This window comes from Chrysemys picta, chromosome 3 (assembly GCF_011386835.1).
Source record: "Chrysemys picta bellii isolate R12L10 chromosome 3, ASM1138683v2, whole genome shotgun sequence".
Taxonomy (NCBI): domain Eukaryota; kingdom Metazoa; phylum Chordata; order Testudines; family Emydidae; genus Chrysemys; species Chrysemys picta.
The window spans coordinates 166,531,228-167,028,186 of record NC_088793.1 but is presented as its reverse complement, the minus strand read 5'-3'; the positions used below and the strand labels follow the sequence as shown (position 1 = coordinate 167,028,186).

Below are 496,959 nucleotides of genomic sequence, written 5' to 3'. Positions count from 1 at the left end.
CTTGCTCAGCCTGTTGTTGAACCTCTCCTTGCTGCTGTCAAGTTGCCCCGTGTATGGCTTCATAAGCCACGGCATTAAGGGATAGGCGGGGTCTCCCAGGATCACAATGGGCATTTCAACTTCCCCTACTGTGATCTTCTAGTTCGTGAAGAAAGTCCCTGATTGCAGCTTCCTGAACAGGCTAGTGTTCCGAAAGATGCGTGCATCATGCACCTTTCCGGACCAGCCTGTGTTAATGTCTGTGAAACGCCCATGGTGATCCACAAGTGCCTGGAGAACCAGAGAAATACCCCTTCCGATTAATGTACGCGGTGGCTAGGTGGTCTGGTGCCAGAATTGGAATATGCATGCCATCTATCGCCCCTCCGCAGTTAGGGAAGCCCATTTGTGCAAAGCCATCCACAATGTCACGCACGTTGCCCAGAGTCACGGTCTTTCGGAGCAGGATGCAATTATTGGCCCTGCACACTTCCATCAACATGAGTCCAACAGTCGACTTTACCACTCTGAACTGGTTAATGACCAATCGGTAGCTGTCTGGAGTAGCCAGATTCCACAGTGCAATTGCCACACGCATCTCCAACCACAGGGCAGCTCTCATTCTCATGTCCTTGCACCGCAGTGCTGGGGCAGGCTCATCACACAGTCCCATGAATGTGGCTTTCCTCATCCGAAAGTTCTGCAGCCACTGCTCGTCATCCCAGATGTGCATTACGATGTGATCCCACCACTCAGTGATTGTTTCCCGAGCCTAAAAGCAGCGTTCCACTGTAGTCAGCACCTCTGTGAATGCCACAAGCAATCTCATGTTGTAGCTAATACGCGTGGCTAGATCAATGTCACACTTCTCTTGCCTTTGTAGTTTAAGGAATAACTCCACTGCCACTCATGACGTGTTAGTCAGAGTGAGCAGCATACTGGTCAACAGTTCGGGATCCATTCCTGCAGACCGATGTGGCAGGGCACACAGTACGCAAACCGTTGAAAGATGACACCAAATGCAGACGGAAGCACAGGGATTGCTGGGATGCAAAGCAATGCATCACGGGGCACTGGGAGAGGACCCACGATGCCTCGCGACCCCCTCCTCCTTCCACAACTCTTAGCGACAGAATAGGAAGAGATGCTCTATGGGATAGCTGCCCAGAGTGCACCACTCCGAATACCGCTGCAAGTGCCGCAAGTGTGAACATGCTATTACGCAGGCAGCTGACAGCGTGACCACAACAGTGGTTTCCCTTCAGCGCTCTCTGAGCGGCACTGTAACTACTGGCACTGTAACTCTGCCAGTGTAGTCATACCTCATGCTGGAGCCAGGGCTCTGTGGCCCTCCCCCACTTATAGAGTCCCAGAGTTCAGGCTCCCCAGCTGACCCAGGCCAGCCACAGGTGTTTAATTGCTGTGTAAATATATCCTGTATGTCATAAAACAGGTTCCTTGTTTTATCCTCTTTGTATGCAGAGAGCACTAAGTGCAGTTCTCATTCCCTTAGTTTGCAACAATAATACTTCTTGAAGAACCAAGCCCTTTCTAATATTTACATATTGGTCTCAGTTAAACTGCTTAAAGTAACCAGTTTAACTGCTTAAACTAACTCTGTGTCCTCTGACTGGTTTCTGAACCTCCAGTGATAGTTTTGTTGCCAATCTTGAAATGGAAATCAGTTTTGCCTAAGAAAAAATAAAGGGAACATGCTGGCCCCTAAAAGCATATGGGTGCGTGTTAAACTCCATTGATCTTGAGAGTGGAAAGTCTTACTACAGCTCTTGACATGCTTATGTTTTACCCACTCACTTTCAGTTCTCCTTTAGCCTCAATATTAATGGCTTCCAGCAACCACATATTAAAGAATCCCTTCAAAGTATTTTCTAATGTATCATTGAGGCCTGTTCTTTGCATATTATTTTCCTTCTCCCTCTTTTTCTCTAGGAGGAAAATACTTCCAACTTCTGTCCAAGTAGAGAGGGTCTTGGACACAGATTCTCAGGACTGATTCTCAGTCAAACTAAGATCACTGAACAAAACTCTGGTAGTGTAAAGTCACCATAAAGCAGGAGTAAATTATAGTTATACCACTGCAAGGTCTTTTTACAATGCCATATCAGTTTGGCATAAATGAGAATTTGGCCCAAACTTGATGATAACACCATACAGGTTTGGGGATAGGATTTCAAGAACCTGCACTGAGGGTGTATAGCCTTTGTATACAATGGAGTCCAATTCCATGGGATGACATGCACAGCCAGGGCCGGCTCCAGGCACCAGCTTGGCAAGCTGGTGCTTGGGGCGGCCACTCCGGACAGGGGCGGCAGGTCCAGCTATTCGGCGGCAATTCGGCGGACAGTCCCTCAGTCCCGCTAGGAGCGAAGGACCTTCCGCCGAATTGCCGCCACAGATCGCGATCGCGGCTTTTTTTTTTTTTTTTTTTTTTTTGTGGCTGCTTGGGGCGGCCAAAAACCTGGAGCCGGCCCTGTGCACAGCTCTGGGCAGTAGCTCTTTAGAGTAAAAGACAGCATTACTGCTACACTGATCCATCTGTCATTGCACCCCTTGAAATATGGTTGCAAGGATGACAGGCCACTCCAGCCCTGTGGCTCATCCTCATCCTTCATCTAAGCTGACAGTTTTTGATTCATACATTTACTTTTGCTTTCCATTTTTTCTGGTTGAATGCCCAAAATTCCTGCCATGGTGGCAGCTACAAAATCTATTGTTTTGCTGGGCATCTTTGCCACGTTCATATTTGCTTTGTTTGGCCTCATTGCCCAAGCATAGTTATAAGCTCAGTTTCCTACTTTTCACTTCCTTTTCCATACCTGATCTGAGCAGGTAGGAAATGGTTAATCATCTCAAACTCCACTCACAACCCAAGAACAGCTGCATAAGTGTCAGCACTAACTGCAAAGCACTTCAGTTGTCAATCAGGATCCTTCTTTTATAAAGCACTTTGAGATCCATGTATGAAAACCACTAGATAAGAGCTAAGTATTAGTACTATTAAATCAGATTGGCTGAGTATGCTTGTACAACTAGTTAAGTGTGTGATGCTTGGTTCAAGGAACTTACTAGCTCCTCTGATAAAAACTCTAATGTTTACAAGTTCTAGCAAGCTAAATAGCAACATTGCAAGGAGTCTACAAGCTTCACAAAACCAATAGCTCCAGGTTTTGTTTAGTTTTCACCACCTACCTTAAACAAAACAAAAACCCTAAGAAATATAGTTCATTGCATTATGCCCATGTAATATTATAGTTGCACAGTAAGATAAGAACATATAAGAACAGCCATACTGGGTCAGACCAATGGTCCATCTAGCCCAGTATCCTGTCTTCCGATAGTGGACAATTCCAGATGCTTCAGTGGGAATGAGCAGAACAGGTAATCAAGTGATCCATCCTCTGTTGTCCATTCCCAGCTTCTGGCAAACAGAGGCTAGGGACACTAAGAACACAGTATTCCATCTCTACCCATCCTGGCTATCAGCCATTGATGGACCTATCCTCCATGAACTTACCTAGTTCTTTTTTTAACCCTGTTATAGTTTTGGTCTTCACAACATCCCTGGGCAAAGAGTTCCACAGGTTGACTATGCATTCTGTGAAGAAATACTTCCTTTTGTTTGTTTTAAACCTGCTGCCTATTAATTTCATTTGGTGACCCCTAGTTCTTGTGTTAAGAGAAGGCATAAATAATACTTTCTTATTCACTTTCTCCACACCAGTCTAGATTTTATAGGCCTCTATCATATCCCACATTAGTCGTCTCTTTTCCAAGCTGAAAAGTCAGTCTTTTAAATTTCTCTTCATATGGAAGCTGTTCAACACCCCGAATCATTTTTGTTGCCCTTCTCTGTACCTTTTCCAATTCCAATATTTTTTTTTTTGAGATGGGACTACCAGATCTGCACACAGTATTCAAAAGGTGGGCATACCATGGATTTATAGAGAGGCATGATTATATTTTCTGTCTTGTTATCTATTCCCTTTCTCTTCCTAATGGTTCCTAATGTTCTGTTTGCTTTTTTGACTGCCGCTGCACATTGAGCAGATGTTTTCAGAAAACTATCCAAAATGACTCCATAATCTCTTTCTTGAGTGGTAACAGATAATTTAGATGCCATCATTTTGTATGGATGGTTGGAATTATGTTTTCCAATGCTAGATCTGTACAAGTTCAGGCCTAAACAGTATTGTAAGAACAATGTTGCATGCTCTACCTCAGAGCCCAGCACAATGAATTTGCTATTGTTACACGGAGAATCTGTTCATGGATCTACCATATTGACTGGTAAACAGTCATTTACTGTGTTCAAAACTTTTTAAGTCAATACATAGAAAATTTAAATGGTCAGGTAACAACTAGTGTGTTTGGGAAAAATGAGTTTAAATGGAGTCAAATATAATATTTCACTTCTAAATGTTGAAATATAACACATATTGCACAGCCAGTAGTCAATATGTTTCCTAACAGTTAACTATCAGGTACAAGAATGCAATGCTGCAGTGTCTAAAACGGTGTTTAAAAACCATTGCATGGAACCAGAGATAGAAATGTTGGTCCTAGGCAGTGGTCTCAGGAACTTTAAAAAAAGAGAGAGGTTTTAGAGATACATAGAGATGCAATGCTTTCAGTGCACTTTATTGTCCAGGCCTGCTACAACATCAAGTTGTCAAATTCTCATTTTGTTGTGATGTCTGTGGAAATATCCCATAAAAGGTTATGTCATGATTTAAAAAGCCAAGAAATCAGAAGCCAAAAGTTATATTGAAGTAGTAAGGTCTTGATTTAACAGATTTTTTAAAAGTAAATTGAAAATGTGAGTGAAGGCGACCACTCCATCCTTCATTCTGAAAGCATTAAAGCAAACTTGCATTTCAATACTCTCATACATCTAAACAGACATAGGAGTTGTCATGCAGGAACAGAAAGGTGAGCCTTATCCTTTTCGCTATGTACAGATTTTAGCAGGCCCATTCAGGAAGCAGGAACAGATGACCTCCTCCCCCCATTCTCTCCTCTTAGGGTGACCAGATGTACCGATTTTATAGGGACAATCCCGATTTTTGGGTCTTTTTCTTATATAGGCTCCTATTACCCCCCACCCCCGTCTCGATTTTTCACACTTGCTGTCTGGTCACCCTATCTCCTCTGGATTACTTGGGATTCTTGTCGCCAAAGCTGCAACTCTACCTCATTCATTTCCTAAATACCGCCATACAAGTAGCCTCTCCCTGCTAAATCCACGTACAATACCTCTGTCACTGGAATCTAGTGTCTTGGGCTCGGGTTGCTAATTCTCTGTTTTATCGTAAGTCATGTGATAGCTGCAGTTTTTCTTAACTCTCCAGCTCCTTGAAACGTGATTGCGAGAATCTGAGCTTTCACTGAAACAGATGATGTTCCTTTCTCTCATAGTTGCAGAGAAAAAGCTTTAAAATGTGACCCAAGTGCAATAAGAAGGATCAGGCCCATAGTTTGTAAGGTGCTTGGAGATCCTTTCATCTCCAAGGTCTTCTACAAATGTCTAAATAACTCTATTCGGCTAATAGTTCTGCTTATCATTGTAAAGCTAAGATTCTGTTTGCACATACGTAGCAACACAAGTTAAGTTTTTACTTCTTGTTGCCTTGGCTACTAGTGCTCTGCTAAGATTCAGAATTTAGAAGAGAGTTGCTTTTGAAGCAATAAGAAAAACAAATTACTGTACCTTGCTGTTTAACGTTCAACAATTGCTGCCGGAAGTCATTTCATGTTGATCTGTTCAGTCTTCATACAATAGAGACATGAGATTTTCTGATTGTCTTGAGTTACGTCCCTTAAAAATACATACTAATTCTGAAGAGGGGAGGTAGTGAGACAAGTTAAGGCTGCAGGATGTTAGGTTTTTCCCCTTTTTTTAAATAACCTCAAAACTCCACAACAGACTCAATAGGCCAGAAGGCAGAGTAGCAGGTTATCAGCACTGGAAAGGTTGACTGAGCAAACAGAGGTATCTCCTCTGAAGAAATCATAACCACACTATTAAAGAGACACTGTCAGATTAAATTTGCCCCCAATTTTAGGTTTCACCTAAAACAGGCCTCATTGGAATTGCTCAAATCTATGGAAGAATCCAGTTTAGTTTGAATGGTTTGTAATATTTCATTCCTAAATTTTAATCAGTCTAAATGGATTTATATAACTGTTTTGTAACACACTGTATTGCATCTGTAGCTTTAGGGAATTCATGCATAACATGGAAGAAATCCAGCCTCTGGGTTCAGGAACAAATCAAATGTGAATTCTTTTATGTTGCCTTAAAGCATAATAATTACAATTCTGGCTGGCTAAAGTAGAGTAAAAGCTGTAGAAGCAAATGAGTCTGCACAAACAGCTCACATACTACTGTCCAATAAAGAGATTCCTTTCTCTTCAGATTTATTTTACTTGGAAAATTCTGCCAAAGAGCATACTCACTCGTGTGCGGGGGAGTGGGGGGGGATATGGGCTCTGGGCTGGGGATGCGGGTTCCAGGTTGGGCCAGGTATGAGGGGTTCGGGGAGGGGGCTCCGGGCTGGGGCAGGGGGTTGGGGTGCACAAAGGGGCTCTGGGCTGGGGCCAAGAGGTTCAGAGTGCAGGAGAGGGTGTGGGCTCCAGCTGTGGGTGCGGGGTCCGGGGTGGGGTTTGGGGTTCAGGGGGGGGCTTAGGGCTGGAGTAGATGGTTGGGGTGGTTGCAGGATATGGGCTCCAGGAGGGAATTTGGGTGCAGGAGGGGACTCCGGGCTGTGGCAGGAGATTCGGGGTGCGGGGTCCCGGCAGTGCTTACTGTGGCTCCCAGGAAGTGGCTGCCAGGTCCCTGCAGTGCTAGGCGCATGGGTGGCCAGGAAGGCTTCGCGCACTGCCCTCTTGCTTGCAGGCCCACCCCCGAAGCGCCGATTGGTTGCGGTTCCCAGCCAATGGGAGCTGCTTCGCCGGCAGTCAGGGTGCGGAGCCTCCCTGGCTGCCCATGCACTCAGTGGCCACTTCCGGAAGCCACACAGAGCTAGAGCAGGCAGGGAGCCTGCCTTAGCCCTGGGCCCCCGCTGTGCCACTGACCAGACTTTTAACGGCCTGGGAGCCACAGTAAGCACTGCCGGGACCCCGCACCCACAATCTCCTGCCCCAGCCCTAAGCCCCCCCTGCACCCCAAACCCGTGACCCCACCCCAGAGCCCACACCCCCAGCCGGAGTCCACACCCCAACTTCCTGCCCCAGCCCTGAGCCCCGTCCTGCACCCCAATGCAACCAGATAGTCAGTTATGGATGCATTAGAATGGTTATGACATTGCAGTGTGTGTTTATGCTGTACAGCATTTCCCAAAACAATAGGTAAAATAATGAGATTATAACAAAAGGCCAGCTTCTCATCTCATTACATCAGTGTTAGCCTGTCCCTGAGATCAGAATCTGAGTAACTGTTACTTTTTACAAAGTGCATCAGTATAACTTGCCATTTCTAATTTACTGAACCTTTACATGCTATTTTTATATCAGATTTCATAACCAAATAATTGCTAGCTTGTTTAGTTTAGTCATCTCTTCCCAGGCAACTGCAAGTTACAATATGACATTCTGGCTATATACAAGACGCTTCATTTTGCAAGGCTTTCATGAAGCCTATAATACTTGTTTGCATAAAGTATGGTATGAATGAGGAGGTGTTGTGATGCTTCCCTAGACCTATGGAATTCCTCTAAATTTACTACTTATTGATTACCGTGCTCTTTTGCAATTAGTCATTTGTAAAACAAATTCATTGCTGCTAGTGAGAGGTAAGAGATTGACTGTAGTGGAGATTGGAGTCCCCTATTTATCCATAGAACAAGCAGAATGTGGGTATTAGCGCTGGGAGATTCTCAGAGTGTGGGATGTTGCTAAATGGTTTACATTGGGTTTGCCTGATTTTGGTGGGCCTGTCCCTCACAGTCCAAATTTGTTTGCTACTGAGTGTATGAATTAATCTCCCCGTGCCTCAGTCTTCCCAATGGTAAAATTACCCACTTCATACATGGGCTGTAGGTCTTCATTAAAATCACATGGTTTGAGATCCTCCAATGGAAGATACCATGATACTGCCAAGCATTAATTTTCTTCCATCCAGTTCACCCATTCCAGGTTCATTTAAAGTCAATATTTAGCCAGTTAGTCTTTAACTTATTTTTGGCAAGCTCTTATCAACATCCAATCATAATTTTATAGCAATTTACAAACATAAAAACCCTAAATATTTATTTCTGTTATTAAGAAATGTGCTCTCCACACTTCACCCCCTAAATAATGGTTAGTTAAAAAATGAGCAGCTTTCACAATACTCTAGTCTCTTTCCCCTTCTTGGAATAATAGACATAAATAACAAAAATCCTAGATTTAGATCAGTGCTGGAAAAATAACATTAAAGGAAAAGATAGAAATTAAGGGCCCAATCCAGTAACCAGATCCACATTTGAAAGGGGAGGATATCGCATCTGTGTGAAACTTAAATGACATCAGCAGAACTCGGTGCAAGGTGCAAAGGTCTACTAATGCTGATCTGATTGATTGGGACCTGAGGCCTGATCCAAAGTCCATGGAAGTCAATAGAAGGACTCCCATTGACTTCAGTGGGGTTTTGTAGGCCCATGTCAGATATTTAGGACACAATACATTTTTTAATGGTTACCAAAACAAATGTAGTTAATCAACACACACCTACACCGTGAGTTAGTTATAAAGTTCTGTAGAACAAGTTGCAGCTTGCTCATCTGTTAAAAAAAAAGAATGTAGCCTGAAAAGCAGCAGTAGTAATTTGCATGTTCTAGCCTCATCTATGCCTTGTGCAATCCCTCTGTCATTACTTTATGGGTGAAAGATTAGTTTTTGTTTCTCTGCTAATTTTGACATTGGTAAGGTTTGTATTAAAGCAGCCATTGCTAACATCAGGTATTTCTGGAAAGAGTTGGGTTAGATCTTTGCCACTGGCATTGGTTAATCAGTAATCTTTTTCAGTTACACAGGACTAGACAGACCTTGACAATAAGAAGAAGTTTGCTTCCTTTTGGAGTAAAAAGGTCTAGAAATGGGATGGGATCCATAAAAATCTGACAACAAATATGAGCTGCATCTTGATATACATATCATGCCAATTTGCCCTGATCAAAACATGCTTACAGTATGCAACCAGCAACGGATGAGGCTAGAAAAGTCAGCTAAAGAGATTTCGTTGAGAGAGAGAGAGAGAGTTAGTTGTGAAAGGCGCAGAGTACTCCACTCTTCCTCCTATGAGCAGCCTTATCTGACTACAGAAACCAGGGCAATGTAAATTGTTTTGCCAGGACAGCATACATTGCACTTTGGCTTGCCTTGACTCCTCCCACATCTCAGTTCACACTTACCTCTTCTGAGTTTGCAGACCTATCTGTGTTGAAAGTTGGAATGACAGGCTCCCCAGGACATAGGATTTTGAGGAATGTTGTGTTGCAATCTGCCTCACTTTGTGAAATGCAAGCCATGAGAGCTCATGTCCCTAAGTGACAGCTTTTCGGAGTCTTAGCAAAACTTCTAGTTCAATTGCACTTTGCCATTTGGATAGAGCATAGAGATTATATATCAAAATACCAAAAGGGCTTTTAAGATGGTTCAAACTGTCCTTGCTTCTTTTAATTCTGGAATATCTGAACTCACTGCATATAGAATGCTGTAGGATAAGGAAATTGCAAACTGGTCATGAGCGACACTGCCATGTCTATTTATTAATGAACATGTATGTGATAGTCCAACAATTTAAAAGGAAAAATCTAAAATTATGTTTCTACTATTTCTTATAGTAAAACATTTACAAACAGAACTTTATAATTCCTAGGAGTTTTAGTTCTTCAGGGTTATGTTACAGAATATGCCAAAAAGAACACAACATTTGCAATAAATGTAAATTACAGGAAGCCTCCTATTTTCATGCATGACAGTCATATGAACGGACACAAACCTTTTGGACAGGGTATGTGCATTAAAGACATGCTGGAAATTGTCATACCTCAAATATCACAGTTATGTATCACTGACATTACTGATGTATTAAAACATCATATGACTTATCAAAGCTCTGTTACTATTGTTAACAGTGGCTAAAAAAAGAATCCTGATGGCCTGGATGAGTCTAGCAAGACCACAAGGGACGCGATGGCTCAATCTGATCCGCGGAAACCTCATAACAGAGTAAGTCTTAGCAAGAGCAAGCACAAAAATCAGGCCATTTTGAAAGGAAATGGGGAAACAAAAACAAAATGATTTCAAAATAAGCAGACCTACTTGACGATAGCCAGGATGGCACTACTGCTGTGTTTCTCCTCACTAATAAAATAGGCATATTCTTGTCATTTTTTTTTAAATAGAAAGCTTGGAGAACAAGTCTTTCTGTTCATGGAAGGGAAAGAGAATAGGAAAGGTATTTAAACCAAATCTTTCCATCTATTCATACTCTTAGAATTCTCAAGATTTTGGCTAATAGCAGTGAAAGATGTTAAATCCGAGTGAAACAAAATTCAGGCTAATGCTGACCTACAGAAAACGCCATACAAAATGAATTGCCTAGACTTAAGGGATAGCGGTGCATATTAATAATGCTTTAATCCAGTTGCTGGTGATAAAACATGTTTTGTTCAGGAAAAGTACTGATTAAAATTAACAATATCACTGGACTACAGTTGCCTAGCACACCATAACCATGGGCATAATCCTGGTCCTATTAAAAAAAAAAAATCAATGGGAGTTTTGCCATTGACTTCAATGGGGCCAATATTCCACCACATGTGATGTTTTTGAATTGCAGGAGCTGTCAAAAGAAAAATGTTGCACGAGTTAACATTTTATACCGTGGTTCTGAGGTTATCACTCATACACTGGGAATTTGTTCCAATAGTTAATTGCCCACACAGTTAAAATTTACACTTTTGAATACTGCTAAGATCTTGGCTTCTAGTACTGGGGCAAACACATGCATATCAATAGCAACGGCTCTTGGAAAATATTTTCTGCTCTGTGTCAGGCAAATGATCAGTACAAGGTGGAGATCACTGAAACCCAATATCCTTTATATTTGTAGAAGGGTTTGGCAACACTGGATTTTAGTGATGATTAAAATACCGGAGTGGCCTAAGAATCAGATTTGGAAATAGCTAGACTCCCTGAATTCACAACTGACTCAGCTTTTCTTCCTTCAAGGACAGATAATTGGCATATACCCTGGGATTTTTAGGTGTAGATATTTTGGATGAGATCTTAAAAGCAGAGGTCCCAATTCTGGGCTGCATCCCAGAGCCAGAAACTCTCCCCCCGAGGGGGATACCCCAGAGATAAAGAGATGGCAAAACACCATCGCCAGTGTAGGGCTGTGACCAGGGGCGGAAGAACATGGGTGAATGGCTGGAGCGCAGGCAACTCTCTTGAGCACTACAGCGGCCAGGGTGTAAGTGAGAGCAGTCCCTGTTACTAGCCAGGTTTAAAATGCAATTAGTTGACACAATACTGAATACTATTTGACCCAGTCTACACTGACCGGTTGGTTATGGTCAGTATCATGTCAGCTAACTCAACTCTTCAAAATCACATTCAAACACAATACAGCTTTCTACTGAAAACAAGCCCAACAAGATTAAGTACCCTAAGGCAACACAGATGGGTTAGTAGCACAGCAGGGATCAGAACAGAGTTGATGCTAGCAGGATGGTAGGTCTACCAGGGGTTCTCAAACATTTTCATATAGCGTGGACAACTCAATAGAGAGCCTGTCTCAGAGACCACGTCACCTCCCATTCACAAAAGATCCCTGTGGCAACTTCAGCAATTGTTTATACTGAACAACAATAATACTAGGAAATTACTAAAGTAGTTTAGCTGTCTTTAACGCAATAAATATTTGTCCTTTTACAAAAGGACAAATTTGTTCTTCATTTCAACTCCTCTTCTCATCAGTTCTCTTGCTCTTTCTCCCTCTCCTCCCCTTATTCTTTTGCTGTCTGGTCCCTTTTTCCTCCTCTACCCTTGGCCATACTACTTGCTACTTAATTCCCTCTTTTCCTGGGGATACTGACCCTGGACAGCAGCCTCATTCTCTTCCCTCGAGGTCCTGCCTCTCCTCTTGTAAAGCAGTGACCCCTGGCAGAAGCAGATAAATTGGCTTCTCCTCATTTCCACTTTCTTTACAAGCCCCCAGGCTCTTCTTTGTATTGAAGAAACTGGAGCACCATTTGTCCAGCCTTCCTTGAGCAGACCAACCAGTAAGTGCTCCATGGGCTACAGACCACAGTTCCAGAACTGCTGAACTTGCATATAGAGGTGCAACACTATTGCCAGACTTTGAAGGTATCTTCAAATGAATGCCCAGGGTTACTAAAAGCTAGCATTAGTGCAATACAAAGACAGGCAAAGGAAGTGTCTATTGGGGATGCCAGTGAAATCCTAAAGCACCCATTGTTCTGGTTTTCACCCTTTATGGCACCAAAACCTTTCCTTGTCCCATGATTTTGTGATAAGGCACTGGATTAGGATTCAGGAGATCTAGGTTTGCTCCCAGCTCTGCCACAAAATGCCTGAGTGATCTTGGGCAAGTGACTTAATTTTGCTGTGCCTCAGGTCTCTATCCACCTATGCTATTTCACAGGGGGATGTGCATAATCGACTAATGCTCAGTAAGACAGAGACAGAAAAGTCAAACATTAGTTTATATTTTATTGAAAGGTTCAGACATTGTTCTCTCTGCAATATTACTGTGCAGAAAAACTTCAAATTAAATCTGACCTTTTCATTCTATTAAACCTGTTTGTCCCCATCCTTGGACCTCTTCCTCATACTCAAAGGTTGGCTGGAGAAGTGTATTGTGATCCTTCCAATCCATGTTTAATTTTAATTGAATGTTTGTGAAGATCCTGCAGACTTCCCACGTCAAAGGTCATGCTGGGCATGCACATTAATAAAGTCATGTTTTATGTTGTCATCATGCATTATAAGGATGAACAGTATTAACTATTACCTGAAAAGAGTTCTCAGACTGAAAGCTTTCTGCACAAAGATCTAGTATTAACGGATACGTAAGCTGATCTCAATCTGCCAGCGACTTCATTATGTAGGAAACAGGAGCCGAGACACACGGGGTCAGATTTTCAATGAATACCTCAATCTGGCTTAGTTTCATGTATACAATTATTGCATGCATTCAGTTCTGTGCAGTCATATTCCTATGCAAGTGCAAGGACAGGCCAACAGAACTTCAACACAAAATTAGAGATCACATTTGAACATCTGCTCTCCTCCCCCTGTGTTTTTTGGGGCTGTCCTGGTGCTGGAGAATTCTGACTGCTGATACCTAAAGCATAAATATGATGCTGCGGTCCTTATTCACTTGAAACCATGTTCAAAAACATTTACCATCTTAGGAATTCTAACATTATAGATTAAAAAATCCAGACACTTCTGCAATAAATGTATATGTTTGTTCATGCTTCAAATCAAGACTATACTGATGAAGGGCATTCTGCCTCATGGTCTGGCTCCTTACAAGGTGTCTCTCCATAGTTTGGTTTTCAGCAATAATGTTCTTGGTAAACCAGAGGATGCATGTTCATTTTCTACTTGTTGAGAATATGTTGTCCATTGGTTAGAGCAAGGAAATCTGAATCACTAACCCTGGTTTCTATTCCTGGCTCTCACTGACCCAGAGGTCAACTTGGCCAGCAAGTATTTATGGCCAAGTACTGGGACGGCTATCAAGTTGCCCTGAGTCAGTCGCCGCCCAGTGTTGGGATTTCATTAGTTGATAACTAACATTAACAATGGAATAACATATTCAAATACGATTTTCATGCCTCGTCACCAGCAACCTACTTTGAGTCCTCTTCCCCTTCCATGTCACGGCTGCAACCCAACCCACTTTAAGCACTGACATTAGGCAAGTGTCTTAACCTGTCTGGTTGGTTCCTCAGTTTCCCCAGACATCCCTACATCAGAGCAGTGCTTGCCTGCTGGATAAGGTGGGTCTTTAAAAGTGTCTCAGGTCATCGGGTGAAAGATGCAATAGAAGTGCAAAATTTTTATTAATCTCCTAATTTTCTTTAACTAATGAGGCAGCCACCCTATGATAGTGTGATTATTTTAGTATACAGGGTACTGAAGGCTATTATTCTCAATTGGGTAAGAGTCTACATTCTTTGCAATGCCGTAAGGATTGGGAACACAGTATCATAGTTCAACATATCCGATTCTTGTGTCCTGCATGCACGGTTTGTAACTGAAGTGGCTTGGAAGCTTTAATATTTCATAGTGGTATAAATGAGTCATGCCTGTCCCCTAAATTTAGCATAAATTATGTACATGGTTTTGAATGATGTGATAGTGAAACAGAGAAGTCCAGCTTGGAAATCTATCACGGAGTTTGCCATCAAGGTGCTGACACAAGAAGGGCACACAATTTATGTCATTTATTCTCCACACAGGGAAATTTAACTTTTACTTGGACATTTGATTCCTGTCAAATTCCTCTGCCTCAGTCTAATCTACTGGACAGTCTGCTAGCCTTGGCTAATGGATCTTTGAACTGCTGCTCTCCACTAGGGCTAGCTCCTTCTCTTCACCTTTAAGGCCTAGTATATAGTAGGATAATTTCCTATGCTCCAAGCAGGGGTACATAATAGGTGCAATTGAACCAGTGCGCAGCTTAGTTAAATGGCCATGACAACCTATGTTCTGCATGGTTTCAGAAAACCATGATTAAGTGGAAGCAAGCCTGTTAAAGGCCAAAGAAATCTAGGTCACCCTTTGTTCCCTCTACTCTCAATACCTGGTAGATCAAGTTTATTAGACAGATCATTTTCCTAGCCATAATGACTTCCGCTATGGATTCAACCTGAATTCTTTCCTCCTTAATGAGCCAATCATTAGGACATATTTCTAAAGCTCCCACTGTAGTGTCTGTTCTCCTCAGCCCAGTCCCCATATTCCCCCTCATGTATATGTATATCTCACACAATGCTCCTCACTACAGGTTTCTGAGGCAAAAGGTCCCACAGCTCTTCACTGGAGTGAAGGGAAGACTAACATCTCCAGCCAGCTTTTTTAATTTGACTCCACTAATGTAGTTTCTGCTCTTCTCAAAAGGCCACGACAAGTGGCTGTCTGGTTGTATCCATGTGTGATCGGGTGTCCACCTGACAGGACTGGAAGGGGTTAAGGTGGCCAGGCTGGCCAATTAACTCCCTAGGGCACACTTGGGAGAGGCAGGGAGCTGGGAACTGATTGATTAGGAACAGGCTCATCTGTGCTGGATTTGACAGAGCCTATATAAACCCAGCTAACTGCCTGCAGACATAGGGCAGTCACTCACTTGGAAGAGGGAGTTGGTTTGCAGCTGGTACTTCTAGAGAAGGGGGGAGACTGGGAAGAGTAGGAAGCAGTCCAGGAAAGGAGCAATGAGGGCTGAGAGGGTAGAGCCCAGAACTGCTGAACAAAGGGACCCTGGACTGGAACCCGGAGTAGAGGGCAGGCCCGGGTTCCCCTATTGGCCACTGGGGAACTGGCACCATCAGGGTAGCACAGGAGAAGACTGCCTGGGACTGTTTGTACAGAAGGACTTTGAGTAACCCCAACAGGGGAAAAGATGGATGATGACCCAGCCAGAGTGCTGAGTCAGGAAGAGGAGGTTGCGGTTCCTGGAGTGAGGCAGGTCTGCACAGTGTGAGGAAGATGGGAGAGGCACCAGCGGAAGGCACACCAACTGGCAGAGCTAATCCCCATGATGGCTATCAAAGGCCAGAAAGAAAATACATTTGTAAGAAGTTATTTTAAAATCTCATGTTTAAAGAATCTAATGCTATCTGAATGCATAAGGGGATGGCAATACTGGGATTTCCTCCTAGGCCTGACTTGAATAAGCCCCTAAAAACCACTGGAAGCAGTGGTGGAGACACAGCAGGAAGTGGCCTTCACAATCCCACGAGCTTTTGATGGCAGCAGAAGCTATTTAAAGGAACTGTGCTCAGCCTTGGTGGTAGAAGTGAGAGGAGGGGTTAGGTGAGAGCTCACATGAATGGGGGAAGGGATATTATACTGTAGCTATAAAGAAGTAGTTTAAGGACTACAAAACCTAATCAGCTGCTCAGCATTACCATTAGTGGGTGGCAGCTGTGGATAAGGGAAAATGTGAGGGGAGGGCACTAGGATCCAGGAGAGGGAAGTGGGGCACTGCAGGTGGTGAGGCAGAGGGAGGGAGAGGTCACTGGGAGCTCTCACCCTCTTAGTCTTGTCATCACTGAGAGAGGCTCAGTCTATTTATATTACAGGGCTGGTTCCCATTTAATAACACTTACAAATGAGTTACCCCCCTCCCTCTGACTCAGTCAATTGTTCATTGGCAAGTCAGAAATTGATTGAATAAACTTTGTGCACACACAGTCACCACCATAACCACCATTTAACACTCTACTTTCACGAGAGCAATGACAGGGCCTAGCTCAGGGCAGGATGACATAGCCTCCAAAACTTAATTTTTTAAGAAGGGATTTAACCAAAAATTACAGAAGACAACTTGTTTAAATAAAATTTGAGTGTCGTTCTATTGACGTTTAACTCAAAACAGCAGAAAGGTAATAAAACCAGTATCAGATACAGCCTTCGAATAATTATTTGTATTACTATCGCACTTAGGAGCCCAGTCATGGACCAGGAGCCCTTTGTACAGTGCCTAGCACGAACACTGCCAACCCCAAAGGGCATACAGTACTTTGCACTTAATAGCACTTGAGACTCTCAGAGTGCTTTACAATGAATTCAGCCTCACAAAACCACTGTGAGGAGGGTAAGTAGTAGTCCCATTTTACAAATTGCAAAATGGAGGCCCACATTAAATGTCTTGCTTAATGTCAGAAAGCACGACAGAGAAAGCGGAGAACAAAACACAGATCCTCTGACTCCCTGTCCTGTGTTTTAACCACTATGACATCCTGCCCCTTTGATGAATGAAAAATGGAATTCTTACGTGCTGGTGATAGAAACACAGATACTTCTCTCTCTGAGGCTCTGTCAGGTTGAGGTGTCCAGTTGCTGCTCTTGGAATGCTCTCTCTTTTGCTGTCTCTCACCTTCCCATTAGACTAGTCCAAATCTTAAGAATATATATGCGCAAATGTTGACAACTTACATTAATAGGGATATGCCAGTCAGGGAATGTTATGTACTTCTGTCACTGGGAAACAGAAAATGATCATGTAAACCTTTCCTTTTCTGTGTCTATGACAGCAAATGCAGGCAGAGGGGTTCTTTATAGAAGCATGCAGTAAAAGAAAAGGGACAGCGTAGAACTAGAACACATTGCAGTAACTCTATGGGGAGTCTGAGGGAATAAGTAACAACCAACAGTTGGATTAAATTAACCTGTTTTGGAACATATGTGAGAAGATGGCAATTTACTCAGATTTATTGTTTGAAACTGATGGACATTTTTAATGACGTATTTTCTCTCTTGAACAGCTCTGAAAGACTTTCATGTTCGTCACTGGAGCTGGGCTGGTTAGTTCTGACAGGTCACCTAAGTCACGTGTTTTTTCCCCCACTCACTGATTTGACTAACAGACTTGGGCTAATGGTTCTCATGCTACTGCTCTAAAAATAGCTGTGTAGACAGCACTTGAAGTTGCGGCTTGGGCTAGAGCTTGGACTCTGAAGCTAGCGAGTGGAGTGAGCTCCCATTGCTTGACTCTGTTGACCTGTGCTGGGAGGCTTGCTATCCTGTTAAAGGCCAACTGCAGCTGCAATACCCAGGCATGGGGATGCAACTTGAGAGTGCTATTTCAGACTTAATAGTTTTGGTTGGTTTAAAGGGGACCTACAGGTAAGGGTACTGAAAATCCAGCATAATTATATGCTGAATGTACCACACAGCACTAGTAAGGAGGGACATGAAGCATAACGTGTAATGGGATTTAACCATGGAAGAACACAAAGGTTACATTTCAAGTCAGTTATTTGCTGAATGCTCCCTGTTTAGTACGGTAACTCCTCACTTTAAGTCGTCCCGGTTAACGTTGTTTTGTCGCTGATCAATTAGGGAACAGGCTCATTTAAAGTTGTGCAATGCTCCACTCTTACCTTGTTTCGCTGCCTGCTTTCTCCACAGCTGGCAGCCTCCCTATTACCCCCCCCCCTCCCCCCAGCATTTCCCATCCGCCGGCAGACCCCACAGATCAGCGCCTTCCCCCTCCTCCTGCCCATGGCAATCAGCTGGCTTGAGGTGTTTTGGAGGCAGGAGGGAGGAGCGAGGACTCGGTGTGCAGGCTCCCCCTGCCCTGAACGCTGCAAGCCAGCTGATTGCCCCAAGCAGGTTGGGGGGGAGGAAGGAGGAGCCTGCGCACCAAGTCCTCGCTCCTCCCCCCTAAACGCCACAAACCAGCTGATTGCCCTGGCAGGAGGGGGGGGGGGAAGCGAGGACTCCATGTGCAGGCTCCCCCTCCCTCCCCTGCCCGGGGCAATCAGCTGGCTTGCAGCGTTTAGAAGAGAGGGGAGAGAAGCGAGGATGAAGCATGGGAAGTAAAGGGGGAGGAGAGGTGGGGGGGCAGGAGAAAAGGCAGGTCAAGGATGGGGGCTTAGGGGAAGGGGGGTAGTGGGTGGGCTGAGGGTTGAGCCCCCTGCCCCTGGTGCTTGCAGAGTAGGGGAAGCTGCTGCTGCTGCGCAACATGCTTCTCCTAGCCTATAGCACCTTCAGCCTCCTTGCCTGCCTCATCTTCAGTGCCAGTGGGCTGTGCCTGTGTAGGGTAAGGCAGGGGCACCTCCCAACTATAGTACAGTACCTGTATTAAATTGCTTGTTTAAAATGTATATAATGCCTTTTGTCTGGCAATAAAAAAATTTCCCTGGAACCTAATCCCCCCATTTACATTAATTCTTATGGGGAAATTGGATTCACTTAACATCATTTCACTTAAAGTCGCATTTTTCAGGAACATAACTACAACGTTAAGTGAGGAGTTACTATATTAATCTTTTGGGAATTCAGCATATAATTCTAAAACTGCTGTAATTGTTAGTAATCTATTTGCGAGTCTCCTTTAAGCTATAACTAACTACATATATATATATATATATATATATATATATATATATATATATATATATATAATCTAACTGTGCTTATTTTCTTAACACACACACAATACTATTCACTCAAATCACATTAGTTCCTTTAGGTAAATACCACCTGGGGTGAGGATTAAAACTATGTATCTAATTATTATGAAGTATCAAGTATAATTGTATATTACAGACTTACAGAAATACAAAGGACTATTAAATTGACTAATTTATATGCCTTAGTCTATATCTGAAAATCTCTTAATCTTCACATGTGCAGCTGTTGACTAATCAGTGTGAAAAACTCCTTCAGCATGTCAGAAAGAAATGCAGGTACTTGCACAGCAAACAGCCATTCTATACAAATCCATTTATAGTGTTTAGCGGGTTCTTTCCCCCATCTCCAGCCCACGAGGACAAAAACAAAAGCCCTCCCTTGAGTACAAAGTCTGTAAAACTAGCAACCTGCAAAGAAAAAAAACACCTTGTTTAACATGGAGCAGGTTTTGAAGTTTAAGGAGTACAGTAACTTCCACCTGCTCTTCTTGTAACTTACAAACAATGTAAGCAGATGTTGAAAAATCCCTAGAGTTGGTTGATCTGAGCAAGCAAAACTGAACAACTTGCTCACTGCTGGATGAGCTGTTGGCCTGTATTTTGCTGTCCTTGCTGCACTGACAAAGCAGCATACATCACCCCAGGCTGAAAATGGAAATTGGCATCCTGTTTTCTTGTAACCATGCTGCTCTCATCAGTATGGCATCAGACACGATAAACAAATGAGAGGACTTGCCGCCTGCCTTGACTGCTGCTTTGTTAAATTCCCCTGTTCTGGCTCCCCTTAGACACTTATGTGCCACATGGCACATTGGGAAGAATGCATGTGGCTAATCATGTACATGCTCTTCCTGAAATACAGCACAGAGTGAAACTGCCATTCTGGGGCATTTACAACAAAACGGAGGTCAGAGACAAAACTTCACTTTCAGTCTCATTGCTTGGAGTCAAAACCAGAGTGCTTGGCGTTCTAAGGGATTGTCAGATCAGATCAACAAGCTTGTCTTTGAGGGACATACGCTTTTTTTGCTAGAAAAATAATTGGGTCAGAGTTGGCATTGGGGGAGTTTCCCTAGCCTACCCTCAAGTTTAGTTTTATTGTGTGAAAAACATTGACAAACCAACTTTCCTGTCATTTATTAATTACAAATTAAGAAAGATCTACAGTCCTACTGTCACAATTTCCTTTCAGTCCTTGGTTGTCTTGTAAAGTTGCAGTCAACACATTTTCATCCATATATTATGTCAATTTATAACAGGGTAAGAATCAATATTCATTTCCTAGAGTAGGAGCTGAATAGTTTAACCTTTTACCTTTTCTTCTGTTATTTTCACTATAAGGATGGTCACCCCCCTATTCCTGGAGACATAGCAAATACCAGCTCCATGCACGGAGTGAATTCAGCAAGCCCCTAGTCTCTTTCTCTGTTCCATAAATGAATTTAATATGGAGTTTCCAGCTATTAAGAAGGATGGTCTTGTGGTTAAAGCACTGGACTGGGATATCAGAGATCAGTTCCCAACTCTGCCACAGACTTCTCATGTGACCACAGCGGAGTCATTTCTCTCTCCAGCCATCAGTTCTCCATCTGTAAAATGGGTGGAATACTTCACCCCACAGGCATGTCCTGAGAATACATTAATGTTTGTGAGGAGCTTGGATATTACAGTGAGGAGACCATGTATGTACCTAGGTATCACCTTTAAAGACAGTACCAGCTTTCCAGGCTATCTGCCCTCTGCCTCATTTCTCCACTCATTAGATATGTTCTTTCAATAACCAGGCTGATATTTAGAATGTCATGCTAGGTCATGTACCACTGTGCACATCAAGAAAATCCATTTCCTTTTCACCTAGGATATGTCTACACTACGGGAACTATACTGGCATAGCAATGGTGGCATAGCTATGCTGGCATAACCCCACACTGTAGACACAGCCTACACCAATAGAAGGGGTTTTTATTGTCAGTGTAGGAACACCACCTCCCAGAATGGCAGTAGTTAAGACCTACCAGCATCTATACTGGGTGTTAGGACAGCATAACAGCAGCAGGTAGGGGGATAGATTTTTCACACCTCAAGTGATACAGGTGTACTGACTTAAATGTTAAGCCTAGACCAGGTCTCAACCTGTCAGCCACTCCCCTCTGAATGAACTACTAATAGAATCCATAAGCAAAGGGCAGATTTCCTGTTAGATTTCCTAATTTCTATTTTGTTTGGGGGGGGGGGGGGGAAAATGGGGACGGGCAAGGGGATTTTATTTTGTAACACTCCTCCTATTTGTGTCTTGTATCCCCCTTATCTTCTTTCAAAACGCTCAGGAATTAATATCCAAAGTTGATGAAGCCCACCCATCCTTGCTTCCAATTTCCTTCTTTGAGAGTCACACGTCAAGAGGAGGCAAAGTAGGCTATTGCTTAAGAAGGAAAAGAGGTAAGATGATCTCTACACATCATCCAGCTACGCGGAGCAGGTGAATGTTGAAAAACAGGACATTCTATACGTACAAAAAGTAAGGTCAGAGGCTCTAGCCAGCTTCTAGAGTGAAGCCCATCTGAATAGATAGATATTGAAATTAAAAAAACAACTGCATTCAAGCTATTAGAGATGCCATGTTACAGCTACCAGCTTAAATTTTTTTTTTTTAAATGAGTGATGTTCACATACAGCATCGAGCTGATGGAACCTAAATACCAACGTAATGGGCATATTAGAAATTCACAGCTTAATTCCTGCTCCCATGCATAGAAATTCAAGTGGCTGCAAAGTCCAAAAGAAGCTTGTCCCCAGCACACTGGCATGGTCCAACCTGCCTTTGGAGCACTAAGCAGGGATTTCCCAATAGGGATAGATTAGGCATATGCCACATCATCTATTTTCTGGGGTGCAGGCATTAGTGGATTTTAGTCCTTCCACAGTCTTCAAGGTTTCACATTTCAAAGGAGGAATGAAAACTATCTGTGAGCAGGTGGTATAATTAGACCTCTAATAGTGCTATCTATGGCGAAATGCTTCAAGAAATCCCTGTTAAAATGACTAACATGGTCAAAGATCATACTGACTGGGCACCAGAGCTTTGGCATTTAATAGTCCCCCACTTAAAATGTTAAACATTAAACAGATTTACAAATTAACGTTTCCTCTTTTCAAAAAAGAAATTAAAAGTAAACAAAGCCTTGGAAAGGCAGATAAAAATGAAACAAAAAAGCCATTTCTATCCTCCTGTTTGAGGAGGCACAACCAATCATATTTGTTCCCACCACTGAAACTTCCCTTCCCTTTTAAAAGTAATTTCTCTGTTCTCCAGTTGACATCCCTTCAGGACAAGTATATACAGAGGCAAGAGAATGAGCAAAGACAGCACTGTGTGCACATTAAATACAATGCTGTTGGCTGGAATGCTCCCACAATATTTTTCAGCTTCACAAATAACAAAATTACTACTGTAACTATCCAGTATGATGTCCGGACACTCCTGCCAACAGCTTCACATTACGACACACCCACCTTGTGTAACACTGTTTTGTTTTGTATTGAATTGCCCAGGCTGTTAGCAGCTGGCCTGGGAGCCCAAACACCAGAACGTATGCTCCTCAGGAAATGGCAGTCAGGTGCATAGCAGAGTTGATATGCTAGGTTACCAAGGAAGGTTCTATCCACACAACTCTCACAGTCTCCCCAACTGGCAAATTTCAGAGAGCGCTGCTGCCCATTGGTCTTGTAGAATATACTGCTGGGGGACAAATTGTAGACCTAGTATAAAAAATGGAACTCCAGACTTAACCCAAGTTGCACCTATTTACACCAGGACTGAGGCTGTCTACACGACCAAGGGGTGCGATTCCCAGCTTGTGTAGACATATTTGCAGTGATAAGTGCAGCATGAATATAAATAGCAGTGTAGCCTTAGTAGTGTGGGAACTGGCAGGATGGCTAAGCCATCCTGAATACACACCCATGGTGTTCAGGCTGGTTTGTACCTGGTATGGTTAAACCATGCTACCGTGGCTACACTACTATTTACTCTCATGCTAGCTCTCATCAAGTTAGCGTGAATGTGTGTATACAAGATGGGAATCACAACCTTATAGCTTGTATCATGGACATAAACTAGTCATTTGGACCACACTGAGGCTAAGTGCAACAATATTGGCACTAAGAACACAGAGGAGGAAACTGGTGGGACTGCCAAAGTGTTTAAATGTCACCAAAAGACATCGTATCCAAGCAAAGTGAGATGCCTGTAGGCTAGCCCCATGAAAATTAATGGCACTTTTGGTGACTAAAAACGCGAATATGCTGTTCTTTGCTGCTGCTGTTGCTGCTGTGTCGGTGGCTGTCCTTGCTGTTGTTGAAGGCGAACCTGCTGGGAGTAGGGATCCTCAAGAGATTTAACAAAAATGGTGGTTTTGGGCCCAGTCTTCCAAACAATACCATTTAAGTCTTTTACAGAGGACTCTACTGTGATGTTATGGGTGCCAAGGATCGCCAAGTTCAACAGAAACTGAGTGCTGAAGTAATCGTTGTGTGGTTCCACCCTCTGCTCCATCTCATTGGTCATGTTGTCAATGGGGATCTGGGAATACATGAAGAGTCAGAATGTTCAGATCCTGACAAGCTACCACTCATTCTGTGTAGTACGGTACGGAAAGACAAGCAAGAACAATATATTAACTGTTCTCACTTTTCCCAAATCAACTGAGGCCTAATTTTGAGCAAGGCCTCACCCATTCTCTGTTGATGGGTGCAAACTGCATTCACCAATAGAGGAAAGGTAGCTGACTTCAGTTATTTTCAAGCAGTTCTAAATCTTAAATTAGTATCTAAATAGGATAAACATTACATTCTTCCTAGTAGCTTTAGAACTGGTCTACTTTTCAACTGGCTTTTCACTGAATATTACAAATTGCCTAGCTTGTACACGTCAGAAGCTTGGATCTTTGATGAACTGTTCACCTGAATTTAACATAATTGTATTTAACAACTATTCACTTAGGGCAGACTGCATTCCTAGGTCAGTTACTGTAGGCAGCAAGAATCCTAATGCTTAACACAAAGGGATTTCAAATATGTTTGTGTGGCTAGTTGGTAGAGAATTAGCTACTCTTGCCTTTCTCCTCAGGTGACCTGGCTGCATTCAGAAGGGAATTAAGTTCCACAATATGAAGCAAATTCCCACAACAGTTAGAATGATGAGTTTCTGCTCCACAGAGCCCCACATAAAGGCAGTGTCGGTTTGCAGCAGGTGTGGACTGAGGAACTCAGACAGCAATGCATGAGGAAGCTAGCACATTCCTTACCTGGACTATGCCATGCTCTAACCAGTGCTATAAGTCTTCCTTTCAAGAGCACTAAAACTAGTATAGAAATACAAACAAGAAACGTGCATTCCCCTTTAGTACAAGAATTGGTGAGAATGAAGGGGAAACGTGATGAAAGGATGCTTTCTACCAACAGAAGTGATAGAAGACTATGTTCTGCTCTTGACAGTTATTTGTCAATAAAGCCATAGGGCACATTATGGCTCTATACTACCCATACCTTGTAGTCCTGTCCAGATTTGCTCTGCAGTGTTGAAGATACGTTTAGACAGACAGACTGAATTTTGCGGAAGAGACCTGGTTTGGAGCCATGCTGAACCACTCCCTCCACCTTTAAAGCCAGCTGTTGATTGTTTTGTACTGCAATGGGCTCTGCAGGGTTCCGTGGAGATGGAGACAGAGCGAGCTGAAACACAGGAAGTCAGGAGTGGAGATTACGGACTTTGAGAGATTCAAAAATTAGTTCTTCTCAGGAGAAATGTGCAATTCATAGGTAAAAGGGAACAGCTCCCTGTACACTGGAAGGGGGAAGCAACAGATGAAAATATACAACTGGAAGGGGAGAGAGAAGAGTCTCCTAAAGCATATGAGAATTAATAAAGGGCCTTGGGAACACCAGACATGCTCTTTGCACCTGTAGCATCAGTTACACATCTGTGAAAGGAACTCCTTAAACAGCCCTCTAAATACCCACAACTAAAGACCAGATTAAAAGTCTGAGTCTATTTTGCTTCATTGTTCCTAAAAGGTGCAACTGTCAAGATTGGGTATTCCCTTCCCCAGTGGAAGGGCGTGTCCTCCAAACTCCAAGGCTCCCCTTCATTTCCCTCCCCAGTGGCTCCATATCATGCCTGGCTATTCTAGTCCTGCCAGCTGAGGAGGGAGAAAACGCTTTTCAATCTAAGACTGTAAACATCACTTATAAATGAGCAAGGAAGATTGCTGCAGAGTGACAGGAGGTGTTCCCTCAGGAGATGAGCATTGCGAGGCCTTCCTTGTCCAAGACTGAGGAAAGTTGGTGAGAGATTTTATCTTCAAGGCTCTACAGTTACAAAGTTTAATTCTGTTTACTTGTTAAGAGCCCTTAAGGTTAGGACTCGGATAATCTTATATACACACACTTCAAGTTATTCCAAATAGACCTAGGCTCAAGAGGTCTGAAATTTTGTGCCTAAAGCAGGTTGATAACTCAGATGTTTGTTTTAATGCACTTTGCAATAGCACTGCAAAATCCTGCCTCCTTCAGGCAACAGATGAAAGTGGCCAAGAGCTACAAAATATCACAGTACTAACTTGACAAAAGCCCACTTATCTCAAAACATACCATGTTATAGAAATTCAGGAAAACAATTAGTGAGATGGGAAATTACAATGTAAACCTTCCCCACAACAGTCCACAAAGCAAAGAATGTTACAAGAGGCTGGCTACCAGTGTTTCATTTGAATGGTGTTACCCACCATCCATATGTAACGTTTTCAAAAGAAAATAGGGGAAGTATTTTCAGAAGTGATTTAGGCTGCAAATGCCACATTTTTAAAGGTATTCAGGTAAAGAAATACCTTTAAAAATCTGCCCCTTCCACACTAAGTTTCACTGAGACTTAGACACCCAAGTGTCTAAATCATTCCTGAAAAGTAGGATTTGGACTTACTCCTAAGACACTTATATTCTTTTGAAAATTTTGTCTCAAGTCTTATTAACTTGCAATTATCTGTACATAACCAAATCAAAGGAATGTGGTATAAAATAATTAAAAAAAAAAGTCTACGGAAGACACTTACTGACCCTGTTTGATAGCTAAGTATTAAACCATAACTCAGCCAGTTATATTCCTCCTCCCACAATACCACACATTTCATTCTTTTAAACTGAAGTTGGTTGAGTCATAATGGAAAACAGCATCACAATCCAGTAATTTCTAGTGTTTTATGTGACTTAAATAGCCTGAAAGAATTGGTTTTGGTTTTTTAAATCTGCTTTTAGAAAACCCCCTCAAATCCCCCAAATTTGCTTCCAGGTTGAGACACTAGGCAGCTTCCTTGCTCTAGCATGATGAACACTAGAGCTGTATCTTTTTCTTTTTTTAGGATGATTGTTATATTTCCCCATAAGATTCTTATGCATGAACTGTAATCTAAATCCAATCTGTGCACTGCTTACCTTAATACTTGTAGATTGCAATTTCTGAAAGAAATACCTTTGAAATGAAAGGGGAACTTTCAACAAAGCGATAACCGCATTGCATAAGCAAGCTGTGTGCTGTAAACAGAGACAAGGCAAATGAGATGAAATTCTTTTAACGGCAACATGAAAAGCATGTCCTTCAAGCAGTAATACTGCAGTTATTTCTACTAAGGCCATGTCCAGACTGCCACTTTACAGTGGCAACTTTCTCGCTCAGGGGTGTGAAAAAACATCCCCTTGAGCACTGCAAGTTTCAGCGCTGTAAAGTGGCAGTGTAGACAGTGCACCAGTGCTGGGAGCTGCGCTCCCAGCCCTGGTAGCTACTCCCCCTGCGACTACACAGCCACATTAAAGCGCTGCCATGGCAGTGCTTTAACGTGGCTAGTGAAGACATACCCTAAGAGACCAATAAATGCACCATCAAGGTTGCAGGACAGCACATATTTACTAGCAGAGATGGAAAGAGACCATTAGATCATCAGGGCTCTCTTCTGGAAGGGCAGAACACAGAATGTCCTGACCTGACAGACCAACAAGATAGCCAAGAAGAACCTACAAGGAATACATGCAGCGTTATTTCAGCTGTAATGTAAGAGGGCTGAGGTCAGTGGAGTTGCACCCATTTACAAGGCTGAATTTAGAACATTGGTGTTTATATCTGGCTTAAAAACGATTCCCCGTCTCACTCATGTAAGTCAGGAGTAATGCCACTAGAGTAAATTAATTACACTGGTCTAAATCTGGCATGATGGGAGAATCAAGGAAAGAGTTCAGTTTGTTTTTATATATTATACCCAGACTGAAGAGCTGGAAAGCAACAGAAAAGGGATTCTATGATGAGAGACTTTGTAAAATACCCAAGAGATTCTAATAATCTTTCAAAGTTTACATTGGCTGTGTTTTATAGTTCACTTTAGAATAAGTGGGTGATGTCAGTTTAAATAATAAATAGAAGTAGATGCAAAAAACCGTGCATGAAACATGGTTTCCTATAATTTACATTTCTGCTTTATCAAGGCCAGTAATGTTACCAGAAACAAGTACTAGTACTGTACAGCAGTGAAGAAAAGAGCAGTATGTTATCAGTTCTGTATTTTCGAATAGTACAATTTGCATTGTGTTCTCCGATGACCTGCACGGATAAGAGAAACACTACACTTGCAAAGTGCTGTGCTGAAATGCCACTGGCCTGACGAATGAAGCAAAGCTGGAAGGCTGTGACACATGGACTCTGCAGCATTTCACACATTCCACAGACAAAATTGCTGCATGACAGCAACTACAGCACTAGTAACAAAGGATATGACAAACTGACAAAAGTCAGAATATGTAATGTTAATGTTGACATTCCTTTTTTTAAACTTTTACTGTAGTGCCCTTCCCCCCCCACCCCCAGTCAGTAGCATCATATCAGTCTCTGTATTTCTTAACTTTTGTCCATTCTGATCAGACCATTAATGTTACAGATGCTGTAACTAGGACTGTGGAACATGAAAAACACTATTAGTCAGTATGTGAGCTACCTCCAACTTTGCTTCCCTCTTCAGGCTAATTTTATTTAATTTCATAGCTCCAAGTGCAACATCATCATTATTGATACCCCCTATTCATTGGAGAACACATACGCTAATTGTAGATGATGCTAATGAAGGGCTGAATCAATGTATTCTTGAGCATATATTCTTCAACACCAAGGAAACGAGTTACAGAATGTTTTAGAAGCCTCTCTTTATACTGTAGCTGCTACTTGCCAAGTAAGACACAGGAGCATATTTCCTGTTCAATGATTCCACTTCCTCCAACACATGATTAAATACAGACATCATTCTTCTTTCATATTCACTCTCAACATGTGCTGCTCCACTCGAGGTGTACTCCTGGAAACTAGAAAATAAGCTATTTTAATTGTGCCCGACATACTCTACCCATCCTAGTCATCTAGTCCCATCCTCAAACAAGTTCCGATAAGATTGTTGTTTATTCCAGCTTTAAGTATCTTCAGTAAGGAAGATTTCATTTCTTTCAAACAGCTTGTTCTGCTCCTTGGCTATTCTGATACTGTAATTATAATCTATCCCCTCCTATTTAAACCCAAGTTTTCCTTCTTGTAGTTCAGGGGTAGGCAACCTATGGCACTCGTGCTGAAGGCGGCACGCTAGCTGATTTTCAGTGGCACTCACACTGCCCGGGTCCTGGCCACTGGTCTGGGGGGGCTCTGCATTTTTATTTAATTTTAAATTAAGCTTCTTAAACATTTAAAAAACCTTATTTATTTTACATACAACAACAATAGTTTAGTTATATATTATAGACTTATAGAAAGAGGCCTTCTAAAAACGTTTAAATGTATTACTGGCACGCAAAACCTTAAATTAGAGAATAAATGAAGACTCGGCACACCACTTCTGAAAGGTTGCCGACCCCTGTTGTAGTTTGTCCATGATTTTTTGTCTTGCCCTCTTTAAACCCCCATTTTGCACAATTAGGTCTTTCTTCTATCCTTTCCTAGAGCCAACATCCCTAAATCCATTAGCTTTTCTTTACAAGTTTTATTTCTTAAACTGTGCATTATTTTTATTGCTTTTCCCTAATACTCTCTATTTTGTAAAGATCTTACAGTGACCAGAATCTAAGAAGGTTCTCCAACTGAGGACCTACCACTGCAGACTAGTACAGGATAATTACCTTGCTTTTTATCCCTGACCCCAAAGCAACAGTCCTGTTAAAAGCCACTCAGGTCTTGGCACAATCCTGTGCTCAAATGCACATACACAACTTGACTGACAGCAACGGAAGTTACATAGATGTACATGCAAATTAAGGCCATATTTTCCTTTTTGGAACATTGTCATATCACTAAATCTCATTTACCATAACCCTGTACCAGGGTGATCTGCCCTCTTAAGGGTGGTTGTGCCTTCTGGTCAGCCCAACCTGTCACATGGCTTAGCCTGTCGAGGTTTGAAAGGTCCAGAGTGAGAGCATGAGTGTGTAAAAAGGACCTAGACGTTATTGATACAGAGGAAGTGGCCCTGGCACTAAATGGTGCTTGGGAGAAAAATCCCATCACTGTTTCTTTAAGGGCCAGAAGCCTTGTAGAGAGAGCTGGGCAAGGCTCCCCTCTTGCCCAAGCCAACAGGGGATGAGCTGGGAGTCAGGCACCAGCATAAATGGTGCCTTTTCTCTCATAGCAGGGCAGACACAAGCAAGAGAAGTCTACCTACTGGATTCTCCTAGCCTGAGGATTGAGAGGGGAAAAAGGAGCCAGCTGAGGAAGAAGCTAGCTAGGTCCTACAGCTGCCTAAATTATATCCCAACCCCAAGGAGGAAAGCGGAGGACTTCTGTTTAAGGAGAGAGGTAATAACTGCTGGAATTACCCAGCTCCAGGAGGAGAGCTAGGGGTATCCTGCCATAATGAGAGATAGAGTGACTGCTTCATTGATGTATACCCCATTCCAGGAGGAGAACTGGGCACTCCTGTTTAAGGAGACGGGGGGACTAGTTAACTCACAACCCAGATCCAAGGAGGAGAGCTGGGGGATTCCTGTTTTGAAGGACAACCTCAGCTTTAGGAAGGGGGGGGGGGGAGAAGAGAACAGGGTGTCTCTTGAACTAAGGCAAAGAACTGACCAGTCCTCTTCTAGGGACCCAGATGTGGGTGACCTTGGGCAACTAACAAAGTCAGTCACCCATGGTAGAAAAATGTAATAAATCAGACCCCTCGAAGGGAGTGTGGGTTTCTGAGCCAACCTAAGTTTGGTAATTGACTGAAAGAACCCAAGAGGGCACTGAGTGCAAGGTACTGGCAGGGCCACGAGTGGGAAACCTCCAGAATGTCGGAGATGTTGTTGCTCCAGCATTCTTCCTGTAATTGTACATTTACACATTTCTTCCCATGTCAACTACCCTAACCAAGAGATCAGGGCCATTATGCTAGGCAACGTACAATGCAGTCAAAACACAGCTCTGACCCCAGAGAGATCACAGTCTAGGTTTGTAACAAGACACAGTGGGTGAATGGATCAGACACATAAAAGGGGCATGACAAAACATTACAATAGTAAAACAAACATGCTTTACATAATCAGTACTCTGAGCTGTTCACCTGCCCTGTCATTTCCAATCAACATTCTCTTTATTAAATTTCGTTGTATTGATTTTAGACCATGAATGAGTATTATACTTTATTCTTCTACCTGGCCTCAAAACACTTGATAAAACTTAATGAATTTAGTTGCAGCACATAAGCAAGCATTAGCATCCTCACAGATAGCATCTGTGTCTCAATTAGCCTAAGTAACAAACTCAAGAAGTCACTGGCAGAGCTAGGAATACAGTCCAGATCTCCTGGCACCCAGCCCTGCATTTTAAACATGTAACAATGCTTCCTCCCGCATCCTACCATACCAATTATTTGTGAACCCTTGCTGTTAAATATTTTTACGTTTGATTAGCATAGCTTCCCATCCACGCTCCTAGTCATTAACGGAAATAATGGTTAGGACTGATTCCCCTATGAAGCCTATTTCAAAACTCCTAAATTGAGAGTAGTCATTATTACAGAGCTAAGTTTTTTTATCCGATTAAACAGAACATATTTATGCAATCTGCATTTCTCAAGTGGAGAGTTTCAAAGGATCTGATTTGGCACTCATTAATTTCAAAGGAAGTTGGATTGGGCCCAAATGAAGGCATTTTATTAGTGCTAATCAGTCTTATGGGGCGAAAAAATTATCCCTCGTGTCATTCCACTGAAGTCAATGGATTTACACCAGAGAAAAATGTAACCTATTAAGTATGTATCCTAAGGTCTCTAGAGCAATGAGAGAGAAAGTGCACGTAAGGAGGGAGGGAGTAACAGCAGATGACAAAATCCCAAAAGAAAATCACTGGTATGAATGAAACAATGAGCTAAAAACAATAGAACAAGCAGCAGAGGAAGTATCTGGGAAGTTACTTCTATGATTTTGACCCAAAAATATCTATACCTAAAAACAGCTCAATTCTACTTAATTACAATATCTTTTACATTAAAATGAAATTAATTTGGAGTAAAACAAACACAAATAAAGGACAATTTGAATGGAGGCTACCAGAGTATCTTCAATTTAAGCTTAGCAAGATCAGAGCTTTGTAGCAGATGTGTGTATGTAAATGTGCCCAGTGTAGAATCAAGGGTATATTTATGTATCTTCTGCATTTTTCCCTTGTTAATAGGGTCTCTTAGATAGAAAACTAAGTTAGGGAGCTGGGAGTGGAGAGAGTAGAAATGTTACCAGCAGACTTACCTTGCAGATTCTGGATCCAAAATCAGGGCTTCAACTGCATGCGAAATCAATAGGCAGCTCTGCTGTTGTCTGACATTATAGGAAAGATTTATAGCCATGCTATCTCAACACAAAGTAATATTCCCTACTAGCATTTTTCATTATGACAACTAAAGGAATATAAAGAGGTAACTGCCATAAGTATCTGCACCAGCTACAGGGCAAGAACCAAAGACTCCTAGTTTTCCAAGATCATACCCATCAAAGCTTGTGTAACAAGTGAAGCAATTCCAAATAACAAAACAACATTGTGGGAGGGTGACAGATTTCTTTTTGAATAGGTTTCAAAATACCAATATTGAGATTTTTAAAGCAGTTATTAGCGGCTTCAGAATTACACTTCATAAATTAGGATTGTTGAGCCTTATAGCACCCTTACAAGCAACCTCAAATAAAAACAAGCAAATTCTGAGTTCTGAACAGTAGGATACAATTCTACATTCCTTAAAGTTGCCGAGTCTGCATCGAAAGATGACTGATACAGATCCCCATATCGTGTAGCCAGGTTACGGAATTCTTCCATAGAGAGTTTCATCTACAGCAAAGAAACAATGTTGCTGATCAATAGAAATAAAATACCACAGCTGTGTTCTACAACAGGGGTTATCAACCTTTTTCTTTCTGAGGCCCACCTCCCCCCAACATGCTATAAAATTCCACAACCCACCTGTGCCACAACAACTGTTTTTTTCTGCATATTCAGTAGATTAAAAGCCAGTTCTGGCGTTAGGGGGTAGCAAGGACAACTGCCCAGGGTCCCATACCACAGGGGGCTCCACAAAGCTAAGTTGCTCAGGCTTTGGCTTTCAGCCTTGGGCCCCAGCGAGTCTAACGCTGGCGCTGCTCTCTGGTTTATTCGGGCAGGCCCCCTGAAACTTGCTCGTGGACCCCCAGGGGGCCATGGACCCCTGGTTGAGAACCGCTGTTCTACAACATTGAACTGAGCAAAGCCATAAATGTTTTGGCAATGTACCTCTAGTGCCCTCTATCTTACATTTCTGAAACTTGCCAAAGAGAGTAAGCTAGATGTTAGATATTACAAAATAAATCATTCATTGACTAAGCTGTTCTTTCTAAACTATTAACAAAATGCTAATATACCATTCAATAACTTATCTCATACACACGTTATATAAAGGACTACTGCACCTCTCTGATGAGTCTAGCTGCTACTCACCCTTTTTGTATGTCTCAGATATTTTCTACTCTACAGCTCCTCTATGTAGACTGTAAGCTCCTCAGGACAGTATAATACCTCCAAAATATTCTGTACCCTTATAAAATATGAGTGCATTCAATTGGTAATTGCATACGTAACCACCCCATGATTATATATGATGATACACCAAAATGAGGGCTTGCACAGGCACATGGACATCTGTGGACACCGCAGTTGAAAAACAAGGCCCAGTATACAATGACAAGCTCAGTAATACTTTCCCTTTCATTCCTTCAATCAGAGAATTAAATTTTCTCATCTCAACAGGTAGACCAAGTTCAAATAAAACTGCTCAGGAGAGAAACAAACAATGAACACATGCCTGGGTAGAGATGCGCCCACATCTCTGGAGGTCATTTCCTGATGTCATTGCGATTGTTGTGGCAATGGCAGGTGGTGGACTAGTTTTTAGGCTGTTACAGGTGCAGATGAGTTGAGAGAAAGCCTGCAGAAGGTCAATCCTGAGCTTGACAAACCCACATTGAAAGCTCAGAGGGTTAAGTGGCGTGCTGGCAGCCTGAAAAACAAATAAAACCAGGAGGGTGATAGTTTGGGTCAAAAACCATGTGTGACATTTATAAGAACCTTGCAATATCACTGAATTTTTTCATCAGACGAAGGGAAGTATTTGGCTTTGAAGCCAAGATTATTTTTTAAAACTCAGGATAAAGCTACACAAATTAACTGATTTGTGGTTAAAAAGGCATAATAGTTAAAAAGACCTGATAAAACTTTTAATATTGGATGTAAGTATTTAGGAACTTAAGTTCAGACTCCACAAGATTATTTTAACTTCTGAAAGAAGCTGCCACTTAAGTTGCTAAAATATAACCTTACAGGTTTCACTCCCCGCCACAAAACTGACCTGAATAACTCAAGTCTTTTCAGTGGGTGGGCTAGCCCTTTAAGGTTCAGCAGCACCTATGCCTAGTTATCCACTTCCAGGGTGACAGGTTTGGGAATAGGCTGGTGGTTGGGTCAGATGACCAGGCATCACATGATAGCCCAGAGGCGGTGTTTCTTATAAAGGGACAGAGAGCTGCAGACAGGGGTGAAAGTAGTATTAAACTCTTACTGGTATGGGGGCTGGCTCCGGGCCCCCGGAAGGGGAAGGGCCTCGGGCGGAAGGGGCGGGCTTGGGGGTCAGCCTCCCCCAGCCAGCCCTTCAGTGCTGCCCGGCCCTCATCACCTGGGGTTCAGGTGGCGATTTAAAAGGGGCCAGGGCTTCGGCTGCTGCGGCAGCAGGGAGCCCCGGGCCCTTTTAAATCGCCAGCCCCGGGGCATCTGCCCCTTTTGCCACTCCCCTGTCGGCAGCCGGGGTGGGACTGGGACGGACGGATGACGATAAAGCGCCATGGCAGCACTTTAACCTCATTGCCACTTTTGCCCCCTCGTTGGAGGGTCCTCTGCCACCGCAGCGCTTTAACATCGGCTGCGTACAGGCCGGTACCGGCCCACTTTCACCCCTGGCTGCAGGAGACCCAGGGTCAGAAAGGACTAGGGAAGGAGTTCTCCACACCAGCAAAAAGAAAAGGTCTAGCAGCTGCTGTTACCTGCAATGAGAGGAGGGAATTAGGAGGCCCTTGAGGAAGGACGCATCTAAAAGCAAGCAGCTCAGAACAGATAGTGCAGATGGGTGTTGAAAGGAGTTGATAAGTGCACTTGTTTGGGGTCCAGGCTGGAACTTCCATTGAGGGTGGGAGTATGCAAGGAACTGCTGAGCCCTGTGACAATCCTGATTGAAAATGGGAAGAGCCAGGGTTATGTTGCTGGACGCATGTTTTGTTGATCTATGCTACCTTAAACTAAATCCTGGAAGGGGTATCAGAGATGTACACACATTTGGGACAGTTCTGAGAACTCAAGAGTGGGGTAACTGCAGCAGCAGGGTCTGATGCTGGAGGAGGCAAGACCCTGTTTCACAGCCCCCTAATGAGGATCTAAAGTTTCTGTATCTTCCGTTCCTGAAGGTATGCCCATCTTATTTCCTCCCCACTGCACCAATTTTAAAAAGGAGAGTCTGTGCTGGTGAAAGGTGCCTCTTTATTCTCTTCTTTTAGTCACAGAACAGCTATAGCACAATTTGCACACACTTGCTCACCAGTGTTTCTCACCTAAGATCAACTAGTAGAGACTGCCTCTGGCAGGGAGCGAGTGGGTAAGTTCAGTCTCCAAGTGTTGGCCTCTCCACCAGCACGAGCACCAAATGTGATGACATTGTGACATCACACTTGTTTGCTAGGAAGTGAACTGCCACCTACCAAATTTATGAAAGATGGGCCACTGAACAGTACCCAGAATATAGTGGATTTTCAGTAACTACTGGGATACATTTGAACCAGTGACCCAGAGACAAGAGGTTCTAGCACATTACCTATGTAAAACATGAGCTATCCAGCCCCACTCATGGTCCTTTGCTTTCCTTTCTCCAGATCTCTAAGGAAAGGTTCTGAGGGGGGGGGGGGGGGGGAAGTTGTTCAGAGTTCTCTTAACAGATTTGATTCTGTGGAAGGAAGCTCATACACTGTAAAGGTATTAGTCTCAAGACTATACTGCAGTGATCCTGACAAAGCAGCACATAATGATGTGACCTCTAAGGAATGATAGTTTAAATTGCTTAGTCAGAGTTTTGTATTTTCTCTCTCCCCATTGGTAATACTTTTATTGGGCAGTAAGCGTACAGCTTCACGTACAATAGATGTTCTGTGCCAGAGAACAGGCCTTGTCCCAAAGAGTCTATACTTACTGTGTGAACAAGGAGGACAGTCTGCCACAGATGGAGACTGGAACTGAAAAACTTCACAGAAATATTTGATTTTAGAAGAGTGAAGTTGTTTATGCTGAAGTGTTAGGGTAGATGTAGGAAGGAGGGTTGTGTACATGGTCAGAAGGAATCATGCAGCTGCAGCAATATGGGGGTAGTAGGTGGTGCACTGACTCGACATACGGTGTGGGCTGAACAGCTGGAGCAAGTTACCATGCATCCTGTGTTCCAGCTGGAATGAGGTGATTAGAAAGAGGATGTCAGTCAGCTTGCCCCAGTTGTTCCCTTTCTACCAAGACAGTCAAGAGCTATAAATAAAACCGTGCTACATTGGCTGAACTGATGCCATGCTGTTCACACAGGACCTCAGTGGAGGCAACGGTTGGCAGGTTGTAATGTCAAATGTGTTAGTTTTACTTTCCCTGACAAGCTAGAGAAGCTCCTCCCTCTCCTCACACATCTGAGATGTGGTGCTGATCCATAATGTGGGCAGGAATCATTAAAAAAGGGATAGAAATAAAAAGGGGATAGAGAATAAGATGGAGAATATCTTATTGCTCTTATACAAATCCATGGTACGCCCACATCTTGAATACTGCGTACAGATGTGGTCTCCTCATCTCAAAAGAGATATACTGGCATTAGAAAAAGCTCAAAGAAGGGAAACTAAAATGATTAGGGGTTTGGAACGGGTCCCATATGAGAGATTAAAGAGGCTAGGACTTTTCAGCTTTGAAAAGATGAGACTAAGAGGGGATATGAGAGAGGTATATAAAATCATGAGTGGTGTGGAGAAAGTGAATAAGGAAAAGTTATTTACTTGTTCCCATAATATAAGAACTAGGGGTCACCAAATTGAGTTTAATGGGCAGCAGGTTTAAAACAAATAAAAGGAAGTTCTTCACACAGCGCACAGTCAACCTGTGGAACTCCTTGCCTGAGGAGGTTGTGAAGGCTAGGACTAAAACAGGGTTTAAAAGAGAACTAGATAAATTCATGGAGGTTAAGTCCATTAATGGCTATTAGCCAGGATGGGTAAGAAATGGTGTCCCTAGCCTCTGTTTGTCAGAGGATGGAGGAGATCACTTGATCATCACCTGGCATTGGCCACTGTCCATAGACAGGATACTGGGCTGGATGGACCTTTGGTCTGACCCAGTATGGCCGTTCTTATGTTCTGGGACATCTGCACCTGAAAGAGCTGCTTACATGACTGCTAGAACAGGGATATGCAGTGACTGCAATGATGGGTCACAAATGTCCCTTAAGCAGCACTGACTGGCAGGCTGACAGTCACACAAGGAGTGAAAGGAGGATGAAGCTGGGAGTATTAAAAATAGTATTTGGTTCTTATAGTACTTTGCATCCATCTGAAAGTGCTCTGTAACAATGAGCAGATGTGTTCGGCACAAATGGGTTAAGCAATTTGTCCAGATCACACTAAGTTAGTGACACAGTCAGCAATAAAAGCACCTCTCCTGACTCCCAGCTCTTTGTTTAATCTTCTGGACTATAGCAGTCCACAAAGTGAAAGAGCAAAGACCTCCCTCCTGACTGCAGCCTACACAGAGTGCAAAGAGTGGCAACAGCATAGGACAGCAACCCCACCAATTTAATAGAACCTCAGCATCTGGAAAATGGCTAAGAAAAAGTTATTGTATTTCCTATATTGGCCTGTTTTAAATGGTACACTTTTCTTGTAGTGACTGTTAAAACAGCACATTAAAAAATGTAATTTTTAAATAAAGAACAGTAGGCAACCCTCCCTGAAATTTTAAAACTAAAAAAACTTCACTCATTTGGCCAATAAATTAAGCACACACAAATGTAAAGGGAAGGGAGAGTGCACTGCATTCATGAAGGACACACACGTGGTTTAGGTCCTTTCTGCTGATTCAGCTGCAGCAGTTAATTAATATAAACACTACTGCCAGAACTATGCTGACACTGAGAATGCTAATGCACAAACAAGTAAATAGGAGCCCTGTTAGTTTCAGCTCCATTCAAAAGGCACAGGAAAAACCACATCTATGTCTGACTAATGGGAAGGACAAAATATGAAAAGAAAAACGTTCAAACTTCACCAAAGGCTATGATAAAACTGAAGTGACTTGACAGAGGGTAGTTTGTTTATATAAACCCTAACATTTTTCCAGCTGCATCAATGCTTGGCTATTTACAACTTCTCACTATTTTCATCGTGTTAAACAATTAAGTAATTTTCTGCTCTATATAAATTTGGCACCATCTTAATCCTGCTTGCCTTGAATAGTCAACTGGACAGGCTTATTTCATCCCTCCCCATTAGCTATTTCAAACCAATGGCCATCTTAGAAGACATGCCATAACCCACAATCACTTTTAGATTATGGTAACATCTAAAGGCCCAAACAAAAATCAAGGCCCTGTTACCGAGGCCTTGTACAAACATATAGCGATAGACAGTCCCTGCCAAAAAAGCTTACAATCTAAATAAAGCCAACAGAGAATGGAAGAAAGATTTTATCCCGATTTTATAGATGGGAAATTCCGGCAGAGGTTAAGTGAATTGTTCAAGGTCATGCACAGGAAATCAGTGACAGAGCTGAGAACTGAACTCAGTTTTCCTGAGTCCCAGTACAGTGCCTTAACAGACTATGCTTCCTCTCTCAACAAGCAGTTAGTTACAACTGACCTTTCCCTATATGCCGTTCCAAAATAATAGTTCCTGCAGGCTTCACTAAGAACAATTTCTCCAAGCCTTTGAAAAGTCCTGTTAACAAAAACCAAACCAAGGACAATTGCTACAACCTACAGACTCACCATCACTAGAGTAGAAGATGTATACTAACCGTTAGCGAGGCTATCCCTTTGTGATAAGATTTTAAAGATTCAGCAATGCAAGAGAGTGCTGAACTATAATCTTCCTCTTGAAGCCCCGTCAGACACTGCTCTGCATGGGAAAACTCCTTCAAACTGTTCAGCCAAAAGTAGAAGTGTTCTGAAGCCACTTGAGTCAGCAGGCTTTGATACAGCTCTCTGGCCATGTCATGATTACCCTAAGAAAGGGCAAGTAAACAAACAAACGTGAGGCTCTTGCACTTAAATAAGTGACATAGCCACAAATAAAAAACAAAAACAAAACAAAAAACCCCAAGCCCTCAAAAACTACTCTTTAAAAATAAATACCGTGAAACCTCTTCCACATTTGATCAAGGCAACCCTGCTCAGATGTAGCAGTATAGTTACTTATGTCTGGCATATATAATCTTGTGGGAAGTACTATTGTTTAAACAAGACAGCTCAGAGATTCAGCTCTAATGCAAAATTCTGTATTAATGTCTTTAGTTTTTCCATCTCCCATCTCCAAAGTGTTTAACATGAATTAATCTTCACTTCAGGGTAGTAAAGAGTCATTATACCAGTTATACAGATAGAGAAATACATACAGCAGAGGCTACATGACTTTACCAGGCTAAAAAGGAAAGTATTCAGAGTAGTGTTTGGGGGATACATCCCTGATTCCTTATCAGGCCACGCTTTCTTCAGGCTGCAGTACTCATGGTCACCACATGCTTACAGACACCTATTACAGCCTCCAATGCTGAGGTTTATGATACAATTCTCCTGTTTCACAAACCTGAACCAGTGTTATAGTGAAATAAAAAAGGGAAAATACTATTTTCCTTCCCCCACTTTCTTCCTCCCTCTGAGTGCTCACTTAACTCTCCACTCTCAAGTGGCTGACTATACTTTCTACTCAGGAAGTCTCTTTCTAGAAACTTGCACATACCATTCTGGAGGCCTGCCTGGCTATCCTGTATGCTGTCCATCCATTGGAGACATTCTCAAGCTGTTGTTTGATAACATTTTTAACTTCAGAAGATAAAGCTTTTTGACTGGCAACAAATATCACTGTGGCGAGGGATACCTAATGGAAAACAATCGTTAACATGGAAGAAACATTTCCATTTGGAAGTGGTGATTGTGTAAAGTAAGTTTTTATACAATCTTGGACTTTCTTAAAAAAACACACAAGACAAAATTTGCTTCTGAACTGGAGAACTTCGGAGTGTCAAATCTTCATTTAGGATTTCAAACAAACAGGCAATGGAAGGGCTCTTTTATCACTGAAGTTTGGCAAATTTACACTTTCAATTAGAACGTTAGAGATACATCCAAGCTAAGAGTCATTGTAAAGCAGTGGTTCTCAAACTTTTGTACTGGTGACCCCTTTCATACAGCAAGCCTCTGAGTATGATCCCCTTATAAATTCAAAACACTTTTTTGCATATTTAACACCATTATAAATGCTGGAGGCAAAGCAGGGTTTGGGGTGGAGGCTGACCACTTGCAACCCCCCATGTAATAACCTCGTGACCCCCTGAGGGGTCCCGATCCCCAGTTTGAGAACCCCATAGTAAAGCACTGTAAGAATATAATTACATGAAATGAAAAAGAGTAACAGACTTTCTTGATGACTAAGGTCCAGATTTTTAAATGTATTTAGGCGTTGCTGTACTCAATGTTGTGTCTAACTGATTTAGCAGCCTAAAGTCTCAATTTCAAAAGAGATTTAGGCACTTCTAAACCCAAATCCCATGACTGTTAATGGGTCTTAGATGAAAGGCTGCACTGAGTGCAGCCTTTCAAATCCAGGCTTAAGCTCCCATTTCCAATTAAAATCCCCTCAACAGGTTTGCGTCTCTTAGAACCCTCTAAACCATACATGTTTGAAGGTCCATGTATAATTGGGGTATCTACTTCTGAACTGCCATCTTTCTTGCCTAGAAGCACTTCTGCAAAAGACCCAGTGTGCCCCAAGAGTTCCAGCAGTGGATTATGATGATCTGGTTTGCCTATAGAAAGCAACGGAGGGTCCTGTAGCACCTTTAAGACTAACAGAAGTATTGGAGCATAAGCTTTCACGGGTGAATGCCCACTTCAGATGACGCAAGGCCTATGTGTAACTAGTGCCATCTACTGGAAGGAATACAGATCAGACTGGATCAAACACTTCAGTTCTCTCTTACTCATACTCAGAACAGAGGTCTGTGGCTTTGGTGCTGAATATTCAGAGTACTAGTATTTCCCATTCTGCAAGTATATAGTTAACAGTGAACTGATATATTCCTGCTGAGGCAACAGATTAGCATTTTCAGTCACCGATGTAACAATTAGCTAAACCAATTCATGAAATATCAATTAGTTTCCATTGTAATTCCATGTGGACTTTGTTCCATCAAGGACAGTTCTCCTGAACAGCAGTTTCTTACCAAAAGTTCCTGTTGTTTATCTGTAGCAGATCGTCCAATCACTTTATAGAGGTCCATTAAGTCTCCCAGCATGCCATCACCTAAAACAGGCAGCTGCATGGCAATTGCTGCTAAACAGTGGCACATGAGAATTCTAGCAGCATCCTGAGCACTGTGCAACTGTGTCAGCAAGGACTCAACCACCGATTGGCTCAGATGGGGACGACACTTGGCCAGCTTCACCATACAAGTCAGTGCAATCTGCAATGTGCAAACATCACAATGTTCCAACATCAAGCACCGTCCAACATTAAATTCACTTAAAAATATAAAGAAACTATCACAATATTCAGACTATAAATTACAGAGCTAATGAAAAACAAGATGTATTTATAAACCTGTACTAGAGGTGTACTCTGCCAAACCACCACATCTCTGTCCAGAAGAGTACACAGTTTAAAAGCACACACATATTCAAGACACAGCAGTGTAATATTTTCTTCTCTTATGGGCTTAGTCAAAGTAATATTATAAAATTATTTGCTTGGTAATAGCTTGTTAGGTAGATAACTGTTCACAGAAGTATGGTGGTCACTTATGTTAATTTCTGTTCTTCCACCAGCGAAACCAGGTGCCGTCTGAGATCCCCCTGGAATAGCAAGACTTAATTCAGAAGTAGAATTGATGGCCTCAGAGAGTTGCCAGGAGTTACTGCCATAGGAGACATGGCTTCTCCACTTTTCTGGCTTCATTGTGTTCCTAATCCTTTACCACCTTGGGAGCAAAGCACCGAGAAACTCGCAGCACACTGTGCTCCCACTAGAACACCTGCCACACTAAGTTCTTTCTAGTATACAAGACGGAGTGGGCAAACTTTTTGGCCTGAGGGCTACATCTAGGTATGGAAATCGTATGGCAAGCCATGAATGCTTATGAAATTGGGGGTTGGGGTGCGGGAGAGGGTGAGGGCTCCGGCTTGAGGTGGGGCTGGGGGATGAGGGGTTGAGGGTGCAGGAGAATGCTTCGGGCTGGGACCAAGGGGTTCCGAGGGCGGGAGGGGGATCAGGGCTGGGGCAGGGGGTTGGGAGGTGGTCAGGGGTGCAGGCTCCAGGCAGCGCTTACCTCAATCAGCTCCCAGAAGCACGTCCCCCCTCCGGCTCCTACATGGAGGTGCGGCCAGGCAGCTCTGCACGCTGCCCCATCTGCAGGTACCGCCCCTGTAGCTCCCATTGGCCACAGTTCCCGGCCAATGGAAGCTGCAGGGGTGGCGCTTGGGGTGGGGGCAGCATGTGGAGCCCGAGTGGGGACATGCCACTGCTTCCAGGAGCCACGCAGAGCGGGACAAGCCCCCGACACTGCTCCCAGCTGGAGCACCAGAGTGTTCCCCGGCGGGAGCTCGAGGGCCAGATTAAAATGTCTGGAGGGCTGGATGTGGCCCTCGGGCCATAGTTTGCCCACCCCTGGTATAAGATGTAACAGGATTGACCGTTGAATTATAAGGTTTACTTGGTCCTGCCTCAGCACTGGGGGCTGGACTTGATAACTTCTCAAGATCCCGTCCAGCCCTACATTTTGATGATAAAAAAAAATACAGATATAACTCTTTTCACCTTTAAGGTTGCTTGAGCTCCTGGACTGCTATCTTGGCTACAAAGAACTAAAAGAGACTCAAGGCCAAAGACAGCATCTTGCTCCAAAGCCAGGAGATCTAGGAGAGAGGAACAGAGTAAAGCATTCAGTTCTGTTCTACTTATTTTTGAACAGGAGTGTGAATTTAGTGGTCATGATTCTGAGGTTCAACAGCAGGATAATGCAAACTTTCCCAACGCTTCTGCCACAGCACCTCAGTTCTGATCAGCAACAAGTCTGCTTTTACAAGTCTCAGGAAACTATTTAGTAGAGGCTACAGTTTTATGATGTGCACGAGCCTGGAGTAGGGCAAAACTACTGAACGTTATGACAATCATTTATACTGGGGTTTGTACCAACAGCTCTCCAGAGGAGAAGGGTAATGTTCTAGCCTCTGGCAATGGTACAAGGGCTGCTACAGGGGACATCAGCACCCATTCAAGCAGAAACCCTCTTCAGAGGGATCCTGGGATTCAACAGTGGGGAGAATCTTCATGATCTTTCATGAAACTCTCTAAAATATTTATAATCGGTTATAAGTCCGCATTCTCCATGGTCCACAAATCTGAGGAGTGACAATTCCAAAGAAAGCCAAGAGAGACGGGGACAGGGCAAGCTTCCCTGCAGTAAGAGAAAGTGCACAAAAACCCGATCATGAGCTGAATTGTTCCACCACCCACTTTGTGAGTTACCTTTTTCTTGGCAAGAAGCAGATATATTAGTCAGAACTCTCACACCATGAGCAGCAATGCCACGGTTATTATGGTAACAGCATTCCTGTGCCAGCTTTACTAAGTCAAATGATCTTGCTGTTGTAGCTGCTGTTCCTAAATAAAACGACAAAAGGTGGAGAGTGCAGCACCGTAATCCATGTCACAAGATCTTTTCCATGGTTTTAAGTTCAATTCTGCTTGGTTGACTGTTTCGCTAGTTAAATTTCCCATTCCCCTATCCCAACCTCAAATGTATCCTCCCTCACATGTGGAATTCACTCTCCCTGTCAGTGTGCATGCACGTATGCTACACAAGCTGGACATCTCTGATAGGCAGTCTTCAGGCCAATATTTGTGAATGAAACTTTCCAATAGGACAGGGCATTTGCAAGAAGGTCATGAATATCGGACTTTAGCATGGGATCATTTTTATACATAAATAAGCTATAATTGTGTCACAGGAATGAATAATAAATTTCACAGTAGAGGTGCAAGAAACCCTGATAAAACACAAATAGGGGAAAGTGGGAAGCCTGGGAGTGGAGAGTGAGCCCACCCCACATTCACCCTGCAGCAGTAGCTCCTGTCCCATGGGGCTGAGCCTGGCTCCCTGGTCACAACACTGCTCAGGTTTAGTACATCCACCTCTCTGTCTCCATCTAGAGACGGGTGGATGTGCCAAACCTGATTGGTGCTGTAACCACATGGGACAGATCACAACACTTGGAGCAGGGAACCAGGCCCAGCCCCGTAGAACAGGAGCCGCCGGGTCATGGACTTCATTCAAATTCATGATTTCGAGAACACTGTGACCTTTGCACCAAATTCAAACCTTTATTACGCATTAGGGTACAAGTCGTTGGCAGTTTTTTTTTAAATGTACTGGTTAGTTTTCTCTGCCTCCATGGCCTATGCAGTTGGATTCCCAGCAACTAAGGCAGTGTGGCCTCAGAAATAAGGAATAAAAAAATCCCAATACCATTCAGAAGAATTTTAAGAGATCCCTGAAATAATTCCCAAGTTATTCAGTATAATATGCAACACATCCAGACCACACAGTTGTGTCGAAGAAAGGTTTTATTGGCACTCGTGTGCATCATCCCCACATAACTGTCCAGTGGCTTTGCCTCTCCTGGATAATACAACTGTCCCAGTCTCATGCCAATAAAGCCTAAACTACATCACGCCATGTATTCATTCTCTCTCAAGCATTTTGCACATCTATGGATTTTTTCATCCTATGATCTCAAAGCACCTGATAAACATGATTTAAGCCTCACAGTACCGATAGTAAAGTGGGGCTATTAATATTTACCTAGCCTAACAGAGACACTGAGGCACAGGAGTAAATGACTTATCCAAAGTCCCACAGCAAATCGAAGCCAGAGCCTGGCATAGAATGTCTGAGCTCTGCTCTAATATACTACACTCCACCCCAATTATAATTTTTATATTATATATAAAAGCTTGCTTACATGGACTTTAATGGGGGTAGATTAAAGTTCATGGTTTAGGATCCTTCAGGGAAGTGTTATGTAAGGTATTAATAATAATATTAAAGTGGCTGAAGATGAACACTTACTAAACCCCTACAAAAAAAAAAAAAAAAAAAAAGTGCCTAAATTTGGCTTATCTAATCTACGCTTCTTACCTGGGGCAATGCTGAAGTACTGTTTGATGGCAATAGTTCCTGACAGCGTGGAAAGGACAGATAGCATGCCTAGTTTCAAGCTATCATAAGGAGTTTGAAGAGCACATTCACAGAGTGCCTAAAAACCAAAGAGAAAAGAATATGGAGGGGAAAAAAATCCTACAAACTCACCCTCTTCATAAATGTTTGCTCATTTTTTTTTTTTTTTACTTTGTAGTTAAATTTTAATACAAGTAAAACTGTATAGGAAAAAAATCACTACCGACACCAAATTCAGATCTTGCAAATATATTTCCTCACTTGCCACTCTCCTAAAGCAGTTTTAATAGATTGGGTACAAGTCTTGTCCTCAAAGTGACACTGGCTTTCACAAGTTATCATACAATCAATACAATATATTATGTTTGTTAAATGATCACTAACTTTTCACCTGACATTTCCCAATAATAAAACCTCTAGAATTTGGAGACAAAGTTATCCACCATTGTGCAGACGGTGCATATAGTATTCAACTTATTACAATCCGTGAAGGTCCTTGTTTCAAGGAGAACTCCTGCAACACCACTTACAAAAAAAGTGGATTTAATAGAAGAGAGAAATTATCCAGTGGGAATTAAAGATTCTAAGCTTGTTGATAATAAACATTGTGAATTTTCTTGGTTATCATCTATTTGTGTTATGGTAGCTTCTGGAGGTCCCAATCCCATCGGTCTTAGCACTCCTTGCCCTGATGAGTTTGCAGTCCTATCACAGGTCTGTCTGTGATCTCTCAGCTAAGGAGAGAACACATTAATTTTATTCCTGCCAATTAATCGCAATTAACTCAAAATAAATGAACTCGATTAAAAAAATGAATCACAGTTTTAATCGCAAGGTTAAACACTAATAGAATACCAATTGAAATTATATTATATTTTTGGATGAGTACTAGATATTTTTGGATGAGTATTACTACAGTAGTTGTACGAGGTGAATTGAAAAACACTATCTTTGGTTTCTTTTTTACAGTGCAAATATTTGTGTAGCAGGGTGGTCACCTGCTCCTGCCCTGAAGGTCTTGAAATCAGCCCTGGGAGATGGCTGAGGCTGTGGAGGGCTGCTGCTGGGGAAATCAGCCTGACTCGGCTGATTGGGGAAATAGCCACAGCTGTGGCTACGTCCCAGTCAGGCCACAGCTGGCCTTATAAGAGGCTGGGAGTCAGGAGCTCAAACACCCTCCCTCTAGCTCTTGAAGGAGAAGGGCCTGGCTGCCTAGCCCCTAAGAAAGGTACCTGGAATGGAGCAGAGCTGGGGAAAGGCTAGGGAACCCCCAGGCTGCAGGCCTTGATAAAGGCCAGGACAGGTACTGGGGCTACAGAGGGGTAGCCTTGGGTAGGCGAAGGCAGCAGATCCAAATCCCCCTTTGCCAGTGATGAATGGTGTGTACGCTGCAGTCTGCCCCAGTCAGCGGGGGCTAGATCAGTGGCTCAAACTTTTTTTTTTTTTTTTTTTTTTTTACTGGTGACCCCTTTCACATAGCAAGCCTCTGAGTACGACCCCCCCCCCCCCCAAATTAGAAACACTTAAATATATTTAACTCCATTATAAATGCTTGAGGCAAAGTGGGGTTTGGGGTGGAGGTTGACAACTTGTGACCCCCCCCCCCCATGTAATAACCTCATGACCCCTGAGGGGTCACAACCCCCAGTTTGAGAACCCCTGGGCTAGATGGTGACTGGCAGTAGCCATATACTGAGATGAGGTGGGGATAGGGGGTTCCCTGAGTGCAGAAGCCCAGATCAGAGGTTGCTGCAGTGGGCAGAACCCCTGGGTAAAGGGCACTGGGAGGGACACAGGGGCCAGTGGCAAGCAGGACACTGGCCTGCAGAGGGTGCTCCGGAGCTGGAAAAAGAGCTAATTCCCAGGAAACCAGCAGGAGGTGCTGAGCAGGGGTGAGCCTCGCACTGCTACAATTTGTAATAAAAAATAATATAAAGTGAGCATTGTACACTTTGTATTCTGTGTTGTAACTGAAACCAACATATTTGAAAAATGTAGAAAACATCAAAAAATATAACAAGTTTAAATTGGTATTCTATTAGTGTTTAACAGTGTGCTTAAAACTGCAATAACAATTTTTTTAATTGTTTGACAGCCCTAATTAATTTTATAACCTGCCCCTACTGGTGTTTAAAACTGTATATGGAGATAAATCTAGCTATATTCGAGACCTCCTCTTCAAGCGGTCTCTTCACATATCCAATTACTCACCCCTGCCAGGTAGGCTGAGAAAAACTAGGCAATGTCCATCTCATGAAGTTTTCCCATCAATTCCCACCTGCACTGGTCGTACAGCCTTTTCTGTGCTGGCTTGTAAAGTATTAGATTTTATACTTTACAAAAAAAAATATCTATTTTAAAAGTAGTGGCCCAAGCATTTTAACTGGGGTATGGGAGGGCAACTCAAATTATGTATTAATACAGCCAATGCACAAACCAAGGTGTGTTTTTTTTTTTTGTTTTTTTTTTTTTAATTAAGCTACTCTGTCAGGCAGCCATTAGTGAACAGCTAAGGATGATTAAAATTAAGAAAAACTTGAAATGCAGTAGGCATGTTTACAATGAGAAATGACCTGTCAGTCTGGCAAGAAAACCAAGTTCATTAATCTGAGGTAGCAGAACATCCCACTCTGACATCTAACTTATTAATATGAGCCCAATATGAAACTACTTAGTGTTGCTGAGAGAAGCTTGATGTGAGTTTGTCTTGCAAAGCCTGTGATAAGGCAAGAATTGCTTAAAAAGAGCACTGTTGCTGATGCTTTTAACTCTAAAATTTCTTCTTAAAATGGACATGCTTAGTTTTCCATGTTTAACAGTGACATCTCATCTACACTTCTATATTCATTTGTGTAACGCCTGCATTTAGTTGAAAAATTTTACAATAAAAGTTTCTTAAAGATCGCAAACCTGAATGTTTTCTCTGCTCCATGTATGTGGGGTTTTGTTTGCCAACAACTTTAGATCTTGGATAGCAAGTCTTTTCACAGCTTTCCTCGGGTCATTTTTCAAGTATTGCAGCAAAAGCTGAATCTGCAACAATAAATGTTTAAAATATTAAGTAGGATTCTGTAGTTAAATTAATTTTTTTTTAAATTTAGAATTTCTCTATTGTAGCCTATACTTTTCATAAAAGGCTCAAGATAACTTTATGCACATGTATATTCAAAGTGTTCAGGACTGTTCAGAGCTCAGACAGCAATACTGCTAAACACCCAAGAGCTGGGAGAGCAGTCTACATATTGCCATAAAAATGGAGCACACCAGGTATCCTATTGTGTTTCAGGTTGTCTATATCTAATATCGACAGTGTCTTCTGAACTGGAGTAGCAGTTACAAGCCACTTCTGACAGGGTTGTTCTGTTAGGCTAAAGGTTGCCAGTGGTAGATCTTTTGTCTAGTGTGGCTACAAGAGGCTAAGAGAAGACCACCAGATTTTCATGTTTTGTTTTTTAAATAAGAATGAGTTAACTCAATACCACATTTCATTTATGTATGGATTCACTGTGTGCTCATCACCTGTCTGGGCCCACAAAGTTACAATTACATAAGAGGAAAATGTTCCCCCTTTAAGCTGAGAGTGTCACTATAGTTCCATGTCTTGAATGATATTTGTAATTTACATCAGTGGATTCAAGTGCCATTGAGACTCTTTACATACAAGATTTTAAATGTATGTTAATTTTTCTAGTTTGCAGATAAGAGATTAGTTGGGATCCTTTCCTTCCCCCAAACCCAATCAGAGAAGGCGATAGGGTGAGAGGCAGGGGCCTGCAGACAAGCAGCAAGACATAAGAGCTCCAAGAGAAGCAGGGTGTCAGATGTTTTTGCCCCCTTTAAGGAAGAAATTTTTTGGAGGGGGTTGAAGAGACAAAAAAAATTATATATAAAAAAATAGCACTTTCTAGGATACTTCTCATCTGCAGCAGGCCAGAACACAGACAATGATTTAACTATTTTTGCCATCAGAAAGGAACTGATCTGTTTAAGCTGTTTTGCATTTTCAAATAAGGGATTACCTTTAAAGCAATTAAGTGTTACCTGTTTGGGTATGTCCACCAAAGAGGAAGCAGCAAGCAAGGTAAAGGTGTGGAGAGTAACAATGACCATCTTGGTGGAAGGATAGGATGTTACCAGCTGTTGGAGAAGCTGACGGGAGCTAGAGGCCAGGCTGGCATCATGGTGCATGTGCTGTAGTATGGGGATCAACTTCAGCTTCAAGTCCACTGGCGTGGCTAAGCCTAATGCATGGAAAGAGGTATTCAGGGGTCAGAGCAGATCTCAATGAACCCTGAACTTTTCAAATACTAATTTAAATGACATTGGTGACTGAGACACAAGCACAGAAAGTCAAAGTAAAGGCCAGTAGTGGAAAGCAGCAGCTAAATTCCTGAAACAGCAAGCTAAACAGACTCCACCAGCCCATTAAAGAGCAGTACTGTTAGTTTCCAAGGAGACGGGGACCCAGCCTTCCTCAATCAGAATGGCCTCAAGAATGGATGAGTAAAGTGGCTGGGAAACAATTACTCCTCCTTCAGATGTGCCTCAATTATATTAATAGTCATCCTTCAAATTAAATTACATTATTCCAATTATAATAAAGGAAAAGAGACCAGTGTTGTTATATTTAAGTCACTGCAAAAGGCTCAAGGCAGAAGAGCAGCCTTGTCAGAGAATAGAGGCAAGGAGAGAAACCTAGAGATTCTAAGTCAACATAAAAACCCACATTACATAGTATTTGGACATGCTATAACACACACAGTTCAGTTTACCAAATACATTAGAACATGCTTTGGACGTTTACATTTTTAAAGACATTCAAGCTGTAGTCCAGAGCCCTGCTGTGCATCAATCATTAGCTCACTTAACTTCAGGCAACTGGAATGTTTCAGGGAAGCATAGGGATGAGGGAGCAATGGATTCTGGTAGCATTTAAACATTAGGAGGAACAATACTAAAATAAATATTAAAACCTTTTCATTTTCTTCCCAATATTCAATACACCTACATACCCTGAATCATTTCGCTGATTTTGTTACATATTCCTCCAGCAAAATCCCTGTGAAGAGAAAAGACACAACTGAACTTCAAATTGTGACTCTTATGGTTTAATAATGATCCAAGAAATTAAGAGGGACTATAAAAAGCAGAATTATGCTTATGAACTTCAAGATTTAAGAGTAATTTTGCAAATCCAGAAAGACATTTATTTGCTTGACTGAAATTTGCTGCTACTAGTCAACATCACAGAATAATACTACATTTAGCCACTTGTTGCATAGTTTCCATCAATCTAGACTTTCAAACTGAGATTATAGATCTACCAAGTCTAATACTTAGCCTAACTGTAGAATTGAGTCTCTTGCCCATCTTTATCCGCACCAACACAAGTAGGAACATTTGCTCCGATGCTAACATTCTTTTAAAATCACTATATTGTGTGTTAAACAATGTCATTTGCTACAAGTGCTCTTTTGTAGAGACTTAATATTCTAGGGAAAGACTGGTACAACCAAAAGCTTTCCCTACCCTTGTGTAATGCTATTTGAACAACAGCAAGAAGTTTTATTTGACCCCAGTCTTTATTCGTAGAAGATATAGGGTGCTCCAGGTGTAATAGACAATTGATTAAAAAAAAAATAGGTTAATGGGGTTAATTACTGAACCTGAAGGATAAAGGAGTTTTAGGCACATGTTCTATTAAAATGAGCTACTAAGATTGTGATTTTTATGAAACTCTCCATAAACAGAAGGGATGGTTCTTTCAAACCTTTGTTTACGACAGTATATTGTCACTTAGTTCCTTCCCCCCCCCCCCCTCCCCCCCGAGAGAAATTAGGGAGTCTGCAGTGCAGATTCCAGGGAGGTGGAAATTGACTCAGATTTTGTTAAAACACAGGTAATGTAATGTTACAAAATATTTTCCTCTTAAAATTGCACAAGACGGTTTTGGGGATTCTTTTAATAAAACCCCACAACCTATACAGTTCATCATTTGTGCTTGCAGGAACTGTATAAAATGGCAGTTTGGTTTCGAAACATATTGACACCCCTCTTAAATGGAGTCCACTGAATTTTTTTTCACATAAAAATACAATTGTAATGGCCAGATTCACTCACTTTCCTGACATTGTTAACATTTTAAGAGTAGGTTGTAGGAAATTTAGAGCAACACTACCAACTTCAAATACACATTTTTTTTAAAAAAAGTTGAAAGTAGTTTCAGACACTATATCTGCCACGGAGTCCCCTTCCCAATTTTTGCCATTTTATAATCTCTCTTCCTTTTTTGGGGTTTTGGGATTTTTTAAATCATCTTCACCTCAGTAAAAGAACTCACAAAAAAACAAGGATAACTGACTATAAAGGAAAAATGAAGCAAAATACTGTCTAAAGTACAAAGTAAAAAAACGGAAAAAAATTCCCCTTGAATCCCTTTGAATTACAGAAATCTCAGGGATTATATTTTAAAAGTGAAGGAAAAATTTAGATAAGTGTGATTTTTTTTTTAAGTTGACATTCATTTAAAGTTTTTTCCCCTTATATTCCTTAACTTTTCTTCACAGCTTTTAAAAAAAAAATGCAAGCAAATTTCAATGAGATTCAAATGCCCCTGCTGGGGGTGATTTTAAATATGATTTCAGGTTTCCTGCAACATTCATGCTGTACATTATAAATGGTACAGATCTCTTTTGTATCTCCGTATATATGGCATGGCAAGTACTGCAGAAGGTGATCCCAGATTTACTGAAGGACAGTGAAGAGTCCTACTGTATTAATAGCGCTTCCACTCCTTAAAATACAAACAATAAGAGCACAGAAGAATTTACAGCTTACTTTGACTGCGCAGAAAAGTTAGCAGCAGCAAATATAGCAGCTTCGACCTCAACATTATCATGGGAATCCAGGCTCTGGCGAATACTGTGGTGTGCATTCTTCCTTTCTGGGATTATGGATGCCATACTCCCCAACATCCTACAGAAATAAATCACAGCGGCATCAGAAAACAGCTAATTCAACGTGTAGGGAAATGTGAATCAGAGTGAAAATCAACTATGAAGATAGGAATTAGATCTATAGTAATTCCTTTAAGAAAGCTCAGACATACATAATATATGGTCAAAAGCTTCCTACCTAGCACAAAACTCTGTGCCTTCCTTCTCCTCATAACTGCTTACTGAGGACAAAACTAACCAACTGTAGATTTTTTTTTTTAATTGCTGAACCAGCAAGCAATTATAATTAATCTATCAAGATGTGCTCATGACTTGAGCCGACCCAAGACATCACCTGAGAAGCTACACCAATAGGGCTCAATTAAAGTTCCAGAAAATTTAAGGGAGGAAAGCAGTGGAACCACCACAAGTCCTCTTTCAGGGTGAGGTCTCTCACCCTTGGCAGAGCACCCAAGCTGGCCAAGGAGGTGCAATTTACTCCATGATGGTTTGGGTGAATCCAGTCTGTTACTTCTAACATTATTAAAATTACACAAGTTTTGACTGTGCACTTCTTAGTGGCTTTCCTGGGAGTTAGGAGTTTACACCTTGTGCACTACTTGGATAATGCATTGGAACTTCCTCCAAGTTCACATATCATAGGACAATGAGCAGAAAGTTTCAAGGGTAGAGGTAATGGAAAAAAATCTAAAATGATCAGTAGAAATGGTGAAAATAAGTCAGATATATAAAAAAAAAATTTTTTTTGTTTAAAGTCAACAAATTATTCCAGTTTTGTACAAGCCGTAGTGGAACCATACTGGAAATGTATGCAGTTTGTGATCTCAGTATGTTACATTAACACACTTGCATTTGATAAACACGTTTTATACACTCCAGGAGGCAGAAAACACAAGTTAAGGTACTTGTACATGCAACCCACCAATATTGCATATACAAGATGCAGTTTTGCTTTCTGATACATCTACGCAACTCTGACCATGTCAAATGGATATCTAGTATCCTCCTTATTCTGGTCACAAATGTGTTACCTTATTCCCTTTAAAACAGCTGTCTTGTACTTTCAATAAGAAGAAACAGCCTGCTTTTCATTCTTAATGTTGCAGAATTAATTCCAGTTTTTAAAGACTCTAAAGAATTGATGAACATTTACTTTTCTAACTAAACAGCTGTCACAAAGACTTGCGATAAGTAGTTTTAAATTAGCAAAACATACCTGAGTGTGATTGCTCGAGCAACTGGATCATTGCTATGAATTACAGAGAAAACTCTTTTCACAAACTCATCCACATTCAGGATCTTCTCTAAGTGCTTTTCACTCTGCTGAGTAACTTTCAGGACACACAGCCTCAAGAAGTTGTTTCTATTGGAAGATACAGATATAGATATATGTGCAGATATAGATATATACACACACACACACTTCTGTGCAATGGAAATTCACAAACAAGCTGAGAATCAGAATAATGATTCTAACCGATTTAAATTAAATTTACAGACCACTACAAAACACTATTTTACATTTGTTTTGTACTAGGATTAGTATATGTTTTGGGTTCAATTCTTTTCCTACTGAAGTTAATGGCAGTCTTGATGCTAAATATATTGGGAGTAGTAGTACTGCAATGAGGTTTGAGGGGATGCAGGTGTCAGGGGGACCTATGTTTGCCATATACACACACACTTAAGGACTGGATCCTGCAGCTGCTCCATACCCAGAACACACCCACTGACCTTGCCACAAGTACAGGGCTAGCTGCACCTCTGCCCCTTTGTGGTCTTTGAGTGTACCACACCTCAGGCATCAGGCCTCATGCCTATATCTATCCCGGGCTGGAATTCTGCAACTCTTCCACTAAGACTGAACCCTGGGCTACAGTATTCTGTGTATCAATTACCCTGCAGGTTTGACTAGATCCAGCACTGCAGTTCTTCCCTTGGGGAGCTATGACCAGCAGTGGCGCATGTAGTGATCACATGACATTCTTAAAAAAAAAAAGGGGGGGGGGGACACTTTATTTTAACAGTAGAAACAAATAATTTAGAGAAAAAGGATTTCAAAATCAAGTCTACATGCATGTCTATCCCACCTAAGCCCTACCATTCTGTGATAATGACCTAGGCAGGCCTAGCTCCTTCAGATGCCCCAGCATGATCCCCATGTCTCTGTCTCTCTCACCAAATCATTTCCACCTCTCAATAGGGCATCCTTTTTCAAAATGCTATAGTCCTGTTGATGGCTGTTGTGTGCAAGCCTTTTCCAGTAATGGCATTACCTGTTTAACAACCCTCAAGTGTTTGGCTCAAGATAAGCCACTGGGTTTCCCTTCCTGCTTGTTTTTTCCTTAGAGCCCCCTGTTAAACTAAATCAGTATATTCATATAGTAAATATCTCAACAACCAGGTCAATATTATAAGTTACAGAGCAGCCCCAACTCTGCCACATACTTCAATGGGAACTTCTCATTTGGAACAGCTACAGATCAGGCTTTCATTATATATATCACAAATAGAGAACTGATGTGTTTTAATCTTCTATGCAAGATCTCTGAACCTGTTGATGTTAGGGGTTTGCAGCAGTGCATCTACATTGCTGGCTGATCAACAATGGTTGTAACGGGCAAATTCCCACTGCCAACAAAGCTTTAGAAGGACAGAATGACAATGCAGTCAATTGTTCATTACCACTCCAAATCACTAAGGATGATGTCAGCTGGCTCAAAACAGAGTCCATCCAACCCTCCTTGGACAGGATAGCAGCTGTGAAGTAGGGAAAGCAGGAAGATTATCTAGGCTTCAAAGGAACATAGATCAGAGAAAATAATTACCTGAGAATCAGGGATGTGAAGCAGTACAATACTTACCCAACTCTGAAAACGTCAGCCAGTTTTAGGAATGCAGAATTAATGAGAATGGGGAATGGATATTTCTGAAAGAGCCTGGGAAAACGGACAACAGCTTCACATTGCTCCCCAAGTTTTCCAGACCTGAGGCCTATGTGAAAAACAACAATAATTATTTTCTAGCAGTATAGCTACGGTTTTCTCTGAGGAAAGACTGAAAAACTTGAGATTATCTAGAGTGGAAATAAGATGGAACATGACTGAAATCTAATATAGGAGGTAAATTGGGCTATTTACCGTCTCAATAGAAACTTAAGGGGAAAGTTAATGAAATTGAAAGGTAATAAATCTGCAACTGATAAAAAAGAAACACTCCCCACACATCACAATGCAGTTAACCCACAGAACCCATTGCCAAAAGATACCATTGAGGCAGAAAGCTTGGCTGGATATTTTAGAAAGGATTACACATTTATATGAATATTGAGAACATCTATTACAGTTGGACCTGATCCTGAACCACACAAACACTCATTTAACTTTACTCACATGAGTAGTCCCATTGAAGACTACAGGACCACTCACATGAGCAAAGTGACACACATGCTTAAGTGTGTAGGATCTGGGTCTTGGATAGGATAAAACATACATACATTAGAATATGTAAACTCTCAGGGTAATTTTGAGTTTTCTGAAAATGTACAGGAAGTTAAATGTTCTTTCCGCAGAGAATATTTAAAACTGACATTTTTAATACTTTTATGCACTAACGTCTCTTTGGTCCCTATCAATTGAAAACTGAGTCATCATCAGTCTTCCATCATTAACTAGTGAGCAGGATAGCTTTCAAGCAAAATACAAATATACTCTTAATTAACACTATTTAAAAGTTGCATGAATAGTCACTAAGTGTACTACTTTTTGTTTCCTTTTTGGTACTACAGAAGTCAGTTCAGGAATATGCTTGACAAATATTACTGAGGTATTAGATACACAGAATATGGGCAACAGAGCGAGCACAATCTTGCAAATTCCAGGCCCTGACATCCCCATCAGCTCTCCTACAGACTTCAATCCAGATTCACTTTATTTAAGTTATTATTAAACATGTATATTGCAGTAGCATGAGAAGGCTACAACTAGTTTAGGTCATGTTGTACTTGACAACTCTTCACATTAATTATTTTTTTCAAAACAAATAATTCTATTCAGTCCATAGTTTAGAAGTGCTCCTGGATTCCTCACCAACATTAAGCTCTCATACATCAGCATCCAAAAACACCACTTTCTATCATTTCCAGTTGGCTAGAAGATTCTGTCACATCCTGGCAAAGATAACCTGGCCTCCGTTATTAATGCCTTCACCACCTCTTAGTTGGTCTACGGCAATGCAACATAGATAGATGTGAAACCTTCAGTGCTTAGGAAACTCCAACTGGTACAGAATGCTGCAGCACATGTCCTCAGCAACACTGGCTGCCACAAACAAATCAGACCTGTCCTCCACTCCTTACACAGGTACTCAATAGGCAGATCATGCACCAAATCCACACCACTAGAAGCTTTTGAACAGACAGCAAAGTCTTTATTTACTTATTTTTTTATATTGTTTTCTCTGGAGTCTGGACGTTGGCCAAGAAATTTGGACCTTTATGAAAAATATATTGATTACACCTGATCTAGACCCAAGGTATCTAAGGACAGGTCTCCACTCCAGAATTACTTTGATATACCTATGTCATTCAGCGGTGTGAACAATTCATACCTCAGAGCCACGCAATTATGCCAACCTCAGCACCAACATAGCTACTGCCCCTTGCAGGGGTGGATTATGAGAGCTCTCCCCTCACCTTAGAGCATCAGCACAGCTGCTGATGGAGTGTTTTTAGTGTAGACCTGCCCTGTGAGATCAAGCAAAGCTCTGGGATGAAGACTGTGGTTAACAACTTCTCTTCCCTGGCACAATAGGGGTAAAGCTCATTTGTGCAGGACACAGAGATTGCTCAAGGGCCGGCCCAACAAGACTGTGCTATGAACTTTTACAGGAACTAAGGGCCATCACAAGCCACCTTCTGCTGTCAGTCCAAGGCACATTTCTGTGACCCTGCGGTCACTAACATGACCCCACAGCTACACACACAGATCTAGTTAAAACAAACCCCAGCCCAGGACACGGGGAGGGGATGAGCGAACGCGCCAGGGACAGAGGTTAGTCGGGCAGGAGGACGCACAGCTGGATGCTGCGGGGATAGGGGGCGGGAACAGCGGGAGAACCCGCACGGGGCAGAATTCCCGCCAGACGCCCAGAGGGCTCGGCCACACCAGGGGAGCGGCAAGAGGCGGCGGGGCTGCAAACGCTGCGGGCGCCGACTGTGCGCTCTCCGCGGGGGCGGCACAAGGAGGCGGGGCTGCCAGTCTGTGCCGCGCATGCGCCGTGCGTGCCACAGCAGGGCCGTAGGCGGCTTCCCCCTACCTTTGTCCAGCTCCATGAGGGCGGAGTTCGCGTCCAGCTCTTGTTCGCCGTAGCCCGCGTCCGCCAGGAAGGACTTAGCGCCGGCGGCCATAGCGCTCCCCGCTCCTGCTACTAGCCCGTAGCACGGCCCGTAAACTCAGTGCGCGGCTACCAGCGCCCCTAACCGTCTTGTGCAGTTGCGCATGCGCGATTCACCACACCCCCGACTGGGTTACAGCGTGCGCACGCACTGACACGTTCCCGCCACTGCGTTTGCGGACGCATGCGCTATCTCTAGCTGTACACGTGTGCACTCAGCTAGGCTCATAATCCCGCCCCTGGGTCTGTCGCACATGCGCTCCAGTAGGTGCTCGTGTGCAGTGATTCGCCTCCACCCACCGCCTTAGCCTTAGCGCCGGCAGTATCTACCATGGGGGCGGTGGAAGTAGGTGTGGTCTCGTGGTCCCGCCCCGGAGCCTCTGTCCAATGGGAGCTGGCGGGTGTGGCCTCTAGCCCCGCCTCCGTCGTGCTGTCCAATGGGGAGCGGGAATGGAGTTTGGCGAATTGGCGGGTAATTCGGGTGGCGGGAGTGGACGGTCGGTGCTGTGTTCATTCGTGTCCCGGCTGCTGCGTGGGTAACGGGAACGGGTCATGCTCTGTCGCTCGCTCCTCCGCCGAGCCCAGGCCGGGCCGCAACGTGAGTAACGGATCGCGATCCTCGGGCCCGACCCTCTGCTCCCCGGGATCCGGGTGGCTGGATCCCTGGCTCCCACTGTGCTGAGCCCGCATCTCCTGGGATTCCCCGCCCGCCCAGCCGGACACCGCCTGCCCGGCTTCGGCCCCGACGCGAGGGGGTGGGTGCCAGGGCCCCGGGAAGGGAGGGACGGCAGGTGCCCGTTCTCTCCCCGGCGAGCGGGACCGATGCACGGGTGTGTCCCCTGTAGTGCGGCCCCTGGTGCTCTGTCCTTGCTTGGACGGCCCCATCGCTGCAGCGCCCCCTCTCTGGAGAGATCACCCCACGGATGGCTCTGTCTAGCCGGGGGAGGTGCTCGCAGCTATCCATGATGATGGGGTTTGACTGGCACGTCTCGATAAGACGTTTCTAACTAGGTTGGTGTAGCTAATGGTATAGCAAATGCCCGGCGCAAGTCGTGGATTCTTCTGTTTAGTGTTCAAATTATGACTAGTACTTCGGCTCCATGACTAAGTGCAGAACCCCATCAACGCGGATGAGTCCACAAAATCTTGGCAAGACCTCTGACCCAAGGAAGTTAGTGGGTTTCATTTCAACAGCTTAAAATCCTGATACATATGTATTCTTTTTCTTATTTTTAGGTCTGTCCTTGCAGTATCCCCTACAACATCTCTTGGATTGCTATCAGTGTAGTCAGCAAGATGACCACCTTTCTTATGGAGAGATGGGAATGCCAGTTCCTCCTTTTGGTTGCACCTTTTCTACAGGTAAGTGTTCTTTTTGGAAATTAAAATACTATGCTAGAGCCAAAGTGTTGCATATAAAAATGGACAGATATTGTAACGATTTATTTTGAATGTTAAGTTTCATAAAGAGTTCCTTATTTTATATCAAGGACAAAGCAGACTAGACAGTTAATGACACATCTATCAGAGCAACCAATAACTTGCAATGAATAAGCTCTTAGGTCAAAAGGTACCATGCCACTTTTCAGGTATAGATGCTATATACAAAAATCCATTATTTCTCTAAGGTGAACTGAGTAACGCTATGATTTACTTTGATATAATAGAGCTATGCAACATGATGAACTATGGGAAGGATCATGGAATTTCTATGCATTTTAATAAAGTGTGCTCAGTTAAAGAATTTAAATACATTTACACACTTTAACAGCTTTTGATTTCAGTCTTGTCTAAGGCGAAGTATGTCTCGTTGATGTCGAGCTAAGATGTTTGCAGGTTTAAAATTAGGCCAGTTGGTCCCAGTTCATAAGTAACTGGGACCTGGAACAGAGTGAGTAGTAGTAAATGGAAACTGGTGAGGAGGAGGATGTGCTACTAAAATCCCATATGTATCCCTTCTTACTAAATAAATAACAAAAAAACTTTTAAGTCTTTCTGTGAAGGTAGCATAGGTGAAAGTTGCTGACTTATTTGACAGTTCCGGATACTGAAATCCCTATCTGCCAGTATAGCACCGACATTAGGTGTGCAAGTTTTTCCACACTGCCCCTTCTGCCCCATGTCCCAATCTTGGCCTGGAGGGACCACCAAAGGATGTAGAGGATAGTTATTTTTTTATATTTATTCAACACTGTGAACAAGGTGACAGTCAGTAGTAAGAGTAGTTGGGTGCTGGCTTTGGTGATGAGCATACCTGTCCTTGAGAAATGAACTAAGCCAACTAATTTTACATGAACCATTGGGCAGCCATCAGATGGCCATGGCTATTGACCAATTCACATCTGGGTTGGGTTTGTATCATCATCCTTGAGAGGAGACTTTGGCAGCTCATTACTAGTTCCCTGAGCAATCAAGGCCCCCATATACGCTACTTAATGCAGAGGTCATGCTGAAAACCTTGCTACATCAAATGATGATAGGATATCTGTTTCCTCTACTCTTTGGAATTTGTTATTCTGTCTGCACTATCAAACCATTTTGTATAAAAGTAATATTTCAGCTAACAGATTTATTCAAGGAACAAATATATTAAAGAACACAAATTACTGTGACATTGAGTTAACAAATCCAAGACCTTACTGTGAATTTAGGGAGAAACTCTCTTTCTAAAACATTTGACTCATAAAAGTTAAGGGAGAGTTAAAGGCTCACTTTGCATTTAGAATCTGTAAAATTCTGGGATAAAATAAGTCAATAGAATCATAGAAATTTAGGGCAGAAAGGGACCATGGGAGGTCATCAAGTCCAGCCCCCTTCACTGACACAGGACCAAATAAACCTAGATCATCCCTAATAAGTGTTTGCCAAACCTGTTCTGGGCAATGACTTGGATCTCACAACCTGCCTTGAAAACCTGTTTGAGAATTTAACTACCTTATCATTAGAAAGTTTTTTCTACAATCTAACCCAGGGGTGCTCAACCTTTTTTTTCCTGAGGTCCCCCTCAACATGCTATAAAAACTCCAGGGCCCAGCGGGGCAGTGGGGAGACTTGGGGCTGTGGGTGGGGCCTCGAACATAGTTTGACTTCTATTGGGGGTGCGGGGATAGGTGCCGACAGGGCTTGGGCCAGCTCCACACAGAACGGTCCAGGGAGGCAGCGCCACCTCCACCCCCGACTCACCTCAGCAGACTACCCAGCCTATCTGAGTTGTGTGTGGTGGGAGTTCAGCTCAAAGAGTTTGAAAACCACTCAGGATACAGAGAGGGGGTAGCTAGGGGCTGTGTGCAGGCACGGGGGTAGCTAGGAGCTGTGTGTGGTCAGGGGGGTAGCTCGGGGTACAGGAAGGGAGTAACTAGGGACTGTGTGCCAGGAGGGCTCCCTTGTGGTCACTGCTCTCCAAGGGCTCTGTTGGTCACAGAGCCCGAGTCCCCCTGCCTAGATGGCTCTTACCGGCTACATGAGCTGAGGAGCAGCTGCAACCCCGGCACCAGCAACAGGAGATGCAAAGCCGTGGCTGCCCGCTCCATGGCACCAGCCAGAGCAGCAGATGCCCGCCTCCGGCTTCCCGCCTCCGACATGACCAAGGGGCTGGGATTGGAGGAAGTGAGGGTGTGTGGAGTTGTCTTTGGGACTGCTCCGCTCTGGCACTGTGAGGAGGAGGAGCAACCAATGCTCAGGGCTTCAGCCCCATGACTCCCGGCTTCAGCCCTGCAGTGGGGGGCCCCAGAGTTCCCGGCTTTAGCCCCGCAGTGGAGGGCGCTAGGGCTCCCGGCTTCAGCCCCATGGCGGGGGAGGCCAGGACTCGGTCTCTGGGTTCCAGCCACGGGGTTCCTTGGCCCCCCAGAAAGGGCTCAAGGCCATCCAGAGGACCCCCAGTTGAGAACTGCTGATGTAACCTAAATCCCCCTTGCTGCAGATTAAGCCCATTACTTCTTGTCCTACCTTCACTGGATATGGAAAATAATTGATCATCATCCTCTTTATAACAGTCTTTAACCTTTTGAAGACTTTTATCAAGTCCCTCCTCAGTCTTTTTTTCTCAAGACAAAACATGCCCAGTTATTTTAACCTTTCCTCATAAGTCAAGTTTGCTTAACCTTTTATGATTTTTGTTGCTGTCCTCTGGATTCTTTTCAATTTATCTACATCTTTCCTAAAGTGTGTCGCCCAGAACTGGACACAGCACTCCTGATGAGGCTTCTCCATTACCAAGTAGAGCAGAACAATTATATCCTCTTAATACACCCCAGAGTATTAGCCTTTTTTGCAACTACATCATGTTGTTTACTGATATTCAATTTGTGGTCCACTACAACCTCCAGATCCTTTGCAGCAGTACTACTATCTAGCCAGTTATTCCCCATTTTGTTCTTGATTTTTTTTTTATCTGATTTTTTTTCCTTCCTAAGTGTAGTACTTTGCACTTGTCTTTATTGAATTTCCTCTTATTGATATCAGACCAATTCTCTAATTTGTCCATTCTGATATTCTATATAAACTACTGAAGCAGCAGTGGACTAGTAGTTAGAAATATCTGAGTTCTAATTGTGGCTCTGCCACCATCTCACTGTAGCATTTGGCAAGTCACGTAAGCTTTCTGTTTTCCCTTTGGTAAAGTGGACTATTCATATTCTGTTATGGAGCATTAATGTTTATATAGTGCTTTGAAGATGTAAATTGCTATGTAAGTGCTAATTACTTTTTCCAAAGTTGTGCAATTGCTGTATGTTCTATTTAAGTAATTTGTTTGCAGTTCTCTTTTGGGAAGGAAACATTGTGGTAGCTATTTAATATAAAAAAAACATAACTTCCAATCATTTGTCTTTCAGCTTCAGATTTGCAGCATGTACTTGCAGTCGCAAATGAAGAAGGCTTTGTTAGACTTTATGATACTGAAACCCAAAACAGTGGCAAGCAGATCTTTAGAGGTAAATGTAACGCAGAGCAAGATCTGAACTTGATATAAAAAATGGGCGTGATTTGTTAGAAGCAAAGAGTGCTTTTGCTGTGTTGACTAATACTTAAATATGGGCAGTACGTGCATTCCTTCTTTGTAATTTCCTGGCTTCTGTTTTTAAAGCAGTAGTGTGGGCATGTCCCCAGTATTGCTCTTCTAAACAAATTGTCCCATGTTGCTTTTAGCACCCGTGAAAAGCTGTTGACGACAAGCAACAAAATTTAGTCATTTGAATGTTGGATTAAAATTTTTTTTCATAGTTCTCTACACGTGAATGTCACGCTTCAATGTGTTTCCAAGATGCCTACTTTTTGCATGGTCTGAACTAATCTTAGCTTTTGTTTTTCCTTCAGAGTGGCTGGCTCACTCAAATGCTGTCTTCGACCTTGCCTGGGTGCCCGGGGAACACAGGATTGTAAGATGACTTGTGCTCTCTGACTTCATTTTTAGTGCTCTGGTGAATGACTGCAAAGAATGACTAAATCTTTTCATTTCTTCCCCTCAAGGTTACAGCTTCAGGAGACCAGACAGCCAAGGTGTGGGACGTGAGGGCTGGTGAGCTGCTTGGCATATGTAAAGGTCATCAGTGCAGCCTCAAGTCAGTTGCTTTCTCTAAATTTGAGAAAGGTAAATGTTCATGTTTCTCTTCCCATTTTTTTTAAAGTAAATCTTAGTGCTGATGAGATCTGTGGAGGCCAAAGCTCACTGTTTGTAGCACAGGCAGTGCCTGAGTAGGCTTCCTCACACTGCCCTTCCAATGTGGCTCAATTGTGTCCAGTAGAGACCTCCTCTGGGGTGAAAGGCTGGTTAAGTTTCCAGTCCCACTCAGTTTTAGCGGTCTCTGGGCTGAAGTTGTCAACAAGGGTGTCTGTGATAGATAGTTACACATAAAGAACTGTAACAGGGGTGGCCAAACCACAGTTTGAGCGTCATGCGGCTCTTTTACATTTAAAGTGCGGCTTGTGGACCCCCCTTCGTGCTTCCCTCCGTTTCTCTGTCTACTGGATTGGGGGGTGGGGTGGAGCTTGGGGCTTCTGCCCTGCAGCGGGGTGGTGGGGCTAGGGGCTTCTCCTCCAAGGGGAGGAGGAGTGTCGGGGCTTCAGCCCTCCAGGGCGCACCTGCCAGGGCTTGGGGCTTCAGCTGAGCAAGGCTGATGCCCCGAGCCCCGGCGGTGCCTCCTGCGGGGCTGAAGCCCTGAAACCAGAAGGCAAGCCCGGCTCTTGAACTTCAGAAGATTGTCGTATGCGTCTCAGAGGATCAGTAGGTTTGGCCACCCCTGAACTATAGTAAGATTAGCTACTGCTGCATGAGACACCAGAAAGCGATTTAATGCTGATAACTTCTTGTCATCACTAACCTGAGCCCAATTTAAGCTATTAAAGTTGGAGGTCCCCTAAGTCATTCAGTTCTCCTTGTATATTCATATGCTACTATCTTCAATTATTGCCTGTGGGTCAGTTATAATAAGGGACAAACCCACCAATCTCCTTTGCCAAACAGTACCAAGCAGCAGGCTGCCTTTCCTCAGATTCTAAATCTATCACCTTAGCAGTGAGCCTGCAGCCTTGAGATGTGGTTGCCAGGTTTAGGGCTAGGACAGGCAGATGAGGCAGGGCATTGTCACAGAGCTGGTATCACCCTGGCTTGAGTTAATCTTCTAAAATGAACACTTGTAACTTTTTGAAGCTAATAAATATGTTTCCCTCAGCTGTCTTCTGTACTGGAGGCAGAGACGGAAACGTCATGCTCTGGGACACCAGATGCAACAAAAAAGGTAGGTGAGCTTTCAGATGTGTGTAATGGGGCTGGTGGTTTTTGTTCCATATTGGAGCTTATTCATTGGGTTGATGCAGTTCATTGCACTACAGGCAAAGCCCCTTGAACAGGACATGGATAATTTGGGGGGAAAGCTGCTTTAATGGGTATTGCCACTTTCATGGGACTCTCAGATTTGCCTAAGTCTCTGTATTGATATGTTTTGTGGGCCATAATTACAGAAATGTAGGGCTTGAAAGGGACCTCGAGAGATCATCAAGTCCAGGCCCCTGAGATGAGGTAGGACCAAATAAGCCTTATCCCTGACAGGTGTTTGTCCAGCTATTCTTAAAAACCTCCAGTGAGTGGGATTCCACAACCTCTCTTGGAAGCCTGTTTGATAGTGTAACTATCCTCATTGCTAGAAAGTTTTTCCTATTATCTAACGTAAATCCTCCTTGCCGCAGATTAAGCCCATTACTTCTTGCCCTGCCTTCACTGGACATGGAGAATAATTAATCACCGTCCTTTTTATAACAGCCCTTAACATATCAAAAGACTGTTTTCAGGTGCCCCCTTGATCTTCTTTTCTCAACACTAAACACACCCAGGTTTTTTTTTAACCTTTCCTCATAGATCAGGTTTTCTTAACCTTTTATAATTTTTGTTCTCCTCCAGATTCTTTTCAGTTTATCTACATCTTTCCTAAAGTGTGTTGTCCAGAACTGGACGCAGTACTCCAGCTGAGGCCTCTCCAGTGCCAAGTAGAGTAGGACAATTACCTCCCATGCCTTACCTATGACACACGTGTATGTACACCCCAGAATAGTAGCCTTTAAACTGCATGACGTTGTTTGCTGATATTCAATCTGTGGTCCACTATAACCCCCCATTTCGTAGTTGTGTCTTTGATTTTTTTTTCTTTCCTAAGTGCAGTACTTTGTACTTTATTGAATTTCATCTTGTTGGCTTCAGACCAATTCTCCAATTTGTCAAGGTTACTTTGAATTCTAATCCTGTCCTCCAAAGTGTTTGCAATCTCTCCCTGCTCAGTGTCTTTCAACCAGTTGTACACCCACCTTTATGATCATTACATCTAGGTCACGTTTCCCTACTTTGCTTATGAGAATGTCATGTGGGACTGTGTCAAAAGCCTTACTAAAATGAAGATATCTCTTGCCTTGCTTTCTCCCTATTCACTAGGCCAGAAATCATGTCCAAAAAGGAAATAAGGTTGATTTAGCCTAATTTGTTCTTACACAAATCTATGCTGGTTATTCTTTAAAACACTATTATCCTCTAGGTGTTTACAAATTGATTGTTTAATAATTAGTCTGTTGTTCAGAGTTAGAGTTGCTACAAATTGTTCTCAGCAGCTGATCAGTGCTTTTGCTGTCCAGACTCAAGATGCCATCTGGAGGAAATAGCTCTTGGTGCATGCTGTTCTCCATGCCTCCACTGTACCCATGCTCTTGCCAATCAGTTGGGGACTTCAACTCACTGGATCAGGCAGGGAGGAAAAAAAATTGTTAGAGAAATATCCAAGACTGGAAAGGAGAGTGTGTGAGGGTTAGGGCTGTGAGCTGGTAGATGTCCTAACTGCTGTGATTACTATCAAAAGAGGAAAGATCTGATCCAAGAACTAGCTGCCCGAGATTTTACTTCACAGTTGTCTGACTCTCATGCAAGAAACGACGCCATAACATTGGTTTTAAACCTCTTCAGCACTGACACGTGGGCAAGGCGCTCTCACTAAGCTGCCCATATGTGACAGAACTCAGACTAGTTGTAGATCAGTCAGATGGCTTTGTAAGGTGCTCAGACACCATGGTGATAGGTGCAGGAGTGATGGATGAACAGAAAACTGAGTCTCCTCAATGAGATTTATCAACTTCATTGTACTTGGAACCAGACTGGAGAAAGCACTACAAATGTACTGTGGGAGCAATCCTGCACTGGACTAGATGATCAGATGTATTTCCCCTCACAATTTAGCTAACGTTAATGAAGTGTTATGTAAGTGCTAACTTTTAGAAACTTGACACACACTGTATTTAATAAACCTCATGACTGCATGTTGTTAAATCAACAGGATTTAAATGTATTAAACTGATACTTCATTAGTGAAATTAATTGTAGAACTCACTGTCCTAAAGGGCTAACCATGGTTTGCACTTCACTTAATCAGGAAGAATTTAACCTATTGAAGAGTCCTGACCGTATGGCAGCTATTGCAATATACGCTCATGTTCTTTATTTCCTGCTTCTATTCAGCATTAGAAATAATTGCAAATGCTTGTTTGCAGAGTATATGAATGAAACTAAAGGTCACTCTCAGTCACTTCCTAGAATGTATTTCCACTCCGTGTCTATTTTTATTAAAACTATGTCTGTAAATGGGAGCTAATCTAGCAGTAATAAGTGAGGCTTCCTGGAACTGTCTTTCAGATGGATTTTACAGGCAGGTGAATCAAATCGGAGGAGCCCACAACATAGTAGACAAACAGATACTCTCCAAACCAAAGAAGAAAAAGCAGAATCTCAGAGGACTTGCCCCTTCAGTGGTAAGAATTTGGAAAGTAAAAGAAATCTAGGACTCTACTTCCCAAAATAGCATTTTGTGTTGTGGTAGCTTTGCAAAGTAATGAACAAGAGAGCATCTCAACTGGGGAGAGCTATCTAGTTTGAATGGGATAGAAATGCTGATAAACTTATATTCTTCAAAGCCCGATCTCTATCATTGTTTTATAACTAGATGCTGTGATCAATTTGAGTCACCTGTGTGGGGAATTAACTATGAGATCCAGTTATCCTTGAGCAAATCACATGTTCTTTCCTTGCCGGGTATGCGCTTGTGTTTTTATTTTGGAGGGATCATTACTCCATTCCTAGGCTTCTAAGATTGGCTTTTTCAGGAAGCTGTTCACACTGTCATGCTTTGATATTTATAACTCATGGGAGTAAGAGTTGTGCCTATTTCATCTGCTAAATGCCATGGTGTGAGAGCTCTACTATGTCTAATCTGTGAGGAGTGTTTTCAAATCTGAGCCCAATCCCATTGACCTATGTGGGAATTCTACTTGCGGGGCACTTGCAGGATCAGAACCCGGTGTCCTAAATTGCTACTAGCACTCCTGGCCTCCTGCCTATGGTGACTAAATTGCTGGGCAACAAAAACTTTGTGACCATGGTGGAGTCCAAGGACTGAGCCACTACTAAATCAAGACAGAGGCTAGTTAGCTGTTTGGCAGAACTCAGAAATTGTCTGTCTGGGAGGGAGAGTGAACTGATTTCCCAAACATTCATGCTGGCCTTGAACTTTGCAGAGAATCTCTACTGACTGACAGAAAACAAATAGCTTTCTTTTCCTTTTAGGATTTCCAGCAGAGTGTGACAGTGGTGCTGCTTCAAGATGAACACACCCTTATCTCTGCAGGAGCTGTCGATGGGTAAGGAGAGAAAGAATGGATTTTTTTCTGAGTTAATCTGAATTTTCCTCTCAGCGGCACGGGCAGAAACTGAACAGAAATTGTATGGGTCCCAGTAGATTTTACATATTGCTTGAATCAGAGTAAATTGCTGGTGAACATCTGAAGTGTTACTGATTGTCCATCTAACAAAATCTAGAGTAGACAATAAGAGCCATGAATGGCTCTAACAAGAGGCAAGCTCAGGCTCTGGTATTCTGGCACGTGGGCGGATGAGATACCTTGTTTAACTGCGTAGGGAAATTCACTCTACTTGCCAATTAGAAAGGTCTCTAACAATGTTAATTTTAGATCTAAATGAGACTTGATAACATCACTTTTAAGGAAGCAATGCACTATAATAGCAATTTTTCATCTGTAGAGTTTAAAGTCCTCTACAAAGGTGGGCAGGCATTTCCCCCATGTTACAGGTGGGAAAACAGAGGCAAAGAGCAGCTAGGTGGCTTTCCCCAAATCACTTAGGGTATGTCTACACTGCAATTAAACACCTGTGGCTGGGAAGTGCCAGCTAACTCGGGCTCAGGCTGTGAGACTGTAAAATTATGGTGTAGATGGCTCAGGCTGGAGTCTGGGCTCTGGGACCATGTGACGGAAAGGGTCCCAAAGCTCAGGCTCCAGCCTGAGCCCAAACATCTACGCCACAATTTTATAGCCCCGTGAGCCCGAGCCAACTGACGTGGGCCAGCTGTAGGTGTCTAATTGCAGTGTAGGAGGCCTTCTGACTCCAGACCAGTGCTGAGTCTGCTGGATTGCATCACCACTTCTGAATGTGTTTCTTACTCCTCCTTACTGGGGATTTAATTTAAAAAAAAGCCATGAATTTAAAAAAAAAAAAAATTGGCTTGGAAAGAGCACTCTTGTAAAGGTATGTTAAAATTATGGGCCTTATGTGACGAATCTCTTTAAAAGCCTAAAAAGGTGTCCTAAAATGGGTTGTGATGGTGAACCCAAGGTATTGCTGCCATTCATGACAAGTGGTTGAGTTTTCTTTCAAGCTTCATAACCACGTACCAGGGGGGGATGCTGTTTTAACTGTTCTAGCACCTCCATTTTTGTTTAGGGGAAGGTGTCAGACTACTGGGTGGAAATATTATTCTTTAGATAATGAGCTGTGGCTGGATATGTGTGAGTGTGCAGGATAAAAAAAACAGAGGGTGCATTTTTGGGGTGTGAGGTCGGTTGGTATATCTTGGAGTGCTAATAAACTGTCCTTCTGGTTAATATGGAGATTACCTTCTCAGGCTCTGATCCTGCAACCACCTCCACGTGGCCAGATCCCTGTACACAAGCAGAGTGCTACTGAAGTCAACAGGGTTGGGGTCCACCTGCATGGAGCTCATTGCTGGGTCAGGGCCTTCATGACAGAGAGCAAGGAAGAAGCTTGAAGGGCTTTTTCAGTCTGACTGTCAAAATATCAATGCATCCTCTTTATTTTAGTTTTCATCTGAGAAAATTAACTTAGTTTTTTATCTCATTGGGTCAAATTACATCTTGATTCTCTCTGAAACCTAATTCTTGGACTGGAAAACTTCCATGCTTTAGCCTTAAATATATTATATTAGTTGCAAAAATAGAACATTCTGGAAGGTGAAAGGCAGCCAATGACTCCACTGCCTAGCCCAGCAATCTCAGTTGTCATTCTCTGAGCAGGCCTCTGCTGTGGTTTGCTTCAGTCATGTTGCACTTCCTAGATTCACTGGATACAAGTGGTGGGGAACCATCCTCTTATTGCTGTAGAATGCTTTTATCAACTCTGTATAGCAGGTGTAGAAGGAGATGCCTGTATCTTGAATTTCAGTGTAATCAAAGTATGGGACTTGCGCAAGAACTACACCATGTATCGGCAGGATCCGGTGCCGTTCAAGTCATTCTGCTACCCTGGGATCAGCACTCGCAAACTGGGTAAGCAACTGAATGATGTTACTCCTCAAAGTTTTAGGTTGATCTGAAAAATGATGTGAAAGAAGATGGCTTGGAGGGGGTTCATGTCTTGTGTCAGTGATTTCCAGATCTGACTGGCCTGGTTTAGCAGGGCTTTTTTTTTTTTTTTTTTAAACAGCCAGCACCATAAATTCAAGCAGAGATTTGAAGTTCAAGCTGTTTCTCCTGCTTCTGTATCATCAAACCAGTAATAATAACTCCTGTGGGCCTTTCTAGTGGGATTGCACAAAAGTAACTGGGTGGAGAACATGGTCCTGCAATTTGAACTTAGCTAACTTGGTGATGATGAATGAGCTAAAACCAAATTCAGCTCCTTCTCTCTTTGTTGTGTGGGTTCTGCAGAGCCAACAGGGGTACAACACAGTAAAACTTCTATTGGTCAGAAAGGTAAGCAGCTCTAACTCTGAATACACACAGGGAGCAGATCTACTGAATAAGAAGGTGCTATTTTTACATGGTAGCTTTCTTGACTAGAACCTCACTTTAAGGCCCAGCTTATTATAGACTCATAGACTCATAGACTTTAAGGTCAGAAGGGACCATTATGATCATCTAGTCTGACCTCCCGCATGATGCAGGCCACAAAGCTGTCCCAACCCTTTCCCTTGACTCTGCTGTTGAAGTCTCCAAATCCTGTGGTTTAGAGACTTCAAGTAGCAGAGAATCCTCCAGCTAGCGTCCCCTGCCCCATGCTGCGGAGGAAGGCGAAAAACCTCCAGGGCCTCTGCCAATCTACCCTGGAGGAAAATTCCTTCCCGACCCCAAATATGGTGATCAGTAGAACCCCGAGCATGTAGGCAAGACTCTCCAGCCAGACCCTCATTGCTCATAAAAATAATTACTAGTGATAGCACACTGTTCATTTGACCAAAATCATGTTATCCCATTAAACCATTCCCTCCATAAAAATCTTGATTTTGTTTCTGCTGCTCTGCATTTACATTGATTAAAATCCTTGTATCCTAACTCCACAAGACTAGCATACTGGATCGGACCAGTGCTCCATCTAGTTCAGTATCGTGTCTCTGACAGTACGAGTCCAGTACCAGCTGCTTCCAAACAAGATGAAAGAAATCCTGCAGCAGGCAGTTATGAAATAATCTGCACACAGGGAACACTTTTGTCTAACCCTGGAACCCTAACTAATCAGTTAGAGGTTGACTTATATCCCGAAGCAGGAAGTTTTGTGTTCCTTCCAAAACTCTTGGTGGTTATTTATTTAATCTTTTACTGTGTATAAATCTGGATGTTCTTGTTACCCCTGTAAATCCAACTTTACAAGTGCCTGTGAGATTGCTGCTTTTGAAAGTCCGGCTTATATAGGTGAGATGGATGGTTTCTAAACTTCTCCATAAAGTCTTGGGAGAGTTCAGGGGTGAGAATATGCTGCATCAGTTCTAGAAAATTTGATCCTCCAGTCACTGTGCCCTCTGAAAAAAGAATATCCCAGTAACATCACATGTAATAGAGATGCCCAGAATTGTGCCCAGAAGCCTTCCACTTGTTTTTTTTTTGTTGGTTTTTTTTTTTGGATTTACTGGTTATGCAGAACTTCTCTTTCTGTCTCCAGGATATTCTAGTCTGGTTCTGGACTCCACTGGTACCAGTCTGTTTGCTAACTGCACAGATGACAATATTTACATGTTCAATACGACAAGTTTAAAGACCACTCCAGGTAAGAACGATACCTGTGGAAACAGTTGCCAAATGGCTAGACTGACACTATAAAATGCAGCTTCTAAGTTTCAGCCACAAGTTAGGCACCTGCTAAAATCTGGGGTCAGGATGGCTCTGGGCATTGTTAAAGGGATACAGAACTCTTCTTGCGCATCTAGTTCAAGTTGGGTCCAGGTCAGTAATGAAAGTAAAGTTGATGTAAACAGATGATGATTTGGTGGCCTGTATGAAATTAGTTTGGTCGCAGCCTGGATATCCACACCGCAGAAACCACCGTCAAAACTGGCACTAACTGGAACTGGTTGTTGGCAGTTTTGGTAGAGAGTCCAAGGATGGGAAAAGTTTATTCTGTCTTTTAACCCTGGAAGCCTGAAGTGCCATTTGTCCACCTACCAGGCACAATGTGGATCGTAGCAATGCAAGCTTTCCCCATCACTTGTGCCCTGTTTTGGAGGGACTGCCTGAAGGAATGAGAAGCCTACTTATTCCTTTGTATCTTCTGTGACTGCCTACAAAGAGCCTCTGTTACGATATCTGTTCTTGTGATGTGCTCAGATCCATCATGATGGAGTTGGGATAAAAACTAGGAACTGGACTGGAGTCACTCAGGCCATGTCTACGCTTACCTGAGATCAACACTGCTGTGATCGATGTAGTGGGGGTTGATTTAGCGGGTCTGGTGAAGTCCTGCTAAATTGATGGTAGAGCGCTCTCTGGTCGACTCCGGTACTCCACCGGAACAAGAAGAGTAAGATATGTTGACGGGAGAGTGTCTCCCGTTGACTCAGCGTAGTGTAGACACCACAGTAAGTTGACCTAAGCTACGTTGGCTTCGGTTACATTATTCACGTAGCTGGAGTAGTGTAACTTAGGTCAATTTACAGTGGTAGTGTAGACAAGGCCTCAGAGACCACAGCTACCAGATTAGGAATACTTGGCTTCTGGACATTACCCCTGTAAAGCACACTTTAACCAGTGAACTCGGTTGAAATGCCCCACGCTCTGGTGCCATCTCTGAACTCTAAAGTTACATTAAGTCTTAATGTATGAGGAGAAAAAATGCATGTGGTCTGATGATAAATTGTCTCCAAAGATCTTAAGACATCACCATTCTGAGTTGAGTTTTTATAACAGTCCCCAGAACATTCTTACACTGTATGAGGTCTTTAGCAGAGATCCAGGCTATCTTTTCAGATGGCTTTGGCTGTGCCTCTGTGACCTTTGTGCTAACACAATGATTAATGAATTGTGATGCAGAGTTGCTTGTGTCAGAGACAGACAAATGCTTCACCGCAATAAGCAGTGACACTTCTTACTAGATGTAGCCCAGTCAATGGCATAGTTTTAGAATTTCCAGAGACTTTTCTTAGTCACTCAGCCAACGGAACTCAAAAGAACAAGGAAGGGGAAGGGAAGAGAATCTCCTTCAGGAAGACAGCCCAGTGAGAATACTTCCAGAGCTGAGCAGTAGTGTCAGTTCTCAATATTACCAGATTAGCTGCTGATGTCAAATATGCTATTTCTCAGCTCTGGAAGCATTTTCACCAGGCTGCCTTCCTGCCCCTTCAACCGCACAGCACAGGAGAAACATAAGAATGGCAAGCCTGGCCACTTGGAGAAGAGAAATCACAGATCAGATTTCTGTGCTAATAAACGTGAAGCTCTGCATCCGAGGGGAGGAAACAAACAATACAGATGCGGGGGAGGGGTTAACTAACCAGAAACAGCACCATCATGTTAATTTATCTTTAGTTTGTCTCCATACAACCATCCTTAGGTCTTGTTTGTTTAAATAGCAGTCACTTCTGTAGGGAGGGCGTAAGATTGGGAGGCTGGGTGAGGAGGTGTCTAGAAGGATCTTTTATTTTATTTTTTCCCCATACTGTGGAACAGAAAGTCTGAGTTTTAGTAATATTTGCTGTGCAGCCCTAGGCAAGTCATTCCACTTTTCTGTCTCCATTTCCCATTTAGTGTTTAAAATGGAGATGTTGACACTGATTACTATCCCCGAGGAAGATTAATTAGATAATGTCTATATAGAGCCTTGAACTCATTCTATTCTATACAAAACTAAACAATTTATTATTCCTGTATAAGGTTTATAAATAGAGCTGGGCAAATTTCTTCAGTTGAATAGTAAATTCACAGAAAAATGCAGTTTCAGGGAGACTATTCCTGAATTAATGTGGAATTCAGCAAATAGTTTTGGCCATGTAAAAAATGGGGGGTGGAGAATGGAAAAAGTCAGCTGTTCCTTTCAAGATTTCATTTCAAAATGAACTGGTTCAAACTGACATTTTGTTTTGAAATGATGGTTCCACTCGACCCGAACAAAATTTGTTTGGTTTTTATGTTTTGGTAAAAATCTGAAAAAAATCAGTTTTGGTGTAAAACTGAACACATTTTTGGGGCATTTTTCAGTTCAGCCACAGAATCAATTATTCACTCAGCGCTAGTCCTAGAGGGACAGGACAGTCTCCAATCTGGCTTTTGATTTTAGTCACTAGCTTCTATTGACTTCTATGTAATGACGGATCAGCATGAGGAGGCAAATCTTGATTCATATTATTGGTTGCAAAACATTTCACTGTTGTTTCAAAGAATTCTCAGCCAAACAGAATGTGACCATCCTATTCTGAGCCCTGCAGAGGGCAGCAGACTTTTGCAGATTCACTTCAATAACTAGAAAACCAGCAGGGTCTGCTGTTGCTTTTCTCTTTGTAGCTCGGTCTGAATCAATTCTGTTCCCTTTTAATTTGGAGGAGGAAGTGGGGAAATGGCTCCTCAGTAGGATCTGTCCCTGTTGCCAGTGTGCAGGCTCACGCTGCATCCTGTCACTCTGAACACTGCATTGAAACAAAAGCTGGCAAGAGCTACAGGATCTAGCAGGTTGTGGTGACCTTTGTAAATGCAAGTTCATGAAATACTCCAAATACAAACAAACTTCCTTGAAATAGAAACTGTAAGTGGTTTCCCTGCTAAACTGCTACTCTAGGTTCTTACTGTATTGCTGCTGTAAATCAGACACCACTATGTTCACAGTTCACTTCCTAGCTCTGTATGCCAGTGTTGGCAGAGGGCCTCAGTCACGTATCCTGCTAAATTCGGTAACTTGCCCTTTCTACCTTGATAAGAAGCCTGGGTGTAGAGTAGCCGAGTGCTCTAGATCTGTGTGCTGCTCCCGTGTTGGCTGCTGGAACTTCCGGTTCTTGGCATACCAAGGATTGCAGCTATTCAGGGCAGTAGTTTCATGGCTTAATAGTTCAGGTGAGGTGTTACTGGGACTTTAAAAATAGGCAAGCGACCAGTGTCTCTGAGCCAGCACATATTCTCCTTAAGAAATAAAGCACTGGCAGGAAGAAGGGGGAGGAGCAAATGTCTCCTCCACTGTTTCAGTAGAAGCCAGGTCTTAGCTAACAACAATTACTGGGTGACCCATTCTTTTTTTTTTTTGGGGGGGGGGGGGGGGGGGGGGAGAGTTGCACTCATGGCCCTGAGAATAGGAGACAAAGAGGCTGACTGAGGGGCCTGGGCTGGGCCCAGAGGAGGTCCTTGCCTGGAGCTGTCACACGGGAAGGAGAGGATTTAACAAAGCTATTAGATGACTGCACCACTGTGCTGTGCAGGGGTCAGTTTATAGCAAAAGGGAATGGTGCCTCCTGCTAGCTAGTGGATGAAACTTGGGGCCCTAAAGCAAGGGAGTCTGTATAACCACTGCCTTTTGAGCTATGTGAACAGGCAGGAAAAGCCTGTAATGTCAGCCCTAGTTGTGTAATCAGCTGAACTACAGAATTATGTTCTGAGTTTATTTATTTTTATTACTTTTTTTTTGTCTCAGTGGCAGTCTTCAATGGACACCAGAATTCCACCTTTTATGTCAAGTCTAGCACTAGCCCAGATGACCAGTTCCTGGTTAGTGGCTCAAGCGACCAGAGTGCCTACATCTGGAAGGTGAGACACTTGAAAGAAATCCAGACACAAAGCCCCAACCTGACGGCCCAGAATTGTTCTGTTTTCTCCTTTTATTTGCTTTCCACATTCACATAGTGAATGGAGATGAGTGGGGAGGAGGGGTCCCATTTAAAGCAGCACAGGCTTAGTTCCTGGCATGTTGTGCCCAAAGTATACAGCTGTCAAACCTGAATGTAACTATTAATGTAAAACAGAGCTAACCTCCTGCCACCATTATGTCTCTCATCACTGCTGATTATTGTAAGTTGCTGATCTTAATCTGGTTTTAATGGGCATTAAAATCTTCTTTCTGTTTATTCAGCAGCTATGACAGGTAGAAGGTTCTTGGTTCATATTTAGCAGCGGTGCACATTAGTGGAGTCTAACAGCTTAATTGTTTTAAGGGGCACTTTTTTTTTCCAGTTCATAAGCTCTTGGTTCAGACATAGCTTTTTCTCATGCTTAATTTGCAATAGTTAAAGCCTTTGTATTATGGCAAGGGCTCAGCCAGAGCCTTCAGCAAAATTCCGAAATGCTGGCTGACAGCTGAGGAGCTTAGTCACTTGGCATCTCTAGCTGACGTGTAGGAAATGCAAATGTCACCATGTTAATAGCAGGGCCTTCAAAATGAGAGAAGTTCTGTTCCCCGCTGTGTCGTGTGGGGAGGGATTGTGGAGTTTCATCCACGCAGAAACGTGGATAAGAGAGGCATTCTCAGACAAAGAGACAAATGGGTACAATCTTTAGGTGACTGTTTGTGTAACTCTTCAGATTATGCTGTTTAATGCTGCAATGAGTCCTGGCTGGGGTGTTTTTCAATACCATACTACTGTTCCTGTGGTAAAGTTTGAGGCATATTGATTGTAAGAGCAGGAAATCAGTGAATTTGGAATCCTGTCTCTGAACTGGCCACAAGACTTTTTTTCTCAATCTTAGAATTGTTATTGCTGTCTCCATTTTACGTTAGCACCATTGGCCTAAACTCAGCCATTCTCTTGCAGGAAGCTCCTGCCATTTCTGATCAGTATTGCTGGTTTGCAGGGTAGACTTTTTGCGCACACACACCTCACCCCTGTATATTTATAGTTCTCTTACTTGGATTTCCTTATCCTGGCAGCTGCCCTGTGGTGGTAGATTTCAATAGATAGGAACCTATTTAAGTACCAACCACAACTTAATCCACATTAGGGTGAATCTTCACTTTTATCTCTAATATTGTGTTCCATGCCCAAACCGTTTGCCAACTCCCCTCCCCCAAGTAACCCTTTCATGGCACTGTGCAACCTCTACACTGTCTTCTGTTGCTCAGAGGCAAAATTCATCCCCTTACAGGGGATAAGAGAGAGCTATTTAAATGTGGCTCACCTGACCTATATCCAGTCAGCCAATCTGCTTCAAACACACTTGCATGAGCGCTTCTGAATTCCTTGGTTTAGTTATATTCACTACCAAACGATGTATATGATGTGATGCTTTCACTCCTGCCCACCCCTAACTTAACATGTACCTTCTACTATCAGGCACTGGCAAAGTCAGCTGTCCGAAAATTGAACCTGCCCTGCTTTCCCCACCTGCTCTCTTTTCGTGATGGGTTTGGAAATAAAAGCACAGTTAGGAGTGCAGAGTATGTACGACGGCAGCCTTGGCTCAGGCTCGTAGCCATTTTGGGTCTGAGAGAAGCGTTCTTGTAAGGTTCGTGGCTGCTTCTTTAGGAGTAGCAGCGCCGCAGTGATGTGTTTGCTTTCATAGCAAAACTAATAGGTATCCCCTTAGGCTTATCTTCAGTGGTTCATAACGTGCCAGGCTTATCCAGCAAACCGGCTGTGTGATCTTGCATTGCACATTTCAAGTCCATGTTTTTAAAAAGGTTCCCTGGAAACTATGCTGGGAACGGCACAGGAATATTTAAGGGCTTCATAAAATTCAGAAAAAAATGGATTTAAAATCCATCTGTTTATTTTTATAAGATTCCCAGTGCTATAGCATGTGGATGCCAAACATTAATTAAAACAAATATACGAAGGGTGGTCAGGTGACCAGTATTATGTTAACCCTGTGGCTAATTTATGTAGTGGTAGCGTTCTCTACACTGACAATCGAAAACTTATCACAAATCCGACCTACTCCGATTCCTTCCTGTGCCCAGAAGGCTGCCAGACTTTATTGATTTTGATGTAAACATACTACTGGGATGATCAGTGCCATAGATAATATATGGTCAGCTGCTCTGAGAAGCATACATGTGAACTGCCAACAGAGACAAAGTTTACCCTCGTATTTTCAAACTGGGAGGAGGTTCTGAGAAGAGGCGCTGTCTGTGCAAATTCAGAGGTAGGTAAAAGGTAATTTAATGAGGACATTGTCCACCCAAGACATTTCCAGGAGACTCTTGATTAGTAGTGGGATGTTGTACCTAGGTCAGGAAATGCCATGGACAGAGGTTATTGCTGACCAGACAAGGAGCACCTTGTGGTTCCATGTTTCAGCATGTGACATCACATGCATGTTAGGGAGCACTTCAAGAAAAGTAACTGCTGGTCCAGTAATCAGTTGCATCTGTAAGAACCCCTGCATTCAGCTTAGCATTAGGGGTAGGGGTGGAAAGTATTTATTTTAAAATGGACATCTGACTTTGAACCACTAACTAACCAGGAACAGGAAGAAACTTCCTTTACAGCCGGGTGGTTCCATAACTGTACTTTTCTTTGAACCATCTGGTACTGGCCACTGTCAGAGCAGACAGGATACCAGATTAGGAGGACCCTTGGTCTGACTTAGCGTCACACTTCATATATTTCTGTGTAGTCTGATGTGTACATAATATAAGACATATCCTGAATCCCAATAGATAGCCAATTGCCTATCAGTTTTTATACTTATATGTACATTTTGGCATCCTAATGACATAATAAAACATGGGGGACAAAGCACTTGCAATGCTGATTTAACCAGAACCCAAAGGATACAGCATCAACAACCTAGTTTGTACTCTGTTCCTCCCTCCCCCCTCAAACCCATTCAGATACAAATGCCTTGTGTCTCACTCGCACTGGTGGAAATTATGTACAGCTTCATCAATGTCAGTTAAATTATATCAGTGTGAAAACAGTACGGGAGCAGAATCTGGCCCAGTGAGAATAATTCTCTCCTTTTGCCCTCTTGTCAGTAGTCAAGGATTATTAAATGTCTTGCTACACGCAATAAAAATCTATTAAATGTAAACTAAGGTGTTCTCTGTACCAAGAACTCCTTCAGTTTATTCCTTAAATGGGATTTTAGTTTCCATGGTATTGCATGTTTTGGCAGAGAAGGTTATATTCTCAACAGAGCATTTAATAGATATTTAGTCAAGTGGTTGCCTCCACCATGCCACACACATCCTTAAAAAAAAGCCTGTTATGAACCATTTAGTTCAGACAAACTTTAAATACTCTACTTAAGAATCTTAACTACAGCTTTTCAGGCTGCCATGGCAAGAAATAAAAGTTTGACAAGAAAAGGAAATTGACCAAGAAACTAGAAGCCCTCCCTGATATTTTGCATTTATCTTTGTAAATCTGTGTATAAAACCACCTTTTCCCACTTGCTAAAGAATCTATTAAATTTACTTAGTCATCAGTGCAAATCCCACATCTAATGTCACATCGCTACTGGTGACTCATAACTTCAGGAAACCTGCTGAAAGTCTGCAAAATAAAAAGAACCTTAAATCTGATTTCTTGCTCTTGCTTGGTTGTGGCAAGGCTAATATTAGCCTCAGCTAAGTCAGTCTCTGGCTACTGGCTGGTCTCATGAGTTGTGATAAAGATTGGGTGCTGTCGTAGGTCAGGATAAAGGTGTATCAAATAGGGGTTCAGTTTCAAAGGTGTATCGGATTGGGGTTCCGTTTAATCAGTGTGTGTATTGTATCGTCTCATAACCTTTTTTTTTTTAAAGGAACCTTGACGGTGTTGCTATCTTATTATAAAGTTAATTATAGGCTAGCTGGCTGTAAGACACACTGGAACTTGCCAACTACATGAACAACTAGCTCTGAAGCAAGTAGTAAACTACCAAATTCTGCTTCTTTTTGAAGTAGGTCTTGGGTTTAAGACTTCCTGTTGCTTTATAAACGTCACCTTCTACTCAGCATAGAATCTGAGAAGTCAAACTTGCTTCCAACAGGAGCTACTGGAACCTTAAATGGACCATGCTATTCAATGTAGCAATGTGCTTGTGCAAGGCGCTGGATTGACATCCCTGGAGACAAGTCCTATGTATAGCAGAGAGTCCTGTGCAAGTTTTCCCAGGCACTGTCAATACACTCCATCCTGACCCAGCTGCTTCACCTCTAGTAGCGAAATGCTAATTTGTTCTTAGAGCTTATTCAGTTCCTTGCCTTTCTGCCAAGACGGCCAACAGGGTACTAATTGTGAGGGTGTGTTTTTTAGATGTGGCTGTCAAGTCCATGAGGAACTGGACAGAGGCCACCAACTTATTTCACATAGGCTACTCAGTAACTGTCAGACAGTAACTACTTTTACTCATGTCATCGGTGTGAAATTGATTTCTCCCCTGCTTTGAGCCATTCAGTTCTATGTGGAGCATTGTTTTCAATAAATACAGAGAGACTGTGCTGAATTCTTGGGAATAAGTGATACCTTCCAAGATACAGTAGAACCTCAGAGTTACAAACACCTCGGGAATGGAGGTTGTTTGTAACTCTGAAATGTTCATAACTCTGAACAAAATGTTATGGTTGTTCTTTCAAAAGTTTACAACTGAACATTACTTAATACAGCTTTGAAACGTTACTATGCTGCTTTTAACCATCTTAATTTAAATGAAACAAGCACAGAAACAGTTTCCTTACCTTGTCAAATCTTTTTTTAAACTTTCCCTTTATTTTTGGTAGTTTAACAGAGTACTGTACAGTATTTCCTTTTTTTTTTTTTTTGGTCTCTGCTGCTGCCTAATTGTGTACTTCTGGCTCCAAATGAGGTGTATGGTTGCCAGTCAGTTCGTAACTTTGGTGTTCGTAACTCTGAAGTTCTGCTATACCTAGGCATGGAGGATAGGCTTGTGACTAAAGTACAGGCATTAAGGAGATCTGTGTTCTCTTCTCAACTCTGCCACAGACCTTCAAGCATGACCTTAAGCAGGCAATTCTAATTTCTTTGTGCCTGAGATCTATATAAAATGGGGAAAATACTTGCATACCTCGGAGGGTGTTGGGAAGCTTATTTCATTGCAGAGTGTTTTGAGATCCTTGATGAAAGACACCATAGTATTCTACATCAGCAGAGTGGAGCCTTCCTTAATGATGCTTTTGATGCAGAAATCCAACTGATTTTAAATTGTGGATTGTTTTTTTAGATTTCTGAGCCCCATCTTCCTCCCATGATGCTCCTTGGTCATTCTCAAGAGGTTACCTCCGTTGCCTGGTGTCCTTCAGACTTCACTAAGGTTAGTTTCTAGAAAAACTGTGTTTTGGAATCTCCTGTGAAACCAGTGAATGAAGGACCAGATGTGATCACGATAGTGTTTGTTTTACAAAACTTGAGGGGGGTGTTTTGACCAGCAACTGAATCTTCTCTGTATGGAAAGCCTTATTGAAAAGAGAATGGCATAGATGAACTGGCTTGCTACACTCTTCCCTTCACATAGAGTTAGAGCTAATCGGAAATGTTTTCATGAAAATTCCTAAGACGGTTTAGTGCTGTGAGTTTAAAGTCTAGATATTTTTTTTTCATTTTTTGAAATATTCCACAGAATTTTTTTTTAAAATCAGAATTTTCAATTATTTTTCATTTTTAAAGTTTTCTATTTTGATAAACGCTACCAAATGACTAAGCCAACCAGTCAAAATTGGTGATTACTTAAAAAAAAAAAATTCTGCAAACAAAAAAGCCATAAATGGTAAACAAGTTTTCAGTGAGAAATGGAAAATTAAAAAAAAAATAAAAATATTTTTTTGCAAAAATGTATGATTTTTGGGAGGGAGGCCATTTTTTGTGGTATCAAGCCACATTGCCCACACTACATTTTCAACCAAATCCTCAAGTGCATACAGTATGATGCTGTCCTAAATTTTTTTCAGGTAATTTGAGTCCTTTGATAACTATTAGTAACTTGGAAAAGTCTGTTCCTGGAAATGTATGAAATCCTTTCCTGATGGAAATTGTTATGCTAACAAATAGGTTGATAATTGATTAATCTAAATGTTATAGTGCCAAAATTTGAAGCCATTTCTTCAAGGTCTTCATATGCTGAGTTTTGTTGATGTCTTCTGCTGTCTGTCCACTGATATATTTGCCAGTCTAGTGCAGAGCAGTGAGAGCTTTAGTGGGAAGATGGAAAGAACATTAATGTCTGTTCTTTCAATAAGCCATATTGAGTCTGTCAACATAACTTCTAATTCAATGCTAAATCCAAGAGCTTCACTGTCCTGGACCATATCTTAACAAAAACGCAAGGGTCAGCATTAGTGGTTCCCCCATATGGCCATCACTGGAGGGGAGGGAATTGTTGGCATGGGGAGTAGGGTTAAGAGACCAGTCTAGCTCCAAATCAAGAATAAGCCCCTCCCACAGCTATGATATCCGAGGAGTCCCATAGGGTTTCTTGCTGGCGGTTTCAGTTGCCCCTCTGCCCACCATTGTTACTCAGCTAGTTTCTCTAGGCATCACAGTAGGCCCTCAAGAGGGATTTGAATTAGGATCAGGTAGTGGCTTTGCAGACAAGCTCAAGAAATACTTTCCAGTTGTAGGGGTGGCATAGGAATCAGGGCCGGCTCTGGCTTTTTTGCCGCCCCAGGCAAAAAAGCCTCCCACCGCTCCCTGCTCCCCCCCGCGGGGAGCGCGGCCCCGCTCTCCCTGGCCGGCCGGAGCGCCGTGGGGAGGGTGGCGAGCCCGGCCGGGGCCCCAGTCTCCCCAGCTGGCCGGAGCGCCGGGGGAGGGCGGCAAGCCCGGCCGCGGCCCCGCTCTCCCGGGGTGAGCACCGCCCCCCTCCAGGTGCCGCCCCAAGCACATGCTTGGAGGGCTGGTGCCTGGAGCCGGCCCTGATAGGAATTGCAGTGCTGGATCAGACCTATGTTCCATCAAGTCCAGTATCCTGACCATAGTAGCATGGGAGAAGAAAGCAAACAGGGCATTAAAATCTGGGCCAATGTAAAAGAAGTCAAAGGCAGTTCAGAAAGGAGTGGGGGGTTAGGCAGGTACTCGAATGCAACGACAAGAAACTTGAAGTTGATGCAGAGGAGATGAGGAGCCAATGGAAAGACTGGAAGAGGCAAGTGATGTGGTCTGAACCCCAGGCAAGGAAGACAAGCCTACCAGCAGAGTTTTGTAGAGCTGATGTTGGTGTTGGGGAGGCCAGGGGAAAAGCATCTTGATTACTGTGAACATAGGCCATAGCGCTTCCTTTTTTACTAATTCCCAGGTGAATCACTGTATATATAGCACAAAAGGAGATAAATAAAAGTTCTGATGCCTGTTTGGCAGGTTCCACTGATTATTTGGAAGCGCAACATGCCATTATATAGGGATCTGCTGCACCTAAACTTTAGTCCTGTCTCTTGCTTTTCTGTACCAAGTGCTACTGACACTGGATGATGGCAAAGTCTGCTTAGTGACACAATCGCTTTCCAGCGTTTATCCTTGCTCCAACATTACCTATTTAGAACACTGCAAATGTTTGTCCCCAAGCAAGGAAAGGTGAGGAGTGAGAGAAGGAGCATTGGACACTGATACAAAATGTTGAATTCATATCTTCTGCTGTCTGTTTCCTCTTGGAACATGAGCTTTGGATAGTGTCTGGATTTCTGCTATTATTTACTGAGTTACTGAAATGTCAATAAACAAATACTGTATATATTGGCACTTGTGGAGCAAATGGCTGCCTGCCACAGAATCTTCACAAAGCAAATGGGCAGGCTGCGATTTCTTTGCCATAAAAGGGGTAGATGGAGGATTTCTCCTGTCAGATCACATTCAAGGGAAATAGATAGCTTTTTCCTCTGGTACAGTAATTAGACAGCATTTGTTTTTCGCTGGCAGTTCCTTTACCTATTTGTTAGTGGACAGGGAGGGCTCCGTGCAGAACACTTATTGGCACAGAGTACTGAGAGTACCAACTCTCTTGGATTGATTTGCCAGTGACTGTGGGACCTGGCTTCACAGTGGTCTAACCTACTGATTTATGCTGTAGATCGCCACATGTTCTGATGACAACACTGTGAGGATTTGGCGCTTACGGCGTGACTGTGATAAGGAGAGACTGACATCAGGCAAAGTCAACTTGGTAGGCTGGGTCTGTCAGAAGAAACCAGAAGAGCAAAATGGAATAGGTAAGGCCCTTAGGGGTATTTTGTCCCACAACATAGGAACAGTACTTCAGAATTCTGTGTATTTACTGGTTCAGCAAAAGCTTTCCTATTGGCTATTGCTATTCATTTCTTTAGAAATGTGAATTCATGCATTTGCCCAGGCCTGATGTACTATCCAGTAAACGGGTGGTATTGCATATGCAGCCTTGGAGCTTTGAAATTTTCCTCTTGCCCAGCAGATGAATTCAATTAAATAACACTGACTTCCTCTCTTTTTTTGTTTTTAAACAAAACAAAGCACTCCCTTTCTACAGGACAAGGTGCCTTTTCAACATTCCAGAACTATACACACCTGCTTCTAAACTCTTACATTCCATTAGAAATGTAATCTTAATTTGACTCTGTCTTGCTGTAAATTATTATTCCGGCACAATACAGTAGTATTTACTGCAGAACTCAGACGTGCAGTTCAGTGATGGCTTTCTAAAATGCACCTATTCTTTTAACCACTGATGTGTGTACATGGAAATCTATTCACAGATATTATAAAATAAAGCAATAATAAATGCAAAGTGGAATATGAAGATAGCTGTATCAGAAATATTTAAAATTTGGACCAAAAATGAGTTGGCAGTGGCTGGTTGGTGTCATTTCCTGTGTTGATCTATCTCCCTCTACTGACTTTCCAAATGAGCTTCACCTTCATTGTTGTAAATACAAGTGGAAGGTTTTGTAATCCCCCTGACTAGGATAACATTAAAATTAGCTTTTTGCTAGTGCGTAACTGTCTTGCAGGAAGCTTGCGGGACAATAGGTGGGTAAGTGCCAGCTCTCTTCCATAGTTGCTCACCACACACATACACGCGCTTTGTTTCAGTGAGCTGCTGAGAAACTATTTCACAATGTATTCCCTCAGAAATAAATATGGACACTTGTGTCATCGAGAAACTTGAAAACCCAAAGCTGCCTGTACCCTGGATCTTTACAAATCGAATTTGGCAATTATACTAGATAAAATATGATTTCTCTTTGTTCTCTATGCATTAAAACAACCCAGGAGGGAAGAGGAAGCACACAGACCTTGTGTCTGCAACAGCAGGCTTCCTGCTGACCTTGGCTCTTTGAACACAAAACACATGCTGTTAGAATACGGGAGCTATCTGCAAACTGATTCATAGTTGGCTAACCAAATAGCATTTCAGGTCTGTTTAGATGAAATCTAGATTGCATCCTACCCATTTAAATGGAACAAATTGTGAAGTTGTGGCTATGTGTTGACTGTTAACCTGCACTGTGGCATGCAGCAAACACAGCTTCCTTCCCTTGGGAAATTATGTATATAAATTTGTTAAGTGCTATTAATTTCTCTGCCCTTCATGTAATCAGAATCGCTAGAGCTGGGCTGTCTCTTGAATTTGTGATTCTTTTGATTCTTGAAGCCCATAATGTTGCTGTAGAAAATGGATAGGGTGAGAGCAAGAGAGAGAGAAATCCCCACTGTTAGTATACATTGTGCATGTATCTGTTTGAGTCCTACAGACATATACATCATTCATTTGACTGGCAGCTTGGAAGAGGCTTGTACTCAGTGTTAAATATAACAGCCTTGTAGAATTGTTGGGGAGTGATATCAGTGGCAATAGACTTGACTTGTTAATAGAATTTGAGGTCTGAATGTTTGACTGGTGCACAAACTGCTACAAAAAAGCTTGCTGCTTCTATTCTGTTTCCCAGCACTGGGGATATAGGCATTTGGTAGCATCACAGGCTACCTTTAATCATCACCATCAATCCAGCATCTAAATCAAGATAGCTTTCACTTTTCCAGAGGTAGTGACTCCAGAATATATTTTTCAGTCTGCCATGGTTGTGGGCAGCCACATCCTCGTTCCAGCTCATCACCCCACATTTCTAGTGTATGAATTTGTAGCTAATCACTAGTGAGAGGGGGTTGCTGAGATCACTACTACCCTTCTTCCACATCTAAGAGCTTACATTTTAAGCACAACTAATTCTCCAGCTGAGATAATATAGTCCTGTAAGTAAGTGCTCATTAGGGCCAAGGTTAAAAGACCAAATCTTAGCAATGACCCTGCTATGAGTTCATAATAACTTGTTTCAGTCTGGACTAATAAACATCATTGGGAAAGGAACATTTAACTCCACCTTGTGCTTTAAAGTGGTTGACATTTGTAGTCTACTCTGTTTGCTCAGTACGTGAATTTAAAGGTGTAAAGACATTATTGGGCAATATTATACGAGAGTCTTCAGGAAGGATAAGGATCAAAAAAAGCTGATGTGTAGTGTATTATTGAGAAGTTATGTAGGCGTTTACACCATGCACACCATCTCACAAGCAAGTACAACATTCTAAATAAAATGGCACTTCATTCCCACAAGACTTCAGCACCCTAATTAAGTACTTTACCGCATAACAGCTAATGCTGAGAATTAAGAGTTTCAGACTAACTCCCTGGTATGCAGAAAATGTTTAGAGCCCTTTTGCTCCTTGGTGAAACAGTGTGCTTAAGGTAGCTAACGTGCTGTCTTATTTAATTGTACCACCTCAAGTTTAGGACCAAAAAGGTTCCTTCAGATACATGACATTTCAGCATCTGAAAAGCAGACATTGGACACACATTAGTACATCGTCTCTCTTCAAAGTAAAATATCTCTTTTGAAAAACAGCTTAATAATTACTGATTTGTTTTGGCCTGAGATGTAGCTTAAATGCATGCTGCCCTCAGATTTATTGTGGGATTCCTGGTACACAGCTGATAAACACTGATGACTATGCTTTGCTTTACAACGCAAGATGTGGGTATGCAGTTGAGTAGATGGATTTATACGCAGTTTATTTCATAACATGCTGATGATTTCAATAGCCACTGTGCTATACGTACATGGAAATTGCTTATTTAAAAAAAAAATCACTCATTTGTCATGGCAACCAATCCATCAGTTACTTCTATCTTTCTTGGAATCTAAGACCTCGTACAAGATGTGGGGAATTTCTAGCCTGTCCCTTTGCACTGTAAATAACTGACTGCTACCCAGTAACCTATCCTTGCAGAATATTCTCCAGCAAAAGGATAGTAGGAGAAATGTGAAACCTTTCTTAGCTCCCACCTTATCTATCTTACTGGTGTATGAATGTCAAAGCCTAGTTGGGACAATTATCCATAATGGAGAGCATTCTAATCAAAGGCTTCATCTACATTACAATTAGTTGTGGGACTGGGTTGCAATGTCACCTGACCTGGTTAAAAACCACTTGTAAATTGTAATGTAGATGGGATCGGATCATGTCCCCATAACTGAACTAAAGCTTTGGACAGGTCTGGGTTTAAGTGAGCTACAGGGACACGGGTCACATCTACAAAACTTCTAACTGCACTAAATCCTGACTCAGTTATAGCTATTGTACAGATTGGTCCTCAAGGAAAAAATAATTGGGCTGAGGCACTTTCTAAAAATATGCTTCCCTCTCTTCCCATTGCGGCTGTGTTGGGAGGTCAATGACTAAAATACGTCTTGATCCTTCCGTCCATTTTAGTCTTCTAATTGCAGCTCTTTTAAGAGGTGCCAGTTACAACTGGGGTAGACGAGTGCCATCAAATAAGGATCCTATGTTCTGTGGAGTTTTCAAAAGTGCTCAGTATTGGTCTAACTCTGCTGCTGTTGAAATCATGGGAGCTTAGAGGTGTTTAGATCTGGGGTGGGGAGCATTAGACAAATAGGTTAGCTGCTAAATTCAGATTCTGAATGTCCCAGAGTCTGGGGGGCTTATTTAAGGTCTAACTTTAATCTGTCTCTCTTCACTTGCTGTTGCTGTACTGTGTCACTCACTTGACTGTTTTGTTTCTCTTCCATCAGTAGTACCAGTCAGCACGCAGAGAACTCCTGCAAAAGTCTCCATGGTGGGTAGCCCATGCATTTCCTCACCCCGGCCAGCAGCTTGTGCTCCCAGCTATGCTGGGGACCTTCCTCTTTCTACCAACACTCCAACATTCTCTCTCAAAAACCCAACAGTCGAGGCCCACACTCCAGCGAAGCAAAGCAAAGCCATATCAGGCACTTCTCCCAAACCATCATCTTCCACCAAGATGTCCATTAAACACTGGGTTACCAGGACTCCATACTCCTCTCCACCAGGGATGGGAACAAAGACGCCTTCGCCAAGAAAAGCCCTGGCAGAGGTCACACAAGGTCTTCCAGAGGCAGTTGGCACCCCTGTAGCACCACACTCACGGTTTGAGAAGCGAGCCAAAAGGAGGCTGGAGTCCAGCAAGGGAGATCACATGGGGCAGAAGTGTCTGAAAGGCTGCAGTTGTGTGACTGAGCTGGACCCAGTGGCTAAAAAATCCAAGCTGGATTTGTGCTTCTTGGCAGCAGGCCAAAAGGCCTGTAATGAAGACTGTCTGAGCCTTGCTGAGTTGAATAATGGAACTGAAGGCTGTGGCCAGAGCCCAAAGGAGACATCCCTTCCTGAAAGCCCTCTTAATCAGGCAGGCTTCCAGACTCCCCCTCTTCCTTTAAAGAACTCCTGCAGGAAAGGAGCTGATGTGCTGGACAAAGAGAATAGTTCACCTGGGGAAAAAAACTGGCTGTCTGCAATGGGAGAGAAGCTGAAGACTAGCAAGGCCAGTAGCCAAAAAGCGTCAGGCAACAGCCCCCCATCCTCTCGGAGTCCCAGCACAAGACAAGAGGCAGCGACTGCAGCCAGTCCATCGGGATCTGTAAGTAGACTAGGCATGGTTACAACAGCAGAGAAACGGTTGAACTCTGGGTTCTGTTCTCTTCTTGCAGTGTTGCACAACTCCCATTTGCAACTTGTGCATCAAAAGGAGCATCAGACCTCATTGCTTGTGGGGAGGAGGGGAAGGGGAGAGGAAGGAAGGGAAATCTGATATAACAAGCCCCAGTATCTCTGCCATTCAGGGTAATGATGTTATCCTTCAGTGCCACCTGTACTCTTGGGAGAGAGAAACAGAACTGGTTTTGCTCAACTGAAAATGATTTAGAACAGAGTATTGGAAAATGCTCATTATCTATGACACTGGCACTTACAATGCACTTCTACTCTGAAAATAACAACAGCACTTACTTGACTGATCTGCTGCTTACATTTTTTTTATCTGCCCACTTACATGACATAAATTGGCCCCCACTAGCACTGCAGACCCAACCCAGCTTTTGGAGAAAGTGCGCTGAATTTTATTCTAGCTCTTGTATCAATTTGTAAGTCTGTAACAATTGTGGGACTAAATTCTACCCTCGGTTACATCTGTGGAAAAACCATTGAAAACAAAGGGATTGCACAACTGTCAGAGGGCAGAACTTGGCCTAAAGACTCCTTACTATTTGTGTTGTGCAAGAAAGCAGGAACCCAGCATGACTTTCTGCATTTGCAGAGTGGTTAAAATGGTTGGCATATGAGGAGTTTTTTGTGCTTTAGAGCAAATTCTCAATTTGCATGTTGTCACTGAATCAATATACATGGAATCCCATGATGCCTGTAACTTCCCAAATCAGTTTTCAGAGGACTGCTGAGCTGTTTATAAAACTGATAACTGAGGTATGATTATTACAATCTTTAAAAAAAAAATGAGGAGTCCTTGTAGCGCCTTAGAGACTAATACATTTATTTGGGCCTAAGCTTTCATGGGCTAGAACCCACTTCATCAGATGTATGAAGTGAAAAATACAGGAGCAGATATAAATACATGAAAGGATGGGGGTTGCTTTACCAAGTGTGAGGTCAGTCTAATGAGAAATCAATTAACAACAGGATACCAAGGGAGGAAAAATAACTTTTGAAGTGGTAAGAGAGTGGCCCATTACAGACAGTTGACAAGAAGGTGTGAGTAACAATAGGGAGAAATTAGTATTGGGGAAATTAAGTTTAGGTTTTGTAATGACCCAATCACTCCCAGTCTTTATTCAGGCCTAATCTGATGGTATCCAGTTTGCAAATTAATTCCAGTTCTGCAGCTTCACATTGGAGTCTGTTTTTGAAGTTTTTGTTGTTGAAGAATTGCCACTTTGAGGTCTGTTATTGAGTGACCAGAGAGATTGAAATGTTCTCCTACTGGTTTTTGAATGTTATGATTCCTGATGTTAGATTTGTGTCCATTTATTCTTTTGCATAGAGACTGTCCGGTTTGGCCAATGTACATGGCACAGGGTCATTGCTGGCACATGATGGCATATATCACATTGGTTGATGTGCAGGTGAATGAGCCCAGATGGTGTGGCTGATGTGGTTAAGTCCTATGATGGTGTCCCTTGAATAGATATGTGGACATAGTTGGGACCGGGGTTTGTAGCAGGGTTTGGTTCCTGAGTTGGTGTTTTTGTTGTGTGGTGTGTAGTTGCTGATGAGTATTTGCTTCAGGTTGGGGGGCTGTCTGTAAGCGAGGACTGGTCTGTCTCCCAAGGTCTGTGAGAGTAAGGGATCGTCCTTCAGGATAGTTTGTAGATCTTTGATGATGTGCTGGAGAGGTTTTAGTTGGGGGCTGTAGGTGACAGCCAGTGGCGTTCTGTTACTTTCTTTGTTGGGCCTGTCCTGTAGTGGGTGACTTCTTGGTACCCTCTGGCTCTGTTATTTATTAGTTATTTTTCCTCCCTTGGTATTCTGCTGTTAATTGATTTATCTCGTTAGACTGACCTCACACTTGGTAAAGCAACCCCCATCCTTTCATGTATTTATACCTGCTCCCGTATTTTTCACTTCATACATCTGATGAAGTGGGTTCTAGCCCACGAAAGCTTATGCCCAAATAAATTTGTTAGTCTCTAAGGTGCCGCAAGGACTCTTCATTTTTTTTGCTGATACAGACTAACATGGTTACCACTGAATACAATCTTTAGTTACACCAGAATTTGAAACTTGATGGTAGAATAGAATTTGGGCTACAAATTATCTTTGAAACTGTCATAATGACTAGGGCTTATCTTGGTAAAATCCCTTCCTATCCACCTTAGTTTTGTCTCACACCAGCATTTGGGCTCATGCAGAGTGCTAACAATACAGACCATTCAGTAATGCACTTCAGAGACTTAGTCCTTTCATGATTGAATGTCTTTCTAAACAACATACTCTAGCTCTGCCTCAGGTTGGTCTTGATGCAAATGAAAAATCTATGGCCCCAGACTAAATGATCATAATGATGTCTTCTGGTCTTAAAATCTATGAAATTTTGTATCTGGTGCAGACAGGGTAAAAACTAGAGCCTCTGGCTCTTCTCATAGAACAGAAGGGTAACTCAAGGATTTTAGCAAATGTTTCCTGTCACTAAACAGGATCCCAATGTCCCAGAAGCCATACAAATTATTGCAAAGAACATAATGGTTGTCCTTTTAACAGTATGTAACTTGGCAGCTCCTCGGCATAGACAAGCTGTTGCAGTTATGGAGGGGAGAAGTTTAAAAGACTTTTACAGTGCGTCCAGAGTTTAACCTGGAAGAACTAGATGGGGACATCTACTGTCAAATACACATGTTTATAGTTGACTTGAATCTCTTCTAGGTTGCAGTCACTTCAGTTTCCATGAGGAAGATCTGCACGTACTTCCATCGAAAGTCACAGGATGACTAGTGCAGTGTACTGCATTTGAAAGGAACTGTAGCCCTGATTGTTGACACACTACTGGTGCTACCAAAAGTGGATTTAGCAACACAGAAGGAGGAAGACACTAGGATTAGCCAATGCATTGTTGGCCCTTAATAAAGTTGGATTTTTTTTTATTCTCTTGTTCTTTGAATTCTTTTATAAAATCTGTTACACTTTGTAGCCTCAAGTTAGTTCAGCATGAAACACGTAGAATGCTAATTAATGGAAACTCACGCCATTAACATGAAGTAGGTGATGGATTTTAAAATATATGTTTTCTTTTAACACGTCACTCAGTTAAATGTTCCCCCGTGAGTTCTTTTTCACATGGCATCTGTGAAATGCTCTAGTTATCTTTAGAAACAGCATCTTTGATGTGTGTTATTAACATAGTCAAATACAGCTTGTCAGTTGATATTTGTTTTATGATGTCTGATCTTGAAACTTTTGTACTTAAGAGCACTATGCAAAACACATACCATCTCCTTTTGATAGCAGCTGAATAGAGATGTCGTGGAGAAACTGTTGTTGCAAATAGACTGGAGCCACCATTTCTGCTAAAGGATATTTCTACAGCTTGTTTTTCTTGTATAGCAATGACTCTCCCATTTCAGCAAAGAAGCCTGTAAATGTGACTTATCTTCCTGTAAATACAAAACATTTTAATGTTCCAGAGTGTCTGTCTTACTTTTCCAGTGGTGCATGTGATTCTTGCAGTGTGAGAAAAGATACAGTATAGCTAAGGGCATTTTTGCCTTCTTTTTAAAAAAATTCCCCTCTCCCACCATCTCCCAAGTTTGCTGCTTTCCATACTCCAGCCTCTGCTAGCCCAAGGACACCCATGATAGTCTTGTAACCATGGAGAGCATGGCTGTCGAGGCTGGAAGCCTGATCCCCCCTTTTAAATCAAGTGTTGTCAAGGTCAGTTAGAAGTTATCAGATTTTAGTCTATCCCAAACAAAATTGGCTTTAGGAGAAAGCATTCCATACTAGCTTATTGACCTTTTATGGATGTAAATTGTAGCATAACTGTCTTGATGTTAGAGGCAGAAAAAAACCCCCACTTCACAGAGTTTAGGTTGTAATACTAATATTAATGCTTAAAAGGCTTGGATTGGAGAATAATGTATATAATTGGGTAGTGTGATTATGGTTGGCTGTCCCAAATGGGGTCAGGATTCTGCAGCTAAAGCCCTTTGTCACCACCGCTGATAGTTCAGACTGAAACATCTTGCTGGTGCTAAAACGTAATGAAGGGACACTGAGGTGTAATGAGCCAGACAGAATTCAAATAGATATGTTATGCTGATGATGACTAACTCACAAGTTATTGGTTCAGTACAGGAGTAACTGGCTGAAATTCTAAGGTCTGTATTTTACAGGAGGTCAGACTAAATGATCTAATGGTCCTTTTTGGCCTTAAAAATCTATGAAAGTCTGTCTATTTCAAGCCTCAGGATTGCAGACCTCCTGAACGTTATTTAAAGAAACACAATAGAATTAAGTCACATTTCTGTCTGAAACTTTTGCACCTACTAATGTTAAATGACTTATTTCTAGAACTGAAATGGATTAGAGGAAAAAAGTTTTATATTTTCCTGGTTTATATTTTACTGTGTGCATTGGAAAGCACTTTAGGTACTCTTTCACTGAGTCTCCTGTATCACCAATTTCTCTTTACACAGCAAGGAGGGAGAGAAATACACTTTTTTTTGTTTTTTTTTAAATATGATAGTAAAACTGCACTGTTGGCAGGAAGACTCAAAGACAGGTATAGAACCTGAAATTACTTTCTAATTTTTGTAACATTGACTCAGTTTCAAGTTGACAGCAGCCATCTAGCTTTGGAGAAATATCAAACTAACATTAAATTGGACAAGTAAAATATACTTCAGCCATTTATTAAACCTTGCTTCAAAAACTGGAACCTTTAAGTGGTGTCTGAGTCAATCCAATATCTTGAGCTAACTATGTCTAAAAAAGCCTGACACTTTGATGTTCAAAAGTAGCTCACCATTAAACTTGACCTTAAAGGGTGGGAGGAATTGAAACTTAACGTAGAGGGCAAACTAAAGTCAATAGGACAGTTTAATGTTCTGCTAAGTATCTTACACACGTGTAAGCAAACTCTGCTGATTTGTACTCTGTATTGCCAGCGGTTTCAGTGGGGCTGCATAACGAGCATAAACTCCCACAGAAATTCCATGGGTGTCCGTCCATCCGTCCCCTCCACAGCTTTGTGAGAGGTTACAGTTGTGAGGGGATAGGATGGTGAGGGTGAAATTCTGGTCCTCTTGAAGTGAATCCCTCTCATACTTTTAATGATACCTTCCACTTCTGGGAATAACTCCCACACCTAAACCCTTACTCATCTCTACTCCTCAGCTGATTATTCAGGGGTTTAGAAGTGTAAATGGGCAAATACCTGGCCAGATAATCTTCAGTGGGAATGTGAGAGCCCTTCTCCTTTCATGGCAGCTCTGCACAGCTTCTTACCCCAAGCACACAAAATCAATTTGGCTAACACTATGAAGACACAGAACGTAACTGAATCCCTTATTCTTATGTCGTCAAAGTGACACAGTCTGATCCTGACAAAAAGCTTGGCTCCAGGGGAATAGGAAAGGAATTGTTAGTATGAATCACTTGGTTTGTGATGTGACAGTCTCTTGTTTTCAGACTGAGGAGAATTGCATAATGTGGTTTAGGTCAACTAGTAATGTCTTTACCTAGGGCATCTGCTCAAGCATTTAATATGTATGTCCCCAAGCAACTGAACCCACTTGCCTGTCTTGAAAGAGCCAAATGTATTTCTAAAACAGGTTTTCTCCTACATGATCCCCAAATACTCTCTAGCCTCAGACGTCACAAAAAAATAAATTAAAAATTCTCCATAATAAATTATTCCAAAATCCTAGTATTCTAGCTCTCCTCCGTTCCCTACAGGAGTGCTGGTTCTCTTCCCAATAGTCTTATGTGGTGTGCTTTATGTTCTTTGCCCTCTTTTTCATGCTGGAAATTCTGCTGCAGATGTCACACGTCCAGTCTGAATTGTCTGGCCTCTTAATTATGCCTTGGTTAGTCCTCCTTGTATCTTCCCTCTCCCTAGAGATTGATTGCTATAAGTCACCTTTCAGCACTATACTGTTGTGCTATTTGGTGAATATTTGCACACCTATTCTATTGAATGCGGCAAAGATATTTGCAAGAATTTAGATTGTGATGTGCTTCCTGAATCACGGGGCAAATAAAACTTTTTCAGAAATGCCTAAGTGAGACTATAGGTAAAATTTTCAAGTGTCACCTTTTGAAAAATGGTACTTAAGAGCCTAAATCACTTATGCTTTTTTTAAAGCGTGACCCATAATTGTGCTGGCAATGATGTGTTTCAGATGCACATCCCCTCTTAAGACTCTACTTATTGCGACTGTTGGAACTAGTGTCCATTTTCCTGTTAATGTTCGTGTCAGATTCTTCTGGCTGGTTAAATTAATTTGTTTCCATATGAAAGTTTTGAATTGTTGAACCTAGGATTAAATATCTTATCTATCCTGTTCTGTATTTGGGAATTTAATTGTGTGATACAATTTTGCTTTGGAAACAAGCATTCCCCAACCAGGAATTTGCCATGAGAATCCATTAGAAACCCACACGTGCCACCATGTTCAGAGGTCCCTTTGTTGCAGTCACATGCACTCTGAGGTCTCTTCCAAAAGTGTCTGATCTTTCAATATTTCTCAAGGTCAAGTCTTAAAAAGACTCGTAGATTCCACTGCTTTGGCACTAGGTCGGAAGCAGAGCTTGGGAGTCTGTCTGTCCCCAGGTCCATTGTGCTCAAGGCATTTTAATGCTGACTTGAGCACTTGTCGATATGAGAGGTAAATTGTCAGCCTCTAATTCTTTTCAATCTCTGTTAGTAAAATAAACAAATGACTTCTTACCCCAGTGTAGCATTTTTGTGCATCATGCAGAAAACTATTGCTCATTGACCTCCTTTGGATTTCTTTGACTTTCCAGCCTGCAAGATAGACCAAATGTCAGATTTTGGGCATATAAGGTATTATGTTACTCAGTAATCTCTTTCATGGGTTTGGAATAGCCATAGAGTGGCTTTGACCATAACCAGTGCTCTGTTTGGACAGTGGAAAAAGCCAGAGATCATAGAAAAAAGTGAGCGAATAAAGCCAGTCCCAAGGATGGGAGGGAGCACATCTCCATGGTTTATTTTAAAGTAGTTTGTCTAAAGGGATGCTGAAGGGGAATAGACCCAAAGTTCACTTGGGGGATTTTTTTTCTTTGAAAAAGGGGAGGTGGGGTGAGGAGTAATGCCAGTAGCTTTCTAGCAATGAGCTCTACAATACTAAAGCAGCATGAACCTAGGAAGATGAAACCAAAATTCTGCTTGGGAACTACATTTCATTTCTCAACTTCCAACTGGTTGTTTTTAAACAGAACAAAAATCTCTTAAAATTATGTAAACTTTTTTTTGTTTGTTTTTTCAGGTTAAGGAAACAACTCTCAGTTTGAGGCCATGAATAGATTACTATAGAAAGATCCTGTTATCCCAAGCTTCCGCGGATATTCATAGATTTTGAAGGCCAGAAGGGACCATTATGATCATCTAATCTGACCACCTGCATAACACAAGACCCAATAATTTCTGCATCAAACCCATAACTTCTGCTTGAGCTGTAGTACCTCTTCTAGAAAGATATACAGTCTTGATGTAAAGACTGCAAGTGATGGAGAATTCACCACATCCCTAGGTAAGTTGTTCGCATGGGTAATTACCTTTGCAGTTAAAAAATCTGTATCTTATTTGTAGTCTAAAATTGTCTGACTTCAGCTTCCAGCCACTCAATCTCATTCTGCCTTTTCCTAGTAGGTTGAAGAACTGTCTACTGTCAGAAAATCTCTTCCTTATGTAGGTATTTGTAGACAGTGATCAAATCACCTCTTCACCTTCTCTTTGAACTAAATAGTTTGAGGGTATTTCAGTATTTAGCAGTTTCAAGGCCTAAGTGAAGTACCTGAGGGCCCACCCCTTTCCCCCTGCCATAATACCACAGCTGGGTGCCACTGGTGTAAATGAGAAGGAGTTGCTGGCAGGTCTCCTGGGGGGTCCTACAGCTTGGGAATTGCTTCCTCTATGTTGGTCTGAAAAAGTGCAGGAGGTGAATAGTTAGATAGTGAAGCTTTAGCTATCCAGTTGCCTAGATTTTTGGTTTGGATCACAGAGCATATAGCTGCTGTCTAGTTGCATGGGAGGTCTAGTTGCATGGGAGGTCTATTGCCCATGTCTTTAATGCTGAGGCTGCTCAGAGCACAGGGGTAAGTATGCCCCTTAATTTGTATATATCTAAATAAGTAAAAGCCAAATTGACCTACCAGAATATAGAATTCTTCTGTTGCAATACCTATGCCTACACAACAAGACATTCCTGTTATTCGTGGCTCTGAGCCTCCCAATTGTTTCATCATTGCAACAAAATCTCACTTCAGTTTATTTTTCTATTACTGTTCTTGCAGAAGGTATTTTAACTTGCATCTATAAAATCATTTAATAGTAATCAAATAAACCCACCCTTCCCTGTAGTACTATAGACCAGGCTCATACTGTACGTTACAGCAATAACAAAGTAGGCCAGGAGGCCTTGCTGTATTGACATGAGTTTAGCAAATACTGTCACACCACATTCTTGAATTATTCAGTGTCACCATTATTTTCTCTGTCACCAACTTATTTGGATATACTGAGGGAAGAGGGGGAGAGTGTTTACCGAGTGTGATTATGAAATCCAATGGAGTCCAGAAAACACCATGTGACAGATAAAAAATAAAACAAGCCTTGATTTGCGTGAGCAGGCTCTGCATTTTGCTGTAGGTGCACTTGTTGTGTGTCAGCATTGGTGGGTAGGTAACTAAGCTTCTGATGATGCAACTTTTCTAACTTTAAGTGCAATCATTTTAAGACAGGAGTAATGAAGCAATTGGGGGGTAACTGGCATTCGTGTGAAGTAGACAAGAAAGATGCCTGGGCATACAAGAATCAAACTAAAGTCAACAACAAACTCTATGCGAGACACAGGTAAGAAAGTAGATAATAAAATTCCCTTTCAGATACTTATTCCAGGGAAGCTGCATTGGTTAGCAGTAAGAGCAAGGGAGGCATGAGGTCTAGGTACTATTCCTGTATCTGACTCTGATTCCTGTGCTTTGGCTTCCCCATCTATGAAATGGCAATAATGGTTATTCACCTAAGTAATGTGGCTTGAGATTGTTAGGTGAAAGGTACTATGTAAGTGCAAAGTATCAAAGTACAATTCAGAGGAACAAGGCATTAGGAAAACTTCCTCTTAACCGAAAAGGAATTTGCTAAGACGTGACAATTAGTCCCTGACAGACTCTGGAGCAGTACCCAGGAGCAATCATGGAAACACTATTGTATATCAGAAAGGAAATAGTAGCAATAAAAATGGCTTGATGTTGTATAGCACAGGCTTGGGCGGTTAAATGTTAAGTATCATGCCTAGGCCATAGCTGTTTGCAATGTTGTAGCCGTGTTGGCCCCAAGATATTAGAGCAGGGGTGGGCAAACTACGGCCCACGGGATTGCCCCCCCGTGGTGCCGCGGACCCCGCGCCACTGTCAGAAGCGGCTGACACCAATTCCCTGCGGCCCCCTGGGGGGGGGGGCGCAGAGGGCTCCGTGTGTTGCCCTTGCCTCCAGGCACTACCCCCTGCAGCTCCCATTGGCCAGGAACGGTGAACCGTGGCCAGTGGGAGCTTTGGGGAAGGTACCTGGAGGCGCGGCAAGGGCAGCGCATGCGGAGCTCTCTGCCCCACTTCCCCCAGGGGCCGCAGCGCTTCCTGGAGCGGCGCAGCATGGGGCCAGGGCAGGCGTGCAGGGAGCCTGCTCTGGCCCCGGTACGCGCTGCTGCCACTCCGGAGCCTCTTTAGGTAAGCGGTGCCGGGCCGGAGCCCGAACCCCTCTTGCACCCCGCCCCCCAACTCCCTGTCCTAAGCCCTCTGCCTGCACCTCACACCCTTCCTGCACCCCACTCCCTGCCCTGAGCCCCTTCCTGCACCCCAATCCTCTGCCCTGAGCTCCCTGTTGCACCCTGCACCCCTGTGCACCCCAATCCTCTGCCCTGAGCCCCTTCGTACACCCCTGTGCACCCAAACCCCTGCCCTGAGCCCCCTGCTGCACCCCACACCCCTCCTACACCCCAACCCCCTGCCCTGAGCCCCCCCTGCACTCCTGCACCGCAACCCCCTTCCAAGCCTCCTCATATGCCCCGCACCCCTCCTCTGCCCCAATTCCTTGCCCTGAGCCCCTTCCTGCACACCGTACCCCCTCCCACACCCCAACCCCCTGCCCCGGCCCTGCATACAATTTTCCCACCCAGATGTGACCCTTGGCCCCAAAAGTTTGCCCACCCCTCTATTAGAGAGACAAGGTGGGTGAAGTAATGTCTTTTATTGGACCAACTTCTGTTGGTGAGAGAGAGAAGCTTTCAAGCTCCACAGAGCTCTTCTTCAGATTATAGTGACTAATATTTGCACCTTGTGGCAGTGACCTTTTCTTACTCCTTGGGCCAAGAAGGGCCTCTCTCACTTTTGGATTTATGTAAATGATATTACACTCTGTCCTATCATGTGCATTCCTGCAGCAGCTAAGCACTCGCTGTCTTGCTACCACATTTCCATTCCTGATATCTTTGTACTTGAATTTTCTTAGGGGTGGGGAGATGAGGCGTTCATTTGAAAAGCACTCTTGTGAGGTTAGTGCTTGTCAGAAGAGCGTGCTTGACAGGCCTGGATCCTGGAGCTCTGCTTAGCCATAGTACAGATACCCCAGGGGCAAAAGCTTCCCCAAACTACCCTTATGTGAAGAGACCATTTCTAGAGCAAAGGGGTCTAGTATTCAGGCTTACTCATTCCCTGGCAACAAAGCTGGTACTTGATCAGTTGTGGCACCGTGACTGGTTTGTTTTTTGTGAGGTGGACGCATGGCACCTTAGGCTAGGTCCTAGCCTAAGACCAATCTCACTTCACGTACCTCCTGTGGCCAGCAGATGGTCACTTGTCCCAGTCTCCTTGGGGCACCTAGTTTCCTGACATGTTCAGATTTTAAACAAGGTTTTCAAAAGAGCACTACCCAGTATCAGCCCCTACGGCTTTGCTGCCATGCTGAAATGCTTCTTTATTACACTTTCTAACTGGGCCAAGTTTATGATAAGTTCAAATTCAATCAAGTTTACAACTACTACATTTACATTTCATAATATACTAGAGCTCCTTCCCTGTGTATAAATAAGAGCAAGGTCTTACAACACAGAAATTCCCCAGTATATACTTTAGACAAGTGTGGCTCAGAATTAGCAATGAAAATTATTGCAGGTCCTGGAGGCAAAATTATGCTAGCGAGAAGACACAATGCAAGCAAGATTTAGGTGGAGACTTGACTGTATTCTCTAAGGCCCTATTCAGCAGAAATGATACATACTCTGCCCCATTGCTGCGTATCAGCATAACGTAGGTGTGTGGGAAGTACCAGAACATGTTCCCACACCCTTTCAACCCTTTCATCGGAAAGTCTGGCCACTTATGCGTATTCTATTGAATAATTAAAGTGATGGAGACTGTGAGAGCGCATCCTTTCACATACACATACGGCAAAATGTAGCCTTCTGCAGAACAAAATGCAGCCTCTGCTGCCCACAAAACTTCATTTTTCCAGTAACTCTATCTAAAAACTGGATTAGTAGTAGATTATCCTTGTGATAAGTAGGGCATAGACTTGAAGGCTTGCTGTTCCAGGCCAGGACCCCAACTCTTAGTAATCAGATGTTGCTCTCATCGACAATATGTTCTTTGAGATTGATCCAAGGCCCTTTACAAGCTGTGTGTGTATAAATTATATAAAAGAAATGGTTCACTCACTACTGAAGGGCGACTACTTCGGGATTGAAACGTAGCTACTGCTTAATAGCATAAGGTAACATCACACACTCATTTCTGTAGCAACCTCCACTCATATCCATACGTTATAGTGGTATCGCCAGGCTTTGAACTTCTGGCCTGTTTGCTAAATAATTGCTTTATAATGCTGCTAGTGATCTCTCATTTGTAGAAAATCCTGCTGCCAGATCACCCCCCAGTTGTTTCAATATTCAACGACACTGAGGGGCCAAAAATCATTCCTATAGTAGAGAGGTTCATTCAGTGTTACAGTGACCAGGTCCATGAACCATCGTGCCACTATGGTTTGTAAACTAATTGACGCAAGCCTCTGCTTTCTAAATAGTAAGCAACCAGCTGAAAGCTCATGACACAGATTGTGCAACGGGCAGAAGCAAAGACAAAAAAAAGGTGTAGATGTTGATTCTGTCTGAGGAATGTCCTTGATTGAATGGGCTTTAAGTGAACACAAGATCAGAAAACAGATCATTTTGCTCTTAGCTACACAAAGTCACTTTTTTAAAAACTCCCAAGTTATTTAGTAACTTAAGTCTTATTGATTTTTTTTTTGTAATGAAACTTTGGCTCTTAACTCACTTTTGAAAATGTTGCCTCTAATCAACACTAAAGTTGTAAGCTTGGGGACAACCATAAGGATACAGAAGCTGCAAGTGCCTCTGTGCAGATCTGCTGCAGGCACAAGAAACATGCATGTTTTCATGTCCAGGCAACTTCCTGCTGTCACACACGACTGGAGAGCATTCCCCTTGTACGTTAGCTCTTGTCCGGCGCCTTGTACATAATGTGTGTGGGGGGAGGGGGGGCAATTTTCTGTCCAGGGATAGAAGATGAGACTCAGCCTTCTGCTCTGCTGTGAGTTGTTGCCCAAGCCTGCTGTGTGAATTCCATAAACAAAGGGCCAGATTCTCAGCTGTTGTAAATCAGCATATCTCCACTGGTCATGGGAGTAACACCAGTTTACACCAGTTGAGGATCTGGCCCACTGCATACAAAGTTTGGATTCTAAATTCCATCACTGGCTGCAGTGCCACGAGCCACAATCTATTTAATTCCAATCTATTTGAATAGAGCTCTTAAAGATTACCTCCTATCTCCTTTAAAGAAGTAAAAACCATTTTTAGATAGTCCTTCCAAACTATGGCATTTGTTCAAAATACATAATAAAGCTTAAACCACCGTAAAAATACTTACAATGCTAATATAGGCTAGCAATCTAAGAGCTGTCAAGAGATGAAGCTTTTCCATCCAATCACACCATGACCATGTTTGTTTGTTTTGCATATTTTTGTTTTCAAATAGGTTCAGAGTTCAGTGCAATGAATTGTCATTTCAGATTTTTAGTAAGACCAAACACCACCAGATGGCAGTTCTTAGTTTAAATTAAGCTGTGCCTTCATGCTCCATTGCAGTCACCTGTCTTATTTGCTAAGCCTCTGGCCTATGCAACCTTACCATAACTGAACCGTGGAAACTTTTTTCACAGTAGTAAATTATCTGTTTTTATTTATCTTGTTTTCTCAATAAAAATACAAATCTCACTTCAGCAGATCTGCAGGAAGCAAAAGGCTAGTGTCTTCAGATAAAAACATCTGCAATTTTTCTGGGTTATTTTAAAGGTAAAAGCTATTAAACTCTGATGCAATAGTGGAACAGCACACAGATTACATGCATGAAAGCATTTGCTTCTCTCTCATTTTGATTTATCTTCGCCCTGCATTTTGCTAATTTTTCATCACTGCAGTTGTTGGTTTGCAAATCAAACATTTGTCTGTGAGACTGTGACATTTCTCCCATGGAGAAATGATACCTTAGCGGTGTCTCTTTCAAACATATGTGAAGTACTGCCGTATAATTTGGATGCTTCCACAATTACTATTTACTAGATTCATACATAAAACAAAGAACAAATAGACTGGTAATTTGCAATCACTTCACTTTTCATCTGAGAATCTCAAAGTTCTTTACTAAGGTGGGAAGGATTAGCTACATGTTACAGAGGGAGGAAGTGAGGCACAGCGATGACGGCAGTGCTGTGTAAACACAATAGATTAGTCCAGAGTTGAAGATGAATTTCCCTGTCTTTTCTTTGTTTGATTTAAAGCTCAAACCTTTTGTAGCACATCATTAGCACAAAAGAGAACTGGTGCCAACATAGTTTGAATGCCTTTTATGGTACTGTATGTGACTCTCTTTATTTATACCACCTTTGCTGCACAAGCTTTGAGATTCTATCAACAGAGTTCACATTTTTCACGGCAAAAAGCTTCACCTTTGTTCTTTCTTGCCAGTATGCCTCTGCTTAAATTGAGCCCAGCTTTTAAATGACAACTGGGGAGGGAGGGGGAGGATATTTCTCTTTGTGTTAAAGAGAATCATTTCAAAAGGTTTACTTGTTCCAAAGTGCATCAGAGGCATGTTGGGAAACTCAATGGAAAGGGAAAAAACCCATGTGAACAAAAGGCACAGTTTAATATTTCAAACTCTATCTCATGTCAGCTGCAGTTCTGCTTTATCTGTGAGCCGTGAGATAATCACACTGCAGGCAGCTAAATAGGAAGTGCAGTTCCGTGGTATCGCAAACCCCACCTTGAAATAGAAAGACTTCAACGCCTACCAAAAACTGTGTGTTAAATTAGGTCTGATGTAACACAATTTTTCCCCTCATGATTTTCCTCCAGGCTCTATTTGTCTATTACATTTCTCTCCCACTCACTCACAAAGCAGGAGGCCAGGGCCCATATTTGCATTTATGGTAGATATTCTTCCTCGTTAGCCTGCCTGCTGGTGAGTAATTAAATTAACTAGTTCAAGGCAATATGTGTTGCACTCCTTTAAATCCTGCTGGTCTCTCACCTTCAGGAGCTATGGAGAGGATGGTTGTGTAGATAAGGTACAGGTATGAAAGCCAGGAGCTCTAGGTGCTATTCCTGGCTCTAGCAAATGCTTAACTGTGTGACCTTCAGCAACGTAGTTAATTTCTCTATACCTGTTTCCCCATCTGTAAAATGACGATCATGCTGTCCTACTTAACCAGCACGTCATGGAACCCAATATTTGTAAAGTGCTTTAAGATCTTTGTATAGGAGGAGCTATAAATGTGCAATTATTCTATGTGGGTAGATAGTGTGACATCCAAAGGACTGAGGCAAAATCACATTATCTAAAAATCCAACAAACTGTCAGCGCCTGCCTCCCTTAGAGCTGGGGATGCCAAAAGAACACCGTTTCAATTCCCATTCCCCCAGCCTGCACCCCAGCTAATAGAGAGGGGTAGGTCATTACAATGGATCCCTTCATACTTAGATTGATTTCAGTTGATATGTGATATTTTAAGATCGTAAAAAGGAGATTAATTTACAGTATAATTTCTTCATGGTGAAGATATGCATTTTTTGGTTGTTAAATTGTCCAGCAGAATCTTATGGTCAAAATGCCAACTCTGCCTAGTCAGTGGATAGGTGCCGTGTTTTACTATATTCCATAGGAAAGCTAACTTCTGGAGCTACGACAGAATTCCCTGCTCTTTGGCCCATTTAGATAGAAGAACACTGCTGAGAGGATCCTCTTGTCTGTGATAGCAGGGTCAATTTCCCCAAGCTGCTCCTCTTAGGTCTTCACCATACAGCTGTGTGCTGTGCCTCTAACTGCTTAGAGGCATAACTGGCTAACACCACAATTTGTGTCCGCATGATGCGTTGATAACAGGTGAATCTGAACCGTGTCCCAGCCCTGCTAGCTGCCCTCCTAGCATTGTATGACTCCTCTCTGGCATTGTATGACTGCAGGAAGCGGCTAGGTGATTCTGCTGTATGGCTAGGGAATCCCCAGCCATGCCACTGTTACCAGCAAATCTTGTCCTTCTCTAACTGTGCCGCCTTTGCCTCTCTTCAGCACAAAGTTTCATACAAGCAGGCCAAGCACGTTTAATGGCAGAGCTACTTTTGCCAGCTGAAAACAGAGTTCATTCATCTGAGCACTGCTTGCTCTCCAACACACTTCCTGCTGGTTGCCAGGCAACAGTATTAGTACTGTTGTGCTTGGATGTTATGCAACCTTTGCTGTTCTGCTTTTTTTTTTATTAAGAGAATCTACATATTCCCAAAATAGGATGTTTCCCTCCTCCCCCCCCACATCCCGGAAAAACATGGAAATGTGTTTTTTTAAAAGCCAACACAGTGAGCAATTGCATTTTATTAAATGCATCAGATTTTAAAAAAACCCTCAAACATAAATAAGCCTCTTCCTGGAATTGCTTTGCAGAAACCTGCACCCTAAATGGTACTCTACATTCATGTTGTCAGCGCCCACAGTAAGAGGTTCTCACAGTAACATTTCCTCTCTCCTCTTGCACTGCCTGGATGTTGTTCACATTATACATTTGCAAATAATGTATTTGCTTAAAAAGCAACACAGGAATAGAAACTGCAACATTTGGACAATATGATTTATTTACAGTGATGCCCACTACATGCTTTCCAAACAAGGAGGCTGGTTGCTGCTCCCAGGAACTTACTTTCTCAGAATAGACAGACAAACAGACAGAGATTTGAGAATGGACACACCACCAAGCAACTTAGATACAAGTCTACTCAAGTATCAGAGGGGTAGCCGTGTTAGTCTGAATCTGTAAAAAGCAACAGAGGGTCCTGTGGCACCTTTGAGACTAACAGAAGTATTGGGAGCATAAGCTTTCGTGGGTAAGAACCTCACTTCTTCAGATGCAAGTAATGGAAATCTCTAGAGGCAGGTCTCCCTGTAAGCAGCACAGCAGAAGTGGGTCCTGAAAGGAGGATTCTCATAAGTCTTTCTTTATTGCTTGACCTGCATTAAGTTTAGATCAAGCAAGATATAACATTACAAAACCTTCTAACTTATTCTTATGGATTGGATGTTATAGGTGTTGGAGAGAAAGAAAAACTACAGCACTGATAGGCTGGAAACGTCAAATGAAATTGCACTGAAGAAATGGGAGTTTAGGGCTAAATCCTATCCCTCCATTTATGGGTGCAGAGGCCCTTGAAAGTGAAACCAGTACAGTTCTGCACTGCAGATAGGCGGAGGTAGGGGAGTAAGGGAGTCACATGGGGGATACTTGGGAGTAAAGCCAAATGCCTTGTGTAGACCTGCATGACACTCATATATTTGGCAGTCCTGTCACACCTGCCTGCACTCAGATCAGAGGGCATAAGGGAGAGAGATCCTCCCCCTCAGAACACCTTTTGGCCTACAGGAAGATGCACTGGGCTGGGATCCAGCAGACAATCATTACTGCTAACTGACTCATACCCATACTCCAAGAGGTGGGCAGACAAATATCATTCTTCCCATTTTACAAATAAGGCAAGAGAGCTTGCACAAGGTCACTTCAGTCACAGCTGGGAATAGAATTGAGCTCTCCAATATGACAGAGCCAAGTCTCATTCACTCAATCACTGCCCTTCAGACTCAAATCTATGGACTTGGCTATCTTATCTCTAACCAGTGATATAATGACTAGACTACACTCTACACTCACAGTCAGGAACAGAACCCAGGAATCCTGGTGCCCAACATTCCACCCGTCTCAGAAATTATTGTGCAGCCCTGTGGCAAAATGCCTTATTCCCCTTTAGAAGGTGGTCCACTCAGAGAAGAACAGTCTAATTCTGCTACAAGTTGTTTCTTTAGCTCAAGTGCATCCGGTCTGTGCCATGCATCTAAAGCTGATCCCTGTGGGGGAAAGTAGCATGTAATCATGTAACTAGAGGCTATGAGATAATACACAGAAAGAGGCAGAATTATGGTTTCACAGGCAACCATAATCGTGGCATTTCCTCACTTCTCAGCACATGACATTGTAACTTTAATATTATTTTAACTAGTTTTATTTTTAACTATAGCATATATTACATATAAAAATGTCAAAGGAACATTAAAATGTAACTACTACCCAACCTCTATTCTAGAACTCTTATTCCATTTTTGACCCTGTTGTTAATGGAACGTATCTTTATTTTGGTTCTGAAATATAAAAGGGGTGCTGGGTTCTATGATTTAGGAGTAAATCCATTGTCCAACCTAAGTAACTTAGCTGCTTTACTAGGGGTGGGGGTGGGGAGATGGGCGAGGAGTAATCCTCTCCCAAGCATAGCTGCTGAGCTTTGTGCAGCTGTGTCACGTTTTATGCAAATTAATGACGTTACTTGTAAATTTGCCACCTCACCACTGCACCTCAACTCTGATCTGCTAGGATTAGCTCTAAGGATGAGGACAGTTTAGTCTCTAGATCCACTTATTCCTGATGTACCGGTTGAGACTATCAGTAAAGGTACCTGTTGTCTCATTAGGAAGCGTGCACTGTGGAACAATGCACTAGCTTTTTCCATTCAGTTTCCACAGTTGGAGACAATTGCCTGGGTTCAAAATCCTGACTGTGTTTACACGTGAAAATGAGTTGGATAGCCTCATCCTAGTCCTGATTTGTGCACCTCAGAAAAATCCATGCTGCGATTAGCAGTCTTTGCTTAAGTGAAGCCTGGGACTGGCTAGTAATGTTGTGGCCAATCAATAGCAAGGTGCATTGACAGAGGTAAGTGAAGGAAGCTTACACAGTTCCTTCCTAAACTATTCCTCATTCAACACTTTATTGCTTTACTTTTATCAGCACTAAGTGTACACATGTTGAAAATCATTTAGAGATTGCATAAACCAGCCCGTGTTCTGCTTGAGAACTCCTCAGATTTGTCAGACTGTGCGTAGGTGAATTTTTTTTAAGAGTAATGTACTGGGCTTTTTTTTCCGGATATAAAACAAAATTTCTCAAGCACACTAGCTCATATTTCTTACAGAGAAGCATCTCTTTCTTCAGCTTTATGTGCACTCTTTACTCATAGTAGGAAAGAGCTTTTTTTAAGACTATAGGGTGGGAACACTTAATTAGCGAAAGCACAATGTTGGAGGCTGATCAATTTGAAAACTTGGAGCCGTTCATTGTATGAACAGAGAGCTACTGTAGGTTCAATCTATAGAAGAAGATTTAAGACCCTTCAGAAAATCAAATAATATACATTTGAAGGATTGTTTACTGAATCACAGCTGTTTTAAGGCTCTTCCTATGTGCCCTATTAAATTATTACTCGCCATCAGCATGGGGGTACTGACTTCATCACAGCGGCAGACATACTCCCTCCCCTTAAGAAATTATATTCAAGGTTTGCTAAAGATCACTGAATATTATATATTGCCTCAATACATCAAGAAATCACATCACTCATTTATAATAAACCACTTATTTATTTTAACACCAGTCAATAAACTTCTAGACATACCTGTAAAGTTACCCAGTTCCTTTGATTTCATATTGATATAGCACATCTATTTGGGTTAAGCAAGGAATGCATGTATTGTATACGGCAGGGGTCAGCAACCTTTCAGAAGTGGTGTGCCAAGTCTTCATTTGTTCACTCTAATTTAAGGTTTTGCGTGCCAGTAATACATTTTAATGTTTTTAGAAGGTCTCTTTCTATAAGTCTATAATATATAACTAAACTATTGTTGTATGTAAAGTAAATAAGGTTTTTGAAATGTTTAAGAAGCTTCATTTAAAATTAAATTAAAATGCAGAGCCCCTCAGACGGGTGGCCAGGACCCGGGCAGTGAGTGCCACTGAAAATCAGCTCACGTGCCGAAGGCGGCATGCGTGCATAGGTTGCCTACCCCGATATACGTGAAAGATACTGTTAGGCTTCTATGTTCCCTCAATTTGTTTCTGGAACCCATTGCTGTTTTGAAATCTATATGCTGTTTGTTTTTATCCCACACTTCCCAAGTAACAATAGCATATGTTCAATGACAATGCAGTCTGATGGCTCTCTGCATACAGTACATTTTAACTATATCATCCAGAGATCTTTTCAAATGTTAAGGTACTAAAGCATGGTCTATACTAGAAAATTAGTTCAGTTTAACTATGTCGGTCAGTGTGTGAAAAAAATGAAACCTCTGCAATGTAGATAAGCCAATCTAAATCCCGATGTAGACAGCACTAGGTCAACAAAAGAATTCCTCCGTCAACCTAGCTACACTTCCTGGGGAGGTGGATTACCTACATGGACAGGAAACTCCCTCCTATCAGCTTAGGTAGTGTCTACACTGAAGCACTACAGCAGCAAAGCTGTGCCACTGTAGCATTTCAAGTGTGGACAAGCCCTAAGACTCATATCAGCCCTTGGGAGGTAGGCAAGTAGTGTTCTCCCCCTTCTTATATTTGGAGAAATTGATGCAAAGATAAGGCAAGTTGCCCAAGCATGTCCTTTACACAGCACTATTCCATCAGCATAAACGGACCTTTAATGAGTTGGGCAAAACCTCACGGAAGTGGGAGGGTGTAACTGTTGCTACCCTTCAAATAAGATAGCTGTAAGAAGTCATTAAGCTCATTTATAGAATTAGGTAGCTAAAACAATAGGAGTTTCCAGCCAAAACATAGGCAGATGCAACAACACAGAAATGAAGCCAGGTGAGCAGAGAGGATTTCACTGGCTATTATTTAGTGGAGGGGTGTGTGTGTGAGAGAGAGAAAGAAGCAGGCAGGCAACAAAAAGAATAGAGAAGCTTAAAGAAAGAACAGAAATCCAAGGACGTGGCCTGAATAAACATTGGGAACACAGTCCTGAGAAAAGACTAGAGAGAATGCATTTTTGGTCTCAGCACTGGCTGAAATAGCAAAACTGATACTTGCAAACAGTGACTCATAGTTGGCTTGCAGATTGTGAACAGTAAAGGGCAGGAGAGGGGAGTTGGGACTATTGGTGTAGCAGGAATGCCTTTCCCCACCCAAGACAGCATCACCACCCTCCAGACTAAGGGTGTCCCCCTGCAAGGATGAGGAAAAGTGGAGCCCTAATTGGAGAAGATGTCCACTGACATCACTCCACTCCAAAAAAGCAGTGGACGTTGATGACGGTCAATTTTTTATCAAAGAGGTCAACTGCAGCACCACGTGCACCGTTGTGGCTATCTCTTGTGCAGATGTGCTGACGGGGGAAAGGGGCTTCCTCCAACCTCTAACACACCTGCGACAGTTTGGCTCATCTCATTAGATAATCCAACGCAAATATCAATGTTGCATTGTTCGCTTCACTAAATCTGTCACACCCTTCCTTCCCCCTTTGTGGCATTCTTAGGTTACATTACTGTGTTTATATTAAAACATACCCAATGGAGTTGCTTGGAACAAGTCCCCATATTTGTGTAACACAGATATTATTGCTATTATCAGGAGCCAGTTATGTCTGCACACAAATCATTGGAATGTAAATACCAAGATATCAGTGTCCTGCATTGCAACAGCTCTCATTAACTACCCAGAGTAACATACTCTATCTGCTAGTCAGCTTCAGGGGTCGTTTTATGTATGTCTACACTGCAATAAAAGACCTGCAGCATGGCCGCAGCTAGCCCAGGTCAGCAGAGTAGGGTTTGCAGGGCTATAAAATTGCAGTGTAGACACTTGGGCTCTGAGACCCTCTCACCATCATGGGGTCTCAGAGCCCAGGCTGGAGCCCAAGCCCAAATGTCTATGCTGCAATTTTATAGCCCGCAACCTGAGCCTTGTGAGTGTGAGTCACCTTACCCCAGGACTGAGAATTGGTGCTGTGGGTTTTTTATTGCAGCGTAGTCATTCCCTGCAGGTATGTCTATGCAGCACTCTAAGCCTGGACTTTGACTCAGGTTTATGCCCAAGCCTCCCTTCCATCCACACAGCTATCAGTCAGACTTGGGGCAGGACCCCGGATCTTGCTAAGGGGGTGGGTAGAGCCCAAGTCCTGTTGTGATGCAGGTCAAAGCCCAGGCATGTAGACACAGCTCAAGTGGGAGTCACCAGATTCAGGTGTGGCGTCTCCCAACACTATTTCACAATCCCCTGGGGCTGTACTTCCCTGCCCTTCCATGTGTTGATGGGCTAAAACGACCCAAAACACTTCCAGACAACTCATGCAGGATGGACAGACTTGGGAGGTGTGGGTTTCCGATGCAGTGTGGACGCTCAAATGTGGGCTTGGAACCACTGAGTCTGCAGGTGTGGGTCTCACAGACCCAGACTATGCTGTAAAAAGAACAGGAGTACTTGTGGCACCTTAGAGACTAACAAATTTATTAGAGCATAAGCTTTCATGGACTACAGCCCACTTCTTCGGATGCTGTAGTCCACGAAAGCTTATGCTCTAATAAATTTGTTAGTCTCTAAGGTGCCACAAGTACTCCTGTTCCTTTTGCGGATACAGACTAACACGGCTGCTACTCTGAAGACTATGCTGTGTGTACTTACCCTTTAGGGGAGAGCTTTTTCTCCTTCAGAATGCTGTCTATCAGCACAAATACTAGTGACAAACATAGGAGATCCTGGGGACACCTCCCTAGAAAAATGCTTGATGAATCTCTTTGCTTTGCAGCATTAGATATTTTGTTCCCCAGCTCTTTTAAGTTAACTTCCTTGTAATACTTGAGAACTACTTCCTTTGGGTGGCTGATGTGAAACAAGACCCTGCACACTTCCAGGCTGCTGCAGAGGAAAAGGCAGATACAGCATCCCAGAGCTTTGCTATGTGATGATGGATTGGTCCGAACGGATTCCAGACAGCCTTGTGCTTTGGCAGCTCAGTTGTGCAGCATTTGGCCACGAGCGTGCCCATGTTATCAGGAACATGTGTGACTCAGCGGAAGATACAAATGCAATTGAAGTAACGGCAACATTTGCCAAGTTAGACTATTTGCGTCATAGTGGTATTCACACAAAATCCTCTGGGTATTACTGAAGAAATGTAAATCAACAGACATTGGACCAGACTAAAACATACTCTCCCCTCTCATGTTGTTGAAGGAAAGCTCTGGTAATTAGTAGATATTTTCTTGAGCTGGCTTTCGGTTAGCAAAGTAAGATTTTCTCCAAGTAATTTTTTTAGATGTTTTTGCAGCAGTTTTTAAAAGACCCCATCATTGTTTCAGTACCTCTATGAAGTGAACATCCCTGTTCTCTCTCTCTCTGTTGGGGCTTCCTTTTAAAGGATACAAACTTTGCTTCCCAGCAGAGCCCAGTTTAAACCAAAATAGGAGTGGCTTTACGGTTAGAAAACATGGAGTGGGGGCTGGATTCAGGAAGCTTCAAGAGTGACATGCAGTTCCATAATTTTCTATTATCAATTAAACAATTCTTAAATTATCCTTTTTTTTTTTAAATAAGGCTTATCTACTTTGAAATCTGGCAATTTTCTGTGCTTTCTAACAGTAGTTTGCATCATTATATTGTCAAGATGTGAACTTTCTAGTAGATTGTTAAAGAAAAGAAAAGAATAGTTAAGATATGTAGTTACTAGAATCTCTTCTATTCCACTGAATTTTCTTTAAAGCTGCTTGCAGTCCCTGTGAGCCCATGTTGTTGGTTGTAGCTTTGGAGGAGTACATCATACTAACCATCCTTCCAAAGAGGATGATGACAAGTATGTATTCTGACAAGCTCCATCTCCCTTCAATTTCCTGAGTGTAATGGTGATGTTCCCCAATTTCATTTTAAAAAGCTCTTCAGAGGTCAAAAGCCCTGCCCACCCTGGAAGCTGCAAGTTTTCAGAAACTGATGTCAGCTACAATTCTGCTGCATTATGAAGGAATATGCTTGAGAACTGCTTCAGACATCATAAAGCAGCAAAAAGGGTTCAACCATCTCATTCCCCCTTGCAAGTCATCTTTTCTGCACAGCAACTTTACACAACTGTTGAAGGAAGGAAGGAAGTGAAGAAAGTGGATTGTCTTACTCAGATATATCGTACCAACAACTCTCTTAGCTAGTAAGCGCCTGTCCTCATTATGGCTTGTAACAATGTTTGAAACAACTTTAAACACAGATCTGCTCTAATAGGATGTATGTCCATATATACAGCAGAATAACACTGTGTTTAGAACTATGTGGGGATAATTAGAGCATGATTTCCACTAGCACAATAATCTCTAATGCCATTTTATCCATGTTCTACAGTCAAGCTGTACTAAAAATGGCACTAGCCACAACCATATATGAAAAAAATCATCACCGTTGAACATGCCTGTAGTTAGCACAGTTCTACTTCTAGTAGGAACTAAATAGTTTTATCTACACTAGCCTTTTCTGGGATGTCTCCAACTATTACAGCTCCTCTGGTGGTAAATATGGGAGTGCGAGAGTAGATGGGCACAGGCAGCCAATGATGTTTTTTACCACTGCATCCTCTAGACCTTCTCTGAGCAGATCTAAAAGACAAAGTGGTAAAAACATCACTTTCCTTCCTACACTACCACTTCCACTGTTGTTACCACCAACACCAGTGGATTTGCACAGTTGGGAGATTTTTGAAGAAAGATTATCATCAACACAGTCACGGCAGATCTGCCTGAGTATAAAGCACTGCAGATTTACATGACAGAAAGTGAGTAGCGACTCTGTAGTATTAGAACATCTTGTTATTATTATATATTATAGGTAAATATTATGTGTTTTTAATGGATCTGCACAGCTGACCACAACACTTCAAGGAAGCCACTGTAACATCTCAGGTTGTTAATGCTTGGCTCTGAAACGCATTTCAAAATTGATCTGAAATATGCAACTCATCTCAACATTCTTATTTTTAAAACAAACATTGAAAAACATCCAAAGGAAACTCAAACACAAAATATAACAAACAATGGTAAGAGTCTGGCTTCAACTGACTGAAGCTAGGAAATGAATACAGGCTGCAACTCTGTACTGTACTCTTGCCATACCTAGGTGTGGCGTTGGTATGGTGCTCTTACAAGGGGATCTCCATTTTGAAGAGGGATTGTCTTCTACCAGGTGTGCTAAAATACTAAGTTAAACTGAATAGCATGAATCAAAAACATTAAGGAGACTCTCCGCCATAACTAGGAGTTTCCTCTCTTTATCCATTTAAGCCACACTTTAAATTTGGTTTCAGTATAGCTGATGTGTATGCAAACATCAGAGACATGAACAGAAAAGCATGTCATGTGTAGTTCCTTGACTGAGCCTCTGAATGGGAAGGAGCAGGATAGTACATAGCAAGACTGTTGCCTGAACTTGTCTTTATATCATAGACCAAATTCATCCATGACAAAAGCAAGCACAACTCCCACTGAAGAAAAAGGGAGATGTATTCGCCCTGTGAGACTAAATTCAGCCATGGCATATGTATCAGCTAAATGTATCAGGCAAACTTGCAGCCAAATCGGGGCTGCTCACTCAGGTGCTGCAGTGAGTCAGCTCTCGGGCATGCAGCCGCACCTATCCCCGAGCAGAACATGGGTCAAATGACCCAAGGGTCAGGTATTTCTGCAACCTCAGCAGAGCTGCAGATCAGTCTAAGCAACAGCGTTACCTGGTCAGGAACCCTCCTGCTGCTTCACAGTGCACCAGACTTCAGCGACTCCCAGCCTGCCCTTACTCCAGCTTTGTCACTGACCCACTCCAGCCTTGCCTCCTGATTCCCACCCTACCCCAAACCCTCAGACTCCGACTATCTGGTTTGGACCTTCATTGCATATCTGGACCCCGGCTTTGGTGTCAACTTGGCTTGTCTTTGGACTCTGACCACCTAGCTTCAACCTTCGGCCTGCTCTTGGACTCTGTCTACGGTTTTGATCCTGGTTTGTCTACAGACTCTGATCATGGTTTTGACCATGGCCTGCCCCGGATCTTGGCCCAGGTCCAATCTACACCAAGCTGTGACCCCCCCACTCCAACCTTAGGCCTGATTATCACAATCGGTGCTGACAAATACTTTAGTGGTTTTCTTCCGATTTAAAGTGCATTTTTGGTCAGAAAAGATGTTAAGAACAAGCCATTTAGTCATAATCAGCACATCTGCTCCCTGAGGAGAAGCATTTGGTGCCATTTTTTTTTTTTTTTTTTACAAGGAGAGACTATGGTAAACTGCACTTACAAGCTGGTTTTCAGACCAAGAGGGCACACACATCTCCAGAGCTTTCCCCAAAGTCTCTTTAGAAAGCAGTGCAGACATCATTCCATCAGAAGCTGAGAGGTGCACAACTAGTTATTTCCTCTAGACATATTTTTTCCATATGGAAATTCAGAATTTCACTGGAGGAATGGGTGTCTTGAGGTCCAAGCATCACGTTTAAAATACCTAAACTCCAAGAATTCACAGGTCCCTTCACTGGTATACGAAATGGAGTCCATGCAGTTTGACATGTGCAAGGCTTTCAGAAGTTCTGTCTGCTCTGTGTAGGTGTTTATAACCAACTTTTTGTAATGATGCAGTCCCAGGTCTATGTTCAAAAATGTATGTACATTTAAATATACAACTATAGCAACTACATATGTAAACAGGCAAATATAAAAATACCCATTTGTGCACACAAATCGGATGCTACACACACAAGTGTACAGCTGCAACACAAATGCATACAGTTTTTGCACATTGTCCTTGGGACATTTGTATTTAAAAGTTTGGCCCTTAAGACCTAATGGCACTTTTTGTAAGTAATGTAGACTCTGTAGCAAAAATTTTCCTCTCCTCAATACTGTGCAATTAATTTGCTACTCTCCTTCCCAAAGGTGGCTGCAGTTCAGTACTATATGTAGGTACTTAAAAACAACAAGGAGTCCAGTGGCACCTTAAAGACTAACAGATTTATTTGGGCATAAGCTTTCGTGGGTAAAAAACCTAACTGCAGCTGAAGTAGTGAGGTTTTTTACCCACGAAAGCTTATGCCCAAATAAGTCTGTTAGTCTTTAAGGTGCCACCGGACTCCTTGTTGTTTTTGTGGATACAGACGAACATGGCTACCCCCTGATACTTGACACCATGTATGTACTTAGTCTATTAAGTATTTTAGAATGAAAGACAAGATATAAAATATTATTTAGTGAGATTTTGTTAAATTGATTGCTTAACATTTTCACTAACAGATACGATTTTACCTGCACAAAAATTTCAAGATTCATGCCTCACTTAGTTGCCTGCTACAAGTTACAATGAACCATTTTCACACAAAAATGTTCTCGGTGTCATGGCATAAAATAAGCTGTTGCCTGCAAAAAAAATATTTTGTATTTAAATGACTTTTTGTTGTTGTGAAAAAATAGCCAAAAGTTCATGGTGAAACTACAAAGTATTTTACTGTTCATGAAATGCGAGAAATGTCACTTTTCCCTGAGCTTGTCAGCATTGCAGTCATTAAAGATGTCTTAAATCAAGAAGGAACTTCTGTCTAATAGTTTCTTTGAATAATGTGGATTAAACACTCATCATCTCTATAGTTAACAAGGTCTGAAAAGCCAGCATTAAGGAATGACCTTCATGCATTATTACCAACAGATTGTTGACATAATTCCTCAAGCCAACTGGATGCATTATACAACCTGAGGAAAAAAACAAAACAAGAATGTGTGCATCAAAAAAGCCAACCCCACCTTTAGGACCTCTATCATTTGATTAGCCATGGGAGAGTCGGTTAATAAATACTCCCTCCCTCTTTTGGAAATAAATGGGAAAAGTGAAAGATCAGTATATCCACCCTTTCCTGAAGTAGCACAGGGAAATGCTTCCAGGAAGTTTCTGCACATCCTTTCTATAGATGAGAAATAGGCAGATTTACCAAACCATGGGCTGTGCTCTACAGGATTATAATGAAAGTGGTCCAGGGGTGGCATACAAAAAAATAAAGCCTCCAGGCTGCCTTTATTTAACCACAGGAGCTACCACCATTACTTTTAACCACAGATTACACTACCAGGTTGCCTTCTCTTACTGGAATGATTGTGGATGCACATATATACATACACTCAATTTTGGTCTGGGGGTTTCTGTTCAGTGCAATGCATACATTTTTTATATTAAAGTTCACTTAGTTTAGCATATCAGTTATGTTCTGAATACTCTATTGTTCAAATTAGCTCTCTCCAATACAGACTCTGAATTCCTATTGTCTAGAGCAGGGGTAGGCAACCTATGGCACGCGTGCCGAAGGCAGCACGTGAGCTGATTTTCAGTGGCACTCACACTGCCCGGGTCCTGGCCACTGGTCCGGGAGTCTCTGCATTTTAATTTAATTTTAAATTAAGCTTCTTAAACATTTCAAAAACCTTATTTACTTTACATACAACAATAGTTTAGTTATATATTATAGACTTATAGAAAGAGACCTTCTAAAAACATTAAAATGTAGTACTGGCACACGAAATCTTAAATTAGAGTGAATAAATGAAGACTCGGCACACCACTTCTGAAAGGTTGCGACCCCTGGTCTAGAGGTATCATTTAATACTCCACTTATAAAGTCCATCTTCAATGCTCCTCATGAACAGTAACAAATTAATTCTCACCATACATCTGTGAAATATAGGGAAACGAATGTTTTGATTACACTATTTTCTATGCTGTTCTCAAACTCTTTTAAAAACAAGTTACTTAAAACTTGCTTCAGTCAATACAGTTGTGCCTGCCAGTGTGGATGGGGCATAACTTATTTTAAAAACATTTTAAGAAGTGGATAGCAGTGACAGTCTCACAAGGGTATGGAAAAAAAGTTAGACAAAGAGTGACAGGGTGCATCAGTTCTGCACTGGTACAGCAGGGGCTAACCCTTCTCTCTTAGCTGAGGAGGCCACACATCCTTGGCTCTGCTGGGCATGGTCCAGCTGGAAGCAGGGTATAAAAGCGGGCAGAGCAGCTCAGTCTGTGATGACTGCTGGCGGGGAAGGAGGTGCGTCACTAGCTCCTGAGGGAGGACTGCCAGCACTCAAAGGCGCGGAGGCCAGCCAGTCGGAGACGGACCCTGACACACCGGGTTCCCCTATCCCGGCCACCACCCAAACTCTGGCTGCTAGGCTGCACTGCCCTGACAGTAAGGGCCTTAGCATTGACTCTGGCCATTTGGCCGCACTGCCCTGAGAGCAGGGGCCGTAGTAATGACTTTGGCCACTAGGCTAGACTGCCCTGATAACAGGAGCCGTATCATTGACTCCAGCCGTCAGGAGGTGCTGCCCTGATCACATGGGTCGTTGGACTAAGGCCACAGGGCCACGCAGCCCCGAGACTGGGGCAGCCCTATAGACACAACTGTGGGGCCGGAACGCCCCCCAACCCTCCAAAGGGTGAGGGGTGTACCAGCCTCATGACACAAAGTGATTACACATTCATGGTTTTAAAAAATATATGTATAATAATATGGCAGAAATTGGGTATACATGGGACGTGAGAGAGAGATAGGTTAAAGGACAGGCTCAGACCAACACAGCTTTCTGGGATGGGTCCTTAACTCTTTTTAAGTGAAACCACATTCAGCTAAAACATTAATATCAGTATTATCTTTCCTGTCATGACTATCACCAAAACAAACTAAAAAAATGCAGTCATTTCTCACCCTTAACAGTCTGTTATCAAGGTAAGATAGCATTTGCATAAGGCATCTTAAGGTCTCATTCTTCTCTGTGTAGTCATCATTTTTGTTTCCAGCCCTCAATGTAAAGCTCCTATGCCTTTTCACCCACATAGATTTGCTCAGCTGAATATACTAATACCTCTCCTTAAAATAATTGAAGAGCTATGTCTCATACAACAGCTAGTCTGGATTTTATTTTTAACTATTGGTGGATGTGTTTAAACAGTTTTCTACATTTAGGATTATTTTAAATTATTTGTGGTTACGTAATGATAAATCCACACATGTACCCGATACCACTTCATTGTAGAATTTTGCTCCTTTTCAGGCAAGACTGTAAAGCTCAAGCAGAATTCTGCCCTTTCACTGGAGGAGTAACTGCTACAAACAGTGGAGTTACTCCAGATTTGCACTGATGTACCTGAAAACAAAATTTGGCCTCTCAGCTCTGATTCACAGTCCTTTTTATTTAACCTCCACTGCTGTGATGAAACTATATGAAGAGATTTTCAGTGTGAGTACTAATATATATATATGTTGTTGTGATCTAGGAAAGCAAGAATATAACTGCCTTCTACGCCCACTATGAAACTCTGACAGGTTTCAGAGGGGTAGCCATGTTAGTCTGTATCAGCAAAAACAATGAGGAGTCCTTGTGGCACCTTAGAGACTAACCAATTTATTTGGGCATAAGCTTTCGTGGGCTAAAACCCACTTCATCGGATGCATGGAGTGGAAAATACAGTAGAGAGGTATAAATACACAGCATATGAAAAGATGGAAGTGGGGGGGGGGTCAGTGCTAACAAGCCAATTCAATTGAGATGGAAGTGGGCTATTCTCAACAGTTGACAAGAAGGGAGGAAAAGTCACTTTTGTAGTGCTAATGAGTTCAATGTAATCAAGGTGGCCCATTTCAAACTGTTGACAAGAATGTGAGAGTATCAGCAGGGGGGAAATTAGTTTTTGTAGTGACCCATCCACTCCCAGTCTTTATTCAGGCCTAATTTGATGGTGTCCAGTTTGCAAATTAATTCCAGTTCTGCAGTTTCTCATTGGAGTCTGTTTTTGAAGGGTTTTTTTGTTGAAGAATTGCCACTTTGAGGTCTGTTATTGAATGACCAGAGATTGAATGTTCTCCTACTGGTTTTTGAATGTCATGATTCCTGATGTCAGATTTGTGTCCATTTATTCTTTTGCATAGAGACTGTCTGATTTGGCCAATGTACATGGCAGAGGGGCATTGCTGGTACATGATGGCATATATCACATTGGTAGATGTGCAGGTGAACGAGCCCCTGATGGTGTGGCTGATGTGGTTAGGTCCTATGATGGTGTCCCTTGAATAGATATGCGGATAGGGTTGGCACCAGGGTTTGTTGCAGGGTTTGGTTCCTGGGTTAGTGTTTTTGTTGTGTGGTGTGTAGTTGCTGCTGAGTATTTGCTTCAGGTTGGGGGGGCTGTCTGTAAGCGAGGACTGGCCTGTCTCCCAAGGTCTGTGAGAGTGAGGAATCGTCCTTCAAGACAGGTTGTAGATCCTGGATGATGCGCTGGAGAGGTTTTAGTTGGGGGCTGTAAGTGACGGCTAGTGGCGTTCTGTTACTTTTATTGTTGGGCATGTCCTGTAGTAGATGACTTCTGGGTACCCTTCTGGCTCGGTCAATCTGTTTCTTCACTTCACCAGGTGGGTATTGTAGTTTTAAGAACGCTTGATAGAGATCCTATAGGTGTTTGTCCTGTCTGAGAGATTGGAGCAAATGCGGTTGTATCTTAGAGCTTGTCTATAGACAATGGATCATGTGATGTGGTCTGTATGAAAGCTGGAGGCATGTAGGTAAGTACAGTGGTCAGTAGGTTTCTGGTGTAGGGTGGTGTTTATGTGACCAACGCTTATTTGCACTGTAGTGTCCAGGAAGTGGATCTCTTATGTGGACTGATCCAGGCTGAGGCTGATGGTGGGGTGGAAATTGTTGAAATCCTGGTGGAATACCTCAAGGGCCTCCATCCCATAAATCCAGATGATGATGTCATCAATGTAGCACAAGTAGAGTAGGGGCATCAGGGGACGAGAGCTGAGGAAGCACTGTTCTAAATCAGCCATAAAAATGTTGTCACACTGTGGGGCCATGTGGGTACCCATAGCAGTCTCTGAGGATCCCACTCCCAGACTAGCTCATGAATCTGCATCAAAAGCACCCCAGCCTGGCTATGGATTCCTTTTGGAACCCATCAATGCCACTCCAGAATGGCACGGTGAGACTCTAGGGCCAACAGGGGTTCAGTTTTGAGTTGGCATGTAATTCCCTGGCATGTAATTTGGGATGTAGGCCAAAGGAGTGAGACCACAGAACTAGGAATTAGACCTAGATCTCTTAAATGACAGTACTGATTGAGCACTCAATGAACCAGATCATTGCCAATCACTCTGCTGAGGCAGAATAATCACACATTCTTGAGTGCAGATGAGCTATTCTTGGTTTTGAAGGAGATGTAACATTCAATATATTAAACTGATTGCTGAAGTATTCATGAAACAAAATCTGCTATTCTTGGCAAGTCAAGAGCATCACCTACTGTGTTCCTCGGGTGGCAGAAACTCTCAGCTTCACGTCGCACTTCTCTCACCTTAAGAACATGCAAGACAACACTCTTGATTTTGCCAAGAAATATAGAAACCTGTTAATTGGATTTTATGTGATTACATATTAATTCAGGATTAGGAAGTGGGGGGGAGGTGTGCACACTGAGGTGGCAAAATTTTCGGATGATGAAGTAATTTAGTTTAGTCAACACTAGAGAAGACTGAGAAACATCAGACAGGCCTAGCAAAGCTTAATGAATGAGCAGCATGGCAATAGATGAAGTTCAGTGCTGAGGAAATGACACTGACAGCGAGGTAATGCACAGTGCATGAGTAGTTCAAGTTATTCCTTCCGGGAATTCCTGCTCAGTCCTAAATAAACTGTCATCATTCTGGGAAAGATTTAGATGTCATTGTAGATCATTCACTGAAGAGCTCAGCTCAGTGTCAGCCACATTCAAGAAGCAAACAAAAATATATAAATCATAGGACAGCGTGAAAATATTAAAATGCCATGATATGTCAATATAGACCCTCACCCTGAATATTGTGTTTAGTTCTTATCATCAGATCTCAACCCCCCCCCCCCACCAGAAAACAGAAATTCAAGAGGTCAGCAGCACACAACAAAAATGACTAGAGGCATAGAATGACTACCATATACAGAAATATTTGGAGGAGAAGAATAAAAGAGAATTTTATTAGGTATATACAATAAATGGCACAGAAAAGGTAAACCAGGTGTTCCTACACACTTTATCATGATACAAGTTAAAAGCAATATATTACAATTTATGACAGAAAGTTGGATTTTGTTAAAAAAATAAACCCACTTATTTGTGGAACTCACTGCCCCAACATATCATTGTCCCCAATAAGTCAGCAGAATTCTAAAACAGGATAGTCATTTATATGGATGACAACATCCACAGTTATCGGACAAAAAAGTTATAAGAGAGATGAACTCTGATGTTTCAGGGTATATTGTTAGAGGGCTTTCCCTGAACCCTCCCACTTCCCCGGTTCTCGTCAGGCAGACAGCAAGAGACCAGAAGGCCGAAGAGCAGACAATGCAATGTTTATTGGGATTAGTTTCCAAAAGAGCATATTCCAAAGCCCTTCACATCAGTCAGGCTTATCTCTATACGCCGATACTCTGTTTCCCAGTGTCCTCCTTCCCAGCTGTGACGCCACAGAGCGTTTACCCTGTGTCCCCACTCCCAGCTCTGATGACGCAGAGCCTTGCCTGTGTCCCTGTTCCCTATTCCCATCCCCCCCCTTAGCAAACATGATTCCAATTTCCCTTTCCCCCACTTCCTGTTTGACCCCAGTTTACATAGTCATAGTCTCAGCTATACCTTAACCAATCATTTTACTGAAATTTAACTAACCAATCCTAACATATTATAACATAATTCTCTAACCAATTATATCCCACTACCCTCATTAACTTACACCTAGCAAAATTAATTATACTGCAGAGAGAAACAATTAGAGAACTAAATAGATCAACAATAGCAAAGTGCAGGCCATAAAGATAAAATGTACAGAAATGAGGGTTTCTCAACCACAACCTTTGATTAGGGTTACCATACGTCCGTTTTTTCCTGGACATGTCTGGCTTTTTGGTAATCAAACCCCCGTCCGGGGGGAATTTCCAAAAAGCCGAACATGTCCGGGAAAAATACTCCCTGGCTTACCTTAGAGCGGGCGCCGGAGGCTGCTGTGCTCCCTGACTCCTGGGCTCTGTAAGCGCCAAGCTGCCCGAGCGCTACCGGCTTCGGGCAGCCCCCATGCCTCTGGACCCTGCACCGCCAGCCAGGCACTTCCCCTCCCGGGCTCCAGGGGCGCAGAGTCCAGAGGCATGGGGGTTGCCCGAAGCCGGTAGCGCTCGGGCAGCTCGGCGCTTACAGAGCCCAGGAGTTCAGGGAGCACAGCAGCCGCTGGAGCCCGGGAGGGGAAGTGCCCGGCCGGGGGCACAGGGTCCGGAGGCATGGGGGCTGCCCGAAGCCCGAGCGCTACCAGCTTCACGATTTGCCGGGCAGCCTCCAGACCCTGCGCCTCCCGGGCTCCAGCTGCGCTGGGGAAGCAGGGTCTGGGGGCTACCCCGCAAACTGTGAAGCCGGTAGCGCTTGGGCACCCTTTTCGCATGGCTGGGAGGGCAGAGGGGGAATGCGGGCGCTCAGGGGAGGGGGCGGACTTAGGACGGGGACTTTGGGGAAGGGGCGGAGTTGAGGCGGGGCCGGGTTGGGAAAGGGGCGGGGCCAGGGCCCCGTGGAGTGTCCTCTTTTTTTATTTTTTAAATATGGTAACCCTACCTTTGATAAGTGATTTCTTGCCAGACAGGATTGTACTCCTAACAGCCCAATACCACCTTATTTCAATGTGACGTGTTTGGAATGTGAGGATGTGACCATTTGCTTCCCAGTTTACGGCTGCCGCTGCTGCTTAGCCAAAGGCCTTAGCCTAAGAACCAGGCCTCACTCTATCCTAGTGAGAGAAGGCCCACACCCAGGCAGACTTGTGATTTTGATTCTTTATTTTATACCTCGATAACTAGCTAAGTGATAAAAATACACTTAAAGTATAGGCCTTTACAGGCAGGCCTGCATATCTATATTCTAACATATATGTCAACCCCTTACTGCTTGGGATTAAGAAGAAATTTCCCCTAAAGTCAGATTATTCCATGGTTGTCATTATGGAGATTTTTGCACCCTCTGAAGCAGATGGTACTGGCTAGAACCAGCATACCTACCTAGCGGGTCTGTTGCTTTGAGTAGGGTTACCATATCTAACAAATAAAAAAAGAGGACCCTCCACGGGCCCTGGCCCCGCCCATTTCCCCACCCCCAGCCCTGCCCCAGCCCCGCCCCTTCCCCGCCCTAACTCTGCCCCTTCCTCCCTCCCACTCCCAGCCACGCGAAAAGGGCTGCCCGAGCACTACCGGCTTCACGGTTTGCCAGGCAGCCCCCAGACCCTGCGCCCCCAGCTTCCCCAGTGCAGCTGGAGCCCGGGAGGGGAAGCACCCAGCTGGGGGCGCAGGGTCTGGAGGCTGCCCGGCAAACCGTGAAGCCGGTAGCGCTTGGGCTTCGGGCAGCCCCTATGCCTCCGGACCCTGCGCCCCCAGCTGGGCACTTCCCCTCCTGGGCTCCGGCGGCGCAGGGTCCAGAGGCATGGGGGCTGCCCAAAGCCCGTAGCGCTCGGCTCTTAAACAGAGCCGAAGAGTCAGGGGAGGAGCAGAGCCGCCGCGGCCGGAGGCTCTGCTCCTCCCCTGACTCTTCGGCTCTGTTTAAGAGCCGGGCTGCCCGAGCGCTACTGGCTTCGGGCAGCCCCCATGCCTCCGGACCCTGCGCTGCCAGAGCCCGGGAGGGGAAGTACCCGGTCGGCAGCTGGGGTCCGGAGGCAAGGGGGCTGCCTGAAGCCCATAGCGCTCGGGCAGCTCGGCTCTTAAACAGAGCTGAAGAGTCAGGGGAGGAGCAGAGCAGCCGCAGGAGGGGAAGTGACCGGCCGGCATTTTCCCGGACATGTTCGGCTTTTTGGCAATTCCCCCCGGACGGGGGTTTGATTGCCAAAAAGCCGGACATGTCCAGGAAAAACCGGACGTATGGTAACCCTAGATTTGAGTCATGTGGCAAGTCCCATATTACTCCCCACTAATGTAGTGGGATGAAAGCATGAGTGCTATTGAGGGTTTCAGCTTTTTCCCTTTAGCGTATGCATAATATGCCTCAGGTGGCACATGACCAGGATTCATCACCTAATTTGTTCTGCTGGTTGGATCATTAGCGTCCCCAGCGTGGGCTGGGTACTGATGGGCAGTGCGACATGAATGCTGATCCATGTCCCCCGGAGTTTCAGCTAATAGCAGGTAATCTTGCCTAAATGATGGTTAATAAATTAACTACTCCTATTTGTTAACTGTGACACAGCAGTCAGCGTTTTTCAGAACTGGCTTCACACAAACCAGAAATGATTACAAAAAAAATGGTATAATTTAATTGGTATAATTAGAGTTGTATCAGAATTCAGATTCTCTATTTTCTTTCATATTACTTAAGTGTCATTTCTGTCCCAGCCTATACACACACACACACACTCTCTTTCTTTGCACAATAATACTAGGCACTGTATTATAACCTACAAATGTCCATTTTCAAAGGCTTGTAAGTTCTCCGTGCCTTAACCCCAACTCTGTTCTCAGATTCCCTGGTACTATTCTTGCCAGTTTATTGGCAATTGCAGTATGGAAGCTTTCCATTATTTCCACACACCAAATACAATAGAGGAGTTGAGGAAGGGTGGTGGTGTCCCCTCCAGTGCTGGGTGTTCCTATTTGAAGTTCAAAGCCCGTTACATAGCAGCTGACTGGGAGGCTTTCCAAAATCTACAGGAGGCCGGGAAAGAGTCCAAAAAAAGCAAGGAGTGTCCCAGCTGAAAGAGATCTGGCAAGTGCGTATACTTGAAATACACCCCTCCTAGAGTCATAATTTCCCTAAACAGCCACATTGCTCTTATAAAAGAGTATTTACTAGATTTCCAGTGTGCTTGACTAAGTTGACCTAGCCAAAGACCCTCTAAAGAACAGCTGAACAATCCTTTCACCTTTTACATTACAATACTTCTATCTTTGTTTTCCATCTGTGGTGTTGCCAATAACAACAGCTGATTTGTTCTAAGAGCTTGATCCTGCAGCCTTTGGTAATCCCTCTGAAGTGGGGTTATTTGCACGAGTAAGAACTACTCATCTGAGAATGAATTTTATAGGATCAGGACCTAAATTTCTTCCTGAACTGCTTGCAACATTTTAGTCCCTGCCAAATCCAACTTCCCACTCTGTCCAGATGCTGCTCTTACATTCAAGCTCAGTTTCCTGCAGCTTTGGTTTGGCTTATTTTTTGCTCTTTCTTTTTCTGCTTAATCCCTCAATTTTCTTTTACCATATTTTTCTGGCTCTAGAGCTTGTGAAAGAATTTCTGTAGTCAGACCTTTTTTTTTAGTTTTGCAAGACTCCTAAATTGCAAAACTAAACATATGGCTCACAGTTGAAAGTGCTGATCTGTGAACTTGGGAGAGCAGAGGGATACAATCCATGTTTACCTTAAAATCCAACCATTCTTAGCATTACTACTAGGGTGACCAGATGTCCCGATTTTATAGGGACAGTCCCGATTTTGGGGTCTTTTTCTTATATAGGCTCCTATTAACCCCCACGCCCTGTCCCGATTTTTCACATTTGCTGTCTGGTCACCCTAATTACTACAGAGGGTGTTGCAGAGGTGAACTAAAACACTTTAAAAAAAATAAAAAATGTCAGAATCCTTTATGCACAGACTTATAAATCACAGCTACATTTTAAAACTAGTTCCTCCTATACTTCATACCCAAGACCAGAGTTCAGACCCTTACTAGTCTGCATTTCACATCTACAGTGGCTATAACAATACTTAAGGGCAATTTAGAGAAGACAGTCTGCTCCTGATTTGCTTTATATATTAGTTAGAGGCCCAGATAAGGGATTGGGGCTCCAATGTCAGGCATTGTGTATACATAATGAGAAAATGGTCCCTGCTCTAGAGAGCTTACAATGTTAGTGATGCAACTGTAGCAGGAAAGAAGTCACAGAAACCTGGGGATCTGAATTCATGTCTTGCCAGGTAAAAAGCCTGTAAGTTTACCTTTAAATTATAATACTGATTTATTTAGAGCCTTTCCTCCCAAAGGAATGCTGTACCATATGCTGAAATGAGTCTGTGGCCACCTAGCATTCCACAGATGTCCCTTTGCATACTATAGGAATGCAAAACTTTTATAGCACCAGGGGGACAGAACTAAGATCTTCTTGCTCCAAAAAACCAAACCCCTACCACTTGAACTAAATGCAAATCTCCATTAGCTGTTAGCAGTATCTGGCCTATAACAGAGTTGGGCAGCCCTAATTATATCCACTAGGAGCTGTATATCTACCTGTACTCAGTACATTTCTTGCTCTAAAATCCTTCCAACTGCTTACTGGTTCCTTAGCTAAAATCCCTTTAGTGGCTGTTGCTAGAACTCCTCCTTAACAGGTTACATATTTCTTAAGTGCCTCAGAGAAAAATATGTCTCCTCTTCATTAGGGATGTATAAATACCAGTCATACTTTCTTGAGCTAGCTTATCTAGTCAAGTGTTGAGGCACGATGGCTCCTGGTCATTCTTTCAACAGGTTTCCCTCACTGACCGCAAAGAAAGTGGGAAGTCTTACCCCATTATTTTTGTTTAAGTTATAGTATTTCACATGAGTTATTGATGACAAAGATTTCTGAAGATATCTTGTCTTAGGATAGATTTTTAATGCCTTATGTAACCCTTCTGCCCCTCTGAGTTGGCAGCAACAAGGGCCGGGTTCAGTATCTAGGGGTTCCGTTTCAATAACACAATGCAAAACCAGCTCGAGCACCCACCCAGTGACCTGGGACAATTACATACCACCCTCCTGGGCACCTCTAGGAGGCAATACTTCCCCTCTCGCAAGCACAGAGTCTGAGTGTAGCAAAAGGCTTTTAATAAAGGAGGGAAACAATGCAGCATTATGTTGGGGAAACACCACAAACAGGATTCATAACACAAACCATGAGCAAAAGACCCACCTCCAAGTAAGTTTGGCAGTGTCCTTTTCCCCTCAGGGTCTTAAGTCCAATCACCCCAAAGTCCAACAACCCCAAAGTCTCTGTCCCTGGTCAGTGCCACCCCAGAGTTCAAAAGTTTATCTGCAGAGTTTTACCCCCCACCTCAGCCTGGGCAGAAATGGCGGGGGGGACACACACGGGATGTTAAGGGGCACCTTACGTGGTCTGAGGCCAACTGCCCCACCTCTCCGTGGAGTTCTGCTGCAGCCTTCACCATGAATGGCTCCGCTCTACCAGCCACTCCGCTCGCCGTCTCATGAACTGCTCCAGCTGCCTCCGCAAATGGCTCAGCTCTGCACCACTCCGCTCGGTGGTCCACTCCAACCAGCCCCCTAACTGCTCGGCTCTGCCAGCTGCTTAGCAATATTTCTTCAGGCTCCCCCACTGTTTAACACAGCACTCAGTGATCTCAGCTCAGCAATTTTAGCCATTTCAGCTCTTAGCAATTTCAGCTTGTAGTAGGGGAGCCCCAGTGCTTGTACACCATTGGCCCAAAGTGAATTCAGGTCAGCCACTTCTAGCTAGACTCTTAATGAAAACAAACTTAGCTCCGCTATTCAACGGTGGAGAGAGGGAATAGTACAATTGATATTCCATGCCCTCAAAAGGGGCCCATACTATCAGGTACACATACCTCTCCCCAACCTTTCTTTCAATTCACTGGGAGTTGTAACCCATGCCCCTTGTCTAGCGAGTGCTACTTAGTTACTGGTGAGTCCCTCTGTCATACAACAGTTCCACTGGCCTTGATTCACAGAATCAGGGTAACAACACTTTATTCTTCCTGCCCCAATAACAGAGAAACTGGGGATCCCACACCAGCCAAAGTAACCACTTTCAGTTGATGTTGTCCCAGGCTAGGCGGGTGGGTGTGCCTATGCAAACAAGATCAGCCCCTGAAGTTCTTTTCCACCCTTGCCATAATTCACCACCAGATGTCAGGGTAGAGCTGGAGGCTTATTTATATTTTATTTAGCTCATCCTGACTCTGCTTACACTTATAATATCTATCAACTTTATTATGAATCATATAAATGTTTCCTTTGAAGCCAGGGATATAGCATAATGCTTGGGAACTGCCAGTGTTTAACATGTATTTGTTGATAACATTTCCTTCAGGAACTTCAGGTTTCCAAGCCATTCTTTAGATTCCATTACTAGATTCCTCCACATCCAAAACTCCCCAGTTAGGATCTGGCTAATCTTTGACTTAATTATTCCCCTTGTTTTGTCAATCTTTTCCCCACCTCTTTAAAAAAGAGTCAGCACTTTCCTAAAAAAAAAAAAAAAGCATCAGCAGCCCAGCACATCAACAACCCTACAATAACAAACCAGCATATGCAGTTAAGCACATACTGCAGAGAAGAGTGTATTTTGCTAAGGAAACATTTTAGTGTGATAATACTAGTGAAAAAAATTCTTTAAAAAAATCATTACAGAAGGACTATGTAAGCAGGGTCTTGTTTCCCACCTGATGCCATACAAGACTCCAGGTTCTTCAAGACTTTGTCTACACTTACAAATTTTGCTGCTTTAACTGTGTTGGTATAGTTAAAGCAGCAAACTCTGTCCAGCTCCTCCCAGCATGGATGTAGCTGTGCTAGCATAGCTTATTCCAGTTTCACAAAGCAAAAAAGGATAGCAGTATAAAACACCATTGTATTGGTATAACTGCCTCTATAATAGGACTTTTTATTATGTTGGTTAAATAAATATATCCATCTCACACTCCTAACTGACATAGTTATGCCAGTAAAACTTTTTAACCATAGACTAAGCCTGAGTCTTAACTGGGTCCTTATTCACAAAAGACACCACAATATCAAAATCACAACTCCTGGGTTATGGTCTGTTCACCCAAATTACCCTCTATAATTAAAGTCCTCCCAAAAGTTCTTCTCAGAGTCAACCTTCCTTAGAGCTCTTGGTTACCCAGAGCACTATACTGCCACTGTTACACCTTCTCCCCCAGGTTGGTCCCACTCAGGGCTCCTGTCCCAACCACACTAGTATACTGCAATCACAGCTCAATCCTCTCAGATCAAACAAGTCTGTTCAAACCCCAATTTTATTCCTGAGAGCTATTTTCTCTTCCTTCCAGTCAGGTGAGTTAACAAGCCAGCTGCAGAAGAGGGTCAACACATTCAGTTAACCCTTGCTCATCCAGCTTCAGAGCCACTACTAATAAGGTGAATGTTTGTTAGGCGACACTGCCAGCTTATTCATACTGATCTTTTCCCTCATCAGAGTATATAGAAATGCTCTAGTTAAAATGTGAATGTAACTTCTGTTATAAGGGTTCAGCATTTCAAAGTCATAAAAGCATCATGCCACCTGACTGGCCTACTTTTCATTACAAAGAGGTTTCTCCAAATATAGATCTGTTCCCCCACCCTACCCTATTCAACTGGCTAAGTTTTCCTCCATACTTATGTCTAACTCTTCTATTGTTTTCCTATTATTTGGTACAGTTATTTCTAAACATTCCAGATAATTGCAAATACAATTTTCCTACACATTCTCAAAGAATCAATCCCAATTATCAATAATAATAATTCATTGGGGTGGGAGGAGAGAGACACAAAGTTAGGGACCCCAGACACTGATGTGTGAACTTTCCTGCTGCTCTCAAACTACTACTAAGAAACTTGTCACCTCTAGGTATGTCTTAACTTGAACTTTAACTGATACTTCAAGTACGGTAATCTACACTTGAGTTAAGTCCTCTTGAGGTAGCCTAGCTCAAGGGAGAATGATCACACTGTGAGAGAACACTCAGGCTAAACAGATTGGTTGTGTTAGCTGATATATTGTGCTAACTCAAGTTTTACATCACTGCCGGCCAACTTGAGTTAAAAGCACCACCATACTTTAGTTAAGAGTTTTTGTGTGTGGACAGGACTTGAGTGAGGCATAATTCTTGAGTATTAACTTGAGTACATTCTGCAGCGAAGACAAGCCCTCTGGCATATTGGGCTAATTATTTAACTTTTTTTCCCTCTTGCTCACCTCACCTGAAGGTACCAGCCATTACCACCTCAAGGCTCTGATCCTGCACAGACCGGCGCACATGTTTAACTCTATACACTGTGAGTGATCTGCAGGGCTATGCACAGTGTGCAAAGTTCAGCACATGCATAAAACTTTGCAGGACTTGGTACTAACTTGTACTGGAGCTTCAGTAAACTGCTAAAATAATCTTAGCAGATGTCTATGGAGTATGTTCTGAAGTGACTTTTCAATTTGTAGTTTTCCCCCTCCCCAGAGGCCTAGCAAAGTCTCTTCTCCTTGTTAAGGACCACCAATACAAAAAGCTTCACTTCAGCCATTTTCACTGTACCTGTTTCCTCAAGTTTTTTAAATAAAATAAAAACTCACCTTTGAGCTCAGATCAAGAACAGATAATATCAGCCCATCAGACAAGTTTCTCAGAAGATTATGTGCCTCTGAAAACAGGGAACAATGGAAATCATTTTGCAACCTAAATGTAGTCTTTTCTACAAGCAAAAGCTGTCATGTAACATACTGGTGATACAGATTCTCTAGGTGATTCAGATGGTATGATGCAAAATATTTTCTAAGTGTACAGATGATGCAAAGGATCAAAAATATAAATGTTCAGGAACAGCACAAAATACAGAAAAAAACCCAGACAGTTTAAGTACTGGGCTAAATTAGGGCAATTATATTTGGATGGTGGTAAATGTAGAATAAATATAGGTGCAAAATAGGTGAAACAGCTGTGAAATGGAGAAGCCACAGTAGCATCAACAGTATATTGATTTGAAAAGAGAATTGAAATCCCTGTAGAAAAGCCTGTGCTCCATCATGCTGCTTCAATAAAGAAAGCAAACACAATGCTGAGTTATTAGGTTACAGCAGATTGAAGAAAGATCAAAAGCTGAATCTGGCAAATCAAGCATAAGAAGGTATTTTTTCTGTAAATGCGGTGTTTTAGACCTCAGCTAGTATATGGCATGTGGGGTGATCCAAAGTTAAGATTTTTCCAAGGGATAGTAAGCATTTTAGGGTAGGGACCTCCATCTTCCTTTGTTTGTATAATGCCTAGCACAATGAGGCTCCAGTCCTGAATGGGGCCAGTAGGTGCTACTGCAAAACAAATAATAATAAAGAAAGGGTGCAGTGATGAGCAACGAAAAAGTTTATTAGTTAATTATCAGGGAAAAAATGGATAAGAACTGCATCTTATCTACATCCTGGAACAGATAGGTTACCAACAGCAATGTAGGTAACAAAGATGCCACATACAAGTACTCTGTATTATATATGCAGACACAAACATACACCGTACTTTGTATATGCTAATTCTACACCTAGCAAGTACAAGCATAAACTGTTTAAGACAATAGTTGTTTAGCACTCAGATACTCTGTTGATGGTTGTGGTATACATGCTTAGATGAAAGACAGATAAGATTAGATACATAGTCATAGCTATTAAATCCTCTTTCCATTTTTCTTTCCTTGTAAGCTACAAAGGACCTCAATCAGTAGGGGAGATTGTTCAACAAGATTAATGGGTGGCAAAAAAAAAGTTTGTTTTCTATCTTAGCTTAGACCCTTTGGAAACAAAGGGATAGACAAGAAGTGGAGTATAATGTATTTGAATTAGTCAGTAAGTCACATTATAAACTGAATATTGGGGGAAATCCCCTTTGGACATCACAGACATGTGCATCATCCTAATCATTAATATGTCTGGTACACTTGAAAACACTGGTAGTCTATGGGTTAAAATGCTGAAGACTGTGGTTAGCTACCCATCCATTTGGGCCTTTAGTTTTAAGAAGGGAACATTCCCAGCTATGAACATGATGATTAAGCCTGAGAGCAGTAATTGCAAACCAAGATAAGTAGTAACCAGCTGACACATTTCCAATTCAAAAATATCCTGAACATAAATTAACAACATATACAGAACAAAAGTCTTTCTTCTTCAGCAATTAAGCTTTTCTCTTTTTATTCTACATACAGAGAACTAAGGCTGCTGTGAACAATTCAATAACCTCAGGAATACGTTTCTCAAAGGTCATTCAAGGAGGAAACTGTGCTTTGAGAGACTGATAAGCATAATATATCTTCTAAAACAGTTCCATCCAACCAGGTGATCTGTAATTCACCTCTGTGTGTTGTTAGCACAGCTTCGTTCCACTATTTTTGTGCACTAACTACACTAAGAGCAGCATGTTATTGTGGGTTTTTTTAAATGCCTCAGAACCAAAGGGATCAGTTTCAAAACAAAATTAGTTTGTTGCAAGAAGGTTCAGCTTTAAAGGCTAAGTAAATTTGGGGTCTGACATAATCCACACCCTTTAAAGAACTCTGTTTGTGTTTGTGAAGGGCTACACTCTCACACAGGGCTAGAGGAGGCTAATGAGCTCTTCTGGGCCTGTAGTGTGCTAACAAGGCACACCTGCAAGGCATGTTCAGCTTGGAGGAAGAGGTGCTTAAAGGGGAAATTTTCCAGAGGAAAGGGTGGTGAACTGGAAGAAGGTTACTTCTTCCAAAGACCGAGGGTAACAAAGGTAGTCCAGCTGAGGAGGAGACGACAGCTGTGGGACGTGCCACTCCCAGAGCCATCCTGGCTGTCAGCAAAACAATACACCCCAGGAAGAGGGGTAGGAGATTAAGAAACTAAGCCAATAAAGCCAAACATCCAGTGGGTGTCCGAGACTAGTCTTTGTTTCAGCCAGCCCCAAGTGTTGCCAACTGGGGTAGAAGAGAGAGTAAATGATGGATAGTGTTAGGGATGGGGGTTAGGGAGCCCCCTCTCTCTTCCCCACCCTTGTCCAAGAGAGAGGATGATTCTTCTTCATGGCAACCTAGCTGTAGTGGCTGAAATGGAAAGGCTTCTCTGCAACAATTTCATTTAGGAAAAAAATGCTTTTACTAGTAGAAAAACAGATTAATTTCTTAGATCTGCTCTTTTGTATATGGGCATGAGTGGACATAAAACAGAACTGACTCCTAGAAAGGGGAAAGAGGACACTTGTTGATATGGAGCCTTCCATACCAGTCACCACCAATACCTGATGAAGGTATTGTCTCAAAATCAGTACTGCAATCTTTTGACCAAAAGCAAGCACCTAAAAGGATCCAGAAATTTAATAATCCCAATTGGTGACTACGTAGTGAGAACTGTAGGCCAAAACATCTATGGCCTATAGAAAACAGGATGATATGCTGCCTCCCAGTCGGCAGGACAGAAGCTATCACAATAAAGGTATCAGTTATTCTAAAGGATGCTGGACAGCTCCCATCAATTATAATCCAAGATGCAGCAAGTGATGCCAATGAAGGAAGATTTTTATAATCAAAACATCATGTCGGGGAGCTGGAAAGAAAACTGAAAATGTGGTTAACACTGGATCCCTTGATAGATCCTTCAGGAGACAAACATTAGCAAAGAAAGAAGGAGACTGACACTGGAGACCAATTTATGGGTGCACCAGTGATGCAGTAGAGGGAGGGGTTGAGATTCACAGAGTGCCAGAATACCATCTGAGATGCAAGACTATTTGGGGTTAGACAGTCTTCACTTACAGCAGAACTGGTTCCAACCTAGTTGGTTTAATATTGCCAGGGCTTGTTAGGTGGGCTTTAAATTATGTAGGAAATAAGAAGGGGGACTTTCTTTAGCCCCAAATAATCTGAACTATGCCTTGAAAAAAACACACAGTAAGATATCAGGGCCAAGTTTTTAGAAGTAAACTGTTTTTTCCTTGCCCTCACTCAGACAGAACTTGCTGGTACCAACCAGCCAGCAGTACTATCAGGCTGCTTTCTTTGTAAGCATTTTAATGTGTAAAAGAAATTTAAAGAACAAAACTCCCTTATTTATTAAGGATGAAATTCACTGCTGTGCAGAGGATGTGTGCAAGACCTATGCATCACTCTCACACAAACCTTAATTTGGGGGCTTACGTGGGACTTAAGTACTCCATATGTCCTGTGCTGGCCCTCTGCACAAGGTGAATTTCATGTTAATTTTTTAACATAATATGTCATTCTGGTGGTATTCACTAGTGCAGATGCACCCACAGAGTTATTCAACATGAGAAAAAATACGTGATAAAGAAATTGTCAGGATGATCTAAACTATCTACTGTACTGATTTTAGGGGAATAAAATCAAACATGTTAACATAAATACTTCACTGTAGTCTGTGGAGCAACAGTTGTAGCATCCATGGTACTCCTGTCTTACCAGAAAAACGGGTAACTTAATTTAATAGAACCTAGACCAAGGGAACATTACTCAGGATCTGAAATTAGAGAAGACAAAAAAATAGAGATTTTCTAAGTTATTTAAAGAGATGGATCCAACCTTGGGGAAATTCAGCTTGTGGGTTTGACCAATCTCTAATCATGTGATCTCATTTTTCAGCAAGTGACAGTGGACTTCAGCACCATCTATTAAGAAGCCCACTCAAAATGAGGAAATGTTTGAATAGCTAGGGTAATCAAAATGACAAACCTAAGCAAAGAGAGATTACTACTGAATTTATGAATGAGTAGGTCCATTCTTATGTTTATATTTTACAGAACTGGTGATTATTCCAGCATAGCATTATGTTTAAATAGAAGAACCAGTACCAAAATAGAGAGCAGAACAACATACAGATGAAAGTCCTCACAAAAACATATGGTCTAGTACATTTTTGGCAAATACAAGCAAGGGTGTGCTACTCTAACTTAAGATGATTATTAACAAGATTTTTGCAAATATTTTGGACTACCCTATCTAGTAAGACGAAACAGACATATTAATATGCAGTAGGAACTGTAATGCATCTAGGGCCTTACGTTAGAGCAGCTGTGGGGAGCAGAGCACCTAAAGCTTCACTCACCCACCTGGCTAAGGGTTGGTTCCAGTGTAACCTATGAAATGCCCGAGCCTCCTGAACTGATCCCAATACCCATTACCAGCTGCAGTGGGAGCCTATCTATCTTCACGCTCTTAGCCCCAGAACATCAGATTTGATATCTGGTTTTGAACTTTTAACTCTGTTCCAATCTGCTGCTGTTCAGTCTCCTGCTGGCAATTCCTCCCTTTTCTTCTCCCCTCTCTCTTTCACTCCCTACATTCTTCCCTGTTATCTAACATATCCTCACTAAAAACAACAGCAGCAAACAAAGAAAAAAGTCTCTAGATCTAACAAGACATTTGCTAGACACTATGACCTCTTGCATGTTGTAACCCTTTCCCCCAACCTTCATCTGTCTTGTCTGCTTAGGTGAGAATTCAAAGGGCCCACTCACAAGCTTAGAGTTAAGCACATCTGTAAGGGCTTGGCTACACTTGCGTGTTAGAGTGCATTAAAGCAGCCCCGGGCATCCTAGCTCACTACCCGTCCACACCGGCAAGGCACGTAGAGTGCTCTGACTCCAGGGCTAGAGCGCTCCTGGTACTCCACCTCAGCAAGAAGATTAACGCTTGGTGCGCATTGGCTGAAACGCCTGGGCATCAGTGTGAACGAGGTGTTGCATTACTGCGCTCTGATCAGCCTCCGGAAATATCCCACAATCCCCTTAAGTCAAGTGGCCACTCTTGTCATTGTTTTGTAATTGCTGCAGGAATGCGGATATGCCCTTTGAAAGCTCCGTTTCTGACAGCCGGCATGCTTATCTGCTCCGAGACAAAGCAACCATTACTGTGGAATGCTGTGTGTGAGAGAGAGGCGAGGGGGAGGTGGGGTCTGTTGCTGTCTGAACTTACAAGACAGCATGCTGACATGCTCTCAGCCCCCCCCCCCAACCCACTCACTCTCCCCTCACATACACACAACACACTCCCTGTCACACTCCACCCCACCCCATTTGAAAAGCACGTTGCAGCCACTTGCATGCTGGGATAGCTACCACAATGCACTGCTCTTGGTAGCCATTGCAAGAGCTGCTAATGTGACAGTGCGCTTGCAGCTGTCAGTGTGGACATATTGCAGCGCTTTCTCTACTGCGCTCTACGAAGGCTGGTTTAACTCAAAGCGCTCTACATCTGCAAGTGTAGCCATGCCCTAAGTCTCTGGAGGATTGGGGTGTAAATTGGAGCAGTTACTGTATTTCTATACATTTGTAGAGCTCCCAGCATAATGGGGATCCAATCAAGGCATTTAGGTGCTACTAGAATATAAATAAAAAAGATTACAGTGCACAGAAAATGTACATAACCTACAGAAGTGCAATTTCTCAGGCTTCTGTAGGAGAAATGTTTTTTTTTTCTTCAGGTGTCTTCCGCACACTTGTCTCATCTCAAAACCACATAGTACAGCTGGAGACTGCATGAAGAACAAGTCTTTACTGGGCTGTCAGCAGAGATCTCCTCAGATCCTAAATTCTCCAATGTGAGCTAATGAAATGAAGGAACGTTTCAGTTGGAAGGAACTCCCTTCGTAGACCATCAATGCTATCAGTTGAGGAAAGGGAGGGAGGTTGGTATTAAGCATCTTCTCGCATTTTCCCCATCACAGTCGAGAGCCTGCTTCCATTCCACTCCCAATCCGGCCCAGCCCTGACAATCAAACCTGGTTCTCTCATGTACCCTTACAGTGATTACACACTAGGTTATTGAGCCAGCCCCAAACATCTTATTTGCTTACAATCTGCCAACAACACTGAGATTTTGAAGTACACTCTGGTTTTCAGCTGTTAGATAAATATCACAAAGGTTAGTCTGAGTCCATTCTAGCAGGAAAGAAACCATAAAACAGCAAATATCAGAGCCTACACAACACAAAAAGTGGGCCAGAGTGAAAAGTAGAGGTAAAGAGTGCAAGTGTAGCAAGGAGGTGTGGCCTCCCTCAGAGAGTGACAAGGAAGGACCACAACACACCCACTGGTGGGCTGAGACAGGAGAGCCACATCAATCCTGATGGAAGTGGAAGGGCGGGACAGGAAGGGGAAGTACAAAAGGCGGGCCTGCAGCTCAGTTGTGGTGGAGCTGCCACAGGATATGGAAGCATCCTGCATGTTGTTAGAGCCTGCAGAGGAGCTGCCTTCTGAGGACTGGCCAGAGCTCTCAGGACAGCTGGCTGACCAAGGCATTGAGGAGCTGCTGGGGCAGCTGCCTGAGGGCTGGCCAGATTTCCCCAGGCTGCCAAGATGCTGAGGAGCTGCTGCCTGGCCAGTGTTCCCTGAGATGACAGACACAAGTACACCTGAGGGGGAGAGTAGGAAGCAGTCCTGGGAAATCAGGCAACAGTTTCATCAGGAGCTGACCTGATACAAGGTCTGCATGTTGCAGGTGGATCCCTGCTGACCAGTGGTGGGCCACTCTGCCACTGTTAGGGCCCTGGGCTGGGATATGATGGAGTTGGGTGGGCCTGCATCCCCCTGCCACCCTACTTTGGGGGGTGGCAGTACTCCCCTCTCTTGAGGGCTGTGTTCCTCAGGAAACTGTTACCTGAGCCCCTAGACTTTATTGGTGCCCTGCCCTGACTGGGACTAGGGCTCATAGACTGCCTGGCTGCTCTGCCCTGCTTCCAGACCAGAGCCTACCCATTGCTTGGCTGCCCCACTCTGGCTGAGGACCTGGGGCTCAGGGACTACTTAATCACTCTGTCCTGCTTGCAGGTCAGAGCCTACTAACTGTTGGCTGCTGTTCTGTTCTGCCTGGCTGGAGGTCTGGAACACTAGATGTAGCTAATTCACCCCCTTTGAGCTCACCTTTGCAGATACGTGACCATGAGGAAGAGTAGCCTCCCTCAGAGAAGAAGGGACAGCATGCAGCCTACAGTAAGGCAACAATATAATCAAGAAAGGAATGAGAAGTGTAGCAGAGAATTAACGCCAATCCTTTAGTCAGATCTCTATGGAAATAAGGAGTGAAAGGAAATGTGACTTTTCACTCCATGCAGCTGAAGAAGTGGTGGATTTTTTTTTTTATCCATGAAAGCTTATGCCCAAATAAATCTGTTTGTCTTTAAGGTGCCACTGGACTCCTTGTTGTTTTTGTGGATACAGACTAATACGGCTCCCCCCTGATACTTCAACAAATACTGTTGCTCCTTTTTCTTCTAAGCAACTGGTCAAAGTTCCGGCTCTGGGATGTTCCAGTGGGAAGCAGAAATTGATGGAGTCTGATATTTTCTTTGATGCAATCTTGCTTATTTACAAGGCATGTAAAAAGTCTTGCTTCTCTGAACACAGGCGGAACCAAGAAATAAATAAGCAATTTCTTAGCTTACAGCCCTAAGCCTCTTCAGCCAACTACTTCTTATATGGCATCTTCATTACTGGATGTCTGCAACCATGGTAGCCCATTCTGTATGATCTTCTGCTAATTTCTTTGTGGATTAATAGTCCTTTTAATCCACTCAGTATACCATAACATCCATCCAAGATCGTTTTTCTAACTCATGTTTTTCTGCTATCAACTTTTCCCCTTCCCGTGCCCATAAACATGCATCACCCATTAAACCTCTTAAAATGTGCCCTGCAAATTGGATCTTTCTTTTCCTAAGATTTCTAACTAGCGTTTGCCAAGTTCCAATCATCACCAAAAGTTTACTCAGAGCCAAGCTTTAGCAAACACCAGACCCAAAATCTTTCTCTAGCTTTTTCCAGGGTCACACTGTGCTAACAGGTTACTGCTTGTCTTTCTTGCTTTTTTGCCTCAGTCTGTTCTGAGTTTCTGTGTGTTCTCCCTCTCCTTTCTCTTCCCCACCCCCCACAGAAAAAATAAATAGTACTCAGCAAAATAACCCAAAATACCTCCACTCCCTCAGTCCTGGGCAGGTTCACAACCTTTTTATCTTAGGTAGGGGCTTGTGATTAATTTATCCTTACAGTTATGTTAATTGAAGGGTAAGTTCACACCCATCAGTCTCAGAGAGGTTTTAACTTGACCCTAAAGGTTTTGCCCACCTCATAACAGTAACATTGTCTGGTCACAAATTCAAAAATGCATGTTCATTCTCTGTTATGAATGTAGATCCAAAATGACATGTACAGTACATAATGAAAGACAGCCAGTTTCTATCTGTGTTTAAGTATTCTGGACCTGGAACAAATTGTCCTAATAATCTAAAACCAATTCAGTGTAAAGACTCTGGCTGTTCATAGCAGGTGGGATTTCTTTTTAGAGAGACCAATGTGTACTCTCTTCAAAGCGGCTTTGATCCATCTCTTGCTAGTTTTCAGGGATCAGCATGCAAATAAGCAACTTATTTGATATCTCAAAAGCTCTTATATTTTGTGCCCTCCAGACATAAGGGCAGATGAGAGAAAATTACGTGTGTGTGTGTGTGTGTGTGTGTGTGTGTGTGTGTGTGTGTTGGTTTTTGAAGGCAGTGGTAGCAGAACAGAGCAAAAGCCATATCTCCAACAGGCCACAGAAAAATCTTACAGGAAAAAGAATAATAGGCTAGATTTTAACATCAACATATTACTGCTTATCATAAAACATCTCCTAATGTTCCAGATCTCAGATTTTAAAGATCAGCATCTGAGATCAAATTCTAGTTTACTGAATACATCACTTAATTAAAGCTAGAAGAATAAAAAGTTGATTCCAATTTTGGATAGGTGGCTGTGGTACCACTAATTAGACTTGTAAAATCTCCCACTAGGCACATGTGCTAAAAGTGTACTGGAGTTTGTCAAGATTTTCCAAGATTAAAATTTAACCATATATGCCTTGATTATTTGGAGTATCCAGTACATCATCCTAAAATAGCTAGATTTATTCAAAATTACTAGCCGGTCATGTTTAAAAGCACAAATCTTTGACTTTGGTCCTGTTGTTTTCAAAACAGCGTTGTGCCTCTACCTTGCATGTGAAGTAAAACCCTGTCTGGTACTGACAGTTCTTATCTCAGCCAGAAGGAATTGCGATTATATTTTTACAACTCTTGGCTTGTGAGAAATAAGAGCTCTACTAGCTCATAAAAACATTCTTTTCCTAATCCAATGTTAGATGCTGGATACGTTTTTTTTACAATGATAAACTTACTTGTAATAAGATTATTTATATTACAAATCAAACACACTTTTGCCCAGTGCATAAGAATTATAGGAATTTATAAGGAGCAAAAGAGTCTTGTTTGCAAATTTGGAAAAAAATATATCTGCTCTGATAAATCAAACTGTGTATTTGAACAATCAGTGGATTGCATAATGTTCCATAAATACAGATATGAAATTGTTTTCTTACTATGTGGATTGTTTTCAGTTCTTATGTAGATTCTTTTTCATGTCCACGGACAAGAGTTGACATGATAGCACCTTAGCCAAAATATGTCCCTTCAAGGTAGTGTAAGTAATCTGAGGTAAGATTAATTTCCAAGTAGAATTCTTTGGTTTTCATTTAGGCTGAACAGAACAAGTAATCATCAAGTGATCAATTATTTGTCGCCCATTCCCAGCTTCTGGCAAACAGGTCCCTAGCCTCTGTTTGCCGGAAGCTGGGAATGGGCGACAAGGAATGGATCACTTGATGTTACCTGTTCTGTTCATTCCCTCTGGAGCACCTGGCATAGGCCACTGTCAAAAGACAGGATACTGGGCTACGTGGACCTTTGGTCTCAAGTAACGGTCTCAAGTTGCAGTGGGGGAGGTTTAGATTGGATATTAGGAAAAAAAATTTCACTAGGAGAGTGGTGAAGCACTGGAATGGGTTACCTAGGGAGGTGGTGGAATCTCCTTCCTTAGAGGTTTTTAAGGTCAGGCTTGACAAAGCCCTGGCTGGGATGATTTAATTGGTGATTAGGTCCTGCTTTGAGCAGGGGGTTGGACTAGACCTCTTTAGGTCCCTTCCAACGCTATGATTCTGTGACCCAGCATGGCCATTCTTATGTTCATATTGAACTGGCTTTAATGAATTATAGTTACATTATAAGCTTTCAAGGTTTTTCAGGATATAAAACCTGACCTATACTATATTTCAATCAAACAATGACACTCTATACTTTGAAGTACCTTTATTTGAGGATCACAACCTATTTCACAAACAGTAAGCCTTATAATACCCCTGTAAATTAGGTACATATTATTATCCCCATGGAGAAAATGGAGGCAGAGAGAGGTTAAACGATTTGACCAAGCTCATGCAAGTCAGTGGCAGAGCACTTTTTTTTTATCCACCCAATAATTAAAGGCAAGGAAATCCTCTGATTAGTCATCATTAGCATAATTAACCTCCTTTACAGCTTCAGTACACATTACCAAACAAACATCACAATACCCAAATGGAATCATATACTCCTCATCACCACCTCCCTTTTGTTTTCAGATACAATCATCCACAGTACCCACTAATTCCTCAAAACAGACCAAATGCATCTTAACTTCAACTCAGAAAGATTCTCATTGACACACATACTTTTACTTTAATCACTACTGTATTACTACCTTCTAGAGCAGGGGTCGGCAACATTCGGCACGCGGCTCGCCAGGGTAAGCACCCTGGCGGGCCGGGCCAGTTTTATTTACCTGCTGACGTGGCAGGTTCGGCCGATCGCGGCCCCCACTGGCCTTGGTTCGCCGTCCTGGGCCAATGGGGGCGGCGAGAAGCCGCGGCCAGCACATCGCTTGCCCACGCCGCTTCTCGACGCCCCCATTGGCCCGGGACGGCGAACCGCGGCCAGTGGGGGCCGCGATCGGCCGAACCTGCTGCGTCAGCAGGTAAATAAAACTGGCCCGGCCCACCAGGGTGCTTACCCTGGCGAGCCGCGTGCCGAACGTTGCCGACCCCTGTTCTAGAGAAATTAGAGGGCACTTATTTTTTCCTGTACTTTAACTTCCAATCTGCAGTAGAGCCTTTTGTAGTAATCTCAACAGAGAGCAAGACTGCAAAAAAGTGATGTCATGAACCCACTCATGTTTTAATGTGCAACAGTTTAAATAGATCACCCACTGTGATGTTACATTTCTGGCATTCACAAAAACTATCAGGCCCAATCCTGAAGTCCTTACTTAAGCAAAATTCCCACTGCTTTCTTACCGACAGTTTGCCTGAGTAGAAACTGAGTTATTAGTTCAATACTGGGCCCTACAGTGACCTCACAGCAAATAAGATGACAGCATGAGGCCTGGTTCTGTCCTGTCTTGTTTCTGATGTAGTCATTTACACCCGTGTAAATTGAGACTCAAACTCTACCATTCTCTCTTGATAGCATTTTGCACCCACTTTACATAGAAGTAAATACTAAACAAAGAAGAAGGCAGTGGAGAATCAGGCCTATGGATTAAAGTATATCCTAACTCATAGTATTATCAAATCAGTCACTTGACCCTATTACAGTAATGTGGAATTCAGCTTGTATTGAGAGACAGATTCTGTTCTTCCCTCCCCTTAGCACAAGGAGCAGAGCAGCCAACCTCTTTAGTGCATAAGAGAGCAGTATGAGAAAAAGAGGGTGACACACCAGCCCAGACATACCATCCTCAAGAGAGCATGATCTGTTGGCTCATGTGCACATAGAGTTTCTAGCTGGTTAGCATGTATGATGCAGCAAACAGCATCCAGGTCTGGCAGGAATCCCCACTGCTCCTTTTTAGAGCTGCAGCGCATAAACTCCTGATTTCTAATCTCAACTCTGAACAATTTTCTGGGTGATCTTGGCCGAGTCACTTAATCGCTTTCTTCTTCAGTTTCCCCACCTGTAAAATGGAGATAAAAATACTTACTTGCTGGGAGGCTTACTTAGGCCATGTCTACGTTACCACTTATGTCAGAAAAACTTATGTTGCTCAGGAGTGTGAAAAAACACATAACTCTATGCGGCATAAATTTTGCCGACATAAGTGATAGTGTGCACATCTGCTCATTGGGGGTGGTTTAATTATGTCGATGGGAGACCTCTCTCCCATCAGCACAGAGCTACTACATAAGACATCTCACAGCAGTGTAGCAACATTGGTACAGCGGTGTGCCACTGTAAGGTTTCTAGTGTAGACATAGCCCTTTGCAGACACTTAGGCTAACTATCCTTATTACATTACACAATGTGAAATGCTAATCAGTGATTCAGTATATATGGCCCAATGAAATACTAAGGCAAAACAATACCCACATTTTATTATCTATAGAGTCAACAGCAAAATTTAAGCAAATAGCGCTTCAATTTCCAAAGTCACAGACTGTTAGCATTGAGAAGAGATCAGTGGTCAATGAAAACTATACGTTTATTATAATAAATATGATTTGAGAAGGAGGAGAAAAGAACTTTTTTGAGACCCTTACTACAAAAGGAGATATTGAAGATCCACAGCCAATGTAAGTCAGTGGAGCTATGTAAATTTAAACCTGCTGAGGAAATGGCCCCAAATATTTACTAGAAATTAAATTGGGACTGAAAGAAGATTTGACAAAAATATAGCAATAGGATGAGCAACTAGCTTCAGTTTGAATCGTCTCTTGGTATGATACTATTTTAAGAACTGTATTGTTTTATCCTACTAATCAGTTGAACAGAACCTTATTTGAGGAAGGCTACAGCTACACCAGGACCACTGGGAACCATGTCATATAAACCATTTAAAAATCAGTTCAAGCTCATTTGTATTATACAAGTTTTGTCCAGCTTGTGGGCATGGGATCAAATAGTGTTTAAACCAAGTTCAGAAACAGTGTTTTAGTCCCCTATCTAGATAGAATACAAAACTCAGTTGTAAACCTGGTTTAGCCTTGTATACGATGGCTGGTCAAGTTATGTTTAACCCAAATTAACCAGAACTGGTGTTTAAAACTTAAGTTTGAAACATGACCTTTTTCTACTGCTGGGAATGGAATAGTCAGCAACGTAAATAAAATTGCAGAAAATAAGTCTCATGGTATTTGAAATCCCCACTACTCAGTCAAATAAAGAAATATTAAAGAAAAATTTGACATGCACATGATAATATGACTTGATAATATTTAGCAGTTACATATGAAGAATATTAACAGAATGTACAACTATCATGCATTTCATGTTGCAGTGAATTTTGTAAATGGACAAGAGCCTGTAGGTCCTCTGAAATACCTCTGCAGTGAAAAGCCTTGCCAACAGAGAGTAGCTAGGACATACATTGGGATATTGATAATTTCTAACCAGAGAGAGCAAGTACGGTATATAAAGTTTCTTCATGGTACATTGGAAGTGCAGAGAATATAAACAAAAGATGCCATAAGATATACTCCCATCTTCCTACCCTATAGAGCAGTCTACAGAACAGTCAAGCCTGTGTGTGTGTGTATAAAATAGGAGACAGCCTTTTAAATAGACTCAGTCTTCTTATTTATGAATCCTGTCAGTTTGCCCTATAGAAAAATTTGCAAAGATTTCACAATATGAGATCTGAGAAATGATCACGTAGAACTGCCAACGGTGGCAGGATGAATAAATACTACACGAATAAATGCAGGGCAAGGTGGTAATACCTATCAAAATACTGTTATCAATGAATAGACTCAGTAGTGGAACACAGATTCAGAAGGGAAACTAATCAATATTTGTATGAGGAAAGACAATAAGATCCCTATGCAACAAAGTCTATTCTGGGGGGCTACACTGTTGAAATTACTGATAGATCTGACTATCTCAAGAACTGATGGAGGTCCTGCTATGTTAGGGTATATTTTTAAAGAATGTATGACCTCTTTCTGCATTATTTTTCACCTACCATATACCAAATGCTAGCTCAGATGCACTGATACTTCTATTGTGATATGGATTGGAACCTGTATGCAAAAATGTATTTAATTTACATCATTAACAGTATATCCAATTACAAAACAATCACATTCTTTCCTTGACACCAGAATGAAAAATACCAAACATACTTCCCAACACTTTATAGGCCAGGTTGTGCCCTGCTACTTCACAGATGTATAAGGGAGGGCATAAAGAGACCCTCCTCTTGCATTATTGTGCAACAGTGAGGTACAGTGGGAGGCCCTGTGCTCCAAGAGGTCCTCCAGATGCTTCCTGGAACATGGCATCCCAAAAGCAATGAGAAGGAGATGGGGTCATTTTTGGCCAGCAGAGTAGGCTGTTCACATGATGGGACTATGCTACCATCCATGTGGGGCAGTGCCTTACCGACACAACTGAACCCTGAATCAAGGAACATTGGAAATGCTATATCTGAGAATACCATTGGCCCTTCTGGTCAGATAGTCTGCCTCCTGGTTAATACCTGGTGCTTCAGAGGAAGATGATTTTCCACCTTGCCAAGGGTGCAATGGTGTATCATGGAGATGTAATGGGACTAGTCTTTGGAGTATTTTAGGACAACCAAGTAGACCCAGCCACTGTAAAATCCATATCACACTTTATAAGCCACTCAGTCCATGATGGGACAATATACTCGGTGACCATTTAATTAACTGTAAGTATGCATTCACCCATAATGGATGTATTGAATAAATCTGCCAGGTTTTTGTCTTATATTGAGTCTTATGGTATTATTTCAAGGGTCCTATGCATCTGGGATACCTAGCACCAAACTTTGCAAGTAATCAGCATATGCTCTGTAGTATAAAAGTTGTTTTCTTTATGCTATGCTATTTCATTCTATGTCGTATAATTGAGGAACTGCCTAAAACTCAACTGAATCATAGTAGAATAATGAAGGTCAACATACAGTGTAAAATTAAAATAAAAGAACAAAGATTTAGCTATGCTGGTAAAATCAGACACTATGATGGGGCAATGTAAGCACTTACATGCTTCTGACTTGATAGTTAATGAAAGTGGTATTGGTCTTTGAGGCCTGCTATATCTAGATTTCTGGTTCAATTCCAACCCAAGTCAGCAGTGAACAACAGTTGTTACCAGCTGATTAATGTTTGGTGGCCTACATGAAATACATTCATTGCCTCAATCCAGTTTTAACCCTACTGCACAAGTGTACACATAAAAAACCACCACTACCAAACCACATTTGGCTGTAATTGGCAACCTGCTGGCAGAAAGGCCAAGGATTGAATGGGCACAGAGACTAAGTCACTCTAGAATGTATCTTTTCAGAAGAGCATTGAAGCATATAGGACACAGCAATGTGGAAAACTGTGCTACTGTTGCCTACCTGTTCTGTGGATAAATAGATGACTATATTCTCCATGGCTGGCAAGCCAACACTTTTCATGAGAACTAAAAATCATTACAGTTTTTAAAGAGTTGTTTTTAAGCTCAGAAACTGCAGGTTGGGGTACTCAGTATATATTTACGTTTTTTATTATAAAGGGTGGCCTCTTTCACATTAGAGAAGTTGGTCCTCAGTGGCATAATTCTCCTCTCATTTAAATTAATTTTATACCAATATAACTCTCTTGACTTCAGAGGAATTACTTCTGATTTACACTAACATGAGAGGAGAATCAGGTCTCCTACCTTTAGAGCAGAGAATAGCGGGAAGAAGAAGCCAAGCTATCCCTAAGCAAACAGCTGAGAATATTTTTGCTTTACTCTTTTCAGGTCTGATTTCTGCTTTAACTGGTTAATCAGCAGAGGAAGCTTGAGAAAGAATCAAGGGAGGACATACCGAGGAGTCCTGCTGAGCTGCACTATAACCCTTCTGCTTCCCCTCAAACAAATCTCAAGTATATTACAGAAAGAAAAAGGTCCATGAAATCTTCCCTGTGGCCTCTTATTGAAAGTTAGCAGCTCCACTAGGAAGAGGGAGAAAGGAGTAGTATGTATAGGGTCATTGCAATCTGTTACAATCAACTAAATGCCAATGAAGGCTTCACTTAATTTAATTTTGAAAAATTCTCTCAGTGAGAACGTGCAAACCCTTGACTAGGAATATAAATTAGAATTAAAAAACATGTGTTAGTCCACAAATGAGATAAAACAACACTTCTTTAAATAACATTAATGGAGACTGCAGGTGGCACTGATGGCTGCTGGCAGTTGAAGATTTTGCAGTAACAATTCTGACTGAGGGCAAACTATCATCATAAGTGTGGAACAGCCCACTGATGAGCTATGAAGCCTCAAAAGGGGTGAAAAGTATGGAAAAATTCTAACTAGGAGGGACATGTGAAAAACCCTCTGATTTAGGGGGGAAAATGGGGAAAATAAATTTGTTTTGTCTGATACAGTAAAAACATGCATTTCATCATTTTCATTAGTGGTGTAGAATATTTTTCTCAACAACTCTAACTGGCTGCCTCTGTTAAGGAGATACTGAGGAATGGAAAAGAAAGCTTCTCCAGGCATAGTTCTGCCATTGTTCTTTGGTTTTGTCTTGGAGAACTGAGGAATAGTGGCAGAGCTGTGTATGGGGAAACTTGCATAGCATGCTCATTCCCCAGTGTCTGCACTAACTCAAGTCAGTGTTGTCCGTCCCACATGAATACAATGTGTGAATTTAGTAATTAAGAAAAAAGAAATATTGGTTAAAGATAAGCTGTCTACCACTAAAAATGGATTATTAGACAATAAGTCCTATACAGTTCTAACAAAATCTTCTTCTGATTTATCAGCAGCACAGCAACAATGAAGAATCCATTGAAAGTATATTCTTAATTTGTTTAATTATATCCTGTCACTTGAATGCCAAAGAGAGGATATATATTGGTACAGAAGCTAGACTACTTACATACTACCCTACATTCTGATCATTCATTTGACTCTAAGATCTTTAGGCAGACCCCCTAAAACCTTTCAAGTTGATCCTTATGGGTGGAGTATTATGCCTGCATGGAGTCTCAAACACAGATTAGCTTGCACATTTGGGGCTTTAGAGCATATAAATATAGGCCCCAATTTTGCAAAAACTTTCTTAAAGCTAAGATTGGGCCATAATTTATAACCTTTGGGCCACATATTGCTACTGATATCAATAGAAGTTGCTTACAAATCAAAAGTAGAGCTGCTGTAGAAAACTGGGGATGATAAATGTTGCAAAGATTTTTGTTTCTGATTTGTGCTGAAATTTCATTTTTGAAAAAATTAACCAACTCAAGCAAAAAGCAGAATATATTCCTTTGTTTCAACCAACTCTGCAGCTCTTAATTTATGAACAGATATCTAAACAATCTTTTAACACAATGCTGTGCCTTGTGGATACAAGGCTTCCAAGATGAAGTAGCTTAAAATAGTGTACATGCAGCAGTGAGATCTTTCAATTGGTGTGGTTACACTGGTTTACTTACCTCCATATAAGCTCTATCACTATAACTTGTGCATAGACAGGCTTTCGATTTGAACACTTAGGGTTATGTTTCTTTCAGTGAAAGAAGGCCCTTGACTCTGGAATTAATTTCCTTGTTGGTCTGACAGAGCACAGAGCTGTTGTCCTTCAGGACACAAACATCACCTTCTCTCAGGCTTTTGCATACGTGGTGATAGAGAAGTATGTTTACAGCATAATTTTCAGGTTTTAATCTATTATATTTAGTTTGACTTTGATCAACTAACTTTATAGTTTTAAGAATGTTATTTACTCCACAAATGTGATGGGCACATCTTTTAAGAATACATAAAGATGTGCTAAATATTCCCTCCACTTATGCTCCCTATTTGCTTTCACATCACTCATTCTGGACAGTGAAACTAGACTGGTATATTTTCTAGGCAGTTTCACGCTCAAATTCTTATGCATTAACGCACTACTGTTGTTCAGATTACAAGCACGGCAAGGAGAATGTTTAAGTCTCTGTCCCCTCAAAGCATCTGTTTAAATGTAATTACTTTTTAATTCATTAAAACGTTTCTATAAATATTAGGGTTTGTAAAAATAATAATAAATAACAAAACCAGAATTATGAACCTGTTGAGTCTGAACTTTTGATGAGCTTAAACTTAACCCAGACTTGATGTCTCTGTCTGAACTTTTAATCAAAGCTCTGACCTGCGAACTACTCATGACACCCCCCCTCCCCTTAAGTAGCCATCTCCCCTTATCTCTTTTTGAATTTACATTTTAACCTGTTTTATCCTGTAGAATCTTGATTGATTATACATGACCATTATGATCTGTTAATCACTTTGTTTACTTCTGTGTATAAATATTGATGCTCACCCCTAATAAACTTGCCACACTTACTCTGAAGCTTTTCAAGCTAAGGATAGTGTGAGCCCGTTGATCAACGAATTGGTGTCTGGTCTCTGACAGATTGTGAGCCCCATACCAACTCCGCACGAACTCGGGTGCTGGAGAGGTGAGTGAGGACTTGCTTTTTTACCTAACAATTTGGGGGCTCGTCCGGGATTTCCTTCTGGTGCGGTGCCTCTGTCCAGTGGTCAGACCACTCATATACGAATTGGCAGGCGCCACGGGAGATTTCTCCCAGCCAATTCAATATTGAGGGGTCGTGTACTGGACAGCAGGGTAAACGCCAGTTGGAGGGCTCCTGTCAGACACCATGGGTCAAGGGACTAGCGTGCCTCTTGAGAGTCCGTTGGGGATTGTAAATAAGTTATGGAACGAAGGGAAACTCCCAGTACAGACAGGAATGTCTAGGAGGAAGTTGTACACACTGTGTGTAAGGAATTGGACTGGGTATACCGCGGTATTGGCCAACCCGGAGATGAGGTGGCCTTCGTATGGCTCTTTCGAACAGGCTGCCTTAAGAGGAGTAAGGAGCCAGATCGAAAAAGACCATCCGGGACAGTTATGTTACTGGTTTTGTTGGGACACAGCAGCAGAGCTGTGGAAATCTTTAAAAATTATGGCAGTCAGGTATTCTCCCGAGAGTGAACCCCCTCCATGTTATTTCGATGAAGGGTGTAAACCACGGCGTGTTTTGACTCGTCAGTTGGTCCCCACTGCACCTGCCCCTATTCCTCCGTAGGGGGACTCTCTCCAGGGCGCAGAGGGGAATCTGCAGGACTCCAGATCGGAATCTCTGCAGAGGGATAAGGGGGAAATGGAAGGGCACACCTCGGGAGGAGTAATTACTAGGCAAAAGATCAAGCAGATGCAGCAGGTTGCATACCCCTCCCCTGGGGACGCCCAGAGGGTCCAGTCGCATCCGCAGATACTTACACCAGGGACGAATACACCCCTGCACCACCAGCTCAGCCCGTTCCCCAGGCCTGGATCAACTACGGGCAACAGCAGCAGCTGCAGCAAACTCAGCCTCCTCAATGACGGTACCCCGGGGGCGAAGGCAAACAATGTGATGGTCTTATTTCCTTAATATCTTTAGCCGGCTCCTTCCTCACTTTCTCCCCTCCCAGCAAAGAGCCTCGTCTAACCCTTTCAGTCCAGGGACTGCCTGTCTCCTTCCTCATTGATACTGGAGCTACTTTCTCTCTTTTAAATCATGCCCCCTCTCCCTGGCTATCCTCTGAGGTTAAAACTGCAACTGGGGTGGAGGGCAACCCACAGTCTCTGGGACTCACTTTGCCTCTAAATGTTATTTATGCTGATAAATGTTTTTCTCACCGTTTTCTTTTTCCCCCAGCTTGTCCGATCCCTTTGATGGGCCGGGATTTACTCTGTAAGCTTGAGGCTACTTTAACCTGCACTCCTGAAGGGGTAGGATTATTGATGACAGTGTTAGGAGATTCGGCCCCAACTCAGGGTAATTGGGAAACCCCCCCCTCTCTCTCCCCTGACCTCACTGACTTGCCTTTAACCCTCTGGGGAATTTCTGACACTGATGTTGGCCTGCTCCTTTCAGCAGAGCCAGTACAGATTCAAGTGAAGCCCTCCTTAACCCCCCCTTCAGTCCCTCAATACCCCCTGTCGTTGGAAGCCCGGGAGGGCATCCGCCCCATTATCGAGGGATTCATTGCACAAAAGCTAGTCCGCCCTCAGCGCACTCCCTGTAACACCCCTATACTGCCTGTCAAAAAGCCTCCTAAAAAGGACAGAGACCCTATTCGTTGGCACTTTGTACAGGATCTACGGGTTGTTAATCAGTGTGTGGTCCCTCTTCATGCAGTAGTTCCTGATCCAGCTACTATCATCAGCCAAATCCCCTGGGATGCTGAGTGGTTCACTGTTATTGACTTAAAATCAGCCTTTTTCAGCATTCCTGTGCACCCAGACTCTCAGTATCTCTTTGGTTTCACCTGGGAGGGACAAAGTTATGTCTGGCAACGACTTCCTCAAGGCTACAGAGACAGCCCCACGATTTTCAGCCAATGCCTCCGCCACAACTTGGAAGGCTTCACCAGTCCGCAGGGATCCACGTTAGTCCTATACGTAGATGACATCCTATTAGGTAACCGCGAAGAAGCTGCCCTCCGCATCGATGGTAAGGCACTTTTATTATACCTACACACCAGAGGCCACAAGGTAGACCCTAACAAGATTCAGTGGGTCTCACAGAAGGTCCGATATCTGGGCTTCCTGTTAACCCCAGAGGGAAGACAAATGGACCCAGTCCGCATAAAGACTATCCAAAACTGCCCTCTGCCAAACACCAAGAAACAACTTCGAGGTTTCTTAGGATTAATTGGCTTCTGTCGCCCCTGGTTACCGTCCTGTGGGGAGTTAAGCAAACCGCTCCACCGACTCACTGCTAACCTTGCTCCTGACCCTTTGCAGTGGTCCCCGGACACAATCCAAGCCTTTCAGTTACTCAAGGACAGTGTGGCCTCCTCCATGTCTCTCCGCCCCCCCAATTACAGCAAACCCTTTCACCTTTTTGTCCACGAGAGGGGCGGAATTGCTAGTGGCGTCCTTACCCAGCTGAGCGGGCCCCACCATTTCCCGCTTGCTTTTTACTCTCAGCAGATCGACCCTGTCGCTCAGGGAACCCCATCCTGCACCCGGACTCTGGCAGCAGCTGCCCTGCTGATCACAAAGGCAAAGAGCCTGACCCTGGGTCATTTTACCACGGTTTGGACCTCTCATGCCTTGTCAGCCCTTCTGCGTAGGGGCACAACCCAAGTCTTTTCGGCCCATCGTCAGCAACAGCTAGAGGCCGAACTCTTAGAAGACACTAACCTAATTTTTGAAAGGTGTGGGCCCCTTAATCCAGCTACCTTGCTTCCTGACCTGCCAGTCCTCCAGGATCAGCACGACTGTGTGGAAGTAGTTTATAGCATCTTACAGATAAGGGACAACCTGTTTGACGTGCCACTGGACAACCCTGATTGCATCCTCTTCTCGGACGGAAGCTCCTTCTATGTTGATGGCAAGCGTTTCACCGGTTATGCAGTCACCTCTGAATGGGACATTCAAGAGGCTGCCTCACTGCCAGGCAACTGGGGAGCCCAAGCCGCCGAACTCTATGCCCTGGCCCGAGCTTGCCAGTTGGCCGCTGGTAAGACCGTTACCATTTTTACTGATAGCAAGTATGCTTTTGGAGTTGTGCATTGTCACATCCACCTCTGGAAGTTTCGAGGTTTCCAGACAGCTGCCGGTAAACTCATTCAGCACCCCCCCTCTCATCCACAAGCTTTTGGACGCCCTCCAAGAACCCTTGGTCCTGTCTGTAATTCACTGCCGGGACCATTCTAAAGATGATAGCCCCGTCACCCGTGGGAATTCCCTGGCTGACGCCTCCGCCAAGACGGCTGCCGTCTTACCCTTAGCCATGCCCACGTTGGCTATTGCAGCCTCCTCCTTTACTCCACCGCACCCTGTACCAGTACCCGCTGCTGAACTACAGTCGTGGGAGAGCCTCGGAGCCACTCTGGTCAAAGGGACCTGGCTTATGCCGGATGGCCGAGCCTGCCTCCCTCGCTCCACATACCCCGTGGCAGTTCGCTGGCACCATGATAAGGGGGGTTACTACGGCACGCACGCCCTTGTGGACACCATCGCTCGCTTTTGGTATGCTCCAGGCATTCAACCCTACTGCCTGTCAATAGTGAAAGCATGCAGCACATGTCAGCGTAATGGACCTGCTCCGCCTCTTAACAAAATTAAGGGTGGAAGACCTCCGCCTGCTGCTCCATTTCAACATCTTCAAATTGACTTTGCAGATATGCCAAAGGCTTTTGGGAAAAAGCACCTCCTTGTTTTGGTTTGCCCTCTGACTTCCTGGGTCGAAGCTTTTCCTACTGCTAATTGTACTGCTGCCACAGTGGCGAAGATTCTCCTTAGAGACATTGTACCCCGTTTTGGCATCCCTCTCGTGCTTGACTCAGATCGCGGACCTCACTTTACTGGTCATGTCCTTGGCCGTTTAGAACAAGGACTGGGCATTTCACACTCCTTTCATACACCCTACCACCCTCAGTCTAGCGGGAAAGTTGAGCGTATGAATAGGGAGCTTAAGTTTACATTGGCTAAATACTGTCAGGAAACAGGATTAAAGTGGCCTCAGGTACTTCCCTTGGTCCTGTTTCACCTTCATACTCGCCCAACCCGTGTATTGGGATTATCCCCCTTTGAACTGCTCTATGGACACCCCCCTTTCAAAGGCGGGACGCTACCACGTGCTGATGTTTCACTATTGGGAGGGGATCATATGACCGCGTGCCAGTTTCTCTCCCTACAGGCTCGCCTCCGTACCCTTTGGAAAGCCTCGCAGTTTTCCCAGACCGTGCCGCTGGAAGAACAGATCCACCCGTTCCAACCAGGGGACTTCGTCTGGGCCAAAAAGTTCGTTCGTGGCGACACCCTCCAGCCGAGGTTTACTGGAACCCACCAGATTCTTTTAACAACCCAGACTGCAGTGTTCCTGGAATGACGCAAATTCTGGATCCACCACTCCCACGTCAAGCCAGCCGTAGTGGACCACAGTGACGGACCAGCAGCTCTTGCCACCACTGAGGACACTGCCTCCGACCAGTGGACCAGCTTACCTCTTTCAGACATCAGACTTAAGTTGACTCGGAAAAAATGAGAGGACCTTTTATTCTGACAACTGTATGTTTTTTATTATGCCTTTTTAGTTTATTTTCTGCTTATGAAGATAATGCTTTTATTAGATATTCCCACGAGGTTAAAACTCGTATTTTAGGAAATAGAAGTAATTGCTGGGTATGTACTCAATTTCCAGTAAATGCAGAACAGGGACTCCCCTTCACACCCATTCCCCTGACCACTGCTAATATGACTTGGATGCCACCGGCTAGAGTAAAAGATCCAGTCCAACACAATCTTACATGGGACAAAACAGGAGTGCCAATTAACAGATATCTCAGGGTAACCAATGAGACAGGATCACTGTGTTTTGTTAAAGAAAAGGGGTCAACTTTTGTGGGAACAAGTAAATGCAACATGTATTTAATGGCACCGCCTTTAGTAAAAATCTTGGCTTCAAGCCTTGCGCATCCCACTTATCCCATATGTGGATCCCTCACCCCGATCCAACTTTTTCATGGGTGGGCAGGCCTTCAGAGCCAGCTTTTAAGAAGCCCTGCTCAGATCACGAGGGTGTCCAACTAATTGCTAAGGGACATACGATTGCCTTCTACAACTGCTCAAGCAGTACTACACTGCCCTTTGAAAACACCACTACCAAATTGTGCCTCTGCAGTTCGCACAACGACCCCTCTGCGTTACCAGGGGAACAGTGGTCCAACGGGTGGTGGGTTACCTCCTACTTTGAGAAATGGAATACCCGAAACTCATTGTATGGAACATACTGGGTGTGCGGGCCCAAAGCTTATTACTTTCTCTCCCCTGATTGGGCAGGGTCATGTTATTTAGCGTGGCTAACACCGCCTTCTCGCATCTCCCTCACTCCCCCTCATTTTCCCCACGTTCGTAACATCCGTGAAACCTTCAGAGATATTAATATCCGTGATGGTTTGTCGTGGCAGTGGTGGGCTGGTCTCATTAGCTTGAGGGGTGGTGTCATCCGTCTACAGGGACTACTAGAATCTTTAACCAATGAAACTGCGACCCTATTTGAGAATCAGGCCGGGGAAATGTCCCAGCTGCGCCAGTTAGCTTTGCAAAACCGAATGGCTTTAGACATAATGTTAGCAGCCCAGGGAGGAACTTGCGCCCTCATAAATGAAGAATGCTGTGTTTTTGTAAATGACACCTACTCTGACACTTTTCAACGTACCAAACATCTAAGGGAAATGGCTAAGAACTACTCCTCTGGCCAGCCACCTTATGATTGGTGAGGAGCCTTATGGAATTGGCTGCCTGGATTTGGGTGGGTTAAAAAAAACTCTTGGTGGGTATTGTTGGGGCCATAATACTGTGTTGCTGTATTCAGTGTGTCCTCTCCCTCATAGACTCATGTGGGTCAGTTTATTCTTTTCCTACTTCAGCCAAGGGCCTTACTCTCTTCGAGTTGGCCCAGGCTGAAATTGCCAAGCGGCCCTTGGCTCCTTAAAATGGGGTGTAGCTTTTGGTAAATAGTTATCCCAAAGCTACAAATGGAGGAATGTTGAGTCTGAACTTTTGATGAGCTTAAACTTAACCCAGACTTGATGTCTCTGTCTGAACTTTTAATCAAAGCTCTGACCTGCGAACTACTCATGACACCCCCCCTCCCCTTAAGTAGCCATCTCCCCTTATCTCTTTTTGAATTTACATTTTAACCTGTTTTATCCTGTAGAATCTTGATTGATTATACATGACCATTATGATCTGTTAATCACTTTGTTTACTTCTGTGTATAAATATTGATGCTCACCCCTAATAAACTTGCCACACTTACTCTGAAGCTTTTCAAGCTAAGGATAGTGTGAGCCCGTTGATCAACGAATTGGTGTCTGGTCTCTGACAGATTGTGAGCCCCATACCAACTCCGCACGAACTCGGGTGCTGGAGAGGTGAGTGAGGACTTGCTTTTTTACCTAACAAACCTAAATTACAGGGACATTGTGAAAGCTGTGAGTGGGTTATATTTAGAGGTAAAATTCATACTACATAGATACATTCATTGGTGATTCAGGATTAGATTTAATTGCTTCCAGAATAGAAAGGGTCTAATTAGCCATTTACAATATGAGGCTTTCTTTCCCCTTGGATGTTGATCTTTTTAGTTAGTATTGTTCCAAGATGTTAAAAATGACTGCAGTCTGCAGCAACAAGGGAAAAAAAATAGTGGTTAAATATGTCTGACTCATGGAGATAATTCAAATGGAAAAAAATCCAGGTCATTGGCCTTTTTAAACAGACCCCGGGCAATATTTACTCCTCCATAAATAGCAAAGTCACATGAATTGTGTTCAGTAAAGCCTGCAAAACAAAAAAACAATTTACAGACTGAAACACAAACTGTGGCTCATGTGTTCACCGGGAAGGATTAAGAGAGCTTGCTGAATGCTCTGTGCTTAGTGATTGGGGTGTCAGGTCTGTCTGGGACTTTAATTATCTTGAGTAGTTTTGTATTATCTGCAAATTTTGCCACCTCACTGTTTACCCCTTTTTCCAGATAATTTAAGAATATGCTGAATAGGATTGGCCCCAGTACAGACCCCTGCAGGACACCACTATTTACCTCTCTTCATTCTGAAAACTGACCATTTATTCCTACCCTTTAACCAGATACCAATCCATGAGAAGACTTTCCCTCTTACCCCATGACAGTTCACTTTGCTTAAGAGTCTTTGGTGAGGGACCTTGTCAAAGGCTTTCTGAAAATCCAAGTACACTATATCCACTGGATCCCCCTTATCCACATGCTTGTTGAGTCCCTCGAAGAATTCTAGTAGATTGGGGAGGCATTATTTCCCTTTACAAAAACCACGTTGACTCTTCCCCAATAAATTATGTTCAACTATGTGTCTGACAATTTTGTTCTTTAGTTTCAACCAGTTTGTCCAGTACTGAAATCAGGCTTACTGGACTGTAATTGCCGGAATCACCTCTGGAATCCTTTTTAAAAATTGGTGTCATATTAACTATCCTCCAGTCATTTGGTACAGAAACTGATTTAAATGATAGGTTACAAACTATAGTTAGTCGTTCTGCAATTTCACATTTGAGTTCCTTCAGAACTCTTGGGTGAATACCATCTGGTCCTGGTGATTCATTACTGTTTAGTTTATCAATTTGTTCCAAAACCTCTTCTAATGACACCTCAATCTGAAGCAGTTCCTCAGATATGTCACCTAAAAAGAATGGCTGAGGTTTGGGAATCTTCCTCACATCCTCAGCCGTGAAGACCGATGCAAAGAATTCATTTAGTTTCTCCTCAATGGCTTTATCATCCTTGAGTGCTCCTTTAGCATCTTGATTGTCCAGTGGCCCCACTGGTTGTTTAGCAGGCTTCTTGCTTGTGATGTAGTTAAACATTTTTTTGCTATTACTTTTTTAATCTTTGGCTAGCTGTTCCTCAAATTTTTTTTGGCCTTCCTAATTATATTTTTACACTTCATTTGCCAGACTTTATGCTCCTTTCTATTTTCCTCACTAGGATTTAACTTCCACTTTTTAAAGGATGCCTTTTTGTCTCTCACTGCTTCTTTTACTTAGCTGTTTAGCCACAGTGACACTTTTTTTGTTCTCTTACTATGTTTTTTAATTTGGGGTATACATTTAATTGAGCCTCTATTATGGTGTCTTTAAAAAGTGTCCATGCAGCTTTCAGGATTTCACTTTTGGCACTTTATCCTTTAATTTCTGTTGAACTAACCCCCTCATTTTTGTGTAGTTCCCCTTTCTGAAATTAAATGCTGCTGTGGTGTTTTCTCCGCCACAGGGACATTCAATTTAATTATATTATGGTCACTATTACCAAGCAGTCCAGCTATATTCACCTCTTGGACCAGATCTTGTGCTCCACTTATAACTAAATCAAGAACTGCCTCTCCCCTGGTGGGTTCCAGGGCTAGCTGCTCATTGATAGATTTACTCCCTTGGTAGTGCATTAGGAAATATTTCTTAAAGGACTAGTTTCTAAATCTTCAGTTAAAAGGCAAACATTTCCAAACAGAAATAGTTCCTTTTTATTTTCTACTCTCTGTGTTCCACTCTATCATGGAAAACAACAAATTTGTAAAGGATAGCACTTGTTGGTATTTATGAAGGGCTGGTTTGCTACAAACATAAACATTTAGGAAATGGCAATAGAAATGTGTCCTATTTATTTACTTTCAAATTTCAATTAACAGAAATACCATTTGTTAAATCTGAATAAAATAAACAAACCTGTTGATGATTTTGTCTCATTATATACATACTCCTGCTCTTCAGAATTTTGCTAAGGGAATGTCATTCTGGCAAAGACATTTAAGTGACTTGGAAAGGTTAGCTGTAAACTTATGCCCCCAATGGGATGCTTTGCATCTCTTATGGAGTCAGATGGACTACTACTAAGCATGGCAGAACGGCTTCTTCCCAGAGTGACTGACTCTGGGACTGACTTTGAGAATTAAGGGTACAATCCCTTCATTAGAATGGGGCTACTCATGTGAGTAAAATTAAGCACATGCATAAACCTTTGCTGAATCAGTATTTTTGTGTATTGTCAGTTTGTTTCCCTCATGTAGCCCAGTTCTCTAAACATGTATGCACGAGTAGCCTGATTCATACAAGTAGTCCCACTGACTTCAATGGAACCACTCACATCTGTAAAGCTATTTGTGTAACCGTTTGTAGCATCAAACCCTTAGTAATTTTCTCTTTAAAAACATCAACAGGGGAACAAAAAAAAACCCTTTCAGATTTTTTTTTAATTATTTTTTTTTAAATTCAGGACATACTATTCAAAGGAAGTTCTAGCAAAAATTGGATTTTTTAAATTAGTTAATTAAAAATCATGTTCGTAGTGTCCCTTTAAATATTTAAAATCTTGAGCAGAAAGTAATTTCCCTTCCCCCTCAATGGAGCACCATTCCCAAATGCTGTAAGTAGAATCTATCTTAAAGCAGAACCTAGATCCAAACATTTTCTTTTCACTTTAGTCTTCTAGGAACTTGTCAATGAAGCTGTCTTGTCATCTTTTCCAAAATAGGAAAATTATGTTAAATAAACCCAACTAACAAATAGGTCTCACTTTTTGACAGAATGAACTGTTGTAAATTGTTCCTTTTCTCTTGGGTTGGCTCGGCTGTTAATGATATTTCTTTTAGAGGTGAGGTATGAAGGTAAGCGAAAATATTTAGCTGAAATATTTTCAGTAGCAGTGTGGGTTCCTCACACAAGACTTCTGAAGAGATTTAATTTCATTACTTCAGAATACAACTTCCACTTAATGATAGGTCTCCCAATTTTAGCAGCCTCAACCATTTCCTTGCATTTTCTCAGCTACTTCAAGCGGTGGACTTTTATTTTATTTATTTTGAATTTGGCAGTCCAAATAAGATTACTAACTTTAAGGAAAACCGTGGGAAGGAAGTTGAATGCTCAGAAAAGTTTTTATATTTAACTTAGCACTTAGCATTTATATAATACTTTTCACCCATAGATCTTGACTTTACAACGAAGATCGACGGTTTTGCACTGGGAACAGGCAGCTAGACATCAGGGAAGAATAAGTTCCTATAAAACAGTGCATAGGATGCATTAATTAGTGTCACTTTCTAAAAATGAGTGTGGGAGGAAATGACAGCTATTGGAGAGTATGTGTGAATAGAGGAACATGCCCTCCGATACCAATGAAGGGAACATAGTCTGGCCTATGATCTCCTGGAATAAGGTGTTGTGTTCTATACATTGAAATTTGGGCCTACTAGATAAAAGGTGCCAGAATTTGCTTTAATAGACATGAACAGGATCTCCTATTAGCCATTTAGGGGAATGAGCAGCTAAACATTGCCACTTTGTTTAGGAAGTGGATTTTGTTAAAATGCTGAAAAAAACACTGCATGGAATTTACTTAATGAACAGAAGGAGCTTATGCTCCCCTTCCTTTAGGAAAGATTGATTTATAGCACCAGCGAGGCTGGACAAATATACATTTTTTTCTGAACATAATACGGGATGCATAAAGATCACTAAAAGAAAGCAAAACAAAACAAAAACACATGATGGGGGTATGGAAATGAATTCCTGAATGCATTTTAAGTAACAAGGAAGAAGGAATGACACTGACACAATATATGTCAGTGGGGGGAAATGTGGGTAGGATTTTTTTGAGTTAAAGGCTTTTTTTTTTGCTTTGAGTCCTTTCTTGGAGTTTATAAGGAAATAGATGTGATATAATAAAATCTGGTAATGTATAAAAGGCAACAACAGTATGTCTGGAACATGGTAAATTTAGATGCATGCCAAAATTGTGTAAGCCTATCTATCACCTAATCTGTGTTTTGCTGTTATGGATTGTATATGTATGAAAACAATGAAACAACTCAGCAAAGCACTTAAACACGTCACACATTAAGTATGTAAGTCCCATTGAAATCACTGGCACTTCAGCACATGCTTAAAGTTAAGCAGATACTTAAGTTCTTTGCTGAATCAGAGCCGAAACTGTAAAAAATAAGAAAAACATATGCACATATAGCCAGTCCATCATCTGTATTTACATGACGATGAGCTAAGATACCAAAAGTTTATGTCTCAAAAAATGGGGCAATGTGTGTATGGGGAGGAGTGGAATCAAATTTTAATGTGGGTGTATACTGTACACACACACACTTTCCATGTAGTCTAGCAGTTAGGATTGCTGTTTTTCACCTAGGAAGCCCAAGTTCAACTCCTAGAAAGTGAATTACACAGGATTTCTACTTTTTGAGAGGAGTGTAGATTTTGTGATTAAGACATGACGGGGATTCAGTTTCTAGCTTGTCACTGACTTCCTGTGTGACATTGGGCAAGTCACTTAATCTCTTATCCTCAGTTCTCCTCCACCTGTAAAAGGAGAATAATGCTTCCTTTCTCCCATCCTTTGTCTGTCTTATCTATATATTGTAAGCTCTTCAGGCCAGGCATAGTCTCTTACTACATGTGGGCTCAAGCCTGCAAGATGCTGAGCACTTTGGCCCAGAAAAGCTTATGTGCTTTGCTGCACTCAGGGTAGGTCTACACTTACCTCCCGGTCCGGCGGTAAGCAACCGATCTTCTGGGATCGATTTATCGCGTCTTGTCTAGACGCTATAAATCGATCCCGGATGTGCTCGCCGTCGACACCAGTACTCCAGCTCGGCGAGAGGAGTATGCGGCATCGACGGGGGAGCCTGCCTGCTGCGTCTGGACCCGCGATAAGTTCGAACTAAGGTACTTCGAATGAATTTGTGTACCTTAGTTCGAAGTGGGGGGTTAGTGTGGACCAGGCCTCAGACTAAAGTGCTGCTGAGAACTTTGCAGTGTCAAGCATGCGTGAACTGCAACTAACATCATGGGGCTCCACCTCAGTTAGGGTCTCTAAGGACTACTGTAATACAAACTAATAACTCACACTGCCTAAATCACCGCAGTCATCAACTAAAGTCACAGTCATTATGTAGGGATAAATTAAAAAAAGTACAGTACAAGAATAGTGAGCTACCGGAGTAGCTCCGCTAGCCCAGTTACTGGTAGTAGAGAGAACTGAGAAACACCTGAAAACATCGGATATGGGGCTAGTGGAGGACAACAGTAACATACACACAGGTCAATTCTTCCCTTCTACCATACCTAAGCATGTACACTCTTGGTGGCCACTCAGTGTATGAGCAGCCCCTGCAGTTGATGCTGGAGACCTTGGATTCCTTTTAGGATGATAAATGACGTGTTTATTTCAGTCCCAGCGAGTTCACTGACAGAAATCTCCGCGTGCACTGCTGTTTGTGACACCTCACAACATACCGCAGCCATTAGCTCTGCCTCGCTCAGCACTGAGCGACGTGCACTGCTAAGCACACCCCCGAGAGGTACTTGGCACAGATCCAACCTGAGGCATCTGATACGCTGGGCACGATCCCTGCAGCTGGCACGAGGGAGCGCGTGAGCGGGGCAGGTGCCTGACACCCGGGCGCACGGCGCTGTCTGCCACAGAGGGGAGCGACGCTCCGCCGCCTCACCGCTCCCTGAGGAGAGCAGCCTCCTCCGCCTCCCGCCCTGCCTGACAAGTTTGACAGACTCGCCTCGCCAAGAGGGACCGATCCATACAAACACAAAGTCTCGCCTTCGAATAGTTCCCCACTCTGGATTGGCTCCCGCCCACCCCGCCTCATTACTCAGTTCCTATCACTCTCCGGCTCACCACAAGACATCCCGCCCACTTTCCTACCTTCTGTTGGCCAACCCTGTTGTCAATCACTAGGGCCGGAGGTCGTGCGGCGTCGGCTCCCCCACCGCCATCTCGGTCTTTTCATTGGTTGCTCTTCTCCCGTCAATCATTCACGCGCATGCAGCAACGGCCATCCCAACCACCTCCCCGCCAACCTATGCCCCGCCTCTTTCCCCTCCCACCTCTGGCAAGTTCAGCGGACGCTCTAGCCTGCCGGCTTTGGGGGGCTTCACGGCGCGACCGGGCCGGTGCTGCCGCGGCCCCGGGGGACACGGAGATACTCGGGAAAGCGCGGTCTGAGCTGCCCGGGCCGCGTGGGAGCACGATGACAGCGGAAGCGCGGGGGGCTCCCGGCGGTGGCTGAGGGGCGGGCAGGGGGAACGTGCCTCTCAGGCGAGCTCGGCCCATGACAGCGAGCTCCGCGCGCACTGGCACAGGAGAGCCCGGCTGAGGAGAGGAGGGCATAGGCGAACCCAGCTCTCGCGCTATCTCTGGCGGCTCGGGTGGCGCTCGCTGCGGGGAGAGCGTGAGCCGCGCGGATCGCTCCCGTCCCGTCCGCCGGAAAGTTTAGCGTGTGGCGGCCGTGCCCGCCCCGCGGCTCCGCCAGGGAAAGTTTCGGGAGCCGGCTCCGCAGGGAGGAAGTTACGAGCGAAGCAGGAGCTTGGGAACGCCGCGGCTCGGACTGAGGAGTCTCCCAGCGCTTGGATAAAGTAGGCTCCGACAGCGAGCCCGGCCGGGATTGGGCCGCTCGGAGGAGCGGGGGGAAAAGCGGGCCGCTCGCCGTCGGGATCCCCTCCGTTTGGGGGGGATCTTGGCTCCTTTTCCCGCTCCTCTTCCCCACCGCTTTGATATATGCTTCTGGGGAGCGGCGCCCCCCTCTTCACCGCCCAGCCATGTCGGCGGCCATCTCTGCCTCGGAGAAGGTGGATGGCTTCACGCGGAAATCGGTGCGCAAGGCTCAGAGGCAGAAGCGCTCGCAGGGCTCTTCGCAGTTCCGGAGTCAGAGCAGCCAGGTGGAGCTCTCGCCTCTGCCCCAGCTTAAAGGTATGGCCCGACACTCCCCAGCCCTGGGCTACAGGTGCTGCACTGAGTCGCCCACTGCTGAGCTACTAACCACCTTTCCAATTCCGAGCTCTGGGCTTCTCCCCGCTCCAGTCCCCAGCTCAGGCTTGTCTTCCCTCTTTTTCCTTTCCTGGGTCTCCAAGCCCCGAGCTCCCCTTCTGCTGGCCCCTTTAGTCCCCCTTGACCGTTCTCCTTTCGCTTTTCTCCCTGTATTGTCCAAGTAGTGACTATTAGGAGATGTAACCCTCCCACGAATACTTTCAGATCCAAAGCGTGTCTCGCCGGGGGTCCATATTCGTCTTATGTAAACAAACGTCCAATAGCTCTGTTACAATTTGCTGCCTGTTGAAGGATTAACTCAGCTAGTGCTTCAAGATTACAACCCCTTTTCTGAGTAATTGGGATTAAATGCTTGTTTTTGACCCAGCAGGTTAGTGAAATTCCAAATCCTCCTTTCCTGACTGCAAGTTGGGGGGGGGGGGGGGGGAGGAAACTGACTGTTTTAAAAATCTTGGCATGAGTGGAGTTTCCTCTTCCCGTGAGGTGTATTTTACACTGGCAAACACTGTACTTGTGGTATAGTATTCTAATTTATCCAGAGAAAATGTGTTCTAGGTCTGTGTCACTTGTTTTGACCTAATTGCTCCTTCCCACCAGTGTTAGAGGATTTTGAGTAAACTGTTTCTCTTGTTTCAGTTTAATTCTTCACAAATTACCATTAAAAGCTTTTCTCCCTCTGGTACAGTCTCACATAGTGCTGCCAGCATCTAAAGATCTTAGTTCACCAACATTAAATTGGCCAAATTACAAAGTATTTGTATTTTTGTACATTCTCTTTTGTCCTTGACCACATTTAAATGTTACAGGGAAATTAGTCTCATGAGGCTATTGCGGGACAGACTCTGCCTAAAATGAACCTAAATCTCCATAGTCTTGCACATATTTTAAATATAAAATGAAAGTTGTGCATGGTCTTTAAAGCCACAATAATACAAAAATGGTGATTAGATGATGAATACAAATTTGTGATTAGGACCGTGTTTGACAAAATTTAAAAGAACCTTAGACATAAAGATGAGTTGTATTACTTTAAAGGTTATGCAGCTTATTGATAGCTTCAAAAGTGCATCACACTTGTCTTGTAAGCAGACTATAAAAAGCCCTTGTGAAAAATCCCACCATTATCAGGATTAGATTTGCTGCAAGGTTCAGTATAACATAGTTAACTTAAAAGTTTCAAAGTAGTTACAGTTACTAGATTTTCCCTGAATCTCCCTATTTAATTTTTTTGCAGTCACAGTTGTATATTTTAAGAAAACATAATGAGAGAAATGTTTTTAACAGACCCACTTAGAGGAAAGTGACTGACTGTGTAGGGGAAACAGTGAAACAAACTATCTAAGTGCTGCTAAATGCAAATAAACAGAGTGGGGGATTTTCCCCCCCACATCTGTTATAGTCATTACAGCTCGTAAAACAACAGGAGGGGGAAAATATGTTCAAACAGTTGAGTATTCCTTTGACAGATCAGTGACTTTTTTTTCCTATTTGCTATCTTATGCAATTTTTGCAAACTAGTATAATTTTCAGGAAAGATAGTAAAAAAACAAACCTGGAAAAATTGTTTGAAACATGAACTAAGTTCCTACAGTTCACAAGTCTAAACTCCATTGTGCTTTAATAGTCAATACTTGATACATTTTGTTAAAATGGGTTCTTATTTTTATAGCTCTAGTAAACCATATTTAAAAACTCTCAATAGCTGATACCAGAGCCCTTGCATTAGAGATCCCGTATGGGTGACTTTCAGCAATATGGTGACTTTTTACACTAATCTTAGGCCCTCATCCTGCAAAGACTCAAGCACATACTTAACTTCTTGCATGTGTGGTCCCATTGAAGTCTATGGAACTACATACATGCTTAAAATCTCTGTTGAATTGGGGCGCTTTGAAGAGTTGGCATTAATCAGTTTAGTGAGGCTTTCAATTTTGTGTGTGCAGTTTTGTCTCCACAATTACTTATACACTTCTACCTCGATATAACGCTACCCAATATAACACAAATCCAGATATAACATGGTAAAGCAGTGCTCCGGGGGGGGGGCTGCGCACTCGGTGGATCAAAGCTAGTTCAATATAACACAGTTTCACCTATAATGTGGTAAGATTTTTTGGCTCCCGAGGACAGCGTTATATCGAGGTAGAGGTGTACTTGCAGTTTAGGTCACTTAACCATCTCAGTCCCTGTAAAGTGCCAGAATTGAGGGGTTTAGAAGTCTATAAAACTTTAAACCTGTAAACTGAATCTGTATGGGCAAACACCTGCAAAGAGCTCTATGATTGGGGTTGAAGGGACCTAAATTAAGGGTATGAAATTGTTTGTCTGTATTTATTTGTGCTCCCAGTTTATAGGTACTCCTGTGGATTAAAATTAATCTCACCTGCTTCAAAACATAATTGACCACAATGTAGGTTTTTTTAAAGAGACCCTGTCATTAAACTATTTTTCAAAACTGCAAACTATTGATCTATGCGAAGTGCCCCAAATAACCAATCTGAGAGGCAGGTGGCACACTAGTAACTTAAAACTTGCATATTTTCCCCCCATTTCTTAGGAAATCGGTCTAAACTGCAGATTGCTGGCTCCTGCTCCATGTGATTCTCCTGAAGCATACACTGTACTAGTAACAGCACACTTGCCCCCCAGATAGGCTTGGCCTCCAAAAACACATGAACTTTTATTCCCAGTCATGCATTTTCCCCCCTCAGAAGATAGTGTGACCTCACTCTAAGACCAGTTCCAAACAGAGTTCTGTGGTAGGTGTGATGCTACGACTGTAGTACATCCTGGGTCATTGCATAAAGCAGAAGGCAGTGGCCCATGGAAGGGGATAAAAAAGAAAAACGACGTTGTTGGTTGCCTAGGGGCATTAAGCGCACACTTCTGAAATTAGGTTAATTTTTTTTGTTTTCCCAGACAGCTCTTGTTTTTAAAGAAAAGTTAAAGCCTGCTTGTGTTAGGAGGAAGCATTCGGTAAATAGAGTTTAGTAGTCAACTGTCACTTTTATTATACCTAATATATAGTTAACTTAGTTTAGTCACAACTACTCCATCATTTTACAGAAAATGCAAACATAATAAAAATTCCAAAACAACCTGTAAGTTTGTGTCAGACTGGTCTAGAATGCTCATACTCCTTTCCTGGCAGGAGAGATGCACCAAAAATAATCAGGCTATCATTTTTATAAATGTTTGTTTGGGTAAAATATTTTAAAAAGGAACTAATCTAGGAAATGTTGGTGGGTGACTGGAATGTGAACCTCCTAATCAAAAATTGTCTCATACATTTCCACAAGGATATAAGTAGTACTGTTTGAAAACCTGTAAACATTTGTTATATTTACTCCTGGGGGAATTCTGCGCCACTGCGCATGTGCAGAATGCATGTCTCCTGCAGATTTCTTTGCTTCCCAGGCGCCCCCCCTCACCCTCCCAAAAAAAGAGACTGACAGGGAAGCTGCAAGAGCAGTCACACACCACTCCCTCGCAGTGTGGGTATATCGCCGGACCAGCCTGCAAAGAGGTAAATCACCGCAGCGCTGGGGATGCCCCAGCCAGTGGCTCTTACCGGGATCAGGTGCTAGTCTCGGCTGGGTTGGAGGCAGGAGAGGACGGGACTTCCTCTTCCCCTGCAAGGAGTGGCTAGAGCTGTATCAGACACCCCCACCCCACCTCCCAGAAGCTCAGCATCCTCCCCTGCTTCCTGTCCCCATTGCTCCTCAGCTGTGGGGGGAGGGGTCACCGTATGGGGAGTTGCTCACCCGACCCTCATGCATCTGGACCTCCCATACCCAGTCACCCCTGCCAAGCCTCACCCTGTACACCCAGACCTCCCCCCCACCCCATACCCAAACTCCACCCCATTGAACCTCAACCCCTGCCTCCGGAGCCCCATCCCTGAACCCAGACCAACCCCACTGAGCTCCCTGCACTCAAACCTCCACCCTGACTAGCCCTACCCCCTGCACTACCCTGAGCCCCCACATCCAGACCCCCATGATACTGACCCCCAGTTAGCTGCACCCAGATCCCCACCCCATCAAGCCCCAGACCCCTCCCTGCTAAGCTCCCCACACCCAGACCCGTCCACTGAGCCCCAACCACTTTCACCTGGAGCAGAGGGGCAGGGCCCCAGGGTGTTTCTGGGGCAGGCCCAGGCCTTGTGCTGGGTCAGGGTTGGGTACAGCCTTACCACTGAGTCCATGTGTCTGGGTGGGGGTGTCTGCTAGTTACTGGTATAACTAAGACATCCTATGTGAAACAGCTGTTAACTTGATTTTTTTTTTTTTTATGAATATGGTTTCATTCTGGATGTTTTTTCAGGTTGTGATTGTGTGTGTTGGAATAAACACATTTTTTTCATTTTGGACAAGAGGTCAACAAGGCCTTACTAGTGGCAGGGTGTATTAAAAAAAAAAATAGAATTATGCTCTCCTTCAGTCAAATTGTCTGTTTTCCTTGTACATACATGATGCAGGCAGAATCCACTTTGTGATATTACTTAAAAATCTGAAGAAACTAACTGTTCCTGGGTAAGGCTTTAAAAATTAAAACTGGGGCAGACTTAAAAAAAAAAAAAAGTACCTTAAAACAGTCTTCCTGTTCCTTTTCACGTTGATTTTGTGAAACTTTAGACAAACGAGGAATTTTTATTATGTACTTGAATTCTAAAATACAATGTTGGGTAACACCAACATTCAAAACTAAGTATCTCTGTGTTAGGGTTAAACACTTGTATGTATTTACATAATACATGTTTAACAATACATGTATTTGATAAAATATCTAACACACACACTGCAGTTTAGCAACATATACAATCATGGAATTCTTAAACTTCACTTTAGAAAGCATTATTGTAATTTTACATCAAAATCTTTAACAGTTTTGAAAGTAGTGTATTAGCTTGTTTATGAATTGAAACAAGAAATCTTTTTTTACTGATTTAAAAAAAAAAACAGACATCAGAAGCAGTGAGACAAGCTTTTTTGCAAAGCAAGCAACTCATTGCTTCTGGAGAGCAAAATTATTTAAGATTAAGTACAGGCAGTAAAGTAGATGTACATATTTCCTATATAACACTCTCCTTTGTACTGTATTTATAAGGAATAAGAATTTCTTGATGGCTTTCTGTAATCTTAAACTATAAATCTAGAAAAAAAGTTTTCAAACCCTGCATGATAGAAACAAAAGGACAATATTCAAATAGTAAAATCAAATACGTTTTGTTTACTTAAATTTGTTTCCAAATGAAGCTGGCTCCTGGTGGAAAACGGATTGGCTGTTAGAGTGGAAGAATTGGAAGCAGGTCAAAGAATCCATCAGCTGTCAGACTTGGGAAAGGCAATAGGGTCTCTGTGCTAGGGATGATGACAGTGGGGAAAGAGAATCCTGTAATTAGAGACTTTAATAAGATTTTTCCAGTATAAAAACTTGAACATCCAGATATGGGATCTAAAAATTAGCAACAATAGTATTTACTCCTCAACCCTCCAGGGAGGTAGTTTGGACTTCATTGAAAACCAGATGCTACATCTCAGCTAAGCTTTAATGGCTACATTACAAAAATGTAAATATGTAAAACTTATATTAAAGTTGAACTTGTACACATCTTAAACCCATCAAGATCAGACTGAACCTTAAATTTATGTTTTGGATATCTGCAACACAATGGATTACAGAGTAACAAATAGTTCTATTCAAAAAGATAGCTGTAAAAGTTGCGTAGTAGGGTCAGCCTCCACAGCACCCCATTGTGGCTCATCATCTGTCTCAGCATCATCAGTCAAGGCCAGGAAAAACAAACTTAAAACAATAGTACTAACGGACACATAACATAGCAGGGTCTTCCATCCTACTTTTTTTGATTGAGTTCTGACCCTCCAGGCTATCCTTGAAGGTCCAGCTCCTACCTGAGCCATTGACCCTCTGGGCTTTGTTCCTGGAGTCCTTCCCCAATCTGGTTCTCCACAGGCTGGATTCTTATTCACAGTCTACCTCAGGCTATTGGCCTGGGCTTTGGCCTTCTCCAGTGTTTGCTGTAGGAATCTCCTTCTCTTGTCATCCTCTCCCTCCAGGGCCAATCACAGGAGACAACCTCCCCAGTTGAGGTCTCCCAGCCTTTTATGGACATCAATTGATGCTTTCTAGCTGGGTCTGATAACTTAACCAAGCCATCTGATCCACATCTAATTAGAATCAGTTGGGTATGTGTGAGGGATAACTGATCCATCACAGGTAAGGCTGAGCCCAACTCTCCTTAAAGGGCTAGTGAGCCTGTCTCAGGTTTTTGAGTTTCTTTTTAATGTTGTGCTTTCTTGTGCTTCTCCAAAGAAAGCATCCATCAAAAACACTGGCCTGGTCCACTGTAATGTCAACCTAATAAAAATGTCTGTCCATTATACATTAAGGAAATGTCTGTACAGTATCTCTTTCATAGGTTTGGTGAATTGTTTACTTACATTCCTGAGGATTCACCCTTGCTCACCCTATTATTTCTCTATTTTATATCTTTTATCAAGATCTCCTACAGCTACTAGTATGGTGGATAAGATTCCCTTTGAGGGGAGTAAACTCTTAATTGAGTAGAGGATCTGTGAGGTTTTTTATATAAATGTTACAAATATATTTACAATACACACAGATATAGCAAAAATTGCTCTTCAGTCTAGCAAGAAATTCATAATTTTGAAAGAGAACCAAGAACAGTTCTTTAGCACTGGATGCAGAATTCTTTTTTTGGATTGGTATGAAGTGCTGTACAAAAAAAACTGAGCAACTGAATTTCTTCCAAATTAAGGAACTATTATTAGTGGAACATCTGGGCTCTAATTCTTACAAGAAGTAACCTTTCTTGTCCTTAGACTTGGATTTTTTAGTTTTAGAATATACTTCCATAAAGTGTAATTCCTAAATATAGAGCCTATTGACAGTCTTCACATGAAGAACTTTTCTATTTAAATCTTTCGCATCTTCTATGTGCCAACTTAGTATCAGATTTCTTTCCATATTCATTGCTTTATAGTTTAGTCAGATATTGGGTTTACAGGTGCTGGGTTTAAAGTAATTTAGCTGTCCAATCAAGAAAGCTACATGTAATATTTATTGCTCGAGACATGCTACATTTATCTGATCAAAAGAACATTACATCACTCTGAGAAGGATATGTGGAACTCTAATAAATTTTTAAGTGAATTCTGTGCTTTTGAACAGTGCCATATTAACAGCCCTTGGGAGACTATTTTTATTTATCCACAACAGGTATAGGATGCACAGCAACTTTTCAAGATTCCTCACCAATATTCTTGTAACCTGGACTTGAAAGGGCCTAATAGCCATTGGAGGATGATGTAGCTCCTCTTTCATGTCCATGTAATCTTGACACTGTTATCTTGACTGGCAGGTAATGCTAAGGTTGCAGGCCTGATGGAAGGAAGTGAATTTTGAAAAGGGACTTGAAGGAGAGGGTGGAGCCATTGCCTTATTGGGACAATAAATATTAAATAATGCCAGTTTTCTGTGTGGTGGTGTGGGGAAAAAACTGCTAGGAATTGGACTGAACCCAGCAGCTTATTTTTCATAGGCAAATTAATGATATATTTGTCACTGATTGTGTATTTGGGGTATTGCTTTCCCTTCAGTTTTGCTGCTTTCATGTTCAGGGAAGTTTATCTGTCTTAAGGATATTGCTAGTGGATTACCTTTTGACTTACTATATGCAGATCAAGCAGGACTGTCTATGGTAGAGTTTGTGTAACACTTTCCTTTACAAGGTTCTAGTTTTCAGTTGCTTATAACTTTGCTATAACTGTTTGGATTGAAGTTTTCCATGCCAAGTATGGAAAACTTTTTGAACCATGCCTCCGGTTAAATTTTTTAGGCCTTTTCTGCACTACACAATTTTGTTGATAAAAGTCAGCTTTTGTCAACAAAATAGTGGAGGTGTACACACTGACATGCTCTTCCCACCAGCGCCGATGTAACTCCCCTGCTATGCCAACATCATAAAACCACCTTAGCGAGAGGTGTAGGGCTTGTGTCGGTGTAGTTAGGGCGCTGCAGTGTAGACACTGTGTTCCTTACATTGGCTGCTGTTCTTATCAATTTCAAGTTTCTGCTGCAGCTGTGAAATTGACAAGAAAGCTGGCTCCTGGCTGCTGCCCAGTCTCTGCTCCAAGCCAGGCTGCTGCCTGGGGAGCCCTGCTGTGCATGCCCCGTCTCACCCCCCATTCCCAGCTGGGAGTGCAGAGATGAGGAACTCAGGGAGGCAGGTGGGCTCCCAGTGGGGAGCTGTGCTGAGCTGAGAGGGTTGTCTCTCAATCCCCCCCCACTTCCCTTCTTCAGTCCGTGGAAGTACTCCTGGTGAGGACATGCACCACCGACAGGATAGTAGTGTGGACATCAGCTACTGCGGTAATTAATGCGGTGGCTGTAAGTCGACCTAACATAGGTCAACTTATCTATGTAGTGTTGACATAGCCTAAGTTTCAACAGAAACAGTTCAGCTGTTTCTAAGAATGAGGTATAGTTAGAGTCATAGAGTTTAAGGCTAGAAGGGTCTACCAGACAATCTAGTCTGACCTCTTGTATATTAGGCCACTAACACCATCCAGCCACCAAGCCCACTTGGAACTAACTTGGAGGAAACTAAACTGTTATGTGCCACAGGTAGAGAATAGAAAGGACTATGGTGCACCAGTGCCCAAGGCCTCTGCGATGACAGAGAATTGATTATTTGCGATATACCCAGATCCTAACAAGTGACCTGTTTCTCACACTGCAGAGGAAGGCACCCCCTCCTCCACCCTTCCCCAAGGTCCCTGCCAGTCTGGCACAGGAGAAGATTCCATCCAAGCCTCACATATGGCAGTTAGTTAGACCCTGAGCATGTGAGCAAGAGTCAGCTAGCCAAGCACCTGAGAAAATTCTCAATACCACTTCAGAGCACCGTTCTACCCCATCCAGTGTCTCATCTCTGGCCATGGCCATCTCCAATCCTTCAAAGGAAGGAGACCAAAAAATCCCCCAATCCAAAATACATTATTGGTGAAAAATTCCCTTCCTGATCTCTACAGGTGGCTGGCTGAAGTCCTCAATCATGAGATTTTAGGACATAAGACATGAACCAGAGGAGACCCCCTTCCCCCTCCCCCTCTCCCTCCCAGGCTGCTGAGCCCTGCGCTCTACCACCTTAGGCAACCTGTCATACAACCCCGCTATAATTGCCTTTAGAGCTTGACAAATTTAAGGTTTATCCCACAGGTCCTATTGGGAGGCTGTTCCAGAGCCTTACTTTCTTGTTAGAAACCTTCTGATTTCCAACCTAAATTTATTCATGACCAGTTCATATCTATTTGTTTTTGTGCCAGCAAAAAAGCTCTTCTTCCTCCATGGTATTTGCCCCCTGATAGATTTATGGAGTGCAATCAGATCTCCTCTCACTCCATTTTGCTAGGCTAAACAAACCAACCTCTTTTAGTCTCCTCTCATAAGACAGGCGTTCCATTCCCCTGATCGTCCTTTGAGCCCTTCTCTGCACCTGTTTCAGTTGGAATTAATCATTTTTGAACATGGATGGCCAGAATTGTACACAGTATGCCAAATGAGGTCTTACTAGTTCCGTGTGCAATGGTATTAATACTTCTCTATTGCTGCTGGAAATACCACTTCTTGATGTAAGCTAAGATCAGTTTTTCACAGTTGCATCATGTAGGTGGCTCATGGGATGGCAATGACTGGTCCATACACCCAGGTCTCTTTCCTCCTCTGTTGCTTTCCATTGATGAACCCTCTGCTTATGACAGAAATTCTTATTAGTCCCATTTCTATTACTCCAGTCTTCAAGGTCTTCCAGTTCTTCCTATATGATATTTTGATCCTCCACTGTATTGATAATGACTCCAATACATTTAAAAAAAATAGTATTGGAAAACTTACAACTGTTTTTGTTGTGAAGCTCTAGCACCACCCTACTTTGGGGGCAGGTGATTTGAGGTGCTCCTTGAAAATCAATCCAAATGTGGCCAAATTATACAACTCTGAAAACTTGTCATTTACACATGCTTTGTAGAGGCTTCTTGGAGATTAGCAACAAACTTATCCAAAGATTCCATCTGTACTGAGCAACACACACACACACACACACACACACACACACACACACACACACACACACACACACACACACACACACACACACACACACACACACAATGCTGCAGTTGTTTCCCTCAACTCCTGACAGGTCAGGCACTGGAACAGAGGGCTCTTACTGCTAACTGCTGCTGGAGCTCAGGAATAGGAGGAAATGGCTTAACTTAAATGCTAGAGCAGAGTGTTTGGGAATCAGGCTGGTTGGGATGATAGCAGCAGAGGGAGACAGGCATGGGGAAGAGAAGGACAGAAGGGTCTTACCACTACTAGCCCATGCTCCCCTCTAGAACCTGAAATAAGACCCAGGATTGAGAGTTTCAGCATTCCTCTGCTCTCAGAAAATAGCAGTTAAACCTTCTGGCAAAGTGTTTCTCATCTCCCTCTTTGTTAGACTCTGCATAGTTTTCTGTTATGAGTCTGATTTTGAACTTCCCATGACTTTTAATAAAGCTAAACCAATCTATCTGAAATTTCACAGGCATTTTTCTTATGCCGCTGTACAATTTTTCTGTAAATCTTTAAAAACAAATCAAACAAGGTGTTTGGCGATACAAGGCTTCATAAAATGAATTGATTTTACTTGGTATTGTTCTAACTCCTTGTTTCATCATAACTTAGGGTACGTCTACACTACGAGGGTAGTTCGATTTTACTTAAAGCAAATTTGTGGAACCGATATTACAAAGTTGAACGTGTGTATCCACACTAAGGACAGTAATTCGACTTTGTGAGTCCACACTAACGGGTCAAGCATCGACATTGGAAGCGGTGCACTGTGGGCAGCTATCCTACAGTTCCCGCAGTCCCTGCTGCCCACTGGAATTCTGGGTTGAGCCCCCAATGCCTGCTGGGGCAAAAAATGTGTTGAGGGTGGTTTTGGGTAACTGTCGTCATTCAACCCTCCCTCCCGCCCTCCCTCCGTGAAAGCGCCGGCGAGCAGTCAGTTCGCGCACTTTTCTGGTGATTGACAGCGTGGACGCCACAGCACTGCAAACATGGATCCTGCTGCGATCATCGCTGCAGTTATGGCCGTTGTCAACACCTTGCACCTTATCATCCACCTTTTTCAGAGGCAGATGCTGAGAAATCGGGCAAGGAGGCTATGGCAGCGCGGTGAGGACATGAAGTCTGAGAGGGGCACAAACCTCTCACAAAGCACGGGACCCCGCGCCATGGATATCATGGTGGCAATGGGTCATGTTGATGCTGTGGAACGGCAATTCTGGGCCCGGGAAACAAGCACGGACTGGTGGGACCGCATAGTGCTGCAGGTCTGGGATGAATCACAGTGGCTGCGAAACTTTCGGATGCGGAAGGGAACTTTCGTGGAACTTTGTGAGTTGCTGTCCCCTGCCCTGAAGCGCAAGGACACCTGGATGCGAGCAGCCCTGACTGTCCAGAAGCGAGTGGCCATAGCCCTCTGGAAGCTTGCAACACCAGACAGCTACCGGTCAGTCGCGAACCAATTTGGAGTGGGCAAATCTACTGTGGGGGTTGCTGTGATGCAAGTAGCCAATGCAATCGTTGAGTTACTGCTCTCAAAGGTAGTGACCCTGGGAAACGTGCAGGTGATCATAGATGGCTTCGCTGCGATGGGATTCCCAAACTGCGGTGGGGCTATAGATGGAACTCGCATCCCTATCCTGGGACCAGACCACCAGGCCAGCCAGTACATTAACCGAAAGGGCTAATTTTCAATGGTGCTGCAAGCATTGGTGGACCATAGGGACGTTTTACCAACATCAACATCGGATGGCCGGATCGCGTTTTCAGGAACTCTGGTCTGTTTAGACGGCTGCAGGAAGGTATTTACTTCCCGGACCACAAAATAATGGTTGGGGATGTGGAGATGCCTATAGTGATCCTCGGGGACCCAGCCTACCCGCTAATGCCCTGGCTCATGAAGCCCTATACAGGCGCCCTGGACAGTGAAAAAGAACTCTTCAACTACCAGCTGAGCAAGTGCAGAATGGTGGTGGAGTGTGCTTTTGGATGTCTGAAGGGGAGATGGAGAAGCTTACTGACTCGCTCTGATCTCAGCTAAACCAATATCCCCATTGTTATTGCAGCTTGCTGTGTGCTCCACAATCTCTGTGAGAGCAAGGGGGAGACGTTTATGGGGGGGTGGGAGGTTGAGGCAAATAGCCTGCCTGCTGATTACGCCCAGCCAGACAGCCGTGCGATTAGAAGAGCCCAGCGGGATGCGCTGTGCATCCGGGAAGCTTTGAAAGCTAAGTTCCAGAGTGAGCAGGGTAACCTGTGACTATTAAGTTTGTTTAAACAGAAGCTGAACTTGACCCTGTTTCTTTACCCAGTTAATGTTGACTATCCTCTCCAGTTACCAACCCTCTTCCCTCCTCCCCCCCCCTTCCAACACACCTTTAAAAATAAAATAAATGAAACTTTGTTCATTAACACCATATTCTTTATAAAGGATTTCGTGGTAAAGTGTTGAAACTGGGATGCAGACTGTGGTGGGGAGCGGGTGTAGTGATGGAAAGAACGCTTCTAAACTCGAGGAATGACAGGCTCCTGCTCCTAGAGCGGTCCGCAATGGTGGACTGGTTGTTTTCGGGACTCTGTGTGGGGGGGCTATGTGACTTTGTGGCGGGGGAGGGCAGTTACAGATCCCCTGCTGCGTGGCTCTATCATCCAGGCTAAGGACCGCTGCATAAGATCTGTAACCGCCCTCCCCCGCCACAAACTCACATAGCCCCCCCCCTCCCCCCACAGAACATGAAAACCACCTCCCAGACTGACCAGGGTGCCTAGTGACTGCAATGTGTGTGTGACCTTCTGCTGAACCTTCCCCCGTGTCTGTACCCTGGTAAAGGTGACTGTCCTCTCCAATTTTAACCCCCCTTCAAACACACTCTCCTCTAAAAGAACATGACGGAAACAGTAATTAACAGAAACTTATTTTTTATTAACAACTACACAGTTAGGGGATGAAACTGGGACGGGGGCTTGGGTGAGGTGCTTTAGGAGTGAAGGAAAGGACTTATCAAATCTTTGGGAATGAGAGCCTTCTGCTACTTGAGCAGTCTGCAGAGGTGGAGTGACTGTTTTCACGGCCCCTGCCGCCCCTTCTTCTTGGGACTTTGGGTGAGGGGGGTATGGGAGTTTGTGGCGGGGGAGGACGGTTAGTGATAGAATGCAGGGGGGCTCTGTCCTGCCTCCGGTCCTGCAGAACATCTACAAGACACTGGAGCGTGTCCGTTTGCTCCCTCATTAGTCCAAGCAGCGTTTGAGTTGCCTGCTGTTCTTCCTGCTGCCACCTGTCCTCCCGTTTGCTGTGTGATCACTGGTATTGCGACATGTTCTCCCTCCACTGGGTCTGCTGTGCTGCCTCGGCTTGGGAGCAGCCCATAAGTTCTGAGAACATCTCGTCCCATGTCCTTCTCTTTCGTCGCCTGATCTGCACCAGCCTCTGGGAGGGGCATGCCGGTGTAGCTCGGGAGACACTCGCAGCTGTGGGATGGGGGAAAAAGGGAGTGAATTCCTCACAAAGATACAGTTTTGCGAACAATGAATATAGTCTTTCTCTGTGAACAAGACCATGCACATTACCTATCACATGAGCACTCAGTACAAGGTCGAATTTTCGGCCTTCCCATTGAGTGCCTGGGGTCTTGCTGTACAGATCACACAAGGGGGACCGGACAACGGAATTCTGCTAGCAGGCGGATGTGGTAAGCCGTAGACTTTTGGCTGCTTAAAGCTTAATTTATAGCAGTGCCCTCCTTTCATGTTCCAAGCAATGCTCCTAGCGTTGGCCAGTTCCTGCTGCCAGCAATCCGGCCAGCATGAACTCTGCCCCTGTCCCACCCCCTTCGCGGCTGTCCCCAGGAAAGATCCCTGCATGCTGCCCCTGTCCTGCCTCCACCGCGTGGCTGTAAACTGCCGGTTACAGTTACGTAAAGGAACAGGCAATCAGTCCCAATACTAACATTCCCCTAATTCAAAGCAGGTCACCATGAGTGATATCACTCTGATGAGGATTTCGGAGACAGAGAAAGAGCGCATGCTGCGTGAATGCCAGCAAACACGGGGGCCGTATGCTGCCATGCTTTGCGAGGCAATGATCCCGGAGTACTTGCTGCTAGCCTGGCGCGGAAAAGCCTCCTACCATGGAGGACGCAATAAGGCCGCTCTCCCCAGGAACCTCATGCAAAGGCTTTCACAATACCTCCAGGAGAGCTTTGTGGAGATGTCCCAGGAGGATTTCTGCTCTATCCCCGGAATATTGACAGAATTTTCCAGTAGCTGCACTGGCAAGGACTAAAAACTAAAGCCCCTAGGGCAAACTAATCATGAAAAACCCATTGTTAAGATACCATTCCTATTCTGTTCAAAATAAATGTTTAAAACAATTACCCACTGATCCTTCCCCTGATTCATGGTCCGGGTTACGGCCTTGGGAGGGTTGGTAGGGGATCTCCGTGAGGGTGATGAAGAGATCCTGGCTGTCGGGAAAATCAGCGTTGAAAGCGCTGTCGACTGCCTCGACCTCCTCATCTCCTTCCTCATCTTCCCTGTCCGCGAACAGGTCCGAGGAAGCGGCCGTCAACAATACCCCATTGTCAGAGTCCACGGACAGTGGTGGGGTAGTGGTGGCAGCCGCACCTAGAATGGAATGCAGTGCCTCGTAGAAACGGCATGTCTGGGGCTGGGATCCGGAGCGTCCGTTTGACTCTTTGGTCTTCTGGTACCCTTGTCTCAGCTCCTTGATTTTCACGCGGCACTGCGTTGCATCCCGGCTGTATCTTCTCTCTGTCATGGCTTTTGAGATCTTCTCGTAGATCTTCGCATTCAGTTTTTTCGATCGCAGCTCCGAAAGCATGGACTCATTGCCCCACACAGCGATCAGATCCAAGACTTCCCGCTCAGTCCATGCTGGGGCCCTCTTTCTATTCTGCGATTGCATGGTCACCTCTGCTGGAGAGCTCTGCATTGTCAGTGCTGCTGAGCTCACCACGATGTCCAAACAGGAAATGAGATTCAAACTGGCCAGACAGGAAAAGGAATTCAAATTTTTCCGGGGTTTTTCCTGTGTGGCTGGTCAGAGCATCTGAGCTCGGACTGCTGTCCAGCGCGTCAACAGAGTGGTGCACTGTGGGATAGCTCCCGGAGCTATTAGCGTCGAATTCCATCCACACCTACCCTAATTCGACATGGCCATGTCGAATTTAGCGCTTGTGTGGACGGGTGCAGGGTTAATTCGAGTTAACGCTGCTAAATTTGACATAACCTCCTAGTGTAGACCAGGCCTTAGAAACCTCATGGTTTCAGAGCACCAGATTTGGTTTCATCTGTTTGTTTTAGTGAGAACTGGTGGTGGGTGGGGGTGTGTGATTGAGAGAGACTGAGATTGATGGAAAGTTAGATCCAAAATGCTAGATCCTAGTCAGCTACATATTAAGTCGCTACTAGCCAGAGGTCACTATTAACTAAAGCAAGGGACATGAGGGCCAATACCAGTGATGACCAGGGCAATAGCATGGTGAGAATTGTAGGGACTCTTCTATCTGCTAAAAAGTGGGGCATAATGCTGTTATGAATGCTGGAAGTGGGGGGAACAGAGGGTTAAGAGTTGAATTCTTCTGTGTCTCCTGGCTTCTAGCAAGAAAGGGTCTTCACTCTTCAGCCTCTGTCTTGAGTCCCCTCGCCTCACATTGAATAAAAATGTACATTTTGTTTTGTTGCTGAAAGGGAAATCTGTACCAAGATAAATACTAGAGCTGACTGCAGATTTCAGAAGACAGCTCTGCATCAGTTAATATTTGGAAGGTTTTTAAGTTTATTTTCTGAAGAATTTAAAATTACATTTGAGCTGTTCCTTCAGTTACTGGTAAAAAAATTTCTATTTGTCATGAGTGAGTGTTGAATGTTGACTAAAAAAAATTTCGTCATGAGTAGTGGGCCCTGATGAGGCATTTATAAACTTATCATGATCCTGATGGGAAGAGCAGTAGAACAGAAAATTATGGGTATGTTTGGGAGAAGTGTGTGTGTGTGTACACATTTAAGAGGAAGGGGGAGGGATGGAGGAGGCAGTTGGGTGGGTCCAGAGGAGAACAGGTGTTGCATGGGATGGGAAAGCTGGTCTGAAGAGGAAAGTAATGCCACAGCAGTTATTCTAAGAAGGGGGAGGGATCAGTTTTGACCTTGCCCCTGACAGCTCACAGAACAGCTGAAAACCAGGGGATACACCTACCTTCAAACAGTTGCATATTATTACATAAGTGACTGAAAATTGAGATGTGATCTAACTGGGCTACTTTATTCTTGCTGTTAATATACCACATTGCTACATTTAAACTGAACTGCATCTTTCATGACAACTACTCCTGCCTTCTTTAAAGCTTTATTGAGGAAAGAGGGGAGGTTTTCAAATCTCTTTACTAGAATTTATTACATTCAGGATAGCTGTTAGTTCCCCAAAAGTATATGGGGTTTCAAATATAAAAGCCTTCTGCTTATGTAAGATTTGGCATCAGCACATCTCTACTGTATTTGGAATTAGAAAACTCAGAAAGGTTGGATCAAAAATTAGGTTGCTTATGTGTGAGGAACACAGTGGTGGGGAATTGCTTTTATGAATGTACAAAACCAAAGCTGAGTCCACAGGCAAACTACAAATAAAATGGACTTAATATGTCCTTGTCAGAACATCCTTACCAAAATGTCTCCATGTCCACATTTTCATGCGGACTTAAGCGAAAGGTCACTGGAGAGAATGAAGAGAGAGGGCAAAGTTGAGGTTGTTTTTGTAACTTAAACTGGGTATTTCTGTACACTCAACTTTTTTTGTTACTGTAGCTTTGAACTTACAGCCTTTCAAGTGTGTTTTTTGAGACTGCATTATTCTCAAGGGGTTTTCCCTTTAATAATGGGATAGTTGAGCTTGAGTTAAGGTTGTCAATATCTAAACTTTGTGCTTTGGATCACTTATGTAATTTGAAAAACTAAAAAGGTTCCAGGTTTCTATAGTATAAAGGAATGAACCAATTATGAGGCACCTTAAAATAATAAAAATATGGAATATGGTGTTACTGCTGGGGGGAAATGCCCTTTTTGCTTTCTATGATGTGTACAAGCTGCCTTGAAGATTGTTGTTCAAAGATTTTTTTTTTCTGCCTGTTTTATACTTTAGGGTTTGACTGACCTAAAACATCTTGATGACAGAAGAACTAAATATCACAAAAATCAAGAGTGAAAGCTGAGCAATTGAAATAGAGAAGGAATTTTTAGTCAATTCCAGCTTTTTATAAATGCTGATTAAAGGATGGCTTTGTCAAAGATTCACCACCACGCTCTCAGTTAATATATGAGGGTCTACAATAAAGATGCACAGAGACATCCAGCAGGTCCCCCAACAAAAGGTGGGAGGATCAGATTTGATGTTGATAATATTGAAGGTAAAAAATAAGGGAAAATAACTTTAAGAAGAAGAAAAAATTCTAAGATGTCATCTTTGCACATCATAATGGTCACAGGCCCAATTTAAAAAAAAAATCCTTTGCAAGCCACCTTTACAAAATTGAATCTTATTTAAGTGCAGTATCCATCGCTACTGAACTCTGAAGAACCATTGTGAGTGTGCGGAGGGGAAGGGTGGACTTCAGTGCTGATGAAAACTAGTTCAAACATAATCTGTTGTAGGACTGGACGCTTAATTTCAGCACCATTTGTAATGAGGTTCTGCACTGATTTAAAAAGATTGCGCGTATATATCTGCTAAAGTATCCCTCATTAATGACCAGGGATGAAAACTTGTCTCCACTGAAGTCAGAGGGAGTTTTGTCACAGAAAGCCAGAATTTCACCTCCGGTATCAATCTAATTATCTCAAAATTCTTGTCTACCATAACGAATTATTCTCTTTTTTGTCTTGGAAATATTTTGAAAATAATTATATTTGGCAATTTTCTAAAATTGATTAATCCAAAAACTCTAATTTCTCCATATTAAGATTCATATGTAGCGGGGGGGGAGGGGAGAAGGACAGTTTTGCAAAACAGCTCAGGAAAACTGGATCTTTCCTCTATTAGCAAAATGTTTCTGCTAGATTAGACCAGTGGTCTCCAAACGTTTTTGACCGCGCACCCCATCAGTAAAAAGTTTTTGAGCATGCACCCCCTGCTCCCGGCAAAAAAAAAGGTCCTTTTGTCGAAGAAAAAAACCAAAAACAACAAAAAAAGCCAACTGCTCGGATTCCCGGTTCTTAAATACCTCCAGTTATGGGGATTCCCCAACTTCCTTTGGAAGCATATTCCAGAGCTTAATTACTCTTATACAATAGTTAGTTTTTTCTGCTATTTAACCTAAATCTCCTTTGCTGTAGATTAAGCCCATTACTTCTTGGCCTATTTTCACCGGACATGGAGAACAATAGATCATTGTCCTCGTTATAACAGCCTTTAACATATTCAAAGACTGTCATCAGATCCCACCCTCAGTCTTCTTTTCTGAAGACAAAACATGCCCAGTTTTTTTTAATCTTTCTTCATAGGTCAGGTTTTCTAAACCCTTTATTATTTTTCTTGCTCTCCTCTGTTCCCTTTCCAGTCTTTCTTAGGGCTTGTCTACACTTACATTTTATAGCACTCTAACTTGCTGGCTCAGGGGTGTGAAAAATCACACCCCCCCCCCCCCCCCCGAGCACAGCAAGTGTGAGTGCTTTAAAGTGCTAGTGTAAACAGGCTCCGAGCGCTGGGAGCTAATCCCCTCGTGGAGGTGGATTACCAGGAGCATTGGGAGAGCTCTCTCCCAGCGCTCGCACGCGACCACATTTGCACTTCAAAGTGCTGTCGCGGGAGCGTTCTCGCAGCAGCGTTTTGAAGTTTCCAGTGTAGCCATGCCCTTAAAGTGTGGCGCTCAGACCTGTACACAGTACTGAAGCTGAGGCCTTACCAGTGCCAATATAGTACTTTGCACTTGTCTTTATTGAATTTCATCTGGTTGAATTCAGATCAATTCTCCAATTTAAGGTCTTTGGAATTTTAATCATGTCCTCCAAATTGGTTGCAGCTCCTTCCAGTTTGATGTCATCTGCATATTCTGTAAAAATACTCTCCACTCCATTATACAAGGCATTAATGAAAATATTGAATAGTACCGGACTTGAGACTGATCCCTGGGTGATCCCAATAGATATGTCTTCAGAGTATAACAGCAAACCATTGGTAATTACACTTGGAGTATGGTCTTTCAACCAGTTGTGCACCCACCTTACAGTAATTTCATCTAGACCACATTTGCTTATGAGAATGTCATGTGGGACTGTCAGTATCCTTACTAAAATCAAGATATAGCTATTGCTTCCCCCAATCCACTAAGCCAGTAACCCTTTCAAAGAAGGTACACCTCTACCTTGATATAAAGCTGTCCTCGGGAGCCAAAAAATCTTACTGCGTTATAGGTAAAACCAGGTTATATTGAACTTGCTTTGATCCACCAGAGTGTGCAGCCCCCCCGAGCACAGCATTATGTCTGAATTCGTGTTATATCGGGTCGTGTTATATCAAGGTAGCAGTGTAATTAGATTGGTTTGGCATAATTTGTTCTTGACAAATCCATGCTGGCTATTCCTTATAACCATGTTATCTTCTGGATGCTTACAAATTGATTGTTTAATAATTTGGTCCAGATTGTAATTCCCCAGTTCCCCTTTATTGCCATTTTTAAAGACAGGTACTATGTTTGTCCTTTTCCTCTGGGACCATACCCATTCTCCATGAGTTCTCCAAGATAATGGCTAACAATTCTGAGATTGCTTCAGCTAGCTCCTTAAGTACCCTAGGATTAATTTCATCATGCCTTGCTGACCTGATTACACCTAATTTATCTAAATATTCTTTAACCTGTTCTTTCTCTATTTTGGCTTGCTTTCCTTCTCCCTTGTTAATATTAATTGTGTTAATTATCTGGTCACCATTCACTATTTTAGTGAAGATTGGAATAAAATAGACACAAAATACTTTAGGGGCATGAGAAAGTTGAAGTGTAGGTCCTCTACTCAGCTGGGCAGGAGAGCTAATTGATGATATCAAGAAGGCTGAGATGTTGTTGCCTTTTATGTCCCTTGCTCAGTGTAACTCATTCTGTGCCTTAGCCTTTTAAATTTTGTCCTTATATTCTTGTGCTGTTCATTTGTATACCTCCTTAGCAATTTGTTCATGTTTCTACTTTTTGTAGGATTCCTTTTATATTTCCAGGTCAGTAAAGAGCTCCTGATGGGGCCATATTGACCTGTTGCTCTTCTTCCTACCTTTCCTTTGCATCAGGATAGTTTGCAGCTCTGCCTTTAATACGGTCTCCTTGACAAACTGCCAGCTCTCCTGAACTCCTCTTTTCCCTTATATTTTCTCCCAGAGAACCTTATCTACCAGTTTTTTGAGTTTAAAATCTGAAGTCCATTGTCCTTATACTGCTGCTCTCACTCCTTCCTTTCCTTAGAATCATGAAATCTGTCCTTTCATGATTACTTTCACCCAGATTGTCTTCCACCTTCAGATTTGCTACCACTTCCTCGCTGTTGGTCGGAATGAAGTCTGAAATGGTAGTCTCCCATGTTACTTCCTCAATTTCTGAAACAAAAAGTTGTCCCCAATACATTCCAAGAACTTATGGGAAATTTTGTGTTTTGCCATATTACTTTTCCAGCAGATATCTGGGTAGTTAAACTTCCCCATTACTACCAGGTCTTGAGGTTTAGATATTCTAGAAATGCATCATCCACCTCCTTATCCTGATTTGGTGGTCTGTAGTAGACCCCTACCATAACATCATCCCTATTTTTTTTACCCCTTTTATCTTTACCTAGAGACTTTCAACTGGTCTGCCTCTCACCTCCTTCTGAATCTCAGAACAAGTGTATATGTTGTTGATGTAGAATGCAACAGCATCTCTTTTTATCCTGCCTGTCCTTCCTGAACAAGATATACCATTCTATACCTATATTCCAGACATGAGACTTATCTCACCAAATCTCTGTGATGCCAATTAAGTCATAATTTAGTTTATGTACTTGCATTTATGTATAGACATAGAATCATAGAAATTTAGCACAGGAAGGGACCTTGATCGGTCATCTAGTCCAGTCCCCTGCACTGAGGCAGGACTATGTCTAAGATGTTGAGCAGAGTTCTCCACGGATTTCCCTCTTGTTGCTCCTATGACTCTATTGTAATTTTCCACATCCTTCCCCTCCCAACATCTAGCCCTCTTTAAGGTAATCTATTTTATACTTACCTGAGAGGTTTTGTCACCTACCCCCTCTGAACCTAGTTTAAAGCCTTCCTCACTAGGTTGGCGAGTCGGTGTAGGAAGATGCTCTTCCCTTTCTTTGTCAGGTGAACCCAATCTCTTCCCAGTAGATCACCTTCTTGGAACATCATCCTGTGGTTGAGGAAGCCAAAGCTTTCCCATTGACACTATCTGCACAGCCATGCATTCATCTGCAGGATGCACATGTCTCTGCTTTAACCCTGACCCTCACCTGGGAGGACGGATGAGGACACAACCTGGACCTCTGATTCCTTCACTCTTGCTCTCAGAGCCCTGAAATCACTGCTGATCTGCCCAGAGTCATACCTGGCAGTATGACTAGTGCCCACATGGATGAGCAGCATTGTGTAGCAGTCAAGGGGATGGATGAACCACTGCAGCCTTTCTGTAATGTCTTGAACACGGGCTCCAGGTAGACAGCACACCTCCCAGGACATCATATCAGATTGGCAGATGGATGCCTCTATCCCCCCTCAGAAGGGGTCTCCAACCACCAGCACACTGCACTGCCTCCTCTTGGGTATGGTGGCTGTGAGCCTCCCAGCCTTGCGGGTATATGGCTCCTCCTCAGCCATTGAGGTCTGCCAGTATGCCAGTACAGCATACCAGTTCTTCACCTTGATGGATGGGGCACCTGGGTGGGGGGTGGAGCACTGTCTACTGCTCAAGGTGGCCAGCAGCCAGTCTCCTCCCTATAGAGCGGCCGATTCCCCTTCCTCCTCTAGTGCTGCTATAGTTATCACTATTTAGCTAATATCCTCTGTGCCTGATGTTTCCATGTATATCCTGTCGATGAAGTCCTCATACTCCTGGAGGCTATGCAGACAAGCCGCCTTCTCCTGCAGCTCTCTTACCTGCTTCTGTTGGTGGAGTCCCTCAGGAAACCTCTCTCACATGGGGTGATTTCCCCCTGCCTGGCTTTCTTCAGCGGGGACATGCAGGCCACATTCACAGGAAGTCAAGACCAGGGCATGGATGAAGCCTCCAGGGTCAGCCTGCCTGTTTGGCAGGGAGGGGGCTCACAGGTGCAGGCAGAAAAAGAGCTAGCAGTGTTGTTAGTGACATGCTATCTTCCTCCCATTGCAGAGTTATCCTTGTAGAGTACCTGTGAGTTAAAGATTCATGTGGTATTTTTTCCTATCTTCCTGTACTACTGTGAGCTGTCTCTGTTGCTACTCCTCCTTTGCAAAAGAAAAGGTTCTTTCTGCTTTGTGAAAAGAGAGTATAGGAGCATTTCTTTACTTTGTTTCTATAGTATTGTTTTGTTGTTTTTTTAATTTTCCAAGCATTTGTGACCTTGACTTGTATTTTCCAGTGTTTATCATTTTGCTCCTGCATTTTACTTAAAAGGTTAATTATATACTTGGACTGTGGGGGCGGTTATTGTTTATATTGGCTTTCAGAAGCAACTTTTAACTTGGAAAGGTCCATTTATGGCATGTTTCATTGGCAACCCAAGTATCCTTATGAAATGTGCTATGATTTCAGTCAAACTGGAGTTTTACAGTTCACTTCTTAATGGAGAGAATGCATTCAGATGGTGTAAAGAGTTCCCTCTTTCAAACTTAAATGGTGCAAAGGAAGAAGCAATTCACTTAGGCCATGATTCAGCAAAACATTTATGCATGTACCTTTGCATGAAGTACATGGATTTATGCATGTGCTTGAAATTAAGCCTGTACTTAAGTACTTCCCTAAATAGGGATGGACTTAATCACATGATTAAGTGATTTCTGAACCCAACCCTTTAGAGTGTCAGACACCCAGTCTCTAGGGTCATTTTTGTTTTCCTAGGTCTTTTAGGCTTTGTCTTCACTGCTAAAAGTGCATCTTTTACATTATGGTAATTTAGGATTGGTCTAAACTGAAAAAATTTACCAGCTTAGCTATGTTGGCTCGAAGTATTTGGGGGGGGGGAGGGGGGGAGGAGAATCACCTCTCCTAGTCGACATAGCTCTGCCAGCAGTACCTTGATGTAGATCCAAGTAAAGTGACTGAATAGTGCTTTTGTTAGGATAGCTAATGTTGTTCAGGGTGGTGCTGTAGCTATGTTGGTCTTCCTCGTGCTTAGAGTTTCTCTAACCACATCGAATAAAACTTTCAGAATGTTGTGAAACAGCCTATGCTCTCTTCCTACCCTATCAACTTCTCCACACTCAAAAATTCTGTAGCATGAATACTGTCACCATTTGACTATAACAAAGTGCATGGGGACAGAGAGCTGGGCTGGGGAGGAGGGCCATCTATAAACCACAAAGCATCCTTTACTTGTCCTCAATTCCCTGCAAACCCACATAAGTATACCTCCCTAACTTAATGCTCTCTCCTCCAAAAAACCCTTTATGTTAAAAAGGTAGGAAATTTGCTGACAAAACTTCAATGCGGAGTTAAGGTTTCTTTGTGGTGCCTCATGCCCTTCCAGAATGTGTGGGGTTCAGTTGTACACAAACCTCTAAAACCCAGGAAAGTACGTGGGGTATTCCCTCCCACCCTTTTGCAACTATAATTCTAATCTCTTTTAGCGATGCTCCAAAATACCCATCTCTCACTCTCTCTACAGCATGCACGCACTCTACAGCACCCATTAATACCGTAGGACAAAGTATAACACCTTCTCTTTGCTAAGGCAAAACTTAAGTTTAGGTCAGGCATAGCAAACAAGAACTATCTATTCTTGGTCAAACTCTAATCCACTGTCACATAAACCACCCCAGACTTGCTAAATGTTACAACTCCATCACCAGACTGCTGCTAATTCCATGACAGGAAGATCCCTGTGCAATACTATTGACACAACCTACAAAACTCAGTGCTGAAATTAGGCTTACTTGATCCCTCAAGGTACATGGTTGTCTCATATCACTGTTCTGGCAACCTGCTCTAACTGATCCCTCCACTGTTCTGATACACCAAACACAGTGAATGCAGCTGGAGTGCATACAGATTCCTGCTGTAATTCAAATGTGACAATACACGTGATGACGTATTCTTTGTTCCTGCCTATTATGATGAGCCATTACTGAACCATTTCTAGTGGCTAATGTGAGTTCCAGGGGGCAGAGTTAAGGTTGCATTGCCCTGTTATACAGGGAATGCTGTCTTTCAAGTTTTTGATTCCAATCTCCACGTCTGGAAGGGAGGATTGTACTTGCTTTACTGGACTCGTATATTGTGTCTTGGACAAACTAATGTAGGAAGTAAGAAAAATTACACATTTTCTTCCTATCAACAGTAGCCGAAAACATCATCTCCTTAAGCAGATACTCTCCTTGCACAGAGCTGCATTGACGATCTCCTGGTACCATATGGCAAACTTTGAAAATCTTCTGTTTAGAAACAATCTGTACATTGATCAGATTCTCTATATTATCTTAATACTTAAGTTATTTCCATAAAACATCTGCCCTGTTGCACTTGAGACTTGCCTAATGCCACACAGCAAGTCAGTGACAGGGCTGGAGCTAGAACCAAGTCTCCTTAATCCCAGTCATGTGGCCTATCAGCTGCGCTACATGGCTATAGGACTGGTGTCCCACACTGAATCTCTATCTCTTTTATGTCCCTCAAGAAATCTGAGAGTTTTTGAATGAAGCTGTACATCAAGAATTTAACAAGTACACCAAGTATTTGAGGTTCAAGATAGTGGTATAACTGTGCCTACATTGCGGGGTTGCTGCTTTAATTATGATGGCATAATTAAAGCTGCAAAAAGTATAGACAAGGCCTTAAATACAGTTAAGCCCACTGTCTAAAGTGACTCGTGAAATTCCATTTGGTGACTACCATGGTGTCCTCTCATAGCAAACCTAGGATAAATGTGCTCGCCCCTCTGCCAAATGGGAATTTATTGTGCATAAAGGCCTTGTCATGGAGCAGGTAGCATGCTGACATGGCAGAACTAGCTTCACAAGAGCATCTTTCTTACAGTGATTGCAGTTTAAAAAAAATTCTAACAGTAGGGAAAGTGTTTTTTTTTTTTTAATTATATTTTTCACTGTGTGTATAGGAAATATATAAAGGAAAATATTCCCACTGATTTTAGTGACATCACGGTATAAGATTGATTGGCAACACTGAAGAATTCAGTGTGATATGGGGAAGAATTTCTCTTAAGAGAACATGTGTGAGCGGTATATTAGATCTCTAGAGACCATTAGATAATGGTCATTTCAAACTCTGTCAAGTGTTTGGTGGTTCTTCAAGTGATTGCTCATATCAATTCCAATTAGGTGTGTGCACGCACTGCATGCACGGCCATCAGAAAGTCTTTCCCTTAGCAGCATCCGTTGGGTCAGCTGTGGAGCCCCCTGGAGTGGCACCTGCATGGTGTTCAATATATGACCCTGCCGACCCAGCGCCCCCTCGGTTCCTTCTTACTGTCTGTGACGGTCGCTGGAACTGTGGCGTCTTGCTCTGTAATTTCTCCACATTTCCTAGCTTTGGTAGATGGTGGTTGTTTGTTTTTGTTGTAGTTATTGGCAGTTGGGTTGGAGGTTACCCTCCACCTCGACTATTTTTCTTTAGGGCTTCCTGCCCAAGTCCCCAGGCTTCAAGCCCTGGGAGTCCTGCTCCAACCCTGTGCCATCGGGCGATTTTGCCCCCCCCCCCCCCATGACTCTTGTGTGAAGTTTCTGGGGGAGGCTCATCAAGCCGAGAAGTGCAGGATCTGCAAGGGATTTCGTCCTCTGACTAAAAAGGAGCGGGTCTTTTGCCTGAAGCAGCTCCTTATGGAGGTGGCACTTAGTCCCCAGTCTCCTTCAGCGTGGCAGGACCTGGCACTGAATTCTTCAGTGTGCAGCGCCCCGGCAGCAGTAGTGGAGGCGGCACTGCAGTTGGACTGTAGCCGAGACCTGCAGCACTGAAGCAGCACCGAAGCTGGAGAAGGGTGGCTCTCCTTCACAGGGACCCACTCCCTTGGAGTCAGCCACTCTGGTGTGTCCCAGAAAGGAGTGCCCAGGAGCGACGGTCGTGGACGCGGCACTGTCGACTACAGTCCTGCTGGGGGAACCATTGAGTCTGGTGCTGTTGGACTCCCACAATGCTGCGGGTTGGGAAGTCCAGCTGCCTTCCACCCCGGACACCTTTGCGGCTGCAAAGGACCTCATCGCCATGACGGCATCGGGGTCCCCTCTGCTCCATGCCAAGCCTCTGATGCCCTAACAAATGGCACCGTTTCAAGGCAAGCCGGCGTTGATCCAACCATGAGTACCGTCTGCTCTAGTGGTCGAGCCCCAGCGCCACTCCTGTTCCCAGCGCGGGTCGTACTCACGACCCGCTCTGATTGGTGTCGACACTCTGGATCATGGCGCCGCTCCAGTTGCCATTGCGGAGCAGGTCCCGGACCTGGCACCAATCCCAGGGCTGTTCATCTCAGTGCGGCTCCAGGTCCCGGCACCACTCCCGAGCCTCGCAGCACTGCTCTGCTTCTCCTCAATGCCCCCTCACTGGCACAGATCCACTCAGCGCCGCCCTGGCCCTCGCAGTCCAGATCTCGTTCCTCGGGTTCGGAGCCGGGATTGAGGTTTTCGGACCAGGACCGCTGCCAGTCAGACTGTGGCTGCCCTGATGCGGGGGCAGGACCTTGGCAGGCGCACGGGCAGGGGCCCACCCAGTGGCCATTCTGGACCCTGTGGGTGTACCACCAGGCCCAGGATGCACAGTCTGGTGCTTCCCGATCGGCCACCTCTGAACCACGGGTGCTGGAAGCCTCCACCAGTCAGCTTGCTCCTGGGGGTGCGGAGGAGATGTCGTGCCCCCTTTCATCCCCGACCCTGGTTCCTGAGCCTGGGCCTGCGGTCAGCAACGCAGGGCATTGGGCCCCCATGGCACAGAAGGGTCAGGACAATCCTGTCCTCTCCTGACGAGGCTGTGGCGGGCACCTCCATCTCCGGGCCACCCCCCATAGATATCAAGACCATCCAGACCAATGCCAAAACCATCTGGCAGACCCAAGTCTCCATTCCCTCTACGGCCAAGGGAGTTGAACGTAAATACTTGGTCCCCTCGAAGAGGTACGACTATTTGTTCACGCACCTGTAGCCCTGCTTGCTGGCGGTTGTGGCCGTGAATGAGAAGGAGAGGCACGGGCAGCCGGCTCCAGCGCCCAAGCCGAAGGACGCCATGGGGCTGGATTTGTTTGGCCGTAAGGTGTACTCCACGGGTGGGCTCCAGCTCCGGATTGCCAATCAGCAGGCACTCCTGAGCCACTACAACTTTAACTCCTGGAGCTCCAGGCTGAAGTTCAAGGAGCTTGTGCCTCCTGAGTCTAGGGAGGAGTTTAGGGTCCTTGTTGATGAGCGCAAGATGGTGGCACAGACCTCTTTACAGGTCTCACTGAATGCTGCAGACTCGGCCATGCGTACATTGTCCTCGGGGATTGCCATGAGGCGCACCTCCTGGCTGCAAGCCTCTGGTCTGCCCCTGAGGTTCAGCAGATGCTGCAGGACCTGCCCTTTGATGGGGAGGGCCTGTTCACAGAGCAGACTGACTTTAGGCTGCATAGCCTTAAGGATTCGAGGACGACCATGAAGTCCCTGGGTATGCACAACCCAGCAGAAGCACTTCAAGTCCCAACAGCCGCAGCAGCGCTCCTACCCTCCTTGGCCAAGACAGGACTTTTACAGGCGGCGGGGGTGGAATGGCAGGAGGAAGCACCCCTGTCAGGGCAAGGCCAGGGCCCGACCAAACGATCGTCGGGTTCCAAGCAGGCTTTTTGAAGGGACACCCGAGGACGGCGTACCAGACTTACCCCGGATCCTTCCCCATCCTTTTTTGAATCGTTTATTCCACTTCTACCGTACGTGGTCCCAAATAACCTGGGACTGCTGGGTCCTTCGCACAGCGGAAGTGGGATACTCTCTCCAATTTTGTTCCTTCCTGCCCATCCCCCCCCCCTTCCCCGTCCCTCTTCAGGGACCCCTCTCATGAGCAACTCCTTATTCAGGAGGTTCAGGTGCTCCTCGCCCTGGGGGCGGTAGAGGAGGTTTCATGGGAACTAAGGGGCAAGGGATTTTACTACCGATATTTCCTAATCCCCAAGGCCAGACGGGACCTCTGGCCTATTCTGGAACTGCGCGGACTCAACAAATTCATGGTCAAGTTGAAGTTCCACATGGTCTCCCTGGGTACTACTATCCCTTCCGTGGATCCTGGAGACTGGTACGCCGCCCTCGACATGAAGGATGCGTACTTCCACCTAGCGGTTCATCCGGCGCACAGGCGCTTCCTGCACTTTGTGGTCAACCGCAAACATTGCCAGTTTACGGCCCTTCCATTCGGCTTTTCCACAACCCCCTGGGTGTTCACCAAGTGTATGTCGGTCATGGCTGCCTTCCTCCGTTGATGGCGGGTGCAAGTGTATCCCTACCTCGACGACTTGTTGCTTCGGGGCTGCACCAGAGAGCATGTGCAGTCCCACTTCCACCTAGTCAAGTATACACGTTCCAACAGCTGGGTCTCCTCAATGTAGTGAAGTCGACCCTAGAACCGACCCAGAGGATAGAGTTCATTGGGGCAGTCCTTTACTCGGTTCAGGCGCGGGCCTTCCTACTGGACTTGCGTTTCCAAGCTATCGCGGGTATCATTCGAGGCCTTCAGCGCTTCCTGACCTCAACAGCAAGGGGATGCCCGAGTCTTCTCGGCCACATGGCTTCGTGCATGTACTTGACTCGGCACGCCAGGCTCCGGCTCCGGCCATTACAAGCATGGCTCGCCTTGTTCTATCGCCCGGGGCACGACAGCCTGAATTCGGTGGTCACTGTCCCGGAGCAGGCCCTTGCCTCCCTCCGCTGGTGGCTCGACCCTTCGAGTGGTGTGCGAGGGAGTCCCCTTTCACAGCCCCCAGCCTTCCTTGTCCCTGGTCACAGATGCGTCAGTTACAGGGTGGGGCGCTCATCTGGGGAACCTTCAGACTCTGGGCCTGTGGTCTCAGTCCGAGCGATCCCTCCATATCAATGTCAGGGAGCTGATGGCGGTGCGCCTTGTTTGTCAAGCCTTCCAGGCGCACCTGCGCGGTCATTGTGTGGCGGTTCTCATGGACAACACCACGGCCATGTTGCTCCCCTCTCTGCCAGGAAGCCATTTGGCTGTGGGAATTCTGCATAGCCCGCTCCATTCACTTGATTGTGTCCTTTCTTCCCGGATCCAGAACACACTGGTGGACCGCCTCAGCAGGTCCTTCCACTCGCACGAGTGGTCTCTCCGACCAGATGTCATCCACACCATCTTTCAAAGGTGGGGGTTTCCCCAGGTCGATCTGTTTGCCACTCGCAGCAACAGGAAGTGCCCAGCGTTCAGCTCTTTCCAAAGTTGCAACCTGGGCTCCCTCACTGATGCAGTCCTGCTTCCCTGGACGGGTCGCCTGCTCTGTGCCTTTCCTCCGTTCCCCCTCCATGCACAAGGTCCTGCTCAAGATCAGCAGGGAGGGGGCAAAGGTGATTCTGATTGCTCCAGCATGGCCTTGCCAGCACTGGTACACCACGCTGTTAGAGCTGTCGGTGGACGTTCCAGTCCCATTGCGTCTCCTTCCCAACCTGCTCACTCAGGACCACAGTTGCCTCCGTCATCCCGACCTGCAGTCCCTCCACCTCACAGCTTGGAAGCTGCATGGCTGAACCCCACGGAGCTTATGTGTTCAGACCCAGTAAGGCAGGTCCTGTTGGGCACCAGGAAGTCCTCTACTCGAGCCACATATCTGGCGAAGTGGAAACGGTTTTAGTGTTAGTGTGACCAGCACCGCACACTCCCCCTCCAGGTTCCGATGCCCCTCATTTTGGAGTACCTCTTGCAAGATCTGGCGGCATTCTCTGTGAGGGTCCACGTCACTGCTGTCTTGGCCTTCCACCTTGGTGCGTCTGGCTGCTCTGTTTTCGCCAGCCTGATGGTTGGTTGCTTTCTCAAAGACTTGGACTATCTCTATCCTCTGATCCGGCAGCCTATCCCTGCATGGGACCTTAACCTGATCCTTTCGCAACTCATGGGGTCCCCGTTGGAACCGCTGGCCACGTGCTCCGTCCTGTATCTTTCCTGGAAGACAGCTTTCCTGGTCGCCATTACGTCAGCGAGATGCGTCTCCGAGCTGAAGGCCCTCACCTCGGAACTGCCTTCCACAGCCTTTCACAAGGATTAGGTACAACTCAGAACTTTCTCCCCAAGGTGGTGTCAGCCTTGCACACCAGCCAGGATATTTTCATGCCCTTCTTTTACCCGAAACCTCATGCTGGTATCCGGGAACAGCGACTGCATTCCCTCAATGTCCGCAGGGCTCTAGCTTTCTATATCGAGTGCACTAAGCCGTTCAGGAAATCGACCAGGCACTTCGTTGCGGTGGCGGACCTGGTGAAGGGCCTCCCGGTCTCCTCTCAAAAATTTCCTCCTGGATCATGTCCTGCATCCGTACTTGCTATGCGCTGGCCGGTGTGCCGACCCCAGCTCTCACCGTACGCTCCACTAGGGCCCAGGCCTCGTCAGCAGCGTTCCTGGCCCAGGTACCAATCCAAGAAATCTGCAGGGCAGCGACTTGATCCTCGGTGCATACCTTTTGCGTCGCATTACGCCATCGTCCAGCATGTCAGAGACGACATGGCTTTGGGTAGAGTAGTACTGCAGTCAACGTTCCTTCACTGTGACCCCACCGCCTAGGTAAGGCTTGGGAGTCCCTAATTGGAATTGATATGAGCAAGCACTCAAAGAAGAAAAAATGGTTTCCCACCTTTGTAACTGTTTGAGATGTGTTGCTCATATCCATTCCAAACCCGCCCCCCTTCCCCTCTGTCGGAGTAGCCAGCAAGAAGGAACTGAGGGAGAGCAGGGTGGCAGAGTCCTATATCGAGCGCCATGCAGGTGCCACTCTAGGGGGCTCCACAACCGACCCGATGGATGCTGCTAGGGGGAAGACTTTCCGACGGCCGTGCATGCAGCACGTACAACACCTAATTGGAATGGATATGAGCAACACATCTCGAAAAACAACAGTTACAAAGGTGAGTAACTTTTTTTTTTTCATTACTGTCTGAGTTAAGGATGTTAGTGCAATGTTTTTTCAAGGCTTTCTTCAGTATTTTAGGGAAGATGACCAAATATTTGTTTTTCTGACTTTCTGAAAATTGCTTCTAAAGTTGGCTTCTTGTGCACTGTAACAATTAGTCTTGACCGTTAAACTACTGGGACTGCTCAGATGTCTTTAACTGCTTTTTTGTTACTAATTAAATTACAATTTGAGAATTAAAACTCAATTTCTTCATTGATAAATTCAAATGAGTAAGCTGTATTATAGCTATAGCTGTTAAGTGCTTTCTAAACTATTTTATAAGAGCCTCATTATGTTGTAGGTACTATGCAAGTGAAAACAGATTTCAGATTCCCATTTGAGGAATGGTATCATTTTAGGGGTAATGCCAAGAAAAGTTACATGTCCTGTACTCCTGTGTCAGTTTCCTAAATTAGCCTCTTTGGATTACATCCTCAGCATGTCTCTGTGATACGGTAGTGCTGTGCTGCTATGATCAGATACTTACTCAAACCACCCATTGTAGAATAATAGAGGAGATCCTAATTACATAAATTTTAATTTAGGAATAGCTGTAAAAATACTCCTCCTTCGAGTGCTTGCTCATGTAGATTCCAAGTAGGTGTGTGCGTGTTGCATGCACAGTCACCAGAAGGCTTTTCCCCTAGCAGTACCTGTCGGTCGGTCCAAGCATCCTCTGGAGTCGTGCCTTTATGGCTCCGCATATGGGGCCCCGCCGACCTACTGCCTCTCCAGTTCCTTCTTACCACCAGTGACGGTCCTTGGAGTGTTCTTTCTCTCTCGTTTCAAGTGATCCCCTAGTAGTTTTCTTTAATATCTATAAATAGTTAAAATACACTCGTTATAAGTGTTAGTTTGAATCCTGGTTAGCATGGGTTTCTCTCCCGTTCCCTTCCCTCTCCCAGGGCTGGGGCATGCCTTGATCCCAGGGGTTTAAACCATGTGGGGTCTGCCAGAAACCGATGCCAAGGGGTGACCCACACATGTCCTGCCTGAAGTGCCTGGGGGAATCCCATCAAACAGACAGGTGTAAAATCTCTAGAGGATTCTGCCCCTGCACCAAGAAGGAAAGGGACCAGAGTGTTAATGTTGCTGATGGAGGCAGCCCTACAGCCACAGTTGGAGTTGAACCCCACGGACCCTGCAGTGGGCTCCTCAGCATCACTGCGCAGCACACCAGCCTCAGTTGGACTTTTGGCACAGGAAGACTGACGGGGCGCTTCCCTGCTCGAGTGCCTGAGCATGAGTTTGCTAAAGGAGTGCGACCTGTGTCAGGCCACTGCTTGCCTGTACAGCAGCTGGCAATGTCCCCTCTGGGCCCACAGAGGGGTCCGTCGAGTCCGGCGCCAGTGGAGAAGGGTCAAGTGGAGGACTTAGACCTTCCCTCCACACCAGAGACCTTCAAGGCAGCCAAGGACCTCATAGCCCTGACGGGTCCACACTCTCCTGACCAGCATGAGAGATCATCGGCCCCAAAGCCTCTGACACTGCACAGAACACCGGTGCCATCCAGGTGTAAACAGGAAATGACACATCACTCGCCCTCTCCCCAGCACTGCCTGGCACCATGCAGCCTTGGTCGCCACGCTCGAACTCCTGGGCATCTGACTCTGAGGTGGACTCCTACGTGTCAAGGAGGAGCCGGCACCAGGGACAGTGACAATCCCAGAGACCGGAAATGGTACAGGCCTTTCCACCCATGCCATGGTCAGTGCAGTGGCCCTTCTGGACCCAATGGGCATACTATCAATCTCAGGAGTCCATTTCCAGGTGATCCTTCTCAGCCACATCTGATGGACGAGCTGCATCCAGGATCAGGGAGCTCTCTCCTGGCACCGCCATGGCTACCACTACTAATGCCGCCACCGCGTACATCACTGTGTTACCATGGCTGGCACCACAGCCAGCACCGCAGTCGACGCCACAGCCGGTGCTGCATACAGCATCGAGTCGGGCATAGCCGCAAATGACTGGGACCGTTTCGATGAGCTGGACGGGCAGAAAAGTCCCACTCTGGCCCGGGCCTCCTGATGAGGCAGTGGCAGGAACCTTTTTGGGGCCTCCCCCAGCGGACAGTAGAGCCCACCTGGAACTTTAGGCACAGAATCTAGGTATCCAGATGGATGAGGTCACCGAGGTGTTGGACCCTATGGTGGACATCTTACTCCCCGTGGGCCCCACCAGGGTGGCTGTCCTCTGATTAAGACCATTCAGGAAACTACTAAGACCTTATGGCAAACACCGGCCTCTCTGACCCCCACCGCAAAAGGGGTCGAAAGGAAATATTTTTGTGCCTTCCAAAGTGTACGAATATCTCTTTACACGTTCCTAACCGGACTCCGTGGTAGCGGTGGCGGTCAATGAGCGGGAGATGCAAGGGCAGCAGGGGCCCACTGGGCAAACTATACAAAGAAGCTGGATCTCTTTGGGAGGAAGGTATACTCCACCAGAGGGCTTCAGCTTCGTATTGCAAACCAGCAGGCGATTCTCAGTTGCTACAATTTTAAATCCTGGGATACAATGTCTAAATTTATGGAGCTTGTCCCAGAAGGCTCCAAGTCCGAATTCTCGGCCTTGGTGGATGAGGGCAAGGGGGTGGCAAGGACCTCATTGCAGGCCACGATGGACTTGGTGGACTCAGCAACCCACACCATGTCCTCAGGGATTGCAATGCGCCATTGCTCCTGGCTGCAGGCCTCCCGGGGGAGATTCAACAGATTATTCACGACCTCCCTTTCGAGGGCTCCACTTTGTTTTCAGAGAAAACGGACTCGAAGCTGAACAATTTAAATGACTCCTGAGCCACTCTGAAATCTCTGGGGCTGCATACACCAGCCACCCAGCATAAACGCTTTAAGTCCAAACTTATGTCCTGACTGTATCAAGGGCATTCTGGGCAGCACTACAATAGGAGAAGGGGCAGAAACCAGAATCAGCATCGCCAGCCTCAAGCTCCTAACAACCAGGGGTCAGGGTCATTGAGACAACCACCGGGCCCTAGGCAGGCTTTTTGAAGATATGCCTGGGGCGACATACCAACCCAAAGCCTGAATCTCTTATTACTAGGGCTGTCAATTAATCACAGTTAACTTACGCAATTAACTCAAAAAAAAATAATTACAATTAAAAATATTAATCTCGATTTAATCGGAGTTTTAATTGCACTGTTAAATAGAATACCAATTGAAATGTATTAAATATTTTGGATGTTTTTTCTATATTTCCATATATATTGATTCCAATTACAACACAGAATACAAAGTGTATATTTTTATTACAAATATTTTCACTGTAAAAATGATAAAAATAGTATTTTTCAGTTCACCTCATACAAGTACTGTAGTGCAATCTTTGTTGTGAAAATGCAACTTAAAAATGTAGATTTTTTTTATTACATAACTGCACTCAAAAACAAAACAATGTGAAACTTTAGCGCCTACAAGTCCACTCACTCCTGCTTCTTGTTCAGCCAATTGCTAAGACAAACAAGTTTGTTTACATTTACAGGAGATAATGCTGCCATCTTCTTTCTTACAATGTCACCAGAAAATGAGAACAGGCATTTGCATGGCACTTTTGAAGCCGGCATTGCAAGGTATTTACGGGGCCAGATATGCTAAGCATTCGTATGCCCCTGCATGCTTCGGCCACCATTCCAGAGGACATGCTTCAATGCTCGTTAAAAAAGTGTGTTAATTAAATTTGTGACTGAACTCCTTGCGGGAGACTTGTCTGTCCCCTGCTCTGTTTTACCTGCATTCTACCATATATTTCATGTTATAGCGGTCTCAGATGATGACCCAGCACATGTTCGTTTTCAGAACGCTTTCACTGCAGAGTTGACAAAACGCAAAGAAGGTACCAATGTGAGATTTCTAAAGATAGCTACAGCACTTGACGCAAGGTTTAAGAATCTGAAGTGCCGTCCAAAATCTTAGAGGGACAGGTGTGGAGCATGCTTTCAGAAGTCTTAAAAGAGCAACACTCTTATGGAAACTACAAAATCCAAACCACCAAAAAACAAAATCAACCTTCTGCTGGTGGCATCTGATTCAGATGATGTAAATGAACACGTGTTGGTCCACTCTGCTTTGGATCGTTATTGAGCAGAATCCATCAGCATGGACGCATGTCCTCTGGAATGGTGGTTGAAGCATGAAGGGACGTATGAATCTTTAGCGCGTCTGGCATGTAAATATCTTGCGATGCCGGCTACAACAGTGCCATGCGAACGCCTGTTCTCATTTTCAGGTGATATTATAATTAAGAATTGGGCTGATTATCGTCTGAAAATGTAAACAAACTTGTTTGAGCTATTGGCTGAACAAGAAGTAGGACTGATTGCACTTGTAGGCTCTAAATTTTTACATTGTTTTATTTTGAATGCAGGTTTTTTTTGTACATAATTCTACTTTTTTGTAAGTTCAGCTTTCATGACAGAGATTGCATAAAAGTACTTGTATTAGGTGAATTGAAAAATACTATTTCTTTTGTTTATAGTGCAAATATTTGTTACCAAAAATAAATATAAAGTGAGTACTGTACACTTTGTATTCTGTGTTGTAATTGATATCAATATATTTGAAAATATAGAAAACATCACAAAATATTTAAATAAATGGCATTTTATTGTTTAACAGTGTGATTAATTGCAATTAATTTTTTTAATCGCTTGACAGCTCTACTTAACTATGTGTAATAATAATAGGAGTTACTCTGTATTTTTACTCTAAACTCAGTTAGCCTTTTTGTATACCAGTTCTGTAAATCAATTGCAGAATTAACATTGCCAAAGTGTAGGATAAATTATTTTAAAAGATGATAGTGAGCCTTTTAAAAAAATTACTGAACGTTCTCCTGCTTATGATGAATTAATAGGTCTTAAGATTGATAGATGGCAAAAAGAGAACACAGGCATTTCAGTCCACAAACTTAGTATGCATTTTATCCTTTTTGCTTAAATGGTAACAGCATTCTAACAGAGGCAACACCTTCCTTTTTTGAATTAATATCAAATGGTTGGTGTCATGTTGCTGTTTTTAAAAGGATTGAAGTTGGAAACTTACTTTAGAACAAAACAAAACCGTGAAGGGAATGGTATTGTTTACCATTTTTTCAAGTTTATATCAGATTACTCAACTGAATACTCTTATTAAACTGTGGGGTTTTGTACCTTATGCTGTGCTTGGCAAAAATGTCTATACAAGATTCAAGTTATGCTTGACTGATACAATCCAGCAACACTAAATCAACATTTACATTTTTTCTACCAAGAGTACTTAAGTCTATGAACAAGCAGAGGTGAATAGCTGTTTCTTGAAAAGTTAGGAATCATGTCCATTTGATTCACCATCTCTCTGAACCTTGTCTTTTTCAGAGTTTTGCAAGGTTGTTGAAGCAACAAAAAACTTGAAGGTTTTAGGGGAGGATTTTCAGAAGTGTCTGTTACTTTAGGAGCACAAATTCCATTTACTTACTGGTTCTTTCTGGAGCATTCGCAAGTGTGTTGGAGGTGGCGGTATCATGTGGTGTGGGATGGGAAAGGAAATATGAATAAGTAAAAATGGAGGAGTGAGAAATTAGAAAGGTAGAAATTGAAATGAGGATTTTGTGATAGCGTATACACAGAAATGAGATTCTGCGAATGACAAATACATTCAATCAAAATGGTGTGTGAGACATGGTAGCAAGGAGAGTCAAAAGCGCACATGGCTGTTTTTTACTTACAGGCAGTTGTATAGCATTATCAGTATAGAATCCAAGTACATCATAAACTAATCAGAACTCTTTCTAAAATTTGGTAATTTTCACTTTCCATTTCTTGAAGACTCGGAAGACAAAATGCAATTATTTCCTTGTAGTCATCCTTTCTCTGTACAAATTCTGTTTAGATTACAATTTGCTTCAGAAATAATTTTCTAAATCTATTATAAATCTTTCCACTTTCATGTGACTGACAAACCGTGAGTGGGTTTGTTCCTTTCACTGTTTTTAAGAAGCAGATTAGATTTGTAATTCAGCTTTATTATATGTAATCGTGCCACAGTCTGATAGAAAGATTTAACTCCCAAGCGGAGATTCCAGGATTCTTGGTAAGATGCCAGTCACTTTCCCTTTTCAGCATCTGGAGAAGACGAAACTTGCCTTCTCCAAGACACTTTTCCTGGGTCTTGGCGGTGGCTCCCCATGCCCCCAAATCTTTTTGTATCTGCATCTAGCTAATACGTGTCTGGTAAATTGTTCAAACGTTATGTATAGAATTTTTCTATCCATAGAAACATTCTATTGGGAGATGTGGGAGTTCACGAAAACCACAAGGGTGGGCAGACTTTGTGCTATTCTAGAACTAAAATAAATGTTCTACTTATTTTAAGATGTGTGATTTAATTAAAATCAGATTTGCATTCTGCTTGCAGATAAATTTAACAATGACTTGGGCATTATTGAAAAATTGAGTTTATAATATTTTGCAACTCTGTGATAGAAATAATAAACTTTAGCTTTGACTCACTTTAATACATATGCTATTAAAAACTCATAATTACTCTCTCATAATTGCCTCTTACTCTGAGAACTGTTGAGGCTTTCAGATTGAGTGATAGTTTTGTTTGAATTGTGATCTTCAGTAAAGATCTAAGAATTTTTGTGTGTGTGGTGCACAGTGGTGATCAAGATGTTAAGTCATCCTCTCTCAATATGGTTGACAACTGTCTAATGGCACAAACCCAAACGCCCCTGCCCTACCCTTTCCATCCCCCCTCCCTTTGTTGCTCACTCTTCCCCGTCCTCACTCACTTTCACCAGGCGGTGGCAGGGGGTTTGGGTCAGGCCCTGGGAGGGGGTGGGGGAGGGGGTGCCCGCTCTGGGCTGGGGCAGAGGTTTGGGGTGCGGGCTCTGGGAGGGAGTTTTGGGTGCAGGAGAGGATGTGGGGTGCGGGCTCTGGGCTGGGACGGGTGTGGGAGGGGATGAGGTATGTGGGCTCCAGCCAGGCAACGCTTATCTCAGGCAGTTCCTGAAAGCGACCAGCACATCTCTCTGGCAATGGCTCCTAAGGCAGTTCCTGGCCAATGGGTGCTATGGAGTTGGTGGCTTGGGGCGGGGGCAGCGCGGGGAGACCACCAGGGACGTGCTAGGCGCTTCAGGGAGCGGCAGGGAGTCTGCCTTAGCCCCGCTGTGCCGCTGGACTTTTAGCACTTAAAATCTCCTGGTTTGGCTTCAGTAGCCTCTGGGAGACTGAGAGCCTGATTCTGGGAGACTCCCGGCAAAACCAGGAGGCTTGGCAACCTTATCTTTCAAACATGCAGGGTGGCTTACGCTGTACTTGCCTAGTGTAATACTTCCAGTCAGTATAACTTTATGGATCAACTGTTAACTGAAGCTGATGGATGGTTATTCCATTACCTCTGCAGCAGAGCAAACTTTTAATTACCTGCCTGAAAACATATTTAAACAGAAGCTCTGAGCAAATAATAAAAATTATAGGCCTGATTTGGTAAATACTCTTCTAGAAAGGAAAGGCTTTAAAAACTAATGTAAGCTTTTTTTATTATTATTATTTTATTTATTTAAACTAGCTAGTTACTTTAGCCTCATATCAGGATATAAGTCAGGTGAAAAGTTTGTATAGTGAATTTTTACTTTAAAAACCCTTAAAAACCACTGTAAATACAAATTATTTTAATAGTGAGTGAAATAATTTAATTTGTGTATTGAAAATATTTAGGAAGCTCACATCACTTTAGTATCTTGGTATCATACAAAATACATTATACATCGAAGTAAATAGATATTTGTAGCCTACTACCAAAATAAGTTGACAGTAAAAATAGAGTGCAGCAATGTGATGTTTTTTACTTTTTGCTTTACTTTCACTATTTTTAGAAGCATTTTCTCCAATTACTATATTTCAAATTTTTAACCCCCACATTTAGATTGAAATCTTCTTTTGGTTGGCAGTCTCTACCTTAAAATAAATATTGATCTGTTTTTTCCCTTTTTATTTAAGGCGTTGTCTTTTCTGAAAAATTTTTCCCCATGATTTAACATGTGGTGGAAATACTAATTTAGACAGGTTCTGATGGCCACCAGTGCTTTTACCACAGTATATCATGTACACTTTCATACCCATTCATTCAGACTATTGTACCTCATATGCATTCAATTTAGGAGGGAGAGTCAGACAGAAGGGATTTTCTTTTTTCTGGAGTCACCTGAGGTTTCCAGAAACTATTACTGTACATTAAGACTCTGAAAATGAGGCAGTCATGAATACACAAAGGGGGTATGTTTTATCACAAAACAAGAGAATCATTGGGTCATTAGACTTCTGTCTTCTATATCATTCACAGATACTGGTCTGTGCCACCTATGTAGATGACCCCTCAGGAGTGAGAATGGACTCTCACAAAACTCTTCTGGTGACTACTTACTCAGCAAGATGGACAAGAAATATCTCACAGAATGAGTAGATCTGTGGTAGACCTGTGCTGATGGCTTCGTGGTCTTAGAATAGTAACCAGAGGCTTGCCACTCACATAAAGATACACCAGCAGTGATCTTTGTTTCTCGTTGAGGGAAAACTCTGCTAGTGAGGGATGCTTTCTCCATCCACAGGGAAAGAAGGCATGTGTAGCAATTCACCTGTACTTCTGGTATCGAAGTCTTGGTCAAGGTCGTGGGGCATGATTTTATTTTTCTAGAGTCCCAGATGGATGATTCCTTATTCTCCTTAGGATGGCAGAGTCCCATCCTGATAGGCTGAGAATGTTGCTTTGGACAATTAGAGTGCTTCACTCTGTCTCAGTGCATGAATGCAATTAATTCCAAATAGGGTACAGAACAGTAGATATGGTATCTCTAGGGTACGTCTACACTACCCGCTAGACGCGATAAATCAGTCCCCGATTGCTCTACCATTGACTCCTGTACTCCATTGCGGCAAGAGGCGGAAGCGGAGTCGACGGGGGAGCTGCAGTAGTAGACCCCGCACCGTGAGGACGTGAGGTACATCGACTTCAGCTACACTATTCTCGTAGCCGAAGTTGCGTATCTTAGGTCAATCCCCCCCCCCCCCCCCCTTGGATCTGATATAGTTGGGTCTAGGTCTGGAGGTCAATGGTAATCCTAAACAGGAGAGCTCTAATTGCTTGTTGCAGGAAGATTTCAGTCAGCCACGTTATCTGTGCTAAATACATTTTCAACCATTATTATTCAGACATGACCAGGAAGGAATCCCACTTCATTTTCTTCTCATAGAATGTGGAGCTTGAATTCTTCTTCCACCTTCAGGGGGTTGTCTTTCAGGATGACTCCTACTGCACTGAGCCAAGTGTGGGGGTAGAGTGGGGAACAAGTTGTTTGCACTCTTGTCTCTCACTGGATTTAACTCTTTTCACTCTACAGCTTTTATTATTTCACATTATTGGGATATCGCTACTTACTTTTCAAGAGTGAATTTTGCAATGATGGTGTCTGTACAAACTTATTTGTATGTAATTGGAATTTAAGAGAACTCTTAATTCTCACTTTTAGTAAGAGTTAAGGAAATATTTTGGGGCTTTTGAGATATCTAAGACTGTCCTTCTGAGCATACACCAGAGCCCTTCAGCTGGCTTAATTGCAGAGGGCGAAAAACCTTAAGAGCAAGGGGAGTTTCCTGCATGGCTCACTCTGGTAGCATGTGTCACAAGAGTAAGAATTCTGTATATCTTCAGCGAAGCAGTTACCAAAGTACTTTTTTCCTTCTCTTGATTTGCTTATTTTATGATGTGGCAATACCAATTTGGACACTCCACAGGACATGCCAATATTGATCAGATCGTCAAGGTAGGGCAGGCTAACTACAGCTGCTTTCCATTTCTGAAAACTCTCAATTGGGTAAGCCTGTCTGTGTGCCCAGAGAGAGAAATGGGAGCGAAAATTCTGCAGCGTGGCACATAGTATTTTAAAAGATTGACAGGGGACTCTTCCATACTGGTGTTGCCAGAATACAAACAGTAGTTAGTGAGAAAAGGGAAAATCCCCCCCTCCCCACCATTGAATTCCAGTAAGTGGTGTGAAGTTGAATTGATTTGTCATTAACCATAACAACTGTGCCTGCATTTGTTGTGACTTTGTATGCAAAAGTCAGATGGTCACAATATTTTGAGCAAAAAATATTTATTTTCCAGTAAGTTTGATATGGCTTAGTAATTTAATACTCTAATACTCTAAAACTATTAACATCACTCTGCCACAGATCCAAATTGTAGCATTAATGAAAGAATTTTGCTCAGTAGCAGGCTGGGAGGATGTACAAAGACTGATGCTTTATGAAAATGCTGCCCTAGTCGTGACAAACATATGGTCTTAAGTGATCACAAATTGTTCAAACTGGAGAATTTAAATAGTAAAATAGACTAGAGAAATTTAATGAGTTAATTTAAGATGTGAAAATCTAGGATAAAATAGTTTCTGTGAAAATTCTGTGAAATACCAGAGTCAATTCTCTACTGATACATTCATCCTATGATGGCAAGAGATTTACATATGGCTAAAAAAACAAGGTATCTGCCCTGCAGATTTTTTAACTTTTAAATAGACAATGTAATAATGAATTAGTGGCTGGAATGCAACAAGTCACATGACTGAGTGGTTAGTTCTGTGGTGATGGTGGGGGGTTGGTACTTGTTTTAAGTTTTTTGTGTAGAATACATTTAGTTTTTTTAAAAAGCGTAATTTCTCTATTTCATAGAATATCCGGGTTGGAAGGGACCTCAGGAGATCATCTAGTCCAACCCCCTGCTCAAAGCAGGACCAATCCCTAACTAAATCCCCAAATGGCCCCCTCAAGGATTGAACTCACAACCCTGGGTTTAGCAGGCCAATCCTCAAACCACTGAGCTATCCCTCCCCCCCCGTTAATTACATTTTATGTATTTCCCATTTAAAATCTTACTCACTGTGGATATATCATCAAAACCTCCGTTAAATGTCATGTTAGCGGCACAAACAATTTTGATTTTAGATGCAACCGTATTGAACGTTGATCTCTTGTGCTTGCCACCCAAAACTAATCTTCCTTATTAATACTGAGTTATGGCTGATACGATATTTAGAAATCAATGCTTCAATTTCTAAAAACTTAAGTGGCTTTTTTCTTTTTTCTGCTTATAGATGCCACCTCAAATGAACAGCAAGATCTCTTTTGTCAGAAGTTGCAGCAGTGTTGTATACTGTTTGACTTCATGGACTCTGTTTCAGACCTGAAGAGCAAAGAAATTAAGAGAGCCACATTGAATGAACTGGTTGAATATGTTTCAACAACTCGTGGTGTGATTGTTGAGTCAGCATATGCTGACATAGTGAAAATGGTAAGTAAAAACTGAAGTCGAACAGTATTTATTTGATATATTTAAAACTAAATAAAATATTTCTTACTGATCATTAGCTTGTCTGAATTTATATTGTTACAGTAGTTGTAGAGCATTGCTGTGGCTGACACTGCCTGTAAATTTAGTATAGTTCATTAGTAAACCAACTCAAACAGCCTAAAGAATTATTTAGAAAGCTTTGTTGAATTTGTCAAATCTGAAAAGTTGCTTTATTTGATATAGCACGGTAAATGTAGTATAGCTAAATTTTTAGATGTGACATATGACGAAAGGTAGCTTCTGGACAAGCTGAAAAAATATCCCACAAGGTTCAGAAATTTAGAACATTTTGAATTGTTCTGCCAGTGCTTCCACACTTGAGAATTGCAATAGATGTATGGACTCGTAAGGGTGAGTATTGGAGCTAAAACTCCAGGAGAGATTCTCATTTAAGTTAGACTCAATAGAAAGGAAGTTTCTCTACAGGGAGGAAGGAACTGGTCATACTCAGAGTAAATGCACTTACAACTACCTTAAATCATTTAGGTGTAACTGTATAGTCTAGAATCAGCATAAACTGATGTGTACTGCAGAGCTCTTTCTGTAAATTACTGTGGTTATAGAACAAACAAGAAATTATTTACAATTGTTACCCACAGTAACTTGTGTTTTTTCTATTCGATGTTCTTCTGTTATATAAGGAAGAGATGTTTGTGTTTCAAAGCAATCTCTGCTTCTCATTCACTTTTTGTTTTTGACATATATATTCCATGTATTTAAATCTTGATTGACCGATAGCTCTTTTAATTTACCAATCTATAATCTTCTAAGGAACAGTTTGAAGACTTTAATATAGGAGGAAAAAATTGTTCTTAGCTCTCTCTCAAATAGAGGGATCTGTAAAACCTCATTGTGACTTGAAATGTAGTAGTAATACTGATGGATTGACAACAAGTTCATAAGTATGGTCTACTATCTAGTTATAGAATAATTCTTCCCCATACCTTGTTGAACCCAATTTTTTTCCACTTTCTTGTTGTAAAACTAGCTAAATTTTCCTTTCTCTCCTCGGTGATCGAGAGATTCTAGCTGGGTGTTTAAGGTGAAGAAAACTGGCATTAGGCAGTAGAAGAGGGTCAAGTATAGTGAAGAGGCCATTAGGGAGACTGTTGGATGGAGGACAGGTGTATAGGGGAGTGGAATGAAAAGTTGATTGAAAAGTAGTCACAGGGAAAAGGGTATTGAGCTCAGAAAGTTGAGACAGAAGATAGCATGATGACTCAGAAACTTCTGGAGATCTACTGAAGATATGATCTGGGACAGTCACCCAGAAATACAACAAGAAGCATCTTCAATAGAGTATCTCCTCTACCCTTTTTGGATCTCATGAGAAACATCCACCCTGGTTTCCACCCATATAGCCCCTAGCCACTTAAAACAGTGTCTTGGCCTTATTGGGCTCCTTGGGGACAACCAGATAGGAAACCTTCCTCAAAAAAATGGTTTTTGAATACAAAGAATAGCACAAGCATGTAAGGACAAAATCAGAAAAGCTAAGGCACAAAATGAGTTACATGTAGCAAGAGACATAAAAAGCAGTAAGAAGACGTTCTTAAATATGCTAGAAGCAAGAGAAAGATGAAGGAAAGTGTAGTCCACTACTTAGTGGGAAGAGAGTTAATAATGAAATCAGAAGGCAGAGGTGTTTTAATGCCTATTTTGCTTCAGTCTTCACTAAAAAGATTAATTGTGACTAGATGCTTAACACAGTTAATATTTACAAGGGGGAAAGAACACAAGCCAAAACAAGGAAAGAACAGGTTAAATAATATTTAGATAAGTTAGATATATTCAAGTTGGCACAGGGCGTAACGGAATCAACCTAGAAACTAGCTGAAGAACTCTTGGAACTGTTAGCAATTATCTTTGAGAACTCATGGAGGACTGGTGAGGTCCCGGAGGACTGGAGAAGGGCAAACATAGTACATATATCTAGTGTGATACAGGAGGGCCAGGGAGCAGTGGGAAGTGGTAGAAGGGAAGTATATAAACCCTAGGTTAATTAAGGCGTGGTTCCCTGTAGACTAGGGAGGGTTGCTACAGATTAATTGGAGCACCTGTAATCAATTAAGGCCCTGTTAGAAACCTAATAAAACCCCCTGCTTCAGGCAGTCAGGGGGAAGGAGGAAGGAGAGAGGACTGGAGCTTGGAGGTGTGCTGTGAGACTTGGAGGAACAGAAAACCGGTGTAAAGGAGACCCTGCCTCAGCAGGGGAGGGACATTTCCCTCCCCCAGCGTTTAAGGACTGAAGGTACCCTACCCAAGGAGGAAGAGGGTAAGAACCTGCAGGGGTTGAGAGGGGCTGGGACTCAGAGTGAGGAGCAAACCCAGACCCTCCCCCGCTTCCCTCCTTTACCACCTTCCTGGGCCACTAGTGGGGCCCTTGGTGCCCCAAGAGCAGGGGTAAGGGGTGGTATTTTAGCCCCCCCCACCAAGAAAAGCGCAGGACCCACCATACTGTATCGACCATCTTGTCTCACTAGAAAGGGAGAAAAAAGAGGAGCTGGGGAATGATAGGTCAGTCACCCTATCTTTGATACCTGGAAGGAGACTGAAACACATCATTTAACAATCAATTTGTAAGCACCTAGAGATAACATAAGATAACATAATAACCAATGTGGATTTGTCAGGAACAAATCATTCCAACCAACCTAATATTCTTCTTTGACAGGGTTACTGGCCTAGTTGATGGGGGAGAACAGTAAATTTGATAGATTTTGATTTTAGTAAGGCTTTTGACACAATCCCACATGACATTCTCATAAACTACAGAAATGTGGTCTAGATGAAATTATTCGAAGGTGGGTACATAACTGGTTGAAGGATCATACTCAGAGTAGTTATCAGTGATTCACAGTCTAACTGGGAGGACATCTCTAGTAGGTCCAGGGTCAATGGCCAGACCCATGACAAACATTTTCGTTAATGACTTGGAGAGTGGAGTGGAGAGTCTGATTATAAAATTTGCGAATGACACCAACTGGGAGGGATTGGAAGCATTTTGGAGAATTGGTCTGAAATTAACAAGATGAAATTCAATGAAGACAAGTGCAAAGTAGTGAACTTAAGAAGGAAAAATCAAATGCACGTGTGCAAAAGTGGATGCAGTTGTGCAAAATGGAGAATAACTGGATAGGCAGTAGTACTGCAGAAAAGGATCTGGGAATTATAGTGGATCACAAATTGAATATGAGCCAACAATGTGTCACAGTGGCAAAAAAGGCTAGTATTTTGGGGTATATTAACAGGAGTGTCATATATAAGGTATGGGAGGTAGTTTTCCCACTCTTTCTGGAACTGATGAGGCCTCAGCTGGAGTATTGTGTCCAGTTCTGGGTGCCACACTTTAAGATGTGGGAAAATTGTAGAGTCCAGGGGAGACCAACAAATGTAATAAAAGATTTAGAAAATCTGATTTGTGAGGAACGGTTAAAAGCCACGAGGCAAGCTTAATCTTGAGAAAAGAAAACTGAGAGGAGAACCTGATAAATCTTCAAATATGCTAAGGGCTGTTCTAAAGAGGACTGTGATCATTTGTTCTCCATGTCCACTGGAGGTAGGACAAGAAGTAATGGTCTTAATCTGCAGTAAGGGAGTGTAGGTTAGATATTAGGAAAAGCATTCTAACTTTAAGGATAGTTAAGCACTAGAATAGACTTCTTAAGGATGTTGTGGAATCCCTGTCACTGGAGGTTTTTAAGAACAGGTTAGACAAACAGCTGTAGGGAATAGCCTAGGTATACGTGGTCCTGCCTCAGCACAGAAGTCTGGACTAAATGACCTTCTGAGGTCCCTTCTAGCCCTACATTTCTATGATTTTGTTTTTCCTTCAATCTGAGAGCCTATTCTTTCCTAAAACCATAACATACTGTTATCTGGCTTAATGGAGACCTGTTTTGAACCCTTAGCAAACTGCTTTTATTCCCCCCTCCTTCTCCCTATTGGTCTGTGAACACTGACTTTTTAGTATCCATAACTAACATCTGTTATAGGGCAGGGGAAATTCACACCCTTATTGCAGATCCATTTTACAGTGTTCCATAAAGGTAAGGTGACTCTTAAGTCTCACCAAGTTCCTGCTGAAGACTGTGTCAGATTTTCATTTAAATCCAGTTGATTAATTTCCTAGTTTTCTTCCCCAAGCGCCACTGAAACAAGGGGCAAACACAATTGTTGTAGTTAGGGCTCTTTCATGCTACCTGGACAAGACCAAATCATTCAGAAGCTCCCCTAAGACTGTCCATAGCCTTTGCAGATAGTATTAAGGGTCAAGCCATTTCCTCCTAAAGGTTGTCTAAATGAACTTCTAACCATATTAGATCTTATTATCCATCATGCCCCATCAGTGAGAATTGCCACATAGTTTGATAAAACCTGGTGTAAATAGTCCAGATGAAGGTTCAGACAGAAGACTGAATTCACAGTATGTCGTTGGCTGGCATTATCTGTACTGTTTGTTTTTTGTCAGCAGAAAGACCTGGGAGTGTATTGTATTCCAGTGACCTTAACATTTAGTGATACCAGGGGTGTTCATGCATTAGACTTTTGTGCCAAAAATGTCCTCCTGTTACCACTGCCATTTCAGCCTCGCTGGTTGCAGTAAACAATAGCAATGTTAGTGTAGATGAGATTTCAGGTGGCCGCTAGTAATTTAACCATCTAAGTTTACTCAGCGTAGGTTGGGCATTTGACTGGTCCAAAAATAATCAGTCAATTGGCAAGTCAGACATTGGTCAGATATTGTCGAATGTCAAAAATAGTCAACTATTTTAAAGCACCAATTTATTAGACAGTAACAAAGAGTAAGACTCTATGGTCTCCAGTAGGCTTAGCCTTAGATACTTATGCCTAATAAAATAACTAAGTTAAGTAATTTAGTTTTTGTAAACTCAGAAAAATGCAGAACACAATGAAATGATCTAAAAAATGAAAGAATAATTACTAGTTTTTTTAGCAATGTTAGGTTATCATTTAAATGTTAACATTATTCAAGACTGAACAGTTACAAAAAAGAAATAAAATTAAACAGAAATAAACTAAACACAGAGGAACTATTAAAGAAAAGTCATTTAAAATGTGCTTATATGAGGTAGGCAGCAGGCCAACTCTACAGGCAGCTTAATGGCTTTGCATCTTTTCGTTATGTGTTGGAGAAAGGAGGTTTAACTGTGAACCCTGCTCTCCCTCCCCCATTCCTTTCTGAGTTAATTACAATATGTTTATCTCGTCATTTTAGACTGTACGCTCTTCAGGATAGGAACCGCGTCTTTTAACTTGTTTAATGTGCTTTGTAAACCACCATGTACGTTAATGGCCTGGTATACAAATAAAGATATACATACATACATACAGTGCTTATTCTAGAAGATTCCAGTCAGTCAAGATGTTCGTTTTTTTTCAATACAGGTAGCATTAGCATCTAATAAAGTGAGTGATCAAGATGTTTAGGTAAGCTAGCAACAGATAGCACCATGATGCAGTCAGAATGGCAGGCCATGGCTTGCATCAGCATTGTTGCTGAAATATTTGACTGTGATCAAATAAGTGGTCAGTTGACATTATTTGACTGGTCAGTTGACCAAGAGACAGATTAGGCTTGGCAGATTGCTTTATATTTAATCGATAGACTCACATGGGGGAGTACAAGTGAACAATGAGGCAGTATTGGTCAGTAATATAGGCAGTGGGCTCTGCATACCAACAGCCTAACCTTTATCAAGTATTTTTGTAGGCAAAGGAGAGTTTTTGAGGAAGGTTCTGAATTTGGATAATGATAGCTTTGCAACTGTTTACAGGGAGCACCTCCATGCACGTGGGAAATCATGTGAGAAAGCACAAAGGTGCTTGGTTGTTGAAAAATTTAACAAGTGAATGATAGAGGCTGGTATCATGGGCCAATCAGAGGTAAGCATCCACAGCTCAGTAGTGAATAAGAGATGACAAGTAGGATGGGGATTGACTATGAAGTGTCTTGAAAGTGAATACAAGCAGCTTATGTTTGATATGATAGAAATGCAGGAGCCAGTGTAAGAAATCACAGAAAGAGGTGAAATGATTAAAACAGACTAGGAAAATTATTTTTGCAGCAGCACTCTGAATGGATATGAGTGGGGCAAGATTGCATTTGTCAAGGCCAGAAAAAAGAAAGTTACAGTAATCAAGACACAAGATGATGAGAGCTTGGATGAGTTTTAATGGATGGATGGATATGAGAGATCTTACTTTTGAGCAGTTCAGAAAGAATCAGCAAGATTTAGACATAGCTTGGATGTGAGGATCTAGCAAGAAGCCTGAGTTGAAGATGATGCACATGTTATAGGCCTGAATGACAAACAGAATGGTGGTAATGTCAACAGTGATTGAGAGGTTCAGGGGCTAAGGTAAGTACTTTTGGTGGCAGATGCTCAGTCTTTTTCTCAAGATAATTCCAAAGCAGACGGCGAAGAGTAACCAAAGGATTTCACAATACTGGGTGACTGGACAACAAAATGGCAGATGAAATTCAGTGCTGATAAATGCAAAGTAATGACACGGCCAACTATACTTACAAAATTATGGGGTTTAAATGAGCTGTTACCACTCAAAAAAGAGATCTTGGAGTCATTGTGGATAGTTCTCTGAAAACATCCACTCAATGTGCAGCAGCAGTCCAAAAAAAAAAAAAAAATGTTAGGAACCATTAGGAAAGGGATAGATAAAAAGACAGAAAATATCATAATTCCTCTGTATAAATTGATAATACTTGAATACACTTGAATATTGTGTGCAGTTCTGGTCACCCAATCTCAAAAAATATATATTAGAATTAGAAAAGGTACAGAAAAGGGCAACAAAAATGATTAGGGGTATAGAATATCGTCCCAGTCTTTTTAATATCTCCTCATACAGACTTTTCAGCTTGGAAAAGAGATGACTAAGAGCGGATATGATAGAGGTGTATATCTTTACTGATGTGGAGAAAGAGTAAATAACACTTCCTTATTCACTTTCACATAACCCCAAAAAACAGGGGTCACCTAAGTTTACTCTAAGCTGCACGGCCGCGCAGCAGGCTATCAAGGGCGGCACAGGCCAGGAGAGGTGCCGCTCTGCTGGCCCAGCCCCGTCGGAGCTGCTGCGGCCGGGAAGACGTACCCCTCCCCCGGCCCTTAGCTGCTGTAGCGAGAGGAGGCTTGAGGGAGTCCCCTCTCCCAGCCGCAGCCCTGGGGCAGCCTGTACCCCAAACTCCTCATCCCCAGCCCCACCCGAGAGCCCTCACCCCCAGCCAAAGCACTCACCCCAATCCTCTGCCCTGGCCCTGAGCCCTCTCCTGCACTCCAAACCCCTCATCCCCAGCACCACCCCAGAGCCTTCACCTCCAGCTGGAGCCCTTAGCCCCCAACCCTCTGCCCCAGTCCTGAGCCCCCTCCCGTACTCCAAACCCCTCAACCCCACTCCCGCCACACATCACCGCCTTAGTGGTGCACATAACAAAATTCATTCTGCACATGGACATAAAAAATTAGAGGGAACACTGGGGTCATTCAATGAAATTAAGAGGCAGCAGGTTTAAAACAAAAAACACACAACGCACAGTCAATCTATGGAACGTGTTGCCAGGTGATGTTGTGAATGCCAAAACTATCACAGGGTTCAAAAAAACTAGATAAGTTCATGGAGGATAGGTCCATCAGTGGCTTTTAGCCAAGATGATCAGGGATGCAACCCCATGCTCTGAGTTTTCCTTCCCTCTGTTTGCCAGAAGCTGGGAGTGGATGACGGGATGGATTACTCGATGATTGCCTGTTCTGTTCATTCTCTCTGAAGCATCTGGCATTGGTCACGGACAGAAGACAGGATATTGGGCTAGGTGGACCATTGGCCTGATTATGCCTAATGACACCTACACCAGTATGGCCGTTCTTATGTTATGTTGCTCAGTCTTGCTCACCATTTCACTGCTTAGGTGATGCAATGGCAGTGGAAGCCACCTACAGCTCCCTGTAGTGTAGAGGATTCAATCAGCATGGGATAGTCCTCAGTGGGTGGAAACTATGTAGCCAGTTCCTATATCACCTTTCCTCCAGGCCTTGACACAAATGGCATTCTTGTGGAGTAAAGGGCATGTTTGGTATGGGAAAGATGAGGGTTGGATCAACCATGCTCTGGTTATACTTAACTGGCATATGGTCCTTGGGGGTTATGGCAGAGTTGGTTCTCAGCTTCTCCTTTTTCTCTCTTCTTGCGGAGGTGGGGACTCGGGCTTCTTCTTTGAGAAGTGTCCCTATAGATGTTCCACCTTTGGATGTACAGTAACTCCTCACTTAGTTGTCCCGTTTAACGTGGTTTCGTTGTTACGTTGCTGATCAATTAGGGAACATGCTCGTTTAAAGTTGTGCAATGCTCCCTTCTAACGTCGTTTGGCAGCCGCCTGCTTTGTCCACTGCTTGCAGGAAGAGCAGCCCGTTGCAGCTAGCTGGTGGGGGCTTGGAACCAGGGTGGACCGGCAGCCTCCTTATCAGCTCCCCCTATCAGCTTCCTGCTCCCCTAAGTTCCCTGTGCAGCAGTTGCCCAGCAGGCTATCAATTGCCGGCAGTTCAGCTGTCCTCCCCTCCCGCCCCCGCCATGTGCTGCTCCTTCCCTCTGCCTTGGAGCTGCTCCCAGAGACTCCTGCTTGCTGTGCGGGGGGTGGGGGGGAGGGGAGGAAGAGAGAGGCTGTCAGGGTGTCCCCTGCTCTTGCACCCTGCCTACCCCATCTTCTATAGAGCAGGGGACACACACGACTGGGCTTAGGATGGAGGGAGCTTGCTGGCAGCAGCTGTGGTCTCAGCAAGCTGATCTAATTAACAAGGCAGCGTACTTAAGAGTAGGTTCAGCTGTACTTAAAGGGAAAATGCGCATCTCTCTCTCTCTCTCTCTCTCACACACCGTGTGTGTGTCTCTCTGATGCTGTCTCCCCTCCTTCCATTCCTGCTGCCTTATAGAGTGTGAGAGTTAACCCTTGAGGGCTCAGCCAATTGCTAGTTCATCATTTAGCAGTAAGGCATTCCCTGGGAAATATCCCACCCTCTGACTCCTCCACCTCAACCAAGCTTCACAATCGGCATTGTTGTGTTCCAGTATTAAATTGTTTGTTTAAAACTTATTCTATCTGTCTATCTATATGAAAAAAATTTCCCTGGAACCTAACCCCCTCATTTACGTTCATTCTTATGGGGAAATTGGATTTGCTTAACATCGTTTTGCTTAAAGTCGCAGTTTTCAGGATCATAACTACAACGTTAAGTGAGGAGTTACTGTACCTGTGCCCCATCACCTCTAATCAGAGATTTTTGGTAGCAGTGTCTGTTGAGCCCGCACATGTGCTCTCCCTCACTTGTGGTCTGCCTTGAGGCTAGCTAGCGCTACACAGGCAAACTCCCTTCAGTTCCTTCTCAAATACCTTTGGCCTCGAATGGAGCAAGCAGTTGTCCCTTCCTTATCTGCGTTATTAGCATAAGTAGTAGTTGTTTTTTTCTTTTTTTCTCCTTAATAGTTAGTGTTTCCTTTTTACTCAGGATTAAAAAAAAAAGAGAGAGAGGAGGAAAGAAGCCCTTTCTTTTGCATTCCTCACTGCTAGAGGGTGATAGCCTCCCCCTGCCTCCAGGGACATGCCAGGGTATTCTGGCTTCAAAGGGTGCCTCTCCTGCAAGGAGTCGATTCCTGTAACAGCCAGACACTCTTACTGTATCTGGTGCCTGGGAGAGTCCCATATACCTCAGAAGTGCTCCCCCTGCCACCAACTAAAGCTGCGGTCTCGCAGGAACTGGGAGCTGAAGTTAAAACTCCTCCTTATGGAGTCTTCAGTCTCCGGGGAACTCTGGTGCTGATCGCAGATCAACCCCAGAGCCTTTAACTTCAAAGGGAGTAGAGTTGTGAAAAAAAACAGTAGATTTCCCCCCATAAACGCTCGGGGAGAGGGGGCAAAAGAGCTCTGAGTCGTTGGCCAGCCAGAGGAGTTCCCCAGTGCAGCCACCTTGGTACCGGTGTCTCTGAAGCATGGTACCCAGAGGGGGCCTCCGCTATGAGCTCCACTGCACCACCTGGAGAAGCCAGGGGCTCAAGCTTTGAAGCAACTATACCGCCCCCTAAGGAGAAAGACAATTACTGTACCGTCTCTAAAAGAGTGGCACCGAGAAAACTTTCGGTACCAGGTGCGACAAAGCTCCCATCTAGGGTGTCGGAGAAAAACAGAGTTCTCACTATTTGTTTAGGTATAGCAAGTCAGATGCTTTATTAACACTCAATTCACACTGGTGTACACACACACACAAACAAACACACACACACCAAGGCCTTATTCCAAGTACTATTCCCAAGTACCTCAATGCATCACTCAAAGCGGTAAAAACCCCTCCTGAGGCGGTAACAACCCCTCAACACCGGTGCATACCTATGCACCTCGCATATGCATACAGGGGGTGGCAACAATTCCCCTAAGCCACTCAGCATCTGACCTTGCTGCACAGTCAATAAGTTCGGATGGCGTGAGCCCAACAGGGACAGACGGCCCCACGGACAGTCCTCCTCCGACACCCCAATAGAGATTTCAAAAGGTCTCCTACCTCTATTGTGGCGCCATGGGGTTCAAAGGGGAACGATCCGTAGCAGCTGCCGGTGCCTCTGCGGGCGTTGCCATCCTGGACGAGCCCCCAAATTGTCGGAGAAAAACAGAGTTCTCACTATTTGTTTAGGTATAGCAAGTCAGATGCTTTATTAACTCTCACAATTGCGCAGAGGGAGAGAGCTAAGCAGGTCTCTCAACAGGTAAACAATTACAGCAAGCATTTATACCTTTTGTTACAGACAATAATGAGCAACAGTTGCATTTTGTTTATACATAGGCCATCTTGATATCTCATTTCCTCACTTGTTTTGACTCTTGCCAACATACAATATTTTTTATACCTTATTTACACAAGGTCTTTTACACCTTATCTATACCAGGTCATAATGACTTCTTACACAGTTCTTTCTCACTTGCCTCACACAATCCTCGCTTCTACAAATCTTGCGTTATCAGGGTTACAGTTAGCCTGACTCTTGCTAACGAACTGTCATGTATTGCATCCCCTTCCTGTCAGTTCTTTCTCTGCTTCCACAAGGGAGTGCTCTGCACCTTCTCAACCATCGGTACTGACAACGTACGACTGAGCCCACAGTACCGCGTGAGCTCCAGTACCTTGGAGACCTGATGGTTGGGGAAGAACCACAATACCCATTATTTGGTACTGGGGCCCAGGCACTGATCCCATCCTAGCACACGGAATCGCTCTCAGCACTGGACCGTGTACCACCAATACCCCATCAGTACTACCCTTACCCGCTGACGAATCTGACAGTGACCAGGAGGAGGTCATTTCCCTGGCCTGCCATCACAATACAAGGGTCATCCTCAATTCCACCGAGCCGACCAATGATTGTGGCACGAGTCCCCTGGGGTAATCCCACTGCCCATGCCATGCCCCCCCTCCCCCTGCAATAGCCGTATTGGGATTCTTGGGCAACATCCACATCCCACACGTTACGGCTGTCCAGTGTCTCTCAGAGAAAGTCTACCAATGGTCTCCTACAGTTTGGCTGTCCAGCGCTCCTGAGCCAGGTGAGGAAGCAGCTTTTGCAGAACAGGAAGAATGTCTTGAAGGGGAAGCTACCCCTCAAAGCAACTTCTCATCTCCACCAGATGAGGCTGTAATGCCCCTCGCCCCCATCACTAGGTGATAATTTTAAGAACTTTCTGAATCTTACCAAGAAGGTGGAGATGATCTGCAGATTCCCCTACAAGAGGTGGCAGATACACATCACAAGCTGGTGGATATTCTGCACACCACCTCCTCATTGCCCTCCCAATTAATAAGGCGATTCCAGATACTTCCAAAGTCATCTGGCAGACACCAGCCTCCATTGCACCAACCAGCAAGAGAGCCAACAAAAAATACTTATCCCTCCCAAAGAGGCAGACTTCCTGTTTCAACATCTGCAATCCAACTCCACTGTAGTGGATGCAGTTAATGCACGAGGCAAGCAGCATCATGCCAAGTTGACTCCATACAATTGGGATTGAGAGGATGGCGTGTTCGTCAGTGACGTTACCGTTTAAAGTCTTGAATTACCACGCTGTCATGACCAAATAAGATTTTATTAATTATGGGAAACTCAATGCATCTGGAACATTTACTGAAGCTGCAAAAGGAGCAGTTTTAGACCAGTGTCAGAGAGGGTCAGTTAATAGCCAGAATGGTGCTAGAGATGGCACTGGACGTAGCCAATTCAGTGGCCCACTCAGTCTCCAAGATAATGGTAACGGGGCGGGCTTCTTGGCTACACCTTTCTGGGTTGCCCAAAAGCTTCAGAAGATCTCCAGTTTGAAGGGCCCAAGCTCTTTGTGGAGAAGACAGATTCTTCTCGCTACACCTTGAAGGATTCCTGGGCCACATTACGCTCCCTGGTAATCTACACTGCAGGACCGAAGAGAAGATATAGCTTTCAGCCACAGGACAGGTCACAACCTCCTCAATACGCACCATCCCAGTGCTGTTATGAGCTGAAGCATAAGAGGACCAGGGCTCAAAAGCGGAAGCAGTCAGCATTCCAATCCGTGACCTCTCAATCACCTCTTCTAAACAGGCTATCAAGGGCGGCACAGGCCAGGAGAGGTGCCGCTCTGCTGGCCCAGCCCCGCCGGAGCTGCTGCGGCCGGGAAGACGTACCCCTCCCCCGGCCCTTAGCTGCTGTAGCGAGAGGAGGCTTGAGGGAGTCCCCTCTCCCAGCCGCAGCCCTGGGGCAGCCTGTACCCCAAACTCCTCATCCCGTCTGATTCTGCCAAGCTTCACAATCATCACTGCTGTGTACAGTATTAAATTGTTTGTTTAAAACATATACTGTGTGTGTGTGTGTGTGTGTGTGTGTGTGTGAAAAAAATTCCCTGGAATCTAACCTCCCCTATTTACATCAATTTCCCCATAAGAATTAGATTTGCTTAACATCATTTTGCTTAAAGTAGCATTTTTCAGGAACATAACTACAACGTTAGGCGAGCAGTTACTGTATTTCCTGATCTCCAACGTGAAGGGAGATTGGAGGCCCATTCTAGATCTAAGGGCATTAAACAAATATGGGAAGGTGCAGAAGTTCAAGATGGTCATGCTAATAGCCATTATTCCAGCTCTAGAGCAAGGAGATTGATTTCCGGGCCTCAACCTACAAGATGCCTTCTTCCATATCTTGATACAACCATCATACAGGAAATTCCTATGGTTTACCCTTGTACAGGACCATTATCAGTACAGGCTGCTCCACCCAGGGTATTCTCCAAGGTTCTCTCTATCGTAGTGGTGCACTAACCCCAGTACAGTGACTGGCATTTATCAGCGCCAACCTCGATGCAGTACAAGCGAGAGCGTTCCTCCCACTACACAGACTCACCACCCTTACAAGTCTCATAGAGACAGTTCAAACCAGCCCCAAATATGGGCCAGGAATTTCCTGCAGCTGCTAGGTCATATGGCAGCATGCACCTTTGTCACCCCAAATGCCTGGATGTTCATGAGGTGTCTTCAGATGTGGCTCACTTCTGCCTATTCCCTGAATAGGGACAGATTAACCAAACTGCCCTTTGCAGTAAAGCACTTCCTGGATTGGTGAAAAGAGCCATCCAGTGTCCAGGCAGGCATTCCATTCATGCAGCTGCCACCAGTGCTGACTCTAACAGATGTCTTTCTCCTCAAATGGGATGGATGCCTCCTTAATAGGCTGGGGAGCTCACTGACACAACCACAAGGTTCTGGGAAAGTGGCCTCCCACAGAAATGACCTTCCATATCAATCTTTTGGAGCTAAGGGCTGTCAGGAACGCCTGTGCACACTTTCTGCCTTTCATCAAGAACACCCACACAAAGGTCATGACAGATGTATGTTTTACACAAATCGCCACGGGGGTGCCAGATTTTCCTCCTGCTGCACAGCAGCTCTCAAACTTTGGAATTGGTGCATCTGTCACAATGTGCTCATCTCCGCTATCTATCTGCCAGGGATACAGAATGTGACAGCTGATAGTCTGTCGGAATTTTTCTCATGACCGTGAATGGGAACTTAACTCTTCAATATATTTGCTCTTTGGGGGAACCCTGAGTACGGATCTCTTCGCTACTTACCAGAACAAGAAATGTCCTCATTACTGCTCTAGGGCTGGCCTGGAGAAACAATCACTGGGAGATGCCCTCATCCTCCCCTGGGACAGGGACCTCTTGTATGCCTTTCCTCTTCTATCCAAGGTCCTGTTGAAAATTCAGCAAGACAAAGCGAGAGTTATTCTGATTGCCACCTCCTGGCCAATACCAATCTGGTTCCCTTACCTGACACAGATGGCAGTATGTCCTCCGGTTTCTCTTCGGCCCATTCCTCACCTGCTCTCTCAAAACAATGGGCTGATCCTTCACTCTGCCTCCAGGCGTGGCTCCTTCTTGGTTCCAAGGCTTAGAGGCAGAATGCCCTGACAAGGTGAAAGACGTGTTGCTACACAGCCAAAAGTTGACCACTCAATTTACTTACCTACAAAATGGAAACCATTCTAAGTTTGTCATTCTAAGCACATAAGACCCACCCTGATCTTCCCTCCCTCTGATTTTACACTACATTTTAGACCTCGAGATCAAAACTCTCACTCAGCTCCCTTAAGGTACATCTCATGGCGAAAATGGCTTCCACTGCCAGTTAGACGGATACTCTGTGTTTGGTCACCCGCTGACACGTAGATTCCTTAAGGGCATACAGAATCTCTTCCCGCATGTGAGACCACCTGCTCCAGCCTGGGATCTTAACCTAGTCCTCTGGGCTTTTACTAGACCTCCCTTTGAGCCCATGGCAACTTGCTCTCTCCTACACCTGTCCATTTCTAATTGCCATCACCTCACCTAGGCACGTAGGAGAAATAACAGCCCTGATGGCACACCCACCATTCACGGTCTTTTTTTGAAGAGACAGTAACTCTGAGGCTGCATCCCAAGTTTCTCCCTAAAGTTGCCTCTGCTTTTCATATGTATCAATAGATCCATCTTCCTGTTTTTCCCCCGAAACCACATTGTAACATCAGGGAGGTGATTCTGCATATTCTAGATGCTAGAAGAGCACTAGCATTCTACTTGGATAGAACTAAGTCCCCATAACTGTTCCTTTCACTCGCGGAAAGATCCAGATGCTCCACAATATCAGCTCAGAGACTATCCAAATGGGTCTCTGGTTGCATTAATTGCTGTTATCAAGAGTGCAACTTGCTGCTTCCATCCAGAGTCCTCACGCACTCAACAAGGTCAATTTCTACCTTGGTCACATTCCTTAAAGATGTCCCTATCTTGGAAATCTGCAGAGCAGCAACTTGGGCCTCTGCCCACACTTTCGCAGAACATTATGCAGTCCCTGGAAATTCAGCCTCTGATGCCATCTCTGGCTCCACATTACTCTCTGTAGTAACAGACTCCATTCCAAAGTCCCAGCCTCCAGTGGTGGGTACTGCTCGGGAGTCACCTACAGAGGAGCACCCATAGGGATACTACTCAAAGAAGATGAAATTACTCACTTTGTGCAGTAACGATGGTTCTTTGAGATGTGTGTCCCTATGGGTGCTCCACAACCTCCCCGCCTCTCCTCTACTTCAGAGTTCTCCATAAGGGGTCTGTAGTAGAGAAGGAATTGAGGGGAGTTTGCCCGCGCAGTGCTAGATAGCCTTGAAGTAGACCACGAGGGAGGGAAAGCACATGCGCGGGCTCAATGGATGTTGCTACCAAAAATCTCCGATTAGAGATGCAGGGATGCAGATACATCTACAGTGGAGCACCCCTAGGGACACACATCTCAAAGAACCACTGTTGCTGCACCAGGTGAGTAACGTCCTCTTTTGTTAGGTGCTCCCTTAAGGTATGTCTACACAGGAATTAAAAACCTGTGGCTGGCCCAGGTCAGCTAACTTGGGTTCACGGGGCTCAGGCTGCATAGCTGTAAAATTGCAGTGTAGATGTTTAGGCTCAGACTGGAGCCCAAGCTCTGAGACCTTACAAGGGGAAGTAAACCCAAAAAAAGAGGGAAAGGCAATGGATTTGGTAGAGAGAATATTCAGCGGGAAAATGCCAACAAGCCGTATTTTCCCCTCCTACAATAATAACTTACAACTTGCCTGCCTGAAGCACTCAGTTTGGGAAAGAAGTCTTCAATACTTTATTTAATAATGGAAAAAGACTGCAATGGACAAGTGGATTTTGGAGGCTATTTAAAATTGTTCATAGTTTCATTTTGTTTGGACTGTATATTGCTAGTAAATGAGCTTTCTCTCTTTTTTCCCCCCACTGTCTCATAAAGATATTAATGATGCTGTAGAAACTTTTTCTTGATAGCTGAATTGACTGTCCATTTGAGCTTCTCTCTTATGCTACTCACTTTCAACCTCTTGATTAATATGCACAGCATTGTAGGAAGGAGAGTGAACTAGCAGTTAAAGCAGAGTAGTAGGTACTGTTTCCTTTCCAGGAGTAGATTAGGGAAACTAGATGGTGTTATGAGTGCTATCGAGGCACTCTGTTTCTGACTGTGAGATTACCCTCCTTCCCATGTGGAGTATATTAAGGAATTCCCTACTGAATACTGGCAAGTCTGAGGAGATATCCTCATAGCTATTGTGGCCATATTGGCCTTTCCCTGTGTGTTCCTCTGAATTTAAAAGATCTGAAGAAAGGGAGCCTTCTCCCACAAGCGGTTCAAGGAAAATGGCCCTCCCCAGAATAGTCTTGCCCAGATCAGTCACTCTTGCTGGTACCAAGAAAACAGTCTCTCCTTTTACTTGTCCCAGTTACTCTAGCTAAAGAACTAGGTGTGTCTGTCAAACATCTGTACATCGATACAGATCTTGATGATAAAACATCTTCAAATGTGTGGGGGTGCATCATCTCCCTTTCCTGGAAAGCTTAGAAATGATAACTAGTATCTTAAAGATATCTTCAGTAACATCAGAGAAAATGACACACCTGGTTCTGGATATTCTGAACGTAAGAACGGTCGTACCAGGTCAGACCAAAGGTCCATCTATCCCAGTATCCTGTCTACCGACAGTGGCCAGTGCCAGGTGCCCCAGAGGGAGTGGACCTAACAGGCAATGATCAGGTGATCTCTCTCCTGCCATCCATCTCCATCCTCTGACAAACAGGGACACTATTCCTTACCCATCCTGGCTAATAGCCATTAATGGACTTAACCACCATGAATTCATCCCGTTCTCTTTTAAACTCTGTTATAGTCCTAGCCTTCACAACCTCCTCAGGTAAGGAGTTCCACAAGTTGACTGTGCGCTGCGTGAAGAAGAACTTCCTTTTATTTGTTTTAAACCTGCTGCCCATTAATTTCATTTGGTGGCCCCTAGTTCTTATATTATGGGAATAAGTAAATAACTTTTCCTTATCCACTTTCTCCACATCACTCATGATTTTATATACCTCTATCATATCCCCCCTTAGTCTCCTCTTTTCCAAGCTGAAGAGTCCTAGCCTCTTTAATCTCTCCTCATATGGGACCCGTTCCAAACCCTAATAATTTTAGTTGCTCTTTTCTGAACCTTTTCTAGTGCCAGTATATCTTTTTTGAGATGAGACCATATCTGTACGCAGTATTCAAGATGTGGCGTACCATCGATTTTATATAAGGGCAATAATATATTCTCTGTCTTATTCTTTATCCTCTTTTTAATGATTCCTAACATCCTATTTGCTCTTTTGACCACCTCTGCACACTGCGTGGACATCTTCAGAGAACTATCCACGATGACTCCAAGATCTTTTTCCTGACTCGTTGTAGCTAAATTAGCCCCCATCATATTGTATGTATATTTGGGGTTATTTTTTCCAGTGTGCATTACTTTACATTTATCCACATTAAATTTCATTTGCCATTTTGTTGCCCAATCACTTAGTTTTGTGAGATCTTTTTGAAGTTCATCACAGTCTGCTTTGGTCTTAACTATCTTGAGCAGTTTAGTATCATCTGCAAACTTTGCCACCTCACTGTTTACCCCTTTCTCCAGATCATTTATGAATAAGTTGAATAGGATCGGTCCGAGGACTGACACTTGGGGAACACCACTAGTTACCTCTCTCCAGTCTGAGAATTTATCTTTAATTCCTACCCTTTGTTCCCTGTCTTTTAACCAGTTCTCAATCCATGAAAGGACCTTCCCTTTTATCCCATGACAGCTTAATTTACGTAAGGGAATTTACGTAAGGGAACCCTTTGGTGAGGGACCTTGTCAAAGGCTTTCTGGAAATCTAAGCACACTGTCCACCGGATCCCCCTTGTCCACATGTTTGTTGACCCCTTCAAAGAACTCTAATAGATTAGTAAGACACGATTTCCCTTTACAGAAACCATGTTGACTATTGCTCAACAGTTTGTTTTTCTGTGTGTCTGACAATTTTATTCTTAACAATTGTTTCGACTAATTTGCCCGGTACCGACGTTAGACTTACCGGTCTGTAATTGCCAGGATCACCTCTAGAGCTCTTTTTAAATATTGGTGTTACATTAGCTAACTTCCAGTCTTCGGGTACAGAAGCCGATTTAAAGGACAGGTTACAAACCTTAGTTAATAGTTCCGCAACTTCACATTTGAGTTCTTTCAGAACTCTTGGGTGAATGCCATCTGGTCCCGGTGACTTGTTAATGTTAAGTTTATCAATTAATTACAAAACCTTCTCTAGTGACTTATGAGGAGAGGCTGAGAGAACTGGGATTGTTTAGTCTCCAGAAGAGAAGAATGAGGGGGGATTTGATAGCAGCCTTCAACTACCTGAAGGGGGGTTCCAAAGAGGATGGAGCTCGGCTGTTCTCAGTGGTGGCAGATGACAGAACAAGGAGCAATGGTCTCAAGTTGCGGTGGGGGAGGTCCAGGTTGGATATCAGGAAAAACTATTTCACTAGGAGGGTGGTGAAACACTGGAATGCGTTACCTAGGGAGGTGGTGGAGTCTCCTTCCTTGGAGGTTTTTAAGGCCCGGCTTGACAAAGCCCTGGCTGGGATGATTTAGCTGGGAATTGGTCCTGCTTTGAGCAGGGGGTTGGACTAGATGACCTCTTGAGGTCCCTTCCAACTCTGATATTCTATGATTCTATGATTCTATGATTCTAGTGACACTTCAATCTGTGACAGCTCCTCAGATTTGTCACCTACAAAAGCCGGCTCAGGTTTGGTAATCTCCCTAACATCCTCAGCCGTGAAGACTGAAGCAAAGAATCCATTTAGTTTCTCCGCAATGATTTTATTGTCTTTAAGGGCTCCTTTTCTGTCTCTATCATCAAGGGGCCCCACTGGTTGTTTAGCAGGCTTCCTGCTTCTGATGTACTTAAAAAAACATTTTGTTATTACCTTTGGAGTTTTTGGCTAGCCGTTCTTCAAACTCCTCTTGGGCTTTTCTTATTACGTTCTTGCACTTAATTTGGCAGTGTTTATGCTCCTTTCTATTTACCTCACTAGGATTTGACTTCCAATTTTTAAAGGAAGTCTTTTTATCTCTTATTGCTTCTTTTACATGGTTGTTAAGCCACAGTGGCTCTTTTTTAGTTCTTTTACTGTGTTTCTTAATTTGGGGTATACATTGAAGTTGGGCCTCTATTATGGTGTCTTTAAAAAGCGCCCATGCAGCTTGTAGGGATTTCACTTTAATCACTGTACTTTTTAACTTCTGTTTAACTAACCCCCTCATTTTTGAAATTAAATGCCACAGTGTTGGGCTGTTGAGATGTTCTTCCCACCACAGGGATGTTGAATGCTATTGTATTATGCAAAAAGAACAGGAGTACTTGTGGCACCTTAGAGACTAACAAATTTATTAGAGCATAAGCTTTCGTGGACTACAGCCCACTTCTTCGGATGCATATAGAGTGAAACATATATTGAGGAGATATATATACACACATACAGAGAGCATGAACAGGTGGGAGTTGTCTTACCAACTCTGAGAGGCCAATTAAGTAAGAGAAAAAAACTTTTGAAGTGATAATCAAGCTAGCCCAGTACAGACAGTTTGATAAGAGGTGTGAGAATACTTACAAGGGGAGATAGATTCAATGTTTGTAATGGCTCAACCATTCCCAGTCCTTATTCAATCCTGAGTTGATTGTATCTAGTTTGCATATCAATTCCAGCTCAGCAGTCTCTCGTTGGAGTCTGTTTTTGAAGTTTTTCTGTTGTAAAATAGCCACCCGCAGGTCTGTCATAGAATGACCAGACAGGTTAAAGTGTTCTCCCACTGGTTTTTGAGTATTATGATTCCTGATGTCAGATTTGTGTCCATTAATTCTTTTGCGGAGAGACTGGTATTATGGTCACTATTTCCATGCGGTCCTGTTATAGTTACCTCTTGGACCAGCTCCTCCGCTCCACTCAGGACTAAATCTAGAGTTGCCTCTCCCCTAGTAGGTTCCCATACCAGCTGCTCCATGAAGCAGTCATTTAAAGTATCGAGAAATTTTATCTCTGCATTTTGTCCTGAAGTGAAATGTTCCCAGTCAATATGGGGATAATTGAAATCCCCCACTATTATGGAGTTCTTAATTTTGATAGCCTCTCTAATTGCCCTTAGCATTTCATCATCACTATCACTGTCCTGGTCAGGTGGTCTATAATAGATCCCTAATGTTATATTCTTATTAGAGCATGAAATTTCTATCCATAGAGATTCTATGGAACATGTGGATTCACTTAAGATTTTTACTTCATTTGATTATACATTTTCTTTCACATATAGTGCCACTCTCTCCCCCGCACGACCTGTTCTGTCCTTCCGATATATTTTGTACCCCGGAATGATTGTGTCCCACTGATCGCTCTCAGTCCACCAGGTTTCTGTGATGCCTATTATATCAATATCCTCCTTTATCACAAGGCACTCTAGTTCACCCATCTTATTATTTAGACTTCTAGCATTTGTGTACAAGAACTTTAAAAACTTGTCAGTGTTTATTTGTCTGCCCTTTTCTGATGTGTCAGATTCTTTTTTTATGTGAATGTTTATCATCTGTTCTGGCCCTTATATTATCCTCTTCCAGCCTCTGCTCCTGACTATAACCTGGAGATTCTCTATCATTAGACTCTCTCCCCTAAGAGAAGTCTCTGTCTGATCCACATACTCCTCTGCAGCAGTCGGCTTTCCCCCATCTCCTAGTTTAAAAACTGCTCTACAGCCTTTTTAATGTTTAGTGCCAGCAGTCTGGTTCCACTTTGGTTTAGGTGGAGCCTATCTCTCTTGTATAGGCTCCCCCATCCCAAAAGTTTCCCCAGTTCCTAATGAATGTAAACCCCTCCTCTCTACACCATCATCTCATCCACGCATTGAGACTCTGAAGCTCTACCTGGCCCTGCGCATGGAACTGGGAGCATTTCTGAGAATGCCACCATAGATGGCACCATGGGTTTGCCTTGCAGAAGTAAGATACCCTACTGCTTCGTGACACTAAGTATACCCTAAATGAACCTGGTTAAATCCATCATCTAAACCAGCAGTTGTTAAGAAATCAGACAAGTTTATACCAGCTGCATCTTCAGGGCTTCTTGTTCTTCCAGACCTACTTAGCTTCAAATTAATTAATTGGTAGTGGCAACTGCCATTCTAAGAGCAAAAGGGGGTTGAGTCCATTCTACCCTTTCAGACAGAGAGTAAGAAGGTGGTAGATACTCTGGTTAGAAAAGTGTTCTATGCCACACCAGGCACTATTAGAGTGGCAAACTATGAAGCAGTGGTGTCCAGATATCAATATTGCCAATAGGAGGAAATAGTACTGTTTTGCCCAGTCACTGCTGGAAGACCAGAGAAAACTAGCCAAAGCCTTTATCATCATAGGTCAATTACTTGCTTAGCACATATTAAGAGCATCCTTCTGTGCTTTTGATGCACCATTCAGAATTACTTTGAGGGGCTTCTCCTTGCCGTGTTCATGAATACTCCTGCAGTTGCTCCAAAAACAAGAACCCCAAATAGATCTCCATTTAATGGTAAAAACGAGGAATCAGGTGGCACCTTAAAGATGAACAGATTTATTTGGGCATAAGCCTACATGGGTAAAAAAAACACTTCTTCAGATGTGGATACAGACTAACACGGCTACCCCTGTGATACTTGACACCATTTAATGGTGTCTAGCTGTTCAGCTGTAGATCAGATGAAGTTCTAGAGAAACTGAAAGACATCAGGCCTATTGCAAAATCTATAGGATTTCTCAGATGACTAGGAAAAGATTTGGGGTAACTGTCTCTCTAGTCCCAGTTCATTTCAAAAGAAACAATTGTAAGATGTTCATGTTCAGCATCAGCAGACATGCAGACCCTACAAACAACAAGCTAAAGGGAGATCTGCTGCATAATCTTCCTCTGCACCAGCCTCAGGTTTGACAAGATGAACGAGAATCCCAGACCAGTTTTAAACCTGTCTCCCCTTAAAATTTGGGAACTTTCTTAGATGACTATCACCACATCCAGTGATCTTGGAGATCATCCAATAGTGCTGCTCCATTCAATTAAACACCATCTTTTTCTCCATCATCCCTTGTTCATTCCTTCTCTCTCTTCAGGGATCCTCTTCATGAGAACTTACTATGATCAAACGTTTTGCTGCTTGAGTCAGGTGCCATAGAAGAAATTTCCTGAGGAATTTCAGAGGAATAAATTTTTTTTTTCAGATAATTTCTGACCCCTGAGATGGAGGCCTCCAACCTATTCTAGACCTTCAGAGAAGCTCAATTTACTCATCAGCTCACATTCCACATGCTTACCCCAGTCTCTGTCATGTCTTTCTTATCTACAGAGCACCCTGAGGCATTTGATTTACAGGATACATATTTTCACATCTCAATCAGACTTTCTTATTGAAAAGGTTAATTACTGTTGTGACTAAGATAAAGGAGATCCATTATTAAGTGGCTTCCCTTGTGCCTATCTAAAGCAACTTGAGTATTCATAAAGTACCTTGCAGCATCACATAGGAGATGTCAAAGTATTCATGTCTACCCTTATTTGGATGATGATTCACTGAGGTGTTCTCCTAGGAGAATCATGCAAAAGTTATAATACAGACAACACATTTCCAAACACCAGGGTTCAAGATATATTGGAAGATGTCGTACACAGCTATAACCCAGATGACAATTTTATTGGGGCAGCTTTTTTTCTTCCAGAAAAAAGATGTTTAGAGTAATAGTAATACTCAGGAGAACTCATGTCATGTACATATCTCCATATGCATGTCTAAAGATGAGGCCTCTACAACACTGGCTAGCAAGACATTTATACCAAATATAGACAGCATATTTATGAAATTGCCACTACCTAGAGTTGTGTTCCTATATCTCATGATGGATTTGAATGCAAGTTATTTCAAGACATTTCAGCATTAACTCCCTGGCTCCATTGGCCACAGTCATCTCGGATGCTTCCAATTTTGGCTGGAGAACTCATTACAAGAATTTGATCGTTCATGGTCAGTAGAATTTCTGGGAGGAAAAATCCATATCTGTGTTCTAGAATTAAGACCAATATATTGGTATCTCAAGTCCTTTCGCCCCTGATTTAGCGAGTGTTTCAGGTAGCTATCAGTAATGTCACAGCAGTATTTTACATGAGCGTACTTGGGTGAGGATACAAAAAGACTATGGGAAAGGTGTATAGTACAGCAAACTTATCCTATAGCTCTCCACTTTGCAGACAAGGAAAATGTATGCTACTGGCAGATTATGCTATATTATATATGCTACTGAGCAGAGATTTTACTTAATCAGCAGAAGTAGTCACTCAAGAACTCTGTAGTAAATGACAGCTTCTCCCTGTGAGTTTATCTGGAGATAGATGTATTTGCAGCAAGACACAATTTCAAACTTTGGCGGTCTTGCTCCAGAGTAGGAGTGGACAGTGAGTCCATCTTGAATTACTTTCTTCTAGACTGGGGACTAGCTTTTCTTTGTATAATATTTTCCCAATTTTTAAAGGGTATCTTTTTGTCTCTATCTCTTTTATTCTCTTTAGCTATGGTGGCACATTTTTGGCTCTCTGTTTTGATTTGTTTTTTTAAATTTGGGGTATACATCTAGTTTGAGCCTTTCTTAAGGTGTTTTTAAATCGTTTCCATGCATCTTGCAGGGATTTCACTCCTAACTCTGTTCCTTGTAATTTCTGTTTAATTAGCTTCCTCATTTTTATGTATTTCCCCTTTTTGAAGTTAAATGCTATTGTGGACCCTGAACCAAGCATGAGAATTTAGGGTTGGGATAATATATCTAAGTACTTCTCATGTACTAACTAATCTTTCTGAGATTTTTTTCAGCTTTAAAAGTTGTGAAATCAAATTTGCACATTGTTTTCCTCCAACTTTGTACAATTTTCTTATTCCCAATATATTATAAACCTTTTTTCTGGGTAAGACTCTGTAATGAGTTGTATAACTCCAATTTCTAAAAGGAGATTTGCTCGTTCCACAGTCATGCCTTGGAAGAAGGGTCGCTGAAAAGAGGGGGAATTTGATTTTGGCATGGTGTTGAACTGGAGAGATGATTCTGTCTGATCACTTTGGGCACTTTTTCAAAGGCACAAGTGGCAGCTTTTGGTGCCTGACTGCCATTTGTCCCTTTTGAAAATCTCTATTTTCTTGGACCCAGTAGGCTAAAGAAATTTGAAAGTTGTACCTGGAAAAATTGAGCCAAATGGTTTTTGAAGGAATAATGGAAAGGGCAAAATACAAAATCAACTTGGGGATTCTCTAGCAGATTTTCAAAAATACAATTTAACATGAACAGTGTGAAGCAGATTCCCTCAGGAAAACAAATGCAAGTGTAGTGGGACTGATAATAATGCAAAGATGAAAAGAAAAGGGCAAAACAGTTGTTTAAAAACATTTTTGTTTAGGTTCATCTTGATAGTATATAAAGGCAATTGTTTAGTTTGGGCTTTTGAAATTTGATGAGCAACACTACAAGTAACCAACTTTTTTCTTTGCAGATTAGTTCTAATATTTTCAGAACACTTCCACCAAGTGATAATCCAGATTTTGATCCAGAAGAAGATGAACCTACTCTTGAAGCCTCCTGGCCTCACATACAGGTATAGGATTACTTTTTCACCATTCTTGAAATGTAGAAACTAAATGTATTCCTATGGATATTTCTTGGAAAGAACAATTTATTGCATCTGCTTATCATTCTCCCTTCTAAATTTAGAAACGTTTGGATTATTTTTTGAAAAAATTTAAATGCATCTTTCTGCCACAATTACACACATGAGCCCCTCAGAAAGGAGTTAGGTATGTTTTGATTCTTGAAACCAAGCTCCTATGTTTTTATTATCCTATCATAGCTGAAAACCTGGCGCATGTGTTTCATGTACAATACAGTATAGCAATATTTTGGCTTCACTTTTATCACAATCATGTTCAAACATTGCACATTTTGTACACTTCATAGCGGATTTTCTGTATGGTTTAACTAAAGTACAGATGTATATCAACAAATTAGTTTTCCTTTTGACAGTAAAGAAAAAGGAGCAATAGACTTACTTGTCTTGCTCAAAAGAAAAATTATCTCCCTCTTCTTCCCCTCCCCTCCCCCCCCCCCCAAAAGCCTACAATACAGGCATTGTAGTTGGATAACAGTTGGCGAGTTATTTCATTGTTTCACTCCTGTACCAACCTCGTGACTTTGTAGCAGTGCTCTGTTTATCACGATTGATTTGTGGTACCGTTTTCTTTCACATAACTGTTTATTTGAACAAGCAAACATAGGCTGTAGTCAGAAGGGTTCTGATCGCATGTAGTGACCATACATTTAGCTTCAGCAATAAAGTATCTAGTATTTAAAGCCTGGGTTTGTGGGGGGTGTCCTCTTGAAGTAAATCAATAGGGAGCAGATAATTATACTACCTGGTACTCACCACTACATATCATTTGGTGATTTCAAATGCCACTTTTTAACTATATAATCCATAATTGTGCTACTTTAGTTAAATAACAGAAAATAGAGCCATGAATATTCCCTACAAAAAGTACCTGCTCAAGGCAGTATTTGGACGCTTAGTCAAGTTAAAGATACAAATTTCCCTGAGCACTGACCATTCAGCCTGAGTTCCTAATAACGATTAACCCCTGGAGGAAAGGAAAATGTCTTTGACTGAATTTTACCTGCATGAGAAATAGCTATAATTGCAATGAGTCAGAGGCTTGATGAAAGGAAGGAGATTAGAGCAGATGGCTCCTACATACAGTCAACACATAGATCAGCTATATCAGAGGACTTTGGTCCATCAGGAGTAAGAACTGAGAAATGCTTGTGAAGTTCACTTGAAGGCATAAGACAGACATCTACCTCTCCCTGTAGAAGTGATATCGTTCTCTTGACATGCTCAGCTCTTCTTAGAGTATATGTTTCTATGGGTACTCCACCCTATGATTTGTGTGTGTGTGTGCGCACACGCGCGCCTGTGTGCTCTCTACCAGAGCCTGCAAAGCAGTGTCTGTGGGTCTGTGCAGAGCAGCACCTCGTGCTTCCAAATAAGGGCATATAAACAGTCACGAAGCTGCTGCCACTCACCTCCTTCTCAACCACCTCTGGCTTGAGACAGAACAGTTGCATGTCCACTGTTCTCAGCTTCCCACTTTTCTTAACATAGACATTTTCTTTTTTTCCCTTTAGTTCAGTTATTTTATTTCTTCACTCCTGTTCTGTTTAGAAGGGGGCTTTTTACCCCTCCCCCCCTTTTTTCTTTAGAACCCATGTTTTTAGTCCTTTAGCACTCTAGGTTATGCAGAAGACCCTGGGGTTTAAGCCCTGCCAGACTTGCCCCGGGTCTTTGCCCCATAGTGATGGGCATTGTAGCTGCCTCCACTGCCTCGGAGACACCTACCCACATCCTGTCAAAATGTATGGTCTGCACAGGGTTTAAAGGCAGGTCTAGAAAAGCCAGAAAGGCTAGACTTAAGAACCTTTTAATGGAAAGCTCACTAACCCCAGCGGGATCCACTCCTCTCCCTGCCCTCCGGTAATTCGGCCTCAATGTCCCAGGCTGCTCTGGTAGCTGTTGCAGTTCCAGCAGCACCTTCACAGGTTAAGACATCTAAAAACAAGCCTCTTTCTCTTGCAAGGGAAACAAGGAGGAGGGGTATAAATCCCACTCTAGGGAGACCTTGCATCTCTCAAGGGGTCAAGGGCCTTGAGCAATCTACTTTCCCAGATGCTTTGCTGCATGACTCCATCCCCACTTTAGAGGCAGACTATCCACTTCCTGCATGATCAGCATGGGCTATTCATTTGCTTCCACTCTATTTCTCTCCCTTCTCCTTTCCCCATCTCTTTTCAGGGACCCCTCTCACAAAGAGCTCTTAAAACAAGAGGTCCTGTCCCTCTTACTCCTGGGGGCGATTGAGCCAGTTCCCCCAGAATTTGTTGGAAGAGGGTTCGATTTCAACTATTTCTTACTCCCCAAGAGGGGCTGAGGGTGGAGACCGATTCTTGACCTCAGAAACCTGAGTGCACACATCCCATCGCAGCACTTCAAGAGGGTGATGCTAACCACTGTAACTCCATCAATAGATCTGAGAGACTGGTTCATCACCCTCAACTTCCAGGATGCCTACCCATCCCACAAATGTTTGTTTCATAATAAGCTCAGAACACTACCAGTATTAAGTCCTTCCCTTTGGGCTCTCCATGGCCTTGGGGGTCCTTACAAAGCTGCACTCAGCAATGGTGGCTCATTTACATCAGTGGGGCTTAGCAGTATTCCCATACCTGGACAGTTGGCTTCTCAGGGGTCAATCAGCTCTAGTGGTCCAGTTGGCAACTTCTAAGGCTCTAACCCTATTTCAGTCTCTGGGCCTTTGTATCAATCAGCAGAAATCTACGTTGACCCCAGTCCAAAGAGTAGACTTTTTCGGAGCCTCTGAAGACTCCCTTACTGCCTATCTCCCCAAAGAGATTTTCTACTCTCTCTAGTCTTATCTCAGCAATACAGTACAGCCTGCAAACTGCAAGAACCTGCCTACAACTCGGGCCGCGTGTCGGCCTCAGGTGCTTTCACATGTGGCTTAACACTGTGTACATCCCAAACAGTGACTCCAAACTCATCACAGTACCTCAAAGTTTTGGTGTCTCTCAGGTAGTGGAAGGACCCACTGAAGGTCTCCATAGGAACCCCTTCATCAGACCCTCCCCTCCCCCGCCCTCAAAAATCCTCCCAGTAGCTAAATATCTCTTCTCTTTTGAGATGCGGGAGGAGCTCACCTCCAAGAAGCCACAGCCCATGGCAAGTGGTCTACACCAGAGGTCTCACTCCACCTCAATATCCTGTTCAGTATGCTTATCAGCACTTCCTACTCAGGGCCAGTTCATCAGAATAATGCTGGACAACAGGGAAGCAATATAATATAGCAACCAACAGGGTGAAGCCAAGAGCCAAGTCCTTACTCGCAGATTCACTAAAACCGTGGAACTGGTGCATTTCCCATCAGATGAAAATCTCAGCATTTTATCTTTCAGGCCTACAGAATGCAATTGCAGATTCCCTGAGCAGAAAATTCCTTCAGGACCATGAATGGGAACTCAATTATTCTGTTTTTCACAGCATCTGCCAGACCTGGAATCTCCCAGAAGCAGACCTTTTAGTCACCCCAAAGAACATGAAATGTCACCTTTTCTGCTCCTAGGGAGGACATGGCTGCAATTCATTGTGAGATCCCCTCATAATACTGTGGTCCTGTATCCTGCTGTATGCTTACCCATCGCTACCTCTCATTCTCAAGACATTACTCAAACTGCAACAGGAAAGAGCAAGGGTTATCCTCATAGCGCTGCCCTATCCAAGACAAGTGTGGTACTCTAACCTCCTTCGTCTATCTGTCGCAGTGCCTCTCTGTCTTCCTCTCTCAGGAAGAATCTCCTGTCACAGAACTCTGTGACCCGTATCCATCTAAACCCCTCCTCCCTGAACCTGGGAGGATGCTTCTTGAGCCTGGAGCTAAGCTGTTAAGATAAGTCCAGTCAGTTCTCCTATCCAGCAGGAAACCTTAGTTTTGCAAGTTTTTGTAAGGTTACTTACTTACGCGTCCATTCCCAGTGTTCGCTTCAATTTTCTTAAGCATCAGAAGTTCCACTGTCTAAAATCCTAGATTACCTAAATCCTAGATTTAAATCCTTGATTTAAAGAGTCAAGGTTTATCAGCGAGCTCAGAGTACATTTGGCTGCTATAATAGCCTTCCACTCTCTCATTGAGGGCTTCTCAATTTTTGCCCACAATACTACAGCCAGATTCCTCAAGGGCATGTATAACTTGTTTCTCTCTGTACAGAACCTGGCCCACCAGTGGGATCTTAATTTGGTTCTCAATGCCCTGAGGAAACCCTCCTTTTACCAGTGGCTACCTGTTCCCTCCTTCACCTCTCTCTCACGATCTTATTCTTTATAGCTATCATTTTGACTAGACAAATGGAAAAGCTTGGTGGTCACATGGCAGACCCACCGTTTACTACCTTCAATAGAGATAGTTATACTATGTCTCCATCTTCACTTTCTCCCTGAGGTCTCTTTAAAATACCATATTAAACAAGAAATCCATCTACCAGCATTCTACCTAGAGCCTCATGCTTCCAGAGAGGAAACTAGCCTACATACCTAGATGTCAGAAGGGCTCTTGCCTTCTACCTTGACAGGACTATGATGTTCAAGGCGTCCAGATTATTTGTATCATTTGCAGAGATGGTGAAGGGATAGCCTATTTCCACGCAGACTGTCGAAGTGGGTTTCAGGATGCATTTTAACTAGGGCTGTCAAGCAATTAAAAAAATAATCACGATTAATCGCACGATTAAAAAAATTGTGCGATTAATCGCGCTGTTAATAATAGAATGCCATTTATTTAAATATTTTCTGATATTTTCTACATTTTCAAATATATTGATTTCAATTACAACAGAATACAAAGTGTACAGTGCTCACTTTATATTTATTTTTGATTACAAATATTTGCACTGTAAAAAACAAAAGAAATAGTATTTTTTCAATTCACCTAATATAAGTACTGTAGTGCAATCTCTTTATCATGAAAGTTGAACTTACAAAAGTAGAATTATGTAAAAAACAAACAAACAAACAAAACCTACATTCAAAAATAAAACAATATGAAACTTTAGACCCTACAAATCCACTCAGTCCTACTTCAGTCAATCACTTAGACAAACACATTTGGTCACAATTTGCAGGAGAGAATGCTGCCCACTTCTTGTTTACAATGTCACCTGAAAGTGAGAACAGGCTTCGCATGGCACTGTTGTAGCCAGCGTCACAAGATATTTACATGCCAGATCTGCTAAAGATTCATATGTTCCTTCATGTTTCAACATGGGGCGGGGGAGGGATAGCTCAGTGGTTTGAGGATTGGCATGTTAACCCCAGGGTTGTGAGTTCAATCCTTGAGGGGGCCACTTAGGGATCTGGGGCAAAATCAGTACTTGGTAGTGAAGGCAGGGGGCTGGACTCGATGACCTTTCAGGGTCCCTTCCAGTTCTGTGAGATAGGTATATCTCCATATCTTAAAAATATAAATATTAACCACAATTCCAGAGAACATGCATCCATGCTGGTGATGGGTTCTGCTTGATAACAATCCAAAACCGAGTGGATCAACAATGTTCATTTACATCAGCTGAGCCAGATGCCACCAGCAGAAAGTTGACGGTTGTTTTTTTTTGTTTGTTTGTTTGTTTTGTTTTTTGGTCGTTCAGGTTCTGTAGTTTTTGCATCTGAGTGTTGCTCTTTTAAGACTTCTGAAAGCATGCTCCATAACTTGTCCCGCTCAGATTTTGGAAGGCACTTCAGATTCTTAAAGCTTGGGTCAAATGCTGTAGCTATCTTTAGAAATCTCACATTGGTACCTTCTTTGCGTTTTGTTAAATCTGCAGTGAAAGTGTTCTGAAAACGAACAACATGTGCTGGGTCATCATCCAAGACTGCTATAACATGAAATATATGGCAGAATGCAGGTAAAACAGAGCAGGGGACATACAATTCTCCCCCAAGGAGTTCAGTCACAAATTTAATTAACGCATTATTTTGTTAATGAGCACCATCAGCATGGAAGCATGTTCTCTGGAATGGTGGTTGAAACATGAAGGGACATATGAATCTTTAGCAGATCTGGCACGTAAATACCTTGCAGTGCCTGCTACAAAAGTGCCATGTATATGCCTATTTTCACGTTCAGGTGACATTGTAAATAAGAAGCAGGCAGCAGTATCTCCTGTAAAGGTAAACAAACTCGTTTGTCTTAGCAATTGGCTGAACAAGAAGTAGGAGTGAGTGGACTTGTAGGCTCTAAAGTTTTACATTGTTTTGGTTTTGAGTGCAGATATGTAACAAAAAAAATCTACATTTTAAAGTTACACTTTCACGATAGAGATTGCACTACAGTACTTGTATGAGGTGAATTGAAAAATACTGTTTCTTTTGTTTATCATTTTTACAGTGCAAATATTTGTAATAAAAAATAAGTGAGCGCTGTATTCTGTTGTAATAGAAATCAATATATTTGAAAATGTATTAAATATTTTTGGATATTTTTCTACATTTCAGTTGGTATTCTATTGTTAACAGTGCGATTAATTGCGATTAAATTTTTTGAGTTAACCATGATTAATCGACAGCCCTAATTTTAACCTGTTGTGAATCTAATGGGATGTAGCCCCCTCAGAGTTAATAGCACACTTCACTAAGGCTCAGCGCTCCAGATGTAGACTACTGAAAGATGTTCCTGTAGCAGAAATCTGTAGGACTGCAACTTGGTCTTCCATTCGCACTTTTGCCAAGCATTACACCATCTTACCTGTTTCCAGAGATACTACCTTTGGTGACACAGTCCTCCTAACCACCTTGGACTTGCCTTTTCAGCACCCACCTTCTTGTTGAGTTTACTGCTTGGGAGTCTCCTACAATGTAGCATCCATAGGGACACATACTCGAAGAAGATGGAGAGGTTACTTACAATAACTTGAGTTCTTTGAGATGTTTTGACTCTATGGGTGCTCCACTTCCCACCCTCCTTTCCCCTTGGCTGTAGTCGAACAGGAACTGAGTGGCGGTGGGTCCACGCCTGCTTATATTCCCGAGGTTGGAAGCATGAGGTGCTGGTCTGCATAGGCCTGCAGATACTGCTTTGCATTCTCCAGTCGAGAGTGCACAGACATGCGTGCATGCTGTGGTGATGCACCCATAGTGACAAAACATCTAAAAAATCTCAAGTTACTAGGTGAGTAACTTCTCCTTCTGTGCTGTATATTTGTCTAGGAGGAATCAGTTGAAGAGTCTGAATTCCACAGATACTATTTGAAATTGTTGTCAGCTCTTCACCCTTATGCTGAGTTACTCATCCTGATGAACAGGTTTTGGCCAGGCAACTAAACTATTGATTCAGTATTTTTCCCGTACATGGTCATTCATTAGATTTGGATGCTGCTCTTTGGTTAGAATTGTTCATTCCACCATAGTGGAAGCAGTTTGGCTTTTTCTTTCCCTTCTTCCAAGTTCAGATGTCCACTGCTGGACTGCAGCAGCACTGAGCCCTAACACCAGCTTAAACTGCCTCTCATCGAGAGCACAGCTTTAGGGTTGCTGCTCTTTAAAACTGAGTGCTTTCAAGTTGAAGAAGCTCTGACTGCTAGGAGAATCAAATGAATTGGATTTTCAGTAATTGGCACCTGTTGGTGCTTTTAGAATAACCGGAGGATCTGGTTTCTTGTGCTTTGTGTATCAGTGCATCCTGTCCCACCCATGACTGGCTTCCTTCAACAATATAGCAGAGTTCTAGCAAATAGTTGCAGTTTCTCTACCTGCAGACATTTCAAATAGCTGGGCTCTGCAGGAAAAAAAGGAAGCCTGAATTTCTCTCATCTCTGCACAGATTCTTCTGTGTGAGCCACAGCAACCTGTCCCAAGTTGTCCTTTTATTGTGCCTGTTTGCAGTTATCCACAGAGCAATGCAGTAGGTAATGGTGTAATAATTTATACCACCAGCCTGCTAGCACACAATCCAAAAGGCTGTAATCTTGAAATAAAATAGTATTAAAGACACAATTGCCCCAGATGTGGCACAGCTGTTAAAATAGTGCAACAAGTCAAAAGCAATTCTGAGATAGTTTGGTTGAACTGTTAGGGTCTAGACCAAGAAGGTTTAAGATGACACCAATAACTATTGCTCAGTATAAGAAATTGTGGGACTTTTTGACAGTGGAGTTATTTACATAAAAGCACAATGGCAATATACTAGTGGTCTCCAAGGAAAAAACATCAAGACACAAAAGCAATAGATCTCTAGAATTTCTACAGAATAATCCTCTTTGAAGGGCTTCCAAAGAAAGCATTCTAGAAAGCCCAAGTTACCAGTTTTGTGTCCTAGAAACAGCAAATGGGAAGACTGCCTAAACATCAGAAAATTGTGAAGAGCCAGCAGAGCTACCTAAATTCTCTTCAAGTGTTCAGGATTCTTGTCTGGCGTGTATTGGAAGTCTGATTTTGGAATGCTGTATTGGAATGCTGAAATAGTTTTTTCACTTTGAAAAGTGCATTCCTTGAGAACAATAGCAGTAACCTTGGTTCCAGAACTGTATGTAGTATATGAGGAAATATGTAAAGCAGCCACCTGGTCATTGATGCAATTAGTAGAAGTCAGACATGCAGTGGGGTGTGCCATGCTGTAGCGTATCAGGAATCTTCCATTAGCATCAGTCTTGTTTTATAGGCAGCACATGTAATGACACCTATAGTTCAGGTTGCCTACTACTACCCATCGCAAAACCATATAACTTTGTCACACTTGAACAGTTCTGGCTGGAATTTTTCATGCCAGGTGTCTGCCTGGGTCTGCTTTTTTTTAGGTGAAGGATGGGTGGGAATTTCAGCAAAAATTATTCAGCTGTTTACGAGAATGTTAGGGAAAATATATTCTTCTAACCATGTTGACAAATTTGTTGTAAGCTTCTTTGAGAAGCTCTAGTGCCTCCATCACAAAAATATTATGTGACCATGTAATTAACTGTCTCATAATGCATATAAACAGGGGAGTAGAATTAGAATTGCATGGGCAAACTTTATTCTGGCATTTCCTAACTTTTGAATGCTTGATTTTGCAATGTTTTCTCTTTTAATATAATTTTGTTTTACATAATGTGTATAGTTTCAAATCCCTCTTAAATGGCTACTGCTAAATTCCTTTTGTTGGAATCTAGGAATTTGTCAGAGGGGGAAAAAGAGGAGAAATATTGGGAGAAATACTGCAAATTTCCTTTCTTAGGCCTATCAGGTGCACTGATTCAAAACCCCTTAATTGAGAATTGTTATGATAATCACAAACACAGATACAGGCACTTACGCATTTATCATGTATTTCATGATGGTGCATCACAGGCATTTTTCTACTACCTTATTTCTTCTTTATTTAGGAAGTCTAGTTTAATTTTTTAGGTACTGGTTCTCTAAAAGGATTTGACTAGCCTTCAGTAGGATTCCATCCATGTATCACCAGATGTTTTAAAGGCTGTAGTTTAAATATGTGAATAAAAGTATTACTCCTCATAGGTTTCTAAGGCCCACTCAATAGTGACCATACAATAGCATTTCAACAGGGTTTTAATACACACAGCAGCGCTAAAATGGTAGTTGGTTACAACCAAGGCCTCATATCTCTGATGATACCGTATGCTTAAATTTATGTGCCACACCCTACATCTATGAAACACATTTCCACCCCCAGCTCTCACTGCATAAAGAGGCCCCACTCTTGTGCATCTAGTGGGTTGGGACAGGAGAAACGGATTGTAGTTGCCACCCTGCATTTCCCTCCCCTTCTACTATGACTTGAAGCATGCCATTTTCTATATTGAACTTCTAAGGATCTCAAGAGTGAGGCATGAACTCTGGCCCCTCAATACCTCTCTGGTCTGTTACAAGTCTTTTGCTCCCCTCAGTCCCTTCTCTCCTGTGGATCTGCCAAGGCCCATGGGAGCGGGACCAGCATTTCTGAACACTTTAGGGGTAGGGTTACCATACGTCCTCTTTTTCCCGGACATGTCCGGCATTTCGGCACTCAAACCCCCGTCCGGGGGGAATTGCCAAAAAGCTGAACATGTCCGGGAAAATGGCGGCTCTGCTCCTCCCCTGACTCTTCGGCTCTGTTTAAGAGCCGAGCTGCCCCAGCACTACCGGCTTCGGGCAGCCCCCTTGCCTCTGGACCCCAGCCGCCAGCCGGGCACTTCCCCTCCCGGGCTCCAGCGCCGCAGGGTCCGGAGGCATGGGGGCTGCCCGAAGCCGGTAGCGCTGGGGCAGCTCGGCTCTTAAACAGAGCCGAAGAGTCAGGGGAGGAGCAGAGCCTCCAGCCGCGGCGGCTCTGCTCCTCCTCTGACTCTTCGGCTCTGTTTAAGAGCCGGGCGTGGGGGCTGCCCGAAGCCGGTAGCGCTCGGGCAACCCGGCTCTTAAACAGAGCCGGGCTGCCCGAGCGCTACCGGCTTCGGGCAGCCCCCATGCCTCCGGACCCTGCGCCGCCGGAGCCCGGGAGGGGAAGTGCCCTGCTGGGGGCGCAGGGTCCGGAGACAAGGGGGCTGCCCGGAGCCCAAGCGCTACCGGCTTCACGGTTTGCCGGGCAGCCTCCAGACCCTGCGCCCCCGGCTGGGCGCTTCCCTTCCCGGGCTCCAGCTGCGTTGGGGAAGCGCTGGCCGGGGGCGCAGGGTCTGGGGGCTGCCTGGCAAACCGTGAAGCCGGTAGTGCTTGGGCAGCCCTTTCCCCGTGGCTGGGAGTGGGAGGGAGGGGGGCGGAGTTAGGGCGGGGAAGGGGCGGAGTTGGGCGGGGTGGGGAAATGGGTGGGGCCAGGGCCTGTGGAGGGTCCTCTTTTTTTATTTAATAGATATGGTAACTCTATTTAGGGGTAAAACTCTATATATGCTGTATCATGTTGAGTCTAAAGTCTGCAACAAGACTGCTGTTTGGATTGGAGTATCAGGTATACAGAAGCCTAATTCATAGTAAAGATTAAACTTTAGTGCATTTGTCCTGTTTTTTTAAATACCGATTAATTTTAAAAAATTATAGTTTATATCTGTCTCTGGGAAGTAAACTTTCATTAATATATATTTTTTTTAAAAGGGAATTTTCTAATGATGCACACAGGTCTGTTTGTATTCATATTTGAGTCCTCGCCTCTGTAAGTTATACAGGCTCTTAATTGTAACCTTCTTGATGCTATAATATGTTCAATATCCTGTTTCCCCATTTAAAATAATTAGAAATAAGAATATATTTGGTAGTTTGAACATTTACTAGTTTAGTAAAGAGTAGTGGTAACTTCTACAAAGTTTTCATTTTAATGTTTGTTTGTAGTTGGTGTATGAATTTTTCCTGAGATTTTTGGAGAGCCCAGATTTCCAGCCTAGTATTGCAAAGCGATACATTGATCAGAAATTTGTACAGCAGGTGAGTGTAACATTTTTATATTTAATAGTTAATTAACTCTTAACTGAAAGGGATGCTGTTGTGGTGTTGGTTTGTATTGCACAGCTGAATATCTAAATAATACAGCATAATTTACTTGTGCAGGTCATAAAATAACCAGCTTTATTAAAATGTAATTCTTTGTATTGTAACATGAGAATCCTTTGTTTGCCAACTATTATATTAGCAGAGGAACATCTATACAGACTACATGTACTCTGGGAATTCAGAAACATATAAAACATAGAGATAATACTGAGTTGTTACAATTATTTTTCTTAACATACAGTAGTTTCAGTTTGTGGAACAAATTGAAGTTTCTTAGTGATATATACTGTACTGTTTACCCATGAAATAGATAATCCTCAGTGCTGTGCTATTGTAATGGCTTTGTGACTCTAACTACATAAGCTAATATTTTTGTGATGGTTCTCAGGGCACCCAGTCGCCCTTGTTACCCCCAGCATCCAGCATGAGGGAGGCTTGCCTGTGCCTAGCTGGTTGTCAGCTCTGTAACACTACCAGTCTTTCAGCCACTGAAGCACTCTCTTCTGGGCTCTGCCAGCCTTGTCTTTTCCTTGCATATTAACAATAGATGCATCCCAGTCCCCAAGTCCCTTTTGAAACATTCTGTTGTGATATCCAGCCCCTGACACCAGTTAGTCACAGAAATCCCAGGTCCTCTGCCTCAAAAGTACCCCAAGTTTACCAGTTTTACCTTAAAGCACCTCTCCTGTACACACAGCACTCGTAATAAAACAGGAGCTTTATTAAAGAAAGGAGAGCATTATGCTACAAACAAGAGGCAGTGATGGAAACAAATAGTTACAATACATAACAAAATAATAAAACTCAAACCTGGGTCAACACTTTATATTTATCTTTCCTATCTAAAAATAGGTTTTCCTCCCAAAGTTCAGTCTGTTGCAGAGCTGGCTGCCTTCACAGGAACTAGGATCCAGTTTTTCATGAGAACACCCCTGCTCCTCACGGTGTCTCCTCAATAAAAGGATCCAAAGTGCCTTTCCTCACTACATTATGTTGAAAGTCTTTTGTCTTTATTCATAGGCAGGTTGATTCTCTGTTTGTTGTATTGTTCCTTTTTTACCTCCAAGTGGTTTCGATTACTTGCAGTTGTCTCTGATGGCTTTCCATTGAAAGTCTTGGAATGGAGCAAGGCTAGACAGTTGAGCCTTGCATTCCATCACTAGGTAACCAAGGCAGGGTGACAACTCTCGCTTGCTTGCTTGAGTGGGCCATCACTGAGATATATGTAATCCCCGTTTGACTAACGTCTACTTCCAAGTCCCTAAAGCATACTTCCAATATAAATACATTATTCTCTAAATATTACCTGTACTTACATCTCACAGGATTATGAATCTTGACAAGTTATGAACAAGAAAACAGTTAGTATAAATAAAAGCATAAAATGTGTAATGCATCATATTTGTTTTGAAATGAGAAGTCATTTAGATACATTTTCTGTTACCTCCCGATATCCGATCCAGACAGAAAGTATTCATAGTTGTGATGGCTGAGATTTTTTTTGTTCTACAGCTTTCTTTATAAAAGCACCATAATTCTGTCAGAACCTCACTCTTTCCTTTCTCCTGAGAAAATGTACATGATTCTTATCTTTTCATTTTACAGAATGTAGGCCCTGATCCTGCAAACACATATATATGTGCCTAACTTTAAACACATGAATAGTTTTGTTGAAATCAGTAGGCTACCTGTGCCTATTTAAGCACGTGTATGTCTTTGAGGATAGGGGCCTTAAATAAATATCTCACCATCATTTGTGACCATCGTTTACACATTTTTGAAGCTATAAAGTGCAGTACTTTCTAAATGTTATTAGATAAAATTATACAAAACTGTAATCAAAATGATTTATCGAAGGACATTTAATCCCAGTTGAAATGACTTAACTGAAGTGCATTGTATAAGAAGCTTCATGTTGGATTTGGGTGTAGTTTTTAGAAGATTAAATGCTAAGGGACAGTAAAATAAAGCTTCTGAGTTAACAAGTTACATTTATTTATTTAATATTGAATATTTGAACAGAATTGTAAGTAACAGTGTTATTTGCTTCTAATAATACTTAAATGATTTGTGAATTAGAATTAACAAAATGACAGTTTAATACTTTTAAAAAAGTAATATCTCGGATATATTTCTTTTAAAGCTGTTGGAGCTTTTTGATAGTGAAGACCCACGAGAGCGTGATTTCCTAAAGACAGTCCTTCATCGAATCTATGGAAAATTCCTTGGACTAAGGGCATTCATCAGAAAACAAATCAACAACATTTTCCTCAGGTACATTATAGATTTAGTTCTTTATATAGCCTAGCCTGTTGGGGGATTCAGTGTGGATATTACAAGCCTGGCACAGACGCTGGGTAGGTATTCGGCTCGCTAGTTCATTCTGACTTCACTGCTATTTCCATAAATCCACACTAGCTGGATTCAAACTAGCTTGGGTAGGCTAGCCTAGCTTTTGCTGTGAAGACATACCATAAACCCCAAAAGAGCCAACTGACTTTTAACTTTGAAGAAAAACAAATGTTAAAAATAAAATAAAATGCATTTGATAAGGAGCTTCACATTTAGAAATTATTTTCCCCCTCTTAGTTTCATTTTATTAGTGTATTGAGTGCTATTACATCTTATTTTTAACAGGTTTATATATGAAACAGAACATTTTAATGGTGTTGCTGAACTACTTGAGATATTGGGAAGGTAAGTTTGGTTCAATAATATAAAATGAACAGTTGAACATTATTTTGTGTTCCTATCCAATTATTTTGGGGGTGGGGTGAAAGAATTGTTCTGATGCTTATAGTGATGAACTGAGGTCACTGGCATATTTTTATATTTCCATGTTGCTATGCAAATATAGAATTAGAAAAGTGTACTTTTCTGTAAATCTTAGAGATGATTGGCAAAAGATTTCTTTTTAAATTGGGCTTCTCTTTTTGGCTTTGGTATGATGCATGAAAAGCATGAAAGGTAGCTTTTTCCTTAAAAAGGGCTTTGTTTTCCCTTGCTTATGCTTTTATCTTTAAAATATTGACATTTCTTAATCTTGGCTTTGCTAAGAGACTAGTTGTGTATCTCAGAGGAGTATATTGTTAGCTCTTACACCTAAATTGAAGATATTAAATCTTTAACAGATTTTTCCTTTTCTACCATGTTAGTCATTAAAGCTTTGTAGGTGTTAAAATAGTCTGACTGAATATCCTTTCCCCTCACAGTTGCTCATCTTTCCCACTCTGAGATTTTTGTGATGATACTCCACAGTTGACATAGATCTATTCTGCACTGGTGAAATTTACCAAAAAAATTCCCACCGTTTCAGCTGAATACTTGTTAAAGTTAATGAGAGTTGGAAGGAGACTGAGCTTCAATGATCAGAACCATGTTTATTACTGCTTCAATTAGACTTGCCTTTTAGCAGGTTTAACTAAAACACTGATTCTTCCTGCAAGAGCATCTCTACAGTAGGGCTCCCATATAAAGGTTTAGCTGAGTCATTGAGGATTTTTTGGTAAATTTCACTGGTGTAAACATGGCAATGGTGTCTACCCTTAAGAAGCAGGACCTGAATTTGTAAGGTAAAAAGCAAACTACTACCTCCTCTCCAGCCCCCATTTTAAAAAAAGCCACCAAAACAAATACACTTTCAGGCCTTATTTATGTGTCAAAGTAGTAAAATAGGACACAAGTCTATGACTTCTCTTTCAAAGTCACCTTTTAATTATTGTGGGTGGACAGTGTGTCAACCTCACTAAGCTCTATGGTTAATGTGCCTTGCTAAGCTCCACAGTGATTTCAAGATGGAAAAATCTTAGAAATTTGAGTCTGGATTATCACCAGAGATCACACAAGAACTGAACTTGTCTACTACAGACATTGATAACTGAGGTATGGCCTTATACCTACTGATAATAGCTGAGGATGGGCTTCCTGCCCACTTCCCAGTCCCTAAAGTAATAGGCACATTTTGTAAAGTACATATAAAAAATAATCAGCTTTGAGTACAGTAGTTCTCAATCTAGCAAGAAAAAGAGAAAGTTTCCCACATTTTTTTAAAGATGAAATAATTGTGCTTATTCATGTTTTTCAGCATTATTAATGGTTTTGCACTGCCATTGAAAGCAGAACACAAACAGTTTCTTATGAAGGTATTGATTCCTATGCATACTGCTAAGGGATTAGCTTTGTTTCATGCACAGGTAGGTTTTTTGGAAAATTATTGGAACAGAATATATTTTATTAATATATAAATATATATAAACCTTACAATTTTTTCCATACTTGGAGGAAAAAGAAATTGAGAAGTTTTAAATGTTCTTTCTGACATAATGTTTTTTAACATACGCTGTTAAGAGTAGAAGAGCACAACAATGTGGCTTAAAGTCATGGCCTGCATTTGAAAACTTGGTTTTTACTGGTTTATCACAACTCCGACATTATTTAAGCTTGGTACTTTTTTGTATTGTCATCTTCATGTAACAAATACTGTTACAAATACTATTTACAAAAGAATAGAAGAATCTTGAATGTTTTTCTTTGAGAAGCATATTATTTTTTTCTTCTTTGAGTGCTTCTTCATGTCAATTCCAACCAGGTGTGTGCGTTCGCACGTGCACAGTAGCCGGAAGATTTTTTTCCCTAGCAACATCTGTGGGGTCAGCCTGGGCGCCCCTTAGAGTCGCACCATCATGGCGCCCAATAAAGGGCCTTGCCGACCTACCACCCCCACAGTTCCTTCTTACCGCCAGTGACAGTAGCTGGAATTTACCTTTGCTCTTGCTTCGGCAAGCAGCTTAGCAATACTTTAGGTTTTCACTGTAGATAGATAGTTTTAGTTGGTTAATATAGCATAGTTAGTTCACTTATAAATTTCAGTTATGGGAGAGTCCCCCCCTCGTTTTTCTTCTCCCCTTATTTGGTACCAGGGCATGCCGTGATCCACGGGCTTCAAAACTTGCCAAGACTGCACGAAGCGCATGCCTAAAAGTGACCCCCACACCTCCTGTTTACGGTTTCTGGGCGAGGGTCACCAAAAAAACCGCTGGAAGATCTGCTGGAAATTCTGACCGAGAACTCTTTAAAGAGAGGGAGCAGTGACTTAAAATCCTCCTCATGGAGGCAGATCTCCAACCTCAGTTGGACCCAGGCGCTGAGGATCCCAGTCCCAGTACATTGTCTTTGGCGCGGAGCACTCCAGCGCCGTCGTTAAGAGATCCGGGCATTGAAGAAAGACGCTGCCAAGGAGGCTCGGCACCATCATGAAGCCTCTTGGGGGCACTCCAGCCTTTGGCTCCAGTCCCAGTCGCTGGCGCAGAAGAAGAAGGGGACAGAAAGAGGCCGATCATCCTTGGCAAGATCCAGGGACCCGCCGTCAGTGGCACCTCAGTCGGGCGATGGCTCCGAGGCTCATCCTGGACTTGCGAGAACTCAACGAGTTTGTGAAGAAACTCAAATTCCGCATCGTCTCGTTGGCCTCCATCATCCGCTCACTGGATCTAGTAGACTGGTATGCTGCCCTCGACTTGAAGGATGCTTACTTTCATATTGCAATCACTCAGCCCCATAGGAAGTACCTCAGGTTTGTGGTGAACAATACCCACTACCAATTTACAGTCCTTCCATTTGGCCTGTCGGCAGCACCTCGAGTCTTCACCAAGTGCATGGCAGTCATTGCTATGTTCCTGCTCAGGCACCAGTTACTGGTGTTTCTGTACCTTGATGACGGGCTGATCAAGGGCCACTCCAGGACCCAAGTGGAAGCTCAAGTCAAATTCATCAGGGCCACCTTCGATAACCTGGGTCTCCTTCTAAATGAAGCAAAATCGACTTTGTCCCCCGTTCAGAGGATAGAGTTTATAGTGGCAGTACTGGACTCGACCCAAGCCAGGGCATACCTGCCGGAAGCGAGGTTCCAGACCCTGACTGGTATCATTCGCGGTCTCAGACAGTTTCCCACTACCACAGCAAGAAACTTCCTGAAGCTTCTGGGACACATGGCTGTCTGTACCTACGTGATGCAGCATGCCAGACTCAGGCTCCGACTGCTTCAGTCATGGTTAGCATCAGTGTATCAACCAGCCCGGGACAGCTTGGACAGGATTGTGACCCTGCCTCGCCCAGTCCTTGATTCCCTTCTGTGGTGGCTCGACTCTGAGGAGGTGTGCTGTGGGGTCCCCTTCACCAATCCACAGCCATCTCTTTCGCTAGTGACGGACGCATCAGAGTTGGGCTGGGGAGCACATCTAGAAGACCTCTGGACTCAGGGTCTCTGGTCTCAGGCAGATCTGGCTTTCCACATCAACGTCAGAGAGCTGAGAGTGGTGCACCTGGCATGCCAGACCTTCCGGGCATACTTAACGGGACAATGTGTATCAGTTATGACGGACAACACCACTGCAATGTTCTAGATCAACAAATGGGGGTGCACGCTCTTCTCCCCTGTGTCAGCCCTCATGCTGTCGAACTTCTGTGTAGAAGATTCAATATACCTATAAGCGTCGTATTTTCCCAGGGTACAGAATGAGCTGGCAGGTCCTTTCATGGCCACAAGTGGTGCCTTCGCCCAGACATCACGAATTCAATCTTCCAGAGGTGAGGATTTCCCCAGATAGACTTATTCACCACACGACGCAACAGGAAGTGCCAGCAGTTCTGCTCCTTCCAAAATCACAGCCCGGGCACTAGCGCAGACGCGTTCCTCCTCCCATAGGGAGGTTGTCTTCTATACGCCTTTCTGCCCATACTACTCATTCACAAGATACTTCTCAAGATCTGGAGGGAACGAGCTCAGGTCAAATTGATAGCTCCAACCTGGCCCCACCTGCACTGGTACACATTTCTCCTAGACATGTCCGTGGAAGCTCCAGTCGCCCTGCTGCTCTTCCCAGACCTTATGACACAAGATCACGGTTATCTCCAACATACAAACCTCGGGTTGCTGCACTTCATGGCGCGGAAGCTCCGTAGTTCAACCCGGTGGAGGTTTCCTGTTCAGACTAGGTTAGACAAGTCCTCCTTGGCAGCAGGAAACCCTCTACGAGAGCTACCTACCTTGCCAAGTGGAAGAGATTTTCAATCTGGTCAGCACAGCACCATTCGTTCCCAACACTAGCCTCAGTGCTGCTTATTTTGGACTACCTCCTCCATCTGAAGCAGCAGGGGCTTTCGATGTCCTCAGTAAGAGTTCATTTGGCCGTCATCTCAGCCTTCCACCCAGGCGTGGAAGGCCGCTCTGTCTTTACTAATTTGATGGTCAGCCAGTTTCTAAAAAGTCTCGACAGGCTATACCCTCATGTCCGGCAGCCTGGCTCGGCTTGGGACCTCAATCTGGTTCTTTCTAGACCCATGGGACCGCCCTTTGAACCCTTGGCGTCGTGCTCCCTGTCCTACCGCTCTTACAAGGTCGCATTCCTGGTAGCGATAACCTCGGCCAGGAGGGTGTCTGAACTTAAGGCCCTAACATCAGAGCCCCCTTACACCGTGTTGTGTAAGGTTCAGCTCAGACCTCATCATGCTTTCCTACCAAAGGTTGCATCACAGTTTCACATTAACCAGGACATCTTTCTCCCGGTATTCTACCCTAAGCCGCATTCCAGCAGCAGGGAGCAGAGACTTCACTCACTGGATGTCCATAGGGTGCTAGCCTTTTACATTGAGAGAATGAAGCCGTTCAGAAAATCGGTCCAGTTACTCATGGCGCATTTCGTTATGGATCACGTCCTGCATTTGTGAGTGCTACATCTTGGCAGGGGTTCCTGCACCTCCAATCACTGCGCACTCCACCAGGGTGCAGACTTCATCAGCAGTGTTCCTGGCTCAGGTTCCCACTAAGGAAATCTGCAGAGCGGCAATGTGGTCCTCCATTCATACTTTCACCACGCACTATGTGATTACCCAGCAGGCCAGAGACGATGCGGCCTTCGGACAAGCAGTGCTGCAATCAGTGGACAACTCCGACCCCACCTCCTGAACTTGGACTTATGAGTCACCTGATTGGAATTGATGTGAACAAGCACTTGAAGAAGAAAAAACGGTTACTCACCTTCTTGTAACTGTTGTTCTTCGTGATGTGGTGTTCATGTCCATTCCATACCCACCCTCCTACCCCTCTGTTGGAGTAGCCGGCAAGAAGGAACTGAATGGGTGGCAGGTCTGCAGGGCCTTTATTAGGCGCCATGAAGGCGCGACTCCAGGGGGCACCCAGACCGACCAACCCCATGGATGTTGCTAGGGGGAAAATCTTCCAACTACTGTGCACATGCGCGTGCACACACCTGATTGGAATGGACATGAACAACACATCTCGAAGAACAACGGTTACAGAAGGTGAGTAACCCCGTTTTTCGTATGGGCTTAAACAATTCAGATAAAGCTGCTCTACTCTGCCTAGTAAATATTGTACATTTAAAAAATATATTAAAGCAGTGATATATAATAATAGCTTTTTGGTTCTGTTACAAATTATGTAGTTCTAATGTTAATTATGGAGTGTCAGTTTCAATTCCATAGTTAAGATTGAGTTCTGTTTTTGCCTGGATTCACACTGTATTTTTCAAATATAACAAAGAGGTTATCTTCCCCAAACTTACAGCACTTTGTGAATTTATAAATAAATCTGATAATTAGTTTGTTATAACTATTTAAAAACTGGCTCCTTTAAGTTAGTATCTGTTAGTCTTTCCTTTGTCCTGAATGATATGAACATAATAGGAACTTCAAATTTCCTGTGTATTTAATTTCCTGAAATCTTGGGCTTAGACTATATCTGAAGACCTGAGGTGGTAATTAAGCTAAATTGTTAACAATTGTTAAATCAAATTGTTTATCCAGGCTACAGGTAAGGTCAGCTCAACAGCTAAGGTAACTCTTTAATTGGGTCATTGTGGCATCAGAGGTAATTTGACCAATCGCCATTCCTCAATAGCTGATTGGCATGCAACGGGTTCCGTTGGTTGTAAGGAGGACACATGTCAAGTTAGTAGACTACTGTGCCAAACTGTCCCTATTTTTAAAGGTTCCATGGCTGCCAGCTATTTGGACATCAGTGCCTGAAAGACACTCTATGGTACTAGTGCCTCAGCTGTGATGCACACTGAAGTAGCACTGCTGGGGAAGTGAGACAGGAGCATAGGCAAAGCTCTTAAAAGTACAGGGACATTGGGACTCTCAGGCTGGGCTCTCCTGTCCGTCCTTTCATATAGTGCCAGTCTTTGTAATATAGCCCTCTAAACCAATAAATCACTTGCAAATTAAGGGGCAGATTCACCAGTACACTTTGGCTGCTTTGTACTGTTCTGGAAATGCAAAGTAGCTGCAAATCTGGGTTAACTACCTAGTGCACTCTGGCTGCCTTATGTTTAGGGGCGTACCAAATTCACAGCCATGAAAAACACGTCATGGACCATGAAATCGGGTCTCCCCCAAAGGAAAGGTGTGGGGGAGGAGCAAATAGCTGGGGTGGGGCGTTAGAGGGTTACAGATTCTTGTAATAAGGCAAAAATTGAGTGTCTCTATTCAGTGCATGATTTTTTAATTTCTAGCAAAGTTATGAAGTTAAGTTCACAGGCTTGTCTTTTGAAAGTATTGTGCAGGTTTCCTGATGAGGACTGATAGGTCAGATATAGCATGTTCGTTTTGTGAAAAGTGTTCACCCATAGGTGATGTGGTGTTTTAGTCTTTTGTCATTTTCCTGAGTGAGTTTGTTCAAGTGCATAGTGATTGTCTGTTTTTACCCATGTAGTTGTTATTGGGGCATTTAGTGCACTAGATGAGGTACACCAAATGTTATGATAGACTTGTAGGACCCATGGATCTTGAAAGGTGTGTTGTGGAGGATTTGATCATTGCAACAGTAGAGAGATGTCTTCAGGTTTTGCATCTGTTCTGGCAGAGTCTAGTGCTGCTTTGAGTTGTTGTGTCCTGGTCTGTGGGGAGTTTGCTTCTGAGGATGAGGTTGGAGAGGTTGGGGGGTTGTTTGAAGGCCAGAAAAGGGGGTTCAGGTAAGATTGCTTTCAGGATGGGGTTTCTATAGAGTATGGGTTGTAGCTATTTGATCTTCAGAAGCAAGAAGCCTACTAAACAACCACTGGGGCCACTGAATGATCGAGATGCTAAAGGAGCACTCAAGGACGATAAGGCCATTGCGGAGAAACTAAATGAATTCTTTGCATTGGTCCTCACAGCTGATAAGTCACAGTGATAAGTCACCAGGACCAGATGGTATTCACCCAAGATTTCTGAAGGAACTCAAATGTGAAATTGTAGGACTACTAACTGTAGTTTGTAACCTATCATTTAAATCAGCTTCTGTACCAAATGACTGGAGGATAGCTAACGTGATACCGATTTTTAAAGTGGGATCCAGAGGTGATCCCGGCATGACAGACCAGAAAGCCTGACTTCAGTACTGGGCAAACTGGTTGAAACTATAGTAAAGAACAAAATTGTCAGACACATAGATGAACATAATTTGTTGGGGAAGAGTCAACATGGTTTTTGTAAAGGGAAATCGTGCCTCACCAGTGTATTAGAATTCTTTGAGGGGGTCAACAAGCATGTGACAAGCGGGATCTAGTAGATATAGTGGATTTGACAAGGTCCATCACCAAAGGCTCTTAAGCAAAGTAAGCTGTTATGGATTGGTAACTGGTTAAAGGGTAGGAATAAATGGTCAGTTTTCAGAATGGAGAGAGGTAAATAGTGGTGTCCCGGAGGGGTCTGTACTGGGCCCAATCCTATTCAGCATATTCCTAAATGATCTGGAAAAAGGGGTAAACAGTGAGGTGGCAAAATTTGCAGATGATACAAAACTACTCAAGATAGTTAAGTCCCGGACAAACACTGAAGAGCTACAAAAGGATCTTTCAAAACTGGGTGACTGGGCAACAAAATGGCAGATGAAATTCAATGTTGATAAATGCAAAGTAATGCACACTGGAAAACATAATTCCAACTATACATATATAATGATGGGGTCTAAATTAGCTGTTACCACTCAAGAAAGAGTCATTATGGATAGTTCTCTGAAAACAACCATTCAATGTGCATCAGCAGTCAAAAAAGTGAACAGAATGTAGGGAATTATTAAGAAAGGGATAGATAATAAGATGGAAAATATCATATTGCCCCTGTATAAATCCATGGTATACCCACATCTTGAATACTGCGTGAAGATGTGGTTGCCCCATCTCAAAAAAGATATATTGGAATTGGAAAAGGTTCAGAAAAGGGTAACAAAAATGATTGGGGTATGGAACAGCTTCCATATGAGGAGAGATTAATTAGACTGGGACTCTGTGGGCAGAGGAGGTTTGTTGTTGAAGGCAGTTTTGAGTGTGCTAAAGTGTATATCCTGGACTTTCTCGTAGGAACATACTCTGTGGTATCTGAGTTCTTGGCTATAGATAACAGATTTCTTGGTGTGTTTGAGGTGGGTAGTGGATCTATGAGGGTAGGTGTGGATGATCCTTAGGTTTTTTTGTATGTAATTGTCTGTAGGGTTCCATTGTTGACACAGATTGTGTTGTCAAGGAAGTTGATGCTAGTGTGGGAGTGTTCCAGAGAGAGTTTAATGGATGGGTTTTGGTTGCTGAATTTGTGGTGGAAATCTATGAAGCAATTTAAGTTGTCTGTCCAGAGGACCAGAAAAAGGAAATTCCACAAAAAAATAATAAAAGACAGAAACTCTGTATTGCCTGTGGGCGAACACTCTTCACAAAGCAATCACTCTATATCTGATCTGTCAGTCCTTATCCTCAAAGGAAACTTGCACAACACTTTCAAAAAATGAGCCTGAGAGCTTAAACTCATAACTTTACTAAACACGAAAAATTATGGACTGAGTAGACACACTGGATTGAGGGTTTATTACAACAATCTATAATTAAAAACCTCCTTCCTCCCCTCCCCCCAAGCTACCTCCCCACCCCTGCTTCTGAATGGTGTTAATGGGCCACTTCACCTTGAATGGTCCCTTGAAATATGTGTTAACTACTTATGCTAAACAATCTTTTCCACCTTGTATTTAGCTGTGAGGTTGAGTTCTCTTCCCAGAACTGAAGAAGAGCTCTGTGTATTAAGCTGGAAAGTTTGTCTTTCTCACCAATAGAAGTTTGTCCATTAAAAGATATTACCTCACCCACCTCATTTCCTAGATATCCAGTTTCCTAGATTTTACCCTTAAATTGGTGATATATATTCCCAACCTTAACTCAGTGTTAACATAGCTTTGGGGCTAGCAATAGTTTTGAATGTGCATGATATTGAAACGCAGCTTATTGGTACATACTTCCTAATTGAGGAGCTGATGTCTAGAAAATACTTTGTTTAAATGCTGGATCTGCATCACAGGAAACAAATCTCCTAGTTAAATAAAAAATGAAGCCTTTTCTAGGATAAGAAACTAAGCATCCGGATGTACTGAAGGCTTTTAAAAGATACAATAGTCTGAAATATATTTAGCCTTTTTTTTAGTTAAATTTAGCTATATCCTTCTCTTAGGAAGAAAAATTAAAAAGACCTACATCTGATAAGGCTAAGATATTTTGCTGATTAAAGTGTTTCCATTATCATTTGTGATATTTAATTATGTTGTGTTGTCTTAATAGTCAGTCAGTGTCGATTTAAAATAGTTAAATAATTGTATTACTTACATTTTAGCTGGCCTACTGTGTTGTACAGTTCCTGGAAAAAGATACGACATTAACAGAACCAGTAAGTGTTTTTCAACAGAGTATTTTATTTTTGTATTTCTCATCTGAATTAAAATGTGTCAGTGCAATTCTCTCATCAGTGATAGCAGTATTTGTCAATACTAATTTTGAGTAATTAACTGTAGACACTTCCGGAAAAATTAGGGTTTGTAAATCCAAGACACGTGCCAAAAAAGAGAGAGAATTTTTTTATTTTGAAAGCACAGCTATATCTATTGGTAATAACTTGTGACAAAAATGGGAATATAGACTAGAAAATAGTTAAATTGCTGAGATCATGTGACTAACCTCAGTATTGGGAAAAGATCCTCAGTGTTCTTGGCCATGCCTTCCCAGTTAGTTGATCAGAAATTGGATTTTTCTGTCCAACTGGAAATTCTGATATTTTAACATTTGTTTTCATCCTTAACTGGGACAAAAAGTCAAAATATTGAAATGTTTCATGCAATGAAAGATCCTGAAAAACTTTGATACGCAAAATGTTGAAATCTTTATTTCAGCAAAATGAAATCTGGTGCTAGGGTGACCAGGCGTCCGATTTTTTTTGACCGGAACACCCGGTTGAAAAGGGATCCTGGTGGCTCCAGTCAGCACCTCTAACCAGGTTGTTGACTGTCCAGTTGGCAGCGCCACACAGCAAGGCTGGCAGGCTCCCTGCTAGCCTCTGCACCATGCGGCTCCCGGGAAGCAGCCGGCATGTCTCCGCTCCAGCTCCTATGCATAGGGGCAGCCCAGGGACTCCGCACCCTGCCCCTGCCCCAAGCATTGCCCCCGCAGCTCCCATTGGCCAGGAACTGCTGCCAATGGGAGCTGCAGGGGTGGCGCCTGCGGACAGGGTAGTGCTGCCTGGCCATGCCTCTGTGTAAGAGCTGGAGGGGGGACATGGCAGATGCTTCCGGGAGCTGCTTGAGGTAAGCACTGCCCGGAACCCTCACTCCTCTCCTCTCCCCCCTCCCACTATCCTGCCCCAGCCCTGATCCCCCTCCCGCCCTCAGAACCCCTCAGTCCCAGTCCGGAGTACCCTTCTATACCCCAAACCCCTCAGCCCCACCCCAAAGTCTGCACCCCCAGCCAGAGCCCTCACCCACCCCCACCCTGCACCCCAGCCCAGAGCCCCCTCCCGCACTCTGAACCCCTCATTTCTGGCCCAATCCTGGAACCCACAACCCCACTGCAGCCCCTTGAGCCAGGCCAGTGAAAATGAGTGAGGGAGGGGAGAGCAAGTGACAGGGGGGCGGGCATGGTGTGAGAAGAGGTGTGGCCTTGGAGGAAGAGTGGGGCAGGGCAAGGGTGCTCAGTTTTGTGTTAGTAGAAAGTTGGCAACCCTATCTGGAGACATCCTTAATAGAGCAGGCACTAGGCATAAACAGACGAAGCAATTGCATAGGCCTCGAGCACCTCAAGAGAGTCCCCTAATCATTTTTTATTATAAGAACTTGCCTTTTTTAGTACTGGAGGGGCAAAAAATATTCCAGTTTACGGTCGGTCCCCAAGGGGCTAGTACCCGCTCTGATTCCAATATCAAAATGTTTTGTTTGAGGTCAGTTCAACATTTAACTGTCTGAGCTGCCAGAGTGCGTCATGGGAGTTGTAGTTCAGGTGCCTTGGGCCCCCATTCTCCTCTATGGGCCTGGCCAGACTCCCTCTCCCATGATGCATAGCAGCAGGTCACCCAACAAACTGAAATGTTTCAATTTGGGATGATCTGATCCAAAACAAAATTTTCATCTTGTTTTTCCCCAATAGAAATTTGATTTTTTTTTTTTTTTTTTTTTTTTGGTATAAAACTGAAATTTTCCCACAAAAAAAATTGAATGTTGTTGAAACCACTTTTTTTTTTTTTAAACAGAAAATTACTGACCAGCTCTATTTACAGTGCAGGATTGTTGTTCTCAATAAAAGAAAAATGAATTGTGTTTAGACAGTAATATTGACATGTGCACAGCAAATATTTTTTAGATATGGTGATAGGTGTCAAAAACAGTTGGAGCAAATGACAAAAGTTAGAGCTTCTCAGCATATAAGAATCTATGGACACAAACTGTAATCCAGAATCCAAACTTTTAAAAAACAGTCGTCTCTGGCCTTATGGTTGAAGAAAACCTTGAAAATATGAACAGATTGCAAATCAATGCAGTGTTGTCTTCCTGAGACTTCAGTCAGTCTGAAACAGTAACTCAAGAAGAGGTGTGAACTGTCTTGTTCAGATCAATGGATTAAGTCTGAAAATTAAAGATGAATTTAAATATCAACACTAACTATTTCACTGATGATCATTATTGCAGAAACATTCAGCAAATATTCCATAACCCCAAGCTGCCTGTGACACTGTCCCAAGTGTCAAGAGCCCCAAATGTCCCTTTCCTCAACTGTTAAATCCTCCAACCTGGTCCTTAACAAATTCAACATTGCGATTATACATCATCAAAACAAAGACTAAAAAATGTGGAGACAGCATAATATTTAATATAAAAATCGGATACTGTGCTGATTGTATTTTTAAAATATTTAAAAAGTTGTTTTAAAAAGGATAAATGAAACAACTGTAAAATTTCAACCCTGCTTTAGCAGTGTGCTGCAGAATTTACTTAGTGATCTTGTCACAGATTTTAGGTCCTGGTAGCAGTACATTATGTTCAGTGAGGGACACACAACACAATTGAGCTAAATTATCAAACAAGAACACCAAATTCTGCTGCAGTGTTAACTTATTCTGTCTCTTTGAAATGAACTTAATTCCAATCCTCTTCACCCCTACAGAAACACACAATTGAGACTTATAATTCTGTTTACTCTAACACAAAATTTGTCAGATTCATTTCTGAAAATGGGATTTTTATGTTCTTGAAGCAGCTCCTTACCATGGCTCAGAGCCCCTCGTCCCTGTCCCATATATGTCACAGAAGAGAGGGCTTGCAGCAGGCCCTGACTGCAGCCGTAGGCTCCAGATAGCCCTGCTGGCCAGACTACACTGTCATTCTCCTTGCTCCACAGGTGCAAGCCACATTCCAGTTCTGGTTCCCCAACTCCCTGCTGTCTGTCTCCACAGAACAGAGCAGAGAGCATGCACTATAATCCAATTAACTCCCCATTGTGGGGAAAGCTTTAAAGCAAGAAGCAGCTGCAGACAGGTTCCAGCAGGGCAAAGAGATTGAAAACAAAGTATCAGGCACCTGGCTTCAACATCATGTCAAATTTCAGTGGCAAAAATGTTAAATTCCATGGCCAGACAGTCCACAGAGCTCTGAGTATATGTCTACACTGGAATTAAACACCTGGTGACGTTTGGGCTTGGAGCAGCCCTGCCTGAATGTCTACTCCACAAACAGCCCCGTGAGCCTGAGTCAGCTGACACAGGCCAGCCGCAAGTGATGAATTTCAGTGTAGACATACTGTGAGATTAATGGAGCATTTTACTCCTTTTGAAGATTTATTTCAGATTCTTTGTGTATTCGGCGAGACAACATTGGCTTACACTTTTGCAGCCATGAGGGCTAGAAATATATTAAAAAAAAAAAAAAAAAAAGCTGAGATTCTGGAGTACAGTAACTCCTCACTTAATGTTGTAGTTATATTCCTGAAAAATGCGACTTTAAGTGAAATAATGTTAAGCGAATCCAATTTCCCCATAAGAATTAATGTAAATAGGGGGGTGGTTAGGTTCCAGGGCAGCTTCCCCTACTCTGCAAGCACCAGAGGCGGGGGGGGTTCAACTTTCAGCCCGCCCACTCCACTCCTCCCCCCACCCTTGACCTGCCTCTTCTCCCCCCCACCTCCTCCCCCTTTACTTCACTCGCTGTGTCCTGGCTCCTCCCCCCTCCCTCCTCTCCCTTCTAAACACCGCAAGCCAGCTGATTGCCACATAGAGGAGGGAGGGGGGAGGCACGCCGAGTCCTCGCCGGGAGGGGGAGGTGCACCGAGTCCTCGCTCCTTCCCCCTCCCTCCTGCCCAGGGCAATCAGCTGGCTTGCGGCGTTTTGGCGGCAGGAGGGAGGGGGAAGAAGCGAGGACTCGGCGCACCTCCCCCCTCCCTCCCCTGCCTCCTGAAAGCCGCAAGTCAGCTGATTGCTGTCGGCAGAAAGCAGGGGAGGGAGGGGGAGCCTGCACGCCGAGTCCTCGCTCCTCCCCCCTCCCTCCTGCCTCCAAAACACCACAAGCCAGCTGATTGCTGCGGGCAGGAGGAGGGGGAAGGTGCTGATCTGCGGGGTCTGCTGGCGGGCGGGGGGCATAGGGAGCTGCCAGCTGTGGAGAAAGCAGGCAGCCAAACAACGTAAGAGTGGAGCATTGCACAACTTTAAATGAGCCTGTTCCCTAATTGATCAGCGACGTAACAACGTTAAGCGGGACGACTTTAAGTGAGGAGTTACTGTACAGTTCTTCAGAAGTGGGATCACCAAGTTCTGGATGTAGATGACACAATTGTGCAATGGCTTAAAGGAGAAAAAGATCAGAAATCGAAGCTCCACAGTAGATGAAACAGCACAAAAACCCTATAACTTCCATCATGTTATACTGTTGCTTTCAATTTGTCTTGCCATTGTCAAAGAATGTGCACAGGTGTGTGTAACACAGGGCAGAATTTAGCCCAGTGATCAAAAGAATTTTAACTAGATTTTAAAGATGCATGAATCTGAACAGAATCCAGCTCAATAAATAAATAAAATGTAGTAAAAACTTACTTTTACTGCTTTAAATAAGCAAATATGATTTTGACTGAACACGTGGAACAGATACATTAAGTGAGAAGACCCTATTTTTTGCATAAAACTGTATTTTAAATTGAAAATTGTGCATATGCAGTGATCCACTTTCCTGAACAAAGTACTGTCATTTTCTTTTCTTTTTTTAAAAAAATTGTTACGGCAAAGTTATCATAAAACATTAACATACTACATCATACATTAGTTATTACTTATGATCAGGTTAATATTCAAAGCACCTAGCTGAAGATTCTGGCTTGCTGGCTGGGGACCCTTCCTCTCCTGAGTACACTAAAAAGGTGACTAAAATTCTAAATACCTATCCTCTGTTTGGTGCTTCTCATGTGTACGTACTTGGTGTGAAACCGTTTCCATTACGAAGACAGTCTATATTTTACTATATCACAAATCATAGGTGAAGTCATATTTTTCCAGTAATATGCAATACAAAATCTTGCTGCTAACAATAAAAAAAATTAATTTGTCATTTTGTTTAAAGTGAAGATCCTTTACTGGACCATTTTGTAAGCAGTTCAGAGGATCTCTAGGAAGCTGGCATTTTCTTATAAAATGAAGCTCTCATAATTTCCTCCCAAAACCTTCTTATACCTTAATACAACTACCACACGTGCAAGTATGCTCCCTTTTCTGCGAATCCCCTCCAACAGAGTATGTCCTGAGTAGCAAAAATATGGTGAGTCTTAACTGGAGTCAGATGTCATATATACAGTAATTTATAAACATTTATAAATAAATAAACATATATTTCTTTGTGAGCTACACAAATTGAAGATGTATATCCCCTTTCCCATGCAGAGACCCACTCATCTAGATCAGTTTCTTTGTCCAAATCCCTCTCCCATCTTTTCATCTGGGTTGTTTTCCTAGCAATATCTTTTTCAATCAAAATTGTAGTTTTCTTATAAATTAAACCTTTTGTTCCAGCTTGCTCCCCAGGTCAACTCCTCAAATGTGGTTAAAGTTCTATTGTGGGAGGGGGCTCAGGGCTGGGGCAGACGTTTGGGGTGCAGGGGGGATGAGGGCTCTGGATGGGAGTGCAGGCTCTGGAGTGGGGTAAGGGATGAGGGGTTGTGGGGTGCAGGCTGCCCCGGGGCTGCGGTGGGGAGAGAGGACTCTCCCCCAGGCCTCTCTCACCGCAGCAGCTCCAGGCTGCGGGAGGGACTCCTCTCCCCGGGCCGCGGCAAGTCCGGGGCAGATCCGCGCTGGGGCTGGCGGGGAGGGACACTGCAGTGAGGGAATTTAGGCTGTCTTGTATCCAGATTAACAATGTAGTGCAAGTTGATAACTTAATTGGTCGTTAATATAGTAAAAGCACCCTGATTGGTTGCTAATTAAATCACACAGTGTTTTAATATCATGTGCTTCAAAGAGCCATAGCAGGCACTTTGAGTGTCACTGCACTGTAGTCTTGACACTTCAGGAATACTTGGTTCGGTGAGCAGCAAGCTCTATACACAATTCCTGTAAATAATGGGGATTGTCCAACAGGTACATATGGCTGTAGTTGAACCCCTGTGAAGTCTAAAGCAACTGTCAAGATTGGAGTATCCAAATTTTGTAAATGCTTTGGCTAATGTGAGCACTAGGCAAATGTTTGAATGCTAGCCTTAGTAAATAGACTTTTGGGGTTTTAGTATGTTTTGAAGAAAAAATTTAAACGGTAATGCTTAAGCAGCGCTTTTAAAATATGCAGTACATGTTAAGTACCTGGTCCCTGTTCTTCGTAGGCTTCCTTAGCATTGTAATTTCCAGGCATGGGTATCTAGCTGATGCATACTTGAAAAATAAAAAAAGCTATTTTTTTTTATGCAGCTGGAGTTCTCTGAAAGTAATATCCCCATAGGGACACACCTAACTTCTTAGGCCTGGGCATGACCTATTTACTCATTCCAGCTGAGAAAGAAGAAATTTTAAAATACTAAATGACACAATTAAGTCTCCTGGACACTTCGACTCCAGGAAATGATGGAAACTTTAGACTTTTTAGTTAACCCTTAGTTTCATGCACATGAGGACTTGAGCTTAATTAATTCATACTCCAAGTAGAGGTGTATATAGTAATTTCTCACTAATCTGTTTTGTTCGGCAAATGTTAACTGTCTGCAAATATTATCTGTTTTTCTCTTGCATTGCTCAAGTTGTTTTGTGCCTGGGGAGGCAGGCAGGCGAATAAGCTATTATGCTTGTAAATTTTCTGTTATGTAACCAAGGAACCAAAGTCTCAGCATAATTATATAATTAACTAAGCTGTAAGCTAATTAAGCAACAGAAAAATTACCAAGACTTCATTGAAAATGTATTTATGTAAATAAACTGCTTAACATTGTAAATCCAGCAAAACTAGGACAGCTAATTTAAATAAGAGTGACTCCCTTTCCACGCCTCTTGAGTGTGGTGGGGAAGCAGATAAATGGTAACCAATAAAGATCTGTGTGAAGGAAAATCAGAGGTTAGTCTCAGTAAAATTTAGGAGTTTAAATTCTCTCTCCCCCCCCCTTTTTTTGGGGGGGGGTGTATTATCTTTACTGTTCCCACTCTGGAAAACTAGCGGATGAGCTCAGAAGTCTCTAAAAAGTAATGCCATTTGGACTAGTACCTTGCAAGATAGCCCTTAGTTCATTTCAACACTTCAGGTTGTAAGATTGTAACCCCATTTGGTTTGGCTAAGATCCCTCATTTCATAGAATATCAGGGTTGGAAGGGACCTCAGGAGGTCATCTAGTCCAACCCCCTGCTCAAAGCAGGACCAATCCCCAGACAGATTTTTGCCCTAGACCCCTAAATGGCCCCCTCAAGGATTGAACTCTCAACCCTGGGTTTAGCAGGCCAATGCTCAAACCAAAAGCCATCCCTCCCTTTTTTACCAAGTCTCTGACAGTTGTGACAGCTTGTTTCAGGAGTCATGTTGTCCATGTCTTAGATGGCTGATTTATTGGGTAAGTTTACACAGCCCACAGAAGTGAGTCTCCCAGCCTCGGTTGATAGACTTGGGCTGGCAGGGCTTGCGCTGGTGCTCTAAAAATAGCTTTTATGTAGACAGTGCTTTGAAGTTGCAGGTTGGGGTGGAGCTCAGGTTCTGAAGCCCATCCCCATTCCCTAAGCTTCCCATTAAGACTGGTCTTCACAAGGGAACTGTTGTTCTCTGCATATAACTTGTTTCCTTTTCATGAATCTGAACTTGGGACTTTCCTGGTTGATACCGTGATCATGTTCACTCTCATTCACTTTTCATTGAAAAGTGATACTCAGTTCTGCAACAGCAGCAGGTTCTTCTCTCCTAGAATGAGGGCTTTAATAAACCTTCAAAGTTGGAAGCTATGGTAATGTTGAAAATATGAACCAGTGCAGTGATACATGCCAGACTACCTGAATAGTTCGAAGAGATGTGACATGCCCTGTTTCATCTCCAACAAGGTCCTATAGACTTAGTGGTTGCTGAATTTGGCATTTTTCCAAGATAACTTGGAAGTTAGCCTTTTTTGTCATACGCCATCCTCTTCCCTTATGAGAAGAGAAGAGGGAACATGCGGTGGAACATACTGTGCTCTGACAATGCCTCTGCCACAAAAGCCCCTTAGTTTGGCCAGACCAGAGCACGGGGTTTAAGGCCTCTTACATCTGTCTCCATTAGTCCCTTTTTCACACCTCTTGGAATGCTTGCTTTTGCTTTCTATGTTACAATCTGAACTAGTTCTTGCTGCTGCCGCAACTTATCCTTCCATGCAAAAACCTCTGTTTGTATTTACCCAAAATACATATTTCTTAGTGATCTGGTCCACATCTGTTTTCTGTGGTACTGTCCATTTTAGGGACTTAAAATTACTAACTTTCCCATTGAACCTGTAGGACAGTTTTCTCTGTACTACCTCTGCATGAGTGTTGCATTGAGAAGGAAGGTGAGGTTCATCTGCTAATGGAAAATCCTCAGTGTTCTATTAAAAATAAAACAAAATAATGATGTGCCCACAGTCGACCTCAGGAAGAATTATGCTTCCTAAGAAGAGATTCTCTGAATTTCTATTTCAAACAGTTAATCAGCCTTTTCTAAAACTCACAATTTACTTGGCGAACCCAAGATACAGACAATATAGTAGATTACAAAAGATTTGCACTATTATCTAAGTAAAACAAAACAAAAAAATCATGAAGCCTCCAAGCTGGCTGCTACTGGGGACGGAATCCGTCTCTGTGCAAAGATTATCCAATTAGATCAGGCTCTCATTTCAGTCATGTTTTAATCAACCTGGTCTGACTGTAGCAGAAGATTGGGGGCCCTTTCCTTGAGGTCAGAGTCTGTCATGCGTGAAATGTCTCCATCTCTGAAATATGTAAAATTGCCACATGGAAATCCTGTTTACATTTTTAGTCATCACTACTTTCTCAATTAAGAGGCAAAGTCAGATGTTTGTTTTCACAGAGTAGGCCTTCAATTTTTAATTTATTGTTCAACCATCTGGAACAGGATGTAACTTCTAATTAAGTCTTCCTAGGGTCTCTACCAATCTCAGAACGGTAACTCCCAATAGAGTTATCTGAATATATTTTCTCTGCAGATAGTCATCCTTTTCCAGTTTGGGTCTTTTGGCATCTCAGATAATAGAAAGAAATCAAAGGTGTTTGGGGCTTGGATTCCTCTATCTAGCCTTATAAGAGTTGTTTGGATCTGAGACAGCGTGCACGGTCCAACAGTTGCAACTTTTTAAATGGTTCCAGGTCTGGAGTTGCTGGGGCAAGTGCCCCCCAAAGAATGGATCTTTAGAGGGAGATCTAGCTACATGCAGTAGTGGGGCTGTTTGGACGCTCAAGAAACTTTTTGAAGCAGTGTGAATTTGAGAGTAAAGTTGTTGAAGTATTCTGAACACAAGGCAAAACACATGTCAGATGATCCAAAATGTTTCAATCCCCTTTGAACTACAGTTTTGGATAAGTAGTATAAGATTCATATAGTCTAATATTTTAATGTTAATATTAAAAATCTAGTTGCATACATACTGGAAACTTATTCTGATTTAATTTTTTATTTTTATTCTTATAATAGGTTATCAGAGGATTGCTCAAATTTTGGCCAAAAACTTGCAGTCAGAAAGAGGTTGGTCTTGTTATGTTTTAATGAATTATTCTCTTGTAACTGATATAAAAAAGTGCTGCAGGCTCAGAAGTGTTTTACACCTGTTGTGCTGTTTGTGGGATCTTGCAGGATTCTTTTTGTGGTTCTCGATTTCATAGGGCACTGAAGTTCACTGTAGAAATTGTGCAAACTTACTACTTTATTTTAAATCTGACAGCACTACTAATAGTAAATGCTCGTATATATGTTCATCACTAAAGATTCCTAGGATAATGTATTATCATTGAGAGGAATGTTCTAGTTAAGTCCCCTGTTCTTTGGTAGAAATTAATATAATTTTTCGAAAGAAACATTAAAGCTTTTTTTTAAAAAGCATTTTAGCGGTTACAGTGAGTGCAGTCCATCTCCAGTGAGTGCTGACTATGAAAGTTTGACCTGGTCTTTGTCAGTGACTAAAGCATTAAATAAAACGTTCATTACTTTATTACAAAAAATGTTATACATTGTAATTTCATGTTTCGGTACAATATGTCTAATTCTTAAAATGTACTTTTTAAATGGTCTTGTGAAATCCATTTTTCTGATTGGCTCTGTCCCATGTCATTAAAAGTAAGTAGTTGGGAGCTTGGTGGCTTCATTCGTCAAAGAAACCTTCTAATTCTATATGAAAGCAGTGTCCTTTTAAGACTCTTTTATGTATCAGTTTTCTTCGATTTTCTGTGTTACTTACATACTGTTATACTCCTGGCATTTTAAAACTGAAATGAAGCATTTGTAAAAAGAATCCAGAATGGAGAAGAATGAGTCTCTGCAGCCAAAGCTGAAGAAATAAAATTTCTTCTGGTTTTCTTCAAAGCATTATTTAAAATCAAATGACTTTTTAAAAACTTTAAAAGCAACCATGAAGAGGAGGCAATAAAAGATGGTTGTTATATTCTGGTAACTGAAACCAACAAGTAAGCCTGCTTACAAAAATTAAGAAGAAAAATAGTAAATTGCAATAAGGAATCTTGCACGAGGTGATAATGTGCAACAGCAGTAATATACCATGTTTCTTGGAGCATACCTGTCAGTGTGTACCCTATTTTACTGATTATTCCGTTGGTATCCTCAGTCTAGCTACGTGATAGATTATATAAACTTTCTATATACCTTCTGAATGGCATGTATAAATATAAAAACTTTTCTTTATAAAACAGGTGATGTTTTTAGGTGAAATTGAAGAAATCTTAGATGTAATAGAACCAACCCAGTTCAAAAAAATAGAAGAACCTCTATTTAAGCAGATATCCAAGTGTGTGTCCAGTTCCCATTTTCAGGTATTAAATAGTATTTTCAATAGTGTTGCACATTTGACTTCTACATTAATTAGTACTATCCTGTTTTGTGGTTCTGATTCTGAAATGTGTATTTCAGGTTGCAGAAAGGGCTTTGTATTTCTGGAATAATGAGTACATTCTTAGTCTGATTGAGGAGAACATTAACAAAATTCTACCAATTATGTTTGGTAGTTTATACAAGATCTCCAAAGAACACTGGAATCCGTATGTATTGCTTATTCTGATGTTTTTTTAAAAGTATTATCAGAAATAAATTGTATTAGCCTACGTTCCTGTCTTAGACTGTGATCATGCAGACACTTATGCAGATGTTTAACTTGATACAGGTGAGTAATCCCATTGACTTCAAAATGTGATGAAGTGCTAAGAGAATGGTCTTTATATTAATAAGCATACTTGAAGGTAGAATGTCTAGAAGAATTTATGTTCTCCCAGTTACCACTTACCACAGATAGAAATGATTACTTAGCTGAAGTAAGAGGTTTTTCCAATTATTTGAATTAAGATATTGGATTTCTTTCACGTCTACATCTTTCATTGATTTGTACCCTTATGGTGAAAAGTTGGAATTTAATGAAAAAATGTCCAAGGAAATTGGATGGTGGTGTGAATGTTACACAGGTTTGACTTTGTGTATCATTTGTAACATGACATATAGTAACATATAGCACATTAGGAAACTTCTGATGCATCAAATGATCCAAGGAAAGGACCATGAGCTTCTTGCAACATCTACATCAATAAGTTTATTGTTGTCCAGGGTAATGAAGGAAAATTTTAAACTCTAAGCAAGTGGGGGGAGGGAATTTTTTGCATGTAAAATGATGCCCACCATCTGGTTATACAAAAGGATGTGAGAGAAGAGAAATGACTGTTGAATGCTGTCATTAATATATCACTCCTAAACGTTAAACAATGAGGCCTATTGTGTGAAGTTTCACTTAAAAAGTAAAATCACTATTGCACCTAAGTCTTAAGATACCAAAGTGTGTTTGGTTTTTTTTTGTTTTTTTTTTTTTCCAGTTAGTGAAACGTTTTGGAATGAAAGAATGAGAAGATTACATGTTAGATGATTTAGAAATAACAGATTTGGGGCTATTCAGTATTCTGCCATCTTTAAGTGATACCCTCCCCTCAGTGTTGACTAGTAAAACCTTATTTTAATCATAGCATAAGCAACTGACACCAAATAAACACAGGAAGCTGCTCAGAGGGTTGGTTGTGTATATCTTTATTCTGTTGGCCACTACAGAATTGTACAATTGTGGGAGAATGAGCTGAATTCTGTTCTGGCTTATGCTTAATCAACAGAACTGTTAAATGCAGAAACTTTATTGCTAGAGATGCAGGAGTTACAAAGAACTCACTTGAAAAGTTATAGCTGTAGTTTGATTTAATATGAAAAGCAGAATTATTAAATCTAAGCAATGGATTGAACCATTAATGCTTCAATGAGAATGTGTCTTCACCTACAAATATTCAAGCAGATAGTAAAAACTGGAGCTACCCAACATACTCTAGTTCTGTCTAGTATATCTAGTTCTAATAGTGTGTAAGTTGGAGGATCCATTTTACTGAAAACTGATAGATCTCTTTTCTAACACTGAGGTGAAATTAATTTTATAGAAGAAACTAATTTACTTTTGGGCTTCTGCATTGGTATGTCAAAGGTGCAAGTGAGCAGTGTAATAGGAGTTGACAAATGTATAAGATTAGTTCACCCACATAATACAAAGTCTGTGTGGCCAGACAACATGTTAAATCATCACAGATGCCCAGTATAAACTTTGAACCAGATTATATGGGCTATTGAGTCCCATATTTGAGTTTATGAAATGGATCTTTCCATGTTTATTAAGACTATATATCTAGCTGCAAGCACATCAGCTGTGAGACTGAATTATCAATGTTAGTCAGAAGACTAGTTCTGTGTCCTTTGTGTTTCTTGGGACCGCATCAAAATTCAGACCTGAAGTGAATCCCCCTTTTCATCAGTCACAGGAGAAGTCACTATTTTGCCTCAATTTTTCTCATGAGATAAGTTATTCCATAAACTAGATGTCAGATAATTAAAGTATACTTAGAGGGCTAATAAGTTCAGAAAGGTTTCTTTTATTGTTTCCATCCAGATAATAGAGATAAAATGGAAAAACTTTCCCTGATATGCCTGGATACAGATGTTTCAGAATTATATATTTCAAAATGATTTTTTCTCTAACAGAAAATAAGAGCTTACTCCGCTTTAATGTGATCTTGAAGGAGAAAGTTTATGCTGTGAGGAAACTTTTGTGGGGGATGCACTCAGTAAACATACTAAGTATTTCAATTGGATTTTAAAGTTTCTGCTGGTGCTGTGTTTGGGACATGTTTCCATTCTGGTACTTTGGGAGGGTCGGGCTAAGCAAGCAAAATATGGTGAATTTTGGCTTCCTATTTGTTTAGTATGATAAACTTGCCGTTTGCACTTCCTAACGGTGAATGATAACTTGACATAGTGTGATGAAAACAGAAAACCTGTCATACCTTTTTATTTTCTTTGACACTTATTTGTAAATATTTGAAATTATTGAACAGTATATACAGTGTCATAAGTGTATATGGCACTCTAAGCTCTTCAGGGCTGGGACTATTATTTGATTGTAGTTTAAATTGAGACGTAACTTGACAAGCGAAGATGAACGTTAGTGGAGAAAGTGAGAAGGGGGAGGGTAAGGGTTAAACAGCTAGATCACCCTGCTGCTTGAGTTAGTAATATATGCACCTTGAAGGTTTCATAAATTAAACTATATCCGATTCTACCCTGAAAATGTTCCAGTATTTCTTTTGAAGGATTATTAGTTAACTCTCAAGTGTAGTACCTACTTTAAACTTGCTGGAGGGGAATTAAGGGAGATGGGTCTTAATATATCTGAATAGCATCTTTCGCCCTGGTACTGGTAGAGGAGCATAATCCTGAAATGGATTATTGATAGACATACAAGAAAATAAATGAAAAGCCTAAACCCACATCTCTGAGCTCTGTTTTTACATTTTTACCTACAAAATCAGACATGAAGGCGGTGTCTTGTGCCATGATTATACATTAGAACAATTTTCTAACAGGGAGAGTGGCACAGATCACCCCAAAATAACTTCCCCTCTCCGTAAAGCATTTTCTGTAGTGTAATCAGCAGCTGTGTCAAACCCTTTCCCTTGCTTGAGGCTCATTAGTCTATAGTTTGAGGATTTTATTCATGCCACCTTTCTCTTTAGGGACATTAGTATTATTACCCATTTTACTTTTTAATGTAATCTATTCTATTAAAACACTGACAGTTACTTTAATCAGATTCCAGCCTTTCAGCCTTGGAGGATATTAACATTTAAAAAATCATTCACTGTGGCTGGTTTATGTGAAGCCTTCAAGCTTTAATGTTTTATAAACCAAGGCAATGAGCCAAATGTACTAAATGCATGTTCAATAAATCCTCATGTTCATGCATACAGGAGACTAGAGTAAACATCTGCATTTAAAACTTAGTTACAATACTGTCTAAATGCAGTAGGGCTGGAACAGAAAGAGGAAGTCAGATGCTAGTAAACAAATCTTATATCCAGTAATTTCCAGTGCCTTCCTTTTGTTTTAGAACCATTGTAGCACTGGTGTATAATGTGCTGAAAACATTGATGGAAATGAATGGCAAGCTATTTGATGAACTTACAAGCTCATACAAAGCAGAAAGACAAAGGTAATCATTTTCTTCGTTTGTGTTTCAGAAATGCATCACCTGGGGGGGGAGGAGAGAGTATGTACTGAATTTATTAATGTGAATAAAACTGCAGTATTTATAGTGAAATTAGTTGCTCATAGAAGACTTGCAGTTGACTGATATGGTTTGTCAAAGGATAGCATAATCTCTCAAAGACAGATGTCACATTCTGCCACTGAGAATCAATACGTTGAGCTTTGATATTTGGCATGGGGAAAATCCTGACTCCTTATAGGAGTAGAAAAATAGTTTAAAAAAAAAAAGGAGTTTATAATAGACACTCCCCAACTTACGCAAGCGTTCCTCGAATTTTGCATAAGTCAGAAACGTATCTCCGACCATTATGCAAAAAAAAAACAAAAAAAAACCCCAAAACAACTCCTCCTATTTCTAGCTTACGGAAGTTTTTCCGTAAGCTTGGATTTGCATACATCGGGTTTATGTAACTCGGGGAGCGTCTGTAAATAAGAATAGCATATGCTGTTTCATCAACTTGCACATTGTAATTATAAAGTAATTATAATGCACATTGCATGTAGAACCTAGACATGTCTAATCATTTTACTTTTTCTGTAGAGAAAAAAAGAAGGAATTGGAACGTGAAGAGTTGTGGAGAAAGTTAGAAGAGCTAAAGCTAAAGAAGACTCTGGTTGAAAAGCAAAACAGTACTCACAACGTGCTAAATGCACACAACAGTACAAGTGCCAAATAAAGAAACAATGACCTCTGCTTGATAGACATACTTTTGTACACATTTTTGAAATATGTAAAAATTGCAAAAGAGAAACTTCATCAGTATAGTAGAAATGGCCAACTTTTTTTCTGGCATAATGTAAATGGGAAAAAAAAATCTGACTTTACAAGAGTTGAATGATATATCATTACCACAGCATATTGTAAATTTGTTTAATCATTGATATGTCACTTCTGAAGTTTCACAGAAATGAATTTTATTCATAATATGAGTGAGAATTATGGGAGTGGTGAGAATTATGACTTGAATTTTCTTTTTGATTGTGTTGCACATAGGTGGTATAGTCTATGTACATTTTTCCTTTGTTTTATACATGCTTTTTACATTGCTGCAAACCTTGGTTGAGATTCTAGAAAAGGCTTCTAGTTCTGCTGTATTTTCTCAAATAAAACTAAGGTACATTACTTTTTACCTGTAACTTGATGGGATTCTCTGTGTGCCCCTTATTATTAGAGATCTCAAAGATACTGCTGTATAGAATTCCACTGAGTGAAGATGCCTATGCAGTGGGTTTAAATTTTTAATTATGAAAAGCACAAGTTAGAAATAAGATGAAGTATGAAAACACAAAATAAAACTCTAGTTTGAACAGATGACTGTATATCTTGTCTGACCTTCCACTTTGATGAATGCCTTGCTGTTCATGTGCCCCCTCCATGCTTCTCTCTGCTGGGTCTGTTTAAGTTTGTTTCTCATCCTGCAGCTGAGGATGGAGCTTCCCTTAGAGCCCATCAATGAAGCTCTTATGTCAACCCAAGGAATCTCTGTGGAACCCTCCTTCAGAGGCTGATTTGAGCTGTCTGCAGCACTTTCAGCTTCTGCTGGCCTGGGGAGTGAGACAAAATCTGGCATTCCAAACAAGGTTTCTCTATGGCAGTGCAGAGCACTAACCACAAATGCCTTGTTTTATTTAATGAAAATGCAGTGTGCTGCTTAAATATGGAAAAAGCTGACTATAGAAGTCGTTTGTTTTACTTAATCAAGTCTTGCTCACATCTTTTATCAGACGTACCATTCCAATCTCTTAAATTGCAGTTGTGTGAAAACTGTTTTGTAATAAAATCTTCACTGGGGGATTGAGCTGCATTCAATAAAGTCTTTATGTTTGTATTTAATGCTGTATATCACCTTCTTTTTGTGTCTCTCCATGATGACCAGAAGGCTTATGTTAAGTGAGTTGTGCAGAAATGTGTGCAATATTCAGCCTGAATGAAAAGCTTAAGGCCTTGTCTACACTGCCACTTTATAGCGCTGCAACTTTCTCGCTATGGGGTGTGAAAAAACACACCCTTGAGCGCTGCAATGTGCCAGTATAGACAATGCACCAGCGCTGGGAGCTACGCCCCTTGTGGGGGGAAGGGGGAGGTTAGCGCTGTGACGACTACACAAGCCATGTTAAAGCGCTGCCATAGCAGCGAAGATGTGCTTGTGGCTATCTAAACTCCATCTAAAAGCTGGGAGAGAGCCACCCCCATGAGAGGCGTAGCTCCCAGTGCTGGTGCACTGCCACTTTACAGCACTGAAACTTGGAGCACTCGGGGGTGGGGTTCACACTCTGAGCGAGACAGTTGCAGCGCTGTAAAGTGGCAGTGTAGACAAGGCCTTAGTCTCTTTAGCAATATGCACCACAACAAATCTTAAATCAAAATGGACAACATGTTTACAGAGCAAATGCTCTGTATTGATTCTTGCTTCAAAGAAAAGTAATGGCAGACTTGCAAAAATAGGGGACACAAATATGCTGTAAAAAGCAACAGAGGGTCCTGTGGCACCTTTGAGACTAACAGAAGTATTGGGAGCATAAGCTTTCGTGGGTAAGAACCTCACTTCTTCAGATGCAAATATGCTGTAGTTGCTCAGATGTGTCTTTGGAGGACAAACTGACCAAGCAACGTAAGTACATGTTTTCTTTTATAGAAAGTTTCTATTTAGAGCAAATATCATGCATAATTTCTCTTCGTTATGTATTGGAGAGCCTTTTAGTCATCTGAAGGGGGGGAATGGGATTGGCTTCAAGTATAAGATGTTACCTTTTTTTGATACATAAAAGTAAGGTTTGCATAAGTCCCTATTTTATGCTCCTACTACCTAAACAATGGCAATTTCATATCAGCATTGGTTCCTTTTTCATTGCAGCTGATTCTGCACTACTCAGTGTTTTGCAGCTAAATGTTACATTTGAGACCTCATAGAAGAAATTCTTGTCTGAGATACTCCAGAAACCACAATCAATCTAGCTAGTTAAAGCCATAAAAATAGGTTCAAACACTAACAAAAGATAGCTCATTTGGCAAACTAGGCTAAGGTAGAAGACATGCATCCCAAACAATTCAACAAATGAATGCTAACAGAGAGCTATACAATGTGTTAATAGAATTTGGAGGGAGGTCTTGAAATGAGCACCAGCGCACGGAGAGGCTCTACTTACCTGTGCATCTCCCATGCATTACAAAGGGCTTATTTTTAAATACAGAAATAAGGGTTTTTTTCCTCCAAAACTGGTTCCTTTTAAAGAAAAGACTACTCAAGTGTTTAGCTCTGTCTAGATGTCACCTGCAGGGATTCTTTTGTTGGTTCACTTCTATTTCACAAAAATAGAACTGCCTGAATATATAAATTTGCTGTAGTACAACTCCTGAGTAGAAAGAAAACTGGTTTCTATCCCTATGCAGTTGTTCCAAAAGAAATGGGGTGAAATCTTGACAAAACTGACTTCACTGGGGCCAGGATTTCCAGCTTAAATGCGTATACTAACCAGCTGGATCACTTGGTACTGATAATCAGAGCCCCGCATGGAAACAAAATTTGTTTCTGCATCCCATCTGCAAATTTGGTCCGTGGATATCTGCAGATTTGCAGGGCTCTATTGATGATCTCCTTCCTCCCTTCTAGTTAGAGGAAAAGTATTGTTACAATTGCAAATCTGTTCTTGCTGCTTAGAAGGTACCCCAGAACGGTTAGTCACAGGGAATTGGCTTGGTTTTGCCCATTTGGGTAAGACTCCGTTTGTTCTGCCTCCTGGAACATTAGAGTAATGGAATTGCATGGGGCACAAGTGGGAGCTGAATTCAGTCCTAAGTCTTAGCAAGAAAAGCTTTGTACCTTTTCAGCATTTGATCATTCTAAACAACCAGCATTTGATATTCTTCCTGACTCCGTATATTTTTGGAGTCAGATATAGGTTTTGGTTTTATGAAAATTTTTATATCCCCTCAAAAATGAATTCCAAAGGTAAGGACTCAGTATGGGTTCTAGGAGACAGAGAAATTGGGATTGGGTTTTATGGATAAAAATAAAGTATATCTATGAGGTCAGGTTAGACTTAAGCAGTATAAATTGTGATTTTTTTAAAGCTCTAGGTACAATAGAAAAAATTATACCTCTCAACGTAGAACTCTCAGTAAATGGACTTTAAGTATTATACTGTCCTAGGCCATTATAGGCTCTATTTCCTTTTTTCATTCCTAAATCATCATTCCCAGCAATTAGGTTCCGTGTAATTGAGTTTCAGAAACTCATCAGCTTGAGTTCTACAAACCTTTTGTGTTGTCCTCAACCTTCCTTGGGACAGAACTCCACAGCCTTGCTTGTGTGTTAGCTACTAGAATGGTCAAATTCTGCTCTACTTCAACAGAAGTTGTACATAAGTATTTGTGAATCTGGTTTATGGAAGAATCATTCTACTGATGAAGTATTAAGGCAAGAGGCTTTGTTTAAGAAGAAGTAACTGGCAGTGATCCATGACATATTCCACAGGGCTTACACATAACTTGCTTTTAAAGTAGCTTTAATACACAGTCAGTGCATCTTAACCAAATGGGAAATGTTTGATAAAAAGCCGAGGTATTCTATGTTCTATGTAATAGGTTGGAGATTTAGGAAATTAAACCTTTTGACCCATTTTTACATTGATCTTGTAAGTGCTTTGCTCCTTTCTGGTCACAGATAATAACTATGCCTGGGAAGATCAGACTGAGGATGACAAGTCACTTTACTGATTCGGGGCACTCTTACGGTAGCAGGGGCAGTCCATTTAGCTCATGGAGAAAAGCTTAAACTTCTGTCTAGACCCAAACTAAATACAAACATGTCTGTATTCTGTTCTAAGCTGACCTTTTGAATGTTACTTTATGAATTCCATTCCACCCCCAATAAATTGACACAAGCTTGGTAAAGAAGTTCATAACTTACATTTTTAAAAAGACATGTTTAGTAGGCTTGTTCTTCAGAGTTAGCCTCTTAAGGTTCGTGTCAGTTCATTTATGCTGTCACTTCAGCAAAGGTAAGTAGTTCTCCTTAAACACACAACTCTGGTTAGTTTATGTAACTGCTGCATTGTTGGTTGAAATTTTATCCAGTGTACTAAAAATGTTCTAAAGGTGGTTTAGTCCTCAGCTTATGTGGTTCATTGCTTGACTTCTCTTCAGGTGCCTCTTGCGGATTTTGATCATCCACTTAACACTTAGTTTGGCAAAGTCTGCTGCTTTAAACAGAGCCAAGAAAATACCACAGAGTAGAGCAATCATGTTCCAAGGATTGGCAGTGACAATCTGCAAAGGAGTTGAGACAAAATCATAGTTTCTCTTACACTCAACTTACGGTACAGCTGTTCAATATGTTATTAAATTCCATTTCAAATTGTAATTGTTTTGCCTTATACATTTTATACAGTATTAGCTCCTAGTCTCCAAAAGCATCTTCCTGATGTGGTGTTTTATCCTCTAGCCAGGAAGAAAACATTGAGCGCTGGAGAGAGAGAGTCTCAAACGGAAGTTCAGTTTGTCTTAAGCTGTGTGCATGCACAGCCATAGGAGGACGTACTGGGATTACAAAGTCAAAGAGAGGCAGAAGATGGGCTTGAGAACTCCTAAGTGACATCAGCCTTCCTCCAACTCTTCTGAGCACTGTATGCTGAATCTCTTAGTTTTAAATTAAGTCATGCAAGAGGCTGAGGAGTGACTAAAGTGTACTTACATCTTGAACTTTTTGTATAAAAGGATCTTTCCATTCAAATACCACAAAAAACAATTGGTCACTTGCCGGCTTATGCCTCTGGTCAATGTAGTTAACCACACTAGTCTGGCGGGGGGGAAAAAAAAGATAGTTAACGTTCTCTTTCATCAAAAGTCCAACTTGCTATTATAGTGAATGAGGGAAGAGTTACCAGACAAGGTTGATTTTAAAATGGGGCTTTTAAATGACTTGAAGCAAGTAGTGGTCTGGTTTAACTGTTAGGTATTATATGAGTAGAAAGGTAAGTTCCTATAGCTGTTTCAATTTTAACCTAATCTACCTCCCCTTTTCTACTTACCTTAAAAAAAATGTGGCTATTTAATCTTTGAGTGTCCAGGTACCCCAATAAGAAAGGCTAAGTTTGTTCCAAAACAGATAAGAAACACTATCATTAAACGCAACCCTACTTTACCCTTAGTCATTTTCAAAGCTAAAGGCAAACCAGACTTATCTGCATGTCCTGATTCCCCCAAAATGTGTGCAATTTTGGTTTAACTGAAGGACTAGATCTATATTGGTACTTTGAAAATTGGGATGTAAATTTACTATGAATAAATATTGAGGTAGATTTATCTTGAATCTCACCTACAGAATTGACTACAAAATTGTAGGGGGAAGAGCCATGCTTAGTGAAGTGCCCAATGCCAAGCCAAAAAAGCTCAATTAGAATTTCATCACTTCCCAGTGGGGGCCCCCAACAGCTAATGTGGATAAGGTGACCTTCTTTTCCTGAACCAAGTAGTGACTGATGGCAACAGGTCTGTTGCAACCCGCAAGCTTCTGTTGACATAACATGTAGAATATGCAATACCGAACCACAGAATAGCTGTTCTGGCCTGCTGAAAGAGAGGTGGTTTGCGGGAACCTGAATTTCGATGAAGATGATGGGACATTGATGTTTAGAAAACTCCTTGAAGCTTACGCAATTTATGCCACCCTCCCTGCAACTAGGGGCAATAACAATGTAATTTGCACTTATTTTGTGAGCTGAGCTTAGCAGATGGAAAAACAAAAAACTTGAGAGCTAACAGAGCTAAATATCAGAGTTGTACATTGTGTCTGAAGTAGCAAATAGAAAGCACTTGTCAAGACTTTAGCCTCAGCTGGAGGCTTGGAGATGGGACATGTGCATAAAATACCTACTAATTCATGACAGACAGGTTTGTACATAGACTCATAGACTTTAAGGTCAGAAGGGACCATTATCATCTAGTCTGACCTCCTGCACAATGCAGGCCACAGAATCTCACCTACCGACTCCTGTATCAAACCCCTAACCTATGTCTGAACTACTGAAGTCCTCAAATTGTGGTTTAAAGACTTCAAGGTGCAGAGAATCCTCCTGCAAGTGACCCGGGGCCCACGCTGCAGAGGAAGGCGAAAAACCCCCAGGGCCTCTGCCAATCTGCCCTGGAGGAAAATTCCTTCCCGACATCATATATATTATTAGGATTAATTTTTTTTTTACGGTCAATACAGTAGCATGTATTAGAAATTTGAAAACTATACTAGAGCCAAATTCAGGTGATTGAATTTTAATCATGAAAAATTCCTAAGCTACTCCCAGCAAGGTATTTAATAAAACAGCCTATGTATTTTAATTTTTTCTTCAGAAATACATCAAGGATGTGACAAATAAGCATAGTCTGTGCCTTACTAAAAACTACACAGTGTATAATCTGGGCTTACAGGTTATAAAAGGTAGGTGTTTAACCACAGAAAAGTTTACCATACATTTTTGCTACAGGCTAGAGAAAACTACTCATTCCAGTCCACTACAATCTCCTGTCCAATTACAGAAGCGTACTTCCAACTCAGCTACTGTCATTCAAGAAATTTGTATGACAGGAAAGGAGCAGTACAGTAGAAATCTAAGTCAAGGATATGGAAGAAAGGAAAAAGAGAGAAGATGGGACTAGTTCCAAAAACTAACTAACTGTGTGATTTGCCCTATTATCTGGCTCAATTGGCCTGGCATGACTCCCTGAAAGGCTAAATGTACTACTCTGTCCAATCCAACCAATAAGGATAAAGTCAGAAAGCAGGTGATTTTTCTTTTACCATCAAACTAGGGCAAGGGTAGTTATGGCTTAGCTATTTAACTTATGCACATTCCAACATCTTTATAAACAAGGTTTTGAAACATTTCAAAGCACGTGCTTGTGAGCTTAAAAATCTTACTACTCTGTATTTGTATGAATAGTAGTGGCTAGAGTTCTGCTACCACAGGTGGTCAGAAACTACATGACATCTTGGAACTAGAGGGATTCTTACTCTCACAGACCCACAGGTTTTTTATTGGAGAGTTCATTGCCAATTGGTGCACTTCATAAGCTCAAGTGTCTCAAGGGATGACTTCCAAAAATAAAACGTGTAAGTGCTAACACTATGCAGCTGAGACATCTCTATATATCCTTCACCATGTCTGACTACACTACTGCCACCCCATGTTTGGATCAGATCAACTGATGGATTGAGAACATCTGGTTGAACCTGAGCAAGATGGAGGCTAAGCTACTGGGCAGAGGAAAGTTCTTGGAGGAGTTTGCAGCTTCCTTTGGTTGAAGGTACATGCCCACAATTAGTCCATTTAGTCGGTAGTTTCAGAGTGCTCTTGGGTTCCTTGCTGATGCTCACAGAGCAGCATCCACAAGTAATGTTTTATACCCTCTGCAGCCGGTCAAGAGACTCCACCCCATCATGGCAGCTGACCTAGCCTTAGCTATACACTCCTTCGTGGACTACCTCTCATCTGGACTACAGCAATGCAATATACTTGGGCATGAAGACATCTGCCCATCTCACAACATGGCTACCATGAGCACATCAGACCTGCCCTTTGTTCCTTACGCTACCTTCCCATATAATACTGACTCAAGGACTCAGTCTGTGGCCTGGCCCGAGGATATCTAAAAGTTTGTCTTAAAGCTCCACCATGCTGAGTGTGGTCAACAACTCCGCTGCTCAGGCACAATGACATTTTTGAACACAAGGGTAAATCTTGCCTATGCAAGAGACACAAACTTTCTCAGAGGCTGGTCTGAAACTGGAATTAACTCCCCCATCACAAATCTCACTTCCAAGCACTCTCCTTGCCTTCTTTAACACCAGAGCAGCATGTATATAAAAATAACATTACCAAACTGAAATGCTACATTCTGTACTGCGTGGGCAGTACAAGTCACAGGAGATAGAAGTTAATCACATCTCAATGCATTATTAGACACTCATACTACAGTAATGAGGGTGGTATAAGAAGCTATATAGAAGAATATATAATTGTAATGGCAGCCCTCAGAATAGTGGCATAAATCTCATTTAGATGACATTTTAATAAAAAGCTCACTCCAGGAATCAGTGGAAACCGCCTCAAGGGTTTGCTATCCCTCCGAGGAACATGGGTTCAAACAGGAAAAGAATGCTTTGATCCCAGCTCAGAGGATGGTCATTAAAGGTCAAAAATTGACTCCACCTCCAAAAGGCGTTCTTGTTCTCTTGCAGAAATTCAAGATGCTGCAAGACCAGATTCTGGAGATTTACCAGGCAAAAAGAGCTTCATGGCAGATCTTGATTTAAATCAAACCACCCTGAGTCAGGCACTATTGTTAGTAAGGGCACCAACGTATCCAGAATCACTCTCAATCAAGGACAAATACCATTACTGAATGAATAGATCACACTTGATTTATTTAATACCAGGATTTCTCTAGAATCTCAATATAAATTGTAGCAAGGTCTAATTTGCACCCATCTAAACTGTTTTAAATCTCAATAAGGAGAGGAAAAGTCTTGTTTCTCATTACCTCATAGCCAGATTCTTAAGAAAAATAAACTTAACTCATCCTCCAATATACGGATCTCTCTCTTGGAAGCTCAGTTTAGTCATCAACACTCACGCCATCTATCCCTATGAACCCCTGATTTGCTTCTATGTATTTCATTGCTTTCTAAAATGACTTTTCTGGTTAACTCTGAGTTTTATCCCCTGTTTACAGGGCTATTGCTCAACTTTTTTGTTTTTGTTTTTTAAACTGTTACTATATTCTGACTGTATCATTTCAGAATTCCTCTCCCCTCGGAATACCCTATGGGGCACCTCCTGACATCACTGCTTTGCAATTGCCCCCATGCTGCTTCTGCACTTAGGGAACTATGGGTGAGAACTGGAAGACATGCCCTTCAAAGGGCAAAACAGCATGTTATAATGAGCATTTCTCTTTCCAACTGTGCGACAGGTTAACAAACACATGCTTTTCTAAAAACAGATGGCTATATTCTGCTGCTCTTAGCAAAGAAATGTTTCACCTGCTAGTCACAGCTGCCCTTCTCCAAATCAATTGTTTCATACAAGGCAGTTACAGTTCTATTGATTTTGCAGATGCCTCCTTCCAAACAACACGGGGAGTGAGACAAGTTAGGGCTTGTCTACATTTAAAACGTTACAGCAGCACAGCCAGCGCTGCAGCGCTGGAACTACCTACACAGACATCGGCGTAGGTAATCCACCTCCCCAAGAGGCGGTAATTACATCAGCAGAACAATCCTCCATGGACCTAGCGCTGCCTCCAGGGGACTTAGGTCAGTTTAACAAGTGTGAGTTTTTCACATCCCTGAGGGATGTAGTTAAACCAACCTAATTATCTAGTGTAGACCATCTCTTTATTATTACTCTGCTCTTTCAGTGTCGTCGTGCTGCGAGAAATTCAGGGTAAAACCATTCCATAGGTAGAGATGAAAATAACTACATAGGTAGTCATCTTCCACCACTGAACTGGTGTTCACTTCCATGTTTTCTGAAGTGCACTATCTATTCTACTTCTAAATGACCCAAGCTTCCTTAATTTCCTTCATCTATTCTACAGTTTATTTGATGATCTTTTTAAGAACTGGTTCTTAAATTTCAGCCTCAATTTTCCTTTTCCATTACACTGACTTCCATCCCTAGGACAAATCTAGACAATTCCTCTCACTCTTGAAACTATTTGTAGGTGCTCGTTGTAGCTTAGGCTCCTTTTGAAAGTCCCAGCCTTAAACTAATGTTTATTAATATTTTCTAACAAGTCAATCGCTCCAGCTCCTTACTCTGATATTCTAGGTCTAGTCTCACCAGTGTAACATAAACAAGGACAATCAGCTTCCTGGCTTCTCTGTCCAGTCAAGTTTTTCCAGGCTACAACAATAAAGCCATAAGGGCAATATAAACCCTGTGCTGTGTTATGCTTTTATGAAATGTGGGAAAGCAACTTTGAAACTGCTTGCTGGAGAGCTGGAATAAGAGCAATGAAACATGAAAGTCAGTCATATCGGTCACTATGCATCACAGCAAGCTTCTTCAAAGCCATGCTGCCTTTTGCTTTGAGGAGCAGCTCTATTAGACAAGGTTACTATTGCTGCACCGTATGTATTGAATGATTCTCGCAGCATGACAATCAGCTAAGGTCTGCCACATTCAGAAAACCCTTACAGAAGACTACGTACCTCCTGTTTGAACTCCACAGTCTCACGCCCATCTTCTTCTTTGGTTTTCACCAAGGACATTTTGACCCAGGTTCGAAAACCACCAGAGAACTTCCAGCTGGAGTATGAGCTTTCGCAGTCTTTCATGAATTCTGTTTTATCTGGACTGGGGGGCAAGGAATAGTGTTACTTCTCTGAACTAATTTGGACCAATGTTTTACTACTTCAGGATGCTCAAATTGCAAAAATTGAAGGTCTTTTAAAATGCGTTGGAGTTACTTTTAACTGGGATTTGCTTGTTTGGACTCCAGATACAGAGCTCCTAAAACATAACTTGTGTTAGGATTTTCATTTTTTTATCTGTATTACACACCTGTTTTGATCCAATCTGCAATGTATTTTCCCCTCACAACACTCCTGTGAGGTAGGGAAGTGCTATTATCCCCAATTTACAGACTGGGAACTGAGGCACAGAAGAAATTCTGGGTGAAGCTAGAACTTGAAGCCAGGTCCCCCAAGTCCCAGCTATGGCCCTAACCAGTAGGCCAGCCTTCCTCTCTGAATGACATTGCTTGTCAATCCTTCTTGGTAAAATACCTCCAGGACGCTCAACAATCAAGCCTCCACTCAATTATTAACCTATATTACAGCAGCCCCTAGAAACCTCACTCAGAACCAGAGTCCCCCTTCTCAGGCTAGGTTCTGTATATGCTGAGAGGTTCCTCGCATATGCTTGCAGTGCATTCTGTGTACTCGATAAGAATGTGTTTTATGTCTGTACATTGTTGTCTTTAACTTCTCATTTCCTTGCTTTTAAGTTCTTGGATTTTCTGGTGATGTGATAGGATAAGTATGGTGTTGTCACTTAGTTACCTTAACTTGTGAAACTCACATTCTGTTTGTTCCTGGAATATATACTGAAGGCCTGATTTTAAAATGAAACTCCCATTTTGCAATAATAGCAGTTGTTTTCATAACCTGTTTGTTCCCAAATGAAGGCATTACCGCCTAACTGCAGTGACTCGTAGTAGCAAAATAGATTACCTTTTAGTACTATGGGCTTGACTTTTTTTAAACTGCTGGTACCTGTTTGACAGTGAATGGAAAGGCGGCCTAATTCTTCTGCGTAGAGCACCTGTTTTCCACCCAACCTCTGGTCAAAAAAGGTAAAGAGCTCAAGAAATTAACCTCTCATCAGTTGGTCCAAAGATAAATCTCTCTTTGGGGGGCTCCATACGCCTGTGCTTCTAGCCCCCTTTTGTTTCACGCCAATCCCTGAAGCCATTTTTAATACATTTTCATGAGAAATGAGCAGCTGAACCCCACTAATGTTATGATTTGTTAAGGCACAGGCTGGTCATTTTTACTAACCAGGGGCAGCTGATTTTTAAAGAGCATGGTATAAGGTAACCCAATCATTCAAGAGGGTTGGGGCTCAGCCACACCTGTGTCAGATTTAGCTCACCTCTTGGGGTGAAAAGAATGTGCACCTGGGTCACATGATGGGAACCATGTGACTAACAACCAGATCTGCTGGGAGATATTAGGGACGTCTATGATCATTCAGAGGAGAGACAAAGGAGCAGGACCTCTGTGAGTGAACTACTACCAGCAGAGAGAGCAGAACAAATTCTGAAAGAGAAAGTGGTCAAGGACATAGAGGTAAATGGTAATTGGGATAAAATACAACATGGTGTTACAAAAGGTAGATCGTGCCAGACCAATCTGATCTCTTTGAGAAGATAACTGATTCTTTTAGACAAAGGAAATGCAGTAGATTTAATCTACCTAGATTTCAGTAAGGCATTTGATACAGTTCCACATGGGAAATTATTAGTTATGTTGGAGAAGATGGGGATATATGAGAATTGAAACGTGGATAAAGAACTGGTTAAGTGGGAGACTACAATGGGTCATAAGGAAAGGTGAACTGTTGGGCTGGAGGGAGGTTACTAGTGGAGTTACGCAGTAATCGAACTTGGTACCAGACTTATTTAACATTTTTATTAATGATCTTGGCACAAGGTGGGTGTGTGCTAATAAAATTTGCAGAGGATACAAAGTTGGGAGGTATAGTCAATACGGAGGAGGACCAGAATATCATACAAGAAAATCTGGATGACCATAGAAATTGGATGAAATTTAATAGTGCAAAGTGCAAGATCATGAACTTAAGGACTAATAACAAGAATTTTTGCTATAAATTGGGGAATTAGCAGTTGGAAGTGACAGGAGGAGAAAGACCTGAGTATACTGGTTGATCTCAGGATGACTATCAGCTGCCAATGTGATGCAGTGGTGAAAAAGGCTAATGCAGTCCTAGCATGCTTCTGGCAAGGTATTTCCAGCAGAGACAGGGACGTGTTAGTACCATTATACAAAGCACTGGTGAGACCTCATCTGGAATATTGTGTGCAATTCTGGTCTCTCATGTTTAAGAAATATGAATTCCAATGAGAACAGGTGCAGAGAAGGGCTACTAGGATGATCTGAGGAATGGAAAACCTACCTTCTGAGAGACGATTCAAAGAGTTTGGCTAGTTTAGCCTAACCAAAAGAAGTCTATGGGGAGATATGATTGCTCTCTATAGATCTATCAGAGGGATAAATACCAGGGAAGGAGAGGAGTTATTTAAGTTAAGCGCCAATGTGTACACAGGAACAAATGAATATAAACTAGATCATAGAATATCAGGGTTGGAAGGGACCTCAGGAGGTCATCTAAGTCCAACCTCCTGCTCAAAGCAGGACCAATCCCCAGACAGATTTTTGCCCCAGATCCCTAAATGGCCCCTCAAGGATTGAACTCACAACACTGGGTTTAGCAGGCCAATGCTCAAACCACTGAGCTATCCCTCCTGGCTATCAACAAGTTGAGGCTTGAAATTAGACAACAGTTTCTAACTATCAGAGGAGTGAAGTTCTGGAACAGCTTTCCAAGGGGAGCAGTGGGGGCAAAAAACTTAACTGGCTTCAAGACTGAGCTTCATAAGTTTATGAAGGGGTACGACTGCATACAATGGCATGTAGCCGAGCTGTGACTGTTAGCAGCACATATCTCCACTGGCTGGTGATGGGATGCTAGATGGGGAGGGCTCTGAGTTAACACAGAGAATTCTTTCCTAGGTGTCTTGCCCACATGCTCAGGGTCTAACTGATCACCATATTTGGGGTCAGGAAGGAATTTTCTTCTGGGTCAGATTGGCAGAGACCTATCTAGTGTAAATGGTGGATTCTCTGTAACTTGAAGTCTTTAAATCATGATTTGAGGACTTCAGTAACTCAGCCAGAGGTTAGGGGTCTATTACAGGAGAGGTGAGTGAGGTTCTGTGGCCTGCAATGTGCAGGAGGTCAGACTAGATTATCATGATGGTCCCTTCTGGCCTTAAAGGCTCTGAGCACTCCATTAAAGCACAGGAGCCTGGCCAATCCAACTTGCCTTTCTCGATCAAGGACTGTTGCTGAGTGTCCTCTGCTGGGCCCAAGCCGCTTTTCCCTGCACACTCAGCAGCTGGGCTCCTGTTTCTCTTCTCACCAACCCATAAGCTCTGATTAAAGTGTGGTGGAGCTAAGCCTGGGGAGAGCAGCAGCTGACCAGGCATGGTGAGGGCTGCCTTATGTTGTGGTGTCTGATCAGCCCTTCTTTGGCTTAACATGACTATGCATGGAAGGGGGGAGGGGGCATTCAAAAGTGACACCCCGCCAGGGAGGGGAGGCGATATGTTATAAGCTCAAATGTTCAAGAGAAACCCACGTTCAAATTTCACTATATACATGAAAGAAGCAGAACTAGGGGCAAAGAAAACAGTGCTCAAAAGAAAAGCACTAGATTATCTTCACCCCCACCTTGGAAGATCAAATCCCAGGACATTTAGTGGCTCTAGGAACATTTAGATCAGCTGTTTGTTAAGGCACTCGGACAAAAGGACCAAGCTTCGGATGCAAGAAACCCACACAAAAAGGAAATGGGCAAAACATCAAACAAAAAGCAAAAGCAAATGAAACAAAACAGGATTCAAGGGAACTGGGTCTCACAATGGCTCATTCTCCGTTAGCTGTAAGAGACTGTAATGAGCAGCACACCCATAGCTCACGGGGACAAATCCAGAACAGGCCAATGCTTTATCACTTTGCAGCGGAAAATGTATCATTAGAAGTTTACCAAGCAAACAGGCCCATCACAAGCCTGAGGAATGACTAACCTACAATGTCCTGGAAGAACTTTCCAAGCCAAATCATACAAGGAAATGGAAAATCTAGGCAGTAAGTTATGAAACCAATCTGAATGCTACAGCCCTAACTTTTCAGAATGAAGGGACACTGATAGATCGGTTAGGCCCAAAATGATGTAGCACTTGTGGGCTTTTAAAATGTTCAATTCAACGAATTTGGGAGTAGCAATGAGAAAGCATTTAGCTATGCTCCTGCATGTGTTTCCAATCTAGACCATTGTAGCACTGTACTAGAGCATTAGAATCAGAAAATGAAACTGACTCAAAAAAACTAGACCAAGCTGGGGGGGGGGGGGGGGGGGAAGAGAGAGAGAGATTGCTCCAAATTACATAAAAATGAAGAGAAAATTAGGGTTTTCAATTCACTTTTAACCTGTATTTAGTGAGGTAGGTAAAATTTTGTTGCATTTTAAATACATAATTTAAACTGACTAATTTCCTTTTGACTCTCCTATGGTAGATTTGCTGAAAAGTCCGCTCTGTCATTGCTTCAGTCAGTGGTTGAAGTGGATAGAAAAGTATGGGAGGAGTCTGACATCCCCACATCTGCCCATCCCACCCCCCAAATTAATTCTGCCACCACCTCTGCTTCGCCTACGGTTCCTGGATTTCTTTATCACACTCTCCCAGGCGGGGGGGGGAAGAGAGAAGAGAAAGGGGGAGAAGCCCTGCAGTTGGGTCCTTTTTCCCCCCTTCCAGGCGAGAGAAGCAGTTCTGGGGCTCTTCACCCTCCCTTGGCTGAGTGCTGCTGGGGAAAGGGCGGAGGAACCAACCCATCCCTGTTGTTCAGAGGAGGGGGAAAGAGGGAGCCGAGCTGCTCTGAGCTGAGCTCTTTCTGGTCCTGCTCCTGTGCGAATGGTGTCCATTCTGGAGGGAAGGGGGAAGAGAGCTCTGTCTGCGTTTTGCAGCAACCCTGACTGGACACTCTTCCCCATGAGACAGGTAAATGGGGAAAGCAGCCAATCAGGCAATACGAAAAATGTGTGCCCCTCAGCACCCCCCTCCCGCTGGTGAGAAGCGTTATTTCCCACACTTTAAGCACTGGCTTCAGTTTTTGCCAATTAAACTTTTCTACATATTACAGCTTTGAAACCTTGAACTTGCTGCAAGTGCTCTATAATACAATTCCTAGCGCACCCTGCAGCTGAGGCTCTCAAAGCACTTTAAAAATATTAACTGAACCTCCCGTGTAACGTAAATTATTGTTACAATTTTACAGATGAGGAAACTGCAGCACAAAAAGGGTGTGGCTTGCCCAGGGCCAGAGGCACAGAAAATTGCTCTCCCGATTGCCAGTGTTATGGCTGGAGTGCCAGACAACACCTCCCGTGATAATACCCCTGCTTATTATGGGTTTATCTAGATCAGGGGTAGGCAACCTATGGCACGTGTGATTTTCAGTGGCACTCACACTGCCTGGGTCCAGGCCACCGGTCCGGGGGGCTCTGCATTTTAATTTAATTTTAAATGAAGCTTCTTAAACATTTTAAAAACCTTATTTACTTTACATACAATAGTTTAGTTATATATTATAGACTTATAGAAAGAGACCTTCTAAAAACGTTAACATGTATTACTGGCACGCGAAACCTTAAATCAGAGTGAATAAATGAAGACTCGGCCCACCACTTCTGAAAGGTTGCCGACCCGTGATCTAGATGGATACTGACTAACTTTGACCACAAATACTAGACACATGGGATACTTCCTAAAATATTTCATGACTAAGGCATTAGGATATTTCATGACATAAGGCATCTTGCATTAGGATCATCTAACCTGGAGCCCTACTGAGTCCCATTGAAATCAAAGGGATTCAGCGGAGCACCGGGGTCTGGACTAGCAAATCCTGATACAAGATCCTGGCCCAAAAATGCCAATATATTGAACCAAACTTCTGTTGATTCCTTTTATTATTGCTCTAGTGTAAGAGTCTCTTTTAAAGTCAGCAAGCCACAAGATACAATAGAGTCAATTACTTGGGAACGCCATGTTTTTAGAAGCTCTGTTCCTTTTGTGTTGTAATTCACTAATCTGTACAATTCTGTGTGTGGCAATCCAGGCACTAGGGACTAGTGGTGAATTCTAATTAGATCATTGAATAGCACAGGCTCCATTCCCAAGTGGGCAATTATGATTTAATTCTGCTGTTCATCTTGCAACACTACAGAGATAAGGAAATCATTTTATTTTCGATTTGCTAAGATGATACCTACCGTCTAGATTTTCTGTGAAGTTTTGTTTTCCTTCCTTCTAACCCAGATGTTAAACTAATAACAAAGGAAAGAAAAATTCTCTTCTCTAGCGTCACTTTTTATAAATAAACGTTTCATTAATTTTCCTCGCTACAATTAATATTGGCATGTACAGCAGCAACCTTAAAACCCGTGCGCGCACACACACAAATGGCAGAACCAACAACTACTCCGGCTCCAGAAACAGCATACATTCTACAAAGGCCAAAAGAGCACAGCAAGCAGTGAGTAAATCAGTGATTCTGACATCTGGTTAAATTCAGCTAGAGACAGTCAGGCCCAACAGAGGTCTCTACGCTTGGTTAACCACAAGACTTGGGATACAAATCTCCAGACACAAGAGAGGCCCGCGGCAGCCTTCACTGATGTCGTTTGCTGTAGAATATTAAGCACAGACACACAATATATAATAAAGACTGACACTGTCCCATGGATTTCTGCCCAAAAGCTATCATGTAGGGCCTGATCCAAGCCCACTCAAGTCAATAGGAGTCTTTCCACTGTCTTCAATGGGCTTTGGATCAGGTCCATAGATGACAAGAGCCCCTAAGAACAGAGAACATTTCACAGCAGCCAGTCAGTTATTCTCCAAAGCAACACAAAAGCTAAATGCAGCCATAGCATAGGAATGCAGGAATTCTATAGGATACAAACCATCAGCCATCATATTGCACAGTGTCTTTAATAGGAGTTACTTTATGTGAACTGTTGTGCATATCACTGATGAGAAAGAATGCATTATCAGAACTAGCATCACTTTCTATCATTACAGTGACTGAATATTATTAACAACACTGAGCAAAAGCCAATAACTAGAGTTTTAAGAGACAGTATAAAGTGACACAAATAAAGATGTAAAACAGAAGATGTTTTATAAACATCTCAGTGCTGACTCCTGCATCAGAGTGCAAGCTTGGTAGTTAGACGGCGGGGAGTGAATTGTATGGAAATTATTTAAACAAGATACGTGCTTAAATAGACATCTACTGGAAATCTGACCAAGTGCATATATGAATCTATAAGGTTTTTAGATTTATTTCATGGTCAAGCTTGGACTCTTCAATTATTCAATCCACTTCATTTCTAAGGCTCTCAATACTGTAGCTAATTGTAGGTTACCAAGGCAGCAATATATAGTACATGAAAAACTAGAATAAAAAGAAAAGCAAATTATAAAGTAAATGATTCATGTTAAGCTTAATTTATATTGAAAGTTACAAAGCAGATCATTACCCAAAATTCATTTAAACCCAGACTCTCAGCTAGAACGCTTACTGTGTTAAGGCTCTGTTCACCCTAACTGAACCCATCATATGCTGCCAAGTTTACTTAGTTTGTTCAAAGTTTATGCCAAATCCTGCTTGCCTTACTGCTGCAAATGGACTCTTCGGAGTCACATTTTGCAACCCAGGGCAGGGAAGGCGCAATGGGTCGATGGTGGTAAGATGGAGAGTGAAGCAAGCCCACTCCACAGTCACCCGGCAGTGACGGCTCCTGTCGTGTGGAGCTGGGCCTGGCTCTCCATGGCACGATGGTGCATTGGATCAAAGTGCCATCCAGGTCTGGCCCAGCCACGCCCCATCATGATGGAGGGGTGGCTGGACCAAATTTGAGTGAGCAGCCACACAACCCTGTGCACCATGTTGCAACCGTTGGAGCAGGGAGCTGGAACCAGCCCCACAGGACAGGAGCCACCGCTGCCAGGGGAGCACAGTGCAGGCTTGCTTACCAGCCCCATGTGAAAAGGCACCACACACACCCAAAGGCTGCAGAGGGGGCATTCACCCCCTATTAGCTCTGTCACTGCATCAACCCGATTACATGTGGATCCAATTTAAACCATTTGATTTCTCTACCTCTGCAGCTCTGGTGCCTTCCAGTGCTGAGGGCCAGGTGGGTCAGCAGGCAGCTTCTTTAGGTGTGGTGCAACTTGCCCCCTTTCCCATTGGTTAAGCAATTATGTCATCTCTGATCTGCCTAATTATGGCAAGCTTGGGGGCCTGGGTGTAGAATCGAGTTCCCTCAAACACAATTCCCAGCTACTGTGCCTATAAGCTGTCTGACATACATGTCATTATGTAAACTGGGCTTAAATCCTGCAGTGCACTGGGACTCTTTGTATTGTTCATTTTTAAGTAGTTCCAACTTACTTGGACACATACCGACCCTTGCAGAGCTTGAATATGGCACAAAAGGGGCAGGCATCTGGAGATGCCAGTATTCAGACTTTGTACGCTGTCAGCAAGAGACAGGCATTGCACGACTGGCTGGCTGACTCTATATGGTAGAAAAAACGAGGAGTCTGGTGGCACCTTAAAGACTAACAGATTTATTTGGGCATAAGCTTTTGTGGGTAAAAAACCCACTTCTTCAGATGCATATTTAAGGTGCCACTGGATTCCTCATTGTTTTTGTGGATACAGACTAACACAGCTACCCCTCTGATACCCTATTCGGTAGCTAATTGTAAGTTACCAAGGCAGCAACATATATTACATACAAACTAGAAGAAGAAAGCAGATTGTAAAATATATGATTCATGCTAAGCTTAATTTATATTGAAAGCTACAAAGCAGTGTTTTCTTGTACTGAAATAGCAATAGTACATTTGAAATACCTGGACGTTGATACTTTCTGGGATGTTCTAGCACTACGTAAGATTACAGAAGATCAGTACTTATTATGAAAGCTAATGTTGTCCCTTTCTCAGTGAAGAACAAATGCTTTGTGGAAAATTTTTCAGAAAAATCAATTATTTGTTACCAAAAAACACCCGCAATGCAAAGACTGAATAAAAATACCCCCTCTCCCCCGTCAGGTAAGGGGGGCTCAATAAAAGGGTGAGATTTTCAAAATGCTCAGTGTTGGATTAATTCTGCTCCCACTACAGTCAATGGGGATATGGCTACATTGCAACTGGGAGCGAGACGGGGCCTGCGGGCTCTTCCTAGGAGGTCTCCCGCTAGTACACTAAAAATAGCTAAGTAGATGTTGCAGCTCAGGCTGGAGCTTAGGCTCTCAAGCTGGGGAGGGGGGTCTTCTGAGCCCGAGCCACACCATCAAAGCAATGTCCACAGTGCTGTTTTTAGAGCGCCAGCGTGAGCCCCACGAGCACAAGCCCGGCTTGCTCCCAGCTGCAGTGCAGAGATACTGTGGGAGTTTTACCATTCACTTCAACGGAAGCAAGAGTCTGTCGGATGCTGAGTGCTTTTGAAACTCCCACCCAAACAGGTGAGTCGTTTTGTCGAGCCTTACACGAGGGTCCGGAGTAACTATGTTTAAGCTTTCAGCTAAAACATCACTGATTCTTTTTAATCATTGATTTTAAAAACCCCAACAGAAATAAAAACAGAAAAATGATCACTCTTTAAAATGTATTTCCCGTTTGTGCTGCCCGCTGAGATTCACTTCCAGGTCACCCAGAGCAGCAGCACAGACTGCACCAAAGATACTGAATGACCAAAAGGCAAGTGATGAGTGGTGGCAACATTGATCAGAGGTGATTTTTGCCACTGAAAACCATTTCCACAGCTCAAAATTCTTCAGTCACCAACATTAATGACTAGAAACCAATTTTTCCAAAGCATGGAAGTGCCCCAAGCTAGCCCAAACACACACCTAAAATCAGTAAAAACAGAAGTGGAAAATAAGAAGCCCTACTTTCACTCTACTAGTAACAATATGCATTTTACAATATATTTGCTAGGCCACACCCTTTATTCCTGTGCATACCTGTTGAGGAAGCCCTGGAAAGAAGAGAACAGAAGATAGTTTATTGCACTGAAATCCTGGTCTGTTTCATTTAAATGGAACTGCAAAAACACCAGTTCCCTTTTCTTCACATCTCGAGGTCCTTGGACAATCAAAGCATGTTTCTAGAAGCACAGAGAAAGAGAGAGAGTTATTGATAGAACTATGAAAAAAGTAAAAGAATCCTCATTTCCTGTCACTGAACTTGCCACCTGTCACTAATGTATGGCAGAAACCTAGTATACATGGGGATTTTCATGTCTGGGATAAGTACACATCAATTAAGATGTCCAGTGAGAATGCCAGGGCATACTTAAATTCCTGCTTGCTGATTAAGGGTATAGCCACACTACAAAGTGAAGGTGTGATCATAACACAGGGAGGCATACTCGTGTTAGCTTTATATTTAGCTAGCACGGGTAACGCAGCAGTGTAGATGTACTAGCATGGACTAGCAACCCAAATAAGTACCCTGGGTCCCTGGAGGGCTCGTACTCTGGAGCCTGGGCCACCATGTATATGCTGCTTTTGTTACCTGAACTAACTCGATTAAAGCTAACTCAGGGATGCCTACCCATACTACGATTACATTGTTACTTTGCAGTGTAGACACTGCCTGAGATTTGAAGTCTTTAAATCAAGATTGGATGTCTTTTTAAAAGTTCTAGTTTCACTACAGTCATTGCGCTTGATGCAGAAGTTACTGGGTGAGGTTCTATGGCCTATGTTATGTCTGAGGTCAGATTAGATTATAATCCCTTCTGATCTTAAAATCTGTGAATCTATGATTTTTCAGCTCTTGGAACCTGAAGAGTGATCCTGGCTAGTCTAGAAGTATGTCTACACTTCAAGCTGGGGGGAGCAGGGCAGGGAGTGGTGAGTGTAAGTTCCCTCTAAGCTGTGCGGCCGCGCAGCTGCCTATTAAGCCCCACCCAGGGATGCCTCTCCCCCAGCACTGACCTGCCACGGCGGGGAGAGGTGCCCCTCCCCACCGGCCCCAACATGGACCTGCTCTGCCCCAGACTTGCCATGGCTGGGGGAAAGGAGCCACTCCCTCGACCTGGCCTGGTCTAGCCCCGCCGGAGCTGCCAGGGAAAGAAGCCCCTCCCCAGGCCCACCAGAGCTGCCGGGTAGAGGAGACCCTCCCTTGGCCCAGACCAGGCCCGCCGGAGCTGCTGCCGCCAGGGAGAGGCGCCTCTCCCCCGGCCCTAGCTGCTGCGGCAAGAGAGGACTGGGGGAAGTCATCTCTCCCCACCGCAGTCCTGGGGCAGCCTGCACCCCAAACCCCTCATCCCCAGTCCCACCCCAGAACCCACCCCGCCCGCACTGCAACCCTCTGCCCCAGCCCTGAGCCCCCTCCTGCATCCCGAATCCCTCATCCCCAGCCCCACCCCCGAGCCCGCACTCCCAGACAGAGCCCTCATCCCACAACACCCCCCAACCCTCTGCCCCAGCCCTGAGCCCCCACCCACACTCTGAACCCGTCGGCCCCGCCCCCATCACATGAATTTTGTTATATGCACCAATATGGAGGTGTCCCACATCACCTCCATATTGGTGCACATAACAAAATCCATTCCGCACATGGGTGGGAAAAATTAGAGAGAATACGGGTGTGAGTCCCAGTTCAAAGAGCCATACCCATGTCAGCTCTCCCCAAAATAATACCCTAAAAATCCAGTGTAGTCCCAGCAGCACGTGTGACAGGAGAGGCTAGCCTCCCCGGAACATTCCCATCCAAGGCTCAAAATAGTGGACATCTCCTAGGTGGAGGCCCACTGGAAGAGCAGTGTTCCATAAAATACTGTAGTAAAGGTCCACGACATTGCAGTAAGATTACTGTAAGGTGAGAGGGTACAATCTAGTGGATTGTGAGTCCAGGAACTCTGGTTCGGTTCACTTTGTGACTTGGGGCAACATTTAGCCTCTACACCCCAGTTTCTCCATCAGTAAAAGAAGTGCTAACCAATTAACGCTTGTAAAATGCTCTGAGATTTGAATGAAAGGGGCTATGTAAGTATGATACTGTTTTGTGCCACTGCTACAGACTACTGATGTATGTTATAAAGGCCAGTACCTTTTCAGGGCCCAATCATACATTCTTTACGGAATCACACCTCCTATTGACTCCAACCTGCCTTGAAGTCACTGGGAGTTCTGTGTGCACAAGGAATGCAAGATTGGATCCCAAAAGCCTCTTCCAGCAGCCCCTGGATGACTTGAGAGCCTACCTGAGGAGAAGGTGGGGATTCCCTGCAAAACAGAGTGTCACTCATCTAGCCCAAACATCTCAAATTAATATAATTCTAAAGATCCAACACTGACGATAGACAAACCTTGACTGACAGGCTTTAAAAGTGATGTCAGGGAGCAGAACCCCACTTTAAGCAGAGAAAACATAATATTGTACATGAAGTTGCAGACCAGACAGCATGTTCAATATAGATCCCTGATCCTGCAATTTGTTGCCTGCAGGAGAAGTCCCGTTGACTCCAATGGGACGCTCCGCACAGGCAGAGAGGTCTGACAACGTGGAGTCAAGTGCAAGATCAGAGCATACAAGAGCACCAAGATTCTTAAAATGTATCTAATACGTGCAGCATAAAATGCAGGATTTTAGCACACTGAAACGGGCAATCATAACAAAGGCAGAGAGAGAGAGAGAGAACACATTACGATAGAACCTAACATAGCCTTTGCTCTGAAATAAATATCAACACAAAGAAGAGGGGTAGGGGGCAGCTCCCCAGAAAGAAGTGGACAGACCATGGGAAAAGCAAAGAAGAGGAAAAATGGTTGGCATGAAGGGGTGTTTACACAGACTGCTTTAAAAAGAGTAAATTAAACATGAACCACCATTTAAAACTCAACAAACTGGCATATTTCAGCCTGTTTTTTAAATAAAAATTATCTAAATATGATCAAAAATTGCTCTTGCAAATGCAGCAAATAAAGGTGGACTACAACTCAATTCCTTTTTAAGTGAGCATCACCACTACGGGTTCACTTGATATTCAATGTGCCTTCCTAATTCTAATCAGTTTAGTTGGACATCAAATTCCCATGAAGATTCCAGCAAGTTTGGTAAAAATGACATTACAATATATGTATGTACATCCACACATGGGATATGTAAAAAGGGAATCTAAGGACCTATCCTGCTCCAACTGAAAGTCCATAGAAAAACTTCCGCCTTCAGCCAAAGCAGGATTCAACAAATTGAACATATCTCACCATCTAAAGTTGCACGCCAGTTTTGACTTTTATAGGAAATGAACCAAAAGTTGCACTGTCAAAAATATCTATTCCGTTCCATTCTATTCAGATTCTTAGGACACACATATCACTCAGCTATCTGAGCATCCACAATAAAGTAAACTAATTGATGTCTGTCACATTTCTAAAACTAAGGACTGATTGTTCAAAAAAAAGTTAAGAAAAAAGAAAGCAAGTATTTCACAGCAGTTCCTGGATAACATATACTGCTGCTTTGGAATGCTACAGTGCACAAAACAACCCCATCCGCTGAACTCTGTTCCTTTGTCTTTTTAATTATTACCATGGTTTGATTAGTAAAAGGATCTGTGTAGTTGATTCTCTGAGTGGTGCACTCAATTTCTCCTGGCTGACCTGGGTTTATCAGAGGCGGAATGTGATCATAGTAATGATGCTTGCAGCTAAGCAGCTGAGCCTTGCCTGGGTAAAGTGCAATACCTGTTTCAGGGGAAAAAAGTTGGAAGAAATGTAAATGAGAGTTGATTTCTTGCCCAAGTGGATTGTCATTCTCAGATTTAATCCTGCAAGGTGCTGAGCTCCCAGATCCAACAAAGCATTCCAAGTTAACATGTGCTTAAATGCCCTGCTGGACCAGGGCTAGAGAGCTCAGCACCTTGCCGGATTAAGCCCTGAACAGCAGGATAAAAAACAAAACAAAACAAAACCCTTGCCTGTTTCTCTTTCAGGCCCTGATCCAAAGCCCATCGAAGTCAACAGGAATCTTTCCATTAACATCAGAGGGTGCTGGATCAGGTCCTAAAACCCCCATCCAGAAAAGCACTTAAACATGTGACTAGGCCTACTGAAGTCAATGGGAGTCCTCAAACACTTAAAGTACTTAACTGTTTTACTGGATCAAGCCCTTAAACCATATTGTATAAACCCATATTGGGAATATACAACAGAAGTAATGTATTGTCTATGGAATCTCTAAAGTCACTGGCTGACAAAATAAAAGCAAAAAGATGTTCCTTCCTCTGGCATCAAATAGACATTATAATTACTAAATACTATATCAAGCTAAATCAAAGATATCAAACGTGTCAACAAATTATCCTCTCTCATCACTTTTGCTATCAGGTTGGCAGGCTATTTTTTTCACCCATGCTGCAATTAATATATTTAGCATAAAAGTACAACGCTTAAGTCCAATGGTGGGTATAAAAACTTCATGTGTTTCTTTCCAGCTTCCCCCTCATGAAAACCAGCAAAGCTCTTATGGCACATTTAGTCTGGGAAACACAGATTTGCTTGAAAATAATATAGATCAACTACTATTAATTAATTAATTAATTAATTAAAATGGTACATGTGATAAATGACCATATGATTTATAAACCTACACCAATTACTGAAATAACCTGTATGCCCTCACACAAGAAGTCAAAAAGGGTAGTGAAAATACATCTAAAATACATTTTGCTGATCTCCAGTGTTCCATGCTTGGAAGAAAAATCTGGTCAGTTTTAAAAAAAGTTAAAAGTAATTTCAGGTCCTACAACTGCCTCTGAGCTCACTGCCAATTTTTGTGGTTTTACAATCAGATTTTTTTTTAAAATGTCTTTCTCCCCTATCACTGTATGAAAGACCCACACAAACCATAGGGGAAACAGACAATGGCCCTGACCTTACAATCAGATCCATGTCAGTAGAGACACCTGAGCTTGTGAATGCAGCTCTCCACAAAGGTCTGATTGCAGACTTGAGGCCTAACTGACTACAGAGGAAATAATTAAATTAACTATACACAGAATGCTGTCAAATGCACACAGTATAGCTGCAAAAACCCCAAATATTTTCTCTCTAATCTTTCAACAATAGTCCTGGGAGGGATTACTCCTAACAAGAGTAGGTAGTAACATTTTCAGACATAAGTGTGATTTTTAAGTTGACGGTGTCCCTTTGAGTAAGCCGCTGCTTACTGGGGTAAGTACACATTTTTTATATCTACACACACACACAGGAGTACTCCAAAACATTTTAATAAAAATAATCGTCACCAAATAACTGCTATATGATGCTCTGATGTTGTGTTGTGATATTGATACGGTGGAGTTGTTTCATTATCACTGCCTACTGATGCAATGCCAGTGCAAAAGCAGACTATCACAGTATGATGATTTTGTGGCTGCCTATAAAATCCTGTTAATACAAAAGCTCTGCCTTCTTTTGACCACCATTATTACCTTGCTCCTTCGAGGGGCAGGGATCCGAGCAGCAGTCAGATGTGCTGCTGTGGCTAGGTTAAGTAGCTTAAGGAGCACTGCTGTGGTCAACGCTCTTCTCACTCCCAAGAGATCAAGATGAGCCCATTCAAGTCTATGGACTCTGCAAAAAAGCCTCATATGAGCTCCTGAAGAGCTGCATGAGACTCTAAGGCGTGTATTAACATTATATATGTTCAGATTCAGCAAATCAGTCTCATGATAACCGAGAAAAGGCTCCATGCATTGCAGTCACCACCACCATGGGTTAAACAAAAAAAGAAGCGAAGTCCAAAGCATTTTTTGCATCACTTGGACCGACATGGAGAGTAAATGGCACCAGCACGTGTTACATGCAAAATGCTGTCAGTAACACATGCAAAGATTTGAATGACATCTTGAGAGACAGTTGGACTTCACCACTATGATGATTTGTTTCCAGATACTTACCAGGTGCATCATACAAGGGCACCTCCTTGTAAGAGACAGACATCACCGGGTGTTTGAGCTTTTCCCTGAAGTCGGTGATAGTTTGGTAGACAAGGAACACAGCTACAGCCATGAGCAGCAGATAAATGAAGAGGAGAATTACGGAAAAGACATTCTTTAGGCAGGTCTTGCTGAAACGCACAGAAGGGCTACTGGTCCCTGATTCACTGTCTAGGACTGAACAAAATATGGGATTAAAATTTTAAGTGTCTTTACTTACAGTCTTCCACACTGAATCATGCAGAGCGTTAATTTCAAGATGAACCATTTGAAATGAGAGGGAACAACAGGCTTAGTTTGATTTAAAATACAAGAACAAATAAATGTTTTTTGACAAGCAAACAGTCGGCTGTTACTTCCCATGAACATGATGCGGCGTAATCAGTAAGGAGAGGGTTCTGCCTTTGTTTTACCTCCTGCATTACGGATTGTGCCTAAGGCAGTGGTTCCCAAATTGGGGTTCACGAAATGTTACAGGGGGTTCTCGGGAAAAAATTCCCTAATGGCGGACAGAGCTGTCCATAGGGACCCCATAGGGCCAGCAGCCCAGAGCCCCTGGACTTCCAAGAGCTAAGCAGATCAAAGCAAGCATATCTATCACACTGAGATTTAAACTTCAAGACTCCTTATAAGAAATGGAAAGGGAAGTGGATATTTTTTGCTGTTTTTAAAATTAAATAGGCAGCTAGTATTCTTCATCATAATTTTAAAAACAATAAGTTTAAGCTTTGTTGTAATGTGCGTTGTTTGCCTGGACTGCTCAAGACCTGAATGCTTGTGTAGGAGGGAACTCTTCAAGTTGTCTTCTTAAATACCTTCATGCTGTTTCACATCTGATACTCCTTGATGAAACACAGGAGCCTTGTCTTATAACAGGCTTATTCAAAATGATACAAACTATGAAAGGAAAGTGAGATCTTGGAAGAGTGTTGCCGTTTTCATAATGTAATAAAATACTGTAATGATGAATAATAATTAATAATAAATAGTGTGTAATAAGCATGTCATAAAAACAAATTTTATATTTCCAAGATCAATGCTTTTATAATTTATACTCAGGTAAAGGAGAAAATCCCTGGATATATTCATTTTTAGGAGGGGGTTCGTGAGACTTGACATTTTAGTGAAAGGGGTTCATAGGTTGTTAAAGTTTGGGAACCACTGGCCTAGGGACACAATAGGCAGAATAAAAACACATTTAAAAGAGGCCAGATCAGCTGAAAAATTCAGCGTTCACAGCGAAAAGTCCCCCGATGGAGCCTTTTTTTCCACAGCATAAAAGACTCATCTCTCCTAAGTCTGAACCAACTGATCCTGACCAAATTTAATCTATGCATCAACACAGAGGCTTTCAGCACTGTAGTGCTCTTATGTAGCTAGCTAACTGCAGCGTGCATGCACAGGGTTGCCAGGTGTCCAGTTTTTGACCAGAACGCCCGGTCGAAAAGGGACCCTGGCAGCTCCGGTCAGCACTGCTGACCGGATCATTAAAAGTCCGGTCGGCAGCACAGCGGGGCTAAGACAGGCACCCTACCTGCCGTGGCTCCCAGAAGCAGTGGCATGTCCCCCCGCCAGCTCCCACATGTAGGGGCAGACAGGGGGCTCCGCATGTTTCCCCCGCTCCAAGCGCTGGTTCCACAGCTCCCATTGGCTGGGAACCGTGGCCAATGGGAGCTGCAGGGGCAGCGCCTGTGGATGGGGCAGTGCACAGAGCCACCGGAGGGGGGACATGCTGCTTCTTCTGGGAGCTGATTGAGGTAAGCGCTGCCTGGAGCCAGCGCCAATCCCCCTCCTGCCTTCTGAAACCCTTGGTCCAGCCTCCTCCTGTACCCTGAACCCCTCATTTATGCCCCCCCCAGAACCCACCCCTCCAGCCCAGAGCCCTCACCTCCCTCCCATTCCCCAACCCCCTTCCTCAGCCCGAAGCCCCCTCCCATACTCTGAACCCCTTGGCTCCACCCTTCAGCCCGGAGCACTCTCTTCTATCCCAAACCCCTCATCCTCACCCCAGAGTCTGCACTCCCAGCTTGAGCCCTCACACCACCTCCCGCACCCCAACCCAGAACCCCCTCCTGCATTTCGAACCCCTCATCTCTGGCTCCAACCCAGAGCCCATACCCCCAGCTGGAGCCTTCACCCCCCTCCTGCCTGCCCCAGCCCAGAGCCCCCTCTCACACCCGAAATCCCTCATCCCTGGCTCCACCCCAGAGCCCGCACCCCCAGCCAGAGCTCTCATCTCCTCCCACATCCCAATCCCTGAGCCAGCCCAGTGAAAATGAGCGAGTGAGTGAGTGTGGTGAGAGTGAGCGATGGGGGGAGGGGTGTGTGGAATGAGCAGGGGCGGGACCTCAGAGATGGGGCGGGGCAAGGGTGTTCGGTTTTGTGAGAGCAGAAAGTTGGCAACCTTATGCATGCACCAGGTTAGAAGTCACTCAATTATATGTTATCCTTACTTTTTAAAGACTAAAGTCTAACACCTAACTCTGTATGCACATTATATAAAGTTGCTCATGAGAAGGATTCCAGTTAACTCTAGAAAAAACTCTCTCTCAAACACTTTCACTATCAACAAGATAGGTAATACTGTCCAAAGTCCTTTAATCAGCTTCCCCTGGTATGTGTACATACCCCCTCACTCGACTTGCCTGCACAACTTTTAAGAACCAATACTTGACTTACACACAAGGAGGTTTAACTATGTGCACTATATAGTTGCACACACAAATGGGTGTTATAAATGGCACATGCAAGAAGTGATGGCTATATTTTGACAATTTGGTCTTTTACACAGGAAGCCATAAAAAAAAAAAAAAAAAAAAAAAACAGCCTTTATCATGCCACAGTATGTCCTATCCTTCAAATGTAAGAGCATGCTGAGGAGGTGTTTGTTCCTTACCATAGCAAATACTAACCCTTTAAAAGCTCCCAATGAACATGTGCCTAGTCAAATAATGTGATTCCACTGTCGCACAGGCCATTCCCACAAAGTTACTGCCAGGAGAGGACAGCCTAAAGAACTAGGGCCTTATCTACACAAGGAAATTGCACCAATTAAACTTACAGTGTTTTTTAAACAAGTGCAAAAGCGAGTATGGACACTTAGTTTACACCTATTCTTAATCAACTTAATCTAAACTGCAATAAACCTGATTTAAACCAAAACGCACATCCACACAGTACTTACTGTACTGTAACTTAGGCCTTGTCTACACTACACAGTTTCGACAAAACTGGGGAGGTGTACACATTACAAAGCTACTTTTGGCAGCAAAACTCTTGCTGTTTTGCCAACAAAATAAAACCACCTCGACAAGAGGCATAGAGCTTTTCGCTGCAAAGTTAAAGCAACAAAGCGTCAGTGGTGATGCTGCCGTTCATTATGTCACCATAACTGGCCTCCCCCAGTATCCCACAATTCCCACCGAGAGAGCTCTACTCACTGTTTTGAACTTGGCTGCTCTGCATCGAGCTATGCAGGCAGGCACCGCTCCCCTTTCAAAGCTCTGGGAAGCTTTGACATTCCTCAGCGTGGAGAGCTCACAGAGCTGCCGAGGACGCTGCTCCCAGCAGCTGAAGAGGCTGTGGGAGAACTCGGAGGGAATCACAGAACCATTCATGTGGAATCCTGCTCTCCTCGACACAAGGAACACAGCAGCAGGCAGAGCGGGCTGCTGGGGGGGGGGGGGGGGCTGATGTGAGACGGGGTGTCCCCCTCCTCCTGCCTCAGGATTGGTTGTTCAGGCTGCTGTCTGAACTTAGAGACAGCATGCTGACACACTCTCCACCAACACACACTGTTTCTGTCTCCCCCACAACACACACACACACACTTTGCTCCCCTCTCTCCCCCCTACATTTCAGTTGAAAAGCAGCTGGCAATGTATAGGATGCCCCTGGAACCATGGGATTGAGAAACCTTCATCATGTGACACTGTACCTGCCCCATGAGGCACTGCAAACCCTTCCCAAAGCACACTGCAGCCAGTTGCACAGTGGGATAGTTACCCACTGTGCACTGCTCTCTGTGTAGATGCAAGAGCTGCTATTGTGGATGCACTCTACCGACACAAGCAGCATAGTGTGGACATGCAACAGCAGTTTAATTAAAGCGGCATAACTTTTGTCGACAAAACTCTGTAGTGTAGACAAGGCCTAAATTGGTTTAAAACCACACCTTCTGTTTAACCGGTGCAACTTGCTTAGGTAGACAATGCTTATGCCGCAAAGTAGCAATACACTGGCTCCCTGGAATTGCACATTCAAATCCCAGCAGGGTCAGCTCAGCATTTCCTTTTAAATGGATTTTGCTGGATTTTCTTTGGTTTGGTTCTAACTCCAGGTTAATATCTGTAGCAGAGGAGACACAGTGATGTTGTCTCATGGGTAAGGAACTCTTCAGCTTCCCTTTGGTACAGTATTTCATTCCTGACAGTGAGCCATTTATTGTTTCAATTGCTCCCCAAAAGGCCATTCAAAACAGGCAGCTTTTATTAGGCACTTGATAGAGGACTTTTGCATTAGCAGTTCTCACCTGGTAAAATAGCAGAGCTGGTATCCTCCTGATCATCGTCCATTTCCCCTTCCTCCACTGGCTCTAGATGCTCAGCTACGTGCTCCACTTCCTCACTCAGCTGAGGAAATACATTCCATTTTCATATGTACTTTTATATCATCACAATACCGATTATTTATTTGTATTATAGCAGTGCAGGGGGATGCAACTGAGATCGGAGCCCCATTGTGCTAGGTGCTGCACAAATACACAGGAAAAGAGCTTACAACATAAAGAGACTAGACCTGAGGATGGGAGAAAGGAAATATTATCCCCATTTCTGAGAGATTAAATTACTTGCCCAAGGGAACAACGGAAGTGTGAGAGCCTGAAATTGAACCCAGATTTTTCGAGTCCCAGTCCAGCACAACACCACCACCCTTTAAAAAAACAGCACTTTTCAACGGCATCTTCAGCCCACTTGAACCCTCAAAATTAAGATATTGTCTCATGATCTCAACATGTTCTTGAGTGGAGAAGGTCCTTGTTTCAGAATATGTATTATTACAAATCACAATCTATGCCATAGGACAAAGCATTAGCACACTGCAATCAGAAGGGAGTGCAAGAAATGTTATTGTTTTTAACAGATATTAGTGCAAGTTACTTCCGAGCACAGCCCAAACCACCTCCACAGATGCATCATTACAAATGAACAGTCAAAAAGTCCACAAGTCGCTGCTCTTTATTTTTCAGCTCAGTGCAGCTGCTAACAAACAATTCAGTGCTTTGGTCAATGTCCTAAGCTTGTCACATGAGATAGGCATCAATATACCATAAAGCATCTAGACAAAGAACTGGAGAACACATGGAATGCAAACAATGAAAACTTGGTTTTCCTTTTATTTAAGAAAAAAGTCCTTCCATCATCTTCTCCCCAGGAGTCCCCCGTGGAAGCTGAAGGGCTAAGGATCCTTCCTTTGCACCAACTTTTGCCTCTCTCATTTTAAAATATACATTTTTTTTATTTTAAACATTGTAATAAAATATACTAATTGATCATTTTCACTTTTTAGCAATTTTTATTCCAGATCTCAAATAGTATTCATTTTACAGATGCAAAATCTTCTTAGGCAAAGAGCCTGATTCTCCACTTTCTTCTTGCAACTTTGTGTAGTCACTCACACCTGCACAAAGTGAGCGCAAAATGTTACCGCTGTTTCACACACACTTTGCACAGGTTTGACTGACTTCTCAGGGTGTGAGGCAGCAGAGACTCAGACCAGCAGAGAGAGAGAGAGAGAGAGAGAGAGAAAGAAAGAAAGAGGTTTTGTTGCCCCAGTATAACTTAAAGTGTGAATTTCAACATATTAAGGCCATGTCTACCCTAGCGAGCTTACAGCGGCACAGCTGTACCAATGCAGCTGCACCATTGTAACATCGCTTGTGTAGCCGCGCTATGCTGACGGGAGAGAGCTCTCCCATTGACATAATAAAACCACCTCCACACGAAGCAGTGCGGATTCTTATTTCAGTTTAAGAGTGGATTATTGCAGATTAGTTTGAATAGATTAGGAACAGGTTTAGCTAATCCAAAATAAGACACTCTCTTATGCTGAAATAAGAGTGTCTGCAGAGCCTTTAGCACCAGTTTAATTAAAGATTAGACTATAGGAACATTTTGTTTGCCGCAAGGTCGGTGTGACTCTACCCGGCACAAGACTGCTGTGGACTAACTGTGTGTGCGGAGCCTCCTGACTCCCATTAATAATTCTTTAATGACCTTTGATTTAGTCCTCTTTGATATGGGGCTAATCAAATGGCATTAACTAACTGTTAATACATTTCAGCTGGGTCCACATGGACAGCCCCTCACAGACTACTGTAGGGTAGTCACACCGCTGCTTGCCATGAACTGATTGTTGCTGTAGACAAGCCTTTTATCAGTTTAAAAGTTGACTCAAGTTATACTTGTGCAACTTCCTCATGTAGAAAAGACCTAAGGGACTTATCAAAAGTCACAGACCTAGTCAGTGGCAGAACCAGAAATAGTTTCCTCAACTCCTGACTTCTAATCTTCTTCTCTCACCATTAGACACACTTCCTCCTAATACACAGACACTTCATCTACCTATATTGTCTAGTTAGGGGGTTAAAGGCATTTGGTATTCTGGGCTCTGCCACTGCCAGACTGTGTAACTATGGCCTAATTACTTAACCTCTCAAAGCCCCAGTTTAGCTCTCTGTAAAATGAAAATATTAGTATCTACTCTACACAGGTGTTTGAAGATTTAATTAATGTAAAATGCATTGAAATCCTCAGATGAAAGGTTCTACAAAAGCACAGAATCTAATTAACACAACAGACGGTTCATTCTTTCTTTAAACCTGTAACTTGGTCACATTAGGTCTAAACACAGAAAACCACATGCAATGAGAGATTTTGAGTAGAGTGGAACTTGGGAAGCTGAATAAGCCGCAATTGTTTCCAATTCACAGCAACATGCAAATTGCAATGAGAGAGAACTTCCATGTCAAATTAAATTAACCTATGGAAAAAATGACCGCAAGAAATTTCAGTGTAACATCAAAGTAGAAAACATATTATGATACAACATTTATTACACTCTCAGGGTAAATCTACAATGACCCTTCTTTAATATGCAGGAATGGAAGAAAGATGAAAAATCAAAACAGAGAGCATTTCAATGCACTTCAGAAGCAAAATACAACATTTGGAGTTCTGCACTGGTAAGACATCTATTTTTACAAGCCTCTTACACTTAAAACCATCAAAGGACTGTCAGCCCAAAGTGTATGAAGCAGTAACCCTTGGGCCCAGATCCACAAAGGGACTTAGGTGCCTAAGTCCCCTCGTGGATTGCACCCTTAGTAACTAGGTGAGCTTTGCTGGTGGTCTGATGCTTGTAAGGACAACTGTCTTCACTGGCAGTCCAGAAAACTCATTTGACCACAAACGTGCATACAAAATTCACTCCAAACCACTAAGAATCACATGTAGCACTGGACTTCAAAAGCTTAACTCGATCATGGGGAAAGCCATTACATCTTGGGAGCACAGCATTCAATCCAGAATGAGTGTATGCAACCTGACAAGACCTATTTCGTAGCCAGTCCCATCTGCATACACACTAAGCTACAGTCCACCAATAACAGGATAGCAGGAGCAGTATTACCATGCAAGTTTATTCTGGTTTCTTCAAATGTACCAGTATATGCCCAAATGAATGAAAGTTGCGTTGTAACTATTCACAGATGCACATCAGTGGCAGTCACCTTCTCAGCTCAACATACGTATACTGCGTACGTACCATGGACCAGCCAAATATGGTGATAGCTGCCCAACATACGATATTCCACCGCATACTTAGGTGACAGGCAAGGACATTAAGTGCGGGGTAATTCAAGACACAGGGTTCCAGCATCATGCAAGACCCAGAACTGGAATTGATCTCAGCACTGACATTTCTACTGGTGGTACAATGATTACAGAAATTTCATTCCCGGTCTCCAGCAGCTGGGAGAAGTGGGAGAGAATAGGCTCTGCACTTTCACACTACCTAAAAGCATGTCAAAGTTCTGTGGCAGTCTCAAGAGAGAGATAATCACTCTAGAACAGTGGTTCCCAAACAGGGGTTCACAAAATGTTACAGGGGGTTCTCGGGAAAAAATTCCCTAATGGCGGACAGAGCTGTCGCTAGGGACCCCGGGCAGCACAGGGCCAGCAGCCCAGAGCCTTGGGGACTTCCAAGAGCTAAGCAGATCAAAGCAAGCATATCTATCACACTGAGGATTTAAACTTCAAGACTCCTTATAAGAAATGGAAAGGGAGGTGTATATTTTTTGCGGTTTTTTAAATTAAATAGGCAGCTAATATTGTTTTTAAAATTATTATGAAGAACAAATTTAAGCTTTGTTGTAATGTGCATTGTTTCCTGGACTGCTCAAGACTTGAATACTTGTGTAGGAGTTAGCTTCTTAAATACCTTCATGCTGTTTCACATCTGATACTCCTTGATGAAACATAGGAGCCTTGTCTTATAACAGGCTTATTCAAAGTGATACAAGCTACGAAAGTGAGATCTTGGAAGAGTGTTGCTGTTTTCATAATGTAATAAAAATACGGTAATGATAAATAGTAATTAATAATAAATAGTGTGTAATAAGCATGTCACAAAAACAAATTTTATATTTCCAAGATCAATGCTTTTATAATTTATACTCAGGTAAAGGAAAAAATTCCCTGGAAATATTCATTTTTAGGAGGGGGTTTGCGAGACTTGACATTTTAGTGAAAGAGGTTCACGGGTTGTTAAAGTTTGGGAACCACTGCTCTAGAACGAATGCAGCACTCCTAACTGTTGTTGGTGCAGAGAGGAGGAAGTAGAATTACATGAGGAAACTGGCAGCCCAGGATAAAACTAAAGGTGACAATTCTAGGATCTCTGTCTAAGCTAATATAACTCAGGTCATTGGCATTGTGGAAGGAAATCATTGTTTAAGCGTGGAACCTTGCTAGAGTCAAATGAGCAAAGGAAAGCTCACATTTAGATGTTCTATGCCCCTCAGCTGAAAAGAAAAAGAAGGATAAAAGGAAAACACACAAAGAAGAGGAGAAGCCACAGTGGGCGAAATTCATCCTGGTGTGAAAGGTCAATGTAAGGGGGGCTCTCTGCACTGAGCGGAGGAGGGCTGGTAGCAGCCACCTAATGGGTGGCAACACTGACTTGGGAGATAGGGGCAGATCGGGGGGATACAGAACCCATGCTTCAGGGGCGGTTACAGAAATAGCAGCACCACATGCTCTTCACCCACTTCCTACCTTTAGGTGAGTGAAGTGAATTTCATCCAGTCAGAGAAAACTCTGCTGGGGGGTATAAATAAAGAGAGAAATGTTCTGTTTCACTTGTTTGTGCATGAGGTTATTTAAATCTTTTAATGTCTTCTAGTCTAACATGAGAAATGGGAGAAGAACTGATAAATGTTGATAGGCTAAACTAGGGCTTCCTACAGTGCAAGCCCAAGGCCAAATGTAGCCTGCAACTTTCTAAAATGAGGTAAACAGCTGTGTGGCGACGGCAAAGGTGACCAGCTGCAGGTTTTTATTGCCAATTAACTTAAACAAGACAATTTCTATGCATCTACCAAGAAAGATACAAGTACAAGCAAGTATAATATGTTATATATGAGTTTGATAGGCAGACTGGGCACAGGATTACAATTGGGCCTTCAGTATCACTTTTCATGTCTGACAGACCCCTCCTTTATTATAAAAGTGATAAAATCACCTGTCAACTGTATGTACCTTTACTTTCTACAATATTACAATTGACTGTATTTTAACTGACATTTCCTTGTTTTTAAATACAAATATGTATTTGGCTGTATCAAAAAACATCATGTTTGTTTCCCATGTATTTAAATACAAGGACCCTAGGGATCAGGGCTCTACCATACAGAGAAAGCTGGTGGATGCCTTGGGCAGCAAAATTATTCACGAGGAGATCTCTTTGGGTGACTGCAGGTTGAAAGGAATGGACACTTTCCAGTTTGCCTAGGGCAACATAAAGCCAATAGCCAGCCAGTTTTGCTATGGCTCTAAAATTAAAACGTGACCTAGTTGACTTTCTACGCCTTAGGTGACTTATCAAAGTCACTGAAGATCTGGATAACCAGAAGATGAATGTTTAATAAGGGCAGTGACTGGAGCCAAGATGAATATACTGCAATTGCTTTTAAATTGACTGAAAGGGGAATAACAACACACATACGGTCAAGTTAGAGCTGTGTTCATCTTGAGCCCTAGCTACACGGCAATTAGCTGCAGTGTTATTTCATTGTAGATTTGGGGTTTACCCTCAATGTGCACATCCCTGGATTGTTGCACCTAGCTAGAAAGGGCTGCACCATAAAAGGCTGCTAGGATTCCAGCCGGCACCTTCTTGCTCTTATCTCCGTCGCTGTCTTGCCGTTTTTCAACCACCGCCGCAAAAGCGTTTTCCGGTGCACAGCTGCTCAGTGCGTTTGGGAGTTTGCTCGGCAAACAAAAGACCCCACTGGCGTGCAAGGCGGCTTGCATTCCTTACGCACATGTACTCACACGGTCAAATCAACTTCTTTCCCTCCTCTCCCCTCCCCCGCCGCCCGCCAGTACCTCCTGGTAGGATGCGGAGATCTCTTGGCTTAGCATGGCATCAGCGACGGGAGCTGGAACCAGCCTCTGCAGCAGCCCCCGGGGGCTGAGAGGGGGAGCGGCAGGCGCACAACAGCGAGGCGCCGGAGGCTCTGCAGTACCAGACCGATCCCTCACCGAGCGTCCACCCGGCGCCGCCCCGCGCGCCTCTCACCCGCTATCTCCTCCGCCTGCTGCTGCCGCCGCCGCGGCTACCCCAACCCTCTTCTCTCAGGCTCATCGGTGGCAGCATAGGCGTGAGACGCGCAGGATTCTGGGAGATGTAGTTTAAAACCGACCGGGCCGGGCCCCTGCTCTGTCCTGACGTGCGGAACGCCCAACAAGCCTTTGCGCTGCAGCCGCGGATGGTTTAAAGCAGCCTATGGACTGTGCAGGGTGCAGCACGTCTGCGGTGCGCACCACCACGTTCAACAGGATTTCTCCACTAGAGACAGCAGCCCCAGGGTCTCCCCGCGTGAGCGCTAGGCGAGGCGGGGTGAATATGAGACCTGCCACTCCCAGGAATTCAAAATGATGTCAGGCCTCCCCAAAAAACACGAGATGGGCTTAACATAATAATGATGGTTTCTTTTTTATTTGCCTTCTGTTTTTTGAACATTTAGGGTTCAGAGTTTCAAGTTTCTCTCTTCGTTTAAGAGGCCTGGCAACCTGCTTTTTAAAAAAATGAAAGGGGAGGGTATCACATAATCACAGGATTCTGGGAGCTGGGCAGTGGTGGATTAAGAGTTACTGGGGCCCTGTGCTGAGCTTCATTTTTGGGGCCCCTCCTTGGGACCCAGCCAAGAAAAAGAACATTCTTTCTTATCTCCCCCCTGCCCCTGTTTTTCATTCTTTTTTTCTTCATCTTCCTCCTATAAGTAAAAGGCAGTAAATGAAAATAAAGTGAGGTACCTTGATTGTTTGTGTGGTCTAACTTATTTTTCCACAGACCACTTGAAAATCACTGAGGGTCTCGGCAGACCACTTAATGATCTTTCCAAATATTGTTTGTACCATTAGCTAACTATTGTAAAGCGCTTTGGATAAGCGCTTTATAAAAAAAAAATGTACAAAAACATTGGGGTGCAGGGTCTGGCCGGGAGTTGGGCTGCAGGAGGGGGCTCAGGGCTAGGGCAGGGGTTGGAGTGTGGAGCACTTACCTGGGGCAGCTCCCATTTGGTGCGAGAGGTGCGGGTGTGGGGGGGTGCAGGAGTCAGGGTGGGCAGTGTGGGGGGGGATGAGTGAGGGGTGCAGGAGTCAGCGTTAGGAGCGTGTGGGGGGGTGCAGGAGTCAGGAGGTTGGGGTGTGGAGCGCTTACCTGGGGCAGCTCCCATTTGGTGCGAGGGGTGCAGGTGGGAATGTGGGGGGGGAGGTGCAGGAGCTCCCATTTGGTGTGAGGGATGGGGATGTGGGGGTTCAGGAGTCAGGGTGGGGGGGTATGTGTAGGGGAGTGCAGGGCCCTGCCTTTGCTCCGCACTACCCCGATTCCACCCCCTTCCCCTAAGCCACGCCCCTGCCTCTTCCCCCGAGTGCGCAGCAGCCCCGCCCCTACCTGGAGCGACCTGAGCGCCGGCAAACATCTGTTTGGTGGCAGGGGAAGCGCTGGGGGGAGGGGCGGGAACGCATGGAGAGGCCAGGACTAGGGCGCACACACACACACAATTTCCTCAAAAAATATGGGAAATTCATGGCCCCAAAACTTATTAATGCAGAGTTCAGGCTGCCTGCCATTGCCTCATACCTAGGCTTGGCAGAATTCAATTGTGTAATTTCAACAAATAATACTGATGTTTATTTTTTTCTATTTAAGTTTTCACAGTTGTGGGAAATTCTTGGGTGTTTGGGGAGTCAGTTAAGATTCAAAAAGTGAAAGGTTTATAACCATTAAAACACAAGTTGTCAACATCACATGAAAATATACAGAGTAAATATCCTTAAATCAAATTCTCAAGTAGCATTTTTCCTAATTTGGCTATCTGTAAGTGTGTGTGTGTGTGTGTGTGTGTGTGTGTGTGTGTGTGTGTGTGTGTGTGTGTGTGTGTGTGTGTGTGTGTGTGTGTGTGTGTGTGTGTGTGTGTGTGTGTGTGTGTGTGTGTGTGTGTGTGTGTGTGTGTACAGTGAAGCTGATGTTTATCAGCATTCACTGCTAAAAATGTCATTCGTCCAAGCCTACTAATACCCTTCTAGAACAAAGGCGCCTATATTTAAATCTCTAAAAACCAGGGAATAAACAGTTATGGTAAAACAAACTTGAACCTCTGAAAATCAGTACATACTTCCCCCCCCACCCCCTCCTTCCAACTTTAGTTCTGCCCTCTTTGAGTCATGCCTCAACCTGCTGTTGACCAGTATATGCTGGCTAGTATATATATGTTATACTGATAGTATGTTTTATCTGTACCCTACACGTTAAGCATAAATATAGCAGTTACATAGCCTAAATTGGCCTGTACCTTTATAATCTGTTCACTTATGCTAAGTATCCCATAACACCTTGCATTAGTTAAAGTAGGCTGTGGCTTAAGTAGATAGGAAAGCTGTCAGGATCAGGACATATGTTTACTTTATCATAGCAACAGAAAGGGAGTTACCCTCACAAGCCTATCTACCCTGGGACAGACCTCGGAGGTGTTTTCATGCCCATTAGTACCTAGAATTGCATATGTTCAGAACAAAGATAAAGGGTACACCATGGTACTAGAAAAGCAAGGTAAAAAGCTAGTTGGTTAGATCTAGTTTCAGATGACGTCTACAGTACATTTTACTGGTAAACAAGGAGGATATAAAGAGACGGCTTTAAGCGATATACCTTTGGGAGCACACCTTCCACATAAGGTGAATATAACCTCACTCCATGAGACAGCTTCCCCGAGACTGCTATCATATAGAACAGCGGTTCTCAAACTTCAGCAACCTGAGGACCCCCATTTTGATTTAAAATTTTTCGTGGACCCCCTGCTCCTTCACCGAGGCTCCGCCCCTGCCCTACCCCTTCTCCAAGCCCCTGCTCACTTCATCCCCCCTCCCTCGGTCGCTCGCTCTCCCCCACCCTCATTCACTTTCACCAGGCTGGGGCAGGGGGTTGAGATGTGGGGGGAGATGAGGGCTCCGCCTGGGGGTATGGGCTCTGGGCTGGTGCCAAGGATAGGGATGATGGGTTTGGAGTAGAGGAGGGGGCTTTGGGCTGGGGTGGGGGGATGCGGGCTCTGGGAGGGAATTTGGGTGCAGGAGAGGACTCGGGGCTGGGGCAGGGGGTTGAGGTGCGAGGGCATGAGGGATGAAGGGTCCCGGCGGCACTTACTGCAGCTCCCAGAAAGCGTCAGCCAGGTCCCTGCAGCCCCTGGCAGAGGCGCAGCCAGTGAGGCTCTGTGCGCTGCCCTCGTGCCTGCAGGCTCCACCCCCACAGCTCGCATTGGTCACGGTTCCCAGCCAATGGAAGCTGCAGAGCCAGCACTCGGGTGGGGGCAGTGTGCGAAGCCTCCCTGGCCACCCCTGTACCTAAGGGCCACAGGGACCTGGTGGTCACTTCTGGGAGCCACATGGAACCAGGGCAGGTAGGGAGCCTGCCTTGGATGGAGCAGGAGGAGTTGAGCAGCCGGGCCTGCAGACCCCCTGCAGACCTCGCGGACCCCAGTTTGAGAAACGCTGATATAGAACCTTTTTCCTTCACTGTATTATTATTGGCTTAGACCAATAAATCTGACTGATGTTGGTTTATTTGGCCTCTGGAATATATTTCATAATGAACCAGTGTGGTCAAGAAATCAACATTGCTCCTCACTGACTCTGCTCCTCAGACTATAAAGTGCACCATGGGCATGCAGCATATCGGTACAGGAGGAGAAACTGTCAGACCATATCCTCAGTAAGGCAAACATCTCATTTAGAGGGCAGGCTTAGTGAACACCAGCTGGCTACACCTGACCTGTACTCGACCACTTCACCTGCTCTGCCCAAACCACCCCATAGTTACCAGATGTTACTACCCCCTGACCTTTGTCCTAAGGACTCCTTCTGGAACAGCCTCTTTGCACTAACCTCTGCCCTGTAGTGATGATAGATTATTGTACTCCTCTGCTTGCACAACCAATGAAACAGCACAGAAACGGGGGTCTGTGTAGTGATTCCTTTGGGTGCAGATGCACTTCTCATATTGCCATGTGAGCTGTGGCAACCTGCTGCAAATAATCTTGTGTCAGTCAGTACAGTTGTCCCCTACACAGTGAAGGGCAGTTAGGAATGCATGCAGACAAATGAGAATACAATCCTGTGGGGCACAACACATCATATGAAATGTCACATTTACTTAGTCATTTCTTATGCCTGATTATAGGACGGTCCAGGCTGAAATATACAGTACATCCTCAGTTCCAGGGAGCCAAAATGTAAGTTGCAAGGCTGAGCTGTGTGCACTTCCTTGTTTTCAGAGGTTTAAGTATAGGTGCACTTCCCATTCTGCAAGTGCATGAGGCATTGCCAGTCGAACTTATTTTAGTGTTAAAGATTTGGGCAGTGAATACCAAATCTAGCCTTTACATAATATTTTTCATTCAGAGACATCCCAAAGCACTTTAGAAGCTCACAAATATATGTTGGGAGGAATTGCTGACACCTATTTCGAGTTCTCTTTCAAGAAACTCAAGACAATCTATGATATACCTGGGCAGGGCAAAACTTTCCCCGTTCTCTTCCTTCCACCCCAGTAGCATAGTAGTGTAAGCTCAAAAGTTTGTTTCTCTCACCAACAGAAGCTGGTCCAATAAAAGATATTACCTCACCCAACTTGTCTCTATAATATCCTGGGACCAACACAGCTACAACAACACTGCATAGTCCTCTCCAGTCACTGATATGCTGATCAATCACCAGGTGATAAAATATCTCCTTTGCCTAGACAGATGGCTGTCTTCTACCAGAGGCCTGGAAAAATTGTTCCTTCTTCTACTCTGGAGTCTTCAGCAGATTAACATCTTCTAATGCTGCCTGTGGGGTAGAAAGGAATGTTTCAAGTTGTAGAGCACCAAGTGATTTTATCTCAAAAATCAATGAAAATTTATAGTTTAGAGAAACAAGAAATGGTAGGCCAAATCTTAGTAATCGTCTTTCAATGTGACTTCAGAAATGTGACTCCCACTATTTTAGTCACAAGCGATTCTCTGCCATTGTAATGCTGACAGATCCTGGTAGTTGGCGGGCAGGATCAAACTGTGGACCTCGGAGCTTAGTGCATGAGCCTCTACCTCATGAGCTAAAAGCCAATAGGCTGTTAGTTAAGGCTGTAGAGCAGACTCATTTGATCTCTCTCTCTAAGTGGTCTCGGAGTCACTAGATGGGACAGAACATGACACCCTGGAGGTGTGTGGATTACACCTTGCCTTCGGGGTACCATGATTAAAACCAAGCAATATAATAACAATACAGTCAGAGGTAATAATTATGATTAAAGAAAGAAAGAAAACACACAAAGAAGCAATAATGGTTCTGTCATAGATAACTAAAGCAGTTTATAGATGGGCAAAATAATTTAATTTAAGGGTTGGTGAATTCTTTTTGATATATTTGTGACAGGATCCCCAGGGTTCAGCATGGGACTGTGGAACCGCTGTGTCCCCTTAACTCTCCAGCCTTGGCTGTCTCTCACAATGCTGTGATAATAACAAGCAGCAAACCCCTCCAGGCGCTGTTATCACTCAGCACAACCGCATGTGGAGCCCCACACCCAGCTAGATTGCATGAATGCTCCCAGAGCCCTAATATCAATATTATTGATAACTTAAATAGCTTATTAATGATTAATGGTGAGCAATCTTAACTAAGTCCTATGAAACCAAATAAAATATTTAACTCAGTTAAAAAAAGTCATTCAGGGAGTTGTCTTGAGACAAGTAAATTAATATCAAGCATCTTAAATCCAAATTAAATCCCACAATTCTGCCTGTTTACTAAGTTAGCTTATGCCTCCTCTCCAGAAATACATTATGTAAACAATAGGGTATTTAACAACAGATGTTCTTAATACCTTAAATTACAATAGCATTTCAATATGCCATTAAAATCACGACAAGAAAATTTATATCTGATTCCTTGGGGTGCTTTGCTAACTTAATCTAGCCCTGGATGCTGAACTAGAAGTTGCTGCTTCTTCTTGATGCTCTTCTATGCTCATTTTTGCTCTTTGGCTAATAGCTGTTACTTGTTTGCTTGCAGAGATGAACAGGAGGAGTTGTGAGGAGTACTGTAAAGTTGAAGAATGGGGGCAGCCTGGTGCTGCTGGTTTGCTTAATTCAGCAAATTTTATATTCCTTTCCTTTCGTAGCTTTACGGGAGGAGGAAGGCATGCCTATTTCAGAGCTTGGCTGAATTAAAAAATTAGCAGCTGTCATTCTTTCACTGGCTCGGCACCTTTCTGAGATTGTCAGCAGTTTCAGCTCATGCATAGATGATCTGCTACAACAGATGCAGCAGGGTTGTAATTTTTCCTCAACTTGATAGTTATACTGCCTTTGTTGTGGGAGATTATCAGAACATATTTGAAGTCTGAGTTTTCTTTTATTCAGTCCATTTTCTGATATATCCCTTTAGTTCCTTGCTAGCTTATTGGAGTTGAAATTCTGCTTCAAACGGGTGCAAATACCTGTATGTCGTATATCATGGTTTTCAGTTTTCAAAAGTATTTTTTAAACTTTATTACTCCTTAAAGAAAGTTTTTAAACTTGAATAGTCATTAAAGAAGTTATTGTCCCTTCTTAACAATCTTTGGATAGGTGACTTGTCTCTCTCAGTTTGGTAAGGAAATAGTTTAAGACAGATAATCAATTAAATTCCCCAATTAATATAAATATTCTATACTCAAATGGCTTTTATATGAGTAACCAGTTGTAGCATCAAATGACCTTACTATATTGCACATAAACCATGCCACTGTTCACATACAATGATATAAGGAAGTTATTACATTAGAAGGTTTGCAGTTAGAGACAAATATACATCTCAAAAGAAGCTGATGAACTCTTAAGCATTTAAATGACAGGCATAGGTTTTTCACCCATGTTCAAGTGGAACATGAACTTAGAAGTTACAAAGATCTGCTACAAAACATTCCCCAGCCATAAATGTTTTCCTTAATATTTGAAGAATTAAGTCTTTAGAGAGTTTATAAAAAGGGTTAATTTTAATAGGATTTTTTCTAGCATATTTTCTGTGTGTTTGAAACCAACATTTTTTTTCTTGCAAAGAGAGTGGGATTGTAAAAGGCCTACTTTTATGGCTCTTGATAATACAATTCCTAAACATTCCTACAAAGTCCTTTGCTTGAGATAAAACTCATCTCTATAGTAGACTTGCATCTCATACCAGATGTGCTTTGGTCCTTTGTCCAAAATGACCCTTAAATTTAAAATCTGCCGTTTGCAGTACATTTACTACTTGCAATTAAAAACTTCACTAAGGCATTCTATAGAAAACATCAATCATAACAACCAAGGTTTACATACATCTTTCAAAACATAACATAAAATAAAATATAGAAAGTTAAGGCACGATAGAACTTATAAAAGCTACATTTCAGAGTAAACACAGAGATATTATGGCTGTGGGGTGGTTATCCTCCTTTGACACTTTGGTAGTTTGTCACTAGTTGGCAGAAGGCAGATTTCTTTAACTTGAACATTTCATACAATTAAATAAGGAACTGATAACGTAAGATTGTGTTGTTATTTTTCTAAGCATCCTGTATAAATATTGAGTATATTTAAATTCATAAAGATGCAAGCAAGTTTGTAATGACCTAATATTATAAGAATAAATTATAATAGTTTTACTGATAACTATTTTTGACTTAATATTGAGGTCTGTCTCCTACATGCCACTGCCTGAAATAGTGTTAAGACCACTACTGGTAAAAGGTCCTTGGCCTGTGGGCCCCAAGCCCCTCCTGTCTAGGCCAAAAACATGTATTGATTTTTTAAAATAAAATAAATATAAAAGATTTACTTCACGGGCTGGTGACCTGAAATGCAGCTGCTTCTGAACAGGCAAATGTGGGCAGATGGAATAAAGGCATGCTACCAGGTAGATAAAAGTATTAACTTGTGGCCTTACTTTGATGTGGAACATGAAAAGGGAAGGAACTTTTTTTTCTTTTCCTGGACAAAAAAGTAATATCCTCTTTCATTGCCTTGGCAGGGCCTTCTATCTCTGCTGGACCAAGGCAGCCACCTAGCCTCTTTGGGCAAGGACACTGAACCAACAGGAGAAAAGACAAAGGGTTAGGGACGACCTGCTGCAGGACATGCAGAGGGATTCTGACCACAGGTTGAACCAACAGCTGAAATTCCAGCAGCAAATGAAGAAGCAGAAGAGGAAAAGGGAGGTAACGGACAGGGAGAGGGAGGAGAGGCTGGTGGCAGAGTAGTTTGAGCATGACAGGGTGAGAATGGAGCAGGAGCTGACAGCAGCACAGGGAACTCATTGACCAAGACTGGGAGCAGCAGAGGGAAATGTTTGAGTGATTGCTCATTGTGATGGTCAGCAAGCAGCAGACCCTAATACCTGCATCAACACCATTCCCAGAGGACCCTCCTCCACACTTCACATCCTGCAGCCAATGTAGCCACTGGACAATTGTGGGGGGCAGGGTAGGCAAAGATTCAGTTGATGAACTCCTGGAATGGAAGTGTGTATGCTTAGATGTATACCCTGTTCACTCTGTCCCCATCCAGCCACAGTAGAGAACAGCTACACTGGTGGTGGCAATTCCATTTCCAGTGACATTGCACAGATTGGCATCACTGTTGGTTTTCATTGCACGTTGCACTTTTCACTTTTATTAACAATTGCACTCTCTAGTATTGGCAGCTGGAACACCTGTATTTGTTTTTAATAAAGTACTTGGTTGTACAATTCATTGGGGTGTTAGTACTTGGGAAACAAAGAGTAGGCAGGAGGTTTAATCCAAATTCTCATAATAATAGCAAATAGATAAATTCAGATGTACACTACAACACTACTGCATCACATTGCTCTGTGCATTTCCCGGCAGAAAGCAAGGATATGTGGGTGTACAAAGCATCCTTTACTTCCCTGTATCTCTTGGACCCAGCCCCAGTGAGCAGCTCTCCGGTACGTATCACACCAGGCAGACAACTATCTTCACCTTCAGTGTTCACCCCACCTTTGGACTACTCTAAGGAGGAGTCCTCTGACTCCCGGATCTCTGTCCAGGGATCTCCTACCTTCCATAGAAGAGACTTCTTCCCTGTTACCTACCCTCAAAGGGAAATTCCAAGGGAGAAACTACCAGTGAGGCAGGGCTCATGATATGACCAGCAGTGGATGCTCCATCCTCTACCTTATGGACCCCCTCAATGCCCTTCTTAATGGGCTCTCTATTACTGTCAGTTCTCAAGGACTCCTAGTGTCACTCGTGGGGAATACAGAAGAAGACACCTGCCTGTTCCATCACTTTCTCTTCAACAACCTCAACCTCGAGAGGAAACTTTTGAGGAGCAAGAGGTCAGAGTGGACAAGGAGGTGACACCTCAAACAAATATCATTGTCACCATATGAGGCTGTAATGCCTCCTCTACCTTCTTTGGCTAATGATTTTAAACAGTGTCAGGAACTGATGAAGCATACTGACTTGCTAAAGATTCCCTTAAAAAAGGCCTAAGAATCGCAACAAACTTTTGGCATTTTACATACAACATCCTCTGGTTGAGTAACTCTACGAGTGAATGAAGCTCTACTGGATCCTGCCAAAACCATATGGCAAACCCTTGCCACCACACCACCCCCTTGCAAGCGGGCTCACAGTATTACATCCCAGCAAAATACGTGGAATTTTTGTTCTCCCACTCTCCACCAAATTCTTTAGCTGTGGAGGCTATCAACGAGCATGGCAGGCAACATCTTTCAAAGTCTGCACCCTGTGATAAAGACTAGAAGTGCCTTGACCTATTTGGTTGTAAGAGCTACTTTTCAGCCACTCTGCCATTTTGGATTGCAAATTACCAAGGTCTAATGGTGAAGTACAACTATTCCAATTATGACAAATTCAACAGTTTTAGTGAACACTTACCTGTAGAACACTGTGAGCAGTTCAAGACCATCATAGCTGAAGGTCAGTTCTTAGAAAAAGCCGATTTTGATAGCTTCCCTAGATGCAGGAGACACAGTAGCCCACTGCACATCTACTGATGTTGTCATGAGTAGAGCACTTTGGCTAGAGCTATCTGGTTTTCCTAGGGAGGTCCAGAATACTGTAGAAGACTTCCCTTTTGATGGACTTAAATTCTCCTATGAGTCAACAGATGAATCTCTCCAGACTTTGAAAGATTCCAGAGCCACACTTAAGAGCCCTTAGCATATACATGCCTGCAAACAAAAGAAAATTTAGCAGATCACAAATGGCACAAAGATCTCGTCCAGTTCAGTTCTTTACATACCCTAGGCCTACGGAACCACCGAAAGGCAGGCCTAGGTGTCAAAAGAAGAGACTACCTACTGTGACTGCTACCACCACACAGCTGTCCTCTTCATCCAACCGTCAATTTGGATGGCTTGGTTGAGGGCTTGGAACATCCCCACCTCCTGAACGTTCACTTGCACTCACCTCCCTCCTTTTGGAGATGATTCTCCCATTTTCAACCTGCTTGGGAACAGATTACATCTAACAGATGGGTGTTGGAGGCCATAACATCAGGTTACTCAATCTGTTTCACTTCTATCCCTCACCCCACCCTCTTTACCGACCCTCTTTATCTCATGAACAGTTACTGAGACAAGAAGTCATCTCTCTTCTATGCATAGGAGACATAGAAACAGTTGCATTCCAGCAGAGAGGGAAGGGATTCTACTCCAAGTATTTTCTGGTACCCTAAAAAAAAGAGAGGATGGAGAGACCAATATTAGATCTCAGACTGATAAACACCTTTGTGGAATCACAGAAATTGAGGATGGTGACTCTCAGATATTATTCCACAGTTAGATTCCAGGAATTGGTTCATGGCACTCAACCTACAGGTCATATATTTTCATGTCACAATTCTCCCCTCTCACAAAAGGTTCTTTGTTTTACAAGCAGTCAGGGTCACTTCCAGTATTGAGTGTTTTCCTTTGACCTCTTCTTTGTCCCAAGGGTATTCCCAAAGATCACAGCAGTGATAGCTGCTTACCTACGATGGCCAGGGATAATAGACTTCCCCTATTTTGATGACTAGCTGCTCAAGGGCCAGTCATACAATGACATTCTCTGAAGTACAGCCAGCCATATCCCTGTTCCACAGGATAGGTCTCCAAATAAACACTAAGTCCACTTTGAGCACAGTACAATAGATATTCTTTATAGGGGCTTCTCTGAACATCGTAACAGCTAGGGCTTACCTTCAGGCAGACACTAAAAACCTAATTTTGAAGATTTAAATAACCCCACAGATGCTGACAAGAAATTGTCTCCAACTATTAGGACATATAGCAGTGTGTGTACCTTTATAACCCAACATGACAGGTTATAATACTTAGTCCTGTCATGAGTGCAGGGGACTGGACTAGATGACCTCTCAAGGTCCCTTCCAGTTCTATGTTCCTATGATTCACCTGTGGAGGGATTTTCAGTATTTGCCCATCTCACAAAGACAAGGTTTATGAAAGATTTTGATTAATATATAACCACAATTAAAGAAGTCTATTCCTGTATGGGATTTAAACTTGATCCTTAATTGTCTTATTAATTCAGAGATTCTAATGCATGAAGAATTGTAACCTGATTAATGTAGAAAATTTTGGGTAAAAAATTAGGATGTGGTCATAAGGAAGACTTTTTCTTAAAGAAAACTGTAAAGTAATCTACCATTAATGTCTCCAGTTCCCCAACTTGTGGGCAGAAGTTATGGACACCTAAAATACCACTCGATTAGTAAAAATATAGTTAGTTGGGTTTCTAATGACCAAGGGATGACCACATGGTAAACTGCCTGCCAGACTTACGACAGACTTATGTGCAGTGCTAGGGAGGAGCCAGTGGGTACCAATGCCACAGGAAAAGGTAGGAAAGGTCCTGGACACCGTATCTAGGCTGCTAGGTAAGAGATTCAAGTCCAGGATCTCCATGGTAGCTTTCTTTGAAATATTTCTAATTCCCCACGCAGGGCCAGTAAGACAGGCAGAACTGCAGGGCATCAATGTGTGGATAAGAGAATGTTCTGAGGGGGAGGGTTTTAAATATAAGAAGAACTGGGGAACCTTTGGGAAAAGGAGGAGCCTATACAGAAAGAATGGGCCCCACCCAGAGCAAAATGGGTGTGTTGCGGTGCAGGCAGGAACGGCGCCAGGGTTTTTGCCTCCCTAGGCGGCAGCGCTCCTCCTCAGAGCATTCGGTGGCGGGTCCTTCACTCGCTCCGGGACCCGCCGCCGAATTTCTGCCAAAGCACCCCGAAGACTCGGAGCGGAAGGATCCCCGCCGCCGAATTGCTGCCAAGGATGGCAAAACGCCTCCTCCCAAATCCTGCCGCCCTAGGCGACCGCCCAGGGTCGCCTAGTGGAAGCGCTGGCCCTGGGTGTAGGGGACGCGATGGGGTGGCTGGTTTGGAGGGAGCTGTGGGGGTTGCGGTGCGGGGGACGGGAGGGGTGGCTGGTTTGGAGGGAGCTGTGGGGGTCGCGGTGTGGGGGACGCGACAGGGTGGCTGCTTTGGAGGGAGCTGGGGGGGGTTGCGGTGCGGGGGATGGGAGGAGGCGGCTGGTTTGGAGGGAGCTGTGGGTGTCGAGGCACGGGGGACGGGAGGGAGCGGCTGGTTTGGAGGTAGACGGGGGGTTGCAGTGCGGGGGATGTGACGGGGTGGCTGGTTTCGAGGGAGCTGTGGGGGTCGCGGTGCGGGGGATGGGAGGAAGTGGCTGGTTTGGAGGGAGACGGGGGTCACGGTGCAGGGGACGCGACGGGGTGGCTGGTTTGGAGGGAGCTGTGGGGGTCACGGTGCGGGGGACGGGAGGAGGTGGCTGGTTTGGAGGGAGCTGGGGGTGGGGTTGCGGTGTGGGGGATGCAACGGGGTGGCTAGTTTGAAGGGAGACGGGGGTAACGGCGCGGGGGACGGAACGGCTGGTTTGGAGGGAGACGGGCGGTCGCGGCGCAGGGGACGCGACGGGGTGGCTGGTTTGGAGGGAGCTGTGGGGGTCGCGGTGCGGGGGACACAACAGGGTGGCTGGTTTGGAGGGAGCTGGGGGGGTTGCGGTGCGGGGGACGCGACGGGGTGGCTGGTTTGGAGGGAGCAGTGGGGGTCGTGCTGCGGGCGATGGGAGAAGGTGGCTGGTTTGGAGGGAGCTGGGGGGGGTTGCGGTGCGGGGGACGCGACGGGGTGGCTGGTTTGGAGGGAGCAGTGGGGGTCGCGCTGCGGGCGATGGGAGAAGGTGGCTGGTTTGGAGGGAGCTGGGGGGGGTTGCGGTGCGGGGGACGCGACGGGGTGGCTGGTTTGGAGGGAGCTGTGTGGGTCGAGGTGCGGGGTACGGGAGGGGGCGGCTGGTTTGGAGGGAGCTGGGGGGGGGGTTGTGGTGCAGCGGATGGGATGGGACGAGGCGGGGGAGCTGCAGAGCTGGTGCGGGGCGGGGTGATCGGGCGGAGCTGGGGCGGGCGGTGGGTGTTTCCCCAAAGGGGCTGATGCCGCCCACAGCCTCCCCGGATCTCGCGTCGCAGGCCCTGGCCCCGCCCCGGAGCAGCCGGGCCGCCTCCGCTGCACCATGGCCGGTGGGCCCGGGCGGCTGCTTTCCCTGGCCCTGGGCTGCCTGGCCGCCTTGGCCGCTCTGGCGGAGCAGCAGCAGCTGCGCTTCAAGCCGGCCCCGGCCCCCACCCCCGTGCGGCTCTTCACCGAGTCCGAGCTCGCCAGATACAGCGGGCAGGAGGTACGGGCGGGAGTAGCGTGGCGACCATGCGGCTGGGGAGGGGGCACCGGCCCCTGGGGCACGATTAGGTGGGGGAAGGGCGCTGCTGCATGGGCGGAGGGCACTGCCCCCTGCGGAGATGGGGTGGAGTTGTTGTTGTTGTTACTACCGGATGCGTGACACCCCCACCAGAAACTAGACACAGCACTGCTGTGTCTGGAGCAGTTTGATGCCAACTCTTCCATCTCTCTCTTAGATATTTAAAAACTTTTCATGTCAAAGGAGACCAAGTGTCATCACACACTGGAGCTGCTTAATCAGCTCTCTCCAAATGGGGAGCATAGTCACCACTCTCAGACTAAAAACATTACTGGGAAACAGGCAAGGAGACAGTGATAAAAGAAACCAACTTGTGCAAGCCAGGACATTAGAACACTGCAGTTACAATGACAAACATCTGACAGTCTGGACATTTTCAGTTAAGGCTCCAACTCAATCTTAACTCTGTTCCTTACCAGTGGAAGAACACCACTTGTTGCCATATGAAAGAAACACAAGTCTTCCCCATTGCATATATGAATCGCAGTGGTATGATCTTTTGTTATATGGAGATATTGCCTGTGCTCTGTTTCCCCCATTCAACACACACCCTTCCAGTTTATAGGTATACAAAATCCAAGACCTGTTTTACGAGGATGTGTAATTTATAGTGAAGATGAGGGGACCACACCTCCTATGGTCAGAGAAGTGACTAAAGCAGATGAAAAAGGTGCTAGCCTGCATCCACATTACAGAATGGTTGTTAGCAGCTGATGAGTTGTGTGTTAACTTGAGATTTGGTCTGTGTCACTGGGCAGGTTGGCTCATAAGAATTAAAAGCACTACAGCCCTCATACTAAGGGTCTGTATGTGTGGATGGGACGATACTCGAGTTAAAATTTTGCAGCGAAGACAAGCACACTGTGGGATGGTGGGCATGGCAGGCTCTTACGGATCGTATGCAGAGGTTAATATGACATGTTTTTGTAATGAGCTGGCTAGTGTGTATATGTACCATTGCTCTCTACTAGGTAACAATAGAACTGCTCAAGTATTGTATGTGTCATAGGTCCTATATTTTTAACAACTTATTGTGATTCCCTTTTAGCCCATATAATGGCCTATGATTTTGGAGCAGAAGGATCCAACTTCTATTTGTACTCTTGCAATGAAGTTCTCAGTAATTGGGGTGTGCTATATAGTGACAGCTATAAAGTCCAGGGTGATCAGATTTATACAGGGCCTTAGGAGTACATGGATCTGTTGGGGTCCACTAGGCATAGCTACCAGGTAACTCGGGAGAGTGGAAGGCCAAAAGTGCCGATGGAGCTCTTTTGCTCTAGGTCTGTGAACCACAGTGACTCCATCTTGGGAACTCTCACCTACTTCTATGCTAACTGCTTACATGCTCTGAAGCAGGCTGAAGTAGAAATGTATTGGTCAGCGTTTTTAGCAGATGGCTGCAGTTTCACTCACACTAGCAGAAATAATAGAGATAAGAAGCGGGGTAGTTAGTTTGCAGATGTCTAACTCAAGGTCGCAAAGACTGAGAAAGTTTTCTCACAAGCTTATGTAGAGCTTATTGTAACAGTTGTCTGGAAGAGAGGAGTAAAAAGGAACAGCCAGACAAAGAGATGTATGTAAACAGTTTGAAGTATAAAAGGTAAAAGTTGTTTGTATTTGTTGCACTGGATTTGAGACATGCCGGTCTCCTAGTGCCATTTCAGAGCTCTGAAATAAACTTGGCTTGCTTTCTCCCCTCGGTGTCTTTATTGGTGCCAAGCACACCGGGCGACGGACCATTGTTGTCCCCTCGAGCCCTTTAGGGCGGGCAACAGTTTTGGCGTCCCTGGGTGGGCTCGAGGCTGAAATTTAGCCTTGCCCGGATCCCTCCTGGTGGCCGACGGATTACGACGATGCCCGACGCCCAGAGCTCACCGGTGACTTCATTGGGGGCCTCGGCAGAGACGTGGTTTGCTCGACCCCAGAGGGCACAACGGTGCAACGCACACAGACAGTGGAGAAGCAGCTGCGGGCGACGGTGGAGAACCGGTCCCGTTGATAGAGCGACAGTGACGGTGCAGAACCGGACCCTTGAATAAGGTAGGAACAGTCCAGTGGAGACTTATCTGTTGTGACCTGGGGACGCCCAGTGTCTGCCTGTTGTGACCTGGGGACGCCCAGAGTCTCCCTTGGTATGGGGCAAGGACAGAGTACAGCCGGCAGGGTACAGTGTACACCTTTAGAATGCATTCTGGTGAACTGGAAAGTGTTTAAATCTAATCAGTTAATTAAAAGTAAATTGAAAAGATTCTGTACAAGTGATTGGCCTCAGTACCAGCTAAAGTGCCAAGAAAAGTGGCCACCGGAAGGATCACTTAATTACAACACGATCCTTCAATTGCTTTTGTTCTGTCAGAAAACAAGTAAATAAAATAAACATCTCTATGCGTATACGTTTATAGTGTTAAGAAATAGGACTGATATTTTGCTCAAGTGCCATTTGACTCCAACAGGCTCAGTAGTGACAGTTGCTAAACCCCAGAACCCTCCCACTGTTGTAATGCCAGAATCGGTGTCCCCTTTGGCTCCTCCACCCCCACAGGCTTCAGAGAGTAACCCCCCCCCCGTAGGATTGTATCCGTTGATTACTGAGAGTGTGGTAGCCCGTCCCGGAACACAAGAACGGCCAGCACAGATAGTATCTGTCTACTCGCATGTACCTTTTAACCCTGTACATCTGGCTGCTTTTAAGGCAGAGGCAAGAGAATTCTCAACGAATCCAAGCATACAGATGCAGAATTACAGGATACTGCCTAACAGGCTTACAATCTACATTTAGAAATAGCATAAGTAATGACATTGGAGGAGGTTTGGGGGAAGGAAGAACAAGGATTACAGAATGATAATCCTTTGTTTTCTTTTGCATGCATCTTGATATTTCCACATATATTTTAACAAATTAATATTGTTTAGAGCAAAATTAAAGTTTTTTTCTCTCTCCTTATTGTCAAGAGAGTTGGAAAGGAGGTTAATAGTGGATGGAGAGGGCAGAGCTGGGGGTGGAAGAAGATCATTGTGTTGGGTGCATGAGAACGGTAGAGGGGATCAGACTGTAGTGGGAGGAAGAGAGAGAAGAGTAGCGGAGTGGAATGTGGGGACAAAAGAAGGCATGACAAAGGAGGCAGAGGTTGGTGAGATTAGGTAATATGGTCAGTAAGTGAACAATCAACAAGGCAAGTTAAAGGTTAGTGATCAGTATATTAATGGGAAGGAACTGATAGTATGGCAATTGATGGTTACACTCAGTAAGGCAAAAACTGAATAAGCCTAGCAGAAACAGTCAGCTGTCAGCCATGGATGTAACTACATGTTTTGGTCTCGTCTGTACTGTGAAGGTGGGGGAGAGTCTGGTTCTTTATTGGCCTGATTTTCAAAATAGCTCCTCAAAACTCCCATTGATTTCAATAGAATCTGCTAGCTGCTGGGCACTTTAGAAAGTCTGGTCACAGCTGTTTAGTGGTATATTAACAGTTTGCAGGCCAGAATTTTTCCCTGAGATATTGGGTATCTGTGACTCCTAGCTGAAGATTAGGATGGGGATGATGGAGAGACTAAGGAGTAAAGATAAGGTTTCTACTGGGATCTTAACCCCCTGACTTTATTTTAAACTAAAAATGAGATAAAATAGATATCTATTGACAACTTTAACTCTCAACTAAGCGTGTGTGTTTTTCCTTTTGTTTTTTTAAAACAGAACACCAACATTTCTGAAGTAATTTTTTTTTCTTCCTAGCACTACTTTAAAGTATTTTAGAGAAGGAGGAAAGAAAGCATTATTATTATGATAATAATTTGCAAGTATCTTTTATCCAAAGTTTTCAAAACACTAAACAAATGTGGGTAAGTGACTTGCTGAAAGTCAAACAGTGAATAGTTTGGAAGAGAATCCAGGTTTCCTGACTCTAATTTCTTTCTCTAACCAGTTCTTACACATAGCCCCTGTATACAATAGAGCAAAAATGTGCAATTGGTGGAAACTCTTCTGTAGATAGCCCTGTTTGAGAGTTTGTCTAGTGAGAGAGACCAAGTTACCCATTTCAGGCATAGAAATGCCTTTTCAAATCATAGTGTACAAATAGTACAATCAGTTTCAAGGATATCTCAGGTATTGTACGGATACAGATCTTAAACATCTATCCAAGAGGTCAGTTTCTCCCAGGCTGCTCAAGAGAACCATCAAAATAATCAGGCAATGGGCCCAAAGTCTCTAGTTGTATGTCAGATCTCCCCTTTTCCCGAGGATGAACACCACAATGGTAGAACAGGATATTCTTCCTGTTTCCTTCCTGACAGAAAAAGAACAGATACCAGATATCTTCTCCCATCTGAGTGTTTACAGACAGTTCCTCAGTTTTAGAGATCTGTAGAATGTGCTTCACCATAAATACCAAACCACTCAATAGGATATTGGAATATAGAACTTTTGATACTCTCTCCCTCATCACTAGCACTATAACTACCGATGCCTCAACATTTTACAGAATCACAGCTACCTATTTATTCTTCCAAAACATGTGGTGATCCCTCCAATGAGGTAATCCTCAAAGAAAATTCTTCACATTTACAAAGTTATTGTTCTCACTGAGCTAATTCCATAGCCTTCAGAGATGTGTAGGGATTAAATGAAGTATCCATCCTACTCTAATCCTTGTCTGCCAGGTAGGACTTTAGGCCAATGGATTCAAAATCTTCCCTTAATGCAGGAGTGGCCAACCTGAGGCGGAGAAGAAGCCAGAATTTACCAATCTACATTGTCAAAGAGCCACAGTAATATGTCAGCAGCCCCTCATCAGCTCGCCCCCCCACACATACACACGCTCCCAGTGCCTCCCACCCCCCGGCAGTCCCGCAGATCAGCGTCTCCCCCTCCCTCCCCACACCTCCCAATCAGCTGTTTTGTGGCGTGCAGAAGGCTTGGGGGGGGTGAGAGCGAGGGAATAGCAGGCTCGGGGGGGGGGGGCGGGAAGGGGTGAAGTGGGGGCAGGGCCTGTGGCAGAGCCAGGGGCGCCTGTAGTTTCAGCCCCAGAGTCTGTATCTATACAAGGAGCTGCATATTAACTTCTGAAGAGCCGCATGTGGCTCCAGAGCCACAGGTTGGCCACCCCGCCTTCATGTATTCTTCTAGCTCATTAAGTCAAGAATGTAGACAGTTTTTAAAAATAGCATAGAATTAATACAGGAATTCAATTTCCAGAAGGTTTAGCTGTCTATGATGAAAAAAATCTTAGCTAACAAATTCAAAATGATAAAATCCTTTGCTAAATTTATACAGATCTCTTCTCTGAAATGCTTGCTGGTTGGCCTCCTTGGGGTTGTCTCCAGAAACTTTAGAAAACACTAACCAGCATCTCATTGACAGAGAAAATAGATTTTGAGGGAGGACAAAATGGAATCAATGGTTTATTAAGCAAAACAGATGTCAGCAGATCAGATTTGTGTGTGCGTGTGTTTGCTTTATCTTCTTGATCAAAGGAGAATACCATCTGCCATACACCCTTTCACCTCAGAAAACATCTACCTCCAGAATGATTTACTTAATCATCTTGGAACAAACAAGTATTATGAACTGACTCCAGAAAAGGCACAGAAGGGGGAAGTGTATTGTCTGACTACTAGATTCCAAACAGAATAGTTTCTTCCATGAACTTCCATCATTTTCTGGGGTTAAATCCATAGAGATTCTCATAGACTATTTCAAGTACCAGTGTTTATTCCAGGAATTTCAAGAATCATCATCTATGGGAGCAAGAGACACACTGATGCAGCACAGAAATAAACAGGGCTTTAGCATACCTATTCCACTAGTAGTTGGTGTCCTAATAGTGAAAACAAGCTCCAATAGTGAGAACAGAAGTCTACATCTTCTCCATGTACAACATGGTTTTCAGAATGCAGACACTCAGAACTTGGCATCACAGCGAGATACCAGTGAACTACACATCACTGAATACCAGTGGAAATTATTCATGTAATTATCACATGATGAATACTGATTTTTTTTGTACACTAACCTGCATGCAGCCTCTGTTCCCTCCCCCATCTCTGCCTTTGGCTCAGAATATGGCCTCTTTACTGTATAGTGCCAGCAGCTGACACAGGGATGCATGACTGTTTGGCAGGCAGCTGACAGCAGTCATAATGGCAAGGTATAGAAAACCAGCTTCTTGCGGCCCAGAGACCCACAGAGAAATCTTTATTCATTTTTTTTTTTTTGCAGCATGTAATTGATTTGGGGATGAACGAAAACTCCAGGCTATGAATCTTGTGTGCATTGATCGTGATTTAAGTTGCTAGAGAACACATAGTAAGGGGTTCATTCTCTCCTCGATGTGCTGTACACATGCTGGCTTTATTTTGAGCACCTGCTGGCTTCTCTCTTTCTTTCCAGGAGGGCCAGCCTATTTACATGGCCGTGAAGGGAGTAGTATTTGATGTCACTTCTGGAAAAGGTGAGTTGGCTTTTCCCCCTTCACATTATCCCATTTTTCTTCTTAAACATCCTAAACCTTTAGGAAACTTCAAACTCTATTTAAATACAAAGAACATACTCATTTGTTCTTAATTCCTAATCATCCTCCTCTGAAGCTGCCTTCTCCCACTCTCAGCTTCACACCTCCTTTCATGCTGACCTCTGTGTCTGGAACAGAACAGATCCTCTTCTTATCCTATCATTTTCTAAGAAATGCCATAATACCTTTTGACTTGATTGAGACACCTTCCATTATATAGATTTACATACGTTTTCCTCTAACATTGGTTTTAGCTACTCTTTAAATTTAAAATAAAAAAAGGTGCACTTAGGACTGGTGAAAGCTACCAAACTGAGAGCCCTAGAGAGAGAAATTCGCCATCAGTAGAACAGACACAACCTGGGCAGCAGCTGTATTACAATCTTAATAAAGACAGGCAGTTGTCATTTTAGGCCACATTAACTAGTCCAGGTAAGCTAGTTTGTCTTGAGACGTCACCAAAATTTTAGGAGGAAAAGGGCACAAATCCGAGTCCTGGCTCATTTAGGAGTATAATGGGCTCCTTTCATGCTGGTATAAGCAGATGCTTAATCTGGCCCATTGTTTTCATTGTCAATAGTCTGAACATTACTAGATTTCCTCTCCTTGAACAGAATTTTATGGGAAAGGTGCCCCATACAACGCCCTCGTTGGGAAGGACTCAACACGAGGCGTTGCAAAGATGTCACTTGACCCAGAAGACCTCACTCATGACACAGTAAGAAATGGGATTGTTTGTTTAATTTCTTCTTTGCAAAATTTCAATCTTTTTCTTGGCTTCCCTAAAATATATTCCCCTGCTGTATATTTATTCAAAGCCCAATCCTATAAATAAGGAAAATACTTATTTTCTAAGAAATGCCGTAATACTTTTTGATCTGATCGAGACACCTTCCATTATATAGATTTGCATACGTTTTCCTCTAACATTGGTTTTAGCTACTCTTTAAATTTAAAATAAAAAAAGTGCACTTAGGACTGGTGAAAGCTACCAAACTGAGAGCCCTAGAGAGAGAAATTCGCCATCAGTAGAACAGACACAACTTGGGCAGCAGCTGCCCCATCAACATACTTTAACAGCTGTCTAGAGGGACAGCATCTAAAAATGTGTAGTTCAGTTTCCTTGACCAATTCAGTCCTTGGTGTCTCTGCTGAGAATACTAAATGGGCCAACTATGATGGTGCTTTTTGGAAATGAATTGAAGCCAACAACTCACTTTATCTGAGGATGTCAGGCTTTATCACTACTGAGCTGAATTTGAGTAAGTGACCTAGGGGTGAAAGGTTCTATGATAAATAACTCATTGCCAATTACTTAAACCCTCCATTGTTTCTATGCCCTGCAAATTAAATCTGAAGGCTGGCGTCGAGGCTAGGATGATCAACATAAATAAAGACATATGTAAATACCTGCCATTTTTTCTTGCCCATATTTCCTTTAGACAGGACTCACGGAAGAAGAGCTAAAATCCCTGGATGATATCTTCAATGATGTTTACAAAGCCAAATATCCTATTGTTGGCTACACTTCTCGAAGAATTCTGAATGAGGATGGCAGCCCCAATCAGAACTTTAAACCTGAGGATCAGCCACATTTCAGCATTAGAGATGAATTTTGATGAAGGATTTAGCATCCTGAAAATCCTCAGATGGACATTGTAGAACACTGTATGACTGGGAAACATTGACTGTTTCTAAGGCAGAAGAACATTTTCTATGAATTATGTATCTTTTGTATTTTTGTTATCCGTCCTCCCGCCCAAAGAGAATAATAGCTGATTACTAGTGTAGTGAATTCCTTCAAGTAGTGACCCAAATAAAATTTAATCGGTGGCACATATTTGTGGATTGGAGGGAACTATTTCAATAAAATTCTCACTGCCAATATCTTGATTTCTCTTTTTTAATATAAAAAGAAAAATTGGATAACTAAAGACTCATTCCCTAAAGGGGAGAAAGTGTCCTTTAATAGCTGAATCATGAGATTAGGGGTTTTGCCATTTCTGGGTTCTGTTCCCTGTTCTGCTGCAAACTTGCTGTATTACGTGAGTCACCTTACTTCACTTCTCCATGCCTCAGTTTCTCCATCAGTAAAATAGGTGTAATAAGGCTTTTTATCTCAGAGGAGTGGTTTGGGGCTTAATATTCATCCTCTTTGATTACAGTGGATATATAAATGCTGACTTCCTGAAATGTACTTAAATGCTGTATATTTATGCAAAGCCCAGTGTTATAAAACAAAGAAGATTTTTCTTCTGGGAAATGTAATATTTAATTACCTTTTGATTCAATATAGGCTACAATCAATAGCTCACAGCAGCGCCGCTGCAAGATCTCTAGTGGAGCTGCTCTACACTGACAGGAAAGAGGTCTCCCATCGCCTTAAATAATCCACCCCCAACAAGCGGCGGCGGCAGCTATGTTGGCAGGAGAAGTTCTCCTGCCAACATAGCGTTGTCCACATCGGCACATAGGTGGGTGTAACTTATTTCGCTCAGGGCGGTGGCTTATTCACACCCCTGAGTGGCATAAGTTATACTGACATAAGTGGTAGTGTAGACATGGCCTAAATCACTCTTATTGCAGTAGTTTTGTCAAAATAGCACTTTTTTGTAATACATTTACATGGGTTTGTCATTTAAAATTTAGGTCATGATGGTTCCTTAGTATCCTCAACTCCTAATTCCCACAAACCAAGAGAAATTGTAACCTAGGATCTATGGTTATCATAAAGTCTTTGTTCACATATTGTAAAATATAAGTTTACTGTGATTATTTCAGTCTGACCAGAATATTCCCAGCTTCTTTATGTTGTCAATTAAACTCTGGTTGACTCTACACATAGGCGCAGGAACTAAGGGTGCTGCCACAGCCTCTGGTTTGAAGTAGTTATCATATGCAGGCTTTACAGTTTGGTTCAAGGGCTCTCAGCACCCCCATACACAAATTGTTCTAGCACCCTTGTCTACCGGTGCTTTTTCCATTTTTAATCTGTATCAGGTTCTCTGCACTATTACTTTTTCTAGCTTGATCATTGCCACTCTAGTTCCCTTGAAAGGTGTGTGTGTGCTCTTTTTCTGTTTAACCTAATTTACAACTCCAGGTCCTGCTGGGGGAAAAACAAGTCCTCTCCTCTGTCAGATTTCTCTTGGCAGTCTTTCAGGCTGCTTTTAATTTACATAGCAACCGGAGAACATTAAATGCTTGTGCTATACCAAGTGCTGCTAACTACTGACTTCCACTAACTGAAGTCAAATGCTAACTGTCATGTATGCAGATTTACCTGCCACCATGACAGTTTGAATTAGCATTGAGAAACTGAGCAGCTGCTTCCAATTTCTGAAAGATAATTTGCTTCATTATGTTAACCTCCTGGCTGCTTTCTTTCAAAGAGTAAATGATTAAATCATTTATTCTCCCTCTCCTGGGATCTGTACGCTGCATAGCATATTGTGGGAGAAGGACAATTGTCTGATAAAAGAAAAAACTTTTAATTATCCCTTTCATAACGTCATTGATATTTACTCTAAATGTGCTTTGTGCCTTAAGCCCCTTTTTTCCCTTATAGCCATTCAGCAGTATAGTGTAAGAGGTTAAAGCAAGGGATTCCTGGTGTTTACACACTGCCACCAAATTTCTGTGTACCTGAGGTTACCTGTGCCACTTAACTGCATCACAAAAGTTCTAATTAATAAATGTTTGTATTTAAAGCTACAGTAGGTTGTTAATAAAGTTTTTGCAGGAAAGTAAACCATTTTTTAGATCCATTACTCCACAAACATTTTTCAGTGAAAAAAATGAAACCTGAAAATTTTTGGTTTGTGAACAGTATGGAAACTAATTTAATAAAAAACTCGAGGTTTTGAAAACAGAAAACTTTTGCTGAAAATAGAATATTCTGGCTTTTGGTTTCTCCCTCTTTCTGAATTTTTTTAAAAAACCAAACAAAAAACCCCCAGAAAATGTTGACCAAAATAAAAATGGTTTTGTTTTCGTTGAAAAGCAGTTTTTCATACAAAAATAAATAAATCCCCAAACCTACAAACTACACACAACACATCACACCCCAAACACAAATTTCAACCAGCTCTAAAACTAAGCTTCATCAGGATGGTGGGTGCTGTACAAACAAACTGTAAATAGCTTGCAGTCTAACTCAGGGGTGGTCAAACTACGGTCCGCGGGATTGCCAGTCCCATGGCATAGCGGGGTTAAGGCAGGCTCCCTGGCCCCGGGCCGCTCCCGGAAGCGGCCAGACCACGTCCCTGCAGCCCCTGGGGGCAGAGGGTTCTGCGTGCTGCCCTTGCCTGCAGGCACCGCCCCCCCGGTCCCCCGCAGCTCCCATTGGCTGGGAATGGGGAACCGCAGCCATTGGGAGCTTCGGGGGAGGTACCCGCAGGTGAGAGCAGCGTGCGGAGCCCTCTGTCCCCCCCGAGTCTGCAGGGATGTGGTGCCAGCTGCCATGCGAGGCCAGGGCAGGCAGGGAGCCTGCCTTAGCCCCACTGCCACCCCAGAGACGCTCAAGGAGCCTGTACCCCAAACCCCTCCTGCACTCCACATCCTGCCCTGAGCCCCCTCCTGCACCCCACCCCCCTGCCGAGTCTCCTCCCGCACTCCACACCCCATCCTGCATCCCAACCCCCTGCCCTGAGCCCCAACCCCCTGTCCTGAGCTCCCTGCTGTACCTCTCCTGCACCCTAACCCCCTGCCCTAAGCCCCCTCCTTCACCCCGCACCCCTCCTATACCCCAACCCCCTGCCCTGAGCCCCTTCCTTCACCCTGCACCCCTCCCTGCACCCCACACTCCCTCCCGCACCCCAACCCCCTGCCCCAGCCCTACATTCATGGCCCTGCCTGCAATTTCCCCACCCAGATGTGGCCCTCAGGCCAAAAAGTTTGCCCACCCCTGGTCTAACTCATTCATGATACTGTACTAAGACTGATGATTCATTCTCAAAATGGTGCAGACACCATAAATGAGAGGCATTGTGGGAAAAATGTGTTTCAAGGAGTTGAATGAGGAGAGGGGTGGTCCAAGAGTAAGGGCTAATAAGAATATGGAAGAGATGATTAATTGGAATGTAAGAGAATGAGAGCAGTGCTCCTCTGATAAAAATACTAAGTAATATTTCCTTCTTTTCCTATCCCACTCTAATTTGACACTCTACTTCCTGATGTGGGCAGCTGGAGGAGCTACACTACTAAGATTATTTTCAGTGGTTGATTAGAAGTTTACCAACATGTTAATTGTTGTACATGGAAACTTAATTTTGAGGGCAGATTCAAACCCACAAACTTCAAGTGGGTTTGCATATGTTGTAACAATGTTCTCTTCTCCCTGTTTGAACACAAGAACATTGCCAGAAGGTGGGAGTAGACAATACGGGATAGATCATTCAATAATTGTCCTGTTCATTCCACTGAAGCATCTGACACTGGCTACTGTTGAAGACAGGATACTGACTAGATGGACCATTTGTCTGACCCAGTATGGCTATTGTTATGTTAACCCCATGGATCTCCAATGAGGGGCTTACATGGAGGTCTCAAGGATGGAGCGTAGTATTCCCTCTGACCTCTCTGTGTGAAAGATCTGGCCCTCCCCCACTCACGTATATGGAAAGAGATGCTCCAGCCCCATTTAAAAATAACACTTTCCTTAGCTCTGTTATGAATGACACTTTTGCTAATCTAAACTGAATGAATTTTAAAAATCAAATGTTCTTACAATTTATTCTCTTTCCTTTCTAGATTTCTCTCAGTTAGGAAATAAAATGACTAGTCACTTTCACTTTGGTGTAATCATTTCCTGGTCAACTTCACTTTCAGATTCCAATTCAGTTTCACAATGCTACAATTCCCTGGCTGCAAACAGGCCCGGGGAATGAGTCTTTTCTTCAGAAACTGCTACTATTGACTGATGTTTAATAAAGGCCATAGAAATATTGATTACACAGTAGGTTTTGTAAAAGCTTTTTTTACCAAAAATTCATTTGACCCATCTACCTACTCATAAGAGGATCACCACCACACTATCCGAGCACCTGTGAACCCTAATTAATTTATCCTCAGATCACCCTACTTAGGGAAGAATTATCTCCTTTTATTTCCCTATTTTGTAGATGAGCGACCGAGGCATAAAATGATAAAATGACTTGCACAATGTCACAGAGAAAGTCTGTTGAACCATTGTGACATTCTATACCTTGGGGGAGCGTGCTGGAACTCCCATATTCTTCATTTTCATATAATTTGGATCTTATGTATAAAGCATGCCTTGTAAGGTATCGGGGAAAGGTTATGATCTGCTGAAAGTCATTTCTCTATCCATATATGTATATCATTAATGCATATGAAGTTATGAGAATTGTGTTGTATGGTTGTCACTAAAACATGCTGTAAGTTGGGGGAATCAGCCAGATATTAGCTCCCCAGAGGCAACAGCAAGGAAACTAACCAACCCCCCAGGCAGGGTGTCAAAGAACCCATCCACAGCCATTGTCCAACAAGGGAGCTACAATGCAATGACTCACCTGCATGAGGCCACACCAGGGGAATTGCTGAACCTTGCTTGGAGAGACTCAGCAATGGTCACCTGACTCTGAAGGGCAGGGGCAAAGCCAAGGGGGAGGAAAGGACATGATAAAAGGAAGAGACATTTGCTGTGCTCTTCCTCTCACTTCCACCTACACCTACAGACACCACCAACCAACTGAAGCGCTGATCAAAGGGGAGAGCCTGGCTGAAGAGCAACCAGCCAACCTGTGGTGAGAAGCATCTAAGTTTGTACGTGCACTGAAACTGTTAAGATCAGCTTAGAATGCTTTTATTTCATTTGACCAAATCTGACTTATGTTTTGACTTCTAATCACTTAAAATCTATCTTTATAGTTGATAAATCTGTTTGTTTATTCTACCTGAAGCAGTGCGTTTGGTTTGAAGCGTGTCAGAGGCTCCCCTTGGGATAACAAGCCTGGTACATATCAATTTCTTTGTTAAATTGACGAACTCATATAAGCTTGCAGCATCCAGCGGGCATAACTGGACACTGCAAGACGGAGGTTCCTAGGGTTGTGTCTGGGACCGGAGATATTGGCTAGTGTCATTCGGTTGCACAATCCAAGGAGCAGCTTACATGCCAGAGGCTGTGCGTGAACAGCCCAGGAGTGGGGGTTCTCACAGCAGAGCAGGGTAAGGCTGGCTCCCAGAGTCAAGGACTGGAGTGACCTAGCAGATCACAGATCCAGATAACACCAGAGGGGAATGTCACAACATTATCTCTTGGGTCCCACTCTAGTATGCTAAGCACTAGAGTGTACCCTTTTAAAAAACATCTTACAACATATGACTTGGCTATCTTTTTTGGTGTGGTGACTGGTGATGGAGCTGAATTTTACACTGCTGAAAGATAACATTTGCCTTGGAGACAGAAATGTGTATGATGTCAAGTAGACATTTTTAAAAATTGTTTTTCCTAAAAATATCACATTTATTGTCACCCCTTCTTTAGAGCTGGTTTTGTTACCCTGAGTTTTGCATCATTTCAATGAGACCGTTGATCTATCTGAAATTTTCACTTAAACAAACAAACAGTGAGAGGTCCCATTACAGGCCCCCGACTTACCCTGAAGGGTGATGAAAATTTCTTTGTAATCCACTTGTAGTTTCCAGAAGATGACTCACTGTTTTTACTCTAATTCCTCTAATCTACCTCTTGTTAATTTATCATGGGTGTCAGCGTGATTCAAGAAGGTTTTTATGAATTGCCATAACAGGAGAGAACCTACTCTATTCTTAAATACTGTTTTATTCTACATTCTGGAGTGAAATATTGGTGAGCATCTCAAGGAGCCATCTCTCATTGTTGAGAAGATGCAAAAGAGTTTACCAAAGGGAGCTGAACTAATGTCAAAACGCTACAACTCATCTAAGGCGCTCTTCACACAGGAATAACTTACACAACACTGCTATGATTCCCTCTTATGACCTTCCCCTCCCCTCCAAATATTCTATCTTTTGTCCTAGTACATTTAACTAAATACTATAGCAATAGGCACTTTACTTTACACACAGAAAAGTGCTTTATGACCTGGATGTACATTAATCAGATTCTGCAGCCCTCACTTTGAGTGCCACTTGTTTGAAGTCAATGGTACTAGTTGCTGAGGTAACTGCTATTCAACAGAAGGGCTTCAGAATCTGGCCTAACCTCAGAACACCCCTCTGAGGTAGATAAGTATTATCCCCATTTGCAGATTGGAAACAGATTAAAGTGAATTCATGTTAAAGCCTTGTCTAGATTAGTATGTAAAATGTCTTGCTAGCACATGAGCTAACAGCACATCTTTAATTTCTAATCTAGGCAAAACCTAAATTTGAAGAGAGCTGTGAATACAACCCAGGAGCCCTGAATCCTAGTTCTAATCACTCGGGTTGGGATTTTCAAAGGAAGCTTTGATGGAGTGAGGCACCCAAATCACATTGAAATTTAATGGGAACTGGGAACCTAACTCCCTTACACCTTGTCTACATGAGAAAATTATACATTTTAAACTAAATCAGTTTAGAAACTGATTTCATTAAGTCATTCCAACACCTTTGTGTGGACACATTTCAGTGCCCCTGTGGGTAAACGCACTCATTTCCATGACTCTTAAACCAATATGAGAGTTCCATCAGTTTAACATCAGTTTCTACATACATTTCATTAAATTGGTACAATTTTATCATGTAGACAAGGTCTTGGGTTTCTTTGAAAATTGCAGTGACGCTACCCAAGAGTCTTTGTGATCCAAGGATATCAACTATACCTGTAACACTATAGGAATCAATCTTATATCACATTTCAGGCCAGGAATAGCTTTAGATGTTTGGGAACAATGCTAATTATGAAAATTCATACAGGAAGGGTATTATCTGCTATTCATTAGCCTTCTTTTTTGGAATGTTTGTCATCCAATCAGGAAACAAAAGACATAACCTGTGATGTAGGTGAATGAGCGCCACAACATCAGTAATAAACATACATGTAGTCCAAGTGAAAAGTGCCTGAACAACCAATTGTCTGTAAGTTATTCAGCCAGACTATTCAGCAAATACTTACAAATAATCAATACAGTCAAAGAAAATCAGATTGGGTCTGTGAGTGGGTTGATTAAAAAAAGCCTGAATTTGTAACAAATATTGAATATTTCATTACTGAGTTGTTATATTTATAATTAGTAGTTTACACAGCTAGCACCATAGCTGAGTCAGCATTTGCTATTTTTTATAGCATACCTCTGAATCTCTTTAAAGTATCTGTCACTCATGTCAGTGAGCAGGTCCATGTCAAACATGATAAGAATGTTTTCATTCCACTAAATCAGTGTCTGAAAGGACAAAAGTGCATGGGAGATATTGAAAGCTGCTCAGATGATGGGACTAGGAACAGTGATACTAAGGGGTGTGATTCTGAACTTGGTGTTAAAAAAAAGTGGGGATTAAGTGGGAAAAGCAAGTGTATCCATGTGCTATGAAGACACCTTATACTGCTTGGCTTGTTTTGGCAGATCTATCCTCAAAGATGGGTCTCTATTAAAATATTTTCCTTTCTGTGTGCCTCATTCTTGCTGTTCAGTGCAGGATGTCACTCCTACCGGTGTGTTTACTGGACCTAAACTTAAGCCCTCATATCTTGTTTACCAGAGGACAAGGGCTTTATGAAAACCTACGACAAATAAAATAGATAGAAACTGAGACTAGCACTCTAACATAGAAACTGAGATGATATACATCTGGAACAGCTGAGTTCAAAAACAGAGCCACACAAAATACTATGCAATATATAATATTTGCCACCATTTCTCATTGGCTATTTATGTCTGTTGCAATCACAAACTCTACAGACCCAAGAAATACTACCAGATTACTATGGGCTTGTGGCATTCTGTATCTCAAAGTAGCACTCCATACGGCTACATTTAGCGCCTTGCATGGTGTCAAGTATCATGGGGTAGCCATCTTAGTCTGTATCCACAAAAACAACAAGGAGTCCAGTGGAGTGGAAATCCATCAACCTCAACAAAAAACTTGCACAGATACAGACAGACATCATCTTCCTCTCCAAGTGCAAACAGATGGACATCATACCAAATGGACTGAAGGTAAAAAATCCATTGCAATCAACATACTGCACTGACTATGGAGAGAGACTGTGCCACACACTCTCAAAGAAACTGAGAAACCCCCTGATCAGCATCCTGTACAGCAGACAGGAGAAGATCAAGAATGAGCTCTCAGAACTGAAGACACTCATACAAAACCAACCTTCCACACAAACTTCCACGTGGCTGGACTTTACAAAAACGAGACAAGCCATTTACAGTGCACACTTCACTTCTTTACAGAGGAAAAAGGACAGTAAACTATCTAAACTCCTATATGCCACAGGGGGCTACAACAGTGGTACCCTCAACTCACCTACTAATATTGTTAATCTGTCCAACCACACACTTAGCTCAGCAGAAGAGTCTGTCCTATCTCAGGGACTCTCTTTCTGCCCCACCACCCCACGAACATGATACAGTTCTGCAGTGATCTGGAAGCCTACTTTCGTCGTCTCTGACTCAAGGAATATTTTCAACACACCACTGAACAGCGCACTGACCCACAGGAACCCTCCTACCCAGGGCCAGTCCAGCTTTTTTGCCGCCCCAAGCGGCAAAGCGGGAAAAAAAAGAAAAGAAAGCCGATCGGCGGCAGCTCAATCACGCCACTTCATTCTTCTGCGGCAATTCGGCAGTGGGTCCTTCGTTTGCTCCCTCTCTTCCTCTTCGGCGGCACTTCGGCGGCAGCTCAAAGAGGAAGAGAGGGACTGAGGGACCCGTTGCCGAATTGCCGCTGAAGACCTGGACGTGCCGCGCCTTTTCATTGGCCGCCCCAAGCACCTGCTTCCTTCGCTGGTGCCTGGAGCCGGCCCTGCTCCTACCAACACTATAAGAAGAAGAATTCTGCGTGGACTCCTCCTGACGGTTGAAATGACAGACTGGGACTTCTACATAGAGTGCTTCCGCAGACGTGCACAGGCTGAAATTGTGAACAAACAGCATCACTTGCCCCATAACCTCAGCCGTACAGAAAGCAACGCCATCCACAGCCTCAGAAACACCTCTGATATTATAATCAAAGGGGCTGACAAAGGAGGTGCTGTAGTCATAATGAACAGATCGGATTATGAACAGGAGGCTTCCAGGAAACTCTCCACCACCACATTCTACAGGCCACTATCCTCTGATCCCACTGAGGAGTACCAAAAGAAACTACACCATCTGCTTAAGAGACTCCCTGCTACAGCACAGGAACAAATTTACACGGACACACCCCCAGAGCCCCGACCAGGGGTATTCTATCTGCTAACCAAGATCCATAAACCTGGAAACCCTGGACGCCCCATCATCTCAGGCATCGGCACTCTTACAGGAGGATTATCTGGCTATTTGGACTCTCTCCTCAGACCTTACACTACCAGCACTCCTAGCTATCTTCGAGACACCACCGACTTCCTGAGGAAACTACAATGCATTGGTGATCTTCCAGAAAACACCATCCTGGGCCACCAGGGATATAGAAGCTCTTTACACCAATATTCCACATGAGGATGGACTACAAGCTGTCAAGAACAATATCCCTGATGAGGCCATGGCACACCTGGTGGCTGAGCTTTGTGACTTTGTCCTCACCCACAACCATTTCACATTTGGAGACAACTTATACCTTCAAGTCAGTGGCACTGCTATGGGTACCCGCATGGCCCCACAGCATGCCAACATTTTTATGGCTGACTCAGAACAACGCTTCCTCAGCTCTTGTCCCCTAGCGCCCCTCCTCTACTTGCGCTACATTGATGACATCTTCATCATAAGGACCCACGGGAAGGAGGCCCTTGAAGAATTCCACCTGGATTTCAACAATTTCCACCCCATACTTGAACAAAAAAACTTCAGAAACAGACTTCAAAGAGAAACAGCAGAACTAAAATTCATTTGCAAATTTAACACCATTAATTTGGGCTTGAATAGGGACTGGGAGTGTCTGGCTCATTACAAAAGCAGTTTTGCCTCTCCTGGAATTGACACCTCCTCATCTATTATTGGGCATGGACTACATCCACCCTGATCGTATTGGCCCTGTCAACACTGGTTCTCCACTTGCGAAGTAACATCCTTCTCTTCATGTGTCATTTTATAATGCCTGCATTTGTAATTTTCACTCCATGCATCTGAAGAAGTGGTTTTTTACCCACGAAAGCTTATGCCCAAATAAATCTGTTAGTCTTTAAGGTGCCACGGGACTCCTTGTTGTTTTTGTGGATACAGACTAACACAGCTACCCCCTGATATAAAAGAGAGAGAGTGACATCATTACTTGGCCTCTCTTCCCCTTCCCCTCAACTCAACACCTGGAGGAACATCTGGAGGATAAAGACTTTGAACTGGGGAAGGATGGGCCCAGGCTGGAAAGTAGTACCAGCCTGTGTATTGAGGATCTGTAACCTGCTTGTACCATCTGTCAGGGTGAGACACCGCTTGATTCAAATCCTGTTTAGTTTGTAAAACTTAAACTGCGAAATTATTTTTATTTCTTAAGTAACCAACTTTGATCTCTATGCCTGCTACTTATAATCACTTAAAATCTATCTTTCTGTAGTTAATAAACCTGTTTTATATTTTACCTAAAACGGTGTGTTTTGGTCGAAGTGCTTGGGGAAATCTCAGTTCAGTCCATCCCACATTGAGGGAGTGATGAACTTAATGAACGTGCACTGCCCCAAGTGGCTTTGAGCCGTGTAAGACAAACAGTTCTGGGGCGGAAGACTGAGGAGTTGGGGGGAATTGGCTGAGCCTCCCTATTGATGGTTCATGAGTGGCTGGGAAATCATTCATGTGACACAGTTGGGTATGTCCCTGACTGTGGCTGTCTATGTAAGTGTAGTACCTGCCAGAGGTCTATAGCTTGACATCAGCATCACAGAATGAGGGCCGGCTCCAGTTGATGGGTTTGAAGGGCTCAGTGGCTCCACAGTTCAGGTTGCACCCTGGGAACCCCATCACAATGCTGCCATACTTTAGAACATGTGGTTGTTTAGGCACTTTTCACTTGATAATACTTAGTCCTGCCATGAGTGCAGGGGACTGGATTAGATGACCTCTCGAAGTCCCTTCCAGTCCTAAGATTCTATAATTCTATGTCTCTCAAAGAAGTAAAAGACATAGTACAAGGTTGGTTCTTCAGCAGAGACACCTCACAGCTTATGTGACCTGCTTCTCAGGACAAACCAGAGCATGAAATGCCTTTCTCTTCTCTGAGAAGAAGGCCACATGTTCTCAAAGGGCTACTGCTCTTCTCACAGTTTCATAAAGTATTTCTGCTAAGTTGTGTCATCACATACTGTACATAGTGCTCCTCGGTTGTCCCATAAGGTGTTCTGAAACAGCTATTGAAAATGAAAACTATTTCTAATTTATATTAGTAAATTACACTAAATTACAATTGGATTACATTCAAATATCGACACAGTATAGATCATAGATGAAAAAACATCCAACTCCACTGGAAAACATCACAAATCCCCATCCCCATGTGCTGGATTCTGTATTTAGATCTCAGACTTTGCGGAAAGCCCTGTAAAATCATTTGCAGAAACAGCAGAGAATGAAACTGAAGCAAAAACTTCAATCTAACACCCACCCCAACTTTATGGAAGTTCTGATCCACTTCCTGGCATATCTGATTGGGCTCTAGATATTACAGTTATACAGACACTACATAAGATAAGGATAAGAGACAAAAATGGAGTAGATCAAACATACAGTATGTTTACTACATTTGTATTTATTTGTAATTAGTGTGAGGCTGGTACCCAGCTAATGGGAGCCATGCATCATTTAAAGAAATAAATATTACTCTGCAAGAGGGAGAGTGTTCATTTCAATTTAAAGAGTCATCTTTCATTGCCAACATTTCTCCCATATGGAAATAGGTTTCATTGTGGCAGAAGCGTTGATTGCAGGGAACATATGCTTAAAAATTTGATGATAACCTTAGGGCAGAAGAGACATGCTTAGCTGTACCTTACATTATGTTCTAGATTGCCTCACTACAACCACACCTCTTATTTTTCCTTCATCATTGTTTAGCCATGCACCGGGATTTTAGAATAGCTACAGATTATTTTTTAGAGATGGAAGATTGCAATTTTAATGCATTTGTGCATGTATATACACTACACCGAGACATATGCACATAATCAGCCAGACACACAGGTATAAATACACACACACACACATGTTTAGCAGTTTACATTGAGGGAAAAATCTAATCTCTATGACTAAGAAAAATTCTGTTCCATATAATTATTAAATTGAATCTGCACAGGTCAGAAATATGATCCAGTGGTGGACAAAAAAAGAAGGGGTGGCTAGAATTTATCAGGATTGCAGAAGAGCTCTCATTATTGTAGAGTGTGAAAGACATGTATTGAGTTTCTTACACTCTGCACACTTAATTTACACATACTCCTGAAGTGCTGCAGCCTAGAATAAATGCTTCATTTCTTATTGCATGAAGAGACCCCTTTGACTTTAGTAGGTCCTAGTGCTGGAGAAAGACAGGCTGGCTGGTGAAAGGATTAAGGGTGCAAACCAGCAGTATGCCAGTGAAATGTAAGAGTTTGAGGTAGAGAGGAGTCAATGAAGTGAAATGCTACTTGCTGAAAAGCAATAGGAGGTTATAAATAACCCAGAGGAGAGTACGGTTTCAGAAGTGGTGAAACTTGCTGATGCAACAAAGGAAAAGGCTGAACTTGAGAATGGAAAAGTGTGACCCCCCCCTTCAGATACTGTTCTGTGAAAAACAGCATGAATTAAATAGATCATGACTCTCAGCCTGCTCTTTTCTTGACATCCTGGCCTAATTTTCCAAAAATACTGAATCCGTTTGCCTTGGATGAGAGCTGCAGGTATTCAGCCCCTCTGAAAAGCAGGCCACTGCTGTCCAGTCATTATCTTGGGATTTTTCACATTACATCATTAAAAAAAGATGTTATAAAATGTCAAGGTTGGGGTCTTGTGGTTGACGGATTTGTCTGGGACTCAGGAGATCTGGAGTCAATTCCCAGCTCTACCACAGACTCTCTGCATAACTCTGAGCAAGTCACAATCTCTGTGCCTCAGTTCCCTATCTGAAAAATGAAGATAATATCTTGTCTGTCTTGCCCATTGAGACTGTAAACTGTTTGGGGCAGTAGTGTCTCTTGTGTACGTAGAGCACTTATCACAACAGGGACCCGAGTGCAGTTGTAATACAAATAATATTAAGAGCTTCCTATGTTATTTCTTTCTTTTAGTTAGAGTTGGAAGATTTTATTAACATCCATCTTCCTGATGCCTCCTATAGTTGGCATGCAGTTTGGTCTCCAGAGATTTGTGATTTGCAAGTGCAAATAGTAGTGGCGTAACCTCCCTGAGTTCAATGATGGATTTTGGAGAGGTGAAATCAAGATACTTTCTCTGTTGGATGACTAATCCAGACTGCCCATGCTGGTTGGGCGAAAGCAGCTGCTATGTGTTTATCTGCTGAACATTGAAATTAGGAGAATTGGTTATTTAGGCACGCAAATGGGATGGATAGTTTAGCAATTCATTATGAATTCTGATCCTGCCATCCTTACTCAGCTAATGAAGTCAATGCCCATGTGTGGGCTGGATCCATAGTCACTTATTTACTGAAATATTGCTTTAAAATAATTATAAGCCCAGTCCTGCATTCCTGGCTCAGCTACCTGCAAGCATGTTTTATAAGGTAATACTTCTCACCATGTACAAGACAGAGGCACAAGATAAGACGGTAAGTCCAAACAGTGAAAGAAATGAAGGTAGAGAGTAAGGGGAGAAGGATCAGACAGAGGTTGATGCTAAAAATTTCATCTACTAGCCATAATCAAAATATTTTAAGGTAAGTTTTAATAATTTCAGATAAACAAGAAAAGGTCTCCAAATTCCATAACAACTGTCTGTAACTCCTGTACCCTGAGTGGACTAATAATTTTTCGTTGGTGGCAATGTTTGAAAGAGGTCTGATGATCTTTCCAATGACTGAGGAAGCACTGTTAAAAATAAGCAAGATTTTAATCAAAATATTACAAAATTACCCAATTAGAATATGTCACCCAAGTGGAAGGCCAACATGATTATAGGTGCATTTAATACACAGGCCAATATTCACAATGCTTACTCAGTATGTGGCTCTCCTCATTGCAAGTCTAGTGTTACAATACTGACATACATTCCTGTGTGCTGCAGAAGTGCAAACACAACGAGATAGAACTGTTTTCTTGATGCATCCTGTACTTGTTACCCTTAAGAATCACTCCCATCCCACTGCACTTGGTGTATTTAACTACAAAGCATCTCAGCCAGGTATTCTCAATCTTTTTTCATAATGCAGACCACATCTTAATACAGAGATTTGCTCATGGATAACTTACCTTCACAGTTATGATCATGCAGACCACACTCCCCTTTCTATTTGCGATAACACAGACCATTCCCAAACACATAACATTCCTGTAGCAATTACAGCACTTACTGAAATAGAAAAGTCATATTAAGAAATTATATTTGTATTTTCTGTTTTTAATGCAACTTAGCTGGGAATAAGGAGAACAGTCAGCACCATATGACCAACCAGCTCTCCCTAAGCCATCATCAAGTGCTCCCTAGAGCAGGGGTTCTCAACCTTTTTCTTACTGAGACCTCCCCCCCCCCACCACATGCTATAAAAACTCCATGGCCCACCTGTGCCACAACACCTATTTTTCTGCATATAAAAGACAGGACAAGCATTAGGGGGTAGCAAGCAGGGCAATTGCCTGGAGCTCCAAGCCACAGACAGCACCATAAAGCTAAGTTGATCAGGTTTCGGCTTCAGCCCTGGGTGATGGGGCTTGGGACCCTGGGCTGCAGTCCTGTCTTTGGCTTTCTGCTCTGGGCTCTAGCAAATCTAATGCCAGCCATGCTTGGTGGACCCCCTGAAACCTGCCTGCGGCCCCCCAGGGGGGCCTGAACACCTGGTTGAGAACCACTGCCCTAGATCATCAGTGATCTGCCTATCAGAGTTAGGGAAACATCGATCTAAACAAACTCTGAGAAATGTTTATATAAAAACACTACACCCGTAACTTCCTTTAACTTTATTGTTCCTTCAGTTAGATCTTTTTCTATCAATTCACTTAAAATGACTTTCATTGCACCTAAAAATAGCTTGTACCTTACCTTTTTATCCTCTCGGAACAGAAGATGGCACAAAAATGGAACTGTATTTAGACAGAATATTTCAGAAGAGACATGTTTCTTAGTTATTTAATTTCAGTCCTCTAGGTGGATGTGGGACTTTAGATCAGATATTTAGCTGGTATAAACTGGCATAACTCCACAGATGTCAAGGAAACTATGGCGAGTTACACCTGTTGAGGATCTGGCCCACAGTTCTGAAATATGTCTGTTACTGAAAAAGAGAAATTACTCTTTAGATCATTGATAATGTTTTGGTTTTAAATACCCTGATGTAAATTCAGAGTAACTCCGCAGTAGTCGATGGAATTATCTCAGATTTATATTTCTGTTACCGTGATCAGATTTAAGACCCTTGACTTTTACTTTGTCTTGAAGAGTTTTTCCATGTGTGATTTAGGACAGGCAGTTATAGCATATTAAACCAAAGGATTTTCTTAAGGACGTGCTCTAGAATACATTGTTCATCTAATGAAGAAGTTTCCTAAGCATGTTGGGGTTGATTAGCTTACTGGCTCTCACAAATAGACTATGGTAATGAACTGAATCTACTTACACATAAGGCCACCACTGTTATCCTCCGTGATTGAACTTCAGATCTTCACCACCCAAAGCACAAGCTTCTACCTCTTGAACTAAGAGAAGGAACACCCTAAGCAGGGGGCTCTTGTTCTGTGTAGTGCTCTGTCAGGAGAGGAAGACATAAGCACATTCATTAAGCCAGTTTATTACACTGTCTTGCAACACAGCCTTTTTAAAGATAAGAGAAACTGACAGAATAGGAAACGCATCACAGAGAGTGAGGGAAGATGGTTGCAGTCATGAGGAGGGAGTCGGGATGACCCCTAAAGCTAAGTCCCACTCCTGGTGCACATCTTTACTGTTCACATTGCTCTGAAATTATTTCAAAACACAAAGTAAAGGTGAGGGCAAAGCAACTACTATTTACTGTACGTCTTTATCTACTTCAGAAACCAGAGCGCTTACTGTTTAGGCTTTAAATCACTATCTTTAGCTTTCAGATGCTGCAAAATAAATTGATCTTCTGGTTTATAATACCATCTTATTATTCATCATAGTTTTCTTTTCTTTTTTTCCAAGTGAAGTCTATAGAGAACCAGCTGTCTCAGCTGGTGACCCCAGGTTCTTTAAATCTGTGGACAGGCATCTCTCTGGGAGTTTTGTTTTGGTACTAGCCTTTAATATTAATGAAATCTCATCATTAACCTGCCAGCTCAGCAGTGTTAGCAGCCTATTTCACAGAGAAAGTCAAATGTCTAACCCTACGCAAGAAGCTCTAATAAAAAGCTGACAGTTATGGTATGTCATCAAGCAGGAAGTAGAATCCTTGGCTGTAAGTAGCACTAGGCACACAATTCCACCTTAAAAAGTTACTTCAAGCCCATTACATATATATCAAAATATGATAAACACTGGGGCCTCTAAATGCTTTCAATGTCAGTGAGAAGTCAGAGTGAAATATATTCATGCCAGAGGCCAGAGTGTAATTACATTAGGATTTTAATGTCCATATTTCTTTACTGAGCATGTCAGAATAATCAAGCAATGATTAGTGTTGTACACTGAATCCAATTACACAGCAGCCTGAGAAATTTGAGGGATGCCATATATTAGCATCCCTTATCAGAAAGAAAAGAACACACAATGAAGCCAACCCTGCAAACCAGAACAAACTAAAAGGTAGGAGGAGAACCAAGATAAGACAGAACCAAGGAAGCCAAGGGTGAAAAAGAGGAGGAGGAGAGGGAGCGATCAATATTACTGAAAGCAACAGAAAGAGCAAGGAGGCTGAGTACAAAGAGGAAGCCCTGTGACTTAGCTAGGGAAAGGCAGTTGGAAATCTTTGTGACAAGTTGCAGCAGAATAGGGAAGGCCAAAGCCAGACTGATAATGTGGTTGCTCTCTGCCTCGTTATTTCAGATTTGTCTATTAGGGAGACAGCATGAACATTTAAAATAAATAAATACCAGTGATTTAGTCATAATTTGTATTGGACCAAGTGACTGGAAAAAATTTAAATCACATCATATTTTCCCTTTCAGTCTTGACAAGGGTTTTTGTTTAACCTCAGTTAGAAGGAGGAAAAGGAAGTTAAAATGCTGAGACTCCTTGTTGGCAGAAGGAGAAAAAGAAAGTTATTATTGCATGCTGTAGACATTACACATCAAGGTGGATTTGAAGAGAAATAGCACCTGAGGCGGATTACGAGCTCTCTATCCATTCTAGGCTAACACCTTAAAATGTGCTCCTCTCATTTTGAGTCAGTATGCATTTTACATAGGTAACCTTTCTGCCAGGGCTCATTAGCCTGGTTCAACAAGATATCTAGGGATCCTTGTATAAAATAAATAAAATATTTGACTCAAACCTCCACCTGTTTTAGAAATAAACCATCTACCTTTACAGGTATTTCTTCCCCACAGGCAAAGCACTTTGGAATGTGAAACACAAACACTTTTTATTGAGGAAACAAGATAATCAGCTGTCTCACACATGAAATTAGCAAACCCAGGAATAATGCAAGGGGTAGAGCAGTCCCCATCACAGTTTAATAACATTCCTTAAAGCAAACTTTAAACTCCTAATAATACAGCACAAAGCACTGTACAGAACTGCAAGGAAGCAAAATGATAATGCATGTAAATTAAACCTGCCAGCAGCTAGATTTTCTCCTTTCATCTATACAGAGAGCAAAGAACTCTTGTTCCCTTTAAGCCTTCCAGGTCTGAGACTTATACACACATTATTGGCCTTTGAGTCTGTGAGAGAAATAATTGATTTCCTTTATGTATTTCAATTCAGCACTTTAAAAGCTGCCTATCCCAAGCTCTTGGAGCCCTGGCACCCACTAAAATTACAATCCAGAGCAATAAAAGTAATGGCAAAATGTCACAGGAGTTGGCCCCCGCACCCAGCCTACAGTGACAGGCTCTGCTAAGGAGAATGAGTCAAGCCAGATCCATCTGTGGATAGTTAATTGCTTAAGTAGCTGGGTGGCAGTCTCAATTAAGATAGAAGCATCTGAGCCTAATAAAGGCTTATGAGGACTCAGCCCAGGAAGGTCCAAAAGAGAGGATGCTTCTAGGTCAGGGGTGGGGATTTTTTTTTTCTGTCACGAGCCAGTGACGCATAGAAAAAATCAATTGCGGGCCACTCACCCACCCGGGGGAGGGGGTGTGGAGACTCAGGGCTTCCCCCTGTGGTGGGGTGAACTGGTGCTTGCGGCTCCAGCCCCATGCGCTGGGCCGGATGAAATTAACCAATGGTCCGGATCCGGTCCGCAGGCCATAGGTTCCCCACCCCTGTTCTAGGGAGAGCAATTCCTCAGGAGAATTGGTTACAGTGCTACTCTCAGTGGTGTTTCCTTAGAAAGTAGAGGTTCATGAAACAGGCCCAGAGGGAAAGTACTCCCAGGCAAGGGACTGGACCAGGAGAACAATCTAGGTGTGGGACCTCTTGAGACTGGCTCAGCAAAGAGCAACACAGTATTGGGGCGGGAATAGGCATCTAGCTAAACACTCAGCAGAGGCCCAAGCTCCCGGCAGAGGATTCAGCCTGGGAATGCTCTATGGCTAGAGGGGCAAGATGTAAGACTGATTAATCCAGGGGCAGAGAGGTTCTGGTGGCAGAGCTGACTAAAGCTTTTGTTTATGTTTGTACTTCGCTGCTATGTTTTGTTAAATCAAGTAGACGTTCCAAGGAGGGCACTGGAAAAGTCTGCTTGGACTTGTTTATACCCAGGGTGAGAGAAAACTAGAGCAGGGGCTCACCAGCAGCACCATGTCTGACCACAGAGGGGCATGTTAGGGTGACCTCCACACTATTACACGAAACAAAACAGCAGCAGATCCTACCCCATACCAAACAGTCACTCAACAAAACAATACAAAGCGTCTCTACCAGGCCTGTTGAAATAAATTTGGGGCCCTGGAACATCATGTTTGCTGGGGCCCTATCCCCTCCCATTTCAACCCAGTTACAGATGTTTTGGGAGGGACCCTGGGCTCAGGGCCCTGGTACAACTGTCCCTCCTTTTCTCCTCTCTCATCAGTCCTGATCTCTACCTTCAGATTCCTTAAGGAAGCCTCATGCCCAAAGGCCTTCAACCCTCCTCAAATGCCCTCTGGAAAAGACAGGCTTTGCTGTGGGTTCTGAAGGTCAACCAGTGTGCGGTATTTCAGACTTATTTTATTATTATTTTAAATAGAAAAATTAGCCTCCCTCTCAAAAAAAGTATATACATTCAGGGCCATAAGACAAAGTGGCATTGGTGGGAGTGTTTAAAGTCAAGGAATACACTCTGTCCTTGATTGACACTGTGTGTGCCTGTGCGTGTGTCCTGGCTTTTTATCAGGAGAGATCACAACCCCAATGTTATTTTAAACGTCCAGAAATTAATATTTTAAAAGCCTTTATCTATCTGAGGAATCTGGTGAAGAAACAGGAAGAGTTGCCATCCTTGTTCTCGGTGCTGTAGTGGTCTCTGTGACTCTTGGGTGGGTTCTTACAGCATGGGTTTTTATAGGCTGCATCACCCTAACCCACAATGTTGGGCTTCCATCTGGCAAACTGTTTGGATGAGTTTGGATTTTTCTCCCTGGCTCAACCATTCACCCAACCCCTTATGGCCTTAGTGAAGGACAACAAATAAACTGTTGGGCCACAATGATTGTTCTAGTCCCTTTCCATACTACTATCAAAGCAATATTTAAACACAATTGTTACTAGCAGGTTCTAGCATGGTTTCCCAGACCACCATAGTTAGGGATAGTTTGTCTAAGAAAGGCTGTATGACTTGGCTATCAGCATCCTCAGAAAAAATAATTCCCCACTAGACTGTAAAGCCCTATTAGCTCCCTGCTAGGCTGGTTTTGATTTCATTGTGGGCAGGAACTACTTCCCCCAGGTTGTTTACTATTTCCAATAATTTACCGAGCCACTTTTTATCTTCAGGTGCTCTAGTACTCTTCACTTACATGCTGCCATTACACATAATTGAATCAAAAGTACTTAATGGAGTAGGAAGGAAGCAGTACAATACATATTTATTACATAAACTTAGTCTCACAAAAACTATAAGTCAAAGTTTGAAACTCAGAGAGTTCAGACTTTACATTATTTCAGTACTAGAGCAGCAATTAATCGCCTATGGGGAATTTCACTTGGTTTTATGAACCTATTAACTTTGGCAGTCATGAAAATATTAAACTGTTCCCTTAGCAACAACCATAGCAAATGGCACTTAAGGTGTTTATGAAGCAAAGGGCATTTTCAAAAAACGGAGTATAGCAATATGAAAAATAAATTTTGCTTCTTACAGTAAATATAACATCACAATACAGCCAAACAGCAATCAAAGAGCTGCCTCACGTATCAATCTGCACTTTCCAAAACTCTCAATGCCTCCAGGGAAACTTTAGTAGAAATTTAATTTAGAAACATTTTTGTTCCCACAGTATTTTTCTTCCCTCGTTCTTTACTGTTAAGGCAACTGCATGAAAACTTTTATTTTGTTTTGTAAAAGGTCATCTGCTCTTATCCAAGCTGAAACCATGGGGCCAGCTCCTCAACTGGTGTAAATCAACGTAGCTACAGTGCTTCTACGGAACTACACTGATTTTAACAATTTTAGAATCTGATCTACAGTCCTTTCCGTAGGCCATCATAATATTTTGCACAGCAGGTTTGCTGCCACAGGAGCATAGGAATTGACATCCTAAAATAGCTCAGGAGTCCATAAATTCCACATCTTGTGGCTTAACCCCCAAAAGAGGATCTCACTTATAATGGCCATTATGAGCTAGACCACAGACCCACCTCCTGCCACAATTCTTGAGCCATAAAGACGTTTCTTGATGAGTGAAAATAGTACTCTGAACTTTGCTAATCTGCATGCTTTATAATCCACTCACAAAATGGTGGTAGTACCTCGCTTTGCAAGCAAAGATTTAATAGCTGAGCATTGCAGTAAGTTTTCGTAATACGAAAACAGTTATTTTTGAAAAATACAGTATAGAATAATTACCAATGCATTATGATGCATAAAAAGTTCTTAAATGTAGCCATAATGCTACATGAACAAAGCATGTTTTGTGATGCTACCTATTCTTGATTTTCAAAACAAACATAAACAAAATGGGGTTTCGTTCACTTACATGCTAATATGCAATATTCAGTAAACCGCAATGAGTCTCCCAAAATGAATAAACATCTACTTCTTTCTTAAAGTTCACATCGGATTCCAATGTTTGTGGTTTTATATGCTGTGAATAGGAGTAGGCCCAGATCCTATAACTGATGCGGTCCTCCAGGGGAGCCTTGCTGAAATCAGGGAGTTCCCCACAGGCATAGCACGCTGCCTGTGCATTATCAGTTCCAGAATTGGGACTTTAGAGTATGTCCACACAGCATTTTGGAGTGGGAGCAAGCCTCCCAGCCAGGGTCGACAGTATTCCTCATCTGGAATAGTGTGTGCAATTCTGGTCTCCCATGTTTAAGAAAGATGAATTCAAACTGGAACAGGTGCAGAGAAGGGCTACTAGGATGATTAAAGGAATGGAAAATCTACCTTATGAGAGGAGACTTAAGGCACTTGGCTTGTTTAGCCTAACAAAACGGAGGCTGAGGAGAGATATGATTGCCCTCAATAAACACATCAGAGGAATAAACATCAGGGAGCGAGAGGAGTTATTTAAGTTAAAGGCCAATATTGGCACAAGAACAAATGGATAAAAACTGGCCGTTAACAAGTTTAGGCTCGAAATTAGACAAAGGTTTCTAATCATCTGAGGAGTGAAATTCTGAAACAGCCTTTCAAGAGTTGTAGTGGGGGCAAAAACCCTATCTTGTTTCAAGACTGAGCTTGATAAATTTATGGAGGGAATGATATGATCAGGTTGCCTACAGTGGCATATGGCCCATCCGCAACTGCTATTAACAAATACAGCCAACGGCCAGAGATGGGACATGAGGTGGCAAAGGCTCTGAGTTACTCCAGAGAATTCTTTCCCAGGTGTCTGGCTGGTGGGTCTCATCCACATGCTCAGGGTCTATCTGATCACCATATTTGGGGCTAAGAAGGATGTCATGCTGTCTGGAGTGGCTCAGGAGTAAGAATACCAACCTCAGGGCAGCTTATTAAGAAGCAGGGCACAAACCCCAAACAGCTAGTGAGTTCTATAATTTCATCAACCAAGTAACAAGTGTAAACTCCTCTGTCTCTATACAGTCTTAACATGGAGTCACAGACAGGGCCCTTGGGAATTTCGATCTATCTTGCTACCTAGGCACGCTTCCTCTGTGATAGATGGTCACTTTACACCAAAGATCAAAAAATATTCAGGTTACTTCCAGTGCCAAGAGATCAGTCATTTACGCCAGGTCAATTTGCACCTTAGATCTCACACCAGAGACAATGCTTTTAGCCAATACTGCAAAAAACTAACTAGAGGTTTATTAACTAGGAAAAAGAAATGAGAGTTATTCATAAGGTTAAAGCAGGTAAGCATACACACACACACAAATAAAATACAGTCACAGGTTCAAAAGGTAATGGAAGCTTCTATAATAAGCAAGCTTTTAAGTCCTTTGGGGCTAACCTAAGCCAAGCACCTTGGGGATCCCTTTCTTATGTTAAGGAATCTTTGTTCTTTAGAATCCAAACAGCATAAAAATCCCTGATCAGAAGGAATTAGGGTTTTATCCCCAGCTCCCTAGAGTCCAAGCTGATGGGACAATCGCTTCTGCAGTAACCTCTTCATAGGTGGCTGGCATAGGCGGAGAGTTCTATGGGCCCGTGGTGCCTGGGCACCAGGAATATTCCTGGCCCGGGGCCCAGCTCCATCACTGTTTGAGGCCAGGTCCCTCCCTCGGCCCTGCCTGCTGCCCCTGTGCGCTCTCCCTCCCACCCTCAGTGTTCCCAGATGATCTAAAATGGCCCCGGGGCCCCCACCCACCACTGCAGCGCAGCGGAGCTGAGCGGCTTCTGCCTGCTCGCTCCACGTGGCTGCTAGCACCTCCCTGCGGTCCCTGGGCGAGGTGGGATGGGTCTGTGTCCATCCGTGCTGCTCCCGCCCCAAGCGCCCCTGCAGCTAATAAGAAGCTGCAGGGGCAGTGCCTGGGGGTAGCAGCGTGCGGAGGCCCCCCAGCCCACCCTGCCTAGGAACCCCAGGTAAGTGCCACCCCCCCACCCCCTCCCAGAGGCTGCACCCACACCCCTTTCCCACACACCTCCTCCCACCCCCCAACTCCCTCCCAGAGACTGCACCCCCTCCCTCTGCACCCCCGCCTGCCTCCAAACTCACTCCCAGAGCCTGCATCCCCCTCCCCCAGCCCAGAACCTGCACCCAAACTCCCTCCCAGAGCCTGCACCCTTCAACCCCTCCTCCTGCACCCCCAGCCCGGAGCCTGCACCCAGCACCCCCACCCCAGCCCAGAGCCTGCACCCAAACTCCCGCCCAGAGCCTGAACCCTGCACCCCTCCTGCACCCCAATCCCCTGCCCCAGCCCAGGGCCTGCACCCCAGACCTCCTCCCACCACCCAAACTCCCTCTCAGAGCCTTAGGCTGGTGGGGGGCAGAGTTTGGGGGGGCAGGCTCTGGGCGTTCTGTGCACCACCAAAATTTCTACAAACCTGCCGCCCCTGGACATAGATTGTAGAGGCCCTTTCCCTTTAGAGTTTGTTGTCCACGGTTTCATATTACTTATTCCTAAGAATCTATTAATATGGGTATAGTAAGACTTGGGATGTTTTAATCACTGAAATCTAAACACATTAATGGCAACTGTTTAAAGTTCCAGGAAGGAGAGAGTTCCTTGTAAATGCTTCACATATCTGTACTGTTCTTCTGGTTCTCTCTTTCAGCCAATGAGAACAAAGAAAATTGTGATATCCATAATGGAGAAAAATGTAGTCATTTTAGAGTAGGGCCAATTTTTGTCTGCCTGTTTTTCTGTATCAAGATAAGCCAGCACAGTGGGAGGAATTCACTAGCTATGTTGGTGCAAGAGAGTTTCAGAGGGACCATAAGATTCCTTCCCTCACCTCCCTTCCAGAAATAAACCTGGAGCAAGAGGTCCTTTGCCTGAGCTGCAGGACAGCCATAGCTAGCTCTGAATACTTCCTTCCCACTCCCAGGCTCCACAAGAGGCCTCAGCACAGGAGACATTCTGGAGGAGAGAGGAAGAGTAACCAGAATGCTTTATGCTCCAGCTGTTCTGTACCCCTGCAGTGATCCATAGGGACCATTGCAGCTAGGGTACAAGTTAGGGCAGTTCTCATAGCTTCTGTAACCTGTGCTGGGAACCACGTTGGACCCTGACCAGGTCCCTTCTCACTCCTGAATAGAGGAGGTGCAAACCACATCTCCTAGGTCCTTGTTCCAGCCCTATCACCGGGACAGGCATGAATCTGGCTTGGTGTTGACAATTGTCATGAGCAACTGTACAATAACAAATTGTGATTTATGTGGTTGTTGTGAATTTGTTTTCTGCGGACTATGGATATGTCTTAATTACTGTGTAAACTTGAGTTATCTACACTTGAGTTACTTCTCTTGAGCTGGCCTAGTTCAAGTGAGAGGAGCCCCTCTGTGAAATAACACTTGGGCTGCTATGTTCATACTGGTGCTGCACTCACTGGTGTGTGGCACTCAGCACTTCGGGGGGCACATCTTATGGTGTGTTGTGATGAAGTAAGTTGAGCTGCTCTATGAATTCTTTCCTGATGAATTGTGGAAGAATTTATCTGACCTTTCTGGGCTTATGGGGCAAGTGTGGGAAGGCACTGCACTCGAGTGGAGCAAGCCTGCGTCCACATTGCAGAGTGGTTACGTTAGCGGCTGACAGGTTGTGTGAACTCAGGTGTTAGCCTATACCCAGTGATGGCCAGCCAACTCAAGTTAAAAGCACCACCACACTTGAGTGAAGGATTTGAATTGGCCGCCCCAAGCACCTGCTTCCTACGCTGGTGCCTGGAGCCGGCCCTGTGTGAAATGTCCCTTGTGATCCACCAGTGCTTGCAGCACCATTGAGAAGAACCCCTTGCGGTTTATGTACTGGTTGGCAAGTTGGTCTGGTGCCAAGATAGGGATATGCATTCCGTTTATCACCCCACCACAGTTAGGGAACCCCATGGCAGCAAAGCCTTCCACTATGACCTGCACATTTCCCAGAGTCACTATCCTTGCTAGCAGAAGGTTACTGATTGCCTTGGCTACTTGGATCACAGCAGCCCCCACAGTAGATTTGCCCACTCCGAATTGATTCCCGACTGACCAGTAGCAGTCAGGTGTTGCAAGCTTCCACAGGCCTATCGCCATTCGCTTCTCAACTGTCAGGGCAGGTCTCATCTTGGTATTCCTGCACTTCAGGGCAGGGGAAAGCAACTCACACAGTTCCATGAAAGTGGCCTTACGCATGCGAAAGTTTCGCAGCCACGCTATACCTGCAACGCTATGCGGTCCCACCAGTCTGTGCTTGTTTCCTGGGCCCAGAATTGGCATTCCACTATATCAACCTGCCCCATTGTCCCAATTGCCATATCCCATGCTTTCAAAAATGTCTGTGTCCATGTCCTCCTCACAATCGTCCTCGTGCTGGCGGCTCCTAGCCAGGTTCTGCACATACTGCAGGATAATGCACGAGATGTTTACAATGCTCATAACAGCAGCGGTGAGCTGAGCGGGCTCCATGCTTGCCGTGCTATGGCATCTGCACAGGTAACCCAGGAAAAAAGGCACGAAATGATTGCCATTGCTTTCAAGGCGGGAGGGAGGGGAGACTGACGACATGTACCCAAAACCACCCGCGACAATGTTTTTGCCCCATCAGGCATTGGGAGCTTAACCCAGAATTCCAATGGGCAGCGGGGACTGTGGGATAGCTACCCACATTGCACCACTCTGTGAGTCGATGCTAGCCATGGTATTGAGGACGCATTCCGCCGACCTAATGCGCTTAGTGGGGACACGCACGATCGACTGTATAAAATTGCTTTCTAAAGATACACTTCTATAAAATTGACCCAATTTCGTAGTGTAGATCTACCCTTAATGTCTAAGGGCAGGGTATACACTACAGGGTTAAGTCAACCTAAGTTACGCAACTCCAGCTAGGTGAATAACATAAGTGCTGGGAGGTAGGCTGAGGAGCGGGGACGCGGCACGCTGGGGGAGGGAGGGGAGCTTGGCTGCCGGTGGGTGCAGAGCACCCACTAATTTTTCCCCATGGGTGCTCTAGGGCTGGAGCACCCATGGAGTCGACGCCTATGCCCACAAGCCCAAGTTAGCTGATCCAGACGAGCCTTGGCCATACCATGGGTCTTTTATTGCCATGTAGACGTACCCTGTGAGACAGACTGGCTAGTGGGGCTTGCACTACTACTCCAAAAATAGTTGTGTAGGCAGTGCTCTGAAGTTGTGGCTCGGGCTGGAGCTTGGGCTCTGAAGTCTAGGGAGTGGGGTGGGCTTCAGAGCACGAGTCCCATCAGCCCGTATCTGTTGACTGAGGCTGGAAGGCTCACTCCCATTGGCTCCAAGATAGTTTGGAGTTAGCAAAATCTAGTCCAAGTTTATAAACCTTTCTGTAATTTAAACCCATGATTTTATTTAAAGGGAGAGTCAACCCTTTTCTACACACAGCACAGAACTCACTGCCATAATGTATCAGTGAGTTCAAGAACGTAGAAGTCTAAAAAGGATTAGATATTTATATGGATAACAAAAATATCCACGGTTACATAAATTGGAATACAAGTGGAAAGAGCCTATAAAGCCTTCTTCAAAACCCATTGGAGTCAATGGGAATCTTTTCCCTGATCAGTAGATTTGGATCAGGCCCATATGTACCCTGAAGGATGAAGGTTTAACAACCACTAACTGACAGAGGTTAGGAAGGAACTTCCCTATCAGCTGGTATTCTATAATTGACACCTTCCTCTGAAGCAGCTAGTACTGGCCACTGTCAGAGACACAATACTGGACTAATCAGACCACTGGTCTAATCAGATATGACAATATCTGTATTCCTAATAGAAAAATCAGTTTTGCTATTTTTTAACTAAAAAGACAATATTTTTAGAGAAAATTGTTAGAATCCTGAATTTTTTTATTTTACTGATATCCCTCTGTCAGGGAGAATGAAGAGATATACACCTCTATCTCGATATAACACAACCCAATATAACACGAATTCCGATATAACGTGGTAAAGCAGCGCTCTCGGGGGGCGGGGTTGCACAATCTGGTGGATCAAAGCAAGTTCGATATAATGCGGTTTCACCTATAACACGGTAAGATTTTTTGGCTCCCGAGGACAGCGTTATATCGAGGTAGAGGTGTAGTTACAGTGTTACATAGAATTTTATGAGTACTGGTGAGAATTATCAATTTCACAGAAGGGTTTTAAAACATCTTATCCAGACACAAGTACTGAGTCCAAAATCTAATAAACAAAATCAAACACATAAAATCACTCTGACATTAAATAAAATGTATTTCTATGGAACAAACTGTCAGTCTATTTTCCTTTCCATAAGACTCTTAATAGGTCTTGTCAACGTTTTTCATTCACAATTTTTTTCATGATAAATGGTCTTTTTCAAATATGAAAACTGTAGAGGAAATTTTTAAACTTTTTTGAAAATCTCTGATTTTTTTTTTTTTGGAAAAAATCCCCCCCAACCTGAAAAAATTCCTCTCTTTACCTTTCCCCTTCCTTTTTTCCATTTTCGTCTCTTTCCACCCTTTTCTTCAATTTTGCTAGCAAAAAAGGGGGAGGAGAGATGGATGGAAAGGAGGGAGGAAAATGGTTTCAATTTTTTTCATAGAAAGTTTTGGATATTTGTTGTTAAAATTTTGAGGAAAATTAATTTTAATTTTTCCCATATAAAACATACAATTTTGACCAATTCTATCGTTTAAGATACATCTGTGAGGAGCTGGTTTGATTTTTTTCATGTGAATTTGCTGCTGGTTAAAGGTGCCAAATTAACAGCTCTGGAGAACAAAGTCCCTTATTTATCCACAGAACACACAGCACCCTTTTCTTCCACACCACACCACAATTCTCACCTGGAGGGCTGAAAAAAAAATGGTCCAACTCAGACCTGAATTTGATTTAGATCTCATTTACACCAGTGTGATTCAACTGAATTCAATAGACATACTTCTGATCTACACTGATGCAAGGAGAGAAGAATCAGGCCCAAAGAAATTGGAGCGAAACATCTTGCCAATTCAGTCCTTGGCGCCTCTACCAAAGCTGCCAGCCAGCAGGCCAGTTAATTCCAGTGGTGGGGTAATTTTTGTGAAGTAGGAACGTATCCAGTGGGAAATGGACTAACACCACACAATTAATTTCCTATCTATAGATCACCACACAGTGATGAAATGGCAACAAGTTTAAGTCATTTCCAACTTGAGCTGACTTCAACCAGCAACCTCAAGGTAGAAGGCTCTTTATCCAATTACCAAACCAGAACCTGACTTTTATGGGTATTTTTTTTTAAAAACAAAAATGTAACTGATGCATTACCAGCAGTTACCATGCATGCCCAGCTGGACAGTGAACATTTATTTAAAGCTGCCACTTGTGGAAACAGGCATCAGTGATTTCAGTTTAAGTTCCTAAATTATATTCAGTTGCTGGCAGCAGATTATTCAGTATTAAACTCTATAGTTTCAGTTTTGCTGACTGCTGGAATCTAGAAGAGAATAGGGCTGATAGAAAATGTTATCTGGTGAGCTGAAACATAAGATAAATACAGGGCTGCCCAGAGGGGGGGGGGGGCAAGTGGGGCAATTTGCCCCAGGCTCCGGGCTCCACAGGGGCCCCGCGAGCCCTAGCCGAGAATCCCTTTCCTGGCTAGAGGTGCCTTTCTAATTTTTACTCACCCGGTGCTCCGGGTCTTCGGCGGCACTTCGGCGGTGGGGGGTCCTTCAGTGCCACGAAAGACCCGGAGCCAGTGAAGGGCCCGCCGCCGAAGACTCGGAGCGTCGCCCGGTGAGTACAAGTGCCGCAGCGGGCGGCGCCTTTTTTTATGTCTGCTCCCCTGCTTTGCCCCAGGCCCCCTGAATTCTCTAGGCGGCCCTGGATAAATGTATTTGTCAGCTGTGGTCCCCACTGTAGGTCAGTCACTATGGGTCCCTTTGGGAGTTGGTAGTTCCAGGAATGATATCACAGCAGGTCAGTGGTCTGACAGGTGGTCTTTTCATAGTGACCCATTTATCTTTCTGAGATTCACTTGTTCAGATTGAAAAACAACAGGATCTTCATTTTGCATTTTTGAAACAACAGAGACATCCAGTGTCTGACTGGTTAAACTGCATGTTTCTTATGTATAACGAGATAGGTTACCAGATTTGTATGTATACCTCACATTCTTATGTATGTACATATGTATACTTTAAGGCATCGGTTCTCAACCGGGGGGTCCACAGCCCCCAGGAGGCCATAAACAGGTTTCAGGGGGTCCATCAAGCAGGGCCAGCGTTAGACTCGCTAGGGCCTGGGGCTAACGCCCCAGAGCCCCGCTGCCCCATGGGGGGCTGAAGCCCTGAGTCCTGCCGCTGGGGCTGAAGCCAAAGTCTGAGTAATTGAGCTTCTTGAAGCCCCTGTGGCTCGGGGTCCCGGACAATTGCCCTGCTTGCTACCCCCTAGCACCGGCCCTGGCTTTTATATGCAGAAACACAATTGCTGTGGCACACGTGGGCTGTGGAGTTTTTATAGCATGTTGGGGGGGGGGGGAGGGGCTTGGAAAGAAAAAGGTTGAGAACCCCTTGTCATAACTATAAAGGGAAGGGTAATAGCTGTCCTGTGTACAGTACTATAAAATCCCTTCTGACCAGAGACTCCAAAATCCTTTTCCCTGTAAAGGGTTAAGAAGCTCAGGTAACCTGGCTGGCATCTGACCTAAAGGACCAATAAGGGGACAAGATACTTTCAAATCTTGGGGGGGGGAAGGTTTTTGTTTGTGTTCTTTGTTTGGGAGTGTGTTCGTTCTCGGGACTGAGAGGGACCAGACATCAATCCAGGTTCTCCACATCTTTCTAAGCAAGTCTCTCCTATTTCAAACTTGTAAGTAAATAGCCAGGCAAGGCGTGTTAGTTTTCCTTTGTTTTTCTCAACTTGTAAATGTACCTTTTACCAGAGTGTTTATCTTTGTTTGCTGTACTTTGAACCTGAGACTAGAGGGGAGTCCTCTGAGCTCTTTAAGTTTGATTACCCTGTAAGGTTAATTTCCATACTGATTTTACAGAGATGATTTTTACCTTTTTCTTTAATTAAAAGCCTTCTTTTTAAGAACCTGATTGATTTTTCCTTGTTTTAAGATCCAAGGGGTTTGGATCTTGATTCACCAGGAGTTGGTGGGAGGAAGGAGGGGGGATGGTTAATTTCTCCCTGTTGTAGATCCCAGGGGGGTTGGAACTGTATTCACCAGGAGTTGGTGGGAGGAAGGAGGGTGAATGGTTAATTTCTCCTTGTTTTAAGATCCAAGGGGTTTGGATTTGTATTCACCAGGGATTTGGTGAAGGTTTTTCAAGGTTTCCCAGGAATGGAATCCATTGAAATGGTGGCAGCCGAACCAGAGCTAAGCTGGTAGTTAAGCTTAGAAGTTTTCATGCAGGCCCCTACATTTGTACCCTAAAGTTCAAAGTGGGGATCCAGCCTTGACACCCCTGCTTTAAGAGATTAAAGCACCTGGGGAAGGATCATCCACTGGTTGAGGCACAGGATAGGGAATCAGGAAATATGATTTCTATTGCCATAGATTTTCTCTGTGATCTACAAGTGACTTCACCTTTCCATGTCTCAGTTCCTATATCTGTTTTTCCCCCCACAAGTTTAACTTCATGACCCAGTTTCTCACCTGGTGTAAAAGGGTATAGTTCTAACAACTTAAATGGAGCTACACCAATTAATATCAGCTGAAGATCTCCTCCTAAATTTCCTGCCTTTCAGATATTTGAAGCTCCTCGAATAGAACTTTAGATGTAAAAAGCACAGTTATCTCCATTTTAACAATGTATTTCTGTCTGGGAATTATATTTACTGTACAATCTTTAACGACATAAAACACCACCAAATAAATTTAGTAAATACTGAGATGGGCCCAATGATCTAAACTTTGTGTCAAAGTGGAAAAAAAAAGGCTTTTAAATCAATACCATGAAGAGCTTTTCTTAGATTATTCCACATCCCTATTTGTTGTGCCACATCTAAATTACAAAGTGCAACATTGCTGGGGCAGAGACTGCAGCTTTCTACATCTATAGAGAAGTGCCTGGCATAACTTTGTGTATTGAAGATAATAAATAATAATATATATCTTTCTAATTAAAAAAATATCTGAAAAAAGTATGTTGGTAGAAAGGAGAGCACAAGTGACCTGAAAAGGGCTAATATTCAAAATTGGGACCAGTGTGTGAAGGATTTTCATACGAAATGTGGCACCTGGTACTGTTAAAAACAGTTTCTGAGGCTTTGTAAATAAAATATATACATAGCATAGCATGACTGATATAAAGATTATGCACACAACATCGAGTATTAAAGTTAGAGGTGAAAATAAGCTGGTACAGTCCATTACGGCGTACCAGTAAGAGCCGGTACACAGCCGACCGTACCGCCGGCGGCTGGGAGCCCCAGGGCTCTGGTAGTGATTTAAAGGGCTGGGGCTCCCAGCTGCCGCTACCGCTACCGCGCCAGCAGCCGAAGCCCCAGGCCCTTTAAATCGCCGCCGGAGCCCCGGGGAAGCGGCAGCGGCTGGGAACCTTGGGGCTCTGGCAGCGATTTAAAGGGCTGGGGCTCTGGCCCTTTAAATCATGGCCGGAGCCCCAGGGAAGCAGCGGTGGCCGGGAGCCCCGGGGCTCCAGCAGTGAGTTAAAGGGTTCGGGGCTCCGGCCCTTTAAATCACTGCCAGAGCCTCAGGGTAATGCTAGCAGCGATGGCAGCCAGGAGCCCCGGGCCCTTTAAATTGCTGCTGGCCGCGCTGGCCCACCCCTTCTGCCCGAGGCCCCGCCCCTTCTTGTTGTGGCCCCGCCCTCACCTTGCTCAGGACCCCGGCCGCTCTGCATATTGGTAAGTCCCTTAAGTTACTTTCACCCCTGACTAAAATAATAGTAGGTAGAGAATTAACACCCAATCCTGTACTCCTGGCACAGTTTTGGAGGTAACTAAGGAATGCCAGACCAGGCCCGTATGGGCAGATCTTCAGCTAATGTCTATCAGCACAGCTCTATTGAAATCAGTGGCACTAGGCTGATTTACATCTGCTGAGGACCCAGCCTTTAATGTGGCGCATCCTTTGTCATGTCATGCCAACATTTCTGTAATGACTGACAATGGAACTACTCACGTGAATAAGAACTAATCACAGGAATAAAAACCTTAGCTAAGGGCTATAGAAGTCAGGGCTCCTGGGTTCTGTTCTTCATTCTGCTATGGATTTTTGTATGTGATCTTGGACAAGTCACTTAGACCAACATCTTCAAACTTCGGTGCCTGAAGCTCCATATTTAGACACCTAAATATGAGGTCTGATTTTTGGAGGTCCTAGAGCGGAAAGATGGTTTTGGGGCTGAGGTACTGAAATAGGGCACATTTCCTGTGTAATCTCGGGTAAATCACTTAATGTATCTGTCTCAGTTCCCCACCTGAGCATAATAATACTTCCTTTGTCTGGCCTGTTTATTTAGATTGTAAATATAGTATTTCAGGGCAGGGATTGTTTCTTACTCTGTGTGTGTACAGTGCCTAGCACAATGAGACACCAATCTCAGTTGGGGCCTCTAGGTGCTACTGTAATGCAATAAGTGCTCACCACACCGAAAATCAAGGCATTTATTTAGGTGCCTAAATTATGAGGTTAAGTGTCTAAAACACCTAACTTCAGATACCTATGTTAAAATATTCACCATAATCTCTCCGAGGATTAGTTTCCCCATCTATAATATGGATTTAATAATATTTATCTATCTCAGAGGAAGGAACATGATAAAGCTTAGTTAATACTGGGTAAAGCAATTAGGGCTTTTTGGCTAAAAGGCAGCTATAGAGATATCAAGAATTAATAAATCACTTAAAACAAGCAGAATGAGCTGCAGTGAAAATGAGTCTCTCACACATCCAAGAAGCATTAAAAGGATATTGGGCCAGACTCTGGCCATGGAGGGCTCAGCACGAGTCAGGAGGGCATGTGCAAAGGTGGCTTTGAGCCATATTTATATTCCCCTGCTCTTCACAGGGCCAGTCTCCTTTAGCTTGAACCAACTGCCAATGACCCAAAGGAGCCATTACGTCAGCAGGGAATCACAAAAGTGTATGGATGACCTGACCATACTCCCTTTTCCCCAATCACAAGCTGCGCCCATGGTACACTTGACATTTGGCCGGGGCTGCACCTGCGCTGGCTGGTGCCTAGTGAGCTGCCGGCTGTGCTCTTCCGGCACGGCCAGGGCTTCCACATGCTCGCCCGGTAGGGTTGCCAACTGTCTAATTACGCAAACCCAAAGACCTTTGCCCCTTCCCTTCCCTGAGACTACCCCCTTGTCCGGCCCTTCTCCGAGACCCCACTCCCTGCTCACTCCATCCCCCCTCCCTCCGTCACTCGCTCTCCCCGACCTTCACTCACTTTCACCAGGCTGGGGCACGGGATTGGGGTCCAGGAGGGGGTGTAGGCTCTGAGAGGGAGTTTGGGTGCAGGCTCTGGGAGAGAGTTTGGGTGCAGGGTTGGGCTCTGGGAGCAGGGCCGGCTCCAGGCACCAGCGGAGCAAGCTGGTGCTTGGGGTGGCAGATTGTTCGAGGCGGGATTCTGCCCAATCCTAGGGCGGCACAACGGCTTTTTTTTTTGGTTGTTGTTCCGCTCCGACCGCCCTGTAAGGGGTGGCGGCGTGGAGGACCGGAGCGCCCTGCAGGGCAGTCCTTTTCCTTCCCTCCCTGCCGACCAGAGCGGAGCCCTTGCGGCAGGCGGCGGTGCAGCGGGAGGGGCTGCGTGGCAGCGCCCCTGCTGTAGCCCTGGCCGCCCCCTTCTCTCTCTCTCCCGCCTGCCCCCTTTTCTCTCTCTCCCGCCCGCCGCCCCTCCCCCCCCCCCCAGCCCCAGCCCCAGCCCCAGCCGGTCCACCTGCACCCGCGCTCCGGCCGCGCCGCAGGTTTTTTTTGTTTTGTTTTGCCGTTCTGGCCACCCCGGTTTTTTTTGCTTGGGGCGGCCAAAAAGCCAGAGCTGGCCCTGTCTGGAAGGGAGTTTGGGTGCGGGGTACAGGCTGTATACCTATACCTATCCTATCTATCTATACTTATCTCATAGAGCTGGAAGGGACTCTGAAAGGTCATTGAGTCCAGTCCCCGCCTTCACTAGCAGGACCAAGTACTGATTTTTGTCCCAGATCCTTAAATGGCCCCCTCAAGGATTGAACTCACAACCCTGGGTTTAGCAGGCCAATGCTCAAACCACTAAGCTATCCCTCCCTGTAGGCTAGGGCAAGGGCTCGGAGTGCAGGAGGGAGCTAGGGGGTCGGTGCTTACCTCAAGCGGCTCCCGAAAACGACTGGCATATCCCTCTGGCAGTGGCCCTAGGTGGGGGGCCCAGGGGTCTCCGCGCGCCACTGCCCACAGGCACTGCCCCTGCAGCTCCCATTGGCTCCAATGGAAGCTGCAGAGTCAGCGCTCGGGGCGAGGGCAGCACGTGGAGATCCCCTCCCCAGGGGCCACGGGAACATGCCGGCTACTTCCGGGAGTGGTGCGGAGCAAGGGCGGGCAGGAAGCCTGCCTTAGCCCTGCTGTGCTGTCAGCAGTGGCGGTGGCCGGGGGCCCCCTGGCCCTTTTAAATCACCCGGGCCCCTAGGCAATTGCCCCATTTGCCCCCACCCCCCCCGTTGGCAGGCCTGGGGGGGCCCAAATGTTTTTTGTGCTCAGGGCCTCAGTAAATCTTAATCCACCTCTGCCTTTGCCATAGGTGCCAATTTTACAATGTGCTGGGGGGTGCTCATCCCTCAGCTCTGCTCCAGGCCCCGCCCTCACTCCACCCCTCCCCCAAGGCTCCACCCCCACCCTGTCTCTTCCGGCCCCCGCTCCACCCCCACCTCGCCTCTTCCCACCCATGCTCCGCCCCACCTCTTCCCACCCCGTTCCATCCCCTCTCCCCTCCCCCAAGCACGCCACATCCTCGCTCTTCCCCCTCCCCCCAGAGCCTCCTGTGCGCTGCGAAACAGATGATTGCCGCAGACAGGAGGTGCAGGGAGTGGGGGGGAGGTGCTGATTGGCGGGGCCTGCCGGCAGACAGGAGGCGCTGGACGGAGGGGGAGGTTCTGCTGGGGGGGCTGCTGGTGGGCACTCAGCACCCACCATTTTTTCCCCATGGGTGTTCCAGCCCTGGAGCACCCAAGGAGTCAGCGCCTATGGCCTGTGCTGCTGCCTTCTACTAACAGACATTTCACGCCATGGCACATGAGACCATCCGTTCCAAGCCCTTTATAAATGTATTAACAACTGAAGGGTGTGTGTGTGTGTGTGTAAACACAGTCCGGTATGTTTCTTCAAGTAACCAGAAAGTTTACACTGTTAACGTTGCTGACTTTATTGTTTGATTTAGTTTGAATATTATGATTTATTCTACATTTGGGAACAAATGTATTGACTATCAAATGCCTGTTGGGTCTGATTCTGATATCTGACATGATTGGAATTACTTCTGATTTATACTAGCGCAAGTGAGAGGATAATCAGGCCCAAGGAATTGGTAAGGTGATTTAAGTTTGTTATTTGTTTAGTGAGTTAATTAAATATATTACAATACAATAAGGACATTACCGAGTAAGTAAGTTTAAAAAAAGCAGACATCTTCCTTATTAGTATAACCCCTGAAAAACAATGAGCCAAATTCTGCTATTAAAAAGCTACAGGATATAAACAATTATTTCAATGGAATTACTTGGGGTTTCTATTCATGTGAGAACAGAATTGGAATCAGTGGTGTTCCCTAATGATTTGAGCTAAATTTTGACCTCACTTATGCCAGTGTACAACCAGAGAAGCTAATATCAGAACCCTAGGGCCTCATCCAAACCCCACTGAAAGCAATGGGAATCTTTATAATTACTTCAGTGGGCTTTGGATTAGCTGCCTGTAACAGTCTGTATCCTTATGTTGACCCTTTTTTCAAAACTATAATGAATTTTGTACAATGTATACTTGTGAGGTATCACTTGAAAACTCATAATTTGCTGAACATTATTGTCCCAATAAAATGTGTGGAAACATTGTATGTAAAGTTATCAAATTATACTGTATAAGATATATTCCAAGTTTAGAAAAGCAGACACAAACCAATTCCTCAGAGACAAAAGTCAAACTGATGCCTCAGCCAGGTGTCAGTTAAATCAAATGGACTAACACCTAGTTAAACGGCCATTCTTTGGCAGAAAAAATGGTGTGAGCAAGAAATGTACATGTTGGAAAAGAAACAGCTGGAAGTTTCCATCCCACAGACTTGCTGTCACCTGAACCCCAGCTGGAGATGATTCTCAAAGACGAGGAAAAGGATAGAAATGAGTAAGGGAGACCTCAAATCACCTCTCTCTCCTCATCTCTAGTCACAGCATTAACACTACTTGAAAGACAAAGGAAGCATCATTCAACTGGGGGAGGGGTCCTGGCTGAGAGGAATCCAGCCAGACTGCTGTAAGCATGTGGTGAGAGAAACCTTTTTGCTTTAAGTTTACTTATCTTATTAAGTTAGGTATGAATTTGCATGTTACCTTTTATTTGTTTGTAACCAATTCTGACTTTTATGTCTCATTACCTATAATCACTTAAAATCTATCTTTCTGTAGTTAATAAACTTGTTTTCTTGTTTTATCTAAAGCAATGTGTTTGAACTGAGGTGTTTGGGGAATTTCATTTGAGATAACAGGATTTGTGCCTATCATTTTCTATTAATAAAATGATGGACTTTCTATGAGCTTGTATTGTCCAGAAGGAGAGAGCTGGCCAGTACAAGACACATATTTCTGGGGACAAGTCTGGGACTGGGATTTTGCTGGTGTCACTCTGCAATATAATTTAGGAGTGGTTAGCTGTACCACTCTTGCAATATAGCTGGGAGTGATTTACATGCTGGAGGCTGGGAGTGAGCAGGCCAGGAACGGCTGTTCCCAGAGCGAAGCAGTGTAAATGATACCCCAGGTTGGAGTCCTGAGGAGACACAGCTGTTCAACAGTCCAGATTGTACCCTGGGTAATGTCACAGTGCCTAGGCCTTTATTTATTTATTTTCATTTGTCAAAGAATTGCTTTTCTTCCTGTGTTTTGAATGGATGAGCAAGGAAAGGAATATGGAAAATTATTAGACATGCCACAAACCTATTTTATAACCTGAAACCTTTTGAAAAGGCTGGCTGTGGGATATAGTCTCAGATATATTTCAACTGGATTTCCCACCGCTGCAAACTGAAACTGTACAGTGAACTGAATTCCTTTTCATCTTCTTTCTCTCTCCCTCTCTGTGTGAACATTAGCAAATAGTCCACAACATGAACAGTGAGAGCACTTCCTGTAAAGATTGGGCGTGCAACTTATTAACATGTAAGTTACACAATAGGAGAGAAAAATATGAATGGTTTATTTTGCCCTATTCTTATAGGAAGCCAAATAGTAATAGCTGGTTGCGAGTCATTTCCTGAATATAACTGTTAGGCCACCAAACAAAGCAACTTTTGAATTATTTTTTCTTTCAAGTATCTTTAATAAAATGAGATATAGTTGTAGCCATGTCAGTCCCAGGACATTAGTCAGTCCCAGTTGGTCCAATAAAAGATATTACCTCACCCACATGGTCTCTTTAATAAAATGAATCATTATTAATGAGTTACACAAGTTATGATGACTTAAGAAACTCATCCCAAACACTTCAGCAAAACATTTTTACTATATCCACTGTGACAAAGTTCCTCCTCTACCTTGGTGGGTCCTGCGCTTATTGGCGAATTTGCTCGCTTCACAGATTCACCCTGTGGGTCAGGAAACAGTCCAGAGACCTACTCCTCTGGTAGAAGCTATAGTCCATGTCAATTCCTCCTGTGTTTGATCAGGAGTTGGGAGGTATGGGGGGAACCCGGGCCCACCCTCTACTCCGGGTTCCAGCCCAGGGCCCTGTGGACTGCAGCTGTTTAGAGTGTCTGCTAGTACAGTTGCACGGCACCTACAACTCCCTGGGCTACTTCCCCATGGCCTCCTCCCAACACATTTTTTGTCCTCACCACCGGACCTTCCTCCTGATGTCTGATAACGCTTGTACTTCTCAGTCCTCCAGCAGTATGCCTACTCACTCTCAGTGTCTTGCACACCTCTTGCTCCCAATTCCTCTCTCACACACTTCCACTCCCCCTGACTTGACTGGAGTGAGCCCTTTTATAGCATCAGAGGGGCCTTAATTAGAGTCAGGTGCTTAACTGCCTCACCTGACTCTTAGCAGGTTAATTGGAGTCAGGTGGTCTATTAGCCTGGAGCAGCCCCTGCTCTGGTCACTCAGGGAACAGAAAACTACTTATCCAGTGGCCAGTATATCTCCCTTCTGCTACTCTGCTGTTCCCAACTGGTCTGGGTCTATCACACCACATAAAGGATAGAGAACATTTGCAAACAGAGGTTATTCTAAGGCCCTGATCCTGCATTGTGATTGGCATGGATACAGCAATCCACCCACACAGAACCCAATGCCGCCTTGGGGCATCAGTGGTAAATATTTCAGGCTGAAAAAAGGAGCCTAAGAATGTAGAATCTAGATCTGGTAAGAGCTATTCTCTTTGGGGATCTGAGTGATACAAACAGAAAGGAGAATGCTCCTGTCTGCACAGAGGATCCATATCAGAAATGGGATTCTTCCAACTAGAATTGGACCCTCTTGGACTAGGCACTGTATAAGGACTGTCTTTAAAGATTGTACATTCTTTGGGGCAAGGATTTTCTCCATTGGAAAGCGCCTAGCACATTTTGGGTGCTAGCACACTATACAAAAAACAGTATTATTTTTCTCTTCTATAGTGCCTGCCACCTGAGCTACTCAAAGCACTTTACAACCATTAATGAATTGACCCTCCCAACACCATGGTCAGGTAAGGTACTATTATCACCCCCATTTTTCAGATAGGAGACCTGAAGGAGAAGAAGACGTAAGTGACATAGCCATGGTTTCACAGGAAGTCTGAGCTAGAGACAGAAAGATGACCCAGATCTCATGACTCCTAGTGGAGAATGGTCTCCCAGGACTGGACTGTTCTTCCTTTCACATCTTCAAGGGGCAGAGTGAAAGGACAGCCAAACGAAACCTATAGCCAAATCCTGAACTGAATCGGTTAGCTCTGTAACATGACCACTCATGCTTACAGCTTCTGCTGCAAAGCTTTGTTACAAACACATTTCCTCTATGGAGAGCTTCTTGCTAAATGTTATTGTTACTATGCAGAACATTTCTGTAGGAAGAGTCTTCTGCATTAGTACGTAACATACATGAGGAAGAATGCATCTGAAAAGGCTTATTTGTATGTGACGGCAAGGCTGCACAGAAAAGAAGGTTGGTGCCACTAGAGGACAGTGTAATGCAAACAATGGGAGAGACTCTTGTGGTATATATGGTAGTTGACAAATACACACACATGGCACTGACTACTGTTTGAGAATCTAATATAAATAAGATGGTCCCATCTAATTGCAGGTCTCAATAGAGTGAAGGGAAGTGGGCAGGTGGGAAGGAATGGTGCAATTCTTTATGTAGAATTATTGATTTACTGAGACACTGTATAGGGGTGTCATTGCATAACCACTAGTGGGATAAAGGTTCAATAGTGCCAGACAGGGATCCTACACTACTCTCCTCATCTTGTAATAGAGGAGAGAAACAGTTCACATGCCTCTAACGTTGTTGTCTGGTACAAATCCTAAAATGCTCTCTCATTTTTTCCGCCCTGACTCAGGCAAACTCTCATTAGCTTCAGCAGAAAAACTGCAAGTCCAAGTAAAGACTGAGTGAACTGAGGAAGGACTTAAGGGTTTGACCCACTGAGAGGCCGTTAATGGAGCTAATGGGATCATGCAGAAAAACAATCACAACAAACGTTCTCCCAGTGAGATGGAGGTGGATCGAGCAGTGGGATGGGAATTTGGAGAGCTAGGTTCTCTTTCAGACTGCCACTGACCTGCTGTGTGACCTTAGGTATGTCACCTTACCTCCCTGTATCTGTTTCCCCATCTATAAAATAGGGAGATATTTTCTCATCTTTGTGAAGTGCTCTGAGATCCATGTGTGGAAAGCCTTCAATAAGAGTGAAGTCTTATTACTAAGCTTGCAAAGAAAGGACAAAAGGGGAAAATGACACTCTATTTGAGAGAACTTTCTCTCTTTACATTTGCATCCACAGAAGGAAATTACAAGATGTGCGTTAAAGGATCAAGTACTGCCTTCACCTCTGTGGCCACATGAGAGTTCCCTGATGCTATTTTGCTGCACAAGGAAGTGGCAGTACTTGAAGGATTCACATAGGAGATGCACATCTTCTGCATGGGCTGGCGTGCCACTCTGCAGCGGCTCCTGGCAAGGCAGCAGTCAGGGGGAGAGGAAAGAGGGAGAGTAGGCAGTTGATGAGATCAGAGGATCTGTTGTGGAACAGATCCCGCAGCAGAGGCGAATAAGAGGAATATAGGGAAACAACCTTCACAGAGCAGCTCTGCCGATGCTCATGGCCTGGGAAGAGGATTCCTCTCCTTGCCCCTTCCTTGTTCACTCAGGCAGCAATGAGGATTTAATTCTAAAGCAAATGTTAGGAAAAGAATAGATTCCAGGATTGCCCAATATTTCAAGCAATAGTTATTCCTGGAGAGACATATCAAGTATATTGGTTTGGAATTTCTTTCCTGTGTGTGATATAGCAGGAAACAATTCTAAATGTATCCATTCAATATAACAAGGCCCAATCGGGGATCATGTGAACTGGAAATGAATTTTGAAATGCCATGTGGATCTAAACTCATATTTTCCATAGATCTTGTTCTGTTGAATGGTTTATGCTTTTCACTAGCAGATTCTATATGTAGGCAAGTCTTGCTCACCAGCACAGTCATATTATTAAATAAAAATGTCAAGGTCAAAGGATAAAATTACATCCATAGTTAACAGAGATGGTTCCAATCCAGAACCAGATGGTTCTTTTTCTTTCATGTATCAGAGGGGTAGCCGTGTTAGTCTGAATCTGTAAAAAGCAACAGAGGGTCCTGTGGCACCTTTAAGACTAACAGAAGTATTGGGAGCATAAGCTTTCATGGGTAAGAACCTCACTTCTTCAGATGCAAGTTCTTACCCACGAAAGCTTATGCTCCCAATACTTCTGTTAGTCTTAAAGGTGCCACAGGACCCTCTGTTGCTTTTTTCTTTCATGTTGGGTTCAGATTCAGCCTACTGTTGAAAAAGGGGCCAGCTGCAAAGTTGGGAACTGGATGCAGGAGCAAGCTTCCCAATGTTCAGAGGTATTTGGATCTGGGTTTCTACTTTGGGCTCATCTCTAATACTTCTGCTGGTGTAATATCATTAAAAACTTAGCTTGTATCAAACTGTAAAGGCCTGATTCTTCTCTTAGTTACTTTTGTGTAAACCAGGAGTAACTTCATTGAAGTCCAAAACCTGGCACAAGTAAACAAAAACAAAAACCAAAGATGCTTTATCTTGCATCCTGCTACTTCTGCACCCATGGACTGTACCAACAGCTGAGGACTGGCCAGAGGTTGTGGCTCCCCAATTACAATCTACCTCAGGGACTGCAGGAGGGTTGGCACAGAGCTAGTTACACTGGCCCCATCCACCTGGCAATCCTCCTGTTTGGGGGGATTCCTAAGAAGCTGGCTAAGATGCCTTTAAGGCTGCTTTGCACCATCAAAACAGCACTAGACAGTCTTAATGGGGGCCAGAATCTGCACTATAGCCACTGTTTATGCACCTTGCATTTTGGCATCATCATAGTGTGTTGGCTGAATGTTCAAATTGTACCTACAAGTACATTCCTTTAACCCAGTTGCATCCTGCCCTTGGATGTATTATATATAGCTAAAGTGACTTAACTGAGCACAGGGGGAAGGAAGCATACACAGAGGAAGACAGAAACAAGTGCACAGGGGAACAAATGTCCCTTATTTTTTCCCCTGAACAAAGTAGATGCTGATCTCAATGGAGCTGAGGGTATTTAGCACCTCTTACAGGTGATCAACAACTTGCAGGATCCTATGTTGCATTCCTTAACAAGAAGTTACAAACCAGGGTCGAACCTTACAATGTCATTTTTCTTTCCCTTTCCCTTTTGGTCAGCTCATGCTGCAAATCAATTTTGAAAATCTAGATATAGCCACAGGAAACCCAGAGTCTGCTAGAGAGCAGCAACACGGCAAAGCACAGATACAAAGTAAGATAATTCCAAAGACATTCAAAGCAAAATATCTGAAAGTTGTTCAATCCCATCAACATTTATTTCTAGATTGCCGCAAGGAGAAAAGCAGAAAAATATATTAAAAGATTTTAGCGACACTGCTGTCAAAAGACCCTGCTGGTGGTAATAAGAGAATAGAGTTACCTAGTGTCAGAGTTACACTGAACCCTTGTATTTAATCATGTTCCTGTTTGTTCTGTGCAGTATTTATTTTTATTACTGAATATATTGGCTTAGAATTCCAACAGTAGGTGCAGTCTGAGAAAAACAAGATTAAAATGCCCCATGCACAGTGTGTGATGGTGACTTAGGGCACGATTTTCACACTTGGGGGCCTAAATGTAGACACCTAAATCCACTGACCTCAATAGTGGCTATGAATGCTCAGCATCTCTGAAAACCACACCCTTTATTTAAGGTGCCCAACAGCCCCAGTCCAGCAGAGCACTTAAGCAAGTGCTTATCTTTCAGCATGTGAGTAGTCCCATTGCAGTTAATTAAGCAAGTAGTACTTTACTGGATGGGGAACTAATTATGGCTTTGGCTTTTGAACTATAGACACCAAGGTTTGAAAGTTTTGGCTTTAGTGATCTAGGTGAAATAAAACTGTTTTTTTTTCAACTAAGGTGTAGGCTCTGTAGCAAAACAGGGGTTTGCATCACAACAACTAGCATCATTATGGACATCTTGGACCTGCTCCTGCTCTGACAGAAAGTTGATGGGAATTCTGCCATTGGCTTTAATGGGAGTGGGATCAGGCCCCTTGCTGCTAGTCTCAGCAAAGAGGGCATTGAAAAGGCTTGGAGACTGAGGATTAGGTCATGGTGGCCCTGAACTGCTTTCTCACTCCTGTGGGTTGTCCCGCTATGTCTGAATTGAGACATGTTGTCAGGGCAGCAAAAGGCAAGCTGTTGTGCGCTGTTGCTGTCTATGCTGTACCCGTACTAGGGATAAAGAAAATACGTCAGTTTCCAGTGCTGACAATCTGGCACCTTTTACTCAGCATGCAATTTTCTAAGATGTTTTCTTTTGAAAAAAAGAGGAAAGAAAAGTTTCCCTAATTACTGCATTTTGTTCCTGAAACTGTCAACTGACCCATCACACTGTGCTGAGTCATGTGGGGCTGCATAAGTCCCATCACATTATATAACCTAGCGGGTACTGCTACGAGGCACTGCACATCTGTCATATTAGCCAAGTGGGAGGCATTTTAAAAATGTGTTGGGATTCTGAAAAGAGCAGAACCCATAAAACATTCCTGCTAACTGACTGCTCCCCAGAACATCCCATGACCAATGAATGTAAGTAGACAGCAAAATACAAGGGACTCCTGAAGGCATGTATTTGTAGCTAATGTATTCTACATACTTGTCTCCATTCTCCAGTATCAAGGGCCAATCAGCTCCTATTGAAGGCAATGGCAAAACAGAAGCAGGTATGGACAGTCCCCAAATTCCACCCTGATTTAGGACCTAATCCTATGAGGTGCTGAGAGTCAGTCAGGAAGTTATGAGTACCCTCATAACTAGTGACATCTATCAGTGATGCTCTGCAACCTGCAGGATTGGGTCCTCATGCCAAAACAATCCTATAAATCTCGGGGGATTACACAGATTATAGATCAGGTCAGAATCTAACCAGAGAATTAAAAACTAACCAGATTCTCTGCTGAAGTTAAGGCTGTAGAGGCACTTTCATTCGCACATAATTTGCAGAAATATGACTCTGTGGTTCTTTTTGGCCATTTTGGAGTTTTGTGATTGTGGACAAAGGGGGTGTTCTCCATTTAAGAAACTGACCAGATGTTATTTTTGTAATCTGATAACTCAAGAAATGGTTTAATTTTTTAAAACGCAGACTTGCCATGAGTTTAGTCCTCAGTGAGGATAGGGCCTTGATACGTGAGGCGAAATTAAATTTTAGAATTAAAGATGATGCAGTGGAACCTACACAAGAAACCATTCTTATTAGGCAACCTCCTTTTTTAAAAGACCCTCCCAAAGTACCCCCAAATATAGTGGGCCAAGTTCATCCCTGGTGTTACTCCTTTGCTTTCAATGAAATAATACCATGGTGAATTTGGCCCACTGAAGATAAATCTATTCCTTTTCCTTACCACATACAACTTAATAAGTATTAAACTAAGAAGTTTCTATAGTAATTCCTCTATGGAATTTAACAGAAAATGCTAACCTTTCTAGGATGTTTCTGAACCATCCTATTAAATTCAATAGGTATTTTCCATAAGACTGTATTAGAATACCACTTACATTAAACAACTGATCTTCATCCCAAATGGATGCTTTAGTCAGATTTCACTATGAAATGGTTTGGGAAGAACATAAGGAAATGCACAATCCCAAATCTTTCAGAACCAACGTAAGTACCTACCAGGCTCACGCGGCCTGGCATGGGCATATGTAAGCATAGGCTTTCTGACTTTGATAAATCAATCCTGACCTCTTGCCTGACTCTGCTTCCTCAAAATGTATATAAAAAAGAATAATTTTTAAAATTGGGAAGCAACAAGTTGGGTGCATAATAAAATCACATCTCATGATCTATTGCTGTAACCTTTATCCTTTCCATAACTCACACCCACTTTTTTTTTTGTGTGCCATCTCTCACTGTCCTTTGACCAACTAATAAAATCAATGAAGGTATAGCGTTTGCCTTTAGCTAATAAAACCAGGGAGAGTAGAGAATGTTTAGATTTTCCCTCTGTCAAGCCCTTAGACTCCTCACTGCCAGTGCCGGCTCCAGGCACCAGCTTAACAAGCAGATACTTGGGGCGGCCAAAGGAGAGGGGCGGCACCTGCGGCAATTCGGGGGCGGCAGGTCCCTCACTCCCTCTAGGAGTGAGGGACCTGCCGCTGAACTGCTGCCACCGATCGCGGCTTTTTTTTTTTGCTTGGGGTTGCAGAAATGCTGGAGCCGGCCCTGCTCACTGCAGGGATTTGTCTTTTTAGAAGGGTCAGGCACACCAGTAGTGCTCTACGAATAATACAAACCAATCTGGAGCTATGCTTGTTAGAGAAATGTTAGACATTTTTAAAACGACATCTATTTTTGTGCCCACAACTGTGCACTCTGTCAATTGCAGGTGTAAAACAGTGGGTGCAATCAACTCTGAGCACAAAGTATAACACATGTCTAATAACTTGATTTGCAGATGCAGTCAGGTTAGCAGAGCTCTAATTGCTCTAGTGTTTGCCTACAGCTGACTGCCTCAATTTGAAGGTGTAAAATTACAGGCATAAGTGTAGACACCAGACTGACGTCCCTTCAAATATCTGACCCAACATTAATAATATTTTTCACCTCTGAGATGCTTTAAAATAATTAATCCAGTATCACATCAGGAAGAAGTAATGACTTGGTCATAGAGGGCACTGTTTAAAAAGCAATGACTGAGACTTACCCATGCACAATAAGGCGAGACTAGCTAGACACCTAAACATTTTGCAAAGCCTAGGAAGGGGCAGGTTAAAGCAGGATCTTTGCAATCCAAGCCTCTGGTCAGCAAGGTACAGATGGAGCAGTAAGTCAGACTTGCAATGGGCAATAGATCCACCACCTACACAAGGAAGGACAATTCTGAAAAGTAAGGGACAAGTTTATTTTCAAGGGACACCAGACCCACAATATTTTACTATGGTACAAAATAAATGTATTTGTCCTATAATGTATGATCCTTTGCATGATGGCTGTCTGAATGCAGCCTTTTTATCAGGTCCAATGTTTCTTGGTAGCTTCTTACTTGATATGGGTCACAGGATGCTAGGCACTAAAAAACCAACATTCCTTAAAATACAGGCGAGGTGGTCACTTTAAGTGACACAGATGATGGATGCCTACTAGGGTGGTCTTGATACCTCACTTGATAGGGAGAGGAAAGTTCATGGAGAGGAATATTATGAGGGAGGATCTCTTCAGGGCACTGACTTTTAGGGGAGAGGGTGTCAAAATGTTGGTGGACTGGTTTATGATTATTTACATTATGGTAGCGTCTGGAAACCCGCCAAGGATCATGTCCCATTGTGCTAGGCACTGTACAGACAAGTAAGAGTTCCTGTCCCAGAGAGTTCACAATCTTAATTTCAAACGGAACACAACAACTAGGTGAAATAAACAAACAGGGTGGTGGCCGCAGAGGTCAGGAGGATGAGGTAACAATAAAGCAGAGTTTAGCAGAAGAGCAGAAGTCACGGCTTCTTGTTTGCCTAACCATTTAATCATAACCTTCACTGCACTTTTACACCATGGCACAAAAGTAGGTGACCTGAAGATGCGGGTCCTTAATGCCAAAATTTCTTGTCAGTCTTAGGAGTCCTTTTATATCTCTCCCTTCATAACACTTCATCTGTTTTTATTGTTGTTAACAACACAACAGAAATAGGTTAAAAACTGCACTGATGTACCAACTCTGATGCAAATTCTGAAAGACAAGGATTGACTGGCAATTACTTGAATGCTGCAACATGTGGGAAATCTATATCTACAGATGTAACACTGTGAAATACTTTGGTCTACAGTAAACCTTGATCACATGATCCAATACATCTGCACTGAGTCATATGCTGGGGATTTCCCAGCTGTAGAGTCTCTCTCCCAAAACACACCATAGTTAAAAACAATCCAGTCACTATGTAATCAGCAGTCATGTGACAATTACATTTTTTTTCTCCCAAAAGACTGAAACAACAGTCTGGATTCAAAAGGATTGTGGCTCAGCAAACTGCAGTTCCTGCTGGCTGCTCCTCTGATAATTATCTTGTTAACATGGTACAACCTATAAGTAGTCCCATGGCCTTTAAATTAGAAGAAATGGTTCTTCCTACCTTCTCATTAGGGCAAAATATTTCTTTAGAAAAATGATCAAAACAAGCATTTTAGGGAGCACAAAATATATGTGTTAATTAAAGGAAGGACTGTTGTGTTTTAATTCTGTGGATGTTCCAGTCTTTGGTTTGTTTTTGTTGTTAAATACTCCTCTCCTTCCTCATTTGCAAAGCAGCCTATAATATCACAGAGTAGTGAGTGCAGCTTTGTTTCTCTATTAGCAGACTATTTTTTTAAAACCTATAATTGTTTCTGTGCCCTGGATAACAGTGGGGGCGCTATGCATTTCCAATTCCCTCTAGGGTCTGTTTACTGTGATCACTCCTTAAACATTCTGTCTAATCAGCAGGCTTAAGTGACAGTATTACAAACAAAACAAATTCCGGAGGTACCCTTACAAAATACCTGTGATAGGAGAACACATCTTTTTAGCTACAGTACTTGGTTGCAGAGTGGAGTGTTTGAAGTGACAGATCAGGTGACAAAGGATATATTTGAGGGGAACAAAGGGAAGAACAGCTCCAATGGCCCTAGCCTCTGAAAGTATTTGATTTAAAGCACTAAAGCAATGTGGTTATTTCTAAAACTACATCTTCTCAGTTTATTTACCCCCAAGCATATAGATGCAGATCAAAACTGAATGCTCGCTGCAAACACATGCAGTGTGCTCTGCCCCACGAGTGCAATCGCTGTCCACTAACAGCTCAGTTTGGTGCCAAGAGTTCCTTCAATGTCCCTCATGTCACCCTATGGGATTTTATTATTCCCCATCCTGGAACAAAATGGAGCATAATCTTGAGAAAAAGAGACGGCCGAGCCCTAAAACAGACTGCACAAGAATAAAAAAGGATATGTGGAACTTAACCCCATTATCAATGTGAAACCCTGCGTAGGCACAGACAACAGACTAGATTTGCTTCCGGTTTTGGCTTTGTACATTGGGGTGCAGGGCATGGTGGAGAAAAGTCCACAGTATTGCCAACCCCAAATGTTCAAAAATCATGAGTTTGGCTTTAAAATCAAAAGATTATGTAAAAATAATAGATTTGGTGTTCTTTTTATTTGCGCTCTGATTTTTGAGCCTTTACAGTGCACTGATGTCACATTTCTCCACAGCCATGAGGGTTAAAAACTTAGTTTTTCTTTAAGAATGAAGGCTGAAATTGTCACATATCCACTTGACTCCAGGAGCTGGGGCTTTAAGGAAAACAATAATTATCATGAGGCTCATGACAAAATCATGAGTTGGCAACACTGATGTCCACCCAGAGGGCATGTGCAGTGATACAAAGTGCTAGAAGCCTCACTTTTACTGGGGATGTTATTGGACCACTTTATGGCCCAGAATGGTTGACAACACAGTGGCCAAGGAGGGAGTGCAGCCAGGTCAGGTAGCAGATGTGTTGAGTCAGTGCAAAACACTGGGAAGCCTCCATCAGCAGGATTCTTATGATGCACCACCTGCAACTTAAATCTTCCCTCCCAGAAGAAACCCAGATGGTACTGCCTGCCTTCTCTTGTGGGGTGCAGTGCTCCTGCTCATGCAGGGAGTGTATTTTACTCCCCCCACGCACTGAAGTAAAATGACTCCACTCTTTTCATTTTGGCAATACTCTATATAGTGTTATGCCAACACTCACTGAAATTCAGAATTTGCACTTCCTCAGGCTTAGGATCAGGGTATGGATTTTCATGTGGAAAAAAATGTCCATTCAGAAGTGCTATAAAAGAAGGACAGGAGGATTTAAAAGGGGACAAAGGGCTTGAGCCTGCTCCCATTGAAGTCAACAGGTGCTTTGTCATTAACTTCCATTGAGGCAAAATCTGAGCCAAAGTGTACACACCAACATGGAGGGTTTTTTTACTTTTTAATTTATGATTACTTAACACCATTGATGATTTCTTCAGCAGCAGCTGCTTGACTCTCAGTGTGGTGTAACAATGACATCCAGCCCTTCCATAAATAGCCATGTCATACACTGCTTCTTCCTTGTTTTATATATTTATAGACATCAAGACCAAATAAAGCCTCACAGTAAGTTGCTCATATACAGTGGTTTCCTTGTGACATATTTATAGATCAGCTGCACTAAAAACAATTCTGTCCAAACCCACTGACCTTTTCCTGGATAGATAGAAAGAGAAGTGCAAAAACTGCATTGTTAACAGGATTACAGCCAGCACAATGCTTGTCCATCGAATACATTATTATTCCCCTAAAAACAAATGGCTTAATACCACCCTAACATTGGTGCATGCACTCACATAAACATTGTCTCCCCTTGCGTTACCTCTGAAACAAGACATGCACATATATGACAGTGTAGTCTTGTGGTTAAAATGGGGGCTTTGGGGCCTGAGTGCCTGGCTCTGCCATTGACCTACTGTACAGTGTCACTTTGGAATAAATCATTTAAATTCTGTGCCTCAGTTTATCCATCTCCACATTAACAGGAGAATAACCATTTCACATGGGGTTTGTGAGAATTTCAGATGACTTACAAAGGAAAAAAGCGTGTGTGTACGCCCCTTCCAAGCTTTCTCTATACATCATAAAGAAGCAAAAAAAAAAAAGTTTAGCGACAGATGTTTTTCCCCTGGACTAAAGGTTATTTTGTTTTCCCCCCTCTTAATTTTTTTAACCTCAAGAAATATCAGCGGTATAAAGTCTGGCCTTTGGTGGATTTGCCAGAGCAAGGACAGGGAGAGGCTGTGCCTTCCCCCTTTCCCACATCCCCAAATGCATAACACTGGTACATGGGATTTTTCTGCCAGATACAGACAGGGCCGGCTCTAGGTTTTTTGCTGCCCCAAGCAAAAAAATTTTTGGCTGCCCCCCGTCCCAGCCCTGGGCTCCTCGCCGGACCCCCCTGTTGCCCCAGCCCTGGGCTCTTGCCCCCCCCCACCCACACCCACTGCCGCCCCAGCTCTGGGCTCCCTCATTCCCCCCTACTATTGCCCCCCCCACACACACCTCCTGCCGCCCCAGCCCTGGGCTCTCTCCCCCCCCCCCCCACCTGCACCCTCCTTCTGCCGCAGCCCTGGGTCACTGGTAACTCGCTCCCACGGCAGGTCATTCAGCAGGAATTTTAGATGTGCACAGAACACAGACAGGATTGGTTCCCATATGGTTACAGAACTGCAGTAAAGTGGAACAATTTTCAGCTTGTGTGATTGGAGGATATCTGGATGTATATTATAAGACTGTCCTACATAAATGAGGAAAAGTTGAGGTGCCTTTATTATTCTTTTGTTCCACTCTTTCTTTCTATGGGGAATTTGCCAATGCAATATCACTGTCTTCCTTTTAAACAAACAAACAAACAAAAGGCAATGGCTGTTGAAAATAGCAATTCCAGTCCTAATAACCACTGGGAAGCATTTCTTGCTCAATTTTATCCTACTTTTTCTATAGCAAGTTACAGTGGATCAGTATATTTGATTTGGGAGAAATGAAGTAACAGCTGCCCAAACTGAGCTTGAGCACTCCTGAATTTTGAGGTGTTCAAATCTGGAAGGCAGGTGCTGGGGGGTGGGGGGAGAGGGCTGTGGCTCTGCGAGGGAGCACGGCAGCATGTATGCAGCAGTGTGTCTGGCGCTGCATGGAGCCAGACACGCTGGTCTGAGTGGCAAAGTAAGGGGGCTGAGGAGTTGAAGGGGGCGGAGGTTCGGGGGGGCAGTCAGGGGCAGGGAGAAGGGGGGTTAGATGGGTCAGAGGTTGGGGGGGCAGTCAGGGGACAGGCAGCGGTTGGATAGGCATGGGAGTCCCGGGAGTTTGTCAGGGGACAGGTAAGGGGTGGGGTCCTAGGGGGGAAGTTGGGGGGGGTCTCAGGAGGGGGCAGTTGGGGACAAGGAGAAGGGAGGCTTAGATAGGGGGTAGGGTCCTGGGGAGCAGTTAGGGGTAGGGGTCCCGGGAGGGGGTGATCAGGGGACAAGAAGCAGAAGGGGTTGGATGGGTTGGGGTTTCTGTGCGGGGCAGTCAGAGGGAGTGGATGGGGGCTACCCTCCCTCCCCGTGGAGTGTCCTATTTTTTAATATTAAAATATGGTATCCCTACCTTCACAGTGCAGCTCTCCATTCATAGCAGGCTGCACCATGAGGTCTCAGCTTCCTCACGCCCTCCCCCTCTTTCTTGTTGGTAGTGGCCAAGGGAATGCTGGAAAATGTAGTTCTTTCCCTGCTCCAGGGCTGGCTCTATAGGCAGGGAGCTAACCAAGGAACTACAGCTCCCAGGGCCCCCTGTTGGTTCTCAGATCCCATGCTGGATCCCTGTCGCCCCTGCAAATGGGCTGCTCCAAGCATGTGCTTGCTTTGCTGGTGCCTAGAGTCGCCCCTGGATACAGAGCTGGTTCTGCCCTCTTTGTAAGGGTCGTGTCAGATGTCTAGAACAAGTAGCAGGAGGAGATGTGGCTGTGCATCCCTACACTCCATGGTTTTCCTCTGACATAAGGTTCATGAGGGCAGTGCGGGACACAAATCATGGGAGCCTTCAGGCTGTCCTAACCTGTACCACAGACCAGACTGGCCCCCAGCAGCTCCTAAATAGGGGAAGTACAAGCCACCTCCTTCAGTGTGACTCCCACACAAGGTTTGTTAGGTAGGTTGGAGCAAGTTCATAGAGGTTTTTAAAAACCTAAGATGGCAATTTTTAACTATCCCCTATGCCATTAAAACCCCTCTGATGGGATTTTGTTTTGCCCACCATGTAGTCATTGCACATCTTACTGTTCAGAGTACTTGTGTAAAAATGAAAACATGTCAACATGTCCCATTTGGCTGAATGGGGTCTTTATGTCCAAACCTTGTTTTCAAAAGCTGGCTAACCACATAACTAGCAATCAGGATATTGAGGAGAAAAACACTTGAAACATCTGCCGCTTATAATCATCACAATACCTGCACTGAGGATCCATTGTGTCAAAGAATATGTACAGGCATGTCTCACCAGCTCTGAGTGGGGGAAACACAAAGCAGCAGTGTCATCACATGTTAGATGAAACCATAGCACTAAATAAGAGCTTTACAATGTTTGAAAAGAACTTACTTCACTGTTTTCTTATCAGAGCCATTTTACATCAATGTGTTTTAAACAACTATTTAATTTGTTTTGGTTTATTAAGCAGCCTCTTAGGCAGCTATACCACCTTTGGCTGCAATTTTAAAAGATCTCATAAACTAATCTGGGTCAGGCCTGGTCAGTACTTGGATGGGAGACCTCCAAGATACTTCTAGGCACTGCTGGGAATAGTACTGGTGCTTCAATAGATGGCACTCTTCTATGTGAGTCAGTACTAGATCAAATCCCCCAGTATGCTGTTAGAAGAGTGCTGTACTGCTGGAGGCTATAGATCCAGTGGCATTTTCAGCAGAGGTAAGGATGGTAGTGATCTGGCTAAAGTCCACTTTGAGTACAGTAACTCCTCACTTAACGTTGTAGTTATGTTCCTGAAAAATACAACTTTAAGTGAAACGATGTTAAACTAATCCAATTTTCCCATAAGATTTAATGTAAATGTGGGGGGTTACGTTCCAAGGAAATTTGGGGGGGGCAGACAAAAGGCATTATATACTGTACAGTACTGTACTGTGGTGGGGAGGTGCCCCTGGCTTACCCCTGGGGTTCAGGGCTGGGAGTGCAGGGTCTGGGAGGGAGTTAGGGTGCGGGAGGGTGCTCAGGGTGGAGGTGCAGGAGGAGGCTCAGGGCTGGGGCAGGCAGGAGGTGCAGAGCACTTACCTGAGGCAGCTCCTGTTTGGTGCAGGGGGTGTGCAGGTGGCTCTGCGCAGCTCGGCACCGCCCCCATGGCCGCAATTCTGGGAGCTGCTCCCCCTCCCCAGCAGGCAGAGCCACCCGGAAGGCAGGGGCTTTAGGGGCTGCAGGGCCCTGGGCTAAGGGGGCCCCGGGGCCCTGGCCTGCAATTCTAAAGCCCCTTTCGGAATGGGGCCCTGCGAACATGGGCCGGAGGACTAAGGAGGAGCAGGGGCACCCACGCAGCCAGCAGCCGGACAGAAGCAGTGCTTTCCCCTTCAAAGCCGGCCGGAGAGAAGCCCAGGGCCCTGCAGCTCCTAAAGCCCCTGCATTCCAGGTGGCCCTGCCTGCTGGGGGGCAGGGGGGAAGGCAGCTTCCCCGCTGGCTCACTCCCTCCCTCCCTCCCTCCCTCCCAGAAAGTCCTAAGCACCGCCAAACAGGGAGGGGGAGGAGGCAGAGAAGAGGAACTTGTGCAATGCTCTCTTGTAAAGTCAGCCAAATGACATTATAAGGGAGCATTGCACAACTTAAAACGAGTATGTTCCCTAATGGAGCAGCGACATAACTTTGAAACAACATTAAGCGGGAGAACGTTAACTGAAAAGTTACTCATAGAATCATAGAATAATAGAATATCAGGGTTGGAAGGGACCTCAGAGGTCATCTAGTCCAACCCCCTGCTCAAAGCAGGACCAATTCCCAACTAAATCATCCCAGCCAGGGCTTTGTCAAGCCGGGCCTTAAAAACCTCCAAGGAAGGAGACTCCACCACCTCCCTAGGTAATGCATTCCAGTGTTTCACCACCCTCCTAGTGAAATAGTTTTTCCTAATATCCAACCTGGACCTCCCCCACTGCAACTTGAGACCATTGCTCCTTGTTCTGTCATCTGCCACCACTGAGAACAGCCGAGCTCCATCCTCTTTGGAACCCCTCTTCAGGTAGTTGAAGGCTGCTATCAAATCCCCCCTCATTCTTCTCTTCTGGAGACTAAACAATCCCAGTTCCCTCAGCCTCTCCTCATAAATCATGTGCTCCAGACCCCTAATCGTTTTTGTTGCCCTCCGTTGGACTCTTTCCAATTTTTCCACATCCTTCTTGTAGTGTGGGGCCCAAAACTGGACACAGTATTCCAGATGAGGCCTCACCAATGTCGAATAAAGGGGAACGATCACGTTCCTTGATCTGCTGGCAACGCCCCTACTTATACAGCCCAAAATGCCGTTAGCCTTCTTGGCAACAAGAGCACACTGTTGACTGTTGACTCATACTGTACTAACATTCTGCCAACCTAAAATTCTCCTTGAAGCTCCAACTCACCACACTATTCTTCACTTGCTGGTGGTGGGTACATTACAGGGCACTGGATGTTTGGAGAATGTAAAGAAACTCTTGCCTGATAGCAAAGGCACCCCAGAGAATTGAAGCAGCCGGAGACAATACTTTGAAGAGGTTTTTGGAGGTTTCTAAGAATAGGTTAGACAGACACCTGCCTCAGTGTGGGAGGGGCTAGACTGGACGGCCTCTTAAGATCCCTTCCAGCCCTACACTTCTATGTAGTATTCCTAATCCTAAATGCTGTTTAGAGCCTGGGATAGAGATGTAGGTATTTAGTGGTGGGTGAAGAAAACCCTCTCTGTATAAAAACAACAAGGAGTCTGGTGGCACCTTAAAGACTAACAGATTTATTTGGGCATAAGCTTTTGTGGGTAAAAACCTCACTTCTGCAGATGCATAGAGTGAAAGTTACAGATGCAGGCATTATATACTGGCACATGGAGAGACGGGAGTTACTTTGCAAGTGGAGAACCAGTGTTGACAGGGCCAATTCAATCAGGGTGGATGAAGTCCACTCCCAATAATAGATGAGGAGGTGTCAATTCCAGGAGAGGAAAAGCTGCTTCTGTAATGAGCCAGCCACTCCCAGTCCCTATTCAAGCCCAGATTAATGGTGTTAAATTTGCAAATGAATTTTAGTTCTGCTGTTTCTCTTTGAAGTCTGTTTCTGAAGTTTTTTTGTTCAATGATAGTGACTTTTAAATCTGTAATAGAATGACCAGGGAGATTGAAGTGTTCACTTACTGGCTTATGTATGTTACCATTCCTGATGTCCGATTTGTGTCCATTTATTCTTTTGCGGAGGGACTGTCTGGTTTGGCCAACGTACATGGCAGAGGGGCATTGCTGGCACATGATGGCATATATAACATTAGTGGATGTGCAGGTGAATGAGCCCTTGATGGTGTGGCTGATGTGGTTGGGTCCTCTGATGGTGTTGCCAGAGTAGATATGGGGACAGAGTAGGCAAGGAGGTTTGCTACAGGGATTGGTTCCTGAGTTGGTGTTTCTGTGGTGTGGTGTGTAGTTGCTGGTGAGTATTTGCTTCAGGTTCGGGGGTTGTCTGTAAGCGAGGACTGGCCTGCCTCCCAAGATCTGTGAGAGTGAGGGATCTTTTTCCAGGATAGGTTGTAGATTGTGGATAATGTGCTGGAGAGGTTTTAGCTGGGGGCTGTATGTGATGGCCAGTGGTGTTCTGTTATTGTCCTTATTAGGCCTGTCTTGTAGTAGGTGATTTCTGGGTACCCGTCTTGCTCTGTCAATCTGTTTCCTCACTTCCCCAGGTGGGTATTGTAGTTTTACGAATGCTTGATAAAGATCTTATAGGTGTTTGTCTCTGTCTGAGGGGTTGGAGCAAATTCGGAAACGCTTTGGAAAAGATTGTTGAGCACACTGGGATTCTGGACAAAAGATGCTATAAGAACATGAGCGCAGTACAGAATAATGTTATGTCTTTCTGTTGGTAGCCAGACATTACTACAGAACCATCCCAATGGCCTGATTCTGCAACACATACTCCTACTACTGCAGAATCCCACAGCTGCTGGCTGGACTGTCTGCGTATGCAGCCTGCACAGTACTGCAGTTGACACTCAAATGAGGCCCTAATGACCAACAGGCATCAGCTTTGCCAGGTGAACCTATTATTATTAACATAACACCATAGTCGTATATGGTTCTTTACACAGAAGTGAAAGAGAAAGATCCCTGCCCCCAAGATGCTTGCTATCTAAATTAGACGTAACACAGGAAAGGAAGATAACAAAGGACATGTGTAAGTGTGGGTTAAGGGAAGGACAAGGGTTACAAAAGGAAGAAGTTGAGATCTACTTTTTTTATGTATACATCTCCTTAGTTCCTTTTTTATAAATTACTAACAGTACAATACGAGGGAACAAAGTTGGGGAAGAGATCAGAGCTGGAAAGCTAATTGAAAGAGGTGAATTTTGAGGAGGGATTTGAATTGAAAGAAGAGACTGAGGTTGCCTGATGCACAGGATCAGGAATGATTTTCCAACTATATAGGCAGCTTGAAAAAAGGCATGGGAGTAATAAGGCACATCAATGGTTATGCCCTGCATCCCAGGAATCAATAGGATTTTTGTCATTGACTTTAATGAGAGTATGATCAGGCCTTGAGCTAGCAAAAGGTGTAGGATGTAAAGAGGAGTAGAGTCTAGTGATAAATAGGATGTGGGCTGGGGTGGAGCTGTGCAGGACCCTGAAGTTGAATCTAAGTTTGAATCTGATGGAAGATAAGAAGCCAACGCAGGCAGCCTCCTCCCTTGGGTCAAGCCAGATCTATGTTAATCTTGACTAAGCTGGAAGTCACTCTGTGCGCCTTACAAATACCCTCACAATAAGGGTTTTGTGATCCATGCCATGTAAATCTGTCATGATTTTTTCCTTAGTACCACAGACATCTCTAGAGCATGTACATTATTTGGCTCCTAAGAGAAGGGCTTCATAGGAGAAAAGCTAATGCTATAAAGCACCAGCAAGACGTTTCTGAGTGGGATAACTGAAATCCCCTCAATGCAATAAATAGCTTTTTCCTAGTTCTTATTTATTTGGTTGAGTCTGATGTATCAGATGGAAGATCTGCCCCCCTAGAGCCATTACAAATATAAGGCCTGATTCTGCTATGCTTACACACATTGATTAGCCTGTATTATATAAGTAGTCACCTGGAAGCCATTGGGACTGGTTGTATTAGTACACGATATATTTAGCATGAGTAAAGGTTTAAGAATCAGGCCTACAAAGCAAATATCACTACCAGTTAAACTATCCCTGCTAGTTTATCTGAGAAAATTATGTGCTGAACCCGAGTCGCAATTTCTCCACAATTTTTATGTTCCATTCTGCATGGGACTCACTGCTGGATCCCAAGGACTCTGCCTTAATCCACCCTTCTGTGTGGTAGATATATATGATCTATAGTATAGTATGTATGATAGATCTCTAACGTGAGAGTGTCATACCTTTTGAAAAATGAACAAGATCGCCTTTGTGACAGCACTGAGTGAAAACCACTTACAAAGAGAGCTTCCCAAATCTCGTTACAAAGACATAAAGCAATCTGGGGACTGGAACAGTGGGCTTAAAAACATAAAACTTCTTTGAAACTAATTTACTAAGAAAAACAAAAGTAAAACAAGTTTGCTGCCAACTAACATTGTAGTCCTTGTCATTTATTATCACATGAACAAAGCTCTCAATGACTGACTCCTAGACCATTGCCAATTATTATGACAACATACAATATAATCATATTATGTTTACAGTATAATACATGTGAGTATCCTATGCAGCTTGGCAGGACTTCAGTCACCGCCTTTATTATGCTTTAAAAATCCATTTATCAAAGTGAGTTTGGTGTATAACATGCTTCTCTAATTATATGCTGTACTGTATATAGAACAAGAACTAATACTGGAAGCGATTTCAGGCAAGCCTTTTACCATTTAGAGATTCCAATGAGAGTAAGGCAGCTGTGCTCATATGCACTGCAGAATTATCAGTCTATGTGATGCATGCTCTCATTCTAAAGAACAGGCCTCATCTTGCTCCCTTTTGAAGTCAATTTCCATAGATTTACGTGGGAGAAAAATCAAGCCCAATATGATCAGATAACAACAAGGGCCTGATTTATAAAGGTGCTTTAGTCTCGCTTACATTTTGCATCTGCAAATTACTATGGGTATAAATTAGGTCATTTAAACATCTGCCTGATTTGTGGATACCATCAGATAGTGAGGTTTCTAAATGACATAATTTATATCTGCAAAATCACAAGTGTAGAAGGTAAGGCTGGATTGGAAAATGTGGCCCTAAAAGAGGCTCAGATTTTGAGTAAGCTAGTTACTAGGGCCCAGATCTACAAAGAGAATTAGGTGTTGCAATGCTCAGTGTCACAGCACTTAACATTTAGGTCTAGAAAATCACAGGAACAATACTGTGATCCACAAAACCCGAGTTAGGTGCCTACGCTCCCTATGCAATTCATGGGGAGAGACAAGCATTTTAAGTTCTATCCACAAAAGCCAGTACACTAGGGGCAGGTCTACACTAACCCCCCAATTCGAACTAAGGTACGCAACTTCAGCTACGTTATTCACGTAGCTGAAGTTCAAAGTACCTTAGTTCGAACTTACCTCGGTCCAGACGTGGCAGGCAGGCTCCCCCGTCGACTTCGCGTACTCCTCGCGCCGAGCTGGAGTACCGCAGTCAACGGCGAGCACTTCTGGATTCGACTTATCTCGTCCAGACAAGACGCGATAAGTCGAACCCAGAAGTTCGATTTGCTTGCCGCCGAACTACCGGGTAAGTGTAGACCTACCCTAGGTGGGGAGCCACCAAAGCGAGCCAAGGGAGATGTTGGCAACAGAGGTGCATCCTAAGCCCCACCCTCTCACAGAGATAGGCACCTAAGGCCAGGACTGCAAGGAGGTACCTACCTTTGCTAGTGATCCACAACCAGGAACCCCTCTCCTGGAGGCAGGTCAGGTAGCTTAGGTGCCTAAGACATTTCTTGTGAGAATGAGTAAGGGCTTGGCTCACTCCATACAAAATGTCTGAAGGAGATGGAGGTGTCAACCTTATAACTTAGGAACCTAAGTACCTTTGTGGATCATGGCCTAATAGATTCCCTTATCAGTTTATTCCTAAAATTGCTTACATTTGGAAATATATGCCTAGACTGGTAATTAACATACAGCTTAGAACCATTCATCTTGGCCTTATCTAATTTAGAGAGGGATGGAAGGATAGGAAAAGAAGATTCCATTCATTCTCAATATGTTAGCTTTGTTCTAAAGGGAAGAAAGAAGGGTTTCAAAACCTGAACACATGGGATAAAATACCAATTCCATTGTAATTAATGGCAAAACTTCCATTGACTTCAAAGGAGCCAGGATTTCACCTATTCTTTCTAAGGCTGGGCTGCTGGTATTATAGAGCTCTTGAATATTGCTGGAACACTAGAGATAGAGTGCCTGATTCTGCTCTCCCTTACACCCATTTTACACTGATGTAACTCTACTGACTACAGTGGGATTAGTTATAATTTGCACCAGTGTTGATGAGAGCAGAATCTGGCTCAGAAACTCTAGTATAAATCAAAATAATATTTTGCATTTATATAAAGCATTTGATTAATGAATCACAAAACACACTGCAAAGGTTTAAGTATTATTATCCCCATTTTAGAGATGAGCACAGAGAAGGTTAGAGGACTTCTTATAATATGTAATAGATTAGTTGAGCCTGAGCACTGCTTGTGATGTTTTTTCATTTAACTCTTTAGAAGAGGGAGATTTCGATTCACAAAAGCCAAAGTAAAAAGATGCCATTTCCTACCTCTTTCCTGCCTGAATTCCTAATGACATGCAAGTGAGAAGAGGGTTACCATAGCCACCTTTTGCCATGAGCATCAGAGTGAATGGAGCATATTTGAGTTTGAGTCCTGTGGTGAAAACTACTCTGTTTATAGTAGTTAATCATTTCCTGATGTATGCAGCTAATGGCAGCCATACACATCACATGGAGTCCTTCTCTATAATAGACTTTATTCTTAAAATTGTGCACGAGTGTTACCACTAATGGAAGTATTTATGTAGACAGACTGTTGGTGTTTTACCAACTGTGTTGCCTAGTTCTGCTCTGAGCAGGGTTAGATAACACAGTAGCTCAAGTGCCAGCACCTCCGGCAGCTGTCTATATGAACACTAGCACACGGGGAGCTGCACCAGTTGAAACTTAGAAAAGGACTAGCACAGACACAGCCTGTGTAATACTATTCAGCATAATTGGTCTACTTCCTATGAAAAGTGAACTGAACAAACATCACAAATGTAACACAACTGCCTTGCAAAGAGTGGCTGTTCCATCCTGCTGTTTCTAATTACTTGGTCATCACCCACTATCACCGTTATCAGGAGCATCAAGCCGACACTACTGGTACATTGTGACTCTGAAATGGTTTCACTTACAAGGTTGCTCTCAACCCTACACTTCCAATGTTCAGCCCACAGTACACAACTTCCTCCCAGTCCTGCAATATGTGAGGTTGAGATGTAATCTTGGGGGCAGTAGGTGCTGTAGTTTTGTTCTGGGTTTGTACAGCATCTAGCACAATGTAGGCCTGATCCCTGGCTGGGGCTCTCAAGTGCAACTGCAATATAAATAAATAAATAAATAAATAAATAGAAATTTGAAATGATGAGAAAATGTGTGCATTACGCAAGGAGAGAGAACCATCTGATCATACTTCAGACAAGCTGACAGCATTCACTACTTTGGATATTTCATATGGTATCTATCATGTAAATAATTAAAATGTCATTCCATTGCCTGCATTATACTCTAGCCTCTGTTTTTCCAGGTGTCAAACTTCGCATATTTGTCTTCTAGACATGTCCTTCTTCTCTGTTTTCTATTCCACTGATGTAGATAGTGGCAACTCTATAATTTATTTCAGTGTGGGTTCTCACAAACACAGATACAAATGTTTATTGCCCTTAAACTTTACAAGAAATTGTATCAGAAATGTAGGCAAGCCAGCAGAAGGAGGAATGACAAAGCTCTGCTTCATCCTGGAAAGCAGCTCTGTGCAATTATGAGCTCATATTACCAGAACCAGAAATTCTACTGTCATTCTTAGGCAAGATCAAATGTTTCACTGGCAGAAACAGAATCTCCTTCACTAACATCACAGATTGTTTATATTCCAGTCTGACTGTAAATGTACAGTATTTCTGAAGTCACACACTACAAATAGTAATGTTTAGTACTTACATAGCACTTGGCATCCTCAAAGTGCTGTGCAATGTTAACTGATTAATCCTCAGAACACCTCTGATAGACAGGTAGTTAGGAGACCTGCAGTCACAGAGTGAGTCAACTGGGATTAGAGCACAGCAGTGCCTGTTTCCCTGGTTTATGTGTGGTCCATTAAGCTCTGCTGCCTTCCTAGGAAGGTTTCCTAGCAAGTTCAAAGTTGCTGCTGACAGATATATCACAATTCACAGAATAGAAAGTTCTCCCTGGTGGGGAAAAGAAAACAGAAAAATTCAGACATGAAAGTGGGAAACCTAGGCTGACACTATTTTAGAAACTCAATGGTGGGCAGGTCAGAATGCAATTTAGAGGCAGAATACAGTTGTGTAGGAAGAGGAAGAAATCACATTAAACTCTAATCAGAGAAGCACCAGGACATTATATGATTTAAACTAGGATTTGGCTGCAACTACAGGCTGCAGCTGTGCCAACACTGCACTAATGAATTTCTGTCTCTTTTCCACTATACCCAGGACAGCAAAAGCCTGGACCCTGAGAAATAAATCAGTCCATGGCAACATATTGTTTCTTTACAAGACTGTAAAAGTGGCAAAAGTTCACAATACATTGGAGATAGTGTGATTGCTTAAGAAACTATTCTATACCCTAGAAGTAGCTGATATGCCAAGGGGGACAAAGGGTTGCCATGGTAAATTTGTGCCCTTAATATATGAGAGCGTATGTAGGCATACAAAACCTTGAGGATTTGTTAGCACAAAGGGTCTCCCGACCTTATCGTGTATTTGGTCACTTACACTCCTTTGTAGAACAGGTTAAATTTTTTCAAAAATTCAAAATTTTGACTTTTTTGTGAAAAATTGACACCATTTTCCAACTAGCTCTACTCTTCTGTTTTCATCTATTTGGAAAAATATTCAATTTTTAATGATATGCTGATCCAGGTGAAAAGAAACCACAAAATGGGTAGGTAACCGAGGCCCCCAAAGTATTAAATATGAACTTATATTCCTTTAGAACATATTAAAAGTTGCTTTTCCATTTCTGGGAAATGTAGGGTGCAACCGTCTTGTTTTTAATAAAATCTCTTTTTTTTAAAGTTTAGATATAATTTTTCTGAAATATTTTTATTCCTGAGGTGCTACTAGACTTAAGATTGCACTGTCCCTAGAGAACGGCAATACTGTGCACTTATACAATGCAGAACCTTTTATCAGAGGATTTCAACATGCTTTACCAAAGCTGGAGAAATTTTATCCCCATTTTGCAGTTGGGAAAACTGAGGCACACTAGCCCAAAATCACATAGATCCAGATTCTGCCACCTTTACTCATATTTAGCTGTACCTTACTCCACAGGCTGCCCCACTGAAATGGGTGGCAAAATTTGGTCAACAGGGATTCAGTGACAGAGAAAGGAAGAGAACCGAGGTTCTGTAGCTCCTAGTCCCCTCTCGCTCACCCCTAGACTAATCTGCCTGTCATAAGAGATTATAGGAGGATTGACTCCTCCTCCAGGAAGCTCCCAAATCATGTATCCTGCTGCCCTATGTTTGCTTTATGGGACAACTACAACGAGTGTAATTTAATGTAATTTGTAGACTGCTCTGAGTTAGGTCAGGGCCATTTTGGCCCCAGTTGTCCCAGGATCAGAACAGCAGAAAGATGGCTTAAAGACAACTTCCCTCCCTGCTTTTCTCAGCTGTCCCAAGTTTGAAATTGACACAGCTGAGGATCTGACCCCTTGTCCTCTGCAGGCTAATCAGTCACTACCAGACATTAGGGCACATGCACAACAACCAGACCTTATATACTCCCTACAATTAGGCAACCTGATTCTCGTGCACACAGTATCGGGTTTACAATGGCACCATGGCGCCAGGCCCACACTGGGAAGGGGCCCATTACGGATGCATCTAACCCATACACATGACCGGGTCTGGCCCCTCACCCAGCCAGCAGGTCCCGCTCACCTGTACGGGGCTCGCCACCCAGCAACTGGGCTCCGCCATGAGGGCTGGGCAGGGCTGCTGGCTGCAGGGCCAGTGGGCATGGCTGGGCTGGGAAGACCCTCGGGAGTCGTGTCCCAGGCATCTGTCCCGCTCCCCAGCGTGGCTCCATTTCTGAATGGTCTCTGCTGCCCACCACCTGTGAGGCCATGCCCACCTCCCCAGGGCCGAGCCGCCTGGGACCAGTGCAGAGGCCAGGCTGGTCTTGGCCAGTGTGTGTGGGGGCAGTGCAGGGGGCTCGGCTGGGCTCTGCCAGGCAAGTGGGTCCTGAGGAGCCCATCCCAGGCAGGCCCCGCTCCTGCTCCAGCTTGGCTGATCATGTTTCTCCTGAGGGCCTGGAACAATCCTTGCCCCGGGACTGGCCCCGGCCATGCTGCTGGCTCAGCCTGTCAGACACGGTCACCTCCCAGCGGGACCAGTGAGTGCAGCCAGGGGGCAGGGCTCGGGGGAGTAGGTCTGTGGGGGGTCACTGGGCAGTAAGGGGTGTGTGTGTTTTGTGTGTTTTGGGGCACTGGGCATAGGGGGATCTGAGGGGGGGGCACTGGGCAGGTCTGTGTAGCGTGTTGTGCAGTAATGGTGTGGGGGTGGAGCACTGGGCAGTGGGGGGTCTATGGTCAGGGGGGCACTGGGCAGGGGGTGGTGGTATGGAGGCGGTGTGAAATTGTGGTGGGAGGTTATGAGGGGTCTCAGTGGGATGATGCTGGACATAGGGGTCTGTGGTGGGGGGGCTCTGACCAAGAGGGTGCTGGGATTAGGGGGCTCTGGGTGGGGGAACAGTGTGGCACAGCACATGGTGCAGGCCCACTCCTGCAGGGAAGGGGCATGCTGGCAGGCCAGGGCTCAGTGGGCCAGTATGCATCTGGTGGCTGTCAGTTTGTAAACAGTGCCCTTGTGCTGGGCTGGGTGGAGCACGGCCACCTCTGCCACACCATGCCCCATTGGCCCTGGCCAGCCCCTCGCTCCAAAGACCAACCACCCCCGCTCCTACTGCCATGCTCCATTGCCCCCATGGGGGCCCACAAGTATGTTTGGCACTGGGCCCACAATAGCTTAATCCAGTGCTGCACGCACAGGAGGTCAGATCCAATACACAGACTACCTTAATTTGCTCTCTTTCAGAAACTACTGACTCTGAGATGACAATTTTTTTCACCTCCTTTTCCTGGTTTTCAGAGGGTTAATATTTTGAGTTTTAAATTAAAAAACACCAAACTCGTTACTACACCTCTACCCTGATATAACGCTGTCCTCGGGAGCCAAAAAATCTTACCGCGTTATAGGTGAAACCGCGTTATATCGAACTTGCTTTGATCCACCGGAGTGCGCAGCCCCGCCCCCCCGGAGCGCTGCTTTACCCCGTTATATTCGAATTCATGTTATATCGGGTCGCGTTATATCGGGGTAGAGGTGTATTGTCCTCCTGAATTTAAACTGATGTTACATTCCAAGGTTTGAGTAATGTTTTAAAATGGGTACTGTTTCTTTAAAGCTGACACATAATGAGAGCTCAGTGGCTTGTCCTGAATTGCAGACCATTTTACTTCTCATAAACATGCCATCATTAGCTACTTTCAGGAGAATGAGTTATACTGATTGATTCGAATCAAACTTGTGACCTGGTGGCAGTATTAGATGTTGGCTATAAAACCTCATCTTCTCATTAATCTTTCATTGGACAGCGTGATCCGAGAAGTCAGCAACAGTCACACCATGCTCCTTCTCTCTGGTGATGCCACTACAGAGGGCACACTTATTGGATCAGAGCAATTATTATTACCCTTGCAATACAGATCCTGAGAGCCTTATCAAATTTCCTCTTAGATACCCACGCTTACAAAGAGTCATGTGTTGTTTCTTTGGTGAGGACATCACAGGATTACTATAAAATGCAGTAAACTGAGGTCATTTGCAATTAAACACATGATTCCTGATTCCAAGATGATGCATTTTCATTTTCATTTACAGCACACTGTAAATGTCTTACAGAAAGGCTAGCTACACATAAATGATGGTGTTTTAACAATTCCAAATTCCAGTTAAATCACAAATAAATGCCAAGTAAGATTTATTCAGGGGAGGATTAAGACAGAATACTTGGTATGTGGATTGCAGGTATCTTGGTATCATAGTTGGAGGGGCCCACATGAACAAGTGCCTCTGTAAACAGCAGGCAACGCAACAAAGAACTGATTGCTGCCAGGACAGGACTTAGGAGGTGCACCACAACCTTTGGGTGGGCCTCCCTCATCAAATCTACATCATATCATGACATGACCTGGAGAAAAGTGAGAGGCAGCAGCTGGAAGCTGTGAGACTCTGACTTGGCCAGCATATACTGCACATATTGCCAGCTGTTCCCACATTCTTTTGGTGCAGGAGGAGGAAAGGCCAAAGTTTTGGTGGATCTGAGTCCAGTATATGCCTAACCCTCTCTTGAATCATTTTTAAACCACAGAAAGCTTTCTCCCTCTTTCAGGCTGGCTTGATGGCTTGTCATACAGCACCACCTGTCCTTGAGGAAACCTGCGTTTGAGGCTAAACTTGGGATTGCAATGGGTTGGGATGCTTTATGGTGGTAACTCCATAGGTCAATGGGAAGGGGCAGGTGCACTTGCTAGTGCATCTTCTAGACCAGAGGTGGGCAAACTACGGCCAGCGGGCCACATCCGGCCCGTGGGACCATCCTGCCCGGCCCCTGAGCTCCTGGCTGGGGAGGCTAGCCCCCGTCCCCTGCTGTTCCCTCTCCCCCGCAGCCACCACCGCCACACGGGCAGCGCTCTGGGTGGCGGGGCTGCACGCTTCTGCAGGGCAGCGCGGCAGCATGTCTGTCTCTGGCTGGAGGGCACGGTTGCCAGAGTGGCATGGTAAGAGGGTCGGGGGGTTAGATAAGGGGTAGGAGGTCCCGGGGGCAGTCAGGGAACAGGGAGCAGAAGGCGGTTGGATGGGGTGGAGGTTCTGGGGAGGGGCGGTCAGGGGATGGGGAATGGGGGGCGGGGGTTGGATAGGCGTGGGAGTCCCGGGGGGCCGGTCAGGGGGCGGGGGTGTGGATAGGTGTTGGGGCAGTCAGGGGACAGGGAGCGGGGAGGTTGGATGGGTCAGGGGTTCTGAGGGGGGCAGTCAGGGGGTGAGAAGTGGGAGGGGATTGGATAGTGGGTGGGGGCCAGGCTGTTTGGGGAGGCACTTCCCTACCTGGCCCTCCATACACTTTTGTAACCCCAATGTGGCCCTTGGGCTAAAAAGTTTGCCCACCCCTGTCCTAGACCTAGATGGCAGTACAGGTTGAAGTAACAGCTAAAGAGAAGATTGCCATTTTGCTTGAATGCAGAGCTTGTGACACACAGTAGTTTAAGATGAGGGCAGCAATTTGTGAGCAGGTAAAATCATGGTCCAGACAAACCTCGTTTTCATACAAGTTAAGCTGCTGATGTTGAAGCCTAGTTTCCCACCAAGGCTTCAACTCAACGAACTTAACACATACTGAAGTACAACTTGCCTTGTCTATACTAGGATTTAGAATGTGCTAGCTCACACATTCTAAGGGCATACTTTTAAATCTTACTCAAGACAAGTCCTTGGAAGACCCAGACATGTAGATCTGGAGCACTCTCAACCCTTAAATGAAGATTGTGTTGAACTTTTAACAAGAGTTTTTCTTCCTACTCTTTATAGGATGTTTGACTCAAATAGCTGCTAACAAAAGAAAAAAATGCTTTAAAAAGTCTGAATTAAAATCACTTGCTTTCTCAATTAATCATATTTCACTTGCTTGGTATCTGTGATGTCACAATCTTGCTAGTTCTGCAGTCTTTCATAGACTCTTCTAGTTACAAGACATAGGCTCTTCATAGTTTCTAGCAGACTCTTTACCTTTCTCCTTGAAAGGATAACCACATGGCACTCAGTTTATCTTCCTCAGAGAATAAAAGACAGAATTGACCAGAACTTGAATCGGTGACTTCAGGGATCCTATGAATTACATAACTGAGGTTTAGACCACTAAGCCACCCTCTCTGGCCACACACACCTATCATTATATACAATACCACAACATGATCACTAAAAGAGAGACTGCCATTAACTTTAGCTGCCATTTAAATAAAAGGCCTGGCAAAGCACAGAATTCTCTTTCAGCCATAAGGGAATTAAAAATTGCTCACCACAAAGTATATTTCTCCACTCATGTGGCTTTCAAGGGGTTCCTACTGAACAACCCAGTTTGAATCAGGATCCTAAATTCTGTTGGAAGTTAAACATTGCCATTGGGACATAGGGGAAGTGAAATATGGTGTTGACGCGAGGTAATTGCTCTATTATCTCATGCTGTGAGGTGATGAATGCCTTTCATTGCCCTGGAAATGACTGCTCCCAGTAGCATGACCCATGGCAATATCTTGCCACTGGTGCAAAAGCAATCAGTCAGACTAACCAGTTACCACCATGACTGTGACTGGAGGGGTGACCCAAGTTCACTTCAGCAGCATGAACCTTTCTCACATGGGAAAGGAGTCACATAGGACACTGTTCTTAGCACATGCCATAGAGAAGGCTGGCTCAGACAATGCTGTCAAACCTGCAGCTGCAGAGGGTCCTCAGATTACAAGTCTCCCCTTCATGGACAAGTTTAAATTCCAGTATGATGTTCACTGCTAATACTCCAGCAGCACTTGGTGTGGAATCTGAGCTGCTCTATGAATAACAGAGCTTTGACATAATTTGAGCCTCCCTGGGGAATTGGGGGTCTCCTCATTTATCACAGCTTTGATTGGGATAAATCATATGAGGTCCAGTCTCCTCCCGCTTAATAGGGAACCCTCTAGGCACTATTCCCTCAACTCCCTCCACCAAAACATGCACCAGATTTGGACACATTACTTCTTCCTCACTATTCCTAGGTGGCATGGCAGAGCAGTTTGGGCCAGGCCAACGAAAGCGGCATACTGAATCTTGGACCTTGCAACCAGCAAAAGGAGGTGGAGTCCCAAACAAATTATTCAGATTTGCTGGAAACAGCATTTCACAGCTAAATTTTATTAACAATTTTGGAGAAGTCAAACTATACTATCCTAAATTGTATGTTAGGATTTATCATGGCCCTTTATACTATTATATCTTACAAGATAAGAAGTTACTCACCTTGTGCAGTAACAATGATTCTTTGAGATGTGTGTCCCTGTGGGTGCTCCACTTTAGGTGTCGGTGCGTCCCAGCGCTGGAGATCGGAGATTTTAGGTAGCAGTGCTTGGTCGGAGTGCGCATGCACAGTAGATGTCTTGCGGTGCTGTTGGCACCTCTTGTAGTGTGCGCATGCCCTGACCCTTTCAGTTCCTTCTCTACCACAGAGTCTGATAGTAAAAACTCCAAAGTAGAGAGGAGGAAGGGAAGTAGTGGAGCATCCACAGGGACACACATCTCGAAGAACCATCATTACTACACAAGGTGAGTAACTTCCTCTTCTTCTTCTTCTTCGAGTAGTGTCCCTGTGGGTGCTCCATTTTAGGTGTCTGTAGAGAAGTGCCCCACTGTGGATGGTAGATGCTTCAGAATTATATATTCAGTGGTCGAGAGCACGGTAAGGCCAACTATGGTGTCTGACATAGCGCCTTAGGTGATGGCATAGTGTTTAGCAAAGGTGTGCTCTGATGCCTAGGTGGCAGTTCTATATATATCTATTAATGGGACATTATTTAGGAAGGCTATTGATGTAGCCATAGCCCATATAGAATGGGATCTGATGCCTGAGGGAAGCTCTTTGTTGTGTAGTTGGTAGCAGGTTTGGATACAGGTGGAGATCCATTTAGATGGTCTCTGGGTCAATAATGCACAACCCTTGGATCGTTCTGTTGTGGAGATAAACAGTCTTGGTGATTTGCAGAAGGGTTTGGTTCTGTCTAAATAGAACGCTATGGTTCGCCTGACATCTAGTGTGTGCAGGGTGACCTCTTGTGAATCCTTGTGTGGTTTAGGGTAAAACATGGGTAAGTATATAGTTTGGTTTACATGGAAAGATGTAGCTATTTTCGGCAAAAATTTCAGGTGTGGTTGTAGCATGATTTTGTCTTTAGTGAATAGGGTGTAGGGAGATTTGGCCATCAATGCCCTTATTTCACTGACCCTTCTGGCTGACGTGATGGCCACCAAAAACATGACCTTCATTAACATATGTAGGAGAGAGCAGGTCGCTGATGGCTCAAAGGGTGGTCTGGTCAGGCATTTGAGTACATGAAACAAGTCCCATGGTGGTGTAGGTTGTCGAACTTCTGGATACATGTTCTGTATACCCACTAGGAAATGATTTGTGATTGGGTGAGCGAAGACTGATGTCCCCTCTACCTTATTGTGAAACGCCATACTGGCCGCTAGATGTACTTTGACCGAGCTTATGATGGCTAAGCCCGATCCTTTCAGTTCTAGTATGTAGTCTAATATAGTCGGTAGAAGCGCCCTGACTGCATCTGTTTGTTTTTGTTCCACTTCTGGAGGTAAGTATTTCTAGTGGTAGATCGTCTGCTGTTTAGTAATACCTGTTTCACTCTTTCTGAACAGTCCAGTTCTCCATGTTGGAACCATGCAGGAGCCATGCTTTGAGGTGGAGCTTCTCTGGATTCGGATGGAGTGTTCGGCCCCTGTTCTATGACAGAAGATCCATCCGCAGAGGAAGTGTTTGTGGAGCACAGACTGCCAGGCGCGACAGGTAAGGGAACCAAGTATGTCTGGGCCAGGTGGGGACAATCAGAATGATGTATGCTCTGTCAGCCCGTATCTTGTGAATGACTTGCGAGATTAGGGGTATTGGCGGGAATGCATACAGGAGTGATGTGTTCCACAATATGAGGAAGGCATCCCCTAGTGATTTGGGTGTTAGACCCACTCTGGAGCAGAAGAGTGGGCACTTCCTGTTTGTTGCTGATGCAAATAGATCTATTGATGGGTAGATCCGTTTCTGGAATATCATTTTGAGGACACTGTTGTGTATTTCCCATTCGTGTTCCTCTGAGAAGTTCTACTTAGTGTGTCTGCTGTTGTGTTCTGGCACCCCAATAGGTAAGATGCTGTGCTGTTGATGTTGTTGTGGATGCACCAATTCCATAATTTCAGGGCTTCTGTGCATAGAGAGTGAGAGCGAGCTCCTCCTTGTTGATTGATATAGAAGATACATGCAATGTTGTTGGTTAGTATGCAAATTTATTTGTTTGGTATGATTGGTAAGAAGTGACGGCATGCGTTGTGTACTGCTCGGAACTCTAGGAGGTTGATGTGAATTTGAGTTTCCGTCACTGACCACTTGCCCTCTCTGGTGTGGTGGTCAAAATGAGCGCCCCAACCTATCAGGGATGCATTTGTCATGATAATGAGTGATAGAGGGTTGAAAAGGGGAGCCCTGTGAAGACATTTGCTTGTTTTGTCCACCAGTGTAGTGATGTGATGGCCTTTGGGGGCAATGTGTCTCTTTTGGCTAGGCTGTGTTTGCTGGGCGTATAAACGGTACTCAGCCAACCCTGAAGACAGCGCATATGGAGTCTTATGTCCCTTACGACAAACGTCCTCACGTTTCTCTGGGTGTTCCATTTCAGGGAGGTTGCATCTCACTTCCTTGAAGTTTTGGGAGGCTGAGCATTGCCCTTGTCATTTTAAGGTGGCAATCTCTGTCTCGCCATGCCCTCGCCTTTATATTGCAACAGTGAGCACATTTCTGGGGGATATGAGTTTCCCCCAAGCAATGGACACAAGATGTGTGGCCGTCAGAGACCAGCATTGCATCACGGCAAGAGTCACACCTCTTAAAACCAGGTGAACCTGGCATTGTGTTCATTATTTTTTCCCCAACTAGGAAGGGAGATGAAAAGAAAATATATAGAAATTGGTTAAAAGAAACTCTATTTCTACCGCTAAGCTAAGAAACTAAAACCAAAATGAAAAAAGAGGGTTTTTTTGGCGGGGGGGGGGGGGGTTAAATAACTGGCTAAATAAAGTCTAATTAAACTAGCTAAGAGCTAATACGTAAACTGTTTTCTTTTTTAGAGGCAGCACTACCACTGAGCTCCATCTGCAGCCGAGGACAGTTGAGAAGGAACTGAAAGGGTTAGGTCATGCACATGCTACAAGAGGTGCCAATGGCACCTTGAGACATTTACTGCGTACGCGCACCCCAACCGAGCACTGCTACCTAAAATCTCTGATCTCCGGCACAGGGAATCACCGACACCTAAAGTCGAGCACCTACAGGGACACTACTTGAAGAAAAAAGAAGAACAGGAGGACTTGTGGCACCTTAGAGACTAACAAATTTATTAGAGCATAAGCTTTCGTGGACTACAGCCCACTTCTTCGGATGCATATGGGCTGTAGTCCACGAAAGCTTATGCTCTAATAAATTTGTTAGTCTCTAAGGTGCCACAAGTCCTCCTGTTCTTCTTTTTGCGGATACAGACTAACACGGCTGCTACTCTGAAACACTACTTGAAGAAGAATCATTAAGTTCCTAAAATCTAGCACATATAAGATGAAGTCAAAGGAAGAAATTAGTTGACTTGCTATACAGTTCTAGACTTCGCATTTGTAAAATCAAGCCAACCCTAATGGCCTTCTTTTAGGATGAAGAAGTCTCTTGGGACTTGGTTCTAATGTGTGCATATGTGCATCTCTGCAGAAATGGATTCCTCAAGCTGCCCAGAGGTGGATGCAGATTGGAATCCAGCATTAGTATGGTAAATATATATCCCTGCTATCACTTGACCAGCTGAAGTGAACAAGAATTAATATCCCTATATACACAATAGTGTGAGGGAAAACATTTGACTGCAGTAGGTAGAGACCCAAACAAGGAATGTAGAGGCAGAGAAGATGTTATAATTATCACAAACTCCCACTGCTTCACCTCCACACTCTGCTGCTCTCTGGCACCATCAAATTGGTTCCTCTTTGATAAGAGACCTTTGAAGAAACAGTTATGTCTTACATGACAAACTTGGCAGCATTAATGTGTCATTCATCTGTAGAATATTAGAAACAAGTGAGAAAGGGAGGGAATGTTTTATCACCTGCAAGGCAATATGAAATGAAACAAGTTACAGTCATATGTTGGCACCCTAACAACATAAGTGTTCATATGTTAATAGATGCACTAGAATCCAAAAAGTTTATTTTATCATTATTTTTAAAAACATGCCTTTGGCATAGTCTCCTGGTCCATTTATATTACAAAATTAAACAGAATTTAACACTGTGGTGCTAACAGCAGGCTGCAATAAACACCCCCACACACATTGTAAAAATGTAGGGAAAACAGTAACATCTCAGCCTGTTACCTAAGCAATTCTAAACAAAACACCCATCACAGCTAATCTGCCTCAGGCAAAAGCCCGAGCCAACAGATAGATTTCCTCAGCAACCCTCCTGTGTCTTGGCAGAATTTGGTGAAAATAATACTTGTAGTAATGTTTATTCAATACATAAGCTAATGAAACTCACACGTATGTAGTTACTTTCACCCAAAAACAATTTACTAACAAACTATCCTCAGACTATCCTAAAAACTATCCTAAAAACTGTGGACACTGGGGTTAATAGCTGTGCTCTTGTGAAAAGGACCTTTAATTAATACACAGAGTATGCTTCACTTTTATATCTCATCCATAAGACAGCACCTCCTATAGCAGTGTTCCATTACACCATGCTAGAGGGAAGATTGCCACCTACTTAACTATTAATACTAGTTCCTAGAGCAAAGAGATGTTCAGTGAACGTCTTTCATCCACATACTAACCCAACCTAATGCCCCTTACCTCGTGATATTTGATAGGATCAAAGCACAAGGGGCATGGAAGTAGGTATGAAGTGAGTGAGATAGTTCATTATAAACATAGTGATTGAAATCAGAGCATTTAATAATATTGACTGTGTCTGTGTTGTCACATATTTTTTAATTCCTGCAGACCTATCTCACAAGGAATGATCGTGCTGTCAATTTACTCACATTTTTGATCAATAATTGCTATTAGTGTCATGTACAGAACAGAAACTGATCATATACAATAGTATACAACGTTGTGGCATATGGAAACAGAAAGGAATTATATAACACCTTGACTGAAACCAGTGATTTTACCATCATTTTATCAGTAAACTGATGCTTGAGATGTGGGTGTTATGGGAAGGGGGAACTATTTTCCTTTTGGAAGACAGGAGTAGTATGGTGGTACTTTCCAATTTACACAGCTCTGTAATTCCCTGACCAGAGTGTTAGAGGTTATATTCATTTATAACAGTCATCATCATGATCAAACAGAGCCTGCTCTCTAACAGGCCTAACGGCTCTTCTCCTCTTCACAGCAAATACTTTGGTGGAGTTAAACCCTGTTTATGGGAAGAGTGTAAATTAGAACCAAGCTGCATCATGTTACAAAACTGCATTTCTGGAATATTTCCTTGGCTTTGGTTCATGTGAAGCAGCTCACATTGCTCCTCAAAGCTGGAAACAGCTTGCACAACAAGGTCTTTAGGAATCAGACAAACAATAGTCATAAACTAGAGGGTTGTACACTTCATTGTTTCTATAGGCCAAGCTCACCGCACACACCAGGGGTTCCTGGCTGGCTGTAAGCCTGCCTTGTTTCCAGCAAAAAAAAAATTTCAAAAGCAACCCGTTCCCATAGAATGTTTCAATTTAGACAAATCAGCATTTTCTGATAGAAAAACATTGTTGGAAAATTTCCAATGGGCTGTACTCCTAACCCTGTGTGCCCCCCTTTCTGCCCTCCTCCACACCAATTTGGGGTCTCCCTCTCCCTCATCTTTCCCTGACAAGGGCTCTGTGTGTCCCTCATTTTCCTCCCATCTCAGCACCCAGAAGTCCCTAATGGGATTGAGATATGAGGCAAATCTGCCAATCACCTGATTTTAGTGGAAATCAGGCTTTTCCTATTTTCCAACTGTCACCAAAATCTAGGGTTCTTCTCATTCATACTCAGAACATTCCCTGAAATTTTGGAATTGATTGGATGCAGCTTTCAACAGTTATTGCATCAGAAACAGGAAATGCCGTTGAGTGTTCAGTGCCTTATTTCACAGCCAATTAACTTTTATATTCATAGATTCCAAAGCCAGAAGAAACCATTGTGATCATTTAGTTTGACCTTCTGTATAACACAGGAACATAAAGGCACAAGACCAATCCAGGGCTTTGAGATTCTCTAGAATTAATAATTAGGCTGATTAAATGCCCTGAGGATGAAATGCATCCAGGAGCCCTGCAGCAGGCCTTGCAAACCATAGAAATCTTGTGGTATTTGTGTGTAAGGGCAGACAGAGTAGTTGTGCTGGGACAATCTCCTCACCCCTTTTCTTTGCGAAGGTGACACAGCCAAGTGTCAGATACCACCGATTTGGCTGACTTAATGTACCCTCTCTACTCCCCCCCATACATCATTTGAAAGATTATTATGTCTGCTTTAAGATGAGGTATGAGTTGGAGCTGTCAAGTGGTGCCATTACCATAGAAATGGGGATAAACAATGACATCATCAATACATTAAAATGACCACTTTGAAATATTTTCATTTGTTTCTCTAAGTTTAATGACTCTATGTATTATTTCAAGACATAAAATTGGATTTCTTTGTGAGCTCAAAGAATCACAATAAGAATCTAAAAGGTAAAACAAAATCTAATAATAAGTTTATACAGGTATTGAAATGTAATAGCACCGGTGACATTTCTGGTCAACATTTTGTTCGTCATTATGATCCTGTCAAGAGTGTGTGGGTTACCATAGTCTTTACTGCCTTGACATGTACACAGTTCTGTGTGGGGAAGATTGTTCTAACTACACATACAGTGACCCTTCCTGGTACAGGCACAAATAAGGTCTTGTACACATTCAGATACCACAGAAACCTTAAAAATACAGGAAGTAGTTCATCATCCATATTTTCCCATCCATACTGCAATGGTGATCCAATATCTGGTTTATCTATGTGCAACGACATCCAAATCTTTGTTGCCAAGACGCTCTTCAAAACTGTCCTCACATAGTGGGAGTTTGGCCAGTGACTTGTTCTTTACAATGGCTAGATTGAAGCACAAGCAATGCAGGTCTCTTGGGTATCCTTTTCTTTCTTGCTCTGGTCATTACAGCACTGCAACCAACTTCCTTGTTGCAGAAATTGTGGTTTGTCTGTCACACAATCTCAATTTGGCAAGATCTCTGAAGCAGTAAGCTCCTTTTGTTTTGACAACATTAAGCACAAATTTTTCCCCAATACCAACTAGGGATGACACTGAGTCACAACTGTTAATGCGTGCACAGCAGCAAGTATGTTGCAGAAGTCAGGAATGATTCCATCAAAAATTGCATTCACAGATATGAAGTGATGCTTGTCAGTTGTGCTGGTAATGGTGCCTGTTTCAATCCACATGTTATCTATGTGTTCCATTTTTGGAAAGTATTGAATAGCAAGGACCAAAACATATGTATCAGATGATCTAATTATTATGGTTCCTTTGACACCAAGAGACCCAAAAGTCATATTGGCACATACAGCATGCAAAAACATCTTTGCATCCATCTCCTCTTGAATATTGTACGTGTCTTGGGCTTCTTCAACACCTCTACTGATGACAGACTTTGCTACTTCACCCTTCGGAAAAGCCTCTAGCTAGAAGAAGTGTTTATGTTGGGTGTGCTCCTATGCTCTTAGGTGCATTTTGAACCATATACTCACAGAAGAATTTTACAAGTGACTGCCATGTTGGATACCACATCTAGAAACTTTTTCCATGGTGGCACAAGGTGTCCACCAATCACCTAGTATTTCTTGCATCCAACTTTTAGGTCCTGTCCAGCACTGTTCTTCTGCAATTTTCACAGTTGTTGTTGCATCTGCCAAAGCCTTCAATTACAGAGGTATCATTAAACTATTACAACCTATTCTTGATGGAGGCCACATCCTTAAATACATCTTTCCCAAAAGCCCTCTTCTGCCCTTCAAACAACCCCATAGTCTCACCAGGTTCATAATCAGAAGCAAACTTCCACAGACAGGGACCCACCAACCCAAAGTGGCACCAGACCCTGCCAGAACAACAGACGCAAAACCTGCAGACATATCTCCACCACTATAATGATCGATACCCCCACCACACAACTTTCACGATCCAGGGGTCTGATACATGCCTATTACAACATGTGGTATACTTTATCCAGAGCACTAAATGCCCTAATAACAAATATGTGGGTGAAATGAGCCAATCAACACGCTCTCGAATGAGCTCAAATAGAAAAATAATAAAAGACAAAAACAGAATATTACCCAAGGGCAAACACTTTTCACAAAATGACCACTCCATATCTGTCCTCTAAATCTTCATCCCCAAAGGACACCTGCACAACACATTCAAAAGATGAGCTTCTCTTCTTCAACGCTTAGCCGAATGGTCGGCCGCAGCAATCATTCACCATTTGGTCTGGTCCTGTGCTACCACAAGGGCTTGACGGGCTGAGAGTCCAAAGTCGGAACAGACTTGATGCACCCATGTAATAGGGGGTCTGTCTCTGGGCCACCTCCACCCCTCAGTTGCTGGAATTTTATCCCAGATTTAAAAACTACTTGGAGAATGGCAGTCACTGGAATGTCTTGTGGCATTATCCTGATATGTCTGAAAAGCATAAGATGACATCTGCGGACAATGGCCCCAGTAGTCTGTAGACCGGAGTGACTGTAAACATCTGCATTACAGATTAAGTCATTCCACTTTATGCCCAATATTAAACATTGTCATTTTGTGTTGAAAGCCTCCAGCTTTGCCCAGTCTGAGAGGCATAGTGTCCATGTTTTGCAACCGTATAACAGTACGGAGACGATATAGCTCGAATAGATCCTGAACTTGTTTGTCATGCTGAGATTATATTGATTCCATATTCGTTGTAAACAACCCATGGCAGATGCTGCAATGCCAATGTGGTGGAGAACCTCCATGTGAGAGTTGGAGGAACTGGTGTGTATAGAATCCAAATAGCAAAAGCTGGAGACTGCTTCAACAGATTCATTGTTCAAAGAGATTGAGGTTGCGGGTGGACCTGATCCTAGATTTTGCAGCTTTGTCTTTGACCATGAAACACGGAGGCCGACCTTAGCTGACTCCTCCTCCATTTGCTGGAGTGCCTTGCAAAACCTGTCAGGGCTCTGTACTAGAAGAACAATGTCATCCACCTAGTCAAGGTCTGAGAACGAGAGATCACCAATCTTAATGTCTATGGACCTGATGGAATGCTACATTATTAGGACCCTACGTCCTAAGGTGACCATGAAATATGATCTCCCCTGTGAAATCTAGTCTCTCCCATTGAAATCTGGCTGTTGTAGAGGAAACCAGATTTCAAAGAGCTGAGTGGGTGGAGAGCGGTGGCTGCTGGCCAAGAGCCCAGCTCTGAAGGCAGCACCGCCGACAGCAGCAGCACAGAAGTGTGGGTGGCATAGACACCGACTTCCCCTTTAGCCGGGAGGTGCTCAACCTCCCCCTTTACCCCAGGCCCCTCCCCCACTCCACCCCTTTCCCCAAGCTCCAGACCCCGCCCCTTTACCCAAGCCCCCATTCCACCTCTTCCCCGCCTCCTCCCCTGAGCGTGCCCCATCCCCGCTCTTCCCCCTCCCTCCCAGAGCTTCCTACAAGCCGCAAAACATCTGTTTGTGGCAGGCAGGAGGCCCTGGAAGGGAGCGGGAGGAGTTGGTCAGCAGGGCCGCTGGCAGGTGAGAGGTGCTAGGGGGCAGGGAGAGGGGAGCTTGGCTGCCGGTGGGTGCTAAGCACCCACTAATTTTTCTCTGTGGGTACTCCAGCCCTGGAGCACCCATGGAGTCAGCACCTATGGAGAGTTGCATGGTATGGTATTACTACACCCTTACTTCTGTGCTGCTGCTGGAGGCAGCGTTGCCTTCAGAGCTGGGAGCCCAGCCAGTAGCTGCCCTTTGGCCGCCCATCTCTGAAGGCAGCAATGCAGACGTAAGGGTGGCAATACCACAACTCCCCTACAATAGCCTTGTCACACCTCCCCATAACTCCCTTTTCGGTTGGTACCCCCACAGTTACAACACCATGAAATTTACAATTTAAATATCCGAAACCGTGACATTTATGGATTTTTAAATCCGATGATCGTGAAATTGACCAAAATGGACCGTGAATTTGGTAGGGCCCTATGCATTATGAAATCCATTGCCCAACAAAATTGTGCAGGGGTCAAGACACAGCCCTGCCTGACACCAGATACTGATTTAAAAGGTGCCGACATCCGATTCCCAAGATGTACACAGGCAGTGGTTCCATTATGCAGCTTGCTAATCAAGTCCAGCAGAGTGGTTGGAACACCTACGCCCTCTACGGCCCTCCATAGCACAACTCTGTCAATTGAATCAAACGCAGCCTTAAGATTGACATATGCCACGAGCAGGGGATTCTTGAACTCGCGATGTATCTCTGACAACAAGCAGAGGGCCAAAATGGTATCTAATGTAGACCTGTTCCTTGTAAAGCCTGATTGATGGTGTGCTTCACTTCATCCAATGTTAGTGCGTTAGTACAAGGGTCTGGGTCCAAAACCACAGTGGCTGACAAATCATCCAGCTCTGAGCAAGCGGTAGCTGAAGGGTGGTTCAGGGTGCTGTGATAATGTTCCAGCCAGCGTGAGAGGATGTCATCATCTGATTTACATGGAAGGCTTTGGTTGTTGTTTAAGATGCCTGTTCACAGTGACTACCTCTTGACCGCTGAGATTACAGATCGCGCGGAATGCCGGCTTTAAGTCCCCCCTGGCTAAGCTGAGTTCATCATCATCTGCCACTAGGTTATAATAGATGAGCCTAGGAGCTTAAATTCATAACTTTGCTAGACTCTAAAAATCATGGTCTTAATAAAGACACTGGATTTATGGCTGATTACAACAATCTGTAAACCGCTAACTTCCCTTTTTTGTCCTATCACTGCAGAGGTGTTAAAGGGCCACTTCACCTTAAATGGTCTCTTAGAATATGTGTTAACTGCTTATGCTATACAATCTGTTCCATCGTGAATTTAGCTGTGACACTCTGAATATCTTTCCCAGACCTGAAGAAGTAGCTTGAAAGTTTGTCTCTCAACAGAAGTTGGTCCTATAAAAAGATATTATGTCACACACCTCATCGCTCCAATATCCTGGGACCAACACGGCTATAACAACACTGCAAAAAACAATATCAATGTCATTTGGTATTGGTAAGACATCACAAGATAGTAGTCTTAAAAGATAACAGGAGAGATCTCAGACAATGTTCATTTGTAGGTGACAAGAGTTTATTTTCTCAAGCAGTTTTTCAGGGCAACTCAATTCTGGATATCTTATATGTTTTTCAAATGCTGTACAATGCATAAGAGATTCTGATTGCCCAGGCAGGGTAAGTAAGTTTTCTTTCCCACGCTTCAGTGATATTTCTTGTGATGCTGGACTGGCTACAGACCATTCTTGAAATACCACTCTAGCCATTGAATGGAAGGTATTCTTAACATCAGTAGTTTCTTCCTTGATGTCTATATTATCATCTCCTTCATGGAGGAGATTTCTGCCAGCATAAAGTGATACAGTTCCATTTGGAATCTTTCTATGTCAGTTTTTGCAGCACTTGTGATGAACCGCCTCAGCTCATCAGAAGTGATGCAGAATCCATGAAGATGTAATATGTCAATTAAATTGTGAGACCCAAACTCATGGCATAGCTGTGCAGCAATGTTTACATGTAGTGGTGTGATAATTTAGGAACTGTTAAATACTATGCACTCCGCAATTGAGAGGGACCTTCTTTTAATGTCTTCTGAAGGATAATGCTCATTGCTGGCTGAATTATACGCCTCTTTATCTATCAACCAAAGGATAAACTCACGCATCAACTGGGCACAAAAGTAGCTGACCTCTGTAAACGACAATCACCTGGCTCTGGATAATATTCTGAGGTTTTCATTTTGACTATTTCAGACCAAAGGACTGAAGCAACATTCTACAAAACCTCTTGTTCATTTGAAAGCTATTCATCAGGCGTACTTGCCAGAAGAACATCCATAAAATACTTGGATGACTTAAGCTTCTGCTTCAGATTACTAGCATCTTGGATAGCATCGGCTAATGTTATTGCACTGCATAGAACGTTGGTAGACTTGCCTTGTCCATACTGTGCATTAAATGAAATTGCGGAACCATAGTGTTTTTCTAATCTTGCCTGTAATTTGCTCTTGGAATAGCTTCCTGTTTCTACATCTGAGGACTTTATGTCTTTGTAGCAGCGTGGACAGAATAAAAGACTTCTTCTTGTACATAAGATCATTGGCTATCTCTTCAACCAGCTAATAAAATGCAATGTCCTAAGATGACTGTAACTAGATGGTTTTGCTTTAAAATTTGTTTTATTCAAGTATGAAGAAAGTGACATGGAGTGATAAACTGCATCCTTAGCAAACAAGTCTTCCATAGATATTCTGTACAACATGTCATCACCTCCTCTTTGAAGTGCTGCCTCCCTTAGACTCCTGGTTACTCTCTCAAATGTTTCTATTTTATGAAGTTTCTTCACTTTCTTGTGTCTTTGTCTCACACAAATAATGCAACAGGACCATTTGCTGGAGTATGTGCTTGCTCCGGTAGCTACAGAAGCAGGTGAACATGATGCTCTCTGATCAGAGTCTGTTTTCTTTCCTGGATTCAAAACAACTTTGACATGCCCAATTTGACTTGCTTGTGTATTTCTGAAAGCAACTCCTGTGCTTCAGAAGTGGTGGCACATCATCTAAACTAGAAAACTCATCTAGTAGCTGCCAATACAATTCATCTCTGCTGGCTTCTACAGTCAGCACCACAGAATTCTGCCCAGCACCAGTGGCTTTTGATAGTTTTGCATTCTTTTTTATTTTCTTGACAAATAACACATTTCTGAAAATTTTTAGAGACTTTTTCTTTTTGATGTAAGCTTTAAAGGGCTTGTATCCTCCATGTTTTCATATACCATAACTTCCCCATAGAGGTAACATTCTGAAAGTATATCATTAGCATAACCACCACCACTACCATCATTTTTCATTTTGTACAAATATCCAGACTAGTGCTAAATTAGATCTATATGTTAGTATCAAAATTGCCATTTTTGTTTAGTGAGCACTTTGATTGAAGCCCAATTTAAGCTGTGTATTGTCATCGCTAACACTAATACTGACCTGCGCATAAGTGTCACTGAATTAAAAAGCTAGTTTCTAGAATATTTCAAATCTAGTACTACATGCATTTACAAATTAAAACCTTTTATCAGGAAGACTAGATGCTATGTTGTATATACAAAAGCTTACAAATGGAGAAGCATTACATAAGGAATTCACATACATTTATATCTATCCGCCATGCAGTACACAACAATGGGCATGCAATCTACTGCTATTGGTGCACAACCTTCAGTGTGAGATTGAGCTGGTCAACAAATTTCAATTAAAAATATAGACAATTATTATAATCGCATGTGTGATACTTTGACAATTAAGAACATGCAATTTGAAAACATTTCATGTGAGTATACTGCGAAATGTTGATATTTACCATTTTTGCCCCATTCTAAAGTTTCATAATTTCTGGAAAAAAACTATTTGCTCATGCAAACCTAATAAAAATCTTGTAATACACTGTCATTTGGTGGCTTTGACCAATAAACACCACATTAAGATGTGGAAATTAACTTAAACAGTAAAAACTGTAGTCATAGTCATGTTTCTAGAGCTGTGCAAAAAATGACACTTTCTCATTTTGGGAATAATTATTTTACCTCGCCTACAGGCTTACGGCACCACTTGACAGCTCCACATCATACCTCAACTAAATGTACACAAAATAAGCTTTCAGATGATATATGATATGGGTGTGTATAGAGTGGGAACATTAAACTCCAACAATATGGCCTTTTTTAAAGAATTCCCACATGCCTAGCAAGGTAAATTGGCAAGGGAATCAGGGAATGCTGGACGTGAATCAGGGAAAAGACTCCTGAATCTATCCTCAGACAGTGACCAGGAATCCTTGCATGAAGGGCATTATGGAACTGTCCTCAGGTTGAGGGATGAATTTAGTCTCCACCAGCCTTTACATTTGGCACCCAAATAAAGCTTAATTACTTGGCTTTATGCAGGTTTCTGGAATTCTACCCCCATAGACCTTGAGCCGGCAAGTCCTTATGCAGCAGGGAGCACAATCTTGTTCTCAACCTCCTTTCACATTTAATTACTTATTCTCAAAGGTTTAAGATAAAAAAGAGGCAGGGAAGGGGTACAGAATGTACCTGTCTGTGGAGATGAGTTTAAGTGCACTTCTCATTAACCTATTGAGGCACCTAGCTACAAGCACTCTGCTTCTAGCAGGAGTAACTAGATGACCATGCAGCAGCACTCTCAACAATGCAGGATCTGTACTCCCTGCCCTATTTATCACTTTTTAGCTTGCACATATACAAGCAACATTCTGTATGGGTGTAGTGCAGGATCGAGCCCTTAGATTCTGATCCAACAAAACATTTAAGCATGAGTAGTCCCACTGAAATCAGTGAATAAATGTGATACAGCATTTAGTGAAGAAAAAAGACACTGCATGAGAATTCTAGTAAATGTTTATACAGCATATTTATAAAGAGGGAAAAACTACAGCACTAATAGATGATAAAATATATATACATACTGTACACGTGAAGATATCTATTAGGATTGTTTATTTTAAAGCATACAGTATAATTTATAGTGACAGGAAATATTCTGAATAAATGTATAAAATCGGCCATACATTCTATTGCAGAAATACAAATCTCTACTATGTGAAAACAGCAGATTCACTTCACAAAGGTTTGTGCACGTTTTTTAGACTCATGAAAAAGGGTTCATAACCCCCAACTTTCAGTTTAGGGCTCAAGCAAACTCAAAATTATAGAGTTTCTCCTGATTTTGTGGCAAAGACATTCCATTTCATGAATTTTGTATAATTTCAACATCAGAGACTGACAATCAGGTTTCCAGACACCTCAAGGGGAGAACAGAGTTTCTGAACCCCAAAGAATAAGCAATTGAATCAACTAGTTGTATAAAATGTTATTGTGTATAAATATATGTCAAGCAAGGTCTTTATGAAAGCTTGTAATGTTCTGGACTTAGAAGATACGTATACAGGTTATGGTTATGAATATATGCACGTGTAGAATATTGTAATTGTAACTATGGTGCAACTCCAACATCACTTCACAGCAGTGAGGTGAAGCAATCAGACGGGGAATAAAAAACAACAAAATTCAAAAAATAAATAAATAAAAACCCAGTCTTGGAAAACTTAAGGAAGGAGGATGTTTCCCCTACTCAGTGTAACCATTAATTACCATAGTCTGAAAGAAAGAAAAAAAAAATAAAACCTACAAATCCTGCTAAAAGGAAAGAGGATTTGAATGAAGGCTTATCCAGAAACTGAGCGCCAGCATCTAAGTGCGGTGCTCAGAAACACTGGATCGATCCCCTCTATGACAGAGGGCATACTAGGAAACTGTTCAGAGGCAACAGGAAATTTGTATTAGAAAATGAAATTTACCTAATATAGTCACAAAAAGCCTGAGTTTGCACCTTTATGTTTATTTTCTGCATAACTTGTACTGTTTGCTTTTCCTTACTGTTTCATCTCTGAAACTATGATTTTTCTATTAAATAAAATTTTTGTTTATTTTAATCCCAAGCAGGTCTCTATTGTGCAAACTGTGTGGAGTGTGTGTGCCAAAGTGAACTGATAACTGGGGCCAGGTTTCATCCCTTCAGAGGTGACAAACCAGAGGGGAAAAGTCCAAGTGTCTGGTAGTTAAGTACCTGGGGAGATGGATTTGGGGGAAGTTGGGACCAGAACAGGTTGTTGAGATCATCCTGCAAGGAGTAACTAGGCAAGTGGAAGCCAGGTCTGAGACCTCTATGCTTGTAGGCTGGCTACTGGTGTCAGAGTTCTGAGCCATAATGGAATAGCATTAACACACCCAAAGTTAGAAGGCAGGCAGTGACAGAATCCATTGTGGTCTGGTAATACCCAGAACATCACAGGGACTGTCTCTTACATGTATGTACAGTCCCTAGCACTAGTCCCCTTCCTGACTGAGGCCTCTAGGAATAACAAATAAAGAAAAATAATCGTAATATATTTGTAAAAAATAAATTGACTCATGAGCCTCATTTGAGTTTAATGTCTGTAACAAAACTTAAAACCAAGTTTCTTTTGTGTGGTTTTGGGTTTTGCCAAGAACTTCTGACATAGCACATTTCCCTAATATGCAGTTGTTTCTACTCACAGATTTGAGGAATGCAAATATATTCTCAATAACTGATTAAATCTGCGATATACTGTACTTCATGGAATTTCTCTGAAAGTAAAATTCACTTATGCAAGAGATTACTAACCAATTTCATGGCAATATGTAAGCAATTCACACATACCTCCTATGTAATCAACAATGTACTTTCCAAGGTTTGTTGAATATACATTCTCTGGGGATTAAGAATTACTTACCACAGTGAGTCACACAAAGTCCCAAAACTTGGTTTCCTTCCAAATAGTCTTATTAGCACACAAGGTTGAAAATTAAAGATTCATAATAAACGCCCTTGTTGTTTTTGTGACATGCTATTCAGCATTCATAATCAGCTGTAACAAGATGTCAGTTACATATGCCAATTAGGGGCAAATGGCACTGAGGGAAAATTTCCAGTTAAATATGTTACTTCACTGTTAAGAAATAACTTGTTCTAATTTTAGTAATTGTCCTCGATTTCAGACTCAAATGTTTTCATGTATGATTGTCTTTTGATGAAAATGTCATACAGGTCAAACTGAAGACGGTTTACAACAAAAAATAATTAATTTTGTCAATATTTAATTATAACCACAAATAATACAAAATAACCAAATACCATCAGTCATTGACATTTCAAAGTATTTATCTTTTAAAGTTGATATTTTGGTGGGGGGTTTTGCATATTCACATGTACATTTTTAACCTCAAAACGGTGTGCTACGTGCTTACGTAATTGCATGATATTATATTGTATTATATCAGAAATGACATGTGATCTTTAAAAAGCAACAGAGGGTCCTGTGGCACCTTTGAGACTAACAGAAGTATTGGGAGCATAAGCTTTTGTGGGTAAGAACCTCACTTCTTCAGATGCAAGTAATGGAAATTTCCAGAGGCAGGTATAAATCAGTATGGAGACAATGAGGTTAGTTCAATCAGGGAGGGTGAGGTGCTCTGCTAGCAGTTGAAGTATGAACACCAAGGGAGGAGAAACTGCTTCTGTAGTTGGATAGCCATTCACAGTCTTTGTTTAATCCTGATCTGATGGTGTCAAATTTGCAAATGAACTGGAGCTCAGCAGTTTCTCTTTGGAGTCTGGTCCTGAAGTTTTTTTGCTGTAAGATGGCTACCTTTACATCTGCTATTGTGTGGCCAGGGAGGTTGAAGTGTTCTCCTACAGGTTTTTGTATATTACCATTCCTGATATCTGACTTGTGTCCATTTATCCTCTTGCGTAGTGACTGTCCAGTTTGGCCAATGTACATAACAGAGGGGCATTGCTGGCATATGAAGACATGTGATCTGGTAATTAAAGATTGTATGATAATATTTATGCACACCGAAAATATGGAATTAGAATGGAAACTGTATGTGAATTTAACTACGAAGACATTGCTGCCATTGGTACATGCAATACAAAGGGCCTGATCCTGAAGTGACCCTGCTTGCAGAACGCCCATTGATCTTCCACTGTCACATGGAGAGGCCCATAATGAAAATATATAAAGAGTAAAACTATGCTAATCTCACTTTGCTAATCCACAAACCAATTAATTCTCACACAAAATTTGGTGGGATTCACTCAACTTCCCGGCAAAGATTTAAGACCAGAGTGTGAGGCCTTATGTCAGTGGGGGCCCTATCTACACTAAATGAATAACTGTGGTTCCATCAAGTTATCTAGAATTGTTCTAATATTGTATTACAGTATGAATGAACAATAAGTTTATAGAATTGTTTTAAGAAATTGGGTTACATCCTAAATTAATGACAATCAAACAGAATAGAATATGTTACTTTAAATTGGTTCCCCATTAGCCTTTCTGTCTAGTAGTTAAGGGATTTCCTGAGTAAGTGGTTTGTACTTTTTATAAACCTCAGTCAACTTTTTTTAATCCACTGATAATATTCAGTCCAAGGAGGCTCAGACCACATAGCATTTGAGCAATATATATTTATTTGCTATGATTAAAAAAAAGGAAGTTGTAATGTTCTTGCCTATCCTACATGTTGAGAACAGTGAACGTGTTTCAGTCTCAACACTAAATGTCCTGGCTTTTTAGATTTAAGTCAGGCCCTGAAGACTGTTTCAGTATAGCCTATTTCGGTTGGATATTTTGTAATCTCGAAGCCAATATTTATAGCTATCTGACTAAATCCATCTGCATAGAAAAAATCCTGCAATTCAATATATGCAGCAATATATGCATTAACTAGTAATTGAAAACTGCCACAATTAGAACCATTAAGTTATATTTAAAATTATTTTAAAACCATTTTTGCACTGTTGTTTAGAACTCTTTAAAAGCTTGAACTGAAATTGACTTACTGATGTTTTTTACCTGTAAGACATGTTCACACTACTGTGTGTTACATTTTTCCATAGATAAAGAGCAACTATATATTTTTAGTCAGTATGGCTGAATGGCTTTTATTTTATAGATCAAAGGAAACAACAAAACAAGAATGAAAAGAAATAAAGTTTCCATGGGCTATAGTTTCACTAGGAAGAAAGGTGTGTTCTTAACTAATTTGAGTTAAAATCCTAAGGAAGACAAGCCAAATTTGTAGTTTTCACACAAGTTAGTAGGTCAAGTTAAAGATTACGAGGGAGCCTAGTCTTTAATTTGACCTACCTATTTCAGCCAAAACTATAAACTACCTTGTCTTCATTAAGATTTTACCCTGAGTTAGTTCATGGGAGTCAACTAACTTAAGAAGACAACTTTACTTCCTAGGAAAGACAAGGCCCATGAGGGAAAACAGTGTGCGTCCTCTATAACATGTTAGATCAAGTCTTGCCTCAAAAAATGGCTGCTGTTCTTGCTCACAGGCAGATACCTCAGGGTATGTCTACACTTACCGCAGATTGATATAGTGAAAACCCGCTAAATCGACTGCAGATGGCTCTCCCGTCGACTCCGGTACTAAATTAAATAAATAAATGGAGATATCCCATCTCCTAGAACTGGAAGGGACTTGAAAGGTCATTGAGTCCAGCCCCCTACCTTCACTAGCAGGACCAAGTACAGATTTTGGCCCAGATCCCTAAGTGGCCCCCCTCAAGGATTGAACTCACAACGCTGGGTTTAGCAGGCCAATGCTCAAACCACTGAGCTATCCCTCCCCCACCAGAATGAGAAGCATAAGGTAAGTCAACAGGAGAATTTCTCCCATCAACCCAGCGCAGTGTAGACACCACAGTAAGTTAACCTAAGCTACGTCGACTCCAGCTACGTTATGCCTTTAGACATTAAAAGATATAAAGTCTTGTTTTCAATGAAAAGTTAACCTGAGTTATAACTCAAGTCCTTTCCACGCACAAAAAACCCTTCACTCAAGTGTGGTGCTGCTTTTAACTTGAGTTGGCTGGCCATCACCGTGTATAGGCTAACACCTGAGTTCACACAACCCGTCAGCCGCTAACATAACCACTCTGCAATGTGGACGCAGGTTTGCTCCACTCAAGTGCAGTGCCTTCCCACACTTGTCCCATATGCCCAGAAAGGTCAGACAAATTCTTCCACAATTCATCAGGAAAGAATTCATAGAGCAGCTCAACTTACTTCATCACAACGCACCATAAGATGTGCCCCCAGAAGTGCTGAGTGCCACACACCAGTGAGTGCAGCACCAGTATGAACATAGCAGCCCAAGTGTTATTTCACAAAGGGGCTCCTCTCACTTGAACTAGGCCAGCTCAAGAGAAGTAACTCAAGTGTAGATAACTCAAGTTTACACAGTAATGAAGACATATCCATAGTCTGCAGAAAACAAATTCACAACAACCACATAGATCACAATTTGTTATTGTACAGCTGCTCATGATAACTGCAGGGCTGTCAACACCAAGCCAGATTCATGCCTGTCCCGCTGATAGGGCTGGTACAAGGACCTAGGAGATGTGGTTTGCACCTCCTCTATTCAGGAGCTGTCAGGGTCCAATGTGGTTCCCAGCACAGGTTACAGAAGCTATGAGGACCTCCCTAACTTGTACCCTAGCTGCAATGGTCCCTATGGATCACTGCAAGGGTACAGAACTGCTGGAGCATAAAGCATTCTGGTTACTCTTCCTCTCTCCTCCAGAATGTCTCCTGTGCTGAGGCCTCTTGTGGAGCCTGGGAGTGGGAAGGAAGTATTCAGAGCTAGCTATGGCTGTCCTGCAGCTCAGGGAAAGGACCTCTTGCTCCAGGTTTATTTCTGGAAGGAAGGTGAGGGAAGGAATCTTATGGTCCCTCTGAAACTCTCTTGCACCAACATAGCTAGTGAATTCCTCCCACTGTGCTGGCTTATCTTGATACAGAAAAACGGGCAGACAAAAATTGGCCCTAAATCTAAAATTACAACATTTTTTCTCCATTATGGATATCACAATTTTCTTTCTTCTTATTGGCTGAAAGAGAGAACCAGAAGAACAGTACAGACATATGAAACATTTACAAGGAACTCTCTCCTTCCTGGAACTTTAAACAGTTGCCATTTATGTGTTTAGATTTCAGTGATTAAAACATCCCAAGTCTTACTATACCCATGTTAATAGATTCTTAGGAATAAGTAATATGAAACCGTGGACAACAGACACTAAAGGGAAAGGGCCTCTATGATCTATGTCCGGGGCGGCAGGTTTGTAGAAATTTTGGTGGTGCCCAGAACGGCCAGAGCCTGCCCCCCCAAACTCCACCCCCACCTGCCTATGGCTCTGGGAGTTTGAGGGGGGGGGGAGGAAGTCTGGGGTGCAGGCCCTGGGCTGGGGCAGGGGATTGGGATGCAGGAGGGTTGCAGGTTTGGGAGGGCGTTTGGGTGCAGAAGGGATGAGAGGTTGGGCTCTGGGAGGGAGTTTGGGGGTAGGAGGAAGGTATGGGAAGGGGGAGGGGGTCCAGGCTCTGGGAGGGAGTTTGGGGGCAGGAGGGGGGGTGTGGGAAAGAGGTGGGGGTACAGGCTCTGGGAGGGAGAATGGGGGCAGAGGGAAGGGGGTGCAATCTCTGGGAGGGGGTGGGAGGGTACGGCACTTACCTGGGGCTCCTAGACAGGACGGGCCAGGGGGCCTCCGCATGCTGCTACCCCCAGGCACTGCCTCCGCAGCTTCCTATTGGCCACAGGGGTGCTTGGGGCGGGAGCAGTGCGCATGGACACAGAACCGACTCACCCCACCCTGGGGCCGCAGGGAGGGGCCAGCAGCCACACGGAGCGAGCAGGCAGAAGCTGCTCAACTCCACTGCGCTGCCGGTGGTGGGTGTGGGTCTCCGGGCCGTTTTAAATCGCCCGGGGACACACAGGGTGGGGGAGAGTGCCTGGGGGCGGCAGGCAGGGCTGAGGGAGAGACCCGGCCTCAAACAGTGCTGGAGCCGGGCCCCGGGCCAGGAATATTCCTGGTGCCCAGGCACCATGGGCCCCATAGAACTCGCTGCCTATGTCTATGTCTATATATTTCTTCTTCTAGCCCAAGGCAGCATCCGTACTAATTGCTGATAACAGACAATAATATAACTACCACTGACTGAATCGAATTCTGGCTACCCACAAAAATACCCCCAAATGGGTGCACATATATGCAGCAAAAGCAATATTATTAATCCTGTCAGAAATGGCCCTCTGCACAGACATCCTCATGTAGATCATTCTCAATAGGAACACTAATAATCTTCATCCAGGGTGAGATGGAGTGCACATGGGGGGCACTGTCAGGACACGGGGCTGCACACTAATGGAGAGAAAATCTCCAAATCTTTCCAACACCCCTCTGTGGAGCTTGCTATGGAAGGCCTGCAAAGCAGCACTGATACAGGTTTTGGGAGAGAGAAAATCTTAGTAGGAAGCTTCTGCCTCACCTCACATTGTCAGGCACTGTCTAAATGGACCAGAAAAACAAAATTTGTACCTAAATTAAAATTACTACACAATCATGTGAAATCTACACCAGATTTACAGCTAAGAAACTGCATTATTATGTACTATTTTTTGCTGTTCACGATTTTTAGCAGATTTCAAGAGCAAGTCCTATTGAAAAGTTCAGAACATTTTATTATTCCAGTACGGTAGGGCATTTCTTGCTAGCCAACAGGAAGTAGCACAAACAAACAACTGAATGATACTTTTGGAAAATGCTGAGTCACCGTTCCATTTCATTATGCAACATACTTTCCTTTGTGTCCTTCCATCTAGGGTATGCTGCAACCTTCAGCTGCCAACAAGTTGACAGTCATGTTAAAAAAACAGACAAATGATGATTTAAGCAACTCCTGTAACAGAGGTCACATAGATTTGCAAACATGATTTGGAGAAAATTCCAAGTGTAGAAAATAGATTATTAATAGTTTAAGAATTCTTAGATTTATTTTACTTTTTAACAGTTAAATTGTTTACCTTTTGCACTATCTTCAGTTTAGACAATGAAAATGAGTGAGTTAGTTTCAATTTTGTTGAAAGACAGTTTCACTGTGAGGTTCTCATATAGTAACACAATGCTGCAAAGTCTGGCTTGCAAACACTGCAAGAAATTTTTAAATAAAGTCTTCACTGAAATAAAGAAGTACATGAAAACATTTATATTGATATCAGAGTGTGTAAAATCTTTTATTCAAAAAAAACATTTAAAACGTTGACCAAAATTACCACAGAGTGCCCCTTTAAATGTGTGAGAACGTGATTTTTAAGACCCGCTCTTGCTCCATCGAAGCCACTGGGAGTTTTGCTATTGATTTGATTGGGAGCAGGATTATCCCCGCTTTGGGTCCAATTCTGCAAGGTGCCAAAATCATGAAGTTGATGGCACTCAGCACCTTGCAGAACTGTGCCCCTAGTTTATAGCTAAGCAAACTGAATGAAAGAACAGCAGTAACACAGAGAAAAAACTGATATTCCACCCATTTCCACACTATCATTTTGTTCTCATTGCAAGGTACAATATGTATGGAATATTTTCTTTTAATAAAAATTACATCCTCCCTAGGGCTCCTCAGATACCTTTTCTCCAAAGCATAAAATCAGTTTCCAAAGGAGTTGTGCTGCTGTAGCACTATAATGTACACACTTACTATAGCAACAGAAGGGAGTTTTCCATCCCAGTAGTTAGAGGCAATAGCTATGTTGGCAGAATAATTCTTCCATTGATGTGGCAATGTCTATATTGGAGTTTAGGTTGGCTTAACTACATCTCGCAGGAGTGTGAATTTTTCATACCCATGCGTGACATAGCTAGGTCAACTTAAGTTTTAAGGTGTCCTGTGCATGCCTCTAGGTGTAGACCAGGCTTTAGTTGTTTCTTATCTCAGGTCATCCACTAAAGGGCTGTTTGTTGGTATCCTCTCTGACGTTTGATGAGTGTGGAAATTAAGGTTTCTGAGTGCTATATACCTAAACACTGGAATTTGTTTTTATTAAGAATGTGAAGTCCCTGTTGCTTTTTAGGTTAGGATGGTTTAAAGCTTATTTTCTTTTACATACAGGCTCATTCTGGTTTTTAATCTAGAGTTTTAATGCAGCACTTAGCACTGTGCAAGATTCTGTTATGTTCTGTACCTGAACAGCAATTTGCTAAATAAAAATATGACAATGATATAGAGTACTGTATCTATTATAATATAGATTTGTTTAACATAGACATTAAAATAATTATTTTAAAACTGGTCAGCTAGTTTTCATAGTTCACCAAATTTATTACAAAAATATATTGTTAACATCTGTTTCATATTTACCTCATTTTATGTTAAATGCACTTGTGAATAGATAATCCCATTTTCTGGGTAAAAACAGATTTTTGTGGCCAATAGCTACTCTAGCGCCTACGGAAATCAGTGGGAACTTTTACTCTAATGGGAGCAGGATAGCCGCCACTAAGAGTGAGATTTTCAAAAGCCCCTACATCACTTAACTACTTTTGAAAATCCCCACCCTGAATCATTAATTTTCATACAGTAGGGACCTGAACTTATTACCATGGACTTCTATGGGAGCAGGAGCAAGCCAGTAACAGGCTATTTATAAGCAAAACTAGTCTCTTAACAGATGTGAGAAAATACATTTTTCCACCTCAAAAATCTACGAATTGACAACAGGTATGAAAAATGTGAGTCATAGCCCTCCCAATACTATCTGTATTTTATCACAGATGTGTTCCTGTTTATAATACATGTAAAGGGATGCAATTTCTTTTCGTCTGAAATAAGTGTTTGTGTTTTAAACAGAACGATAACAACAAAAGTAACCGAAGACCTTGTCAGGCTAACACGGAATTTCCTTGCTTGCACTTTCAAACATTTATAAAGACTTCACAAAAGACAGTGGATACAACAACATTCCAGCACAACTGACTTGCAAATGGCAGCAGAGGACTATTTAGTACTTGCAACAAAAATTATTAGGACTAGCCTGAGTCAGAGCCGTTATATAGTGAAAACAGTAATACATATGAGTGTTATGTGCAGTCTAATACACCTCTACCTCAATATAACGCTGTCCTTGGGAGCCAAAAAATCTTACCACGTTATAGGTGAAACCGCGTTATATAGAACTTGCTTTGATCCACCGGAGTGCGCAGCCCCGCCTCCCCGAGCGCTGCTTTACCGCGTTATATCCGAATTCGTGTTATATCGGGTCGCGTTATATCGGGGTAGAGGTGTATAAGGTTGAAAATACGTCTGTGTATGAAAATTTTAAAACCCATATTTGTTCAAGACTATAGAACTATTATCTTCTGAAAGACTGGCACAATTAATATTTCTAAAATCTTACTGAACAACTAACTAATGGTTAAGCACAGGTGAACACAAACAGGTTTTAGCACAGAGATGAGATTCACTGATTGTCCAGGAAAATATTTACTAAAACTCAACCTTTTAAAAATGTTTAATTATGATATAAATAAATCAGAAAACTAAAAGATTTCTATTTACAAGCACCTTGTACCTAAGATTCAAGAACAAATCAGTATCTTTGGGGGGGGGGGAATCAAGCTATAATAATAAATCTCCCAAACCCATCAAGGATTTGAAGTTAAAGAAAAGAATTATCATAGAAAAGCCCCAGAAGACCATCTACATACAACAAAATAATATAAAAAAAGAAATATACACATTTTAACATTTAAGTTCATAGAGAAATCACTAGGAAAAAGGACAATTTGTGAACCAACAGCTATTAAGAAAAAATAAATCAATTAAATGATTACAAACAAAACAAGAATATTCAAATATAATCTTAAAAAAAGAAGTGATTTCTCATAAGGAGGCAAGCAAAGAAATACATAAACTTTAAACACTGATATTCACTTTTAAACATGATTTAGAGGGCATGTATTTTAGCAGCCAAAGCTCTGGCTTTTGATCACAGATCCATAAATATGAAAAAAAAAAACCACCACAAGAGAAAGCTAGTTTTGAGCCTGATCCTGAACCAGTGAACTCAACGTAAGCTTTGCTATTAACTTCAATGGGCACAGGTTCAAGCCCTTTATTAGCAAATCAGTTTTTATCATTATTTACATTACTTTTGGGTGCGGGGAGAAACAGGACACCTTTACAGGATCATTAAGAATATAATTAAATTCAAATACAATATTACAACTGAGATTTTAAATGCAGACAAGTCAAGGAATTAAAAGCAGCAGCAATTCTGTCCCCTTGTGTGTATGTCATATTTTATGTTTCTAGTCATGGCATTTAAATATAATGCCTTAAAGGAACATAGAATGTAGGCCATTCTTACAGGATGGAGGAGTCTATCCTGGGAAGCAGTGACTCTGAAAAAGATTTGGAGGTTGTGGTGGACGTAAGTTCCTAGTGCAATGTTGTGGCCAAAACGGTTAATGGAATCCTTGAATGCATAAACAGGGGACTCTTGAGTGGGAGTAGAGAGTATGCAGTGGTGTTGTAGCCCTGCTGGTTCCAGGCTACTAGAGAGACAAGATAGCTGAGGTAATATCTTTTATTGGACCGACTTCTGTTGGTGAGAGAGATACGCTTTCAAGCCACTCAGAGCTCTTCTTCAGGTCTAGGAAGCTTGTCACTCTCACCAAAAGAAGTTGGTCCAATAAAAAATACTATCTCACTCACCTTGTCTCTGGGAGTAAATATAGGCTTGCCAGGCGTCCAGTCGGCAGTACAGTAGGGGCCCCGGCCTAAGGCAGGCTCTCTGCCTGCCCTAGGTCCGCGTGGCTCCCAGAAGTGGCCACCAGGTCCCTGCAGCCCCTGGAGGCATGGGTGGCCAGGGAGACTCTGGGTACGGCAATGGGAGTTGCGGGGGCAGTTCCTGCCGGCGCGAGGGTAGCGCGTGGAGCCCCCCTGGCCACCCATGCATCTAGGGGCTGCAGGGACCTGGCTGCCGCTTCCTGGGAGCCACAGTAAGTGCTCTGGGACCCTGCATCCCCTCCCGCACCCCAACCCTCTGCCCCAGCCCGGAGTCCCCTCCTGCACCCAAATTCCCTCCCGGAGCCCGCACACACCCCCAACCCCCTCCCCCGTCTCAGCCCCATCCTGCATACCAAACCCCTCATCCCAGGCCCCACCCCAGAGCCCACACCCCTAGCCAGAGCCCTAACCCCTCCCCCCCCGTGCATCAACCCCCTCCCCAGCCCAGAGCTCCCTCCTGCACACCAAACACCTCATCCCTGGCCCCACCTCTGAGCCCACACCCTCAGCCAGAGCCCTCACCCACCCGCACTCCAACCCCCTGCCCCAGCCCCCTCCTTCACACTGCACCCCAACCCCCTGCCCCAGCCCAGAGCCCCCTCCTTCACCCCAAACCCACCCCAGGGCCCACACCCCCAGCCAGAGCCCGCATTCCAAACCCCTCAGCCCCAGACCGAAGCCCCCTCCTGCACCCCAAACCTCTCATCCCCGGCCCCACCCCAGAGCCCACACCCGCAGCTGGAGTCCTCACCCCCCCACACCTCAAACCCCTGCCCAAGCCCAGAGCCCTCTCCTGCACCCCCGTCCCAGAGCCCAGAGCCCCCCGCACCCTAACCCCCTGCCCCAGCCTGGAGCCATCTCCTGCACCCCAAATCCCTCATCCCTGGCCCCACCCAAGAGCCCACACCCCCAGCCGGAGCCCTCACCCCCCTCCTGCACCCCAACCGCCTGCCTCAGCCAGGTGAAAGTGAGTGAGGCTGGGGAGAGCAAGCGGGGGTGGGGCCTCTTAGAAGGGGTGGGGCAGAGGCAGGGCCTCGATGTTTGGTTTTGTGTGATTAGAAAGTTGGCAACCCCAAGTAAAGAGGATATTTTACTTCTGTATTTGGCACTTGTGCGATCACTGCTGAAATACCGTGTCCCGTTCTGGTGTCCACAATTCAAGAAGGATGTTGATAAATTGAAGAGGGTTCAGAGAAAAGCCCCAAGAATGATTACAGGATTAGAAAACATGCCTTATAGTGTCAGACTCAAGGAGTTCAATCTATTTACTTTGACAAAGAGAAGGTTAAGGGGTGACTTGATTTATAGCCTATAAGTACCTACATGGAGAACAGATACTGGATTATGGACTGCAATGAAGCCAAGAAAGGTATAACACTATGCTAGACAAATTCAGACTGGAAATAAGACATACATTTTTAACAGCAAGGATAATTAACCATTGGAACAATTTACCAAGGCCTGTAGTGGATTCTCCTCCATCACTGGCAATTTTAAAATAAAGAGTGGATGTTTTTCTAAAAGATATGCTCTAGGTATTATTTTGGGGAAGTTCTATGGTCTGTATTTTACAGATGGACAGACTAGAGGAGCACAATAATCCCTTCTAGCCTTGGAATCTATGCATCTATTAGCGTATATTTTCAATGTACCTGTGTTGTGCTTGGTGGCCATTTTACTTCAAACTGTGTGCACCTTGCAGCTGTGTTCCAGAATGTGCTGTGCCCTACAGATGGTCTGAAATCAGAGCCAATGCCATCATGGCCCAGCTGGAAGATAGACAAACCGGTTGAGCTCCTTCTGCTACCACATTTAATGCTGGAATAAGGGTTCAGAGGAAGGGATAGGCTGCCCAATTGCAGAAGGGTCTGAATCTAAATAACTATACACAATGAGCACTTAAGGAAAATAACATGGCTTTCACTTGCTGATAACTTATTTACACATTTCCCCCAAACTTAACAAAGCATATTCCTCATTGAGGACGACACACAATCCATGCTAAATTTGAAGTTTCTAATCACAACTGTTTGACTTTAGTGCATAAAATCATCTGAAACATTTAATACCCGATGAAAATAATAAGCTCACATTCTATCAGTCCACTAGCAACCAGGGCCGCTCAGAGGATTCAGAAGGCCTGGGGCAAAGCGGGGGAGCCTGTACTCACCAGGCGGCGCTCCAAGTCTGCGGCAGCGGCATTTCGGCGGCGGGGGGCCCTTCAGTCACTCCATGTCTTTGGCAGCACTGAAGGACCTGCTGCCGAAATGCTGCCGAAGACCTGGAGTGACTGAAGGGCCCCCCACCGCCGAAGACCCAAAAGAGATTCTCGGCCAGGGCTCGCAGGGCCCCTGTGGGGCCCGGGGCAAATTGTCCCACTTGCCCACCCCCTCCCCTCCCCGGGCGGCCCTGCTAGCAACATTAGGCCCAAGTAAACATAAACACATCATTTCAGTGCAAACAAAATAAGACCTGCAGATGTGGAGGAAATGACACAGGAAGTTCCAGAACTACCAGAAAAAAAAAGAAGAGTTTCAAAGAGCTGGAGCTGCATTAGAAGGGCTTTTGTGGTACTTTTTGGTTTGAAAGTGTTGGAAACCTGGATTGGGGGGTGACAGGGAAGATTCAAAAGGGAGAGTGAAGCTATGGGGCTTAATCTTTTTCAGAGCTTTGAAGGTCACATTTAATGTAACCCTTCAAGTCATGCACCTGGAAAATAGCAGCGACAACAAAAACAATAACAACAAAAACTTTGCTAGGGTTACCATATTTAGTGCCTCCGAAAGGAGGACACTTTAAAGGGGCCCCAGCCCCGCCCCCAGCCCCGCCCCAACTCCGCCCCCTCCCCAAAGTCTCCGCCCCCTCCCCTGCTTCCCGCGAACATTTGAGTCGCGGGAAGCCTGAAGCAGGTAAGGGGGGGTGTGGGGGGAGGAGGCGCAGCCCACCCCCGGCCCCCGGCACTGCAGGTCCCCAGCCCGTCCCCCGAGCCCCCGGCCCGGCACCGCCGGCCGAGCCCCCGACCCGGCACCCGAGCCCCCGGCCCGGCACCCGAGCCGCCGGCCCGGCCCGGCACCGCCGGCCGGGCCCCCCGAACCCCCGGCCCGGCCCGGCACCGGGCCCCCCCGAGCACCGCCGGCCGAGCCCCCGAGACCCCGGCCTGGCACCTGGCACCCGAGCCCCCGGCCCGGCACCCGGCACCCGAACCGCCGGCCGAGCCCCCGAGCCCCCGGCCCGGCACCGGGCACCGCCGGCCGAGCCCCCGGCCCCCGGCACCCGAGCCCCCGGCCCGGCACCCGGCCCGGCACCCGGCACCCGAGCCGCTGGCCGAGCCCCCGAGCCCCCGGCCCGGCAGCGGCGGCCGGGCCCCCCGAGCCCCCGGCCCGGCCCGGCACCGGGCCCCCCTGAGCACCGCCGGCCGAGCCCCCGAGCCCCCGGCCCGGCACCCGAGCCGCCGGCCGAGCCCCCGGCCCGGCACCGCTGGCCGGGCCCCCCGAGCCCCCGGCCGGGCCCCCCCGAGCACCGCCGACCGGGCCCCCCGAGCCCCCGGCCCGGCACCGCATGTCCGATTTTCCCGGACATGTCCAGCTTTTTGGGATTTCCCCCCGGACGGGGATTTGGAGCCCAAAAAGCCAGACATGTCCGGGAAAATCCGGACGTATGGTAACCCTAACTTTGCACTTGTATAATTCATTCAATCTCAGGATCTCCAGGTGCTTTACAGATATTAATGATTTAGGCAAGTCACTGAAAGAGCCAGGAAAAGAACCCCATACTCCTCAGTCCTGTACTTCAACACTTAGACCATGGTTCCTTTCCCTTTCTAGAACATTGGAGGAGGAGGATATAAATAGAAGTAATGAGACAATAATAAAAAAGAACTCATTAGACTCAGGGCCGGCTCTAACTTTTTTGCTGCCCCAAGCAGCAAAAAAAAACACCGCCCCGCCGAGCCCCCCCCCCGCCGAGCGCCGCGCCGCCGGACCCCGCCCCAAGCGCCGCGCCGCCGGAGCCTGCCCCCCCCGAGCGCCGCACCCCGCGCCGCCGGAACCCCCCCCGAGCGCCGTGCCCCGCGCTGCCCCCCCCCCGCCGAGCACCGCGCCGCCAGAGCGGCCCCTCGCCCACGGAATGCCGCGCCACGCTGCCCCCCGCCACCCCAAGATTGGCCGCCCCTTACCAGGTGCTGCCCCAAGCATGTGCTTGGTTGCCTGGTGCCTGGAGTCGGCCCTGATTAGACTGCATACCAGGAAAAATGTTGTGCCAGTGAGATCTCAGAATGTGGAATCATCTTGGAAGAGAAGTGAGGGACATCCCTCATTTAAAACATTTAAGACAAGACTAGACAAAGCGCTAAAAAGTATACCATACTGTATAGGTATCAATCCTGGACTGACCCCAGGGGATGGACAGGATGATGTAATAGGTCTTTCCATCTCCAATTTCTATAATATACTAGTTTAAAGCTAATCCCAGAACTATGACTATTAATAATAACCTTTAATTTACAGGCACCTATGACAAAGTCTATAAAAGCAAAGCATTCTGAAATCTGGTTGACATTTAAAAATAAAACCTTTAAAGGGTTTTCTTTTGACCAATTACGTACCTTCAAAATACAATTCTCCATTGCCAATTAGAGAAACAAGACTGTAAGACTATGCAAATTGAGCAAATTGATTTGTGAGGCTAATGCACTAGAAGCTGATTCTATGAAAAGTCATGTTTGGGTTCATTCCTTATAGTCCTACAATATGGAGATTTTAGTTCTGCAGGAAACAGAAAAATACATTTCACTAGGAGTAAAAGTAAAATGAAATACCCAAACCCCTTCTCATCTGACACCCCTTTTATCTATTTTAACTATTTATATGGCTCCCATAACAATAGTAACTGACTACCTCAGAATCTTTAATGTGTTTACCCTCACAATACTTCTGTGAGGTAGGGAAGCACTATCATCCCCCTCTTTATAGATCGGGAACTGAGGCACAGAAAGAATAAATGACTTATCCAAGGAAGTCTGTGACAGAATAAGACATTGAACCCAGGTCCCCTAGGTCCCAGGCTTGCACCCTAACCACAACTAGACCATCCTCTCTTCTCTAAGGGTATGTCTACACTACGAAATTAGGTCGAATTTATAGAAGCCGGTTTTATAGAAATCGGTTTTATACAGTCGATTGTGTGTGTCCCCACATAAAATACTCTAAGTGCATTAAGTTGGCGGACCGCGTCCACAGTACCGAGGCTAGCGTCGACTTCCGGAGCATTGCACTGTGGGTAGCTATCCCACAGTTCCCGCAGTCTCCACCACCCATTGGAATTCTGGGTTGAGATCCCAATGCCTGATGATGCAAAAACAGTGTCGCGGGGGGTTCTGGGTACATGTCGTCAGGCCCCTCCCCCTCTGTCAGAGCAATGGCAGACAATCAATTCGCGCCTTTTTACCTGGGTTACCTGTGCAGACAACATACCACGGCAAGCATGGAGCCCGCTCAGCTCAGCTCAGCTCAGCGTCATTATATGTAATCTGGGTGCCGGCAGACGTGGTACTGCATTGCTAAACAGCAGCAGCTCCTTGCCTTTTGGCAATGGATGGTGTATTACGACTGGTATCCGTCGTCATCGTACCCCTCAGTGAGTTCGGTCAGAGGCACCTGGGCAGACATGTTTTGTCTCCTGGAGACTCAGTCCTGCCGGCAGTCCTATTGAACCGTCTTGACGATGATGGCTAGCAATCGTAATACAGCATCTTCTGCCAAGCACCCAGAAGATGCCGATGGCTATCAGTCATGCTGCACCGTCTGCTGCCAGCCTAAGATGTAAAAGATAGATGGACCAGATTTGTTCTGTATTCATTTGCTTCCCCCTCCCTCCGTGAAATCAACGGCCTGCTAAACCCAGGGTTTTGAGTTCAATCTTTGGGGGGGCCATTCTGTGTGACAGTTGTTTGTGTTTCTCCCTGATGCACAGCCACCTTTGCTGATTTTAATTCCCTGTAAGCCATGTCGTCACTCGCCCCTTCCTCCCTCCCTCCGTCAGACAATAGTTTTGCGCCTTTTTTCAGCCCAGACGCCATAGCACTGGGATCATGGAGCCCGCTCAGATCACCGCGGCAATTATGAGCACTATGAACACCACGCGCATTGTCCTGGAGTATATGCAGAGCCAGAACATGCCAAAGCAAAACCAGGCAAGGAGGCGATTGCAGCAATTGCAGCGCGGCGACGAGAGTGATGAGGAAATTGACATGGACATAGACCTCTCACAAAGTACAGGCCCCAGCAATGTGCAAATCATGGTGCTACTGGGGGAGGTTCATGGTGTGGAACGCCGATTCTGAGCCCGGGAAACAAGCACAGACTGGTGGGTCCACATCATGTTGCAGGTGTGGGACGATTCCCAGTGGCTGCGAAACTTTCGCATGTGTAAGGGCACTTTCATGGAACTTTGTGACTTGCTTTCCCCTGCCCTGAGGCGCCAGAATACCAGGATGAGAGCAGCCTTCACAGTTGAGAAGCAAGTGGCGATAACCCTGTGGAAGCTTGCAACACCAGACAGCTACCGGTCAGTTGGGAATCAATTTGGAGTGGGCAAATCTACTGTGGGGGCTGCTGTGATCCAAGTAGCCAACGCAATCAAAGACCTGCTGATATCAAGGGTAGTGACTCTGGGAAACGTGCAGGTCATAGTGGATGGCTTTGCTGCAATGGGATTTCCAAACTGTGGTGGGGCGATAGACGGAACCCATATCCCTATCTTGTCACCAGAGCACCAAGCCACCGAATACATAAACCGCAAGGGGTACTTTTCAATGCTGCTGCAAGCCCTGGTGGATCACAAGGGACGTTTCACTAACGTCAACGTGGGATGGCCGGGAAAGGTACATGATGCTCGCGTCTTCAGGAACTCTGGTCTGTTTCAAAAGCTGGAGGAAGGGACTTTCTTCCCGGACCAGAAAATAAGTGTTGGGGATGTTGAAATGCCTATCGTTATCCTTGGGGACCCAGCCTACCCCTTAATGCCATGGCTCGTGAAGCCATACACAGGCAGCCTGGACAGTAGTCAGGACCTGTTCAACTATAGGCTGAGCAATGCCGAATGGTGGTAGAATGTGCATTTGGACATTTAAAAGCGCGCTGGCGGAGTTTACTGACTCGGATAGACCTCAGCAAAGCCAATATTCCAATTGTTATTGCTGCTTGCTGTGGGCTCCACAATATCTGTGAGAGTAAGGGGGAGACCTTTATGGCGGGGTGGGAGGTTGAGGCAAATTGCCTGGCCGCTGATTACGCACAGCCAGACACCAGGGAGGTTAGAAGAGTACAACAAGGCACGGTGCGCATCAGAGAAGCTTTGAAAACCAGTTTTGTGACTGGCCAGGCTACCGTCTGAAATTTCTGTTTGTTTCTCCTTGATGAACCCTTCTCCCTCCCCGCCCCGGTGCACTCTACTTCCCTGTAAACTAACCACCCTCCCCTCCCCAATTCGAGCACCGCTTGCAGAGGCAATAAAGTCATTGTTACTTCACATTCATGCATTCTTTATTAATTCATCACACAACTAGGGGATAACTGCTAAGGTAGCCTGGGAGGGGTGGGGGAGGAGGGAAGGAAAAGGACACACTGCAGTTTAAAACTTTAAAACTTTAACACTTATTGAAGGCCAGCCTTCTGATGCTTGGGCAATCATCTGGGGTGGAGTGACTGGGTGGCCAGAGGCCCCCCCACTGCATTCTTGGGCGTCTGGGTGCGGAGGCAATGTAACTTGGGGAGGAGGGCTGTTGGTTACACAGGGGCTGTAGCGGCGGTCTCTGCTCCTGCTGCCTTTCCTGCAGCTCAACCATACGCTGGAGCATTTCAGTTTGATGCTCCAGCAGGCGGAGCATCGACTCTTGCCTTCTGTCAGCAAACTGACACCACCTATCCTCTTCAGCCCGCCACTTGCTCTCTTCAGCCCGCGATTCAGCCCGCCACCTCTCCTCTCATTCATATTGTGCTTTTTTGCACTCTGACATTGACTGCCTCCACGCATTCTGCTGTGCTCTGTCAGCGTGGGAGGACATCTAGAGCTCTGACAAAATATCATCCTGAGTCCGCCGTTTTCTCCTTCTAATCTTCACTAGCCTCCGTGAAGGAGAAACATTTGCAGCTGGTGGAGGAGAAGGGAGAGGTGGTTAAAAAAGACACATTTTAGAGAACAATGGGTACACTCTTTCATGTTAAATTTTGCTGTTCACATTACACAGCACATGTGCTTTCGTTACAAGGTCGCATTTTTCCTCTTATATTGAGGGCCTGCCGGTTTGATGTGAGAGATCACTCACGCAGTGCCAGGCAACAGAATTCGGCCTGCAGGCAGCCATGGTAAGCCACAGTCTTTTGGCTTTTTTAACCTTCATAACATGTGGGAATGGTTTCAAACAGCAGCGCCCTCATTTCCCATACCAAGCTCCCGTTGGATTGGCCATTTAAAATGGGTTTGCAATGTAAAAGGAGAGGCTGCGGTTTCCGGGTTAACATGCAGCACAAACCCAACTACCCCCACCACACACACCCAATTCTCTGGGATGACCACTTCACCCCTCCTCCCCACCGCGTGGCTAACAGCAGGGAACATTTCTGTTCAGCCGAGCAGGAACGGGCACCTCTAAATGTCCCCTTAATAAAATCACCCCCTTTCAACCAGGTGACTGTGAATTATATCACTCTCCTGAGGATAACAAAGAGAGATAAGGAATGGATGTTGTCTGCATGCCAGCAAACACCGGGACCATACGCTGCCATGCTTTCTTATGCAATGATTCCAGACTACGTGCTACTGGCCTGGCGTGGTAAAGTGTCCTACCATGGCAGATGGGATAAGGCAGCCCTCCCCAGAAACCTTTTGCAAAGGCTTTGGGAGTACATGAAGGAGAGCTTTCTGGAGATGTCCCTGGAGGATTTCCGCTCCATCCCCATACATGTTAACAGACTTTTCCAGTAGCTGTACTGGCCGCGATTGCCAGGGCAAATTAATCATTAATCATTAAACACGCTTGCTTTTAAACCATGTGTAATATTTACAAAGGTACACTCACCAGAGGTCCCTTGTGCGCCCTCAGGGTCTGGGAGCACGCCTTGGGTGAGTTCGGGGGTTACTGGTTCCAGGTCCAGGGTGATAAGTATATCCTGGCTGTTGGGGAAACCGATTTCTCCGCTTCCTTGCTGTGACCTATCTTCATTGTCTTCATCACCATCTTCCTCGTACCCCGAACCCACTTCCCTGTTGCGTGATTCTCCATTGATGGAGTCAAAGCACACGGTTGGGGTAGTGATGGCTGCACCCCCTCGCATGGCATGCAGCTCCGCGTAGAAGCAGCATGTTTGCGGCTCTGCCCCTGACCTTCCGTTTGCCTCTCTGGCTTTGTGGTAGGCTTGCCTTAGCTCCTTAATTTTCACGTGGCACTGCTGTGCATCCCTGTTATGGCCTCTGTCCTTCATGGCCTTTGAGACTTTTTCTAATATTTTGCCATTTTGTTTACTGCTATGGAGTTCAGCTAGCACTGATTCGTCTCCCCATATGGCGAGCAGATCCCGTACCTCCCGTTTGGTCCATGCTGGAGCTCTTTTGCGATCCTGGGACTCCATCATGGTTACCTGTGCTGATGAGCTCTGCGTGGTCACCTGTGCTCTCCACGCTGGGCAAACAGGAAATGAAATTCAAAAGTTCGCGGGGCTTTTCCTGTCTACCTGGTCAGTGCATCTGAGTTGAGAGTGCTGTCCAGAGCGGTCACAATGAAGCACTGTGGGATAGCTCCCGGAGGCCAATAACGTCGAATTCCGTCCACACTACCCCAAATCCGACCCGCAAAGGCCGATTTCAGCGCTAATCCCCGCGTCGGAGGTGGAGTAAAGAAACCAGTTTAAAGAGCCCTTTAAATCGAAAAAAGGGCTTCGTCGTGTGGACGTGTCCAGGCTTAATTCAATTTAACGCTGCTAAATTTGACCTAAACTCGTAGTGTAGACCAGGCCTTAGAAGAAATAAAGCCCAAGGCTTTTGCTTATAATTGCTGAAGGCAGAAGTATCATCACCTTGCCACAACCTATTGAATTAAATAATTGCTTTATCTTTGGCCATGAAGTCATGATGTCTAAGGCTTTGGTGATGCACAAAAGATGGAGGAGACCACTGAACTTTCCATGAAGAATAAGCTGTTGGCTATTGGCTCTTGAGTCTATATTTGAATAAGAAGTGCTCAGGTGTTATGGTAAACTGTATGCACTAAAGGACATGTAAACCCTACATTACAGTAATTTTTTCATACATCTTTAACATCCAGATTGTCCCTACATTTACAAAAACTGCTATCATGCCTTTCCTTGAGTCTTGTCTCTGCTCATTTGATTCAAGTATAGTGGGATGAAAACTAACTGGTATTTGCTTAACTTCTAAGTTTCAACAATGACTGCTGTCCCTCACCTTCCACAACCTAATGATCTAATGGGATAATGGTATTCCAGGTGGTCACATTTTGTCTGGAATGAAAAAGCTGAACTGTCAGAACCAGCTTAATGTTCAACTCTGGCTCATGATATTTGAGCAAGTAAAAAACTCCTAGTTCTGATCGTGAAAGGGAGAAATAGGAGCCACAAAGAAAAGAATTTCTCTTACCAGAGACAAAGCTTTAATTTACCTTTAAAAAAAGCTCCCATATAAGGGCAGATCAAACAAATCAGAAGTGCCACATACCGAAATCTCTCTCCTGGCCAAGTAGCTGGGGGCAGGAAAGCAGCAATTATAATGTGCCAACAAAATAGCAACTCCTCCAGACTGAACTAATTCAGGAATATTACACTTGGAAACAATAACCACTCCTATCCCTACCTTCAGACTTATAATTAAAGGAAACGTAAGAGATGAGAAACACAGTTGTCTTTACTTCTTATGCTTGAAAACAAGAGATCCTGTGGAGCCTGAAAACACCTCTCTGTGGGCTGAACAGAAAGATTACTCTCTCCCAACCTACTCCAGAGACTTCTAGCCTGTGATTTCCAAGCATGACACTGCATTGTGCTGTCACTAAACCAACCAAATAAGGTAGAGTAATATAAACAAGGAGGCAATATGTCTAAGCATCAGAATAGAAAATAGTGAGGTCAGAATTCCTGGATTCGATTACCAGCTTTGCTCCCCGGAGAACCATAGGCAAGTGACTGAACCTCTTATGTGCCTCAGTTTTCAAATCTGTACGTTGGGTAGGCTAATGCTTATCTACTTTCTATTGAGAGAAATAACTCCTTGAGATCCTTGAATTAAAAGTCCTAGCTATATGAGACAGAAACAAACTAAGCATGATTAAATGAGAGTCACTCTTGGTAAATGATCCCCCAACCAAAAAATGGCATGACTTTTTCATTCTACCTTGAATGGCAAATACTCTAGTGTTCATTACTGCTTTGTCCATAAAGAACCCAAATATTGTTGCTGAAATAAAAGGAACTTGGTTGTGGGGTTTCTTTTCCTTTTATCATAACAGAATTTCATTCTTTCAAATAAAATCCCACAAAAATTAGGATAAGCAATTTTGTAGACTCCCTTGAAGATGCTGGAAGTCAATAAAAAGTGATGGCATTTAAAGGAGAAGCCTCCCCATCCTGCGGTAAAATTCTAAATTTAATCAAGTAAAGTTGATCCGGATAACTCATAGACATGGCCACAAACAGAATGTAACATCTTCTCAGATCCCCACCAGAAAGAGACTTCCTTTTTAAAAAAAGAAAGAAAACCGATCAAACTGAAAGAAAAAAAAAAGATTTCAACAATACCATTTTCTAAGCTTGGAAGGTGAATCTCTGTCCTTTCAAAATGCTTGAAAAATACTATTTTACAGATTCATAACACTTCAGTGAGATCTGTCTAGCCCCAGATTATTATCCCCGATCTAGCTTTTAAGTAGCAAAACAGGTTTGAACTTACAGAACTTCTCGTTGTTACAAGCTACGTCACTCATTTACCTCCATCCAACTGAAACCTGGGGCTGTCTCGGTCTCTATTCAGCCTGCACTGATTAAGAAGTCTGTAGAGATTAAAAAGATAACCCCAGAGCATTTCAGACCTCATCAGAAGTTGTATGTTGTTTCTGTCACTTGAGAGGCTATTTGTCAAACACTAAAGAGGACTGTGGATCATAGTGATTTATGGGTGATGATTTGGGGCTGATGGAAATCTAGACAAAGCTGTGGACTGAAGTAAACAGAAACAGGCCTTGTCTACACTAGACGTTTTCCCCTCAAATTTCCCAATGTGCCATTACTGGTCTAGCACCCTCTTAGTAGCAATGGTGGGCACTCTAGTGTGGTCAGTGATATGGAGGCTACTGGCATTGTGCGCATCTGCCATCCAAGCCTGCACTGTCACAGGGACTAAAATCCTAGCACCCAATCTACACTAGCTGTACATGGACACTGGGGAGCCCATGTGAATGCTTGTCTGGGCCTGGAAGGAGGCCAAGGGGCTACAGTGTTGATGCCCTTGAAGCTGAACACCATCTTTGTCAAAGGTCTGGAGTGGGGTAGGCGGTCCTGTACCAGCATCTGCAGTGGGACCCCAAGTCAGTGCGCTTAGTGAGGGGAAGCCCTGAGTCAGTGCTCTTGGGGTGGGTTGGGGCCCACATTGGTGCTTTTGGGGTGGGGAGAATGTTGGAGCTCTAGAGCTGTGGGGGCCCATGTCAGTGCTCTCAGGGGTGGGTCCCATGTCCATGTTCTTAAGATGGGGGACCCATGTCAGTATTCCTGGGGTGAGGAGGCCCATGTTGGTGCTGGGGGGGGCAGTGTCAGAGCTCTTGGGATGAGGGGGCCCAAGTTAGTGCTCTCAGGGTAGTGAAAATATCAGTGCTCTTGTAGGGTTGCCAGTTTTGGCTGGACTTATTCCTGGAGGTTTCATCACATGGCATAATCTTTAATTAAAATTTTATCTTTAATTCCTGGAGACTCCAGGACAATCATGGAAGGTTGGCAACTCTATCTCGGGGGGGGGGGGGGTGTCGGTGGAAGGTTGGCAACTCTATCTGGGGGGGGGGGGTGTCGGTGGAAGGTTGGCAACTCTATCTGGGGGGGGGTGTCGGTGGAAGGTTGGCAACTCTATCTGGGGGGGGGGTGTCGGTGCTCGGGGGGGGCCTGTCAGAGCTTTTGGGGTGAGGGGATGTCTGTGCTCTCGGGATGGGTGGGGCGGGGCCTTGCCTGCATGGCCGTGTGGATGCGCTCGGAGTTGGGGGGCTTGCTGTGCTGGAGCGGGAGCGTGGGCGCGCTGACCCCTCGGGCTGGGGCCCGTGTCGATGCTCTTGTGGTGGGGAGGGCCCGGGACGATGCTCTTCTCCCTCCCTACTCCTCAGTGTGTCAGCCTGCGTTGCTAGGTAACCGACAGTCCCTGCTGTAAACAGCTCGAGGCAGCGAGCCGGTGACGCAGCACGCACAGCCCCCTCAGCTGCTCCCCGCGTTACATCATCCCGCAAGAAACGGCTATAAATAGCTCGGTCTACTGCGCATGTGCACGGGTGTTCGTGGCGGACGGTGAGTTAAGGGGGAGGGCGGTTACCCCTGTGAGTCATTCCCCCCCCGTCAGCTGCGTGCCTCCCCCCGCGGCGAAGACTGGAGCCGAACAGCCCTCGCCGGCCACCGTACTCCGGCGTGGCTCGTAGCCGAACGGCCGTGGCGTGCCCCAGTTCCCCCGCCCTGCCGATGCTATTTTTACTCCTTTGTTTCAGGTCCGCGCTGCTCAGGCAGCCGCCACCCGTCAAGGGCGGAAGGGACGCGATGACGCCATCCGTTTCCAGGAACGATGACATGTCAACTGGAATGTTCACTGGGGTTTCGATTCCTTAAAGGGGCATTGACCCGTTTTCTTCCCTCTCCAATTGGTCAAGGCTGGAGGCAGCGTGGTGCGGTGGTTAGAGCAGGGGTGACTGGGAGGCACTGGGACGCAGCTTCTAATCTCAGTGCCACACGGGCAGCCCGCTTTGCCCCTCCGTGCCTCCGTTTCCCCTGTACAATGAGAACCACATTTACCCGCCCTGTGGCGGGTAGGTTGGCGTGTTATAACCCTCAGCCATAGCCCCACACTAGAACTTGTGCCAGAAGATGGGGAGGCGGCCAGAGTCAGGGTGAAACACTGACGTAGTTACACAGCGCTGCGCCTGAAGCCTCGCTTTGCCTACAGAGTGGGGGAGAGACAAACCTCCTCCCTCATAGTGGGGTCTTGCTTACTAAGGGTCCCAGTAACACGTCTCCTCCAACACCTCTGCCTCCCTACTTTAGCTAAGGTACTTATTCAGCCACTATCACCATAGTATCGGAGGGCCTCACTGTCTTAATGTATTTATCCTCACAACACCCTGTAAGGTCGAGAAGTGCTATTATCTCATTGTACAGATGGGGAACTGATGCACACGCAGGCTAAGTGACTTGACTAAGGTCATACAGAAAGTCCGTGGCAGAAGCAGGAAATGAGCCAAGGCATCCCAAGTCCTGGGCTAGTGTCCTAAATATCCCACCTTTCCAAACCCTACACTCTCTTGTTTCCCTCCCAAACAACCCCACATTTTCCCATTTTGTCCCCCTTCGTTCCCTAATGGACCCAAGTCTTTCTTCTCTGAAATCAATCCCCTTCTGTTTGTTTCTCCAGTGTCTCCCTGTTCTTCTCCATCTTTTCCAATATCCCTCTGTCTCCCAGAAATCTTAAAAAGTTACACTCACTATGCCCCCTCTCTGCCATTCAAGGTCATCCATCTCCCTTTTCTCTGCCTTTCCTACATCTCTATTCCATTCCTCCAGCTCCCTTGACTTTACCCGTCTTCTTTCTGCTACTCCCAGATCCCCCCTCCCCAAATGCCCTCCCAAGTCTCTGCCTCCTCCCCTCAGTTTTCTCTCCAATTGTCCCCTAAGTATTTGGCTCCCTCTCCTGGGCTCTGTTCTTTCTCCCCAAGGTCCCTCTAGTTAGTACCTGTTCCCTCATCAGTCCAAGATTCCCCCATACTTCTCAGCTCTCCCTCCTCACAGTCCTCCCCTGTAGCTATCCCAAGGTCCCTATCTGTACCTGACCTCAAGGTCTCTTCAACCATATTTCTCCTCAGCTCCCTCACCTCCAACCTCTCCTGTTTCCAAAGTCCCTCAGGGGGATTAGGGTAATGAGAGACAGTGAAACAGATAGAGATAACAGACTGAGAAATAGACATGCAAACAGAGAGGGACAGACATATAATGAATGAGGCCTAGCTAGATGGAAAGAAAGGGATAGACAGATGATTGATAGAGAATGACAGATAGACCAATGATAGACAGACACAGGTGATAGCTAGATCGACAGACAAACAGATAACACTATTTTTTGTTCAAATACATAAATTCCTTGTCACATGATATGATTTTATTTATATGTTTCACTGACGGGGGCAATGGGAATTTGTTGTGACCAATTAGATAATACATGAGATGGGGTCAGAGGCTGAGGGCTGATATGGCTTAATAATATCATGTAGGAACTGTGACTGCTTGAAAGCTGTTCTGGTGGTTTCAATACAATCCTGTTTATAAAAAAACAATTCTGGGAGCACGATAAAGATTCAGATAAACAAGGGTTTGGGTAACTGTGAGAGGGGAAAGACAGCAGAAGGTGGAGTTATTGGGTATGTGCTTTGTGCCGGGGGAAGTAAATGAGAATTGGTCAAGAGGGAGTTTTGGATTACAGCTGCCTTTTGTGGGCAGTTTGATTTTACATCTTACTTTTTAATGTAGGTCATGAATCCAGGTACTATGAGCATGGACACATGAAAAAATCAATAAAATAGAGGAATCCAGGGTAAAGTAAGTTTTACATTAATAAACATGGGCCATCTTAATCCCAAATTTCATTCCATGGGTGAACTGGGATGATATCAGGGATGTATTAGTCCAGTTTTATTTGTAATCACTCTATTTGGGAGTCTAAACTAACTAACACACTGAATTGTATATGAGACTCTCTTCCCCTCTTGCACCTAACTGTGTGTGTAATGGACAAAAACAAGATGGGTTTAGTGTATTATTAATTACCATTATTATTATTAATAACCATTTATTTAGAGTAGCTCCTAGAAACCTCAGTCAGGAATCACAGCTCAATACTGCTATGTGCTGTACATGTAGATTAGAGACAGTCCCAGCCCTAAAAGCTTTCAATCTAGGTAGCATCCCTGTATGGATATTTGTGTGTGGGCATCTTTGTAAGGACTATTTTAAAATTATATATAAATCATTAACAAAATATAGACTTTTTCTTTTGTGAATTAGTCTATTAAAATGCATTTCATAAATGTTCTTTAGTTGAAAAACAGAAATACCGAATATTCCAAAAAAGGTTCCATCGAGAAAATAATAAATTGATTCTACTGTGTCAAAGCCTGTAATAAATCAAACAAAAATAATTATAACTCAGAGCTCTGCTGGTTTCAACCTACAGGTATTGTCCATAGTAGGCTATCTTTGATTGAGGGATGTGTTGTGAAATAAAGCCCCTCACTCACTTTAAGGTCGAGATGATGCTGTGGCTTCATATTTAGATCATGGCTAGTAGATAAATCTAGGATGCAATTAGTCACCTATGACATGACTTCATATTTCCATTTAATTTAGTAACAACAGTTGGTTCCAGAGGGGTCAAGTGAGATTTAGTTTATTAACAGAGTTTCTAGGATAAGTGAGCAGAAAGATTTGAAAGGGATGATCTGAGAAGTCGAGATGTGAAGGGAAAATATTCTGAAAGGGACATAGAGTTTCTTAAGGATTTTAATATAGAGAAATGTAAGTCTTGTCTCATAATTTTCTCAACTAGGGCTGTATATATTAATATACATATATTTAATATATATTTACAATCAAACAATCTTATACATAATGTTTGTGTGAATTGCTTTTACTAGTGCTTAAAGTATTTTACTAGTGCTGTCATTTCAGCTGTTAGCTGTTGTCTAGTTTTTTAGCTCACTAGTTGTTTTATTTTGATTTATTTTAGTACAGTGGGTTCTATTGAAACAATGAAAAGCACCTATGTTCTAAAAGTAAAACATGTTTTATCTGAAAAAAAGTGCATTCATTTATACTCAGATGATAAATTTTGTTCATAATCAGACTGTTAAGATCTGGTAAATTTGTATATTAATTTATGTTTTAATTTATAAAATCCTGGTTAGACAAATACAAAAGAATTAGTAACTGCCTATTGTATGCTACAGAAGAAATTCCACAGTTTAGTGTTGATATGTCCAGTGTTTCACACATTTAGATTCCTTTCTTTTTTAATACTGGACCAAGTCCTGTTCTGACACCTGTTAATGGGGTTGTAAGTAAGTCAGAACAGAAGTTGGTGCAGTAACTGTTAACTTTTCAAGGACTTCCTAGCTCCTGGCAATTGATGGCCCAAAAAAATGAGCTAAAATAGTTTAACAAATGCAAATGATATTTAAAAGATAAGAAATACCCAAAGAAGTAAAATTCATAAGACATTAACCATATTAAATTTCAAAATTGATCATCTTTAAAATGTCAAATTATATAAGTCAGTCATTGCAGATTAGCTAAATAAGCAATGGCAAAAGTTGTTTATGTTCAACAGATCTCTGCCAAGCTTCCCTCATTACTTTTTATTTTTTCTAATAAAGATCAGGTGATCTTTTTCTCTTTATAGTAACTTTATGTTCCAGTGAATCTGAATTTGATTGTCACTCATTCTCCCTTGTGTGTCATTATCATAACTTCACATGACTTCAATTAAATGAAAGGATTTTTTCCCCTAAACCTCCTGTCTTACCCCTCCCATGCCGGCAGGAGTAGACAGTATTCAGAAACTGGCACGAAGGTGAGGCTCTGATACAAGGAGCTTGCTGTTTCTCTGTGACTCATTTGACATTAACATAATTATGTTACAGAAGTCAAAGTGGTTTTCAAACTATGAGTAATGCACAATACTAGAGAGAGTGTTTACAAGACAGCAAGACATATCAACTAGCTGAAGTAACCAGCTGCTGATAACTGCTGAAGTAAGTTAGGGAATTAAAAAGTCTTACAGTAAAATTATCCTTCTTTGGAATTCAGAATCATGTACAGAAATGAGATAGGTAGTGTATTTTGAAGAAGGATCCAGAACCAACATCATACTGTAATAAGGATCAGACTGAGACTGTGGGTAGTTCACACAAGAAGTCTTCCCTACATTTCTTCCCACGTGCATATTTATGGAAAAGTCGTGTTCAAATGATAACACTGATCTTTTCAAGAAGTGAGTGTGTACACAGAGTTCATTTCAAAATGCAAGTGACAAGCATCCTGTCAGCAAAGACGAGAGAGGATCAAAAACTGGGGGGAAAAATGAGGTCATCCCACAAATATTTTGAGTCTATAGTGAATTTGAATTGACTCAAAGAAAGAAAACAGATAACAATAAGATACATTTGTTGTATTTGTTTGCCTTATTTTTAAATAAGTACAAGCTTAGTTCTAGTACAGAAGAGAATCTTTGCTTTGTACTAAAAATATTTAACTGAAAGGTTTATGATGCTGAGCATATTATGAATAAATACTAAAATGGTGTCTGCTAAATAGATTAAATGTAAGGAAAAATAAAAAAATAGTGGTGCCTACTTCATTCAAATGTAATTCTGCTCTGTTTAAAAAGCTATAGACACCTCATGGAAATGTTAGAAAAAAATTATTGAAAAACAATCTTGACAATGTATTTTTTCTGTTGATTTTTCAAAACTTGGTTTTTATTACAATAGACATTTGAATGAAAGTGGGACACTTGCTGTTTAGAAGTTTATCAATGTTGCCTTGCTATTCCTCACACAGGGGCTGATTCTGTGAGGTGCCGAGCATCCCTTGAGAAGTGCTGAGCACTGTGAACTTCCTGTGACTTCAACAAGAGTTGAGGGCACTCAGCACCTCCCAGGATTGGCTTATCAAACACAGTCGCTCCTGTGGAGAAGTAAGTTACAGAGGACTGTCATTTACAGTAATCAGCAAACAGCTTTCTTGTAAAAGTGTCTGTAGTAATAAAAAGAGGGAAGGGAGAGCAATATAGAAAATATGTCTAGAATAGAAGTTTACCATGAGGCATCAGAGGATCTCTAAATGATTTTAAGAAATCAGGAACTCCAGACTTCACCTCAGCCACTCACATCGCTATGAAAAAGCTGCTCAGGACCCAATCAGACACTTAATATGCTGACATTAATCTCCACTGGCCTCTTGCAAAGATGGAGCAGTCCCAGAAGTGGTAAAAAAGAAGCATATGGGAAGGAAAAGTTGTAGGAAAAAAAATATTGCAATGGTGTCATCTACTGATGATAATATTAACATGTTTCAGGGGACTGAGAGGCAGGACTCGTGGGTTTGCTGTTTCCTGTTCTGCCATTGATGTGTTGTGTGGCATTGGGCAAATCACTTCACTGCCATCTGCCTCAGTTCCCCGTCCCAGATGTATTGTAAGGTTTATTGTATACATAGCGCATAGAGATCCTTGAATGACAGCTGCTACAAAAGTGAAAAGCATTATTATCAACATGCATGTACAGTGTCATTTGGTCAAAGAAAATTAAAACATTTCTTTCCAAAGTACAACCCTGCATTCAGAAACCAACCCTGCTTTGCAGTAAACATATCCAGCAGATTTATAATTATTGATGCATCAAGTGATTTTATTTCTGTACTGTCATTTCATTGTGCTACACCACTGCACTGAAATATCAAATGAAACTGTCTTTACATTTTATTTCAGTTGATTAGGGCAAAAAAAATATGGAATTACAGAAGCTCACCTATCAAAGTGTTAGGAAATGTGTCCCACCCTTAGAATGGCAGGTTAATCTTCTATAGTGAAGATTATGTCAACGCTTTCATTATAAAAACTTGTTTAATTCTATATTATTATTATAATAGCTCTTCCCAGATCCAACCTTAAGTACAGTGGCTTTTTGAGGCCCAGCAGTCAAGTACTCCTGTGATTAACTCTGAAGAGTTAATTGCAAGATCCTTCACCTCTAGCCCCTGGTTCCTCATAATGTACTTGATTCCAATGGAATTTCCTTCCTACCCTAGTTCTCAGGGAAGTTGCACCAGTACTTTGTTTTATTTCTCTAGAGGTGGTTCTGTGCAGCATCCATCTTGATGGCCTTTCTCTTTTCCATAAAATAATACCAATTCTGCCATGACTTACATCCTGTGAAAATTTCATATAACTAATTTGTATTTTTACTTGGGGCTTTGAAAATTGTAAAGCTGTCCGCAAGTCAGCCTTCAAAATAATTTGGGGTAAAGCAGGGCATGCTGGGTCTTAGACCAGGTGTGATTAACAAAACTAAACCATTTAAAATGAAGTCCCACCATTTTTAAATCTTGTGAACTTTGCCGACTTTGTTCTTCTTTTTGTGTGAACTGAGTTAGTGAGCAAAATAGTCAGACCCTTGTTTGGTGACGGGGCAGCCCTGTCATTGTCTGAAAGGAATCTGGGCAGGAGGGGAGTACTGTCTTAATGTCACCATGCTAGCACCTTGAGACCACATGGAAGCTCCTTCACTATAGCTCCATGCAAAAGAAGCTGCACAGGAAGTTGCAAGTATGGTCATTATGGTCAGACCACAGCTGTGAGGGAGGACAGATGTGCTATGAACATAATTCATCCCAGGTAGCATGCAGGGAATCCTCAGGGAGACCAAAGACAGTTGCCTTCAGAAAAAGCCCTATCTACAAAATTTCTACTGACAGAGGGCTGTGTGATAGCCACAGCGGGTTGGAAGCAGTGAGGAGACACAGGAAGGATTTCTGTATGGTGGGACCTGGCCTTATGGGAGCTGCTGGTAGTGCAGAGGCATTTGTGTGGAGAGATCTGGTCTCTAGCAAATTCACTGAGGCCTACAAATTCTGGGGCTGAACCCCCGACCTGTTCTGTGGGAGGAGAGTAAACTCTACAATAGAATGACTTTATAGAACTCTGCAAAGGACCCTTTTGAGTTTTCCTTCCTTAATCACCCCCATGGGTTTTTCTATGGGGTCTGATGATCTGGCCTAGCTAATGGATCTGAACATATTTTATGTTATGTGGTCTACAGTGAGTACTGTATTACCATACTAGAGTTGGTTATACTCTAAGTTCTTTGGGTCGTGAACTGTCTCTCACTAAGTGTGTGCGCAGTGCTTAGCACAACGAGGCCCAAATCTCAGTTACAGGCTGGGGGCACTACCATACTACAAAAAATAAACAATAAGAATAGCTAATTATGTCCTTGATTTATGCTGTATTGTATGTTTGCTGGGAAATTGAGCCTCCAAGAATACACTATATGCATTTGTATATAAATGTTTAAAATGATAAAATAAATAAAGTTTCAAAAATATTCTTGGGACAAAGGCTTTATTAGATTCTGATGCATTTTTGTCATTGGTTTTATACAGCACAATTTCTGTTCCAAAAACATTTTTCAAGTTCTTTGGTCAAATCGCTTTTGAATTTTGAAAAATTAGATGTTAAATCGAGTGATATATTCAGGCCTAATTCTGCAAACACTTATGCATGTGCTTAATTCTGAGCTCATGAATAGTGCCTTTGGAACCACCGAGATTACTCATGTGATTAAAGTTAAGCATATGCCTAAATGTTTGCAGGGTCAGGACTTTAAAGTTTAGAATGCTGTCACCTTCTATGTACAGTAAAAACATTAAAGAAATTCACAAGTTTTATGTGAATCACTATTTATTTTAAAGGGCCCATTGTAGTTTGCTGGATAAACTGTCACATAAAGTATGTGTCTTATCAAATTAAACATAGTGCAATATTCAGATAATGAGATTGGTTGAGTGGCTGAACCTTCTATTAAAAGAGAGATACCTCTATGCAAGAGGGGAAAACTGCTTGTCATTATTTGGAAGAAGGCTTTTAATAAAATAAATTCTTAATACCTTTTCACTGAAACAAAGTCATTGATCTATGGGCAGGCACCAAGGGCCTGATCAAAGCCCACCGTACACCGTGGGAATCCTTCCATTGACTTCAATGGGCATTGGATCTGACTCTAAAAGAGTACCAGTTGCCTATGCATGGTACATCACCAAAAGTATCACCCTCGTAATTTCATTTGCAGGTAAGGGAGAGGAAGCACTGACCTGGGAGTCATGTCACATATTTGCTGCAAGACTTTGGGCATGTCATATAATCTCTCTGTGCCTCAGCTTCTCTATCTACAAAGGGGGATAAGACCTTTCTTACAAAGGTGCTGTGAGTCTTAATTCATCAATGTTTGTAAAGTGCTTTGAGAACTTTGGATGGTAGGTGCTAAAGAAGTGCAAAATTGTTATAATATACAAACACAACAGAGTTCAACTCAGATGGAGAATTTTCATCCATCCACATGCCAGAAGGATGGGAAGATGTTTTTCCACAATGAGCTGTTATCAATGAGTAAAGTCCAAGAGAAGACTAACATTATTTGTATTCTTATTACTTTATGTATGTAATGCTATAAATGTTCGTGTTGCTTGACAGATACAAAAAACAAACAAAACAAAAAAACAGTTGCCTTGAAAACTTACAATCCAGATCCTAATTCTCTGACACAACCCACAAATGAGACTCCTCATGGGTGTGGGTGTCTGCCCTGCGGATCACATGGTAGGTGGTTGAAATATAACTTGTTGAGTGATGTTCACACACTCTAGCTGGGTAAGGAAGAGGAAATGTAAAATGGAGATCCTACAGGAATAAGATCATATAGTTGCTTTGATAGGTGGTAGTCTATATTTCATGGAGATTCTGACCTTTCTTTGTTTTATTTTTTACATATTAATCTAATTGTTATGCTAATATTAAAACTGATGTTTCCAAAATTAAACTGAATGGTATACTTCAAAAGACCTAAATCCTTTGTTTGATGGGCAGTTACCAAATCATCCTCCTGAGCCATGAGCAGGGCCTGCTCCAGGCACCAGCCCACCAAGCATGTGCTTGGGGCAGCACCTGGAGGGGGGTGGCGCGGCGTGGCGCTCTGGCCCGAGAGTGGAGCCGCAGCGGGCTCGCCGCCCTCCCCCGGCGCTCTGGCCACCGGGGAGAGCGGAGTCCCGACTGGGCTCTCTGTCCTCCTCCCGGCACTCCGGCTGGTCAGGGAGAGCAGGGCCCCGGCCGGGCTCTCCGCCCTCCTCCCAGCGCTCTGGCCACCAGTGGAGCCGCAGCGGGCTCGCCGCCCTCCCCCCGGCGCTCCAGCCGGTCGGGGAGAACGGGCCCACGGCCGGGCTCGGTGCCCTCCCCTGCCGTGCTCCCCGCTGGGGGTGGGGGGGCGGCGGCGGGCGGCGGCGGGAGGCTTTTTTGCTTCGGGTGGCCATGAGTCAAGAGATTTTGAAAAGAACAGTTTCTCTACTCTCCTTTTCTGTTCATCAGCCTCTTCCCAGGATTCTACATGTTCTCTCTACTCCAAATAGGTCCCTATCCAGAACTGAGAGGAAGGATCTTTGCAAACATTTCCAGTTTGTAAAAAAAAAAAAAAAAAAAAAAAAAGCTGTCAACATTTTCATAAAAGAAAAAAAGGTATAAAGGTTAAACTTTGAGGTGCTCTTTAGTATTATCTATTAACCCCACATTCAGGGAGATGTCTATTTTCCTATCAAACTGCAATACAAATTAGGGCCCAATCCTGCAAATATTTACTACCTGGTGTGGTACTTACAGTACTATTACTAGTGGTTCCTTGTACTTCAATTAGAATACAATATAACTTTAATTCATACAAACTCTAAAACAAACTGCTCTTCAAAGTTAATTAATACAATTACAAAATTAAAAAATAGCAGGAGTGAGAGAAAATTGGGAGGTACAGCAAGGGAGAAAATCCTGATTCTCCTCTGACCAGCATTAATCCATAGTGACCCCTTTGAAGTCAATGAAATTACACCGGTGTTTGTGAAAGGAGAATGAGGCCCATATTAATTGGGATATGAGGTGAGATGGAAAGTCGAGGACAAAGCTTCTTAAACCAACAGTTGTGTAAGTCCTGGTCTATATTTAAAACTTAGGTTGATATAGTTACAGTGCTCAGGGCTGTGAAAAATTCACACCCCTGAGTGCCGTAACTACGCCAACCTATCCCTCAGTATAGATACAGCTAGATTAATGGAAGAATGTTTCTGTCAACCTTGTTATCAGTGCTTGGGGAGGCAGAGTTCCTACATAGATGGAAAAACCCCTTCCATTGCTGTAGTCTGCATCTACACTATGGGGTTACAGTGGCATAGCCACAGCACCATAGCTACGCCTCTATTGTGCCTGTAGTGTAGACATGGCCTAAAATAGGTGGCCAGCGCTAGATTCATAAGTATGTCTTCCCTGTAAAAGAAGGTGCATTCTTACCTTAGGTTAGCTAACTTGAGTTAGTTAATTAGATGTAGCAGCTGGCTTTTAACTTTTAAAGTCTAGTTAGCTTTTAACTTGGGTTAGCAGCCTGGGGTTCATAACCTGAATTAAAAGCTGAGTTGCAGTGCCTTCACTGCTATTTTAACCCATTAACTAACGCGAATTGAGAACACACCTTTTTTCTGAAGCAAAAACATACCCATAGATTTTAAGATCAGAAGGGGCCATTAGATCACCTAGTGTGACCTCCTGAATGTCACAGACATTACATGTCACCCAGTCCACTCTGTATCTAGCTCAGTTAGGTGAGCAGATGAAGTGGTGAAAGGCAAAGACAGGACTTGAACTGATGTAGTACCAGGGGAGTCACTCATTAACGCTTCCCCAATTTTTGTAAGCAGTCTATTGGGGTTGGCACTTGTCAAAATAAATCTGAATGAATAATGGAGAAAAATCAAAACTTATGCAAGTTTTTCTTGTGCATTGTATAGGTATTCTTTCAAACCCTGAGCACAACAGAAGAATTCGTATTTACTTTGTGATAATTGGGGTATCCCCTAACTTATTTTTCCTGGCAATGCTATATCAGAAAAAGTATCATCCCAGAGTGGGGGGAAGATAGCAGCATAGGGGACTATGGAGGGCTGATGTGGTTCGGCCACACTGGGGAAGGTGACTGCTGAGCAGGTGCACAGAGGGACTCCACATCGTTTGTGCACAGCAGAACTGGTCTCCGTGCCCTCTCCGCAATAGGCCAGACCTGAGGGGAGAGAGTTAGGCCTGGTCCACACTAACCCCCCACTTCAAACTAAGATACGCAACTTCAGCTATGTGAATAACGTAGCTGAAGTCGAAGTACCTTAGTTCGAACTTACCGCGGGTCCAGACGCGGCAGGCAGGCTCCCCCGTCGATGCTGCGTACTCCTCTCGCCGAGCAGGAGTACCGGCGTCGATGGCGAGCACTTCCGGGATCGATCTGGGATCGATTTATCGCGTCTAGACAAGATGTGATAAATGGATCACAGAAGATCGATTACTTACCGCCAGACCCGGAGGTAAGTATAGACCAACCCTTAGGGACAGGCTGGAGTAGGAGCACTCATATTTTTTTATGCTGACTCAGGTCTTCTGTCTGTCCATGACTATATGCACACAGTGGCTATAAACACCTGCCTAGGATGAGGTAACAGACATACAGATCCTGCTCCAGTTTAGAGGCTGGAATGGTGGCTATGGTGGGGCTGTTTGGATGCTTCATATCCTGCCTGGTAGGTAGGCAAAGTCTTATAAACTTATCCCTTGGTCCTCATATGGGTTGAGGCTGCTCCAAATTAATGGGAGACCTGGAACAGCTCCATTTGTGTATGATCCAATGGGCTAACACAGAAGCGCAGTCTAGAGCAGCATCCAGGCCATCCAGACGTATTCCTTTATAGGTCTTCTCTAAGGAGACGTTCAGCTCTTTCAGAGGTCCCATATTTTGTTGCTGACATATCTTCCAGATCATGGTGAGGCTGTTTGGATCAGCTCATGAAGCCTTTTACTAGCTACACCTTTTTATAGATGAATTCTGTCAGCGCATACCATTTAACTTCCATGCCCGTGGCAGCCATTTTCAGGCCTCACTATAGCAGTGTCCCAGTGGGTCAATGGGAAACCTATAAAGTAAGGGAAGGATGGTGTAAAAGTTCCTGAAAATGTCAATATTCTCTCTATGGTTCCAATTCAAAAGTTCCACTGTGCGTGAGGACTGTAGGATCAGCCCTAGAGCTGTATTTAAGAAAAATAGTAGGCCCAATCCATTTGTCATTAAAATCAAAGGGAGATCTGTTGTTGATCTCAGTAAGAGCAGGATTGGGCCCTTTGACGCTGCTTTTACAATTCCTTTCATAAAGGTATGTATGATGCATATTTTAAAAAAAGATTACAACCATATACTCAAGTTGATTATTAAAGCCCTAAATCTGCATGGCTATTTTAAGGATCTGGGCATAAATGAAATAAACATTTAAAAAAAATTATAATGACCTACAAAATTGTAATACCACAAACAATCTCAATACATATTTAACCCAGGCAAAGCAAAACAAAAATAGTATGCATTTTATGCTTACTATGAATGTTCTTGTCTTTTCAAATGCATTGGGCCCAACTCATTGCTGACATACAACCTGATTTTGAGAGGATTGCACAGAACATAGGGGAAACTGTTTAGAGGAGTTAAAGTCTAAACACACCCTTTTGAATAGCGGGCAAATCAGCTATAAATATGACCCATTAAATATATATTTGACTGTTAATTGTAAAATTGTAAAATTTGCTTCAAACTCATGCTTACAAAAACAATTAGCAGCTAAAAAATCAGGGGCTAGAGTCTCAGCTGGTGGATATCAGTGTAGTTTCATTGAAATCGGTGGAGCTATGCCACTTTATACTAACCAGTCTTTAGTCTCTGGTAACTTGGCACATCTCTAGTGTCTGCTCTTAATACCAAAAAGTTGATTTTTATATGGTTGGAAAAATCATGCAATTGTAAAAGTAATGTTAGGAGATAAGACTGCCAAAGCTAGGAAGTGTCAAATTGAGCCCCTCCATTCTCAAATAAGCAAAGAGTCCTTTCTCAAGCAAAACTCCCAGTAAAACACTGACCATAACACTATAAATGAGGAATGGAATGCCAGTCTTAACTGTGAATTTCCTGACATTTAACTGTGCTATAACCCTGATGTAATTTCAATGTATATTTAACTAAACATTTTACAATTTCTCTGATCCAAGGATCATAAATCTTGGCCTACACCCCGTCTAAATGCAACCCTCCGTCTAAATGCTCTTGTGTTTGTAGTGAAAAGATTTTCTTCTCCTTGAAAGTTGTTTAGCATGGCAGACATCTGCCATACTTAAAATGGGATACTGTTCCATGTTTTACTTTGATCAGCTTTCACTCACAGGAAAATTGCTAAGTATAAGTATGTTTGATCTAAACTTTTTTTTATTTAGAAACAGAACTTAGTGAAAAGAAAAAAGTGGAAATCTGGTTAAACATACAGCTGCACAGAACTGAATTCTGGAACAGAACATAGATTTAAAACCTCACAATAAAGTCAGTGTGAGATCTGCAAACAATTCCAAGAGGCCCTTCAAATTAGTAGTTTATGTTTTACACCTTTCTCTTTCTCACATTTGGTGTTCAATTGTAAATTACAATACAGTTTCTAAATTTATGGGTCACATAATGCCCTATCTCCATGAGGGAATGCTTGCAGACTTAGAAGAGAGCAGTTTTAACCCTTAGTGTACTTAGTGTCATTGATACCAAACGTGTCATACATTTGCCGATCTACTGTAAGAGCCTGAGTTTGCTCCCAGTCAAGACAGTGGAACTAAAAATAATTAATAATATCATTAAAACTAAGCTTGACAAAACAAGCAAAGCCTATTTTGTGCAGCAGTTGCCTTGATTAATTTCTTGGTTTTCATTTACTTATTAATTTGCAAAATCCAGTCATAAGCAATAGCTCTCCCAGTCATCAGAGCAAATTAAAGAAGTTCTTCTGTCATTACTTTTGGCTTAGGTCTATTTCTACTTACATGGGGGCAATCCTTGTTTGCTGCAATGGGAGTTGCACCCACATAAGTAGCACAGAACTGGGCCATTTATTTTTTATATTTTTATATATTTTATATATTTTTATAGTCCCATAATTTACAATAGTTTTAATGACTGACAGGGAGGGAGAGGATTTCTTGTCAGCTGATGATTACACCAGGAAATGCTTTTCTCATCGATCTTTATTGCTTGTATATAATATACGTTAGTATCCCTGCTGCTAGAGTGGGAGTCACTTCAGAATGCAAAGCTTCCAACAGTACTTCAGTCAGCAAACCCTCCATTTTCAGAAATATGTGCATTCATTTGTGCATGCAGTTACTGAGATTATGTGTGCAAATGGCCAGCTAGAGGTCTAACTACTCCTGTGTATACAAATTTAATTGCATGCACACACAATTCTAAACAAATCTAAGTGACCCTGCTAAATCCTGTCTCCAACCTTCCGTCTTTGGAGAAACCCACTGGCATTAAAAAGAATATGTATGAGATTAGTATGAAGACATGGCAATCCGTTGTTAAATACATGGAGGATATCCAAAGTAAACTGGCAAATCTTACTAATTTCTCCCTTTACTAGTATCATTTTTTGCTGTTAAACATGTATATCTTTTGTAGTGTTATGGCACAAGGTGCTGAAATTCCCCTAAAGATGACATACAGTAACTGCATCCAGAGGGGCAGATCCTTAACTGGTGGAAATTGTCATAGCTCCATTGACTTTAGCCAGAGTATTGTGTGGGCTAAAGGACTCTGGCAGTTGAAGCTCTGAGGTTCCTTTGCGTTGCAGACCAACTGCACAAAAAACTGTAGACACCCAAGCTCATCTTTCTAGGCCATGTGGTCTCTGTGATCAATCTGGGGTTCCCGGATGTAAAACTCAGGGACTAGTGCAGCAAGATGAGATTGAAGCAATAGAGGTGTGTGATGACCTGTTGAGAAACAAAGGTACAAGAGAGCTGCTTCAGGGAACAGGGCCTTATCTGAGGCTTCTGCAGGCAGGAGTTGCCTGTGCTGCCATTAGTTACTACCCCATCCAAGGAACCAGGATTTGTGTACATTCTATAAATAAACAAACTGCACTAAAGGATACCTGATGGTGAGTAATCAATTTCTGCTCCAAATGGGAAACTAACCCATAAAGCCTCCAAAATCTGATACCGCTCAGCAAAGGGGTAACAGTATTTACTCTCTGGACACTTTATGGGATATTCTGTAGACCCTGATATATAATTTCAACCTTCTACAGTACACCTATATTTATTTCAGTATAAAATATTGTAAACGATTTAACACTTTTTATACATAGCAGCTGGTCTGTGCATTAGCTTTGCTTCACATGAATTCTTTAAAAACAATGTACCTAGATTACAAAAACATAGCATGGCCTAACCCTGAATTCCTCTTGCATTCATAATTCCCACTGAAGTCATTAGAAATTTTGGATGCATGAGAACTGCAAGATCAGGTCTTACAGACAACTTATCTTAGAGTCATAGAATCATAGAACTGGAAGGGACCTCGAGGGGTCTTCTAGTCCAGTCCCCCTTCTAGACCATTCCTGACAGGTGTTTGTCTAACCTGCTCTTAAAAATCTCCAATAATGGAGATTCCACAACCTCCCTAGGCTATTTATTCCAGTGCTTAACCACCCTGACAGTTAGGAAGTTTTTCCTAATGTCCAATTTAAACCGCACTTGCTGCAACTGAAGCCCTTTGCTTCTTGTCCTATCCTCAGAAGTTAAGTACAATTCTTCTCCCTCCTCCTTGTAACAACCTTTTATGTATTAGAAAATGGTTATCATGTCTCCTCTCAGTCTTCTCTTTTCCAGATTAAACAAACCCAATTTTTTCAGTCTTCCCTCATAGGTCATGTTTTCTAGACGTTTAATCATTTTTGTTGCTCTTCTCTTCTCCAATTTATCCATATCTTTCCTGAAATGTAGCACCCAGAACTGGACACAATACTCCAGTTGAGGCCTAATCAGCACAGAGTAGAGCAGAAGAATTACTTATCGCGTCTTGCTTACAACACTCCTGATAATACATCCCAGAATGAGGTATACTTTTTTTGCAACAGTGTTACACTCTTGACTCATGTTTAGCTTCTGGTTCACTATGACCCCCAGATCCCTTTCCTACGCAGTAGTCCTTCCTAGGCAGTCATTTCCCATATTGTATGTGTGCAACTGATTGTTCCTTCCTAAGTGGAATACTTTGCATTTGTCCTTATTGAATTTCATCCTATTTACTTCAGACCATTTCTCCAGTTTGACCAGATCATTTTGAATTTTAATTCTATCCTCCAAAGCACTTGCAATCCCTCCCAGCTTGGTATCATTCACAAATTTTATAAGTGTACTCTCTATGCCATTATTTAAATCATTGATGAAGATATTGAACAGAACCGGACCCAGAACTGATCCCTGAGGGACACCACTCATTAGGCCCTTCCAGCATGACTGTGAACCACTGATAACTATTCTCTGGGAATGGTTTTCCAATCAGTTTTGCACCCACCTTATAGTAGCTCCATTTAGGTTGCGTTTCCCTAGTTTGTTTACGAGAAGGTCATGCGAGACAATATCAAAAGCTTTACTAAAGTCGAGATATATCACGTCTACTGCTTCCCCCCATCCACATGGCTTGTTACCCTGTCAAAGAACGCTATCAGGTTGGTTTGACACTATTTGTTCTTGACAAATCAATGCTGTCTGTTACTTATCACCTTATTATTTTCTAGATGTTTGCAAATTGATTGCTTAATTATTTGCTCCATTATCATTCCGGGTACAGAATAAATACTTATGTATACTTATGTACGTAGGATACAATTTAACTTATTTTTGAATAACTTGGTACATCTCTTATGTCCACTATTACTACAAAAAGTTTCCAGTGTTTATATAGATGGAAACATGTTTTTTTTCTTTATGTCAAAGAAAACAACTTTTAGCCTTGTTATTTGTTTATTTATTTTAATCGATCAGCATCTGCCTCAAATTCCAGGCATTTCACAATTTAAAAATATATATTTATTACAATATTGCAAAAATCTGTAACTAACTGATCAGCCCATATTTATAATAAAGACAGACTCTCCAAAAATAATGATCCTGACACAAAATCAATATATCCCACCCGATGAACCACCCCATTCCCAAATGCCTGAGAAAAAAATATATGACCTAAATCACAGAGATAAGAAGTAATATTTATAGAGGACTTTTTGAGCTATTTACTAAACAGTAAGACCCACAATTCAGCAAAGCACTTAAGTGGACTCGGACAACTCATGAGCTGAAAGTCAAGCATGCAATTAAGTGTTTTGCTGGATCTGGTCCTATATTAGTTAGTTAAAGTTTTGGGGTGTTACTGATCCTTTTCCAAATTCCATATCAAATGTTTACACATACGCAAACTAAATCTAAAATAGAGTATAAGAACTTCAGGGACTGTCTCTTCCAGGTAAACTCTTTGGGGAAAGGATTGTCTTTTTGTTAGATACGAGTACAGTGTGTAGTACCATGGGACCCTGATTCCTGCTTGGGAGCTCTAGATATTACTGCAATACAAATATTGAATAATAATGTGTTTGTGCAGCACCCAACACAATGAGAGGCCCCCATCTGATTGGGCCTCTGGGGACTAAGTTACTAACATAATTAAAATATCTAACAATAAAATATTTAACTACATAACTTTTCATCTGTGGCACTCCAGGTTTTTCACAGTGGAAAGTAAGGGTATGTCTACACAGCAAAGAAAACCTGCAGCTGGCCCGTGCCAGCTGACTCAGTCTCACAGGGCTCAGGCTGCCGGGCTGTTTCACTTCTCTGTAGACTTCTGGGCTTGGGCTGGAGCCCAGACAGTAGGACCCTGCAGGGTGGCAGGGCCCCAGAGCTCAGGACTCAGCCCATGCCCAGAAGTTTACACAGCAATGAAACAGCCTCGCAGCCTGCGTCGGCTAGCATGGGCCAGCCATGGGTTTTTTTTTTTTTTTGCTGTGCAGCGTAGACATATCCTGAGTCTCATTATCCCTGCCTCACCGTGGCAAAATGGAGGCACAGCCTTCCCTACCCAGCCATCCATCCAGTTTTGCAACTCCAATGTGGCCCTCGGGTGAAAAAGTTTGCCCACCCCTGACATAGACCAAGCAACTGGCTATGACATGGGGGCTCTGCAGTGGGCAGGTGGAGTGTGGGGAGGTTGGAATCATCCTCCCACACTGAGGAGCATTTGCAGAGTCATTCCACAACCACTAATGCAACCTCAGAAGTCCTCACAGAAGCCCTCAGAATTTATGTGCACTCTTTTCTCCTCCCCGGTGAAATCCTGCCCCAATCCCTGCCAATCTGTCTATTGTGACACTCAGGGAGACCCTACGGCATGGCATGTTGAGGATCTGCATCCCCAGTGTGGGCTCCTTAAACCCTGCTTCCTCCCTCCTATTCAGTAGACTTGGCCTCATTTTACCACTGTGTCCAGGGCTCCCCATGCCCATGGAACGGGGTCAGGGTTAGCCCTCGTTGTGCAGATGATAGCAGAATGCTTTTGCATTTGTAATTAAGGTTTTCCCATTTAAAAACTGCATCCAGCCATTTTCGTTTCATTTTCCTTATGCCTTGTCCTTTCATGTCTGGACAAGTTACGGTAAAATTAAAGCCACAAAACAAGTCAGCACTGTCAAGAAACTGAAAGTTAAGACTCACCTACTTGTCCCTGTTACAGAAACTCTCACCTACTGTGGGGGAAGGGTCACTATGATCATCTGACTGAAAGATGAAATGTCAGCCTTGACTTTGAAATTGCTGGAGATTGTAAATCTGTGTTGGAGATTACTGTTATTTAAGATGAATATCTGTCTAGAAATTAACCTTTTTTAATGCTTAAAATATATATTTGTAATGACTACAGCAGATTATAAAGTACACATTTACAGACAGGTAGGAATATACTCCATCACGTGTGACTGATACCATAATGAGTCCAAAGCATTTAATCTACCAGGTAAAAATACACAAAATCTTTGTGTGTGTGAGAGACAGTGCATGTGTGTGTGTGATTGGATGTATTTTATCTGGTAGATTACAAATGTGTTGGATCCCTTATTATATCAGATCACTACAGTGAAACCTGGATCTCCAACAAGCAATTCCCATCTTAAAATACTCCTTTACAGTAAAGTCCCTAGGACACTTTTGTATGTAGTTAAGAACCATCTCTACTGGATCCAGCTTCCACTGAAGTCAATGGGAATCTTTCCATTTACTTCAATGACAGTTGAACCAGACATTTAGGTAGTTGATTAAATCAGGTTTTACTGATATTTTTGTACACACATAATCCCTGGGCCAAACTCAGTCCGTGTTTATGATTGCTTCCACCAATTTAAACTATTATGTGGAACCCCATAATGGAAAACCTGCTGGGGGTGAGGAGTTGTGACCACAAAGAGTGACGATAGCCTTCTCTCCCTTGAGGGGAACAATGCTGCAGGGTTGTAACTGAGGACTTGATCCAATGGCAGCAGGTCTAGGAGGTATAATCTATACTGGCCTGCATAAGCATTGGTGTATCTGGCCTCGTATTTTGCATATTCAGTGGACACAATGGTTCTTTTGGAGCTAGTATAGTTTATTTGGTCACTTTATGAGAAGTGGGTCTTTTCCATGCTGGACCCTAGTAACTCCCAAGGAGACCATCACATGAAATTTTCTTTGCTGATTACTGACTAGATAGACCATATCAGCTCCAAAGGAGTATTCATAGTCCAGTGTGATAATCCAGCTACTATGCAAGAGTGCAAAGTCCGTGTGATAAAAACCTCAGGAAGGTTTCAGAGGAAGGAAACAGTGAATTGGCTCATTTAGCCAAAGAGCATGGCCATCTGCACTGTTTTTTTCCAAACATGCAAAAGCACTCACGCATATAATAATAATGGGCCAAAACCTGGTGTCTTTAAATTGAGTAAAACTCCTACTGAAGTCAATGAGAATTTTGGCCCACAATTTTTGTTTGGTCTATTAGTAATTAAGTCTCCTTGCATCCCTTTGAAGTAGGTAAGCACAGTATTATTATCTCCATCTCACAGATGGGCAAACTGAGGAACATGGGGTAAAATTATTTGTCAAAACTCAGGGAGCTTGGAAGCTTGAGAGGCAGGACTAAAAGGACCCAGGGAGAAAATAACAGGAAAAAGGGAACAGGAAGAAGAAAAAAGAGGAATGACAAAGAGGTTAGGAATGACAAAGTGGGAGAAAAGGGAGAAGTGAAAGGAGGGGAAATAGAGAAGAGATAAGAGACGAAAAGAAAAGGAGAAGTTTCTGTAATCAGGAAATAGGGAGGAGTGCTATTGCTCAAACATAAAGCAAAACAGAGACCAGGAAAGGAGAGAATATATGAAAAGGAGATAAAATAAGACAGGAAGGAGGAAAATGAAGTTGGAGAGAATACAAAATAGAGATGGAAGTAGAGACAGTGAATAAAGAAACATAAACAGAGGGAGCAGGAGGAAAGCAAGAGAAGATGAGAAACTGATGAGAACTAATCTTGTTTTTAAATATTTTACTACTAATAATACAAGTGGTAATAATCCCTTACTTATTACATGCTAAATTCCCCCCTGAGGTGCACATACACAAATCTCATTGACTTCAGTAGGACTGTATGTAACACATTGGCAGTGTTTGTGTTGCATGCCCCTTTAAGGGATGTCTATACTGCATTTTAAACCCAGGTCTGTGGGACCCAGGTTTGTGTCTCCAAGCCTGTACTTGAGCATCCACACTGCATATAAACCTGGGCTTACACTTACTGGACCCGGGTCTCACAGAAATGCTAACATGTTCATACTGCACCACATACATCTTCTGATTCAGGTCTGCAGCCTGAGACATGGCTTGGACCAGAATCACAGCAGGACTTGGGCTCTGACCCATCCTCTTAGCAGGGTCCTAGTGCTTGGGACCTGAGTGCTTGCTGACCCAAGTCAGACTGATGTGCATGGATGGAAAGGGGGCTTAGGCTCAAACCTGAATCAGAGCCAGGGCTTAGTGTGCACTGTAGACATACCCTTCTTAATGGCTGCTCTGCTACTACTAGGAGTTACTACTTTCGGCCAGCCAGTAGAGATCTGTGATGCAGAGATAATGGACCCAGGGTTATGCTGCTTACAACACATACTGCTGACAAAACATGCATAAGCATCCGAGGTGGGAATTTGATGCCAATACAAATGCAAGAGCAAATATAGGAATCTTGCAATACAGCTTTGGAACAGAAATATACTGTATAGGAAAAATCATAGCAAAGTGACTGCTTGGCATGGAACTCTAGAATAGCTCTGCTGGCACAGTCAAAGAGCCCGATTCTGTAATGGTTTTACATTGCTGTAAGTAACCCTGCTGAGTTCAACAGAGTTATTCCTCAGTTGCATGTGCAATTGAGAGGAAAATTAGGCCTGTTATGTTTATGATAGTAATATCAAAACTTAACAGCAGTAAAACCACAAAGGACTCAGGAAACCAAATTTCACCTAAGAAGTCACTAAGCAGGACAGATACTTAGGGAAGTAAATTTTATATATTTATATTTCATGAGGCCCGTGATATTTACCAGAGGAAATCATAGGTAACTTCACTGCTTAATGGAGTTACACCTCTAGAAAACAAGTGAGAGATGAGAATTGGGCCCCTATATTATATAGCTTTTCCCTGGCAGATATCCCACAGCTCCATACATGTAATGGAAGGGGGAATACAGAAAGCTTTTGCTGCAGGGATTTGAGCCTTATTGCTTAGTTATATTACTGGAGGCCATATTTTTATTTTACGGACATACCCACTGGAAATGAAGAGGTGTGGGGGTGGGAGAGGCAGGATTTGGCCCAGAAGATGGTGAATAAAAGAATCCTTTTCTCTGTGCCAATTCAGGTTGGAGATTTTCTGAGAGTCTACAATAACAGAGCAGCAGGTTATTATTTAGTATGATTGCTCTTTGTAGAAATACCCAATGAGTAATACTGTAGGTGCTCAGGTGATCATATACTGTACGTAGATCAAGACATAAGAGCAATAATTAAAACAAACTTCATCTCACTGAAACTATTACTGTTTCAGTCAGACTGCTTCCTGCAGTTTCTGGTAACACTAGAGAGAGGAAATCTAAAAGGATCAGGGAATATTTAGCTACAGGAAATTTTCTGTGTGTGTGAAAAGTTGAAAAGTAAAACTACCAAAAGTGTTTAAGCATCTTGTGTATCTATTGTTTGCTTTTACTTCCTGACATTCTTGATAGCTATATTAGTTTGTATTAAGTTGAATCTAGTCCCAATCCTATGTCCCTTGCTGAGATCAATGGGAGTTTGACATTGATTGAAATGGGAGCAGGATGGGGCCCTATATGTTAATGAAACTAAGCGTAAAATTCTGTTTTAATTTTTATTATAGTTTAATTCTTTCTTACTGAGGAATGCCATGCCATGAAATTTTACAGTAGACTAATTTTAAAACATACACAGTTGCTACCTCTATGTTTATTCTAAGGGGAGGTGCTCTCTCATATCAAGGATTTGGTAAATAACACCTATTTTACTGTCAAAAGCATTTTTCATATTAAACATATTTCCTTGTCAATGATGATACTAGAAGTAATGAAGATACATGAAGCATAAGCATCTGTCTGCTTAGTACTATATTATATCTGTGAAACACTATGATCATGAAGTAATTTTTAGAGACACTTAAAACAGGTTGACAATATTTATCTTTGTGAGGTGTTTCTAACCACTCTGAAAGATGAAATAATGTATTTAACCTTTCTAATTGCCCCTGTTTATTTGTGTGACTTTGCTCTATTTAATTAAAAATGCTCCCTCCAAATAAATTTGCATGGATAATAAAAGTAGTTAAATAACCCTAGATAGTTGCTAAAGCTTTCTGTCTGTATTACAGCAGGCACCTGGTCATCACCACTCACTTAATGTTGCAAAACAGCTTCCATAATAACTCTCTGTTTCCACGTGCTCAGAACTTTCCACAACATTTACATTTTGGGATGAAATTCTCCATGTTTGCCTCTGCCTTCTTTGTAAGTCTGAACAAACTCCTTCCAGCTGTTTTTGGATGTGGAATGAGTGAAGAAAATACCCCTCTGCTGTATAAATAATTTAACTACAGGGCTACCCCAGAAAACAGAGCTGAAGTTTGAAACTTGTCATAGACAAGTTCCCACTAAAGAGTAATGTTTTTTGTTTGGTGTTAGGATAATTGTTTTGGATTTACAAAGATAAAATCCTTAGAAGGGTGTGAGCTGGATGAGATTTTGTTCCAGTATCTGTAGGTGTGTACTTAAAGAGATATGACCACTATATGAGTGCAGTGTGCAGCAATCAATGTTTTAGATCTTGCAAGGGGTCTAAAACTGAACAGGTGTGGAATAAAGACCTTGCCGTTAGAATCTATAAACTGAACACACCACATAAGTGTAGAGCAAGGAACAAACTGTGCCTACACACTGCAAAGATGGTCTTCTAAACTGTGCAAACCAGATTTTCTTTCTCTGTTCCCGACCCTTTCTCCTTAAAAAAAGTAGGAAATTAAATGCAAAATGCCATTGTTAATGAAGTGTTAAGTTTGTGAGATCAAGCATGCAAAAGTCATGACATTTCAAGATTTAAGGCTATTATCAGGATTAGATTGCTCCCAATGCACATATATAGCCCCTTATTAAATGCAGACCTTAAAGTAGTGCTCTTGCTTGTTAATGCATTGTATGTATTTATTGATGTATATCGTAATATGCATGTACACAGTACACAAAGTGGCTGAGTTAACATGGCTTGAGTGCCTGAGTTTGCAAGGGAAAGTTGTGTTCATGCTGTTTTTTGAATGTATTGTGTAAGTATTATATTATGTTGTGTATATATGTGTGTGTATATTTATGAAAACTGAAGCACATTAAACAATCTGTTTCCCAGCTTTGTGTTGTGGCTGTTAGAATTTAATTCTTGTTGTTTAAGACATTAGGATGATGTGAAATGAAAAAAAGGAAAACGTTCTCCTCCCCTTAAGTCCTCCTCCTCCCCGAAGCCAGAAGGATATTGTTAGTTGCTTTAAGGAAAGATATTTTTTAGCTCCCTGATGTGTCAGCAAAGGGGTCTTTAATCTTTACGGGTAAAAATTAAAGTCAGCCCACTCAATTTGTACACTGAACGTTTAGGTGGCATCTGAAAAAGGGGGAACTACATCTCAGTGACACAGGATCACATTTTCAGTTCTTTTAAAAACTACATAATCCTTCAAAAATTATCGTAAAACGGGCTTTGCTTTTATTACTAAAAAGCCCCAGTCGCCCACGCACCCGATTCCTAGTAAAACCCTGTAAAGGTACGGAATTACAAACAGCAGATCACGCCGAAAACATCTCAGGAAGCACATCTGCGCCGTATGGGGGAAAGGGAATGGGGAAGTGATTTTTCTCTAGAAATCTTCTCAATCTTCACCAGTGGATCGGACAGTTTTCTGAGGGGAGGCTACTTTCCAAAGTGAATTCTATTCTCTGTTAGAAATGCCCCTTTCCCACACGCTACGGACCCGTCCCCGCCTCTCATCCAGTTCGCTAAATCTCCAGTGGAGACGAACTCTTCAGAGCAGGCGCTGGAGACCCAGATCGGTGCGGATTGTAGTATTTTTGTGTCAACGCGCGAGCCGCACGCTGCTCCCCTTGCACAGGGGCTGCCCGGGAAGGCTGACGCGCATACACACCCGTATACAAACAGACACACAATATCACACACACGGTGCTAGGGTCGTCACACGAGCACAGATGCCTGATGCACAATTACACATTCGCCCCCTACACAAACGCTGATCTAATGGGGGGGGGGGGGTTTCAAGCCGTTTAAATGGCTACAGAAAATGACAAAGCCTTTCCTAAAAGGTCCCTTCAGAGAACCAGTTCTGCCCCCTAATTCCACCGGCCCCCCGATCAGTTATTGCCCATCCCCGTTGCAGCAGGATGCCAGCGATCTGGAGTCATGCAGCTGGCTTGGGCACCATTGGCTCATGAGGATGACACGCAGCTGCAGGAGTTAACATCTGGCGGCTAGCCCAGGCGGCTGCAGTCCTGTTATGGAGCGGGTGTGCATGCGAGCCAGCTCCCTTGCTCCTCCTCCTGGTCGGGATGGGGGGAACCTTGCATCACCGCCCAGCGCTAGCTGCGCTCCCCCTTCCTTCGCTCTCTCGGCGAGGCTATTAATAGCATGACATCAGCCCGGGACTCGCAGCCAGAGTAAATACCAGCGCTGCCCACTCGGCTATATAAGGAGGGTGATGCAACCTCTCGCCGAGCCAGAGATTCAGACACACACCGAGAAGCAGCCGCCGCTCTCCAAGCGGCAAACTCGGAACTGCCCGGCAGGGACTGGAGCCCCTCCAGCCAGCGCGCCCGGCAGGGACCCGCGCGGACAGACCGAGCCGTCCTGCTGCTCCCCGGCTCGCGTCTGCTCCGTCCCGCTCTGCTTGTCCCAGGCGCGGCAAGGCGGCGTGAGAAGCGGCGGGGGAAAGGTGAGTGAGTTTGGAAAGGGGCAGGGCGGGGGAACGGGGACTCGCCTCGCCTCGCCTGGCCGGGGAGCGCCCGGACTTGGCTAAGGAACTTGATGGTGGCGAGCTCCGGGGGACCCTCCTCCTGGCCCCGCTCACGCGGGTGGGCTGGGGAGCTCGCGAACCGCAACTGAAAGCAAAAGTGCGCTCGGAAGAGCGAAGTTTTTGACTCCTGCTGGGGCCACGCACAAGAAGCCCCCCCGCCCCCCCCCCCCCCCATTTCTCCTGCTTCGGAGTCTCTGACCCGCGCCCTAGACATCCCCCCGCTTGGACAGTGCAATCGCGGCTCCCCCCGCACAAGTCACCGCCGCTTCGGCTTAACCCGGGGCGCTCAGCCGCGCGTCTGACCCGCCGGGAGCCGGGCGCTCTCACTGGGGCCAGGGGCGCCGCTTCCGGGGGGGACGGACCCTGCGCATCTGGCCCTCCCCCTTCACCCGAGAGACGGGGTTTCTCCCAGCTGAGCGGCCAGGGTCGCTTTACTGCCCGATTCATTCGTTTCTCTTGGGCTGGGGGTAGCGCTCGAGTCCGTAGGGCGGCGCATTGCTCGGCAGTAGGAGCGCGGCTCTGCGGGGCGCCCGGTGCTCGCAAGCTGCTGCCCAAGTTGTTGTGCCTGCGATACAGTCCTTTAGAGAAAAAAGTTAGTAACCAAGAGCTCAAGGCACCCGCAGACTTCAGTTAATGCGGGTCACACCGCAATGGCGGTGTCTGTTGAGAGCCGGGGCTACATATAAGTGTTGTAGGGTCCCAAACGAAGTTATTTTCCCTTATGTTATTTTGTGGAAATATTGACCTCTTTTGAGTATTTGATTAGCGTACACACAGACGAGAAGTAATATCACCCTGCAAGGTGATGAATAATTAAATAGTGGGGAAAGTCACTAGGAGATAACAGTCATTTTTTTGCCCCTCTACTGATGACTGACATGAATAAGATCAGTTGCTGACCTGTTGCCTAACTGAGCAGGGTTGAGTGACGACGCAACAGAAAAACTGTTACACAGAACGAGTTTCCTGTGTGAAATCGATTTTCTTGGTAGCAACAACAGCAGAGAAGTTCGGCAAATAAGCAGGCAGATACGATCTGGGATATCAGAATCCTAAAGGTCAATTTGAGTGCACAGAGGTTGTGAACTATAATTGCTCATAATGCCGTTTCAGATTAACCTGTATAGCTCACAGGATTTATTGCGTCAGCGGCAGAGGAAAATGAATTCATCTAGGGAAATACAATTAAATCATTCATCTGCAGTTAAGCTAAAGGAAAGCTAGGAGTGAGGGTGACCTGAAGTGTTCACTTTTAATATTAGCATTAAACTGAAGGACACTTTAAATAACATAAAGGCTGAGTTTGGACTTTGGAATAGAGAATGTGCCCTGACACATCAAATGTCAGAATGTGAGAGGTGAAAACTAAAAGTTGGGGGAAAATCATTACACAAACTGTGGAATGGGATCTTCATCAGGAAATGTCATGTTTTTTCTTGATCATAAGCTTCAGATGGAGTGGCTTGCATTTGCGCCAGGGATGAATTGAGCCTCTGTGGTGCTATTCTGTGGGGTGTTCAGCACCTCCAACTCCCAATGACTTCAATGGGAGATGAAGGTGTTCAGCACCTCACCAGATTGGGATCCATGTAGTTGTATGGACTTGTAGTTAAATAGAAAGGTTTAGATGTGATTATTTTCTTGGGCTAATTATAGAGCAAGCCAAAGTGTGTTAGGTGCTTTACAAACAGAGTAAACCAGGTCCTTGCCCCATATAACTTGCAGCCTAAGATAATTTACAGACAGATGACTGGGAAAAAGGGAGGCAAAACACATTTTTAACTCTTGCTTATACTATTATAATATAGGAAGCTGTATGTTACATCTTGAAGAAAAAATGTTTTTGAACAGAGGAAAATACCAACATTACAATTTTATGTCTATTTATCAAGTATACAAAAGGTATCTATCTAGCACTCTCCGTACCTCTGATATAGTTCTGATTTATTATTATTTGTATTCTCGTAGTGTCTGGAGCGCCAGGCATAGAGCAGGACCCCACTGTGCTAGGTGCTGTACAAACACAGAACAAAAAGACAGTCCCGGTCCCAAACAGTTTACAAAAAACAAGCGGAAACTAGCAGCAAACCCCACCAAAGGAAAACTGACCCAGAACAGTACTCCTACAAACCTACCCACCCACAAACCCCTTCAAGCCCTTCTCTTTCCTAAAGCCTGAGTAAGTAGAGATGCCTTCCAGCATGTTTTGAAGGTCAGCAGACTTGGGCTATTTCAGACCAAAGGGAGCCGCAAGTTCTAAAGTCAAGGGTGCCCATAGAGAACACTCCCCCATCACTCTTACATCAAGGAGACACCAGTAAAAGCAAATAGGGTTATAAAAGGAATTTTAGCAGAGTTTTGTGGATATTTGAAAATAACTCCTCAAATTACCAATGGAAATCCAGCATAGACAATATTTCTCATGATATTTTCCCTGAAAGCTCTGAACATTTTTGGTTTCTTTTGGTGGTAATACTGATTTTAATTAAAAGTTTATTCACATATTTAAAAAAAAAAAAACAGCCCTATCACCAGTACTGAAAATTTAGGGATAGCTCAGTGGTTTGAGCATTGGCCTGCTAAACCCAGGGTTGTGAGTTCAATCCTCAAGGGGGCCATTTAGGGATCTGGGGAAAAAACAACACTGTTAGGGACACTACTTGGTCCTGCTAATGAAGCCAGGGGACTGCACTTGATGACCTTTCAAGGTCCCTTCCAGTTCTATGAGATAGGTATATCTCTGTATATTACTTGGGGTGGGCTAGAGAAATGGCTTTTTTAATTTAGATCTCTGATTGGAATGAATTAAACAGAATTAGCCATATAGAATTAAGCCATCACCATGAGCTAAAACAACAGTGACAGCTAATGCACATAGCTAAGGCTTCCTCTATCCACATACAATGATGGGTTCAATCCCATTGGGAAATAGAAAGAACCTATTTGAATGTGTTGGTGAAATGCTAAATGCTGTTGTTGGTTTGTCAGCTGGAAATCAGAGGGATGTTTCTAATTTGTTGGAGATGAGTATCCTCTAGCGCTCTGAGATTATAGGATTAATGAGTATCAATACTTAAGATGACTCATGAGCGGGGGCTTCCTGAAGTGAATAAATTTCCCAAGGTCTGTTGGAATAACAAATAGTTCCAGGGAATTTTCCCTTCTTTAATAACTGACGGTGAAATCCTAAACTCACTGAAATCAGTGGGAATTTTCCATTGACCTCAATAGGGCCAGGATTTCATGTGGAGTTTGGGAACTCCTCGGTACTTCTATTTTTATTGAAAACGAGAAAGTGCTTGGAAAGCCTCCAAACCTGGGATTTGGTGACCAGGGCAAGGGAATTCTACATATCGGTAGTTCACTAACTTTAGATTTTTGTATTTACCCTTTACAAATATTTAGCTCTAGCCCAGATTCTGCTCTCAGTTACCGCAGTGTAAATCTAGAGTAAATTTCTGGATAACTGAGCGAAGAATCTGGCCTTTTGTTAGAGTACATAATAATCTTCACCACCACCCAAAGCTGCAAAGTTAAAGCACTGACATAAAGGTGAGTGCACAAATCTAGGCTGACTACACAGAGCCTTCCTTTATGTACGCAGATAGCCCTGAGGCAGTTGTCTACTTAGCTGCTAGGGAGTTAATTGCAACTGATTTTACTATAATTACCATACGAATCAAGAACAGGTAATACTGCAGTAATCCCATTACTACAAGATATACAGTTGACTGCATCCCGTGAGGAAGTAGAAAAAGCAAATATGGTAAAATAATCTGAATTTTATCCAATTTTTTAAAAATAAGGGTCAGATCCTTCACTGGTATCAACTGGCATAGTTCCATTGAACTTAATACAGCTACATCAAGTTACAGTGATGTTTAATCATTTAAAATACTTAATTTTAAGGGTGTGCAAGGGCACTTTCAGATTTCACAAGAGCAAAAGAATAAAATATACTTCCAATTTTGCATTATTCCTTCCCTCCAATTCTACCTCTGCCTTGATACCTCTGAGCATATATAGCTCTTTACGCTTGAGCCAACTTTTATTACAAACTGCTTTGCAGGAATTTATCTTTTGATTTGAACAATTATGGGTCAGATTCTAATCTTGCTCAGTCACACCCATGTAAATCTAGGGATCCAGTGGAGTTACTTTGGATTTACACAGGTGTAACTGAGGCCAGGATCTGGCCCATTCCTTCCAAGCTCGAATATAGAAGTATAGCTTTTAGTATGAGAGAATCATTTATTTTGTGTCTTTTTACAATTTTAAAATTTAAAACCTCTTCAATTGCCATTTTTTCCTTCTATGGGTCCTTCTCCTTTCCTCCCTCCCACCCCAATACTATCCTCACACACCCTGCCATGCTTGAAGGATTCACAATGCCAGTTTACTTTGCAGAAAAATCCTGAAAATGGACTTGCATAATAAGATAGAATCTAAAAAACATACATCCATTTAAAAATTGACTAAATATAGATGCATTCACTTAGGATCTGAGCCTGCATTGCTTGATTTCAATGGAAGTTTGGATTGCTCAAGGAATACATGATCAGTCCTTATAAAGTAGACAGTAACCGTTCTCTTGCAACCATTATGAGCTACAGTGTCAACTCGCACACCTTTCCATGAGACTCTAAAATAAATCTATAAATGTGTGTGTATACATATATGTACACATACATAAATAGTGTAAGAATGTCATCTCAACCTATGCAAAAAATATACAGGGATTGGTTCATAGTTATGAAAATGCAGCTCTCTTCTGTCAAATCTGTTTGGCTTGTTAAGATTATTGAAAGACTATTCAATGTTTTATTTTGTTCCTTTTCAGCAAAATGATGCTCCAAAACCCAGGCCAGGTATCTGCATCAGAAGTCAGCGCCTCCGCAATTGTTCCCTGTTTGTCTCCTACAGCGTCACTGGGGTTTGAGGATTTCACAAATCTAACCCCACTGGTGAAGGAGGAATTGAGATTTGCCATCCAAAATAAGTGCCTATCCCACAGGATGTCTTCCACATTGGATACAGTGACCGTGTTGGAAAGACCTGTTGAAATGTCTGTTCTGAAAGCAGAGGTATCATTCCTTCGATAATATTTCCGTTTGATTGATTAGTGTTCTGATTTAATGTACCACAAAATATTCCAAAGACCAAGAATGATATAATCTCAAACACAGGCAGTCCTCAGGGGACTTAATCTGTCAATGTGTTCAGTGCTTTAGTGTTTCTTTATTTCTGTTTTCTTTAGATGCTACTGTGAAACACTATTTCACCTTTCATTTCAGTTAGGGCCAGTTTATTTTTAGCCTGACACAAGTAATAACTTCCCTTATTAATGGGAGTATCTCTAGAGATACTCTGTATCTGGCTTCACTACTGACTTGCTGTAGGGCCTGGAGCAAGTCACTGCAATTTAACCTTGATGTAGTTAGTTGAGGTCATCTGCAGGTGGGAGGTAAAGGGTTGACTTTCCTCAGCTCGCTACAGGGAAGTAAAATCAACCACTAGGATTTTATATCAAGGTCACTATCTATCTCAATATAAAAAGACACCTTTTATTGCAGTGAAGACATAGCTTAAATTTGGTCAATAGCCATGAATAGGGTGACCAGACTGAAAAATTGGGACGGGGGTGGGAGGTAATAGGAGCCTATATAAGAAAAAGACCCACAAATCAGAACTGCCCCTATAAAATTTGGACATCTGGTCACCCTAGCCATGAATTGGTTGTAAATCAGTTTTCTGGTTGTGAACCTACCAGGTGGCCAAAAAGAAAGCGCTAAGCTGTATAATAGTACCCTCTTCTGAAGAAACCAGCTGTGCCATTCCTAACCTCGGGGGGAGGTGGGGCAGATTGTGAATTCATGCATATTGGTATAAGTCTGAGTAACTCCACTGAAATCTATGGAGTTATACTAGTGTAAAATCCAAGTGAGATGAGAATCTGGTCCATAGGTCAAAGTTACTTTGGGTTTACACTGGAGTAACTGAGAGCAGAATTGAGTGTAAAGAGTGAAACTTTTTGAGAATTCCATACACAACCATTGATCCCCACTCCATACTCCTATTGGCATCAGAGGGTGTTCAGTGTGTAAAGATGGCTGGGTTGAGTACAGCTAGTAGATCTTAGACACTGGCATAGTACTCTGCTATCCAACCACCAGACTAGGGGCCTGCATCTGCACATCATTATTACTCAGACAAAACTCCTCCTGACTTCAGGGAATTAAACATTAGTCAGTAGAATAAAATCTGAATATATTTTAATTTAAAAATGTTGGCTTAAATAACTCTTCAGAATGTGACACATAAAGGACCTCATTCTGATCTGATACGCCAGGTTTCCATTGATGACCTCAGAGGTGTTACTCCTGATTTACACTGTTGTGAGATCAGAAGCATACCTCTAGAGTGTCTGATGCTCTGTGTTGGTAACACACCTATTAGTGCTAACCTTTAGTGCTACCATTATTTTAAAAGTCAGCAATTATCAACATGATTATTCTGCATTTACTGCATCATGCTGAGTATGTGCATCTTGAATCTTGCTAGTTTTCGCCCCAAGAAGATGAAAGGAAAAAGAGAAGAAGGGAAAGGAACAAAATTGCAGCTGCAAAATGCCGAAACAAAAAGAAGGAGAAAACAGAATGTTTGCAGAAAGTAAGTTACTGACTTTGACTGTTCTCAACCTATTTCCTCTTTCTGTTATTTGAGCAAATAGGACAATGTCTTCAGGCTAAAGGTCAGGACCGGGAGTCAGGAGATGTGGACTCTGTTCCTGTCTCTGCTACAAGACTTCCTGTGTGATCTTGGACAAGTCATTTACCCTCTTTTCCCTAACTGTAAAATGGAGATATTTAGCCACCTCACTTGAGTGGTGGAAAGCTGAATTCACCAATGGGTGAAATTCATCTTTGTGCAGAAGGCTGGCACAAGGCCTTTGCAAAATCCTAGGACACTGGGGTGAATTTTACCCAAATGCCTTTAGATCAAATTTGGTTAACAATGAAAGATATATGAAAAATAACTGAAGAAGGAGAAGAAAACATTGTTGAAATTTTAGTGAATGATAGTGTTATTTATATGGATAATACTAATCTGAAAATGTAAATGGAACACGAGGAATTAAAATTACATTTTACATAATGTACATTATAGATTCTAATAAGCTATGCTTACTCCATGCACCAAAACTTGATTTTTCTATGAAATGGCTCTCCAGTTAGAAATGATCACTGATGTAGTAGCTTAACAAATTGAAGCTGCATCTCATTTGGTTTATAATTAACACTACTGATTGAACTTTTCAGAGAAGTAACTTTTACAAATCACAAGCTTATTTACTATTACTATTACTTATTGATACCATAAGCTTATGCCACTGCAAAACAGTAATGATGTCATAAGAGTCCTATAGACAAGAGCCCTATACACAGGGTAGCACAGAGGACACAAGAATAGGCACAAAGTATCCCTTATGGTGCTAATGTCTGTCTCCATTAGCAAGTTTGTGATTAGTAGCGTTTAGTATTTAGTGCATTAAGAGTATTAAGCAGTCTCTCAAAAGCCCCATATTAGTGACTGTCTCTTCAGAAAAGTGCAGGGAGCCCATTAACATCACTCCTTGTGTTGGTCAGAGGGGCTTATCAAAGAAAAGCAGGGTGTTGCTTCTTATCCTACCCCAAAATGAACGGACTGCCTCCACAGGCTCTAAGTCCCTGCTGGCCTGGGAACAAGGAACCAGGCTAGAATCAAGGATTTAGATCCTGGGGTGCAGTTCGCTGGAACCTCTACTCGGCCGTTGGACTGGCCAAGTAAGTTCATAATGGCTTTTTGTTGTTGTTGTGGTGGTGGTGGTGGTGGCAAATAAGCTTCCTTCTGGCCAAAGCAATGTTGGCAGGTAGCTCTATTGAATTTGGCTTTGTGACCATTGTCCTATTTCTTTAAAGGGCAAAGAGGGTCATTGTCTGAATCTGTTCTCTAGACTATTATATACTGGTGAAGTACAGTTGCATAGTTATGACTAATTAAGAAGCAGGTAGTTTCTTTCTAACCCAGCCATCATGCTTTGCTACCATTAAAGAGTGGCAACCATCACAATAACATTATGGTTAACTATGTAAAATACTCACTGTAATACTTATGTCTGTGCTCTGTGACTAGGAATCAGAAAAGTTGGAAACTATCAACGCAGAACTAAAGGCCCAGATTGAAGAGCTAAAGAATGAGAAGCAACATTTGATATACATGCTCAATCTCCACAGGCCAACTTGCATAGTTCGAGCACAGAACGGGAGAACACCCGAGGACGAAAGAAACCTCTTTATTCAACAGATCAAAGAAGGAACATTGCAGGGTTAAGGCAAACCAAGAGTTCTCATAGTGCATCTTTACACCAAAAAACCAGAAACCATCGAGGATTTGACTCAATGTGTATCTGTAGGATCCTATTAGTCTAGAACCGTTAGGCAGGGGAGATTGCTTTGTTAAGCAGGAAGGATCATGTTGGCTTAGCTGTGATTCTTCCTCTCCAAAGATTTGGTCTCGATCAAGTCGAAGAGTCCTCTGCCTCAACTCTAGGTTTTAGTACTTGTCATACTTGCTGTTCCTAGAAGCTACAGACAACAGCTCCGGAAGTTTTAGGTCTCTGTAGTGTACAGTGCCTGCACTCATGATGTTTGTGTTAGAACACTATGACTTCCAATGATGCACATCGTACCGACAGCTGTGCTGGATGGACACTATCTTTCCTTGTTGCTGGTAGGGAAAGCACACTGAGAGTGTTTTTAAAGTTTTGCAATGTTTCCAGAATGATGCTTTCTGGCAGAATGTGTTGCTATGTGATGGGACATACTGTAGTCTAACCTAATGCTGCAAAGACTTTCGTTTCAAACTAAGCAGTGTACTTTTTTTTTTTTCACAACACTTGTGTGGGTTTTTTTATGACTCAGCGGCAGATTCTGAGAAGTCTGAGAGATGTGACAAGTGTCAGTTTCTTGCCAAATGTCCATGTAACTAAGTTTGCATTTACTGAACTGAAAACCTCACTCACTGTTCTTCAGGAATTGCAATTTTGCCATGAAAAATAGGAAAGCACCTTGGCCTTTGTGCACCCAAAGTATAATATTTCATATGGGTGATATTTCAAATAACTTAATGGAAACAAAATTACACAGTAAAAATAGACTTGAAAAATCTAATGATTCCCTAATGTCTTGGGTTCTGAGCATGCAATCTTTATTCAGGCAAAACTCCCATTTATCATTCATTCTGAGTGAAATTTACCCCGTGCAGAGGGCAGGTGCAAGGGCTATACATCATGTAAGCCCTATTTTGACGCTATAAATGTAATTTAAATAATGCATCCACCTTATGCTGGCCCTCTGCACATGGGTGAATTGCACTTTTTGGGAAGAGGGAACTAACCAGGAAGGGACTTCAATAAGACTTTTGCTTGAGTAAGGATTGCAGGATTGAACCCCAAATTTGTGAATCACAGAAAATAGAAATGGAAAAGACTTAATACATTAGATCACACAGGGGCTGATTCTGCACACCTTTACTCAAATTAGTAATCCTGTTCACACAAGTAGTCCCACATGTAGCTCTTACTCATGTCAGCAATGGTTTGAAGTCTCTCACCCTGTCAGGATTATTTCTTATTGCCAGATAATTTATACAGGGGAAAGAATTCTGACTGTAGTAATTTTTCTTTCATATTTGAGTGGTAACTGCAGCCAACCAAAATGCTGTTTAGAATCCAAGAATAGCCTAGAACTTAACCTAAGGGTAGGTCCATACTTACCTCCAGGTCCGGTGGTAAGAAGTCGATCCTGGATCGATCCCGCAAGTGCCTGCTGTCGACGCCGGTACTCCTGCTCGGTGAGAGGTGTACGCGGAGTCGACGAGGGAGCCTGCCTGCCGCGTCTGGACCCGCGGTAAGTTTGAACTAAGGTATTTCAACTTCAGCTATGTTATTCACGTAGCTGAAGTTGTGTATCTTAGTTCGAAGTGGGGGGTTAGTGTGGATCAGGCCTTGGTGATGTAGTGAGTAACTATTTTTTACTTTTTTAAAAATCTAACCTTAGATATTTTGAACTATTAGTTGAGCTGCTGGACTAAAGAGCTAGAGTTATGAGTGTTTAAATTCTGATGTTTCTGTGAAATCCTCAGATTGTTTAATCCTATTAAATATTATCATTACAGTTTTCTGTAAAAGAAAATATTATCCTTATTTATCACTAATATTCCTAAGAAGTTGAAATAATAAATATTGCAAACAAGACAAAACTGAAAACACAAGTGTTGTACTGTTTTTTATTTTTACTTTTTGGTGTCTAATATTATATATTTCTAAACTTCAACGCTTCTATTTGGGACACCACTATTTAAAAAGTGCCTGATTCTTGCCTCTCATGAAGTGTTCATCATCTTGCAGGATTGGGTTCAGAGATTTCATATCTCAATCAGTGGTGTCTAATTGCTTAATAATGCATTTTAAATGAAATAAACCATAAAAATGGAGCTTACAGTACATAATATTTTACACCAGTTCTGCAGTGTTAAAAATACAATTTCAATCTAAACCAATAGATACCTCAACCATCAGCTTCTTACTTTACAAGCCCCAAATGGGTAAACCAGATATCATACCAGATCCCTTTTTATTTTTATATTCTGCAACAGAACTTCTTAATACACTTTCCTAAGATCTGGATATACTGTAATGTCCTATATCATGTTTCAGATATGTACTTCAAGCACTTGAAAGGTGAATGTATAAAATACTATATATTAGGCCACATTCAGTCCTGGGGACCAAGTCTCTCGTTGCAGATTATATGGAACTCCCAATGACTTCAATGAGAGTTTCTCAGATCCTGTGGTTGGAGAACAGAGTCCCCTCATGCAATTCCACTGGCTTAACTGGAGTTACACAATGGATAAATTTGGCCCATTGTTTGGCTGACACAGGAAATACATAGAACGTGTTTCAATAACCTTGTCAAATGAATTTTCATTAGCATTTGACTTCTGTAATATAGAAGCAGTAGATCTAAGCATAATCCAGATACCAAACTCCTTGGCTTTGTCCTTTGTGCAACAAATATCAGCAAAGGCAAAATAAAAAAAAAGTTTGTCACTTATGCTGTTATAAGGTATTAATACAGGGACTGGCTTCATTTACTGTTCAACATAATCACAAAATTCGTGTCTCTTCTTTAGGAATTTTGTACAGTTGCTATTAACTGTATTACTGGTGACGCAGGCGTCATGCATTTGCTGCTTGAGTTAAACATAAATGTTATTTACTAGCATGCCAAATGTTAATGTGGCATCACTACTTTTGTCAGAAGGTATTCTGTTTTTATTTCTATCTGTTCAGTCATTGCTGCTTTGCACTGTGAGTATGTGTGTGTGTGTGTGTGTGTGTGTGTGTGTGTGCATGCACCCGTGTGTATGTGCAAGTATAATTCATAAGTTATGGTACTGAAGTTAATTTGAATATACCCAAGAAAGCAATGTCTAAAAAGGCTAGACATGAGCAATGCATTGCATGGGTTTAGTAAATGTCTACTTTATTCGGGAGAACCTTTAAAACAGCATTAAAAGCAATTTGTTTTCTATTCTCAAGGTTATGTTTTGATACTTTAATAAAAAATAATTAATATACATTTGCTCATGTGTGACTTCATTCTAAGATTCATTCAAAGTCTGGAAACAATTTCTTTTCTTAGAAGAACAAGAAGCTATTTTAAAAAATATGTTTCCAACAATAAGTTTTTGGAAGTTGAAACTGGCATTGTTTACTGAACTCTATACTCCTCTTGATATACACACTGCCCAGGAATGCTAGGCTGCTGGCTTCATACACAGCATAGTAGTTGCATCAGGGGACTCGTAGCCAGGACTTTTATGCTGTGAGATGTTGGGCAAGTCACTTTAGCTCTCCATGCCTCGGTTTACTCATCTGCCAAATGGGGCTAATACATATGTTAGAGGGCTGCTATAGAGCTTCATATTTATAGATTGCTTTAGGATGCTAAGATGGAATGTGCTATATAAGTGCAAACTGTTAAAAATTACAGGTTGGGGATCTGGGGATTTTGTTATTGGTTGTTTATTTGGGAAAACGTTAAGGATTATAGCTAAAATATGCAATCTTGTATATTCAGAACCGAGCACCTACATCCATACTAAAGTTCCTAAATAAAAGTGTCCTGGCACTTACAGGTAGGTGCTGACCAAAAATTTTAGCCTGAATACTTTGCAAATAAGAAAAACCCTCAACACAGTGGAAATTCCAGTAGATTGGAGTTATTTAAATATCAGTAGCCTAATAGATCCATTGCATCATTACACAACCTAGCTGGCCAACTGAAACCAGTTTAAAATTTCAACTGGACTTTCTACTAGGAAAGACAGTGGATAGATAGGTGGAATTTGGGACTACCAACTTCAACAGCATCTTTTTTCTTTATAAATGGAACTTCCCTATCAATATATCCCTTTAAAAGACTTGCACCAGCCAACATGCATATATTCAAGCTCTCACCCATTTTCTTCTATCTGCTCTTATTTGGATGGCAGTCATGCTTTAGCTAGTGTGGTTTTGACTTCTTGTCTCATTTTATCTTTGCTAAATTTGTATTGTAAGCCACCTGCTTGCCTTCAACACAAACTATTAATCACAGGTTTGTTTTAAAAAACCTCATCAACAGGCTAGGCATTGCTGATGTTAATTGTATTTATGTTATATAATATTTATTTTAAAACATATGATCTGAAAAAATCTAATTGTGTACATCTCTAGTGTATGTAACATTCTTATCACTATTACTCTTGTTCTCCTTCCCCTATTCCCTCTGATAGTTTGTTATACGTGCTTGTTGCATTTTGTCTTAAATTAGGGCCTGATCTTGCAATTATATCCATGCAGACCCATGCAGATCACATTGCAGAATGGGGGCTTTCCAAAAAAATGTTTGATGGGGCTCACCATGACTGAGACCCACTAATAAGTGTATTTTGTTCTGGGTCTTTTCTATCCTCATAACCTATTTTTACACATTTTGCCCAAGAAAGCAAGTTCAACAACACTGGGATAAATAATCAGTGAGTCAATTCAATTAATTAAAGGGTAGACACTCCCACAAAGTGAATAAAAATAACCATTAATTCCATGTTTTAGAACAGATTAAGGGGCTGTTTTAGACTCTAAGAGTATAGGTTGGCATTTTATAAGTTTGTAGCTTTACCTATTAAAATGTTAACAAGATCACAGACAACAGATGTTCTGGTCTTGATGTTTTTGTAGAAGAAATCTTATAGGTGGTTACAAAACTCATAGAAAGAAATCACCCACAAATGTAATTATAGGAGGGAAAACACAATCCAAATTATGTTAAGATGAACAAAAGCAAAAAACAGAATAACTAGTTATGGTTATACTATGCTTTTTAAATGTTACTGATGGAGGTCACCTAGTGGTGGTTAGCAGTAACTTCACATGCCAGCTTCAAATCTTGTGAAATTGTTAAAAGGTGCACAGTTAGGCACCTCTCTGTCCTTTCTTACCCCTTTCCTCTCCCTGAATCCTGTAAATATTTATGTATGTGTTTAACTTTATTACTGGGAGTAGTCCCAAAATCAAAGTAATTACTTGTGGAAGTAAAGTTAAGCTAATGTACAAGTGTTTGCAGGATTGGGCCCTGAGATTGTAGTTGACAATGTGGACTGAGACTTGCTGCTACATTTATCTTATTTTATGCAGCAGGTGGCCAGAGCTTGCAGCTGACGTTCACTAATACTATCAAACACAGTTCAGTAGAAAGGACCATATTACTAGCATTGGCCTCAATCGTGCAAATGCCTGACTTCAATGGGACTATTTCTATGGGTAAACTTACTCACATGTGGATGAGAGTGCAACTCCCACTGGGACCGTGCTCTCCCTGGCTTGGGTAAACAGAGCTCTCCCATTGCACCCACTCCTCCTTTGCTGGTGTAGTGAGAGCTCTTCATCCTGTTTAAATCTACTTTAACCATCAGAACTGAGGCACAGAGAGATTAAGTGACTTACTCCAGGTCACAAAGAAATCCAGAAAGCCAGTGGTGGATTTAGTAGCAGAACCCAGAAGTCCTAACTCCCAGTCCCAGTATTGCCAACTCTTGTGATTTTATCACGAGTGTTCTTCTTAAAGCCCCAGCTCCTACAGGTATGCAATTAGATGAGCATCTCAGTGTTCATGGTTGCAGAGAAAAGCTTGACAATGTGACCGGAGTTACCATAAAGACTCAGAAATGACAAGACAAATAAAATGAACCCAAAATATATTATATTTTTAAAATTTCATTATTTGTAAGCAAATCTCATGATTTTTGGGCCTTACTCATGATTTTAGAGTGCTTGGGGTTGTCCATGCTGCATTCTCTGCTCTAACAAGCAGGCACTCTATGCTCTTTCTTGCATGACACATCCTAATGATGATGCTGTTAGAAAAATCAATTATCTGTGGAGATTCTGAAAGGGTCTAAAGACTAGACTTCACAGCTAATAGTGAAGGGGGGGAAAGTTGGGTATTGTAAAAAATTTACTTGTTTTTAAAGTAACATTCAAACATCATGCTGCTCTCTGCACCCAATCAACAGCGGTGAGCAAAGCCATTTCACTGTACATTTATCTTAGTAGTCATTTTTATCTTATTTCTCAGGGCAGCATTCAATTGCATTCTTGAGCCTCCTCTCCCTTTGTGCACTGACCTGCCACTTCACTTCTCTTTAGAGATTGTTACTTGAATGAACATAATGTTTCAGTGTCTGCTTATAAGGTGATGGCATGACCATCCCATCATGTACAGAAGCCATTCTTCAGGAAGCTTAAACAACATTAAGGTTGTATAATTAAGCATTCAAAAGTCAGGAAATGTGAATGTTAAAGTTGCAAGCAGAAGCTTAACCTTGCCCCCACTCTGTATATGCCAAACAATAGTTTTCAGTTATATGATCACTTATTATTTCTCAAATAATACAATAATTACACTAGCTCAGTGGTTTGAGTATTGGCCTGCTAAACCCAGGGCTATGAGTTTAATCCTTGAGGGGGCCATTTAAGGATCTGGGCCAAAAATTGGGGATTAGCCCTGCTTTGAGCAGGGGGTTGGACTAGGTGACCTCCTGAGGTCCCTTCCAACCCTGATATTCTATATGCAGTGTCTTGTAGACTTTTGTATTTCTCTATATGCCACACAAAGAGAGCCCATGAAAGTTATATATATATATATACACACACACAAGATGTGAAGCGAATAAGGCAAGGGCTTCTTACAAGAAGCAACTTACTATCATGATATATGGAATCAAAGACATTCTTAAACAGGAAACATTTAGAAAAGAAAACTACAACTACAGACACAAACAGGCTTCCACATAGCCTATGCTCCTGCTTTGTCTCCCTTGTTTACCAGGGACCACACTTCGTTGGGAACTGTATAGCACAGAGATATCTCATGGTTGAATAATATATTGCAAGTTAACATATCATTGTATGTATTGTGGAGGTCATGCATACAACCCCAGGGGGTTGGAGGGGAGTGAGGACTGCAGAGGTTAGTGCATTCAGTTCCTGCAAACTCCTTGTGTGGCTCTCCAGCTGAGCCAAGAGCTATGTCAATGTACTCCAGAGGAGACATGTCCAGCCCTCCTTGGCCAGGATACCTTGCTATGATAGAAGTTGCTGAATGGGGATTGGAGATGGAAGATGAGGGTGTGAAAAAAGTCCTTCCTAATAATAAACTAAACTAAACATACGTATCTCCAGCAAATGAACTTTCAATTCCCTTGCAAAAAAAGCAGTTCCTTCTCTTCAGTTCCTCCTTCGCTCTTCCTCTTCTCCCCTCTCCGCACTGCAGCCAAACCCCACATTCTCCCTACCACTTCCACAGTATCAGCAGGAGCAGCTTTAGGCATAGGGTACGTAAATGGCTGTCTACAGCACCAGGTCTAAAGGTGCACTGGACCACCACTGGAATAGCCACAGCCAGACACCATCAATACAGTTCTGAACATCACTGTCTGTGGCACTTCTGTGCACCCAATATCCTCCCCGTCCCAGAAATGTGCTATCCTTGCCAGGGGCGGCAGGGTTGTAGAAATTTTGGTGGTGCCCAGAATGCTCAGAGCCCGCCCGCCCCCCCAACTCTGCCCCCCGACCTGTCTAAGACTCTGGGAGGGAGTTTGGGTGGGGGGGGAGGACTGGGGTGCAGGCCCTGGGCTGGGGCAGGGGATTGGGATGCAGGAGGGGTGCAGGGTGCAGGATCTGGGAGGGAGTTTGGGTGCAGAAGGGGTGAGAGGTTGGGCTCTGGGAGGGAGTTTGGGTGGGGGAGGGGGCCTGGGGTGCAGGCTCTGGGATGGAGTTTGGGTGCAGGCGCTGGGGTGGGGGTGCAGGCTCTGGAGGGAGTTTGGAGATTGGAGGGTATACGGAGGGAGGGAGTGCAGGCTCTGGGAGGGAGTTTGGGGGCAAGAGGGGGGTGTAGGAAAGGGGAGGGGGTGAAGGCTCTGGGAGGGAGTTTGGGGGTGTGTAGGAAAGGGCTGAGGGCATGCAGCACTTACCTGGGGCTCCTAGGCAGGGCGGGCCGGGGGGCCTCCGCGCTCTGCTACCCCCAGGCACTACCCCCATAGCTTCCTATTAGCTTCAGGGGCGCTTGGGGCGGGAGCAACACATGTGGACACAGACCTGACCCACCCCGCCCAGGGGCCACAGGGAGGGGCCAGCAGCCATGTGGAGCGAGCAGGCAGGAAACCGCTCAGCACCGCTGTGCTGCTGATGGTGGGTGGGGGCCCCGGACTGTTTTAAATTGCCCGGGGGATGTGAGGGGGGGAGCGCCTGGGGGCAGAAGGCAGGGCAGAGGGAGAGACCCAGCCTCAGACAGTGATGGAGCCGGGCCCCAGGCTCAGAATATTCCTGGTGCCCAGGCACCACGGGCTCATAGAACTCACTGCCTATGATCCTTACGTCCTGTTTACTCATGAGCAGCAGGCTCCTCTGGGTCTCAGGTGAGCCCCAGAATCCGGCTGCACTGGTTGGAGTGGTACCATTGCAGTCAATGGAAAGATTCTGGGATGTGTTTGGGAACGAAAGGTTCCTGTCACAGATAACTGGGCAGGAAACAGAGACAAATGACTTGGAGAAAAAATGACACAGGTGACTGGGTGGGTAGGGCTGTGAGAGAAAGGGAGCAGGGAATGACTGGGATATGAGGAGGTACAAATTCCATCTTTGCCTAGGGACTCAAGGCACCTACAACCATCCATGTGTCACAGAAGCATCAACATGATGAACCAGAGTTTGTCTTAAGCAAAAAGAGGACAGTTTGGCCACTATTATAGCTGGGCCCTTCACTCTGAAAGCTCAATGATGCCGAATGTGAGATAAGATTCTACTCTAGTATATTAGCTGGAAGCCGCTAATTCTTTTCTTCCACAAGCACATAAACAGTGAGCTGGCTGCTGGGAAGACATTCAGTTAAGTCTGGCATTTCTGACATTGCCTCAGATTTCTGCTCAGATGAGTAGCTAGGTAAATTTGTGTGTGTCAATGAGAGTGATGTGGCTGTCCTACAGATAGAAAATAGTTTATGCCCAAATAAATTTGTTAGTCTCTAAGGTGCCACAAGTACTCCTCGTTCTTTTTGCTGATACAGACTAACACAGCTACCACTCTGAAAATAGAACCTGTTACTAAAGGAGCTCTCTACTACTACTAAAGGAGTGGGAAAGGCCTGTGTTCTTAGAGATGAACTTCAAAGGTTCTAGACCTAGCTCCTTCTGTGGGTGATTTATGTAGTCCCGGTGGCCAAAATGTTCAGATCGGAGTGTCTGAAGTTAGGCTCCAAAATCTATCTAGACCCCAATTCACTTAACCACATGCTTATGTCCATCCCTCCTCAGGAAATCACTTAAGCAAGTGTATAGTTTTAAGCATATGCTTAAATCCCATTAACTTCAATGGAATTTGAGCATGTAATTACAGGTAAAAATGTGCTTAAGTGCTTTCCTAAATTGGGGCCTTAGGCACTTAAATAAAAGTGGTTTGATTTTCAAAAGTCCTGAGTACCCATGAATCCTAATCAAGACAATGGGAACTGCTGGACACAAAACCTTTGAAAATCAGTCTGCTTTTATTAAAGTGCCACAGATCTCAAAATGTTTTATAAAAGTGGGCAAGTACCAGTACCCCATTTTACAGATGGGGTAATTAAGATACAGCAAAGTGACATGACTGCCCGTACAGTAGATGCCTGATGAGCTTCTGTCTGCATCATTACACGTGACATTGCACTGAATTAAATTAAAAGAAAAAATATACATAATGCCACTAAAAACAGCCAGTTGTTGCCATCACTAGTTATTATTCTGGTAAGAATCTGTCCAATCTTTTTTAAAATTCTGAGTTGTACCTGATATTGCTAATAATGTAACTGTGCCATTGCTTATTCTATTTTAATGCCAGTAAAATAATAATAATGATGAAGAAAAAAATGCTGTCCTCACTTCCTCCAAGGTCATGGAAAGCTGTAATCCAGTGGAACTGTCTCAGTTCATCTGCATGAATTGAAGGACCAGTCACTAAAAGGCCACACTGGTGATTCCAAACCCTGTGTGTGCCATGAATATCTACAGACTCCAAAAGCATTGGAACCAGGCTCAGAACCAGGACCATCAGCACCAAAAACACAAGCCCTTGTGTACATGAGATCAGAATTAAGAGAAAGTCATAATCTAGTCATCTGCTCTAATCCAGTTCTAACATTGGCAGCCTTGGTCAAGTCACTTCTGTGCCTCAGTTTGTTCATAAAATCAGACTACAGGAGGGATTGCTAGTTAAAGTTTGTGAATTTTTTTGGAGATGAAAATCTCTAAATAAGTGTTAAATATTGTTAAGAAACAGTATTAAAATGGCATCTGAATGCTAAGTAACAAGAATTGGGAAATTAGAAAGTATTTCTAATTTTAGATAGATGAGTACATGTATTATTAAAGGAATGGAAGGTGAGTATTATGCCCAGACTCCTTTAAAAATTATTTCTGTATAAAAGGACCCAATTAATTTTATCGGGTCACTCTCGTAACACCACCTAGGTTACCATAGCAGCATCTTGTATGGAAAGACAGATTACCCAAACTTTATGAAAAGGTAATTCTGTTTCTCTAAGTCATGTTAATAAATCCACATTCATCGAGTAAAATGGACACTCACCGACTATCTCATGTGCTCTGTAATGTCAGGTTAATTGAACGTTCAATATATGTAAATTGAAAAAACATAAAGTGTCATATTTTGATTTATAATCCCCAAGTGACAAACTGTCTGAGCAATTAGCACAGAATTATTGCCAGAGATGTGAAATATTAGAATAATAAATCTTTTAAGAGATACACCTGTTAAATGTGCATGAGCTATCATGAATAATGTTAATCGTTTAAAAATAACTCCAGTGGTTGGTGCAATCAGATTTCAAATTAAAATATTAAAATAAAGATCTGAGTCTGGCAGGCGAGTCTGTGTTGTTTGCGCTGCACTACACTGTGCTGGTGAGCTAGATTCAATTTCTGAAACTTGTCTCTTGTTCTCCCAGCCCCCGCGACAACAGTGGACACAGTGGGCCAAATTCAGAAGTGGTGTAAGCACACAGGTCCCCTGGAAGTCTCTGGGCCAAATTAAATGGTGACTAAATGGTGGGGTAAGTTATATGTTGGGCTTGATCCCTGATGTTAGATTGGAGTAAATTGGGGTAATTCCTACGGTTGCCAACCCTCCAGGATTGGCCTGGAGTTTCCAGGAATGAAAGATTAATCTTTAATTAAAGATTATGTTGTGTGATGAGACCTCCAGGAATATGTCCAACCAAAACTGGCAACCCTAGTAATTCCATTGACTTAAGTGGTCTTACTTGAGTATGAAAGACGGGAATCAGCCTGCTGGTTATACATTGCTCATAAACACATGGAAAGGGCAGAGTAACCCTGCACAAATCTGCCATTTGTTGGGGTGCAACATGAATGTAATTTATATGCCATGAGGCAGAAAGTGGAGATATAAGAGGCAGTAATGGCAGATGTTAATAAGTGATGTGGCTGCAGGTAGCACGTTGCCCTTATCTTCTTCCAAACACACTGTTCTGCCCTCCCCTGCAGGATAATCATACTTTCAAAGTCAAATACAGGGACACTGTAGCAGGGATGTCACAAGGAACCGTTTTGGTGGCAGATGAGGGCGAAGAGAAGAGGGGAAGTGGGAGGAGACTGGGGCACCCGCCCCTCTGCCTTTCCAAAGGAAAAACTGGGACACTTTTCAGTAAAGCAGTGTAGGAGAAAACACTATTTATCTCTCTGTGACCCTTTACTGTTTTATCCTGGTCCCCACTCTCCCTTTGCGGTGTAGCGGTCTACCATCTCTCCCCTGATACATACACCATTCCCTCCTGCACTCAACCCAGAACCTCCACATTGTCCTCCATCTCAAACCCCATGCACACCACCCTATCCTCCCCACGCTGGGGGAAAGAACCTCTAACCATTCTACCCCATCAGCGCTGCCCCGTCGTCCACATGCTCCACCACAACTTAGAGCACACTGACCACTCTGCAGGGTCAAGAAGCTCATTCCCACCCTCAGCCCTTTTCTTCCCCTGCCTCTACCTTCAGCCCATGGACACCAAGGCTTCACATGGCAGGGATCCCCTGCAGAGAGGCCTGCATTTCCTCTGCTGAGCCTTCCTCTCAGTGATCTGCAGCCAGGCACGGTGAGGAGGGCCTGCTGCCCCCTACTGGTAGCCAGGCTGCTAGAGCCCCAACAGGAGTCCCACTGTGGCAGCAGGTGCTACTGCATGCTGCCTTGCTACATGGTGCCTATAGTGTGACTAGCAGCATTGTTGTTGCAGATTAGCCCCATTAGTGTCTAGTAACCAACCACCTCTGCAGGATAAGTACCTAAAAGGAGACTGAAAGTAGAAGAGTCCTGCCTAAACACACACTCTGTATCTTACACTCTCCCGTTAGCTGATGTCCCCCCTTTACCAACTTTCTTCCACTTTAGTATCTGTTAGGCTTGTTTTGCATACCCACTACATACCAAATCAGCTCAAGTTACTGCATTTTATCACATACACCAATTTCCCCCCGTGAGTAACTCACGCACTATTTAAGTTACCATTAAATGAGGCCAAACATGCTTAATAACATAATATAGTAATAGGTATTATTATAACTTTCATTCATTATCACAATAGCACAGAGATGGGCAAACTACGGCCTGTGGGCCACATCCGGCCCATGGGACCGTCCTGCCTGGCTCTTGAGCTCCCGGCCGGGGAGGCTAGCCCCGGCCCCTCCCCTGCTGTCCTCCCTCCCCTGCAGCCTCAGCTCGCCGTGCTGCCAGTGCTCTGGGCGGTGTGGATGCGAGCTCCTGCTGGGCAGCATGGTGGCATGGCTGGCTCTGGCCGGGTGGCGCAGCTGCCAGTCCTGGTGCTCTGAGCGACATGGTAAGGGGGCGGTGAGCGGGGGCGTTGGATAAGGGGCAGAGGGTCCCGGGGGGCTGTCAGGGGACAGGAAGCGGTTGGATAGGCGTGGGAGTACTGGGGGGCCTGTGAGGGGGCGGGGGTGTAGATAGGGGTCAGGGCAGTCAGGGGACGGGGATCAGGGGGTTTGTATGGGGGGTGGAATCCCGGGGGTGGGGCACCTAGGTGTGGGGGTTCCCAGGAGGGGGCGATCAGGGGACAAGGAGCAGGGGGTTGGATGGGTCGGGAATTCTGAGGGGGGCAGTCAGGGGGCAGGAAGTGGGAGGGGGCAGATAGGGGGAGGAGGCCAGGCTGTTTGGGGAGGCACAGCCTTCCCTACCCGGCCTACCATACAGTTTCGGAACCCCGATGTGGCCCTCAGGCCAAAAAGTTTGCCCACCCCTGCAATAGCATCTAGCAACCCCAAATGAAATCAAGGCCCTATTGTACTAGGTAACATACAAACACATAGTGAGAGGCCACTACTCTGAAAAGCTAATAACCTAAGTAGAATAGAGAGACAAACGGTGGAAGAAAGGAGTGTTACTATCCCCATTTTACAGATGGGGACCAGAGAGGGCCTTGTATTACTCTCTAGTGACCCACTGGGTGGGCTTATTGTACAAGAAGTAGTTTTCTTATTTTAGATGGATGAAATCTGCTTGGAGGACGATTAAAGTATTCAAAGGGTTTCCTTTTGAAAATAAGTTTGATAACATTTTTTGGTTGTCACAAATGTTTTGAAAAACAATAAAAAGTCATGAAAATGGGTCTTTTCCATATCCTCTGAACTGAACAGAGCTTTAAATATTTTTACTAAACTAGTTTTTAATTTTTTTGACTAGCTCTGATTGCTACATAATTGTTTTCACACCAGACAGAAACAAAACAAATCACTATGATCAAGGGCCTTGAGGGAGCTGGGACAGTATGTAGGAGAAAGGATAAGATTCTGGGGTCTTGGAAACACATTCAATACTCTTCCTACCACCCTTCCTTCACCTCCCTGCTAAGAAAATAAATCAAGACAAAGTAATGCCCCTCAGACTTAAACAGGTTCTGGGTGAGGCTTAACTGATCTTCCAGGGGCTTCTGCCATCTTCTCATTAAAATGTTCTAGACACAATCTCCTATAGGTAATATTTTAGTTGGGTACATGAACAACAACTAGTGAGCTAGAAATGCAGCTTCAAACTAAACACTGAATCAGAAAACTGTAACTAGTTTTTCATAAACTTGAGCTAGCCAGTTTCTTTTCACCACCATTGTCATGAATCTCTATTTGATTAATAAAATGAAAGAAGATGCTTTATTGGACCTGGGAAAGACAAGGACAGATTGTTACAAGCATCTCTTTCAGAGAGACCCAGTAACATTTATTAAAAGATTTGGGACCAGGATCTGAGTCTGGGCCTGGTTTAGGTCTTAATCTCCTGGGCTGGCAGAGATGGGAATCACTGTAGCGGTAGTATCAGTTATTCCTGTGTGAAATTCTTCAGGGGCAAAGGAAGAAACGCCATACAATATTTTAAGTCAATGGACAGAAATTAATGGCATGTCATAATCAGCAAATGACAATACAAACCACAGAAAAATATAAAAATGACATGGGGGAAAATATATCCTTTGAGGCCGGGAAACAAATGAACATTTACAGCCAGGAAGCAGATCATTCAGAAGAGGGGATTTCCCTGGTTTACCCTCACTTCAAATAAATCACTGGGCAACACACACATCCTGTGGGAGGAGAGAGAGAGAGCGTCTTGCATCTAGTGACCTTTCTGGCTGACTCAGGAGTGACATTGATAGACCTGAGAAACCACATGCCATCTTCTTCTATCAGAAGAATAGCTATCCTGCATATGGATGAGGGTAGTGGGAATAAAGAAGGGAAACACAAGAAATCCTTGGGATTCTGCTGGAGTATTGGAGAATATGCTGGGAAAAAAACATTCTTGAATTAGTTCTTCTCATAGCTGGTATTAATGATAAGGGGCCAAATTCTGCCCTCACTTATAATGACTGACTTCGATGGGAGTGAAATTAATGGCAGATTTTTAACAGGCATATAATTGTGGGCAGGATTTGGTTCATGAACCCCCTGTCTTTTACTCATATTTAATGGATAATCTATTTCTGATATACAATTTGATTACTCGAAAATAGATACTAATAACTGTGACTCTGAGAGTCTTTAATACACGTATGTGCATGCATCTCCCACTGACTTCAACAAGAGCTGTAGGCATTCATCTGTGAGAGTAGTATTTCATGAATCATGTAAAGCTGTGGAGGTATTTTACCATTTCTAAGGTGGTGAATAAGAAACACAGCAGACAACAGCCCAAAATGCGGAGTTTCTGTTCACCATCTCCTTCTATGAAATGTGGTATTTCAACCACACGCTTCTTACCAAACAGTCCTTATATGAGCTCTTGTGAACAGTTCAAAGGCTGCAACCAGATACTTGCTTGGTGGATGGCAGGCAGACAGAGCAGAACTGAAACAGAAACTCTCTAATGCACTTGCTCACAGCAGCCTTCTCCCTTAATAACTAAGTACTACCCTCCCCCAAACAATAGCACAATTCATTGGAACAAATTCTCCACTGATTTTATATCCTGTGCACTTCCACTGACATCAACATCATTCAGCAAAGTCCAAGTACTGTAATGTGCAGGAAGCGAAGAGGCAAGGATCATGAATGTAATATGCAAGAATGTCTTTAACCACTCATGATCCTTGCATATCTCTTGCATTAAACCTTGAATAATTTATCTTTGCAAGCCTTGCATCATTCATGGGGGATCCTTGCACTTTTGTCAGTATGGTATACTATTTCATAGGAGGTAAGTCAGAGCAGAATTTGGCCCCTTAACTATAAAACAACACTAAACAGTCACCCAGACTAACTGCTCAGACAGTATTGGTCTTGGCTGCTTTTAACAGGCTTGACAATATTGTAAAAATTGACTTTTTGTAACTCAAAAGTGTTTCCAAAAGTTATAAGCCAAATCAAGTAAATTGGAAAAGCATTTAAGAGTTTTCTATTTTTGTCTGACAACAATTTAGTAACTTTGTCACCAGTCTTGCACTTTGACTGCCATAGGCTGTCAATGAGACTCTGTACTGATACAAGGTCCAGACTGATCAGATTGTGGGACTGGGGCCTCTGTGTGTGTGTTTTGCTCTGGTTCGTCAGGAACAGGTCCTTAGGTAAAAATCAGATTCTTTTATTGTAATTTCAAAACCCTAGACTTTGAACTGAAACACTTTCACTTTTCTGTCAACATCAAGCACTTATATAGCAGTTGCCACTAGATGACACTGTAACTCAGGATACCTTGCTTTGGGCTGTGCTCCTTGAAGTCACGTTTTTAATCATGATATAATGAGAACTAATGGAATGACACAGAAGTATTTTCCAAAACACAGAGCAGACATTTTTCGTCAACTACGTAATAGTTCTGTAACATTGAACTTTACAGAGCTAACAGTATAAAGGTTCTAAAGGTTGCAATGAAAGTCATGTGAATTTTTGCTTAATGAAGTCTCTCTCTCCATATCTTTACACACACGGAGTTATTTTTAATCTACATAGATATGTCATATGTTTCAAATATGATACATATGACAGTAATAACTGTAAAGGGACACTTTCATAATAGTTCATATATGAATCAATATATGAGCTCACATGAAACCAATCTGAAAATGTATGCCACTCCTATAACATACATATATAAACTACATATATTTTTATTACTCATGTAGGTCTGTCAGAATAGAAGAGATCTCTGTGGAACTAGTCAAATTCCCTTTCTCCCTTATTCATGGCCATAATGAGAAAGCAGGAGCTAGGGAGAGCAAGGGAAAGAGATAAAAGGCCAAAAAGAAAAAAAAAGGGGTAATGTGGATAACATTCTTTCCTTCTGCCCTGCTTCTTAAAAAACACTCAAAAAGTTCTAAAGACAGGGGTGAAATGGGGAAGTGTCATGTCAGATAGAACATTGGGGCCTGAAGGTTCTGTGGCAGTTCGATGGGGATTTGAAGATTTTCTGGGTGGAATGCTGGGGCCTGAATGTTCCATGGCAGTTGAAGTGACAGCTGTGCAGTTCACCTGGAGTGAGGAGAGACACCTGCTTTCCTCATCCAGTCAACTGGGGCCGCACTTGCCAGTCAGAAATCCCCATAGAAGAAACTGGGCTGATCTCAGCTCTCATCTTCCAGGGATGACTACCCAGGGGCAGGGTCGGATTAACTTTTTGTGGGCCCAGCGCCGAACATATTTGTGGGCCCCCATTGGGGAATTAGAGGGTGGTCCGCAGAGCAAGGGGCCAGTTGGGGGCAATGAGGTGCAGCACAGTGGGAGTGGTCCCACTCAGCCCAGCACAAGGGCACTGTTTACAAACCCACAACTGCTAGACGCACACTGGCCTGCCCAGCCCTGCGCTGCCAGCGTGCCCCTTCCACACTGCCCCCCTGCCCAGTGCCCTGCCCTTATGCCCAGAACCCCCTTACCCAGAGACTTCCCCCACAGATCCCTATGCCCAATGCCCCCAGACCTGCTATGCCCAGCACCCCCTGCCCAGAGACCCCTCCCGCTGACCTCCCACCACAACTGCACAGCACCCTGCACACCATACCCCCTGCCTAGCTCTCGCACCCATAGATCCTCTATTGTCCAGCACCCCTTCACAGTCCCACCAGCACAGCTGTACAGCGCCCCATATTCCTGAGGGAATTCTGCATCAAATTCTGTGCATAATATTTTAAAACTCTGCAATTTTTTTTTACAATAAATAAATGTGGAGGCTCCACCATGGCAGTGGGGAGCATGGGCCACTGGCTGCATGGAGGTGGGAGAATACCCTGCAGCCTTCCCTGCCCCCCTGGGACAGGGACTTGGCAGTGAGGCTGAACCTGACCCTGCACAGCACAAGGGCCATGTCTGCCAAAGAAACACCCTGCGGCCCTGCTCCTTTTGCGCCAGGCACACCAGATTTGGGCAGGGAGGCTCAGCCTGGCAGCAGGATCCAAGCGCAGAGGGACTTAGTGTGTGTGTGGGTCCAGATGGGGGTAAGAGGGTTCTGTGTGGAGCAGTCTGGGTGCAGGCAGCTCAACAGGGGATCTGGATGTACAAGGAGGTTCCAGATGCAAAGGCAATGGGAGTCTGCAGGGGAGACGAAGTGAAAGTGGTTGGAGCTCAGCGGAGGGTGGGGTCTGGGTGCAAGGGCAGTGGGGTTCATTTGGGTGGTGATCCAGGTGTAGGTGGTTGGGACTCAGTGGGGAGAGGGTCTGGGGGGGCTCATCGGGGTGGTACAGATGCAGGGGAGGTGGGGCTTGTCAGGGTGAGGGTTTGATGGGCCTGCTTAACAGGGGAGCCCCAGCTGCTGCCAAGGAGAGCCGCATGCTGGGCCCCTGCTTCCCCTATTCCCTTCGCTTCCCCATCCCATGCCCCTTCCCCACTGCTCCATCTCCTCCCCAAGCTTGGGGGCAGGGGGGAAACCGCCCCCCAGCACAAGCCGGCAGAGCGGGCTGGGGCCGGGTCGCTCCACTTCCTGCCTCCCAGTGATTGCAGGGCGGGCCCGACCCAGCACTCATGGGGTGGCAGGAAGTGGAGAGACCCGGCCCAAACCCATTTCTGCTCTGCTCCCCTGGCTCCCAGCCTTGGGACTGGGGCGTAGGGGGGAACCACCCCCCCAGCACTCACCAGCAGCGCGGAGCAGGCTGGGACTGAGTCGCTCCACTTCCTGCCGCCCGGTGACTGCAAGGTACACCCGACCCCTGCTGCAGTCCCCTGGGATGTTGCTCAGGGGAAGGGATGGAGTGGGGGCAGGGCTGAGGCAGAGCAGGGGTGGGAAGAGTCGGGGCGGGGCTGAGCAGAGGAGGGGGCAGCTTTCCTGGCCAGATCAGCCGTCCGGGGGATCGGGCTGGCCGGGGCCCCTTCTGACTCTGGGCCCAGCGCCATGGTAAACCCGGTACTGCCCAGGGGTGAGTAAACCTAATTCTCTGTTATGGCATGACTGGCAGCAATGCTCACTTAAATGCATATAATTTTATATGTATGCCACACTTCCATTGGTATAATGTTGGGTATATATGACCAAACCCTTGCCAGTCATGTTTTAAATGTTATTTATAATTCATTCTCTGCAGCTTCATTGTGCTTTAGACTTAGGGTCCAATTCTCAGTTACACCAATGTAACCACATTGACTTAAGTGGGGTTTTACATGTGTAATTAAGGGCAGAACTTGGCCCCATGTTTTCTTCTGACCAGGCTACAGAATTAGAGCCAACTTATGCCCTCACTGACAACCTGTGAAGCCCTGTCCACATCAATGTGGATGCAAGGGGTGTAAATCAGGGCAGAATTTGGCACTTAGAGTAACTTCCAGTCACAATGAATGATTTGCAGATTTCCAAGGCTTGATTACAGGGATTTCCCCTTATTTCAGCAAGGCCAGAGCTTGTAAATGAAAGCTCTTACCAGTGTTAACTAGATGGATAGCCCCTAATGATACTTCACTGATCACATTTCATGACTAATAGAATATGTTCATTGGGATTTTCTCATGACTTCAGCTATAACCTAAGATGTTGTCATTGAATTATGATAATAAGATCGCAGGATCATACTGGTTGCAGGCGGACAAGGCCTGTATGATCACTGAGTCTGCTCTACTGCAAGGGTAGGAAATAGTCCCATGAGCTATCGAGTGGTACCAAGTACCCTGAACCAGTCTTGGTGTACCTAAACAGTGAGTGAAAAAGCTTTACAATATCAGAAAGATACAGACAAGGGAGCTCTTACAGCATTGGTCAATTTAAAAAACATACATTTTAAATAAAAAAGAAAAAGGATAAGGAGACAATTTTTAAAAAGTGCATATGCAATTAAGGAGCTTAAGTTCCATTTTAAAAAATGACATAGGCACTTAGGAGTCTAAGTCCCACTGACTTCCAATGACACTTAGGCTCCTGCATGCCTAAGTCACTTTTGAAAATGGGACTTAGCTGCCTAAGTCATGTAGGCCTGGCAACACTGAGAGGAGCAACACCTAAATCCTTTTAAAAATCTGGTCCTTACACTCCTCCTAAGTAACTTTAGCACTTTTAAAAATGTGACCTCAAAATCTTCCTCTCATCATTGGAAATGGCTGTTATACTACACAAGATGCCATCTCTTTTTTAAAAAAGTGGTTTAGTTCAAGCAATCTCATCTGACAACTTTGAGTACTTCACTTGTACAGGTATTGTCACATCTGTAGCTAACATTGATTAGTTCTCATTACTTAAATCAAGGTACTGAGGCCCAGATCCTCAAAGATATTTAGATGCCTAACTCCCATAAGAGTTTAGGCATCTAAATACCTTTGAGGACCTGGGCCTTCATAGTGAGGCCTATAAACTATGAGTTGTATTTATTAAAAAGAACCAGGAGTACTTGTGGCACCTTAGAGACTAACAAATTTATTTGAGCATAAGCTTTCATGGGCTAAAACCCACTTCATCAGATGCATGCAGTGGAAAATACAGTAGGAAGATATATATACACAGATAACATGAAAAAATGGGTGTTGCTATATCAACTATAACAAGACTAATCGATTAAGGTGGGTTGTATTTATTGTGTCTGCTCTGCATGAGTATTCACCGAACAAATTCCCAGAGTCCTGTCCTAGCAGATAGTGGGTTCAGTGAAAATTCTGGAATGATTCCTGGGCATGGTCGGCCTCTCCTTCAGGTGTTCCAAAATCCCGGTCAATAATCTGAAGGACAGGTCCCCAGGACATTAGCATTTGCTTAGATGTACAGCAAGGTTCTTAAGTGCCAGAAGAAAGAAAGATGAAGAATATAGGGGAAATTAAAAGTAAGCAAGGTTCAGGGCCAAGTGTTAAGGGTTCTTTATGGTGGCCTTTCTCTAGCACATGAAGCCCTCTGATGCTGTGTAAGAGGTTCTTTTCCTGCTATTGTGCATTATCCTGCCCTTTTTACAAAAACAGTTTGAAGAAACCACAAGGGCACATTTGGCTCCAAAATAAGCAAGTATACTAATTTCAGAGTGCTAGCCATGTTAGTCTATATCAGCAAAAACAACGAGGAGTCCTTGTGGCTCCTTAGAGACTAACAAATTTATTTGGGCGTAAGCTTTCATGGGCTAAAACCCACTTCATCAGATGCATGGAGTGAAAAATACAGTAAGCAGTATATATATTACAGCACATGAAAAGATGGGAATTACCTGACCGAGTGGGGGATCAGTGCTAACGAGGCCAATTCAATTAAAGTGGAAGTGGCCTATTCTCAACAGTTGACAAGAAGGTGTGAGTATCAGCAGAGGGAAAATTACTTTTTGTAGTGACCCATCCACTCCCAGTCTTTATTCAGGCCTAATTTGATTGTGTCCAGTTTGCAAATTAATTCCAGTTTTTCGTTGAAGTTTGTTTTTGAAGTTTTTTTGTTAAAGAATTTCCACTTTTAAGTCTGTTATTGAGTGTCCAGGGAGATTGAAGTGCTCTCCTACTGGTTTTTGAATATTACAATTCTTGATGTCTGATTTAATCTTTTGCGTAGAGACTGTCCGGTTTGGCCAATGTATATACACAAACCTGCAAAGCCTAATTACATACAGATTGCTGCTCTGACTGGTTTCTAGCAGTTTTTATTTATTTATTAAAGGTATACTGCCCTATTACTATACATTACACCAAGAAATCACCATTCATACTTCAGCTGAGGCTAAAGATTAGGGCTAGAAGGCAGAAATGCAAAATAGTAGTAATATTTAAAGGTTTAAAGAGAAATCCACAAACACAACATAGGAATTACAAAATCACACATGATCCTGACAATTTACAATTTGCTTTTTGTTGCTCATATTGTTGGTATGTCAAAGCTACTGGAAATTAGAATTTATATATTAAGACTCACTTTTAGGATAAAGAATTAGCAATTTCATATTGATAAAAATCCAGTTTTGTTGAAATTCTACACTGAATGATGATAACTCACAAAATCCTGTCCTGAAATACACTTGATCTTGTGTAAAACCCGAGATGGATTTTTTTCAGGGCTGTCTCTACTTTGGTTGTTCCTAAGCCTTGACCAGAAAGGTAGAAAGGTTTATTCCAGGATACCACATGTAAGTCAATAAAGTTCCAGAGAAATGACAAATATTAGTAATGTAGTGCTGAGAAATCATGTTATCATCTTAATCTGTGAAAGTGGTTTTTTTCAGGAAATCAGTGGTTGCAATTTTGCCACCAACATCCAAATGTTTATGATCATCAGTTCAGCTATTACTAATTGTGGTAACAATCAAATTGAGATATGTATGCAGAGATCATACATACATCTTGTAGTTTAAAAAACATACATACATACATTTTGCTATTTAAAATACATTACAGGTCTCACGTCAAATGTTTATCTAAACATCTCAAAATGTTATTTTTTATGATTAGAGGATAATATGGTCCTTGATTTGTAATCTAAGAAGATCCACTTTCAAATCACATACACACAAATTAAATCAACTGTTATTACTCTCTGTGAGCTGAGGGGTGAAAACATTTTCCTCATGAAAACTGAAGACTAAAAAGAAATCTGCCTGCACTGCGCTAAACTGTGAAATGATAACCCAAGAGAACAGCCCATTAGTTGTTAATTGAATGACATCAGAAAGCAGCCCCAAAATTACCATTAATAGCATTCTGTCAATTTTCTGTACTCTGGAGAGTGTTGGTAAGAGTTTCATTAAATGAACTGTCATCAATTCTAATACTCTTCTATCTGTATTTTACTACTTGGGCTTAAACCCGGCCTATTGGAAGGAATGAATTACTGGCACTAGTAAGCAATAATGAGAAAGTGATGCATGGAATAAAAAATAAGACAGACAAATTATATATCATATGGGGACCATGTAAAAATCTATAGGAAAATATGTCATATTATAAAAGTGTTTGAAAAAGAGCAAATATCATGTGGGATGCCATCTAAACAAAAAGGAATCCCCTAAATGAAATCCCCTCATTTCTCAAATCAAGAGGATATCAATGTAGGACCTTATCCT

At 43.3% G+C, this 496,959-nt stretch overlaps 7 protein-coding genes and 1 long non-coding RNA gene across 20 annotated transcripts; 4 read left to right on the top strand and 4 right to left on the bottom strand.

The window, feature by feature from the left end:
- Positions 1–22,224: 22,224 nt before the first annotated feature.
- INTS7 (integrator complex subunit 7) lies at positions 22,225–57,877 on the bottom strand. 5 transcript variants are annotated; one of them, XM_065590648.1, is made up of 21 exons: positions 57,522–57,816; positions 55,070–55,199; positions 53,422–53,568; positions 52,087–52,224; positions 50,262–50,308; positions 49,291–49,490; positions 48,160–48,282; positions 45,211–45,328; positions 43,539–43,673; positions 42,828–42,925; positions 41,239–41,478; positions 39,756–39,893; positions 38,815–39,021; positions 33,542–33,736; positions 32,432–32,535; positions 31,962–32,030; positions 28,424–28,556; positions 26,649–26,747; positions 24,708–24,893; positions 23,440–23,742; positions 22,225–23,407 (listed from the first exon to the last, which is right to left on the bottom strand). In XM_065590648.1, exons 1-20 carry the CDS (start codon positions 57,610–57,612, stop codon positions 23,449–23,451), a joined length of 2,892 nt encoding a protein of 963 aa, XP_065446720.1. In that variant the 5' UTR covers positions 57,613–57,816; the 3' UTR covers positions 22,225–23,407; positions 23,440–23,448. The 5 variants fall into 5 exon arrangements, 3 of the variants coding, with proteins under 3 accessions (XP_065446720.1, XP_005306386.2, XP_065446721.1); XM_005306329.5 differs by having other exon boundaries at positions 22,225–23,742; positions 57,522–57,877; XM_065590649.1 differs by lacking the exon at positions 57,522–57,816 and adding an exon at positions 56,899–57,438 and having other exon boundaries at positions 22,225–23,742.
- Positions 57,878–58,032: 155 nt separating this feature from the next.
- DTL (denticleless E3 ubiquitin protein ligase homolog) lies at positions 58,033–91,961 on the top strand. Its single transcript, XM_024101225.3, has 15 exons — positions 58,033–58,197; positions 58,836–58,961; positions 62,432–62,530; positions 62,913–62,974; positions 63,066–63,186; positions 64,268–64,333; positions 66,763–66,878; positions 67,690–67,763; positions 69,601–69,704; positions 71,314–71,418; positions 75,259–75,371; positions 80,727–80,816; positions 83,559–83,697; positions 87,553–88,415; positions 91,208–91,961. Exons 1-15 carry the CDS (start codon positions 58,152–58,154, stop codon positions 91,274–91,276), a joined length of 2,193 nt encoding a protein of 730 aa, XP_023956993.2. The 5' UTR covers positions 58,033–58,151; the 3' UTR covers positions 91,277–91,961.
- LOC122174167 (uncharacterized) lies at positions 91,627–162,026 on the bottom strand. Its single transcript, XR_010600219.1, has 3 exons — positions 161,857–162,026; positions 95,233–95,309; positions 91,627–91,935 (listed from the first exon to the last, which is right to left on the bottom strand). It is a non-coding gene; the product is annotated as an uncharacterized LOC122174167 (long non-coding RNA).
- PPP2R5A (protein phosphatase 2 regulatory subunit B'alpha) lies at positions 97,224–271,906 on the top strand. 5 transcript variants are annotated; one of them, XM_042855107.2, is made up of 14 exons: positions 162,048–162,900; positions 166,396–166,504; positions 205,606–205,802; positions 230,897–230,998; positions 242,303–242,395; positions 244,605–244,735; positions 245,099–245,158; positions 246,546–246,654; positions 255,113–255,166; positions 264,924–264,974; positions 266,153–266,272; positions 266,370–266,497; positions 269,920–270,021; positions 270,619–271,906. In XM_042855107.2, exons 1-14 carry the CDS (start codon positions 162,709–162,711, stop codon positions 270,752–270,754), a joined length of 1,584 nt encoding a protein of 527 aa, XP_042711041.2. In that variant the 5' UTR covers positions 162,048–162,708; the 3' UTR covers positions 270,755–271,906. The 5 variants fall into 5 exon arrangements, with proteins under 5 accessions (XP_065446722.1, XP_005306377.1, XP_065446723.1 ...); XM_065590650.1 differs by lacking the exons at positions 162,048–162,900; positions 166,396–166,504 and adding an exon at positions 97,224–97,379; XM_005306320.5 differs by lacking the exon at positions 166,396–166,504 and having other exon boundaries at positions 162,023–162,900.
- Positions 256,915–439,145, bottom strand: PACC1 (proton activated chloride channel 1). 4 transcript variants are annotated; one of them, XR_010600218.1, is made up of 16 exons: positions 438,874–439,145; positions 437,612–437,711; positions 346,521–346,648; positions 345,160–345,259; positions 318,236–319,033; positions 316,258–316,396; positions 312,196–313,140; positions 308,140–309,029; positions 302,004–302,103; positions 297,434–297,649; positions 295,063–295,217; positions 291,486–291,628; positions 281,288–281,432; positions 275,771–275,875; positions 274,988–275,346; positions 256,915–257,387 (listed from the first exon to the last, which is right to left on the bottom strand). XR_010600218.1 is itself a non-coding variant. In XM_065590657.1 (15 exons), the coding sequence occupies exons 8-15, from the start codon at positions 308,173–308,175 to the stop codon at positions 275,188–275,190; spliced, it is 1,059 nt and encodes a 352-aa protein (XP_065446729.1). In that variant the 5' UTR covers positions 308,176–309,029; positions 312,196–313,140; positions 316,258–316,396; positions 318,236–319,033; positions 345,160–345,259; positions 346,521–346,648; positions 437,612–437,711; positions 438,874–439,145; the 3' UTR covers positions 267,509–275,187. The 4 variants fall into 4 exon arrangements, 3 of the variants coding, with proteins under 3 accessions (XP_065446729.1, XP_065446730.1, XP_065446731.1); XM_065590657.1 differs by lacking the exon at positions 256,915–257,387 and having other exon boundaries at positions 267,509–275,346; XM_065590659.1 differs by lacking the exons at positions 256,915–257,387; positions 274,988–275,346; positions 281,288–281,432 and having other exon boundaries at positions 275,767–275,875.
- On the top strand, positions 321,821–331,390 carry NENF (neudesin neurotrophic factor). The gene is made up of 4 exons (XM_005306328.4): positions 321,821–322,044; positions 328,514–328,574; positions 329,249–329,352; positions 330,077–331,390. The coding sequence occupies exons 1-4, from the start codon at positions 321,883–321,885 to the stop codon at positions 330,251–330,253; spliced, it is 504 nt and encodes a 167-aa protein (XP_005306385.1). The 5' UTR covers positions 321,821–321,882; the 3' UTR covers positions 330,254–331,390.
- Positions 433,180–437,612, bottom strand: LOC135982684 (uncharacterized). Its single transcript, XM_065590661.1, has 2 exons — positions 434,733–437,612; positions 433,180–433,804 (listed from the first exon to the last, which is right to left on the bottom strand). The coding sequence occupies exons 1-2, from the start codon at positions 435,283–435,285 to the stop codon at positions 433,719–433,721; spliced, it is 639 nt and encodes a 212-aa protein (XP_065446733.1). The 5' UTR covers positions 435,286–437,612; the 3' UTR covers positions 433,180–433,718.
- A 25,806-nt stretch (positions 439,146–464,951) lies between the features above and the next one.
- Positions 464,952–476,993, top strand: ATF3 (activating transcription factor 3). Of its 2 annotated transcripts, XM_008176057.4 has the most exons (5): positions 464,979–465,232; positions 467,122–467,215; positions 470,154–470,397; positions 471,875–471,982; positions 473,486–476,993. In XM_008176057.4, exons 2-5 carry the CDS (start codon positions 467,130–467,132, stop codon positions 473,681–473,683), a joined length of 636 nt encoding a protein of 211 aa, XP_008174279.1. In that variant the 5' UTR covers positions 464,979–465,232; positions 467,122–467,129; the 3' UTR covers positions 473,684–476,993. The 2 variants fall into 2 exon arrangements, with proteins under 2 accessions (XP_005278955.1, XP_008174279.1); XM_005278898.4 differs by lacking the exon at positions 467,122–467,215 and having other exon boundaries at positions 464,952–465,232.
- The last annotated feature ends 19,966 nt before the right edge of the window (positions 476,994–496,959 follow it).

What these genes read in the sequence shown, in the direction of transcription:
- PACC1 (XM_065590657.1), bottom strand. Translation starts at nt 308,175, where the DNA reads ATGCTAAGCCAAGAGATCTCCGCATCCTACCAGGAG. An exon ending in CAGCTCTGCTATTTTACCAG is followed by an intron (nt 297,650 to 302,003) that starts GTGAGAACTGCT and finishes TATTTTGTTCAG; the next exon opens with TCCTAGACAGTGAATCAGGG. An exon ending in CTGTGGAGTTCAAACAGGAG is followed by an intron (nt 275,876 to 281,287) that starts GTACGTAGTCTT and finishes CCCCCCCGCCAG; the next exon opens with ACTAGTGTGGTTAACTACAT.
- DTL (XM_024101225.3), top strand. Translation starts at nt 58,152, where the DNA reads ATGCTCTGTCGCTCGCTCCTCCGCCGAGCCCAGGCCGGGCCGCAAC. An exon ending in TGGCAAGCAGATCTTTAGAG is followed by an intron (nt 62,531 to 62,912) that starts GTAAATGTAACG and finishes TTTTTCCTTCAG; the next exon opens with AGTGGCTGGCTCACTCAAAT. An exon ending in CACCAGATGCAACAAAAAAG is followed by an intron (nt 64,334 to 66,762) that starts GTAGGTGAGCTT and finishes ACTGTCTTTCAG; the next exon opens with ATGGATTTTACAGGCAGGTG.
- PPP2R5A (XM_042855107.2), top strand. Translation starts at nt 162,709, where the DNA reads ATGCTTCTGGGGAGCGGCGCCCCCCTCTTCACCGCCCAGCCATGTCGG. An exon ending in CCGGACCAGCCTGCAAAGAG is followed by an intron (nt 166,505 to 205,605) that starts GTAAATCACCGC and finishes TTCTGCTTATAG; the next exon opens with ATGCCACCTCAAATGAACAG. An exon ending in CCTCCTGGCCTCACATACAG is followed by an intron (nt 230,999 to 242,302) that starts GTATAGGATTAC and finishes GTTTGTTTGTAG; the next exon opens with TTGGTGTATGAATTTTTCCT.
- NENF (XM_005306328.4), top strand. Translation starts at nt 321,883, where the DNA reads ATGGCCGGTGGGCCCGGGCGGCTGCTTTCCCTGGCCCTGGGCTGCCTG. An exon ending in TGATGTCACTTCTGGAAAAG is followed by an intron (nt 328,575 to 329,248) that starts GTGAGTTGGCTT and finishes CTCCTTGAACAG; the next exon opens with AATTTTATGGGAAAGGTGCC. An exon ending in AAGACCTCACTCATGACACA is followed by an intron (nt 329,353 to 330,076) that starts GTAAGAAATGGG and finishes TATTTCCTTTAG; the next exon opens with ACAGGACTCACGGAAGAAGA.
- INTS7 (XM_005306329.5), bottom strand. Translation starts at nt 57,612, where the DNA reads ATGGCCGCCGGCGCTAAGTCCTTCCTGGCGGACGCGGGCTACGGCGAA. An exon ending in GCTGACGTTTTCAGAGTTGG is followed by an intron (nt 53,569 to 55,069) that starts GTAAGTATTGTA and finishes ATCTTCCAATAG; the next exon opens with AAACAACTTCTTGAGGCTGT. An exon ending in GCTCGAGCAATCACACTCAG is followed by an intron (nt 52,225 to 53,421) that starts GTATGTTTTGCT and finishes TTATTTCTGTAG; the next exon opens with GATGTTGGGGAGTATGGCAT.
- ATF3 (XM_008176057.4), top strand. Translation starts at nt 467,130, where the DNA reads ATGTTACATCTTGAAGAAAAAATGTTTTTGAACAGAGGAAAATACCAA. An exon ending in ATTTATCAAGTATACAAAAG is followed by an intron (nt 467,216 to 470,153) that starts GTATCTATCTAG and finishes GTTCCTTTTCAG; the next exon opens with CAAAATGATGCTCCAAAACC. An exon ending in AAACAGAATGTTTGCAGAAA is followed by an intron (nt 471,983 to 473,485) that starts GTAAGTTACTGA and finishes CTCTGTGACTAG; the next exon opens with GAATCAGAAAAGTTGGAAAC.
- LOC135982684 (XM_065590661.1), bottom strand. Translation starts at nt 435,285, where the DNA reads ATGATGGAGTCCCAGGATCGCAAAAGAGCTCCAGCATGGACCAAACGG. An exon ending in GGGCGCACAAGGGACCTCTG is followed by an intron (nt 433,805 to 434,732) that starts GTGAGTGTACCT and finishes CTCCTCCACCAG; the next exon opens with CTGCAAATGTTTCTCCTTCA.